The sequence below is a fragment of the Ambystoma mexicanum genome, chromosome 9 (assembly GCF_040938575.1).
Source record: "Ambystoma mexicanum isolate Mex_15411 chromosome 9, UKY_AmexF1_1, whole genome shotgun sequence".
Classification (NCBI taxonomy): Eukaryota; Metazoa; Chordata; class Amphibia; order Caudata; family Ambystomatidae; genus Ambystoma; species Ambystoma mexicanum.
In genome coordinates, this window is record NC_090931.1 from 243909511 (window position 1) to 244486226 (window position 576716).

General features: G+C 45.2%; 1 protein-coding gene across 2 annotated transcripts; it reads right to left on the reverse strand.

Moving 5' to 3' along the window:
* Nucleotides 1-15322: 15322 nt before the first annotated feature.
* Nucleotides 15323-483439, reverse strand: ROBO3 (roundabout guidance receptor 3). 2 transcript variants are annotated; one of them, XM_069614541.1, is made up of 28 exons: nucleotides 482514-483436; nucleotides 411748-412074; nucleotides 255882-256039; nucleotides 253277-253397; nucleotides 245635-245773; nucleotides 241030-241157; nucleotides 210829-210953; nucleotides 195386-195557; nucleotides 169734-169939; nucleotides 153724-153805; nucleotides 152133-152304; nucleotides 144556-144722; nucleotides 132479-132600; nucleotides 130388-130604; nucleotides 119700-119824; nucleotides 118278-118449; nucleotides 107777-107971; nucleotides 98262-98285; nucleotides 98120-98162; nucleotides 97418-97566; nucleotides 87718-87993; nucleotides 85798-85945; nucleotides 82443-82670; nucleotides 78890-79071; nucleotides 71157-71267; nucleotides 65843-66037; nucleotides 63812-63966; nucleotides 15323-17777 (listed from the first exon to the last, which is right to left on the reverse strand). In XM_069614541.1, exons 1-28 carry the CDS (start codon nucleotides 482572-482574, stop codon nucleotides 17766-17768), a joined length of 4212 nt encoding a protein of 1403 aa, XP_069470642.1. In that variant the 5' UTR covers nucleotides 482575-483436; the 3' UTR covers nucleotides 15323-17765. The 2 variants fall into 2 exon arrangements, with proteins under 2 accessions (XP_069470642.1, XP_069470643.1); XM_069614542.1 differs by lacking the exon at nucleotides 65843-66037 and having other exon boundaries at nucleotides 482514-483439.
* Nucleotides 483440-576716: the final 93277 nt, after the last annotated feature.

Genomic DNA, 576716 nt, shown 5'->3' on the forward strand with positions numbered 1-576716 from the left:
CCCTGCATCGCTGGGCTTGACCTATCAAGGGTAAGGTCGCAAACACAGTTAAAATCTCCCCCCCAGATAAAGAAGCAGTCTCAGTAAGGAGCTAATTTTGCACTCAACTTGGTCAGGTACGCTGAGGTCTCACAGTTAGGAAGGTAGGAGTTAATTATACAGATCTCTAGCTGTTCAATGCTTCCCCTGAGTATTAGGTATCTCCCCTCTGCGTCCGCCTCCTTTGTTAATAGTCGGAAAGGCACAGTGTCGTTAATGCACGTGTGTACACCTCGTGCATACTTCGAGTATGTTGCTCCAAAACCCTGTCCTCCCCAATGTACCACTTTGCTATTGCCGTCAGCAGTGAGGTGGATTTCCTGCAGCAGTGCAATGAAGACTTTCTTCCTTTTCAGGAAGGATTTAATCCTGTTCCTCCACATATAGGTGCCCATCCCTCTGACAGTCCATGTCAGCACTTTTATGTCAGCCGCCATTGCTACATAGTGTAACCCAATTCCACTCCCCACCCTCTCTTTGCTTCCACCAGATCATCACCCCCTTCTGTTCTCATCTCCGCCTCCTGCGTTCCCCCAGTCGAGTGTCCCTCTCTCCATTATACCAGTTAATGTGAAGACCTTAAATATAACAATTCAAACAACAACAAACCAAATAGGCAACGCTCAGGTGCCCCCGCTCTGTCTTGGCCCATCCAACTCTTCGTGTACAGGTTGTGTCGGGTCAGCAACAGGCCGACACTAGCCCTTTCACGGGGATGCTCCTGTTGGCTCAGGCCAGGTAGCCCAGCACTCCCCCTGTCCATCGTAAGATCTGTGTCTTGACTGCAGTAAATGTATGTGTCCGTAGAAGCATCCTGCCTCGAGTAGCCTACCAAGGCGCCACAGTTGTTAGACATTCCCCCTCTCACCTCCGTAACTCGGACTATGTCACAGCTTCTTCTCCTTCCACCATGGTGTTATGTACAGCACTTTGAGCCTTGACTGGTACATCAGCATGTATTTGAGGTTTAGCTGCTGTACTGCTGGGGTGTAGTCCGGGTATATTGCGATTTTGGCATTGTCTCTCCTTATTTCCCCTCCTTCTCTTGAGTAGCGCAGAATGATTTCTCTATCCTGAAAATTGAAGATCCTCACTATCATTGGACAGGGGTGTGATCCAGGTGGTCTTTTTTGTTGGATTCTATGGGCCCTCTGCACCATAAAGCCCTGTGAAAGTCGACCAGCACCAATCTCCTGCTGTAGTAAGATTTCCAGAATGTTTGTGGGATTGGGACCTTCCAGCCCTACAAGGATGCCTAGGAGGCGCACATTGTTGCATCTGGACCGCCATTCCGCATACTCTGCCCTTTCTTGCAAGACTTTATTTCTCCTCTCCAGTTCCTGCACTCTGGTCTGAATGTCTTTCAGTGCTTCCGTGGTTTCTTGTTGCACAGCATCTGTGACCGTTACACACTCCGTGAGGTTCTGCATGTGCTGACGCATCAGTTGCATGTCTGCCTTGACTTCCTAGATTTTGGTGTCTATGAAGGAGTGCAGCCTGGCAATGTCCTCCAGCATCTGTTTGTCTTTGTTGGTTTCATCTGGAGTTGCTTGATCAGAGCGAGCCTCATTGATATTCTGCGTCTGTTCACGCGGTTTGGCTGCTGCAAAAGATTCCATGATTGTGGAGTTATTTTTCTTTTTGGGTTGGGACATAGCCTCTAGTGGTGAAACAGGGTAGTGGTGGCTTTTAGGTTGGAGTTGTTTCTTGTTAGGCCTTGTTTAAGTGCATGGCCACCTGCCGGGTCTGTGTCCAAGCCCAGTCCTCTGCCCGTGGCATCCACTTATGTTCCAGCTACTGTGTAACTGTCTTGTTGGGCAGATGGAGTTGTGTGTCCAATGGCTGCCCCCGTTCATCTACCGCAGGATTCACAATGCACCGCTGAGTGTCTCCGTGCAGGGCAATGCACTGCGGTGTCTGTAGGTTCCCTGGTATTATTGGGATCTTCCTGTACTGCTGGTGCCCTTTTTTGCCTTCAGTTCCATAGGCGCTGCATTATATGTAGCGTACTCAGAGGTAGTTTCCTTCAATGGAGCACACGACTGTCTGTTTAAGCCAACTTCCAGCGGGCCATTAGTTTGTTGGGGGTACATTAGTTGGTGGACTTCTCCAGATCTTAGGTCTCTTCTTGCCCCTTTTATTGTGGCCCAGTACATTAGGACTAGTCGTATTAAATGAGGGCAGATAGTAGCGCTTAGTGCAGCCCCCCCTTCGGCAAGTAGTTATTGGTGGTAGCAGGTTCCAGTAGCCAGCCTCCCTGGCGCAATTGCTGTGAGCCCCAAGCCTCCAATGATGCGACCATGCCCCTTAATTGCAGCTATCAGTAGTTTGAATGGTATTTATAGTTTGTTTCTCATCACGCCTGGGACAGCTGTGCGCAGTGTGCGAAAGTGCAGTCGTGCGATCCTGTGCTCCGGTGGGCACCGCTTGCAGTGCCATCTCCTCCACTGCCTCAGGGTTGCGTGACCTTGTTTTTTTCCTGATTATCCCTTCCTGCAGCACGGGCCCACTGGGGTGCTCCCGTCTCCGTCGAGCCTGTATGGTTGGCAGGTGCACCTTGCTCGTCAGTGGAGGGTTTAATGCACGCAGCGCGCCTTGCTTCACTTGGACGTTAGTGCTCTCCAAGTATTCCTATGCTTTGACGGTGTGTGGACTTCCCTTACGCTCCAGATTGTCTTACGTTTGGTGCCCCTCCGAACGGCTGTGCTTCAGACTTCCCTGTTGCCGGCTCAGTTGCGATTGCGGGTCGAGTGGGATGCTGCCCTGTTGCCACTTCATTCCTGCTCTACTTTCTCTTTGGCGCCTCACTCACAGCGCCCCACTTCCCAGGGTCACAGTGGAGCTCTCAGCAGGTCTCCCCCGGTGATCTTTTGCATGTTCGGGTATAGGTGTCACATTCACCTCCCTGCATGAGCCGTCGGGAGTGTGTCACTGCTTCACATATGCCTTGTGTTTCCGCTGCTCTTTAGCAGCTCCCCCGGGCCGTCCTCATTTGTTTCTCCACCCAGTGGGGAACTCTCATGTCGGTTATGCCTGGCACTCGTCTGTCCAATCCACCTCCGGCCGAGGCTCCTACGCTCTGCCCACTGCATGCTACGCTAGTCCCAGGCCGCAGACCAGAACGGGTGAGTCTTCCTTCTCCCAGTGTCTGCAGTGCAGCTCAGCGCGGGTCGCTGTCCCTCCCCCCCTCACTGCTAGGCCGTGATGTAGAGGAGGTCCCAAACACGACCCGCACTCAAAGCGCCCATTTTGAAGTGCCAGGAACGTTCACACCAAGGTACGTGATGTACGATGAGCAAATAAACCAGCAGAGAGCCGCAGTGGGGCTCTGCCCGGTCCCAATCAGACCGACAGCACCTATTGAAGTACCACACCAAAGAAAACATGGACAGTAAAGTCCCCATTGAGGAACCCATATCAACAAATAAAATGGAATGAAGATCGTCGGAGTACAGTCCCTGAAGAGGCCAAGAAAGTCCTAAAAGAAGATGAATGGTGACGTCAGAAGAACTCGGACTGACTCTCAGATAAAGAAAACGACGACCTGTGAATAACGAAAAGAGACGAAACACCATGGATAAGCGACATCTTGAGTTGAATTTAAAAGGACGATGTTAAGTATAAGAAGCTTATGCCATAATAGTGATGAAGATATGCAACCAGTTTACACGTGTACATATGCTTGGAAATGCAAGAAAGCTGAGGAAATTGTGCAGCTTGCTATGCTTAGTAGGAAATTAGATGTGGCAAGCGCCACATATACGTATCTAACTCAAAAGGAGCACTTTATGTAAGGTACATGTCCACTTTGCAAAAGGGCAGAACCAACTGCAAGTTACCAGAGGATCCAGGAGAGAAGGCCCGCAAACACGGGAATTGAAAGCCAAGGACAGAAACGAAACTCAGAGGCACAAGGCCAGTGCAAAGAAACCAAGGTTATCTTAGCTGACACAGGCTAATACAATTGATGACACCAAGAGCGGAGTATCCTGTTCAAAGGAGTCGAGATAAGCAGCAGAAGGCATTTGATAGACAGAAAGCTAAAATCAAATACACAAATTACAAGGAGTCAGAGGCAATTTCACCGTGCCTCAGGCATGTGACCTGCCAAACAAGAAGAGTTGGGGCCTTTACACCTACGTGCACCCTTGAGCCATGAACAGATATCCGAGTTCTCCCAGACAGAGAGGCAGCATCGAGTCCTACAAATTAGAAACTAATTGACACATGACCAGTGGGTCAGTGATGGATGGTGGTACTGGTTGGTGGGAGGCTAGGGGAACTGATGGGCAGCCTGCACCTGGCCAACCATTCTTCATGCTGCTAATCAAAGTGGAAAAGTACAATATGACGTGGTATCAACCCAATCACAATGTACCAAGTAATCTAGGATACTATAGTCCGTTGAACCAATGAGACAACATACTTTTTGTGATGTTTACAGTAGTCATTTTTTAGGAAGGGCTTAGATGCCCCACCTGACACTGTTTATCCAATCCACTCACTTCGTTACTGTGCAGATATTGTACCTATAGTAAAGTTAGCTTCCTATAACCAATAGAATTGCATGCAACATTTTTAGCGTTTCACGTCAGCGATTACGAGTTTTTAGTATGAAGGATGTCATTTTTGTGAAGTTCATTGGAGTTGAAGCGAGAAGGAACATCGAGCATCCGCTGATGTTCATACCTCCCTGTTTTTTGTACTTGTCATTAAACAGACTCCCTTTGCCAAACCATTGAGTGGTCATTATTGATTTGATGTTTGTGTACTAACCTGCATCCCCATCCATCCCACGGGTGCTGCTATTCCATGTTAAAGTGCTGTTTGGGAAAACCCCAGTCCTATGGGTCAGCTGGGGTCCCTACTGCACAGCGGCACCATCCGCCATCTTGCCGCATGAGGGGTGCTTGTTTGTTTAGAGCCTCCGGTATCGGCGTGCAGACTCCAATTATCCTCACATTTGTTAGGTTTAGATGCAGAACTGCTTCTTCAATGCATGGACGTAAGTTTAATTGCGTACTACTTCCGTAGCCTTTAAGCTAAAGGATTATGCCAAGGATCAGGACGGGAGCTCCGCTCAGACACCTCCTCCTTGAGAAGCGTCTCACACAGCCTCCCGGAAAGCTATCAAAACCAGGCTATTTCTATGACACTGCACCTGTACCATCCCATTGCATCATCTGCTCTGGATCAAACATGTTGTTGTTACCCTCATAACTACCTGTATGTATCTGTGTAAATGTAACCAACTAACATTTATCAAGTAATCTTGCTGTTGGGCCGCATTCCTGTAACCCTGAATTAAGCCTAACTACTATCTCCTGTAACAGTGCCTCGATGCCTGTGGGCTGTAGTGCACTCTATAAATCCAAAAAATAAATAAGGCCACAGTGACAGTATATTCAGGCCAGTGGGTGTAGATTATGGCACCTGTCAAACCCAGTGCCTTTCAGGACAAGTGGACTGGGCCTTAGAGTGTGTTGGAAAAAGTCAGTGAGTTAAATTACCTCATTGACGTGAAAGGACCTAAACAGATGTGCAGGGTCTTTCACGTGAACCGGCTAAAGCCCCATTATAGCACGGATGACTTGGTCATAGAATTAGTGACTGGCAGAGAGACTGAGGAGGTGACTGACCCTCTCCCAGACCTCTTGCACACTGAAGCCACAGATGGGTCAGTTGAAGGTGTCAACCATGCAACTGACAGACTGTCGCCGTTTACTGGGACAGTTTGCCAGTCTGTTTTCTCTGACTCCGGGTCACGCAGATTGGTGCACCCATGATGTGGACACTGGAGACAGTAAGCCAGTGAAGAGTAGGATTCACAGGACGGACGTCCGATAAGGTCAGGGACACCATCAATGAGGAGATTTTCTAGATGTTGTCCCTAGTAGTGATAAAACCATCCCACAACCCCGGGGCTAGCCCAGTGGTATTGGTCTCTAAAAGGACCAGTGGTGGGATGACTGAAGTTTGCTTTTGTGTGGACTACAGGGGGCTCAGTTCTGTCATGAAGACAGATGATCACCCCATTCCTCTTGCAGATGAGCTCACTGACAATCTCAGCGCTGCCAAGTCCATGAGTACCTTTGACCTCACAGCAGAGTATTGGCATGTCGGCTTGACAGATGGAGCGAGAGAGAGGTCAGCATTCTCAACCCCGGGAGGACATTATCATTTCACTGTGATGCCCTTCGGATTGAAGATTGCCCCTGCCACTTTTTAGCGGATGGTTAACCAGCTTTTGTTGGGTCTGGAAAACTTCAGTTTCACCTATTTAGATGACATTTCTGTCTTCAGCCACACCTGGGAGCATCATTTATCCGACCTGACACAAGTGCTTCAGGCACTGCAGAATGCAGGTCTGACTATCAAGTACCAGATAGCGCAGGCTACCATGACTTAAATGGGCCTACTAGTTGGTGGAAGTAAGAAACCACCTATCAAAGCAAAGGTACATGCTGTGAAGAATTGGGACCTCACCACCACACAGACGCAGGTGAGAGCCATATTATGTCTCACCGGGTACTACTGGTCGTTCATCTGGGGGTATGGGACCATTGCCAGGCCCCTGAGTGATGTAACTTCCAAGAAGATGCAGAAGAAGGTAACGTCGACCTCTGCCTTTCAAATCTCCGTTCAGGATTTAAAGGATGGATTGTGCAGGGCCCCAGTTCTGAAAGTGCCAGACTATGGTCAGGAGTTCATTATCCAGACAGACACCTGGGATTTTGAGATTGGAGCAGTGTTAGTGCAGCTGAACTCTGAAGCAGTAGAGCAACCTTTCACCTATGTTAGCAGGCGGTTGGCAAAAACGGAAAGGAACTGGGCTGTCGTAGAAAAAGAAGTTATGCAGTTGTGTGGGCAGTAAAAAAGAAGCTGAAACCCTGCATCTTTGGGTCTCACTTTACGATTCAGACAGACCACCGGCCTCTGCGATGGTTAATGGCCATGCTCACCAACTGCTAAGGAACTAAGAGACTGGAGGGCTGCTTAAGTTGCCAAAAAGAGCAGCAAACCAGGAAGGCACCATTAGTATAAAGTGATTGACAGGTGAGCAGGGCTTAGGCCAACTGACCTAGATCCACTTGCACCTGCTCACCAACTGCTCTTTGTCTTTTCCTTTCCTATACTTTACAAGGACTACCTCATGTGTTCCCTGGCAGGTATCCCCCTCTGGGCTTGCAGATTACCTGGTATACTCTCCTGACATGCATCTCTTCCCCAAAGGCTCCCTGCCAGATGTATTTTGTGTACTAGGACTTCTTCCAATGTCTTCTCAATCTTTCAGAATAGCCCAGTTGTACTCTTGCATGCTCTATACTTTATTCGCTTTAGATACGGCTTGTTGCAATTTTCCCCATATTTGTATTTCATATATGGAGGCTTGTTCAAGTTAACTTCTTCACCAATGTTCATTTGCTTGTGGCAATATTTGTTCCAACTTCCCCTATATTGGAATCTCAGATATTGAGACTTGTGCACATTCTGGCTTTTAACTTCTTTATTAACATTTATCTGTGTGTAATAATCTTTGCTTCAACTTTCCCCATCTTGACATTTCTTATGCATGAGGATTTGTGCAAATTCAGTGTTTCTGCTTTACTTGAGCAATATTCAATATGAACTTTGAATTGTTTCTGTGACTGTCGGTACACCCCGGGGTTCCTACTATCACTGGGCCAACTAACTCACTGTTGTTTTCCAACCCGTGGCAAACGACTCCAGTGAAGTCCTTACTCAGGAATGGCTTCGCCTGCGTGGCAGACCCTGTTTCAGCTTCCCCAATGGTCCTGCGTTCCCTTGCCGCTAAAGCTGTTGTTTTCTGGCACAACTGCTCTTTAGACGGCATTGCTGCTGCTGGAGTGGCTCTTCCCTGGTGCCAGCCACAATTCCTCCCTGAGTCTACCGCCACCCTAGTAAGGAAGACTGACAAGTGGCACCTTCAAAGCCTCTGCATTCTGATGCACAGTTCGTTCCCACCATGCTTCTGTCTTCACTTGTGGTTCTGCGTCCCGCACCGCCTATTCTGCTGCTCTGCTATCCGACACCGAAATGAAAGTGAACACAATTTTTAAATGTCCCGCGCAGCTGAGCTCCACTATAACAACTAGCCTGCATATTTGACTTGAGGTTTCTTTGACTACCTAACTCCTTCTTCCTCTTCCTCACCTTAGTAATTGAGGCGCTGTGGGAATTATGGTCTATAGGATTATTGTCAGAAACAAAAAACTTCACAGTAAACAAATGTTAAACGTGAATTATGTGTATTTGAGGTGTAAATGTTATTCTTCTTATAATGGCAGTATGTCAATAGTACTATAGGCACCATAGGGGTTTCCTCAAAAGGGGGTGAGTACACCACTTCCTCCCAGATGTCATCCCCTGCCACATGATCCGCAATGATAATACCAACCCCGGGGTCAGGATCAGGTAGCGGCTGCTGTCCTCTGGCCACATAGGTGGAGATCTTTGCCGGGGAATCAGTGATGGCTCGGCAGGATTCATCACACCACCCTCAGAGACTCGGGCATTCAGAGGAGCTCACAGATGGTTGAATTGCTGAGAATGGGCCATGTGTTCAGAAGTCCTCTGTTCCCATCAAACCCCCTGAGTAATCTGGCTTTACTCCTGAGCTTTCCAACATTTTCTGAATCCCTAAAGGGATGGCTTCATGGGGCAAACCGGTTTGAAGAACCACACAGATGAGAACAAATATCCTGGGATATTTATGGGCTGTCACCTGTTTCGGGGCATGGATTGAGCAATGCCCAATCTACACAATGGGCTGTCCTCTTTGATCACAACTCAACATTCACTCTACCCCCACCCTCCTTTTTAGTGGAACATGAGTACATTCCTGCAAAATGAGTTCTAATACAGATATCTAGGAGGGACATCTAGGGAAGGATTCTAGAATGGTGACATCTCAGAGTTTTCACCACCTTGAGCATCTCCACACCAGTGCTCAAATACCATCTTTTTCAACTGAAACTGTGTCCCATCTCCACTAGCTCCCACTGTTGATGTCTCTTGCACGCAGTATAAAAGACACACTGCTATGTTGCTTTATGTTGAAGGTTATAAATAACTGTTGTAACTGCATTGTATGTTCTCTCTTGATACCCGCCCAACAAAGGACCAACCTTTTGTAACTATCTGCTTCCCAGATACATGTATCTAGGTTCCCAGATATATAGTTAGTAGCATTTGTACATTTCTGTTGGAGATGCTCAGATAATAAAAGAGTGTAAAAGGACTTTTATAATATCCTTACTTTTTGTTTCACTTGAAATGGTGAGCAGTAAGATGAGCCTTAAGCAACTTTATCTGGCCAAACCCCCGATTTAAGTTATTGACAGTCACCTTAGAACAAGACCTTTGATATGGAAATGGCCTCCTTCTTGTATTTAACAGACATATGGCATTGCCAGTCCAGCTCTTAACCTAGCCATACCAGATGGCTATGTCATATTTAGAAGGGACAGAGAGGAAGGTCGAGGGGGTGGAGTTGCGATAATTGTTAAGGAATCACTTTTAGTCTGGGAATCACCGGGTTTTGTCCTAGAGGGCACTGAAGCATTACATCTTAAGATAGGCCTAAACTCTGAGTCTACATTGAACTTTCTACTGGTATATCACACACCTTTGTGCACTTTGCAGCTAGCTGAGGCTCTCAGCTCATACATTTTACCACAAATTAAACCCGCACACTTCTAGATTAATTCTTTTAGGGGATTTTAACTATTGGCTGGGCGTTGACTCGGACTGCCTTGCGACCGACTTCAAACAAGCCTTGGATAATTTGGGTTTTTCTCAACAAATGTACTCTCCTACACATCCATCTGGTCACACTTTAGACTGGGTATGCAACCATAATGTTAATTGCAATAATATTAGTGCAAGTTTGTGTCCCTGGTCTGACCATTCTTTTGTGCACTTTACGTTGGATACGCCTTTTCCTATGAAGCTGCCAATTATGCCTCTGCAACTGGAAATTCGGAGTCAAAAAAAGATCATGCTGGCTAACATTGAGCCTTTGTTAAAGGATAGCTTAGTAAACTTCCACACTGAGATGTCTCCACAAGATATGGCTATAGTATTGATAGATAACCTGGCGTGCATCTCTGACAAACTAGCACCTCTTAAACAGAAAAAGATTAAGGTTAATGAGCATAAAAGTAAGGCCTGGATCACGGATGACCTTAGAACTAAAAAAGTGGAGGTTAGTAAAGCTTACTGTGCCTGGAAAAAGGAGCATCACGCAGAGTTATTGGTTAAGTATAAGAACTCTGTGCGTGGATATAAAAAGTCAATTTTGGAAGCAAAACAAGACTACCACAACGGCCGGATAAGCAAAGCTAAAACCAACAAAAGGGAAATCTTTAAGATATTAAAGGAACAGGAAACTACTCCAGTCTCTCCCGACTCCCTAGTTAAAACTGATGCGGAATGGTCTCAACAGATTCAAAAAGGTTTACATAACAAACTTCACAAAATTAGGGAAACCATGCTTAAAAAAGGGAATTAACCATTGATGCTGGCGAGGTTGATACTGAAGGTTTCACGCGTGAGCCGTCAGTCCCCCAGTTTGATTTTCATTCAATCACAGAAAGTGAGTTGTTAAAAATCATAGAGCATATGAAACCATCGCAATGTAGAGGCGATGCCTGCTCATCTATGATTATAAAAACATGTCCTCCGCAGCTCATCAGTGCCATCTGTAACTTTATAAATGTTTCTCTTAAGGCAAGTAGTGTGCCAAACGAATTAAAAGCTACCATGGTTACCCCTATTCTAAAAAAAACGGGATTGCCAATGGATAATCCTTTAAATTTCCGACCTATTTCCAACACACCCTTCTTACTTAAGATTCTGGATAGAGTGGCTTACAGTCAACTTGCAGAGCACTTAGACCTGCATTACATCCTCCACCCCAATCAGTCGGGTTTTAGGAAAAAATATGGAACGGAAACTTCACTATTGGAATTGAAATCAAAATTAATGGGGGAAATGGATAAAAGTGGACCATCCCTGATAATCTCACTAGATCAGTCAGCGGCCTTTGATTTGGTGGAGCACTCGATCTTAATCCCAAGGCTACAGGAGGTGGCTAATCTCTCAGAACCAGCAGCCCTGTGGATCGCCTCTTTTTTGGAGAACTAAACAAGTAGAGTCTGCTCGGCTACGGCTGAAGCTGACCCACTTTCTGTTCTTTATGGGGTCCCACAGGGTGCAAGTTTGTCCCCTTGTCTGTACAATTTGTTCATGGCCCCTTTCTTCTACATGTTACAAGAGGAAGGAGTCGTGTTCTCTAATTATGCAGGCGACACTCAATGTGTTATTAAGCTGTCGGGACACCACAAAAAGGATGAGGCGGAGGTGAATAGAGTTTTTTCCCTAATTGAAAAAAGGATGCTGAATAATTTTCTAGCTCTTAATCGCAGTAAGACCGAGCTGATGATAGTCGGTAGTTCTAAGGCGATTGGCAAGTTAAGTCAAGATTACAGCTCCTTCAAATTGGGGCAGGACATCATTACTCCCTTATCTAAGACAAACATTTTAGGAGTGATCTTGGGCTCGACATTAAGCATGAAAGCCCATGTCTCATCAGTGGTGGCAGGGGTAGTCTATTACATCAGACTTTTGGCTCTTCTGAGGCCCATGATTTCGCAGGAAAGTGCAGAGACCATAGCCAGGGCAATTATAGGTGCCAAATTGGACTATTGTTGTAGCCTCCGGCTGGGCATTAATCAAAGAGAGCTGCATAGACTGCAGGTAGCCCAGAATTGGGTGGTTAGAGTGGTTCTTAGACTTCCAAGGGATAGCCATGTAACGGTGGCCAGACGCTCATTACACTAGCTACCTATTGAAGCCAGGATTCATTTTAGAGTACTGGTTATAGTTTTCAAATGTCAGTCTCAAGTAATGCCTGAGTATTTACAACAGTATATAATTTCCAAGAGTAATGTACGATCTTTGAGATCTGATTTCTCTAATCAAATTATACAGCCAAGATGTAAAACAACGAAGGCGGAAAAGGGAGCATTTGAGGTGAGGGCCCCCTCGCTTTGGAACAATCTCCCTTCAAGCTTGAGGAGTCACTCCTCTCTTGCATCGTTCAAGAAGGAATTGAAGACATTCTTGTTTGTCTGACCTTGGGAACATAAGGATGTCTCCAATTAGGGGATAGTGGAATAACCACTGAGGAGTCTTATGATATTTCACCTCTATGCCTGTCCTCTTTTGTGCTATATGTTTTTCCGTTGTCAGCGCCTTTATGCCTAAGGGTCAATAGTGCGCTTAACAAATGAAATGTAATGTAATTTAATATACAGAAATGATTCCTGATTTGTTTGATGTATTGGTAATGCCATGAAAAGGGATGTATTTCTGTTAATGATTGAGCCTTATAAATGCAAGTAACTACTCCTCCTACTACTGCTACTACTACCACTACTACTGTTACTAATATTGAGACTAATACCACTGCTACTACCACCACTACTACTGCCACCTAAACCCCTATGACTACTACAATTATCATTACCACTACTTCTACCACTACCAGCACTACAACTACCACCACTACACTACCACCACTGCTACTACCACCACTACTACTGCAACCAATACTATTATTACCACTTCTATTATCATTGCCACTACTACCACTACTTCTACCACTACTAGCACTACTACTATCACCCCTACACTACCACCACTGCTACTACCACCACTACTACTGCAAACAATACTACTATTACCACTACTATTATCATTATCACAACTACTACCACTATTTCTATCACTACTACCAACACTACTACTACCACCACTATACTACTACAGCTGCTACTACAAACACTACTACCAACATTGCTATTACTAGTGCCACTACTTGGATTGAGTGATACATGTTTATTTCGGATCAGAGATTCATAAAACCTAGTCAGAACAGAGATCATAGTATACATTCAAATATCATCATTTCGTACATTACAACGCCATACTTCATGCTTCCTGGTAAAATAGTTGATTCTCACGCTGTTCGACAACAGCAATTAATTTGCAAAACACCATTTCCCAATGCATGAAGTCAATAAGAAGGTTATCATGAAAATACAAATATAAAACAAACAAGTAAATATACAGTCCACATGTAAGACAAATTACAAAAAGCTATACACCACAAATAGTGGACATTCAACATTTCCAAATTAAAAACAATGTGGGCAGACACTGATAGCCCTGGCACTTCAGGTTTTTATACAGATATGTTCCCGTGGCCCAAGCCTTCCTTAGAAAGTTCGCCAGCGCAAGCGCCACCTTCATTTCTGAACACTGCAATAGAAAAAGCAAAGCAGGTTTGTAATGCCTAAAAGCACTCCTTTTCAAAACTCCTACAATCTCCTGATGTCAGTATAGAGAGGACAAAACAAGACGCAATGAGCCAGTGGCTCCCTAACCCCACATAGGCAAGAGGAGGTATCTCTAGATTTTAAGTCATGCCTCCATCTGGCCATTATGACCCTGACATTTAGCCTGGCCCTGCAGAGGAAAAACCTATGGTTTGGATCTGTAATCATTGACAAGTACCCAGCAGCCCCCTCAATTGGAGAAAGAGGGAGATATAATCTAACGTGGTGTGTGAGAATCATTCCATCCCCCCGAACACTGGAAAGTGCTTCATGGTCTTGCATTTCAGAATATGCTTAGGGACCTGTTAAAACATAGCTGTACTTTCGAAGCACGTCCCTATACCCAGCTTATGAAGGTGTAATCTGACAAAGGCAAGCCCACCCACTCTGCCCCTGCTAGAGTGCAAAATGGTTCATAGTGATATTTTCGACAGTGATAGTTTCGAAATACAAAAGTTTTGACACAAAAGTCTCGAAAACAAAAGTTTTGAATGCATTTTTTTTTAATAGGGGGGTTTCACTAAAACCCCCATTTTCTTTTTAAAACTAACTTTTTTTCTATACAAAACTAAAATAAAACCCTTAACATGAAAAATAATGCATTCAAAACCTTTGTTTTCGAAACTTTGCATTCAGAACTTTTGTATGTCGAAACTAAGTTTTCGAAAGAATGACTGGACACTGTGCAAAATTATATTCGAAATTATCACCTTTGTCAGATTCACCTCCTCATTGGTCCAGAGGGCATTCCACAAAAGAACAGGTCGAGAATGCAGAAATCCACCAAAATAGGTTGATTCCATCTCAGGAATGGCCATGTGATGGGGTCGACTGTGGGACACAAAGCAGTCAGGTCAAAAGTGAATTCTCTACTTTCTGTGAAAGGTCCGATCTATCATAACCCTACATATCACACCCATAAGAACCGGCTGGCATAGATTTTCCACATATATTGCCAACCTGTGATCTGGTGAGTGGTGCTGACTGTTTTTCGCAAACCTAAAAATCCAGATACCTGCTTAATTTTAGTGGACGACTTTTAGATATGATCGCTCCTCCTTAACCTTGTTTTGGTTTGTTAAGTTTGTGGTCATCCATAATCACAAGGGGAAATCACTTTTTGGTATTTGAAACAGACATTACAAAGAATTTGCCTCGATTTACAAGCAGTCCCCGAGCCAACATGTAACACTTATACTCATCCACTAATAGTTGGAGTGATCTCTTTGTTCTCGCCAAACTCACTGCATCATCAGCATAGCTTAACACCAAGATCCTCCTACTACCACACCTTGGTACATCTGCGTTGACGGTCTCCAGAATGTCGGCGAGTGAGTTTACGTACTGATTAAATAGAAGTGGGACAAGCACGCAACCTTCGGCGGATCCCTTTCGCAACACCAATACATTCTGTTAACTCACCCCCTGTCACATAGTGGACTGAAACATTTGAATTTGCATGAAGAGTCTTCTCCAACATGGAGAGGAAGGCCCTTGGGACACCCATGTCATTCAAGATCCACCGAAAGAGACTTCTGTCCACATGGTCAAAAGCTGAACTAAGGTTCATAAAGGCCCCACGCCCACCCTCACAGCAGGCTGGGTGTCTGATAAAACATTGCTCTGCTGTAGCCATTCTTCCAGTCTATTCAGCAGGATTTCCACAAACAGTTTGGAGGTGATATTCAATAACGTCACTGGGCGATACGATGATGGATCAGATCAGCCCTGGCGTCATTGGAAGGCACACACTTTAATTAAAAAAAGAAACTCAGCCAATGGAGAACGACCTATCAGATATAGGGGATCTACCTAAAATAAGTCCAGGAGTATTTCTCAAAGCAGACAGAAAACAGTGATACATGATTCTCATTTTATTTAATAACAGATCTTTTCAGTTTAAATCTTGCATAATAAAACAAATTTACAGTAAAAAAGGTGTTCACGTTTAGTTATTATGAATGTATTTACAATTGATGTACACTTTTCTGCAAAACAACATGACACTTACACGTGCATGAGCTGGGTCGAGCAGAAAATGGTTTCATGTTTGTGAGTGATATAGGACGATGTGCGTAAAATGAAATTTCCGAATCATCTGGTAGAAGCCTAAATATTTTCTTTGAGGCACTTTTTTTTTAACAGTTTTTTTCAATGCAGTTCATTCTAAGAAATAAATTAAAGGAAACACAAATGCTAAATACAGATATTTTGGGATGAAGATGGCAACAGCATTTATGGTGAACTTTTTTTGCAAAAGAAATCCACATGTAGGGTCGCACAGATGAAGTCACATGACTAGCCATGGGTTTTTTCTTTTCAGGGAATTTCACATCTACTAGTCAGTTTCTTATTCCCGCCTTTAAGTGGGCCTTTCTTGCGCGTCTTGAAGATTTCTTTCATGCTGCTCCATGTCATAAGGAATTGTTGAACTTCTTGACTCGACTCAATAGACAATCCTTATAAGTACTGATGCGTCCTGAAGTGTTTTGTTGGAAGCGTACCGGAGCTCCTCTCCTCAGTACAGCGTACTGGGTGTCCAGTCCTCGCACTTGCTTGATTCTAGGCCTCTTTGCTCAAGATAGCACTCACAGTGTCTTTATCAAACAGGTTTTTACAATAATGTGGACATTGGTCCACGAGAAATGGACAACAACCACGCTTTTCCAAATGATGGTGCAGCATCAGTGGTCTTTGGTTGCCATTGTGCTGGGCTAGCCTCTTGCAAGTAATCTGACTGTTAACATTTTCTCTGCTCCATTGTCCTTGTGTGGATCCTTAAATGTCTTGTTTGGTCTTGACCAAACCTCCAGCCATTTCACATTGACATTCTCTTTTGTGGGGAATTGAATTAGTAAAGGCAGTGCTCTCCTCCTAGACCATTAACAAACACTACAGCAAAAACGAAAAACAAAGTGCACATAGTCCTTATGTTCTGCTGGTAAGCGCGGTAGCACAGCCATGAATATTGCAGCCTACAGTTCTTTGTCTGTCTTCTTTACATTTATAGAACCATGAAAAACATTTGAACAGGTTAACAAACTTCCATATAGCTCATCATATAAAACACCATATTAGATTTCATTTAATAATAAAATGTTTCTATGAACAAAGAGGAACACATATTAGCACAACGACTACTTGAGCGTAGAACGTAGACTATTCATTCCAATGTAACGCTTCACTTTCTTCTGTAATGATTGTAACCGTTATCATCATTGTTTTCTGGGTGTTTAAGAGCACTGCATCCATCTGGTTGCAGTGCATGAGAAATCACCTTCGATAGTGGTATGCAGCTGTTTCAATTAGTACTTTTTTTTAAAGTACAAGCTTATCTTGTCGAATTTTGAACAACCTTCCATGTTAAAACACAATGATACATGGTGTAAATAATGGGATAGAGAGGTGTTGCCAAGGGAGATTACATCGACTTGAAATCATCACATTTTCTCAACTAATTTAGCCGCAAATAGATATTACTTTTCGTTTAAAATAAAAAAGGAAATAGGGGTGGTCTTCAGGGTTCTGCTGATTTAAACAAAGATATACTAAGTTCCAGCAGATAAGGAAAGAGAGTAGTCTCGATGACTTGTGAATGGACCTATAACAAAGTCTAGTTGCTGTCACTACATTACTACCAGTAATATAATATTATACTTTGAAATGGCTGGGTTGAAGAAGAATTATCAATATTACTATCTGTCACAAAAAAGCAGTTGATGGCAACACATAGAGCCTTCCATAACAACATTCACATTTGTGTTTGGTTTGGTAGGTGGAAGCTACACTGGTCAGAGGAGGATAGGACTTGAAGTAAACATGTCGTGAACACTCAGCAGTGGCAAAATGTAGCCTGCAGCTTTGTACGACTTAGTAGGTATCCACAGCAGTGAAGTGTGGCGATAAGGGGCTGGCATAAGACAGAGCCCTTGTGCTTGTATGGTACTTCCATAAATTGCAGAGTGCAAGCGTCTCTATTTCAAGACAGAACTGCATACTTAATACAGACATTGGCACATTCAAACATTGATTTTAGAGTCTTTTTTTCATCTTTAGTTCTTGTTTTATAAATACAGTACATTCCCTGGAAACCCAGACACTGATAGATCCAAGAATAAAAAAAATACCTATTTACACGTAGGTGGGAACTCGTAGGTCCAGTATTTTGTTATAAATAGAAAAAAGCAAAACATAAAATCATATTTTTCAAAAGTATTTTTCAAAGTCTCTTTTGAAGCTGGCAGGTAATCCTGTACAAAGTTTCTTGGTAAAGGAATCCATTTCTTGGTCATATTCAAATCTTCATCTCTTGTCCTGTTATAAAATAAAAGAACATACATTGAATTTCTTAGATGAATTAATAAGTGCAATGGATAAAGATATATCATTTGTGTGGTCCAAGAAAAATGTGCTTAGAGTGATATACTCTGAAAGCAGTGTTTCATGAAATCTGCCTTGATCAAACATTGAGACGTCATCAGATCAGAAAGTGATAGAAAGTAGACAAAGAGCACAAAACACATAAATGAAGTAAACCGTTTCCAACCTTTACGTTAGCAAGAGCTACTTGTAGTTAATGGCCAATAGGCAGGAGCTACTGGCAAGAGCTACTGGGGTGGTGATGTCCATGAGTATGAGAATTTGAACCAAGATTTTGGGTGGGTGGTGTATTTGCTCATTGTATAACAAAGGAACAACATTTGCATTTGCCATGGTATTTATCATTTCAAAAACATCTTTAATTATATTTTGTTATTAGCTGTCGCTTAAAAATGGTCATGTATATCAGAATGTGGGAAAACAATCAAGGCATTCAATGGGACAGCTGCCACTGCATGGTATCCACCAGTGCTCAGTAATCTGGTGTGTAGCTTGAACAGGAACAGCACACGGGTGCTGTCAGACAGGATCAACGTGTTGATATCAGGTAGAGATATGGAATTGGATTGGCTGATAGTGCAGATACCCTCCATGCCATAGTGTTTGCACCTAGCTGCACACCTGGCATGCGAGACATACAGTCAGTTAAAAAGAACAGACACGGAAAGGCTATTTATAAGCTTGAAACAATTGTTTTCTGGAGCAGAACAGGCATCAACAGGTAACACAGACAAGATGAATGAAGAAAAAAGGGGGTAAATGGACAAATCAACATGTTTTAATCCAAAATCTACTAGAGAGGTTAATGCTGACCTTAGGTGAAAGCACACCCTGTCCCTACCTGGAAGTACTGTCCCTAGCTCAACTGTGCTGTGCCTATTATCTAAAAGGAAATGAGAGAGGAAAAACTGTCCCTCCGATAAACTATGAATGCTATCTACTGCTAAACACACTAAATAGCCCATAGGTGGGAGCAGAGGGTCTCTTTAAACACGATCTGAACATTCCACAGGGGACTTTCAATTACTTTCCTTTATTCACCCGCAGTGCAGTGTATTTAGACAGAGTGCGGCCCAAGGGTAAGTAAAATGAAAGCTATGCTCTAAAATGATAAAACTGTATATGTTCCATATACCGCCCAATGCACAAACCCATGGGAGTAGTGTAAACTTTAATCATTGTATCCTGAGTAAGTATATATCAGGGAACAAAAGGTCAACCGGTTTCCATGACAATTCTGCTACTGTGTCATCTTCTTCAGGACCAAAGGCTGCATTTATTTTGCTTTTTAAAAGAGATCCCTTATGCAAATTTAGTGCAGAACAGGCGGCCATCCCGTAACCTTTCAAAACTTGTGGGCTTGGTGTCTGCATTAATGTAGACAAAGAGGTTGGCAGTCTCATACTTGAAAAAAGCTTGACATTAGACTTGATTGTGGAAAGGCTGCCGGTGAACGTGGGCCGAAAACCGCCTTTGTATGCTGCGGCGCCTCCTGGTAGAACATATACTGTTCTAATGTCCTTGTCCCTGGTTCATGTTTCTACCTCTCCTGCATCATCTGCTCTTATATCCACACCCTCTCACCCACTAAGTACACTGGTCCTCTGCTATGTAAATCAATGTTAAAAAATGTTGTAAGTATTTTGGGGTCATTGTCTTCCCTTTAATGTTCATTAAATAAATAAATTGGTGCTCACTCCCCTGCATGCAATTAGTTTATGTTTTCAAAATGTCCTGACTACTGTGTCCATGTTTGAAAATGGGCTGCTATTGCTTCAGAGAGAAGCATGCAACTAACAAGATACTTACAGTGTGTCAGGAAGGAACAGTTTGGAATATTATCCCTTTTAATCTGAACCAATTGAATTCTGCAAGAGAAGGATAGGATGCACTGTCCATTAGATAGGATCCGAATAGACTACAGTCTGGCAATGGCAAATGGGCACTTTTCAACCAGTCTGAAAAAGCAAGCAAGGCCTACCTGCCAAACTACCACAAAAAGGCCTCACAATCCCTAAAACAAATGTGCACTTGCTGGTATTAACCAGGGTGTGTTGGAATGTGCATATCTTATATGCACTCATTCAGATGCACCAACCTACTCCCCCATCCAGATGGTAATTAGCTCAAAACTAGGTTTAGGGGAGGACCTTACATGTTTGTGTGCGAGGACATTGCATGTTTGTGTGCATCCCATATTCACAAACAGGATACACAAACAGATGTGTGGCAATTCTCAGGTGTTCTGTGTCTGTTCAAAAAAGTCACACAGGAATATCCAGTCAAATTAACGAAAGCATCATTTCTAAACTACTGAATAGCATTCGCATGAGCTGGACCTAAAACAAATATATTTCTACCCCTTAACCAAGAGCAGAAATGCATTATTGTCACGTTTTGCAATTCTGCATCGTGATATTTGATAGAGCTGTTATGAAGGACCGCAACCCAAGCGTGAGTGAGATGGGACCTCATGACATCTGCAGGCACCCAAACATGTATCCATGTGAATACTGACGGTGTCCGGACATTTCGTCGAAAAAAAAGGTCGACAGGACAAATGGTCGACACCATTTGGTCGAAAACCAAATGGTCGAATTGTTTTTTATTTATATATATATATTTTAGGTTTTCGTTTAGGGAAAAAAATGTTTTTTTTTAGAAAAAAAGGGGGTTGGGGAGGACCCCCCCAAATAAAACAAAAAAAAAAGTGAAAATACAAAAAAATAATATCCGACCATTTGTCCTGTCGACCTTTTTTTTTCGACCAAATGTCTGGTAACCAATACTGACAGCCAATGAACGCTTTAGTTAAGTGTGCATTCACTCAAGACTTAAGGAAGCATGTAGGCTGGTGTGATCAGTGCATGTAATGCCAGACCAGCCCTTACTACATGTGTAGGTCATCCTTGGGGATAAGGTGAAGGAGAGCTGCAAAATCTACTAGTATTAGGCACCTCCCCAAGGCACAGTATTTGACAAGGCCTTATGCGGCCTGTCATGATGAATTGCTCTGCAGGCCTGACCATGCTGATACTGCTAACATCTGCACACCTACCTTCTACACAACCTCTTACTAAAAAACAATGAATGCTATAGTTTTGGGCGTGTGCCCCAAAAAAACACACATTTCGACTCCTCGCGACCATCTATTGTCAAAACTAATTCTGCTACTTTTCAAAGTCTGCAAGTGGGTAAATATCAAATGCCGACTACAACGGACACAACCACAAGAGGACTCTTATGGATCGAAGAAATGTTATTATCAGCAAGAAAGAGAAGCCTGTGGGGCTCTGTGTAATAAAGTACTGGCACGGCTTCGCCAGAGAACTGGGCCCAGAATCATTAGAACCTCTGACCTGAAGGTTTTACGCAGGGTCGTGTTGGATGACTCGTGTGCTCAAAGGAACAGGGCTTGTGTTCTTGATATTGATATTTTATTTCTATCGTGCTCGTACACAAGTGTTTCATAGCGCGACAAGGCCAGGGAGGGGAACAGGGGAGAACAAAACAGGGATCTTACTAGGACCAGTGACATTGAGAACGCGCAAGTGCAATGGAGAGGGCGAGGGGAAAACTGCATGGAAGGGGGGAGAAGTGGAAAGTGGGAAGCAAAGGAGAAACAGATAAATAATAAATACATAATGTAGGCAACAAACAGTGGTAATGCAGCCAGCAATTTGCAAGTGCTAGGTTTAAGGCAGCAGACAGGTTAGGTCTGATAAGTGCAGTACGAAAAAGGGGGGCTGTATGGGTACAGATACAGTCCCCAGTGCAAGGGGTGGCCCGGAGACAGTGCAGGAGGGTGGCAGGGTGAGCAGGTACCTGGGCCCGGAGGACAAAGGGTGGCCAGGTGCACGGTGCCAAGAGAGAACAGATCAGCAGGGGAGAAGGGAGGCAAGACGGAAGAAAATAAGAAGGTCTTGAGGTGCTTGCGACACGGATATGGTTTTCCTCAAGATTTAGAGTGGCAGGGATGCTGTTCCAGAGGGAGGCCCCAGCCGAAGACAGAGATCTACCCCCAGCTCATTTCTTTGAAAAACGACTGACCCTGAAGGAGTTCGAGGTAGGGGAGCGAAGAGCTCGAGAGGGGAGGTATTTGTGGAGGGATAGTTGAGGTTATTTTGGACCCAGGCCCCAGAAAGTGGGTTTTGGGTCCTATCTGCTGCTTTATTTAAGCATGTGTCCATTTTTGACAAGGGGTTTCGTAGAATCTGAGATTAGCAGTCGATCAGAAGGAAGACTACCTCTGTTAGGAACGTTCTGGATTAGTGCTCTCCGTGATTTCTTTGTTTGCTTAATTCCTTTCTTTCTCTTTAATGTTGATTTGCCTATACATTTTTACTTGATCTTGTTCATGTTTTTTGCTTATTGGGTGGTTAATTGTGGACTGAAGACAGCCCTGTTCATTGTCCTTGTAATATTCTGAATTTTGAACAATGTGTTGCTTGTTATTGCCAAGAGCCTCTATGCCTACTTGCACTTGTTTAGCGCTATGCATATAAAAATAAATAATTTAAAAAACACTGAATGTCCGCATGCACATTCTCTTTTGTGAATGAGCGCACCAGATGAATGCATGCGTTTTCTCCACTCGCTCATGCCCTTCCCACTTGTAAGTGTAAAAGCCTTTGCTGTGTATTTGGCCTGCACTGCCAGACTTCAATATGTACCCAGCTCATGGACTAGTAAGAGGCCTGGATTGTGGACTCTGTTACATCTTTCTTACGATGAGAGGGATGTTACTAAAATATGTGGGAAATGATATTAATGTATTTAGTCCTTTGGACAGAGTTCAATTTGCTGATCGGACTCTTCTGAGCTCAAGATTTAGATAGAGGTCGATATCACGACTCTACTTCCTGGGAGCCAATTACTGGGCTTCTGGGCATTCTGGGAAATACAGGCAATAACCTTGATGTATCTATGGATCCGGCTCACTTGCAGGATTCCACCTGCCACTCGGCCGCTGCCACTACTCTTCTCCTTTCGCTGTTCTCCCTCTCTCCTACTCACTCCGCCCACTAGCCTGTCACCTCTGTCCTCGTGCCCATTCACCACATGATCACACACTGACCCATCCTAGGCCCTCCTTCACCAATAATACTTAAAGAATTGACTTCTAATGTCGCAATGCCTACTGCTTGTGCGAGTGAAAGGCATATACAGCTACCAGAGCAAGGTGGCAAGTGTCAGTCAAACGCATATCTAACCAATGTCTCCGAATCTTTTCATCCACATGTCTTTCTCCGACATGCCACAAACATTTGCTGATGAACAAACATATATTCAGTGCACAGCTGGAGTTCAAAATAGGAGACCTGCAATCTACGTGTATGTTACCATACATATCAGAACATGACAAGACATAATGTACATAAACGGTTAAACCAATACAGATTTAGCATGTTCTCATGTTTTACATATCTGGACCTTTAGAATTCCATACATGACACGGACAAAGAGTGTTTCATGGGGAAATACCCCCGACAGTAAGCCTGATGGGTACTGTGAGGCACTGGCATGTTATGTGGCATTATACAGACTCAGACTTTGCTGCTGTTCCTGTATATGTCTTGCCCCTCCTCGGGGACTTACGGTCTCCTTTTAATGTATGGTAGGGGGCATTTAACAACATGTATTTTCCAGACTGCAGTTTAATGATGTTGAAGGCAGACACATAAACGAGAATTTACAAGGGGCATAGAAGTTTAGGTTTCACAAGAACACGTTTTGAAATGTCTATAGGTTTAGTTTTGAAGGACAACTTGCGTGAATAATAAAACATGATAATAACAATGACTTTCGTTTTTTATAAAGTGAATCCTACCAAGGTTTTGCCGCCATTTCCTGGGTTCTTGTTACTATTACTCAATTTAATGGTTCTTGGTTTATCAATTTCAGATAGCTCAAGGACGGAGCAGTCCCTGCTAGGACCAAACTTATGACCTGACGGACAGACGGACAGACGGACGGACGGACACACACACACACACAGATACATAAACGCACAGATATATACACACTCCACACACACACAGATACATGCACCCAAATATGCACACACACAAATACATACACACACACACACACAAATATACACACACACACACAGATACATAAACGCACAGATATACACACACACTCCACACACACACAGATACATAAACGCACAGATATATACACAATCCACACACACACAGATACATGCACCCAAATATGCACACACACAAATACATACACACACATACACACAAATATACACACACACACACAGATACATAAACGCACAGATATACACACACACTCCACACACACACAGATATATACACACACAAACACACACACACCACACACACAGATACATACACACACAGATTAATACACACAGAGATACCTACACACACACACAAAAACATGCACACAAAGATACATACCAACACACACAAAGACACACACACAGACATACACCACCACAGATACATGCCTGCACACATACAAATACCAACACACACACCACAAACACATGGACACTCATACACACACAGATACATACCTACCTACACACACAGACATCCACACATACAGATACATACCAATACACACACAAACACACAGATACATACACACACACACATACACACACAGATATATACCACTGTGCACACAACTCAAGCATACTCACTCATACACACACATACATACCAACACACACACAGACACAAACACAGACAGACATCCACACACACAGATACATGCCTGCACACATACAAATGCCAACCCACACACACCACAAACACATGCACACACACACAGCTACATACCTACACACACACACACACACACACACATACGCAGACATCCACACATACAGATACATACCAATACACACACAAACACACAGATACATACACGCACACACATACACACACAGATATATACCACTCTGCACACACAACAAACATATGCACTCATACACACAGATACATACCAATACACACACACACACACCACATACACACACGCAGACACATACACACAGATACACACAATTAACCTCCTTGAAGAGCAGTACAAGATAATTACATGGCTGTGTAATACCAGTAAAACTCCTCTCAGCCTAGTACAATATTGCCCTGCAGTATCTAATTGTCTAGTACTAGTACTGCTTATAACCTAGCACTTCTAATCAGATTACAAATTCCAGTCCAACACAGACCAACATAATGTGTTATACAGGCCTGTTTTGAACTGGGAGGTGACAGAGCAATATATATGTTACAGATAAGGCAAAAATCAATATGTAGAATAAGGAGTAAAGGCCAGAAAATAGCTCAGATAGCTGGGCAATTCCTCCAGAGGCATCTTTCTTCAACCCGCAGGTCACACCTCTAAATTAATAATGTATTTCAAATTGTGCTTTGTTTCGTGTTAAATGTTTTGTTGTATTATTTGTGTTCTCTGTACTTTTTTCTTTTTAAATAAATAAAACATATTTTAATCTTAATTGTTTTACATTTCCATTACAAATTGAGGTTATTGAGGTATTTCACTTACTTTTCCTTGCATTCTATTAGTGTTTTAATCATTTTAAATATATAAATATATATATATATATATATATATATATATATATATATATATATATATATATATATATAAAACAAAAATAGGAAAGCAAAACCGCACTCCCGGTGGGGCAAACAGACATCTCCGAAGCAAACCCTGAAAAATGAGGGACTCACATCACAATAGACACGAGTTTATTTCTTACAAAAAATAAAAAAAAAGATAGCAACAAAAACACAACAGGAGCAGGACGCCATGGGGCAAGTCCTACACCACAACGCGTTTCGCGACTGAGCACTTCATCACGTACATATAGTAGGATGGTCCATTTGAGCCAAGTCACACATTTCACAACCCCGCCTAGCAGCCAACGTTGGAAGTTCACCTCCAGTTCTGAGCCACAACAGCAAGGCATTGGGGTATGCAAATTAGATCAAATGCAAACCTTTTTCTCCAGGAAATTGTCTTTGATTAGGAGGGCAGTGCTACTATATATAAAGTGGCGCTGTGGAATTTGTAACTTGGCTCAAATGGACTTTCCTATTGTCACCTTTCAGGTGAAAGGGGTTATTTCCAACTTGTTTAAAAACCCACCATAACTGCCTTGGTGTATATATATATATATATATATATATATTCTAGATGCAATATATCGGCATATTTTAAATATGGTAACATATTCTATCTTCATATAATACATGTGTTCTTTTGTAATATGTCAAAGCAATTGCAATGATTTAATTTACATCTTAGTTCTTGAATGTGAGAATCTATGCAAGATGTTTACACGATAGAGCATGACGAAAATATGAATGAGCTGTTAATACCATAGATATTGTTCATAATTTAAGGTAATATTTACAAATTAGATTCTGTAGCATTCGGAAGGCACTCTCCGTTGGTCCTTGTTTTACACATTTGAGTTCCTCCAGGATTGTCTCAGCCCTTCATCCGGGGCTACGCTGATGTCGGAACTGTCGGGGCTGGGGGCTAGCTAGTCTTTTGGCTGTAGCTCCAGCTCCTGAGTTCTATCCGGGGCTACAACCAAAAGATCAGGGGCTACAGCCCCCTTAGCCCCTCGCCCCCCAGCAACGCCCCTGCTTCTGAGGCTGATACATTGATTCTGCTCACTGGACAATAATAACACCTCCAACTACAGTGTTTGGAAGCTTGAATAATCCAACATTAAGCACCATATAAAAAGAGGATAGTATTAAAACCTACAGCAAACCGCACCTGATGTTCTGTGACATTAGATAGGTCCTTCTATAGGGATGGGATGCCAGTGAATTCCACGTTTTCATTCCTTGGGGTTTTAGACAGGGTATTCATTCGTTGATTCATACATGCATTCATTCATTACGATGAACGCAGATGCTCAGGCTGTTCTTCTGGAGAGAACTGAGCTCCAGCGCAGGGCGCAAGAAGTACAAGTACTTATTGAGGCGTACATGAGAAGCGATACGCGGAGTTTGAGGAAAGGAAAGACAGGAGGAGAAAGAGAGGGTATCAAGAGGGAGATGGTGGCAGTGGGGGAGGGGAGAGCGGCAGTGATGATGGCAGTGAGCACACGCGATAGTAGCAAGGACTCTTGATAAGTGATGAGCAAGGGATGGAAGCGAGAAATAACATGAAGTAAAACTCGCATGGAGCGCATCCTTCGCCATTTGCACACGTGCTACCAAGAAGGATGCAGGGCGACGCTACGAACTTGGCAACATGTCGCCCTTGAATGCCAGAAGCATGCCCTATTGCCACCACGATATGCGGGCCAGATGGAGGCTGTGGCCCCTGCGGCGGCAACGTTCGGTATTTTTGAGAATCATATGCTTTCAATTTTTCCCTAAATATCCTGCCTCCAGCCCTACATGGGAAACATTCCCTGGTCTGGAGGAAAGACAATGACCGGCCTGTGGCTTCCATTTCCCTCAGCAATCCGTTTAGATGGCGGAGGGCAACGGGTCAGCCGCTTAGTAACCTCACCCGCTTCTCTTTTGCTAAAACACATGTAATCATTCATCCAGTGCCAGCGGGGGACGCAGGTGGCCGGGCTGCACGGTCCCTGTTCAGCCCACAAAGGCCTGCTGCCTACAAACTCACTGGCTCAAACCATTCAGCTGCAATAGGGGCTTACAGATAGACTGTGGTCACACAGTTTCGCTGCACAAGACGCCTACGGACACACTGAGCCACACTCGCACCGTGTAGCTACCACAGGGCCCCACAACCAAACTGCAGCCACATTCACATACTCCATTTTGCTACCACAGGACCCCACAACCAAACTGCAGCCACTAACTCATGCATTTAGAAACTGCAGCCGACCTATAGCCAAACTGAAACCGGACTACTCGTTCTTAGGGCACACCTACAGAAGGAGCCCAAAGCCACACTGCAGCCACACTGCTCACTCACTCACTCACTCACTCACTCACTCACTCACTCACTCACTCACTCACTCACTCACTCAAAGACATTATGGCCAAAGAGCAGCCACACTCACAACGTCTAACTGTAGGAAAAGCCTACAGCCAACACTTCCGCTTCACTCAATTACACCATTTTACCACTGCAGTGGCCTACAACCAGACTGCAGCCACACTCACACACTCCATTTAGCTACCACAAGGGCTCACAACCAGGGGCGGACTTGCCTATAGGGAACCCTCGAGATTTCCTGTTGGGCCTCTGCACCCTGGGCCTTTTTTCTGTGGTATTTCCAAATGTTCTCATAGCAAAAGCATTGGGTTTGCTGAAAATGTGTCATATGGGGCCACTTTGAACTTTATTTTCAGGGCCTCTTTTGGTCCCCAGTAATTATTTCCAGGGCCTCTTTTAGTTCCCAGTCCAGCCCTGCTCACAACCAAACTGCAGCCCCGCACTCACACAAATAGTTCTGCAGGGGTCTACAACCAAAATTAAGCCACACTCGCCCACACCGTTTAACTACAGAAGGAGCCACCAGCCAAACTCACCTACAGAATTTAGCTACTGCAGCCAAAGAGCAACCACTATCATTGACCTCATTGAGCCATTGCAGTCTGACCTTACAGCCGAACTGCAGCCACACCCTCACACCATTCATATGCAGCAGATTCCTGCAGCCAAAGTGTGGGTTGCGTTTTAGGGCACTGCAAACTCCTTATGAACTCCTTTCATCCTGTCAGACAGCGGGGGTCACTACAAGTACGGTGGTACAGAAATAAGGGTGCTGGTGCAACGCACCAGCATGCTTTCGTGAATGCCATACTACAACTATATCTGCCAGCGCTGTTGCGCACGGCATGTTTGACCTGCCAGGCGCAACTGCCCCGGTAAGCACTGTTGTCATGGAAGCACTGGTACCGCTGTTAATGGTGCCGGTGCTTCAGAGTCCCCATTCCCATGGAGTCCTATGGGGCCCCATGGGAATGAGGACTAACATTTTCCGCAACTTGATATCCCGGGCTGCCAGGACTTGTATTGGCCCAGTTGCACCAGGATCTCAGGCGGCGGTAAAAGGGTGTTACAGTCCGGCAGCAACTTGCCGGTCGCACCGGCGGGATACCACCAGACTTGTAATGACCCCCATTGTCCCTCGTTGTCTAGTGTTCTTCAGACAATCATAAAACAGACCATCTGATGCCATATTTAAGTTCCCAGTGGCCTGATTGTGTCTTGTCCATGCTAAGGAAAACTTCACACCAAAGACATGACTAAAATACAGCTTTTGACCTTTGGCCCATGGACTGTTCCCTCTACCTAATCCCCAGCAATATCATTGACCTTTTAGACAGGGTGAAAAATGAAAGCTCTCATTGAGTTGGTTGGCAGGTGCAACCACTTCACAACTCAAATGTGCTCTCCTTAGTTTAAAGAGGATAAAATGGCAGATCCCATTTGCTGGGATCCAAAACAGCGCCCTTTAATCCAGAGCATGACCATTAACACACTGAGCTGCTCTACCAACCTTGCAATACTTTATGTTGTCTTGTAGCTCGGCGATGGGGCAAATGCTGAGGTTCTGCTATGAATCATTCACATCGTCCATTTTTTATGGAAAATATAAGACAATCGTATGATCATTAACTCACTGAGCTGCCCCATTATTATGTATTGTACTGCAGCTAGGTAATGGGGCCAACATACATCATCTGCTATGATTCATTCACCTCTTCCATTTTTGTTACAAAAAATATGAGACTCTAATCTCTGAAACGTCTTAGCGTGATTGATTGCAACCCTGCAACCGGAGACTGAACTAGCCACGGATGCACGCTGTTAGGTGGACACATTCCTGCTGTCACTCTTCCTAGATGGAAGGAAGGGGGGGGGGGAGATAATGCCTCTGTCACAGAGCTCCCAGGCCCTGCCCATCATAGACATTGGGGGGTCAAGATCAGTGTGGGCCGCTCGCTGAAGGACGACCGCATCATGGGATGGAATAATACACAGAGCCCAGAAGAGACCCTGACCACAGGGTCTGGATTAAGGCCCGGGGTGCCAGTCACTCCAGTGCACATATTTCAGGAAGGTTATACTTCCCCTGGGAAGGGGCCCACATGCCTCGATGTTCATGCCTGCTGCCAGATCAAGTTCCTCCATCATGACATGCGATGCTTCTCTGCGGTTTTTCACATTCTTGACAGGGCCGATGCAATAGAAGGGGAGTGGGGGCTTTGAGGACTCCCCCTGAGACACTTTGAAGTGGGGGCTGCTGAGGTTGTAAAGACGATGCACAAACCAGGCTCTGCAAAAGGGTAAGCAGTGAGAAACCCGAGGAGCTTTAAAGCGCCCCTGGGCACAGAGAGCTCCCTATGAAACCCAACCTGCTGCCCATCAGTGCCCCCTCCACACAAAGGCAGCACTGATCTCACACAGGGCAAATGCACAGGTGAGTTGGCGGGGGGGGGGGGCAGCCTGAGCAAATTTTCATGTCAACAGATCCTGAAGGATTTTAAAATCCCCACCTCAAGCAGGGAACGGGCATTGCAGGTAATTCAACAAACATTGGGTGCCATTCACAAAGCTATCCATTTGGTCATGCGAAGTTCATGAGACGTGCACTGCATCTGCCAACACATGCAGATTGAGGCATTCATGGCGATTCGCAAAGCATCCCATAAGCATCAGGCACCACTTGCGCTCACCGCACTTTGTCAGCACATGCAGATTGCGGATGCATGGAGATTCACAAAGAATCCCGTAACCATCAGGAACCACTTGCGCTCACAGCACTTTGCCACCACATGCTGACTGCGGATGCATGGCGATTCACAAAGAATCCCGTAAGCATCAGGCAACACTTGTGCTCACCACACTTTGCTACCACTTGCAGATTGCGCATGCATGGCGATTCACAAAGAATCCCGTAAGCATCAGGAACCACTGCGCTCACCGCACTTTTCCACCACATGCAGATTGCAGATGCAGGGAGATTCACAAAGAATCCCGTAAGCATCAGGAACCACTTGCGCTCACCGCACTTTGCCACCAGATGCAGATTGCAGATGCAGGCAGATTCACAAAGAATCCCATAGGCATCAGGCACCACTTGCACTCACCGCACTTTGCCAGCACATGCAGATTGGGGATGCATGGCAATTCACAAAGAATCCCGTAAGCATCAGGAACCACTGCGCTCACTGCACTTTGCCACCACATGCTGACTGCGGATGCATGGCGATTCACAAAGAATCCCGTAAGCATCAGGCAACACTTGTGCTCACCACACTTTGCCACCACATGCAGATTGCGCATGCATGGCGATTCACAAAGAATCCCGTAAGCATCAGGAACCACTGCGCTCAGCGCACTTTTCCACCACATGCAGATTGTGCATGCGTGGAGATTAACAAAGTATCCCGTAAGCATCAGGCACCACTTGCGCTCAATTCACTTTGCATGCGCATGTGGAACTGAGGTCACATGCCCAACGTGCAAGTTAACACTGGACTGTGAAAAGTGCAAAACCTGTTAACATGAAAGCAGCATCAGAGCGTGGGCAAGCAGACCACATTTCTGGAGAAATTTACAAAAAGAGAGACAATTGGTCCAGCGGATTTGCCAATCTCCCGATATGGAATGTTTGCAAATGTGGTGAGGGGCTACACTAGCAATAGAGCAATGTTTTGTGAATTAAGTATCACTTGGTTTAAAAAGCCTCACGTTGAAGTATCGCATTTTTTCATACTAGTTACTCCAGGGGTGCTGCGTAAGAACATATGCTAGTTAACAAAGCATGGCGTTACATAAGGCAAGATGATAAGGTGACAGGTAAAACAAATAGAATGCTAGATAGCAGAGCAACTTGCTTCCATCTTTATTTACTGCCGCTGTACCTCCCTGAATGTTTTTTATTTTATCTGGCACTTTTTACATTCATATCTGGCACTTCTACACCTAGAATACATATAATCTAGAGAGCGAGAGGTGCTGGATAACAGAGCTGCCTGGATATCCAAGCTGCAGACAGCAATGTTTTCGCTAGGAACAGACTAAGGGGCTTGTTAGGGCTTTCGAATTTTAAGGCAATTTAATGAATTTGGATATTTCAAAGTTATGCAGCTTAATGTCTTCTTACAGTGTTAATGCTGTACTGATGGTTGCAAAATACATCCAAAAACATTTCCATCAAATCATGAATGTAAAAGTACCAGGTTTTCATATTGGGATTCGCCCTCTTCTAAGCCCTGGCATGATTGCTGCCATTGCCCAGATCAATATGCAGTCGATACATATCAGAGGGGTGAAGATTTGAGTTGGCCCTGTGCATTTCCAATCTGTGTCTGCATGTCACACACAGGTAACTGAGGTGAGTGCTTCACTCGCTGAGCTATCTTACAGGCATTTGGCACAGTGGCTGAAGGGTGCAACTATCACTGGTTTGTAGGTCCTTTCAATCCTAATTGAAATTATTGTCAGTGAGTGAGTACTATGAAGTGGTTTTGTGCTCATAGCAATGGGAGTTTATGAACACTGGGGTGACAGGAGCAATAATGATGGTGCAGGGGACAAGACACGTGCTGTGGGTTCAGGGGGTCGCACAAGCCTGCTCCATAGTTGAGACATTTCTACTTTTCACTTTCTAAACTGTAAATTGAAAAAACTTAGCTGTCCATTTTAAATGACCCAGTAAAAGAGCCGGATCGTAATTTACCTGCCGTAGACAAGCTCTCTTGCAGTAAATCATGATTTGTACCATTTTCATAGATTGACAGCATGAGCTGGGGATGGAGCCAGTGGCCGCTACTGCACCTCTTCGCCAGAGGCTCTGAGTTATGAATCTACATGCACTTCCGTCAGCAGAGAGATGCTGGAATCCCTATGGATTCCACCCATTTTACACCTGCAAAAACCAAACGTATATTCAGCGGTTCATGTTGATGTCGCCCACCATTCAGATACATGGCAGGCAGCATTAATGACTGTTATGGCATCCCTATGGATTCCGCCCATGTTCTGCAGATGCACAAACAAGACGGAATCCACAGAGTTTCATGTTCATGGCACTGGCCATGCATGCACACGGCAGGCATCATCAATGATTATTTTTGCATACCCATGAATTCTGCCCGTGTTCTGCATCTACAGGTACTTGACAATGTTTTGAAATCCCTGTTGATTGTGTCCATGTTTTACTCCAGCAAAAAAACAGAAAACATCTCCACGGATTCATGTTGATGCCGCTTGATAAACACATGCCAGGCATAATCAATGAGTGTTTCGAACTCCTTATGGAATCCACCCATATTTTACACCAGGAAAAAACGGATAGAATCCACAGAGATTCACGTTTATGTTGCACAACATCCATTCACATGCCAGGTAGCATTTTGTTTTCAGCAGGAGTGCAACATTGTCCACGGAATACCGGGGATCTCCTGGCAGCCCCGGCTCAAGGTGCGCTCAGAGGGTGCGACCGCACCGGGGCTGCCCCACGGCGCACCAAATATAGGGCGCTTTGCCTCCAGCTCAGTGTCATGTAAACAGCGGATATTTAAGATTCACAGCGTGATTCTTTAATAGGAGCTGTTTACATGACACTGAGATGGAGGCAATGCGCCCTTAAACACACTTGGGCAGGGAGTGGGGGGCGCACATATTTCGCACAGGGCGCTGGCAGACCTGTGGCCGGCACTGCCTATTGGATATCCATGCTTTCGGTGCATCCCACCCAAAAACAGTCAAGATTTTACAGGGAGAGCCACAGACAATCAATCATGTGTAAGAGGTTGTGGTCCTCTCACTGCAATCATTGTTTATTTGCTAACAAGCCACCCTTAAAAGTGTGTTAGTCAAAGCAGTAGGATAGTCATTCCTTCAGCCCATACATTGCCAAACATATCAATGAACCAGCAGTGAATTCTCTGGAATTCTTGCCACAGTATGCGTGCCTGACAACCGCGAGCGTAATAGACGTAGTTATAGGGGTGCACGTGCCAAGCAACAAAAGCAGATCAGAAGGAGCTTTTCAGCCTCCCACTTCTCCCTGTGTAGCAGGTGCACCCACACAGGGGCTCTTCAAGGAGGAGAAGCAGGAAGCAAAGAGCAAAACAAGCACACGAAGAACAAAGATGATGGGGGAACTGAAAAATAACGTAAGAGAAGAGGAACATGGAAGGAAGGGGAGGTATTGGTAGAAATGAATGAGAGTGAAGTAACGGGGTCGGCATGAACCGGACCTGTTGAGGCAGAAAGTAAGGGTGCAGCAACTGTTGGAAGGAGAGAGAGGAAAGGGAAGGTGGAGCAGCTGCTGGAAGGGGAGAGAGAAAAGAGAGGTGGGGCAACTGTTGGAAGAGGAGAGGGCCAAGGCAAAAGAAATGGTGAAGCAATTCCTGTTGGCAGAGAAGGAAAGCAAGGGACTTAGGAAGGGGCGAGAGAAAGGAATGAAGAGCTAAGTGAGGGCAGGAGATCAAGGGCCTAATTCATGGAACCTTGAGCGCGGTGCAAAGCCAACAAACACGTTGAACCGGGCCTAATTCACAGAGGGGTGCAAAGTGTATTTTTGCAGAGAAAAGTCACTTTGTACTGAAAAAATACTCTGTGCAACGTGCCAAATGGGCCTAATTCACAAAAAAGCACTAATATCGGCATTGCAAAGTCACTTTTCAGCAGTGCAAAGTCACTTTATGCCATGCAAAAATACACTTTGCACAACTCTGTGAATTAGGCCCGGTTAAACGCGTTTGTTGGCAGTGCAAAGTTACTGTGCTAAATGTTCCATGAATTAGGCCCCAACGCTTGTATTACAGAAAGTGTGCAGCTGTGCATGTGCAATTGTGAACAGTATGAGCACTAGGGTAAACATTGCCATTGCACAAACAAAGTATTGTTTGCATGCATTTTTGCACCAGGACAAAGTATGCAGTAATTCTAAAAGGGAGCCTTATTAGCAGCGCCACAAACATTGTCCTCTTGCAAAAATTGAAAAGAATACGTTTTTTACCCAACTCATCACTCATTATGACACGTATTTAGATCAATGTCTGTGTGCGCTGCTTAGCTCGCCGGAACCACTCAAGCAGTGGCAAATATGCACTTTACAACTCCAGCTACCTCTGTGAGCAACACACCTGTTAGCCAACAACTGTTTGGGGACATCTAACACCAACTAGCACCTGACTTCTTGTGTTATCAAAGCCTACCCTCATTGCTGTCATAAGCGACATGTCACGATGGTGCTTGCAGACAGGAGCGCCCAGGTGTGACAAGAACTGCATGCATCAGGCAGGTGTTGACGCGGAGCACTTCCACGCATTCAGGCAAGCTGCGCGAGGCAAAGCTGTTCTCCATCCGTTCCGGAAGCTCTGGGAATAGTGTTGCGTCTTCGCGCACCACGCACAAGGCCTTGCCGTCCCCAAGAGCACGCAAGGCAGTCTGGGCCATATCCTGGCTCATGAACGGGGGCTCTCCACTGGCTGATGGCAGACACTTTGATAATTGGGGCCAAGGGAACCTAAATGATGACTGAGGTGTGTGTGGAACGCCATTTATGCAGAGTGTCGGCATCAACCACCCCTTTGGGAGCGCTGTACTGTTGATTGAACACAAGGCTGCCCTTTGTAGGGTCAAGCCACTGCTGCACTCCCCTCCTGGGATAGGTTCAGCAAGCAATGGCTCACATCTGCGCTGCACCCGACCAGGGAATCCTTTCAAATGGTTCCACAGAAAAGCCACACTTCCTGGAACAGATCTCATGCCAAAAACTTGAACATGGCCTCCTGTGCCAAGTGCATGAATTATGCCCGAAATAAAAAGAAAAGAACCCTGGTGTGGTAGTAACACTTCCCTCAGCAATGCTGTTCTCTAGAGGGTGGTCTGGAAATTGTTTCTGACCCCCCTCCGCTTTCCGTTCTAGACCAGCCTTTTTCTGTAGCTCATCAGCATTTGTGCTTTGCTCTGCTTTTTCCCCTGTATCCTGCCTTCCTGGGGTCCGAAGCCCTGCTCTGTAACACCAGCGGTGCCAACTCTCTGTGGCCAAGGTTCACACACTGGGCAAGAGCCATTGAACATTTACTGAATCATTTCTATGCCTGGCTCCTCCCTAAAACCAAGGTCCACACACCCTCCACGCCCCACCCTACCTGAGAGGCGGTGATCTTCTCCTCACTTATTCCTGCCCCGGTTGCTTGTTGCTGCCAATTGCCGCCCACCCCCTTCCCTGTTGTTAGCTAATGGATCCCTTTTCTCTGCTTCCCGCACTGTGCTCTTTCTCCTATGAGTGTAAAGCACTCAGTTGCTTCTCTAAGCTAGGTCCACACTCAAGAAATACTCTAATATAACAATAATAAGCTAAATATGCACACAAGCGGGGAACGGGTTCTGCGAGGGATCTAATTCCGAAAAGACCAAACTGCAATCACAATAATACATGTTTACATGCAACCATGCCCACAAGCAAAACGGTGTGCTTTGTGGGAGTGATGGACAAGTAAAAGTCTTGCATCGTGCAGGGTACCAGGGACAAATAGAGGGTAAAGATGGGTAGACAGTGTCTGCCCCCTTCATTCAGGGGCGGACGTTGAACCCCTTGTTTTTTTTTAGGTTGGATATCAAAACAATGAAAGGTTCACCATGTAATTGAATGAATGCTTTAGTGCAAGTTCTGTTAATAACAACAATAACAACCAGCAATAACAGCACTGCTGGGAAACGACCCAAGGTCCTGCAGAGCCCAAACTAGCGCCAATTCACAGTGCGATCATTTCACCTGAAAACTGTCTCATATTGGCATTTTGCTCTGCAGGGAACAGTTTCATCTCGATGTCTGGGCTTAAAAACTGGACACCTTTTATATTTTGCCACCAAACCTTTAAGAAAATCTTCTCTCAAGTTATTTTTCGAGATTTGATGATTTTCGTACAGGGAAATGCAAATGTGCCCTGTTGACCATCTCAGATTAGACAGGACAATTGAATGAAATCAGCATTTTTTACTTTAGGAAAATGTCACTTCCTGTGATGTGACTTCTTATTGCACCCCTTAATGAGTCTCCCCCACCTTTTATTAGGTATTGTCGGACCCCTGCCGACCTTGCATGACCAGAACAGAAACAGCCATTTCTATTATTTGTCTAGATTTACACTTCTGAAAAATGTGTGGACATGCACAAGTGAATGGGAAGGGCCGTGCCCAGCTGTCCAAACACACAGCCTGGCTCTGTGAATCAGGGAATCAGGGCTCTCCTGCACGATGTGGGAGGTATTAACCTACTTATGCTCCACCCTGCGGCATCACTGTGTGCTGATGGTGCAAGAATTATCAAAATGGCTGCAAAACCCCTTTGCGCGCCAAAACCTATGGAAATCACACTTTGCAACACGAAAAGATGGCTGCCAAATCTACCATGCATGTTGTCAGTGGTGGAACGGAGACCTCACTCCTGAAACATGTCATTGGGCTGCCCAACCAGTAAAAATGGAGCCTGCATGAAAAGCAGTGCTTGCTGAAAGAAATCCGAAATCTTGCATTTGAAATCTTTTCCCGGTTGCTGAAACTGCAGAATGCTGGTACAAAACACCCAATATTCTTGCTGGGTGTCACAATTTATGGAATTCAAGAAATCATTGTGAAATTGCAATATCCTGGGAAGCTGAATTGGTCATCAAAACACCCACAGCACAGGTTTGCCTGCCTGTGGGATCTGTCAAAATCTGTGCACAGTACCAACTGCCGCCTGAATGACTGTTTTCAAAAACCTGCATTAAAACTGTAAACTTGTACCACTAGGATCTAATGTCTGAAATCTAAGTGACCTGTTATCAAGAGTAACCTAGGTTGTAACTATTTAAACTTCATGGTTTAGAGTCTGGAATCAGTGTTCTAGCTGCTTGTTTTAAAATTACAAGTTTATTTAAACAAAGAAAATTGCAACAAAATGACATTTAAATGTAAGCCTGAGTCCAAGCCAAACCACAAACAACTTCCCCCACAGGGCCAGGCACCTCCCTTCTGCTCTCTAGACCAGGAACTCACACCCTTGTGATGATTAAGAGGGGAGGAGAACTTGGGCTGCTGTGGGAAGAGCACAATGGACTTCCTCCAAGGCAAGGAGATGCTAATCAGGAGGGATTGCAAATGGCCTCAAGCTGCAAGAAGGAGAAGGAGATTCACAATGGACAAAAAGCACATTTCTAAAAAGATTGATAATTTACTGTGTATAATTATGAAAAATATGTAAACACCAGACTTCTGAACCTAATTTTTGGCTGCACATTTTAAGAGGAGCCAGAACTCTGTGCTATGCTCTGGGAAGTAACTGTGAAAATTATGGTTTTGCAGCAAATGTATTTATGTCAAAAGCATGAAACTTCACACGCTTATGCCCAGATACAATGCGCACAGTTGTACACATTTTTGGATAAACTAGAGATTGTGTTCCGGCCAATTCTGTCAAAAGCCGACACAAGATGCTACAATGACAGAGCTTGGAAGAGCATATGCTCCACAAAATATGTGATCTAGATATGTTATTGTTATAAAGTTTGCAAAATTGTAAATATGTATTATACTAAAAGTAGATTTCATGTTCAAAAGCCAAGGGGAGGATTCTCTGACTCATAAAACCACATCATCATGGTGACACCCTGTTTTCTCCTCCAATCAAGGGAGAGGGGAGATTCTAACCTGTAGCCAGCCAAGAGGGTACGCTTAGAATAATTCAGCACGCACACCCCTTTACCAAACGCACAAAAAGAGACAGCTGAGGACTGAGAAACACACACAGATTCACCCACCAACCGATTGCTGGCGGAGCACCCTGCGAGAGGACCAGACATCTTCCTTGCTCCAGACTCCAGAAACTTGGCAAGCAGAAAGGACCATTTCTATAGCTGAAACATTCTCAACTTGGCCTTATAATTCCAGAAAACAGAAATTACCCCAGACATCTAAGGGGAACAAAAGAACAGCCCGGCTATGCTGTAAATGCTTTCCTGCTAAGAATTATTACCAGAATCCAAAGACCCAATACAGTAGTGCCGTGCTGTGCCGTGCTGGACCAGATACCTGTGAACCAGAGTCATTGCCAACCCAGCCCAGTCCGGTGTGCACAGCAGCCTGTCCAGTCCGTTGTGCCCAGCAGAATTTCTGAGCAGAATCTCTGATCTTGACGGACCAGAATTCCTGACGGTTCTGTTCAAACCTACATAGTGAGTATCCATAGTATAGGACTGTCACTAGCCTATGTACTGTCCAGAGCAATCCCTATCAAAATCCATCCTATCTTGTCTTCAGAACTGCATTGTTAGAAATATTTTTGAATTGCCTGAACACTTTATCTTATACCTACTATCTTCCTTCTGTACTAGTATTGTTAAACATATCTTTGCGCTGATATATTTCATCTTAAAGGGAGGGTCTAGTAAAAATGTTTATTTAAAAAATAGATAGGCCACATAAAAAAAAAATACTAGCATCCTCCGTTTTAAAACTTCCTATGAAAAATTTGGAGCTATTCGAGCTCAAAATTCGAAAAAGCAAGCACAGGGGCGCAGCCATTTTGTGAAATGGAGGCCCTCCTGTGCTGGCTTTTGCTTTTGCGGCACTAATGAAGGAAAAGCCAGCCAGCTGTAGAAAACAAAGTTTACCGCTGGGTGGCTTTCCCTTCATTAGTGCCGGGACTCGGAGGACGTGGACCGGAGACCAGAGCAGGAAAGCTGCAGCTGAATCTCGGTAAGTGCTATTTATTTTTTTTACAAAAAATAAGCACTAGCTGCGTTTTTTTTTCTAAGTTTTCAGGGCTGGAGGAGCCCGGAAAACTTAGAAATAAAACCGCAGCTTTAAAAACGTTGTATTTATGTTTGCGGTCGCTTTTGAAGCGACCGCAAACATAAATACAACGTTATTGTGTTGGAAAAGCTGCAGTTTTAAAACCGCAGAGTTTTCCAACACAACCGCGTTGTGTCTGCCTGAATCTGCTTTACCATTTGGGGCTCTCGGGCTCCCCAAATGGAAAAGCAGATTCAGGCAGACACAACGCGGCATTGCGGAAAACAACCGCGTTGTGTCTGCCTGAATCTGCTTTACCATTTGGGGCTCTCGGGCTCCCCACGACGCGGCATTGCGGAAAACAACCGCGTTGTGTCTGCCTGAATCTGCTTTCCCATTTGGGGCTCTCGGGCTCCCCACGGGGAGCCCGAGAGCCCCAAATGGGAAAGCAGATTTAGGCAGACAACGCAGCATTTAGCATTTCCCATTTGGGGCTCTCGGGCTCCCCACGGGGAGCCCGAGAGCCCCAAATGGGAAATCAGCTGCAGGTAGAAACACTACGCGGCATGTAAACATAACCGCGTGTGTTTCTGCCTGCTGTGGCTTTCACTTTGGGTCTCCGGTGCTCCTGGGAGTGCTCCCAAAGTGATAGCCACAGCAGGCAGAAACACACGCGGTTGTGTTGGAAAACGATGCGGTTTTAAAAACGCAGCGTTTTCCAACACAATAACGTTGTATTTATGTTTGCGGTCGCTTCAAAAGCGACCGCAAACATAAATACAACGTTTTTAAAGCTGTGGTTTTATTTCTAAGTTTTCCGGGCTCCTCAAGCCCGGAATACTTAGAAAAAAAAACGCAGCTAGTGCTTATTTTTTGTACAAAAAATAAATAGCACTTACCGAGATTCAGCTGCAGCTTTCCTGCTCTGGTCTCCGGTCCGCGTCCTCCCACTAATGAAGGGAAAGCCACCCAGCGGTAGACTTTGTTTACTACAGCTGGCTGGCTTTTCCTTCATTAGTGCCGCAAAAGCCAGCACAGGAGGGCCTCCATTTCACAAAATGGCTGCGCCCCTGTGCTTGCTTTTTCGAATTTTGTGCTTGAATAGCTCAAAACTTTACATAGGAAGTTTTAAAACGGAGGATGCTAGTATATTTTTTTTTACGTGGCCTATCTATTTTTTAAATAAACATTTTTACAAGACCATCCCTTTAAGAAGGCAAGCTCCTCGGCAGGCAAAAACCTGATCCAGAGGCGCCCTGGTCTGGTGGCTGTGCTTCCGTGTGGTATTTGCTTCTTCATAGTCACCCCCTAGTGTAAAGAAATCCTGTTTGTCTTTTGAAAGCTCATCCCTGTTTCCTTCATGAAAACATCCATAACTTCTTCATAGTTCTCCCGTGATCACGATTACCACGCGTGGAAAGGTTTGCCGCAAATTTTCGCTTTGGCAAACTTCTATCACCTGTAAAAAAGCTTTCAATTGCACCCAACCTCAATTTTCAGTTTGCACATTGCTTCTTAGTGTCAAATCATTGCTAGTGTTTGTCAGCAACCAGATAAAGAGGCTCCCATTATAATTTAACAATTTCAGTCATTTAAACCATATTTAGTGTTTTACCTATTCCATTCAAAGCCAACTTTAAAACCATTTTGACAGTTTGCCAATCAATTCTGTTTCTCTCTTGTGTTTGCTGGGGGGAAATTGGGATTGACATTGTATTTGAATTCTGCATTTCCTGAAACCTGTTCTCTCTCCTCCTATCTCTCTACCTTGCGTATTGGGGGGTTGAGGGGTGTGCAGGGGGAAAGAGTAACCACATTGCCATTTGATCTGAGAACACACCCACAAAAGTATTATTGCTGTGCTGCATTGTTTTTGCTCATTATTACTCCTTGTGATTAAAGAGATTGCTTAGTGTGACATCATTGGTGATCATTGTATTCCCATGAAAAAATAGTGTGATTATATTGTGAATATATAAATAAATATTTTAACTTTGCAAACCAGCCTGATTCCTGGTTCAGTGTGACCGAGGGGAGAGGGGGGGGGGGTTCCAAGAGAGGGGCATGATATAAGTGGTACATCATTTAGAATAAAAGAACTTTTAGACACAAAATAAATAAGGATTTCAGTTGTGCATTACACGCTAGGCATTGACTTAGGTGAAGTGTCGGATTGAAATCACTTACGACGATGTGCATGCAGACACATGTAGGTGACGCACACCCTGCTTTTTGCATCCAACCCTCAGCTCGCGGTGGGAATCCGGGCCAGTGATTGCAGTATACTTAAAGCTTTGCCTGATCAGCCTGTCCTGGAAGCCACGAGCACGGTGTGCAGTCAAAATATCGAGAATAAAAATGTCGAAAGACAAAAAAATCGAAAACAACACCGAAAAAAAAGTCAAATAATTTTTTTTTTATTTTTGGGCTCTCGCATGTCAAAAAAAAGTACTAAAAAAAAAAAAAGGGGGGGTTTGGGGTAGGAACCCCCCCCATTTCCATTCAAAAACATAATAAAAAAGAAATTCGACTTTTTTTCCGACTTTTTTTTCTCGATATTTTGACTTTCGACCTTTTTGTTTTCGATTTTTTTACTATAAACCGTGAGCACCCAGGTTCCTAGCATGGGTGCAAGGGTAAAGCCCACCCTGGCCTTACACGGTAGGTGTGCTGAGAAGACTGCGTGGTGACTATCTCTCGCAGAGATGTTTGTGCTAGCCACTGCCACGGGGTTGAATCTCACCAGTGTGGACTCAGCAATTCCTCATACCAAGGTCAATCCAATGAGCTGTATTGGGTCTGGTAATACTAGTATTACATTGATGCTGCATGATTCTCTACACATAATGTCACACTGTTATTATAATTTGTATTATTAATAGCAGTAGTATTAGTAATTTATGGCTGCCATCGAAGGAAAAAGGCAAAGGCATTTATATGAGGCACCCCTATGGTGTAACAATTATGGCACACCACCGACATGAGATATATATATATATGTATAGATTGAGTGATGATTACAGTGAACTGATTGGTACCTATGATGCACCAGAAATGCAGGGCTTTGATTCCCTAATTATGTGATGCCTTTTGTGGCATAATTAGGCTTCAGCAAAGATGGATTGAGCCTTTCAGCACCCATGTTATGATGTCTATGATATCACCATGATGTGATGCCTAGGGCCCATGGTAATACTATGACCTTGCATGATGTAATGCATATGACCTACCATAATGCGATGTCATGGCCTGACACCTATGGCCTGTCATATTGTAAGGCCATCATAATGCAATGTCATGGTATGATGTCCATGGCCTGCCATGTTGTAATGCCTATGGCCCATGGCATGTAATGTTGTGATGCCCAAGGACCATCCTGATGAAATGTCATGGTTTGAAGCCCACACACAGCGTGCCTTTGGCCTATCATGGCATGATGCATATGATCCGTCATGGTGTGATGTCATGGTGTGATGCATATGGCCTATCATGGCATGAGTCATACCCATCGTGATGTGATTTCATGGTGGGATGCCTATTGACTGTCATAATGTGATGCCCATGGCCTATCACAGTGAGATGTCATGGTGTAATGCCTATGACATGTCATGATGCGATGCATATGACCCACCGTAATGCATTGTCATGGTGTGATGTCTCTGGCCTATCACAGGTGCCTGCAGCTCTCCAGGTGTTATGGACTACAACTCCCTGATTATGCTGGATAGGGCTGATGGGGGATGTACTCCAAAATATCTGGAGAGCCAAAGGCTGAAGACCCCGGCCTATCATGATTTTGTGTGATGCAGAACATGAGCGCGAAAGTGAGCTGTGACGCCTACGGTGCTAATAGTGATGGGGCTCTGATATGTTAGCCCTGAAACGACTATAATTGCAGTGTGTAAGACGGTGCCTTAAGCTGGAAAGGAAAATGAGCTGGGGATTCTCACAGAGGCATGGCCTAACAGCTGGGGGTCGCATGCCGACTCGTTAGGCCAAGCCCCCCTGGCGACCCATGGCTTAATGAGCTACAGGGACCCCCGCAAGGCAGCCCTTTACAGAGATCAGTAACCTCTCCCCCTGTGGGAGAGGGTGCTGATCTCTTCATCTATTAACTAAAGGGATGCCTGGCAGGGGATAGCCCCACATGTTTTCAGCCTTAATGGTGGCACTGCCCCTCGCCAGGAATTCCTTTTGCGAAGAGATGCATGAAAAGCCAAGGCTTTTTTTTACGAAAGTCCTCGGCTTCCTGCCACCTCACCCTTTCTTTCATGATGGTGGGGCCAGCACACTGGCATCTCTTGGTTAAAGGGATGCCTTGCAAGGGCAGGTGCCTCCATTATGGAGAAAGGGCCTTCTTTTCAAAAGCTTGAAGGTTCTTGCACATGAGCGAGGGCTTCAAACTTAAAATAAATAAATAATTTAAAAAAGCCTTGTCCTCCAGCTGCCGGGGCAGCCAGCGGACATTAGTGAGCCCCGACAGGGCCCCGTCTCAGAACCATATTTGTGAGCATCCGAGGCTCTGCCCCAGTTAGCCACATTCCACTTAAAGCCCTGATATCAGATGCATTGGTTCAAGGAGAGGCAGGGAAAACACCAAACTCATTTTAAAACAGATACATTTATGAATCAATTTGGAGTTAGCTACAGACATGTGTCACTACTGCCAGGGCACTTTAAATTAGCGGCAAGGGTCAACATATTGCTACACTTGCTCCGAAATACCCCAACAAACATCCACTTAAACTCTGCATGTTAGTGAGAGAAGTTTAATGCGGTTCCATGTGTTAATATTCCCTCAAAAATATCGCCATACAAAAATATTGCCATGTTTTTGCGGTGATATTAATGCATGCAACATGCAGGGGACACCCCTGCAACCCCTGTACTATTTTAAATGGAGCGGGGACACCCCCGCAACCCCTGCTCCTAATATTATCCCCACCAAAAATATTGCCTATGGCCGTTCCCGACAACCCTATATACGGCAATAATTTTGGTGGGGATAATATTACCTGATACCGTCTAATGCATTGCATACATCCAGAACACAAAAAGTTGTGGATTTGCACCATTGGAGCACATCCACAAATAGACCGTTGGAGTACATGTAACGATAAGGGGCATTTAAAGTGCCTAACCTCACCATAGACCCATGCTCGAACGAAAAAAAATTACATTTACACAGCTCAGTTACACATATTTGTAGACCTAAACAGCACGATTGTCTCAGGCAGCATTGCCACAATTACACATTGCGAACTGCACAGACGTCTTCTGAGTAAGTGCATAAACCCACTGAGCTATCACACAATCGCAAGTCATAGTACCAAGGAGGCGTCAGATCCCGTGAAGGCTACATTCTTCTTTATTCTGGTAACAACGCTTCTCAAAATAGTAATTTCTCATGCCTCGAGCCAGCTCATTAGATGTGCCTTGAATTGAATAAAAAAACTACTCCAAGAAAGCGCCATTACATGCGCGGAAAGAAATAGCACGAGAAGCAATGAAAACATGTATAATATAGGAGCCCCCGCGTCTACATCCGCAGAGCCTTTCCAGCTACAGGGGGAAGGCATGTCCTCCCGGCTGAAGCATTGATTTCCGGCGAGTTGGAACACTGAATGCGGACAGCGTGCTGCGTGCTGCGTGCTGCGCCCAGCTGAAGCCCGGGGTTAGGCTTCCGAATGTAAAACAAGAGGCTGTGTCCCCGGGCAGGCTGATGGCTCATGTTCCAGTGCTGGGTCTGCCGGGTGGGGGAGGGAAGGACGGGGGAGGGTCAGCACTTCATCCCAGGTTCTGGACATAGGCTTGGCGACTCTCAGGTGGATGAATGGCGAGGGGATTAAATGATGGCCCTGGGCTGACAATGAAGAAGAGCAGCAGCAGGGAGGCCTGCACGCTGGCCTCCCCCCTCTGGAATCATGGCACTTCAGTGCCCAGCCAACCAGGATGGCCAAATTGCAAAGCCACAATGGACTCCCAGGGCTCTTCGCACCAGTTTCGTCCAAAGCGATGTTCCCCGAATTCCCCAGCCACGCTTGGCAGTGATCTCCTAGTATTGCGAAGGCAGTTAATAAGCGGGTAGTTTCAGGAAGACTAATTTTCTAGTATTTTTAGCAAATTGCATGCACAAGTATTTTTAAGAAAGTTAATCTACTAATACTTTTAGGAAAGTTAATTTACTACTATGTTTTATAAACGTTGTTTTACTAATATTTTGAGGGAAGATAATTTACTGGCGCATTTTCGAGTATTTTTAGGAAAGGGGCTTCAAGCGTCCTTGAGAGAGATGGGTTTGGACCTGACTTTTTCACTGACCTGCAATGTGAGCTCACAAGTATTTATCACTGACAATCTGCCTGAGAAGGATGACACTTCAGAACAAAAAAACAAAAAAAAGAAAACAGGGGCAGTGTTACAGAAACCTTGCACTGGTTCACGCACAATTACTATTAATGCAAACATGTCCCTAGTGAAAAAATCAAACTCTTCCAATTCATTCTGTGTCAGAGTAAAGGACTAGGTGCGAGGGATACATTGCCCCGGTGCAAAAATGAGTTCATTTAATGTGGTGCTTGTGCTATGGCAATGTTTGCAATAGTGCTAAATACATTTGCACTGGTGCAACGTTTCTGCAATGCACATGAGATCCCGGTGCAGGCCCTTTAGCCACTGAAACCGTGCTCTAGAATTATGTCTGCCTTTAGTGCATCAGTAAATTTTCAACAAAAAATCTAAGCATTATTGATATAAGTGGTGTTTATACAGACAGCATCTGTAGACATTACAATATTATGATATTATATTGGGCAAGACATCAAACAAGCACCGATTCCACACGTTTGGGGTTAAACCACGCGCTGCGGTGATAGGGAAGCCAGGTGACCTGGCTGTAGTCTCTCTTCTATGTCCAGGAGCAGGAAGGAGTCTAGTTATCAATGTGAGTTCTAATCTGGGCCTTTTACTCAGCAATGCGTGGGTACATTCTGAAATGATTGCACAGCTTCCCCTCCCCCGCCTCCATAGACCAGACACATTTCATTGTGTTTGTATGATAGACGGTGCAGGCAGGGGGAGCAGAGCTCTGAGCATTTTCCCTAAGTCATTTCTCACATATTGTCTGTTTTCCCCATGAAGGATATCCAATATCACTCTGCTCTAATGGATGGCCCAGAGTTAGGTTTCAGCACTCAAAAACGAGTGCTTTTAATCTTAGGCGCGCTGGTGTGCAGTCTGTGAAAATTAACACTGACGACCACGGCCGGCGTCGAGGCTCAGTCTAGACACAGGGCAATATGGCAACACCTGCAGGGCCGACTCCGCTTGCTGCTGCAGGCTGGTTTTGTCTTCCAATGGGAACAATGTAGGTGAACCCTGTGCAGCTCGTAGATTTCACAATTTTCACGGGTCGAATATGATTTAAAAGGCACCACTTGGCACATATGTTGTGAGAAATGGGACCTCAGCAGTGGTGTCTGGTGAACTACCGCTAAATAGCATGGGTAGCAAGGCATAGCAAGGGAGCACAATCAAACAGAGAGGTCTCTGTTTCCCCCCATATTTCTTTTTAAAATGGGTTAACATGTTTTTTTTTTTTTTTTTTAGGTAGACCTTTCGTGCAAAATTGGGCTAAAAGACATACAATTTACTGGCAGTTCTTTAGGGTAATAGATGAAAAATTCAATAGATGTCAGGTGACCAATAGTACACAGAAACCTTTTTCAATGTATTTCTATGACGCCTATTCTCACAATATATGCCACTGTTTTCACTGTAAAACACACTTCATGATACCTGTCCCCACAGTATATGCCAGTATTTTACCGCAGTAAGAAGACATTCAGGGCCTGCATCACAGAGTTTTTATGGGGAAAATCTAGACTTTGCAGACTATTCTGCACGGAAAACCCCCTTCGTCAATTCATGGAATCAGCTTTGCTGGATATTTTTGGGGGACTTGCAGGGACTCGCGCAGGTCCGGCATGCCTCTACGAGCAGTCAAGTGCCTTGTGCGAGACTCCTCGCCGAGTGTGGAACGGGCCTGCGTAGAGAATTAAATAAGGGTGTACCATGCATAATACCCATAATCCTTGCAGAATGAGGAAGAACAAGGCGTGACATGGGCATGTTGAGGGAACGGCCTGTTCAAGGAACCCGCACTGCGAGAAATCAAGCGTATTCATGGATCTGACCACTTAACATCATGTCGGGGGAATCAGCATGCAAAGCTCCTGAGCACACCACCACCTGAAGGCAGGTGGAAGGCCCTCATCGCAGAGGAATCACAGTGCAGAGGTAAGGTCTGATCGGGGATCTGGGGTGTGTGCACACAGTTGGGCTGCCGTTCCTACTTAGGGGTGCGTGTACGCAGAGTAGCGGGGTGCATCCGCGGTTTACGGGGGTTTGCACGCATATTGACCAAAGATATGGCCGAGTTATGAAAAATGGTTCACATGTTGACAGGGTGATGTAAATAGTTATGGGGGACCCCATGCAGTATTACCGGGGTGCATGTGTTCATAGTCGAGGAGCCCACAAAGGTAGGTGTATGTGGTAGGATTTGCTTTGCGTGGGGGCATGTCAGGGTTGTTCCGTCCACAACCTGCAGATAGGGTTATTTAGCGGGGAACATTACATGAATATGCATAGCGTGCACAAAATCTTATGCGTGCAAGGCTGTGCAAAGCCATTCTCGGCACCAGGACATTGCGGGATCAATGCACACTTTTCCGTGAATCGGGTCCTTAATGCTGTATGCCTGTATTGACACTGTAAAAAAACACCTATGTTGGCTGTGCTCAGTAAAAATCCATATTTTCATTAGTAAGAACACTCAGCCCGGCAGTGTCGACAATGGAAGTATTTGCCACTGATCCTGTTGGCTGCGCTGATTAGGACTAGTGCGTCCCAATGTAAGACGACTCATGTTGGCTCTGATCAGTAATCCCAGTTTTGCTCTGTCTGTAAAACAAATTGCCACAGTGCGAGGCAGGTCCTTCTCCCCCAAGAAACACATAGCGGGTAGGTGAACCTGTCCCATACTATGAAAACCTCAGACACACGGTCAAGCACACTCAATCATGCACTCATTTAATTCCCTTACACACACACCACAAGCATGCACTCATATACACATACCTACTACACACACACCCTTGCTCACTCATTAACACACACACACACTCATTCTCATTGTAACTCAAACATGTACATGCATACATTCACATAAAGAAAACATGAATCCCTATACATATACATTTTTGTAAATCCAATTTAGAGACCCACTTGACTTTCACCAAGATTAGCTATTATGTCTTGTCACAAAATCTAGTGAATGAACACTAAAGCAAAACACTTCTCATGAGTGAATCAGGTTTTATTCAAAAAGGAAATTATCAAATAAAAGGTAACAACTAAAATTCAATCTGGATAGCTTCTCCTTGAAATATTAGGGTGGGGTAAAGATAAACCCAAACGAAAAAACACAATGACTCCATCCCAGATCCATTGAAAGCTCCTTCCTTGAACATATGTTCACAAGTCACTAGGTTGTACCACTATTGCTATGGTCCATCACCATTGGATGTCTCTGGGTTTGCAAGTACCCCTTTCCTGGCTCTCCTATGGAGGTGTTCTCACTCTCATTCACAATCCTGGGATTTGTGTGTCCCTACATTTATTTCTTGGCTTCCGCTGCTTGCAGATTATGGCTTTTCACACCTTCCCCATGGCTCCTTGGAGACTTCTGCTCTAGATCTCCCAAGAGTGTCCACTGCCTAGGGCTGAATGGTGGCCAAAGCTTGGGCTGGAATTGGCGGAAAAATCACAGCATTGTGTTAATGGAGCCAGCAACTAGGACCTTCAGAGAGGTCGGGTTCCTACTCTTTTTCCAATTCCCTGTACCAGGGTCATAGCTCTAATTTCCCACTCTTCCTCTTCTACCTCCTCGATGAACCACAACTATACCATAGCTAAGGGATCCACTTCAATTACCCCCGTCTCCAGCACTTTCCTTTCGACTTTCTTTCTACTTGCTCCTCTTTGATGCTCGTCTACGTGCTCATGTTGTCACCCAATCTCCTATCATGCTCCCTTCACTCAGGGTGTGGATCTCTCTCTTTGCTTACTCTCCATTGTCCTCCTTCAAACCCCTCCAGTATGAGTAACTCCTTATCTCACTCTTCTTCGATTCTTGATCTTACTCTTGATTTACCACTTCATCACCTCCTTCTGACCTCTTTCACCCCCTTACTCCCGATGTTCCAGTCATCAATTGTTCCTGGACACTTTCCAGGTCCTCCTCCTTGTCCCCTCTACCCTCCACCTGATTTCTTCTGGTGTTTCTCTTTCAACCCTTTTGTTTTTTCTCTACCTCCTTCTCAGGACCTACTCTGATGTTCTTCCTTCCACCATTTAACTTCTTCTCCACCTCGACCCTCTTCCTCCCATCTCCTCCTCAGCGTTCCAGATGTTCCCTTTGCCTTCCTCCTCCAAACCTTTATCAACCAACTCTCCTTCCTCCTCCCGCTTTGCCACCTGAGTCCATCGTACTTTCTGTTGTTCCTTCTCTCTCATCTCTCCTCTCTAACACACCTCTTGGTCACACTTGGTCCGCCTTCAAACTCCCACACCACTCTACATTCCCTATGGCTTTTTACAGTGGCTTAACACCTCCTGTGTGGACCCCTCTCCTCTAACCATGTTCAAGCATGTAGGCTATTGTTTGCATAATTCTAATTGCTTATTTCAGGCTAGTTTGTGGCCATCCTGCTGTATTTCTGGCCTACCTTGCACATTACCGAATACACAGAACGAGCCTTCAGCTGGTCCTGCCACCATTTTGACTGAGACATTTGCACATGCATAGGGAGTATCGGGTTCACAGGAGCTATGTGCCACAAGGTCACTTGCTAACTCCTGCCTGCAATAATTGGCTGGCAAAGGAAAGGAACACTGAGCATTCCTGCTAAATGAAGCAAGTGTTTCCTGTTTAACACATTCCTTGCATGTTGATATGTGTGCTCCACTTCAGGGTACCTTTCATCTGGTTGGGGACCTCTTATGGGGTTTTCCATGTTATTAGTATGTGATCATTCCCTGAAAAGTAGGGCTTTAGTGTGGCTCTGGGGTACAGTTACGGCATCATGGTCCCTTACGGGGGCACCACCCCATTGTAGCTCCAGGTGGTGAGCACCTGCCTCACAGCCAGGGTATGGTGGATTAGCAGAGGACCCTCCCCACACCATCACTATGCTCAGCATTGCATAGCTGGTGGCAAGTTTAGGCCCCCTTGGCCACCCCGCCACTTACCCATAAGGTCAGGCAGGGGATGTTTTCACAGAATGCAGTAGTCAATGTTGCATGCAGTTTACTTTTCAACACAAATGAGTATCTCGTCTGGTTGCTTTGCCTCGTTTTCCACTGTGATGTGAGAAGGCACATTTGCACAATGTTCGAAACATATTGTCAAAAAATTAGTTGGTTTAAACTAATAGATTATCCACAATAACCACACACATTATTCTACAGTAGCAGCAAGTACATTCATATAACCACCAGAACACTGTGTGCCAGCATAAACACAATACAGAACACTGATGCAGGATGTCACCAGTAAGAGCAGTGTTTGTCACAATAAAACCCTTATGTTGGCTGTGCCCAGTAATACCAGTAGTTGCCACTATAAGAACCTTTCCTTTAGCTGTGCCCAATAAGGTAAACATTTGCCACAGTAGGAAACGTTTTTTTCTGGGAGTTACGAGTAAGGAAAATATTTCTCACAGTTAGAACACTTGAATTGGCTGTGGGTAGTCATGCCAGTGTTGCTCTGTAAAATGCATTTCCATGGTTAAAGGAAGACCCATGACCCCACAAAGTGCAAAGCAGCGAGACAGACCTGCTTTTCAATAGGAAAACCTCAGACACACAGCCAAAAACATCCACTCACGTGCTTGTTCCAGGTCCCACGTACACATCCACACATCCATACACACACAGCCGACTCACACACACGCATCCGCACCCCCTGCCTAACACATACTAAATCTCATGCATACACATACATGAATACAAGCACACACACACATATATATATATATATATTTCTTTCGCAAAGTTTGATGAGGATTCGTCCGGGGGGTGGGGGAGTAAAGTTATAAGCTGCCCAAAAAGTGTTCTTTCTATGAGTTGAGCAACTTATCCAAAACTATAGGGCCGCTACCGCAGGCCGTGTAAAATATTGACAACATCTCGTTTCCTCCAGGGCTTGCTCCGGGTGCTCAAAGCAGAAGCTCATGGGTCGGAAGACTCCTTCCACCCCTCTATATTCCCTGCTCAAGAATCAGGCCGGGGTGGGGGATCAGCCAGGGCAGACACAGAAAGGGAGGAGTGAAGAGACTGCCATTGTCCAGAATAGGCTGCCTTTTCAGAGCGCCCATTGGGGAGAAATGAAGATCATCATGGCATCATGGCAGTCCCTCTTGTGGCCTTTACAGGGCTATGCATGAGTTAGCTCTGAATGCCAATACACAAGGCCATTCAGGGCATCGGGGTGCTGGTCTCTGTGGTTGCATATTGTTGGATTCTTCACAAATGCAAAGCGAGTATTTGAATTTTGGAGCGAGGGAAAGGCAGGCGCTACATAATACAAAAGTAAAAAAAAAAACTTTTCTTTTCATCACCTCACTTTTTGGGACCCAAAAAGTCACGAAAAAAGGAGGGCTGGTGTCAAGCACCCCTTACTGGTGAGCCATCACTGAACCATAGTTACTATGCAGTTTCTGACATAACCAAACAACATTTGTGTGTTATTTTTCTGTCTTGGCTACTCTTGCTCCCATTCCAAGTCTGTCTATGCCTTGTTCTGATATAGTGATGGAAATACTATGCGTCGTAAAGTTTATGGAAATGAGGGCACGCATGCCGGCATAACCAAGGCATAAGCTGGAAGAAGCTTGGAATGAAGGAAAAGTGAGCTATAAGATTCAGGAAGTTTCTTGCAAATTAAAAAATGCATTTATGTACTTCATATTGGCTTTTATTCGGATGTATTTTTAGCATTTCAAATAGAAATGATGTATACCTCAACATCTGATGATTAAATTGGATATAAATGGGATCATTCCAAAATAGAGAATGAAATAATTTCGAATCCCAAAATACTGAATTTTGAAAACCTCATTTTACCCTACTTATATGTAGGGGGTGGGTTAAGTTAATAAAAAAAAAGAGGTGGAGGGGCATTGGAGGTGGGTCCTAGGGGTCTCTCACAGCAAATATATGAGGTAAGAAGGGGTAACAAAAGAAATTGGTGTTTTGGGATCGATTTTATTTTCTTGCAGTGATCACATAGATTCGATATCAGCTGCACTTGGTAAGAGAGAGTATCTATAGGAGGTTGAGAGTGGCAGAATACTAGAGAATGAGGTCATTTCTGAGTGTGTGTTTAATGTACTGCACAGGATGCATTAGAGTTGCACAGTAATATATCAGACCATGTACTTGATATCCTGGGACATTATGCAATGTGCCTGTGTGCTTGTCCAATATGAAACGGACAATGGCTTCTGGCCAAGTGCCTGAGCATTTGAGGTTTCGAGGAGTATGATCCACTTCAATCCGAGAAAGCTTCCTTTGAAGAATCAATTTGAAGGTGATCAGCAATTTTACATCTTTCAGGGATCATTGCAGCGATCGATATTAGGAGAAGATGCAGATGGGACAGTGAGATGATGGAGCATTTATGGACAGAGTGTGTGCTCTGAAGATGGTTTGTGCAGAACACAAGATGGTAAGTCCTTGAATGGACCTAAGCACCAGACCATACATTGACAGCCAGCCAGTCTAGTGATATAAGGGAGAGTGAACGACAAGCTATGAGAGCTTGGACAGGCTGCAGCCATTAACACTCTGGAGTTCATCCAGAGTTTGGAAAGAGAAGTGAGAGCTGGGATCAGGAGTCTCTAATAGTAGCAATCATGCGTGAAGAGCACTCATCCTTCTACCAGGGTCTTGCGTGGATAGAATGCAGGATGAGGAGGTCCTTGCACATATTGTGCATGTGGTAGTCAGCCGATATGGCTGTGATTGTGATGATACAAGTCCAATCACATTTCACTATCAAAGGGAAAGCAAAGCTTAGAGGTTGACTACAGGATGTTGTTTTATGAGAAGGTATTCAGATGTTATCTATTGGTGGATGATGGGAAACAAACGTGTCCCTACAATAGGCATCAGGCCTCGTAGAGCTGTAGAGCGTTGGATGAAAGACATCTAGTGACACACATCCGAGTGAAGGGTAAGCGGAGGAGTGGGGTTTATTGCGTGTTTAACGCATAGGGTTTATATTTGAAGGTGCAGATGGAGATTAGGCCAATGAGGACGTTTTTCAGAAGTCACTCGGAGTTACAGCACATAATTCATAGTGTCAAGCATGATCAGTCATAGATTAGAGCCAGCAGTGCACTGTGCCACCATGATTTCTGGACTAGCCAATGGAGGATAAGGCCAGGATAACGTCCCCAAAATTGACCCAAGAAGATGAGTCACTGAGTCAAAATATCAGTGATATGTATATTTTTGGACCACTTACATGGGTGCAAATAAAACCATATGCCGCCATTCACAGCACAGATCTCTCTATGTCTTCTGCCCACAGCAACCCACGAATAGTGCAACCTTTGTTTTTCAATTTCCATTGCATAGTGTATCACGCCTTGCTGCTAGTGGAGGACTTCCAGGCCCCAGTAGCGTATTTGAGCATGATATAGAGCGTGCGGGAGTGGGAGGGATGGCAGCCATCTGACCACACTTGCAGGGCCCTCATTTTATTCCCGCGTGTGATGTCGAACGTTTCTAGATGAACCTCTCAGAAAAGTCTGAAACTTGACTTCAAACCACCCAAAATTCGGTTATTCAATGGAAACTGTGATGGGTTTTTAGTCACAGCCAGTGGTCGAAGTAGGCGGGAGCAGTTGGGAGCAGTGCTCCTCGTCTTTTAAAAAATCATTTGTTTTACTGTTCCTATACTTTTTTGTTTTAAAAAGGGACAGTTCCGGAATCGATTAGTTTAGATTTAAAATAAAAGTGTAAAAAGAAGTTGAAACTTGCACTTCAGGGCACTGCTCTGAACATTCCCTTAAACAGCAGGTGTGTTTGGGGGTTTGGATTGCGCCTGGGAGGGGGCGTGGGGAGGGGGCTTCTGGAGCACGGGTGCAGGCCAGCAGGGAACATAGTCTCGAGATGATTGCTCTGCGGCAACGTGCTCGCCTTGGAAGCAAGCCGAGACGAAACAACACAGGTTCGATCCCCGGGTCCGCGCTTAGAAACCTCTGGGTATTAAGCGTGTTATAAATAACCTATCATGTCATGTCAGCTACTATCATGTCACTACATCTTTTTGTACACTTCGCCCACTGGTCACAGCTAACCCCTGCCAAAGGGCTGGTTATCATCAGTCGACAACAACTTGGCATGACCCTTTCATATCTGCTCTGTTGAGAGACAGAGAAATGGCTCATTTTCAATTTGTGCTCACTTTCGTAGCATATTTACTTTCAATAAGTTTACAGTTTCAAACAAAGCAGGAAAACATATTCAGCGGGGGATTTTATGAAATAATTGAAATGAGAGTAGGTTGTCAATTTGTTTGAGCACATTATTGTAATTTTGTTTTATTTAATGATTTTCCAGGGATAATTTAACATCGCCTAATGTAGCACCTTTACACTTCATACATCATCCACGGAAGCACACATATCAAATCAAATGTGCTTACTATACTCCCAATAAAACTGGAGGCTTCCTTCAACTGGGGAACACATGGCACTCGGGGCTGCCCGAGCACCAGATTTGAATGAGGTGGGAAGGCAATGGAACCTCAGATACAGTGATATCCCGCAACGCCCCACTGGATGCGCTCATGGTACACTCTTATCCTGAGGATCCCGCTCGTCATACAGTCTTGGCCTGAGGATCGCGCTCATCATACAGTCTTGCCCTGAGGATCGCGCTCGTCGTACAGTCTTGCCCTGAGGAACGCGGGCTGTGTAGACCCAACACCAGAAGGTAAGGTCTTTTTCTCATTAGCCAACCGGCGGCAATGTACTTGAGTTTTTACAATGAGCTTTAATTATACCTATTTGCCTCGCTTAGCCATCAACAGACATTGGGCATAATCAACTGGTTCTTTAATTGCTTTTTGCAAAATAAGCAATCTTGCACTACTCACTCTCCTCCTACCATTCAAACTCAACCCATACTCTGGCCAGTCCCACAGTACCAAGAGACCATGCTAATGGCAGCCATTGCGAAATATAAGACCCCATGATATAACATGTATAATGACTCCATATACACCTGCAAGTTATTTGCCTGACTGTCTGCCCCGCAGTAATAAGAACTGTCTGGCTTAGCATCATGTCCCACTGTACTGGCGGAAGAAATATTTCCAAACTTGGCTAGACGACTTACAAGCACATACAATAAGTCATAAATAACACGAGAGTAACAGGCAGACACGCTACTCGCCCCCGGGTGACTTAGTGTCTTTTACAACTGGTGCAGTCCAGGAATTCTTTTACGCACCCGCTGATATTCCTTCATGGAGAGAGCGATCACCCGTCACCCCTGAGGCGCATTCCTTACATTGTAAGTAGCAACATGCTACTAAAATGTTGCATTTGTGACCTTCTCATCTGAAAATGGATACTTCTGTTGAGTACTGTTTTATAGGAAATGTGAAATCGATCCCCTTTTCGTCTTCTCTCCCCTCCTCCTTGCCATCACACACCTGGCTCACCTGTAACAGTACGTGCTACAACATAAACCTCAGCCAATTATCTCACCAAATAGCTCTGATGCATGGGAAGCAGGTGAAAACCAGAACATTGCAGAAAAGTGAAGGCCTGGATAGCTCACTGGCTATTATACATTGCCGCTTAACCGTTAGGAAGACCAACCATCTCGGGGAAAGAGGACAACAAAATGGCACGAATTCGGTTTTCATGGCTTGAGTAAAATGTGTCGGATCACTGCCCAGTACCGTGCACCTGTGTGGGGTCAATTTGCCAGATTGTTGATTTGGAACTTGGCGACTTGGGCTCTCATCCTGGCATCATCACCTTACCAATTGTGTGATTTTAGGCACATCACTGTATCTCCATGTGCCTGAAACTGTAAATAGGGATACTGTAGATAAGCAAAACCCAGCGGTACAGCGTGGCATCCAATACTGTCCAATTGCATGTGCTCAGCCCCATCACATACTTCCTCCTATAGTCCATTCATACTCAACTAGATGTCAGGCACCATGCTAGCCCAAGCAGAGCAGCACCCCAGGTTGAAGATGCTCCCACTAAAATACATGTTTTTTGTAAACACCCTTTTCTGCGTCATGGTGATAGGCACGCTGCTTTACGTCAAGAAACCCCAAAGTACAATTTTCAAAAACCCTAAAAGAAAATTCATGAATGCTCGGTCTCTTGCATTATTTTCGTTCTCCTCCTATCTTCTATAGTTCTAACACGTACATCTTTCATAGGCTCTCCTAGTTCTCCTTCTTAGGTCTTCTCCATGCTTAGCTGAGAATGTTCTCTGATACCCTGCCCAACCCATTGATAAAATGTCCTCCTCCTTTTCCCCCGTCACCTCCCAACATTAGAATTCCCGAGAATTGGGGTCTCATCCAAGCTAATGATAAGATTCCTTTGGGTGGACATTGTTTTCAAGATCTGACCAATGAAAGTGCTTGAAGATGCCCATATCGGAACATTTATAGGCACATGCTTGACACCGAAGTACTTTCCACTCTACTCTTGCTTCGCTTTCTAAGTTAGGTGTAGACATGACCACCTAGATCAGAGTTAGCCAAGAGATCATCCTACATAGGTTTTGGCCCACAACCCCCATGATCCCTCTGCGTACAATGACTATGCTGTCTGGGGCTGTTTGAAGTTGTAGGCCAACCCCGGAGAAGGTTGACAAGTTGAATACCCCGGACCTAGATCATTTAAATGGCTAACATGCATAACATTAGAAATGGTGAAGATAAAACAACTGTGAAGGTGTGAAATAACATTGAAGAGCTAATCAGATGAACCGGGAGATGAAAAATATGCAGATGCAAAACAATCAAGTCATGTGTTTAACAACATATAGACAAAGCTATTGGACGCTGGCAATCTCCTCTTCCAGCTCTGGTCAACCGCTGCCCCACCGCCATCACTTATGTTTATGCCACCCATTGGCTTTCTAATGTACCTCACTTAAAGCATTCTAAGGCGGATTATGGACCGCATGCCCCCCTTCTCACATTAATAAATGGAAGACAGAATAAATAAATAAAGCAATAGGCAATACATACATCTTGGCGGATTAAACACTTGGATTACGAAATGTCCACAGTGTGATTCAAATGCAGAACAACATGTGGGCCGGGAGTCGTAACAGAGATGAATTGGCCAGTTTGCTAGCATGTATTTGGCCAACCTGTGGGTCAATAATTGGTCACCTTCTGGGTCAGGTTTCTGACAACTCGTGGATCAGAATTTCCTGAACATACAAGTCAGAACCAGCACAAAATGTGCATGTAAAGAGAAGACTAACATGTGAGTGAATGGATGGCCAAAATATGGGCCAGGATCTGGTCAACTGGTAGGTTACGATCCTGCAAAAAAACAGGTGTGTGTTTGTGTGTGAGTAAGGAGGACATGAAAATGTGAGTGAATGGATAGGCAGCACATGGGTAGAAAGAAATGTCTGAGCAAGGAAATAGAGATGCCACCAAGACTAGGGCAATACATTGATGGTCATAGGATGGCCTGCAACTAATCTATGTGAGGGCCAAAACATCATTGGAAACTGACACACATGGGGAGCAAGCACTGGCCAGCATATGAGCCAGTAGCTGATTAACATGTGATCAAGGGTTGGCCAAAATGTTGCCACAGAGATGGATAACACATAAGTGAGGAATTGGCTAACAGATGGAATGAAAAGCGGCTAATCTATAGGTAGGGATCATGCTGACATTTCCATCAGGTTCTGGATGGATAACACGCAATCAAGACATTTCAGAAGAAAGAAATGGTCCAGAAACAGACCATCAAATTGCCCTAAAAATTACCAAACCTTGGCCCACGAGATGGGCAAGAAAAGTGCTAGAAAATATTCAAAGTAAGGGCCAGGAGATACCCAGATAATGTACAGGATGTGGTCAAATAATGGGCAGTTAACTTGTCAACACATGGGTGATGAAACTGTCAATGCATGGGCCAGGGGAAGACTTGCATGTGGGCCAAGAGGTGACTAAGATGTAGGTCAAGAAATGGTGCACTTATGGATCGTGGGATGGCCAACATATTGTTTAGGAGATGATCAACACATAAGGTGTTCTTTAGCTCTGTACCCTCATTCATTTAAAGTCAAGCAGATCTAAATATATTGCAACCTTTTTCTGTTTGCCATTGGGGACTTAGGTCTCCGCCAGGATAGCTGGTGGATAGCTCATGGGCAACGTCCCGGGAGGATAGCTCAGGGGCAACGTGCTCGCCTTGGAAGCAAGATGAAAGAGAGCAACACAGGTTCAATCCCCGGGTCCGTGCTTAGAAACCTATGGGTATAAAGCATGTCATAAATAACCTATCATATCATATATCACCACTGGGGTGGCTCCTGATGTTTTTAGGACAGGGAGAACTGCAATGAGGAGTATGTGGCTGCTGGGACCAGAGTGGCATGCAGATATTTTTGGGGAATCCTTGGACAGCTAGAGTCTCCTGTGCCACAGTCTGGCAATTGCCAGTGTCTGAAGATGATGCTACCGTAGAGCGGCTCAGACCCATCTTGGGAGTCTTGAGTTTCTCTGCTCAGATCTGAACAGTGTGATAGGCAGGATATTGCACAGCAAGAGGGAAGATGGATTCTCTGCATATACTTAGGCAGCACTCAGAAAAGAGAAATAGAAACACCTGAGGATTAATTGAAGTCCTATTGGACATGATTTATGCCAATCTATCCAAAATACTAATCTACTTATAATAAAAGGCCAGATGTATGTTTGTCTGATGCCATCATGCACAGTAGAGGCTGCTTGAATGCACAGAATGCCAGAGCATTCTAGAGGGAACGGTTGCCTCAGGATATACAGTGGTCCAATGTGCATAGCTTTGCCTGCTGTCACCGCTAGAGGGAGCTGTAGGCTTAGGATATATAGTGGTTTTACTGTGTCAATGAAAACCAGCACTTTTGCCTGTGTGCACGGGCCTGTACACTAGTTAAGCATATAATTGGATACTTCAGTCAGTTGTTCAGCTTCAGTGCTATGCCAGTATGGTGGTTGTGTGATCAGACATTGCTCAGCATTCTTGAACGTTGTGTTGTCAATGGTGTTTCATTATACACAATGCTTTACAAGTATTCTTATGGGACCAGTTTTCCCCCAATCGTCTTCCATCCCTTACGTATATAATTTCAATGAAGGTGTAGCATGTTTAGTGGTCTTATTCTACATTTTCTTAATTCGTCTTGAATTTGGGGGCAGCGATTCATGAAAATTGTAGTCATATTGCATGCACATTATTGGAAAGTGCTGCGATGAGGGCACCAGGCCTCAGAAGCTATTCCAGAATCTAAATCTATGGCCTACAACTACTACCATTGCTCCATTTGATTACAGGCAGGTGCACACTGCTAATGGATTTAAAATAAATGTAATGCAAGTGGTCTTGTATAGCACACTTCTGTTAATAATGTCAGCCTCACTTTGTGTGGCTGTGTAAAAATAAGGGGTGGAGGGCAGCGTTAGTGGGATAGTGGGGAAGGCAGGTAGAGAACAGCTGTGCCGTTGCGAGTTCAGGTCGGAAACACCCATTACCTGTGTGCCGATGTGGGTTCTCCTGTGTTCAGCATGGGGTTCAAGACACTGTAAGGGCAGCACAAGAGTTTAATAGAGCCTCATTGGATGCATTGGGTGTCCACAGAACGCGTATGCCTTAACCCACACAATCTAAGTGCACTCACTTGGATTACTGCAATCCCCTCTACTCATCTCAGCCTGCCTATCTTTTGGATCTACTACAGGTGTTGAAAAACACTGCGACACGGGCTGTTCTTGGGCTCTCCTCCGGTGACCATGTCACATCAGGAATGCATAGGCTTCACTGGTTCCCGGTGACCCAGCGATTCGAGTTCAAGGCGATGTGCCTAGTCCACCGTGCCCTTAACAGGCAAGGCCATGTTGGCTTGCAGCCAAAATTATCTCGCTATGTGCCGGCACGGCCATTTCGCTCCTCCTCGGACATCTGGATATTACTTCCAAGAATCCGCCGGGTTAGGCGCTAAAGCTTTTTCTGTCGCAGCTGCTCAATCAAGGAATAGGCTTCCTCTGAAACTGCAAAGTACTACTGACCACCTGGCCCTTATGATATGATATGGTATTCATAACACACCTATACACAAATGTTTCAAGGCGCGACGAGGCAAGGGGTGGGGACAGAGGGAGGACAGAGACGACGATCTTCCCAGGCCAAGTGACATTGAGTTTGCGCAAGTGCAGGCGAGAGGAGAGGGGAAAAGTGCAAGGGGAAACGGGAGGGGGCAGTGCTGTACGCGGGATCAAAACAATAAGAAGTGCGGCCAGCGGGAGGCTGGTGCAGTGGTAAGTGCAGACAGCAGGTGTCCAAAAGTGCAGGAAGGGGGGCTGTAGGTTTACAGATACAGACCCAAAGTGCAAGGGTTGCCGGGAGGCACTGCGGGTGTGCAACTGGGCGGGCAGGGACCTGGGCCCGAGGTCAGAGGGTAGGCCAGGTGACCAGTGCAGTTTCAGACAGGAAATCAGAGGAGAGGAAGAGAGAAGGCAGAAGCAAAGAGGAAGGTCTTGAGGTGCTTCCGGAACTGGAGATGGTTCTCCTCAAGTTTCAGAGAGGCAGAGAGGCTGTTCCAGAGGGAGGTCCAGCCAAAGTAAGAGATCTACCACCAACTTGTTGCTTGGAGAAGCGACTGACCCTGAGTGAGTTGGAGGTGGAGGAGCGAAGAACTTGAGTAGGAAGGTATTTACGAAGAGAGAGTTGGAAGTATTGAGGCCCAGGCCCCTGAAGGCCTTATGGACAATGCAGAGGGCCATGAACTTAATCCTCACAGCCACTGGGAGCCAATGCAGAGATATCAGTGCTGGAGAGATACAGTCCCTGGGCTTGAGTCCAAGGACAAGTCTTGCAGTACTGTTCTGGATGAGTTGCAGAGGGCGTAGAGTAGAAGCAGGCAAAAGGTGGGAGCATCTGCTTCAAGGTGGGAAAGGGGGACTCCTCGGTACCTAAGCTGGGTGCCCCTGAGTACACGGCGCACGCAGGCCAATCCCAATGGCATTCTGCTAGAAAAAAATCCTTGTTTGTCTGTAAATGGGGGAAATGTGGCCGGCCAACTCCAGAAGATGTTGGAGGGAACATCCAAACATGTAGATCCCTTTCCCATCCTATGAACAAGTGGGGGGACAAGTGGGGACACCTTTGTCTATGCAAATCGACGAGGTAGGCCTAGTGCCCACAGGCTGCCAATATAGTACCGTTCTTGTCGAACTCTGCATCTAAAAGAAACTGGTTTTGTCACTGGTGGATTCTGTTGGGAAGGGACTGAGCAAGGGGGATCTACAGCACACCCAAGAACATGAGAAAAACCCTCTAAATTCAATGGCAGAAGTCAGACTGCCATCTTCTGAAACAAGCCCCAGTGAGAGTATAATGACTACAGCCTTCAACATCACTAGGGGTGGAACGGGGGTGAAGTGGTCGCCCACCAGGAACAGCTTGAGCATGAGCTCCACATTTGTAATGGTACCTCTGGCTAAATGGCTCCTGTTTATAAAGGATTCCCTTGACCATAACCATCGTGGGGATGGTCTAAAGCTATCTCTCTTGACTCTGTGGCAAAATATCAGCTTGGATGCTGCTAGAGTGCCCAGGTCCAAACCTATAAGTGAGAATGCAGGAAGAAACATAGACTAAGCCCACATCACCCCACCACCCCCAATGTAAAAGTGGATAGGCAAATATCACTCTAAACAGGAGGGTCTTCATATTTGCATAGGGTCCCCAAACTGGCATGCAATGCTCGTGAATCTATGGAAGCATTGGTCAACAAATGTATATATTGGATCCGGGCAACGAGGGGATATCTCTTTGCTACACAAGACCAATTTCAGAGTTGTACCAGGGTTTTTCAGCAGGGGAGTAATACCCTTGACACTATTTGAATTGTCTTTAGGGATTCATGCTCGCCTAGAGGTATACTGAGTTGTTTGGCAAAATACCAATCCCCGGGAATTACTGTGATTGAACCCAGTGGCTAGCATTGTGAATGTCCCTGGGAGGCCAGTGCTCTTCGGATCGAATGCCATACCAATTTGGAAAATGTCTATGGCTGACACCCCTTGGTTGAGCCCCCACTAGAATCTGATTCATTGAGAGCCGATGCCTCCATCCCCTGTTACCTTGCTACCAACCGAGTTCTGTCTTCATAGATCACATTTGGATCTTTGGGTTTCCATTTATTTAAACTGAGTGATTGATGTTTGAATATTTTCAATGTTTTACATGTTTCGTGCAAAACCTGTATGTCTTATCGCCGAAATAAAGTTACTGACAGTTTCCAGATGTTCATATGGGGGTATCCTCACAAAGCCACCCAGATCTAGAACCAAGCATGCCTTATTAGAAAACTAGTGATCTGCCCTCATGCACACACCCCTAGATAATCTGGCTGCGTGTACACCTGCCTGTCTGTCTGTAAACATAAAGCATGGCAGAGTGGAATCTTATCCTCTACGCATTCAGGTCCCAAATGACTGAACGGTCTACAGAAGGGACTAGCATCTTTCATCTATGCTTTCTTTTTTATTTTGCTGTGTTACCTCTTCACTACCCCTGTTCCTGGAGTACTTACTGTGAGGTTTGTTAACAATGTTATGAGGCTGGTACTGATCAATTTAACACCACTACAGGACCTGCATTGAGTGAATGTGTTGGGTGAGCGGGAAGATCATTCTATAAGTAACAGAAAGGCAAATTAATACAAAATGAATCTGGATTAGATAAACACATTAGATGCACATGTAAGAGTTAGCCATCTTCATGAGAGTTAAACTAAAGACCTTTTGGTGATTAAATGCAGCATGTTAGCGCGGGTCCAATGAATTTAAATTGTACTTGGCTTACCTCACCGCGGTCGCCTGTTGTCCTGCTCCGTCCTGACCCGTGACCTCTTGAACCTGTTGACCCCCTTGAAGACGAACTTCCTGTTGTGGAACAATTGCTTGATATTTGACCTCTTGACAGGAAGTTGGGCTTACTGTATGGAATGACTTCCTCATCTAAGAAAAAAGTTATACCTCATGAATAAAACATTCTCTCTGTAGAAGAACATGGCACTCTTCCCAATAGTGTTACACGTTATTACAGTGAGCTAAATCAACATGAATACATCACGATTAAACATGTGTGACTTTCTGTGAAGTCATATTTTTTATGTGAGTTACGTGAAGTGAATAGGGCCTAGTTCAGTTCTGATGCATCTGTAAAACAATGTCTTTGCATGCATAAGGGCGCAAGAAGAACTGGGTTGCCCCTGGATTCTGATTCCAACATGACCGTTGACACATGATGTCATGCCTCGAAGAATTCAGAAATATTCTTAATTTGTTTTGTGGGTACACTCTGAATGTACTATAGTTTGCTGGCAGTATTGGACCAATATTGGTTATTTTACTCCACATTCGATATCTCACTCCAATTTTGACATGGCAAGTGCACTGATGCATGCATGTTGGGAGTGCATGATGGGAAATGCAGAGATGTCTCAGAACTGAGGAAGAATGTGTGCTGTATTGGCACATTTATGAATACAGTGGTTGTCATGACGGTGTACAGGTCATAAAAGAAACCATTCTTACAAAACTGAACATGTTATATGTTTCAATTAAATGTCACTTTTACTAGTGACCAGAACAGATGTGGAATACCCAAAGTGTTATGCTTACTATTAAAAAACGATTTGGTATTTCAGCCTCTAAGTAGGCATGGACAGGGTGAAGAGACCAGGGGAAGTGGATCAATAGTTGAAAAGTCAGATATAGTCAGCAAACAAGGTTTCACGTAAACAAGTAGTCTGCAACATGTAGCTGTCCAGATGTATTGAACTATGACTCTCATGATACCTCACATTGACTATGATGTATAGGACGGCTGGGAATTGTAGTCCAAAACATCGAGTGCGCCAAAGGTTGCAAACCACTGGCATGCACAGAGAGGATGTGCAGTAGATCTCAATAGGAATGGATTTAGAAGGAAAAAAAACACCACTTATATAACAAGAAACGGGACAATAATCTATGCACATTTTAGAATAAAAACAAGTGAAGCATCAAAGTTATGAAACCAAAATTATCAAAATTTAGCATTTTTAAATGAAATTGTTTTTATTTAATAGTTAAAAAGGCACACAAGGTCCTAGCAGATATCCATGATAAAAATACAAGCACTTTCATCAGAGACTTAGAGAGGGCTTCATCATGTAGACTGCAAAAATAAGACCCACATGACCAGGTTAGCCATGTTCCACTTAAAGCGCCTAGGCTGAGATAAGGTAGGAATCCTACAAAATCCACATGCATGAGAAATAATGTTTCTTATGTGAAAAGTGCAAGCATTGAAAATAAAGGGGCAATTCATAGGGACCTGTTGAAACCTAGCTGGGAATCCGAGTAAAGAAAACCTCAAAATCTTTATTTACAATGTCCAAACCTACATCTACAACAGCCTTTTAGGATCACTGATCCATGTGCAATTATAGGAGCTTGTAGGCCTCTTATGCAACCTTATCTAGATGACAGCTTTCTCTTATACAATCTTATCAATTTGACACCTTTCCATAGGCCAAATTGGCCTCAGAAGGAGCATAACAGCCTTGTGCTACTTTATTCAATATGAAATTATAGCAAAGTGATGTGACTGCACAGAATCTACAGTGGAGCAGAAAACACAGAAGCATGGATTAGTGGGAGCTGGCCCGTTTGGACTTTGGACGACTGCTAAAGATCGGATTGAAGAAGCAATGCCATTTACAAGCACAAGTGGGTAGAGAAGGTGACAGAGTTGGTTGGTGTTTCGATGGGACTGTCAACAGGGAGTCTTTCACAAAACAATCCTGTTGCATTAGGATCCGCCCATTGGCCATAGATGATATTCTACCTTCTCGCTGCTGCTGGGGATGTGGACCTGGGGCTGTCCGGTGATTATGCCCTTGCCCCATCCGCCTCTCTGCTGAAAGCCCAGAACCGGCATCCCTTTCCAGCGATGTGGCGCTGCAGTCTAACCGCATTCCATTGGCTTGTGAAGAACAGCCAGGCGCGTCGGCTGGAGGAGGCTCAGGAGGTGGTGGAAGATCTAAAAAAGAACAACATCCACTTTCATTTGTGGGTTTAGGAAGCAGGATAAACTAATAGAATGTGATTAGGCAGGTTTTCTATATTTATCTGTGAGTAAAAAACCTCGACCCTGCTGTTATGGGAATAAACAGTATGGGATGGCTAGGCTACGGGAATTTTCTTTTGTGAAAATTGAAGAATGAATCAGGTTTATCATTCGCTAAATTTGCTATTTCACCATGATTCTTAAGAATTGAAAATCACTTTTTATTTGCCAAATCAGTGTTTTTGTTACACATTGTTTGTCTTAATAAAATCAATTCATCATTTTTTTAAAGACTATCTTCTTTTTCAACAAACTGAATTGTTCTATAAAGAATTGCTTTTCTATAATGAATCAACATATTTTGCAAAAATAAAGGCGGCATTGCGGATTATTCGCCATCCTTCATCGTAATAACACAGTGACAAATTGTTCGATTATTGATGCCATATTATGTTCCTATTTTGAATTATTTTTGCTATGGTAAACCTCTGTGCTTGGTCAGATGTTGGTGACATAGTAGATGCTGTGTGCAATTGAATACAGGGGAAATTGGTGATGTGAGCTCTACCACTGCCACAGAGGTGAAGCTGATGTCATCAAGGATTCCATTAATTTACCCAACACTTCACAGCCAAACACACATGGATTCTGTTCCAAACATGATCAGTATTTGGATTCTGCATTCATTTCTAACAACGGCTTTAAGTGGAGTAAGAAATCGAGGGGGGCCCTCATCTGGGGGGCAAGGCTCGTGGGGTGGGCGTGGCCTAAAAAAGTACACAAACCATAGTAAGGTATGAAAACAAATGTAGAAATGTATGTAAGCATTTATTTGTATGCACACCTCACTGTGGTTTGTGTAGTATGCAAGCCATCTTTAATAAATATAGAAATGTTTTACTTATTTCTATGTTTATAAAAGATGGCTAGAAAAGTACAAAAATCATAGTAAGGTATACACATAAATATATAAAAGCTTACATTTATATATTTGTTTGAGTGACTTACTATGGGTTGTGTACTTCAAGATCTCTTGAAAAGTACAAAAACCATAGTAAGGTACGCACACAAATATATAACTTTTATATATTTGTGCGCATACCTTATGGTTTGCGTACTTTTCAAATCATCTTTTTTAAACATTTCTATTTTTATAAAAGATGGCTTGAAAAGTACACAATTCAATCTATCTTTTATAAAGCTTTGACGACGGACAAAGTCTGATGCGTCTTGGTCTGTCAGCAAAGCTTTGTAAAAGATGGCTTAAATGATGTAACTTTTCAATACATCTTTTACAAACCTCAAAATATGTCAAGGAATCCCCACGTTCACTGAGGGTTAAAGATGCCTTAGTGACCTGGGGCGGGAGGGGTGGACAAAGGGACAGTAACTTCCTCTGGTGAGCCCTTTGTGCGAGGGGTCACAGAGGAATTTACAGTGACTGAGAGAAGTGCCAGCCAGCCACAGCATAGCTGTGGCTGGCTGGCACTTCTGTCAGCTTGCCTTGCTTAATGGCGGTCGCAACTCCCAGCTGCGGTGGGATAATGTGTCTCACCAATTTTGTGGTGGGACGGGGGACGCCGGCAGGGCCCCGGCTCAGCCCCACTTTTTGGAGACCAGCCACAGTGTTGCCGTGGCTGGCTGGCACTTCTGTCATCTTGCCTCACTTAATGGCGGGTGCATCTCACGGCTGCGGCGGGATAATGTGTCCCGCCAATGTTGTGGTGGGACAGGGGGGTCCCGGCCCACTTAAAGCATTGCTTCTTGCCTGGTTCAGTTGTTGTGCCTGTCAAAAGGTTAGTATTTAGCGAAAATCTTGCACATGGTGTAGGGTTCTGTACAAGCATCCAGTCAACTCTCAATCCAATAGAGCTAGTGAGGATAGTGTACACTAGGGATGTAACGGTATAACGGTATACCGTTAAAGATACCGTGAACTACTCAATTGAACAATAATAACCGTCACATTGTTTATACCGGTATACCGTTTATACCGTTAAGTGTGCTTTTCAATCTGATTTGGAAAGGCTGCAGTAAGCAAGTGCTGCATAGTCTTGGCCTTGCACTGTTGGATGTGCCATCTGCCAAGTAGTTTCAGTTGGAGCAGTTATTAATGACATTGCATAAACCACACGTGCCTGACACAAAATCAATATGTTGGCAATAGGAAGAATAAATACAGTGCCAAGAAGGGAAAGGGTTTACTTTGGGTTGGCGACTTTGGGGTTTATATATTTATAATGGATAATGTTTGCTAAACATATGACAATGGGGTATTTGCCTGGTTCTATCATTGAATTTACATATAATAAGTCACATTGCGAAATTCACTCATCTCTATGAGTATTCCCTGCTGCCATACCAAAGGGTAACATGTCCGTGATTACATGAACACCTTTTGGCCCGCAAGTAAACTAAAGACTGTAACGTAAAGAGAGTGTGCGTGTGTGTGTGTATGCGCACAAGCTTATACTACCGTCAGCCTCCATTGATCTGTGGCATGCAGGTTATAAAGATGGCAACATGTTCATCTTCACCAGTAGCCAGTGGGGGAGCTAAAAGCCAAAATGACCACTTAAGAAAAGCTATTCCGTTTGCTTTGCCAGTCGCAGCAGGGCTCCCCCCCTCCTCCTCTCCACACGTGTGTTTGTGTTTGGTGGAAGCAAGGGGTGGCATTTCAGTGGAAAGTATGTTGAAAAGCCCAATTCTGGCCCTGGGTGCCTGGTTTTGTTTGTGATGATAAATCTGACAATTTATGACCTTTTAGAAAATATTTGTTAAGATTGGTTAACTCCAACTGCTATACCGCGATAACCATGATATACCGTCATTTGGCAAGAAGGTTTCATACCGTCATAAAACTAATACCGTGACACCCCTAGTGTACACACTTTGAAAATCCAGAGAGGGCCACCCACTAGACAAGCATAGCATAGACTAAAAAAGCACCTGAAATGTACACATGGATCTAGCCAGCTAGAGCCACAGGCTAGGGAGGGTCAATCCAAACATTGAGGCAAAGGGAAAGTTTGCAATGACTTCTGAAAAGATGCAAGGCCATTGACAAGTTATAAAAGAAGGCCAGAACCAGGTGAACTGTTGGCCCTCCAACTTGATATGATGTATCCTTTAGACAAAGTGTCATTTATTATTAGTACCCGTCGAGAGGGGTGTGGCAGCCTCCCAGCCAAAGGGGAGGCTCACAACTAGGGCCTTACCAGACGGTCCTCAGGGCTGGCGGCCACCATCTTCCCTCCCCGGGGAATCAGGTAAGTCTTTACCTTGCCCCTCGCCCATCCACAGAATTCCCCCCCCCCTCCCACCCCAACTTACCTTCTTTTCTGTCCATTGCAGGAGCAGACACGCTGGGAACACTTCTGTCCCCCAGCGTGTCTGCTCCCAATCTGCGACAGGCCGCCATTGAAAGGAAGAAGGACACATTGTCCCTTCTCTCCTTTCCATGGCAATCATTTTATTATTTACTTTTTTCCCAATTTTGTTAATGGCCGCCATGGAAATGGAGAAGGAATTACATGGAGTCCCTTCTCCCTTTCCATGGTGGCCATTTTGTTTGTGTACTTTTTCTCACTTATTTTCAATGGTCGCCAAGAAATGAGAAAATTGACTTTGTTTTCCCGTCCCAAGCAGCAATTTATTTTACATTTTTTGTTCCGAAACAACAGAGCATTTCAGAACAGATACAAAAAAATGCTTTTAGTACCCCGGTCTTACAGGCCGGGGTACTAATAGCAATAAGCCCCTCGCAGGGGGGGGGCATTACCACTTCAGATAATGCCCCAGAGCCTTCGTTAAGGCCCTCACTTTTCTCGGGCTTGTAACTATGGTCTCTGGGGCATTACCTGATGTGGTAATGCCCCCCCAGCGAGGGGCCTATTGCTTAATTAGCACCTGCATATGCATCTACACAGGTGCTAATGGCGACATGCCCCTCAGTGGCTGGGACTACCCACCTGCCACACTCGTTAAGAGACCCTCGCTGCGCTTGGGCCCTTAACTTGGGCGGTGGTCTGTTACCTACAGGGTGGGCCCGCTACCTCGTGGCATTTTGCCTCATTATACCCTTTGTACAAAAGGGTTGCTTGTTTAAAGCACGCCAATATGACGCAGTGCCGTCGCTTAGCGGGTTAAATATCTCAGGTGTTCAGCAATTGCTTCAGGGATCTGTCTATGCCCTACAGTCACCGGTCAAATCTCAGCAAGGATACCTTAATCTTTCAGCCTTAGAGACAATGATATATCGAATTCCATGAAATTGGGTAACGATGACAGCTATTATCACAGCGTTTAGAAGCCAGAGGAGCTATGATGGTGTGCGAGATAAAAATAGGATTTTATCATTAGATCGTCTAGGCGAAACCTATGTTCACATGGGACTCTTGAATTCTTTTCACTTAGGGTTTCTCCTCATTTCAAAGACAGAACCTAACGCTATTAAAATAAATAAAAGAAGTGTGCCCACGTCAATCATTTAAAAAATCTCAAAATAATATAAAAATCTAATACCTCTTTAGCTTCTCTCCTACAACTCTCCAATTAAATGTTCTAATGCCGTAGGGCTGTGACAATGAAAGGCACAGTACGTTCAACTTAAATATGCTCTTAAATACATTGTGATGAGAAGTGGACTTTGCTGGAAAATCACCCTGCAGGATGTCTGAGCCCCAAGTGGGAAATAAATGACACAAAGGCACAACTGCCCCGCAAGAGGGTTTTTCTTTCAGTCTGTGGGGATTGGTTCAATATCGCATTTCAAGCGCCTGCTCTGATGATTGTATCTCGCTTGCAGGCTGCAGAGGCGATAAAGGGCGGCCATTTTCCACTGCCTCCCCTCCCCTGCTTGAATGCCTGTCAATATCTCATTGACACAGGTTTCCAGCCATCGTCTCGAGTAACATTGTGCTTAAAACCCAGGCGCCGACCTAATAGAAGGCTCACACAAAAGCTGGCTTAGTGGTGCAGTTGGGAGAAGTGGGAAAATAAAGGCCCACACTGGGTTCCCCCACACAAAGGCTGCAGTCAGTGCCCCGCTCTGTTCTCGAGCACAGCGGGACAGGGGCCTTGCCGCACTCACCTCCCTGCTTCACTTCCCGTCGGTAGTGTCCGCCTTTGGACTTTTTCTTGGCTTTTGACTTCCGGCCCGGAGGGGTGTGCAGGCTCTCTGCTGGGACATGTCTTGTTTTACCTGGAGAAAGAGAGAAGGTGATGGGGGGCAGTTAGGTCACAACCAAGAGTATTGTCTGTCACTTAGTCGCCAAGGTTTTGGCAGTAGTGGCATGAAAGGAATGACCTCCCGTCACCTGGATGTGAAAAAGACCACTCTGTCGTTAAGCGATGCCATTCCAGCATTAATACAGACTGTCCCTTCTCAGTAGAGTCGCTCCCCCATTTTAGCAAATTATTACTCTCCCTAATGCCTTAACAAATGTACCACGGGGTGAAATGAGAAGTAATACACAAAGTTCTTGAGCCACATCCCTCAGACACTCAGCATCACAACCCTCCAGTGGTAGCGACTCGGCACCTCTCCCCCCAGCTACTCTGTGTCTGAGTATTAATATCGTACTAACCCCCATCCGGCAGACGCAAGTTAGACCACCTAGTAGTGACTCATTCTTTCCCCACTACTCCCTGCCTCTGCCCCTAACTACTCTGGACCGGCACTTGCTAAAACATACATCCGGCCTAGCATTCTTAACTCATACCGTGCAAACTTGCAACGTTACCCGGTCCCACAGATAAGTGTGTTACCAAGCACTTTTACTCCCTAGAATTAGGCAAATACTACACATTTCTTTTTTTAAAAGAGAATAAGAGTACTACCAACAAAAAATAGAAACAACAGACACATGACAGCCTACACCCTGCTACCACTCATACAGCTCCATGTGTGAAGAAGCTCGATTACTAAAAGATATCTGTATCAGACTTCAAATATATTTTGCTCGCCTAATAGACCATGCCAATTGAGGAAAGAATGACTTTTTGAATCCCTTAGAAAATCATATTGTATTCAACTTCAAACATTATGGAGTAAAATACTCTTCATCTTATCTGAAACTGTGGCTTAACAACTTGCAATTGACTGCTTGGTAGCCTACCGGGATATCTTGCTTGACATCACAGCGTCCATCAAGTGAATCAACACATACATAGAAACTTACTCTGCAAATGAACCACTTCCTCCACCACAGACTCTGCCCCTCACAGCGGCTAGTTCTAACTAAGCATCAAAAAAGCGGGCATAAGGGGGAGCCTCGCGATTCATGAGGAAGCCCCTAATGGTTCCCCTGACTTAGTTTGTATTTACCCCGGTCCCACGGTGCGGCTCAAGGGCAAAGGATCCAGGAGTGGCAGAAGACATGCCCCCACATTGCCAATGACCCCATGGACATCTCTTGCTCCTCTAGGGCACTCTTCTCCCATTCAGGGCTGCACGTGGAAGAAATAATTGCCCAGGCAAAACATACATTGTTGCACAATTCGTGACTTACAAGCTGCTGAAGGAGAACTTTAGGGTGCATTTATGGGAAAAGTGTTTTGAACAGTGCATTTTACTTTACATTGGACAGGAACATTGCTAATCTACCATCTTCACGGGGCACAACGTCATCATACTGGCCCACATTGAGTCACAAACTTAACCCAACAGCCCGTCGGGCATGCATTATTGTCCGATAGGGAAGTCCGGCCCAGCACCCAACTATGTTGAATGACTGCTGCTCTGCAGCATCTTGTTGCAAACATAAATGCTTCTCTGTAGAGCTCTCACATTCCTCCATACGGGCATTTCTTTAGATAGTGTTGTCTATGCAGAGTTTCTGCGACTGGATTGGCTAATCTAAGTGTCCTTCTTTTGGATTAGTTAGGCTTTTTTTTTCATTTACGTCACTCAATCATAAACAATACAGCAGCCCTAGTGGATGGATGCCAAGCAATGACGGAAAAATGTGTTAACTTTCAAAAACAGAAAATAGCAGCCTATCAGTATCAATTGAAATAGACACAATGAGGAGATAATTGATTTGAAAGAACATATGCCTGCAGTTGTCCGAAAAATCAGGCAAACAGTACTGTCTCGTCCCATGCTGCAGCCAGCCGCAACCACAGGGATTATACTTATACCCTCATTATATCTGGCGGTATTCAGAAAAATGTGGGTATCTGAATACTACTAATCTAGAATATAAAAGATAAAATGCTTAAAAAGTCAAATAAAAATCTAGAAAACACAACATCTCAAATTCGAAAATGCACAATAAACAGAAAAGGGTGAATTTTAAAGTAAACATCCAGAAGCTGGATAAAGGGGGGCAGATATGAAGCAACTTGTAACAGTAGTTTCAAGTGGGTGCCAGGAGAGCGTAAACATCAATATGAAGTTGGTTCGCACACCTTCAGATAGGTAAGCAGGGCAGATGTTAGGCCAACTATTATGTGTTCAAAACCCAAATCAACTTGATTAACAGATTTGCTTGAGTCTTTACCGGAGGTCTCCTTCCTTCCACAAAGGCGTTGGCCCATTGCATGCCAGTTCAGCTTTTCATTCCCTGGCCTGCTGCTCCCCGCTTGTCATGATGCCGACTGGGGGAGGTTTGCAATTGGAAATTACATACATATGGCTCTGGGGCTATTGTACCAAAATGTCACCCTCATTTGTGTGCCCCCGCAGTCACTGCGACTTTGGAGGTGCACAAAATGAGGGCAACATTTACTGTGCCCAAGCAGAGCTGGGGTTTGCAGGGGTGTCCCACGCTCTACCTGAGTGCAGTAACAGGGGTCATGGGTTGCGGGGGTCTCCCCCGCTTACCATTTCAGAAAGCAGGGGACACGTAAGAAATAAAAAAAGAAAAAAAGAAAAGCACCCTGCAGCGTCAGCTCCAACCCACGTTAGTGGGAGAAGCTGACATTGCAGATTGCGGGCGGCACACTTCTGCGTGTGCCACCCTAAAGGTAAGTGGAGTGGGGGGGTTGGGAGGAGTAATACAGGCCGGTGGAAACGGGCACACAGGTCAGTATGATCACTGCGCTGCGCTGTAACTGACGTCAGCATTTTCGGCCGTCGCAGTTATGGGTGGCACAGTGATCACATAGATCCGCTCTGGGCGTTATGTGAGGTTCAAGACTCTTGTGCATGCACTGCTTTGCCTCAGGGCATCCCTATAACTCTTAGTGTGCCTTCTCTTTACCATGCAGGGGCCTTTGCTCCAGTTCTAACCTGAACTTTAATATACTTGTTTCAATAAAATGTGAAAACAAATTTTAACCTTTTTTCACCCATGAATTTTTACTGTTCTATTGTGATGTACAAGATAACAATTCTATCAGTTTAAATTCACTGTTCTGCTTCTCAGATGTATGCATTCTTTTTTTTATTTTCAAGAGTTTCCCACAGAAACATTTCCTCGAAACCTTTTTAAGGACATGACTTGAACATGTTTTTCAAAAATGTGTTAAAATCTGTGTAAACCAATTACCCACATGTTTATCTACAACGCAAAACCCATAATGAGGGCCTGTGTCCACGGATCTGATACAGGTGCACTTTTAATGTCTTTAAGCCTCAGTGGAGTTTTTGAATTCAGACTCCTGTAGCAAAAGAATTAGCCAGACATTGGGCCTCATTCCGAGTGCGGCGGTAAGGGTTTAATGGCACCGTCGGTGCCGTTAACCCCTTACTGCCGCATTCCGAGGTCCCTTAGCGGGCCCCACTAAGGCCGGCTGGTAAAACTAGCCGTCCTTAGCGGGAGCCGCTAAGGGACCAGGGAGCTAATAACGGGCCCGTTATTTACGGGCCCGTTATTAGCTCCCTCCCCATTCCCATTGAGCCCTATGGGGGCTCGAATGGGAAAGGGGAAGGATTTTTTAAATGGGAACTTACCGGATCCTCCAAGGTTGGAATGACCCGGTAAATCCCCATTCAGAGAACCCGGACACAACTTTGGAGACAGCCATGGTGCTAATAGCACCATGGCTGCCTCCAAACTCCTAATGACCCCCATTATCTGAAAAGGTACCTCACTATTCTAATGATCTTTTGAATGGTTATATTTGCATTCATTCCATTCAGCAAAAAGAATTGAAAGGGCACATATGTAGCAGGGCAGCTTGAGTAAACATATTTGACAATTTCATGCTCAAATTGGATGCATGTCTTTCACTTCCCCTGCATTCACTTTACCATACATTCACTGAGTCACATTGATTTAACCATACCTTTACTCATCCTGTCTTTCACTTCCCCTAACATTCATTTCACCATTAACCATAGGGACAACCCTAATTCGCTGATGCTAGACCTTCGGGTTTGGTGATCATCCGTCATCGAATCTAGAATGTACTCAGAGGTCCGATAGAACAGAACCGGTTGTAACGGCACAATGAGAAGATGCCATCCAATAAACAATTGTAGACACATTGAGACACCTGAATGACTGTAGACCTGCAATCATTTAGCTCAGTAAAGTTTTGAAATCATACAACTTAATACCAATGACACTGCCAAGCAGGGAAAGATACGCTCAAGCCTGGTAACCACAACACACCCCTCACTAGACTGAGAATGTATCAACGAACTAAGGCTCCAAACCTCTAAAATAGATACAGCCACCGCAGCAGGCACTGAAAGGTTATCAGGAACAGGGGTCTCCCTCAAACCACACATACTAATATGCTCACTCTCTCCTCTACACCAACAAATAACAGAATACAGCTATACGCCTCGATCAATTCGGACAAGCTGCACACATACCTGAACACCTCAACTGGCTTTAGAACTCAGCTATACCCCACAAATAATTGGCCTAGCTGCACACATAATCTCACACACAAGCTGCACCACTGCCAGAATGCAGATATAGAGGTCATCTGGCCTCACTGCACACATTGCACTGCTCTCACACAACTACAGCACTATGTCTAGCATTAGAATGCAGCTGCACACAAATGAAACTACCCTGGCTGCCCGCATACCGAGTGCGCCCAAGCACTATCAACTACCCTACTTTCTCCACTGACCAGCACTGCAGCATTCAAACCACAGCACTTTGAGATCATGCCAATGAAAAAAAGGTGCTATACAAATGCCCCATAACATAACATTGCGGGGGAGTTCCCTTGCACCGCTTCTTTATTACCCCCTATTTCACCACCCATTCACACCTTCACCCCAACCCTAACCTTTAGCAAACCTTAACCACATGCATGGCCTGTGAAGATGCAGACGAAATAAAGGCATTGAAGAGTAAATGTATGACTAAGTAAATTTCGGACGCAGTGAAGGTAGAATCACTCAGCATAGGGAAAGTTTTCTGGGTGAAGTAAAGGCGGGATAACCTCAAATGATTTCAAATGAGTTTACAGCCTGGCATGACCGGCTCTATACAATACGTTCATTATGCGTGTCTTGAAATGTGAGCTCCGCAAAGCTGCTTTGGAAAAATAAGAAAGCGCAGCTGGAATTAATTAAGTGTTGAATGATCTGGCAAATGCTGGGCTGGTGTAGCTCAGATGTGAAGCTGCCATGTCTCTTGGAGTGGAATATCCTCATGTACTGCTGAATACCACAGGCCTGACTTGTGTTTGCACTTCAGTTCCTTTTGATGTTTGTTTCTTTTTCTGATAGCTAGTTCTTCATCTGGCACTGTGGATGTGTTAGTCACATAGAACATGTCAGACCAGTGAAGTGATGGTGAAAGGCGATCTCTTGCCAGAGCAGGCAGTAAGATCACTGCGAAAGTCATAGGCAAACAAACAAGTTTACTGAATCAGAAAATAATTTGTCATGTGACGTTCTGCAACTTATGCAGTTACCCCTGCAGCACCGCAGAATTAATTGTGAAGTGTTGAAAATACTTACGATCCTCATTAGGAGTTTGGCAGAAATTCTGCAGTAAATCCACCAAATTACTGCAAAACTACATTACCGCCCCTTGGTGCTGCAGATTTACCTCAGCATTACAAGTGGTGGTAGGGTGGCGTAAGTCCCTATTTTGGAGTCCATAAACCTCCATAAGCATTCAGTGGTATTACCATGGGTGGTAATTCCCGTGTGGAAATTCTGACGATTTTTGGTGAGTATTGGCAGTAAAGTGGCAGACTCATCTCCAGCTTGTAGCTGACAGTAAATCCTCCACTTGACCTCTAAGCCCGTAGTACGGCAGTGCTGTAATGTTCATTTCTAGAGGGCTCTCCAGTTTTTAGTGTGGAGTAAGTCAACGTTACTGAGAGTAACGCACCTGTGAATCAAACAGCTCCAACCAGCTGTAAACCCCAGACACGAATGTCTGGGGATGCTGTTGGTACTCTTGTTCAGAGGAGAATTGCCTAGCATTTCGGTGCTGGACTGCCCCAGGGCAGGAAAAAGACTGATATGTTTGGGATATTTCTTCTCTGTGAAAGATAGTGAGCTAAAGACTCTGGGTAAGTCTCTCGTAAGCAGGACTAATGTCTGGCAGCGGAACTCCCGTTGTTAATTTGCAGAGCTACTCACAATCCCTTCTTTATTAATCAAATGGTTGCATCCAGGAGTAATTTAGAGTTATTCATAATACCGTTTTTAAGAAATGAATAGCCCTCCCTGAAGTAAGTCAGGGTTACGCATAGTACCTTCTTTATAAATCAAACTGCCCTTTCTGGGGTTAAGTCAGGAGTAATTCAGAGTTACTCATAGAAAACTATTTTTGAATCAAACAGCCCTCTCTGGGATTATGTCAAGGGTAATTCAGAGTTACTCATAGAAACCTATTTATAAATCAGAAAACCCTCTCTGAAGTTAAGTCAGTAGTAATTCAGAGTTACCCATAGAAACCTATTTATGAATCAAACAGCCCTCTCTGGGTTTAAGTCAGGAGTAATTTAGAGTTACTCTTAGAAACCTATTTATGAATCAAACAGCCCTCTCTGGGGTTAAGTCAGGAATAATTCAGAGTTACTCCTAGAAGCCTATTTATGAATCAAACAGCCCTCTATGGGGTTAAGTCAGGAGTAATTCAGAGTTACTCAAAGAAACCCATTTATGAATTAAACACCCCTCTCTGGGTTTAAGTCAGGAGTAATTGACAGATACTCATAGCGCTGTTGTTGTTAATCAAATAGCTTGTGGTGACTGCTTAGCGATGCTTCAACTTAGGATCTCATTACGTATTTTAGGGCAAGAAGCACATACACGTGGCAAATTAAATACCAAACAATCTCCAACATATATCTACATGAAGAGACATGTGATGAAGCAAATGCAGTTTGTAGTAATTTGATTACATGTTGTACTGCATACCATCAAGCTCATATGAGGAGCCTGTGTTGAAGTATTAATCGCTAGATCGCTTCACTGTGACCGAGGTCCTTTGTGGCATCACTAAGTTTGACATCTCTGTGATGCTAGCAGCAAAGAAATGTCGCCACATTATGGCTCTCAAGAACACCCAGTACACTTTCTCAAAAGCAAAAAGGAAACTCTCTGCAAGCAATCAAGCAGGGCGTCGCCACAGTAGACACAGTTTCCAGTGATTTATTTGGGATTAATGAATCAGAGATTTGCATCCAGCGGTACCCCGCTTTGTCCACATTTCTTTGTTAAAGGAGATATCTAAGGGTGAAATGTAAACCTTTGGTATTTTCCTGTGCGGTTGTGTTGGTCTAGTCTTATATCTTTTAATGCAAATCTACTTCCGTTAGCCATACAACGAATCGATGAACTTCTCAAATAATTGATTAATCTGGGCTAATGCAGTGTGTTGACACAATAGAAGGCTGTAAAGGGCATTTGTTGATCTTTTCTGATGGTGAACATGGCTATAAAGTACTCACCTGCTCCAGGGGAGCTGACATTCTCGGCACTCAAAGCTGGCGTCTGGCTTAGGTTCCGCCTGTGCCCGTGCCTGGGAGTGTGACCTTCTGCCCCTTCCAATGGGGCATTTAGATTAGGATTCGATTGGGTAAGTGGGGGGCTTGGGACCCTCGCCAAAGGTACAGAGCCTGCAGCCAATCGCCTGAAAACAATCGAAACAACACAAAGAGTCAATGCGCATTGTAGTTGGATGTAAAGCATTTGTTTGACATGTGGATGACGCACATATTAGAAAGGCAATGGAAATTACTCGCAGCACTTGAGTTACTCTCCAATCTACAACAACAATCAGCAGCTTTTGGCCAATTCATCTCAGATCATACAATTGGGACAACCTTTATAAAACAATGTAAACTCTTGAAAAGGGACGTTTGGCCTATACACTCGGCATGCATACTGGCCTGCGTGAGCATAGCTTGACACTGCCACATGGTGCAAAGCACAGGTGGCTGGCTCATCACAGGCCCCAGGAGATGATAACTCACTATCCATTTCCTCAAAATACTAGGAACAAGCAAGATTCTTCTCTAAGTGCCCCTGTGTAACTGTCAAACTCCTCACCAGGAACTTGCTCGTCTTACAATATGTGGACACATCAAAAATTACATTGAATTCATCACTAACCTCATTCCAGCCATGGAGGCTTTGTGAAGAGAATTCACCTAATTTGCTGAATGGACCATGTTGGCCTAAAATGGACTTTCCTCGCGAATTGCACCTCAATCCTATTTATGCTTAGCATTACACCATCGTAAAAAGGTTTTTTTTAAGCAAAACACATCGATATGATACAATTTAAATTTCTTACATTTCTTTAAAAAGCTATTTTTTTGCACAATGTTAGGAAATAAAACAAATATTGGCGCCGGCCCCGACCTCTAGCCCAACATCCAGATCCATGAACTAGGCAGACAGACAGTTTGAAGGCCCAGAACCTTTGTAACTACCTTCCAGTTCTATGTCGTTTCCGCAGTGTATTTTCATCTCGGCACATATTTATTTTTTCCCTTCAGATGTATTGTTAGTTTTGTTTTATAAAGAAGGGTAACCCATCTGTACCTTTGACGGTTTGTCCGCCTTCTACTCTCCCCGACCCGCTGACTAACGGTTTCGATTGTGTGTGCTTAAGTTCTTTAAATGAAACATATTGAGCCTCATTCCGAGTTCGGAGGTAACCACGCCACTATTTGCGGCATGGCTGCCTCCGAACTCGTCCAAACTCCGGCCTGGTGAATGGAGTAATTACCGGTCCATTCCGAGGTCAGAGGGACCGGTAATTCCCCATTCACCAGGGCCATTCCCCATTCCCATTTGAGCCCCCATAAGGCTCAATGGGAAGGGGGAAGGCGGCAATAACGGTACCATAAATTACGGAACCATTATTGACCCCGGAGTCCCTTTGCAGGTCCCGTCCTTAACACCTGCTAAAAGCTAAAAGCAGGCGTTAAGGAAGGACCTGCAAAGGGAACTCGTAGTAAGGTGGTAAGGGTTTAACGGCACCAGTCTCGTTACCAGTGACTGTTAACCCTTACCGCCCTACTCGGAATGAGGCCCATTATGTTTATTCACTTTAATAAACCACTTTATTAGACCAGTTTCAGATTTATACCGCCATCATTGTTTTGTATATATACGCAGCACTTAGAATCAATAAAAATATGGTCATAAAACATGTAGTCGGATAAATGTGATTTGAAAACAAACCTGAAATACTATTATATCCTAATTGCTTGCTGCACCCTCCTGGCATTAATGTAATCCCTTAGAAACCCCCATTTGGCCACCGTAGTTAGGGTATCTGACTGACGCCTTTAAAGCTTTGGTTGGTTCACACCTAGATGTTATAATGCGTGCTTTGTGTACATTAAAAGCAAGAGGAAGTAAGCAATCAAATAATTCATTAACTTTGATATGCAACACAATGCAAAACTCTGGATTGTGAGCAACTTTACTTTGAACTTTAACATATTGTCATGATCCATATTTGTGCACACTGAAAGGCGCAGGAAAATCCCACACCCTGGACCGGGGTATTAATGTACCAAGGTATACTGAGATATTGTCCAGAGGACGTTTTTTTTAAATTTTTCAAGGTATCAAAATGTATTTACTGAGATACATCATTTTCCACAATGAATTAATCATCAATTAATGCACACATTAAATTACATAAATATTGCAGGAGAGCATAGTACACCGGGCTATAAAAAACATACACAACTATCATTCCTCAACAGTGAAACAATCCTTTACAACTCACATCAGTCAACCTCATTCAATCACAAATTGATAACAATTGAACCATACTGTTGGTACAATATATATGTAGTGGCACTTCACTAATTAACCCTACATAATCTTTGTCATTTCATCCACATTATATATGTATAAACACAATGATTGTCAGAAATGTGATCTGTTCCACGGGGTGGGTACATTCAACAGAAAATGTCTGATCCCATCCCCGGATGTTCTTCTCAACCGGTTTCGACGTTTGAAAGCAATTGGAACAACGTCTTCATCAGGAGAAACAATTAATAAAATACAACAATTGACTCCCAGGGTCGTATGCTCTCGATAACAAAACCCATAGGTATCACTCGAAATCAATTCAAGGGAATTCTATATCTCGAGCAAGGAACAGGAGATGTTCCAATGTTCGAATAAATATTGCAGTGTGTACAGCCACAATCGATGGTTGTGTTCATTCAGCTCAAAAGTGTTGGAATTCGAAGTTGTCAATGGATTGTACCTGTTTCTTGATCACACCTCAATCTCTCTTGTTTTCCGGGGTTGATTTTTGTGTCCTACAAACACCAATGTGGTGCTATAATCACAAATCTTTTCTAGAATGGGCGGCTGCTGTGTTTGAGGAAGCGAGGTCCGGCCAGAATGTGTTGTTCCAATTGCTTTCAAACGTCGAAACCGGTTGAGAAGAACATCAGGGGATGGGATCAGCCATTTTCTGTTGAATGTACCCACCCCGTGGAACAGATCACATTTCTGACAATAATTGTGTTTATACATATTTAATGTGGATGAAATGACAAAGACTATGTAGGGTTAATTAGTGAAGTGCCACTACATATATATTGTACCAACAGTATGGTTCAATTTCTATCAATTTGTGATTGAAGGAGGTTGACTGATGTGAATTGTAAATGATTGTTTGACTGTTGAGGAATGATAGTTGTGTATGGTTTTTATAGCCTGGTGCTCTCCTGCAATATTTATGTAATTTAATGTGTGCATTAATTGATGATTAATTCATTGTGGAAAATGATGTATCTCAGGAAATACATTTCGATACCTTGAAAAATTAAAAAACGTCCTCTGGACAATATTTCAGTATACCATGATCCATATTTGAACAGCCATCATTTATCAGGGCAAACCTTTTTTAATGCGCCCAGATACCTTTGGGTTTGGTGCTCTATATAAATCAATAAACATACAAACCTTTGCTGAAGTCTCATAAAGCAAAGAGCAAAAGGGGGCATGACTTCTACCAACCTGGGAAGGTGGGGGATTTCGAACTGGTGGAGCCGCGGGATGTCCTCCGAGGCCCGCATCTCCTCGCGAGGGGACGGGGTGAGCGTTGCGGTTGACTGCTGCCCATAAGAGTTGGCAGGAGATGAGGCCTCGCCGCGTGGTGGCGGGGGCGGACAGTCTTCTTCTTGAATGTTTTCCATCAGGTAGGTCCTTTCTGGCAAGGGGGGGCACCACTCTTCTGTGTCCGAGCTACAACCAAAGGGAAAAGAGTTGCAGCACTTTCTGGGGCATCGTCTACATAGATCAGCTCTTGCACTCTAATCTATACACGCATTTCATTTGCCATCAACAAACCTATTTTCTGTATTTATTGTGTCTCGCCTTTCAGACGACTTACTATAATTCAATTAATGTGGCAAGTATTCCCTATAAAAGATCACAAGTGTAACCAATTTTTTCATACTCCTTTTTCCACGCCCCTCTCAAGATTTGCTAGTTCTGGTCAGATCCACTGCTTTCATGTAAGATAGGCTAATCAACTGATCAGTATTGACCACAAACCATATCCTGCATACAATATTGGTCTACTGCTGGCATCATTCATGAATTGTAGTCTGCAGTGCCACACAAGGCTCTGTTGCTGTAACATCCTTTCACCATAGTGACCAAAACAACATCGTACACGAGGAGAGACATGAAATGGGTAGTCACAACAGTGACACTCATTCCATTTCTACCCCAATGTGAGATTTGGTCAGTGTGGTGAAAGAATGCTACAGCAACATAGATACTGACCTTCAGGAATTGTACACACAGTAGCCCATTTTGTTTCCATGAAAGATGGTGAAATGGTTGCTGATGAAAAACTATATTTTGTCATAACATCTAGTGAAAATCCAATTCACTTCTATTTTTTTTTAAAAAGGTCCTCAAACACAAAGTAGTTAAATTACAGAACAATCCCAACACTCCTCAGTGGGGCACCGTACAACATACGGCCCTTCGTTTTGCTATCCCCATTTGCCTTAGATTGGATGCCTGGTTTCTGCAGAGTCTTACAGGGCACTAGCTCCAACCCCCCCACTCCCTTTGTCCAGTCTACCCCTGCACTGCACTTGCCGTTACGGGCCACCCTGCCTGCACTAGATAGGCTGGACCTGCACCCTTGTAGCCATTCCAGCCCCTTAACTCGTACTTATCTCAAAGACCCCCTTCCCCTGCACTCTCAGCTTCCCCTGGCCCTGTCCTCTTGGCCTCCCCTGTCACTCTCCTTTCTCACGGGCCTTCCACCCTAACCTGCACTTCTCCCACTCCCTTCTCTCCTGCACTTCTCTTTACTGCACTTGCACAATCTGAATGTCACAAGGCCTAGTAAGATTGTTACTTTCTGTCCTCCCAGTTCCCCCACCCTCTTGTCTTGTAGCACCTCGAAACACTTGTCTATAGGCACATTATAAATAACCAAGAAATAAATAACTATTCGGACATACGAAAAGCGCAGCAGTATTGCAATTATGTCTGGCATTGCAGCCATGTTGAAGATCTGTTGGTTTGCTTTGCAATAATTCAAACACATAGTACAGTAGAGATTTTGTTATCTGGCACACCATTAAACAGATCACTCTACTAACCAGCAACTGTCATTGGCAGTAATAGTATAGTTTTGGTTAAGAATATGTAAACGATGGGTGACAAATTTAGAAGGCCTGTTAATTATGGTTTTATAAATCAGAGTGCCGGTAAACAGAGCAGAAGGCCAGTAAGGTTTCTTAGCTCTCCGTTTTGCTCTGTGTTAAAGCTCTCTTCCTTAAAAAAATCCAGTAAAGCAGGACATTTATTATCTGACACTGTTGGGTCTCCAATGCTGCCAGACAATCAAGCTTTTACTATTTTTTAACACTCAGAGCTGAATAAAGCTTTGAGCGACAAAAAATCCACTGAACACGATGCAAGAGAACTCCAAGAGAATGCACCATTCAAATGTCAACCACAAACACAGCAGGAACAAGACTAAGTGAAAGAGCTAATCCATCAGAACAAACCCAAATGGCCCAACCAACCCTACTAATAACTTTCAAACACTCAGCATATCCACCACCAGTTACATAACTGACTTGACACATACTTCAGACCCGAAACACCAAAACTATAAACACTCTACCATTTCTCCACAACACCCAACACACACAGGAAGCATCTGCATACAGCACACACTTATTAATCTAACAAAATGAGACCAGCACACAGTGACAGTTTTTCTGAACTGAAGCTACCAACAGCACATCAAAGCTCTCTTGTGCTTTTCCCTCTCAACCCCACTAACCTCCCCATCCCCCTTCCTTTCAGATACGCCTGTGTGCAGTACAAGTCCTAATAACAAAACATAACATAACATATTTTACTTCCAGAAATGTCAATGGGCATATTTCAATTTGAGAAGCATAGTTCTGTACTGCACATGCCTGCAAATGGATTCTTGTATGTGAAAAATCTTACATTGGCCCTCATTACGACCCAGGCGGTAAGGGGTTTACGCCGGCGTAAACTTCGCCGACCCTTACCGCCTGAGTACGAGTTCCCGTAGCGCCATGGTGATTTTTACGCCTGCTTTTTGCAGGCGGTAAAATCCATGGCGCTACGGGACCTTGTTGTTAATTACGCCACCGTAATTTACGGTGGCGTAATTAACGCCTTCCCCACTCCCATTATGCCCAATGGGGCAAAAATGGGAATGGGGAAGGGTAAATGGGGATTGGGGACTTACCGCCCCGCCAAGGTCGGAATGGGGCGGTAAGTCCGCCAACCACCATGGCGGAGTTGGCAATTTAGCGCCATGGGCCATGGTGCTAATAGCACCATGGTTCTCCGCCAAGGTCGTAATGAGGGCCATTGTCAATTTGCATGATTTTCACAGGAAATGACCAGCTGTTGCTCATAACTCATGGTTTATGTCTTCAAATTCGATGGCAAACATTCATGTAATTGCTCTTATCTAGTTACAGTAATTATAGTAGTCTAACCAATCTGCAGAAGAACCACAGACAGTGACAAATTGGCAATTATTATCTCTGGATAACATTGGATCCCATCTTCACTGTAGGAAGTGCTGTACAACCAACTTCCAATCTCAGTCCCAAATCGGGTTACAGGCTGCTGCCCGTAACAGACCAATGTTACATTAAAAAAAAAGTGATGCTCACAGCATCTTAATCACAAAGCCTATGTGCAGCCAAAGATGTCTTGAAGAGATAGAGTCTTGTTTCCAACTTTATACCATCAGCTTTAGGATGGCGCAAGTGAACTCTGCTGCAGATGTGGGTCTCACGGCTGCCCTTGGAACCAATAGTGCATGCATAATTTTTACCCAAACACTTACATAGTCTCCAGCTCATCCTCGTCTTCATCATCGTCTTGGTACAGGCTCAGCTCATTAGCAGAGGGTGGTGGGGGCAGCATCTCCGTCCAGTTCAGAGAAGGGGTTTTGACCGCCTTTCCCATAGATTTCTGTTTACCAATTTTAGCAACTGGAATAAAAAATACATAAAAATATATTCCTTAGAATATTATATTTTTCCCTGCCTTTAAATCTTCTGAGTCAGGAGATTGCCCTCACTCTAGTTCACACAGTGGGAGAGTGCACTGATCGGTGCCCACAGTGTACCATAGCAGTTGGCAGTAGGTAGTGGCCCCTGGACCTGTTCTGCCCAATACCCTCCCAAAGTTGAATGCCTCTGGTCTCGGTCTTGACTTTCATTCTGTCTCCAGGTTCTTTTACTTTTCCTAGTCCACGTTTGGTAGTGTTTCAATCCCTCTAGCAGGGAGGGAGTGTAACAAATACAATGGGCCTCATTACGACCCTTGCAGAATGGGTTTAACGGCACCGGTAAAGGTGCTGGTGCCATTAAACCAATTCCGCCCTATTACGAGGCTCCCTCGCGGGACCCGCTCTGGACGTCTGGTCAGACCAGACGTCCTTTGCCGGTCCCGCGAGGGAACTAGCATGCTATCAACGGCCCGTCATTAACGGGCCCGTTGTTAGCATGCTCCCCAATCCCATTGAGCCCTATGGGGGCTCAAATGCGAATGGGGATCGTCCGAGTCCGGGTTCCCTGAATGGGGAAATATTGGGCCCTCCAAAGTCAGAATGGCCTGGTAATTCTCCATTCATGGAACCCAGACCCAAGTTTGGAGGCAGCCATTAAGGGCATGGCTACCTCCAAACTCGTAATGAGGCCCAATGCCTTTTCGTGTTTTTCATCTCCATTCTACCTGCCCCTGTAATTTTTACCAATCCCAATCCTTCTCACTGAAATCTATATCATACAGACAAATCGCTCTTTCAGTTGGTATCTAATTGTGTTGGGTTTGTTTTACATCTCGCAACCAGTGATTTCTTCTATCTCCTTGCGTGCTCTTGACGGGTCAAAAAGAAATGCTCTGTTAAAAAAATATATACATAAAAAAAAAACAGACAGGAAGACTTGTGGGAAAAAACGTAGGAGCACAGATCCAATCAGGTATTGGAGGAAGTAGGAGATATTCAAAGAGTGAATTTAAGAAAAACAGGTGGACAAAGCCCTGGCTTCTAAGAACTGAAGAAGTAATTGCAATATTGTTTAATAAAGTATACAGTGGACAGAATGGAGGAGTTATCGCTGGGACCTTCAGTACATTATAACTCTTACACCTTGAATATATATATATTTTTTTTTTAACTATGGGATTTTTAAAATCCAAGATGGTGTCTCTTAAAAATATACAAGCTCTGGTAATTAACATAGATACTTCCATTTAGAGTACATCATTCCTAAAGAAGAAAAACATGTATTTTAATGTGCCTGTCCAGTGCTGTATTTTTCATGGGCAATAAAAACAGCATCATTACCAGTATGGTGGTAATGCTGCAGGTTCTCCATGGAATTACCACTAACAACATTTACTGTTACCACCAGTGGATTTACCAGCGGATTATGAATTGTGGTAAGGGGGCGTTTATTCTCATTTTTGGAGTCTATAGGTTTTCAAGGTGATTTTTTCAGATTTACAGTGAGTGGTAATTCTGCTGTGGTAAATCTGCAGATTATTGGAAGTTAAGAGGAGAGTTTCCCACCAGTAATATACTAGAGGTAAATTCTCCACTTCACCTCTAAAGTTAGAATTCACAGGTGTGGTAAAACTAGTGATAATTATGTTACTGCCCAAAAAATGTACTACACTGTCAAACGCACAATGAGGCCCTAAGGACCTAGCACATACATCTAGCAAAGGCCAATTAGTAGAAAGAGGGTGTCGCTACCATTCTCTGCTCTGCCTCTCTCTGGCTGCGCGTACTGGACCCCTGAAGCTCCTGCCTGGGCAATCCACTGGCTCTCCTCCACGTCTGGCGAGTGTAGACTTCTTCCTCCATATGGCACCACTGGAGTGGTTGCGTACGGCGTGGTGTGTGGGGAGAAAGCCCCATTAAATGTCTGCATGTCATCACTCGTGGGGTCAATGGTACTGTAAATCGGTCCATCCGATGCCGTCGTACCAAACTTTTCAGTCTGGGCAATGTAATTGGAAATTCCAGCATCTGTGAACGGTTGCCAAGAGAAAAACAATATTGCTTGTGTGACATTCAATTCTTAACAACTTAGAAGGCTCTGCACGACCTCATCTTATCCTTATACCGTTAACAATATATCAAGCGTGTCATAAAGCATATACATTGTTGCGAAAGCAGAACGAGAATGAGGAAACCTATTATTCCCAATACTATATAATCGTTTGTCTGTTCCATATATGGATACATCGTTCCATTCCACGGTCAGGCGACAAAGATGGTTCGTCATCTTGACAGCCAAGGTTAGGAGAAAGTCGGCTGCCAAATTCCGTAACACAGATTCTGGAAGATTGGCCGCTTTACCGAGCCTTACATGTCGGATGTGCCAGGTGTGCAAAAACAAGGACTTACTCTGCTGGAAAGGAAGTCTATCGATTACCGCTCGACTCATTCCTACAGTCTGCATTTTCCCCGTTAACAAGCCCATCACTTGGTATTTGAGAAGCTATTTCTCAGAGCTGTCAGGCCACGGATGCCCTCATATTTATGCATCCTCCTTGCAACATAGATTTTTGTTTGTGCTGGTGGCACTTTTTTCTGACTAATTCATTTACCGCCCTTGACATCAGTTGTACGTTTCTCACAATCTGAGCCATGCCACCACCAGGTGAGGCATGTCTCGGTGAAGCAATGAGTGTTGGAAGGAAATCAGAATGTGTGGCACTGTGCACACCTGTTTTCAAACCCCTATACCAGTTTCTTTATTTTATTTCTGCTTATTCTGTCATTTTTAAAGAATTAGAGGAACTCCGTTTTATGGAAGGCAGAATTCTAGAGGCATTTCTGAAAAAGGCTGAACTGAGAAGTCATGCAGGAGGGCGAACCGCCACATCAACCTGCAAGAGAAACTATTCCATGGGACATATAACCTGCCATTACCACCTTCTAACTACTGCAGTTTATAGCAACTCCCCTGCACACCCTCTAAGAAGCAGCTACAAGCCCCCCGCCACCATGCGTGTAATTTTAGGGGGGACAGGGGTGTTTGTCCCCCCCAACTTTCATGGCACACCATTGTATCCCCATTCATTTGGCTGGTCACCTTTTCTTCAGATGTCATGTCTCCCCCAACTTTTTCCGCAAAGTTACTCCACTGCCCGCCACTCCATTTAGATCACCACAAGTCATTTCCCAACTCCTTCCTCCAGCAACTTGAGCTCCAGCACCCCCTCTGTCCCCCCAAAGCTCAGCCAAAGACCCATTGTTGTATATGACTTCCATAGGAAGCCATAAGCACGTAAACCATTATTCAAATGCTCGGTTACTTTGATGTATACCGTGCACCATTGCCAATTCCTCGCCCTACAATCGCTCCCAATGCTCCATCCTGTCCCGTGGTGTCACAGCAAAGAGTTTTGGCATCATTATCGACTTCTGCAACAGATTACAGCTGGGCGAGATAACATTTGGGGGAGGTTGGGGGGAGGTTGGGGAGATCTGCATTGTGTGTGTTGCCCTCCTACCCCCCCTCTCCACCCACTTCAATGTTAGTACAAGGGGACAGCACGGAGGGCGGAATCGGGACAGAGCAACCATACGCATTTCCCTTTCACTGACTTTAAGGTGTCCCTCAAAAGCCTTGTTTAATTATATACGCCCTTAAACACCCATATTGCTAATCATGTTCATCTCGTGACTGACTCTTGAAGAATGGACAATCAGGGGACAATGGTACCGACCCCAACCTGGATCATGTTCTTATTCAGGCAGAATTACATATCAGCACAGGCGTTGCTAGGAGATGGGTCGAGGGGGCTCTAGCCCCGGGTCTTTTGGCTGTAGTCCAGTAGCGCAGCCCCAGATCTTTACCAGATCTAGCAACACCCCTGCATATCAGTGGGTGCAACAGTAATGTTTTTGGAAAGGCATTAAAGAGAATTGAACGCATGCACCTTTCTATGAGTGGAAGATTTCTACACATGCTCCTCGCCGTGTTTAGTGCAATCATGTGCACACAGATGAGCTTTCCATGAGTATATAGAAGGGACAGAAGCCGAGTACTGCAGATAGAACTGTTTGTTATGGAAAGTGGCAGGTGCCGGCACTGTACCCCATGCTGTGATCGGCCATGCAGATTATGTCGTGAAAGTATAGAGTCAGCCTCACACATTTCCAGCTCTTTTAGGCTAATGGGGGCCTTCAGTGGATACAGGCTCAAGTAGTAATGAAATTGTTTTTTGTACAGAGTCAAGGCCATGAAATAAGCATCAGGTGTGTGATTTTGTTTGCATGATTTCCAGAAAAGAAAAACGGACTTTGCTTAATCACCTACTCACGTAGAATCTCTGGAACATACTACCATTTAATTATCACATGGTGTCTTATTAACCTGGACTGATAAATGGTCATCATTATTAAACAAAATCATATTTTATTGAAGAAACTTAAATGTAGATGTGGGCTCAATTCCTTTGCTTTTCAACTAAACTGATATATCCACAAACATGTGTGGGATAATGGCCTGGTGAAGGAGTATGCAGATATGGATTCCCTGATAGTGCCCTTAGCAGGTGTGTGCACATCCTAGTTTCCATTGGAAATTATTGAAGTCCAAGCAGTGAAAGGCTTGAAAAGATAAGGCAGCAGAAGCATGGTTATCAAACATTTGGTTCCAGTTTTGTATATTCTCGATCAAGGTCAATGGGCAAATCATGGCAGTTTCCGAGTCTTTATACAACTGCTGACATGAGCTGTGCTTTTGCCCGATTGCAGGATCTCACCGTAGGATGGCCTTTGATGGATGAAGCCCAGACCCAGGTTGACTAGTGTGTCAGACCTGTCGATTCCAGCCGAAGCATTGGAATGGCATTTGACGCAGGGAGCATGGGAGGAGATACATGGATGTGACACACGAGGCATGGATACACGACATTGGAAATCCAGAGGTCAGTTAAAAAGAATTGAGCTGACCTTTCCACTCTACCACGAGCCATGTCAAGCCTCATGCCATGCCTGGAGGGTTTGATGTGGCTGACGCAATGATGCCCTTGCTGCTAATGCAATCCAACCAACACAGTGCACCTGTGCACTGCTCACAGTCTGCTGTGTGTGTGCACTCTTCACACAACCAGGCATACCGCCACTGCACACGGACATCAGCTGACACTCTGTCTACACAGACCTACTAACATTTCACACACACAAACCAGCTGACACTCTGCTCGTGCTGACCTATGGACACTTTCAATACGCAGATCTGCTCACAAACTGGCAGACAGAAAATAACCCTCACTCTCCACGTGCAGACCTGCCAGTGCACGTGCAGACCTGCCTCACTCTACAGTCCCAGACCTACACATAGAGACCTAATGACCCGTCACACACACAGAGTAGCTGAGACTCTGCAGATAAAGACCTGATCACACTGCACGGGCAGACCCGCTCACACGCGGCACACATATGCGCCTGATAACACTTGGAAATCAGAGACTAGTTCACAGTCTGCATACACATACCAGCACAAACTGACATGTTTGCACTCATCAAATACAGACATACTTAAGCTTTGCATGTACAGATCTGCTCATAATTATAAGTATTATAATGATATAATTGGTTATTTATACTGGGCTTAATACCAAAGAGGTTTCTAAGCGCGGACCCGGGATTCGAACCTGTGTTGCTCTGCGTACTCTTGCTTCCAAGAGGAGCACGTTACCATAGAGCTTCACTACCCGTGCACAGTCTATTTATGTTGATTAGCTCAAGCTCAGCATATACATATTTGGTAACTTGTTGCGCATATAGACCTGCTCACACTATTCACATACAATTTGCTCACAACATGCATTCACGGATCTGAACATAGCGACCCAATTCCTTTGTGCACACTGGGATGGTGTTCCCTGCCTGGCTCTTTGTGTAGTAGGTGGGGTGACCGTGGGGCCTTGTACCACCACCAGATGAGTAATGGAGGTCCTGGCAGCAGTATGGGGGTGGTGCGTGATCCAGTCCAACCGTCCGTGACCGCGTGTCAGGGACTTGTCAGTCATCACCACTGACAGCCTCAGCGCCTCTAAGGGACTCATACACAGTGGATTCATCATCACTGTGAGAGATTTACATAATGCCAGCTGCATCAGAATGCCATGCTTATAACATAGAAATGCTCAATGCTGATGCAAACACAATTCTTGGTCCTCGCGGACCTCACATGTAGGAAAACCTATTAGTTACATTAGAGAGCAGGGAAAATCCAAAGTCCGTAGCTCTGATTTACCCGATGCCCAGTAATCATGCATGAACTTAAATTTCAAAATGGAACTGGCCCCAGATATAGTCTTGGCTGTGGACCTCTGGTAACAGGAGTTTTGGCCGCAGCAGATTCCATCGAAGTAGAAGTCATCTAATATTTTTCATTGGATTTTGCCCCAAAATATATGTGGGGGTGGGTAAAGGGTAATAATTAATGTTGGGGTGTTAAGGGGGCGCTGAGGGGGTCTCCCCCAGCATGTATTTGTCACAAAATCAAACAGTCAAATAAAATTCAATGAAATCTACTTTGATACAAATCTTTTGGGCCAAATCACATAGAAGCCTACCATCACGGGGAGGGCAGAGAACATAGCACCATTTAGAAACAGTCCAATTTTGACCACCAAACAATCATATTCTGTAAAATTAACACCTGCAAACCCGAGAGAGGGTCAGTCTGCAAAAAGTGGGATGGAAGTTTGGATAAAGGAAAGGGAGTCCGGAGGGAGTAGAGATGCAGAGATGGAGTGTATTGGAAGGCAGAAGAAGCTGGAAACGAGAGGAGTATTCTGGTGTGGAGAAGGTTCGAGGATATCGGAGGTGAACTGGGAGCAGAAGAGATGAGGTTGTAAACGTCAAGTGCAAAAGAAGGTGAGAAATAAGGAGTAGGTGGATAGAACCGGTGAAGGAGGTGAAGACACAGGAAGATGCTGTGACAAAATGTCCAGGGAAGGTGGTGAGATACCAGGATGACAAGAGGCATAGATAGAGGTGGGAGAGATTGTGGTACATTGGGTGAAGGCGAGAACAGGAAACACAGGAGAAGAGAAGGAATAGTCTTGGAACTCATGGACAGGGAGAGGAGCTCCCATGTGCCTGGTGGATCAGAGTGGAAGAGCAGAGGAGCAACAGGTATGTATCAGATGATCGAGGAGTTGTAGAAGACAAGACTGAGGTTCAGGGTCTTAGGAGGAGGGAAAGGGAAATAGGAAAGCTTTCCCAAGGAACATTTTCATTGTGGAGTGGTGTAGAGGCTAGACACAGGTGATTTTGAGAACTCATAACAGGTCCCCATCCAACCAATAGGAGAGCCTACCTCTGGACAGCCTTCACAGCCTCAATACCGCAGGAAGCTTTCCAGCCTGAGCTTGTTGGCACCCAGCCTCCTTCCTAAACCCAAGATCTGGGTAAGACCAGCTTGAGATCCCTAGAATAGCGACGTAAAACTGGAGTGTCCAAGGAGAACCAGGAGGATACCAAAGGCAGGGGAAAGAAGGGCAGTGGCACTAAACACACAGACTGTGAGTGACTGAACATTCAAAAGGTTTGCCAGGAGGGAGCCTGATTGCAAGACTATTAGATCTTATTTTTACTTTTTTGTTCTTTATTGAATTCAAAGGAGAAACCATTGTATTACTTAATTTGATATCATTTTTGTGCTAACCAAATAAACCAGATGAACCTCTTTTTTTCTGGTATTTGCCTCTCATTGATCACCAATTGGTTTTGTGACAACTCCCAGACACTGAGGCTTTGTGGATTAAGACATACCGGCTTACATCCCACAATCACAGATGTGCATGTACATCCCTGCACACATTTAGCAAACACAGACACACGAATGCTGTGCATAAACAGACCTGGTCAAAAGCTATTCATAGACGTTACCTCACCATCTGCTCGTGCACACACCTCCACACTCTGCACAGGCAGACCTACTTCTACTATGCATGCGCCGACATGCACAGAGTGTTCCCATGTAGACCGTCTGGCATGTTGCACACACAGACCTGATCACACTCTGCTGATTGTTTGCTGATGTTGTAGGCTAGGTGATGGGAATGGGATTCCCTTGATTGCTGTGTGCATGCACCTGCTCCACTATGGAAGCCGCAGAGGTGGCATACAGTGGATCCACCAGTCCCCAGCCCCCCCCCCCCCGGGCCATCAAAAGTTTGAATGCCATAGCCCCTAGCTATCTGAGTCTGTCCGGCCTGAGTATTGCATAAAGCATAAGATGACTGTTTTGACAGGAACCCAGCAGCACCTACTTGAAGCGCGCTGGTGTTCCGTGGGTGGGGAGTCGTGAGTGTAAGGCAGTGGTCCTTAATCAGCAGAGAGGAACTCCAGCTCAATTGAATTTGTAGGCAGCCCAGGGAAGCCCGTTTGCTCGCTAGTGCAGAACCTCTTCAAGCAGAGCGTAGGAAATCTAAGATCCGCCTCAATCAGGAGGTCCTCAACCCTGGTCAGGGAGCACACGTTGGGAAAATGTGATTGTTTCATCGCAGCACGAAATGCCTCTTAAAACTGTAGGAAATCATGCAAAAAAAAAAGATGGTGGTGTAAGCTCGGCATGCCGTGAGGTCTGAACTTTTGTGCAGAGGACTTGTTTCAGAGAAGTACTTCTGCCAGAGTCAACTTGAACCCAGGGTACAGGGTTCAGAACCCAGCACGAGGACGTAAAAACGTCACCATCAAACACAGACTAGTGGGAGCTTTCGTGGCTGCGCAGCACGTGCAACGGCAACAGCAAGAAATGGAGATCCACAATGGTGGGCGACAGAGAGGGAAGTGCAGAATGCAAAGGTATACGTAGAACTGGCCAAACGCACCAGCCGCCAGGGAATCTGTACTTCCCTATTGTGTGAGCCAATCACAGTGCTCAATCCTGGGTAAGCAGGATATGATGTGTTCATCAGGAGTTGCAGGTGGATGGAGAAGTATAATGTGTGGTGGAGTGGTGAGGAGGAATTGAAAGAGGTGGAAGAGGCTCAACATAGCAGAATGGAGCAAAAGGAGGGAAACAGATCATAGAAGGCGAGAAAGGAGGAGTCTAGGGAGATACAGGGAAGCAGGAAGTTGGAGGACTTGACAACATCACATGAGGAGAGAGTGCGGTAGGGTAGTCAAAAAGGAGGAGGTTCAGAGAACATAAGATAAGGGCAACAGAGTCAAATAGGAGTATTATGGAGGAGAAGGTGGGACCAGCTGAAATGGAAAGGGGCAGAAGAGAAGGTGACAACGAAGAGGGGCAGTAAGGGTGAGGAGGGAAGAATGTCAGAGAAAGGGGGAGTTGCAGAAGTAACAGAAGTTGAAGAGGAGCTTAAGGAAGAGGAAGGGAGAGCACTAGAGAGAGGAGGAAGTGAAAGCGGCGGAAAGAAGGGCTGAGGAGGGGCCAGAAAAGAGAGAGAGAAGTGGGGATGGAGAAGGTGGCAACGTGCCAAAAATAAGAGCAGAGAAAGAGACAAAGTGGAAACTGAAAGAGCACTTAAGGGAGGAGAGAGGAGGAGCAGTGGAATGCTACAAGGGAGAATGAAAAGACAGGCACATAAGTAAGATGAGTGGAGGAGGAAGAGAGCGGAGCATGGCAGATAGTTGAGAGGAAAAAGCTGTGTGAGAAAGAGGTAGAGAGACAAAGACAGGTGGAAAAAGAGGTGGTAGAACCCAGAGAGGTGGTAGAACCCAGAGCGGAAGAACATAGTAATAACAAGGAGGGGGAGGTGTAGAAGGGGAGGGACAGACAGACATGGCTGGTCAGGACCCACTGCATTAGAGAGACACTCTTAGCTTGGTGGAGGAAAGGTATCCAAGGAGGTCTCTGAGAGCTTGCCAGGAGTTAACTCTAGCAACCCCGGGCCACAATGGCCCTGCAAAGGATTGCAAAAAGTGTGATGGGTGCCTCCCAAAATGTGCGCCATGCTAACAATCCCTACGAAAGTCAAGCAAGTGACTGCAAATGCCAAGGAAGAAGAGCCGAGCACTTGAAACACCATAGACTGTGAGTGACGTTTTATGTTGCACATAAAGGAAGAGTCTAAGGAAGAGAGGAAAAGAGTGACAACCGCGCTCCTATAGAGAGGTGTGAATCATTTACGTTCCATTGATTTCCCAAAGGGGGTTCTCAGTCAACGTAACTCCCCTGGTTTATTGTTTGTACAATAAAAACTCTTGAACTATATACATCATGGTTTCGATTTGCCTCTCGATCCCTCGGCCGGTAACACACCACAGACCTGCTCACACTCTGCAGACACAGATCTGCTCACACTCTTTATACCACAGATCTACTCACACTCTGCACACCACATATCTGCTCACACTCTGCAGACACAGATCTACTCACACTCTGCACACCACAGCTCTGCTCACATTCGGCACACCACAGATCTACTCACACTCTGCACACCACAGATCTTCTCACACTCTGCAGACACAGATCTACTCAAACTCTGCACACTACAAATCTACTCACATTCTTCACACCACAGACCGGCTCACACTCTGCAGACACAGATCTACTCACATTCTGCACACCACAGATCTGCTTACACGCTGCACACAAAGACCTGCTCACACTCCACAGATCTGCTTACACGCTGCACACAAAGACCTGCTCACACTCCAGACACAAATCTACTCACATTCTGCACACTACAGATCTGCTCACACTCTGCACACAAAGATCTACTCACATTCTGCACACTACAGACCTGCTCACACTCTGCAGACACATTCCTGCTCAAATTCTGCAGAAATAGATCTGCTCACACTCTGCACACACAGATCTACTCACATTCTGCACATACAGACCTGCTCACACTCTGCACACTACAGATCTGCTCACACTCTGCACACATAGATCTACTCACAGTCTGAACACTACAGACCTGCTCACACTCTGCCGACACACACTTACTGGCATTATGCACACTGCAGACCTGCTCACACTCTGCACACAAAGACCTACTCCCACTCTGCAGACACATATCTACTCACATTCTGCACACCACAGATCTGCTCACATTCTGCACACTACAGATCTGCTCACACTCTGCACACACAGATCTACTCACATTCTGCACACCACAGATCTGCTCACACTCTGCACACACAGACTTGCCCACCCTCTGCAGACACAAATCTGCTCACACTCTCCACACCACAGATCAATTTTCATGAATACTATTGTTTTTTTGATCTTCCAAGCAAAGGCCTTCTCAGAATAAAGCTTCACAAAATACAGTGTGTAATAAATTCACACTTAGAACGGATGAAAAACTACTTATGAGGATTTAAGTTTCTACTCAAATCTGATCTTTTTATTACTAAGAGAGATTACTAATCGACCAGTAATATTCAACAGATACACAGCAGAATAAGAGATCCCCTGTATTTGCTTAACTGATAGAAGAAGCCATACCGTTGTAGTATCGCTCAGTGGCATCATGGTTGCCTGTGCAGCAGTTGACTGCTGTCTCCTTTGGTTTGCCGTTGCGTAGCAGGTTCGTTGCCGGCCAGGAGTCTGCCAGCCAGGGGTAGTTCGACGCACTGGTTGCTAGCATTCCCGGCCTACAATAAAAGTAAGTGTCATTCATTACCGGGCCCCGGTCCAAGTATTCACCTCTGAAATCAGGACACATGTTCCTTAGTCACACAGCCTGGTGCCTTTCTTCCCATAGCACCCTGTCAATAAGGCATGGTCATGAGTACTGGTTCCTTACTTTCTATTGCCGTGCTACAGCAAAAGTGAGTCCATGAGGTCTGTGCCTTACTTTCTACCCAAGTATTAAAGTAAAGTGTGATCATACTGCCTGGTTCCAGACTTTCTAGCTCAACACCACAACAAAGTGTGATCATAATGGCAGGTTGCTGACTTCCAATACCAGTACTGCAGCATAAGCTGATCATAATGTCGAGGCCCTTTCCTTCTGTCCCACCACTAAGCCTTTATTGTGAGGTCTGATTCATTCTTTTCTATCTTTGCATTCCACTAAAGTTTGATCATAGTGTGGTTGCTTACTGCCCTCCTCAGTACAGCAGGAAAGTGAGACTGTCATGTCTGGTTCCTTACTTTCTGCCCCACTCCTACAGTGTAATCCCATTATCAGGTCTGCTTCCTTACCTTCCATTAATGCGACCTGGGCCATCACCATGCGGGAAGGACACTGCAGCGGGACAAAGAAGCAGAATTAATATACGTGTTAATTGACATATGATAGAAAACTTCTGGTAATTGTGTGTTCTAAATGTAAGCATATCTTTACCTGCTGGTGTGTAGGCAAACGATGCTGTTGATTGTAATGAGAAAAGGACAGGTGTTAATTGAAAGTTTACCGTGTGCATTGCATTAGTGATGCTTGTCAGCAAATATGTTCTACTGGGCAACTAGGATAACATTTAAATAAGTCACATTCAAACAGAATACATTAATGCATACAACAGAACATCTTTTTGACAACGTCTCCTGGTATGTGGGTAAGAAATCGCACTTGCAACTCTGAATTTCCAAGCCTAAACTCTAAGACAACACCCCCTTCCAGAATGCACAGGTGGTTCATTCATCACCCGCAGACAACCCGATGGGTCTCAATCATGTGACTGCATCTTCTGGTCCAAAATGTGCATGCGTGCTAATTTCCTAGGCAAACGCAATGTATTCTGGTTCAAAACATAAGCAACATCCACTGCGCACAGGGAATCCTTTTTTCATATTCTGGACGCACCATACGCCTCAACCCATAAGCACGACCGTCTGTCCTAATCTCTGCTCCACTCTTTGGGGCGAACTCATAGGCACCCTGTGTCCACGCTTGCATGCTATCTTCGGTACTGTTTTACATACATTCTTCCCATAGTTTCTACCCATGCACAGAATCTCGGGGTTCACCACATCAGCAACACACCCTGAGGCAATGCAAAGGCAGGTGCCTCACCCATCAGACAAATCCTCTGGCATCAGTCCACAGCCAAGATGTCCACCCTCCACTTGAATGTGTGTGCATTCATCATTATGTGGCACCAATTGTCATCTGGACAAGAAATGATTTACACGTGTTTTATTTTTGCCAGTGATCACAGTTCCAATAATCTGCTTGGGGTGTAAATTCCAGTGCAAGACCCGCCTGCACTCAGGCTAGTAGTTCATGCCATTTAGTTCCGCAGGAACTGTGTACAGGACTGCATACTCGCACTGCTGGTGTAATGTGCTGATGTGGACACCTGCAGAAGAATGCCCACAATGTTGCTTCCATACTGTTTTGGATTAATGCATTTATTCACACTTTCATGAGGGTAGCCAGAAATCCAATGTTCACTCTACCTGTGTTTCATACCTCACGCTCTTCTTCAGAGACACCAGATTTACTCCAGCAAATGGCCTTTGATATGATATGATAGGTTATTTATAACATGCTTAATACCCAGAGGTTTCTAAGCATGGACCCGGGGCTCGAAACTGTGGTGCCCCGTGTAGTTTTGTTTCCAAAGCAAGCATGTTGCCCCTGAGCTATCCTCCCAAGCTATCCTCCCAAGACTTTCAAAATCGTTCTTAAATGTTTGGATCCCCCGGGACTTGCTACCAGCAGCTGCCTTGCAAGCTCACTCACCCAGGTTTACCCTAGGCCTCACCTACATCTAGCAGCAAAACGATAACGCTCCAGAAGAGTTGCCAATGTATGGCAAAAAGTAGTGATTTCCGACTGCTGTCATGAAACTATGAACACATGTGCCTATGAAACGGCATAGTAAACAAACAGTATAGATGGAGTTTAGTTATCCAGAGGTAATGAATTAGTGAGTAGCAAAAAAACAACTATACAGTAATAACAGTAATGTTTCAGCGGGACGTCAAAGGAGAAGCCGAGCCGTTGCTGGTGCTTGAGAGTTCATGGGTTGCCCAATACCTCATAGCGTTGGCACTTCTTGGCTCATTAGATGCACCTTGAATGCCTTCTTAAATTCTCCAACTGGTCCGGAAAGATGGCCTTCTAAAGCAGGGGTGAATACCCAGCACGTGCTGGTTTACAGGTGGGCAGGTCTAGCTAGGTTTCTGAGCACAGGGCTTGGGCAGTAGTGTTAAGGTATAAATTTGGTGAGTTAGAAAGAAACAGTACAAGGACTGCCAAAGGGGCAAGGGTACAAGGGGGGACCTTGCATTGCACCCGGAGCCAGTCTAACCAATGGATACGAGGTTAGTAAGGGATGGTGGACTGGAGAAGGTAGAAAAGTGGGCATTCAGTCAGTGGGGGCTGAGGTGGGCTCCTGAAGATGTTGGGAAGGTGGGTGAGCACACGGTATTAGCATACTTGATCGCAAACCAAATTGACCGTTTGTTCGATTTTGGGAGGGATTTTGGTCAATTTAAATTAAATATATATGTGGGGCGGGGTAAGGAAATAGGTTAAGGTGGGGGTAAGGGGTGGTGGGGCTGGGGGGTCTTGCCCCGCATATTAAAACAAGCAAACAACAAAAATTTGGAAAAGGCCAATTTCTTCGGTCAAATAGACCAAAACCGTGCACACACAGTGGCATAGATGAGATAATAATCATATCATGTGTGTACTGTGCACCATGCAGGATTTCTCCCGATTTTAACCACTGTAATAACATCTGTTATCATTGCTAAATGTACTGGCACTCAATGCATCAACCTTGCAAGGAAGGGTGTGCTGTCCCTGCTGTGGAATCGGATTTGCACAATGGAGTATTGGCTCATGTTAGAGGTTTGCATTTAACCCATGCATTATCCAAACTCATTAGGCTGTTCTGTGTATTGTATGGTTGATTGCTAAGGGTACAGGGATTAGGTCATTAGGGGGATAAGTGAGGGGAAGGGGTACAGTGGTAAATGTGGGGGATGAGGCGAGATTTGCCATTTCATTTTTTTCAGGGGTTTGCATTGTTGGGAGTGACTGCGCAGCAGCCTGTGATTTTGGCTTTGATGTGGGGTTTGATAGGCGGAAAGGAGAACAAGATTTGGGGGTAACCTGCAAAAGCGTAGGCAGAGGGGAAAGGAAGAAACGGATGCATGCAAAAGTGGGTGATTTAGAAATTAACAAAACTATAGGGGGCCAACATCAAGTCACGAGGAGCGCATCCTGCGAAGGAGGGGGTAGGTAATGGGAGAAACACCAGGAGGCAGAAATCAAGCGATGGGGGCATTATTAGGTGAATCGGGAGAGAGCCCGGCCACTCATGCCTAACAAGGCGAGGGTGGCAAGTGGTGTGCAGTTGGTAACCACATGAAAGGTTTTAGAAAGATAATAGGCCAGGGGAGTGGAGTGGAGGTCAGGTGGTAAAATATTCTCGAGTGATGAAGTTAGGCACAATAACAGTGGTCTTGACTGAGTGGCAGTGACAGCCTAGTGACTGGAGAGGGCAGTGGAAACGTGTGCACTGGACGGCAGCGTTTCTGGGACATTGGGCAGTGGAGACTCAGCTTCCTGTGGCAAGTATGATTAGGCAGATGGTTACAGCTGCCCTAACATGGGTGCGGTCTGTGTTAAGAGGGGTGATTGGCGAAATTGCTGGGTTAGGCTTGAAACACTGGCTGTGGAGATCATGAGGGGTCTTCTGCTTCGTGCCAATGGAAGCAGGGTTGCTACTAGCTCAGGTGGGGCGAGGGGAGGAGGAGGGACCGGCAGCAGGTAGGCGAGGGTAGAGAATCATGGAGAGTGGGGGAAGGAGAGGAATGTGATCAGGCTGGAGCGCACAGGGAGGAACTCAGATGTGGAATAAGAAGCAGTGCCATTGGCTGGGATAACTGTGCGAGGTGGCAGAAGGGGAGATATTGGAGAGGTATTGGAATGGCCCATGTGGGCTTGGAGGAAAGAGATGTGATCTTTGAAGCATGTTGCTTTTGCCGGGTCTGGTTTTGTGAAGTGGTCTGAGGGATAGGTCAGGCATGAACGTTGTGCCAAGCACTGAAGGTGGGAAAGCATTATGGGCCTGATGCATGGAATTTGTAACGTGGTGCAAAGAGACACCCTGATTCGCAGAGCGGTGCAAAGGGTATTTTTGCTGTGCAAAGTCAATTCGCACTGGAAAAGTACTCTCCGCACTGCTCTAAATGAGCCTAATGCCCAGTGCTAAGCGTACTTTTGCAGTGCAAAGTAATTTTAAACTGTCAGTGCAAAGTCACTTTGCACTGTGCTAGACATTCCATGGATCAGGCCCTATGTCTTTTAGGGTTTTCAGAGGTGATGCAGGGTTTTGGGTGAAGGGTGCATTGGCTGCAGAGCATTGGAATCACAAGGGCTTTGTTAGGTCAGGCCAATGCTGCCATACTGGTGGGTGACTCTTATTTTGAAGGGGAAGGTAGCGTTGTCACTGTGGATGGCTAAGGGTGTGGCAGTGTTACAGTGGCATCCTTGCTTCAGATTAGACTGTGAAGTGAAGGAGCACTTCGTAATACAGGTAATAAGTGAACAGGAGGCTCCCTTGCAGATATGCATTTAGTAACCATCTCAGGCGAGTAGTTGTTGCAGTTGCACGAGGGAGCCCAATGTGTGCTACAAATGAAGTTGAGGTAGAAGGAAAAGGTGTGCAAGGATACTTTTTTTTATTTTCTTTAATTATAACGCACTTAATACCAGTGAGTGGTTTCTAAGCGCAGGATCAGGATCCAAACCTGTGTTGCACTGCGTTGTCTTGCTTCCAAGACAAATGCGTTGCCTTTGAGCTATCAGCTGGAACAGTGGAAGGTGTAAGGAAATAGTTGGTTCGGGGGCAGTGAGGCCTGATTGAACTCATAGGGGGCACTACGAGGTTGGCGATAAGGGGTTAACAGTGCTGGTAATGGTGCCGGCAACATTAACCCCTTACTGCCCTATTACGAGTCTGCTTGCGGGACCCGCAAAGGACGCCTGGTAAAACCAGGTGCCCTTAGCGGGTCCCGCTAGCAGACCAGGGAGCTAACAACGGGCACCGTTATTAACGGGCCCGTTTTTAGCTCCCTCCCCAGTCCCATTGAGCCCTATGGGGGCTCAAATGGGAATGGGGAAGTACCGGGTCCAGGTTCCCTCGAATGAGGAATTACCGGGTCTTCCAAGGTTGGAATGGCCCGGTAAGTCCTCATTTGAGGAACCCGGACCCGGTATCCGGTATAGAGGTAACCATGCCGCAAATTGCAGCATGGTTACCTCCATCCTCGTAATGACCCCCATAGACTGCATCATTGACATTGTCAGAGCCGTAGGAGAAGGTTGAATGTGATGCTTGTGGGATGCACATTTGTTGGGAGTGGGAGAGGGGCGATGGCTTGTTGGTATGGCCCTGGGGCATATGGTTCTGTGATGGGGAGTGGCCTTATACAGTCTTAAACCTACTCCTCTGTGACCTATCCTTATAACACCACTTTTCTCACGTGGGCCCTCATTGTAATACAATAACAACACCATCATGTGCTACCGGCAGAATACAAACTCCAAGATCATTGATACTATTGGAAAGGATTTTACTTCTGCCCTTAATAAAATGTACATAGTATGGGCAGTAACATTATCTGGCAGTACTGAAATGTATAAAACTCTTTGTGAAATTATCCCTTTTGGTTACAACGCAGAGAATATGTCCTTGCCACTGGCTTCCAGGAGCTGCTCCATGTCCGTAACACAGGGACGACGACAGAGAGAGAGTGCTGGAGCAGATACCCCAAGCAGCTAGGGTGGGTGTGGCATTTGCTTTATGATTTTTAGGGGATGGCCATTGTGTCTGGCCACTCTGTTGAAGAGTGGTTATGGAGAATGATGTGATTGCATGTTAGCAGATTGACACAAGGGGGCTTGGCTTAAAGCCTTCACCTCTCTAAGTGAACGGAGGATAGCACAGGGGCAACGTGCTGGTCTGGGAAGCAAGACCACGCAGATCAACAGAGGTTTGAATCCCGGATCCACGCTTAGAAACCGAAAGTAAATACATAAATACAATAAGGCAACCCTGGGGGAATTATACGGTGCTGTCAGATCTACATTCTGGCATGTAGATGGAGTCACATCTTTCTTAACATGAGCTGTAACACTGCATCATACTATACAGCACAGCCACATGTCTGCCCATAAGCCTCATCTGCAACAAACATAATTACTAGAAGTTAATAAGGGCCCCAACACACAGGACTGGAAACCCCCTAGCATGCAACCTAGCACTTGCAAATTGCTGGCTGCACTAGTATGCTTGTTGCCTTTATTACTTATTTATTATTGTTTGTCTCTCCTCTGCTTCGCTCTTTCCACTTCTCCCCCTTCCATGCACATTTCCCCTACCCTCTCCCATGCACTTGCGCCTTCTCAATGTCACTGGGCCTAGTAAGATTGCTGTTTTGTTCTCCCCTGTTCCCCTCACTGGCCTTGTCGCGCTCTGAAACACTTGTGTATGAGTGCAATAGATATAAAATATCAATATCAATATCAACAGTTATGACTGGCAAAGAGATATCCATGATTTAATACTAATAGTGGATTATAGGATGTGAAGAACAAGCACAATGTCTTGAATGCCTTTTTGCAACAGCAGGATGCTCCAAAGCAAACTCATCCTCAATACACACAGTCTATAAAGGACTCCCACGTAAGAATCTCTCCACGTGTCCTAATGTCCCTGGAAGCCCCATGAAGCAGAGTCGCAATTGTTAGTGTTTTGAATGTTAGTAATTTGGGATTTCTATCACATTTGGTGAATCAGGTGCACTTCATTTCACTGTTAGTGTGGGTAGAAGGGCGTTTAGGAGCAAGCTACCCTTTTACCAGTTTGCGACTTTTGTTGTGGGCATTGCACTCCAGCATCCCTTCCAAAACCTGATCAGGCAATAGCAGCCAATCCTGTGGCTTAGGTCCACATCCTGCATCCCACTCATCATCCAAACACACCCTTTTCAGGCCTACCTCTGCACGTCCAGAGAACAACCTTCTGGGGCACCCTTGGGTCATCTAGTACAACACTGAGCAGACATGTTGAAGTTTCACAGTGACCTAAAGGCCCATCGCTTGCACCAAACTCTCAACCCGGATATGCCCTGATTGGGTGCTAACCTGTCACCCTGGGACCACTAACAGCCAGTCAGATGCCGAAGGGCTTGACCTGCACCCTTTATTGCTAGCCACCAAAAGGCTTAGAGTTGCATTTTCTCTCTCCATAGGGATTTACTATGTGGATTCTCAATGCATTGCAAGCTCTTGATGCATTTACTTTTTTATTTTAAACGTTCGCTATAGATTTTTGATTGTTTGTAGGCCATGATATTACTAATGGGTAAAACCTATATTTTTTAAAAGAAAAAATAATAGCTCTTCTTGGACTTAAAATATTAAGTTATGATGAATCAAAGGTGCATTCTTCACAACGTGTCAGCACTGGTTCATTGGCTTATTTTAACTCCGAGTCATTTCTAACCATCATATGTCAATACACCTAGTCATGTGTGCCTTTTTTAGGAAATGGCACCTCTTTTTCATCATTGAGGCATCAGACAAGATGCAAATCAGTAACAGAATTAAAACCAAGGGCATTGTTTTACTTTTATGTACATGTTCTTCATATTTATAATTTAGGTTTATTGGTGGTTTGATTTGATTGTTTTTCTAACCATTCTGTACTGTTGTATTACTTGAGTCTACAGTAAGCTTGATGGTAGAGCTAAAACAGCTGGGGGCTCATTACGAGTACGGCGGTAACTGTGCCGGTACTACCGGCAGGTTGCTGCCAGACCATAATGATTTACCGGCACCAGACTTGCTGGAAACACTGGGGTATTACAACCCCAGCATTCCGGAAAGTCAGGTGCCAGTAAACTGTAAGTCCCCATTCCCATGTAGGGTCCATGGAAATGGGGACACTATAGGACTCCATGCGAATGTGGACCACGGAAGCACCAGCACCGTTACCAACGGTGCTGGTGCTTCTGTGCCAGTCTGCCTACCGTGGCCGCTGTGTCCGGCAGGGTCTGCCCTGTCGGACACACTGGCTCCGTCAGGCAGGCTTGTAGTTTAAGGACCGGAAAACTTGTAATGAGGACCCTGGTCTTTTAGAATACTCACTGCTTTACTGTTCTGCCAAACAAACCGATTCAGTATTGCATCTCTTCATCTATGCCTGATTTTATGTGGCAGTAGTTACCTCCACAAAAAAGCGTTACCACAAGTGGTAACTACCACATGCACTGATATGGATTCAAAAATGGGGGGAAACTGATGGTTCTGCCTGATTCAGTCAGGCAGACCCTTCAAATTATTGCATGGTTACTGTATGTGGTAACGGTAATACCACATGCAGTATTTCCGGAGGTAAGTCCTCAAAGATCATGATAAGGCTATTAGACATTTAAGATTCCAAATAAATGAGAATGGCGAATTAACCAATGGAAAAAGGCAAACGAACGAACAAACAAATGAACAAACAAACAGGACCTTAATGTGTTTGCAAATTCTTCTCCTGAGCAGAACACCACACCTCACGGACAACTTCTCTGGGTTGTTGTCCTCATCCTTATTAATTCCCCAATTGCCCCATCCCTAGGTGATATGATATGATACGTTATTTACAACGTGCTTAATACCCAGAGGTTTCTAAGCGCGGCCCCGGTATCGGACCTTTGTTGCTCCGTGTCGTCTTGCTTCCAAGGCGAGCACGTTGCCTCTGAACTATCCTCCCGAGACAAAGACAACACGTGGTGTACAGAATGCTACCGAGTGTAAAGAAAAACATTTCACAGGTGGAAGAGAATGAAGACATTTTGAGTCTGAGTGGGATTCGCTGGATCAGATATAGCTAAAACAGGCATTGAAAGGAACCACACATGCAGACCAGTAAATATAAGCTAAGAGGAAGGTCAGAAGAGGATTCAGGGTCCCCAGCTGATTGTTGGAGGACCCTCTGCTGGAAAGTAATTAAACTGAGCCCCATCGATCGAGATAAACCTACAGTGTTTGACGCAGCCTAAGTCGTTCAGCAGCTCGCATGGCCCCACCCCCGCCTTTGCACTTACGATGAAGGTAAATAGTAGAAAATCACTGCTTTTCAGCATGTCTGTTAACACCCCTGGCAATCAACAGCTTTCTGCAGTTGACATTGACAAGGTAAGAACATTGGGGCAAAAGTAACAAAAACAGCTCATTATGATTCATACCCTGTTGTTTTGTGATTTTCAGAATATGTTGTGTGTGAAAAGGCTTACGCCTGCGTTCACCCATACACCTCCCATAAAATGTTGACTTCATTCTGGACAAGCAAAATATTTAAGGCTCTGCAACTTCAGCAGGAGAACACCAGCAACTCACCACAATCCATAGAGGAAATGGCCAGCAATTATAGATGAAACATATCATATTTGAATCTCAGGAATGCACCCTAGATGCCAGAACTAAGCCAGAGTTTCTCAGATCACACGGCAAGACAATACGGGAACAGTCACCCTAAACAGACTTTGTAATAGTGTGGAGTTAGTGCTGCCGGAGGGATGTCACACTCTGATCAACTCTAGTGTCTAGTTTAATGGAAATGAGGATGAACCACAACTTTGTTCTGTAGAAAGGTCATTTTCACATTCCACTTGCTGTGAAAAATGCACGTTATTGAAAGGCACACACTGTTCTGCTGGGTGTGCATTTGACATTTCAGATAATAGGTTCGAAAATGTTGCCCATACTTCAGACATTGCCGTCATTTCTGAGCTCCTGTAGAATTTCTATCCGTGGATTAGGAAAGTGTGCAAAATAATGTGACTGTTCCGTCTCCTCCCTGCCCCCAGCTACCCCTTCTTCCAAGACCCAAGCGACATGCTTCTCACCTGTGTAGTGGCTGAGCTCCTTTCGCTTCTTCCTCCGACAGTAGATCCACACGCTGAAGCACATAAGGATTACCCAGCATGCACCGCCAATTCCTGCAATGAATGCTGGTCGCTTGACAACATCAGTGATCTGTTCTGCAAGGCTCACATTCTCGCCGTTATTCACAGTCACCGGGTCCTGATCCGCAGGAGGCTCTGAAATCAAGGACAAGGAAGGGGTTCAGTGCAATGAACCCTCTTTCAACAGAATCTTTTGTAGCAAATTGTTCTAGTTTTTATTTATTTTTTAAACGAAGAAGCTCAACACGGGAACATGTATATGGCCTACCACAGCAATATACTGCCAACAGAAAGATGGACAGTAGTGCTATGGGACTAAAAACACTACAGCAAATCCAAACACAATCAACAGAAGTACACCCCTACAGCATCACACTGCCATAGACCTGCCCACAGACATATCAGCAAACACTAGGAACAGTAATAGATGGATGATTTGTCAATATCACTAGAGAAACACACACAGGTCTAGAGCACTGTTTATAGAGCTACACACCAGTACACAGTGCATACTACATACCTTACCATTAGCTCTCCAGCAACACACTGTCCATTGCTCCTCAGCTATACAACTTTAATAGTACATTGGCAATATTTTACCAATAGTCCTTTGGCAACATACCACACAAGGGCTAGAGCCAAACAATACAAACAGTATTATATATATTTTAAAACATGTTTTATTGTTAAATATTATCAATACCTTTACCACAAAACAGAATGCAAATACTACTACTACAGATACTACTAGTAATAGTAATAATAACAACACTTTGGTATAATAATCGCAATGTCTGTCCTTATATAGTGCTGATTGCTAGATGCTTCCCACTCGCTGTAATAGCAGGTGTAATTATAACTCCATTAAACAGTACACAATGTATTGCCATTGGAAGACTGTAAGTCTAGGGCTATCAGTAGTACTGTAGTCAAACACCATCAATAATACTAATGTACTGATTAATGTACTGTCAATGCCTGTGGTCGTACAGTCACACACTGCCAACAGCACTGTGGTGAGGTGTTATCCAGCATTAGTACCCGGCGAGGGTCAACCGGAATGCAACAAGCATTCTTATTGGCCTTCGCCGGGGGAATTACCAGGCCAGGAATCCCTTGCACACACAACGTGCCTTTTGTTCCCAGCGGGGGGGCGTAGCAGCCCTTAGCCAATGGTGAGGCTCGAAACGGGGCAATCCCTGCTCCGAGCCTCAGGGCCGGTCTTTGTGTCAGGCAGCCCAGGCGGCTGCCTGACGTCAGTCAGCCTCTAGGGGGGCACTGCACCAGCAGTCCACAGTGCCAGTGCTAGAATACACGTGTAACACGTTCGTTTCCTAACATTATAAAAATTAATGTGCCTGTTCATTTTTATAATGTTAGGAAACAAACGTGTTGCACGTGTATTCTATCACTGGCACTGTTGCAGGCTGTGACCTCGTCCAGGGCAGTTTGTTGTCCATTTGGTGCCCAGGGCGAAACGCTAGGAATGCGCCCCCCCTGCACCCCATCCCATGAGCCACTCCCACCGCACCCCGCACACTACTCCCACTGCACCCTGCGCGCCATTCCCAAACTACACCATTAAGGAACTCCTACCCAAAGTCAAACAGTCCGTCACACAAGAAATGAATTGCCATTTGCAACGGTGGGCCATTTTTTCACTGGTGCCCAAGACAATTTTATGCCCCAGTCCCACTTAGGCTGCAGATAATGAGGACTGGGCACACCAACCAAAAGACCATGAATATGGCACAGGATGCAGTATATACAACCAACACAGAACACAAGATGCTGAAGGGGGTTTGGAGGCAACCTAAGACAAAAGGGCAATGACAAGGAGACACCTGAACCCGATAAACAATCACTTTAACATTCTTTGAATGGGAATCAAGTGTATGCTTTGATACAGTAAAGACTTGACTATTGTAAGGAAACATGGACCAGGATTATTTATTTATTCATGCAATGTTTGTCGGGTACCTGCATATTTATTTATTTATGCAATATGTGTCAGATACAGGTATCCGACACACATTGCATTAATAAATAAATTATCAGTCTCCATGTACCCAACAAACATTGCATAAATAAACCAGTTTGTAGCTTAAAGAATATTTACTCAGCAACACTGGTCAAAACTATTATCCACATAGTGAAGTAACTCATCACCAGTGCCATGGAAGTGGTTTAAAGTGTAATTGATATATAGTTTGGAAAAGAAGCGGCATGAAAGAAATAGCGCTGCTTTAAACTATTATTTTGGCCATTTTCTGGGCTTACAGGGACGCACCATGGGCCCAAACGGGTCTCCGTTTGTACCGTGTCGGGGCCCATGGTGCATTCCTGCAAGGCACGCCCACTCCCCACAGCCCACTGCACCTCCCCTCGCATCTCAATGCCAACACTAAACCATTTAGTGACTAATGGGCCACCATTAGCAGTTTCCTGCCGGCATTGTGATGGAAGGGGCTGGTCTTAGCTGCAGGGGGACCTAAAGTGTTTTTATTGGTGTTCTTATGCCCCCCACCCCAAGTGGCGCAAAAGTGGTCAGAGAGAGCCTCTGACTTCTGTAATGTCACGTAGTACTTTTGTACTACGTGACATTACAGTCGGAAGGGGCACGCCAGCACCTGACCTGCGGAACTTTCCCCACGTCAATGCGCCGCCCCACAAACTGGGGAATTCCATCCCCTCCAGAGGCTCCAGGAACCAGGGCTATTGCGCCCCCCGGGGCTATTGCGCCCCGGACAGTTACCCACCTCGCCCGGGCCAAGAAACGGGCCTGGCCTCGGCCCTCAGGCAGGGCAGGGCAATTGGCAAATACATTAGCAACATTTGTTGCTTTATTACCTTGCCCCAGCCCCGGGTGGCGCTGGTGCTGATGGAGCCAGCCAGGCCCATGGGCGCACGTACGGTGTGCCCTCCTCCAGACCCATGGGCGTGCACTGACACTGAAGTGTGGATCGATTGGGGCTGGCTGGTGTTGTCGGCCCCAGCCATTACAGAAAAGAGGAGGGAGTAGGTCACTAAATCCTGAAGTTGTTCCCATCACAGGCACACACTGCCAAGCAGCAGCGGAATCAGCACATACAAACAGTTGCTGCATCCTGCCCTCGCTGATTGGCCTTGTTTTAGGAAACCCGGCAGTAACTACAGCCTGCCGAGGCAAGCACACTTCTTTCCTCCTGCTCCCGTCCTCACAGGTAAGGCCTATTGCTGCATAGGCATTTTATTTATTTAAAATGGTATTATGGAGATGACTGGGCCATCCAAGAACAGCCTCTGGAGGCCACAAAGCTAGACTCTTTTTGTTAGGCAGAAACCTGTGCAGTTCCCTTAGGGACCACTGCAAAAGGCTTAAGACTACAGGTGTTGGCATTAAACCCAATTGGTAGCAGTCTGTACCACCCAGATTTACCTGGTAGCTGTGGCTGAGCAGCCAGACTTCTCTCAAGAAGAGTTAGACAGTATATAGAGTATACAAGATAGGTACCAAAATACAGTAACACAAGCAAACACTGACCAGAGCTTTGGTATCAAGTATATAATTTTTATTTAAAGACACACTTAGAAACACTCTAGCACTATTATTGTAAGTAAGTTCAAAAACACAGTCACTATTAATATATATACATCCCTTATTCCTTATTAGACAAGTCTTAGTTAACACCACTTATTTCCAGACAGAGGTGAGCGCTTAACTAAAGATGGCACTCCAATAAGTTAAGAAAAAGTGATGGAAAAGGCAGAAATTAGAAACAGCACACAACACAATACTTTAGAAGCACTCAGCAAGGCAGGAAAGTCAAAGTCTACTTGTGAGCAAAAAGTTCAGAGGCCAGGCTCCCTCTTGGAGAGAGTAGAACACCAATGTGCCCAAGATCACACAGTTTAAAAGGCTTGGAGAGTCTTGCAGAGAGTTTAAAAAGGAATCATTTCAGCTCAGAAAAGTTCAATTAGCCAGCCTAGGGCCAACCCAAGTGGTAAATTGAGGATTTAAGAGACACCCCACACAGACCGTTGCGAGGGAGGCCAGGCGGACACAGTACCTTGAAAGTGGAGAGAATCCTCCAGCGGAGGCAGTTGTTCCTGGCAGCGGGTGCAAGTCACGGCGTCATCCAGAGGAAGAGATGGTCTCGACGTGTAGGAAAGCTGAAGGTTGTTGCACTGCCAGGGAAGAAACCAGCCGCGGAGTTCTCCGGTTAAAAGGTATTACCCTTTTATTTGCGGTAGTGGAAAACCGTGGTATCCCGGTTGCCGGGGTGCTTGGCACAGGCAAGACCGCCACGAGATGATCCGGGAAGGCGAAAAGGCAGGCAAACTGGTTATCCCCACCAATCAAAGGAAGAAGACTCTTCGGGATGAAGATCTCCTCTGTCGTTGGAAGAAGTGGTGAGTCGGTTCAGCAGGGCTCCACCGGTGGTGTCATCGTTGTAGGTTGGCTCAGCTTCTCCCTCTTCGGATTCTTTGGTCCTGTGGCGACGTCTGAAGTCCCAGTCCCCAAAGCCCTGCTTTTATGCAGAAAACCCCCATTCATCAGTCCTAGCTGTCACTCAAACATGCTAAGTGGTGAGCCGGGCGGCTCACCACTGGGCCAATCACACAAGAGTGCGACTTGAGTTGACGAGGCAACTCAGTCCAGGGTGCCTAAATCCCCTCCCACACCCCCTGTGGTACCCAGACAGAGTGGCACCACTTTTGGAGGCTTCTGTGGAGAAGCCCGCCAAAAAGTGGAACAAAGGGCTCGGCTTGGATTGGAGTCACAGAAGCGAACACAAACGCCATTTTGGAACCTAGTTCTGGCAAAAAATACCAACCGGTGAATTCATATTAAATAAATAAACCGGCGGTATGTTTGAGGCTATGTAAAAAGTATTAGCCTCGAACAATGGAAAATCCCATAGGAATATATTCGCGGTTGAATATAAAAAGTAGTATCCACTGCCACCAGCCAAAACTCGCTCAGGGGGGACTGGACAGTGCCCCCTCGAACAAGAGACCCAGGGGCAATCGAATTGCCCCTACCAGTACGCCCACACTATGATGGTTTGTATTGGTTCTGTTCACAATTTAGGACTAGTAAAGCCAATGGTGACTTTACATGCCCTGGGAGACAGTAGTCAGTCCCAGGGTACGGAGTCTATGTTTGGGGGTCACTATGACACCCCTGTGTTACGGCACAGAGGGTGCTGTGTAACACATATACCAAAAACACATGAAGCCCTATGGAGTAAAAGACCCCATAGCCCATAAAACACATACAAACTCAAAGGATATCTCAAATCATGTCTAAGAGTGGGAGAAAAAGAGTCTCACTCTTAGCAGGAGAAAAAAATAAACCCCAAGAATCCAGCAAAGCTGCTGGGGGACTCACTAGGTTTGGGAAATTAGCCTTAACAGAGAATTCTCCCTAACACTTTTGTCAAGGCTCAATTAGTCATGAAAAAGGAAGCGAGCACTGGTGGCGGACTCTCCTCAGGAGATCAAAAGGCCATTTCTCGGAAGACCTGGGCAGAGTGTCACCGTCAGCAGATCTTAGACAGTTGCACGTTCCAGCGGGGTTGGATTGGTCGGTCCGTTGGCCGGGCCAAAATCACTTTGAGGGCGAGGCCCTGGGGGCCGGTACCATGCTTGGGCTGGTTTGGGGGTTACTACGCCCCCCTAGTTCCCGCTCCCAAGCATATTGTTCGTCGTTCCATCTTTTGCTGACTTTTTTTTTTAGTGCAAGAGTTTCATACATTTCACTGTTCGCTCAGACTTGTCTTATACTCTTCTTTGACGTCGTGCTTCTTTTGTTTGGAATAGCAGTCACGCTAGTCTAACGAGATAAACACCTACACAAACGCGCCTTGTGAATGATGGCGTGAAGGATGGATGCAGGCGCTGGACCAAAAGCTGAGTGAAGTCTGCACAGCAGCTGGCTTAGGAAAGCGACTCAGCAACTATATTAGAAACCGTCTCTGTGGACGGTTGGCCCGTCTTCCGTATAATGCAAATACCCAGACTTGCAGGATGCATCCTTCACTTTCTTTGTTCCATTGGGGGCGACATGCTGTAGCATCAATTCATGGCCTTTAAAATACCCCGCATGGTGCAGCTTCTGATATCCTTTAACACAAACACTGGGAAATGGCCATGACTAGCTAACGCCACATTAATCAAAGCCAGGTCTCTAAAGAACGGTTCAAGTGTTGGGGAATCACCTGCTCACACTTTCTGACGTGTGACCAACAAGTGCGCAAAAGATGTTTCAGCGTGTGGGGCTCTTGATGCCACCCATTTCTGCATTTGATACACCAGCAGCTAAACACACCCTGGGGAGGCAGCTCCTTCTGCATAGTCCATTTCTCTCCCAAGCTCGGGACAATGTTCTTTACCATAATGGAGAATGTGAAAATGCGCAAGGCTGGGGGTGAGGGTGGAGGGCAAAGCGCACTCTGCTTGGGGTAGACTAGAGATGTTTCCCCTGATACCCACAGTACTCCAAGTCCCTTAAAATTAAATTTGTCTATACACTGCACATTGTGCAAGGGCCGCTGGCATTCAAGCAGCATGCGACTAGTAATTTGCAAAAAGTAAACTTAATGAGTCCCAAGAAAAGGTCATCTTCCACCCTTTAAGAATTTGATTGTTTTTGTTTTATGTTGGGATGGTAGACATCGTTTTTCTTTGCTATCTTACAGTTTCATGGTGCTGTCGGAAGCTAAAATGAGTGATCACGAAGGAAACATTTAAGAATTTTGAGAGTTCACAAGCATGAGAGAAACCAACCCCAATACTCTGGCGCGGTAATGCTCTGCAGTGTGTTTCAATGTAAAGTCCACATAGTAATGTCATAATTTTAGAACGTCACCTCTCCAACATTAACATTGGGAGCTATGTTGAATTGTACATGCGTGTCAACTCTCTGCATATGTTTAAAGTAGACTTTACCACTCACATGGAGTAGTGATATTGTTTACGTGTGTCCCTCCTAAATATATTTAACTTCCCGTGAAATATTTGATGCAATACATCTTGCATAAATGCATGTATTTTAATGCTGAGATAGACGGGCTTGTACAGCTATCGGTGGGTATGTTGCTGATGCTTGGTCTTGGAGGTTTGAGTAACACTGTTCAAGACCAGTTCATCGCCTTTTAAGGGTGGCTAAATGTTTGAGGTCATACGAATGACATTAGTGTAGATCTAAAATTGTCACTTCTCTGACCTGAGTCACAGCAGCAAACTGGTCATTGTTACTAAAAATGAAGAGCAAAAGCAGACTAACATAACCAGGCCTGTTCGGGTTTGACCCTCTTATTGCTGTTTTCTGAGGTTCATGAAATTCAGCAGATGCCAGCATTAACAATTTTGTTAACTCATAGTCCCCACTCCCGCTGCTCAGCCCATGACACATGCATGAGATCACAGGTCGGGGGCAAGGGGTAGCCAACAATGCTTCCCGCATGGGGTGCAATCTGTTGTAAGACCGGCCCTGTCGAGCCTCCCCATGGCTGGAGGCTGCCTTCGTCGGGCCTGTAACAGTGGGCCCCCGGGGCATTACCTGGGGCGGTATTGGCCCTCTGTCTCGTGGCTTATTGCTACAATGTACAATGAAACACTGCCCACAGGACTACTTCCAAAACAGTTAAAAGCATTAGAGAAATACATTATCGCTAGCTTTGTGGTGACCTAAAAGGCAATCCTTAAACCACACAGTGTCATTGGTACAAGATATATACAATAGCAACATCATTTCCGCAAAACACTGTCAATAATAATGCAGCCACACTCTGTCAACAGAGCTAGAGGGAGGGAAATGCCATCATCAAAAGCTCGATAGGAAAACCAACCTATTGATAGTACCAAGGAAATGCCTTGTCAAATGTTCTCGGGTGATAGATTATCAATAGGGCTGTGGCAATCTACACAGTTCATTGCAGTACGGTCATACTGTCTGAAAAGCTGGAGGCAAAATGTGTCTATTGCACTTCAGAGAAACACTGTCAATATCACTACATCAATAGCCTGTCAACAACACTACAGTGATACATTGCCAGCAGCAGAGTATCTTCAACAATGCACTCCCTTAGGACTAGGAGAGATACACTGTCAATTACATTACAAGGAAAACTGTCAACAGCACTGCACAGATTGCAAAGATTACCATTAGCAGCACACCCACAATACACCTAGATGGCTACACTCTCAGAAGAAAACACTGTGAAAGACTGTCAATAGTCCTTCCACAAAATACTTAAATGGTGTACACCATCAATTACATTTCCGTGACACAATGGGCTCATTTTCAAAGTCCACAGAAATTGCATGGAGGGAGGCTACCTATGTGTCACAAACATGCACTGCACCAGGAGGTGGAAACAATGCGCAGACATCTGTGCTTACTGACTCTTTGTAATGCATGCACTTTTAAATGCCTTCCACCATGTAGTTACATGGCACAGGACATTCTAAGCTTAGAATCTGCCAGCTTTGAGCGGGTGCAAAAAAGATGGAATCCATGGGAATCCATAGCATTTTTGGCAGCATGGAAATCTAATGTGGGCCACATGCTATTGGATTTTGTATGGTTAGGTGGATGTGGTGGAGGATTCAAACCTTAGGATCCACGCGCCCATTCCACAGTTCAAGTAATGACTTGTTTCAGAAAAAGTGTGCGTACAAGTTTAACACACGCCTTTCGCAGATACTTTTTATGGACTGCTTGATGGAAAATTACACTAACTCTGTTGCACAGCATACGTGCACTCAAAATACTACAGATTGAAACACCCTCGGTAGTAGTACTACTATCACGGTACACTGCCAGATTTACTGCAGTAGCACGCTGTCAATCTATGATATTCTAATCCTGCAGGCAACACAACTCCCATGAGCGCCTGGAGACTGCCTCTGGGTGGTGGCGTTGCGCGGTATAAATCAACATAACATGACATCGATTTACGGTCATAGGCATACAATGCGGAATAGAAGAGTAGGCCTCACTTTGAGCGCGGTGGTAATAGTACAAACATTTGTATTTTAAATACCTTCTCAAACATATATGAGTTGGGATAGCCTGGGATGTATTTATTTATTTATTCGAATTTGCGTAGCGTGCAGCAGCCCTGAGGCATATTTATGTTGAATGCTGTGTATGGAGTAAGTAGCCAATATTTACCCCACGAAGAGCCAATATGGATCTCATGAAGAGCTTTCTATGTAGCCCATGCAGAAAATATGCCATGCAATCCCAACTCATAATTATGTGGCATTTTAAAGCCAGCCATATGTAAAACACCTTCTGTTACCACACTCATAACAAAGACTGGGGTAACGTTAAACAGAACCTGCATTTAAAGCACCTCCTGTTGAATGTTACCACCATAATCACAATGAGACTCAGGGCCCGATTCTCATCGAGGCGCAGTGAGCGTGCTAAACAGCATGCTTTACTGTGCCTTTTTCTGACTCCCAGGCACCAAGCATATTCTGAAGTGGGCCTGGGCATCAGTGCAGTGTACGACAGTGCACTGTTTGCAATCCACCTGTTGTCATGGATAACGGGCGGATTGCATAACTAGGCAGCATTTTCCGAAGCATTTTCGTTAGATAGCGAGAAATTCAATTTATTGAAAGTGCTGCCGAGAACACGGCAGAACCGTACTTTCTACGGAAACTTATAAACAAGAGACACAACACAAACTAAACTAATTTTCAGTAAACCCTTCAAATCTCACAAACTGGAGTACAATATATATTAATTATAGAAGTACTACACATTTGTCCGTGCGTAGTACTATCACAATATATTCTGATACATTAATACATATATCTAGCGTTCATCATGTTTTTCTGTAGTACGTACAACACGCACGCAAATATGTGCATGAGCCATATTTACCTGGTGCCATCCACTCCTCTGCCACAACAAACCGAACGCCAAGGTACCGTGTTTGCCCACCAGTTTTTGGCATTCGCTATAGCAGAGGAGTGCCACGAGAATCGCCATCGTAATTCACTGATTACGAAAGTGCCCGTTGCTAGGATGGTTTACCGCCCATCCCAGCAACTGGTGCACATATTCCGAAAGTGGCGCATTAATTCCGACTTCGGGTCAAAACACCACCATCATAATAGGTGTTGAAGTACCAAACATGTCAGAAACTCTTGCCACAGCATTTTTGGTGCTTAACGCTGTGTTCAGAATCGGGCCCTCAGTGTATTTCAAAGTACTTAGTTATACGTAAGACTTCACACGATGAATTGGATATTCCCTGCACATGATTCACAGCAGGTTTACAACAGTGAGCCTTTCTAATGAAATCTTTCCTTATATTGAAAGAAAAATTAAGTACACAATTGAACACTACAATATCAATCACAAACCGAACATCTGGTAATGCAACGAGTGAGGATATATGCTCTGCAGAACCCTGTAAGCCCTGGTGGAACTCACTCATCTGGACGGTCACAGGCTGACTCTTGACTCCGATCCCAGCATTGGTTGCGGCTGCCACCTCAATGCGGTACAGCATGCCAGGTACCAGGTCCCTGATGACAGCAGAGTGGATGGTGCCATCCACGGTTTGGTTAATGTGAAAGCGGGTTTCGTTCCCCCAACACCAAATCTGCAAGAGAAAAATGAACAATTTGCATTAAGAATATCCCTGATTGAAGCTATTCCTTGTACTGACAATTATTCCCCTGGCTTCCCTTAGGCAGCTGTCTGCACACAATGTGGGACCACAATCCCCAGAGGTGGGTGCTCAAGGCTCTTATCCAATAAAGAAAACAAAAGAAATTACAAAAAGAAAGTACCTGAGCTACTGCAATCTGACATTGTTGATAATGCCACTGTCCTCACCACTGAACATAGACTCTAGCAATACGGTGAGGCATATCAGATACTTAAAATACATTTTCCTTTTCTTGTTTTTTGAAAAAGAGCTTGTAGCACGGTGCACCCATGTCTTGACTTGGCACCGTGGATGCTAATTCCGTTAATACGCAGGACGGCGGGCCTACCCTGGCAGCAGCGCCATGCCACTGGCATTAAGTGACCAGCACTTTGCTTGGATTCTTAAATTGGGTGGCAGGCTTTAACTGGAAGGGTTGGCCCTGTTCCACGGTTATTAACTTCTCAATATTGACTTCTGGCAGGGCCAATAACATGTCATATGAAACCAACAACGTTTTATATTGCACAATTCGTATTTTGGTTGGTAGGGCTTGTGTTTGCTCATCACTAGAAGAATCAGGGACTTTTAATATGTTACATTTTCATATAATCGTTTTTATGGTCATTGTTGCACAGCATTCTTTCTGCATTTGTGTTGTTGGGATTGCTCCTCCGTGTGAACATGTTTTATCTCACCTACAAATTGCAAAAACCTCGTTTTATTCTGTTAATGGGTGAGGATCCCCTATGACTCCCTTTTATTAGTATTTTTGTTCTCACTTTTTGCAGTTCGCTGTGGCTTGAGGGGCAACCACTGCAAGCTGCCCTAGTGTTTTTTCCTTTTCCATCAAAATGGCTGCAGGACTGTCCCTCAAAGAGAGGTAAGCACAGTCAGCGCCTGCACTCTGAGCGTCAATGTGGTACTGCAGGCATCCTGATGAGGTTTGTACGCTAGGCTAGCACAACCTCCTGAGCCCCTTCACATCCTTTACAAGTCCACATATAGAAGCCTACTAAAGTCAGCGGAATGTCTATGTTATGTTATTTTAAAGGATATTTAGACTGTGACTATCACCACCAGAGGTAGAAGGGATGGATTTGATGGAGGACGGATTCTTTCTCCAGACAGGTTCATCTTCCCTTAGAGATGCCCTTGCTCCCATTGAGTCCACCCGCCATGTCTCTCTATGGATACTTTACCCGGTAATCCTGAATTATTCCATTTTGGCTTTCGACAGGTGGCGGCTCCCAGGACACACTGATGTTTGTGCTGTTGCTTTGTCCCAATGTCACCACGGTAACAGCTTGGGGGGGACCACTGGGAACTAGAAATGAAGTGAAATAGACTCTTAATTTGCAACGTTTACAGATGATGACAGCAATACGAAGTCTAAAACAGATATGAATTTCCATGCAAGTGAATATCTTGTAAATTAGTTGCAACATATCTTACTACAAGCAGACAGCTGTGTTAGTCTTCATTAAGATAACAACCCATTAATGTTCATTGTGATTAAATTGTACCTCCTTTGTCCTTTGACCGCTTCAAAAGTTCACATCCTCAATTTAGCCCTGAAGCAATTGGGAAGTATATAATATCTTCCACATTTCCTGAAAAGCATATAGGGCCCCATTACAAGCATGGCAGTCCGGGAACTACAGTACCGGTAAGCATGCTGGTACCGTAATTCCCGGACCGCCATACTAGGAGCTCTGCTCGCAGGTGTCGTCTCACCCGCCAGGTTTTTTCTGGCGGGTGTAACGGCACCCGCGAGCAGAGCACGTCAGATGCACCGGCACGACTCTGAATGTGCTGGTTCATCCGACGTCCCCATCCCCATTCAGCCCTATGGGGCAGAATGGGGATCGGGAGGCCCTTGATTCTGGCACCCGCAAATGGGCAATTAACGGGTCCGGCGAGCTCGGCATTACCCGGTTCTTGCCTATTCGCGGGTGCCGGAAAAAATGCATCTCCGGGGGCAGCTGTGTCGTTTTTAACGGCACGGCTACCGCCAGAGTTGTAATAAGGCCCATAGTCTTTTCCACTTCATCTGCCAAAACAAACCTCTGTCCACCTGTGATGCCATTGGATTATTCATTATTTCAGCGTAACTTAATTTACGCCTTCTGCCACTCAGAAATAAGACATTCACACTGAATTGTCTCATGCTACTTATATAATCCACAAGTAATTTATGTTCCTACCAGTCCAGTTTGTTCCTTTTTTTTGTCGGTTTCATACACACAACATGATCTGGTATTTAAGCTGTCAATCAGACGGCTAATTCTACAAATGTTTACCAGCCCTGAGTCCATGCCTTTAACACATCATAACTCATAGCCTGGTTTACCCTTTTAGCACAATTCACAAACCTTACCAGACCACTGGCCAATGTTATGGTAAGGTAACACCGAAAAGGTGTCAAGCGCTCCACCAGCATAGGGTGTCAAGAGAGTGCCATATTAGCCTATGCAAGCAACCAATGAGGCTTAACTGTTTTACACACACCAAGAGACCACGCAAGTGGCAAGAGTGCACGGTACAAGACCGCATACATTAACATTACACACAGGTGAAGTCTGGCCGATACCAAAAGATTAAAGGTTCATTCTTGGCGACCAATGAATGCGGAGCACCCCCGTTTCCCTAGCATTTGCAAAAGGAATTCTTCTGGCACTTTCAGAATTGTCATCAATATGTCTTGCATCCGGGTACCTGACCTATGTAAGTGCACGTTCTTATTTCTGTGTGGCGATTTTTTTGAAACTCGAGAAAGGAAAAGCATATGATTTACTAGTGTAATTTGGTATCAATAGGCGGAAGGGTAGTCTGGTGTGCCTTTTAAAGCAACATTGTTACGTATGAAAATACTTCCTGCAAATAAAGAGGTTTCTTATTTTACAGCCCCTAAAAGTTTTATAAACCTGATGTGTAACTACTCAATCACATTAGCCTCCCCGCAGACGAATGGACAGGGCTTGAAGCGGTAACTGGCAGTTCAAAGACGCAGACTGGCAGCCATTTTGGATTTGCATTATATTCAGCTTTAGCGCTATTAGATTTAAATGCCAGTGTACAGCACGCCTGCAGAGTATTTACGGGAGGGAAAGTCATCATCAGGGTATAACATGTTTTTCAAAGGACCACACAATTCTAATTATCCAGGGACATTTATGTAAATCCATCTTTTCCCAGGCTGATGAAGCAAAAGCAAGCCCCTTGCCCCCGCCTTCCCAAAACTGCCAGGCTGACAGCAATTTGCATACATTTGCCATTACCACAATTTCTGCTCAGCGTTATTCGGTGCAGAAGCAATTTCTGTGGGCAACCCCAGCCTAAACATCTACTTTCAGCTGTGTCCTTTGGTCTGAAAAAGATTAAAGCTAGTATATACATAACAAGGAAAAGAATGCTATGGTTGGGGAAGGTTGAGTGAGCTTTCAACAGAGATCAACAGAAAGCGGTTATCCAGACTCTGGAAAACGCTATTACATTTGCAATTCTTACCTCTGGGATTCTGTTTAAAGCCCACTATTTTCAGAGCATTCTTAACTTGGCGTATTAGGCTGGATCGTCTTCCAGAGCCGCTTTAGTTTTTTTGATGGACTTGGGGAGACACGGTTATGATGGGTTTCGCTTCTGTGTTGAACCAAGGGTGGTGGGGGTTAAGGGCAGTTTCCCTATAAAATTAACAATCACTGTGAGATGCAAGTACATAGTGGAGGGAGGCCGGCCGGCCATGGATAAGGGTTGGCATAGGGGGGACAGGGCATGGCAAACAGATAGGGACATCGCGAGTAGGGTTAACAGTGCAGGGCAAGGAAACAGGTGAAGAGTTTCCTCAGACAGGGGAGAGATAAGATTGAAATGGATAGAGAGTTGGTGGGCTTGTGAGAAGGTGGATTTAAAGAGAATGTGTCCAGCAGGTAGAGAATAGAATTGGGGGGGGGGCAGGATACAAGAATACAAATGCACTGGGACAGGGTAAGGACCAAAGACTTTCTGAAATATGCATGACACCGGAAGATGAGGGTCACAGGAGACTCCCCTGTGCCAAAGAAAAAGAAAAGAAAATGCACAGCTAAACACGCACAAATAAAAAAAAGGTAAATGCAGAGTACACATCACAAAATTCAGGACAAATTCTTTTCACTCATTTCATATTCACCCATTGCTGCTTGCTGAATTGAACTCAGTACCCTGATTAATACAGGGTACAGGCTGCAATGAACTTAATTTCATGTAATGGCACTCTGGTGTTACACACACACGGACAGCAACTTCTGAGCTGTCTTCATACACACCAGGCCTCATTACAAGAATGGAGGTAATGAATATAGGAAGGCGGAATGGTCTTACTGGCATCGTTAACGGGTCCGGGCCATTACGACCCGACAACCCGCCAATAAATCCACCGCCCGTACCGTGCCCCTTCATACCAGCTCGTGCGCGTAGATGCGCCCCTTCGCGGAGGAAATTCCGGGAGCAGGTAATAGGAGGAAATCACAACTCACACAGGCATGCGATTTCCGGCATCCCGAAGGTGGTAATTAGAGCCTGCACGATGGCAGCCATACAGGCATCGCGGACCACCCGCAAACAACAACCTGCAGTCAAGGCAACTGCCACAGGTGCACACAATCACCACAGGTGGAGTCAATGGAGCCCGTCCCAGCATTAAAGGAGTACACCCACACACCACACCCCTTCCCACACCAAAATGATACCACTAGCTGATGCAATCATGGGGCTGGAGGACATGCCCATACTGCTACAACTAAAGCAACAACAACTACAACAACAACCACAGCCACAGCCACAGGCAGCACAGAAGAGACGCAGGAGGAGAAGGAGGGTGAGACAGTGGCAAGAGGGGGGGTTTGAGGTTCAGCGCAAGGATCTAATATATTTGGTTGGAGTGAGTAAAGCTGCAGGTGGATGCAGGAGGCGCGATTTGCCAAATCTAACGCCAAGTAAGGAACCAAGTAAACAATTGTTTTGCAAACACACTGCGCATAAACACTAATTGAGTCCAAAGTGGTATAGTGGATTTAATTGTCACTGAGGTAGCCTGACACGTGTTTCGGGCACTTGCCCTTCAACTGAGGCTGTGAGTTAGGTGTGTTCAGTGTGAACCTGATTAGGGTAAATGAGAGAATAATTTAACATGCGCTCCACTGTCACTTGCAATTGCACTCAAGGGTTTATGTAAAAGCGTTTCCGCGTATCAGCGTCTCCGCTGAATGGAACGTGAGACAGGCCCAGCAATTACCACCAGTGCAGCCAGTAGTACCTCATCGGCAGCCACCAATCCCGCGCATCAGACCCAGTCCATTCAACCAAACCCCTGAGCAGACCCACACCCTGTACAGGTTGAACCGGGACACCATCACCACCATTGTGGACATGATACATGTCAACAACATCAGCCTCATAGAAATATGCACTGCCACCCCCCGCTACTAAAGGTGGTGGCTGTGCTCCACTTCCTGGCCGCAGGCACCTACCAGCACACAGTGGGCCACCTGCATGGCATTTCACAACCACTCTTTTCACGCATGCTGACCCAAGGGCTGGATGCCCGCCTGAAGCACGCTAGCACCCACATACCCCTACCACGGACTGCCCAGGAGATTGCTGACACCAAAGTAGGCTTCCCTGCACTGGCATGCATGACCAATTGCATTGGTGCCACAAACTGCACCCATGTCGAATTGGTAGTCCCTCATGCCATAGAGACTGTGTACCGCAATCGCAAGCAAGACCACTCCATCAATGTGCAGATGGTATGTGACTCCAGCAAGATCATCATACATTGTTGCGCCCGATATCCCAGATCTACACATAATGTGATGGTGCTGCGTAACTCCACGCTACCCCGTCACATGTAGCGACATGCTGGACAACGTGCCTGGCTGCTTGGTGAGTTGCCTGACTGGGCCATGGTAGTACATCGGGGTTGTGAGGTGGGGGGATGCATACTCTGCCAGGATGGGAATGGGCGGTGAGTGGAGAATGCATGCATAGCTATACACTCCTGACCTGAACCTCCCAACCCGAACATGGCACATCACTGCCACATATTGGACCAATGCCATATATCAATGACAACATGTAAGACGCACAACCTGGCCACCATGGGTATGTCAAGCAATGAATGACCAAACATGATTAAAACAGTGCCAATGTGGCTAGTGTGTTCATACACAGCAATCATGGGAGGCAAGACATTGTCCTGCATCCACAGTAAATCTGCATCGGCATGCAAGTAATCACCCTGCATCATCCGTACTACGCCATCCAGACTAGCACACCATATTGCAGTATACAATGCGCCTAAATAATATTTGTGCATACATATAGGGACATGTGCATGTCAACAGCAAATTGCTGCGACCATGGCTGTGAATCCTGAAGGTGGCAGCTCAGAATGACTCACACAGACCTCTCTGTACTCCCATGAAGGTGGAGGATATCCCTTGAAGCCGTGGCTACTTACCCATATGCGGAACCCCCGTAACAGCCATGAAGAGGAGTACAATCTGGCCCATACCCGTACCTGTGTTGTGATTGAGCAGAACTTTGGCTTGTTGAAGGCGCAATTTCGCTGCCTAAGCAGGTCTGGTGGAGCTCTCCTTTAAAGGCCTGAGAAGGTTGCAAAGATCACCATGGCCTGTGTCATGCTGCACAACATGTGCATCCGGAGAAATGTGCCACTGCCACCTGACATTGACATTCATGCACTGGGTGAGGATGATGAGGATGAAGACGGATGAGAAGCAACATCCCTGCCAGTACTTGATGCACAAGAAGGCCGTGCAGTACGCCAATCACTGATTGACGAATACTTCACACCCACAGGGACGTTGATGGATATGTGTCAGTACTACACTGAACACTGGGTCCATGTGGACATGCACACAGGGAATGTGGGGAGTTGGGCACTGTGCACGGTCATGAATAAAATGTATACACACAAAATGAACAATGTCCAGGCATTGAATGATTTTTCACACAATGGGTGTATTAATATAAACTACAGACATGTGCTAACCCCTTGCCCCCACAACACCAAAACATCCCATACCCCCAATGAACTCCCCATACCCCCCATTGAATACCCCATACCTCACAATGAACTACCCATACCTCCCATTGAACACCCCATACCCCCCATTGAAGTCCCCAAACCCCCAATGAACACCCCCTTATACACCTATACACTACCAACACCATATAACCACTCCCATTGTTGTCCCACACTATTTCCTTGCTTTCTTGGAGCAATGGGTGACTGCCTCGCACTCCGTCTTATCTGACGCACACGGCTGGAGGGTGCAGAGGAAATGGGTGGGGAGGATGGGGGTGAGGTGGATAGGGTGGAAGCCGTGGTGGTTGGCACAGCTGGTGTGGGTTGTTGCTGCTGCATGTGCAGCAGGTTAGAGGTCAGGACCTGCATGACGGCCCCCAGACTGTCTCGCATCATCACCGCAGAGGCATTGATGGCGGCTGTGTTCCCCGTTATGGCCTGCCTCCCTCCGCCATGTATTGTCGGACAAGCTCCAGCATGGAGTCCTGTTTTGCCTCCACCCTTGCTAGCCATGCCTCAAGGTTGGTGGGAGCAGCAGTGGTTGAGGGTGCTGCGCCCGGGCTTGCATTGGCAGGGCTGTCCTCGGGGGTGGTGCTGAGGTCTGAATCATGGAGTGCAGGATCCGCAATGCTTCGGGTGTGTGTGGCCTGAGTGTGGGGTTGGGGGGTGGACAGGTGGCTTGGAAAGTGTGGTCATGCCACATGGATTAGTCCATCCTCGTCCACATACTCCTCCACTCCAGTTTCAATGTCGCTCAGTGGGGCCGTGGCTGCTACCTTGCCCACGGAACTTGATTCCACCGAATGGGTGCCACTGGCCTCATCTTCCACTGGTGTTGCCAGCTCTGTGGTCCCGGTCTCAGGCGTAGCTGTGGGGCCCTCATGTGCAGCTATGGCCTGGGCACTCGCCCTGGGTTTTGGTGTGGGCTGCGAGGCTGCCCCGGAGGTGAATTTGTCGGTGGCAGTTGTCTTGGCCCAGGACGTGGATGCCCTTGTGGTTGGTTCCTTACTGACAACTTCTCCATTAGTGCCTGGGGAGGTAGAAGAGATGCAGGGCATCAGTGATGGTGTTACATGCAAGTTGCATTATATGGTGCTGTGGAGATTTTCAATTATCATGCATTCATATCTTACAGGTGTGTCACACAGGTTAGTTTGAAGGGGGCATTTTGGCATTAGCCGTGACGTCTCAATTCAGGAATGCTGCATGGCAGGTGGCATGCTGTTGTATTGGGGTTTGTGTGATGTATGACATGGGAATGGTCCGTGTGTGGTGCCTGTCTGTTATTAATGGTATTGGCACTCAGCATGCATTTCAGTGTGGCAGGGTTTGGGCCTCCATCTGGACATGGATATGTTGATGTGTGCGTGTTGGGACATGCATTGCCTTGCCTAGATTGGTCACTTGTGCTACGTCATGGTTTCCCCTACTGGGGTCTGCAGGGTCACTCACCTCCATCGCCAGATGTTGCGGCACCTGTCTTCATCTCCCCAAATGCCGTCAATGGTCTCCATCTGGATGAAGGTACTGCACATCTCCTCCCAGCGCATTAGTTTTGTTGAGGAGTGGGCAACCCCGCTGTGGCCATGGCCTCCCTCCGATTGCTGGCCAGGATGTTTCGTACCCTCAGGCGGAGGTCATCCCACCTTTTCTTACAGTCTTTGACTGTCCGTGGGGTGGTGCCGACAGCAGAAACCTTGCGGGCTACCTCCTCCCAAACCCCTTTTTTCGCTGCTATGCCTCCCTCTTTAGGTTATGGGTATTTATGTCCTCAGCATGGGCAGCGAGGATGTCCGCCAACATGTTTAATTCTTCATCAGAAAAACGCTTCTTGCGCAGGCGGTGGTTAGATTTTCTGCTTGCCTAGGACTTGGTGATTTGGAAGGCCCTGGTCTCTCCTGTAAAACACTGGTGGTTTGGGAGGATTGCAATGGATTGTGTTTTTAAAGATGGCCGCCGGTGCATTTCCCGTTCCAACGCGATGACGTTACTTCCGGGTCTGGTATTGCGAGCCCGGTATTAGAATGGTGTTATTACCGGCTCGGTATTAAGGGGTTCCTCCTAGGCGGTTCACGTGTGCTCGCACATTCGTAATCAGCCGCTATTAGCAGCATAATATGAGCACGGACCCGCTAGTTCCTCCATGCCGGTAATGACCCTGTTTTTAGCGCACTTCTCGTAATGAGGGCCACCGACTTGGTTCTTTTGCATCAAAATCCTACTTGTGAATGAGAGGATATTTCACATAACAGAAGGATTGCCATTGGCAGCTAACCTTATCCAGTTAAGATCTATTTGTGTTCTTGCCATATCAATCAAGCAACATAGGGACAAGGATCTGCATTTTCGACATTTAAATCAGAGAATTTATCTTAAAAACAACAGAAGCAATTTGGTTGAGTGCTTCCATGTAAATTCAGTCCATCAGGGCAACAATATGATATGGCATTTGATATAATATGGCATTTATAACACGCCTATACACAAGTGTTTCAAGGCACGACAAGGCAAGGGGGGAACAAAGGGAGAACAAACAAGGATCCTACTACTCCAGATGGCATTCAGATCGCGCAAGTGCGTGGGCAGGCGGGCAGGGACAGTGCAGTTCATGGGAATAGATAATAACAATAAGTAAGTAACGGCCAGCATGTGGCAAGTGCATGGGTAAGTGCTGACAGCAGGTGTCAAGGGCTGGTAGGGGGACTGTAGGGATACAGAAACAGTCACCAAGTGCAAGGGTTGCCAGGCAGGCAGTGCAGGTGTGTGACGCTGGTGGGGGAGGGACCTGGGCCCGAAATCAGAGGGTGTCCAGGTAGCCAGTGCAGTTCAGGTTACAGCCAGGAGGTCAGCAGGGGAGAGGAGGAGAAAAAGCAGAAGCAAAGAGAACGGTTTTGAGGTGCTTCCGGAACCGGTGATGGTTCTCCTCAAGTTTAAGGGAGGCAGGGAGGCTGTTCCAGAGGGAGGCACCAGCCGAGGAAAGAAATCTACCACCAACTCGTTGCTTGGAGAAGCGACTAACCCTGAGGGAGTTGGAGGTGGATGAGTGAAGAGCATGAGAAGGAAGATATTTAGGAAGCAAATAAGGAAGAAGTAGTATGCTTTTTCTTTTACTGACCTCATGATTTTGGGAGCTGCTATTGTCAGAGACGAGGTGTGAAAAGAAAAGAACGAATGCATGTTCCACAGTAGACCAGATCAACATTCCTCGAGCTACACGATACAACCCAATTTACAGCTGTCAACACTTCAAATGCACCAATCTGTTATTTATCTTTTTTCCCAAAATGTTCTAAAGAATAGTTTCAGACTTGTCATTCATTCTCACAAGTCAGAATTCATCCGCTTAAAAACGATACATGTTTGTCATTTACTCATCCTTTCAATTATTCGCATGATTCAGGCGTTCTTTCCAGGCTCTTAACATTCCCTCCTCCCTGTCACTTTAACAAACTTACATTCTAATCAAATCTTTCCATCCACCTTTCATCCCCCTTTCTTCCTTCCCACATGCATCCGCCTGCCCTCTTTCTTCCTTCCATCCTCTATCCATTAATTACTCTTCCATCCTTCTTGCATTGCCTTACAAACTCAATCTGCCCCCCTTACACCTCAATCCTCCATCCATCCATCCACTTCCATCCTCCATCTCTCCTCTTTAATTCTCCATCAATCCACCTTCCAAACCCTTTGCATTCCTCTCCATATATCCCCTTTCGGTCCACCATCTAATCCCCCTGCATCCTCAACCCTCCATACATCCACATCAATCCTTCATCCATCCCCTTTTATTCTCTATCTATCCAACCTTAGTTCATCCACCTTCCAAACTCTATCCATTCCTCTCCATGTATCCCCTTTCGGTCCACCATCTAATCCCCCTGCATCTTCACCCCTCCATATATCAACTTCAATCCTTCATCCATCCCATTTTATTCTCTATCCATCCCCATCCAAATTTAATTCATCCACCTTCCAAACCCTATCCATTCCTCTCCATATATCCCCTTTCGGTCCACCATCTAATACCCCTGCATTCTCAACCCTCCATACATCCACTTCAATCCTTCATCCATCCCCTTTTATTCTCTATCCATCCACATCCAAGCTTAATTCATCCGCCTTCCAACCTCTATGCATTCCCCATCCATATCTCAAATTCCATCCTCCATTCACCCTTTCCCATCAGCTATCCCCAATCCTTCCATTTCCATCCTCCATGCGCCACCCTTCACACTCTTTCTATCTCCTTTCCATACTCAATCTTCCATTGATCCACTTCCGTTCTCCATCCACCCCCCTTACAGATCATCCAGTCCCCCTCCGTCCGTGATCCACCCTGTTTTGCCCTCCAATTAACCCCCTTCCATCATTCACACCCATCCTTCCACTTCTATCGTCCATCTTTCCCCATTCCAAACTCTATCCATTCCTCCTTCAATCCTTCATTCACTGTTCCTCCTTTATCCCCTATCCTTTTCCCTTGCTGTGTGCAGCATTCATTCTCGCCAATCCCCATCGTCGTCCATTCTCCATCTATTTTTCTTGGACCCTCCCCCAAACTCCACTCTATTCTTTTTTCTTTCCATCCTCGACCCTCCATACCCACCCCCATTCATTCTTCCATTCTTCCATTTTTCACCTTTCTGATTTTTATCCCCTCGCCTTCAATCTTCTATCCTTCACACTTACATCCTCCAACCTTCTTTTGCATCTTCAATTCATTCTCCCTTCCCCGCTCATCTCCCTCACTTCATTGCTTCCTAGCACTTGATCGCATTCTCCACCTGCTATTCTCACCTTCTTCCGGCGTTCGGACCACAAGCATCTCACTGTCTCGGCCCTGAAATTCATCGAAGTATGGCCGGATTTTGATTTCATATTCAGTGCCTTTCTTAAGATCCGCCAGGACCGTGCTACGTTCAGAGGGGGATTTCACGTCCTGCACCTGCCAGGCACTTGCCCTGGTGTGATACATCACCCGATATCCCTGGATAAACTGAGCCTGTCGATCCACCTTAAAATAGAGACAAAAAGACAAGATCCTATGAATGTATCCTCAAATGGTCAGTAGGGAGTTGCTTAAGATTGTAGGTGCTGCCCAACACCTTCTGGAAGAAGAGTATTTCACAGAAGCACTGCATGGCGTTGGGTGGGGGCACAGGACATTCACATTTAAACAAGTTTGAAAAAGGAAGCAGGATTGAAGAAGTCGCATATCCCTAAGCATCTGTTTTTGAGCAGAAAGAACTCAAATAAAAGTCAGCACAGTATGGCAGCATTATGTTAGGGTGCAGAGAGTATTGCTTTAGTGTTATAGAAACATATATGAATGCATACTGGCAAGCATGAACCACCTGTAAAAGTAATCGTTTCAGAATGTACTTAAAGCAGAGGCGTTGCTGGGGTTGGGGAGGGGGCTGATGGGGATATAGCCCCTGGTCTTTTGGTTGTAGCTCCGGATAGAAGCTCAGGGGTTACAACCAAGAAGGCTAGCAAGCCCTGAGTCCTTCCAGTCCCAAAATTAGCATAGCCCTGGATCTTTTCCAGACCTAGCAACACCACTCTCTTAAAGCAAGATATACATGTGCTTATAAAGCCATACTTACAATTTCCCAAGATTGCATTTGCCTGCTCCATTATTGGAGGACTAATAACATAAAATGCTAAAAGAGCAATGTTAGCTTGGGTCGCAAACGTATATGTTATAGCTTGTTTTTCCGAAACAATGATAATGTGTTATCTCTACAGCTTAACCCCTCACTCAGCACAGAGCTGGCCAAACAAATCAAGATGAACATCCTAGCCTCAGGAACAAGGCAATCCCGCGCAACCTGGATTTGATACAGCAGTTGGGCTGGCTCAGCCTTTCACCCTCATTAGGTCAATGAAATGCGCACCACAAGTGGGAAATTACTATTACAGAGCGTAGCATCTGGAAGGTATGAAACACTGTATAAATCAGCAAATTATTATAACAAAAGTATTCTGTGAATAAATAAGATGACGATGCAAGCACTGTACCCGGGCCATTGCCATTGTGGCATGATCTAACATGGGGTTGGCAGCTCTTTGTAAATATCATTATACATTCAGACAGCAACCCTGAAGCCAAAGACACATTGGGCCTCATTCTAACCATGCCGGTATCCTGGTGGTAAACCCGCAAGAATACCATCAAATGCTATTACCATTTCCGGCACTCGGTCCGGGAGCATTAACGCTGGATTATGGGTGCCAGAGTGACAGTGTAAATCCCCATTCATGGAGTACCATCGGACTCCATGAGGGGATTTGCCATCATTACCGGCACTGGCAATACCGGTGCCAGTAATGACACATTTCTTGCTGGTATGGCACCTGCCTTACCTCTAGCCATTAGCTGGAGGTTTTAGGTGCCCCACCAGCAAACCCGTAGTCGGCCGGTCCAGTAAAGTGTTGGTATCTGCTTCCATCTCTGTATCAATCCATTATGGCTGAGATATGCTTCAAGGTTAGGATAGGTTTTCCTGTAGATTGAAAGTTATCCTGTCTCTACATTGATTGTTCCTGATAGAGTCCTTGCCTGCTAGTGTTACCCGTATCTGAGCTTAGCTCCTAACTCATGCTATCTCTGTGTTTTTGCATAGTCTGCTGCATCTTCATTTTACGGCCTGGAAGGGCTTACCAATGTCTGCTATGATGTATTTCCTTGCTTGCATCTGACATGTTTTCCATCTGGTAAAGCCAGATCAGCAGCTTTCAATTCCCATTTTACCCAGTTATACAGTCGCTTCATCTCAGAAATGCTATTCTTGCACCAGTACTAATATAAGCATTTTTATAACCCAAATCTTCTCAACCCAATGGATGATTGGTGTTCACTAACAAGCATTCGTGGATGGCACTTACAGCCCATGTGACCTGTATGGTGGTTGAGGTGAGGAGAACAGGTGTCTGGAGTTGAATCATGACTTCGCCAAGCTCTCGCTGCACTTGCCGATGGTCCACGCCCTGTCTTGTAGGACTGACATCTGGAAGACATTGGGTATACGAAGATGGTTATTACCCGGGCAACATAACTGAAGACATGAAGTTTAGCATCACTTTTTTATCCATAATCAGAAGATGAACAATTGTCCTATGACCTGTTGTGAGCTGTGCACACGGGATCAGATTTCACATTTTAGATGACACCAATCTCTGTTTCTGATGGTATAATCTACTAGAGTGCATGTTGATAACTCTGGGATTGCTGTTTGTATGCTAATACTACCTTAAAACAGAATTATGTTGTGTGGAACTACACAAAGAAATGTGACAAATCAGTCATACATTCATGTTAATTAGTCGCTCTAGCCCTTGACACCCCCTCATTCATCCCCATTCTTGATCTCGACCCCCTGAGAATGGGATTTCTTTTTTAAATTCCATCTTTCCAAATGCACTTCCTGGTTTCCTTTTACCTGCATTAATTGGCTGACATTTCACCAATAGTACACAAAAAATATAAACTTATATTATGGCCCCCTCTCTGACTAGACACCGAACTGTTTCTTAAAAAAAGAGGTGGAATTAGCATGGTGCAGTATCCAATTATTTGTCAGTGCTATACACAGCTTTTGTTGTAGGGTTCAATGTTCAAATGTTATCTTACATCTCCTTGTTCGCTACCACTCTTAATTATTAATTTTGTATGTATGCATTCATATTGTAGGACTTATATATGGGTTACAGACTCAGAATTTCAACGAAGGCAGAATTGTATCAAACACCCAGACCCTTGCAGAAGAGGTGTGATAGTGTATATGGGAGACTCTGGTGTGAGTCTAGTGTGAGACAGTGCTGTGAATTCATATAAAACAAAACAAAAGGGGGTTTGGATTCAGCATTGCATAGTGGCAGATAACATAGCATAGTGCACCATACCATGGTATAGCATGGACTGAGTTGCACTGTAATGTAGAAACAACAATTACTTGTTACTAACATCCTTCTAATATCTAACCGATTAATAATATTAGAGGCAGCTCAGGCCATAGCTCCTTCGTGCAAATCATTGGTACAAACTGTCCATCTTCATGGAGCTGCAAGCCCAGTCTCAGTGATGTTGCTTGGAAAATCAATGAATAAAAACAGCTTTTGCGATGTAGATGTGAGTGAGGAATTTATGAAGCCATTCTGTTTGAAACAGGCCATTGTTTAATGCTTGCAACACAGGTAGGCGGATGGAAACGTTTTACAGCTAGGCCATCTGTTTGCTGTGCTGAATTCTGTGTAAAAGGTGAAAGGAAAGGTGCATGTTTTGGTATTCTGGAAGGTTTAAAGGGCCTGGCTGATTGAGGGTGAGTTTTTGATGGATGGATAACTTCACTGGAAAGAGGCTGGGATATGGCATGCCTTCTATACATGGGTATACCTTAAAAGGAGCAGTGAGAAAGACTTTTAAAAAGGTGCAGAGGGGAGGAAAGGGGGTCTGGCTTCTCGTGGGACCTACGTCTGCATCTGCTGGGACCTCTGGCTGTCGAGGGAGAGAAAAGGAAAGGGCTGGAGACTGCCGAGTTGGGACGGTGTGTGTCATGTTGGCAGAGGAGTGAAAAGGTGAGCCATGGTAGGTTGCAGGCGGGGAGAGGCTGAGTTAGAGAGTGCTTCCAAGGGTGTGCCGCCAGCTGGGGAAGAAAGACAACATGCTTCCAGGATTTATGCTACGCATGATGGTGTAAAAGAAAAAGTGAATCTTTACATTGTAGATAAAACTGCACTGATCGTTAAAAGGTTAAAGTAGGTGTCAGGTAGTCCCCTTTGTTCATTGCATGTTCCTATGCGAAGCTAGGCATCTGCGAAAAGAAATAAGCTGCTGCTCTCAAAACTAAGAGCAAAAGCTATCTCAAGGTTCAGATATAAAAAACATGTGTTCTGCCAAGGTTAGAGGCAGAGGCGTAGCCAGGACTGTCTAATAAGTCAGGGCCTGAATCGAATGTAGTTGGGCTCACCACAGAGACGCCGGCATCTGTAAATGCCCACACAGCTATGCTGAGTTGGCATTTACATATTTTGGGTGGGCCTGGCCTTCTCAGGCCTTACCCTGTCTACGCCTCTGGTTAGAGGAGGAGAGAGCAGCAGTGTTTTCACTGGGCAGATGGAGGGAAATTTTGCATGGGGTGAGAGAAGCAGAAAGTGTTCTAAAATTGTTACTGGCTCAAATGCAACGCATTATTTTGACAGGTTTTAAAGCCAGCCTGTGTCAATAAATGAGTGTAATTTATTTGCTCTCAGCTCGCTTCCATGTACTATGATTGCATAACGTGTATTCCGGTGAGTGCTTTTTTCTGATTTATAAAGTGTCCTATGAAATAACAAAGGCTGTGCATGACGATTTACTGTGTGACACATTATTTCCGTAAGGTGTAAAGAGCAGTGTTTGGTAAAAACTGTTATGTGTCCAATGCTAGGACAAACTGCTGTATCCCCATGTTATAAACACATTATTTGTCAGGTGACCTGGGAAGTCTATTCTGAGTAATTACATTGAAACACCAATGCAATAGAAATAAGGTAGAGAAATTGTGCCCCTAGTGCGCGCTAAGTCCTACTTTTTCTTCAGCAAGTGACCCCTATGCGAGTGTAGCTCCGTGTTTAGTGGCAAGCTAGGAAATCTCACGAAATACCCTACAAATGTATTGTGGAGATGCTGGGGATTGAACCCGGGGCTCATACACCTTTGACAATTTCTTATTCGTATCTATACAATAACTATCATACGTGTACATTCAAAGATAATAAATACCACACGAGGAACTTGTAAATATTTGTAGACATTATGTTTGAAAAAAGCAAAAACTTGCCAAGAGTTTTTGCCCAGACATCTTTTCCAGAAACCTTTTGGATCTTCTAACCCCCCCCCCCCCCCCCAAAGCAGCAAATCTAACAAAATGCAGTTCCCTTTCCTCAACAAACTCCTACTTTCCACCATCAGGCGTATAACTCCTTTAACCTTATTCTTTTGCTGACCCAGTCTGCAGCTTCTGTCTTGACAAAACATGCACATTCTTTGGAGTCTTTGGGAGTCTTTAACATTTCCAATAACAATATCATTACTTCCCCAATGTAAATGTTCACCGAGTTTTGTCAAAAGAATAACACCCGATCCAGTGGCTGGCAGCTTTAGTTTCAGCGCGTACATCCAAGGAAGTAATGCCTTATTCAGCTCTCACTTACGTATGGGTAAGACTGATGTGGTCCCCCACAAATGTCCTGCTAAATGATCTAACCACCTCTGGCCCTAATACAACAATAGGGAAAATCCTCAGTTCAAAATCTATAAGACGTTTAATGATGTACACTGTACATTGTTATTCTTAAGTTGCAAGCCGATTCTAAATTCAGAGGGTGGTGGTACAATCGCCAATGTCTCAAGCAGACCAGCGACAGTCAAGCAGAGGTGGAGATTACCATTGATTACACTATGTTGCTACTGACCCTTATTTGAGACTTCACTCTGAGTAAAGGCATGGCCGTGGATGCATTTCTCTACTAGCAGACAGGAGAAATGTCCCAAAGAATCTCTATAAATCTAACTGTACTTGGAAAATGTACTAAATTGCCAAATAATCTAATGCCACCTATGTTGGGTGTAGATATGGCCATATGTTATATTATGTTACATTATTGTGATTTATACCACACACTGCTACCATTTGCAGGGCCTACAGCTGCTCATGTGGCTCTGTAAGAAAGTGGCTGGGGTTGTTTATTGAGGGAAGAGTTTTAGGATCGAGGTTGTGCTCTTCTGTTGAAGCTTGCAGAACCAGGAGAAACTGCCAGTTGTGCGTCTTGGCTTCCTGGGTGTGCTTTGATTGTCTGCACTGGGGTTTTTGTGCCCTGAGAGGCAATGTCCAGTGTCTAGGTTGTTTGTTATTTCTGTAAGTTTGCTCTTGTGCTGGGTGTGTGGCTTGTGTGTTTGTGTATAGTAAAGCTGAGCCCTATGGGCGTGTGTGGTATGTGGGAGGTATGCAGGTGAGGAGCGAGGCACAGGGGTGGTTTGTAGTTAGTAGTGCAGCAAGATTCAACACAGTGGTATATTAAACGATAGTATGGCCCTGTCAAACTTCCCTGTCACAAACAAATATTTCATCAATGTTTATTATCACATTTTACCCTCATACACATCCAATATGGCACCATAGAATGAGTAGTCCTGCTCTAGAAAAGCGTGCACCAGATACAATAATCTTCAATTATCTTGGGCCAATGGGCATCCGATTGAATAGGGAAGCTTACTCTTATAACAAAAATGAACATCGAGTCTTGTGCCCCAAGAGGGCATTTTAAGAACATTAACTCTGAATAATGTGAAGCAACATGCAATGTCTCATGTCGCTGGAGAATTGCAATTCCTTGCTAAGGCTGAAAACATCTGAGTGTTCTATGAATCTACCACCTTTAAACATCTTTTTATGCCACACTTCAGAGAGCATTAGCACTCCCCACTTCTCATGTAATCATACAGAATGGGAGCATTGGTTAGATTTAAGTTGTGCATTTGTGCAAGCCTTGTCATCATGTTTCCTTACTGAACACTCTAAGCATCATGCATGTTCTGTAATGTGTGGCTAATGCACGATTAGCAAATGACACCTTGTGTTGTGTTAGAATGTGTACTATAAGGAGTCTGTTTCCTCTCAGCTGCGATGTTAGCATCAATCACAGTTGTCATTTCTTGTTGTAAAACACTGCCTATGACTCAGAGGTGTGTGGCACAGGAGTTGGATAACGCTACGACCCACTCCAAATTCCCATCGCCTTCATTTGTCTGGACCCAGTACTCTCCAGTCATTGCATATTTCTGATTCATATTCATTTCAGGATCTCCCTATTAGTATGTATAGAGACTAATGGCAGGACTTGGCACTGCAGCTAGTAAGTAGCCCTATGAAGCCATATAGTTATAGGCAGTGTAGGTATTGGACTGTGATTCTGTGATTCTTTGGCATCCATGACTGGATCCCTTTCTACCTTCCTGAACATTCCTTCATCTCCTACCTCAATGCTCGTAGCAGGATTTCTCCAAGGTCCCGCTCTTTTGCCCAACTCTTCACATTCTGCACCTACTTGCTGAGGAAACCGATCTCCTCAATTGGGCCCTCCTCTCTCCTATTCACTGGTGATGGCAAGATCTGTTTTCTCTTCCTCCTCATTCACTAGAAAGCTATACACTTGCATCTGCAACTGTATCTCCTCCATGCATCATTGAATGGCACACTTCCCCTTGATTCTTTAACTCTTCCAAAACTGAGGGGGTATCCCCATGCACACCTCTCATTCTCTCTCCAATTTCCATTCCACTTGAGCTTCTTAATCTACCCCCATTGACCCACACAATACTTTAACACTTCCACTGCAAGGTAGTCTGGCTAAACTCGCTTGACATGTACAAAATCATTTGCTACCTCACCCCATACTCTGCTAAATCTCTGCTTCCCACTCTGGTCCTCGGAAGCCTTGGATGCTGATCCAGTCTTCCTTTGGGATCCTCCTTGATTTCTTTAATTCCCTTTGCAACCCCACGCATCCTCCATGGGTTACCTCGCAGATCTTCATCCATCTCCACCCATCCCCTCAGCTCCCCATGCAAAATGCTCTCCTTCCTTAAGTTCCTTCTTCTAGTTTCCAAATTTGTCCATGACTACCCGCTACTTGCACCGTGCAATTCCAAGCCCTCCCCAGCATCTCTGCTCGGTGCCCACCTTGTCCCCTCTTTTCCACTTCTTCCCCATTCTGACTCCCTACCACTGGAAAGCACTTTTCCCACGGCATAGGCACTGTTCAGGACATCTGCTGAAAAGGCACCTCCCGTGCACAGAAGGAGATCTCTATGTATATTTCTGTAAATGAGGACTCCAATTGTTAGCTTGCATTTCTCTCCTGTACATCTTCCCACTTTCCTCTTCACCAGTCGGCTATTGCTTCATTTGGATTCCACTACCGTACTATTGTGTAGCGCCTAATAACGGGACTCTTGTGAATGGTGTTTCAGTTCGAAGCACTATTCTACTTCAAACAAATTAATGCTGTTCAATGTATCTAATGCAGTGTAGGCTGGGTCAGTGACAGCCCATCCAAGTGCCAGGGCTCAGGGCAATTACTGCCTACGTCCATCCCTGAAACCGCAAGCAACCAGCACGCTTGCATGTGCTAATAGTGTGTTCTTGCAAAAAAATAGCTCCAGGCAAAGCCTCTCATTCCTTTTGAGTGCCTGAGCGGGCTTTTCCTGAGTGGACCACATGTCGCTGGTGAGGAAAGAGTCGTAGGGAAGGTAGCGGTCAGGGGCGGAGAGTGAAGGTTGATTGGCTGGGAAGAAAGCGAGGTCAGGCGTGGGGAGGGTGGTGGGAGAGTGCAGACCTATGCACAAGGGGCATGGAGAGCGGGTGGGCAGTGAGCATGTGAGTTGCGGAAGGCCAGTGGAAGGGGTGGATGTAGAATGCAGTGTGAGTGTTTTCCTTGGAGTGCTCTGTGAATGTCAGTTGGAAGGGAGCTGCCTGAGAGAGAGGGTGCCTGTGGATGTCTCTGTGTCTCTCTAACCGGATGGACTTACCCCTTACTTGTAGACCTGATGACTTATACCTGAACTTGATGTAAGGTAGTTGCTGCCCCTAAGATCTGGAATTCCCTCCCCAGAAAACATTAGAAATTAGCCTTCCCACCAACGCTTTAAGAGTCTTATCAAAACATGGCTATTCAATAAATACTAACTAGTATTACTGTATCCTGAAATGCTTAGCTCAATCTGGAACTACTATGTCACCCGAAATGTGCCGCTTGTATGATATCGTACTATGCAACTAATCCTACCTGTTTTGTAACTTCCTCTGTAAACAGATAAGCACTCCTATGTAACCTACGCCGTGATACCTCCGGGTTTGGGCGTGTAACAAATGCTATAAATAAATAAAAATAAATAAAGAAGTATTTAGCTTACCCTCAGGCTAGAGTAATTTGTAAAGCGTGCAGCTGTATGCACAAGGGGGGTGGATAAAAGGGGAGGAAGGGTGACGCTCAGGGGAAGGTGCCATTTTCAGGAACAAGTGCAGTCAGACATAGGTCAAGAGAGCCAGCATTCCTCAGCTCCTTATTATATTCCTCAGCTAAATCTCTGCTTCCCTCTCTCTGCTTGCCGGTCAAGTGGCACAGCGAGTAGAGCGCTCGCTTTGACATCTGTGCAGAGGCTGCTAACGCAGGTTCGAATCCCGGCGGGGCCAAACTCAGCCTTTCATCCTTCCGAGGTCGATAAATGAGCACCACACACCGTGGGTAATAATAAGCAGCGCTCAGATACCTGAGGGTTCGTAGCACTATATAAGTGCCAAATTATTATTATTATTATTATTATTGGCTGATGCCTTTCTCCAGGGTGCTAATCTAAGGTAAGTACCAAGAAGCGATGAAGTTGTGCCACAAGCGCTCAACAAATAAATAAATATAACTATGAGGCGGCCACACCTCCACTATTCAGTTGTCATTAAGGAGACCACCAACAGTGAGTAACATATGGACTATTTCATGGAGGTTATGCATGGCAACCTTTATGTGGGCTGTCTTTATGTGTTTGTATTTGTGGACTTGTTGTGGGCATATGTGTGTGTGTGTCTGTACTTGTATTCTAACAGTCTGCACACCTGCCGGTACGTGTTGTCGGCTTGTGTGAATGTGTGTCTGTACGTGTGTTGACTGTGAGTGTACAGATGCCCTTATGCGCGTATTCACTGTGTGCATGCATGTTTGCCGGTTTGTATGATCAGATAGTTTGCATGTCTGCCTGGATGTGTGTTCTGATTTTGAGTATGTGTACCTGTGCATGTGGTGTCTTTGTGTTTGTTATGAAAGAGTGCATGTGTGCCTGTATGTGTGTTGCCCATATGCATATGGGTGCTTGCATGTTTATCTGCTTTAGTGTTTGTAGGCGTTTTTTTCGATGTGCATGTGTGCATGTGAAGCACAATATAGACATGAAAGCTATTGGCTTTGATAATGCTTGTTCTCTTCAGACACCTGCCACCATACCGGGCAAGCAATCGACTGCTGACAAGTAAGTCCCAGGGAATAGTCCACGTTCTTATGAACGAACAAAGAACGCACAGTCCTCCTCTTAGAATGTGCAAGCAACAGTCTCCTCAGAGACGGGGAGGTGTGAGTGTTCAGGATGGCCTGCGCTGCTCGGACAGCTTGCATGTGACAAACACAGCCTCAGACACGTAAGAAAGGGTGTCTAGGGGCTGAGGAAGTCCCAGCACGTGTAGCTCCAATGAGAGTGAAGACTGCACTGAAAAGCCCAATCCAGCTGCAGCATGAAAAGAGGCACCAAAGAGATTGGAAGAATGGCTCATTACAAGGCCCCCGGGAGAGTGGCAAGATGGCACTGTCAGAACCTGCCCATCTCTGCGCTTCAATGGGAACTGTCTTCTATTCCGGTGGAGTACGCACACTGGCAAACAGGTATTTCAGACCCTACCAAAGAGCAACGGAAGTGTACGTCAAAAGGTACTGATCCACAGCTGTACTGTAATGTAAAATGGTCTTGTATAGCAGGCATCTGCATTGTGGAGGCCTCTTGGCACATGCAGTTCACCGTGCAAAGCCACTCACACTGATGATGTTGGAAATGTGTTTTTCTTGATTTATGGTTTTTAATGTAGCGCCCACACTGCCATATAGCTTCTTCACAGCACTAACAGGGAGAGGCTCTGAGAACCAAGGAAGACAGTTACCTTGAGGAACTTTTCGGCTGAGCCTCATCAGCATGTTTTGCAGAAAAGGGTAGCTTTTAGGATCTTGTGCCAACTCAATCAAGTTAGTTCAACGTTCGAGGAAACATTTATACTTGTGGCAGAAATAGCATGGACAAAAGAGTGAGGATTGTGCATGAAAACATCTATCATAGGCACAGATAGATGGAGAAGTCTATTGGTTAAAAGAAAATGTAGCAAAACTGGTCAGAAGGGAACATTCACAAGCAGAGAAAACAATTCTAAATGTACTCTACGAAGGACCCTTCCCCCTCTTAGGTGTTTTACTCAACAGAAAAAGGCAATGGTGCATTTGTGATGCTGGTGGGAGAAGGTTGGGAGACATGCAGAATGGTACCAGGGAGAGGGCGAATTGGTCAAACAAACACTGTTCATTGTTTCCAATACGACATTTAGGGGTCAAGGGGTAAAACAGGACCAGTTGGGAAGTTTTGGGAGGAATAAAAGCAAGTAGTCAGTATGTCCTCGGTGCTGGGGGACATAGATGGAAGACTTCATTCAAGCATCCTGAGGCAAGTCACGGAAATGACGCGGTGTTGCATAGGAATACATGAATTGGCAGGAAGGAATACAATGTTCTTAATGGGCTGAAGAGACAATAGACCAAGGGGCGGTGCTTGGTGCAGTCTGCGTACACTTATGTGAAGCCTTTGAGGCAATTCCCCCAGGAAACCTTGAGAATCCATGTGGTTAAAGAATAGATGGAAACCTGGGTCACATCACCCCACGTGGGCATAGGCCATCATGGAAGCCGGAGCACTGAGACAATTACGCAGTGTGAAAATGATGCCACAGCGAGGTGTTATATGGATAAGACAACATTACATGTTGTCACAAAGGAGAACTGATTCTCTGAATGTTTTAAATGTATCATAGCTACAGAATCCATTAATTTATTGGGTATTTATAATGTGCCTATGCACAATGTGTATGGAGGCGCAAAAAGACAAGGGGGTGGGGGGACAGGGAGAACAAAATAAAAAACAATCCTACTAGGCCTTGTGACATTTGGCGTGTGCAAGTACTGTAATGAGAAGTGAAAGAGAGGGCGGGGAGTGCAGGTCAGGGCGCAAGGGTGCGTGAGAGTGCCAGGTCAGGTGGACAGGGCCAGGGGGAAGCAGAGAGTGCAGGGGAAGGAAGGTCCACGCGCAAGTGCGAGGTAAGGGTCTGCAAGGGCTAAAGAGTGCAGGCCAGCCAGGCTAGTGCGGGGGAGGGGCCCAGAAGGGAAAGTGCAGGATGAAGGTGGGGTTTGGGGGGGACCAAGTGCAGGGGTAGACTGGGATAGGAAGACACTGAGGGAACCAGGCAGCCAGTGTGTTTATTGAATATTCTGAAACGAAACCGGAATGCATTACATATTTGGAAACCCTTTAAATAAAAGGAGGCATCCCTAAAAAAAACACAGCAATAACGATTGGCTTTTAATTAAGCATCCATTGGTGTATTTTGGTCTGGTGAGCACTGCCGATGTCTCTGAGGCTGGTACGAAAATAGCAGAAACCGGGTACCGCCCTAATATGTGGCCCACCTTAATATCAAAAGGCCATCTGGCCTTGAAAGCACGTTTTGCTACAATACGATACGATGCAGCATTATTTCGGTCCAGAGACCATATCATCGATCATCACAACAGGTGCACATTTTCCGAATCTGATTTGATTAGCCGCGGGTACATACATCCAAGAAACACTAATTTGCATGGCACTTGAGAAAGGAAAATGACATGTACCCTCTGGCTGCATTTGAAATGATGGCATTGCTGTGCCAATGACTGCTGCTTAATGTATATTTTCACTGAATTTTGGTATGCCATGAAGCAATTATTGTATGATTTCATGAATTAGGGACTAGCTGTGTAACTGAGATACATTGTCAGTGTTTTACTGCATTATACTAATGCCACGTCAAAGAACTCAAATGTCTCCTGCTGTGAAATGGAGGTCCTGTACTTAGGGTCATAGGCTGGATCATGTGCTAGTGTCATAGCTACACGCGTGGCAGATGGCAAGAAGACAGAAGAATATTAGTTTCATGTTTCAGTTACCCAGAGGAGTTGGCCAGTGAACTGAATCCAGCCTGATATCAGAAATAAAACAAGCACTGGCAATGCCAATAGTTTTGAATTTTTATATACGGATGAGATGGGCATTTCCCAGGCACTGCCATAATGATATCCATAATTATAGCACCTGGGAATAAGACAGCAACAGATTGAAAATTGTGTGAGTACCTTGCCATATGATGTCTAAAGGTATTAGGCAAATGACTAATACCTTTACACAAGGCAAAGTTGTTGGACATGCCATGGCTTGTTTTTATAGGACTTCAGTGCAGGGAACAAATGCTAGGACAAACATATTGCTTACAAATCACGTGACTGAAGGTGCATTTGGTTAAGATGTTTTTATTACTCCAGGAGCTCATTTACAGCCACCATTAAGTCATTAACTCTCATACGACTGCTTAGAATAGCCACTTGCAGCAGCTATACATCACATAGTTTGATGTTATTGCATGATAGAGATAGATCAAAAAGAACCCAGCAGGGGAGGGCAAGTAGCAGGTGGGAATGGCCATATGGATTGGCATGGCAATGGGCAGTCAAAGCATTGGCAAATAACCTAACAACGCCTGCATAATGTGGTTCCCGCCCCACATCCCATCCCCCTCCTATCTGTATTCCAATGCAATAGTTTTGACTCGTCAAGCATTATAGCACCATCTAGCAGCCAAACTAAAAGCAGTGAATACATGGACTCATGCACCATGCTCTATACGTTTCCATCCAGCACAAGCTATGCCCCCCTAGTCAGGTTTTCCATGTAAGGTTTCTGACCTTGTGATTGGCAAATAATTAAAATAGTGTGGTCTTCCTATAAAAGGCACTGCCACAAGCCCACACGACTGATAGATTGTAAAATAAACAAGCGATATGATTACCTCATAGCAATTGGTCTAATTGCATTGACTTCATAAGGACAATAGGCGTATCTGAATAATCAGTATTTTAAGCTGTAATTGCAAGTTGCAAAGAGATCTATGCAGCTGAAGCTTAGCCCACTGAGCTACCTGGCCATCTTGCATCATTATGAACACGAGCACCATCAGAGTGATATGCCACTGTGACCCCTATGTAAAACTTTTATGAGACACTCGTGCATTGGTAGAGGGTGCTGACGTCCTCACCTTGAGTGCGCACCGGCTCAGATATGGGGCTGGGGTCACTCAGGCCATGCGCGTTGACTCCTCGGATGATGAACAGGTAGATGGTGTTTGGGTTCAGGCCAAGGACCGTGTGCTTCTCCACCTTCACGTTATCAGCCACCGTCTGCCACGTGTTCCCTGCAGACTGGCTATGAGGGGACCAGGGAAGAAGAGAGAAAGAGTGTCAGGCAGCACATCTCACCATGGACCATGAGTAACAAGAGGCATCTGCCATCATCATATCTAGTCCAGAATGACCTGTCGATATCCTTCTTCTAACAGGATGTAGGACTACATGACCACCAGGGCACTGTGCAAGCTCCCCTAGGACATGCAAATAACATGCAACATTCCTAATGGATTTCATTTTTCCCCTCTGACCCTTCATCAAGCCACCCAGTCGGTTCATCATGGCACTGCTTGCACTGGCATGCAGGGAGGTGGCTGGCAGTAGAGGCACAATGCTGAAAATGCTTGCTAGGGCCCAGCCTCTGGCCAGCCCACCAAGGTGATGCCAACTGTGAGAACGGCACAAGGACATCGTGAAGGCAGGCAGGAAACCTGAGGGAATTCTGGGGGCGTATGCACATTACTTTTGTGTTAGTATGCAATTTCTTTTAAATGTAACACTGAGCTTAAAATGACATTCAAAATAGGTACACATTGCTATTGCTACAAACCAGCTGAGCATTCACGGCAGCCTTTACCAAAAGCAAATCGATGAAAGGTAATCATGACTAGGGGCTGTGCACAGTGGCCAGTGCAAGTGGCTTTGGTGGCTTGGAGTATGGTCGAAGGCAATGACCTGTGAAGAGTGCCCACTGGGCATGGCCCAAGGCGATGCCCAATTACCACAGTGAGTGGCTTGGGGATGTCCGGGCATGGCCGAAGACCATGTCTAGTGGCCATATTGGAGGTGTCGGGGCACAGCCCAAAGATAACTCCTGGGCAAAGTGGCCACTAGGCATGGTTTCAAGTCATGTCCAATGCCCACAGCTGGTGGCTGATGTCTTGGGGGTTGCCAGGGCCATGGTCTGAACATTTTTTCAAATGACTGTCACTGTTCTTTTCAGATTTTCAGATGTATGCAGGGTACTGGGTACCTTGTGCAGCAGCAAGAACTTTAAGAGCTGCATTTTCCAGCTACCTATGGCTCCCCACAACCTTGGCTCATGTCAGGGGGTCACAGGGGCTGTAATATAACACTCCAAAAAGCAAATAAACCAATACATGTCTACAACGATTTCCAGGTACGGTGTCCACAGGTCTCGAGTCAGCCTATGGGCTCTATACAAGTCCAAAGGCCCAATTCAAGTCAGGTCTCAAACTCAGCTCCAGCCCAGAATGAACACTGTTTGAGAGCCTGTGAACTGGGTCCTCAGGACTTTTGATGGCATGTGAACCCGTCGTGCCCATTGGCAATATTGCCGCTCTGAAAGGCTGCTGCAGCTGGCGAGTATGTCTAAAAGCCCTGCTCCTAGCAACGTGGCTACTGCATAGACATTTCTCAGCACCCGGGGTGGGGGGCGCAGCCAATCAGATTATGCAGAACGTGGGCTGAAATAGCTGTTCTATGGAACCCGCAGGTTGCCCCCCCCTCCACCGCGGGCCATCATTTCTTTTTTAAATATACCACACACCCCCTCCCTCCACTTAAATTTTGACGGTGGCATTGACCACCACCCGCAGCTGCTCCCTGCCATGCTGAGCAGCACTGTGGTTGGCTGCCATGTAAACGGAAGAGGGGCTCTGTACAGAGTCCGGCCTTCCCTTTCCATGGCGGCCATCTTGGGAAAGGATTGTCCTTCATTCAACGGGACACGGCCGGCATCCCATTGAACGATAGAAAATCTTATTTTTTAGCCGTCAGGGTTGCTGCTTTGGTAACCCGGGGTCCTAAAGGCCTTACCACCGAATCTGCTCAGCAGGATTGGGTGTTAACGCCACAATATCCCTATTTGAAGGGATAGTACCAGTCAGTAGCAGTCCTCCTCACCGCGTAAGCAGATATTGGGTCACTTTTCAAAAGATCTGCAATATATTTACTGGGCCATAAGTGGAGATCCTTAGCAGTCCTGCTTTACTTTTGATAGGCCACAACATGCACTGTAACACAAACAGTTGCATTTACCAGTTAATATAAAACCACGTAAAACGCACTACAAAACACACATTCACCCACTCTCCATAAATCCACCCAGCTATAAATTATGAAGTGCATTCACACAAAAGCCTGACCTATTGTCTTTGGCATAGCTTATTTCCCATTGGAGCGCAATGCTTGCAGCACCTGAGCTCCCAGGCTGTAGCTTTAGAAGCCTGCAGCAGATGGCTTCCAATGGCCTTGTGTTCCATAAATGATCAGCACTGCATGCGGCCCAAGCAAATGTTTATTTCAGCACCCCCCACCCAGGCCGCCATCACAGCTGCATGAGAAATCAGGCATTAAAGGGACGAATCCGACTTGCTCCACTGTGCCGTGCGCACACAGTACACAATCCAGCGAACACGCGCGCCTGGAATTCATGTTAGTAGTTTACTAAACATGCTATTCAAACAAGGGCCAGTGCCAAAATTAACTGTGCAGTAAAAATGTTTTAATGCACACTAATAATCCTCAATGCAAAATCTCATTTTTTTTACATATGGTTTGCCTAACTAAATGCACATATAATATGTTGTTTCAAAGACAGGCGACAATAGGGAAGGAAACTTGGGATATGGGTGTGGGAAGACGAATTTTAACATGTCTGTTTAAGCTGGGTGAAGGAAAATGTGAAATGATGATTGATGAGGGCCTCAGCATTCAGGTAATGATCTTGATTATGAATTCACGTCATGGCGTTCAGTGCTGAATTCTCATTGGGCCAATGTGAAAAATCTAGTAATGTGATTGGTCAAAAAGGGCATGTGGATGTGATGCTGAAACAGGCCCTGGCCTGTATTTGTCACAATACAGCAGTCTGAGAGAGGCCTTAGGTCGGAGTTAGGGGTTACGTTAGGAGGCATAGCCCAACCATACCTGGCTTCAACAGAAAAAAGCGCTTTCAGCAACCAGGAAAATGTGCAGATTTTGGAGAAGCCATAATCTGTCCTTTTAGGTACAAAGCAGCATAATTTGGCTTCATGCTGTTTTTTACCCAGTGGTATACACGCCTGTTAGGTGCAAAAGCAGTGCTTGAATGACACATTACTGTATTTGCGCCACAGAGTCTATATTGCAGTGCTGTGGGTTCAGAAACAGAATAAAGTTACACAGTTAGTAGTGAGATTAACTATCCTGCTTTTCAACCGTCTTTGCATTGGGTACAAATAATCCAAATCAGTATTTTATGCCAAGATTCCAGAATTGGGCCTTTTTTGGCAGTAGTACTGTGCGTGTGCAGCAAAGATAGGGGGCGCACTTGAACCGCACATGCACAAAACAATCATCTGCTGTGTTCTCTGTGAGTTGTGTTATGTTACGAATTGTGTATACTGTGCCCACAGAAGTGGTCTTCCAGTGCCATGCAGAGGCATAGCCAGGATTGTCTAACAAGTGGGGCCTGAAGCTAATGTAGTTGGGTCCACTGCAGTGACATTCACATCTGTAAATGCCCACAGAGTGCTGCTGAGTGGGCATTTACAGATTCTGGGTGAGCCTTGCCAAGTCAGGCCCTACACTGTCTACGCCTCTGGTGCCATGGCTTGTTCAGAGAGTTGTGTATTGTGCCCCTGCCAGTGGTAAGAGAACAGAGGCAGGCAGCAGAGGAGGGGAAAGGTTAAAGGGCGACAAACGTTAAATGCACTTGAAAGACATGTGCAGGTAAGAGATGGAATGTGGGTTAAGGGTGAAGGTTGTGCCAGTTGGCATTCCTGTTGAGACACTGTAGAATGAATAAAGGATACAGCTGATGAGGAGAGGGTACATGCGTAATGTTCCTGCACACATGACAGTATAGATGTATGGGTGGGTGTTAGTACTTTACACAGAAGTACTAACATAAGTCAGTGAGTGGTGCAGTGTGAGGGAATATGTGAAGGCATCTTGGAGTAAGACACAGTCAATAGAATCTGAATTAATAAAACTTTATCAACTTCAAAATCAGGATGGACAAAGGCCTATCTTGCCCTTTGACTTTCATTAGTTTTGGTTTGGTTTCCCTACCAAACCAAAACTAATGAAAGTCAAAGGGCCTCATTATGAGTTTGGAAGCAGCCATGCCCTTAACAAGGGCATGGCTGCCTCCAAACTCGGGTCCGTGGTCCCTGAATGGGGAAATACCGGGCCATTCCAACCTTGGAGGACCCGGTATTTTCCCATTCAGGGAACACATCCCCATTCCCATTTGAGCCCCTATAGGGCTCAATGGGGAGGGAGCTAACAATGGGCCCGTTGTTAGCTCCCTGGTCCCCTCGCGGGTCCCGCAAGGGAGCCTCGTGATAGGGCAGAATGGGTTTAACGGCACCGGCACCTTTACCGGTGCCGTTAAACCCATTCCGCCTGGGTCGTAATGAGGCCCAAAGAGTTCAACTTAGGAATCTGTGTCCACAACCTATACTTGCCCACACAACTAATCTATACAATGTGTAGAGATGTCAGCAACCAACGAGACAGAGTTCAACACAAGGTTCTGAGCTCTGTCCAGCTCGCAGCTTTCTTGCATCCCTCGTCCCCAAGTATAAAGCAGTTCTAACAAAAGTCTCAGTATTGCCTTAAATTCACAATGATATATAGTTTACCAAGAGTCAGGGTTCCCTTCCCCAAGTTCCAAAACACAGTTCCAAACACAGAATATCTTGAGACTCTGTCCTCAAGTCAATAAGCAAGTTAAACCTCAGGGTTCCCTTCCCCAAGATTCACTTTCAATGTTATATTGGTATTTTCAGTTTCTTAATGGTCTGCGCCACACTTGTGCCCTCGATATATGGTGGGTCCTTGTACAAACATTTCTTGACTGAAATTTTGCACATGGAAAACACCACTTTTTGCCACAAGCCATAGCTTCTATGCCAGCACCTGTAGTGTATAATACTCCAGCACGGTTAAACATGATGGCACTGTATAAGGTCTGAAAATACTGAATAAAAAAAAAGCGATTTAGAAAGACCACTGTGTGACAGCACAGAGCGGTCTTTCAAAATCAAACCGTCAGCCAGGACCCAGAAGCGGCCGCGACAGAGAACGGGTAAGTGTGTGTGTTGCATGTTTGTGTGAGTGTTTATTTTTGGGGTGTGTGGGGAAATGGGGGTGCTGAGGTACAGGGTTTTGGGGGTGAAACCCCCCAATTTTGAACAAATCCCATCAGGGTGGGGGCTGGGGGTGTTTGGACTTCCGAGGCAATGTGGATTTTCGCTTTTTGTAGGCGGCCCAAAATTGGCCCAAAAAATGGGTCTTTTTGTTGGGTGAACTACAAAAAGCTAAATGATGACATAGAGCCAATGGAACATCATAACCATGTACACATTGCCTCCCATAATTACTCTACCAGATGTAGGATGATAATAGGTCATGACCTCTGCAGCCTGGGATGATATGCAGTCCAGGACACTTCCACAGGGCTTTTAGGACAATGAGACCCATAGAGTGCAAACTCCATTCCATCCAACATGGCTGCAATGCCAATTGCACCTAGGGGCATAGAGATTTCTGCCTGGGATATGTGGACCCTCAGATTAAAACAAGGTCAAGAGGGCGGTGGGATATAGTGCTCTCGCCACTGCTGTGTGGGATAGTACATGTTTCAAGATACTTCAAAATGGAGACGAGGATAATGGCACATAGCTGGCACTTCCTTCTGCACAATTAGACATGGGCAATACCATCTTTTCAAGCAAGATTGATCCGCAGAAATGTAAAACAATCTCTCAATAACTTTACGTTTGAGGATGGAACTTCCTTACAGTTACATGTATAGACTACACCATCTGAATAATTAGTTTTCTTTTCATTAGGATGATTCTCTTTTATTTTTAATGATTTTATATTGAAGTTTAGAAGGTATAAACTTCACATGCCTCCTTCCCTGATTCAACCAATGCAGTAATACCCATGTGTGAGCTCTGACCCGCAAAGTCATGCTATCTGCGAAAGGGGTGAAAATATGTAGAGACAATCCATGGTGGCCAATGCTTTTGCTAACCTTTGGGGTATGCCGTATGATACAGGTCGCGTCTTGCTCAGTAACAACCCAAAGACACTGGCCATGTCAAGAGGTTTCCAGGTGACATGTTACAATCCTTACATTATGGGTATGTGGTGAATTTCGGCTTTGCTCAGTGCAGGATTCTGTGAGCTTGTGGGTGCGGCGATGAAAGGAACAGAGGCCTACGCAGATCTTTAGACAAAGGTTGGGAGCCGGACTGGAGACATAATTTTGAGGTTGGAGCATTCTACTCCCTACTTTTGCAATTTGTGAGTAGAGTAAAGGGATTTCCCAGGGAGTAAAATGTAGTTCTTATTGTTTACTGCAGATTTTGTAGGCAAGTAAAAATACATCTTTGCTCTCGTCCTCTTTTCTCCTTCAATTATTTTTTTAAGAATTGAAGGTTGTAAAAATTGATTTACTTGTTTTGGATTCACTTTTTTTAAGCTTTGGTTTTATTAATAGTTTAAATATTTTGTATGTTTGTGAAAGGTTAAATCTGTAACCATATACAATAAAAAAAATACATTTTACATTTTTATTAACATAGGTATTTTTATTGCAACGCATACTTTGTGCTCAGTAATTACATACATGAAAGTATGTTTTTCTTTAATCTTATAATCAGTCATTATACATAAAGCAGATGCTTCTGGTCTTTCGAAGGATAGACACCAACTTCTCAGTTACTCCCGGATTCCGGTGGGGTTTTCCTAAGTTTAGGAATTTAATAAGGGATGTATGCTGATTATCTAGACAGCTGGTTGTGAGAATGTGTTTGCGAACAATGAGCATAGACTCCTAGTCACATTAATGCAGGGGTGTGCAACCTTAGGCTCTCCAGATGTTTTGGACTACAGCTCCCATGATCCCTCACCATTGACAATGCTGGCTAGGACTGATGGAAACTGTAGTCCAAAACATCTGGAGAGCCAAAGGTTGCACACCCCTGCATTAATGCAACGAAAGGCTCAATGACATATGCTAGTGTTTCATGTCTTCATACATTCAGGCATTTGGCTGCACTGCAGATTCAATGCGGTTGCATGTGTGCAATCTTAACACATCTTTCATAAATCTATCATGAAATAACTCATCCAGTCCAGTTTTTTGGAACTTTCAATTTATGTTATGTCAGATTGAAGTAGCTCAATCTCTTCAGTTTTAACACATTGCATTCGGGGACACTTTTAGTCCTGCATTTACAATGAGGAAGTGCACTAATAAAAAGAAAAACATGACAGAGTTAATAACTCACTCATGGAACGGTACCAGACAACATCTGTATCCCCCATACAACTACTCACATTGCAGCAGAAAGATTTCTCTGCACCCTCCAGCCCTGGGCTATGCCGCTGAAATGTGTACTCCCATGTAAACCGTTCAACTAATATATGGATGCTCGACATTGATGGACTGAACACATCTTCCTACCTGAAAGCTTCGATGATATAGGAGGCCGCCACGGGAGCGCTGCTGGAGGGGTTTGGCTGCCACGTCAGAGTGACACTGTTCTTGGTGACATGCGTGACAAGAGGCCTGGAAGGGCAGCCGGGAAGAAGAAGGCTTGGCTCAGACACCTGGACAAGGATTGGAGCACCACTTGCTGCAAAAGAAGGGACATATTGAAAAGAAAATGATCACACAACTGGGCTTTTGCAAAGCATTAACGCGAGGCAACACACAGCTCTCTATAAGAAGACAACAAAGGCTGCATCATGGCACACTCCTCAATGATACCTGACTTCTCTTCGAGGTTGTGCAAGAGTGACCAGAAGTGAAGCAGCCCCCCTTTATGCTAGGTGGAGAGTAAGGGGACTGATGATGGGAAGGTGTTGTCTGTTCTTAACCACAACTGATGCTGCTCCTGTTTTTGTCATCATTGAGGCGGCAATCGGGGAATATGTTTTCCTAGGAGAAATCTGTCTGGGAAGGCAATCTTCTGACAAACACGCGCCATCCCAGTGAGTAAGGCCTATTCCTTTACGGAGGATCCTATCCTGTCCTGTGACAGAAGGCATTGGGTGGAAGTCCCCAAAAGCTTTGGCAGCACTCGTCTTCCCATAGACTGTCTCTCCGCAGGGCACTTGCTTGAGCTTGGCATGCACTGCAGAGTGATCCATGTCATCCTATGAATCTATCGAATAGCGTGATGGCTGGGGGCGTGTGGTGGATACTTGGATCAAATTTGCTCCTAACCAAGCACCACAGATGGCCCCTGACATGTCACAGATCCAGTGGGACCTTCACCTTCAACCTTCACAGGACACATGGGAGCTTATCATGTTACCGTTATAAACCAGAAATGTGTCCTATGACCTGGGAGATCAGCAGTGTCTCTCTTACGGAGAAGTCACTGGATGGTGATGTCCTTCTCAACCTCGATCGGTAAAGACCACTCCTCTGCCTCATCCCAGTGAGGATGAGTGGTCTATAGTTGTTAAGCCCGCGAGCACCAGACTCTCGCTAACCCATTGGGCTCAAGAGGCACAATTGCAGCATATTATCTCACTGTGTGAATATCCCCAATTATATTAACTATATTCCTATTCCTTTTGAGTGAATATCTTGAAAAAATGGAGTAGATTTGGATTACAAGGACTTGATTTAGTAACCCAACCTAACACAATGGCTATGATGGCTCACTTAGCGAAAGCTAGGTCCCTTGCTCTGGAACCCCCTGACCCTGAGGTTTATAGATGACTACCTTAAGTACTGCAAGGCTCTAAAGACCTTCCGTTAACAGCTATAGTTGCTTTCGGCATGCTTGTATGTTACCGGATGCCGGCTTTTCTTGGCCCCCTGGGTGTCCTGTTACAGCACCAAGATACCTTTGGGTGAAAGCTGCCCTGTACCAAGTTGTGTTAACGTAACACAACCTTCAAGATATAATTTACAGAAGAAGTAAGTACTATCATGCTCCCCTCCCACCGCCTACATAGATAGCAGCCAGCCAGGGAAGGCAGCTTACAAGTCTCGCGTGCCCGTCAAGGAACCCATTACATGATATTATTGTATTTGTTACCTTGAACTTCCAAGTATCCGCTCCACGTCGTTTCACCGGTTGAGCTTGTTGCAACACACATATACAAGCCTGAGTCTGCGACCTTGGACATAAAAAGATTAAGAATGAATCAGTGGTTTATTGCGCAGATGAAAGCTCTCCCAAGGAGAAGGGAGGTGGAGAGCAGCGTTTTCCTCCTGCAGAGCCTATCACATTGCTGCATAAACAGACCTTTATTGAGGTTATTGAGACAGGATGCCACTGAGTAGCTCGACAGCCTGGTTGTTTTGATGTGGACATAGGGACTTTGAAATGCTTTGAATACTGCAAGAGTTACATTAGTATTTCAAATGGGTATTAGCATAATTGACCTAAAAACATTTGACCTAAAACATTTGATCGAATATTTGTGACATTTTTTTCGGTCAAATTTAATTAAATATATATATATATGAGGTGGCGTAGGGGTATAGATTAGGTTGAGGTCTCCCTTTCCCCATATTTTAGACCAAAGGGAGTTTAAATAAATTTGATCAAATGTGATCAGGTCAAATGTTTTAGGTCAAATAGACCCAAACCTTTCAGATGTGCATGCATTTATATACCATGCTGATGCTGCAGGACCATTACACTGAGGGAGGGGGTCTTTGCAGGCAATTTGATTGAACTAAGACCAAATGCTCTAAGCCCAACCAGTCAGGGTGACACAGCTGAAAGGCTTCAGTCAGCCACAAAAGAATGCTGCTCACCTGCAGCTCTCAGGCACATCCAAACACTCAAGCATGCAGATGACCTCAATTAAATTTACGAAAACGTATAATCCCAAGCATGCTTCGCCCAGGCAACTCAGGCGTGGGCAGCTAACAAGATGTGCTTGGCACATAACTGGTCCATCCACTGACACGTCATCAAGTCATCCCCCTTCCTATTGCTCAATTTGCCACCTTTAAAGAGCTATCTTTTGTGAGAGAAGGGTCAGTCAAAACTACAGAACCATGCCTTCTCCAACAAGCATTGGCAATGCCAACAGTTTGGGCTTTTTTTTAGCCATTGTAAAGGCACTTGCCAGGCACTGCTGCCGTGGTATTAACTGGCTATTGATGGTAGCAGGTTCGAAATGGTGTGAGTAACTGGGTAGCTAATAGCAGTGCCTGGCAAATGCCTAATACTTATACACAAGCCAAAAATGTTGGCTTTGCCAATGCTTGTTTTTAACAGGACTTCCAAGAAGGACATGCATAATGCTTATAATAAATCGAGTGGCTGAAGGCAGACCTTGTTAAGAGATTTTTGTTACACCATTAGCGTGTTTACAACTCCAACTAAGTCATGAACTCTTAGAAGACTGCTTTGAGAAAACACTGGCAAGCACTTTGAGTGCACAGTTTGATGGTAAAGCTTGAATAAAGCGAGCACAACGAGTTTCCATGAGGAGATGTTTTGTGCGGGAAGGGGCAGGAAGTGTGTGGAAATGGCCATAGGTATTACAATAACCGTCGCCTGTCAATACATGGTAAAATAACCAAACAACAACCTTTTCCCCACACTTGCGCGATCTGAATGACACAACGCCTAGTAAGATCGTTATTTGGTCCTCCCTTGTTTCCCCCGTCCTTGTCGTGCCTAGGAACCCTTGTGTACAGGTGCATTATAAATGCCACATCATATCATATCATACAAACTGTGTGTCCCTCCTCCTATGGCATTTCTTCCCATCTATACTCTAATGCAATAGTTTCAGCTTATAGGTCGTGCTAAAGCACCACCAAATATTTCAAACAAAAAATCACTAGCCACCCTATCCCAGCTTTCCACCCTCTCAACAAAATTAACCATTGACCGGACACTAGGCAAGCCTTAAAATCCGCCTACAAGTTGTGGCCACCTGCCTAGCTCACGCTACCGCATGCTATGGGGGAAAGATCCCATGGCAGAACACCCCCAAATTATCATATGAACCCAAGAGGCAATAAGCACCAACAAAAGGAAACCCAGCAGAACTGATCACTTGAACGATAAATGCCTTCTTGGCAACATGTCGCAAGATTGACTTAACTTTCATCCAAAGAGAAATCCACATCGTCAACATTAGTAAATCTTGTTTCTCTGCCAATGATATCATACTACACGATGAAGTGTTGCCACCAGAATACAACATTCTTATGTGAAACAGACAAGTCGAAAAAGGAGGTGAAAGGGCCTTCACCGACGCAGACATGGCATTTGCACAAAACATGCATAATGATGAACAAATAACTATTATCCCAATGCACAAAAAACTTCAACACCTCTGCAAAGATGCAGGGATACAGTGGCGCCTGGGTTCTTACACCTCATTCATTATAATTCCTTGGTCTAAAATCCCAACTAGATTCACATTTTCAAGAAATTCTCTAAATGGGAGATATCAACATGTGAATCAACAGGGAAATTAAGAAAGGAACTACGTGATTACTACTAAGCACAAAATTGCGAATTCGAAAATATCGAATTCCAAAATCGCGCTGCGCACTGATCACATAGATCCCCCGCAACCCGCGCTCCCCATGTTCGGCATTATGGCCTTCGATTTTCTTTCCCAGCCGAATGCGCAGTGGAAGTGCATTCGGCATGTTTTTTTCTTATTATTTTGACCAATACCACTAGTAAAACCACATCTGAAGTGGTCAACAAAAGGGAAATACTAAGGTTCACCCAATAAAAAGGCAGCCTGACCCATAACGCCAGCCACATGCGCAACACACCACATGGATGTCCACATCCTAACTGTACAGACTCCAACCTATCATGATCACTGCTTGATTGCTTTCCAATTGCATAACCCTCTTACCAGAACTAAGAACCAGTGAGGGCTGGCCCAGAAGACATCACTATAGAAACTCTTCCTAGAATACAGTAATTGAGGCCTTCAGCACTGTCTTCTCAATATAACATTCATTTGGATACCTCCAAAATGCTTGCTATATTAGCAGCTGGCAAACAAGGGAGGGAACACATCAGAGGCAACATACCAAGATTAAAAGAATTGGTCGAGTCCTGGGAAGGAATTGGAAGAGAACAACTCGTATTGCAGGTTTAGATAAGAGGCCACCACATTGTAGTAAAAAGTCACCCAAAGCTTTAATGAGAAAGAAAAAGAACACTGCTCAGGATCAATTGTAGGGCAAGGCATGCAGGAGGAGGGGCAGGCTTGACCAATAATGGCCTGCTAGGCCCCGCGAGGGCTTAGGGCTATCACCAGCCAACCTCACATTCCTTCATGGGTGCTTAATACCAGAGGCGTTGCTAGGGGGGGCTAAGGGGGCTATAGCCCCTGGTCTTTTGGTTGTAGCCCCGGATAGAATCTCAGGAGCTACAGCCAAAAGGCCAACTAGCCCCCAGTCCCAACAGTTCCAACATCAGAGTAGCCCCAGGTCTTTTCCAGACCTAGCAACACCCCTGCTTAATACTTTTAGCATCCTGGGGCTCTCTTTGGAGTGTTAGTAATACTTTTCCCCCAGGGGATCCGGTACGAAATGCAAGTGCAAATCCGATTCCTTGTGGGGAAAAAAAAAAAACAAGAAGGTAATCAACCAACGAAAAGGATGTAAGTCCTATTTCTATGTTGCTGGTACCACTATATCAGTAAGCAGTGGCGCGACAGACCAGAGTGGATTGCAGCAGATAAGTAGGTAGAGGGGGAGAGGAATTCAGGGTGGGTGGGGGCAGAGACAGGAGGGGGGAAGGAGGGGCAGTGTCGGCTGGGCTCATCAACAAAAGAATTGTGGCCCTCAACGAGAAAACACCAAGGTACCAGCAGCTTCCCAGTGTGGCCATAAATGGCACACTTGCTGGCTCAGCAAGAAGGAGCAGACAGTTGCCAGAGCCCCCAGTACCAGAGGCAGAATGGCAGAAACCCCTTCCCCTATTTCCGAGTCACATGACCACTCCACTGGTAAAAGCACTGGCTCTGACATACCCGATAAATCCTCACCCATAGAGGGGCATAAAGGGCAGCAGACTAGATGGTGAGTGGAAGGAGGAGGAAAGAGGGTTGAGGGTGGCCCTGAGAAAACCACCCTGGTCCCACTAAAGTCCCTGGGCTCTCTTCACCCTAATCCCACCGCCATCCCATGGCTCCCCTCTATCCTGCTCCCAGCACAGTCCCTGGGCTCCCCCACCCCCGCGCTCCCGGCACAGTCCCAGTGGCGGCTCGGGAACTTTTTGAGTGGAGGGGCATAAATATTTCCCCCAGATATGCATAGCGAGGGAGCCCAAACCAAATGAAGTGGATTTCGTTGGGGGGCTGGGGAGGGAGGTGTGGTAACATGCTACATTTTCGAGCACACGTTATTTAAAAAAATTGGTAAAAAGCCAAACAGTTTGCAATTGCCACTGGGGGGCCAAGGGGGAAGGCATGGTATTTTTGACCAGACATCGGTGATAGCTGCTATACTTCTCTATGATCGATTTATGTTCTAAAAACAGAGAATGTCTCTAGCACACAGTATGCCAAGAACCAATTCCCAAGATTACTAGAACTTCAAGAGGCTGAATGGAATGTTTCAGTGTGTCACAAGTGCTCAGGGTATGATGACCCTTTTACCGATGCCAGCCCTATGCTTTTTCCGATCATCAATATACCATAGTTGGGAAGGTTTTTTAGGAACTGTAACAAGGTTCATGACTTTCTCCTTTCCATATCAGCCTTCCTCATTAGAGCTGTCCACCTATTCTCTCTCTAATGGCATCAGAGGTTTTAGATACTTTTTGGGGTTTACATTACTGCCTCTTTTGTTTTATACATTACACACCATTACAGCCCTTCCCATCACAAGTATAACATTCTCTCTCTGTTAGCTTCAAGAGGGTTTGATACTGAAGAGAGATACAATACTGTAGGAAGCGGCTTTCCTTTTTATTAAATGCTAAATCTGGTCTTCAGCTTGCAATGAATATCGTGTGTAATGGTACCATTTACCTGCATACGAATAGTCATATACAGGAAAATGGCACCTTACACACGTTATTCATTGCAAGCTGAATACCAGTTTTTTTTCAGTCTAGAATGTAGATATATATATATATATATATATATATATATATGTATATATATATAAAAATATTCAGACTGTGGGTGCGTAACCCCCTTGGACATCAGCCTCAAGGGATCATGCCCCACAGTTTGAAAACTGCTGACCTAGAGGGACATTTCCTAGAAAAGACCTACCCACCCCAATTATGGTTGAACCAAGAGGGACTTAGAGTGGTTGAATCCAAATGCAGACTGATCTTCAAGGGTGATGAGAAGACACATTTCAGTCAAAGTAGACAATACAAGGATACCTTGTTCCTCTTTCCACACCTCAGCCTGACAGCACACAAGCACACTTAGGATATATGTTTGCGGACACTGCACATTTTCACTAATTTACAAAGTGAGAGTTTGCTCAAGGTTCGGATCCTGCCTCCATGGGAGGATGACACCAACCTCTTTGATCTGCTTGGGCTGCCCCACTTCTGCCCATGAATCACGGTGCCCTGACAAGGCGCCTGCCTGTGGGGACCATTAACTCAAGCTAGTCCTCCAACCCGGCTGACAGCTCTAATTTTTCTCTGGGCAAAAAGCCACAACTGCTATAAAACAACGCTATTAGCCGAACTGGGACACGGCAGATGCATTAACCTCCCGACTCCGACACAATGAAGGCACAGAAATAATGTGAAATATGTCACTCCCCACTGAGTTCCTGCATCAATTTTTAAACAAATGTTTAGCGTGAGCGCCATGTTTTTATAAGTAATTCAAGAGTAACCACTACTTTACCTCTTTGCAGAATGTGAATCTAGTGTCTTGCACAGCCACTGAACTGTAGAGGAGCGGAGGCAGCTAACCATACATGTTTTGAAATGTTCGTTTTAACCTTTTTGGTATGGTGAGAACATTGGCGAGTCTATTATTCGAATTTATAGGAGGCCTAGGGATAACAAGGTTTAAAGGGGTCCGTCAATTGACCTTGATTTAGACTTCTTTATTAATTCCGATACCAAACGAGTCTCCTCCATGCTACGTTGTTACACAATCCCCAGTGCAGTTTCTAGCAGTAAAGACCAGTGCCAAGTGACAGGTTAGTCCACAATGTACATTTCATAAGTGATCACACACATGCATTTACATAGCAGAGCAATTGTACCAGCAACAGCCTTAAGCAAAACATACAAATCAGAGCTGGCCAGGTACCTACAACGAGGCATTGATGGCCCACCCACCTTCGTGATTAACTTGCCCCAGACTAAATTAAGTTGCCATGCCAGGGGCAGGAGGGTTAAATCCTGCTGGGTTTCCGGGCCAAGTCAGGAAGTATAGGTTGAGTTGAGCTATGGAAGTGGGTCAACATTATTCAATGTTCTATGGAAGAATTCGAAATTGCACAAATGCACAAAAATAGCTCGGAGAGTGACATGAGGACACCCAAAACTGAAGCATGTGGTAAAAATCTGAAGATGGCCACCAGCAGTGGAGCTTAGGGGGAGCAATGTCATTGGATGGGTCAGTATGACCCAGAGGACAATGATTGGTTTAGAGGAAAAATACAGTTTTATAGTGTAAGTGGAACTGTTTTTCATGACGGGGAATATTCATGAGCATGTGAATCCATGCCAGACCCATGCTGGAGAAGTATAGGTTGAGTTGAGATATGGAAGTGGGCATTGATTAAGCTTTGAATAGGTAAAGAATAGTAGGAGGCTGCTCTTTTACGTTCAGACTCAAATGAAACAAGATAGCTAAGGAACCTTATTGCATGTGCTATGCTAGAAAGCCTGATCAAGGATAGCATGGGTGTACAATGGGCTCTACCTCAGAGGGCAGAAGCTGAGACGTAGGACTTGGACGATTGTGATGGGTTGGTGTATGTAAAAATGGGAGAACTGATGAAAAGTATATGTAAAATAAATCATTGCTGTATTTGGATGCTACATTGAGTCCACAGCATCGAGCAATGAAAACTAATGCCTCCATGTAGTCTTTTGATCAAAATGGCAGCAAAGTGCATTAGCTGAGCTTTGCATGATCAACACTACGTTTTCTGGATATGTTTGTGCTTTTGTTGATAAAGTAGGACAGAGTGCCAGCATGCACGATAGCTCTGTAAGAGGGGTCTTTCAGTTAGTGGAAATAGAGAGAAGAGTTGAGGGTAGCGGTACATTCGATAATTCCATCAGCACGTGTCTGGACACAAACAAAACAGATGGGTTTTGCTATGACAAAGTGGCGCAGTCATTTGAGCATTTCAGATAGATCAGCCTTAAAGCGGAGTAGTGGGAAGAGGGCTGTCACTAGAGTGGCAGAAATGTTGCAATTAGTATGGGCACAATGGTGTAGTTAACAGAGTAGTGAGGAGTGGGCTGCAATTACAGAACTGGAAATTGTAGCCAATTTAGTAAAGGTGATTGCCTGTCTAAAGATGGGTGAGTAGAGTAAGGTGAGTAGAGTGCTGGAGATGTAGGGATCAGTTGAGAATATATTTGGAAAACCATGTTCTGGGTCGAGAGTTGTGGAGGTTGATCTATCAATTGAGTGTTGGGGATTGGCCTGTCAGTGGAGTGGTGGTCCTTGTAATCTCACTTGAACGGGGGGCATTGGAATGTCAATGAAGTGGTGGGCTTTGGAATGTCAGATGGGTGGTTGGTATTGAATGGTGAGAAGAGTAGTTGCTTGTAATTCAACAGCCAATAGAGTGGAGGAAAATGGACTGCCAGTAGAGTGGTGGTCCTTAGACGGTTAGTAGAGTGGTGGTGTTTGGATTGCCCATTGAGTGGTGGGATTTTGGCAATCAGCAGAGTGGTGGAGTTTGCAATGCTCATCGAGATAAAGGTTTGGACAGCCAGTAGAGTGATGGGGCAGGACAGTCAATAGAGTGGGAGGGTGTGGCTAGCCGCTAGAGCAGTAGGGTTTCAACTAATATTAGAGGGGTAGGGATTGGACTGAAAGTAGAGTGGCGAGGTCTGAACTGTAAGTAAAGTGGTGGGTTTTGGACTGAAGAGAGTGGTAGTTTACTGTCAGTAGAGTGGTAGGCATTGAAATGGGAGTAGAGTGGTGAAGTCTCAGCTGTCAGCAGCGTGGTGGGGTTTGGAGTGAGGAGAGTGGTGGATGTCCTGTCAGTAGAAGGGTAGACATTGACCAGGGAGTAGAGTGGTGAGGTCTGGACTGTCAGTAGAGTGGTGGAGTTTGAACTGAGGGGAGTGTTGGGTGGACTGTCAGTGGAGTGGTGCAGATGCTATCATCAGTATAGTTGTGGGAAATCAATTGTGAGTAGAATGGTGGGCGTTGCAATGTCAACAGGATTGCAATAAAAGCATTGTATGACTAGTTGGGGCACATGATCATATCACATGAATGCAGTGGCCAATTGCAGAAAAAGGATCACTAGCTTAATGTAAAAGGATCATTGAATAATTTGGTGTTTATGAGATGCTAAGTGCCACCATGGTAACCAAACAGCGTACTCAAATACTACTCCTATTTCTCAATGATTTGATGGTAAATATGGCCTTCAGTTAGGTGCAGCTGTTATGTTGTCTTTTCAGTCCAATCTAACCTGTGTAGCCTAAGCGCTGCAAGTGACAAGATTGCTGCTAGACCTTTGAAAACACATGCCTACCTTTATTTAAGCAATGAATACACAATCCAGCCCACTGGATCGGGTATCATTGCTATTAGCACCCCGGGTTTGCAATCCGCAAACTCAGGGTGCGGACAGAAATGCAGTTTGTATGAATGAACAGGACGCCATTCGTGCAAAATACTTAACTAAGATGGCTGCCTTGGAGCTGGAAGACAGGCCTCCAAGCGGAGCTCCTCTTCCATTTCTATGGTAGCCCAGGAGGCTTGAGCGGTGGCAGCAGTTGCGCCACCACCAAAACAATAAGGTGAGTGGGGGTAGGGGGTGGGAAGAGAACGGTGACCGAGGGAAGGGGTAGCGGGGTAAGATGACGGGCTCGGGAGCAGCCATCAGGTTGCTTGGAATGCTGGTTTCTATCATTAGATTCAGTCTGTGATCCAAGTAACCTGATTGGCTGGCTCCCCCGCCCGGGGTTCTAATGTTTTGCCTTGACAACAGAGAGTCACAGAAGTCGGTTTGAACTTCAACTCTTCTTTACTAAACTCGGGACGACCTGAGAATTGGAAAAATTGTGAATTGTGGCTCTGCCCCGACTTTCATTAGCTAAAAGAAAGTGTCCGAAATAAAGAATATGCAGCGGAGTACTTGTGAGCTTTTCAGGTATTATTCACCTTGATATTATGATGACTTCTCGCAATACTGCTAAACCCCCACTCACCATTCATCACCTTTCCGTTCTTCGTTTTAAAGGAGAGCTTATAAAGCAACCAAATCACTACAGAGCACTTGGTGGGTATCTTCGAGCCTCCCTTATGAACTGGATAACATCTCATCACATGTTGCCAAGGAGTATCACTCGGGCATCGTTGAAGGTCTTGGGTGCAAACTATCTAAAGGGTACAACCAAATAGAATTGCACTGGGTTGAGAGAACTATGGACTTTACCTTGTAAGCTTTGGAAATTGATCACATAATCATAGCTCCATTTATTTTCATTTTCTTCCAAGTGAGCACTAAAAATAAGCATCTCGGGACCCCACATTGGGAACAAGCTTTGTGCAAGGGAATGTCTCCCAGCTGCGATGCTGCTGCCCTAGAATCGCGTTTTCCTATTGCAGCTTCACTGCCGCTAGGACTATATCTGACGGTGATACAGAACAAGAGAATGGCACATTGTTAGCCAGAATGCAATATCTGCACATACCAACCATGGATGTAGGGAACCTTTGCTATATGCCAAGGTCTTGACTCTCCATTCTCTAGTGGAAAGGTCCATGATGACAAGCATCTTTTTGGGGAGACTTCAGCTCTCTTGAAATATGAATAGCCAGGTAGACTTAAAAGTCACTTATGCTAATAACCTTCCAAGTGAGCATTACTCTGACACTCATAATGAATGACAAGTTCTTGGGCATTCTTATTTGGATTACAATGAAGTAAAGCTCAAGACTCGCAACCCAACTCAGGATCTCCTAAGTAGAGAAACGTGAATATGTCGTCCCATTGTGCTGTAATGGGGGTGGCACAGCCTTTGGGGTAGAAGCTTCCAGCCCTTTGCTGGATGTTTTTATCCTGCTACCATGATAGCAGCCTACTTTCTCTGGCTGTCTTGAGTTATAGACCCTCATATGCCATGCTGCCACTGAACATCAGCACCAGAGCCGTCGCCAGGCGGTGGCTGGGTGGAACTATAACCCCAGGTCTTTTTGGTTGTAGCCCCGGTTAGAAGCTCAGGGGCTACAGCCAAAAGGCTAGCTAGCCCCGAGTCCAGACAGTCCCGACATTAGCATAGCCTCGGATCCTTTACAAACCTAGCAACCCCCCTGCTCTGCGCCATGGACTCTTGTGACCACCACACATCCGAATACATCAAAATGTGGGCGGCACAATTTGAGGGTGGTGACGGCAGCAGCATCATATGCTGTCCTCCAAACCCTGCGGCACAGGCCCTGCTTTTCTTCTCTTTTCCCTCCAGTGAAAAACTCCCTCAAGATCAACCTTCAATGTAACCTGAACATTCAATCTGCTGCAAGCAGCCAAAAGCAACTGAGTTTGTGGCGCGTGCTATAGAACATAAGAGTACATTAACATGTGTGCTGTAGTCAGGGTACATTGCATAAATAATCCCTTACTATTAACCCCTTAAGTGCCAAGGACGAGCTAGCTCGTCCTTGGCACTGGGGAGGTAATCCCAAGGACGAGATACCTCGTCCTTGGCACTTAGAGGGTTAACAGGGATGCCCCAAGTGGGGTCAGCTCTCAAGGTGACATGTTGCAAAGACCTTAGGGTTTCTTGACATGCTCATGGCAGCTGAGGATCTCCTGAAAGCGTTGATTTAACATGATTCACCTTTCACGATCTCTTCAAGCTGCCCTTCACTGTCTGTGAGAACACGTCGGTCTCTGTTATTCACTAAAGAACAAATAACCAGAGCAAACATATTCATGTGTAACGCCCTTTCAGATCATGAGCTATATTACAGAAACATTGCAACTGTGGAAATGCGATTAGCACTAGGGCAAACATTGCCCTACTGCACAAATGCATTGGAAGAATACCGTTTTGCACTGAGGCAATGCATTTTTGCCCAGTCTTAAATGCCATTTCACCAGTGCAAATTGTATGTAATATGTATGTTTTAAAATAAAGTGTTCCTATTCTTGATTCCCTATTTAACTAATCCAGATATTGTATTTATTTATTTGTTTTAACATTTATAAAGTGCACAAAACCCACAGGCATCAAGACACTGGTTGCAGGGGCGTAGGGGAGGGAAAAGGGAAGGGCAGGGAAACAATCTTCCCGATCGGTTTAGATCGTCCCTGCTCTTTGATTACGCACAGATCACCATAATTTGGTGGAAATATCTCCAAAACACGCTATTGGGTGGTGATTGCTTTAGCCAGAGAGCATCGCAGAAAGACTGCAAATGGATTTTATGCCATTAGCTGGGAGTAATAGGCCCAGAAGTATGTAATGGCATGGCTTCCGCTGTGATGGAACGCTGGGACGAACAGGGTGAACTGCGCGGTGTCTCCTGAAGGCAGTGAGGAGGGCGAGAGAGCACGGAAGCCATCCACAGCGATTACTCTCCAGGGAGGGACCTCACGCCAGGCCTCGCCGTTACACTGCCAGCCAATGGTCCTCCCCAGTTCAGTGGCAGTCTATAATCGGTGGATAAGCGGCTGTGGCTTGACCTAGAGCAATGTACGATGGAGCAAGCTAGGAATAGGAGGATAGCTCAGTGGCAGCGTGCTCGCCTTGCAAGCAAGACGACACAGAGCGACACAGGTTCGATCCCCATGTCCGTGCTTAGAAACTTCGGGGAATTTTAACACGTTATAAGTAACCAATCATATCATATCATATCATAATACATCCCTGCTGCAAACGAGCGGGCGTGGTCCTTGCTGTGCCAAGCTGGAAACAAGCTCAGCAAGGCCTGTGGGAATGATGGTAAGAGGACTCCCATGTCATGGTCATTGTGGAGAAAATGCATGCCTGTAGAAGGATATGGACACAAACCCACATATGTACATATTGCAGATGGATCAGGGTTCAGTGTAGAGTGAGCATTTGAGTAAGTGCGTGTGTGAAAGAGAGAGAGTCAGAGTGAGAGACAAGGGGAGATTCCAATAGTGAGTGAGTGAATGAGGAAGTCAATGTGATTGAGTGAATGTGTGCCTGAGTTCACTGGTGAGTGAATAGGTGCCTCAGTGAAGGACTAAGTGTATAGGCGAGTGAGTGCCTGAGAGAGAAAGTTAGTTATTGTATGAGAGATTGCTATTGAGTGTGGGTCTGAGTAGATTTGTGAGTGAGAGCACGATTTAGTGGTGAATGGAGGAGTGGGAGGAGTGAGTTGGTGAGGGTGGTTGAGTGTGTGGATTATTGATATTCGGATACAACATTACATGTCTCCATCTACACACACATTCATGAAATAAACAATATATTCGAGGACAGGGTGCACCTGTTGTTATTTTTTGCAATTCAACTGCTGGGCAAGGACAGTGCCATCGATCACATTGCAAAAGTAGAACATTTCTTTTCTAGACAAGTCTCAAAAGCTTATGTAATGTCTGAGATAAATTGGGAGCTAATTCTGGTTTCTCTATTCCCTACTTGGCAAGCAGAAACAACAGCATAATCTTTATTAGGTTAACTACATATTTTCTCTGCCTATACAACTTGTTAGGGTTATTTTGGGAGGCGGCAGAGCTGCACCTGGGGCCCGCGAACCTCTGGCTAACGGAAGGCCCTAACTCCTTCCCTTGTCCCAAAGAAGTCGGGGTCCACACAAGAAGCAAAAGTTAGTACCATTTATCACAGTAAACAAACAGGGATCATATACATGGATCCAGGCACATCTCGTCGCTTTCTGGTTCGCAGGTCAGTTTTGTAGACAAGTGAAGTCACTATCTGCGTCACTCAGCGAGTTCCGACCCCAAACCTAAAGTCATGCAGGATCGGCTCCCTGAGTGGTAGGTTTGGTATAGGAACGTATAGCGAGCAATGTTAGTGGAGGCAGCTGGGTCAGGTGGTATGCTTGGATCATCCCCGAAAACTGCTACTCAGAAAATGTTACATTGGCGAACCCTGTGATTGGCTGATAATCCCCGCCACCTGCCCCAAGACCCAAGGGTCCTGATTGGTCAGGCTGTGGGCCCCCCAAGCCTGGGACAAACTATGTTCCCAGCCCGCAAGACACCTGGTCATGTATAACATGTATCAATAATGTGCGACTATGTGAAAGCGAGTAACAATGGTGTGTGTATACAAATGCCATGAGAGCATTCCAGTCCCATCGTATGGTGTTGCTGATATGTTGCAATTTGTTGCAATTTCGGTCTTAGGTGTGGGACTGCTGTGCTTCCGAGCTTGTAGGTCTTGGCATCACATCAGCGTCGGCCGGGTCACGTGTGAGGCGACCATGTGTGAGGCTGAATTACTTCGATTTGTTTTGTGTTTTGCATGGACGAGTCCCTGCGGCGGCTGGTATCACCTTGGCTCGGTGTGTATGGAATGTCGTTTGCAACATTGTGGCCTTGGCTGCCGATGCTTCTGCCATGGCTATTCTGCTTGCACAGCATCTTAATGCTTGAGATTTCTGTGAGACGATTCTGGCTTGCTGGATTTTCCTGAGGCCTTCTTTGGCTCTGAAGATGTGTCATGGTCGGTCAGGTCTCTCGAGTGCTCCTGTCCTTCCATAGGGTTAGTAGCAAGTAGCATCTGCAAGCATGTACACAAGCTCTTCTGGCATCTTGCGTTTCTACTGTGCTATAGCAGCCTAAGTGGCAAACTAACCAAACATGCAGACAGTATTTATATGTTACTGCCCTCTATCGCATAGAACTGTACGCATGTATTCTTTGTGTAGGTTGATGAGTGAATGTCCCAAATGTGCGTAGTGCACATGGACTTCCTGTCTAACGTATCTGTGTCATCATGACGTCTCTAACAAATTGCAGCATGACTTTTGTGGTATTGTTAGTCGATTTGGTCCATGTAGTCGTTCCCAGATCGGTCTTGTCTCTCCTCGCTTACTTTGGGTAGGGTACGTACCACCGCTTGGTTGTATGGTCAGCTGGCCGGGTATTTTTCGTGGTGCTTGCTCATAATGGGAGCAGCGGGAACTGGTGTGAACTCATACGATCGGTGGTCGTTTTGTCATAGATGCTTCTTCCGGTAAGGGGCTCCATCAGGAGGGAAGGTATATTCAGTGTTTCCCTTTTCAAGATAGTCTAAGAAAGGTTTATCATCTCTCCTAGACTCTGTTCATGTTACTCACAAAGAAAACAACAACAACAAATAAATGCAGTGTTTGTTTGGCTAACTTTGGGGGTCATTATGAGTGCGGCGGTAAGGGGTTAATGGCACCGGTAAGGATGCCGGTGCCGTTAACCCCTTACAGCCGCATTCCGAGGTCCCTTAGCGGGTCACACTAAGGCCAGCTAATAAAACCAGCCGTCCTTAGCGGGACCGCAAAGGGACCAGGGAGCTAATAACGGGCCCGCAATTTACAAGGCCGTTATTAGCTCCATCCCCATTCCCATTGAGCCCTATGGGGGCTCGAATTGGAATGGGGAAGGGTTTATTGAATGGGGACTTACCGGGTCCTCCAAGGTTGGAATGACCCGGTAAGTCCCCATTCAGAGAACCCGGACCCAGACACGACTTTGGAGGCACTGAATATACCTCAAAACACGTAATGCCCCCCATTGTATTTTCGCTTCTCTCTAGGGCCATGAGACATACGTTAATGATCCAGTGAGTAGAAAACTGGAAATATTACCTCTGGAATACTATACCAGTTGCCGGGACAATCTACATATGGTTCAGGCCTCTCTAGTAACCAGATCATTTTGGGTCTTCCCCAAGAGGAAGCTGCAAGATTGTAACTTTCTACTGGGAAAATTACACTGCCTGTCATCCATGACAACTGAGAATAATGTCACGATCTACAAGCAGTTTCCCTTTAAATGCTGCTCTTTTCCACAAAAGTCGGACATCTCTGAAAGATGTCAAGCCAGATCTGACACATGTGCCTCTCTTTGGAGCTCATCAGCTTTGCCTTAACTGAACACAGGGCATTGTGGGCGCCGAGCAAGAGTTCAGTGCACCTTCATTTCAGATGGATGACACAGGCCGTCCCCACTGTACGGATCATGAGGAGGGCAACATGGCGGCTGCTAATGCGCCTGCCTGCTCCATCCAGCCGCCGACTTAAAACATTTATGCAGCTTCATCAGATCAAGCGCAGCACTGCCCAGCCGTCTGCAGCACAGGGATTAAATATACATGTGTGAGCTGCTGCCATCAAACCTTCCACATGAGGAGGCCGTCAGATCGCCAGACAGACATGTGCATCCTCCAGAGTCACAACAGTACCCCACGGCGCTGCCATTACAAATGTGTTGAGGGCTTCAGTGAGCACCAGGAATGATTCTAACTATAGAAATAGCGACTCGATGCTGATTTAGAAACCTGATTCAACAATAAAATAAGACATTTTTATTTGGATTCTCAGACAGATTCAATGTAGCATCCCATGAGACGTGGATGACCTCACCAGATTCAATGTAGCAGCCAAAGAAACGGGCTGACTGTACCCGATTCAATGTAATAATAATAAATAATAATAATAATAATAATAATATTAATAATAATAATAATGTAGCAGTAATGAGAAGCACTGGCTTTGCCAGGTGCAACAGAGCAACCAATGAAATGGCTTGGCTTTGCCAGATTCCATGCATCAGCCAATGCAAAGCGCTATGCAATTTTGCATTCAATGCAGCAGCGGTGTACAGCTCGTTTGCACTGAAAGAACTCCTTAGTTATTCTGTACGATTCATATTCAACCTGAACTGTTTTACTACTGAACAGGAAAAACCCTGCATCGTTAAATGTTTCTTTCACTCTCTTACCTGTAGATTTGTGACCTGCAGTGTTCCATTTTCTAGGACACTCACTCTTGAATCACTACCCACAATCCTCTGCCCATCCTTTAGCCACTGAATGCTTGGCAGGGGGTTTCCAGTCACCTGACACTGGAACTGCACGGACGAGGTTACTGAAAGCGTCTGATTGGTTGGGCCTCGCCGAATGATGGGTGGAATGTGATCAGATGTTGCTAAAAGAAGAAGAAGAAAAAATAGATACACATATTTTAAATAGACATCGTATGCATTTACTCATAAAGGTGTTATTTATTGTCCCAAAGATTTCTGAACTGTCCCTACTCTCACAACCAGCCTCCTGCACCATTCACCTGCATTCTCATGCCCTGATCCAATGATTTTCCTACTGCTCAAAAGCTCTGCTTCCATCCAGGCCACTCACTGTCTCTCCAAGACAAGACCTTCTGAAGCCTCACCTATCCTGCAAAATCTCCAATGAATGCGTTAACATTCAGGTACAACACTCACTTTTCTACTGTCCCCATAAGGGATGTCTGCACCTTTCTTATTGCAATCTCCACTCCCTACAGTGCCTGCTCAAACATTGCCTACCCCAGCCTCTGCTGCCATGGCTTCTCCAACTCCCTTCTTTGTCGTCCTCTTGACTATTGAAAACCAGTCACTCCACATCTGCCACTCTCACTCACACATCACCTTGAAGAAGCAACTCCACATTGTTACTGGGTATTCCAACCCATAAGCCTTTGCCCAGAGAGTGCCCAAATAAATGAACATAAAATGTAGGCATGATTTGTTTAGCGTCTCTATGCAAGATGAATAACCTCTGGGCATGATCTGGTATAGGGCAGCGGGTCCTTAGAAGCTACATATTAGCAATAGGGTTGACAAGGTATTGGTGTCATCAATTTTAATATATTCCTTCTCTTCTCTGATATAGAATGTATTGCTTCTGTTTTTCGTATCATGTTTGGGAAGTGCTTCATGCTGGCTGGAATTAACCATCTTCAAAGTGCTTTGAAGAGAGTGAGTTGAAGGAGCAAGGGCTGATCTTCAAACTCTTTTTTGGAACCTAAGCCATCGAGACAGTGAATTCATGTAGCAGTAAGTGGTTGGGTAGTTCATCGAGGGATCCTTGTTCTATGCAGAGCAAGTGATGGAAAGAAAGCCTCAACATCCACAAGACATTAGTGATAACTAAATATTATGACCCCTAGAACATAAGAATTATGTAATGGAGGACAACAATTTCTCATGCCTTGTGTCAAAACCTAGGGGGTGTAACATTACATTAAGTAATCCACTATGCCTGCGCGGGTGGGAACAAAACTAGCTGTGTAGGACACTATGTAATAAGGGATTTCTAGGATTGTTTGTCTGAACAGAGTCACCAGAGCAGCCATGAATCGGTCAAATTCGTATTGATCCCACACCGTGAGTTTTGACTTCACAGTGGAAAACATTACACGCAGAGTGCATTTGCAGAGCGTTGCCTAGATAATGGGATTAATTAACAGAAGGCAATCCACATTTAAATTTTTAATCAGTAAGATTTAACAACTGGACAATATCACTATATAGAGCACAAAAAGGTAGAGATGATGGGTCTTAGACGTCAGACCAGTTCATGCAGAACATGCGGGTAGGCATGGGAGAGGGGTCAGATGGACCTGAAGGAGTGAGGCCTTGTCTTGACAGTAGGCACTGCAGAAGATAACTCCCCAGGGCTCTCTGGAAATTGAATTCGTCTCTTGGATGGGGGTGGGAGAGTTTCCAAAAGGGGGAACACTGCGCATGGAGGGATTTATCCTGAGATCACTTAGACACGAATGGGTGGATGGATGGAAATTGCACATTGCCTTACATCGGGTTGGTGGTGGTGATGGTGAAAGGGCAGTAAGCAATACGTTACTTCACATGACGTCAACACGAGTATAGAAAAAGCTCAACATGTACTGTCTGCTTATTTTAGAGAAAAGCTGACACCACCTAATTACTTCAGAAGAAAAACTTTGGAATGCCCGAGGGATATCCATATACACGCGAGGTGATGTCACCAATGCAAGGGTTCAGAGCCACATAATACAGGAGATATGAATTCAAAATGATACACCAGGGTGACAACTCAAACCTCTTTGCAACCAAACGTACGAATAGATGCACGATTTGCACTCAAAGGGAGATGTTGCAAGACCCCTTGGTATCACAAACCAAACATATGTGAAGAAGGGAGCCCAGCTGTTAGAATCATCGCCTCATCCTCACAGGTATCGGACAGGATGAGGAGACAACTAGGCTCTTTGGAAGATATTAGCCACCACAAATATCCCCGACAATAAGATAGCCGGAAATTACATCCCTGCAGCACAAATATGTCCAGAGCAATATATCGGCAATTGCACATGTTGCTAGGCAACAAGCTTACAAGCACATTGGACATGTCCCACAGCCGGACCAATGTGATACTCAAATTTCACCCCTACCATATTATGGATAAGTGCTTGGTCGAGGTGGATGTGAACATTTGGCTTTGGCATATTTTTCCATGTCGATATTATTGCCATGGCAACTTCATCACTGATGGCATTACTGTGGGGATACTGTTTAACAAGATATTTCCCACAGGAGGTTTTGGTTGGATACCGATAAGTCTCTAGTTCTGTACATGATGATTATTTGCATCGCCATTCAATTCTTTTCCCGTGATCATACCCAGAATGATGGTTTTTTCTTACCGTGAAAGCCTAAATGTGTAATAGCCCCAGTGTACACAAGGGCAGTACTGATGTGCATAAATTGTTGAATTTCCGCTAAAATAGGAACTAAAAGCTAGCTCCTGGTTACATCATATTCGGAACTTGCTAGGTGGTGCTTCTGATAGTATATGGTGACTTTGCATTGTCCTTCTCACATTAGAAAGGTTTATAAGGTCAACATATCGCCAATACCCATTGGATCGGCTCTGGTGTCTGTGGCCCTAGTCTGACCCACCCCAGGGGAATAGCATTAGACAAGGACATGGTGGGTTCACAATGAAACCAGAGGCATCGGGGATAGGTAGAATACTGACACGCGCAGACCTATCACTAATAAACAGAGACACCAAACCCCTAAGGGGTACCTCCTCACCAAAATATATTTGGAGTACTAAAGGAAGCTTTTATTTTGGATGACCATGTTAAGCATCTATATGACAACCGTAGCAGGACTATTGGCACACAAATAGCATTTCTCTAGGCCTGTTTGCCAGTAAGAAGATCCAGCCTGTTCAGTAATCTTACACTTTCCTCAAGGACTGGAACTCTTCTATATGTTTTGATGTTTATTTTAAATTCAGCCAAAAGAAGGCGGCAAACACTCCGGGTTATCCCGGGCCTGTGTTTTCTGCTGCTGCCACCACCCTACCTACTGAGCTTTATTGTCATCTCTTCTGCTCATTCTTTCACCTGCTACCAGGCAGTCTTGAATAATGCATCCATGGTCCATGGGAGACATGATTCATCCGCGCAGTCGCTTCCCCTAAGGCTCCTCATCTTTATCTTTCTGTCTATTAATGTATCGTTCCAGCGCTTTACATAGCCCTTGGTGAAAGATCTGTGTTTATCCCCACTTGTGCCTTGTGGCTCGAGCTAATGGAGCTCCTATCCATCAGCTCCTTCAGCAGCCCATCATTAGGGAGCTAGTTAAAGGCCAGCATTCATTGGTGATAGGGAAATGGATGTCCGCGAGTTGCAGATCTTGACTGCTATAGAATGTGTCTTCCAATCAGAAGTGCAGCTTATCCGACACAGTATGACATCAGATGTGCGTAACTCACACTCATACACACATGCAGCTTCACCTTACATAAGCAATACGCAGAGACGATGCAGGCTTTACCGCCTAGTAATGGCCTGAGGTTCAAGTTAGAGGCCTAAGACAAGAGGGTGTTAGCGAGGGTCCAATACACCATTACACCCAGTAAACCCCACATCTGAGGTGCCGACAGCTATGTGTACGCCAGGACAAATGCTAGGGAGCAGTTTTGTCTTGGGGGGACTAAGAAGAGCATGGGCACGCAACAGCGGGAGCCGGCTAGCATAAGGCATAAGGGAGGGCAGACCAGTAGCAAGGCAATGCCAGAACAGAGCCGGTGGGAAAAGGAAGAATGCGGCGGAACACTATTCTGAGGGGAAGGGTCAGGGAGGATGCTGTGAGGAAGATTCTCTCTCGAGGCCTGAGTATGGGGAGGCCGGTGGCAAAGGAATAGATCAAGGGGTGGAAGGCAGAGAGAGAGACAGTGGTAGGAGGACGATGCGCGGACCATTAGACCATGATCGGCAGCAAGCCATACCATGTGGTAAGGCCCACACCAGATGCCACAAAACCCCTGGCACAGGTACTCATTTCATTAATGGTGTAAGCCAATTAATACAGGTCACAAGGATGAGGCATGGTAGATGATTGGTGGTACATGATGCCTAGGAAACATGTGCCTAAACCTCAGTGCATAGAAAAAGAATGTTGACGTGTAGTGAAGTTGCGAGCTCATGATGCGTGTCTCAATGGACGGTGTGAGGTATGCACACCTGACACGAAGGACTGATTAACTTCCATACTCCTCCGTTGATGATGTGGTCTAGTTATGCACATGTCATGGACACTTATTATCCAGGTCTGCACATCTCTAGTGAGCCCCTGACCTGGACACCGCTAGTGAGGTGCAGTTGTAAGCGGCACATCTGAAAGCTTGCTGCAATCCAGTGCTCTTCAATCACAGGTGTTATCTAGCGCTTAAAGGTGTGCTCAATGTCTCATTACACCAGCACCCTGCCTAGCAGCTGCTTCCAGGCACTTGCAGATCCTGCCGCATGCTCCACCGCCTGAAGAAGGCACGGTTCAGCAAACAGAGGGCGGGCCAGTGCACGAAAAGGTCCCTGCTGGGTGTGTGGGCCCTAGGCATGTGAAAACCCCTAAAATCCCAAAATGCCCTTCAACACAGTGTCCCGCATGTGGGATAGCTGGGAGGAGAGGTCCAAGGGCACTCGTAAGTAAGGGCTGGGGTCACTCAGTAAGGTTCTGAGTTCAATACCCTGAGTCTGGTCTCCTGACACCCCTCCTTACCCTGTACGCTTCCTTTTGGGGACTCCAGTGGTGGCGTGAAGACAGAGCACAGGCTAAGGCTCTTCTGGGAGTCATCCGCTTGTATGGTTCCTTGCCCAGCTCCCTTGCTTTCCTGCATTTACCTCCGGGCATTAAAGGGGCTTTGCTCTAGTCATGCAGGTGTGATCCACTCACATGCATCCGAAGTGAAGGGGCTGTTTACATGTACACGCCTTCAGTGGTGATATGATTTGATAGGTCACGTCAAGAGAGGTATACCTTGAAAGCATGATGAGTTCAAACCTTCTCACGGGAATGTATGACATTACCGTCACACCTGAACTGCTACTGCAGCTGCAAACTGAGGAGACCATGGGCCTCATTACGAGATGGGCGGTAGCCATGGTTCTATTAGCTCCATGGCTGCCTCCCATACCGTGCCCGTGTCCGGTCTCTTTCAATGGGGACTTATCGGTGTAGTCCGACCCTGGCGGGACCGGTAAATCCCCATTGAACAGACCATTCCCCGTTCCCATTTGAGCCCCCATAGTTCTCAATGGGAATGGGGAGGGCGCTAATAACGGGCTCGCGACTTGCAAGCCCGTTATTAGCACCCTGGTCCCTTAGCGGGACCCGTCAGGGATGTGTGGTCAGACCACACGTTCCTTACGGTCCCCACCAAGGGTCCTTGAAATAGGGTGGTATGGGATTACCGGCACCGGTCTCCTTACCGGTGCCCGGTATCCCTTACCGCCCAGCTTGTAATGACCCCCCATGTTTAAGACCAGCTCAGAGCTCAGCTTATTTCCAGTTGTAATTGTCACTGTTTTTTGAGGTTCTATTTTTCTGTGCTGGGACTGCTGGGCATGTTTCCACTGATGGTAAATCAGTGGAGCATGTTCTTAAGGTCTAGTTTTATTTGCCCCAGGTGGAATTCATGCTGGGCTGCTACCACTGGTGTAGACCTCCTATAACTAGTGAAAGTATTCCCCCCATTTGCATAATGCGGCCCATTCTCCTGATTGGGAGGAAGACCCCCAATCTGTGCAGCTGATGCCAGTAGCCTGGGTGCCACTTCTTCTTATTGACACATGCTCTATTGACCCACTCAGCAAATATGACCTGGGAACGAAACTGAATGTTTTACAAGCGTAAGACATGTCGCTGCTATGTTTGTCAATGGACTTTAAATTGAAATTGACAATAGGAGCTTGGCTGGAGTTCAATTAGTAGGCAACAATGCAGCCGTAAGAACTTTGGATTATATTACATCTAATCAGTTTGCCTTATATGAAAACCCATGCCCACAAATGTTGGATGTAGGAAAACGTCAGGCAGGCACTGGATTAGTCAACTGACTGCATGAAGATGAAACTGTGGAAAAGACATCCATAGGAATGACACAGTTAAAAGTTTCAATTGACGGACATTTGGAGAAGAAAAACGTGTAATATTATAATTTGATTTGAGCGTTTAGAGGCTCACTGTTTGGGTGACCTCTAGCTGCTATTAATGGGAGCAGAGGTTAGAGAAATCAGATTCACTGGAAGAATGCATTCAGAATGCAACAGAGGAAGTGATTGGAAATATGTTTGAAGCTTAGGTGAAGGTAATTCCAGAGAGTTCAGGACATTGCCTTCAAAGTATGCCTGCCCGTGTGAGATGTCTTAAAGACGAGGGTGCTGGGTTGGACTGTAAGGTTTCTGCAGAGTGACATGTTGTAGGAGGTGCAATGAAGGATTTGGTGATGATACATTTGGGAGTGAGCAGTCAGTGGATGGGGTGTAGATCTGGAGTGATATTGTGACTCTCCTGAGATGTCGTAGATGAGCAGCAATGTTCTGGATTCTTTGACGTCTGCAAAGTAGGGGAGCGACAAACCTGATTTAGGCAATGTTTCCATACTCCAGCCCAAATGAGAGTAGGACATTGGGAAATGTAACACTACGGGGGAAGATCAGGTCTGGAAGAACTCTATTGTGGAAATAGAAATTTAAAAGGTAGCCACTAATGTCCACATTCATTTGGGAGTAAATTAAGAGGTTCTCTTGGTGGGTTTTCTTCATATGTAAGATATTGAATGATGTTTATATGCAATGTTTGCAATGTCTGGTTATGAGAAAATGTTTTGCAGCAATACATGTTACTCAAAGTGCTATTTGCTATAATAAGAATCCTTGGATAAGAACATAATCAGCCAGGCAGACATGTTCGACCTGCTACTCACTCCAACGAGAGAAATGCAAAGGAATTCAAACATGAACTCAAGCGATGCAATTTTTGTTGGCACGGAGCAACACAGGTTCGATCCCCAGGTCCGCGCTTAGAAACCTCTGGGTATTAAGCGCGTTATAAATGACCTTTCATATCAATTCTGGCCAGCTTTTTCCCCCCAGAAGGGAAATCATGACCTAAATGTGACAAATGACATGGTGCCATGTTTCAGGCTTTGGTGCCAATCTGTCGATCAGCTATTACCATTCATCTCATGAAGTGTGGCAAACATCTCAGGGGATTGCAACTCAGAGTCTAGTCTCTCATCTCTGGAATACCAGCCCAAAAAACATGCCTACACAAAGATCTTTGGCATTACTGTACATACAGCATGAAATCTTCACATGCCTCCTTACATTTGAATGATATGATAGGTCAATTTTTAACGCGCCTGTACAAGTGTTTCTAGGCGCGACAAGACAAGGAAGGGGGACAGAGGAGGACAAAACAATAACAGCATCTTCAGCTGGATGGCATGCAGTGATTCCCTCGACAGACCATGCAATACACAGAATGTTATCGTTTTTTTGCTCAATCACATTGTATTTTATAAGAATCAATTGTATTTCTTGTGTTATATGTATTGTATGGCTTTTATGACTTATTGGTCGAAATAAAGCAGGACGAACGAGAAAGTGAAACATCGCTGTCCGTCATGTTGATTTATAGCCGTGCCTTCATTTTGGTATCACAGGGAACTTTCCTGAGTCTTCAAAGGGGGGAGATAAGCAACTTCACAGAAACTGCAATCACGGCGCTGGAGGGGGCCAATATGCTACCACTGGCATCTCCAGATGTTAGGGGGCCTTTGGTGAAAAAGGTCATATTGATTCAGTGCAATAGAAATGCTTCAAGATACTAAACCTGAACTGTCACTCTACAGGGGCAGCTTCTCCAAGCACTTCCCCTTCTCCACACCCAGGAAGACACAGCATGTGGCCTCTCCCTTAGTGGTATGAGTGTGTTACCCCCAAGATCTGAGAAGCTGCAACTGACAGAAAGTGAGGTTGCCTTAATGATATCATTCTTAGGTGAGCATGCGTTCTGTTTTGCAATCATTACGGCAGAAACATGTCCCTTCTTGAAGCAGATCCCATTATCAATGTCCACGTAACCTAGGTTTTAAAATAAATCTTTTATGTTGCCTATTTTCCATTTGAAAGTTTTGAACCTGGAAGTGTCTTGCATTAGTCCCCCCTTTTCCGGACTTATCTTGTTATTTTCTTGATTTGTTTGAGGCTCATCTCGCCAGACCATTTTCAAGCAGTGCTGTTGACATGAGCAATCTTCCCATGTTCTGAACACGTTCACATTTTCACTGGTTCCTATTCAGGGGTGTTCTCTCCAGGTTCCTGCCACGTGGGCAACCGGTTGGGTTGATGACCAGAAAATTCATAGACTAAAGCCAAGCTGTGGAGGAAAAGACAACGCACGTGCCGCCGAGCCCTGCCCAGCCAAGGAACAGACCCATGAGCCCCAGATGCCCCCAACTCAAGTTCAAAAAGCTTGATGCTGCCATGTTGGCCTAATGGAGGAACACTGCTGGCATGGCCTACAATCTCCCTATTCCAACTTTATTCCACACCTCAAACTACCCTCCTTAACGGCAAAAGTTGGCTACGTTCCTTCTAAATTACCATAAGGAATCATTGTAGGCTCCGCCCACTCCAGCATTTAAGTTTAATGAAACAAAGGTGGCAGACCTGAAGGAAAGTAGATGTTTTTTTTGGATTATTTTACAAGTTATGCAGATTTTTTTTTTTTTTTTGGTAACTTGTACTTTTCCCAGAAGGAATTATTTCTGATCCCTTGTTACTAACTGGCTTTTGAAGTCTAATTTCCAGTCCTCGGCATGGAGCTATAGCCTGACATCAATTTTAAAAAAAAGGACTAAGGCTGCCAACACATTAAATATAGAATGTAATGACTCATCTGCCATTGCTGAGAAAGGTGCCATATCAGCCGCTGCGGTTGCTGTAGAAACCCATCTGTGTCTGAAATTAGGATTTCCAGGAAATTATCCACATTAGCTACCTGACAATGTGGCTCTGTCACCACCAGAAGGCGCGGCACTGCGGGAATACATCAGAGAGGGGGTTGCAGTGCGTGCGCGGGACAGCTCTAGTAGCCTAGGTGGATCGTTCTAAGCACCATGGTCACTTGACTGCGATTCACTGCATTGTGTCAATGCCTGTGGCGAAGAGCCTTACACTGGCCCGGCTGATAACATCCTCCCGGTCAGTCAATCAACGAGGTTTCAGTGGGCTTGAAGATGACATTGGAACCGGTTGACTTACTATAAAGTGCATGGTCTCTTCACCCACACACACATGCTCACGTAAGGTTGTGCAAGCATCCAGTGCCTGCAATCGTGGAAAGTGGTGCACAGACCAAAAATGCAAAGAGGGCAGCTGTGCATAGACTCACTGATGCCATACAGAAAACTATGAACACGTGCGTACATACACACACACAACACTGTCAGATATTGCAGAGTTAAACATAAGCTCACCATCGAATTTTGTAGAAAAAAGCTCTGACACACTATTGGATATTATAGCGATGAACATAAAGTACGCTGAGAATTGGATATGATAGAAAGGTGTTCACACAAATGCACGCACACACGTTAACACACTCCTCCCTCACGCACACACACCTGCTGTCAGATGTTGAAGTGTTGCACATATGCTTACCAATGGGTAGTGTAGAAAATACTCAGAATAAGCACACACACACACACACACACACACACACACTGCCAGATGCTGAAAAAGTGTGCTTACCAATGGGTAGTGTCGGAAATATTCTAAATACGCACACACATACACATAAACACTGTTAGATGCTGAAAAGAGTTGTATATGGACATACCAATGGGTACTGTAGTAAATACTCTGAATAAGCACGCACAAACACACACACACCATCAGACATTGTAGAGTTGATAGAAAGATAAGTGTTCACACACACACAGACGCACACACACACACGGACATTGTAGAGTTGATAGAAAAATAAGTGTTCACACACACAGACGCACACACGCACACAAACACACACACCATTGGACATTGTAGAGTTGATAGAAAGATAAGTGTTCACACACACACAGACGCACACACGCACACAAACACACACACACAGCATTGGACATTGTAGAGTTGATAGAAAAATAACTGTTCACAGACACGCAGACACACACTGTGCATATAGTCGTTCTAGTGCACATTTCAATAGTGGATATATTTTCCAGAACTATTCTGAAAATCAAGCTGAAGTGAGTATTGGTGTGCTTACCACATCACACAGGGACACCCTTCCCTATCCAGAGCCCTGGACTTGCCAACTTTGTAAATGGATTCCCAAAGGGTAAACCATGTATGTGCAAAATGGCCAGTGTAAAAAGTTGTCCAATGTGAACATATAGTAAAATGTCTCCAAATTCAATTTCTTAGTGCGTGTGATGCCTGCTCACTATCGAGAGCACCTTCCCTTCACCACTCCGTGTTCTGCCGAAGAGCGGAGCCCACCTGGAAGCGCACTGGCTGGTGTGCCAATGAACTGTGCATACTTCCAACCAGTTCCCATGAAGTGTTCAGGTTAGCTTTGCTATATCCACTTCAACCACGCGGCAACAAACAAGAGTACACTTAGTAGTTACTAAATCATCGCCAATCCTTACTGGGCAAGCTAAGGGATAGAGAGTGATGAAACCCCAATGTATAACTTTATAAAACATGGTTTGCCAGTGAAATAATCAATGAATCAATCAATGTAGTATCCATGGAGATATTGATGGGATTATGAACTGTAAACTCATCTGGGATTTAGCAGAAAACTCTGCATGGGGGGACACGGCAAGTGCGCCCCAGTTAGGTTGTGTGTGTAACAGACGTACCCGGGATGGATACTGGATGTAGAGAAGTAGGGTTGTGTGGAGTGAATGACGAAAAAAAGTTCAAACATCTAAATCTTTAGACTTAGTTCTAGAAACCCTGATGGTGGGATGGAAACACTGATTACTCAAAACAGTGGGTGGCCTAAGGGTGGTGGCTGCAGTATGTCCGCGTGTGCCAGGACTTGCCCGGGGCGGTCTTTGCAGCTGATCTATGGCAGCATGGAGAGAGAGATACAGTCACAGGATGCATGCCTGCTGAAGATTCGATGCCCTGCAGCTGTGATGGGATCTCCCTGCATTCCACAGGCTAGTAAATACATGTGCATCTTGTAAAGCGTGGTGTAAAACATGTTTTTAGCCTGTTCAGAAGGAAAGCTTCCTAAGTAAAGGCCCACAGGATTATTTATGGCATGTGCTCAGAGGAGGGCACCTAGGATCTGTAGGGGGTATAAAGACTCCTCATGCCGCATTCGAGCAAACCATTATTTAGTGTTGGGTAAAAACTGGATGGGATGCAAACTTTGCCCTGTATTGCATAATGATAAAACTGATGTGTCACTGCATTTATGTTGCACAGACATACGTTTGCTGAAATTAGTTCACAAGACACACACACAAAAGCACACCACAAAAGATACCATGACATATGGGCCTCATTACCTGTTCAGAAGGAAGACTTCCTAAGTAAAGGCCCACAGGATTATTTATGGCATGTGCTCAGAGGAGGGCACCTAGGATCTGTAGGGGGTATAAAGACTCCTCATGCCGCATTCGAGCAAACCATTATTTAGTGTTGGGTAAAAACTGGATGGGATGCAAACTTTGCCCTGTATTGCATAATGATAAAACTGATGTGTCACTGCATTTATGTTGCACAGACATACGTTTGCTGAAATTAGTTCACAAGACACACACACAAAAACACACCACAAAAGATACCATGACATATGGGCCTCATTACGAGGTTTGTGGTAAGGGGTTAACGGCACTGGTAAGGATGTCGGTGCCGTAAACCTCTACCGCCGCATTCCAAGGTCCCTTAGCGGGTCCCACTAAGACCGGCTGGTTTTACCAGCGCCCTTAGCGGGAGCCGCTAAGGGACCAGGGAGCTCATAACAGGCCCGCTATTTGCGGGCCCATTATTACCTCCTTCCCCATTCCCATTGAGCCTTATGGGGGCTCGAATGGGAATGGGGAATGGTTTTCAGAATGGGGATTTACCGGGTCCTCCAAGGTTGGAATGACCCGGTAAGTCACCATTCTGACTACCCGGGCACGGTTTTAGAGGCAGCCGTGGTGCTAATAGCACCATGGCTAACTCCAAATTCGTAATGACCCCCATAGTGACAAGTGGCCGAGGGGCCGCATGAAGTCCACACTGGGGACAAAATCTCTGGCCAAGAGCCTCAGCCCGTTTCTTTCTTTCCTTCTTTCTTTCTTTCTTTCTTTCTTTCTTTCTTTCTTTCTTTCTTTCTTTCTTTCTTTCTTTCTTTCTTTCTTTCTTTCTTTCTTTCTTTCTTTCCCTCTTCCAGGGCATTACCAGAGAAAGAAAGAAAGAAAGAAAGAAAGAAAGAAAGAAAGAAAGAAAGAAAGAAAGAAAGAAAGAAAGAAAGAAAGAAAGACCTTTCATTGCTTTCACGTATTTACTGAATTTGCTTCCAAAACACAGAAACGTTCCATCAACTTTTAAAAGAGGAAGGAAGATATATTTTAACATTCCTTCCCGAATTAGAAACATTAACGTACGTTAGTACCCGGCGAGGTTACAAACTATCTGATTGGCCCTCGTCTGGTCCCTACCAGTGCGACAAAGACCTACCTGCTAGGAATTCTCTGAGCGCTGTGTCCCTCCAATTTCCTTTCCATGGCCATTATCTTTGTTTACCTTTTTTATATCGTTTTAATTTATTTTATTTATTTATTTGTAAATAGTTCATATTTGAACTTTTACAAAATCAACAAATACACATATTCTTACCAGTTAATACACATCTTTTTAATGGCCACCATGGAAAGGGAGAAGCAACTACATGCCCTTCTCCCCGATACATGGTAGCCGTTTTCTTTTTTGTTTTTCCCTCGAGCTGAGAAACAGTTTTCACACCGTTTCACAACTCAAGAAAAAAACACTATTAGTTCCCTGGTACAACGTGCCTGAAGACATATTTCTTACCTATACACAAATCATTGCATCGATCTCAAACTCCCGTTATGGGTACTTATAAGCCCCGTGAGTCCAGGAAGGAGCGGGGCTGCTTCAATGACGAATGTAGAAGGTATAAATGTAATTTACTTGTGCTAAAACAATCCTCCCCTAAAAGAGCTGACATTATCACCGCCCGAGCGAGGTATAAAGAATCTATCAAAATAGTGTTACTTGGTTTGGTCATCCAGTATGTGCCAGCTATAAAGTTTGATAAATAAAGTGGTTACAAACTTGTAGGGCGACTATAGAAAGTTTTATTTTAGTTTGCTTTGGGTTTAACCAAAGTGGTCTTGATTTTTCTTTATCTTCTTTGGGCGATTCTCAATGGTTTAGAGTTCTTTGGGTCTCAAATGTCACTTAAATTCAGTGAGATTTATGATTCAATTTTAGTTGTTTCTCAGATATTGTCCTTTGTGGTTCCATTAAAGTAGTTCTGAATTAGGTTGTTTTTCTATTGTTCTCAAACCTCTTCCAGCAGAGTGATTCCCAATGTAGGCATTACTCTATTGATTTCAAACCTCTACACGTGTTTCCCACTGTTTCTACAGTGGATCATCAGGATGATTTGTTGTATTTATGCTTAAATGGCATAATGGGGATTTCTAAAGAGGATAGAGAAATAGCCTAATCTCAAAAATAGTGATGCTAATGTGGTTGTAGTTAAAACAATAAAGTATATCTTGATATTCTCAATATATAGGGCATGGGATAGCTTAGTACAAGTGAAAATGAGTTACCCATTTGTAGGTTCCTTATTGGGAAAGGAATAGATTTCTCTTAAGGTATGCCTTTTGCACACATTTCTTGCTTTGGAAAATGGATCCTGTAAGCATGAGAATGTACTTTTAGTCACAGGATCCTAGATCAAGTAAGGGGTGCAGAATAGTTTTTTTTAGATACATTTTCTTGGGTTTCTAAAATGGAGAGGTACATTCTTACCTTAGATGGAGCTTGCATTTGGATTCAGTTGTCCAAATTAGTTGAAAAACGAGCAATCCGCATTTCGGGTGGAGCATTTCCAAAATGGGCGCTCTATTTCAAACAGAGCATGGTTACGTCATTGTGTCATGGTGCACCATGATGTCATCACATGTGCCATGAGTAGGCCATTTTGGTTTGGGAATATAGTTACAGTGTAGCTGTGCTGAACTGGCTGTGTTAATATTATGACCATTCATAAACATCAACAGGTTATTTTTCTTTCTTTTTGGATATTCTTCTGGGAGCTAGGTCTGTAGGCAGTCTAGTATGTTAATACTTATACTCTGAATGTTTGTCTAGATGCTTCCGGTTAGATGATCAGAAATCATTATTGATCTATATTAGGCCAAATTGTTATAATTAGTTACACATTGTGTTGTCTTGATTTAAAACGGTATTCTAGGTATCCATTGCATTTATCCATTTTACTTCTCTCCTTATCAATAGTTGCTCTTTATTTCCACCTCTGGGAGGCAAATTGACTTTCTCTCTTCCAAAATTGGAAATGCGTTTATAGGTGTTATCTGAATGGTCCATATGGAAATGGTTGGCTATTAGGTATTTGGAGTCTTTGTTCTTGATGGCCCTCAAATGTTCCATGATTCTGAGTTTCAGGGGTCATATTGTGCTTCCAATGTATAGACGATCACACAGGCATTTGATGCCATAGATTACAAATTGTGAATTACAGTTTATGAACTGTGGAATCTTTTTTACTTTGCCATTTGGTAGTTGTATGTTTTTTCCCCAGCAACCGCCACATGTGTAATTGGCATGCAGCGGTTTATGATCCCACATTGACTGAATGGTTTTCGTAGTTTCTTTAGGAGGAAAGTAGCTTGGGTTATTTATATTCTTGATAGTTGGAGTCTTTCGAAATGTGAATGTCTGTGCTTCGTCCAAACATTCATTCATGTCTTGGTCAAATTTGAGAATGTGCCAATGTCTTTTAAGGATTTTCCTTGTGTTCTGTACATCCAAACTAAACGTGGTGGTTATTCTTAATTTTTCATTTGCTTTCTTTGGTGGATTCTTGCTCTGATCAGCTAGTAGCTCAGTTCTAGCTATCATGTTGGCTTCATGGAATGATTGTTGACAGTTTTTTATATTGTAGCATCATTGTCTGAATGTTTCCATCATTTTCCCAGCATGTTTCAATAATTCCTGCTTTTCTGTGCAGTTTCTTTAGATTCTAAGGAGCTCTCCACAGGGGATGCTCCTTATGATGTGATGTGGATGATTACTGTTTGCGTGCAGGATGCTATTGCCAGCTGTGGGTTTTATGAACAAGGTTGTGTGGATTATATTGTTCTCCACATAGAGTTCTAGGTCCAGGAAACTGATTCTATCTGTACTTCCATTCATGGTTAAGTTGATGTTATATTGGTTAGAATTGAGGTATCTGACATACTCTAGCAAGGATGTTTTGTCACCATCCCAGATGATAAGGATTTCATCTATGTACCAACCCCAAAACACTATGTTTTTGTGTTCCGTGAATGCTGGGTGGTACCAAACATGCTCGGTCTCAAAATGGTCCATTAAGAGGTTGGCATAGCCGGGCCAAATTTTTCACCCATTGCTGTTCCTTGTTGCTTTTGGTAAACTTGATCATTAAAACCAAAAAATGTGCTGTTTAATGTAATGTCCAGCATCTTATATATATCAATATTGATCGTGATTTAAGGAAATGTGCTGTTGTATGGATTCCCATTGCATGTTTGATACTAGTATAGAGGGACGTTACATCCAGTGTGACCAGTCTGTAGTTTTCTTCCCATGAGACGGATTTTAGCTCTTGTATTACATGTTTAGTATCTTTGATGAATGAAGGCAGATTTGCAGCTAGGGGTTGTAGATGAAGGTCGATATATTGTGATAACCTTTCCTTTAGGGAGCCAATACCATTTATTATCAGTCTACAGTGTGGGAAATGATGGAATTATTTGTGTATCTTTGGAACAAAAAAAATGTTGGCAAGTACCAGAAATTGTATGTCCATTTATTGGTATTCAATCTATCAAAATATGTAAATTAGAACTGGATAAGGCAATTTGGTCTGCACTACCAGAGGCTTCTGATAAATAAAGGAGCAATTTACACACACAAAGATGGAGGGGAAAATGGCCAATCTCCCTTCAGGTAATTTAATGTAATGGTCATTTGTATAGTGCCTATTCCCAAGAGTATGGTCTCAAAGCGCTGTAGGTGAATGCACTTGAGGGAACAAAAGTCCAGTTATGGGGAATTCATCAGAGGAGTTTAGAATGTGTGTGTGCATTTTTGCCAATATGAAGGTAGGTAGGAGTAGCCAAGTCCCTGCTAGCGTCCCAGGTTGATCTACCCTGTGGATCGGTGCTGTGAGTTTGTCTGGAAAGTATGCAAGAACAATAGAATCATTATGTGTCCAGCTAGAACACATTTTTGTTATGGGGGATAGCTCCATTCTTATGGCAGAGGTGTTATGCAATGTGTCTTAGAGTAGTGTATGAAAGCAGATGCATGCAGGTGGGTGGCCGTGACTTCGACTATCTTCGACTATCTTCCATAGGCACGGAGTGTGATACATACCTGTGTGTCCTGGCTGGGTTCTTGGTTTCGTAGATGCAGCTGCATTTAGAAGTGGGTGAATTCTAGGCGCAGCTAAATTATACACAGTGATTATATTAAAAAAGCGACTGAATAAACTTTGTGGAAATACTCAAAAAATCTGCTAAATATAACAGAGGCTATACACAGAATATAGCTAAATATAGCCCAGTGGTTAAATAAAAAAAATGCAGCTAAGTATAACACAGGACTATACTAAATGCACAGATGTTTCATTGGGGAATAACGGTGCATTGCACCAGTCTTCACACATGACACACACGTACTTGTAGGACAAGTCGTGAGACCATTAATAAAATGCCACACAATATGTACACCTCTGCCAGCCCTTGTGTGCAGTGCCTCTTAACCTAGGATCCAATGTCCCTCATGTATAAACATGTCAGAAATAGATACAGAACATGATTTTCCAACTCCTTCCAGTTGCCTGATCCTGACATTTAAACAAGGCACAAGTTAACCTTTTTTGAAAGATGAATCTGTTTGATCTCCCAGTCTTTCTTCGGGGTTCCACCCCACCGAATCTGCTTGTGTGTGCAACTTTTTTTTGCCCTCTACCCCCACAGTAGTCCTATACTGCCCGCTAACACACAGGCTAGAGACTGGCAGTTGGACGCAACAAATCACCCATCACTTGGTAGACTCAGGCAATCTATCCCTTGACAAAGTACATCATGTATGTGTTTGGCCACCAAATGGTTCTTGTAATGCCAACATCTTTGTCAGCATATTCTTTGCACTTCCTTTTCACAGATTGCTGGAAAGTACCAGGCCATTTCCCTTGGTATTGGCAAGGCCAACCCAAAATATTAACTGGGCCAGCAAACCTTCCACATTGCAAAAAGGCATGCCCCATCACATATCCCATGCCTTGATAATTTTCTGGTAGTGTCTTCCAATGTACCAAAAAACACCATCACTGGAAAATTCTTGCTACATGACTTTTCGATGGTCCCCCTTTCTGATTATCATTCTGTCTGATCCACTGCACATAAAAACATTATTGGCCCTTCCTCAATCTTCTCCAAATGTCACTGTTCATGCAGAGGCGAACCTCTCCTTTTTGCAAGATAATCTTCGTCTAGAGCAGATCTTTTATTGGCTTCGCCTCTGGAACAACTCACAAGCTGAATTGAGCAGTTCCTCCTTAGCGTATGTTTAACACACTCCAATGTGATGGAGATACCTTTGCTCCTCCATGTTAAGAATTATATCATAAAGATTGATGCATTGGATCATTTGAATAATCGAACCCCAATGACCAAACCTAGTATGTGTACCATTAAAAAGCAAGTTATGGTTGTCACAGAAGTCCCAAGAGAGTGCACAGAATTACAACTGCAATCCAATTGTTATCATGCACTAATTTATCAAAATAAGTTTCAGGGATATCTGCTGTGGAGTCATTTTATTGATGAACACTGCTTGGTTCCTAGAGCAAGGGGCTGTAACCGCGGCATGGTTCGATCAAGGGAATCCCAGTATCTTTTATGTGGGGCACTACAAGAAGACCTACTTCATTTGTTCTTCTTTGGTCATATATATCAGACGATTAGAAGAACTAATCTTGCATCCATGCTTAATGAGTTAAGCCTTCAATGCCGACCGACCCTATGTTATTTACTAATGGTGAATACTCCCTGCAACGAATGGGATGTACTCACATGCATGAGACAAGCCTTTCAAAGAATAATAAAAAACCTTCATTAGAAATAATGTATAAATGACTAGGAAATTGGGTCTTAGTCGTATTTTCTTTTTTTACTGATTTCAGGGTCACGCATGTATTGTGGAGGTATGTGTTAGCCTGGTCATGAATTGTATGTTTCTTCATATAACCTTCGTTTTTAAATGCATTGTTATATTTATTGAACATTTGTATTAGCTTTTTATTGAGCGTATGTCTTCTTTAATGACACTTTGTGTCGAAATAAAGCATTTGAAAAGCGCATTTAGTATTGTATTACCTGCTTCACATCTGTAAAATAAACTGTTTTTTTTTTATAAGGACTTAGGGGAATTCTCCGCAGAAGCTCTGATCAACGAGAAATGACAAGGACATTTTGGCCAGGACTCCGGACCTGATAATTCAATCAGATGCCAGCCTTTTCGCTCAGGGTGCTCTGAAATAAAGTATTTGGTGTCACTGCTTGACTTCTTTTAACTGGGCTGCCCAGACAAAAACATGGCCTCTTTTTTACATTATTTTGGTGTCCCTGGTGTACCAACACAATGCGGACTCCTAAATCGAATTGTTTGACAGAAATAGCAAAGGACTCTGGACATGTTTTTGCTAGAGAGACACATTGTCATTTAAGCAGTGAGCCCAGTATACACTGACAGCTGAATGCAGCTCCCCCACCTGAAGCAGAGCATCTTGAAATTATGAGATCAGCCTCAGGTTTGCCTTTTTACACATATGTTAAACATGCATCAGAGTTTTATAGTTGGAAACCAGACCCAGGCGTGGTCACTCTGAAGATGTTTTTTTGGGGAGGGATGGCCTATGTGATCATGAATGGTTCTAGTGACAACATAATTGGTATCCATGACTGTGTTCCTGGTGCAATTTGATGGTTCCAGAGATGCTGATTCAAATCCCAGTGTTTTTTTTTCTGGAATTCACAGACCAGGCAGCAATTGTCTCAATCATGGCCCTGATGGGTCCCTGTCGTTCTTTCTTTGGATGAATTCCGGGTGGAGTGGGTAGTGCCAGGGCTTTCGTCAATAGCACGCACATTTTCTAAGAACGTTTGCCTGTCAGAAATGTCAAATCTGTTGTACCAGTGTGTGATCTTTAGGTATGCTAGCAGTTAGGGGGTGCTTGGATACCCTGATGGAGGTCGGGGGGTGGGGGGTTCAGTCAAAGGGCAGCATTTTGGATCTACTCTCTTTGATAAGGTAAAGGCCTAGGGCACGTATTCAGGGTAGCCACGTCATTGGTATATAAGTTGATATATGTAGTGTTGTCCCTCATCACTGTGCAATGTCATGTTACCTTTTTAAAGGGTTATACAAACCACATATATCTAATTATAGCTTATTATTATTATTATTTTTGGTGTGTGAAAGTAATTGGAAAACTCACAAGTCCTCATACTGGCATGGGCCAGCACACTCTTTGCAATTGGAATCTAGTGGCAGGATCTCCTGGGCTATTATCCTCTTATGGTACACAACATGAATGCCATTAGATAGAGCAATACTAGCATAACAGAAGTGGGAGGACTCTGGCATGAAGCACACTATGAAAACACCGATATTAACTGCACACCTTCCGATAATGTGCAGATGTTGTTTAAACTATTGGCAGTGAACTTTCTGTCACTTGTAGAATTCGCTATCTTGAACTGGTAGGTGTTACTCCTTCCTTTAGGGGCTGTTTTTGAAGTGGCTAGACATTCAATTCATATTAACAATCAGACTGTTCCATATTATGACAAACTATGTCTCCTTTACTGCTCAAAACTAAATTAATATAACATGCACAACCTCGGTAGTTTCTGTTGTTTAACGCTTTTGATTATATTTTTAATTAAACATTGTCCTGTTTCCAATCCTACTTTGCAAAGGTCAAGCTTGTAATGCATCCAAACGTGTTGATCTGTCCAGGCTTAGTCCAGAGATGAAATGGCTTTAAATCCGTAAAGGATCCTCTGAGGTCAACTGAAAGGTGAAATGATGTCACTTTGAAGTTAATTGCAACTATCTAAGTTATCTATTTCCGATGGATACTTAAACATGGAGATGGCTATTTGACAAAAAAGCAGTATGAGTGATTCTGGCATACTCCTGAGTTACTACTTGTAGTTATCCAATATTAATATTGTTTCGAACACTTGAATAGACAAAATGTGTCATGATCTGGACCAGCAGCTTAGTTAATGCAACATGTTGTATCACTGGTATGTATGACACAAGTAAGTCGGAATTACTCATAGTAACTTATTTGGGAATCAAAAACCCTCTCCAGATTCAACTCGGGAGTAAGTCAGATTGATTCACAGAGACATGTATGGAATGGAACCCTCTGTGTCTTTATCTAAAATATCAACTTTGGTAACAAAGCTGTGAGATAATGTTTTAAGACACACAGTCATCGATTCTCCCACACTTGCCCCCACCCTCTTCAATATTTCTATAAAGGTTTCCCCACCGAACACTTTCCCAATATATGGTGCATGTCGAGAAGCTAATGGCTATGCCGTGCATCTCCTCCAGGCTGTGTAAGGATGGATATCTTCTGAAAGGATGGGAATTAATGTTTCTGGTGGGGTTTCATTCATCAAAAAGGCGCAGGATTTTAGGAGCATCCTAGGGGTCATTGGGGAGAATGGGTTCTGATTAGTGATAGTTCAAGGGTATAGTGGTGGTTCCAGGTGCTGCGTGCCATGCATGCGGTTTAGACATTATGCATTGTTATTTTCTCCTGGCACTTTTAATAAGAAAGGTTTGTGCAAAATCTATGCTTCTATAACTTTAAGCAAGTGATGCTTATCCGCCACAGCTCAGCTTTAATGATTGCTGCAATTGCGCAAAATGGCTGTGAAGATGCAGACAGCTGCTGCGAACAGCGTGCTGCGTTGAATCAACATTAATCACAATGTACACAAATCAGAGTTGATAGAACAAATGGCCTTCTCTGTTATGTACTTAATATAAGGAGTTTTTCAGACAACTTTTCCAATTACACTTATGCCTTTCTCAAATTTGAACGCCTTCATTAATTTTTAGCACATTTTTCTTTTTTTTTGTGCTTGAACTTGACTTTTAAGCTTTCCGTTGAGATTAAGACTGAGGACTCAAATCATATTTTTAATTGAATATTTGTTCTTTTCTTTCATGCTTGTAATACAGTAATTGCTATGTCAATAGACATTTAAAATCCCCATGTTATAAAGCAACATGTTCAAAGATGTTTAGAACAGAGAATAGATAGTATTAAAATAATTAATCATGTAGAAATGGTACTAGCAAAAGGATTGATGCTTCAGAAGTACAAGAGATGTCAGCAGGGGGAGAAACAGGAAAGTGAGGGAAGGGAGGAAGAATGCTGGGACCTGAGAGACAAATCATCTTCTTAGGAATTGGAGTTATCCTAGAAAATACAGAGAGAATCCGAGATTTGGAAAACTGCAGGAAAGAACCCAGAGGACCAATGAAATGCTGCCGAGTGTTCTATTGAATGAAAACCATTGATGTATGTCAACGATTCAAGGATGAAAACAATTGAATGTATGGAAGAAATAAAGGGCCTGATTCACATAAGCGGTTTATAATCGCACAATCCCATTGGAAAACGCTCTGTGAATCAGGCACAGTTTATTTGCAATCAGCATTTATTTATCAATTATGTAATTGACATCTGTTTTCTATTTCAAATGTGTTCAAACCTATTGCTTTGTAAATAAGGGATTTTAAATGCACGGGTCCATAACAATTAGTTTATTACATACATGAAAGAAGAAAGGACCCCATAAAACAGCAAAATATGATTGAGTCCTCAGTTTTAAGCACACAAAATGTACAGAGAAGGTACACGCAAAAAAAACTGTTCAGAGTTTTGGGCCAATGTTCACAGAAGGGCCCAGAGAATTCCAGAATTGCTACCAATGTGTGTTATTGAGTGTAAAAGCTTCGGTGTATATCGACCATTCAAAAAAGAAGCCATTGAAGTTATGGAAGAAATTGTATGTTTGCAATATGTATGTAGCAGGCCGATATGCCAAGGTGCCCAGAGTGATTATTAATTAATTTATTTATATTTATATAGCGGGCAAGCAGCCCAGGGGCATTGAGGCGCTGTTACTTGCAAGAACTTAGTTGCACAGGTACAGGCATGGTAGCGGTCGTTGACACATTATGAATACCACAGACCATCATACTGTTGTTACAGATGTTGCACTTGGTCGTTATATTACAACTTATGCAGAGGGTCATATGATAAGTATTCCCGCTGATGTGAAGGGCCTTATGTGAAGAAGATGGTTTTCATAGCTTTGTGGAAGGTGGTGAGGGAGGCCTCACCTCGGATAGTGGGAGGTAGGGCATTCCAGTGAGTGGGTGCGAGATAAGGGAAGCTTTAGTAACATCAGGTTTTTATACTGTGCTTAATTCTGGATGCTTGCTGCATTTAAGTGCTGTAATAGAAGCTGTTACTATCCCCAGCTTGGGTCTGCACTGCAGAGACTTTTAAAAGGCCCGATTCATGGAATTTTTTGCATGGTTCAAAGTGACCTTGCACTGCCAACAAACACCCTGATTCATGGCACTGTGCAAAGTGTATTTATATGTATGCATTACAGTCATGTTGAAAGATTTCAGACCGGATACTGCTTCCAATGGTGCTAGAGCAGTGGACGAGCCGTTAATATCACTCAATATCAGCACTGCTGATCATTCAACACGGCTCTCTTAGCTACACGGTATAGGGGTCCAAGGCATAACACTTAACTGTGAAGAGGAATTCCTATCCAATGTGTCTTGTGCAAGTATCAGGGGCCCTACTTCAGTCTCAAGACTCACCTTTGGTCTGTGGTCTACTGAAGGCTTCAGCCCTGTGACCGATTTTTCAAAAATGTATTTTATTTAATTTTAATTTATTTTCACACTCGTGATTTTTCTAATGCGATCATTCAAAGTATTTGTCTGCAACTGTGCAGACGGCGCCCGGCTCTTCATCAAACTCCTGGCTAGCGCAAGCATTGAGGAAGGTAACTATACAGATTGACTGGCGGCCATCTTTTTTTACTGGATAGGAGCAAATGAACTGAAGATGAGCCTGGCAAGGTCAGAAACTATGCTGATGGGAGGTCCCTGCGGAACTTGGCCTGTACAGATCAGGACTAAACAATAAGGGCCATGTCCTCTCCGAGGAACATTTGTCAAATATCTCGGCATTCACATAGTGAAATTTCAGCGATTCCATGGGTGCCAGCAACAGTAAACGAGTTTCTTTAAAACCTATGTTTCCATACCTGTCCATTGCATAATCCATATTGAGCTGTCTCATCAGTCATGGGGCCTCATTACACGGATGGCGGTAAGGATTTACCGGTACCGGTAAAATACCGGTAAATCCTTACCACCTTACTACGAGGTCCCTTTGCGGGTTGGGAGATTTAACGCCTGCTTTTTGCAGGCGTTAAAAACCAACCCGCAAAGGGACCCAGGGAGCTAATTACAGTACCGCAATTTGCGGTACCGTAATTAGCGCCTTCCCCATTCCCATTGAGCCCTATGGGGCAAAAATGGGAATGGGGAAGGGCAATGGTGGAAGGGGGAATTACCGCCCCACCAACCTTGGAATGGGGCGGTAATTCCCCTTTCCGCCAAGGCGGTGCCGGTATTTTACCGGCATGAACCATGGCGCTAACAGCGCCATGGTTCTCCGCCGTCCGTGTAATGAGGCCCAAGGTCTCACACTTGGACTATGTTGACAGTTTTTACATGAGACACATAAGACACACATTGCAATGTCTACGCCGAGTTCAGCATGTAGCTGGAAGATTGTTGCTTCGCTTAGGGTCATAGGAGAACATTGCGCTGCCTGCCCCACAATCGCTCCAATGGGTGCCGCTGGATGTCCAACTGAAGTTCAAATCTATCTGCAAGGCCCAAAAGGACCTGCATTCTTGAGGGATACATGTGTGCCATATGGGCAAAAACAATCAACAATGGACATGCGCACATTGGTTGTTCCGACGGTCAACAAAAAAGAATTGGAGGCAGGACCATCTCCATTATAGCAGATTTGCACTGGATTGCCCTATCTCTAGAGATTAAAACATACTGGAAACCCCTCTGGCTTACAGAAAGGCATTAAACCGCCGCCTCTTCCAATCCACTTTCTAGTGATCGGGCAGCTGTTAGTGCTTGATTTTCCAGGGTTCAGGGCAATATACTACAAAATCAAATACAAACTTAATAGCGCTAAGAGGCTATATCTGTGGTGAAAATGGGCTATACCAGTATACTATAACATAACAACGTTTTTCATCCTATTGTTAGGGCTCATAAAACCTGCAGAGACAACTTATATAGTACATTTACATGAACCCCAGTACATACACTAATTTGCCTATGTGCTTTGCTTCTCGCCGGGCGGGCCAGATTATCAGAGAGAAATATTAGAATTCTCACATAAAATCCAATAAATTGTCTTCAACACTGAACATAGACAATTGTTTAAGAATAGAATATTCATCTTAAGTACTAGCGCCTTGATGCCCCGGGGCTAAGCGCGCTTTATACATGACAAACAAATAAATAAATGAATATTAGCAGAACCCATCGATCTATATTTCCTTTTGAAAAGGGACAGACATGAAGTGCCGACTGTTTTTGTCTCCCCAGGTGACATTGACGCCTTTGATTAAGTGAGATCTCGCTTTTCCCAGCCCATAAACCAGCTTTGAGGACACGTCATTGAGTGCCCGCAGGTTACGAAATCCCAGCTCAGTTTCACAGCTGACATTCCTCCGCCCCAATGAAACCTGAACTGCATATTTCTCTGTCAGTCAAAGAGCTTTGGTAATCAAATATGGTGAAACCCTCAGAAGGAATGCACTCCGTCCTCCCAGCCAAGCTGAGCACATAGGCACTCACCATCTTCCACCTCCAGGAGGGCTTTGGCCAGGATGCTGCCGGCGACGCTGATGGCCTGGCACATGTAGTAGCCGGAATCTCCAGTCTGCACTTCCGTGATGGTCAGCTCCCCGCTTGGTGAAACAGAGAAGCGGCCCACGGGCTGTGGGGGTTGGCTAGGAAACAGCAGGATCTAACAGAGGAAAAACATTGGAACAGTCACTCATCCCAGAGTTCCGGAAGTGCTTCTTATTACACACAGACCAGCACTGCTGTGCTCGGTTGCTACTGACTCTGAACACTGTTGGTGAGACACATGCATGACAGCCTAATGCTGTTATTTACTCTGCTTTTAATACATGTTATATAAAACATATAGGCATCACAACGGAAATTAACAACTCCCGGAGTCCGTCATCCATGGAAACTCTAATGCTAGCAGGACCAGAATCCACACCATCACCGGACTAGAATCTAAGAGATGCATGAAGAAGAGAAGCAGAAGCCAGGCCTTCCCCGGATGCACTCCCAGGCTCTGCAATAGCATGCTCGTGCGCATCAGACGGGACTTATCTCTCCTGCACTTCAGAAAGGATCCCAAGACTCTGCTCGCCAGCATTTTCCCAGCGCTAATCCCGTTGGGAGCACACTTGCCCCTCTCCCCTGGCTCCCCCTGTCCTTTTCTCTCTGTGGTCTCCTCTTCTTTTTTGCACAGCACCCCATTGGTTCGGGCAATGCAATACGCTCGATTCACATCGATTTTCTTGCAATTGATGAATGCATCATTATCCTTAAGAGTAAGCCTTTTTTGGCCAAGTGTTTCATGTTGATTATAATAAGGAGGATCCTAACCTGTAGAATGCAGAGGCCTGACGTCAATGCATGCACTGACATCATGACAAAATATCCACCAATAAAAGAGCTTCAGCCGAATCGCTAGAATTGTATTCGTGCCATAGCCAAGGGGTCAAGTCCTAAAAGGAAAAGTGGGGGACTCATTAACATGCCAATTGCATGTCATGTCACCAGAAATTAGCATATCAAGGTGCCCTCTGAAAACATTTGGGAGACTTCTGAAAACAGTGGGGACTAACCGCGAGTACCCTGGAATTGAGCCCTGGCCATAGCCCCATGAAACAATGTCCCTGGAGCTTTGTTCACCAGATCCAGGGATGAATTCTGTCAGTCAGCTTCAGATCCAATGCTTTTTGCTTTGGGCAACCACAAAAATGATCACTACCAACAAAAACAAGAAAACGCATGGCTCATGAGATGTTTACAAAGGCAAACCTATAATGTTGTGGCTGTGCCGATGGCTGGTGTGATGTAACAGTACATGGCTATAGCACCAACAGTGAACACTGCCCAAGTTTCCCATGGTGGAGTTTCCTTCTACCCATCTTTTAGTGGCAGGGCATAACCACGCTTGGCTGGCTCCAGGACTGAATAAGCATGCGTGCATTCAGTATGTTAGAGTGCAGCAGGTGTTTGCTTCTGCTCCTGTAGCTCGCCTCTGCAAGTGGGTAGAATTCCAGCACAGGCAGTGGTGCTCTAACCCTGGGGCTAGAAGTCACAAATCAGAATTGCCGTTTAATGAGAATTGACTGTATTTGACTTCCTTTCCATTTCCGTTTATCTTTTTAGATCTTTTACCATTTTTTTTAACACCCCCAAACACCCGTAACCATACACACAGCATCCCTCCCTGTCTGCCCCTTTTACATCTTCTCTCCGGCAATGTGTTCGCTATAGTATGCCCCCATGCCGATGTGCGCATGCAGTCCCTTTGGCGGCGCTGCAATTCTCAATAGTGATGTCAAAATGCTGGATTCTTAAAGAGGGTGTTCGAGTTGGTGGCTGTACATGACCCAGGCAGCAATTCTATTATCTTTTGTGAACCATGCAATTGCCCAGCACAGCCCGTCAGCGTGACTACTTAGGCTAGTGCCAACTGTTGCTACCGTCAGAATGTCCCTCCCTGCGGCCACGCTGCCAACCATGCCTGGTGTTGCTGTCTAGATTGTATCTGAACCCTAAAAGGAGTTTCTTTTTTTTTCTATTGACTGGTAATCTCATTTGGAGGGCATGCATAATAGAGTGTGCTTGTTCGCCCAGTTTCTGGTTACATGGCTGCACGAATCTAATGGAATATTTGTTTGAGTATAATCCTCCGCCTGGATTGTATATGTGGCTCCACGAGCTTGTTTTACTAGCGCTGCCTCAGTTCATCTGCCCCTCAGCTGCACTTAATATACAAAGCAATGTTTGGAACACACATCCTGCTCCCCGCTCGGGGTGTTTGCTTCTTTGTGTCAGTGGTTAGAGCCATGCGTTTGTTTATTCAGTGCGGCAGGGTCGGCTTCTACTTCATTCATAATGAGGAAAAGGAGAATTTGCAAATTGAGCCTTTATCATTCCCTGATGGCTATGCTGTTTAAAAGAAAATCTGACTCTACAAAGCAGTGTGCATTTTTTAATCCTGTGCTTTTAGGGTGTGAATAAGAGGTGATCAGGTTTGTGTCATTAACAAGCAGCCATATTGCAGAGGAATGGAGTTAAGGACGCCCAAAGCTGAGCGTACACAAAACCAGTGTGTCTTTCGCAAGTGGGACCTTGCACCTTAGGGTTTTACCCCCATGTTCAAAGTCATAGGCCACGTTTTCAAACTTCAATTCTTACTATAACACTAACACAGGTGATCTTCATTTCATAAACATAATAGAAGACTGCTTCCATGGTGCCTTCATAAAACCTAGCCCCGCCATAACCACCGCGGGGCTGTGACCAACGTTACGTTGCATCGCTCTTCTTTGGGAGTGAGAGGCGCTCTGGGTACAAGGGGAAAATGACCAGCTGTACGCAGAGCTACCCGGAAGTGATATACAGGGGAGTCATCAGATCCCCTCCACATTACCCTAAACCATCACTCTGGCAACTGGAGGTGCTACTCAACAAGCCCATTGTTCGGTGAAGACTTGTATACCAGGGATCCCACCGGGTACATTTTGTGAACTGCAAATATTCCAAGTACCCCATTTCTGGTAGTAAATGAGGCTGATAAACTGCTATATCGAATCCCTTCAACCTCACCTGTCAGTTACCCAGACTCCACCTCTTTCCTGCCTCTTAAAGTTCACAAGCACTAACACCCCAAGCCACTGGAGAAACCAAAGAATCCTCGCCTGCCAGCTACGAGAGAAAATGGTTCCATGTGTTAAAATCATGGCAAAAATGGCCGTTTACACAATAAATTGCGGCAAAAGGGCTGTGGTTTTGCCGCTGCATTACATGTAAAGGATGCGGAGGACAGCCCCGCAATCCCCAGACCCATTATACCATTTAAGGGGAAGGGGGACACCCCTGCAACCCCTGCTCCCCTTAAATGGTATAATGGGGTACATCTTTACCGGGTCAAACCACAGCATTTTTGCCGCAAATTTCTTTTTTTATAAAGGCAACATTTTTGCTGCAATTTTATTACTGCATACCGAGAAAATACTATTATCATCTAGTTCTTGTACATTTGTGAATATCAACCCTGACAAAGAACCACAAACTGTGAGCACTCTTGCCAACAGGCAGCATCCCGCCCGCAAGCCCCAGGCGTGCTCTGGAGCTGGCTCCTAAATGGGACAAACTCTTACATGATAGGAACTTCAGTGTAGTTTATCAGAAAAATGGCACATAGTTTAATCACGGGGCATGGAACCTCACAGCCAAACAGGCCCTTTCGCCCGAGTACAAGATGGTGATATGCCAGCAAATGAACAATCATGAAAGACAAATGAAAGAGGGGGAGGGAACAGACATAATCAGCTGGGGGGAGAGGCCAATACATCTGGGTAAACAAGCAGAGAATTGAAGCAGACCCATTCACAAGACAGGAAGTCAAAGAGGTTAGAGGAGAACTAATCTGAGGCATTATTAGTTTATCGGGTTACTGTAGAGTCTAGCCTAATATAAAATCCCACATATTGATGCAGGGAGTATGTAATGCCAGGCAACTGACCTGGTGACAGGAGGAAGCCAGAAGGGACAAGCAAAGGGCAATCCGCGCCCTGGAGAGAAAGTCGAGATCCTCATGAAGACTATATCTAAGACATTGGCAGAGACCAGATTCAAAGGGAGGAAGAATGCTCCAGGCTACCAAAGACCTATATTCCAAACCTGGCAGGAGCCAGGCACAGGGATGGAGAAACCCAAGATCCTGTTATGCGCTGGACTACCAATGCGGGGAGAAGCCAGCTGCTGAAGGAAAACCAGTGGAAAGATTGGCCAAAAAGGGTGGCCAGTGGTTTTGCAGGGGTGGCTATATCAGTCTGAAGGGCTCTTTAGAAAGGGCTGAGAAATACTTGCTGGTATACATTGGCACTAGTCGCTAAGGGCAAAAACATGCTAGAGGGTGAGAGCATATAGGCCATGTACATAATATAAGGAAGAGGGGGCAGAAATGACTGCTGGTAAGACTACGTCAACAGGCGTGCTTTTTGCTTTATACCCAGAACTGTGAAGTGAAGAAGTGGGTTGGGCAATATGAGCTGGAAACTGTAAACATAGATCCAAGAAGCAAGACGTGGGCTGTATCCCGGGACCTTGCTCTAGAAAAAGAGATCTGATAGAATGGGTGGTCCATAAGGCCTTTGCACCAATGTAAGTAAACCCACGTGATCGCACTTTTTCGTACAGTTAACCCGCTTGTGTCTTAGTTCTCACGCTGGGCCTTATAATTGTGCATCCAAAGCCATCTAAAAGACTCACAAAAAGGAATAACCCACACTTTTGCTGTCCAAACTCTCCACGCCCACAATAAGCGTGGCTCCTGTGTCATGCAGTAGTAAAAAATTGGTCTTGTGCCCCATAGGGAAGATTGGGAAAAACATGAGTAATTCACATGTCTATTTCCGTTTGCGAATCGGCGCATTTACTCATGTGTAAATTACACATCTAAAGTGAATCTAAATGCTATTTTCCGCTTAGTATCTGAACGACCACAAGAAACTGACGGGCAAGTACTGCTGCTACTACAGGATAGGGACAATCAACGATGGGGTAAATAAATAAATGGCATACCAATTAAGGAAAACAAGTAAATACGAAGTAAACAGTACCAAATATATAGCTCTGAAGACCAATGGTGGTCTATCAGTCAAGAAAATCCAGAAATTCTCTTGTTCAAGAGCTCTAAAATCTTTGGAACCCGCCCTTCTGAGAGTAGCTAAGGATGCCACTTTTGCCATATGGTGTCCTAAACCCCGGATTCATCTACCAGCCTCCTTTCCACGCGAGCCTAATGAGCTTGGCATACGAGTCCTTCTCAAAAACCCATGTATTAAACAGGGAGGTGAGCAGATGGTTTGGCATGGACCTGGCCGCCTCCTATGCAGTCATGATCAGCAGCAGAAGCAGTGCTATATAGCTATATGGCCCTCTCACTCAAATTAATCCATACACATATATAAATAAATAAACAATAAGAACATTAATGTCAAATACAAAAAAATGATCAGATACATAAAAAGTAAATAGCAACATAGAAGGGGAAGCAAGACAAGATCAGACTAGAAAAGATCAGCGATCACGTGGGGAAAAAGCACTGCACACAAACAAAGCAAAAACGAGTCAGCAGGAACGACTAAATGGCCTATAATTAAGTGACGCGACTCGGGCTGTCTGACAAACAAAGTCCTCGGGACAATTTATCAAGAAGGACGGTCTAGCAGGTGGCCCATAAATATTGGAACAGTGGCAGAGCGATTAAAATGAGGGAGTGAGAACAAATAGAGAAATCATGTCACGGAAAGATCCGGGAGGAGAACTACCAGGTGGCCTGTAAATAATCAGCAAGGAGATGATTAAAGGGACAGCGCAGGCAAACGAAGTGGGCCACTGCGGCGCCGGCAAGGCACTGACTTCATCAGAAAGGGCCCGTACGCTTGCACCTATCAGAACACAAAGCATGGGTAGACACAGGGTGGTAGAGGCAGCAAGGAGTGTCCATAACACACTGCTGTGGGAGAGGCCTATCAGGTGTTATATTACGCTATAAAGATTTTATGTTCTGCCAAATCACCGGGAGCGCATGGCTGTAGGTCAGGTCTCACTGCTAGGCGTTTCAACACCGAGTAGCGCAAGGATGTGTGGTGCCTCAGGCAAAGTGCCGATGCATCGGCCTAGCCCCATGAAAACAGGCAAGATTTCATGTGCATTGGGCCAGTCCGACACCCGCCGGTGCCCTTCTATTGGGGGCTTTTCCGGCAGCCAGCTGGAAATAACTTGCTGTGGAGCCAGTGCTGTTTGACCAGTCCTCAGCTATTGAGTGCGTGTGAGGTGGACGCCTTTCAGGCTCCCTGGAGGATCCCTGGGCTTGCTCGGCTTCAAGTGCCGCCAATGGACCACCAGGGGAAGGCTCACGTTTTACACCAGGACTCAAGTCGAGGGTACACGTGGGTGGACCGAGTCCCCACACTTTTTTACAGAGTCCCCACACTTTTTTTCCAGAGGGCAACTTGATATGCTAATTTCTGGTCACGCCACATTCAATTGGTATGTTAATGAGTATGCGCACTTATTTTTTTAGGACTTGACCCCTGGTCATCCACAAGTAGAAGGACACCCTCTCTGAAAGCCAACAGCCTGATTCAGCTGGGCTGCATTGCTTGCAACATTAACCTGCGTGTAATCAGAGATCACTTAATGCCAATACCACATAATGAGACCATCCCCGAATATAGGTATGTTTGGGTTTTGCATGTCTCGCGCCTAGCTGGCTAGCATCGGAGCGCTGTACAGAAGAGTGGGTTAGACAGTTGTAGCAGTTGGGATTTGGGTGAGGGGGAAGCACTGGAGCTGATTTAGAAGTCAGTGTTTAGCGAGATGTTCTATGAACACATTGGGCCTCATAACGAGGAAGGCGGTACGTGGTTAACAGGGCCGGTAGAGCTGCCGGCCCCGTGAACCCCCTACCGCCTCATTACTCGCGAGACCCGCTAAGGACACCTGGTTTACCAGACGTCCTTAGCGGGTCCCGCGAGCGGTCCAGCATGCTAACAATGGGCCCGTTGTTAATGGCCCCATTGTTGGCATGCTCCACATTCCCATTTAGCCCTATGGGGGCTCAAATGGGAATGGGGATGGACCGGGTCCGGGTTCCCTGAATGAGGAAATACCAGGCCCTCTAAGGTCGTAATGGCCCGGTATTTCCCCTTTCAGGGAACACGGACCGGTACCTGGAATGGGGGAAGCCATGCCACAAAAAGCGGCCTGGCTACCTCCTTCCTCGTAACGAGGCCCATTTTGTCAGTTACCATGGGAAGTGCAGGAGAGGGAGGGGGTCCATCTGATCGCTGGCGGTACTGTGGTCACAGGCGGTTTCCTTGCTATCACTTACTTGCACTTCTTAAGAGTTCAGTCTGACAATGCCATTGCTCTCTCAGGTGTGACAGCCTCCCGAGTGGGGAGATTTTTGACTAAATCTGTTGGTTCGTTCAGCATCATGGTCTTGCGGATGTTGCCGGCTGACTTGGAGATTAAGCAATCCTGGAGGGTGAGCCGCTGTGAGTCCGTGAGAGTGGTAGTGACCTGAACTTGTGCTGTGGCATAGTGGATGGAATTGATGGGTACCAAGGCGGTTGTGGGGCACCAGCAAGGACGGCATTTCCTGCGAGCAGGTGGCCGTGGATCAGCACATGAATGGCAGTTATGCAGTGTGAGGCTGAAATGAGGGCTGTAATTCTGAGGAGGAGAGAGAAGGTCGACAAGAAAACATTCTCATCTGCACAACTAGAAACAGGGAAAAACTTGGAAACCGGGAAAAAAATGACACGACACCAGGGGGCTTTTCCGTGGGTTACCTGGAAGTGAAGATCTGGTCCAGGAAAGTGTTGGCTTCAGGGGCAGCATCTCGACAAATGGAAACCATTGTGTGGCAGGGCTCTGCATAGGCAGGTGGGCAGGTTGGCGGCATATGTTTTCTCTTGTCCTCGTTGGCAGAGATGTTGTTCCTGGTGGGAGGGGCCAGGGTTCTAATTTGCTTCTCTCTTACTCTGTCTTTCTAACTCTCATTCTCTCTCTTAAACAGTTCCTCTCGGCTCTACTCAAACTTCTCTATATAACTTAAACACAAACTTTTGTTGCAACGTGAGCCTCTCTAGCTCGTTCCATTTCTCTCTCAAGTGCATACACACACACACACACACACACTCTCTCTCACTCTCTCTCTCTCCCTCTCTCACTCTCTCCCTCTTGATCTCTTGTTCTCTAACACACCCTATGACTCGAATACTCACTACCTGGGCTGTGCTACTACTCACATGCTCTACTCCCTCGCCCTCTCTCTCAACTCTCAGGCTCTCCTCTCAGCACTTTGCTGCACTCCCATACCCTCTATGTTCTCTTCTCTCTCTCTCTCTCTCTCTCTCTCTCTCTCTCTCTCTCTCTCTCTCTCTCTCTATCTCTCTCTCTCTCTCTGCAATTGCCCCAATGTATAAGTGACCCTGCCTGTGTATAGTGATGTTGTCCCTCTCGCCCCCTGGTGCCCCTCTTCAGGTGGCACTCTAGGCTGCCACCTAAGCTTCCCTCATTGTATAAGTAGCCCTGCCTGTGTGCTGTGATGGTGTTGCACTCCCCCTTGTGGCACCGTTTTGGTGCCAGTCACCTTTGATTGCCTCAATGTATAAGCAACCCTGCTTTTTGTAGTGGTGCATGTGCGCTCACGTTCCCCCTCCCCCATTTCATGCTTCAAGATACAATGGGTCTCACTGTGGCACCCAAGAAACCCTTCACAGGTATAGACTATGAGACTGACTACTAACAGCACTCAAGAAATTACACTTAGGCATGGCTACTACTGACCAACCACGCCTCCAACAGATTGAGCTGACGCTCAGCTAGAAACCTGGATTCTGAGCTAAGAGCAATATTGTGAAACCATTGGACTGGCCAGAGAAAGGATACGATAGTTTATTTATAATGTGCTTAATACCCAGAGGTTTATAAGCGCAGACCTGGGGATCGAACCTGCGTTGCTCTGTGTCATCTTACTTCCAAGGCGAGCACGTTACCCCTGAGCTATCCTCCCAAGATGGAGGACTGACCCCACAACTCCGAGGAACTCATGAGCAAATCTTAAGGCTATCACCAATCCACGAAATGACTCAATGTAGTATCAACACCAGACTAGTTACTACGTCAAGCAAAGTTCCGGTGGCCAATGGGGAAAATACTCCTTCCTTCTTTTCATAATTTTTTTCTTCTGGTCAAAACATTGAAACTATACATTCATCCCAATGAACACTATGGGCCTCATTACGACCCTGGCGCTCCCGTAATGAAGGGTGCCGGTACGGGAACGGCACCGTCCATTACGGGATGCCTTATTACGAGGTCCTCTAGCGGGACCCGCACAGAACGTCTGGTCAGACCAGACGTCCATAGCGGGTCCCGCAAGAGGACCAAGGAGCTAATAACGGGCCCGTTATTAGCTCCATCCCCATTCCCACTGAGCCCTATGGGGGCTCAAATGGGAATGGGAATGGGGATTGGTTTTGTGAATTAGGAATTACCGGGTCCTTCAAGGTTGGAATGACCCGGTAAGTCCTCATTCACAGAACCCGGAGCTGGAACCCGGTATGGAGGCAGCCATGCCCTATGGCTACCTCCATACTCGAAATGAGGCCCAATGACTAATTTACCTACACGTTGTGATTTCAATCTGAATGTTTCCCTGACTTCTCCTAATGTCCCCTTTTCCCAAACTCCTTGAACCCGTTTTACGTTCACTCTACAGACCAAGGCATGGCTGCCACCCAGGGAGGGGCCACAATTCTCCTCCACATGGGCATGGCTCGTGTTTTAAGGCCACTGTGGAGGCGATGTGAGCGGAATAAAAGACGCATAACATCATATATGCACGTTTCTCAAACTCTACCCTCGTTCATTTTCATCGCTCCAGAGCCCCCACCCTCTCATGTCTAAGCTACTTTCCCCTCTCAGGTGTTGGGAGGCCTGTTCGTGACCTAAACACGTACTGCACCAGTCTGTGGGGGTCTCTTTAAACATTTAGATACTGCGTTTATAAAGAGCCTCCTGCTTAGTAGCACACCAATGGCATCACACTTCCAGGACCCCGCACTCAAAAGCACACACTCTATTTCCAAGTGCACCTTTGCTGGAATGCAACACCTCATAAACTTCTCCTGAAAAATGTATCTAGCACATTTAAAAGAAGCCAAGTGCTTTGGACACCCGCATTGCAGCCCGCAAAACACCCTAGAGATCAGAGTTCACGGCGTATGAAAGCAGGGGATGATGGCACACGTTATTTTTTAGGCTGGCATATGAAACATACTCTAAGCCTCCATGTGTTCGATCGCCATGGTTATCACATTTTCTGGCAGAGCCGTGACATTTTTAGGCACTGCTGGGTTAACGCGGGTGTGAGTGGCCCTGTTGAGTTCTGCTGGCATTTGATAGGCCGGTGTTTGGCTTAACTGTGCACGCCCTGTGTTTAGTCTGAGGTTCTGAAACCCTAGCCTCCTATTAATGCTGTGTTTTCTTTCCCTGCCTCTTGTTGTGGGGTGAAAGTGTGTGCAGCAAGCCCCGGGGCCGATGCAGTGTTTATGTATTCTGTGCAGGGCGTGTTAGGACGTTCTTCCTGCTAGTGGCATGTGTATCCACATGTTGGGTGGGAATGCACGGGGTTGCCATGCACACACCGTTTCAGGGGCCTGGAACAAAGGAGCCGAGGGTAAGAGGGCCAGGGTCACAACTTAATCCCCAAATAGCAGGTCACAACCCTTGAAAGGAAAAACCACGAATCCTTTCTTTGACTCCTGCTTCTTGGAGGTGGCGCTTGCAGAACAGGCCTGACTGGCTTTTGACGCTGGCGCGTAATTGCCCGCGGTTTGATTCTGCACCGGGGTGACTGTCACGTAGGTGTAGTTATGTATGCCACGCCAGGCACAATACTGGTACCCTGTTTTACTTTTGCCTAACAAGCAGCACTTTAGCACCACTTATGAGACGCAATTATTTAAATTGTGTGCAGATAGGAAGGATATGGGATGTGAGGAAGGACTCGCAACCTGTGGGAGGTGTTTGCTTATTTACCCACCCCTTGACTGCATATGGACCTGCAAATCCCTATTGACAATCCCACCCGCTACCTGCTTTTCCCCACCCACAACATACCCTCCAGTGATCTCCTTGAGATAGCTTTTTCAAGCAGTAATGTCAAACTTTGTGCTGCATATGGTCTGAACGTGTTATTTTTTAAGAAAGTTAATGGCATAGTTGGAGCTGTAAATGAATTCCTGGTGTAACAAAAGTGTGTTAACCAAGTATGCCTTCAGCCAATTGATATATCCTCACATCTGTTCCTTGCGTTGAAGTCTTTTTAAAAACAAGCATTGACAAATCCAACAACTTTGGCTAGTATATAGGTAATACAGTGTCATTGTGTGCTCAAGCACTCACACCATTGTCCAGCTGTTGATGTCTTTGGCCAGGTAGTACCATTATGGCAGGGTCTGGATAATGCCTATCTCATGACAAAACAAAAGACGGTTGGCTTTGCTACTGCTTGTTTGTAAAGGGGCCAGGGTTCTTTTTTGAAGTACAAACCCAGCAATTGCTGCTCTACAGCATCACTCAAGTGTAAAGTTTCAGACCTAGCAGACATTGCAGGGGTATCTGCTTAGGGTGAAGAGGTGCATGTTTAAACAGAAAACACCTTCAACTTTATATGTAACAAGTTTCCAATAATTCTTAGGTACATTCATGACTGGAATTCAAAAGGCTGCAGTTGTATTAAGATTGATCACATTATAATCCACTACAAACTGTAAAGTTTCAGGGACAGCAACATGTACCAAACATGTTTCCCGAGTGTTCAACAAAATGAGCTGGCCTGTGCTTTTCACATCTCCCATAGATTTGCGATTAAGTCGCATAAACTAATCCCAAAACGTTGACATTGGATGAGCGTACATTTTCAGACAAACATTCCTTCAGCCCAAGATCACAGCAATGGATAGAAAAATGTCAACTACGTTGTCCCATCTACCCTAGCCATGCAATCCATCACAGAGTTAACCTGTCTCATTCAGAGCCAAGACTAATAGCTCCACTCGTGGGAACCTATTCTGGTGAATTTTCCTCTGTTGTCCTATTTCCTTGCTCATCAGAGGTTCAATAGATATTCATAGTCACCCCACATTTCCCAAGCCTTGGAGAAATCCCTGAGTTGCAATATGAAGGGGCCTTCACCAGATTGTGCTGGAGTATTTTGCTACACAACTGCTGCGTAACTATTCTGCGGATGGGATTGGACAGGTCCATCACTAATCTCGAAAATCAATGTCGAGATTTTGAATTCCTCCAATTGAATTCACGTTGTTGCCCTGATACATTCATACTGATTTCCTGATATCTCAATTTAACTTGGCAGTGACGTTCAGAGTAAACCTGAAGAACTCGACACATCTCCAATTGAGCAGACTTCTTTTCTGGAGATAACTATTACCCTGATACTCTTGAACTTCCATCCTGATGTCTCGGTTTAACTTGGCAGATATGTAGAGAGTAAATCTGAAGATTTTGCAAGTCTCCAATTGAGTTGCCTTCTTTTTTCAAGATATCTATTGCCCTGATACTCTCAATCTACTGTACTAATAACTCAATTTAACTTGGCATGAGACGTAGAGAGTAAATGTGAAGATCTCGACATATCTTCAATTGAGTTGCCTTGTTTTCTGGAGATGGCTATTGCCCTGAAACTCTCATGCCGCAGTTCGGATAGATCGATTTAACTTGGCAGAGACATACAGAGTAAATGTGAAGATCTCGACATGTGTGCAATTCAGCTGGCTTCTTTTCTGGAGACATCTAGTGCCCTCATAATCTCATGCCGCCGTTCGGATATGTCGATTTAACGTGTCAGAGCGTACAGAGTAAATGTTAAGATCTCGACATGTCTCCAATTCAGCTGACTTCTTTTCTGGAGACAGATATTGCCCTGATACTCTCATGCCGCCATTCGGATATATTGATTTAACATGGCGGAGACGTACAGAGTAAATGTGAAGATCTCAACATGTCTCCAATTGAGCTGACTTCTTTTCTGGAGATAGCTATTGCCCTGATACTCTCATGCCACCGTTCATATATATCGATTTAACATGGCCGAGACGTACAGAGTAAATGGGAAGATTTCGACATGTCTCCAATTCAGCTGGCTTCTTTTCTGGAGACAGCTATTGCCCTGATAATCGCATGCCGCCGTTCGGATATGTCAATTTAACGTGTCAGAGCGCACAGAGTAAATGTTAAGATCTGGACATTTCTCCAATTCATCTGGCTTCTTTTCTGGAGACAGCTATTGCTCTGATAATTGCATGCCACCATTCGGATATGTCGATTTAACATGGCAGAGCATGAAGAGTAAATGTGAAGATCTGGACATGTCTCCAATTCAGCTGACTTCTTTTCTGGAGATAGCTATTGTCCTGATACCCTCATTCATCCATCCTGATATCTTGTTTTAACTTGGCACATATGCCATATTTATGCATTGAAGGGCCAAATAAATGTATTGATCATTGTTTTAATTTGCAAAACACAACTGCCCCAAAGTTGAGAGTTCAAATTCTTAGAGGAGCTCTCAGCACCCACCTTTCAGGGGTATCTTTTGTAGCAGGTTTCCACACACTGTTGATTCACCAACTATGCAGTGGTAAGGCATTTAGCAACACAAAATGCATTGTCCAACATTTTTGGACAAAATACTACTTCAAATATTGCCTCAAGAATAACACACAGTTGCCCCAGGAGTAGTGTACAGTTTGATAGGCACTGATCATGTTTTCCGTAGAGTTGGAACTTCTCTAAGCTGGTTCATTGCGCCACGTGCTGCAATACCAAGCTCAGCGAAACTCAGCAGTGGAAGCTGAATCATAAAGCCTTGGAATATGTTAGGCTCTCGATGCAAGCATGGAAAGACTCACACAACATACGGCTGGATGGTGTTCGGAGCCTTCCTTAGAGAGTCGCTAGACCATTGGTGGCTCCATCAAACCATGGCTCCCTTGTGCTCTATCAATGGGGACAATGAGCGTCACTTTTTAGAGTTTCCTGTGGCTATTCACTTTGTAAGCAACTATTTTTACATATATGTATCACCAGGGCCAATTGGAAGAAGCAATAACTACACTAATAGCAAAACATATTTAAAAGTAAATGAAATAATGGTGCGAACATATTCACTTTTTTGTGTTCGTTAAAAACAAAACATAATGGCAGAACAAGTGTGTGTTTTTGGTTGTAGGAAAACTCACGGCCAACCAAGTTCTGAACATAAAATATGTTATTGTCAGTGTAGTTTTAAATGTCATGCTTAGTGCGATTTGTAAAGCACATCTCTGCTATTTAAACCCCAAGTCATTGTTGTAGCAAGAAAAGTCATAGGCGTATTAAGAAAAAGCAAACCCCTATATTAAATGAGAGTAAAGTTTAAGGGGAGCCGGGGGTTGCAGGGGTGACCCCCGTTCCCCTTAAATGGTGTAATAGGTCCGGGGGTTGTGGGGGTGTCCCCCGCAACCTTTACCTGATTGTGGTGGCAAAACCACAGCATTTTTGCCAGGATATTTTGTATTCACGGCCATTTTTTCCGCGATTTTAAGACATGGGGCCTCATTATAACCCAGGCGGTATGGGGTTAACAGCGCCAGTAAAGGTACCGGCGCCGTCAACCCCGTACCGCCTGATTATGAGGTCCCCTCGCGGGACCCGGTCTGCATGTCTGTTTTCACCAGACGTGCAGAGCGGGTCCCGCGAGGAGAGGAGGGAGCAAACAATGGGCCGCTCGTAATCGGCCAATTGTTTGCTCCCTCTCCCATTCCCATTCAGCCCTGTGGGGGCTCAGATGGGAATGGGGAAGGTCCGGGCCCGGAGTCCTAGAAGGAGGAATTACTGGGCCCTCCGAACTCAGAATGGCCCGGTAATTCCTCATTCTGGGAACCCGGACCCGGATGCGATTTCGGCAGCAGCCATGCCGCCAATAGCGGCATGGCTACTGCCGAGATCGTAATGAGGCCCATGGAACCGACAGTGGGCCTCATTACAAGTGTGGCGGTGCAGGAAAAAAGCGGTGGTAACTCCGAGTTTGGCCCTGGAGTGGGGGATTTACCTCCAGCATCATACTTTATGACACAAAATCGGAGGAATTACAGAAGCGATAATTCCGCTGGCAGTAAATCTGCCGGAAAAGCACCATAGAAGGCAACGGACTCTGAAAAAATTGGGATTTACTCCACCGCTGCCACTTGTAATCCGCCGGTAATTGTAATTCCGTTGGGTGATATTCTGGTGGATTTACTGCCAGAATACCGTCCAACTCGTAATGACCCCCATTGTCTGGTTATATTTCTAGCTTCCTGAAGACGTCAAATGACAGCTCAAGACACACTTACCTGGCTTCCCTCCTTCTGCCAGAACACAGCAGGTGGGGGGTTTCCTTTGGTGTCACAGTGGAATGTCACCGTGCGCCCCTGCGCCACAATCTGATCCCTGGGACGGGTGACTAACTGAGGAGGAACTGCAATGAAATGTGATAGAAAGACGAATCAAAATGTGCAAGCAATGGATGCTACAACATTAATTAATTCATTACTACCATTAATTAGCATCCATCCCCACACGTACATACGAAGAACAGGGTTGCAATGTATATGAGGGTCCCAGGTTCATCACTCAGGGCATCGCTGCTATTACAAAGGGCAGATATCATTCTCACAAAAGAGCCAATAACAGGCGACTGAGGAGCACATCCTAATTAATATCGACACATACATGACCCATTGGTGAGATGTTCCAAGGCACACAATTACACTGGTGGTGTAATGGAGCGCCTCTTAGCACCTACATCTGCAACAGTGTTTCCTATCACTCGAAAAACTCCCCCACACATTGCAACCCACCACATTCCTTTAAGCACAACCTGCCGTGCCTGGCATGCGACCTACAGATGAACTATGCAGCGTGGTGACACGTCTGAAATGGTGTAATATGCTGTATAGCACCACAGAAGTTACATACTACAGACAGACTAGGCCACATTGCAGCAAATGGAGAAGAGCGCGGTCTATGGAAACTCATTTCAAGGCCTCCTTTTAGAGCACCACTGGGGGTGCAATTGAGGGGTGCCAGGTAGGCCCTAAAACAGAACATCTTGCACCCCTCTAATGGAGCTGGAGGGGATTTCGCGGAGGTGCCACAGGCCTCTGCACTGCTGCTGATTGGAAGGACTCTTGAAAATGTGTGACCCACCAGGTCACACCAAGGTTCACATTAGTATGGAACAACTAAATGATCTCGGTTGTTCCATTTTTACATGTATTTATTTATTTATTTAGTGGTGTGTTATAACGACCAACCACTAGCAAACCCACTCTGTAGCACATCCACCTCACAGGTTGGGTTGAGGGTGAGTGGAAGAAGTCTGCGTTTAAAAGTCTTAAGGAACATGCAGAGCAGTAACGTGCCAGCAGAGCATGGGAGAGGGAAGAGTGCTCGAGGGTAAGTGCAATGGCAATAAGGCAGAGGGGTATCTTTTTAACGTTTTTGAACAGGGCTGAAGTCGGATGCTTCCCGGGCCGCTGGTGGCCTCCCAATGAGCATACGAGTTCCTTGGCTGTTACCTCTCCTGAACGCGATCGCTCTGTCTCGTGTGCACTCTCTTTTGCTGCAGCTCCTTGCTCTGTTCGGTGCTCCGCTGTTTGTGGCCGGTGAGATGACGCTTTCCTTAACTCCTAACTTGCCGTTGCACATTATTTAAAAACAATATCTGAATCCAATCAGACAAGTCTGCTGGGAGAAGGGACTGGGAAGCCAGCAGCCTCCTGCTTCCAGCGGCCAATAGATGACCTTAGCACTTGGGTTCAAACATAATGCAATCAGAAGAGGTAACGCCTTTGAAACTGGGTCCCAAGACACTGTCACCCCCTGACACGGCAGAGGCCATTGGAAGCGTTTAATATTCCTGTCTTGCAGGAGGACAGGCAATGAATATTAATGCCTCTGCGGGCCGCATCCACCGTGAAGATCAATAACAATTAAACACCGGCTCCTTTCTTCTCCTCGGTTTTTAGGATGAAATGCTGCCTGTGCAGCAGAAGCTACCACGGAGTGTGGTGGTGGTGGGAGGGGGATTGGGGAGGGGGTCGCCTGGGGACACACACCTTCATTAAAAAGCTAAGTCCTCAGCCATCACCTCAGCAGCGCACTGCACACCTACGGCTCCCCCATGAGAGCTCGCCCCCCTTATTCCTGATCCAGAGTGCAACCTGTGCATCCCCTGCGCCCCCACTCTTCTGCCTCTGTAGGTAGCTGGGAGGGGTCGGGGGAGTGAGGGGGAGATAAACATCTCCATTAGCAACTGTTAAACCCCTGGTCATTTGTCTTCTATTCACAGAGAATAAAGGCTGGGAACAGCCAGAGGGGCTTCGAAAAAAGAACGTAAATTGCAATCATTATTTATTTAGGATGGGTGATTTAGTAGGTGTGTGAGCCCCCCTTTTCAGCTCCTCTTTTTATTCGGCCTTCACTTTCATCGTCAACTGCTTTTTGTTGAGGGAAGGCACAACAATGTTATCATAAGTAGCATTGAAAGGCCCCGGTCCCTTTCGAGACCAGGGAGCAGATTGTGGCTGTGTGCAATATCGAGTGATTTGTTAGCACACTTCCTTTGAAACCTGGGTACTGTTCAATTGTATACAGCATGGGTCTCTTTTTAGAGGTGTTTTAGCCCAAAGTGTGGATACCTGAAAGAAGGGCCACGATGCCCAAGGGTTGTGTGTGCACTTTATAAATGTAAATAAATAAAGAAGAGCAGTGCACAGTAGGGTCAGCAATCTGCGGCAGTCCATGTGTTATGGACTGCTACTCCAATGATCCTTCACCATTGACTGTGCTGGCTATCGATGATGGGAGTTGCAGTCTAACATCTGTCGATCTATTTATTATTTTATTTTATTTTATTACATTTGTTATACGCCCAGACCCGGGGATATCACGGCGTAGTTACAGACATTGGGAGAATGCAATCTTAAATGTGAACACAGAGATACATGGGAAAAACAGTCAATTATATCCATTACAGTCAGATATGTACAATTCATTAGAGAGAGACAGTGCTCTAGGTCCAGTAAGTACCCGTTGAATAGCCAGGTTTTCAGAGAACTTTTGAATTTTGGGAAAGATGTTTCATTCATAATATTGGTGGGTAGAGAGTTCCAGTGTCTGGGAGCCAGAATTTTAAAGCTGCTACCCCCCTGCTTTCTCTCTTTTGTATCTTAGGATTTCGGGGTATGCGTTCTTATTGGATCTGAAGAGTCTGGTCTGGGGTTTCTTCATGACTGTGCTGTTGAGGTATTTGGAGGCTTTGTTGGCCTTACATTTATGTGTGATGCTCAAGGTTTTAAATAGGAATCTGGATTCGATGGGGAGCCAGTGGTGGTCTCTTCTGGTGTTGGAGATATGTTCAGATTGTTTGATGCCTAGGGCTGCTCTGAAGGCTTTGTGCTGCATAAGTTGAAGGTTAGCTAGATTGGATTTGGAGGTGCCAAGGAAAAGGATATTTTTTTTTTTTTTTTTTTTTTTTTTTTATTTGTATTTAATCAAAAGATTTTTACAAAGTTTGAGGTTTCTGTCTGTGTCTGTAAGCGTGGCGAAGATAAAAAGGAAAGAAGATGATAAAATGAGAACAGCTCTCTAAAAATGTGCCTTTATCGGCCAGTTTATGGCTTCCAAGATTTTGTAGGATGCTATTTGCCATGATGTTTTGTCGCCTCCAATCAAACGAGACCAACATGTTTCTTCGTCCTCTATGATGAAATCTGAGAAGGTTGCTTTTAAGTATCTTCTTCTTATATGTTGGTTTGAGGCACATTTTAGGAGCAAGTGGCGGATTGTTTCCTTTTCTTGTGTCTCACAAAATCGACAATTATTGTTCTCCGACTGGCCTCTAATTGTCAGGATCTCATTTGTCTGCAAGACATTTAGACGGGCTCTCATCAGCATGTCTCTCCCTTTCCTGGATGGGAACTTCTTTATATATTCCTGGAGTTCATTGAGTTTTTTCGTGGTTGACGGCAGGTGTAAGGTTAGTTTGTTTTTTCCTGCTGTCTCCAGGGTGCTTATCCAGTCGAGTTCTTTGATTTTGGTGAAGGTTCTCTTTGGGTACTTTATTAGTTGTTCTTCGTCTGCATTGACCTGTTCTAGCAAGCTGAAGTTTTCTTCTTTCCATTTTTTGAGGGTTTTGCTTGTATTCCTTTCTATTTCGAGGTTGATGAGAAAGTATATTGATGGTGGTTCAGCCATCCGGCATTTCCTGAACAGTCTTAGAGACGATTGTGAGACTGAACTTCTGAGAGAGGGTAAACTGAGCTCTCGTCGAATTGAGGCTATTGGGGTCGAGTTTGGGAGACTGAGGACTTTTCGCCAGAACTTTGCCTCAATTTTTGTCCAAATGGATCGTGGTAAGTTCATCATAGCATCTCCCCCATATGTTAGTGTCGGCATCACCTTTTTCTTGTAGTATTCTAGCACAGGGATAAGTGAGAATCTTCCAAACTTTTTGTCTATGGCCCTGGCTTGGGCTGCCAATTTGTTGGCTTTGGACATCAGGACCGATTGCATGGCTTTGTCTTGCGAAGAGGAGTCTAGGGTTACTCCTAGGTATTTGAAGTTAAACACTCGCTCGATCAGTGATCCTTCCAAAGTTAGTTTCAATTTTTCTGTTTTCCTGGTCGCTTTTTCCAGTACTAAGAATTTTGTTTTCTTTACGTTTATTTCCAGTTTGTTTTCTTGCATATACCCTTGGAGCTTTGTCAGTTGACGCTGCAGACCAATCGGTGTATGATCCATTAGGACCAGGTCGTCTGCATAAAGCAAACGTGTTATCGGGGTTTTGCATATTTTTGGGGGAAATGCTCTAATTGTTGGGTCCTCGTTTTGGATGTCTCCAATGAATGCCAAAAACAGGGCCGGGGCCAGCGGGCACCCCTGCTTCACTCCTCTCGCTGTTGGGATGGGTGCTGATAGCAGGCCGTTTTGGTCAAGTCGGATGCGTATTGAGGTGTCGGTGTATAGTGCTTTGATCGGGTTTAATATAGACGGTGGACATTCCCAGGTCTCCAGTTTGGACCATAGGCGGGCCCTGTCTATCCGATCGAATGCTTGTGTCAGATCGGTGAATGCCACAAAAATTCTCGTTCCTCCTTCCAGTACTCTGTTTTTCAGCACGTTTAGCATTAGAATGTTGGCTGTCGTGCCCAGGTTTCTTTTGAATCCTGTTTGGAGTGGGTCGTTACAGGGTGATTCCTCCATCCAGATCTTGAAGCGATCGAGAAGCATTGAACCAAACACTTTGCCGATGACGTCCAGGAGCGCAATCGGTCTGTAATTTTTCGGGTCTTTTTTGTCTCCTTTCTTGAATATTGGAACGATTGTTGCTTGTTTCCATGAGGGTGGTATCGTTTTTAAGTTGCAACTTCTGCCAAAGATTTTGCTTAGCAGGCTTGGCCACTCATTTTCAAGTGTTTTTAGATCGGAGTTTGTGATCCCGTCGGGTCCTGGGGCGTGAGAGTTTTTTAAGCCTCTGATTTTCATTTGGATTTCCTGTGGGTCGTCAATGATTATCCATGGCTCCGTAGACATTCCGACCTGTAATTTTAAGTTGGAACTTGGTGCCTGGTACATAGTAGTGAAATGTTTTGTCCAAGTAGTTTCCCCAATCTCGTTTATGATTGTATTTTCTTGGGTTTCGTTAGCCGCTCTCAAGATTTTCCAGAATTCTTTTGTGTTCTTGCCACTTATCGCTTTTAGAATGATTTCAGCATCTTGTTGGTAGAGAGACAGTCTGTGGCCTTTAACCCATGCTTTGTATAGTTTGGTTTCCGCTTCTGCCGCTCTCACAGCCCCTGGAGATCCTGAAGATTTTGCTTTGCGCTGTATTTTTCGCAGTGCCCGACGTTTCTCCACCAGTGTTAGGTCGTACACATGTCTTGGGGGATTTTCACTGTTTGTTTTTGTTTTACGAGTCTTCTTAAACTTCGTCAGGAATGGCGTATAATCTGTAGTATTTTTGCCCAAGTGATTTAGCATTGAGCTGAATCCTTTTTCTATTTCCTTGATGGCCTCAGTTGTAAGGTATAGACGATTTCCCTTCGTGTTGGCTATGACTTGGTGCTCAACATACTCGTTCTGTGGCCTTATTGACATCCAGGTTGTTGACAGGGGGTTGTGGTCGCTGGCTGTGACTCTTGTAATTTCAAAATCTTTCGTTATTGCCAGTAATGGTTCAGTGACGTAGATGTAGTCTATTGTACCTGCCAGTTCCTTCATTTCCCATGATGGCGGGCGATTTGGGTCTGGGAATGCTTCGTGCAAATTGTGAAGGTTTCTTGAATTCATCAATTTGACCCATAGGTTGCCGCGTTGTTTGCCTGTTGAGTTGTGGCCTAGGTGCGCCACTCTTTCTTCCGAGCTCATACACGTAGCGTTCAGGTCACCGCATATGAGGAAGTATGTTACCAGATGTTCCGATAGTGCCTCATCTATCGCGTCCTCCATTTTTTCTATGTAGGCGGTAGGCTCTATACTTGCGGGGTTCCAGTAGGTATTTACTACGATTAAGGTGACTTTCTCGTAGGCGTTTTTAACGGTGCTCCACCGTCTCCATGCCGCCTTAACCATCAGGATCATTTGGTTGCTGATCAATGTTTCTTCTAGTTTGATCCCTGAGTCTTTTTTGGTTGCGATCAGTAATCCCGACGAAGGTCTTCCTCGACTTCCTTGTTTGGCTGGTGCAAGGATGACTTCGAACCCCCCTATTGCAGGGGGTTCAGTCAGCCAGGTTTCTTGGAGGCATAGAAGATCGTATAATCCCAGGTCCATGTCTTTTGGAGACAATAAGTGGGTATGTCCTCTCGTGTTCCACGAGCACATTTTTAGTTCGCACTTTGAGGGGGTCGCGCGACGTCTGTCATGTAGACTGTGCTCGTCTCTCGCTGGTTGCTATGTTTGCTTTTTTCCCCTCAGAGTTTTGGGCAACCAGGACCATATGTCTTTCGTGGGTTCACATCTTTTTTGGGGAGGTTTTTCTGTTGGGAGTTTGGCTGTTATTTCTGAAATTTCCTTGGCCTTATTAAGTTTTTTTGTGTCTTTGGTTTTTATAAGACTTTCGTGATTTTTGTTTTCTTTCGAGGCTTGTCGCTTTTCCCTCAGTTTCTCTTCAGCTCCCCGGACTCTTGCTCTGTCCTTGTTTTTTTCAGACGACTTATTGCGACCCATTCTTCCTAAGGCACTTATTGGGTGTCTGTCTGCTTCCTTTTTACTGGGATTAGTACGCCTTGTGTTTTCAGCCTCCCTTTTATTGTCTTCTTCACTTTTGTTTGATTGCACTTTAACTTCGTAGCCCATTTCGTCCAGCTCTTCACTACAGTCGAGGATCAGGTTTTTCAACGTTGTTGATGTTACATAGAGTACCGTTTTTGCTTTTGTATTTTCGTGGCTTGGCTCTACTACAAGCAGATCTTCTGATTTTATTTTATTCAGCTTTCGAATGTATTTAAACAGTGTTAACACTGAGTTTCGGTTCAAGATTATTTCGTCTCTGTTTTCTTTCACTTGTGTGATCTTTATACGCCATTTAGCTTTGTCCACTTTTTTCGGTTTTAGGTTGTATTTCTGTGTTCTGGATCTGTACCGAAAGATCGTTTCTTCTTTGTCTCGTGACGAGCTGAGTCGTTTTTCAGTATTGGGTTTGTTATGGGCGTTCGTGGATTGGGAACGCGGTCTACCCGGTGTTATGTTTCTAGACGGCTTTCTTATGTGTTTGTGATCGTTCCGTCTACCTGCCGATCTCCTTCTTGATTTACCGCGTTCACCCCCTTTCTGTCTTGAGGAGTTGTATCTTTGTTCTTTTTTCCAGTTTCCTGAGGTCAGATTGTCTCTGGGTCTCGATTTCGACCTTCCGTTTTCTTTTTTTGTTTCTTTCTGCATCCTTTTTGGCGTTGTCTGTCTTTCTGCGTCAATCGGACTGGCGCCCTTGTTTATTGCATTCTTCACGTTTTCCCTATAATTTTTTGCTGCTTTTCCTCTAGTCGCTTCTTCGTTTCTTCTTATGAATTCTGTATTTTCCTTTCCTTTGTGTGATTGTGATGTTGGTGCTTCACTGGAGCAATGTGCAACTGGACTCATGGGCGAATTCTCTGCCAGATGTTGGCTCAGATTCATCAATTCTTCATCTTCGATGCGTTCAATTGTTGATGGGGATAGGGTAAAGGTTCTTTTTTTTGGCGTTTCAGTTATTGGCGGTGATAAACTGGTGATTCTTTTTTCTGAAATTTCAGGATTTTTTGTTTGCCTCGACTCTATTTCTTTGTCCTTCATTTGTGGTTTTTCCTTGTGTTTTACTGGTCGTGTGAAAAGTTGAAAAATACCTTCTGCAGTTTGGTTTCCAGTTGGGGGTTGTCTAGATGGTGGTCTCTTTGTTGGTTGGGTCTCAGTTTGTTTTAGATTCACCTCTTTATTTACTCCCTTTGTTGGTGGATTATTTGTTGTATGGCCTATAGTAGCTGTGGTTTGAGTCCCCCTCGTTTTGTTCACCGGCCTTTGTTCTTTGTCTTCGTACTGCTCTTTTTGTCGTGGAGGCGAACCCTCGTCGTTTATTGTAGCTGTGCTTGATTTTCTGGCTTCCAAGGCCATAACGTAAGCTTCCAAGAAGATAACTTTACTGTGGATCATCGCTTGGATGCTTGTGTGGTCTTTCAAGGAGTCAGCGATAGTTTCGTAAAGTTTCATAAATGGTGCCAGTGCAATGTTCACTGATGACATAATTGACAGTAAGTCCATTTTTTTTTTATTTGAGGAATCCGTCGGGCTGGTCGAGTGCTGTAACGGAGTTCTTCTTAAGGGGGATTCAGTTAAGATTGTTGTCTGATTTGACCAGCTGCCTCGACTTGGCCTTGTTGTTTCTAGTGAGGCTCTTCCTTTTCGGTTTTTGTCGATGTGGGGACTTCGAATGTCATTTCCCCCCATATTCAAGTTTTGGTTGATATGGGGTCTCGTAAGGTTTTCTTGATTAGATTCGTCTGGGTCTGCTATGGGTGGCCTACCTTTTGTCGTGTTTTCGTTTTGGACTTTGCAGAGCCCCGCTTGGTTGAGGTTTTCTGGACCCAGCATTTTATTTGGTGTCTTATTTACTTTATCTCTGTATGTTCCTGTGAAGTTATCAACGTTCAAGGTGATACCCTCGGGGAGTGAGGGTGTTGCCTGATTGAAGTTGCAGGAGCCTTCCTTTATTTCTGTTGTTAGGTCCATTGGGTCATTTGGGTCAACTGTAATGAGGCTCTCCTCTTGGATGGTGTGGGGGTTTTCTATGTACTCAGACGTGACAGTCCCCATTTCTAGGTCTTTGCCCGAGTTTCTCTTCAATTCCCCCTTCTCTGTGACTTTTGTCGGTTTCAAATTTTGCTGGCCTCTTGGTGAGTTCGTGGAAATCTTTTGGGCTAGTGTCGGGCACGGTGGTTCCCCCTCAGGCCCCACTTTGTCAATCCACTGCCCTTGTGGCTTGTTGCTTTCTCCTGAGGGCCGTCTTTTACTGTGCGGCCGGTTGTCGCTAACGTATTGCTCAACTCTGCGTAGTTTTGCTACCGGCAGGCAGTCGTTTAAAGCTTCGAGTATTTCAAGATCTGTAAGTTCCCTCTGCGGGTACTCTTTTGTTGCTTTATGTCTGCTGTTTGCGTAGAAATAATCTTTTATTGAGTTTTTAAGTACCCCTCCTTCTCCTCGCGGTGGGTCGTTTTCGTTTGTATTGATCAACAATTGGTCAGGTGTTTTTTGTTGCTGTTCGGGCTTCTGGGGCCCTTTTTTCGTTCTGCTGCTAAACTTGTTTTTCGTTGTTATACGGTTCTTGAGTTTCTTGAGAGGCAGGGAACTTGTTCTCTGTCTTTTCTTTTTATTGGGGTTTGATGGCCCTTGTACATTGATTTTTTCTGGGACCCAACTGGTCTCTGCACTTTCCTCCGCCTCTTTGTGAATGAGAGCCACCACTTTCACTTTCCTTTCCGCCAGTGAACACGTCGACGGTACTCCGTTGATGTGCAGCTCTCCGTCGGGCTTCCCCTGCCCGTTCTCTTCGGGTGGGGTGCCCGCCACCTCCTCCGGTTCTGCCTCTCCTGGGGCCGTCGTGCCATCTGTCTCTTTTCCCCCCCCTCCTTCAGCAGCTTCCACGTCTGGCAGCCCTCCTCCGAGGGCTCCCGCCGTGGGGCGAGGAGCGCTCAGCTGGGCTCCGGGGGAGGGAGGTATTGGGTGCTGCGCCGGACCGGCAGGCCTAGTTCCCACTCCGAGGCTCGCTCTCCCGGCGGCTCTGTCCGCCTTGGCCGTGTCTTCCTGCCCCGTCCGCCCCTCCCCGCCGTCCCACGCGGACCGCGGTCCTCCTTCGAGGGCCGCTTCCGCGGGGTCCCGCTCAACCGCGGCGGCTAGGAGTGGCGGCCGGGTGTCTTTCCGGCCAGCCATGGCCTCAGCTGTCTTGATTTCCAGGCTCTTTGCCCATTTGTCATCAGTTGCTCCTCCAGTTAAGGCTGATCGTTCCTGGGGGTCATGCTGGGCTGCTTTGGGATCTTCTGAGACTGGAGGCCGGAAGACTTTGCTTTTGGTTGGATATACCTTTATGGTGTACGCTGGCGCTTGCTGGGGCGTCGGTTTTGGGGAGCCCATTTGAGGTAATGTCTCTGGGGAATCCATGAATGTTGGTGTTTGTTGTTGTTGTTTATGACTCAGCTGTTTCTGGTTTAGTTTGGCGCTCCTCAGGCGTCTGCCCTCTTCTTCCATTTCTTCCTCTCTTGGAGGCTCTCTTGGAGGCTCATTTTGCTCTGGGTTCATGGCAGTTTCCCGCATTTCTCTGTTTGCCCTTGCAGCCCTGGCTGACATGACTGCAAGACTGCCACTCTTCGTCCACTCCGCGTCCGCTCCGCGGATAGAAAGGGTTTATATGTGAGGGTCCTCCCCCACGCTGAAAAGAGTAGAACTGGGCAACAGACTCTCCTGCAAGACTGCCACTCTTCGTCCACTCCGCGTCCGCTCCGCGGATAGAAAGGGTTTATATGTGAGGGTCCTCCCCCACGCTGAAAAGAGTAGAACTGGGCAACAGACTCTCCTGCAAGACTGCCACTCTTCGTCCACTCCGCGTCCGCTCCGCGGATAGAAAGGGTTTATATGTGAGGGTCCTCCCCCACGCTGAAAAGAGTAGAACTGGGCAACAGACTCTCCTGCAAGACTGCCACTCTTCGTCCAAAGGATATTACAATAGTCTAGCTTGGAGAGTATGAGAGCTCTGGCTAGTGTAACACAGTTGTTGGCTGAGAGGAATTTGCGACTAAGGGAGATGAGTTTGGAAGTGTAAGATGTGGATGAGGCTAGTGTGTTTACTTGTTTTGACATAGTTAAGGTGGCATCTAAATAAACACCAATGGTCTTGACTTGTTTGAGTACGGGGATCGTGGTGCCGTCAATGGTGAATGATTTAAAGACACGCTCGAGGGTATCAATTTTGGTGGAGGAACCTAATATGAGGAGCTCTGTTTTGTCGTCGTTTAGACAGAGGCTGTTGTTGGCCATCCAGTTTTGTGTGAGAGAGTAGATTTGGTTGACCAGTAGTGAGTCTTGTTCGTAATTACCTGAGAGTGGGATGAGGATTTGGGTGTCATCAGCAAAGTTGGTATAGATGACACCCATGGCATCCAAGGCTGCGAATAGCAGCTTAGTATAGGCATTATACAGAGTGGGGGATAGGCAGGAGCATTGCGGCACGCCTGCGGGGACTGGCACAGGGTCTGCTGATTCTTTGCCGATGGATACTCTGGAGGTCCTATCTGCCAAGAATGATTTGATCCAGTCAGTGGCGTTCTTAGCTAGGTTGAAGTTGTTATCTAAAGTTTTACAGAGTTTATCGTGGTCAACCAGATCAAAGGCTGCTGAGGTCCAGAAGCATTAGTAGGCAGAGTTTACCTGCTTCTCTGGTGGCATCCAATTGGATATTCAGATCAAGGAGGGCTGTCTCTGTGCTACGGTTGGGGCGGAAACCTGACTGTCGGTCTCCTAACAGTTGATAGTGTTCCAGATGGTTTTGTATTTGGGAGTAGGCTATTTTATTGATTATTTTTAGGAGAAATGGGACAGTTGTAATAGGTTGGTAGTTAGTGGGTATCGATGGGTCCAAGGTTGTTTTTTTTAGAAGGGGTGTCACCCAAGCTTTTTTGATGCTAGTGGGGACTGGGTTAGTGAGGAAAGAGGCGTTAACGAATTTGGTGATGATCGGTGTAAGGGTGGGGGCGCAGAGTTTCACTAGGTGGGAGGGGAATTGGTCTTTTTTACAGTTGGAGGCTTTAAGTTTCGTTATGGTGTCTAGTACTTCTTTGTGAGAAACTGGTGTGAATTGAAATGGGGGGCCAAGAGTGGTGTTCATTGGGGTCACTGCTATGGTGGGTGGAGTTTTGTCTGCTAGGAGTGTTTTTTTTTATTATCGATTTTGTTTTGCAGTAGTAGGATTTTGGATGAAAGGGCATTTCGTATGGTAGTGCACCAGTCTTTACTAGTGTTGGTAGGTGCTGTAGTTTGACTGGGGTTTTCAAGCTCTCTAAGGATGGTGAACAGTTCTTTACTGTCTGAGGACGCATTAGTAATACGAAGGTTGAAGGCATTAGCCTTTTGGGTGATTATTGCTGTTCTGTATTTTTATTGGCTTCCGCAAAGGCTGATGCTGTTTCTGGGGTGTTGTTTTTCTTGTGGAGGTGTTCGAGTGATCTTTTCATGCGTCTTAGGGCCACTAGTTCCTCATTAAACCAAAAGCAGGATTGTTTGCCTGGTCTACAGGTTTTGGTGGTGATGGTAGTGAGTAGGTCAATGGTATGGGTAAGGCTTTGTTGGTATTGTTCTGCTAAATAGGCAGGGTTGTTGGTACAGGTTGCAGACCACTGCTATAGGTCATATGACTACATCTTTTGGGTTCCCAGATGAAATCAGGGCTAAAATAAAATGTCTCTCTTTTGGGTGGGTGAGCACCATTGATGTGCCTGGGCAGGTAGGGGGCCCTCCGTGTGTTTCAACTGAGAACACAGAGGAGGATACCAGCCAAATGTGGGTGAGTTGAGTGATATGCTGTGTGCACATTGCACATGGGGCATCCCATCATTCACTGGGTATCCCGCTGTTTAGACTGCAGTTTGGTTGAACACTTTTGGCTAATTCAACCAAATACATATACATATGTATGCATATGTGCATGCTGGTATGTCAGAGTCTGGGAGGGGGTGATTTAGGTAGGAGTGGGGGGTAGGGATGGGACCATGGGGGAACCTCATAACAAAAAAGGTCAAATCAAATTCCGGTCGACCAAAATTAGTCGACCAAAATGCAGACTTTCAAAACAAAGTCTTTTAAAGCACAAAGCAACTAGAACATAGGTAAAGCGTGCTTGCCAAAGTGTCCCATTTTATTCAGGAGATGGTAGACTAGTCACATTTTTTTTTACTTCACATTCTGAGACCTGTAATCTTGGATTTCCCCACCATAAATACAGGTCTACAAATCCCAGAATGCAAATAAATCGCAAGGACAGGACTAGCATCTCCCGTATGGCATGGGGCATATATGTATAAAGTGGCACTAGCCAGGAAAGTGATTGTTTTCAATGGAAAGTCCATTCTTTACACACCACCTGATAACATAGCCTGTTTTTAAACTGTCGACACTTTGGGCCTGATTCACAGACGTGTTTTATAATGGAGCAATCCCATTGGAAAACGCTTTGTGAATCAGGCCTTATGGCAGATCGTGCAAGATGTTTATGGCTTCCTAGTTATGAAACTGTGTTTTCAAATCACACTTCTGTATGTAAATGCACTCACTCTGGTCTCCTATCCCTCCTCACCCACACTGCGCTTCAGTCCTCTTCTTCCCCATCGGCAGTGGTCGATGTGGGTGGGAGCGGGTGGGAGCGGTGCTCCACTACTTTAAAAAATTTTTTTTAATGTTCCTATACTTTTATTTTAAAAAGAAACTGTTCCGTGATAGTTCACTTATAAAATAAAAGTGCAGAAAGAAGTTTAAATGTGCATGTCAGTGCAGTGCAATGAACATACCCGTAACAATAGGTGCGTTTGTGTGGGGGGGCTGGATTGTGTGTGGGAGAGGGCGTGGCTATGGTGTTTGTGGGGAGCGGGGATAGGCCAGCAGGGAACATAGTTCCACTACCTCTTTTCGTACACTTCGACCTCTGCTCATCAGTAGAGTTTACACTGGTCTGCAATATAGACAAAACATCTCCATTCCTGTTGCCACTCCATCGATGTGAAAGGCTCAGACAACCTTGCCAAACATTAAAAAAGGTGAAAAGGGACGAGTAATGGTTAATCATGGCTTCAGTGATCATAGAGAGAGCCTTTATGTTATGCTGTGGCTCACTGATCTGGACCAGGGGTGTCAATCTCATTCAGGCATGGAGCGGGTTTCGATTCAAATCCACCTCTTGCAGACCGCACTGTCACCCTATGAAAATGAACAGGTGTTACATATACTTTCATGTGGAAATCTGCAGTTTGGTCGACCACTTTTGGTCAACCTGATTTTGACTGTTTTTGGTTATGGGGGTCCCACCATACCTTCCCTTCAGATCCCAGGCCCCCAAATCCTCACCCCTACCTCCCTAATGCCCTACCCTCGTATAAACATATATTGGCTGAATCGTCTAAAGTGGTCGACTAAATTACAGACTTTTAAATGAAAGTCTATGCAACAGTAGTGGCTCTGTAGTTATGGTTAAGTTGCTCACATTATAGAAAGAGCACCTTTTCAGTGGCTTGTAACTTTGTCCCCCTCTCCTGGACGAATCCTCACCAGAATTTCCAGAATAAATATGTGGCCACCTCAGAATGATTTTGTGAAGTTTGGTCCAGTTGTGTATCGGGGGGGGGGGGGATGCAAAGTTATACAGGTGGTCCCAAGATTTGTGGAAATCCTCATACAGGCAATGGAAAAAAAAATGTTTGCTTGTACCTACAGTCCAAACTGCTTTGTGCAAGGGGCAGTGGCTTTGTCCCGAAAGCATGCTTTTGAAAATTTGGTGTAAATTTATCCAGTAGTTTTTTAAAAATGGCAAAAAAGCTGGTACACAAATAATAGTGATATCCGGGTCCGGTCCACAGACTAACTTCCTGATTTGGGGTCTGCAGATGCCTCTGTACCAATCAGTGTCTTGCGTGATGTCCGCAGACATCTTACACGCCTACTTATTGGTCAATTAAAAGCATGAGATGCGTCAAAACATTTGAAATGGATGCCATGTTGGATTCGCAAACAGAGCCCGTAGTCCGTGGACATCGCAGTAAAAACATATTAATAAACACAACATTGCACTTGCCAAATGAATGAAACAATCTCTGGGGAGGTGTGGGCTGATGAGGATGGGACGAGATATGGCCATAAAAAGCTAAAAATCAGGAATTGTTTTCTGCGAAGTCCACGAACATCTCAGATGTTCAGTGATATCCATGCATATTTCTGCATTACAGGGTCATTTAAGAAATGTTTTAGGATGGCTCATAACTTTGGTGCCACTCAATGAAACTACATGGAATCTTGCAATATCATTTTAGACCTGAATGGATCTGCAAAGTATGGAGCCGTTTCGCCAAGAGGGGGCAAAAGTAGAGGGGGGGTCTCAAAATATTTGAAAGGCTTATACGTTTGGTGCAGTTTGACAGATCTTCACACTCATTTGCAGAAAGATTTTAGACCCCGAGTTCCACCTGAAGTGCTGATCTGGATTACAACAAACCTGCACGAGGAGCTTCAGCAAGGACCCGAAAGCATGTCCCATGTTTTACTTTTTTGTGAAAATGTAAGTACAAAAAATTGCGATATAACTTTGCTATCTGGGCAGTGGGCCTGTCTACAACTGTCTACTCTGATTTGCTTATTGGGGCATGTGACATGGCCGAAGCCCATGCCCCATGGATTATGGAGACTGGACATGCAAGCCAGGAGCACTGGTCATTGGTCACATTATGAGGGTTTAGTGTACTTTTTCTGAGTACTGGAAAAACTATTGAGAGAGCTATTCTGGAACAACACTAGACACAAAATATCCATGAACACATTGACATTACCATACACAGAAGGTGGAATCCAACTCCCAGACCTAGGAAAATACTACCTGGCTGCACAACTAAGCCACGTGACCAAATGGATGTCCGATGAATGTACCCCCGAAACCAGATTTCTCAGACAGCATGTGGCCCCAGCAAACTTGAAGGAGATACTATGGGTCCTGGCAGATTGCCTGGGGGAAACTCTGATGCTAGTAGAGCTGGGCTAGAGGGTCTGGACCAGAACCCAGAGGCACACAAGAGGGGTGCACCCCTACTCTCCAGACATGCCAATAGCAGCAGGAGTATTCAAAAGCAAAACAAACCTAGCCCGAATGAGACAGTGGGAGAGGTATGGCATTTACGACTGGGAAGACACGTACGGAGATGGAACCTTCAGGGAATTTGAGAACATGGTGGCTAATGAGGGCTTACCCACCGGCCAATTCATATGGTACAGAAAAGTCAGAGAAAGCGCCAAATCACAATGGCAAGAGTGGCCAGATGAACCAGAGCTAGACCCACTAATCACACTGCTATACAACCTAGGGGATGGCTGGGAACCAATATCTAGGCTCTACGCCCAACTGTCGGACAGACCCAACCCCAAAAGTGAGGCTTTGAAAACAAGGTGGGAGTTGGACCTGGGGGAGGAAATCACCAAAAAGGAATGGGAAAGAATCCTAAAATACCCTAGAGAGGTGTTGAGAAACGCCTGATTCAGGCTAATCCAACTACAAGTCTTATACAGAACGTACATAACACCAGGGAAAACAGCCAGAATCAACAAGACCTGTGACCCACTGTGTCCTCAATGAAAATTGGAGGGAGCGGGGATGATGCATATGTTCTGGGGTTGCCTGAAGATCCAGACTTTCTGGTCCAGAGTGGAACAGACCTGCAGAAGGGTAGGAGTGACACGATACAAATGGTCCCCGAAAGAATGCCTACTCGGCGTGTACCCACAAATATGCAAACTACGACACATAGTGAAACTTATGTACATGGTGTGCGTGCTGGCCACGAGAGCCATAGCAATGGCATGGAAATACCCGAAAGCCCCACACTTCAAGAGATGGTACAGAGAGCTAGAGCACTGGTCAGGGGTGTGGGGAGATAGAGTAGACCGAGCAGAAGGAGAGGCGAGCCCAACATTTGAAGACTGGAAAGCACTAATACGAGACATGTTTCATCCGTCAGATGACAAACCCCCCTGAACGACCCCCTGTCCACCGAAACATTATTGAATCAGACTTAAAGCCAATGCCCTACTAAAGCACCCGCAGTATTATTAGACTTGGCACTTCTCCGCCAGTCCAACACCTGAGGAACTCTGATGCCCAAAGGACTAAATGAACCGGGGTAGAACCCCCAGCGTACCCAAGTGGCAAAGAGACCAGTTGTTTAGTTAGTTTGTTTAGTGTTTGTGTATTGCATTTGCTTTTCTTTTTCTTTCTCTTTCCCTCTTCTTTTGATATCCCCCACTCCCCTCCCCCTTATGGAAATTAAGTCTTAACAGGTTATTGTGTAAATGATGCCAAAAACATATTTTAAAAATAAAAAATAAAATGAGGGTTTAGTGTACACTGAACTATATGATGCAGGGTAGGTGCAGTGGATAACAGGGGTGGTTTGGTGGGGCTGGGGTCATGGTCGAGCCTTACGCCATAAGCAATTCAACCATAACTTGCATCCCTAGCATGCACTACTGATAACCACACACATCAGTATGCGTTGCAAAACATATGTTTATTAAAGGAGGTTTATAGTTCTTTCATATATGTTAAGAGGAATTATGAATAACTTGTATACAGTGAAGTAACACAAAACATTTTCACTCATAAAAACCTATGAAATTCACTGAAAAAACTTTGTTAAAGGGACATTGTGGTTAAGTTGCACTAATAAAAACCTATCACATTCAGGGAAAAAAAACGTTAGTAAAGGGACGTTATGGTTACAATTAAACACGAAAAACCCAAGAAATTCACCAGTTATGGCAAGCTAAGCAACCATAACTCGTGCCACTACAGTGCACTGCTAAGACGAACACAAAGGACATCAAAGATGACATCACAAATGACGGACAGATAGATAGATAGGCAGAGAGATATCTGGTTCGTTCTGTTCATATAAATTGACTCTTAGCTTGTATTGCTATGGTGCTTCAAGCACCAATCTTTTCTCTGGCTGTTCCACCTGCTCCTTAATCAAATATGGATGGAAATGAGCTCAGCAGGAAGGGGTGGGGCGGTTTCATCTCTGTTGTTAGTTATAACTGCACAGTGTCCACACAACCATGACCCTCTTTTGGGCATCATGTTGAGCATGCAGAACAATAGACAGGACAAAGGCCAGGAACAATACAATTTTAGTATTAGAAAAGTGATGCGAGAGAGGCATGGCTATTCGGGAAGCCATTATTCATGGCTCATTAAAACTTTGGGCAGAAGGCCAGAGATGTACGCAGTGCCTCGCAGCGAGTGAGCATTCATGCCTGCACACCTGCCGCAAAGGCAGACAGGAAATTGCACTGTCATTGTCCAGGACGCGTGTAGCAGGGGCGCATATTACCAATATTTCACCACCTTTGCACCCGTGCGCCAGCGCGAGACAGCACTGAACAATGCACTCTTTCAAGAAAGGACCTGTATTATTAAATTAGGCGATAGCCGGCTGCCGAGAAGCCGCTTGCGACAGCCAGCACGGGACATGAAAGGCTGTCATATGATGCGTTCCGGTAATATATCAATGCAAGCGTTGAGGCTTCCACTTAGCTGTAATGATTTGCTGGACTGCAAACACATACTTGTTTACTTTGCATAGGAGAACGTGACGTCTATTCTTTAACCAACCACTGACCTGTGGCAAAACTGCTGCTAGCCTGTGGAATCGGTGGCATCAGCAGATTCGTCGTTTGGGCACAATATTTAAGAAATCTCATACAGTAATTGGAATGTATCCTGCCGCTTTGGAGCACCCACTTCCATATCCGGCCGTCAGTAAGTCTTTGACTTACACGGTCTAGAAATGCACTCTCTGAGGGCGTCACTATGAAGACCATGGTAACATGTTTATCTAAATACCACTGTTTTCATAATACTGTAACGCTCACCTGGTTCCCACGGGGGCGCTGGTCTAGTCTGGATTGCTGTGGCCTATTTTAGCGTGATGCGCAGGACCCGTAACACCGATTGGACAGGACCTCCAAATCGTGCTTGCCTGGCCCGTAGGAATATCCTTCTGCAGATGAGAAAGGGGATTAACAGTCTGCAGAATAGTGTGCTAGCTCCCCCCTTTCCCCTTTCCCCCTTCGTTCCTCTCTAACTTCCTCCAAACCCCGGTTTAAGCTCACCTTATGGTTTGGAAGGATGAACTCTGCATCCTGCTTCTGGTGCAGGGGCGCGTGTTCGTCCAGTTACTTCACTGGTTTTCAGAATGGCGCTGGCAAAATCCACTTGACTTTCCTGAGCGATGGCCGTAAGTATGAAAGTTCAAAGTTCAAGCGAGGCCCCCTTTATGTTGTCTTTCTAATCTGTGATCTGTCCTTTATTTCAGGTGCAGAATGAAGGCGATGCGTCGAGGGGTTAAACTGCCGAGGTGAGTAGTGATGAGGGCGATCCCTCTAAATGTCCTTATCATTCCCCAGAAATGTCTCTTGTCCTTTCCCCATAGGGGCCGGGTACGGTACCTGCCAACGGGGCAGCGCCGACCCGAAATGTGGAAGAAAAGCCGGTAAGTATTATGGCTGTTAATCAGGCTTTCCTTCTGTGTTCTTTCTGCTCACCTTTTGTTTCTTCCTCTCTCCCCTAGGTGCAGAGATGTGGCGTCCGATGCTGACAGCCGCGATGGAGCCGGGAGATGTCTCGAGGACAGGTGAGTGAAGCGTGGCGCTGCAGCGAGCAACGCAATGCTTTTAAATGGAAGTCTTTCTTCAGGGATGCTGGCGAGAAGATTCCGGATGCAGGTAAGAAGTTTGAAATAGTCCTTGGTTTTCACCTTCTCTTCTCTTCCTTCCTTGCAGGTCTTCCAGGTTCGAGGCGGGCGTGGCTGGAGTCCAGGAGCAGGAGCAGACACGGTGAGCGTTAAACTGCAGGAAGCAGAACAACGCGAAGCATGAGCTGCTGTCTGGGCGTGGCTTAAATAGCCCCCAAAGAAGTCCCAGGTATGTATCCTTCCCCAACTAGGTATGTATCCTTCCCTGGCCACGCCTGAGTGAAAAAATAGTCCCTATGAAAAAATAGTCCCTTTCAGGTCTCAGGGAGGCCTGAAGCGTGCAGCATGGTCTGCATCAGGTGAGTGCACAAAACACCTCCCTTTATGAGCCTGGCGCCTATGGCACCAGGACTGATGTCCAACATGAGCCTGGTGCCAAAGGCGCCAGGACTGAGTCCAAAGAGCCCCTATAAGGGGCCGCTGGGCTTTTACCCAAGGGCATGATGCCTGCTTCCGGGGGTGCTGGCCCTGGCCTGGTGCTCTGGGGGTAGGCATCATGACAAATACCATCTAATTCAGATCGCATATGTACTGAAAGTAGGTCATAGAAAGTCCTTGGGCCTCATTACGACCCTGGCGTTAACCATGGCGCTATTAGCGCCATGGTTGACGCCGGTATTTTACCAACTCCGCCATGGTGAATGGCGGAATTACCGCCCCATTCCAAGGTTGGCGGGGCGGTAATTCCCCATACACCATTGGCCCTTCCCCATTCACATTTTTGCCCCCATAGGGCTCAATGGGAATGGGGAAGGTGGTAATTACAATACCGCAAATTGCAGTACCGTAATTACCTCGAAAGTCCCTTTGTGGGTTCCTTCCTTAATGGCTGGTAAAACCTGCCGTTAAGGTCGGGACCCGCAAAGGGACCTCGTAATTAGGCAGCAAGGGTTTAACGGCGCCGACACCTTTTACGGCGCCGTTAACCCCTTACCGCCTGGGTCGTAATGAGGCCCCTTGTGTAGCAAAGATGAGCTATTTACCGGATTTTGTATGCACACCATCCAAAATGCATCCTGTATCCAGGGTGCGAAATTGCTGGGAGATGGGAGCTTTTTAGCTCCTGCTACCAGCCTAGGAGAGCCCAGGTAGCTTGAAACCAACAGCTAGGGACTACTTTTGTCTCCCCAGGAAATTAGTGCCTTACAAACATGGATATGCAACATGAACTTTGATTATTTGAGAATGCTAATAAAGAAGAATTGGGACACTCCTAGAACAATTTTGAACCTAATGAATGGACAAAAAGTTAAAGTGTGCATCTCATGTGGAAGTTAGATTTGGGGTGCACTGACTACTCATTCCTGGTTCCCCAGCGGTAGCTCCTGCTACTGGATGTTGCTTGAAACCCAGGAACCGGTTTAAGCTCCTGCTTCTTAAATCTAATGTTCAAATCCAAACTGTGAGGCATTGTGAAAACTGGCTGATTTATAATTTATAATTCTGCGTTTATTCCATACTATAATTGAAGTCTCATTGTAAAATGTACACTATTCCACTTGCAATCTCACAAAATAAATGCCCCATTACAGTAGTTGAGGCTTCATTTAAGCATTAAGCCCTGAGCAGGGGGGGACATTTCTACTTCAGGAAATGCCCCGGTGCCCATAGTTACAGGCCCGAGGGAAGCGAGTGCCTTATTAAGGCCCTGGAGCATTAACTGAAGTGTTATTGCACCCCCCTGTGAGGGGCTTATTACTATTAGTACCCCGGCCCATAAGACCGGGTTACTAAAAGCATTTTTATCTGTTCCCGGAAAAGAAAAAATTATGTTAAAAAATGGCTGCCGGGGAAGGGAAAACAAAGTCTGTTTTCCCTTTCCATGGCACCCATTGAAAATAAGTGAAAAAAATAAACAACATCGCCAGGTCAGGTACTAATAAAGAATAAACACATTAACCTAACCCATTTCTCAGCAGGGAATAGACACAGTTCTTCAGGTGAGGCCTTACTAGAGTATTGCAAATTAGTACTCACTATAGCAGCGGCAGTACTCCAGTTTAGTTGTCATTAACAAATGGTTCTAATACCCCAGTTGAGGTCTGAGTACAAAATCTACCACACACTCAGGATGTAGACTCACTGAAAAATGGACACCATATTCCAGATGGCCTCTACATGAACTATTGATACTCTACTGCAGATCAGCTCTCACCAAAGGATGGATGAACATTTGCAGACACACTCTCATTGAGGGATGGATGAACTTCTGCAGATGATCTCTCCCTGATGGATCGATGAACTTCTGCAGATGAACTCTCACTGAAGGATGGATGAAAGCATTGATGAACCTCTGCAGATGAACTCTCACTGAAGGATCGATGAACTTCTGCAGATGAACTCTCACTGAAGGATGGATGAACTTCTGCAGATCTCTCCCTGATGGATCGATGAACTTCTGCAGATTAACTCTCACTGAAGGATGGATGAAAGCATTGATGAACCTCTGCAGATGAACTCTCACTGAAGGATCGATGAACTTCTGCAGATGAACTCTCACTGAAGGATGGATGAACCTCTGCAGATGAACTCTCACTGAAGGATGGATGAAAGCATTGATGAACTTCTACAGATGAACTCTCACTGAAGGATCGATGAACTTCTGCAGATGAACTCTCACTGAAGGATGGATGAAAGCATGGATGAACCTCTGCAGATGAACTCTCACTGAAGGATCGATGAACTTCTGCAGATGAACTCTCACTGAAGGATGGATGAACTTCTGCAGATCTCTCCCTGATGGATCGATGAACTTCTGCAGATTAACTCTCACTGAAGGATGGATGAAAGCATTGATGAACCTCTGCAGAGGAACTCTCACTGAAGGATCGATGAACTTCTGCAGATGAACTCTCACTGAAGGATGGATGAACCTCTGCAGATGAACTCTCACTGAAGGATCGATGAACTTCTGCAGATGAACTCTCACTGAAGGATGGATGAACCTCTGCAGATGAACTCTCACTGAAGGATGGATGAAAGCATTGATGAACTTCTACAGAAGAACTCTCACTGAAGGATGGATAAAAGCATTGATGAACTTCTGCAGATGAACTCTCACAAAAGGATGGATGAACTTCTGCAGAATAACTCGCACTATAGGATGGGTGAACCTCTGCAGAAGAACTCTCACTGAAGGATGGATAAAAGCATTGATGAACTTCTGCAGATGAACTCTCACAAAAGGATGGATGAACTTCTGCAGAATAACTCTCACTGTAGGATGGGTGAACCTCTGCAGAAGAACTCTCACTGAAGGATTGTTGAACTTCTGCAGATGAACTCTCATGAATGGATGGATGAACCTCTGCAGAAGAACTCTCACTGAAGGATGGAGGAACTTCTGCAGATGAACCCTCACTTAAGGATGGAAGTGCTTCTGCAGATGAACTCTCACCGAGGGATAGATTAACTTCTGCAGATGAACTCTCACTGAAGGATGGAGGAACGTCTGCAGATGAACTATCACTTGAGGATGGAAGTGCTTCTGCAGATGAACTCTTGCCGAGGGATAGATTAACTTCTGCAGATTAACTCTCAATCAAGCATTAATGAACCTCTGCAGATGAAGTCTTATTAAGAACGAATGCATAACTGCAGATAAGCTCTCACTAAAATATGGATGAACTGCTGCAGATGAGCTCTCACTAAAGGATGGATGCAGTACTGCAGATGTGGTCTTACTGAAGAATGAATGCATTTCGGCAGATGAAACCTCACTGAAAGATGGGTGAAGTTCTGCAGGTGAACTCTCACTGAAGGATGAACGTCTGCAGATGATCTCTCACTAAACAATGGATGCAGTACAGCAGATGTGGTCTTACTAAAGGATGCATACAATACTCCTGGTGGGGTCGCACTAATGCATGGATGTAAGAAGGGGCTCAATACAGCGGGTGGTGTATTTCAAATGAATGGCTTCAATATTCCAAGTCAAATTTCACCACAGAATGGACACACTACTCCATGTGGAATCTCACTAAAGTCTCCAGGTCAGCACCCACAAAACAATGAGGACAGTGCTCTAGTTGATGCCATTAAACAACAACCGAGGAGTCAGACTGATGTCGTACAACTGCATGGACCCAGGACTAGAGGTGAGGTCTCACATAACCAGGGTTCTACAACCTATTACTCTTCAGATCTCTCACTATTGACTGCTGGCTAGGGCTGATGGGATTTGTAGACAAAACATCTGGAGAGCCAAAGGTTGCAGACTTCTGCACTAAAGAATGGACACTGAAAGACATGTAAAGCCTTGACAAAGCATGGGCATTGTGCTCTAGGTGACTCTTATCACTTTATAGATGTAGTACTCCAAGTGAGGCCTTCCCAAAACATGGACACTTTAATCTAGTTGAGACTGTAATAAAGAACAATGACACATTAATCAAGGTTATGTCTGTTCAATATATATACCCAATGTTCTCCCCAAAGCACGGAGGCTGAACTCCGAGTGAGGCACTGCCAAATCCTGGCCCTGTACTCAAGGGGCGGTCTCACAAAAGAATGGAAACAGAACCCCAGGCAAGGTTTTACTAACACATTTCTACAGTACTCTAGGTGAGGTGTCCCGAAAGAATGGACCCAGTACTCCAGGTGAGGCTTCAACTAAACATGACACTCAACTCTAGGTGAGTTCTCACCAAAGTATAACAATGCCCTCAAGGCGAGGTCTCACTAAAGAATAGACCCAGGACAAAAGGGGAGGTCTCGGTAAAGAATTGACACAATACTCAAGGTGAGCTCTAGTTCTCGTTGAACAATGGACACAGGACTCTAAATGCCGCCTCAATAAAATGTACACAGATGTCCACTTGAGGAGTGACACAAAGAGGCATATAATGCTTGCGTGGTTGGGCTACGCTTTGCTTTTTTTCTTTTATGCTCACATGTTAATCAAAATTCTAAATTTATAGTGAAAAGCTGTACCCTGAGAGAGAAAGTCTTCCACCATTACATATAGCAAAGATGTGAGATGACTAAACATTTATGGTTCTTTTGATTATCGGTGTGGCTCTGGGAAGCGTAGACATTTTGCAATTATATACCACAAACATTTCTAATCACCCACCTCCGATTACCATATACGAAATCTGAAATTACAATTTTTGATGGGACAATGGCGAACCATGCTTCTCCTAACATTTAAAAACTCTTGTGGTGTCTCAGCTTAGGCCTCTGCACATCTGAAAGGCCTCCACTGGAAAAACAGATGCCCAGTTCAACGGAAATGTACATGTAAAATTCTCTTTAGCAACTAGTTTGAGTAATAACCCTGGATTTAAAAAAAAACATTCTTACCCAAGGCAACTGCTCTCTTGATATTGATTCTGCACTACTTCAACGACCCCATGCCTAAACCAAATTCAGCCACTTACATGAAATTTATTATAGAGGTCCTAGACTCCCACAATAATAAAACAACATAATAACAATGGCCAGCTTCCACTCATGAACGCACAATCTGCTCAGGGCGATATCGCTGTGGACGGTCAGGAGCTCAGAGGGGCATGCTGGTACAGGAGCAAAGAGGTGGTTGCTCCACTGCACCACCAGCACCGCACCCGCCCCCCTTTTAAGTGAGCATCTCCTGCTCGAAACCCTGTAACTTGCAGACACAACATCTCGTTTATCCACTACCGGGCTGAAGCCAAAGAGGTGCACGTGGCATGGTGGATGGCTGGCACCATCAGACATGCATGCATACACTTCCACCGTTTGCTCCTGTGTGTCATCAGAAACAGTGGCACCAATTGCAAACAGAAGCAGAAAAGGGGTAACACTGTGCTAACCCCAAGAAGGACTGCGTGCGGCCATTCGTTTTTACACACATTTTAATGTTAACATACAATGCATTGCGGAACCCCCTCGCATCCCTGGCAAGTGCAACATTATTTCACCAAAACCCCTCTTCAAATGGCCCCAGTGGGCTAGCTAGCCCGTGTTGCCAGTTGTTGGTCTTGTCTGATATCAGAGGTGAAGATGACATGAGACAATATATGTGACAATTAAACTGTGACATGCACATCCAGACAAACCTCAGAGCCCACCACAACCCCACCCCCACCCCCACATGCATCAGTGATATGTGATGAAATGGATACTCACCGAATGGACCCACTGGAACAAAGAGAAAATGAAAAAGCATGAGATGGGGGTTGACCAAATCGAAACCACATGAATGTTAAACATGACATTTAATGAAACGATGAGAAAACAAAACTGGGCGACGAAGGTTGATGATGTATTCCAGGCTGGAAATGTTGCCACACGTGGACGTCGTTCTTCTTAAGATCACACAACAACATTAAATTAACATGCAACCACCACGCCATTACAAGCATCACATAAAACGGGTTTGGACCTGTTGAGAATATATTCAGGGGAAGATAGATTAAGAATCCCATTTTGAGATGAACGATATGCCTGGTGTAAGTTCCACCAACGTAGACCATCTAATTGTAACTTAACACCAACCCAAAACATAATATACCATACACCAGGCAGAAAAAAGGGGCATGTTTCTACTGATTCTAAAACGAAGGCTGCATAAACTTGCTAAGTCATGTTCTAGCCAGTGCAACTTATGCCAGAACAGTCTTAGGCAAATAAACCATTATATTCCCAGTTTTTAAAAACAATTATTAGCTAATTAAACAATATTTTTTGCTAACAATGCAAAATATTTTTCCAGGATACATTTCTACATTCTTCAATCTTAGTTTTTGGGCAACATTGCATTTTTCACATTTCATAAACCACATTAACACGAAGAGTATTCAGGCACAAAATAAGCAACAGGAGAAAGGCGTTTGCTGATAGAAGAACATTTTTCTGAATACTGCCTTAGTTAAACCTTTCTGAGTTGGACAAAATGCTTCAGAAAATCTCTAACCCAGGATTTAAGAGCATTCCTAGATGATAGCCATGGGGAAAAATCATGCTCCCTGAGCGAATGGCAGTCATTCACAGACCATGTTCTCCTAATGTCTTTGAATTCCCATAGCCCTTTCCTTCCTTTTGGAGATTAAGCATTGCCAGAGATTATGCAACCACTGCAGACAGTAAACAGCAATGAGCAATGGGTTCGATGAAGCAAGCAGTGATTTGGGTGCGCCGAGAAGTAGGCTCACCCCCAGAATCAATCGATCATAAGTTGTACTAAAGCAGTTGGATTTGATGGACACCTTTGACAGAGTTGTGGTCCTCACAATTCCAAATCTTGAGGTTGGCGGGAGTTTGTTTATTTGCATTACAGAACTGTCTAATTGGCAGTGGACTTATGGGTTTATTGATAAGTGTGGCCTTCCACAAAGGGATCCCACTACGACCTTTGAAATTTCCAGAACTAACGTTTCAGACACCAAGTAGAAAAAAACCATCCCAAGGAGGAAAGAGACATAATAGGACTGGGTGCACCAGGTTCCCTGCAATTAGTTGTACTCAATGGGTTGGAAGGATGCAGTTGTTCAGCATTGAGCCATCTGGAGTGTACCAATGATCAACCAGCTGTTCTAATGACATTCAGCTTCTTTGGTGTGCCAGTCATGGATCCGGCCGCCTGCACAGTCTGCAATCCTAAGGTTGAAATCGCATGTGATCCGGTGATACATAACGTACATCAATAACCTCCGGGCCTGTAAGACTTCAGTTGTGGGTAATGGTCAAGCAAGACCATCATTCTTGAAATACAGCTTTGAAATATCTTTGCGAACGGAGACATTTATGGGGGGAAATGTATGGCTTGCTGCACAATCCTTGGTAGGTTTTGATCCATTGATGAACCATTGAGCACTGACAGATGTCCAGGTGGGATGGCATAGACAAATGTCTGATGAATATTCACTTGAGGCCTCTTATTGGCAGACAAGGGTCTCATTGGTGTCTTCAACCTTTTGTGCAGTTGATATTGTTTTTATTGCAAAATAAGTTCATTATTAATGAGCTCAGTGGTGTGCAAATCATATAATGCAATGAGTTCTCTAGGATGTGGCTGGGTGTCACAGTTGGTGGCAGGTAAGACCTCAGTCGCTTATCCTTGTGTATTGCCCTCATGGGCCACATTGACATGATGGAAGAATTCTAGGATCAGGCAGCTTATTTCCAGGGGTCCAGTGCTGTCCCGCCCCATTAAGTGAATGTCCACACAAAATACCGCTGCCACTTAGGTGTTTAAGGGTGATCTTTGCAGCTGTGCATGTGTGTATCTCTTGTAGAAGCTCTGGTCTATGTTTGCATCTGGACATTCCCCTCACTATTTCATTGCGGTGCTAATGGCAGATATCAGAAATGCATTGATCCCTCTATGTGGAAACATTGGCAAGAGTTGCCCCCACACATTTCGTGCCACCAGCCTGGCAGTCAGAGTTTCCCTATCTCCACCTATTTCCTATGCTGATTTGGGTAGACTTATCCCCTCTGCTACTGTGTAGCTTGTGAAAGATCCCAGAAGAAGTACACAATCCCTTGCTACTTGGCATATTGACGTAACTTAACAGGATTGTGCCGACGTCCTGGTTTCTCTGTCTCTATCTGTGCTATATCCTCCATTGGGACGTCCTGAATCCTCTATCACTGAGGGTCTTGTGAATGATTACATATTAGAAGATGGATGTTTATGGATAAACTCAATTTTGCTGACCCCTGTTACTGAATTCAGTACGTACTCTAGAAGTGGTCCAGATTATTTTAATCATGGCACGTGCAGCTGCTGATACAGTGCAAAATACCTGGAAATGTTCAGCCAGAGGAGGCTGCAGTGGACTTTCATGATCAGCGCTGGGAATGTTCAGCCAGAGGAGGCTGCAGTGGACTTTCATGATCAGCGCTGGAAATGTTCAGCCAGAGGAGGCTGCAGTGGACTTTCATGATCAGCGCTGGGAATGTTCAGCCAGAGGAGGCTGCAGTGGACTTTCATGATCAGCGCTGGAAATGTTCAGCCAGAGGAGGCTGCAGTGGACTTTCATGATCAGCGCTGGAAATGTTCAGCCAGAGGAGGCTGCAGTGGACTTTCATGATCAGCGCTGGGAATGTTCAGCCAGAGGAGGCTGCAGTGGACTTTCATGATCAGCGCTGGGATTGTTCAGGCAGATGAGGCTACAGTGGACTTTCATGATCAGCGCTGGGATTGTTCAGGCAGATGAGGCTACAGTGGACTTTATTTTGGAAACCTGTTCACTCAGTGGAAGTGATGTACTTGTTTTTCAAATTCTATCAAAATGTGCAAATTGTGAACGGAGCGTAGCCGAGGGGCAACATGCTGGTCTTGGAAGCAAGACCACCCCGACCAACAGAGGTTTGAATCCGGGATCTGCGCTTACAAACCAAACTCAGGCACGGTATTAGGTGCGTTATAAAAAAACAATTAAATAAACAATAAAATAAAATAAATGTTAGATTTAACAGCCATGTGTTTGTTCAATACTTGGTCAAGGGACGTGTGAAGATCCTTTACCAGAGGTTTGATGGTCTGCAGAGGAATTGGGTAATGTATGTCTATGACTGTGCATCCTACAAACACAGTAGATCTTGATCCAAGACAATAAATATGTTAGGATAAACTGTGATGTGTATGGCTGTGTGCCTGACCCATCAGCATTTCACACATACTGGGCCTCATTACGACCCTGGCGCTAATGGGTTAACGGCGCCATAAAAGGCTGCGGCGCCGTTAACCCATTAGCGCCTTACTACGAGGTCCCTTTGCGGGACTCGACATTAACGGCTGGTCTACACCAGCTGTTAAAGTAGGGACCCGCAAAGGGACCTCGGTGCTAAGTACGGTACCGCAATTTGCGGTACCGTACTTAGCGCCTTCCCCATTCCCATTGAGCCATATGGGGCAAAAATGGGAATGGGGAAGGGCCAAGGAGGAAGGGGGAATTACCGCTGCAGCAACCTTGTAATGGGGTGGTAATTCCCCCTTTCTCCATGGCGGAGTCGGTAAGTTACCGGTATGGACCATGGTGCTATTAGCACCATGGTTTTCCGCCTGGGTCTATATGAGGCCCACTGACCCTTAACAATGATACCTGATTGCCAGAGAATATAAAGAGCCTATACTCCAGACATTGAAAGCCACCATTTATTTCAGATGGAACATCATAGGCCTTGACTCTATAGGTTTAACCATAGTGCAGGGGTCACCAATAGGGCTGAACTATAATGTAGTGCTTGTGCAATGTGTTCTCCTCCTGCTATACTCCAACGTAGGGAGGGCGATCACATAAAGTGCACCCGGTTTAATCTTATGGGTCCTAACATTCAATAAACACAAGACATTCAAGAGCTGTTAAAGGTCACTTCCTTGCTGGACTGCTATTCAAAAACCAGTGAACGATTCATTGAGGTAAAACATCTCTAATGTTCTTTGAACGACCACGTCCCCCAATGTTAAGGTTGCTTATTGCCTCATGCGTATCGTGTTCATTAAATGCAGAACATGCACATTGAATATAAAATCCTTACCGTGGACACTGAGGGAGCCAGATGCCTCCGATTTACCAACACTGTTCTCTGTAACGCAGGTGTATGTTCCTTCATCGTCTGCACTGACACGTGTGATCCTCAGGGTGTTGTCGTTGCGGATCTCATACCTTTGATGCAAGACAGACATCTCTCATTTTGCAAGTCAGACCCTCAATATCTTAGAGGTAGAGAATCGAGATGAGGCTACAAGAAGTCACCATGCAAGCTAGTCTAGCTAGATGTTAGGATGAATTGGAAATACTGCTCAGCACCGATATTCCGTCGCACTCATTCTCAGACATATTACCTTCCTTGATAGGACTTTGCTTATATTGACAGCTCAGTGTTTACAAAGGCACTAGGGCTTACAATGGAAACTGTGAAAGATAAAGGTCCATTCTATTAATGACTACACATCTGATATATACTGCCATTCAATCACATGGAACCTATGGAAATGTAACACTGTTGCAAATGATCATAAATACAATAGCATATTATGAACAATACAGATCATCACAACTGTGCGGACTAAGGATACATGTACATATGCACGAGTTCGGAGGCAAAGAAAGGATGGTTATGAATTAAGCGTGTTCTCGATGGCAAATTGAAAAACCAGAACAATCCTGGTAGTTTCATTTGGATCATAATTTTAATCATCGTCATTTTTAATTTGTGGTCTAATCAAAATTTGATCAAATTGGATTAGCTCATCAATTGTCTGTTTCCACTGAATTTTTTAGCAAGGTCCCTTGTAACAATGATTACTTACAATACACAGAAACAGTGTTGACTCCTTTGCAGTCCTGTGATATCTCACAACTGCCGATGTCCCGAGGGCGAGACTATCTTTTTGAATCGTTTTTTGGTGGGAGCAAAGAAAAGACGTGAGGTTCGGTTCCTTAAACGTCAGCGAAAGAGTTCAGTGGCACGTCAAGAGCTAGACTTTGAAATAATGGCTGAATAATAGGGGAGGTCCCATGGGTACCTGGAGACCTTAAGGGTTGCCCCTGATTTGGTCTGAGGCATAACTTCATTATAAAAGGACACCAAGGGTTTCGTTATAGTAATGTTGCACCAATGCAAGAGTAGCTTTTATTGTATTCGCACAAGGTTAAAAGTCTCTAGTTCAGAAATCATGTTATTTCAATGCATTTTTGCACCAGGACCGTGTTTGCCTAGTGGTAATAATTTGTTCTATTTTTTCTCTGATGGTAATACTGTAAAAACTTGCAATTGCTCTTGTTCGAAGTGTCTGTAATGGGGCAGAAATTGAGAACTTTAAATAATCATTTTTTGGCAGACAATACCCTTTATACGTCTCTGCCCAGGGGAATGGTTAAACCCATTATTATATCTTCTGTCCCCACCACTGGCTGCCCAGACCTGGTTCTGACAACATATTGCAATTCCTACGATTGTCAGACCATTATTGCTTGATCTGCATCACCGTGAAGATGCTGCGTTCTACAGGAGGTCGTGGTCCACTGGAGGGAAGTGAATGTATACTTAACTCGGAGGGGGTCCTTAGCTAAAGAAAGACAACACATAGAAGGTAAATGCTGAGCTGACAAAAGAAAATGAAATGAAACTAGATCTTGAGAAGAAGAGAGGATTCTTAGCCATAGCAGGGGGTGCAAACCCAATGGGGCGAAGTAGTTCACAAGCTTAATAATCTACTCTTAGACATAAAGGAAGGTCATAACCCATACACAGGTGTTGATCATTTGCTGAAAGTGAGTTTAGACAATGAAGAAGAGATTATGTGCAGATGAGGAGTTCAGGAAATTATTAAGGAATATTTGCCTGATCAGCTTAGTAATGTTAAAATGTGATGAGTGAAAAGCTATGAAATCATGGATTACCGTGAAATGATCGAAAATAAAATACCTACTGCAAAATTACCACATTTCTTTTTAACAATACAGTGGAGACTCCCACCTCCCCCCTCACTACACCTACCTTAACCTATACCCTTACCCCACACCCCATTTATCTTTTACTAAAAAAGTACAAACATCCCTAACAAATATGACCAAAGAAATTATTTCATTTTGCAGTAGGTATTTTCGAATTCGATCATTTCTACAGATACCTTACATAAACAAAGCCCATTGCAATAGCTCTGGCCATCCTTCCATGCCATCATTTTTAAGTCATGATTGATGTGAAAATGACATTTGCAAATAAGCAGTGGCCACATCCCAAAAGGGCCATTCATTCCAAACTGCAAGACAACATCCCTGGCCCATAAAGCCAGAAGTAACGGCAGCTATGTTTCATTGAAATTGGGCTTCACCAATGTAGTGCATAGGTTGGATCCCTAGGGACATTGAGCTTTAAAACACATGTCTGTACATATCAATGCCACCTATGACGGCTATGCAACACACACAAAAAACAAAACAAACCATTGAAAGCTGTGAATCTATCATAACCACTGGAAATTTATCTGGGAAGCATCAAAAACATGTTTAGCCTAGTTTGCCTTCAGAGAAACCATATACGGATCAGTATTGGTTGTACCTTAAATGTGACAGTCCACCACAAACTGCTTGGCAACATCCCTTCTGCAAAGGAACTCAAGAAACCCCAGACATATTGTGGCCCTATTGAGCATCATCGGTGCTGTGTAGCCTGGGACCCCAAGCACAGGGCACTTGGGGTCTCCGTCTAGTCATACCCTTGTCACTTACCTGCGTGTTGGCCTTTGCAGTAGTAACAATCAGTCGACTACTCTACAGAATATCCATAAGACTGACGGCAAAATCTCCATAAAACTAAATGCGAGAACACGAGCATGAATTCTGCCTTATGTCTGACATCAAACCATGTAATCACATCTCCCTGGCTATGAGGTCAATACATTGACTACAAATGAAATGGTAAATTAACCTGGCACGATTAGCTTAAGCAGCTCTTCCTTCTTAACACCCACCCTATCTACGGTTACATGTGATTTTAATCAATCGCAAAACAACAAATTAACCAAACTACCTAAATAAAAAGACCACCATTTTTTTCTTTGTTTTTGTGTCCCCCAAAAACCTCACAATTTTGTGTTCATACTTTTCCCCAACCCCCAAAGCTACTATTCCCATTCCCAACAACATATACATAGTTTTAACACACTCGTTATTTTCTTTAGATGTTTTGGGTTCGTTGAAAATGAATGTAGTTATTTTTCATTAGTTAACATCACTGCATACAGTGTAAGCACTCTGGAGAAGCTACCTGCTGGAGCGAATGTCACATACAGCTCCATAAGTCATGGCATATGCCACAAAAACACATGTGCCTTCGAGAGTCGGCAGTCCATGCAACCCTCGGCACCCATCTCGCATTCACATTACAGAGTGCAGAGAAATAAAAGGAAGCCCACCCTTCTGAAACACAGCAGACAAATGCAGCCCAGAGACAGGAGACAGCGTCTGAGAGTAGGCTGGCTTTAGGAAGCGGCTCGGGGTGATGTGCAAACAAATACAGGGAGTGGGGGAGGGGGGCTGGGAGCAGGGAAAAGAATGCAAGTCATTTGAAAGCGAGATGGGTGCAGCTGGTAGAGTTCTTCAGCACTAGCTCTGATGAGACTGTGACTAAACAAGGCTTTTCTATTTGCCATAGCAGGTGATGCATGCCATTCACTATCCTGTCATCACTGTGGGGCGTTGTCACAGGTTAGGGGCAATGTGCCATTAGCTTGTTTGTGAGATGGTGGACTTCCATGTACTTCTCTACACTTAAAAATGTAAATGTGAGTGTAGTGCAAAGGGATGCCTGGAATGTGGTAAATCGTTCCCTTCCTTATTGTGTAGGCTCTGCTTTCCCAGTCCAACGTGTGCAATGGTTGACATCATTAGTGTGGTATGGGCCAAAGAATTAGAGACCGCCTCTGAAATTAGCATAACTTATAAGTTGTGTTATGTCACGCACATTGAAACTGAAGTTATGCTTCAATGAAAAATGTTTGTTTACAAACAAGTATGATTTTTGGAGCCCCTGAATGGAACCCAGGATGTTTCTTTCAATGGGTACTGGTGGTGGTCGAGGCAATGCCCTATCAAGCGTTGACTCTCCCACATTGCTGAGAAATACAGGAACATTGGCTCTGCCAATCAGTTTCATCATCCTGTGCTTACCATCACACAGGCTGGTTATTTATTTATTTATTTTATTTATTTTAATTTTTGTAACGTCACTACGCCCTTCAATTCATACACCCGAAAAAGCAATTTAGGGCATATGCCAAGAGTCCAGTTACGTGTGCCAATCACAGCCAAGGTGGGTCACATTATTATTCTCTATAACAGGAGATATGATCCAGGCAGGGTGCAAGACCCAGCATTGCACATTCGGGTAAACTGATTCTAATCTAAAAGTTTACTGAATAGTAATTTCTTGATAGTCTAAATATTGGAAAAGGTTGACTCCTTGAATAAGTGTTAACCTGTTGCTTTGCAAAAGGCCACCCTGAAATTACTATTCATTCCCTTTTTGCATTAGAATCATTTCATCGGAATGTGAAGTATAAGAGTCCACACAGAAATGGGTTCTTGCCATGAGTTCCTGGCTTGGTTGACGACAAAATGAACTGCTGCTACTTACCTCCCGCGTGGCATCTCCCCCTCTTCCTTCCGCCAGCGAGCAGTTGGCACTGGGTCCCCCTGCACCTCGCAGTGAAAATCCACAGTGTCATCAGCAAGGACCACCTGGTTTATTGGCCTCTTGACAAACGAAGGGCGCTCTGCCAAGAAGAGCACAAGACCATGGGTGAAGGTTCCATTTAAACAGACAATGTCAACATTAATAACTATGATCACCGACAGGAAATAGATAGGAAGGGAGCGGATGATTGTAAAAATACAGCAACAATACCAGAGTGACGGACAATGCACGCCTCAACCTGGTATACAAAAATAACCCAGCTGGATACTTGCCACACCATCACTCCTAACAATTAGACGGACAGAAAAGGAAAAAAAGAGAACAAAATATGCCTACTCCATAGGACAACCAGATCCATAGAACAAGAATTATAAGGACTATGAGACATATAACTCACCAACCCAAAAGCTCACATTTCTGCACACTTACCTCACACAACAATCCACACCACCACCTTCTAGCACAGCAAAACACATACTCTTCACTACACAGCAACAACAAGCATGCAACACATAGCTCACACCAACATCACACAGGGACTCGCATTGATCCAATATTCACACCCGAGCTCAGAGCACGGTGAAAACCGAACTGAATCTGCCAACAGGACACCACCTTTTCTAAATTTCATACTCCCTCTTCACCCTACTAACCCCATCCCTACTTCTTGTTTGCAGATGCGGCCAGGGCACCTGGGGACCAATTCCATTGGTGATGGTGAGCGGTACAAATACCTTGAACATTAACATTAACATGAGCATTGACATAATGAAAGGCATTGAGAACACATTAGGTGACAGCATCAGCTTCATTCGCCTTTATGCCAGGCTTTATTTATATTAACCTCAACAGTCTCTAGGACTCTCAGCCTTTGCAGACACCACAAGTTCCATCTCAGGCATCATGTACCTTGAGGAGTGAGAACATATATGCCACAGGCGGCATCTTTCTTGCATTCCGTGTGTGATTGGTCTCGTTGGGTGATATTGTGGAAATACTAGTGTTCCATAGATCAGACCAGAGGTCAGCAACCTGTGGCACTCCTGATCTTTTGGAATACAACTCCCATAATCCCTCATCAATGACTATGATGGCTAGAGCTGATGGGTGTTGTGGTCCAAACTACCTAGGGAGCCAAAGGTTGCAGAACCCTGGCGTAGACTGTTATTGAAAAGATGTATTTGCTCCTTCCCCATTTCATGACTTCAGCATGAAACATTGTATGGCATATATAACAAGACTTGCCTTCATCATCCCCTCTTTCCCATCTGGCCCACAAATTCAATTTCAAATCTCTAACCCTTCCCTTTCAGATTTGCTGCCTTTTATTTGCTGCTCTTGCCCCATCTCTTCCAAATGCGGCCCATTTTCTGTGCAATTGGAGCGCTTTTAGGGCAGTAACCCAAGGGAACACAATCCACTGCCAAGTGCATTGCAATAAATTCTCACTAATGCATAACCGGTTGACTAGGTCTTCTCTCCTTCCTCTTCCTCATCGTGGCTACATTGGGTTCAGGACATGGAGATGCAGATGGGATCAACAGAAGGAACGACCATGTAGCAGGTACAGGAGCAAACAGGAGGGAGAGGGTCATCAGCGACACTTGACAGGGTCCAGTGAAAGATACGAGGAGCCAGTTGGAGGTGAAGGAAAATGGAGATGAATGCAAGTAGTTATACGGAGGAAAAAAGCACAAGGTGATGGGAGGATGCAAGAAAGAGGGAGCAGAATGAAAGGTATGAAGTAGACAAACAATTAGAGAGAGGCCGGGGAATGACTACAAAGCGAATGGGGAGTGGAGGAGACCTAGGATAATGGGACAATACTACAAGGAGGGTTGAGGTATAAGCGGATGACGGGTTGTAAAGAGGAACAAATGAATGCCGAGTGACAATGTCACACATTAAGATACTAATGGACAAAAGTGCGATACACGTGGAACAGAGCACTTAAGGTGACTGTAGGGTGCAAAGAGAAAGAGCGGGACAGCCAAAGAACGGGCAACAAGATGGGTAAAGCGCCCTCGTGAGAGCGAGGAATAGGAGACTCACATGGAAGGGTACAAGCAGAGACCGAGAACGGACAGCATAGGATAGAGGTGGCGGAGGGACAGGATGCTGACACAAACCACTCGAGTGAGATGACACATGCTGATAAAACTTTGCACGAGATGAGGGTTTCCAGCAAGGAGACAAGCTACAATTTGATGACTAAACAGGAAGGAGAGAATGATGTTTGTAAGGAAGAGGAAGACAAGGAGATAACAGCAGGAAGAGGAAACAGGATCATGCCCTTGTCGGCTTTAGGCAGTGCTAAAAATGGCATTGTTGAGAATGCTGGGTCTTGACGTATCATAATATTAAAACGGAGAGGAATTACCTTTCCCTTCTCATATTTAATACATTGATAGAGTGAGTTTTAGAGCTTTCTCTGATAAGTTGTCGGTTAAAAGGCTTGAATGAATAATGCTGTATCTGGTCTCTACTATGTGCTCCTAACACCAGTCCTTCTGTTGAGACTGACTGCAATGTCGAAAAGTGGCAGCTAGGGGATGAGGTCAGTGGCAGCAACAAAGTCTTCAGTCTTTAAACCCAATCTAGTGTAAGCCTCGGGGCTAACAATTTCAAGTTGCAAGCTACTAGCCAACCATAAAAAGTCACTCGCCACCACTATTCTATACCCAGACAACACACCATTTCTTACCCGCCAAGAGTCAATTACCTCTAGCCAATGCCAGTGGAACATGCAAATATTACAAGCCACCCAGATGAGCCCGATCATTGTCTTATGAGAGTATCATTTTATTTATGGCCCAGAAAGCCTGACTGGTATCTCTTTACATAATTAAATGCCTAGCGTGTGTTGCACCTTACAGTGCAGCTAACAGCAGCTGTAGGGCTTCTTTGGGCTTTGTTAAAAAAATAACTCCTCTTTGCTTGGGTGGTACCTCTACCCTGTCTTTTTTCCATCTGCACAAGCAAAAGAGCCCTGTGTAATAGGGGTTCAGCCGTCATAGCAACATTCATGTACATTTCTTGTATATGTTAAAAAAGCAGGGATCAAACTAAAGATTTGATGAGCTGGAGCTAAAAGCAACTCCTTGGTGTCTGGAAAAAAACAGTAACCAGGCGCTACACTTGATAAGCGAGGAGCTAATAAATAGCGTGCAATGGATCCAACATCAACATGAAATGCAAACTATCACTTTTTGTTCAATATATGTAGCCCATTATGCTTTAAAATTCTTCCAGGGTTGTCCAAAAGTTCCTCTATACACATTTCGAAACAGCCAGGGTTAATAACACAAAGGTGTGTCTGTTTATGGAACCAGTTGGTAGACCGAGCCCACAATAGCTTCTGGTAGATGTTGGTGTGAGGTAAGCCATGCCCTGCTAGGTTCAAGCCAGAAACTTTGAGCCCTGAAAAAAGACACATTTTCTTTCCGGGTTATCATGTGACATACATAGAAACAAAATAGGTTTCATTAAAATGTTTTAGAACCTGAAATTACACTTGCAAAGTACACTGGTGTCATGTTGATTGATTTTCCATATTATAACCCCACTATGGTGTAATTGTTTAAATTCAAAAGTGTAAACCCAGATTTCCCAATTGAGGCATTCTTTCCACTGTCCCGAGGCCATGCGGAAGGAATGTGGCAGTGGTGCAGCTGGGAGGGGACAGGGGGCGGGGGGCGTCGGTAGGACCAAGGGAAGATGGAGATCCTGTGCTCTCAGAAGCCCCATAGAGATGGAAGCCGAGTTCTTGGTCCCTCGTCATACACAGGGGGTCAGAGATCGAGCTCCTGGGATCCAGCCACTTACAAAGAGCACAAGGAGATTGCTGATCAAACAGGGCTGTTGCTATAAAAAGGCAAACACAAGCAGCTGCATAGGACATTATCATCATCATCATCCTCAGGGGGGACTATTCACACCCTAAAACATCAAAGCACGCCTTACTGTAAGGGCTGAGGTGCCAGAATGGTGCTTTCCTTAAGGCAGCATAACCCCTTCCACCAGCACTGGCTCCCAATCACAAGCAGGAGCCAAAAATAATTAAAGAATATATATATATGATATGATATTTATAACGCACTTAATACCCAGAGATTCCTAAGCGCAGACCTGGGGATCGAACCTGTGGTGCTCCACGTCGTCTTGCTTCCAAGGCAAGCACGTTGTCCCTGAGCTATTCTCCCAAGATAATAAAATATGCAAACTTTGGGACCTACTGGGATGCAAGCAACCTCACTCTTTGTTCCACAAACATTGATAGGTCTGAGCATTTATGTAGAAGCAGTGTCCTCAAGGTGAAACGCTATGTTACAGTGCTTGCTTTATTTCTGATGTTCTACTAATGTTATATGTTTGTGGTTCCAGAAACCTTTCTGGCTCAACAAGTGCACCCCTGGATGTCGAACTGGTGACGAGGACTCAGATGGGTTTTCCTGACACTTCTTTGACTTACGTAACACGTGGGGTGCTATTATCTGCCCTATACCGCCTACAGGATAAAACCTCCAGACTGCGCGTAAGGCTGTCGCGACAGCGCACTGACATCAGCACCCTTTCCGGGATTTTGGCAACAGAGTAGGAAACGTGAAACCCCATTTTCAATCTGCTTTGATAAACCCTTGGCTCATGACTTTTAAAGTGTTTTCATTTTGTGAAAAAGCATACATTTCCCTGGCACACTGCGACTTTATGACCCCAGATCCCTGCTCATTCTCTTCACCAACGACGGAGCCCACATTTAGCGAAAGGTGAATACACCTTATTTATTTATTTGCATATAGTTCTAAAAGAACTTTTACAAAATATCTCAAAAGTTAAAACAATTCTTAACATTTCATCACAAAACCATGATGTATACACCTTAATGGGATTCGGCTGAGTAAACTGAAACCCATTTATTAACGTGGCAAAATATTGCTTTACAACTGCTCCCTTATCAGCTGTTCAATGCAATAATTACTTCGTAAAATATTTCCTGACAAAAAAAATCAGAGCGCGATATTCAAGGATGAATTGCAGCAAAAATGTTATTTCAAAATGTTGTTGGATTAACGATTTTTAAGACTGAAATGGCTAAATCTGAAAGGGATCAGTCCTTACTGACATTCAAGATAAGTTAGGCAAGCTCATTTAAGATGATGCAAGATCACTGTAAGATAGTGTTGAGGAGCAGGTGGACCTGTCGTCCCTAGCTCCCACCCCCTCACCTACGTCATATTGGAAGAACAGGAGAATAGTCCTATGTGGGACACCATGTATTATCTCCCACTACCGCATTGAGTGTATGAGAGACGGTATGCACTCAGACAACTGTATCAAATGTACCCTTGCTCTGAAAGGGTGGAAGGATGACAGCACACACCATTGGACATCGAAGATCTAGAAGTGAATAGTGACGTCATGAAGGAAAGACACGAAGATGCACTGAAACAATATGAAAATACTTAAAGGATAAAGTCTAACTAGAGAAACATGTAATCGAATACGAAGAAATCATATGCACAAAAGAAATAAGTGAGTAGAGATTTAGTAAATGTACATACACAGAAACGCAAGGTAGATGAGACATATAGAGGTCTGCTGCAGAAGAAAATATGATATGGCTAAGGCAACCATGATGGAAAGATGGACGTCGGACTTGTGTTGAAACCAATCAAGCAATTTCAGAGACAGGCCAGGGCTGCAGAGTCAGAAGATGCTGGAAAAACAGCTTCGGATGAGGAACAAAGATGAGTCTATTGGCCTGGGATCAAGGATTCCACATCAAGGAATAATGGCAAGTCAAAGAGATAAGCCATGTGCGTAAGACATAGTTCTCTTAGATTAAGCAAACAAGAAAGCATCTGCAAGTGCCAAGCATTGGGCAATCAAAGATGCAAAAAACTTATGTAAGGTGGAGTGAGCAGGTCTCCAGAGGCCAAGAAGTGTAATGACACCAAGCTTAATAGCAGTAAATAAAAGGTCAAAATGAACAAAATAGTGGTCTCCTCACACGTGATTCAGAAGTCGAAAACAAGGACTATTCATTAAGCGCCAGACAAAGATAATGGTGTACCTATACTTCCCCTAAAAGTCCCAGAACAGAGAACAGGCTGCAAGGTCAACTATAAAGAAGAAGCCTTGGGTTATGGCCTGACCAATTAGAGAATATGGACCCATTGGGAAAGTGGGTAGTAGTCAGAAGTTGCTCAATGCACCTGAGTTTCATTTTTCTTACGTGCTGCTAACAAGACGGAATTCCAAGGTTGGGAGAGAATGCTAACCAATCAGAGGGTCTATATAGCAACATGCTATACAATGTTGCACAGACCATCTCACTGCTGTTATTCTGCTATAATCTGTATTATACATATTCAGAGGTGGTTAAAGGTGTGTCTACTAAATATGGGGCATCCAGTAATATTACTAATACTTATATGATATATAAGCACAATTGTTCCCTTAACCAATCCTCCCTTCAATAGGTTTTACAGTTTGCCACGTAGGATGACTTCATAGCTGATGTACATTGAGGTATAAAGACTTTGGGCCTCATTACACGGATGGCGGTAAGGGTTTACTGGTAAGGGGCCTTACTACAGGGTCCCTTTGTGGGATCCTACCTAACGGCTGGTTTTACCAGCCGTTAAGGACGGGACCCGCAAAGGGACCTTGGAGGTAATTACGGTACCGCAATTTGCGGTACCGTAATTACCGCCTTCCCCATTCCCATTGAGCCCTATGGGGGCAAAAATGGGAATGGGGAAGTGCCATGGTGAATGGGGAATTACCACCCCCACACACCTTGGAATAGGGCGGTAATTCCGCCATTCACCATGGCGGACTCGGTAAAATACCGGCGGCAACCATGGCGCTAATAGCGCCATGGTTACCGCCGTCCGCGTAATGAGGCCCTTTGTATAATCAAAACTTAAGTGTGAGTGTGTGGACTACAGTTTGTTGTTCGCCAGATTTCCCTACTTTATTTTGAGCTGACAAGAAAGTAGTATTTTGCCATATTCTTTGAGTCTGTCTGGTTATTTGTGTCTGAGATAATTATTGGTAAATCCATGTAGCACACAAGACGCTTCAAGGTGCTAGAGCACAATTGTTCACTGGGTTAAATGCTCTCTGCTGAGCTCTGTGTGTGATCTGCAGGTTCAAATACCGCCTAGGCCAACTTAGCCTTTCATCCTTCTGAGGTTGGTAAATGAGTACTAGGTTCATTAGGTAGTAATAATAATGATAATTGTACATAAAGATACTCTACGTAAAGACTTTTACCAAAGATGTATATAAACAAATTATTATTTTTAAATTGAATGGAAGGCTGTGTAGTTAGCCCTTTTCATTAATCTGAGATTAATTTATAGGTGCCGAGACCGACCATATTGAGCAGGGGACATCCAGATTCTCAACCATTACACCAAGAAGGGGATATTACAATGGAAATTGACCACCTGCTCGTCATCTCTGATTACATCTTCTCGTAGGCAATCTTAAATTTAAGTCAACTGGAGATAAAATAGCAAAATCCCACAACAGTGTGCTGCAATGTTTATTGGAAGTTTCTCATTATACTCACCAAACACCACCAACTCTGCAGGCTCGCTGTCGCGCTCACCCACCATGTTTGTGGCCACGCAGATATACATCCCAGCATCGCTCTTCTTAGTGTTGGACATCATGAGTTTCCCTCCTCGGATCTGAAGTGGAAACAATACACCAGGATTAAAAACATCCATTGAAATAGACCCAAAAAAGGTGTGTTAAAGTACACAGTAGGAACAACTATGGCTGCCCCCAGAGACGCGTGAGCATGCACGCCAGCTATTTGCACCCTTAGCCAATTTCTACTGCGGCGCTTACCAATCGGATTATGTTAAACAAACATGCTTACTTTGATATTAAAAATGATCTCTTTGGGAGTGAATTGGGTGTGTGAGGTATGCAGCATTATTGAACCCATTTTAATGCTTGTGAACAGTCATGTCACAAAGAGGCTATGGCATTATGTGACATAATAGACTGCCCCTCAGTCCGCCATTTTGAATTCATTAAAAACAAATCTCCTATTATCACAAATTGTACTGTGCAATTTAATATCTAGTGTGAGGTTCTTGTTAAGCTTTGCACAAGTATAAAAGCATGTTTAACACTGATGTATATTCTGTATCTTCAAGAAGATATAATACAAATGCTGCATGTGTTTCTATAAACATTCACAATCGTGCCATCCTTTACGATAAGAATGAAAAGGTGGTACACTTCTTTAATATCAGGCTATGTGTGATAACCTACAACTGCTTGATATGGACTTGAAGGATGACACTTTTACTCCTAAAGTAATTTAACTTGCTACGTAGGTCTCAGCCAGGGGTGGACTGGCCTATAGGGAACTCTGGAGATTTCCAAGTAGTGCTCGTCACTGGTCCTCTTTTGTGTAGTTACCTATTTTATATCCACATTTTCTCACAGGAAAAGGGTTGAAAACGCTGAAAATGTGTAATTTGGGCCTCTTTAACAATTATTTCTAAGGACTCTTTGGGTCCTAGTCCACCCCCGGTCTCAGCCCTGAAGTTTCCTGGTAACTCATGAAGATGGGGTGTCTGGCATTTTAGAGGGAGATGCTGACTGCATTGAAAGTGTTTCACAAGGTGACATGACAGATGCAGGACCCCTTCTGGCAAGAAATGGAACTAACATTTCCTGTTCATGGAGAGGAAAATACCTGCAAAGCCAAAAGCTAGAATGGGTTGAACATTTAGTAGGATATAGCAAACAATGAGCTGGATGGAGACAGGGCGAGTTGCATGGCCTACTTGCCACGGTGCAGACAGTGTGATAGCTTTTACATTACAAACGTTATTACGGAAATACACACCCAGAAATATCTGTATTTTTATTCTAAAGGACAACATAAACATCGAGAAAACCCATCTTGCCATATTGAGTTGACTTTAATGTAACAGCATATGAATGAAAGTGGGCTTAAGTATAATTTGTTAAGTTTTTAAATACATATATTGGGCATTTTACAAGGTCACATCTGCGTACATTTTGCAGTTCATTTTATAGTCAGTCCCAGTTCACATTACTTGTCAGCCTTTCTCCAATATTTGATCCATTGCTTTTGGACAAGACATTTGTAACCGTTGGCTCTCCATATGTTTTGGACTACAACTCTCATCATCCCTGGCCACAGTAGTCAATGGTAAGGGATCATGGGAGGTATAGTCCAACATACTTGGGGAGTTGCAGGTTGCAGACACCTGGAGCATACTATCAGTATCAACCATAATAGGTCACTTCTCAGCGACCCTTCAGCAGCCCGGTGTACGTGCTCTGTGAATTCTAATTACTGCCTATGTAACCTATTTAATCACATTTGAAGTATCATACAAATAGACGTACGTGTCATGCAACCACATTTTCACACAGAGCAACACTCACAAACTGAACTACAAAACCTGCTGCTATCGGAAACTACGTAGGAATCTTCAACGATGTCTAGACTTGAACTCATAACTCTGTCTGCATAGGGGTCTGCGAGTGTTCATTTTTAGTCAGCCCCCTGGTACACTGGTCCAATAAATGGCTGTATCGATCTGGTTGCCTGCAATTTACACACACACTTCAGCAGCAAGTGCTCATTTTTCCAGCTATCGCACTGACTCCCACTTTGGAAAGTACCGTATGCTCGTCCTGTCCGTGCTTGATATGTGAACCATTTTCATGAACTTCTGGATCACCCAGTGTCAAGGGAAATATGTCTATGTACATGTTTATGTGTAATATCAATGTATATAATATGCTAATTCAATTAAAGTCTGATATTTTGAATATTGAAGAATTCTGAAAGTCTGTCTCTAAAGTAAAGCCTTCTGGTTGAGTTATATGTTTCTGTGGAGGTCCCGGCAAAGGATCAGTCCAGGGTGAGCAAGAGATGTTTTGAAAAATGAGCTTCAGCTTCAAATAGCAGAGAACCTAGTGGATTGCTGGCGATCGGAGAACATCTGCTCTCTTAGTATAGGCAGATCAAAGGGCAGACTCAGTGGATCCCCTGGTCCTTATCCACTTTCCTTCTCTAAGGCAATATCAACAGGACGACAGCCATATTTCAGAAAGTTCGGTTCTTTTTCCCAGGGCATTTTGGGTGAGTGACGTAACTTGTTTACATTCCAACCTACCGTGATTCGTTCATCTTTGTCAGAGATGCGGATATTACTTTTCTTCCACGAGATGGTGGGCTCAGGATGTCCACGTGGCGGGATACACTCCATCACTGCGGGTTCCCCCGCCGCCACTACCACGTCACTAGGAGTCTGGCGAAAATCATCTCGCAGAACTGTAAGGGAAGATCAGGGATTTAATCAATCGGCAATACCGAGACAATGGGTATACTGGACTGAAATCTGGCATAACGAAACAAGCAACAATAGAAGAATTGAGCGTGCTTTTTAAAAAGAATCTTCCAGATCCCCCTGCATGAGAACGTTGGCACTTTATAAACCGTGTCAAACATCAAGTTGTTCGCTCCCTGCATGCCCTTCACAACGAACACACCAAGATCACCTGAAAAATAGAGACTACAAGAGGAAGGCCACAATCACTGAGAAAAATGCATAACCTAACATCATGGCAGATGTAAACCGTTTTTGGGATGTATGCTTTTATTTGCGGTTTGGCTAGTAGATGTGACTAATTAAACACAAAAACAAGTAAGACCTTTAAACCAGGAAAGCATGAGTCTGCGGTATTGCAAGCCCCTTTGTTCCATTGTAAAAGTGTGAGGACAAAATCCTTCCGCCGGGTACAAAAAACACAACCGTGGAAAAGCAACATTCCAGGAAAACCCGCATATTAAACCATAGTCCGTTCAAATGAAACACATTAATGGGCCATAAATACGCTGTGTTAAGTACGGGCCAGACATGCGACCTGAACGCTGACAAATGAGAGCAATATGTTGGACTGATTTTACCATTAATGAGCAATATACGAATAGGATACTACATATTAAATATGCATGTGCCTCATTTAATATGTTACCAAACAACCTCCATAAACCATAATTGCCAGGTATAAAAGCGATATATCGCAAATGTTAATCGGTTCTGTCCCAATAGTAGTTCACTTTGATTAACCCATCTTTCCATGAGCAACTCTTCCTCGTTTTTCCACCCTTTTCTTGGAGGGGATTTTGGTTATTAGCATAATACTGCCTTAAAGATTATTTATTTATTTATTTTATACGGGATGTTTAAAAGACGCATATATATCCGTGAAACTGTGTCACGGTGCACAGAAGAGGGAAGAAATGAGGGTTACCGTAGACTGTAAGAGAATCGATTCCATGGGGTCTACCCCATGCTATAGACTCATTCAATCGCGTAATGGTGACAACAGTGGTGGTAGCCTAGCGGTCTACTGGCCTTCTTCTTGCTCTGTCCAACTTTGAAGGCATGTGGGCGGGTCATACACCTGGAGGAGATATGACAGCAAAGAGATCCATGGCTAAATTGCGTGGGCTTGGATTAGCCATGACCAGACATTTAGGGGAATCCTGACCTTGCGTGTTTGGTTTGGGCACTAGAACTATTTGCTGAGTGGGCACCCCAGAACCAGGTTTTGCAAATGCGCTTCTACAGAAATAGTTTGTTATAATGATCATATGTGCCCCGTTGTTTATCCTTTCTAATGCACCTAAACAAAAATTAACCCTTTACCCTCCAGAAATGTGCATTAGCTGGAAATATTTTGATAGAAACATTTCGATGGAATGGCATTAGATGCAATGACCAGATACTCAATGTCGCATAATGGGCATAGCACAACCTATTTATCAGCATTGCATCTTAATTTACATCTTCGCTAATGTAGTGTGGATTATAGTGTTGCCTTCTGAAATGCCACAGATCTGACCAATAGCTCTAGTAATGGTGCCACAAGGTTTTGAATTTAGAGTCCATACATGTCAGTATCTAGGGCAAGGCGATAGTAGATGGCTTCCTCGGGTAAAGGTCTGTCCAGATTTCTTTAGACTACAACTCCCATCAGCATTAGCCAGCATAGTCATTGGAGAGGGATGATGGGGGGCGAGGTCAAATCACCTGGTGACCTGCAGATTGCGTGACCCCTGATTTAAGGTGACATATGATTGAGTATTGGGATCCAGACTGTCCATATTGATATTGTGATTATAAGACTACACTGGTAAGCGCCTGTGGACCACCCAAGACGTGTAGTAGCTGTGTCTATTTAACTCCTTGTGGTTTATGCTCAGAGAATGCCTGTCCCACCTAGAAGATTCTATAGGACAGCCAGTCTATCGCCCTGGCGGACCTAGGGTAGGCAGCCCATAGTGCCAGTAAATCAGGCACGGTTATAATGAAGATAAGCTCTATCCGAGATTAAGCTATGTATGAACAGGCACAGCTTTCCACCCAGGCATTCTAGAATGCATCTGCGACTATGACAAGTGTGGCCTAGCTGGTCACATAACCTTCACACTGAGACACCAAACCTGCCACAACACCTCTGCCATTAGAATACAGTCAGTCTACAAACATGTATTCGGCGTTGAGCCTTCAAGTAAAAAACATCAGTTACAGACATAAAATAAAACCATTATTAAAACACAGGTTACAAACAATTTACTGCAACAAATACTAAATATACAGACAGTTTACATTTAGGATCTGAGAGGGGAGCCCTGCTCGGCGCCTCTTTTAAAGCAGTCACCAGGTCTATCAGGATTAGTTCAATGATAACTTCCTTGGCTTTTATTTAGTAGAACAAAGGGGAAACCCTACTCACCGTCTCGGGGATCAAAGGCAAACGGGGCTCGACTCACAGGCACGGGGGCAGGAAAAAATGGGCATGAGGCTAACTTAGTGCTTGGTTTAAAAAATGTACTCCTTAACAGCCAAGCCCTGTGGATGTACCGGGAGGACCATTACACCAGAAAAGGGCCAACACTCTGGCGCACAAAAGTCATTGCTGCTCCGGTATCCTTAATCCCAGCCATCCTCAGTGGGGGTCTCGAATACATGAGCCTTAAGGATATTGATTTAGAACATAGCAGCATGAAGTGTAGTGTGGTCTCGGGAGCCATCCCACACACTGGGCATTGGCCAATATTTGCTGGGTTCCATAATTGTGCAAAGGCGGCCACTGGGAGGATGCCTACTCTTACTCGTAGGTATAAGGAACGTTCGTTAGAATACAGTCACAACTGATGACAAATTCGGTCTAGTTGAGAACACAGAGTCTCCTGCACTAGAGCTCTGCCGTGACCACCATTCAGCACCCGTCCACGTGCCTGACCTCCAGGGCTGCTCACTGGAGCCTAGCCACACACCCTAAGTCCTCATCTCGGCCGAATGCACACACGTATTTAAGTCTCCTCCTAGAAATGTTCCCATAACTGATCTACGGTCCCCAAGGGCGTTCCTACCACAAAGCAGGTTGAGGCCACACAAATGGGAAAAGGCGCAATATAAGTGACTATTACAATACAATACTAGATATAAGCAGTAAACCTTGCTAGGGGGTTGCCAACCAATTGACACTTAACTTGTTTAGCAAAAATTCCAATTCTTACCACTGGCCCAAAATTAAGGAAATACATGTGTATAAGATCATGCAACATGCAATGCTGCTGATGGGTATTTAATGAGAAGAATCTGAGAACCGAAGCGCAAAATACAAGCAGTGACGCGAAATCGCATAGCACAATCGTGTCTGTGTCACATTCACATAAGTCCGGAGCACTTCCTACTTCAGAACTGCGAATGTTTGGCGTCAGCGAGCCACTGGCCCCCAAATACTCCCCCCTGAATCATGGAGGGCCCAGCGCAGCGCATGCACTCCAGGTGAACTCTGTGCCTTTGCACTCGATGGAAACTCAGGCACAAAATGTGCGACACTCAATTAAATATGAATTCTGGCCCTGGGCGGCCCACGGCTGAGGTGTAGTCAGTTGCCTCTCGATGTTTATTAAGTGGCGGGAAACAGATTGGGTGAGAATATCATCACGGGGAGACAGGTTGGCTGCAGCCAGTGCCTACATCTTAAAAACAATTCAGAGTGTGGGTGATTACTTTAGAGTGCATGTACATGAACCAGGCCCGTGGAAAGTATGGAGAGGAATGCACGCTATGCTCGCCACCCTACAACACTGTGTACATTATGAAATACTGAAATGAAAAGCACAGGGCCGGCAGGAAATGACAATCAAGCATTGGCAAAGCCAATAGTTTGGGCTTTTGTGTAGGTATGGGATAGAGCTTTCTAGGACCTGCACATAATATTGCAACAGCTGGAAACTGAACCGATTACCTGGGTCTAGGATGTGAGTGCCTTGCAAATGCTTATCTAATAGCTCAAGCCAAAACTGTTGGCTGGGTCATTGATTGTTTTTGTAACAGGATTTCAGTGCATGGAAGAGATATAAAACAAGTGGCTGAACACAAACTTGGTTAGGAGATTTTTACTACACCAGTAGGGATTTACAGTGGCAGTTAAACCGTTCGATAGACTGTTTCGAAAAATTAATTTCAGTATAGCGTTTGATGTTACTGCTTCATAGAGCACAAAGAGACCCCAAGATGATGTGTTTAGGGTGGGGCAGGTAGTGGGTGAGAATGGCCATAGGGATTTGCATGACCTTGGGCAGTAAATGGCTGGATAAATAACCAAACAACACTCAGACGATGTGTGTCCCTCATCACATGTCATTTTCCGCCTACTTGTACTCCAATGCAATAGTTGTGGCTTTTAGGTGATACTAAAGTGCCACCAAACAACCCAAACTAACAAGTGGTAATGGTATTTCTAGAGTTTTTTCAAGACAATAATAGGTGTCTAAACATATAGAGGGGTAAAAATGGTGACAAACAGTGTTACCTCCACAAATATGAGTATTACCACTAGCAGTTTTACCACTGGTGGTAATTATTCCATTCCCCAATGATGTGAAATGAGACTTCAGAATTTGGCATAGCAAAAAACTGATCATTAAGAAGAGGCAACCCATTTGCCACCGGGTGGACCGGAATGTCCCTTTGAAGGTATTAGCATTACTCATACGTCCAAACTCAAAATGAGGCCCACAGTCTGCACCTGAGACTCAGGCACTATGACCCAATTCCAGTCCAGAAGCACTTATGCCAGGACACGCGACCCTCTGGCGTGAACCACATGTGCTCCAGATCCATCTGTATGTTAGTAGGGTGTGCGCATCTGCACATTTGCAAATAACGCATAATACCGCCTATTTATGAGGGTGCGCGAAAGCACATCAGCGCTAAAGTTAACAGCAATTGGATTTACATTTGTTAATGCCCTGAATCAGGAGGCGGAGCTGGAATGATTTCACCTGGGCCAAATACTGACACTTTAAGATTGTTTCTGAAACGCCGTGTAAAATGTGCTCACAACATATAATTGTGTATTATATACATGTTCATTTATGTTGGGGGGACATGTAGGAGTGTAATGCGGAAATCCTTTCCTTTTGATAGACACATTTTGCTGAATGTAGTCATTGCACATATAATATCTTATGGGATAGGTGAGGATGAGCTATCTCTAAATCCGAAATATTATCTCAAACCACATATGTTTCAGACAAGATGCCTGCCTGAATTAGTGAGTGGCTGCTATCCTCTCTGGCGGGCATTCATGGGCATATGTGTGCAGGGGTCATGTCCTAAAAATTAAAGTGGCTGGACTCATCAACAAACACAACTGGATGTGACATCACTGGAAATTAGCATATCAGGTTTTGCATAACCACCCAAATTGCACAGTACGAATGACATTTGCCTTTCATAAAACCAACACACACACAAAACCAAGAAAGGATATTTTCTTCCATTTTTTTGAAAACGTTAAAAGGTGTGCATGTTTTAAACCCCAAAAACCAATACAAATGTTTTCCCTGGGACTTGCAACTTGCAATACCGGAATGGGACATTTCACCTTTAGTAGTTTGTTAGTTTACATTAGGTTATAGGCAGTGGTGTTGCTAGGTCTGGAAAAGATATGGGTTATGCTAATTTTGGGACTGCTGGGATTACAATTTTTGGTTGTAACCCCTGAGCTTCTATCCGGGGCTACAACCAAAAGACCGGGAGCAATAGCCTCCTCAGTCCCCCCCTTAGCCACGCCTCTGGTTATAGGTGAAGTGCGTGGCCTGCAAACCTGAGAAATGGTGTTCGATCCCTGAGGTCTGCTTTAATTCATGAATTAAAAGAGGACATTTAATGTTTTGCATCTTAGCTGGAAGGACTGAGTCCAACGTCTGAAAACACTGGGTGAACTCCGTCCACCCGCGTGTACCCTCGAATTGAGCCCTGTATGTGTGGCAGGGGGTTGGGAGCATTCTGAACAGCAGCCGTGTAGTGCACTATTGAAAGTCACAGATGATTCCCTGTTATAGGCAGTAAACCCCAGTCCTGTTTTTTTTTTTATTTCTCTGCCAATTGTATTCTGTGAGTAGTAGTTTCCAGTCACTTCAATCGAATACAATGTACTTAAGTAAACGCAAAGAAAAAGCAAAGCCAGTACTGGAATAGGGTGCCCTAGGTGACATGGAGCCATTTGTAACCTTAGAGTTTGTGTCCCTCACATACAATTACTGTGATTAGCTTTGCTATTACACTGTCCTCTTTCTTTCTCACTGTCTCTCCCTCTCTCTTTCTTCGTCTATCTCTCTCTCCATCTCACTCACTTGCTTTGTGCCTCTAAGGAGCTATGTGCTGAGGGATCAGTGGCACAGAGCAAAGCAAGGAGTTGTAGAGACCCCGATGAGTTCCACAGAGAAAGCCCAACATGAAGTGGTGTGGGCTTCCAAGTTTTCGAGTGTGGATGGGAGAGCAGTCTAGTGGTCGCTCACCCTCAATCTCAGATATGAAATAATCCAGCGGCCATTCATACAATCCCGGTGACCAGTCAGCAGGCGGCCAAACCTCTGCCTTGATGTGTCCCATAAACTGGGCATCCCATAAAATACCCAAAGAATGAATGCATTTGGAAAACACTCAGTCATCAAAAGAGCAATAACGCCCAAAAGTGTATCTGCAGAAGTTACCCTCCCCCACAGCAGCTTCGCCAGTGGAGTAACGCTTTTGAAAATGTCAGGGGGTGGGGTTGGGGGTGACACCTAAAGGAAAAGGGCACCTGTCAAATGAGGGGGACAAAATGGTGAGTCACGAAATTTGGGTTGGGGGGGCAAACACCCTTGTCACCCCTAAAATGACACCCATGTGCTTAGTGCAAAACCTATGCATGTGGCACACACACACGGGTTTTCCCTCTCTCTCTGCATCTCTCTGTATCGCTCTCATATTCTCTTTGCACTCACTTACTCGCAATATTTGTTGGTTCTGCCTCTTATTTGCTCGTTTGGGGTGTCACCCTGCTTTCCCCTTGTAATGCAAAGAGGTAACTGCAGGACAGGGGGTGAGTTTGGGAAGAGTGGCACAATAAGATGGTTTCCTGAAGTCTTTCACTGATTTAGACGGTGCCCACTGGAACCCCAAAGGGGAACTGGCAGGATGTGACATCTACTGGGAGGGCGGTAGTAGTCACTCCATCAGTTAGAATCCAACATGGTAGACACCCTCCCTGGCTTGTAACAAGATGAAGTGCCTCAAAGCCAGGGGTGGACTGGCTATAGGGATCCCTGGAGATTTCGCACTGGGCCTCTGCAACCTGGGTCTCATTTGTGTGGTAACCTATTTATTTCCAAATGTTCTCATAGGAAAAGAGCTGGCCTTGCTGAAAATGGGAAACATGGGGCCTATTGGGACATTATTTCCAGGTCTCTTTTGGTTCCCAGTCCACTCCTGCTCAAAGCACTAATTCACCTGCTAGCAGCATATAAGACACAGAAACAAAACCATTAAAGTCACTGGAGAAGTGGGATCCCTTTTATTAAGGAGGGCCTAGGCCTGCCACATGTGTCAGGGGGTCTGCAAACATTACATGACGGTGCTCGCTGTCCATGTTTTTCAGCATCCCGGGCACAACCCGAATATAAACAAACCAGATCAAAAACTGTCACCGAGCTCGATAGAAAGGCAAAAGTTTATTTCAGTATTGATAATAAAATCCCGTGTCCACGAGGGTGTCACAATATTGGGCCACGGGTTCTCAGCATGCGCTTTTTGATGCCTCAAAGTCATAGTAAACACCTGTAGAATAGAAGCATATACATATATGAAGCACATATATCCCATGTAAACTTATCAAAGACATTGCACATGTTCTCAGTGGTATCCTGTCTGCCTCTCTTTCTGAAAGTGTTCCATTCCTAAACTCACGGCTTCAACACTGGGCGGACATTTTGGATTTGCAGGAGATGTCGATGCGAGGAATTTGTGAGTATAAATAAAATGCCATGTCTTTGTTTACTTTTAACCTCACCTTCCTCAAAGTGGTCAACATCCTTTCCAAATAAGATAAAAGCAGGTATATCATCAGCCTTGCATCCCAGAATTCCACTTAACTTAGATATCAACATTGTCCTGGGCAAAAATAAATAAATAAAGTTGCACACGTTCAAAAGTGTTATTTTACGTTACTCTGCTTTTGTACTGTGCCAAATAACTGCCGCAGTCTCTATGTGCCAAGGCATATTGTGCGGGCACACTGGGTCACCAGACCGAAGTCTGCTGTGGCGGATAGCAGGCGAGAGGGCGAAGTAAGAGGGAAGGATAGCGCATAGCGGGAAACAGAAGCGTATTTGTTGAGCTAACATACACACTGGGATCACAACGTGTGACTTTACAGCAAATTGGTGATAATGATGGGCACATTTTGGGGGGGTAGTTTGGGTATTTTTGAAAATTTCAACTGGCCTCCTTTGGTCTAGGAAATTGGCCAACACTGTCCTGCCGACATTGAACTGTTGGCCAGGCCTAGCCAATTCAGGGAGTGGGAATCCCAGATTGGAGACCACCAGCTGAGAAAACTGTCCTGCCCGTGTCCAGTTCCTCGGGTGCAGTGCGCCCTGCAGGTTTGTTTGTTGAGTAGTGTGTCAAGATAAGGGCCTCGCTGAAGGGCCTCCGAGGTCCTCCCTCGTGGCAGGGAAACACTGGGTTGGCCTCTGCAGACACTGCACCTCCACCGCCCATCTGCCCTAGGGCAGAGCTCGACGGTGCTTTTGTTTTCTTTCTATGCACTGCGTAAACACCAGCGCCCTCAAGACATCTCAGGTCACTGGCCGGAGTGGTGCACTCTGCCGCCCACATCTGTTCCGCTGAAAGGCGTGCCACCCAGCGAGCCAAGCAGGGCCTATTTGCCATAATCGGGAATGTGTGTGAGTCTTGGAAATGAAAAAAAGCAGCCCAGCACAACAAAGCATGACATCTGCCGGGTTTCCCGCCAACTCCTCCCATCTCTCGGGCTCTGAGGGCTCTGGACAAAGGGTCTGAGTAGCTGACGGAATTGCTGGCCCCAGACCCCGCCAATAACGCAGACACCTACGCAAATGCGCTGGGAGTCAGATTCGCCATTTCCCCCAGTCTGGCGTCAGACACAGGCCTCTTTATGAGTGGAATACCGCAGCCCGTGTTGCATCCCGCCTTTGCGCCAAGTCAACCGCGTGGAGGCGCTGCTGGGCGTGGGGGCTCAGGGGGGGTATAGCTCCGGATCTTTTTAATGTAGCCGGGATAGAAGCTCAGGGGCAACAACCAAAAGGCTAGCTAGCCCCCAGTCGTGACATTAGTGTAGTCATGGATCTTTTCCAGACCTAGCAACACGTAGCCCACCAGGGCCAGACTGCATATTAACCTCATCGGGCAAATGGCCGGGTGGTCGACTGCATGAAACCAACAAAGGAGGGCCCCCCGAGGCTTTAGGGCTACATCAGTACATTTTCAGTGTTCTAAACTGGGCTCCACCTGCCTTCTGCCCAGGCTGCTGGTGGCATCCCAGTCCTCTCCTGAACCCGCCTGTTCATCATGCTTTTCACAGCATTTGTCATCCCAGAAAAAGGCCCGGGCACAAACAAGATCTGGGCCATACAGGGTATTTTAAAAGCCATTGGGGCAGTAGTATGGCTTAAAACTAAAAAATACCCACGCGCTAAAGTAATACAAATTGGCCCAAAAATATGTCCCACACCCACCTTTTGGGAACGGCCTCTGGGGTCAATCCATTACATCAGAGGCTGGTCTGAGCCCATTAACCATTACAAAGAAAACACATCTTAGCCAAAACACGAGGTATTGTATGAAATTACCTAATACCAAAAGTTTGACCCCCAAAAGTCCGACCCCCAATTTTCTGCACATATATATATGTGGGCGGGGGGTAAAGTGAATACAAATGTATAAGGGTAAGGTGGGGGAGCTGTGGGGGGTCTCCCCCCACATATATATTTGTGGAAAAATGGTAGAAAAAAAACAAATCAGACAGACTTTTGGAGGTTGGACGTTAGTATTCGGTAATTTCACGCAGATCCAAAATGCAACACTATTCATCTATTGTCAAGCCTCTAGGGCGTTTTATCTTTTCAGAAAAACTACACTTACCAAACTGAGCGCCTCAGTTTTATTTATCTAAATATTTGTACCATAATACTCAAGGGCATGGTGGACCAACAGCCCCCATTGTCTTGCTCCAGGCACACGTGCCTTCATGCCCTAGGTCATCACGGTCATGTCGACCCTGGAATCCTTTCTCTAGCTATCATCTATTGGTTTGTCATGGTCGTTGCTGCAGGTTTGTTCTGCTTTGACACCTGTTGATGCACTCACCGGGTTCTTCTATCCACAAAGCTTGTTAAACGACATGAAGGCCAAACGTACCCAATTTATCCTATCATAGGCCTGAAAGAGGTATTTCACGTTATCCCTGCCAGACCGAATTTGGATTGGCTTTTGATGAATCCATTTTTGGAATATGAAATCCTCTGCTTAGGCTATAACTCTCTACATTGGCCAAGGTTCTGCTGCTTAACAGTCACCTGCTGCTTTAGGCCACCCTCCTATAAAGACTATTTCTTGCAAGCGTTCTGGGAGAAATTCCCTCAAGCATAACCATATGGAACGCTAATCCAGCTGTCCACCAATCTGCATTCACTTTACATTTCTTGGTGGGTTGACAAAACCTTGTTAGTTACCGGCGCTGGCCAACAAGCCATCGACCAATACCCTTATCCAGGGTCTTTTCCACCACTTGCTCGAACCCGCGCCCCACTACAACTCGCTTGCCTTGAGAAAGACTTGGGTTGAAACGCGCGTCGGCTGTGTTTTTCAGTGTGCCACAAGTGTTATGTTACACCTGAACCAATAAATACCAAATGCACAACCATAACTCAGGACTGAAGCGTGAACACCTAATAACAGTACTGGAGCACCAAATCCTTGCCAGCACCGGTAACTAACAAGGTTTTGTCAACCCACCAAGAATTTCAAACCTCCTGGGAACCTTGGAGTTTGGCTCCCCGACAAAACCATGTGCTAGGCTGCAGGCCTAACACTGACCATCAACAACTTGTTGCGCAGGGGACCATCTTGTCCCGACAAAAAACTCCATATCCCTTGCAATTGCATTCACTTTACATTTTGGAAGAAATAGAAAAGGCTGAAAAAACACCTTTGCCATCTTGGATCTACGAAGATTCCCTGATTTATTTTGTTTGCCGAACACCACAATGTAGTGTTCTTGTGCTGATTATACCACTTTTTCTTACTTCAAAAAAATGGGTGGGTCTCTCTCCCGTGCCCGCTTTCAACACCCCACCTGCCTTGTTATATACCAACCACAAAGTTACATTGTAAGGTTTTTAGGTTAAAAAAGTTGTAAACAAATTGACAAAAATGATTTGGCAAAGTTGCAGTTGGGAAACGAGAGAAATACTGCTACCTTGCCTATGGGTTGCACTCAATGTAACTATTCTGCACAATAAGTATTGCTGTTCCTTACCTAGACTCAGATTACAGAAAATCGGCGAAGGAAATCTAGGCTCTCAGGCCAATGCACCACTTTCACGATCCATCTACACGGAATAATCCATCACTGTGCGCAAAGGTAACGTGCAAATGTGCGCTAGTATATTGATATTGCAGGCAAGTGTAAATGACATTTTCAAATTTAAAGCTGGGGACTGCAAATTACACTCATTTGCTGAAGAACTCCCAGAAGGTATAAATCAAATATATTGCTTTTTTTTTCAAATTAATCGCAGAAGATAATCACAGAGCATAATGTACATTTTCTGTGTTTAACTCAATTTTGCCAGAGTAGCCAATTCTATTTACAATGCTTGCTCCTTAATTAAAATTAATGTTCAGGTGTCCATTTTTTTATTCGCCTTTACCTCTTCATAACAAATCATGTGGCACATGTTATCACATTATGTGCCTTTAATTGGAATTAGAACTAAACATATGATGTCGTTAGGTATGTTTAAAATAACACAGCAACGATTTTTGCTAGGGGCAACTATCAGAGCTATTTAACACACTTAATCCATTGAATATGTCGTATGGTTAATAATAGATTTGATTTCACTTTTTACTGCCTTGTTTTGCTTTTTTATTGTACCACACCAGCTTCAGAACACTTGCCAAAAGAAGTGTGGTTGGAGTGTGCTATGTTGCATCGACATCCGAGGGTGTTTTACCGAAAATCCATTTTGCGGGTGCAATTGTGCAGCCATGCACAGAGGTCAGTTCTTTGCACTGTCACTCCACTGTGTTTTTCTTCCAACCTTAAGCCTTGTTTGCATTTGCCTTCTCTGTTTCTTATTTAACCCTTCCTCTTCATTTTCTTCGTTTCTCAAAAGGTGCTTTGAAGTGGCCTGAACGTGGTTCTAAGCGTTGTATAAGAAACTCACATGAATGCATACGCACCGGCATCTAAGTGTGCATATCTTATAAGAACTCTGAAGACAACTTTTGGAAACCATTGAAAAATGTGTGATGTTCAAAGGAAGTCCCTTTGACACTCATAGGACCAAGGTTCATGACCTGTGTCCTAAAGGAACCAGGGACCCCTCGCTTTCCAAAAGACAATTACTAAAAGGAAGGGCCCTGACAGACCAAAAGGACAACATTCAAAATATTCGTACAATAAACATTAAAAAAAACATTCACAATGTTGTACAAAAAAATAAAAAAAAGAATGAAAATGGAATCTTATGACTCTTCAACATTTGGCTTTCCAGATATTTTGAGGTACAACTCCCATCAGCCCCAGCCAGCGTAGTCAATGTGGAGGGATCATGGGAGTCAGAGTCCAAAACAAAGAGCTACCGGCTGCAGGACCTCTCCACTATGGAATAACGTGCAAGACCTAAAAATAAAAACATCAAGCATTTCAGTCTTAAAGCAATATTTTGACTCCTTACATTTGAAAATGAGGTGCAAAATATAGATTCTATAAACAGCACCTACAGCCTGGATATTTGTGCTGCCGTGCACACTTTCCTTGGAGCTACTGGGACGCAATGAGAGGGAAGAACGACTATTGGCCTGTCAGCATCTCAGATTTGCATCTTAAGCCTTACCTGACACACAAGCAGAAGAACCTGATCAGATCTAAAGAGGCCTCTAGCACCTCTGAGATGCCCTGGAGCAAAGATTTCTGAATCGCAATTGCACCTGAGCATTTGAAAGATGCTCCCAAATTCGCCTGATGTGCTCCAAACTTAGGGTTTGGGGGTAGACATGTGAAAATCAGTGATGCCCACGTGCATCTCCTGATTTTCTCCAGAGCAAATCTTTGTGAATCAGGCCCGAGTGCTTGGCCATTAAAGGCCCTGGTTAGATAAACAGTGCACTGCATCCCTCCTTGTGCTGCTGTCCTGCAGCTGTTGCCTGACCTGGATACATTAACAGAACAGCACAGGTGCCAGATGTGGGCAAAGCCTGTCTGTGTTTTATCCTCCTGGCATCACTGATCCGATTGTACAAATGAGGCGCGTGCACCACTTATCAGGGGCAATCACAGGCCCACAAACTCTCCCCACCGTTCCCACAGGGCACGCTGCTTCTCCCTGGGCAAACTGTACGTCGTGTAGCACAAACATGCATCACCATCTAGAGACCACACGCTGGAATGCAATTGCAAAGCGCGGCTGGCAGTATCCTCCAGTGGCAAATACATGGTGGCATGAACAATAAAGCCCCATCGACTGAACGAGATTAAATGCTGATTTAATTTCACTTTAGTGTTTCCCACACTGAGAGGCAGTCAGAGACATAAGCTGCCTCTGAGAGTATAATCACATGCCCAGAAAGCTATATTATCGCCATTGGCATGCAATCTGGAAAACACGTGTAATACCATAAGATTGCAACAATAAGATTAAAAACAAGCATGGGCAGAGCCAACAGGCTTTTTTTCTAGGCATGGGATAGACAGTTACCAGGGACTGCCCTAATTGTACTCCATGGCCATAAGAGGGCAACAGCTGGAAAATGGTGTGAGTACATGGGCATATGGTGGCATTGACTGGACAATGCCTCATGCAGACTCAAAAATGTTGGATTTGCCAATGTGTGTTTATTTTCAGGAATTCAGTGCAAGGAAGATATGCAAGGGAACATGCATTATGACACCCAAAAACTAGTCCAATACATTCCAGAGTTGGACGACCTTCACACGTTGTTTTTCCCTGCTGATTGGAAACTGAATAGCCCTCTTTTGCATGTGTCAATATTAGTCAGGCCAATTGAATTAACTGTATCCACCTCATCATGCACGAGACACAATCAAAGGCATGACCTTCAGGGATACCCAGACCACTTCTGTAAATACATGAAAGCACAAGTCACAGATTTCCAAGAATTGTGGACTAAAATGTGTTTTGATGTTGGGCCAAGATAAATGTATCAACATTCATAGAACCTTGCACAATTAAAATTAGAAAATACAATTAGGCCAAAAGGTCAAATTTGAAGCAGATCTGTAAAATGTTGTCTATGTGCATATAGCAAGTACACAATTTCAGCCAGATGTTGCGAACACTATTACGAAAGTTGGATGATGAAATGTTAATTATCAGGTAACACTGATGTTCTTAAATTGCTGCTTGCGTCCTTGACAGAGCTCTCAGGATTTACTTCTCAGTGTTAGAGGAAAGGTGACATTCTCCCGACCCATAATGCATTGCACAGCATTGGTTGAATGGTCCCATAATACATTGCACAACATTGGTTGAATGGTACCATAATACAATGCACACCAATGGTCCCATAATGCATTGCACAGCATTGGTTGAATGGTCTCATAATGCATTGCACTGCATTGGTTGAATGGTCCCATAATGCATTGCACAGCATTGGTTGAATGGTCCCATAATACATTGCACAACATTGGTTGAATGGTACCATAATACAATGCACACGAATGGTCCCATAATACATTGCACAGCATTGGTTGAATGGTCTTTTCTTTCTTTGATTGGCATGTGCCACCATGGGCGATTTTTGACTCTAGAAGAAGACACGTGTAATGACTGCTGAAATATGTAACAAACCACTGACATATCTGACATGAAAGGACACGCCAGATTCTCATTTTGCAGTCATGCCCCTGAATGCAATGACATTGGTAAAGGCATGACCCTCACAGTGAAACGTAAAGGCAACTAAACACATCAATGTTTACAGACCGCTTACCAACCATGCAATGTATTTATGGAAATAAGAAACATAAGTGGCAAACGCAAGTGGACGGGAAGTAGGGGGAGAGAGAAGGGAGGAGATGGAGATGTGAGAGGTAGAAGACTGCAGGGCAAAGGTGGATGGTGATTGAGGTAAAGAGGCAGAGATGTAAGGAAGGGAATGTACTTGCATGCCACAAAATAAGGGTACAGAGAAGTTTTGAAAAGAAAAGTGGGGATGCCAACTACACCCAAGAAGAATCCAATTTCACTTGCAAGGTGATTTACTCGGTCAAAAAAACAAAACAGGACAGGTTACAAGGTTAAAACAAAGAGAAGTGATCTCTGGTGCACAAGGGACAACATTATGCTGCGCTAAAAAGAAGAAAGAAAAGATGGACATTGTGCAACCAGTGATAGTGCCAAATTCATATGAAATGAAGAGATCAGTTGCACTGTATTATCTAAACTATAGCGGCAGCTTTCCTTTTTGTATGTGGTTGGTACATGGACCCATGTCGTGTGACACCTTGAACCAGACCTTGCATTTTTTCTAACAGTGCTTTAAATGATGGGACTATGCACATACTTATTATGCGGCATACTAAACTACAAGTCCCAGAAGGCATTACTCAGTAAAGAACTAAACTATAAACAGGAGATCTACACGCATACTGCAATCACACGAGTTTAACCAGATGCTACACACACTAATGTAAGAGCAACTGGAAGCAGTACACACATGTAAATCACAGAATGAGCTCACAAAGGCTGCAAGGGAACATTGGCTAGTTGTATTCAACACACCAAGCACCAACCATCTGAGACTGGCCCCCGATTAGGTGAGAGGGACGAAGATTAATACAATCTATCAAGACTAGGCTTATTTTATCCTGAATTTTGATATTGTTTGTTTATGTGAATAATTGGTTGATCTTTGTTGGGCTCCTGTAGGATTTGAGAAATATTGACCAGGGTGCATTGCAAAGCAAACAGGGGACAAACAATGGTGATTTTATGACCCTGATTAGGAGAAATATTTATGTTAATCTAGTTTTAGAAGACATTCTAAGACTGGGATATTTAGAGGTGCAAATAGAAGACCTAAAGGATATAAAGAGTGATTGATACTGTTTAACATCTACTTAGCTCCAGTCCCTTGGACTGATGATGCACTTGGAGAGGAAGAAGAGTCCCTAGGTATCCTACTAGATAAACATTGGGGTAAAAGGTCAATATCACTGGGGAATCTGAATGCAAACATTTCTGGATAATATTCAACAAGGGCCACCTCAACCGAGATGGACATTGACTGGGGTTCTGCCATTCACGCAATTAAGCACTACAATGGACAGACATTAGTATGCTGAGCACGTTTATTGAAAGTATGCCACTTGACATTTACATGGTCATTATAAGGATGGTATTCTCTTTTATCCTACAAATCATTACAGAAACGCATGTTCAAAAGTCAACTTTATTTTGGTCAGTTATTATTTATATAGTATGGAAGGATTTGAAATTGTCTAGCGCTGAGAAACTGACTATAACCAGTTATGTCTTTTCTTTTGATGGAAGAAGTGGGTGGATTCAGTGAAATCTAAACACATAGAAACATATGGTGTGGGGAGTTGTATAGATTATTTTATGAACACATACTAACTAAGCAGTGTACTGGAGAAGCTATGCAATCACGCACGCAGGTTCTCACCACAGGAAACTGAGAACATAGAACCCTGTCCTAGTAGATCTGGAAATGTTAGGGAAGTCTGACCTACTGCTCAAGAGCCTGGTGTTCCATTAAGGGTGAATGAGAACAGAGTAAGTTCCCTATTAGGGAACTCCCGTCCCCTGCACACTATCTGGGGCTTATGGAGCCAAAGTATTCAAAGAGTATCTAATATAGGTATTTGGTATAGTTTTTGGTTAGACTTAAACCTAGCGTTGATTGAAACAAGTGTTTTTTTTGGCTAACATAGTTAAAACATAGAGACAGTTGTAGAATAGATATTCACTTAAGTACAAAAGACAACTTGTGACTTGATCTTTAGTTCAGGATTTATTGGTCCAAACAGGATTGCCCAACGCGTTTCGAGAGTTATTCTCTTCTTCAGGGGCTATATGCAATTCAAAACTTTAAATCTATTAAAAAAAGTTAAACAATGTTCTAGATTAGTTGAATAATTGATAATAATAATTTACATTCAATTGCAATATTCATTTTTACAAGAAGATATTCATTAGATAATAGAAAACCTCGTTATTTACAATTCCAGTATAAGCATTGATTATCGTGTAACAGTGATCCCACTGTCGCATATGTTCACAATTTTGGCAATTACACCATACAAAACCAAAAGAGGTAGCCATGATTCTTGTGGAAAAAACTTAGTTCATTGAAACCAATTGGTTTTTTAGCTAATATTAAAGTAACAGAAAGAAAAAGCACTAGTTAATCGCCATTTTCAGAAAGAAGGACATAGAGTAATTTCTAATTACATATTTTATTGTTGCAGCACAAGATCTCAAGGTGGTAAGGAATAGTGGTTGGCTTACCCTGTTTTTAGGTTTTAAACATTAGGATAAGAAGAACGATCCATGATTATGGGTCTGTAAAATATTTCACATCGGCAGTTTCAACAGGAGTCAATACGGTGTATAAGCCTGTGTAAAATAAAGTGATGGACCAGTCTAAGTATATTGGTATATTGATATGATTAAAGACACTAACAATCTAAACTGGGATGTTCACTAATGGGATACATAATAGACTTACTTAATGGAGTTCAATCTCTAGAGATGTGGGAAAGATGGTCGTGCTCGAAGTCTGTAGGCATACTGCTACGTTACCGTAGTATCCACGGATTCTCCATTAGGAGGAGAGAAATGCCGGTGTGGCTTTTTTCTTTAATCTGGGGAATCGAAGAAACACAGTTTAGGATCTAAACAGATTCTCTTAAGGTAAAAAAAGATTGGCTGAGGGCCGTTGTCAGCGTACTTACAGGTTTCTGACTGTATGACTCGACTGGAAACAGGTGCCATCCAGCTCCGTACGCTGGGGAATACAGAGTGTGAGACTAGGTTACAAGATGGCCGTATTTGTGGCTAATGTAAACGTGACATCATCACGCGGCGTGCGTGCATGACGTCACGAATGTAAACAAGGAGACGGGTGCGTGACGTTAAGAAAGGATTCAATCGAAACAACATACTAGATTAATATCTTAGTGCCGTGGTGTAATTTGTAGATGCGATCGGATACGACCCTATGGTGTATATCAATATAAGGGGTCTATAGTAGATGAACATTAAAAAAAAAGGTAAAAAATAAAAGTACAAAAATGAAGGTAAAAAATGGCGGACATGGTCTGCTGAGATACAACTCTTAGATGACGAGGACCAACTCTTAGATGTGAAGAAGTTAGTTATAGTAACCTTGTCTTGAGTAGAGGAGAGCTACATGGCGATGCAAGAAACTCGAACGGAATTTATTGGGAAATGTGGGAGCAACATGTAGAGTACATATGCAAATTGAACAGATATTAAAGCTTTCATCAGATGTTTTCAAATACGATATTTAAAGATATGGTCGACTCGGAGTATGATGGTAAGAGTACCAAACTACCCCAAGGACTATACTGTGATATTTTTGAAAAGAAGAAGTGGTATGGTCCTCTTAGCGAGTAATGGTTCTTTGATTACCTAAATAAATGTCACAAAGGAATTACCTTTACCTTGGAAATCGGCCAACCGAATATACATTTCTTGGATGTTAACATTACGAAAATGGGCACTGATCTGGTTACCAACATCTACAGAAAGCCTACAGATACAAACACACTCCACTTTGGGAGTTTTTATCCAACACACTTAAAGGATAACCTTCCTTATAGCCAGTTACTCAGATTAAAAAGGATCACGTCTGACACAAGCAATCTCCAGAATGAATATGAAGATATGAAACAAAGATTCAAAAACAGAGGATTCCCAGATGAAATACTAGACAAAGCAATCCAAAGAACAGCATCAATATCTCGAACTAAACTTCTAGAGGAACAACCCAAAAAAACGACGACAAGATTAATTCATACTCTGAAATTCCCTAGTCAGAGCTTCCAGATAAAAAGGATTATTACCAGAAATTGGGACTTCATTAAATCCGACGCGAATTTGAACCGATTGTTCCCCGAACCACCAATGCTGGCTTATAAGAGAGGAAAAAACCTCAGGGACTCTCTCATCAGAGCAGAAAGACCCAAAAAATCCGCCCAAACGACACTGAGGAAACAAAAAACCGGTACATATCCATGCTTGAATTGTCAGCATTGTGGCAACATCATAAAAGGTGACCACATAAGACACCCCAGCAGTGGTAAAAAAATAATTCTGAATGATTTCGCGACCTGTGACAGCAAAAACTTGATTTACACACTCCGATGCCCCTGTGGGAAATATTACGTGGGCAAAACAACCCGAAAGTCAAAGGAACGCTGGACGGAACACAAATCCAACATCAGGACATGTAATACCAAATCACCGGTATACAGACACTTCAAAGAGAATGGACATAACATTACCCAACTTAGATGGGCAATCCTTGAATTAATCCACCCCCTTCCAAGAGGCGGAGACCTAGCCAAAAGACTATCCCAAAGGGAATTATTCTGGATACATAAACTTGATGCTTTATCACCCCACGGGCTTAATGAGGAATACTATTTAGGACCCTATCTATAAAACCTCCTTTTTGCATAATCTTCCTCTTAACGTCATGTTGAATTTCCTACTACAAGACGCTGCCTAGACACGTATAAAAGCATCAAAAGAAATGTATAAGTATTGTAACAGTTTCAGTTACAACTAAGATGAAACCTGACGTTCTTTTATGCCAAAACCAAGAGACTGTGAACTCTGAATGAGGCAGCTGAATAATTACAAAACGCTACCTAGAAATGTATAAAAGCAGCAAAAGAAATGCATAAGAATTGCACCGGTTCTAGTTACAACAAAGATTTAACCAGACGCTTTTTCATGTCAAAACAAAGATTGTTAACTCTGAATGAGGCAGCAGTATAATTACAAATATGTGTCAATTTTGCACTTTGTTTTTTACCTGACCTATCTACCATTACTCCCTAAGAGGACCATACCCCTTCTTCTTTTCAAAAATATCACAGTATAGTCCTTGGGGTAGTGTTGGTACTCTTACCATTATACTCCGAGTGGACCATATCTTTAAATATCGTATTGAAAACATCTGATGAAAGCTTTAATATCTGTTCAATTTGCATATGTACTCTACATGTTGCTCCCACATTTCCCAATAAATTCCGTTCAAGATTCTTGCATCGCCATGTAGCTCTACTCTACTGAAGACAAGGTTACTATAACTAACTTCTTCACATCTAAGAGTTGGTCCTCGTCATCTAAGAGTTGTATCTCAGCAGACCATGTCCGCCATTTTTTATCTTCATTTTTGTACTTTTATTTTTTACCTTTGTTTTTAATGTTCATCTACTATAGACCCCTTATATTGATAAACACCATAGGGTCGTATCCGATCGCATCTACAAATTACACCATGGCACTAAGATATTAATCTAGTATGTTGTTTCGATTGAATCCTTTCTTAACGTCACGCACCCGTCTCCTTGTTTACATTTGTGACGTCATGCACGCACGCCGCGTGATGACGTCACGTTTACATTATCCACAAATACGGCCATCTTGTAACCTAGTCTCACACTCTGTATTCCCCAGTGTACGGAGCCGGACGGCACCTGTTTCCAGTCGAGTCATACAGTCAGAAACCTGTAAGTACGCTGACAACGGCCCTCAGCCAATCTTTTTTTACCTTAAGAGAAACTGTTTAGATCCTAAACTGGGTTTCTTCGATTCCCCAGATTAAAGAAAAAAAGCCACACCGGCATTTCTCTCCTCCTAATGGAGAATCCGTGGATAATACGGTAATGTAGCAGTATGCCTACAGACTTCAAGCACGACCATCTTTCCCACATCTCTAGAGATTGAACTCCATTAAGTAAGTCTATTATGTATCCCCATTAGTGAACATCCCAGTTTAGATTGTTAGTGTCTTTAATCATATCAATATACCAATATACTTAGACTGGTCCATCACTTTATTTTACACAGGCTTATACACCGTATTGACTCCTGTTGAAACTGCCGATGTGAAATATTTTACAGACCCATAATCATGGATCGTTCTTCTTATCCTAATGTTTAAAACCTAAAAACAGGGTAAGCCAACCACTATTCCTTACCAACTTGAGATCTCGTGCTGCAACAATAAAATATGTAATTAGGAATTACTCTATGTCCTTCTTTCTGAAAATGGCGATTAACTAGTGCTTTTTCTTTCTGTTACTTTAATATTAGCTAAAAAACCAATTGGTTTCAATGAACTAAGTTTTTTCCACAAGAATCATGGATACCTCTTTTGGTTTTGTATGGTGTAATTGCAAAAATTGTGAACATATGCGACAGTGGGATCACTTTTACATGATAATCAATGCTTATACTGGAATTGTAAATAACGAGGTTTTCTATTATCTAATGAATATCTTCTTGTAAAAATGAATATTGCAATTGAATGTAAATTATTATTATCAATTATTCAACTAATCTAGAACATTGTTTAACTTTTTTTAAAGATTTAAAGTTTTGAATTGCATATAGCCCCTGAAGAAGAGAATAACTCTCGAAACGCGTTGGGCAATCCTGTTTGTACCAATAAATCCTGAACTAAAGATCAAGTCACAAGTTGTCTTTTGTACTTAAGTGAATATCTATTCTACAACTGTCTCTATGTTTTAACTATGTTAGCCCAAAAAAACACTTGTTTCAATCAACGCTAGGTTTAAGTCTAACCAAAAACTATACCAAATACCTATATTAGATACTCTTTGAATACTTTGGCTCCATAAGCCCCAGATAGTGTGCAGGGGACGGGAGTTCCCTAATAGGGAACTTACTCTGTTCTCATATTTCCTTCAAGCCATATGCCAGGGTTGCTATTTTTCTCCCCCGCACCTTGACTTTAGATAACGTTACAGAAACATAAAAAATAACTCACACAAAGGTCTAGATACATTTAGGTGTGCAAAGGTGTCCTTTTCTCCTTTGGTTCCATTAAGGGTGAATGTCAGCTCTTTTGTCCGACATACAGAGTGCAACTTAGATCTTAGACACTGAGTTTAATTTTACTTGAACGGGATAAGGGCCTCAAGTATACATTGTCAGTATACATCCAAGAAGCTCTACACACAAGGAAATGAAAGAGCCAATCTAGTTGTTACTTCCCATGGAAGAAAAACATAGAATTGCAGTTGATACTTGTGCTGTCACTTGTTTAAATATTTGATTATTTAAATTGTAGACACCATGTCATTTATAGTTGGTTAATTTATAATGTTTGTTGATCCAGGGATCTCCACATCTACTAGCCCACTAGCATTGGCAAGTAGTTTTTATGACGGGTGAGTACCATTTACACAATACTTGACCTTGCTGACCAGTATGGGAATGCTAGAAACGTATTTTGTAATTACTGCAAAGACAATTTGTTTGCAGTAAATGGCAAACACAGGTTTCACTGTGCATGTTTGACAGCATTGCAGCAAATATGAAGTATACTTATGGCAACATGCAGCACTTTACAAAAAGCACCAGCAAATATTTTGTCACCAGTCACCTTGGGGCAAGCGCATTTCTCTTAGATTGAGTGTGTAAACTAAGTAACTCTCTGTGCAGGTCTAGTGGGACTTTTAAGAATTTGCAAGGCCTGTATTCTAACCAAATATTCACTACACTGTACTTCAGTGGGTGAACCTATGACTGCTTATTTGTTGTTGTAAAAGCAATAGTAAGGAGTGTGAATGATGATTATTTCATGAGCAGTCAACACTTGTGTTCTTATGTGTCTGCTTCTGTCCTTGACTGAACTCTATATGTAGTGTGTGCATGTTTGTAAACTGTTATCATGGAAAGTCAGTCTGCAGAGACATTCACCATTTGCTAAGGAATGCCGACCTGGACAACTTGCGTGAGATGTACTGAAAAATGGCGCTGACATATGAAAAATGAAACAGTTAAACACTGGAAGATAAAATGAACACGGTTGCCAGCATTATCCATTCATCATTCAAACTGACTGTACTTCATTCCTAAGCCAAATGAGTGAGTAGGGTGAGACTTCAGGAACACGAGTGAAGATTAGTCAGAGTGATGCCTGAGAGGGAAAATGAAGCGAGTGGAGGAGAAATAAGACACCTTTGTTCAATTTTAGGGCATGCACATTTCTTCTCCTCACACCACTTTCTTTTCTCCTCAGTCGTCTCCACACTCGCTCACCTGCCTTTGAGAGGGAGGTGTGAGGAAAGAATTGAGAATGAGTCTGTGGAGACCATGTTACAGACAATAACAGACTGTCAGCCATCTATAACACCATAGAGAGTTGGATGAAGGCTCACTGGATGTGCTTGAATGGTTCGAAAACAGAATTTATGACATTTGGATCCAAAAAAGCTCTATCCAATCTAGGCCCAGCCTATTCTACATTCTACATTAAAGACTCCAACATCGCAGTCACAAAGTCAAAACACTTGGCATCTACCTGCAATCTTCATTAGGAGCTGAGGCACAAGTCTCATACCTCAAAAGAAATTGCCAGTATTACCAGAGATTATTACGCTGCATTAGGCCTTACCTTAGCGCCAAAAATAGCGCCACCATCGCTAGAGCCACTATCCTGTCCCGACTCGATTATGGAATGCATTGATGCTTGGGTCTAGTAACAACTGCATTAAACAATGCCAAATAATTCAAAACAACGCTGTCAGGTCCATCACCGGGAAACCCAAGCGTGACCATATCACCCAAGACAGATTCGGCCTTCATTGACTCGCCATAGAGGAGCGCATCAAATTCAAATCCTTGACGCTGGTTCACCGCTGCCTATACGGCACGGCCCCATTATATCTCAAAAAGGAATTCAATCAGTACGAACCAAGCCGATGTCTAAGATCAGCTAAACAAGGGCTACTCAAAGCTGCCCATACTAGAGTAAAAGCCACTGGTCTCGGGAGGGCTTTTCCCACCAAGGCAATTGCTCTCTGGAACGAGCTTCCGGGCAACCTTAGATTGGAAAGTAACTACTTTTCGTTTAGAAAGCAGCTGAAAACATTACTTTTTCGGTAAATTGTTACATACTCAGCTCTGGACTCTTATTGAGTCCATCTCTTCTCTGTTTTATGTAGTCCCGTGATCTCTTCTTCTTCGTGTTTCTGTCGTGCCCTGATGCTTGCGAGCTGCGGCGCGTTATAAATATATAAATAAAAAATAAAAATAATGACATAAAATGGACATAAATGTGTCCTATTTGCAGACATTCTCGTTCCCCCTCCTTAGACCTCCCTCTCGCTCCTGCGTCATTCTCCTCATTCATCCGTCTACATTCTCCACCTCACTCCTCAATCATTTTCCTCAATCAGTCCACATTCTCCACCTCTCACCTCCCTCTCACACCTCAGTCATTCTCCTCACTCAGCAGTCTACATTTTCTGCCTCAAACCTCCCCCTCACTCCTCAGACATTCTCTGCCTCACACTTCCCCCTCACTCCTCATTTCTTCTCCTCACTCATCAGTCCACATTCTCCACCTCTCACATCCCCCTCACACCTCTGTCATTCTCCTCACTCAGCAGTCTACATTCTCCACCTCACAGCTTCACCTCACTCCTCAGTCATTCTCCTCACTCATCAGTCTGCATTATCTGCCTCATACTTCCTCCTAATTCCTCATTCCTTCTACTCACTCAAGTTTCTCACCCTCAGCACCGCTCCTCTTTACTAATTTGCAAGATGAGTGAGGTGGATGAGTGAGACATACCTCAAAAATGAGCATCTCCTAAAAAGGGCGCTGAGAAGATTAGGGCATTTGCATTCAACATTTATATAACATCGGTTTAAGAGGGATTATGTTTCATAAACATTTTTAATCCGCCAACGCAAAATAAAGTAAATGAAATGCAAAAGCCCATATAAAGATTTAAAAAAAAGCTTGCTCCATCAGGGAATCGTTCTCGTTTTTGCAGCAATGATGTTTAGTATTCAATGCAAGGAAACCGCATACCTTTAGAGAAATCATGTCTACGACACTAAGATGTGTCGCCTCTGGCCCTGTTCATTTAGCATTTCCCGATTTTACTTAAATGATTGCAAATGGCATATACATTAAATTTTAATGAAATTAATTCTGCGATGCGGCAAATGGGAGTTTCATTCTGCATATTAAACACACGCTTTAAGCAATGTAGCCAGTGTTTATATCATAAATTAATTCTCTGAATCAACACAAAGCGCAGCGCATTGACTAAAGTAAATGGAGGCTGCGGAGCTCTGTGCCAAGCGGACTCAGAGAAACTCTGGGGCATGCCAGCCCCCGCCTGTTGCTATCAGGGCGGAGGCACATCACAGGCTGCACTCAGAAGCATCTGGGGGGCATATTATCTCTTTCCAGCCAACGAGGGAAATCTATATTGTTATAATAACAAACGGGGCTGCAAATTAACTGCCAAGTTCTGGCAGAACGATGCTAGTGCGGCAGTAACGTTGCAGTTACAGATCTGTCTACGTATCCATAAATCCCGCCACATATACATTCATCCACACAACCATCCCAGCAATGCACCTATCCACCCATCCATCCACCCATCTACCCCTCTACCATCCATCCATCCATTCATCCATCATCCAAAGATCCATCCATCAAAATATTCATGCATCTATCCTTCATCCATCCCCATAGCCATACATTCATACATTCATCTATCCATTCGTCCATCCACCATTCATTCACAAATCCATCAATATACACATACATACCTCTATCATTCATCTGTCCATCCCCATATGCATCCATCTATTCATTCATTCATCTATCCACATACCCATCTTTCTACCATCCACCCATCCATCTACAAATCCATCCATCTATAGATGCATCAAAATATCCATGCATCATTCATTCATCCGTTTCCCCTATCTAGCACCCAAATTATGGAACGCACTACCCAACACATTCAGAGCAGAACCTTCACTCTCAGCATTTAGGAAAGCTCTAAACACTGCGCTATTCAACTAACCTCCCCCGACCTCTTGCTTCCTCTCCTACACTAAGTCTATTCTGTAACTAATGATGTATTGCTTGTAGTTCCCTATGCCTGTACTATGTAACCAAGCTCAAATGTCTGAAACAGCGCGCAATGCCCAAGGGCTGCTGTGCGCTTTACACATGTGGATAAATAAATGCATAAATAAATAAATAAGTATGCATGCATCCATATACCCATCCTCCTGGCATTCCACATGTCCACCCATAAATCCATCCATCCATACATTCATCAACATATCCATCCCTCCCTCCATCAATCCACTTATCCATCCAGGATTGATCGTCCGTCTATCCATCCATTCATTATCCCATCATTCCACACATCCATCCACCCATCAACATAATAAATTAATCTTTTATAACATACCGGAAACCAGTCTCTAAGGGTGGGACCGGGATTCGGACTTCTGTGTTGTCTTGCTTCCAAGACAGACGCCTTGATTCCAAGGTAGATGCATTGCCCCCGAGCGATCCTCTCGGCCCAACACACCCATTCATCTATCAGTACGAGTATGCATCTATCCATGCTTCCATCCAGAGAAGTATAAAGAAGTGATGCAAGAATGTACATTTCACCAAAATAAAAGGAGATAATACGCTAGTTGCACTACATTTACCAACTTTTTCTTGCCCATAAGAATTCTGTATATTTATTTTACATTTATTTAAAGTAAAGCAACCTTAAAATGCTGGTTTCTCCAGGAGCCCCCAGAGAATGAGTCTGTACGGTGTGTTCTGCAATGAATCGGAGGAATGCTTCACTTCCGAAAACTATGACCAGAGAGTGCACCAGGAATAGCTCATTGTTACTTCCCTCCTCACCTTCAGGGAGCCCAAATAACTGACCATTATTACTCTGGAGCCATGGTTTGTGGTCCTCCTTCTTTTTTCTAAGACTGTTTCCATCTTCATAGAAATAGCTAATTTATACTGTAGCCCCACCAAATTATTGTCCCTATCTGTGGTGTAGTTTTTATGTTTCACTGACTTTTTCAGTCAGCTTAACTGTGTTTCTGCCAATAAGAGTGATCTCCACTGCGACTGTCCAATGTGATTGTCTGAGCATCCTTAGGGCTAACGGGGAGCCTTGAGGGTATTCCTCTATGCAATTTTCTGTGGGGCAGATTCCTACGGGGTTAGGGGCACTGATGATACTTGAAGGGTGTTTTTCCTAATCCCAAATCTGATCTCTGTGTATTGTTGATTAGACAAATCCAAAAGTTTTTATAAGACTGTGTCATGTTTTATAGTGTAGTGGTCCAGAGCACATTCTGTTTTGGTTTTAAAGTAAATTAGTGCATCTCCTCAAATATTTCACAAGGAGGCCTCCATTTGACTTCTCCCGCAAACCTTCCAGGACACACACTCTCCAACTGCAAGTGTGATCCACCAATCAGATGCGTCTCTGGGGTCACTCAGCCCAGACAGCATTTCACTTGCTGATTCAAGGTGGACAGTGGCAGGGATTGCTCACAGGGACCCGAGGCCACCAATGGCCTTAGCGTTTTACCACGTCATGCTCGTTTTACACGTAGCTTGTTCTCTCCCACCTGAAACATCCAACCTTGGTTCTTCTCACCACAGAGACTGCCAGATGCCTGCTGGTGGACAGAGGGTTGGCAGACTAGAAATAAAAAACTGGTAGAGACATGATTGGGTCACCAGGCCAAGAGGAGTCAGGTTCAGAGGCATTAACTCTCTCGCAGGCCTGTTTCAACCAACACCACCAGGTTCTCGGGTCACCTCACAATCTTAACCTCGAAGCCCATGCGCCAGAAAGCCCCAGAAAGCTAGAACGTACTCGGGGTCAAGACACCATCTTAACAGAGCCTCAAGATGCACTTCGGAGGTGTAGCACCTTCTCAGATAAAATAGCCAAAGTCTCGTACACAGAGCCCTGAACTAAGTCATGTGATGTGCTCACACATCCCATTGCCCGGTCCCCTCTTTGTAAAGGGGAATGACTTTCATAGTGTTTTGTGAGATGGTGTTAGGAATAAAGGAATCAGCAGAATGGGACAATGGTAATGTTAATGTCAAAGGTATTTGTACCGAGCACCGTCTCCACCGGAGTGGTCTCCAGGCGACAAAGCACAGTATGCTGATGTATTTTGCCCGCTCCTTCTTCACAATCTACAATACTAGTTGTTAACACACCTGCAGCTCCCCAAAAGCCAACACCCCTTTTTGAATCGTCTCTTTCCTTAGGTTACATGTTGTTCATGCTCAAACCTCTTTTACCATCCCTCAACTTTATCCTTACACACCTTCAGCTGTCTCCACTCCTTCCAATATCTCCATTTGTGCTTCAACTCACTGATAACCTACCTTCAACTCCCTCTAAATGATCATATACACTAAAACTCCTCTTATAAACTCTCTACGCTTCTCCTTTAATTTGCTCCTTCCATTATTTCAATTTTCAACCTAATGTCAAAAATGCAAACCATCTTGAACTCTCTTTGGCACTCTGCATCCCGCTGTCAGAATTATGCCACATCACTTGCAATGCTGCCTAACCTCCATCAACTCTGCCCAACCGTTGGCATGAGCAATACAAGTCTTCCATGAACCCTGTTCCACACCAACCTTTAGTATACCCTCCTTGAAGTCTACCCCACTGCACCTTCAAAACGGTATGCTCCCCGCAGCTTTGTTCTCTCATACCTTAAACATGACATACCCTCCTTCAGCAATGTCCCGCTTCACCGCACCTTCAACTGCACATACCACTTTAGTCTCACTCCCACCTAACCTTCAACATTACATATCCTCCTTCAACAATGGGCCACCGCAGGTCACCTTAAGCTGCACATTTACCTCCAACTCAGTCCCACCGCTCCTCCAACAGTGCGTACCATCCTTCAACAATGTCCTGGCGCTCGTCACTTTGAACTACACACACCACTGTATACTCCTTCATCACACCTTCACCCCTGCATAACCTAATTACACTCTGTGTCAGGCGACATTCAATACAGTATAAGCCCCTCAACCCGGACCCACCACAGTTTAAACTCTGAACATTCCTTTTCGACTCGCTCTCCAAGCACTCTTTCATATGTGCCCAGTCTTTCATGTAACCCTCGCCCAAATTACTTGCTACTCTTTCCCTCCGCCACCTCTCCCTTTTCCAACCTTCTTTAAGCAAATTCTCATATTCCCCAAGTCCTCCTCAAAATGGCCGCTGCCCTCGCCCAACTCTCTCACATCTCGCCTTCATCTCTCCAAGCCGCATCAAAACCGGTCTCCAACTCTGTCCTTTCCACACCACCCCCCAGTTCTCTCCCCCTTCTCTATATTGCTACCCTCTGGCTTGAGTTGCACCCCCCCACCACTGCCCATCGTCACACAATACAAGGGGGCTGGTAGGGTGCATATGCTGCTTTGTGTTGTCTGGCATCCCCTCCCAGCACCCCTCCCTCTATTGTAATTCTTCTCTCATATCAGTGTTTACAAATCAGGCCCTTCATAGTCCCCTAGACAGGAACACATGATTGTGGCATGACAACAGCATGTTCAGGTATTTCCGGAATTTGCTTAAAGCACACAATGTGGTGTTAGGCGAAATGTGCCGTGCATTATCCATGGCAACTGGTGCATGTGTGTGAGCAAGAGAAACATCCCACACACACATCTGCCTTTTTGGCAGCCAAGTCCATTTGCATTGCACTTTTTGCAAACACTTTCTTGCGGGGAATGAAAGAGTCGTCCTCAGCACCAGTCAAGGTTTGGGATTATAGCATAGCGCCCAGTCTAGCATGGCAGGACAACGAATGCGCTATTGTCTGAAGAGCGGCCTGTCCTCCATTGTGCCCTTTTCGCGCTTGGAGCGCCGATCCCTGCAACCGTATGATTACCTTTTGTGTACAAACAATACTACAAGCCCCTTGTTGGGTTTATCTCCTAGGCAGCTGGCCAGCTTGCAGGAGCGATGCCACGACGAGGCTTGCATCCGTGGAATGGAATGTCAGTCCGAGGAGGACACTCTGTCATTACATGGGACAAAAGGATGATAGAATTAAACTCCCACACCCTGGCCTGTAAAAGTGATCGCTTGCTTAACATGCCCGCCATCTCCCTCTTTGTCTTTCTCCATTCTCGCTCTCCCGCTCTATCTGTCTATCTCACCTTTTCTCTCTGTTGTGTCTTATTTCTTTCTTTCTTTCTGTATGTGTGCGTTTCTCTGCCTCCTCTTTGCTCTCATGTCCTCCATCTCTTCCTTGCTCTGTCTATCCTTGTCTAACTATCTTCCTCTCCTGTGTTTAACTATCTTTCTTTCTTTCTTTCTTTCTTTCTTTCTTTCTTTCTTTCTTTCTTTCTTTCTTTCTTTCTTTCTTTCTTTCTTTCTTTCTTTCTTTCTTTCTTGCACTCCTAATGTGCATCACGGAACCTGTCCCAAACATGCTACATCGGAAGCGTGGGGAATTGGAGAGTTACATTCAAAAGTGCTGTGCTTAAGACATGTAACCCCTTTTTTGCAGCGTTTACATGGTTGATCAATGCAAACATGCAAACACTGACAGAATAAAGATCTTTCTTGTTAAGTCGCCCTTCTTTGCAGATTCTACTATGACCTCTACTTAAATCTTCGTTGTAATTGTTTTCTTGACCATCATCATCATCATCATTATTATTACTAACACGATTAATAAGAGCATTTCATTTTTGTACAGTAGGTTATAGAATTCCTATTACTTCTAAGCACTGCAATCGGTGTAACTAGTGGCCATTTTAATGGTTCTCTAGGAGTACTGATCGAGTGGACAGCTGATGATGCACTATCATAGAGACGAAGCCCTTCCCGCATGCGATAAAAGCAGAGCTCCTTATGTTCTACTTTGTAGCTCTCGAGACCATCATCTTTAACTAAAGATACCTCTCAAAGCGTTCCCAACTCATTCCTAACCACAAAATTGCACCTGTTGTTGAAACGGCTAAAAGAATGTGCAAGATGTTAACCTGGACCCTGGTAGAGATCTGTTGCTCACCGTCGCGAACTATAATCCTTGCAGCTTCTAGGGAGATGAGTAACACTCCTCCCTTCGCCGCTGCATCACCGCTTCATCCACTCAGGACTTCCAGGGAGATGAGTAACACTCCTCCCCTTGCCGCTGCATCACCCGCTTCATCCACTTAGGGCTGCTGGGGAGATGAGTAACACTCCTTCCCTCGCCGCTGCATCACCCGATTCATCCACTCAGGACTTCTAGGGAGATGAGTAACACTCCTTCCCTCGCCGCTGCATCACCCGATTCATCCACTCAGGACTTCTAGGGAGATGAGTAACACTCCTCCCCTCACCGCTGCATCACTGCTTCATCCACTCAGGGCTGCTGGGGAGATGAGTAACACTCCTCCCCTCGCCGCTGCATCACCCGATTCATCCACTCAGGACTTCTAGGGAGATGAGTAACACTCCTCCCTTCACCGCTCCATCACCGCTTCATCCACTCAGGGCTGCTGGGGAGATGAGTAACACTCCTCCCCTTGCCGCTGCATCACCCGCTTCATCCACTCAGGGCTGCTGGGGAGATGAGTAACACTCGTCCCCTCGCTGCTGCATCACCCGCTTCATCCACTCAGGACTTCCAGGGAGATGAGTAACACTCCTCCCCTTGCTGCTGCATCACCCCCTTCATCCACTCAGGGCTGCTGGGGAGATGAGTAACACTCATCCCCTCGCTGCTGCATCACCCGCTTCATCCACTCAGGGCTGCTGGGGAGATGAGTAACACTCCTCCCCTCGCTGCTGCATCACCCGCTTCATCCACTCAGGACTTCCAGGGAGATGAGTAACACTCCTCCCCTTGCCGCTGCATCACCCGCTTCATCCACTCAGGGCTGCTGGGGAGATGAGTAACACTCCTCCCCTCGCTGCTGCATCACCCCCTTCATCCACTCAGGGCTGCTGGGGAGATGAGTAACACTCGTCCCCTCGCTGCTGCATCACCCGCTTCATCCACTCAGGGCTGCTAGGGAGATGAGTAAACCTCCTCGCCTCCCTGCTGTACAATCCCTTTTATCCATTCAGGACTTCTAAAGAGATTTGTGAAACTCCACTCCCCTCACTGCTGCATCAGTAGCTTCATCCACCCAGGGCTTCTGGGGAGATGAGTAACACTAGGGAGATGAGTAACAGTCCTCTCCTCACTGCTGCATCACCCGGTTCATCCACTCAGGGCTGCTGAGGAGATGAGTAACACTCCTCCCCTCAGTGCTGCATCACTCCCTTCATCCACCCAGGGCTTCTAGGGAGATATATAACACTCCTCCCCTTGCTGCTGCATCAGTAGCTCCATCCGCCCAGGGCTGCTAGGGAGATATATAACACTCCTCCCCTTGCTGGTGCATCAGTAGCTCCATCCGCCCAGGGCTGCTAGGGAGATATATAACACTCCTCCCCTTGCTGCTGCATCAGTAGCTCCATCCGCCCAGGGCTGCTAGGGAGATATATAACACTCCTTCCCCTTGCTGCTGCATCAGTAGCTCCATCCGCCCAGGGCTGCTAGGGAGATATATAACACTCCTCCCCTTGCTGCTGCATCAGTAGCTCCATCCGCCCAGGGCTGCTAGGGAGATGTGGAACACTCCTCGCCTTCTTGCTCCGCTACCAGATCCCACAGGTCAGCCCAAAATCTCGCCTCAGTCAGATTTAAGGGAGTCTTGCAGCCCTACTTACCACGTTTCACGCTGGTATTGAATTGTATTGCGTTTGTCATTTGTATAGCGGGAATGTTGCCATTATTATAGTTTCAATGCGCTGTTAGTGGGAACACCTTCGGTGTACCGAAGTCCAGACTGTTGGAGGTCCAGCGGCACAATTCTGATGTGTGTCTGCATTTGGCTAAAAAGACTCAGCAGGGCTGGCCAGGCTCGGATAGAAAAGCAACCCATGTAGTCAGACATGTGGATGGGTGCTGAGAAGAATAGGGGTGGCGTCAGTGCTAGTGACTCGCTATGTGCTCAGCGTGTCCGACGTTATGGTAGCATAAAGAGACAATCCAGTTTGTGGTGTACGTGTGTGTGTGTGTGTGTCATTCTCAAGTAAAATAAACATGAAGACACATGAGCATACCTAGACAAAGCGCACTAACAGAGGTGTTGCTGGCGGGGGGGGAACTCAGGGGTCTATAGCGCAGTGTCTTTTGGTCGTAGCCCCAGATAGAAGCTCAGGGGCTACAACAACAAGGCTAGCTCGCCCCGAGTCCTGACAGTCCGGACATCGGCGCATCCCCGGGTTCTTTCCAAGCCTAGCAACACCCCTGCGCACTAATATACAGAGAAGAAGGAGCACCTGAGCGCTGATTCAGATTGAGGACTAAGTCAGGATTGCTGCTGTCCACTTATGTAGCCTGTCTTCTCAGACGATCTGAAAGTGGCTGTAGCACAGGGGTGCAGAACTGGTTTCGCTCGAAGGCCGAATGTACCACACAAACCCCATACATTGGGACAAACTATCAAAGTGAATGTGTGGGCGTTAAGGGCATCAGTTCACACATTTGAGTTAAAAATGTTTCTTAAAGGTGTCATTTTTATGTACTACTTTTTATAATGAGACATTATGTTTAGCCCTTTTAAAACTGCACATATCATGATGCAAAGACAACAATTGTACCACACAGGCTTCACACACCTGAAATGAGTGACTTTAAGCCAGGCAACAGTTCATTAAATGACTTGAAGGACCAGAAATAATGTCCTAAATGTCCGCATTTGGCTGCATGTTGTGCACCACTGCTGTAGCATATACAACAATTGTTTGAAAATAAACTTGAAAGTCACAATGTGAAGCAAATTCCAACGAATTTTGAAGGACATTACTTTCCATTTTCATTCAATCTTAGTGAAATATTAAGGACCTTAGAAATTATCCTGAAGTACACAGAGAAGACAAACATCCAACCTGAAGAAGCTATGGTGGGAACAGAAACACTTTTTAACTAAGCAAAACTGAACAAATATCCAGATCTACTCTGGCTAGAATATTGCTTAGAATCAGAAATCAAGTTCTAATGTCAATACATTTCTTTACAGAAAATGAATGTACGGACATGTTCTTTTGAAAGGTTTGTGCTATAAACATATATTCTACAGCCATTTATAAATAGACACACTTGAATGGCTGCAAGAGTAAGGGGTACCACGCAAGTCTATTTTCAGCCATACAAAAATGTTTGGGAAAGGAATCATGGAACGGCAAAAGACTATGCATTTTTTGGGGCAGGTTTGTTGCAAAAAAGGAGCCAATGACATCTGAATGAGTGCATCTGAGCTATGGCCATTCATATGCCCCTTTTCACCACTTTGCATATTTGGCAAATCGGGAGAGGGGGGCGTTTTGGCTCATGTAAAAGTGCATCCTGAATTAACAAACAGGGTGTGCTTTTAAATGTGCAGAAATGAGGGTCAGGAACAGGTGCAGAGGGATGCGCAAATCATGAAAAGGTGATTTCTGACTCTGGGCCTCATTACGACCCTGGCGCTAAGTGGTTAATGGCGCCGTAAAAGGCTGCGGCACCGTTAACCACTTACGCCTTACTACGAGGTGCCTTTGCGGACCCGACCTGAACGGCTGGTCTGGACCAGCCGTTAAAGTAGAGACACGCAAAGGGACCTTGCAGGCAATTACGGTACCGCAATTTGCGGTACTGTAATTGCCACCTTCCCCATTCCCATTGAGCCCTATGGGTCAAAAATGGGAATGGGGAAGGGCCATGGTGAAATGGGGAAATACCGCCCTCCAACCTTGGAATGGGGCGGTATTTCCCCATTTCACCATGGCGGACTTGTTACAACACCGGCACCAACCATGGTGCTAATAGCGCTATGGTTTAGTGCCGGTGTTGTAATGTAGGCACCTGTAATGAATTTTTCTTTAAGAATAATAAGAGAAGTTTCATCCAGGGCGGCCAAACTTGCATTTTAAACGCCCAAAATGGGAAACACTTTTTTACGGTGCATTTCCCTGAGACACGTCCACTCTGTGAACTGTGCTCCCAGCAAGACCAAATGGCAGCTGGGAGCCATCATACATTAGAGCAGGGGACTGGACCGCACACGTTTGTGCTACTGTCCAGCCCCGTCCTGAAATACGCATGTAACCTTGGAGATTAAGGTGACCTGCACATTTCTAAGTGTAGTGCAAATGAAATGAGTTCATTATCTGTGCTCCTTTCAATTGTGCCACATTTTGAGAATCTGCCCCAATGTGTTTTCAGATGAGATCCAAATGCCTAATCTCCCAGGTACTACCTTCTCTTAGCCACATGGAAGCTGCCTGGTCCCCAGATCTAGCACTGTCTTCCTGTTTAAGGCTATCTGATGACCCCATGTGTGTCAATGGGGACATTACGTCTCATTCCAGGGCTTCCATTTTATCATCAATTGCATTCTGGAAGCTGGAGTTTTTGGTTGCTCCAATTGAATACAATGAACTTTATTAAAACTAAAACCAGGATTGGAATGCAATGTCCCGTTGGCAAGGAGTCATCTGGTAACGTTATTCCTAGAAGTACCATCCTCCTGTTGCTCGTCCATGTTTGATTTCGTTCTAGTGTTTAGTTTTACCTCCACACTACATGTCTACACACACATTTGTCTGATGTACCACACTAATCCTGAGCCTCCCTCCTGCTCCTCTATCCACCAGGAGGTCCCCAACAAACTGCAAGCTTTTGAAAGCCACGGAGGATGAGCAAGGTGTCGATGATCAAATGTCCTCAGTGACACTGCTGCGACACACTGTGGTAGAGCGCGTTAGACCTGAGGTGCTGACGCGCACGGCCCACACCTCTGCGACCGCGCCTCCGTCATTTGATTAAACATCCTGCAAGGACTGATCTTTGTTTTCCACCTTGCTTGGTCCTATTGCTTTCTTGTGATTCCTGCAGATGCTATCTGTGCCGAGCCTTGATCAGTAATTGAATTATTTAAATTCAAAGCAATAAACACGGTTGCCTTCTGACAGTTAAATTGTCCTGGTCAGAACATAATTGTTCATTAAACTGAATTACAGACAATCTCAAAAGCTGGTGTCACTTTCTTGTCAGAGGCAGAGGCAGCTAGAGAGGTGGGGCGACAGAGATCCCCCTCAGAAGAGGTAATTAATAGGAGCCAACGCTCAGCTTAATGAATCAAACATTGCTTGGAGTTTGCATAACATGACAGAGAAATATGATTTTTAATGTTTCCCTGGTCTTCTCTTTCCGGAAGTCAGATTTGATTTCCCTGAAGGAATGCAGCAGGGAATGCAGAAGGAAGAGGACTGGAGAATCGTAGATGACAAGCTCACACAGGACAAGGTGTGCATGCAGCTAAATACTGCAACTATGCAGATGTGTGATAGTCGAATGGGGTTGTGTTATAGTATCTTACTGTGAGGGGTGTGCTTCTAAAGATCAATGCTAAGTGAATTGTCCTTACATAGTGATCCAGCTAAGCGATTGTTTGGCATGCGAAGACTAGGGTTGAGTGACAGGTCCTCCTACCCAAGCATGGATACATGATTATTTTTTGTGCAAGGATGAACCAAGGGTGGGTGAATGGAGCAATGATGAAGCCCAGTGCAAGGTGAATGATTCTTATATAGGGACTGGGCTAGATTAATGATCCTCATATAGTGACCTGGGTGGCTGAACAGTTCTCATAACAGGAGTGGGGCACGGGAATGTTCCTATTGGTCCTCATATATTAACAGGTTTAAAAGAATTGCTGCGCTATAGAGGGGTCAGGCATAGACTAATGACCCTGATATAAATATACATTACAGGTGAACGCCACTCATACAGAGACCAGCAACAGGTGAATGGCACTCATATAAAGACCAGCAACGGGTGAATGGCACTCATGCAGGGACCAGCAGCAGGTGAGGCGTATGGCACTCAACAGAGACCAACAACAGGTGAATGGCACTCATAGAAAGACCAGCAACGGGTGAATGGCACTCATACAGAGACCAGCAACAGGTGAACGTTCCTCAGAGATTTATTTATTTATTTATTGATTTCTTATAACTTGCTTAATACCGATACAAGTTGGGTTTCTAAGCTTGGATCCGTGGTCATGCTTCAAAGACCACCACGTTGCCCCTGTGCTATCCTCCATTCACAATAGCAGATAGCAGAATGATGAATGTTTGTGAAATAAGGAACTACGTTCTGCTACTGGTCATTGTATGAAGATTAGTGATAGGCGAATGGACATAATTGCCAGGGATAGGCGAGTAAACTGGTGAGATGTCTGTCCTAATAGAAACACCAGATAGAGGTGAACAGTCACCAAAGAAACAGAGATAGATGAACAGCTCTCATGATGGTGATTGGTTTCCATATGCATACTACTACCCAGGAAATTATCCCTATATGGATGTTTATTTATTTGATTTATTGTGATATTGTGTGGTATGGTACATGGCCATTATAAATTGCTTCAAGGTGCTTCCAGTCACTGAGGAAGAAGAGAGTAGGATGGTTTCAGGGGGCCTTCACTACTTAGCCCTTTGGTTAAAATTACAGATCCTGGCACAGGAAAGGAGATGAAGGGCAGGAGGAAAGGTCAGGGCCAGGGACAGTTAACAGAGGGTGCATTCATGTCCCTAGCACAGGAAGGGGAGTCAAGAGAGGAGAAATGAAGGGGAGATGAGGGACATTATAAGCCCAGTGGCTGCATCCCAGATCCTGAAACAGGAATGATGGCCAGGAAGAAAGGTCAGGGATATTGACAGCAGGCAGGGACTTCATTCAAGATTCAAGATCCTGACACAAGAGGGAGGAGACATTGAGAAGGGAGTAAGGGAGGTCACAGCTAATCCTGGGGGCTGCATTCTAGCTCCTGACACACTGCAAGGGATAGGGGATAGTGGAAGGATAGTCAGTAGGGAAGGTGAGACTCCTTCACACTTGAACCCAAGCACCAAATTTCAGAATCTGATAAAGGTTTAACATGCCTTATACCAGAGTTCGGTTTCTAAGCACGGATCGTGGTCTTGCTTCCAAGACCAGGGCGTTGCCCCTGTGCAATCCTCTGTTCACAGTCCAGAGATGGACACTCTTTGCTTGATCATTTTATGCAGTAATAATCTTCTAGCTCCCTGCCAAAACATGAAAACATATGCGGAAGTGATATAAGATGTACTTAGGAACACAACTTGGAGATATGTTCATCTATCGGAATCAGAGTGGGGGTAATCTCATGCTTGCTTAGCCTCCGCATTATCAAGGTAAACATATGCTGCACATGAATGCAAGGCTATAGGAGAACTGGACAATCCATTTGGTTAGATTGTGAACATTACCTGAACCCAGGTACTGTATCCAAGGCATGAAAAGACCTGGCATCTCATTCTGGTTTTCTGGAATCTTGGGCTGCTTGGTGCCTTTGTGGTGGGTATGATTGACAGCAGGCAGACTAGTAAGCTATAGAGCAATGTGCGTAATGAAAAATAGAAACATTTCTTTACATGACTTAACTGCAGGCCGGTGCAAGTATGCACAAGGATGTTTGCCTCCTCAGGCCAAGTGCCATTTGGGTTCCCAACCGTTGCATTATGGCCAGAATTGCTGCTTGTAGTGCCAATATGGTGTCACAAGAGGTGGCACTCCAGGGGGGCAGATAGAATTGTCCCATTGTAGAACCGGGTCTGCTCAACATGGAGCTGGAGGAGTAGACCAGCAAAGAACGGTGCGGGGTGCACTTGAATGTGAATGTTATTTCTATTAGCCTGAAAGGCCTGCTTTCTGTAGCCCTAGAATGAGTTTCCTTTGGAGACTAATGCATGGGCAATTCCTTGTATCTATGCCGGCCTCGATGATGGCATGAGCAATTATCACCAGATGTCCAGCTCCAGATAATGGCTTATTAGTCATTGCTTGTGATCTGGGTTTTCCCGATTATAAAACAATCCAAGTGGGCCACATATCTATGATAGGTTATTTATAACGCACGGACACAGGGATCGAACCTGTCATGCTCTGTGTCGTTTTGCTTCCAAGGCGTGCACGTTGCCCATGTGCTATCGTCCTATGGATATATTAAGTGCCTCATTGTTAGTGTTGTGAGCAACAATGCAACGTGGATAGATGTAATTTCAACAGGGACTCAATATTGGCCATAGTCAGACCGAAACAATGTTGAACACCCAATTTGTTATGCTTCTTAAGATTTTTCTGTGGTGTTCCTTGTCAATAGTGGTATCAGTGTCATTCATATCAAGGTGGAATTGCAGTAGTACATTTACCAGATTATTTTGTGGCAATCTAAATTCATATCTAATGAGACTTGAGCATAATGAGGATCAAAGCCGGTAAACACCACCCGGCATACAAGGAAATGTGCCTTCTTCATTGTGATAATCGTCCTCACTAGATTCAGCATATCCTGGTAGGGAAAGCCCTTTACATTTATAAGCCCTACACAGCATGGTAAGGATCACACTTATTGCTGTTGCAGTGTCTTAACCATGAGGCCATGTACATACAATAGTAGAATGTGTGGGATTTGGGTGAGACCAAGTTAAAGACATCAGGGCGCTAGAGTGGGGGCAGGTTGTACACTTAAGGGTAGCACTGGGTACAGCTGATTTTTTACACTTTTACACGAAGCACGTGCATAATGATAGACACAGGGAGATGGAAAGGATCCAACCAGAATTATACAGTTCTTTTGCCAATACAGGTATTCAAATCCAAGTCAACAGGTCCTGAGATCATCAAATTAGCCCCTTGACCATATCTGCTCCCGATTGAGAAATAGTCAGTCTAACTCTTTGATTCTGGTTCTGATTGTCACTAATGGACCCCATCAGGGCTTCATGCTGAGCTGTACACATCTATGCGAATGGGATAACTTTGTCAGTAATCATTATTTGTTTATCCCATCTCTCATCAAAATTAGACTGAACTAAACCAACATAGAGGCAAGTTCTGTCGGCAAATGTTCCAGATAGTGCGTCAATTGGCACCAAGCAGGTCGCCAGGGATCAGTGCGAGATACCCAACAGGAAACAGCATATTTACAAGAAATCCAGACTTGCAATACACACCTCAGACTTTGCATACAACACAGTTTATAATAGGTGAAATTGAAATTAAGTATGTCATAGGTACAATCAACTAAATTGTATGGTCCAGGAAGCTTTGAGAGCAGCAAGCCACTGACGTAACGGGCCACGGTTGCTAATGCTTTGGCAGTCCACCAAATACTGGAACCAGGAATGCAGCCATCTTCTCAAACAACTTGACTTATATATCATTCCTATATCATGGGAAATGCCACCAAATGCTTTGAACCATGGGAGTAGGGGGGTCAAGGGTGAAGGGAGAGGAATTCATGGATTACATAGTTCGTTCTGGACGTGCCAGGTCTGCTAGGCCATGCAGAATGTGGGTAGAGTGTGGTCCAGGCAAAGGGGCATGAGTGAGAAGGAGGTTATACTTCTTGGCAAAGAGAAATGAAAGGGCCCTGCTGGCTTTTGTGACCTTCTTGACTACTGAGATGCGATGAGGATGGCTTTTGCTTAACAAAGGTTTCCAGGATCTGGTGATTCGCTCATGATGAAAGCATTCAAATTAGCAACCCATACATTCTGGGATCATGGCCTCTTTCACATGTGCTATCCACTAACTTCTACAGAAACTGACTGCATGGTAGCGAATGGGGCCACATTAGAAGTCCACTATATTCCAGGGCCATGATGGCTGCTACAATAGCAGCTCCCTAAGTCCTAGGCTCATGCATGCTGCTACAATAGCAGTTCCCTAATTCCTAGGGTCATGCATGCTGCTACAATAGCAGCTCCCTAAGTCCTAGGGTCATGAATGCTGCTACAAAAGGATCCAACTAAATGAAAGGCCCAGGAATGTTGGCACACCAGCTGCCTGCTAAATGCTCTACTAGATCCGTGGACCGTGTACGTGGCTACATTAGGAGCCCGTAAGTGCTAGTGGCCCGAATGCTGCTTCATTCACAACCCACTACCTCCTGGGGTCACTGATACTGCTACACTCGCAGCCCACTGAGTTGCTTCCACATTAGCATCCAATAATCCCCAGGCTCATGAATGCTGCTACAATGGTAGACCACAAAATGACAGGGCAATACATGCTGCTCCATTAGCACCCCACTGAATAGTAGTGTAATGTATGCTTCCACATTAGCACCCCACTGAATAGTAGTGTAATGTATGCTTCCACATTAGCGGCCCACTAAATGCCAGGGACACACATGATTCCACATTAGCGGCCCACTAAATGCCAGGGACACACATGATCCCACATTAGCGGCCCACTAAATGCCAGACACACACATTAGCGGTCCACTAAATGCCAGGGACACACATGATTCCACATTAGCGGTCCACTAAATGCCAGGGACACACATGCTTCCACATTAGCGGCCCACTAAATGCCAGGGACACACATGATTCCACATTAGCGGCCCACTAAATGCCAGGGACACACATTAGCGGTCCACTAAATGCCAGGAACACACATGCTTCACATTAGCGGCCCACTAAATCCCAGGGACACACATGATTCTACATTAGCGGCCCACTAAATGCCAGGGACACACATTAGCGGTCCACTAAATGCCAGGGACACACATGATTCCACATTAGCGGCCCACTAAATGCCAGGGACACACATTAGCGGTCCACTAAATTCCTGGGACATACATTAGCGGTCCACTAAATGCCAGGGACACACATGATTCCACATTAGCGGTCCACTAAATGCCAGGGACACACATGCTTCCACATTAGCGGTCCACTAAATGCCAGGGTCACAAATGCGATTCTTTTTTACGCCAAACCACTTTCTTTGAAAAATAAGAAATCATACATAATTAGAAGTATGTCTAATTGATTGTTGGCGGTAGCCCCCCTTTTATGTTACGCTTGAGGATCACAAATGCATCCACATTAGTAGTATAGGAAAGAACAATTATACCAAAAATACTTTTGTCATATAACACAATTGCTTTTCTAGGTATGGGGCAATTCCTGCGATAACTAAGAGCTATTACTCTTACTAAACCTAATGATATTAATGTTATCAACTTTCGACTTGATCGCAAGTTCAGTTTTCTTATGTAATATTTTGCGATATTACTGAAATGTCTGTGACTCAATGTGATTGGCTGCAAGTCTTACTGTTTGCCGGACAGAACAGTTCAATCTGAACATGGTTAGGAATGTGTAAATAAATCTAAGAGAAGTTTAGCAAATCCCTGGGCCCGGGTTGTCATGAGAAAGCGGCTAATCAGAAAAGTAGCACCCTAGGTATGCCGTCATTAGCCATTTTACAATGATTTTCTCTTCCCAACTCACAGGGCATTGACATGCAAACAAATGAGTAATTCATTCAAGAGACTAATTATAGCCCCTTATAATGTGAAGATTCCAGACCAGGCTTTGTTCAGGGGTTCGAATTACCTTGATTAGCCGGAATTCAGTTCAACAGAAAACAAGCTTTTGTTCCCAATCAAAGGATCTGTGGACTCTGCTTTCTCGCTCTGCCCCAAAGCCTTATTCTTTTCTCTCCCCGGATCTCCCTCCTGCCAAGTGCTAATCACAAGTCTCTGTTTAATTAGCATTTTCTCCTAATTTTCTATTTAATTCTAAAAACACCATTTGTCCTTTGGATAAAAATTAGCAAAGGCTGGATGTGCGATCTCCTCAGAAGAAGCTGCTTGGGCGGAAGCCCGCCTGCTGGGGGTCTACTGAGAATAAATCTGTGCCTGAGGAAGAAAGACTCACCTTTGGACCCGCTCCCGATACCATGTCAGCATTGACATTTGACGGGTTAAATTCTCCCTTCGTTAATTGAATTTCTATGCCCATGGCGATAAATGATTTGACCTTTCAGTCAATAGTTCCTTTTTACCTCTGTACTGCTTGTAACTTTGTTTCCAATGAATTGTATTCTTGGCCGCACACAAGCGCACACATAAAGCAGTCAGACTATATTCCATAATTATAGAGATGCAGGATCTGACTATCGCTCCTCCCAACTTGCTGTCAAAACACCAATGCGCGGACTAAGTGTAGGCGGTGCGACACTTGGAATCCACTGAGAAGTGTGAAATGCCCACAAAGAGGCAAAGAGCGTGCATCTATTTAATTACGGTTTGATTTAGTTGATCATCTTACTGGCTTGTGAACAACGGCTTGGTCAAGGCCTTGTAAATATAACACAGGGTCTGAAAAGCTTATAATATGGGGAAGGCAATTAACATCTTTTGACTCATGTCAATCATCCATGTAGCCAAGCTTTGTGAAGGTCTGCCAATGACCTAACGTGTTCTAGGGTATTACTTAACCCCATTACAGAAAACAAGGCCATGTCTTATTTCCAACACTACAGGATTTTGAAAGCAAACATCTGACTCATTCTGGACACCCCAACTTCTCTCCGGGTTATTCATATGTGAGCAGTATTATGAGGCCAGAATTAGTATAATAGGCCTACCATCTGCCTTTAAAGTAATCCCCATTTCTCAAAGACATAAAATAGGCAGCTCTCACTCAGTTTTCCCAGATGTCAGCTGTAATCCCCTGAAGATATTTCTGCATTATGAATCTGACTCCCTGACCCAGCATGTCCCCAAGTGACCCTTTCAGCGTTAGGCAGAGCAAAATACCCAATCAGAAGGGATTAAAACTGCCTTCTGCCCTGGAACTGTTAGAAAGGCCAATGAATGCTCATCTCTTTCTTGTTTGCAGAATATATGCCGGAGACCCTCCCCCAGGTGGACAAGGCTCTGCAGACCTAATTATGCTTGAATGTGACAAGCTGCGGAATACCACGGTGTGCACATCTGCACACTTGTTCATATGTTTGTCACGTAGCTAACGATGTAAACTGGTAACCATGACTGCTAATCTACGAGACCTAATGCACTGCAAAACAAGACAGAAATAGGCAGGTAGCCGTATAAATGATTGAATCTAAAAAAAATAGGAAGAAATTACTGAATTTTTGTAGCTATTCTTTTCGAAATTCTGGGTCGTTTTTATTAAAATATAGGTGTTGTTGTGGGGTAAGGGTATTAGTTAAGGTGGGGGGAGAAAGGGTGCGGGGGGCTCCAGCCGCTTTATTAGAAAAAAAATATCTGCCCATTTCTCCTTTCGATGTTTTATATTTGATAATTCCATGGTAAACCGAATAGGTAGACAATGACACAGCTTTCTGTTTTTCTATTGTATTGAGTTCAAAATGTCAGAATGTAATGGCCCGTTAAAGCCTGACCAGGGTTGGTGGAATAATGTAATCATAATGCCTTTTTAAGGACCACTGGGAGAACATCTAACTAAAATCCAAGATGATCAATTTACATATATCACAAAAATGCATGAAATCAGGGCTTTAACAAAATCATAAGTACAAAGGCATTTACAAACCAGCATCCACTGCTCCATGCTAAGCAGTGTGGCATTGATATGCAAGAGCCCAGGGGGCACCCCACATATGTATGCATAAGCCATGGCATGCAAAGTGCTCCTACGCGTGTTGCAAAAACCAACACTTTTCTGGGATTCATAACAATCAGCGTTTTTCACCTCTAACTCAGGATGTTAGGTTTTCACAAATAAGACATGTACTATTACAAACCCCTAATGATGACTGCTTAACACTCAAAGCTGAATTAAAAACATCATATTGTGACACAATTAAAGAAACAATCTATTGTAATTTATATTTGATTGGAATCTGTGCACTATATTATGCATACATTACATTTTGTACAGACTTTTGAATTTTGTGATTGTATAAAAGTATTTGAAAAGGACAATTTGCACGAATATTCCCCAAACTCTCCCCTCACTGGATTAGGATGATTTTGGATTTGATTGGGCCAGGACGGCTTGGGGAAATTAATTGATATGCGATAGTGCTTTTCCTATAAACATGTTTATACCATTAGCAAAATTACTTGTGATTAAAACAATGGAGGTAATATCTGGTTATCCCAGTTATCTTAGAAAGTGGAAAGTGAGAGTGTATGGTTATCTGGGCACAGTGCTGGAAAGAGCAAATAAAAACTGTGGGAACCCTCCTCCCTATGTGAGAGGCGGGATGAGGGGAGGAGCCACAGTCCAGATCGAGCAGCATCCCATCTCTTCAAGGAACCAAACCCCGGCAATTTGCATGAATGCAAAAAAACATGTTGGGAACATCAGATTAACCACAGACATTTTATATTTGAAATATTTCTGTGATGGCGATGAAGTAAAAAAACCCTTTCAACGAGTAATGGGAATTAAGCTCAGGTAAAGCTGATGGTCGAATTCTTTGGCCAAAACAGGGGGTGATGGAGTATAGCACATTTCTATACACAGATGACTCTGTACATTTAACTCTCACCCTGTACTCATTAAACTAGGTCTGGTATATGCTAATTCCTTCTTTGAGAATAACAGACTTAAACAAAAACAAAAAAGAAATCAAACATTATTACTTTTGATAAGTGACCCAAATCTTCTAGCTGGTACATAAATGGGGAGTAACTGGAAGATATAGATACATACCTGTACTTAGGCTTGTTGTTCTTTGGATCGGGTGGATGGGAGAGCCATTTAAACTATCAAGCAGAAAGAGCGGTCCTTAGCTTAAAGGGGCAAACTGCGATTTCACCATCTGTTTGGGGCCTAGAAATTGGACAAGTGTCTGGAAGTTTATAAGCTGAAGGTTGCATCTCTGCTGTTGTATGGTAGCAAAGTTTGGGGCCACCAAGACTTTAAAGCTTTGGGGGTTCTTCAGAACGTTTTTTTGAGAAAGCTCCTTGGGCTACTGTCTGGCTGTCCAAGTGGTGCCTTGAGGGTAGAGCTGGACTTTAGAGTGTTAATCTTTCAGTACAATCTAGACTCTTGTCATACTGGGCAAGGATCAAACCAAGTGGTGTTGCTAATGCTAGCATGACTGCTGGATTTCTAGAGATGGAGGCCTCGGCGAGTGCACAGAAATACGAGTGGTTTAAAGTAGGGTATTTTTGGCAGGAGTTCTGGTCAGGTTCAGGGGAAGACCGTGAGCTAGGCACATTAAAGGAATCCAAGGCTAGTGTTATTTCCTGGTCAATGGGAAACGCCTGCGACTCTGAGGTAATACATTGTAAATTCCTCTCGTTGCTGGCCTGGCACTCCGATATGAAAATGTTTAAGTTGGTTCCAGGTCCAATTACTAAAATAAACTCCCCAGCAGGCAGAAGGCTGACGATTTTACTCGGTTTAAACCTATTGCCTCTGTCTAAAAGGATGAGCTGGATGAAGGCATCTGGCAAATGTGGTTGCAAGACAAGGTTAGAGGAGGATTTGGCTCACTTCCTCTTTATCTGCCAACAATATCCAGTCCTGAGGAAGGAATGGATAAAAAACACATTTTAAGAGTAAGCAGATTAGAGTTATTAAGGAAGCAATGTTAATGGTCCTTAACTTGGAGGATACCCTCTTCCTGTCTAACTTGGCTGAATTAAAAAAAAAAAACTTTAGATATGAGAACACATAATTTCCACAGTGTGGGCGACTAGATATATTCTTAACTGCACCGACATTTATCAGAATGGCTGGTTTCAGACATGAATGTTTGTAGTTCGCAGATCATAAATTGGGTTTTAGGATGGTGTTGAAAGACTGTTTGATTTTTATATTGTCCTGTCTTCTTTTATGGTTTGTTATCGCTGCAATAAAGATTTCTACTACTACTATGTTGTTTTAATTGTATTTTATGTGGGTATTGATAATGGAGAAATCTGAAATAACATTTTCCGATGATGATGGGCTCTCAAAGCTCACCCTAACTGAAAAATGCCTGTCCATTTCCAGGTAAATGTACCTATTTGCACAGGGATGCGAGGCTTGGGCTGTTTCTCCTGTTTCTGCACGGAGCTCATATGTGACACCTTTTGCAAGTATTTTGAGGCTCTGCCTGTGGGTAAGAGTGCCCGCCAGCCTCAGATCGGGAGCAGATTTTGGGGCTGCTCAGGTACCCTAGTCGGAAGGGGGCGGGGCTGGTTGAGTGACGTGGCAGTATCTAAAACTGATTTGGTATTAGGCAAGGGATTCCTAAAGGTGTAATGACTGCACATGCGCACCAGTCTGGAAATATCGACGTGGGTTTAAAATACAGAGTGTGTGTTTTTGGCAATAAATGTGTCCATAAGTGTTATTGAAAAAAAAACATCTGGCTCACATCTAGAATTCCCGTGGAATGAGAAAGTGGCTGGGGATGGAGGCTGGGTCTATAAATACATGCTAGCCTCTTTCAAGCTACTGTTTAATCATTGCTAACCCCTGTCCAACTCTTTAAGACCACATAGGATTAAATTACATTTTTTTAAAAATAAGTATTACATAATTCTAAAACAAAGAGAACATCTGGAATACTTCAATACTTTCACCAGGGGATACAGCAGACATCTCCAGCTGCCAGAGGGATCCACCAGTCTAAACAACCCGAGCTCTTCAGCCACCCTCTCAGCAAATGATAAAGGACCTGCAGAAAGGGCCATTGACAGACCTACTTTAAGCTCACATTGGCCACCGTGAGGCGAGAGCTCTTCAGGTGGTCGCCCCCCGCTGAGGAACACTTTCCCTGCAGATGCGTACGCCCCAGAAGGGGTGTTTTCCAGGAGGGACACTTTACAGAATGGGTGCTCTCTGTGAAGTGGCTCCCGTCCCGAACACGTTCTACCTAAGAGAAGACGTTCTTTCAAGGAATGAAGGGCCTGTGTGTCACAAGGAGGTGGAGCGGAGCGACACAACTGAAAAAACATGTCAAGAGAAACCAGGACATAGGTAGAGAGAAGGGCCAGCAATTGGCAGGCAAAGGCAACGCTGGAGACCATGACGTGCATGCGTGTCAAGAGAAGACAGGAACTATGCTATCGGGACTGGCTAAAAATAGACAGGAAAGGACAAAGCTTGAGACCATTAAAAGCCTGTGTGTCAAGACAGGAAGGCATTGATGACATTGGAAGCAAAAGGAGCCCACGTGGCCAAAGTATGTCCTTTTGTAGCTTTTGACACTAGCACCAAACCTACACAACCACCATTTTGACAGTAACCCTAGAAATCAGAGAAAGTTGTGCAACACCCTCCACCCCTGTGGGGTCAGTCCAGAATGTGTGCACATGTTAAACCCTGCAACCCCTTTTTATCTCTGGAAGGACATTCCCTAAAATGAGATTAGCAATGCATATCTGCTATTGCCCATAATGTCTTCATTAGCTCTTGCCCTGTGCCTTCCAAGGAGCTCTGCCACATATAGGTATCTAGTAAGTGACCATATACTCTGCAAACAGTAGACTGCAGTGTTGCTGGACCTTCTATTCTTCCCCCTAATCTCTTTTCTTTCACTGCTAGAATGCGTCTCTTCAGCCGCCTGCTGCTTTGGCAATCCATTTTAGGCCACGGAATGGACCATCCAGCTTCATTGGACACTTTACAGAATACATACTCCACCATTATCTTTCCTGCTCCTCATTTCATCAATATTTCCATGTAGAAGACCCTGCCGGATTTCAGCAACCTTCTGAAACCAGAGTTATGAAGCAGTCTGATTACCAGATGAAGGGGTCAGGTGGGAACCTAGGGTATTGCTTTTAGCCTGTAGCTGTGTGCAGGGCTTGAGGGAGACACTGTGGTAATCTTTATGGTAGACATGTCCAGGGATTCTAGCCCATGCCTCAATCGCCTAGTCAACCCTGTCTGTTGCCCTGACTGTCAAAAGTCCCATTGGACCCACAAAGTACAGCACCTGAGCAAGTTAGCGTGAGGTCTAAGATGGCTCGAAGCCTGAAAACCAACATACTAAAGAGGGCAGAAATGGGCACCCTGGGTCTTCATATCTCTGGCAGCCCTTTATCTGAAGCAAAGTTGCATGCCCCACCTAACTCTTAGCACTTCGCTTATTGTAAAGAGTGGAGATGCCCGACTGCTCCGTGCCCTCATTTGCGACTTTGCAGATCCTTGCTGCATATGGGCTGCAATGCATCTATTGAGATTCAGGAGTGAGAGGGGCAGAGTGAAAGAGACACAAAGAGAGAGAGAGAGTGAGGTTTGACATTGGCAAAGTGAGAATGTGAAATGTGAGTCTTGTACACGATACCAGTAGCAGTAGTACTGGGAGTGTACCAGGTTATTTTGCCTTGTTTGGCCGTTTTCGTGTTTTGCTAAAATGTCTCCTACTTTGTAAAGTCTTTCATGCATTATCCTGCTTTTTTCATGCCTGCTATGCCATGTGCTCATTTGATATATGTGGGTCCAAGATTTCCTGTGCCCCTCACTAGCCAGTCTAACCAGCACGCCACCAACTGCTCCCCATACTAACACTGTCAAATGATATGTTCCAACACAAAGCTAGCAACATATGGCAATTTAGCAGCCCTACCAAAAGATATCTAACATCAGTCAACTGCACTTCTCTGATCTGCATAACTACCCCCGGTCAGGCAAGTGAATCCTAACATCATGGGCACACCAGATTCCTTTTGGGACACAAATCCCTCTATGCACTCGAGACAGGACACCTAGAAATGGACCTGCATGCAAAGCTGAGGGTCCTTATGTTCTGCATGCATCACTGCAAGGCAAAGCTATTGAGCATTTTCTCTCCCTAACCACTAACACGACCCTCTCCCCTTTCAGATCAGCCAGTGTGCTCGGAGACCATGCAAATGACAGCAGAGGAAGGTGTACCTCCCAGTAACAAAACATAACCATGAAAGAAATAACATTTTCCTGAAATGGGCACTGATGTAGCAGGTATGCTCTGCCCAGAGGTGTGCTGTCCAAGAATGTTTTCTGCACAGGTTTTCTCTTTTCCGGGGGGTCATCTCTCCCTTCTGTTGCTCTCAGTAATAAACCAGGCAGCTTTTTTTTGCTTGCACCATAGTCTATGGGCCTCATTGGCAGTGCAGGTGTCCAGGTAAAGTGTTAGTAATGCCATAACTGCCACTTTAGCACCACATTCCTGCACCGCCCTACAACCAGTTATGGCAATAAAGTGGAAGATTTACTGGCAAAGATTTACTGTTAAAACTCATCAATATTACTGTACAGAATTACTGCTCAGAGTAAATGCATGAAAAAAAATATTTAGTCCTATGAACTCCAAACATGGAGACTCAAACCACCGTGTCGACACACTGATATACTACCAACCTAGTAATGAGGTCCTAGGCTTGTAAGCTTTTAATGGGAGTGTCTGAGCAGTTGCCAGGTGGTGGTCATAGCATGGAGAATGGAGAGAGTCCTACAGTTCCCTGGTTAAAGATACATGGGAGATGTGTTAGGTGTTGTAGTAACATGTTTATACACATTAAAGTGTCAACCCGCTAGCCATAAACTGAAACTTGTCTAGGCAGAAAAACTGCTTTTTGAAACATCTAGAAGAAAGAAATTGTAATCTGCTACTTCTGCACATTGAATTTGACAATTTTAACTTCTTGTATAAAGGGGGTGTACGCTGACATCTTACTTTCTGTTGTCACATTAAATTGAGACCACTCCTAACCTGGGGGGTTCCTTCTCACCCCCAACAATACTCGCTTAAGTTTTTAGAGCTGGCATTACTGAAGACTCATATAGAGCCACCTAAATCTCCTCCCATGCCCACAATGAGCCACAAACCAGGCCGGGTTATAGAAAGAATATATATTTATTTTAATTATAAACTCCATGAATAATAACTTTGTTCAATCACAGCCACCACCTTCTTTGTGGCAGAAAACACAACTTCAATTACAAAATGCTCTTTGGGCCTCATAAGTATGATGATTCGGAAATAAGGGGCCAGTAGCAACGTACCGGCACCCCTTCCGGACCGTCATACTACAACTATGCCGATAGGGGCCACAGATCCCCCGGCAGGCCTGACCTTCCAGATTTTCAGGCCCCTACCGGCATGGTTGTCATGGAAGCACCAGCACCATTAGCAACGGAGCCTGTGCTTCCGTGTCCCCATTCCCATGGAGTCCTATGGGACTCCATGGAAATGGGGAGTAACCATTACCATTGCACTTGTGATATCGTGGTCGCACCGGGCTTTCAGGCTGCGGTACAGCTTTTATGGGGTTGCCGGAGACCCAACACCTACCCTGGGAATGGTTTTCAGTTGGGAATTGTCATTTTAGGGACAAGGTTCTTTTAGTTTGAAAGGCAGGGCTTGGGATGGTGACAACGATCAATTTCGTTTGAGTGGCAAATATATCTTTTTCCTGAAAAATATGTTTTGGTAAGGGGTTCAGTTGGGGATGTTTCTTTTTATGAAGGGACACCCCTTCTCATTAGAGAAGTCAGGGGTGAACAGGGAAATCAAGGCACCTCAGTTACTTTAAATGACTATCTTGTATTTTCCAGCTAGATGGGGGGGTGAACATTTACAATTCTTTCAAGCTCTTCCCTTCATCAATTTATTTGGGAGTTAATTAAATGAATAAACAGTCAAATATGCTAAGGGTCTACACAATTGTCCTTCCAACCACTTGTGGAAGAAAATCGACTATAAAAGGGAATGAGTGGATTAAATAGATCCCCATGCTGACATTTTGAAGGATAATCTACTTACTTTTGGAAATCTCCGGGGTGGCACTCATGGACTGAGCAGGGCTTTTCTCTTAGGGAAAACAGTGTTCTGGCCAGCACTTCCATCAATGGTCCACAGCAATCCTCCCACTATGGATCCAGGGAAGTCTCACAAACCTCTGTGCTCTCGTCTCCCCAGAAATAGTTCCACCCAGATGAATTCTCAGCATATCTATTTTGGTCATTTTTAGCAGCTGTCCCTTGGTAATCTTTTTGCAGGTCTCTCTTGGTAATCTTTTTGCAGCTCTTCCCCTCTCTCATAGGGCATCCACTTAATATACCACTCATCACACCCACAAACTTAATAATTTAAGGAGGTGCCAATGTATATCCCACAAACAGGATTGGACAGTTACCATTCTCTCGCCACCCCCAGACTACCAATAGGTTCTGGGGGTGGTGACATTTAAATTATGGAAATAAGGAAGGGAAGTGGAAAATCCATTGTCTGAAGTGACTTTTGTGTATGTTACTTTGCAAGATTTCACCCCAAAAGGTCCCTACATGATAACTATTTTTATTTTACAAATAATCATCCTCATGGATATATTTTGGTGTTCCTCTCATTGTGACAAACCTATCTAGACATCTCTCATGATCTCACCATGTTGCCTGTGCAATTGATGATTTTGTCTCAATTACATGAAAACAATAGCAGTGATTATGACCACACTTTACCACCAGTTATATGAAACATGTAGCCACTATTGTCCCAGGTTTCAGCTTCTTCCCACTTTTTGGGGAATGGTAATTACTTTTTGGCTACGTGTCAGAGTTCTGAAATTCTGACTTTTATGCAAATCACCCTCAAAAAACCACCTTGAAATTAGCTTTAAAATGTAATCTTCCACAAGTCTGTAACTATAACCGTTCATCAATTGCTGAATAAAATCCCATGTCCAATGTAAGTCTATGGCCACATCATTAACATATATAATATTGAATTTCACATCACAGATCTCATTTCTATTCAAGGATGTGACCAGATCCTCCTGGGCTGAATGTTTTTCTAAGGCCAGAGTAAAAACCATTAGTCTTCTTGCTCTTAAAAGTTGATGAGTTGAGATCCTTATCAGGCAACAGACTGTTCACCTCTGCCCTGCAATGCCATTAGGCCATATTGACATCTGGGATGTGGTCCTGTTTCCTTAAATTGACCACAATTTAGATATTACAACCTTCAATTTTCTTGTATTTTCCCACAATCAGGGGTGCTAGTCACTTTATTGCAGTTGTAAATAGCTGGTATACAGGAGCTTCAAATGAATTCCCTTTCCAGATCCAGAGGCAAACAGGCTTGCTGTGGGGGAAGTCATTGGCAAATTCTGCCCAGAGACCCACAGATTGTCCTTGGCTAAAATTAATTCACTTGTTGCATTTTCTAACATCACCCTTTATTCTCTGAAATAGTGTGTATTTTACTGATCATGGTTCACTTTGCTTTTGCATCCATGAAGGTCTTATTCCATTGCATGCAACATTATTTTTTAAATATGACAGCTGAAAGTAAAGGGCTGTTTATTTCAGTCATTCATAAAATATATTTTTAATTATCTGTTGTTTGTTTTTGTTCTAAAGGGTGGGTCTGAGTTGTCATAGTGCAAGGCTTTTTGATAGGTAGTAGTTTCAAGGAAGAATGCTGCTTTTCATTTCGACCTTTCCTTTTGTAATGAAAGATAGGCCTTTCAATTTCCACTGCTTGGCCATTCATATAGCTCTTCCTTGTTTTACTTGCAGAAACCCACAAAGTCTGCCTTAATAGACCCATTTTCAGTGTGAAGGTTTTTTTAATTTAGGCAGGTAATTTTTCCAGCAGGCCTTTCAATTATGTTTGTTTGGACCTTTGATTAAACCCCACACTGTTACCATGCATATTTTCATATAAATGTCTGCAAATGAGGTAGAGTGGCCTGTAAGGAATAAGACTTTCCACAGAAACCTGATGGACAACATCGGGACCATGGGGCCTTTGTTTACTCCAATCAGGGTTGTAATAAATGCTAATTGAATTCTTTAGGCTTCAGTATCATTTGGCTTTTAAGATGTTTTGGACTACAACACCCATCAGGCCTAGCTCAAAAGTCAATACTGAGGGAACATGGAAGGCATAGTCCAAAACACCTGGAGAACCACAGATTGTATATGACTCTGTTATATATGATGGGTTTCATTTGTCTGGGTTGTCACTGAAAAATGCATCTTCATAATGAATGTTTGTTTCAATGAGAGGAGAACACTGTGCTCCATCTTAATTTTGGCTACCAGATAGCTCCATGCCACTGAAGACACCAGGATCCAGTTGTGGTATGTTATTTCATTATCAATTGCATTCTGGGCGTTGTGGTCTATATTCACACAAAGTGAATGTATTGAACTAAATGTAAACCAAGGACGTGCACCGGCAAATGGTGTCTCCAGTAACATGGAGTCATTTGGTAACCTTTAATGCATGTGAGTCTGTCGCCGCATAGCTAAGACTACCACAGACCCGTGCCTCCAGGCGCTGAGGAGTTTGCTACATACTTGTCAGTGTTCCGACCAATTTCAAGAAAGCCCGAGTTGCTCCTGTGTCCTGCAAGCAATCGAAAGTGGGTACTAAGAGCCACTGCTTTCAGCTGCCAACAGAGAGGTGGGTGTCAATACAAAATGGCGCTCCTCGATGAGGTAATCAGTAGCCTGGCCTTATTCCAATTAAAACCTGATGAGAGTTTTACAAGAGCAATCCCGCTCCTGCAGCTTTGCAGCTGTTAGTTAAATAAATAGTTGTTTGTGCTGTGCCCATTTCTTGTCCTGGGGCGCGCTTAACTCCCACCTTGGGCCGCCTTTGTAATACATGCTCTTTCTTAGATGCCTTTAGTTCATGTTTTAAAGTTTCGATTTCTGACCACTTGTGAAGATCAGATAAATAGCCGCCTGATTAATGCGGCGCTGTTAGCACCTTGGAGGACCTGGGAATCCTCCCAACCCCGGATCACATCCCCCCCCCCCCCCCCGGCCTTCTGAGCCCATCGCTCTCAGGTTTCAAGGCCTCTTTGATGTCGGACACCCGAAGAATTGCGACCTTCCTTTACAGCCTCGGCAGTTCCCCTCGGTGCTACAACCACCCGGCTAACTCATGGAGGCACATGCCAACCCTTGCCATGTTAGACACTGCTGGACTCGGATCCTGGCAACATGCACCCGCGCACTGATGAGAAAACCAGGCTTGCATTGTAGTGTACATTTAGGCCACACTGTCACTAGCAGGCATATTATTTTAAACCACTTGGCCACTGAGGCGGAGTTTGGGTTCAGACCTCGATTCTTTTTAGGCACCACGTGTGGAAAAATATGCATTTCAAAACATCCACAATAAAATGCATGTGTCATTTTTTTTTCTTTGCATTCTGGGACTTGTTGTTCGGTTTTTCCCACTATAAAACTCTAACTTCAAGTCCCAGATTGGCAAAAAAGCAATCACGTAAAGATCAGATCATTTTGGCAACTATGCAGATTTACCTGGCCTGTAGGGCCTGTAGGGCCCAATACATCAATCCCATTGCCATTTCTCACAAAGCAACTATCATTGCTGCAAGTAAATTATGAATTGGGCAGCAAGCAACCCTACTCCTGACCCAATCATTCTTTCCCCTTCCTGTCATTGACAGAAAGCCCTTCCTGTGTCTTGGCATCCACCTTACTATGGGACAGACTTTGCTGTGTCCCTCGCAACACCAACCGGACCTCCATTTATGGCGTATTAACACATATGAAAACACTTCATTGCCCTGTCTGATGCCATGGGCATGCAGAATTGAGACTGGAAAGTAGGCTTCCGTCTGTGGTACTTCCGTCATATTCATCGAAACAATGTGAACCATGAGCTAGTAAGGAGTTAAACAAAAAAAAAGAATACAGCAGGTGCAGATCACGCTGCACAGGCAGTGGCGCAGCAAAGAGACATACCAAGGAACACCCACTAGTTAATGCCTTCACCATCTGTGCCTCACAGTATTTGAGACCTGGAAGTGATTCACAATTCACTTCCTGGTCACCGCGTTTTGGGCGTTGACGTATGATGAGACCAGGAAGGCCGCTTCAGCCCACTTCGGGGGTGCCCCAGGTCCGCAAGGCTAATGGTGGGGTTTGAAGGGTGCTGTAATTCCACCATAATAATCTGAACAGGGGTGTGCACACAGATGAAGGGTGGTCACAGGTCTCTATTAAAGTAAAAGGTCATTAGAGTGCACACTCAAGAAAGGGGCGTACGTGGGGACCTACAAAATAGTCTGATCCAGAAATAATTAGGATCTCTATGAAGAGCAATGTTTCAAGAGCCTACTAAGTCTCTAAGAAACTAGCCAGAATATCGGGAGGATAGCTCCGGCGCAACATGCTCGCCTTGGAAGCAAGACGATGTGGGGCAACACAGGGTTTATCCCCAGGTCTGCGCTTAGAAACCACTGCACGTTATAAATAACCAATTATAATTATAATCTAGAGGTGGAAGGAGTGGGACTCTATTGGCCATAGGCCTAGCTGTGAATACAATTACAACTATTAAAATCTGCTGTGTATCTATAGCACCTCAGGTTGTATTCCTACCGCTTCTAAGCACTATAAGAACAACTCTTAGTACTATCCACGACAATAAAAGTCGGAAGGTAATCATATCTTCACTGGGACCAATAACATATAGGGGCCTGCAGACAGGGGCGAGGGATTGGCAGGTGTTCCCATGAGGGGGGCCACTTCAAATAATGGGTGGGCACCGCTAGCACGCCTGCGCATGTCATAGTAGATACCATGATCACAGATGCGGAAGGTGCGTGGATTCCCAGGAAAGTGGCACTGCACACGTGCAAGACCGCCGTCATAAATCCCTCTTAGGAACGAATACACATGTATTTATTACGTGGAATGTTCCAGGCATCACCGGCCATTTTAGCCTTCAAAAGGCTGACAGGCATGCAATCTGTTAAACAGTAATGCATTGGGGTGTAGGCACAACAATCCGCGGGCAGCTATCAATCGCGGCCTGCCTGCATATGACACCGTGCTCTCGCCACAATCTATATCACTCGCCACAAATACATGACGCTTGTTCCAGAAGGAGCGGGACAACACGGGGACGTTTCTGCACGCACGCGCTACCTTGGAACTGTCACTTGTCTGCGTTATAATAAACAATAGTCTGCATGGAAAATGAAGAGTGGATAGAACAGGAAGCCCCAGAGGGAGATGATCCGGGGTCAGGGGCTGTTTGGGAGCCATCAATGTAGGGGCACAGGCGGCGCAGGGCACGCGCTGGCCTTGCTTCATCTGCTCTGTCTATTCATAAGCCGCAGCCATTGTTCGGCGCGCGCCTTTGTCTCGGTCACAATACCTCGCACACATCTAACCCCCTTTCTGTGAGCCCCCCCACCCCCCCGCACCATGTCTTCCAGCCAATAGAGCGAATGCAGGGGGGCGAGGAAGAAAGATGGCGCTTGTGTGAGCCAGAGGGGACTTGTCCTTGATGCTCTGGCTGGCCTCGCCTGGGGCAACACCAGGAGACCTCCTGTGCTGGCAGGACTTCCCGCCCACTGATCTCTCCGCTGGCCCTTAAAGGGGCCATGCCAAGCATTTACAGATATAGGGCCTCATTACGACCCAGGCGGTAAGGGGTTAACGGCGCCTTAAAAGGTGGTGGCGCCGTTAACCCCTTACCGCCTAATTACGAGGTCCCTTTGCGGGTTCCGACCTGAACGGCTGGTTTTTACCAGCCATTAAGGATTGGACCCGCAAAGGGACCTTGGAGGTATTTACAGTACCGCAATTTCGGTACCGTAACTATCGCCATACCCATTTCCATTGAGCCCTATGGGGGCAAAAATGGGAATGGGGAAGGGCCAATGGTGAATGGGGAATTACCGCCCCGCCAACCTTGGAATGGGGCGGTAATTCCATCATTCACCATGGCGCAATCGGTAAAATACCGGCAGCAACCATGGCGTGACTAGCGCCATGGTTACCACCTAGGTCTTAATGACCCTAGAGATTTTATGAACTATGGATTTGTGTAATGCTTTAAATGAATAAACTGTGCTTTCTTTTGAGAGTTTTTAAGGGCCCCACCATGGTTCTGCTTCCCATTGCAGAAACAGCATTTCACGCACTTTGGTGGCTAGGGGGCGCTTGATCTGGATGGCACCACTATAAAACAGAGCGGGCATACAATCGGACTTATTGTGCATGAATTTCCAGCTTTTATATGAAGAAATTAGAAACACTGATAACTGGGCAACACCCAACACAAGCAGCCTTTATAATGAAATAACATTTTTATCCGTCATTTATTGCACCATTTATTAAGAGCATTAATAATAAAAATAATATTAATATTGTTTTTCATAATACAACTAAGCTATTTCTACTTTGCTGAGTAGAACACTAACTAATCCTGAAAAAGCACAAACTCCATAAGAACACAAGTGAAACAAGGAAGGGGGTCATAGGCTGTGGTCACAGTATCATGTGCACAGTGATGAATATTTTGCCCTCGTGAACTATTTGCCTTAACTGAATGTTTGCCCACTGTATTTTTCACCTGAGCATCCCAGATTGACTGTTTCCCCACTGCATGATGTTTTTGTCTTACCTTAACTGTTGCCCACTGCATTGCACCCCTTATTGTTTGCTGTAATTGAATCGTTTGCTTTTGATTAATTGTTGTTCCACTGCATTGTCCTCCTTAACATTCTAGATCAATTGTTTTACCCTGGTTTTGTTGCCCCAATATTAACACTCTGTTCTGCGCACCCAAACACACTATATGCACACCAACTATGCCACTCACACACAGTGATTTGCAATCCCGGCCTACAGACATCAAACAACAGAAATCTCTGAACCTCCACAACCAACGTATGCACCACCGCCCTGGCCAATACAACCTAGCGCTATGGGCACACCAGGTTCCCACCTGGATAAAAATGCCTGTGTGCCCTGGACACAACTAGGAAAAGACCCACACATGGTACCCAGGTACTTTTGACGTGCATTCATAATTATAATTTTATAATTATAATTGGTTATTTATAACACACTTAATACCCAGATGTTTCTAAGTGCGGACCCCGGGATCGAGCCTGTGTTGCTTCCAAGATGAGCGTGGTGCCCCTGAGCTTTCCTCCTGAGTCTTTCATTAAGACAGTAGCAAAGCATCCAGCATGTTCCCTCTCTCACTGCTAACCTAATCACCCCCCCCTCTCTTTCAGATCTGCCGAAGCCCCTGGTGACCATTCAGATAGCAGCGGTGCATGCTGTAATCCCACTAGCATAACATAACATAACATAACATAGATTAAAACCTTTAAGTACACTTTCCAGAGGCAAAGTTTGAAAAGCAAAAAGGCACAAGTAATGTATAAAGCTTTACAGCTTTATAAATACTGAGCAAAACAGGAAACACTGTCTAAAGGAAACAGCCAACTCAACACAAGAGAAACACCCAAAACAACTGAAACCTAATGAACCAAAACCTGTATGCCCAATGAAATAGTTAATTTCAACACAAACTACCACTGAAGAATATGAGCCATGCCAGAACAACATAACCGCCACATAGCAGGGCACAGACTACTAACATCACTGTCTAGCCCTATTAAAAACGTTAAGGTATCCTCTATACTCACCGTCAAATGCCAAACAAAACACACACATACATCTACTGCAGCAGGAACCTAAAGCCACCGCAAAATGCACACACTCATCAACACCCAACTAATAGAACACATTGCAGAAAACTCAACCAATTGCACACATGTCATGCCGCACACACTCATACAGCAAACACCACCTAACGCATACGGTATGCAGTAATAAAATTGCAGCAAAAACGTTGTCTGTACAAAAAATCATGGAGAAAATGGCATGGTTTGACCTGGTAATGGTGTACCCCATTATACCATTTAAGGGGGGCGGGGGTTGCGGTGGTGTACCCCACTCTCCTTAAATTGTATAATGGGTCCGGGGGTTGCGGGGGTGGGTTAAAACCACAGCCTTTTTGCCGCGACTTTTTGTGTTAACGACAATTTTTGCCGCGATTTTAACACATGGAACCACCCATACCAGCTAAAAAATAAACAGATCATAAGTGAGATTCACAAAACAATTGCTTCCCCAGCTCCTGTCTGGAGCTGGAACCTAATAAATTGGCAGGTGCAAGAAAATGTGACAGGCAAAATCTATTCAGAACACTTCTGGTACATGGATATCACAGACAGGAGAGCGTGTGACGGAAATCAGTATGCACGCATCTGTTCAGCAGGAACCCATCATTCAGCGGGCGACTCGGCTGCCAACCTGCGCAGCCGCAGCCACTTCCAATGGGTCCATAGTATGGCATCCCTTCATCCCCACCCAGCTGGTCCATAATTAAATTAAACATATCGAAGAAATACTGTGATGGGAGAAGCACTAATTTACACCAGTAAACATTTCGGTAAACAATCTGTTGTGGACCAATCCATCTAGTTAACACAAGAACACTTTTATTCAAGACAATTCTGTGGTAAGCATGAACCGAAATTCCAAATAAGAAGTAAGCTGTGTCTATACACAGCACTAAGGATTTGTGAAGACAGCGTCTGCATCTTTCCACAGCACAGATCGTATGGGGTATTGGGAGAGGGAAGCAAGTTGATGCTTAGGGATTTTAATTTTGTTAGGATTTAATGGCTGCTCCCTGTAAATTGTTAGTGTTAAAGGCAGATTGGTTCTTGTGTGTTGTCGGGCACTAGAAATTCATTGTCAGTAACAGATAACAACAATGAGAAATAAACTAGAGAAGGTAGGAGTGTTTCAAAGAGAAATGACGTAGAATTCCAGAGTGAGAGGCCACAGTAGACAAAGCCTTGCAGTGCCGCCAGTTTTTTGTGATGCCATCGACCACATTTATCTCGAAGTCTTCTACTTGGACTATTCTTGGTTAATCTTTTTTTTTTCTTTTAATGGGGAGCTGGTGGTGTCCCCCAATAACCCTCTCCTCCCACTCTGGATATTTCCAACCTTGTGGACTTCCCACCCACAACACACCTCATTATTTTTAAATATGCTTATTCGTGTCTGCAGCTGAGCTTGTAGGGACTGGAATCTAAATCTTTAGGTAGCCATAGAGATTTTTAGTTAGGCTCTTTGGCTATAATGAGATGTATCGTGCCACGGGCAACATTCCCAAGGGAGAACATCACTTGAGTGGTTCAAGTCCATTTCTGGCCATAAGTGGGAAAAGACAACACAGACACCAGGTTTTTGTCACTCCAGGCCTCCTGTCTTGTACTGGCTACTGTCAGGGGTTACAAAGATGGACGCCGTCTGGAGAGCACAATAAGCACCAATGGGCACTTCAACAATTAGGCTCTGGAAAGGTCTGCAAAACAACTTCACAATTCAATCAGACCGACCTATCGTGTCCTGCACCCTCACTTGCTGTCACCCTCACTCTTAGCCCAGCAGTGTTATCACATTCAGTGAGCAACACAACTTTCAGCCTCACAACCGTCAGAAACCGGTCTGTGGAGTGAAAGGCCTGTTTCATGTGGAGCCTTAGCCAGGCTGGGCATTGCTTTTCAGAAACTGAATTGCAAAGCCTGATTTATCTGTTAACATTTATTTGATGGTTCTGACCACCCCTAGTAACCGGCCAGTTGCTGTCTGTGCCTACTGCGCCCGGTGCCACCGCTTGCTAAATCCTTGCTTTCAGGAGTTGTGTGGCGGGCTGCGGAGCCGTATAAACCTATTACTGCCTGAGCGGTAATCTCCTGCGTGTGGCCTAGTGTTATCAGGAGCGACTAATAGCATAATTATTGCAGAAGAAAGAGGATTACCGTAATCCGCTAAAGGCCCCTTTATTCCGGGGCTGAGGGAGAGGGCGGTATGGCTCCTCAGGTGGGTGGAACAAATGCTTATTTTGGCATCTGTCGTCTCAATGCCAGTGAGTTCAGAGAAATAAGTAATGTGGAAAACAGCTGAACTGTCATCTAATTAAGCAGATATTTGGCAAATCTGCTTACTACTCTGAGACTCCTACAACAAGCTCGCTAATCACTGTCACCAGGCCTTAACCCTTACTTCTTCTTAGCCCGGCATGCATATATGACATCATTCGCTTCACTGCTGCATACCGAGCCTTCTGACTCCCAACATAAAGCACACTGTCCTAACATCCCTCTGAACATCAATTCTACCAGGCGCTGCCAAAGAGATCCTATCCCAGTATATACTCTGGTATCGATTTAAATGTATAACGACCTTGCCTGACCTCAGCTATCTCCCTGGGCAACCTAAGCTGTCTTGCGTTCCAAGGGGATTTAAGAAGCCTAGTCAGGCCAAGGAGGGATACTGGGATAGAATGGTAAAAGGTGGAAGTACACAAGCCTGCAGCCATTAGAGGACACAGAAGAGGTTCAGCTGGGATTATTATAATATCACGTAGAATGCAAGCAGCCGGGAGCATGTGGCAGAGGGCAGATACACACAAAGATGCACAACATATGCTCGGTGAAGCATGCACACACAGAAAGGAGTGAATGAAGCATAGAGACAGAGGGGCTTTACATTAAATAGAGGGAGAAGGAGGCAAAAAGCAAGGGTCCATCAGAAAGAGACACTAAATAAGCACACACACCACAAAGGCAACAAGCAAGCACTGTGACAGACTGGCACTAAATAATGTAAAAGTACATGGGGGGAGGGGGGCAAATAATGCATAGATCTGGGGAGCCCCAAGTAAAACACAGACAGAAAGAGACACCAACAACAAGCCGACATGGCACACACAGGAAGCAGGCGCCACATAAGTTACAGATACAAAGTTGCCTTCAATAAAGCACTGGCCCGGGAGGGCACTAAATGAAGCACAATAGGAAGGCACCAAATAAGAGGCAGCAGAAAAGTACACATGAATAGAAGGCGACGGGATGGATTGGCCAGTCAGTCATTCAGTGGAAGATTTCAGTTTATTGCAAATGTAATATTCATTAAACAGCAGCGCGGAAACAAAAGTCAAATAAATATGCACAATGCAAATTCGATCAGAAATGCAGCAGCAACTAACCAGCAAATATATTGGTGAATTGCAAATAGGAAGTCAATAGCCTAAATCAATAAACAGAATTACAGCCGACCCTTATAAAGGTTTCTAAACAGGAAGTAGTGATTCAAAGCTTAAAGTCATTTCTTAAATATTTATTTCTGAATTTCAAGCCCATGTGCCAAGTAATAATGAAGTGCCACATTTTTGCTACACCCACAATTGTAAGTCATTTTTTGTGGTAGGGAGTCCGAGAATTCCCAGCCTGGAAGACATTCCATGTTTTTGGAAGTCAAAGTACTTCTGAGCTTGATAGTTTGGTCAATTGTTAGATTAAAAAAAAATGCCTCTGCCTTCTGTTTTTAAGTCATAGGAAAAAACAGAAGGCAAAGTACTAATTGGATTTGTAAAAGTTCCAATCTGGCCACAGGAAGTGGAGGAAGGGATTCAGAGGAACGTTTGGGAATCCATTACATTGATACTGGCATCAGGACAGCGTCGATTGTAATACCATAGACCTGTTCCCAGCTTGAACTAGTGAATTTACAACCCTAGACCACCTGAAAAGGATTACATTTTCACACAGCATGTTGTACAATATTGGGATTTACCACAATATGAATAAATAAACGGTACAGCTATAAATAGGGTCCTGAAGAAGCTTGCTAAAGATGTGAAAAGCGTATATGAATATCTTATCTTGTGAAACATGTGTCGGCCACAATGTAGTATTGAAAAGTAAATTGAGGAGCTAGATATTTTTGGAAGACAAACTGATGAGTAAAAAGTGTATAGCAAAATACATATGTACTATTGAATTATGGAAAAGAACACCATGTTGTTGATCTGGTTAAAGAAAGCATTGTAAAAGCAAGAAATGACAAATTATTATTTGATTAACTTGTATTTAAAATGTATTAGATAATAGAGTGATATTGAAAGAGATCCATTTATTTTTACAATGTATTTGTAAGAGTGACATTTAGTCTAGGGGTACACTATTGATTTTCACATACTGGTGAAAAAACATTAGTAAACACTGCTATTTTGGACATGATCACATTATTACCACAAGGAAGTGAAATCTGATAGTTACATTTAGAGTTGTATTTGCCATAATATGAACCAAAACAACAAACAAGGGATATAACTTGAGTCAAGTAATGTTTTTTTGAAAATTAGAATGGCATCAATAAGCATTGGAATTAAGAGGTTTAAAAGTAAAAGAACAGCATTTTATGTGTCAAGGCTCGAAATTAGGATGAAATAAGCAGGAGCTACAAGCAGCTCCTGCGTACCGAGCAGTAACCAGTGACCAGGGGCTACCACAGGGGAACGCGAAGCTAGTACATAGCGTTACGCAAATGTAACTTTCACATAAAATACAAACATATAATTGTATCCATTATTTATGACCCCTTATGCTTTTCATGTCTCATCGAAGTGTCCTAATGTTTATGTATCAATTGTCCCAAACGCACAGAGTTACATTCACATAGTTGTGTGTTTTCTGCATTCACTGGTCTGAGCCAAAAGTAGTTTCTGGTAACTGTGAGTTTTAAGCAAAGCTAAATAGCTCCCGGGAAGGGAGTGCATGACCATGGAACAGTTCTGTGTTCTTCTTGAATATAGTTTGCTAAGTCAGGAGCCCAACAGAAAGGTTCCAGCACCAACCAAAAAATCAAAAGAGGGGCCACGCTGACGGAAACAGGCTTCACATACACAAGTCAGAATGTAAACACTGTGAAGCTTATTGAAGTCTTTACTTCTATTCCTGGATCCTCCTAACCAGAAGATGTTTGGCTTTTTCTGGACTCAAACACTTTCCAAAAAGGGCATAACCAAAGCACTGGTTATATAAGGAATTAGAAGCAGTATAACACAGACAGGTTAAAATGACTTGCTTTGAGTTGGGGAGTTATGAATTTTCGCAGAAATCTGGGATAATGCGAGCAGAAACAGAGTCAGTGACTTGGTGTTCCAATATCTGTAAAAAGGCTTGTCTACAAAGCGTGGCACCAAGCAACACACGGGCAAAGGGAGGTATCAAATAAAGGAGACCTGATGAGATTACTCTGACGCCGCATACATTACAGACACAGAGTCACAGCAAACAAAGCACAGTCACAGCACAAGATCAAACAAAGCACAGGGAATTCAACCATCTTAACAGCGGGTGTGCACTCACCTGGGCCTTTTTGATATTTGTGTTAGAAATTGAATAATGGGAGATCAACCTCGGAAAATCTGTGGGGCTAATCCACACACATTTTCATATGCTAGCCGCACAACCAACACATAGTCAAGTATACCCTGGGAAGACACAGCCAACAGGTGCAGTCCTCCTGTAATGTTCAGCTGAAATGTGACAGCCACGGGTATATCATAGCATCTCAGGAAGGGGGAAGGCAACACATTCCTCCTGCCATGGCCAGCCTAATTAAATATCAAAGGCTCCATGGATCGGCCCTGTCTATTGTCAAAGTTCTGCTGGTGGCAGAGCATACTGATGAATGTTTATTGAAACAGGCCTGCGAGAGGCCTGATCACAGAACTGACAAAAGGGGACAGGAAACCAACACCTCTTTGATATGCAATGTGTCAACTTGAAGCTAGCTCCCATCCCTCTGTATGAAGGGCAGTGAATGTCATGTCTGGGACAACTGTTTACAGTAGGCAATCCCTGCAGGGGGACTCACTTTCAGAGTGAAGTATGTGATTTGATGGAGACAGAAAGTCTATTCCTGCCTCAAACTTCAAGGGAGACCTGTGCTTTGATCAGGAGCCACACAGAGCTCAATTAACCAGAGAGACACTTTGATCCACAACATACATGAAGATGGGTGGGACTTAGTAGTGCATGTTGTCACCCCTTACCTTTCCTGTTGTAAAGCACTCTGGTTATGACCTCACACATAACAGAAGATTGCTGGTGGGTACCCGGGATTAGTTAATTAAGGTAAGCTTAGCCTTCACCAATCACTGGGGCCCATTTGGCTTTACAAGAGGGTTGAACCCCTCTTTTGGCAGATCATCCGACAACTTCAAAAGAAGTAAGAAGAAGGACTAATTTGGACCTTGGCTGAAGGTACATTCTTCCTTACAGCTTCTGCCAGTGTAGGAAGGCCAGGATTTCCAAGAGGTAATAAAGATGCCTCCCTAAACATCTCCCGGGAAACAGAGGGAGATATTGACCTTAGAGGACCCGCCCAGCAGCTCCAGACACGGTAACCAGCCAACACACAGCGAGCCCTGCTAGGTTCTGCCAGCAAGCTTCCTAGCTGGAAAGTGCCAGAGAATCTATGACCAAAGGACAAGACTGTTGCCTGAAAACACTCTACGCAGCTTTGGGCCGTCCGCCTTAAAGGACGACACGTGCCCGGCGAAGAAGCAAGGAGGAGTGTCACAACAAGCATCAACCAGCGTCCATCTTTTAAGGACATTTTTGAGGCAGTCGAGCCCTCGAACTGCAACCGGCTGCACCACTGACTGTTGTCAAGCTGCAGTCACTAAAGCCGCCTGAGATGCCGCCAACGAGCATAGAGACAATGATTCTTGACCTTGAGATGCTGCGTAGGCCAGCATGCAGGCATTTGTCCAGCCTCATTTTCTGAACTGCCTGCTGCCTGATACCTGCAGCTGTCTCCTGTCTGTCTTGAATTCTGTTGCAGGAGCTGCAAAGCATCCTGGAACTGACTGAACGATGTCGAGCACCAAGATCATCTCAAGCACCAGGTACATTGTGGTTCTGTCCCCCTGGTCCTTCTCTGATGGGCCCCTAGTGACATTTACGACCCTTTGCTCCCTTGGGGCTGAAACCAAATAACCTTGAACAGTTAAGACTGATTGCTTTACTGACTACCCTCCTGTCAGTATCCAGATTGTATCCTTTTCCTTCGTGAAATTGGCTGACCTCCGTGTTCCTTTAAAGGGTGGGTTGTGTTCTGTAGCGTGCTAGAACTCTGTTGCAATAATAATAACGTAGATATTTTTATGCAACCTTGACTGGACAGTCCCTTTTACCATTGGTTAATAATTGTATACTCGCTGTGTTGCAACTAACCAACGATCCACAAACTTGCGGAGATAAGCCTGCCATGCCATCCACGTTACCAAAATTGGACATGGAGGTTTATAATTTTGCTTGTTATTCCAATCTGTTCGCATCCCTCGTGGTGTACTAGAGGTGTGGGGCTAATTGATTTGTATTTTGTTTATTTGTATAGTGCACAAAGCCCGAGGGCAACCAGGCACATTTTTGGTTACAGGCAGGTTACATACATACACAGTATTTAACTTAAAAATATACAAGATGTACAGGTTACAGACAAAATATTACCATGACGATATACATAATGTACAAGAAGCATAAAGTGGAGAGTAAAGGATGCACAGTATGAGCAAAATATAGGGCAGTATATTATGCGGGAGCGGCCTGGAATGCTGAGATATAAGTTCCAGTCAAGGTCAGGCCAAGTCCAAGGTGGCCAGCCAAGCTTTTGTCTTGCGCTTGAAGGCAGGGAATGAAGGTTCTGCTTTAAGTGGGTTGGGAAGAGTATTCCACAGCTTCGCCACAAGGACTGGGAAACTGCGGCCACCAGATTTTTGGAGGTTGAAGCGTGGGATGACAAGACAATTGGCGTGTGTGCTTCTGAGGGGTCTCGCAGCTGAGTGGGTTGTGAACCTGTTGGATAGGTAGCTGGGGACTTGATTAGCAATACTTTTGTGTGTAAGTGTCAGAGCTTTAAAGGAGATTCTTTGGGTAACTGAGAGCCAATGAAGGTTGCGTCTGTGTTCTGAGATGTGAGCAGTCTTAGGGAAGTTAAGGGCCGCTCTAATAGCATTGTTTTGGATAATTTGGAGATTACTGATATTGCATTGGTTGGTACCTAAGTAGAGGGCATTGCAATAGTCAATTTTGGATAGGACCAAGGTCCTGGCTAGGGTAGTACAGTTGGCTGGTGACAGAAAGGGGCAGCAGGCAGTGATGAGCTTGCATGTGTAAGATGCAGCTGAGGAGACTGCATTGGTTTGTCTAGTTAAGGAAAGGGTGGAATCGATGTACATGCCTAATGTCTTAGTGTCCTTGGTCACTTTGATGGAGTTGCCATCGATGGTGAAGGCTTTGAATGAGGGGTCAAGTTTACTGAGTTTGTGAGGTGAGCCTAAGATGAGGAGCTCAGTTTTCTCATCGTTTAGGCACAGTACCTGCTGCGCCATCCAGGCCTGGATGACTTGATCGATGGAGATGGTAGCTAGGGAGTCCGTTTTATAATCGCCTGTAATGGGAATAAGGATTTGGATATCGTCAGCGTAATTAGTGTACGTGACCCCCATGCGATCCAGTATGACAACAATAAGGGTTTTGTGAAGACATTGTAAAGTGTCGGGGACACACATGAACCTTGGGGGACTCCACATGTGAAAGGTGAGGGTTCTGCAGTGGCGGTAGGGGAGAAGACCCTCATGGATTTGTTGTCCAAGAAGGAGGTAATCCAGGCTGTAGCTTTCTTGGAGAAGTTGGCAGCAGTTTTGAGGTGGTGACAGAGGATTTGATGGTTGACTAGGTCAAAAACTGCAGATAGGTCTAATAAGAGTAAGAGAGCCAATTGTCCCTTGTCTTTTAAATTTTCTGTTTGCGTTTTTAAGTCTAGCAGCGCAGTTTCTGTGCCGTGGCGAGGGCGGAAGCCCGATTGCTTTAGCCCCAGGAGGTTGTTTGTTTCGAGATAATCTTGGATCTGCAGATATGCTGCGCGTTCAAGAATTTTTAGAAGGAATGGCACAGTGGTGATTGGCCTATAGTTAGTGGGAATGTTGGCGTCCAGGGTTGGTTTTTTCAGAAGGGGAATGACCCAGGAATCCTTGAGGTTGTCCGGGATGATCCCCGTTCTGAAGGAGGAATTTATGAGTGAGGTGATAAAAGGCGTCAGGTTGTGTGAGGCCTCTTTGATAATAGTGGCAGGGCAGGAGTCTCCCTGACAATTAGTTGGCTTAAGGCTGTTGATGATGTGTTCAACTTCATAGGTTGAGAGGGGTGAGAAGCAGAATGGTTGCACAGAGGCAGTATTAAGTTTGTGGTTAACCTGAGGAGCAAGCTGTGCTATGAAAGAATGCAGACTTTTATTTTGTCCATTAATTTTAGTTTGGAGCATAGTAATTTTACCCAGAAGAATCTCTTGGATGTTAGTGCACCAAGAGCTGTCTTTAGTACAGGTGTCTGGGGGATTCCAATTCCTTTAGGATTTTGAAGATCTCCTTGGTGTTAGATTGGGCAAGTTCGATACGTTTATTATAAGTCTCTTTTTTTGCAGATAGTATGGCTTCTTTGTAGTTTAGCGTCGCTAATGCCATGCTTGCTTTATTAGGTTCAGTCGGGTGGCTTCTCCAGCGAGTTTCAAGGGTCCTTTTTTCCTTGCGTCGGGTTCTCAGCTGTGGCGTGAACCAGGAATTCAGGTGAGCCCTGGGTTTGGGCTTACGTAATTTGGCTGGAGCAATGAGATGTAATGTTTTTAACTTGGTTTGGTTGTAGGAGTCTACCAAAACAGTGGGGTCCGAGCATACTGAAGCAAGGTCGTTGAGGGCAGGGAGGATGAGTGGGATAAGTTTGGCGTAAGTTATGTTGCGCTTATTCCTAGTGAGTGTGGCAGGTGCTATGTTAGGGGTGGAAAGGATAGTTTTAGTCGGGATGCTGAAGGTAATAAAATGATGGTCCGTCCAAGCACATGGTAGGTTGGAGTTGACCTTGGCGTCGCAATTAAGTTCCGCAATCCAATCTAGGATTCTGCCCTTAGAGTGAGTGGGTGCGGTCACACGTTGTGTGAAGCCTATATTGAGTAGTAAACTGTTGACATCATGGGCAGGAGCGTTGTTAGGGTCGAGAAGGCCTAAACTGAAATCACCTAATACGATGATTTGCGAAGTAGTCTTGGTGTTTCCAGACAGAATGAGGGCGAGATCCTCAGTAAAGGTAGATATGGGGCCAGGCGGTCTGTAAATAATGTGTACAGTAATAGTCTGGTTTGGTGAGATGGCGAGCTTAGCTGAGAGGGATTCTGCTGATGGTTTAGAAACCAATATTCATCCCTGGACCACTGGTGTCCTGGAAGTTGATTCGTCACAGGGGGTGCTTAATAAAACAAAGAGATGGTAAGGCAATCATTAAAGCACTAGTAGTCTGCCACCAAATATTAATTGGGCAGACAGAGTCTGCAAGCATGACAACAGACAGAAAGGAGGCGCAATGTAAAGGGTGATATAAAGCACAAACATATGGTGGCACCAGGTACAGTTCAGACAATGGGTGGCACAAGGCAAATGATCACGGGTAATATTGCCTAGAGTCTAAAGTGGGCTTTAAAACCACGCATAAAAGACCTATGAGTAGTTTAACGCATATGTTAACACCACAGGCAATTTTAAAGTATTTGAAAGGTGGAGCGTGGTACGGTACAACATTTCCGACTGACAATTCTGCACCTTTTAAAAGCTGGCGGATTGCATAGGAATCCATTTAAATGCGTCCGCGCCACACTTTTTTCGGGAAAAGATACACAAAGAGGCAGGTAAACCTGGGCCTGCCTGGATTCCTATGTTACCAATGCACCGGCATCACAAACACATCAATAGTGCATTGACAGAAATCTTTATATATGCAACTCCTCTGTGCATGTGCTGTAGAAGCGAAAAGTAATGGACCAATAGGGAGCCAGGAACTAACACTGCTTGTGAGTACTGAGGCAAACTGTGGAAGAACCAATGATAAGAGGCACCTGAGATGGCACCTGAAATTACAGAAGCGAATACACAGGAAGTCTCGAGGTGGTAAAATAAAAAGAGGTACCCCCAAAACCCTTGTCTCCAGCATCAAATCTGTAGAGATGTCGTCATAAAAAACACATCATATATCCTTGCCCTTTCTCCACTCCTCCAATATCCAGGGCAGCCTCCCATGGTCATTCCTCTCAGTAGTGAATCCTGCTCATTCTGGACATTACGCATACAATGTGGGCAGGAGGGAGGGGGGAGAAGGAAGGAAGGAAGGAAGGAAGGAAGGAAGGAAGGAAGGAAGGAAGGAAGGAAGGAAGGAAGGAAGGAAGGAAGGAAGGAAGGAAGGAAGGAAGGAAGGAAGGAAGGAAGGAAGGAAGGAAGGAAGGAAGGAAGGAAGGAAGGAAGGAAGGAAGGAAGGAAGGAAGGAAGGAAGGAAGGAAGGAAGGAAGGAAGGAAGGAAGGAAGGAAGGAAGGAATAGACCAATTTAAGGCATGCATAAATAACAATTAAGAGAGCAAGTGATTGAAAAGTTGGAATAAGAAAGACAGAATGAAGAAGGTAAGAGATGAATTAGGAAAGTTTGACAGAGAGAGTTGAATACTCGCAGGAAGAAGGGGAAACATACATGCTGCGCATTAGAAGCAGGGGCAGATAATTCGACACGTGCAGTGACGAGTAATCGAATCAGGAGTGCGACCTCAATGCTGCTACAGAAAGAAAAAAAAGTTGCGTTTTCTTTTCGTGCAATCTGCTCCTTCAAGCGCTTGAGTTTTAACCTTGCTTCAGCACCCATTCCAAAATAACAAATGGCCGGCGCCGGAAATTAAATTAAACTGTGAAGCCGCCAGAGTCATCAAACACTGGCAGGAAATTGAAGGGACTGGCTTCAGCGAAGCCAAAGGTGTCAAGGCCCTCCCATGGAAAAATAAATCTACCCGCGATAGCCATCAAAAGCAATCAGCCATCTGCAGGTGACCCGCACCGCCCTCCCTAACTTGGCCAGGAATGCTTTATTAAATAAGAAATGCTTTATTGAATACCAGTGTCAGTGAGGGGGCTGGCTGGATCAGAGCAGGGTCCCCTGGCGCACGAGAGGCTGGGCCTGTGACACTGTTCCCCGGAGCTGGAGAGGGACTGGCTGAGTAACACAGGATGCAGGGTTCAGGTGCAGGGAACAAAGCCAGGCAAAGGGTAATTTGCGTCCAGCGAAGGGGCCAACATTGGCCCATTTATGTGCATGATGGGTAAACACATGGCTCCAGCAGCACACGCCATCTTGGCTTGGGCTAACTAACCCCCAACATTATAAACCTTCTGTATTCATTGGCATGGAAGGTCTTCCCAGCCCACAAATCTCAGGGAGGGGGATGCAATTAAACGAGGCTGAACGCATGTTCCAGATTTGGCGCCATCTGTTCGATGTGAGCGTGTCGGGGGAGACGAGGACAGGGGGCCATGGGAGGCAAGGCAAGCTGATGCCCCGGTTAGAGGCTGTGGGTGAGGGCGGCCATGTTTGTTTCTCAGCAATCGTCAGCGATGAAGCTAAGGTGCATCAGACAAGGCCCTCTATCCTCAGCGGGAAACGTCTTCTGCGTTGCCCTTGGGGAGCCGCAGGACTTGGATTCCCGGAAGTGTCGACCTGTGATCCGACTGAATAAACGGTTTGGCACGGCACACTGCCCTGTGTAGCGACTCCCGCCTGGAGCCTGAAAAGATTGGCTTCTTGGCACAAAAGCCTGCATTCTCACTCTGAGGGGGAAACATGATACAAGAATTATCCGCTATGGAGCGGTGTGCCGTCCCCATGTGGGCCTGCTAATCAGCAGCATGAACCATCTTGAATTTGGCATACCTGCATCTTGAACATTAAATAGTGCCTACTTCCCAATGCCTCCCTATATTATCTTAATGCTTCATGCTAGGCACACAGCCCATCTGCTGGCTCTGAAAGCTGTGCAGTAGACTCTTGCCAAGTGCGCTTGACTCTTCGCTCTCTCATCTACCGCTGATACCAGTAGCACCCCCGCAGTGAGGTGTAATGTTTTTGCCAGCGAATTGTAATAAATTAATGTATCACACCCCATGCCACTGCTTTCTACGCTGAACACATGCTACCTTGGAGAGATTTCAAAGCTCCTCGTCAGAGGACTAAACACAGGCAAGCAGTCTGCTGTTCAGGGGCAGCAGGAAGAGAAGATTGGGACTGCAGACTTCATTGTTACAAAACCTCTGTTAGGGTTCCAATTGAAATGACTATCAAAACATGTGCTGTAATACCCACACCATGAAAAACAAGAAGTATTGTCAACACCGTCCTCGAAAGGCCAAAAATGTATGGCACACTTAAAGTGCAGGATTCAAATTGAGCAGATGGATAAAGAATGTGTGGCAACACACAACCGTAGAGGAGAAGCCTGACAAACTATACAATCTATATTAAGAGTGTATTAAAAATGCACAGATTGTGTCATGCATGATGGTGAGTCTATGGGGTCTAAGGGTTGAAGGATTGAGGCATTAATAAGCGGTGGACTGCACCTTTCATTATAGCGACATATTTCTAAACATGGGAGGAGAGATTCCTGGCAGGGCACATGGGACTTACTGCATGGTGAAGAAGTAAGAAAAAGAGGGGACCTCTGAAAACTTACCCCTACCAGAGGCCTGGGGGGCTCTGCCAGCACACCTGACACACACCGCCAGACAAGAGAGGCTTAAGTACACTGTTCTGTAAAACAATGACAAATCACAAATTACAGACACAGAGCCTTCTAAACCACTGCACAACTACTAATGTTTTGAAATTAGACAGAGGCTATCTTAGATATTGACAATCAGTTCCAAAAAATAACATGGCACAACAGATAGAGTCTGCTCTTCTGGGAGGTGGCAGACTACATGCCCCACGAGTAGGGGGACAAGCCTGGGTTTCTGCAGGCTCCCCACCATTCACCCATACTTATGGGATAAGGAGTCACAGGCCCGTGACTCCATTGGGTACTAATTCTGCTGGGACTTCAGCGAACCCTGGCATATTCCCTTACGCTCAATCTCCTCTTCCAGTACACTCCCCGGCCCTCCTCCCAATCTAGACTCTTACTAGAAGGTGGGCTGGTGGTAAATGCTGATGACAACCAGGGCTCACGGGGGCCTTTGCGTGCAGGGTTGCTGCTGCAGGGCCACCTTTCATATTTAAAGGTGCCTATGGTGGATGCAAGACTCCCCAAAATGCTTTCGGATCCCCCACCTGAGGACACTGGCCTCCTCATGAATGGGTATACTAGAACAAGAATGGTTGTAGAGGTGCACACTGGGTTAGTTGGGTACAGAAGTGTTTATATGTATATTGATACTTCGTAGTGCTCCCTGTTAGGATCTATGCTACTAGACCCAAAGTGTAAAGAGAAAAGGGGAAGGTATCGCAAAGCACAACTCGCGATACAAACAGGGGCACAAACTGTAGCAAACCAATAGTTGCTAAAACATTTTTAGGAGCTTAATACTTCCAAGTAAGGCAGTTCAAGAATAATTCAAAAAAGAGAGGAAACTTTTTTATATTCCATTTCAAAATGAACGTTAGTCAAAGTAAATAAACGACAATAAGTTCTTGTCAATAATTTTGCAACAATTTCAAAAAACAAGTTTCATATAAAGGAATCTCAACATAAGAAATTATAGGTTACATTTGCCAAAGAGCATGTTTAGGTTATACATACAATTGTTGACCAATTATTATATTCAAATATTATACAATGATATCAAGACAGGGAAATATTGCTTTTGTTGTGTCTTCTGTCCTATACTACGCGTTTCGGGTCGTCAATAACCCTTCTTCAGGTAATGATATCAGATAATTCTTTCTGAAAAATTAATGGGAGGTAATTAATATAGATGCGTTTTTTCTGAGAAGTCAAAAAAAGAAGAAAAAAGAAGAAGAACCAAAACTAGGGGCCGTGATAATTAGTCACTTAACTAACCTGTATTGGAGGGCAACAAATTTGGTCAGTGTTCGCAAGAAGTTCACTCTGTAGATTTCCTAAACCTAAAGGTGACAGAAAGTGATGTTTACTGTCAAGCTAGAGGTGGATATCAGTAGTGAGTAAATCGGTGATCTGGAGTGGGACCAGTAGCGCAACGAGGCGCTGGGTCCCACTCTCAGATCGCCAAACTAAAAAGAAGAGTTTAATTAGCTCACCTATCAGGGTAATCAATGGTCCGTATGGAGATCGTGGGGTACTTCCACTGTTCTTAGCCGCAATTTGGCGGAAACATACAGTCAGCTGTAATCAAGGAGTAAGATATTATAGTTTTTGAATTTGTCTTGGAAATACAAGATCAAATTAAGTTCTTTGGCTTATATTGTTAGGGATTACCTGGAGCCGAGCGTGTAGTATAACTTCATAGGTGGAAGTGGAGGTGTTGCCGTTCGACGCCGTTACACTTCTCAAAAGTGATAAGACCGGTAGGGTCCCAGCGATTTATTGTTGTTATAGTATTCTGTTGCGAAAGAGGGGAAAAAGATTGCACCCCTGTATTAGTCTATTTATATCAAGACCGCAACTTGTCTAGCGGGTTTGTGTTTGTCATGGAAGCGAAAAGGTTACCTATTGTCCCGAGTCCGAGTCTCGCTCTCCACTTGTCTAGCGGGAATACCGCGGGCTTCCTGTTTCTCCTTCGGTTTCAACGTTGCTAATGGCAACATATAAAAGTAAATAGACTAGGGTGTACGAACGGTTCCCAGTGGCGGCCATATTGGAAGAGGATAACTCCAATCTGTGCTGTTGTCTGAGTGTGAGCCGACTCAGTTAGCTATTCCAATGCCATTAGTTCACAGGTTTATCCTAAAAATTACCCTAACGGTCATTATTCCCTCAGATTTATGGATTTGCACAACCAGCTCTCTCTATTATCACACAACTGCAATAACAGATGTACAAGAAAAAGAGTACTTATAGTGATCAACAGTGGTGATAGACATTAAATCACAAACAATTGCAGTAAATAATTCAATAAGGAGGTATACCCAATCAGATCTCAAACCACAGTAATGAACATTCAGTCACAGAGTTCTGTAAACAACAGACCATCACAAAAAACAATACAAATCCCATTCTAAATTCATTCCCCGAGGGGCCATAGAGTCCAATTTGTCTATCCAAAAAGTTTCCCTTTGTTGGAGTAATCTTTGTAAGTTGCCTCCTCGTCTGGGTAATTTAACATGTTCTAAAATTACAAACTGCATTTGTGCAATTGTGTGATTTCGTTCATTGAAATGTTGTGCTACAGGAGATTTCATAAGTTTTAACCGCACATTTGATTTATGTTCACACCATCGTTGTTTTGCTTTCCTGCCTGTAAGGCCCACATAATAGAGCCCACAGGGACACTTGATGCCATAGATCACACTCGTGGTGTCACATGTAGAGGTGTGATTTAATGCGATCTGATTGCCTTTATGTGGATGATGAATGTAATTACCTTGTAGAACATTGTGGCAACAATTACAATTGTTACATGGGAGAGTTCCCTTAAAATTGCTCAATTGTGTTTTCTTAGCTGAGAAGTCTGATTTAATCAGACAATCTCGCATTGACTTGCTCTTGTTGTAGACAAAAAGTGGAGGTGTCGGGAACAAATTTACTAGTTTAGGATCTAGTGACAATTTCTCCCAATTGTTCTTCACTATCTTTTTAATCTGTCTGCTTTGTTGTGAATAAGTAGTGACATACACTATGTCTGCAGTATTTCTTTTGACAGCTGGGCTCAAAGCTTGTTGTCGTGTGATGTTCTTAACTTTTTCTTTATCCTGTTGTAGTCGTGTCTGGTCATACCCTCTCGAGAGTAATTTCTTAGTTAGTTCATTTGCTTTCTTTTCAAATTCATCCTTTTCGGACACAATTCTTCGGTATCTCAATAGTTGACTCAACGGAATACTTTCAATCGTTGTTCTTGGATGAAAGCTAGATGCAAGAAGAAGACTGTTCCTATCTGTTGATTTAGTGAATACCGTGGTAGAGAGTTTCCCTTGATGTTCATATACCATTACATCCAAAAATTCCAGTGATGTTCTACTCTTTTTGTATGTAAATTTGATTCTTTGTGCCAGTGTGTCCATAAACATAAAAAATTGTGTTAATTCTTCTTCTGTTCCACTCCAGATACCGAAGAGGTCATCTATGTACCTAGTGTAGAGCTTCAATTTTTGATTCCACATTTGATTGTTGAGTACGTTCGTTTCTTCTAGGTATGTCATGAAAATATTTGCGTAACTAGGGGCCATCGCGGCACCCATTGAGGTTCCAGAGATTTGAATATAGTATTTGTCCTCGAACATGAAAAAGTTATTGTTCAAAACGATTGTAAGTAACTGCATAATGAACAGTCTGTCAGACTTAATATTGCTGGTTGTTCTTAGAAGTGCCCATTCAATCGCCTCAAGTCCTGCCTGATGTGTAATGTTTGTATAGAGACTGGTAACATCCATAGTGAACATTATATCCGTATTCGGATCATAGGTGATCGTTGTCAATTTCAATAGAAAGTCGTTGGTGTCTTTAATGTAGGAGTGAGCCTGTTGTGCTAAAGGTTGAATTATTTTATTGATGTATTTTGCCAATGGTTCCAAGAGGCTATTGCTAGCCGCTATTATTGGACGTCCTGGTGGATTCCATAGATCTTTATGGATTTTCGGTAAAACATAAATAACCGGCATAATGGGATGTGAATTTGTCAAAAATGCTTTAGTTTTATATGAAATGATTTCCTCTTGTTCTGCTGTTTCTAAAGTTTTCTTGATTATTTCCCTCACTTGTTCAGTTGGATCTGTATTGACTTCCATATAGGTCTCTGTGTCAGCAAGTTGTCTTTCCAGTCCGCTTTATATTTTGATGTATCCAGTATCACCAAAGCTCCGCCCTTATCAGCTGGTTTAATTATTATTTCTGTATTTTGCCAGAGTCTGTCGAGTACTTGTTTTTCCCTCGCCGTCAAATTTGTACGTTGTTTCCTTTTAAAATTGATTTTTTTAAAATCATTCAGGACAGATTTTTGGAAAAATTCTAAAATACAATTCTGAACCTGAGGAGCAAACGTGCTTTTGGATTTCATTTCCAGAAATTCAGATTGAGTCTCTTTTTCAGGTACCTCAATGGAGTCAAAAAATACTTTGAGCTTCATCTTACGCATTAGTTTAAAGAAACTGATTTTTTCTTTCAGTAAGGTGCTTGAATAGTGAGGAACAAATGAGAGGCCTTTTTGAAGTGTCTGGTGTTCAAATTGACTTAACTGATGTTTAGAGATGTTGACTACTAAGTCTTCTTTGTTTGAGGAGGCACTTTTTTTGGTGGATTTCTTTTTTTTGCTGCGTCGGATCTTAGCCGGTCTAAAAAAGAATAAGATGTCGGTAGTGTCTCAGAAGTTGGTGCTGTAGACGTGCTAGACGTTTGACTAAAGCCACGTAGCTCTTTCTCTGGTATTCGTGGCTGTTGTGGACGTTCGTTGGCTTCTTGTTGGTTTTCTATCTCACCACTAGAGGCTTCAGAAGTGTTTGTAGAGTCGTTCGGAGTCGGTTTGTTCTTATTGAAGAAGGGTCGTTTATTTCTTGAAGGGTCCTGTTGTTGATAATATTCTTTCCATGTATATACAATGTCTAGTTTATAGTCCAATGTATCTCTCCTGAATTTTCGAACTTTCTTTGTTTCCAGACCTGTTTTGAAGTCGTCTAATTTACTGTTCACTTCCTCCAGTAGAAGTGACAGTTCCTCTTTGTTAATAAAGGTCGAGAGAGCTTGTTTCGTGTTCTCAATGTCTACTTCTAACGATGTCAAAGATTTAGATAATTCCTCTATCGTCAAAATAATAAGGTCTAAAGAGCACTTGTTTAATATTTGTCTCCACCTTTTGATGAACTCAGGATTTTCTTTGCATAATGTAGGTTCGAGATCAATTCTAAGACCTCTGGGAATTCTTTGGGATCTGTAGTATTGTGCCAAGGTAGTTGCATGTAACTTTTGATTGATTTCACGACGTATCAATCTCTCCAATTGGTATATAAGTTGTTCAGGTTTAGTTGAGGTGCCCAGTTCTTTTTCTGTTGTTTTAATGAGCTTCAGAATACGATTGGCTTCTTCCTCGGAAAACGCTAAGGTTTCTGCACGGTTACTAGTGAGACTCTCTATTTTATAAAATGACATGATATTGTGTCTAACTAGTTTAATGTGATATCTGGGGTGCAACCTCTAGTATTGGTGTAGCAACAAAAGGATATACTAGAACAAGAATGGTTGTAGAGGTGCACACTGGGTTAGTTGGGTACAGAAGTGTTTATATGTATATTGATACTTCGTAGTGCTCCCTGTTAGGATCTATGCTACTAGACCCAAAGTGTAAAGAGAAAAGGGGAAGGTATCGCAAAGCACAACTCGCGATACAAACAGGGGCACAAACTGTAGCAAACCAATAGTTGCTAAAACATTTTTAGGAGCTTAATACTTCCAAGTAAGGCAGTTCAAGAATAATTCAAAAAAGAGAGGAAACTTTTTTATATTCAATTTCAAAATGAACGTTAGTCAAAGTAAATAAACGACAATAAGTTCTTGTCAATAATTTTGCAACAATTTCAAAAAACAAGTTTCATATAAAGGAATCTCAACATAAGAAATTATAGGTTACATTTGCCAAAGAGCATGTTTAGGTTATACATACAATTGTTGACCAATTATTATATTCAAATATTATACAATGATATCAAGACAGGGAAATATTGCTTTTGTTGTGTCTTCTGTCCTATACTACGCGTTTCGGGTCGTCAATAACCCTTCTTCAGGTAATGATATCAGATAATTCTTTCTGAAAAATTAATGGGAGGTAATTAATATAGATGCGTTTTTTCTGAGAAGTCAAAAAAAGAAGAAAAAAGAAGAAGAACCAAAACTAGGGGCCGTGATAATTAGTCACTTAACTAACCTGTATTGGAGGGCAACAAATTTGGTCAGTGTTTGCAAGAAGTTCACTCTGTAGATTTCCTAAACCTAAAGGTGACAGAAAGTGATGTTTACTGTCAAGCTAGAGGTGGATATCAGTAGTGAGTAAATCGGTGATCTGGAGTGGGACCAGTAGCGCAACGAGGCGCTGGGTCCCACTCTCAGATCGCCAAACTAAAAAGAAGAGTTTAATTAGCTCACCTATCAGGGTAATCAATGGTCCGTATGGAGATCGTGGGGTACTTCCACTGTTCTTAGCCGCAATTTGGCGGAAACATACAGTCAGCTGTAATCAAGGAGTAAGATATTATAGTTTTTGAATTTGTCTTGGAAATACAAGATCAAATTAAGTTCTTTGGCTTATATTGTTAGGGATTACCTGGAGCCGAGCGTGTAGTATAACTTCATAGGTGGAAGTGGAGGTGTTGCCGTTCGACGCCGTTACACTTCTCAAAAGTGATAAGACCGGTAGGGTCCCAGCGATTTATTGTTGTTATAGTATTCTGTTGCGAAAGAGGGGAAAAAGATTGCACCCCTGTATTAGTCTATTTATATCAAGACCGCAACTTGTCTAGCGGGTTTGTGTTTGTCATGGAAGCGAAAAGGTTACCTATTGTCCCGAGTCCGAGTCTCGCTCTCCACTTGTCTAGCGGGAATACCGCGGGCTTCCTGTTTCTCCTTCGGTTTCAACGTTGCTAATGGCAACATATAAAAGTAAATAGACTAGGGTGTACGAACGGTTCCCAGTGGCGGCCATATTGGAAGAGGATAACTCCAATCTGTGCTGTTGTCTGAGTGTGAGCCGACTCAGTTAGCTATTCCAATGCCATTAGTTCACAGGTTTATCCTAAAAATTACCCTAACGGTCATTATTCCCTCAGATTTATGGATTTGCACAACCGGCTCTCTCTATTATCACACAACTGCAATAACAGATGTACAAGAAAAAGAGTACTTATAGTGATCAACAGTGGTGATAGACATTAAATCACAAACAATTGCAGTAAATAATTCAATAAGGAGGTATACCCAATCAGATCTCAAACCACAGTAATGAACATTCAGTCACAGAGTTCTGTAAACAACAGACCATCACAAAAAACAATACAAATCCCATTCTAAATTCATTCCCCGAGGGGCCATAGAGTCCAATTTGTCTATCCAAAAAGTTTCCCTTTGTTGGAGTAATCTTTGTAAGTTGCCTCCTCGTCTGGGTAATTTAACATGTTCTAAAATTACAAACTGCATTTGTGCAATTGTGTGATTTCGTTCATTGAAATGTTGTGCTACAGGAGATTTCATAAGTTTTAACCGCACATTTGATTTATGTTCACACCATCGTTGTTTTGCTTTCCTGCCTGTAAGGCCCACATAATAGAGCCCACAGGGACACTTGATGCCATAGATCACACTCGTGGTGTCACATGTAGAGGTGTGATTTAATGCGATCTGATTGCCTTTATGTGGATGATGAATGTAATTACCTTGTAGAACATTGTGGCAACAATTACAATTGTTACATGGGAGAGTTCCCTTAAAATTGCTCAATTGTGTTTTCTTAGCTGAGAAGTCTGATTTAATCAGACAATCTCGCATTGACTTGCTCTTGTTGTAGGCAAAAAGTGGAGGTGTCGGGAACAAATTTACTAGTTTAGGATCTAGTGACAATTTCTCCCAATTGTTCTTCACTATATTTTTAATCTGTCTGCTTTGTTGTGAATAAGTAGTGACATACACTATGTCTGCAGTATTTCTTTTGACAGCTGGGCTCAAAGCTTGTTGTCGTGTGATGTTCTTAACTTTTTCTTTATCCTGTTGTAGTCGTGTCTGGTCATACCCTCTCGAGAGTAATTTCTTAGTTAGTTCATTTGCTTTCTTTTCAAATTCATCCTCTTCGGACACAATTCTTCGGTATCTCAATAGTTGACTCAACGGAATACTTTCAATCGTTGTTCTTGGATGAAAGCTAGATGCAAGAAGAAGACTGTTCCTATCTGTTGATTTAGTGAATACCGTGGTAGAGAGTTTCCCTTGATGTTCATATACCATTACATCCAAAAATTCCAGTGATGTTCTACTCTTTTTGTATGTAAATTTGATTCTTTGTGCCAGTGTGTCCATAAACATAAAAAATTGTGTTAATTCTTCTTCTGTTCCACTCCAGATACCGAAGAGGTCATCTATGTACCTAGTGTAGAGCTTCAATTTTTGATTCCACATTTGATTGTTGAGTACGTTAGTTTCTTCTAGGTATGTCATGAAAATATTTGCGTAACTAGGGGCCATCGCGGCACCCATTGAGGTTCCAGAGATTTGAATATAGTATTTGTCCTCGAACATGAAAAAGTTATTGTTCAAAACGATTGTAAGTAACTGCATAATGAACAGTCTGTCAGACTTAATATTGCTGGTTGTTCTTAGAAGTGCCCATTCAATCGCCTCAAGTCCTGCCTGATGTGTAATGTTTGTATAGAGACTGGTAACATCCATAGTGAACATTATATCCGTATTTGGATCATAGGTGATCGTTGTCAATTTCAATAGAAAGTCGTTGGTGTCTTTAATGTAGGAGTGAGCCTGTTGTGCTAAAGGTTGAATTATTTTATCGATGTATTTTGCCAATGGTTCCAAGAGGCTATTGCTAGCCGCTATTATTGGACGTCCTGGTGGATTCCATAGATCTTTATGGATTTTCGGTAAAACATAAATAACCGGCATAATGGGATGTGAATGGGTAGGCAACAGGATTGACATTGTTGCGGCTTGCTCCTGCAGGTACAGGCAGATACGAATGCCCCTCTACAATGCACCTCATCCATCCATGGGTAGGACAATGCAGTCCTAGGGCTTTGCTAAGTAGCACAAAATGAAAAGGTGTGGTGGAAAATGGTATGCTTTGAAGGTTTGCTTTTTGCAGCTAAATTACCCCAAGTATATGCCCGAAAATACCCCTTTCCCCAGTTTACACGAAGTCAGCATCTGCAGCACTGCATGTCTTTTTGGACACAGTGCTATTGCAGTTTTGAGGCACACTCTCCTTCAGCTGAGTGCCTTTCCATGTTGACAAAGTTGAGGGAGACCCATTTTGTTCCCTCACTAGGCCTCATGTCGGAAATCATAGTTTTGAACTGGCCTGCATCTTCCCATAGGTATCAACATCCCCCAGCTTCATTCTTATAATAGTGCCTTGCATGGCCTCTCACTCTCTGTCACTCTGGGGTGGTATTTCCACCCCACATGCTATTGCACTAGTGGCTGCTTGCACAGTGTCAGGACGAGGTGGGGGGGTCTGTACTTCCGCTCTCTATATGGCAGAGGAAAGGCACAGAGGACCCCAGCCGAGATTCTCTGATATGGTAACGCTGGTCGAGCAATCAAGGCCTAGCTTCTCAGGAGGTGATGCGGGCTGGTTCTTAAGTACAGTGTATCCCACCGCTGCCACCAAAGCTTGTCAGGACGAGGTGGGGGGGTCTGTACTTCCGCTCTCTATATGGCAGAGGAAAGGCACAGAGGACCCCAGCCGAGATTCTCTGATATGGTAACGCTGGTCGAGCAATCAAGGCCTAGCTTCTCAGGAGGTGATGCGGGCTGGTTCTTAAGTACAGTGTATCCCCAAGCCCCCACAAAGGAATGTCCACACACTGTATTACTGAAAACACAGTCTTTATATAATTAATATTCAAAGGTTATGTACACTTATCACAATAACGCACTTTGTGCTCCGGAAAATCAACAATGGTAAATATCTACAATTCTACAGTGGTACCACTAATATTCGATTAGAGTGCATTCAACAAGGCTGTGAAAATGCCACACGGATCAATAGCAATGAAACCAGCAATAGAGAGAAGAGAGAAAGCAGACGGATGAAACAATAGGCAGACGACTGGTCCTTGCTACTGGACACAGCTCTGAGTGGAGATCCCCCCACCTGGGCAACCTGTAAAATAACGATATATAAAACAAGCCCAGTCCATATATTGTTCAAGAGTCTCGTTCTCTCCCACAATGTTTTACCCCCCCAATGTACCTGGTGGAGTAGAGTTCGTCGGCGAGGCGTCGACCGATCCTTCTGGAGTGACTCCCTTTAAGGCAGGAGCCACGGATCGTCGAGAGGCGTCGCGGACTCGGGGTTCGGTGTCGGGGAATCGGCGGCCCTTCTTGAATGTCGCCCCTTTCAAGCGGGAGACACGGGGCGCCGAACGTCCGACCGTGAACCGGGTAGAACGACGTCGATGAGGCAGCAGACTTTGATCCGAGCGGTGCTCGTCGACGACAGCGCGTTGGCGTCCTGCAAGGAAGAGGCGTGCGGGGCACCTCGGTGACGATAGTTCTGGACCGCAAAGAGATGAAGAAGAACTGTGGCCCAGCAAGGGCGTCGAGTCGTCGGCGTCTCTGCGGTCGTTGGGTGGCGGGAAACCCACCGGTGGATACTCCTCGGCGCGTCGACGGTCAGGCCTTCTCCCACAGGAGACGGCACGGCGATGCAGACGAGAGCGTCCGTTGATCAAGTTAAAGTTCTTAGGCAAACGGGAGCACGGCGGCTCCGGTCGGCGATGGCGGTCGTCGACAGTGGCGGACAACAGTCCGGGTGCTTCGCTTTGGGATTCCTCAGCAGTCCCCGTATCGGGTCGGCAGCCTGTCGTAGGTCTGTCTACCAGGGAGCGTTGGCAAAGGTCAGCTGTGCACGATGGTCCCTCGTAGCTCGGGAAGAGGGCGCCTTACCAGGTCCTCTCTGGGTCAGTCCTTGGAGACACAGCAGCCTTTAGATCGTGAAGGAGAGCCACGGCAATCCTTCTCCTCCAGCAGGGCCTCAAGGTCAAGCGTCAGTTACTCCAGTTACTCGTCGTAGTGGACTTCAGCTTCTGAACAATTTCCAGTGGTGAGAGGTCCCCAGATATACTATTTGGTCTCTCATCCACACTGCTGGCACACACTCAGCAGCCAATCGTACAGAAGGGCATTCATGCAGTCGGTCAGCCAATCAGGCACGCAGGGCATTCAGGCCACTCTTCTCCCGCTCAGACACTCACAACAAGGAATGTGGATTGAGACAAGTACTCAGCCATTCAACTCTACACACTGCATTCAGTCCAGTTTCGGGCAGGGCTGTCTCAGTCTTTGTCTCTCATGGCAGAAACCAGACAGCCACAACACGGAGTGCATATTGGTCACACTCCCCATTCACCCAGGTCCCACCCACAGGAGGTACCCACAACATACAGTCAGCGGGAAGGCTCCAGTAAGTCTAGCTGGGCCTTCACAACAACACCATATACGGAACTTCCACCCAACAGCCAGTCAGGGGGAAGGGACAGAGTCAGGGCTTCCCGGGACTTCGGGAAAACAAGGTATCAGGGGATAGAAAGTAAGAGGCCACCGGGGCCATCTTGTTTCCTATCAGGAATCAACTGATTCCAATGGCAGGGCCGGGGTACCCCAAAATGGCGGATACCCAGCGCACCTGTCAAATTCAGCATGTAGCTGCCACCAGCCCATACCCTACTCTGTGGGCCACCCACGGGTGCCCAAAAACATACACTAGGGGCTCAGGGTTGTACCCCTACCCATGGGTGCCATAAGGGTATCCCATGGGTCTGTTCACCAAACCAAAAGAGAGAGCTGCACCGCCAGGAGTCCCGCATGGACTTCTGCGCGGAAAACACGACAGAACACACGATAAGCACAGAAAAAGGACAAGGATACGGAGGCCCTGTCCCTCCGATGCATTTCCAGCATCACACACAGCACCTGCGATCTGACAAATTACTACACATAGAGAACCTGCCACGTGATTGTTTACATGCAGAGTAATTAATGACTATAGGCATGGTACCTGCAATGACCAGACAACTGCAGAACTAAAACCTTCTACAGGTTTGACCACAGGCAAACTGCCTGCACAAGTCAGGATCCTTAAACAAAAATCCAGGTCTGAGCACACCAGCAATGCTAGAAGGGAGCTGCATTGGCTGAGGGTTGAAGGCAGAGTTTGGTTCAAATCCTTGACAGTTACCCACAAGTGCCTGTATGGAAAAGCACCTGTCTACCTTGAAACAAAAATTGTTAGATACAGGCCTGCTCGTGTATTAAGGTCCGAAGCTCAGGGGCTCGTTGCGGTCAATCCACACAAGAAAGCAAATGGCCTAGGCAGAGCATTTCCCAACTGTGCAGCCTATAGGTGGAACAAACTCCCCCTGAACCGGAGACTGGATCCCAATCATCTCACATTCAGAAAACCCCTGAAAAGATTTAGGTCGATTTTACCGCGAACAAATGGTCGTAATGACCAAAAGTTCTAAAAATGCTACCACCGAAGGTTCGAACACCAAATGTTTGTACCTTTGTTGGTAGCATTGCAGGTAAGTATAATTTTTTTTAAAAGATTGCGGGGGCTGCCCCCCGCAACACCCCGCTCACTATACTGTGTGGTATAGTGAGCGGGGTGTTGCAAGGGACACTCCCGCAGCACACCCGTAAAAAAAAAAAAGAATGAAAAAAACAGGGGCTGCGGGGGTGTCTCCGGCAATGTCCCGCTCACTATACTTTACAGTATAGTGAGCGGGGTTTGCGGGGGACTCCCCCTGCAGCCCCAGTAGTACGCGTGTTCGCATGAGAAAGGTGCAAACTTTTGGTAGTTCGCACCTTTCTCATGCGAACGTTCCGACCGCGCCAAATCAGCCGCGGTCGGATCACTCGGATTCCCTGAAAACATTTCTATTCAAATGAAGACAGTTGTCCCTAGTTAACTAGACAGCTCCCTTTTTGTCTTGGCTTTCCAAGTGTCCTGTCCACTATGTATTTGTCCTCTGTCCTCCGTATGTGTCTCCCTGTTGCACCCCGATGCCTGCGGGCTTCCGGCGCATAACAAATAAATAAATAAAATTAATAAGAAGAGCTAGCTAAAAGCAAAGTAGCTGATTTGGAGCTGATAACTATAGGATGGGTATTGGCGGTGGCGCTAATAACTGGAGGCACAGAACTTACTATGACTACACGTATGCCATGATTATTTTCAGGCAAATTGATCAGTGGCTTGGGGCACAGTTCCTTTTTGGGGGTTCATTTCAGCCACAGGAACTTAACACAGCAGTAAATGAGTCCAGACCTTTCAATGCAGGGGCAGGTATCTATAGCTACATGCACCTGCTTCTCATCACTTCAACGAGCCCGCAGTTTTTTGGGGGTCTGTGGAAGACTCACCCTAACTTCAAATCAAAGTTAAGTTGTTCCAAACCCTAGAACACGCCCTACCGTAGCAGACATCATAATGGGTACCATCGTCTCCTTGCTGTCATGAAGCAGCGGACAAGGCTTTACTATAAAATACAAAAAAACAAACTTATATCAGAGCAGAGCTGCCTCAGGTATTTAATGGCATGGGTGCGTGTGTAATTGCTTTGTAAAGAACCTTGCTTGTACAAAACAAATCTAGACTTTCGAGATTTGCAAACATAAAACCCAAAGACCATGACTAATTAAGATTTTCAGCAGCGATGCAAATTTGATGGTGTTTGTCAGAGCTAATGACTTCATGTCAAGCTATAGAAAATATGCTGACACTGTATCAAGCTGGGGTTATGAGCGGCACAAGCCCTTCATGGAAGGGGGCGCTGTGCGTGCGTGCGTGCGCATTCATTTCATGATTTATCATGGCATCGGTACCAAAGGACAGCGAGGAAGACGGTAAGCATGGTCATAGCCAGGTGAACACTTGCCGCCCTCGCCCATAGCATGGCATTATGTGCCAGGTGTGCCCAGCGGTACTCCTGAATAGTACTGAACTTCCACTCCGGAGCACACAGCCTACTCTAGGCCATAGAGTGCCTAGGAAAGCGTGCAAATTAAAAATAGACCAAATTGTGTCATCCGTCTACTCAAGAGTGCGCAGGAAACAACCCATGAGTCAGAGAAACGTCTGGGGTGATGGGACTGAGCCGAAAGAGCAAATCTTTGAAGTCAGGGAGCAGGAAGAGTGTGGCCAGACCTAAAACATTGGGCCTCATTAGGAGTTTGGCGGTAGCCTTGCCGGTAAAACCGGCAGGCTGCCACCAAACTTCCGGAAATATCCGGCACCCGTGAATGGGCAATTACTGGGGTATTCCGGCCCTGCCAGACCCGGTAACTGCCCTTTTGCAGGTGGCAGAGCCAGTCAATGGGAATGGGGATGCCTGTAGCACCGGCATGGTTTATTACCGTGCCAGTGCTACAGGCTTGCTGTGCTCGCGGGTGTCTTTCATTCCACAGGGTCAGACCTGTCGGAATGAAAGGCACCCGCGAGCACAACTCGGAGTTTGCCGGTCCGGATACAACGGTACCGGCAAGCTTACCGGTACCGTTGCATCCGGACTGGCAAACTCGTAATGAGGCCCATTATATTTTCAGTGGAGGCTAGATGCCAGGAGAGTAGGAGCAAGGTGTACAATTAAGATTCAATGAGCAGGACCTTAAACCAGATCCTGGGTGTAGGGCATCACAAGGTAGGCCGGAGCTACTCCTGGGGAACCAGGAGCAAGTACCCAGCGCACCACAAATCTAACTTCCACAGGAGAAGCAAACTTTAACCTTTTGCCCATCATGTATAATTTATAAGTTTAAATGTGTACTAGATGTGTCCTAATTCTTCTTTATGCATATTCTCTTATACTCAAAGTGAATATCACACATGTAATCTTGTAAGGTACCAGTTGGCCTGGGTTGAAAAAGTAGCTCCTGGTAGCTGTTGTTACCCAGGCAGCACTAGGCTAGAAACGGGAGCTAAATATCAAATTCAATCCCTGTAGGAGGCCCTACAATTCGGCGAGGAAAGGGAACAGCTTGGAGTGTTGCTACTGAGACCTTTTACCTGTCCTAAGAACATTGCAGGTCTGAGTGCTGCAGCTCTTAAACAAAGGCAAACCTATGCGTCCCGTGAAGGAAACTGGGGGATCATTCCCCCACTCAGCAAAGGGGTTGAATACCCCACAGCCGCCAGCTCATAGGCCATCCTGATTGCATTTTAGAGGGCACACTTCGTTTGGTGTTCTGCCGCTGCTCATGCCAAGACTAGTGGCAGTAGACCAGGCATTATGGCAGAAAGTGTTTCAGCAAGGGTTGCTGATAGGGGCAAGTAAACCTCTGTAGAGGCCCCGAGTTCTGCTCTGTGCCCTGAAGAAGTGCCGCAGGGCACGCACTTAGAAGCAGCCTTATCGGGGCCTTCTGTCAGACTCGCCTCTTGGTCGAACAAAGGCTGCACAGATGGAAAGCCATTCATTAACACCACTTCCTTCGACCACCTGTTGACAACAAATGTAGGTCTTATCACTGACCCGGCCCACCGCCACCGCTGTCACATCCAGACCCCGTCCTTCATCCTCGGCAGACAGCCAGGGACAGCTAAGAACACAGGCGCTGAACTCCTTCTCGGTAATTAATTCATTAATCACTGACACGAGGGCACGCTATCGGGCGCCCCTCACCCAAATGACCCCAGAAGGTGCCTCGTGTTTGCACAGCTCGGGGAAAACGCACCTATATCATCAGAAGCCTGCGGATGGATCACTATTGCCAACACTATTGCCAACACTTTCAGCGACCTGCTAGGCTTTTATTGGGGAGCAGCCCTTCCTTTCACCCTGATGGTCCCTGGGGCAGAGGGTGTAAGTCGTAGCTCAGTGGAGGACGGGGTATGGCAGCCGGCATTCATGGTGACGGACCCTGCGCCTGGCAGTGTGCAGCGGAGGTAGTGGCTGGGAGCGCTGCTCCTCTACTTTAAAAACATAAATAAAAAAAGCTTTACCGTTACTGTACTTTTATTTTAAAAAGAATCCATTCCGGAATTGTTTCGTTTTAAAATAAAAGTGTAGGAAACAGTTGAAGCGTGCACTTCAGTGCACTGCACTGAACGTTCCCTTACACAGCAGGCGCATGTGTTTGGGGCTCTGTGTATTGTGCGTGGAGGGGGGCGTGATGGGGTTTGTGGGGAGCAGGGGCAGGCCAGCAGGGAACAAAGTGCCACTTCTACTTTTCATACAATTGGACCACTGGCCGTGTGCCCTTGGCAATCCTGCACTGCTCAACTTTACATACCTTACCACAGACTACCCAATACACCAGGCGTGGGGACATGCAGCCCTGAGGCAGACTCTGATGGGTTGAGAAAGAGAAGAGAAGGGGCACGTGCCAGCGGATTCACTTAATTCTTCTATACTGAAAATAGCCTCTCTGCTGGGCCCACAGCTCGGGAGCTCGGGCTGTTATTGCGACTGTTAAGACGGATTTCTGAACTCTGTCCTGGTGGCGCAGAAGTTCAGAAGGCCAACCTAATTACTTGGAACAGGGTAACCTCTGGACGAGATCGCGGTGGTCAAGACTAGGTCTCAAGAGGGGTGAGGGTGACTGAAAGCCCGCAATGAGCACACAAAGCAAGATCACTTACAAACTACTCCAAACAGTTGTTATATTAAAAATATATACACATTTATTTCAAGGCCTTTAAAACAATGACCGTAGCGAGAAAATCACAATATAACGATAGTAAACCAACACATACCATATCAACACAATATATATACAAATACGACAGTCTCAAGCGTTAGATGCACGAAATGGGTAGTCCACCTAAAAGGGAAGGAAGACAGGCAGTGCGAAATAATGCTTAGACCCAGTTCGCCTTCAGAGGCACCTAACTAGATGAAAGTTCGAGCCCTGCGAAGAGTGGAGCCTTGTGCTCAAAAGTACCTGCACGCGCTGGTGCCAACGGGCAAAAGGAGAAGCTCTTCGAGGGAAATCAGGCAGTTCAGTTTAGTGCACAAAAGAAGAAGAACAAGTTCCGCGACTCAAGCGCAGCCTCCACAGTGGGCAGAAGCAGAGCGCGAGTACGGAAAAGGGTGCTGTTTGACACAGCGGGGAAAAGCAATGGGCTCCTGCAGGAGGGCAACCAGATCCTAGCTATGCTACTCACCGGTCCCCGATGCAAGCAGACCCAGGCTTCTCCGCGTCAGTTTCAGCAGCTGGCAGGTTCAGAAGAGCAGGGAACGCCTCGTCGTGTGTTGAGTAAAAAGACGTCCCAATCGAAGAAACCCGCACAGTTTGTTATCACAGCAGGGCAACGGAGCGGCCGTGTGTATCTGAGCTAAATGTACACTACTCACTTCAGACCTGGGAACGCCAAGTGTACGAAGCGTGTGAGAGTGACAAGGACTCGAAATACTACACAACCTGGCGGCGGTTACAGAGCAAGGCTCCCGTGTAAGCTGGTCAGTCAGCTGGATGGCCCAGAGACGCTTCCGAAGGCTTACTGGCAGGAGATGGTGAAGATGCCGAGAATAGCTGTTCCTGCTATTCTAAGGGTCGAAGTACCAGTACAGGCCTTCTGGTTCGATCATAGGTGAAAAGGGTTTCACAAGGCGACAGCAGTGTAGAGGAGAAGTCCTTCAGCGGGTCACCAGCGATTCCTCGGTCCAGCCTCTTGGTTGCAGGATACTTGGCTCCTGTATTCCTTCGTTCATGAGAACTCAGGAGATTGACATGGTAGTGGTGTTTCCAGCCCCCTCTTATCCACGGTTCCCTTTGCGCCAAAACGGAGGGGACCCAATGGGAGATCCACTCATCAACACTCACAGCATTCGTGGACCAATCACGGACCATGCTGGTCCCAGGCATTCACACCACCCTAGACTCTCTGGCACCCAGGATGTGTATTGGGACCAGACATCCCAGCCCACATCCTGGAGGCACACACAAGACATGTAGAAGCCCGCGAAAGCATCCGTGTTTCACGGGAAAGTACATGCCCAAATAAGGAAGGCCCCGGGTCGGCTCGACCTGGGGAAGGTGAAGGGAGCAAGACGGTCAGCGGACAGGACAAAGGAGCCTTGTGGTCTGGCCATTTTGGGAGCCAGGCCACCATTTTGGGTTAAGCGCGAGAAACGCGCTTAGAACGCCAAAAGGAGCTCAAAACACAAGAAACGATCGCTGCCACCATTCCTGTCCCTGAATCACCTGCACCGATCAAATACAATCCTAAACGAGTATCTAGGGCCTATAGAAGGCTAGAGACCCAAGAGAGCTGTAACTTAGCTTACAGTGCCCTCTTGTGTCATGTTGCACGAAAGCCGCAACATGATAAAAGAAACTACGGGAAACAGCGTTCCCCGGTACTGACTGTCTTAAGGGCATGTCAGTTTCCCCGTAAGAAAGGAGCGAAAGCCCAGAGGAGTGCGGCAGAAGGCTGCACTTCTCTGGCAAAGTCAAGAACAAGGTGAAAAACAACAGCAAAATGTTTAGGGGTTGCCACATGGAAGGAAAATTACCTACAATTACGAAATCTTTCCTAACAGCGACCACATCACGGGGAGCTTGCACTGTTACTGAGCCCACAGCTCAGGGAGCTCGCGCTGTTACTGAGCCCACAGCTCAGGGATCTCGCGCTGTTACTGCACCCACAGCTCAGGGAGTTTGCGCTGTTACTGAGCCCACAGCTCAGGGAGCTCGGGCTTTTATGGAGCCCACAGCTCAGGGAGCTCGCACTGTTACTGAGCCCACAGGTCATGGAGCTTGCGCTCTTATGGAGCCCACAGCTCAGGGAGCTTGCGCTGTTACTGAGCCCACAGCTCAGGGATCTCGCGCTGTTACTGAGCCCACAGCTCAGGGATCTCGCACTGTTACTGCGCCCACAACTCAGGGAGCTTGCGCTGTTACTGAGCCCACAGGTCAGGGAGCTTGTGCTGTTTTGGAGCCCACATCTAAGGGAGCTTGCGCTGTTACTGAGCCCACAGCTCAGGGAGCTCAGGCTTTTATGGAGCCCACAGCTCAAGGAGCTCGCGCTGTTACTGAGCCCACAGGTCATGGAGCTCGCGCTGTTATGGAGCCCACAGCTCAGGGAGCTCGTGCTATTACTGAGCCTACAGCTCAGGGAGCTCTGGCTGTTATTGAGCCCACAGCTCAGAGGGCTCGCTCTCATGGAGCTTGAGCTTTTATTGAGCCCACAGTTCAGGGAGCTTGCGCTGTTATTGAGCCCACAGCTCAGGGAGCTCTGGATGTTATTGAGCCCACAGCTCAGGGAGCTCGAGCTATTATTGAGCCCACAATTCAGGTAGCTCGAGCTGTTATTGTGCCCACAGCTCAGGGAGCTTGAGCTGTTATTGAGCTCACAGTTCAGGGAGCTTGCGCTATTATTGAGTCCACAGCTCAGGGAGCTCTGGCTGTTATGGAGTCCACAGCTCAGGGAGCTCGAGCTGTTAATGAGCCCCCAGCTCAGGGAGCTTGCGCTGTTATTAAGTCCACAGCTCAGGAAGCTCTGGTTGTTATTGAGTTCACAGCTCAGGGAGCTCGAGCTGTTATTGAGTCCACAGCTCGGGGAGCTTGCACTGTTATTGAGTCCACAGCTTGGGGAGCTCTCGCTGTTATTGAGCCCACAGGTCAGGGAGCTCGTGCTGTTATGAAGCCCACAGCATAGGGAGCTCACGCTGTTACAGAGCCCACAGCTCAGGGAGCTCGGGCTTTTATGGAGCCCACAGCTCAGGGAGCTTGCGCTGTTACTGAGCCCACAGCTCAGGGAGCTCGCTCTCAGGGAGCTCGCACTGTTACAGAGCCCACAGGTCAGGGAGCTCGCACTGTTACAGAGCCCACAGCTCAGGGAGCTCAGGCTTTTATGGAGCCCACAGCTCAGGGAGCTCGTGTTGTTACTGAGCCCACAGCTCACGGAGCTCTGGCTGTTATTGAGCCCACAGCTCAGGGAGCTCGCTCTCAGGGAGCTCGAGCTGTTATTGAGCCCACAGTTCAGGAAGCTTGCGCTGTTATTGAGCCCACAGCTCACGGAGCTCGCACTCTTATTGAGCCCACAGCTCAGGGAGCTCGAGCTGTTATTGAGCCCGCAGCTCAGGGAGCTCGGGCTGTTATTGAGCCAACAGTTCAGGGAGCTCGTGCTCAGGGAGCCTGAGCTGTTATTGAGCCCACAGCTCAGGGAGCTCGAGATGTTATTGAGCCCACAGCTCAGGAAGCTCGAGCTATTATTGAGCCCACCGTTCAGGGAGCTCTAACTGTTATTGAGCCCACAGCTCAGGGAGCTCGAGATGTTATTGAGCCCACAGCTCAGGAAGCTCGAGCTATTATTGAGCCCACCGTTCAGGGAGCTCTAGCTGTTATTGAGCCCACAGTTCAGGGAGCTTGCGCTATTATTGAGTCCACAGCTCAGGGAGCTCTGGCTGTTATTGAGTCCACAGCTCAAGGAGCTCTGGCTGTTATTGAGTCCACAGCTCAGGGAGCTCTGGCTGTTTTTGAGTCCACAGCTCAGGGAGCTCGAGCTGTTATTGAGTCCACAGTTTGGGGAGCTTGCGCTGTTATTGAGTCCACAGCTCGGGGAGCTCTCGTTGTATTGAGTCCACAGCTCAGGGAGCTCTCGCTGTATTGAGCCACCTAACCACCCCCTTCACTTTGTTCATTCTTATGTTTCTTTCTCACTGAGGGGGTCATATGTGGATTTTGATTTTGCCACTGAAGGCAGTGTTTCCTTTTTACGAGCAAACTTCATGTTTGTATTGAGGTATTCTTTATTTACTGATCTGTGTGGCTGTGTGGGTGTTTGTGTGCTCGCGTGTACGTGCACACCTATGTACGTATGTGTGTTGTTATATCATATGCCATTTTGGACTCTTAAGCTCTTGGTATTGTCATCCCAAATGCATCTTGCCCTGCAATGGTATCATCAGCCTCTGCCTGTTTATGCTCACCTTCGTCCCCTATTGATGAGTGGGTCCTCTATTCCCCCCCCACCCGCGCCATACACACCGTTTCCCGCACCCGCGCCGTACACACCGTTTCCCGCACCCGCTCCATACACACCGTTTCCCGCACCCGCTCCATACACACCGTTTCCCGCACCCGCGCCATACACACCGTTTCCCGCACCCGCTCCATGCACACCGTTTCCCTCACCCGAGCCATACACACGTTTCCCGCACCCGCTCCATACACACCGTTTCCCGCACCCGCGCCGTACACACCGTTTCCCGCACCCGCGCCATACACACCATTTCCCGCACCCGCGCCGTACACACTGTTTCCCGCACCCGCGCCATACACACCGTTTCCTGCTGAACATCCACTACTTCCATCTTGCGTTTCATTTCCAGGTTTCCTTCCAAGTTTCAGTTATGCTACTGAAGGCCATTTTTCCTTATTAAGGGAATTTTGCTCATTGTTTGTTTTATCTATTTGTGCACCCCACACCCTATTCCATTTTTGGAGGTAATGGTGTTTTTTTTAATGCTCGCACATTATATCTCCTCCTATATAAGGCTCCATTATGTCATGTTTTGGAATCTATTTTTTTGGAATCCATGTCGCTTTGTAGAAGGTCGACAAGGACTGTGATGCAGCTAGAAAGTGATATGCAACACACCACAGACACTCAAATAATGAAACACTACAGTACACACTAGCGTGGCACTCATTTAAGGAAAAGGGCCATAATTCCCAATGTAAACGGGCACATTTAAGATGGTAAGCAGACTCTACAACCCTTCTGAACGTGAAGTTACCTTGCTGCCCGCTAATAAACAGGACAAGGTAACTGCAGCTCAGGTTGAGAAGATTAGACAAGGCTGAAATATGCAGAATAACTCCAGCGAAGGGCCCATCCCCCAGCGAAGAGGAATCGACACTACAACACGACTATCAGCCTCCCTTTGAAGCTCTTGCAGGCCTCATGAACTTCCAGGCAGCTCAACATAGGGGCTTGTTCCCAGAGGAGCCACAGATCAAAACCCATCCTCATTGAAAAGTGCCGGTTGCTCCTTCCAGCTGCAATTTCTGTAGAACTAGGCTGTTGGTAGCCTAGAAACTAAGTGGAAGAGTGGGTACTCACTTTACTGCTCATTCTGTAGAAAGGCCTCAGAGTATGTGCTAAAGGTGTCACGCTGTCTCTGCGTGCAGGCCTAATACTAAACAGATGCCTTCTTAGAGTATTGTCCTTAATGGAAATGTCTCCTCCGACCTTGCTACCCCGCAATACACTTTTTTACACACATGCCTCTAATTTCCATCCCTCACAGTGCATTGCAGTGGATTATTGACCAATTCACTGCATACAAAGCCAACATTCATTCTCTTTTCTCCACCCAGCGCGAATCTGCTATGCCTCGGGTTGGCGAGGATCCTCTTCCAATCTCTCCTCTGGGTCCCTCAGCCATCATTCTGCACACAGCTAATCTCTGGCTCTGAGACCTGTCAGCGGGCTCCGTTTTAGCAGAACCCACTCCATCTATCAGCAGGAGGGGATCCAAAATCATCATCTCTTTAGTAGCCCCAACAGCTCCCGGGTATTATTGAGCACGTCCTAGAGAGGGTAAGCCTAATATGATGAAGTTTCTTGAACTGAAGTCTTTTTTCAAGGAGGACATTTCCCAGGAGTTCAAGGAGTTTCCTTGCTAAAGGAAACATGCCTTGCTTGTAAGAATCCAGGACTGGTATAGGTGGATAAAAGACATCTCTCAGGATTCCCTAGTAACCCACTCACCAAAAAGGCCAACTTAAGTTGTCCATCTCAATAGACAGGGTCAAGGGATTGCTCTGTCTAGAGAACAACATACTACATCCTGCACCTATAAGGTGGCAAAACCCCCTTCAAATCCATTATGTCCAGTACACAGCACACAAGTGACCCTCACGCGATACAGAAGGCATTCTGTAGATGTGAACTTGAGAACAGAGCCAACATCCACGTGTTCGAGACTTGTCCTATTCGTTTCTGTGTGAGTCAGTGCCTCAGTCCAGGACAGTCCATTGTTGGTTACCTTTGGCTTTTGATTTGAGCCTGGAAATTGAACCAAGGAGGAATTTAAGTTTGCTCTAAGTTATTGGGGCAGCCCAGCCCCTGAAATCAAGGATGTGGTTGGAGGCTTGGGTAGGTGGGGGCAGGGGAAAAAGAGAGAGTGTGTGTGTGTGTGTGTGTGTGTGTGTGTGTGTGTGTGTGTGTGTGTGTGTGTGTGTGTGTGTGTGTGTGTGTGTGTGTGTGTGTGTGTGTGTGTGTGTGTGTGTGTGTGTGTGTGTGTGTGTGTGTGTGTGTGTGTGTGTGTGTGTGTGTGTGTGTGTGTGTGTGTGTGTGTGTGTGTGTGTGTGTGTGTGTGTGTGTGTGTGTGTGTGTGTGTGTGTGTGTGTGTGTGTGTGTGTGTGTGTGTGTGTGTGTGTGTGTGTGTGTGTGTGTGTGTGTGTGTGTGTGTGTGTGTGTGTGTGTGTGTGTGTGTGTGTCACTGTAAGTGATATTACGACATCACTTGTTGCGTACATTAATTTCATTTCGCTTGTTTCAATCTTACTATGATGAAAACCAAGATTCCAGCAATTAATAATATGAAAACGTAAGGGTTTCCAGAAAGGTATAAAAGACACACCATATAGCTTGTTGCTCCTGCACTGTTGCCACTTAGCTTTCGGTAACCCTTTGCCCACATGATTTGTTTTAAAACATGTTATTATAAACAAACTAAACCTGTAATACAAATGTGCAGCAATCGCAAGAGAGCAAAATACACAGTGACTTGCAATCGAAAATCGTTTGGCCTTTTCAGCTGCCACTAGTTTCCTGCATGGAATATTGCCGGGACTTTATCCAAAAATGAAATGTTATAACACTGGAACAAGTGCGCATGCTCAACCCAGATTATATATACACGCTCTTCCTGAAGATGAAAAATGAATGGAGAGCAACAAATGCAAGGGAATCAGGTCAGAGAAAAATAGGTTATGCTTGTGTTCCCCAGACAGCATTTTCTGCCCTCATAAGTATGTTGTGCTTTCACTATTGCCATCATAATGGGACCTATATGTATACTTACCTAATGACATCCCAAACCAGCATCAGACAATAACACAATCTGTCCTTTCCATGTGTTATGTTATGTTATGTTTATTAGGTTTATATAGCACTTTAATCCAAAGTGCTTTACAATATAACAACAAGTTACAAGAATAATGAAGGAAGCATATTTACAATCATGAAACAAACCAATAGCTCACAGGTAAAGTGCTGGATTCTGCACGCTTAACATAGCAACAATATAAAAAATGGTACACTAGTAAACAAATGAAAGCTTGACAAAAGGAGCCTGAGATCAACCCTGCTGGGTCAGATGAAGTTTCAACTATTAGCGGAATAAGGAGTAGGTATTGATAGAATGTAGAGAGAGAGGAAGAACATTCCAATGTAGAGGGGCAAGGTGAGCAAACGTGCGAAAGCGTGCTTGGGCACAGGGGGGGTCGTTAACTACAAGACGAAACTGAGAACTAGAGCGAAGAGAGCGGGGAGGAGTGTAGAATGAAACCAGCGAGGAGAGAGAGGTAATCCGGAGTGTTTCAGCTGCTGTGCTGGTAGATAGCAAAATTAGATGCACTGCTAGTGTTTGTATTCACTGACATCATGGGGGGCAATGCTCCACCAACCCCTACTGTACCTTCCATCGATCCTGCAGCTCCACTCTGAACTGCACTATTTTCACTGGTGTCCATGTGGCTATCCACCTACCTTTGCCTGTTTGCTTATCAATATAGACATTGCATCTGGGTAAACTGAATTTCCAGGCCATTGATTGGTAATTGTTGAAGGCAGCACATCGTGAACTTTGGGATGGAGTTACTGTTTCTGGCGGTGTACCTTAGAACAGATAATGGAATACAGGTGTGCTTATGTGCTTTGAGCAGGGCTTACATAGGAAACCATTACTGCATGAGGATGTTTTCAAATGCTGTATCCGCCTGATACAGTATCACTCCCGTGGAAAATGGAGTGTGAGCTCTCAGCAGGCAAACACAACATGCTCCCTTCCTCCCAGGGTCTTCCGGGTCTCTAGTGCTGGGCGGAGAAAATAAGTGTGAAAGGAGGGTAGGCACGGGAGGGTGACATAACGGCAATGTCTTTTTAGGAACAGGTTATCAATATGTCCATAATGATTTCCTTGTCAATGTGGACAGCACAAGGAGTTGGAAAGAGATGCTGAGGTGGGCAATCATAATATACTGGTGTAAGGACCACTATATATCCTAAGGCAACAGCTCCCTCTAGCAGTGACTACAGGCAAACCTATGTGAAGTGGCAGTGTCTCTATATATCCTATGGCAACAGCTGCCTCTAGTGGTGACAAAAGACAAAGCGACTGCCTCGAACAAACATACATCTGCCCTTTTTTATATTGTTAGCTTGGATAATTGTAGATCTGCACCTATCAAGGACACGGTTAATTTCACCTTAGGGCTCTGAGTGACGTATATACCAGAGCTTCACTGTCATTGCCTGGCAGAGCAGTCTGCAAGTTTCAGCTTTCCATATGTTTTGGACTAAAACTCCCATCAAAAGTACTGACCAGATTCAATGGTCAGGGATCATGGGAGTCGTAGTCCAAATGATATTATGTCACTCTGAATCTCTCATTTGACTATATTCCCAGTGTTGATAGTTACCCATCTACAGTTTTACAGGCGTGAAATCTACATGTATCCAGGGCTAGGCTCTCACATTTGCAAAAACAGAAGTGAAGCTCACTTTGGGCGCCTTCAATTCCCATAAAAGGAGGTTAGGGATGCCATCATGTCTTGACAGTTCTAAAAATATCAAGGTGCTCCATTCCCCAGAACTCCCTTGAGTACCTAGTAGACATTATACGTCTTTGAGAATGAGTGGTTTCAATAAGTGAGGTCCTCTTGACTCCCCATCTTTGAGATCGCTTAAGTGTGTGTCTTGCCTTGAAGTGAGTGACACTCCCTAATAACAACTGTCACTTTACACGTCTGCTTCCATTTGACAGGGATTATCAATTCCATCTCCACGCGTCTACACCGCCACTCTGATACAAATGATATAGTAATTCAGCAAATACATGAATTTACACTGCCAGGAATATGGGCACAGTCTCGGCTGACTCCCTTTAACCTAATTCCAGAAGATATACTTTCCATGTAGAGGCGTCGCCTGTCATAAGAGATTCCGCCCGACACACATCATTTCAACGTCAGCGGCCTTCCAGTCTGCGCTGCCGTCCCTCCCGCATAATAAGGACATCTTTTCAACATCTCATTCTGCAGCCTCCTGAGTGATTCCTTTCACGAGGACATTCTTTTGATAAGATCGTTTCATCCTGCCCCCGGGGCTCAATTTTCTTATATAATATGCTTTGGTTTGCTGCACAGAAGAAGTAGTCATTCTGTAGGGCGGCCATTTTTGGCATAGCTACACCGTTGCCGATCATTACTTAACACTTGTTCCTCTTGTGAGCAATGTACTATACCATCATGTTTTTAGTAATGGTTGTGTAGTACCTTTTATCCTACATAATTCTAATCCTGTAACTGGTCAAATGGGTCCCATCTTTGGGGCATTGGGAAGGATGTTCCCCAGTCTCCCATTTACAACCCACTCAGTGGAGAGCCATTTCTGGCAGTCTTCATGAAAGTGTAGTCCTCTTGCCTCCCTTGAGAAAGGCTTTACGTGCATTCCTGTACATTTCAACCTTTCATATAGTACCTAGAAGAAAGTCTCTGCTAATGGGAACCCTTAAAAATAATAGTTCCGATGAGACACAAATAAATTAGAACGTGTCAGTGACGACTCGTGAGGATAGCTCAGGGGCAACGCGCTCGCCTTGGTAGCAAGATGATACGAAGCAACACAGGTCGATCCCCGGGTCCGCGCTTAGAAACCTCTGGGTATTAGTCACGTTATAAATTACCTATCATACCATATCATGACTGACCGTTTTGAGGGTTCACGGTCTTTGGCAAAGTAAGTCTTACATGATTTTGTATATCTTTCGAGGTGTGGTAGAGCGGCAAACATATGACATTATAGACATGAGCATTCTGGTTAGGTTAAGAAAGATCAGTGGGTTTGTATATGACAGTGGCAGAGGGAGGAATCAAGGTTCAAGAGAGTATAGACTTGATTTGTGCCGAGTCTGAGTCAACAACTCTCCTTAGCTATTAAATCCCTTGGCGACACTACCTCTAGATCATGATGTACTCTGAGCTTTTGCTTAGCAGTACTACAGCTAACACGTGTCACAACTTTCAATTTAAGACCAAACAAGGTACAATATATCAAATTTAGACCACCCAAACACAGCATAACAGCGAGGAGTCAATACATACGGGAAGACTATGGTGAGGTTGGGCCAAATTCAGGACTAACGTCTGGTTGGGAAAAATTCAGATATATAGTGAGATTGGTCATATTAAAGATTACTTTCTCGCAGGGAAAATAATCTGGATTATAGTGACGGCGAGAGCAATGCAGTGCTATAGTCTGGTTGGGGCGAGGAGAACAGGATTATAAAGTAAAGAGAAATACTGTGTGGTTGGGAAATATTCATGATTATGAGTTGGGGAGAAATGCAGGGTCATGGTCTGTAGGGAAAAATCAGGATGATATTGAGGTGGAGAGAAACACGGGGCTATAGACTGATACGGAACCATTAAGGATTATGGAAGCGGAGAGGAATGCAGGACTTAAGTCTGATAAGGAAAATGCAGGGATATATTGAGGTGGAGAGAAATGCAGAGTTATGGTTTGGTAGAGAACACTTCTGAATTATGAGATGGAGAGAAATTCCACGTTATGGTCTTGTAGGGAATAATTCATGATCATTGCAAGGTGCAGAGAAATGCAAGGATATAGTCTGGTCAGAAACATTTCAGGATTATGAGGCAGAGAGAAATGCAGAGTTATAGTCTGGTGAAGAAAACATAAAACAGGATTACAGTGTGACTGAGAGAAGCGCAGAATTATAAACCGGTAGGGAAAAATTCAGGATTCTGAGGTGGTGAAATGTACATGTTATTGTGAGGGATAAAGAATAAAGCGAGGTGGTAAAAATGCAGGGTTTTAGTGCAGTGTCAAGCAATGCAGGGTTAGAGTGGGGACGAGAGACATACAGGGGTATAATGAGGCCGTAAAGAATGCAGGGCGAGGCATTGACAAATGCAGGGTGATAGGGAGGGGTAAAGAATGCAAGTGAAAGTGAGGTGGTTAAGAATACAGGATGGTAGTGAGGCTGTCAGGAAGGCAGGATTATAACGAGGGACTGAAGACTTTAGGGTGAAAGCGAGGCTGTGAAGAAATCAGGGTGATGCAGAGGTGGGGAAGAATGTATGGAGAAGGTGAAGATATTAGGGTAATGGTGAGGTGGTTAAAGATAAATGGGGGAAGTGTGGTGGTGGGGAATTCCTGGTGCGAGTGAAGGGTGAAGTATGCACCTGAAAGTGAAGCGGGCAAGAATGCAGGATGGCAGTGAAGCGGGCAAGAATGCAAGATGGCAGTGATGCGGCCAAGAATGCAGGATGGCAGTGATGCGGCCAAGAATGCAGGATGGCAGTGAGGCGGCCAGCAATGCAGAATGGCAGTGAGGCGGCCAGCAATGCAGAATGGCAGTGAGGCGGCCAGCAATGCAGGATGTCAGTGAGGCGGCCATGAATGCAGGATGGCAGTGAGGCAGCCAGGAATGCAGAATGGCAATGAGGCGGCCATCAATGCAGGATGGCAGTGAGGCAGCCAGGAATGCAGAATGGTAGTGAGTCGGCCAGGAATGCAGAATGGCAGTGAGGCGGCCAGCAAAGCAGGATGGCAGTGAGGTGGCAAGGAATGCAGAATGACAGTGAGGCAGCCAGGAATGTAGAACGACAGTGAGGCAGCCAGGAATATACTGGCCGGGAGAAGAATGCAGGGTGAAAGCAAGGTATGAAACATTTGGAGAGATGCTGAAGTGGTGAGAAATACAAGATTACAGTGAGGGGGCAAGGCATGTGATAGTTATAGTGTGGTGTACAAAAAAGCAGGGTACGAGGTGGCGAGGAAAGCAAGGTTTCAGAGACGAAAGTGGAGAGAAATGCAGGGATACCACAAGGTGGTGAAGGATGCACTGTTATCACATTGGAAGGAAGAATGCAGGGTCAGAGTAGTATGGGCGAAATTCAGGGAAATAGAGATTACACAGAATGCAGGGATGTAGTGAGGCTCTAAGCAGTACCTGGCATCAGTGAGGTGGCGCTGAAGGTTAATAGTGGGGTGGTAGAGAATACAGGGTGATAGAGAGGCAGTACCAGATTCTGGGAGAATACAAGGAAGTGTAAACTGAAGAGTGATATCGAGGCAGAGACACATGAGTTGACAGTGTTGCAGTGTAGAATGCAGGGCGACAGTGTAGAATGCAGGGCGATAGTGAAGCAGGGTAGCATGCAGGTGAGAGTGAGGCAGTGGAGAATGCAAGGAGATAGTGAGGCAGGGAATCATACCGAGTGGCTGTGTAGGGAAGCATTCGGGTGAAAGTGAGGCAGGGAAGCATGTGGTGACAGTGAGGCAGTGGAGAAAGGAGTGTGGTAGTGAGTGAGGGAAACATTCTGATCACAGTGAGGCAGTGTAGAATGCAGGGTGGCAGTGAGGCAGGGATGCATGCAGGTGAGAGTGAGGCAGTGGAGAAAGCAGGGTGGCAGTGAGGCAGGCAAGCATGCAGTGAGGCATTGGAGAAAGAAGGGTGGTAGCGAGGGAGGTAAACATTCTGACAACAGTGCGGCAGTGTAGAATGCAGGGTGGCAGTGAGGCAGGGATGCATGCAGGTGAGAGTGAGGCAGTGTAGAATGCAGGGTGGCAGTGAGGCAGGGAAGCATGCAGGTGAGAGTGAGGCAGTGGAGAATCAAGGATGGTGGCCAGGCAGGGAAGCATGCGGGTAGCAGTGAGGCAGTGTAGAATGCAAAGAGATAGCGAGGCAGGGAATCATACTGAAAGGCAGTGTAGGGAAGCCTGCGGGTGAAAGTGAGGCAGGGAAGGATGTGGTGACAGTGAATCAGTGGAGAAAAGAGGGTGCTTGTGAGGCAAGGAAGTATTTGGTGAGAGTGAGGCAGTGGAGAAAGAAGGGTGGTACTCAGGGAGGGAAACATTCTGATGACAGTGAGGCAGTGTAGAATGCAGGGTGGCAGTGTGGCAGGGAACCATGCAGGTGAGAGTGAGGCAGTGTAGAATGAAGGTCGGTGGCGAGGCAGGGAAGTATGCAGGTGACAGTGAAACAGTGTAGAATGCAGGGCGATAGTGAAGCAGGGAACCATGCAAGCGACAGCGAGGCAGTGCACAATGGAAGATGGTGGCGAGGCAGTGAACCATGCAGGCGACAGAGAGGCAGTGAAGAATCAAGGATGGTGGTGAGGCAGAGAAGCATGCAGGTGACAATGAGGCAGTGTAGAATGCACGGCGGTAGGGAGGCAGGGAAGCATGCAGGTGACAATGAGGCAGTGTAGAATGCACGGCGGTAGGGAGGCAGGGAAGCATGCAGGTGACAATGAGGCAGTGTAGAATGCACGGCGGTAGGGAGGCAGGGAAGCATGCAGGTGGCAGTGAGGCAGTGTAGAATGCAAAGAGATAGTGAGGCAGGGAATCATACCGAGAGGCATGCGGGTGAAAGTGAGGCAGGGAAGCATGTGGTGACAGTGAATCAGTGGAGAAAGCAGGGTGATTGTCAGCAGGGAAGCATGTGGTGACAGTGGGGCAGTAGAGAAAGGAGGGTGGTAGTGAGAGAGGGAAACATTCTGATGACAGTGAGGCAGTGTAGAATGCAGGGTGGCAGTTAGGCAGGGAGGCATGCAGGTGAGAATGAGGCAGTGGAGAAAGCAGGGTGGTAGTAAGGCAGGCAAGCATGCAGTGAGGCATTGGAGAAAGAAGGGTGGTAGTGAGGGAGGTAAACATGCTGACAACAGTGAGGCAGTGGAGAAAGCAGTGTGGTAGTAAGGCAGGGAGGCAGTGGAGAAAGCAAGGTGGTAGTAAGGCTGTGTAGGGAAGCATGCAGGGGACAGTGAGGCAGTGTTGAATGCAGGGTGGTTGTAAGGCAGGGAACCCCGCAGCTGGCAGAGAGGTGTAAAGGAAAGCAGTGTAACTTTTACAGAGATGGACTCTTGGAGGATAGAAACTCTCGGATGCAGTTTTGTATTAGCCTCTTAAGTCATCAGTGCTCTGGTGCTGTTTGTTATTTCACAGTTGATTCCCTGACTATCTATCTCCACTCTATAAACACGCTCCTCGCAGAGTGAACCCTCGCCCTGGCAGCTGCTCTGGCTCTGGTGACTTTCGGTTATTAATATCTGAAATTCCAGACAGAGTTGGATTGGAAGCAGCCAGTCTGCCCGTCCGGGGACAATACTCTGGACAGGGCCTGTGGAATTCCGAGGCATGTCCCGGCTTAAAAGAAATCCCCAATTAATTAGAGAAAGCACGAGCCAAGTCTGAGAGGGCAGAGTGCACGTAGGCTGCCTAGCCACGCTACAAACTAAAACACAACAAACATGTCTTCTAAGCGCAACCGTGCATTCAATACCCTCTCAAGCTCGTATCTTCCTAAACCCTCGATCGAACATTAGGAAAACTGGGACAGTTTAAAACGAGCATTAGACTGCTTTGATAAAATAGAATCACCTTGTTACATAGACATGTTTCAAAAACTAGATTCCAAGAAGACATTTAAGGGGTTGAAACACATTGCTGAAACTGATGAGCGCCGGGAGCAGATGAATGAAGTGAGCGAATGAGTGCGGGGAGCGGACGAGTTGAATGCATGTAAAGCACGAGTGCATTGAGCAGATGAGTACATAGAGCGGCGGATGAGTGCATAGAGCGGAGAAGTGAGGAGAGCTGATGAGTGAGGGAACAGATGAGTGCAGGGGAGCGGATAAGTGCGGGGAACGGATGGGTGCGGGGAACGGATGGGTGCGTGGAGCGGATGAGTGCCGGGAACACATGAGTGCTGGAGAGAATGAATGCGAGGAGTGGGTTACTGCGTAGGGTAGGTTGAATACGAAATTCAGGGGCAAACAGGAACGCATGCATGGGGCAGACAGGAGTGCATGCATGGGGCAGACAGGAGCGCGGGGCGGACTGGAGTATGTAGCACAGACGGGGACGCATGGAATGAATAAAAGTACATAGAACTGGCTGGAGCGCATAGAACTGCGCGACGTACATAGTATTTTAGTCTGGAATGCAGGTAACGTTTGAAAGAGCATGAAACCCACTATATCAGACCCCAAGCTTACTCTCTTCTTTACACCACCACTCAACTAGAACACAAAGATACTATGACACCATTCGGTACAACTGTTCTCATGCTAACATCTCCCGCTAACTCCCCATCACTCTAAGTAAACGCTGCTGGTCACACACCCCCCAGCCAGGCGTTCTCCTCAGGCCTAACGCAGCCACAGTCGGTCTGGATAAATCCTGCCAGAATGAACACATACCCCTGATCTCAACCATCACACCTACCGCTAAGAAGCAGCTTTTTCACGAATACCACACCAGATGCACACATACCCGGTGCGCACACGCGCCGTTGACTCTCCCTACTCTCTCTACTGACCTGAACTTCGGTTCCCAAGGGCGTTCAACCTACCAGTGCCTTCAAACCATATCAATGGTATATAAGACGCTATATAAATGCAACATAACATAACATAACAAATAACATATCTGCTAGGGATTACTGGCTGGGACACAGATTTCTGAATATCTGCCTAGGGTTTATGGGCCAGAACGCAGAGTTGTGCATGTCTGTCTAGAGCTCATGGGCTAGGATACAGAGTTCATCATATCTGCCTAGGGGTTATGGGCCAGAATGCAGAGTTGTGCATGTCTGTCTAGGGCCCATGGGCTAGGATACAGAGTTCTGCAAATATGCCTAGGAATTATGGACCAGAACGCAGAGTTTTGCATGTCTGTTTAGGGCTCATGGGCTAGATTATGGGCCAGAACACTGAGTTTTCCATGTCTGTCTAGGGTTCTCAGCTAGGATACAGAGTTCTGCATATCTGCAATGGGATTATGTGTCAGAATGCAGAGTTTTGCATGTCTGTCTAGGGCTCATGGGCTAGGATACAGAGTTATGCAAATACGCCTCAGGATTATGGACCAGAATGCAGAGTTTTGCATGTCTGTCTAGGGCTCATTGGCTAGGATACAGAGTTCTGCATATCTGCCTAGGGATTATGGACCAGAACGCAGAGTTTTGCATGTCTGTCTAGCGCTCATGGGCTAGATTATGGGCCAGAATGCAGAGTTTTGCATGTCTGTCTAGGGCTCATGAGCTAGGATACAGAGTTCAGCATATGTGTTTAGGGATTATGGACCAGAACGCAGAGTTTGGTATTTCTGTCTAGGGATTACAGGCTAGGGCACAGCGTTTTCGCATTTCTTTCAGAACATGGGCTAGGTCACAGATTTGTGTACGTCGATATATGAAATACGGGTTAAGACACAGAGTTTTGCATGTGTTTGTATGGAGTATCAGCTAGGACACAGAGATTTGCATTTCTTTCAGATCATAGGCTCGGCCAAAGAGTTTTCCATGTCTGTTTAGGTATTATAGGCTAGGACATGCAAGTGGTGAAGAATTAGAAAACAAAATGGTGGATTCTTAGTTTGACCTTGGCGACTGAAAGTGTGGTTCTTGCACTCATCGATACTTTGAAAGGTTGCACTTGATTCTACTCTTCACCAAATGCGGTGGAAAGTGAGTCAGACCACCACTTTTGGTGCATGTTCGACGGCCGGGTAACCATCAATGTCACCGTTGCAATCATCCTGCACTACCCTTCTCTTCACAATACCAGAGGTTTTGCACCTGCATTAACAGAAATAGTGTGTGTTGAAGGAGTTGGGAGTGAGCTCTAGCCCCGCCCTAAAGAAGGCCTCATGGTGTTAAGGCACTGATGTTGGGAGAGTTTCAAAAGCATCAGAGATTTCGGAAAACTGCTACCAGTGCACCTGCTGGCCGCTTTTGGTTACCCCACTTTTGCACTTCGCCCCTCTCAGGCTGTTGGAAAAGCTGATGGCTACCTGTTGAAGTAGAGGGTGAACAAATGGCCAGGCCGGAATAAAGGAGCCATGACATTTCTGCCCACGCTTCTCATTGGCAGAGATGGTGCGGGCCCACTGGAGCCCATTACCTGTGCCCCTCCCATTTTGCTGCACTTTCACCTCGGCCTGCCACGCTTTGCACCAACATCAGAAGAGTGTAAAGGGAATGTGCTGGGGACCTGTGGTGTTTACTAGCCACTTCCTTGCAAGCCCAGACCTCAGAATGGACCCCAGAGCCACTTGTTCGAATGGGCAGGGAGGAACTGTCAGTTAAGGGTAGGCAAGATTGGCTTCTCTGCTGCCACCTCCAGTGACTCCATTGCCTGACATAGACTCATGGAATGAAACCAGGCTGTCTCCACACGGCCTGTATCAGGAGCAATTGGCCCATCCAAGAAGCCACAGTGTTGAATTAATTAATTAATTAATTTTATTTCTAACGCTCATAGACAGGGCCTGTAGGCGTAACAGCACAAGGACACACAATCAGGAACAGAGATCAGAGCAAGATCGGACTGTGGGAGGTTTAGCACCCCCACTTCCTCCTACCTCACAGCAATGTTTGAAATCCTGGGCATGGCCTCAGTACACAACTTTCACTCTGAGAAACCTCAGCTCTAGGAGACCACTATGGAGGTAATGGGTGCAGTATGCATGCTGGTTACCTTAGATTATTTCACACAGAAACGTAGAACAGCGACACATGTTTCACCCCATTTCAACACTCCCATTATGTGGTCTGCTGCAGGAGAAAACATGTTATGGTTCCTTTTTATCATGTGCCTACATCATTGATGTTATTAAAAAAAGTGATTTCTTCCGTGTCACTTGCTACTCAAGTATTTTATGTTTTGTAGCACTGTAACTGATACTTTATTGCCTACTCATCTCTTCATCCTCCGAAAGGATGAAAGGCCATTTAGTCAGATTGCTATAGTCCATGTCCTGCTTTTCTATTTAACATGCTTCAAAGATAACTCCTTGTGATGGCTTATGGAATAAATATACTTGTAGAGAGTAAAGCAACATGCTGAATTGCCCGCGGGCCCTTTCTTACATGCAGGAGGAGCTAATGATGGAAATATGTTGCTTCAGCTAACAAAATATTAGTCAATGGGCAATCACAGGAGCGTGAAAGTGGAAACAGACCTCTTGTCAGCCTACACCACTTTTCCGGAGGGGCGGCACTCTTGAAATGGAATCTGCCCAAAGCGGCAAGTGAGCGAGGGGTCATATGTGACAGCAGAAGGTGCATAAACCATGCTGGAGGCATGGTTGATCAAAGAAAAAAGCAATAATAATAATGATATTGGCCCATACCATCTTGTGTGGCACAGGTGATATTCTATAGCATTAAGTTACAATTACTCTCTTATTGGAGTAGTGGGGTTGGGTGGGTGGGGGGTGCACATGGCCGGCAATGACCTGCCAGCAAGTTGGGTCCAAGTGCAACAAGAGCCTTGCAAGGGCAGTCTGGCCATTACCGACTTTGCTAAGTCTCCAACCAAGGGGTTTATGCTACTAGCACCTCGGGCATAGAGGCGGGGAGGCAATTGTGCTTTTTATATGGGAGAATTGGTACTGCACCGATCACCTGTGCCCAATTTCCCTAAAAATATCAAAAAAGATGGCAAGCAAAATAAAGTGTAAAGGGAACTATTCCCTTCACTGTTTCTATTTCTGGGCACATGGGCAGCCAGGAAGAATTTCTCAGAGATGTAGGGGGAGAGGTAATTGGGGATCAAGGGGCAGAGTGGAAGAGTAGAGATGACTTTTGCCATAACTCAGTGGTAGTTCATTAACAACAAGCCTCATTGATCTAACCTATGGAATTCATTTCAGATCTAAGTGATAATTTACCACATATCCTGTTTGCTGTTCTGCCTCCCAATATTTGTAGAAGATTCTGTTAAACGTAATGCTGCATCCAGGCTGGCTTTAGTCCCAAAAAAATCCCTGCTACTTTCCTGTCCTACGCAGTCTTTCAAGCAGCTGATTCTGGATTAGCAGTAAACTGTGCTTCCTGGAAAACAAGGTCTCTATTTAACATACACAGTTTCACTATTAGTTTCCAAAATTTAAATGTGACCTGCCCTCCTTGTGAGGATTCAGTAGCTGATGATTACCCGCAAACTGTAGACTATGTCGCTTGGCTCGCGAGAAACCAACTAGTCAGAAACTGACAGAGTGCAGCAGATGTTCCAGTCCCTGGTGTTCTTCTTCAGGGTGGCAGAGCTCTTCTGTTTCCCCTATTCAACACTAGCCTCCAGTAAAAGTGAGGTCTGTGTCCACAATTACAGCATCCAAATTCCTCCGGCCATAGGCATGCTTCCAAGTAATGATGGCAAAGAGTTGTCATGAGCTAACAATGAATATCAGATCATAACAATATTAGATCAGAACAATTTGCAGTCTCCAAAAAAGACATGAAGAATTGAACGATCTAGACTGCACTCTAGATTAATTCTGGTGAGGTCAGAATGTGTATTCCGTGTGCTCACCATGGCATGGGCGATACTGTGAGAAGAAAAGAACATGATAATATTTGTGATGGGAAACCAAGGAGTGAAACGTAGGTTTATGGAACAATTGAATACAGATCATGATTAATGAATATATTAGTCAAAAGTATTGATACAGCCTGGAAAAAGCTAACTAGAGGTCACAGAAGATGTATTGTGACCTCTAAGCGAAACACGTGTTGGCTTGAATTGTGTGTATTGTATAGATTTATCAAATTTGCACAATTTGGCATGCTTTCATTTTGTGTATTGTACAGATGTAGGAAATTTGCACAATTTAGCATGTATTTTGTGTATTGTACAGATGTATCAAATATACAGTTTGTATTCATGAACTTTAAAAAAAGAAGGGTTTAGCGATATGGAAATCATTGATTTACAAGGTGTCATTTTCAGGGAGAATTATACAAATGATTAAACATTGGAACATCAACATAGATCGGGTATAGAGGTGTGTTAATCAAATGTGGTGCAATAGGGATTTATTGGGATATGGTATCATTCATTCTGGTGACTCAAATAATGTGTGAAAATGTTTTCTGTAAAATGTCTAAAGAGATATTGGACGATGTCTTCCAAGTACAATTCAATGTTAAAGTTAATAGGGATGATCTATGCTTCCTGATCTAGTTTGAGTAAATATATACAATAATCCTAACCTCCTCCTCTCAAGATATTACAGACTTCGAATATCATGATCGCTCACCATTGACTGCACTGGCATAGGCTGATGGGATTTGTAGTCCAACACATTTGGAGATCCAAAGACCTCTGCCCTGTCGGATACACAGTATATTTCATGATTTGAAATAGCTGGGAGCTATTTTGCTTCTGCTTCCAGCCTAGGAGAGCATGGTTAGCCTGAAACCAGCTAAGCAGGAGCTGTATTTAGCTCCCCAGCTCATCTGGTACCGCACAACCATGCATATATCACATTGACTTTAGTATTTGAGAATGTTAATAAATAAGAATTGGGATACATTTGAACATAATGACCAAACATAATGGACAGAATGTTAAAGGTTGCCTCTCCTGTGGAAGTTTAATTTGGGGTGTGTTGAGTTCTTGCTCCTGGATTACCAGCTGTAGCTCCTGCCTACTGGATAACTCGGACACCCAGGAACTGGTTTTATCTCCTGCTTATGAATCTTAATTCCAACCCTGCATTTCCTGTCTCTATAGAAATGTTTTACTTCGGTAAAATGAGGAGTTGATTTCATATTTATCCTCTTGACGTTCATTATGCAGAAACCAGGCCATTACTCACAGGGACCATGGACAGTGTCAGAAGACAGAGAAATCAAGCAGGATGGCACCACAGAAGTTTCTTCCTGAGCCATGACATATTCCTCGGGTGGAATAGTGGAACCAAAGCACCGGAGATGGTGCGCTTGTGCAGCGGCTTCCCTCTGCGTGGTCTTCCTAAGAGATGGAGCTGTGTGGGAAGTGCAAAGAGTCAGGAGTGAAGCTCCCATCGTCTGTTAGATTTTTCAGAGCCTATCCCAGAGCCCATCCTACTCTGCTACCTTTTTGTCAAGCCCAATGCAGGGAAGCAGACCGCTGTCGAGCAGGAAATTAAAAACAGACCATGCAAGATATATTCAGGTTACATTTCTCAGAAATAAGGATTTTTCCACCACTTAGTTCCTCTATAGAACTTGCCAGACACCACTGAGGACCTGTGAGAGATTTGAAGTCCCTTTCTCTGCTGATTGCAATGTATGCAGCTTTCTAGATATACTAATGTGACTGTGGGCACTGTAATAGCATTTGCATTCTTTAATCACTGAGAAAGAATGAACAGGTATCTTAAATAGTTCACAAATGTATATAATGTGTACACGCACACACACACACACCCACATATGGATCAGTTCTTCAAGTCGACTCAGTCTAAAAATATTTTAACCTTGACAAAGGTCCTTTCCCACTGCTTGAGATCAAGAGCCTGCTTTGTTGTCTCAATTCTGCTAAAGATATGAAGCAGCACATGATTATTCCCTGTTATGCTCTATTGTGTGATAAAATTGGCACATTGTGCACAAGGGCATTGCAATGTTCAGAGAAAAGCAACTACTGATGGAAGTGTGCAATGCTTCAGCAGAATTCATGGATGCAAATCCAATTGTGTCACCCTGTTGTGATGATGAATTACTGCACTGTCTGCTAGGAATTGACGAGCTGGACTGATTTGGGAGTAGAAACAGAAGAATAATGTGCTGTGCATGAGCTCTGCTCCAAATTGGATTCCTACAGAGCTGTCAAAGCCTTCCGTAGACTACCTACATTCAAGGGTTGCATTGCTATTGGGAATCACTCTCTCTTATGAAAACCCTCTCTACAAGAAAGGTTGGATCCTAGAAAGCACATCCTAAAGACCCAACAGCCTTGTGGCCAGAGATTGTGGATCTTCTGCAAACTTGTCTTAAAGGTACAAAAATAAAATACATCCTGTGCATGGAGGTTTTAAAGCCAAATGTACATCTGTTGGCCAGCTGTCCATACTCCATCACATTCTGAACTATAGGTAATAAAGTATAGGTTGTAGATTTTCTGGAAATTGCTGCTATTCTGCACATGGTGCATAGTGAAAAGCTCTGGGAGACACTGAAATTGATGATATCAAGTTTCTTACTGGTGTAAATCACGAAATATCAACTTTAAAACCTCATCCCAAGTAGCCCTCAGCAGCGAGATCTCCAAGCACATTGGTTACAACCGAGGGGTCACACAGGGTTAACTTGTGCACCTACCCCTATTTAATCTCCATGTATATGGCCTTCAGGTGCACAGTCTAAATAGTTCTCCTGGATGGCAACTCAACATTGGGCCTTGTAGAAAATAAAAGAGGCTCAGAATGTTAGCCAGATCGTCATTTCACCAACAACTGAACACTGATCCCATTGGTCAACAAGAGTGTGAGACTCGGGTGTGTGACTCTGGACTGACCATATGCAGAACACTCACTGTTGTTAGCTACAACAGGAAAAGGTCAACATTGACTGGTGGTTGAAATCTCAATTTACAGTGGACAGAGTTCCCTCGATATCATCCGCAAGAGATCAGTATTTATGATTTGGGCAACAGAGAAGTTGGGCAGACAAGCAAATCATTCAGGCTGGATGGGTGAGCACTTGCCAAAAGTCTGCAAATTCACAAATACGAAGGCAACACTCTCAAAGCTTTGGTTGGGATTGAGAAGCACATATAGAAACCACACTGGGAAAATCTGGATAAGAAGCCAATTCCATGTAACGATATAATGATGCTCAATCTCTCTCAATACATATTGGGACAAGGTGGGCCTTACTGTGCATGACAGAGATGGACTCTGGAATTGTTCTTGGACTGATTCACGCAGATCGCACAATTCACCACAACCACTCTTTTGGAGGCCAAACTGCATACAGGAAATCAGAGCTAGTAGTATCTGATTGCTATATAGTGCTCATGCCAGATCCATCCCCACTTCGAAGTGCTGTAATACCAGCAAGAATAACACCCACTGTATTGGTACTGGCCTTGGAAGGCTGAAGGTCCGAGTCAACCAGGCAGGATTTGAAGGAGCAGACTAGCCCTATGTCAGCGGGGAACATTTAAATCGCAGAGCTATCCACCTTTGAGATGATAATGAGCCAGCTACCACGGTCTATGCTTGAAAGCAGACACACTTTCCTAATACACCAAGACCTGTTGGGCCAAGTTAGTTAAGGTAGGGACCAGAAGTCAGCATATTTTATATGTAAAGTGCAACTTGAATAAATTATCATTACAGATTAAAGATTACATCCGAATGCAAGCTTTGTGTGGAAAACGGCAAGCATGGCTTGGGTGACACTTTGTCATCTGCCTCCCTAGCATAACATAACAGGCGTAAAGTGCATGTTCACCACCAGAGGGTTCTCTTCATGCCATAAACAGTAGTCATTGTATGTTGCTTGGAAAGATTATTTGAATGCAGGACCCTAAGGTGCAACACAGAACCATGTAGCAGAAGCATTTGTCCACTGAGATGTGCCCTACTCTCTAGAAGCCATCAGCAGTAAAGCCTTATCCTGGGTCTGTCCGGCTTAGAGTGAGCAGCGGCCCACAGCCATATTGGATGAGCCTTCCTTGCGGGGACTCCTTATGCAGGCCAGAATGAACAGTCTGCAATTGGAAGCAGCTCTGGAAATCACAACAAGCAGACTTGATGTATCCAGGATGTGTCACTGTGATTCCAAAAGCCACTCAGGAAACTGGCAAACCTTTTATTTTCAGAAGCACCTCACTCTAGATGCCCCGCACGTGCTCGTGTGATTAGCCACTGAGAGAATTCAGGTGGCAGTCTCCTGCACAGGAAATGGGCCAACCACCTGTTTTAGGGAGCTACAGAGAGAGGAGGAACACAACTGCTACACATTATCTTGGGCCCTAGGACGGAGATTAGATGGTTTTGGAACACAAGTTTATATTTTAACTGGGACTCTCTGAACCTGTTGCTGATTATTGCTGTAGGGATATTACATGTAGCTGACCTGTGAACTGCCTTTTGTGGGTGGGTTCTAGCGAATCTGGAGGAAGCTCATCGGCACATCTAACTTGTTAGGAGTGTAATAGCCACCAATGGAACCCTAGTTGGTCACATTGATAGTGGAAAGAGGTCTTGTCCCATGACCTCAGCTAGAATGGAGGCGCCTTCCATTGAACAGCACATACCTACATTAACTCTTACCCTGCCACAAATGCAATGTTTATATGTCCATTAGAATGAGAAAGTATGTACACAACCTCATAGGAATGAAAGGGTTAAATAAGCAATGAAAATAAAATATGTATTGAGCAGCATTTCACAAGAAACACATATGAATTCTGATTTCAACCACAACACGGCAAGCAGCGGGATCATCATTTCTAAGGATTGGGGGTGGATGTTTGGTGATAATCCTTAGGTTGCTGAGGCATGGAAGGCGTCAAACAAGGGCAGTAACCCATTGCAATTGTATTCTTCTCCTGGTGCGGAATACCCGAAGCAGACCAGGCTGCCAGTAATTCCCTGAGACATCTAATGGAACACACAGACCCCAAACAAAGCCTTCCAAGCAGTTCACTGAGCCGTTTGACCGTGCCATGCCGAACAAAGATGTGGGCCGCCAGAATGGATATTAAATTAAATTTTAAAGCATTTCGACTATAAAATGCCTTTCAGAAATTCAACCTCGAGTGGCCTGTCACTAATCGGAAGAGATAGCAGTCAGTTGCTCCAGAGATTAGCGCCTCCAAGGGGCCAGCACATCTTTTATCCTCTTTACAAGGGAATGAGACTGCGGCTCTGCGGCAGATCAATTTCACCCGCCATTGCCAATGCTGATTAACTCTATGCAAATGGCGGCCGCGCTGGGGCGCAGTGGCGGGCCCAACGCAGAGGCACGCCAGCAAGGAGTTGGCTTGCTGGCTTATCAGCTTTCAATTAGGTTTCCCTTCCCATTGCACGTTGGTGAGTGGAGCATAACAGATTGGGTGTGATACCAAGATCCTACAATTGTATGTTTTGCTTGGCAAATATAGGGTATTGCTCACATTACCTTTACATGTAAGGAGAAGAAGTTTCTTCTTCCTCGCCTTCACATTTTTTCTTAGACACAAATTTTCTCTAATAATTAGTGTTTCGTAAAACTGATCAGTACACAGAAGAGTGTCAAAGGAACTTCAAGTATTAATTAAAGAGCCTAAATAACACCTTGCACCTCATTCTGACTATAGTGTTATCAGCATAAACATGTGGTACTTGTGATACAGCTTGTTTTTAAAATGCCACCGAATTATGGGTTGCAAAGAAATTACAGCATTGGACAAATAGAGGTTATTTAATACTGTAATACTTTCTGTGTACCCTAAGCAGTCAATATGCAACGCGATCTCAACTCATAATTGGGTGCTATTTTAAAAATAGGAGGTATAAAACACTGCCTGCTTTTATTATTCACACCTTATTCCCAATGATGGCACAATGTGGAAGGCAGATTGCTGTGAGCACACAACTACACGGCATGCATCCCTGCTATAGTCAAAGTTGAATGCAGCTCCTGCATTGAAGGCACATAGAATGTTCCCCATTGAGGACAAAGTTGTTTATTCTGTAAATGGCCTACTCAAAGTTGGGCTATGATTTGTTTTCTTGTTGATGTTCTTGGGAGTCCCCAACAGAGAGCTAGGCCACATTAGCTCCCTCCTGTCATGGCTGCCCTTTTTTCATTGTGCTTTTGGGGAAAGGGCGCTGCTGCGGGCGGGATGCATTCTCAGCCAAGATGGATTGATCCACTTCAGCTCTACTGGAGTTTCTTACCTTCTTCCCCCTCCTGCCAGGGTGCACGTGCATGGACTTCTCTCAGGAAAAGGATGCAGACTCGGGTGTTATTCCACTTACTCAACCGCAGGCATACGCTTGGGGAGAAGTGGGAGGATGTGTGGGAAAATTCGGCAATTATTTGAGTGTAGAGCCTTGTAGGTCTGGTGTGGAGACAGCCATAGGTCAAGCAAGACATGTGTCAGTGAAATCTGTAGCACAATGGTATAGGCCTTTTGAAACACACTCCTACATCACATAGGAGGTGTTCAGTGAAACAACATAATTGTTGAGATACTTTGAAAAAACAAGTTCAATGACTAGACATTGACAAGGAAGGCCGCACCGCCATTTACGCCAGGCATAGGAGAATTATCCAGTTTTAATTCTGCTATTGTGGGTTTTTTATTACTGGGACTTGCTTAAAGAAGGTATACGCCTGTATCCTTCCAGATCACAAAGATCTTGGGATCTTTTAGCGCAAACTGTGTGCATCAGAGAATTACACAATGAGGAGCAGTGAATGGGATTAAAATGTCTGCTTATTGGGCTTCAAGCAGCTTGCAAAAGTAATCCCTCATTTATCTGTGTGCAGCTGCATCCTTTACCAGGCCTGGCATCACCCAGTGACATGAAGGCACCTGGCCGGGTAATGGCTTGATAGTGACAGGAAATCAATAACCATTCTGATTTAAAGATGGCTGAGCACGGGGCGGACGGGTCCAAACAGCAGAATTTACTTCCCATTGCAAAATCCCCAGTTGCGTTTTGTGACGGTTCAATGGGAGTCTGCTAAGTGCTTCCCCACACAGCCACTTTTCAGACACTCTCATCTGAGCCCACATCAAACAGTAGATGCCGTGTGTAGGCACAAATTGTCCTGGATTCTGCTTGCAAATGGCATCCAGACAAACTGGAAGGAATATATTGAGGATGTCATTTTTAGAAACTGGCCCTGATCGCATCCCTCGGGAAAGTCGGCCTTTCCGACTGTAATTAATTAATTAAGAGGCCTCCACAATGTAGCTTGCCAATGCCCAGGCACAGAGTGGGAAGCCTGTCTTTGTATGATATCTGTGTAGAGTTGGCTTTTTTGGATCAGGATGCTGGGCCACTTGCCTGAACGATGGGGCAACAAGTACCAATAATTCTTTCAGGAACCCTTTAGTTATCCCAACTGGGTTGCTGACACAACCTCTATGCCCTGTTCCACCACACAACCAAGTCAGCAGAAAGGGAATTTGGAGGTACAACTGAATGAAACAGAGAGAGGGGTGCACTGTTCTACAGGGGCCGTGGACATTTCCTGGTGGGCCTCCGTCCCATAGGCCTGTTTTGTGCGGGTATGCTTGCTTCATGATCCTCTCACCCTCTTTCCCAATCATATTAACCCCTTCATTCCATCTCTCCCATTCCCCATACACCCTTCAAACAAGAAATGTATCATAACGATTCCAGTATGTTATTCCTCACTCTTAAATGGTTTAAGTCCTTTTGTTTACTTATGTTAAATTATTTTTGAATCCCTATATAAGAACAGATGTGCTTTTGAATTCTGTATTTGGACCAAATGTTCCATATTTTCTTGGGTGGAGAGCCCCCAAAACTCCACTTAGAAGGGTTGAATTTGCTGGCTACTTTTGCTCACACTGTGTGATATAAGGCCCCTTTAAAAAAAACCTTTCTAGGGCCCCTTTTGATGCCCAGTCCATTCCTGGTTAAAGGTGCCTTGCTGCCTAACACACCAATGCCTAGATGTGCATGGACAATCAAGGTTGTTCCCAGTGTGGTCGAGCCGGAACTTAGTTCTCATTCAGTAACAGATTGAAGCGGGAGTAGCAGAGCAGGAGGTAACAACCGAATATGGCACAGGGAGATTACAAGGGAAATGCACAGAGTGCATTGACGAGCTGAGCCTGACCAGAGGAACACTGCAGGCTTTCAAGCCGGATTGAGGTTCAGGGAGAGGAGAGCAGAACTAGACGGGAGGAGGCAGGAGGAGGATGGAGAGATAGGTGCAGAGTCAGGAGAGAGCTACAGGCCTCGGCGATTGGAGCAGAGCAAGCATGTGAATGTCAGCTCGGTGCTACAGCACGAGATGCTGAAGGTGTTTCTTCTACCATGGTATGCATGGCTCGTGTGCTGGCTCGTGGGCTGAAAAGGATCAAGTCCATTGATTCCTGCTTCTGCACCCACCCTCTGGTTGATTCCTGTGGACACAGACTATGCCGTTGAGACGGAGGCAATCACACGATAGATTGACGGTCTGCAAAAGCGTGGACTTTAGGAATTCAAATTAAAGCAAGCAGCCAACCTTCATTTGGAAAAGGAGTGGCGGGGGTGGGGTGGTTCATACCATGTAACTCAAACCCTAGCCCGGCTGTGATGATCGCTGGGTAAGACATCTCCTCTAAGGTGAACCTACCCAGAACTCTATTTCCCAGTGTGGTAAGGAACATGTGAAGAGGAGTACTGGTGCAAAACCATGGCCACACATCCAAATAGGGCCTGGGGCCAGTCAAAAAGGCCACACCCAACCTCAAGCCAGAACTCTTATTTTATTCAGACTGTTGGCATCGCTGGTATGTTGCCTTATAGCATTATGACTGAACAACCAATTAAGTGCACGGTAATCCCGAGGGGCATTCTGGTACTAGGTTACACTGGCAGGGCATCGTAGCTTCAGGTTGAAGAGAAGATAGTTAGATAGGAAACATTATTTGAGAGCCCTGACAACTCATTAGACAGTTCAGCATCTAAAGGTAGAAATGGCCTAAGTCTTTTGACCTTTTTAGACATTTCTTAAAAAACACAATAGAGGGCTAAGTGCAGCAAAGTACAGATAGGATGGAGCTTAGCAGGGTACTGTTTCAATTTGTACCTGTACAATTGAGCTGTCATGCAGATTCCCTACAGCAGAACATTCCAAATGTGGCCAACAAAACTCAGAGCGCTGGCCCCAAATCTTTGACCTGCTTCACTTGGAAGTTGACAATGGGATGTTTATGACAAGAGCTGAGGGTGCTAGTTGGGGAACATAGACTGAGTTTACCATATTAGGCCATATTTATGGGTGACAGCGAGGGCCTGGTAACATTATTCTAGACTTGAAAGAGAGTCAGTGAAAGCCTTGCTCAATGAACAGTGGGGGTGTTAAGGCTTTGCTCCTTAGAGGTGTGAATTAATACATATTTATCCTATAACTACATCAGGAAGGTTAGTTCCATGCATTGATAGTCCCCCTTCACTCAGCACAGTGCATTAACAATACCTGTCAAGGGGGTCGTGGCTTGGAAGCCAACCAACATGGCCTCACTTTCATGAAGTTCCGCAGAGATTTAAACTACCTGAGCTGTATCTGACCTACTCCAAGTGGAGGAGTTACACACATTGGCAGAGGATTGGCTACAGAGTACACCTAGCAGTGGCAGGACGTCAGAATGGGGCCGAGGCTCCTGGGAAAGACTACGTGCAGTAGGAGGCCTTCACATCATCCAGGAGTGAGTGGCAACCAGGCCTGATCCTGGTGGGAGGGGACACATGCACAGAGTACCAGCTGGGTACTCCCGCAGCAACCCTTAAAATCCACGTTGGTTCCTTGATGTGTTGGCTTTTGAATCCACTTATGAATACAACAAAAATTGAGAATTGTAAACATACCATTGTTGGGTAATGTATTGATTTTTATATGTCATATATGTCCATGTTTTACTGCTGTAACTACTTGGCGTGATTATGATTGTGTTGCTCTAGCCCTGAAGAAGACCTGTGGTTTCAGGTCGAAACACGTATTGGCTACCTGGCTATTTATTAACAGAATTTGCAACTGTTGCACATCTAGTTTACATTGACATGTTTGGACTATTTTTTGTTTATGATAGTCTCTATATAAAGAATGTGTTGCATTGTGCCGTATAGCGATCATATATTTAAAGAGGACACTTGGGGAGTGATCTGGTACAATGCAGTATATCTTCCAGCCTATTAGTGTCATCGGAGCTCCGAGGAGTTGTGTATAAAGTGTAAACTGACCCACGCCCCCAACTTGAAGAGGACTACCAGTGAAGTCCCCGTTTCTCACTATGTTGTTAAAGTATTATGGGTGGTTTACATTAAAATGAGGGCATTACAACTTTGCATGTTGAGGGTTCTGGCCGTGTTACTGTTTGCAAGTCAAAACAGGATAAAAACTAAATAATAATACAATAAAATACCTGTCAAAACATCAAGTTATAACTGTTTGGGCAGGACATGCAGCGGTGGACTTGAAGAAACATTCTGAATGGTGTTAAAATTTAGCTAACCTAAATCTTGGAAGGCACAGGTAGATGACTTTACAATAGGTATGTCTTTGCGATGAATAGCATTGACTACGATAATTTAAATGAGAAAGGAAACCTTTGGAGCCAATCTGTGGAAACGATAAAGGCTGCATTTATCCACTGATCAATGTTAGTTCCCATGGATAATCAAAGCCACTACCACTCCCAGACCAGTCAACTAGGTAAACTGGTTAGGGCTAGACACTACAGCTGGAATCCCACCGCACCGGAGAAGAAGTGAAGGTAGAAATCTTGGTATAGATCAGGTAAAGGAAATCACAACTCACCAGATGTTATGCTGATGGCTCCTATGATACCTCCCTTTTGACTATGTTGGCGAGGGCTGATGGAAATTATAGGATAAAACATCTGGGAACTCAGAGGTGGATGTAAATGTAGTTTCCTGCAAATTATCAATTTCTTTCCAACCATCGGACAGGAACCAGACTGCGAATTAGATGTATCAAAATCCCCCTGAGGATCTGGGTGTCACCAACATACACTTAAAACCAGAGGCTAAATGAGCACATGATGTCTTCGGTACAGCCTAAGAAGCAGGGCCATGCGGCAGAACCCTGGGGAATGCTGCATGAAATACCACATGGTGCCGGCTCAATCTATAGATTCTCTACTAGTTGTAACTGACTTGCCAGGATGGAATGGAGCCACTCAAAGGCATAGTCTACTCAACACAAAGCATAAAGCATAGTCTACTCAACACACGGCATAGTCTACTCAACACAAGGCATAGTCTACTCAACACAAAGCATAGTCTACTCAACACAAGGCATAGTCTACTCAACACAAGGCATAGTCTACTCAACACAAAGCATAGTCTACTCAACATAAGGCATAGTCTACTCAACACACGGCATAGTCTACTCAACACACGGCATAGTCTACTCAACACAAGGCATAGTCTACTCAACGCAAAACATAGTCTACTCAACACAAAGTTTAGTTCAATAAGGGAGACACTGCAATCAATGACTGTGATCTTCCAATCCAGGAGCCTTTATTTCAACCTTTTGGCAGATCTTTGAAGAGATACAGTCTGCTGGCAACCTCGGAATTGGTGCAAGCAGCCATTGCCGCAAATGCCATCAGCTACTCCACTAACTTCACACAAATAGATGCATGCAAGGAAGGTAATAGGAGTATAATCATCAACACATCGGAAGGGCGCGGGATTGGTTGCAAAATTTCAGATTACCAATTTGTTCATCTTAAAGTCATTTCCACACCATTTGAGTGATATATGTTATGAAAATGTAGCCAGCTCACATCTCCCTGTACTTGAGAGCGTGTCCCTTTAAACGCCTACAAACCTCTCTCATTTTGTCCTCCAAATCTCTTTGTAATAGACATGCTAAACCTTCCTGAAAAACATTGCAGATTTCTCAAAACTGACTGAAACTACCCCTCCCCACACCTCATTGATAGAGATGCAGGGAAGGAGCAATGACTTCTGGGGGAATACATTATGTAAATTAGGCAATGGCCCTTCTGTGCCGTGCATTTCAGTGATGGCCCTCTCAATCCTGGCCTGTCTGCAGGGGCACATTTGCCAAACCTTGGCAGACAGGACAGGCGGGGTTGCTCTCCTTCCAGCCCCTCCTTTCCAAGGGCAGCTTACATTCCTGTCTGCGGTTTTGTTTAATGAACCCGGCTCCTGCGCCGGTTTCTGGGAGGGTAAAAAACGACTTAGCGGGCAAGGAATTTCGAACATATACAAGGCAATCTCTCCCCCAGGCTGTTAGATTTATGCCTCTCAGAATCAACAAGCGGACAGAGCGGGCTTTAAGGCAACACGTCCTGGGAGTGTGAGCGCGAGATACTTAACGCCCATGGTAAACACTGTTCCGCTGGATATGTCGATGTTTATCGCACTTTATAACCGCGTGTGAGGCGGGGCGGTATTGTCTACCAGCCCAGAAGTGCCGAGCCCTGTATGACAGGGTGAAGGAAGGCCCCCACCTTTCTGGTTTCATCTTAGTTTCCCAACTTGCATCCTGGCCTCTGCCTTGCCAGAACCTCATTTCGGAGATACCGTTCGGATGTCAAAAATAGAAGACGCGTTAATCTCTGGACAACCAGCATGGTAAAAAAATAAACGATACATTAGAGCCATCTGGCAAAGTAGAATCTACCTTCGGAGCAGGCGGACAAGCAACACTGCACGTGGTTCCCCCTTTTCTTGCTATAAGGTCAGCTTTTCTGTTTGTATGCCCAGTCTGGTGCCCGCTAATATTACCGCCCTAGGCGAGCACCCAACATTACCTTATTGCTCTAGAGTAGGTCTTGGCTGGGCAAGTATGAGCCAGTGGCGTGTCCAGACTCTTTTGACTGGGGTGGCTCAAGTGGGGGACTGATTTATGCAGGAGTGGCATGAAATACTAGCGCGCACACACACATAATGCTATTAGGTTAGGCTAATGGGGTGGCAATACGATTCCAGGGGTAGCGCATGCCACCCAGGCCTGGACACGCCACTCGTATGGGAGTACACTGCTAGAGTTAAGTAAACATTCACTTTCAAATAATACCCAGAGCGTTGCCAACGTGCCTGTCGATGCATCTCCTTTGGGTGCAGTACTCTGCCAACTCAGGAAAGGGGGAGCGGGCAAACAGCATCGTTCATAGGGTAGAACGAGCCGAGGACAAGTAAATACCACCAAAAAGACAGCGGTGCGGTGAGCCTATACGGTTGCTCGGAACTTCAGGGAAATACTGCTGGTTATTGCTTGATTCTCTAGCGCCTAATCAGGTGAGTAGTTTACCGGTGCAAACAGGAGGCATGAGAAACATGTGGAAACATGTGTGGTACGTTAATCAAAAGCCCTGCTGTTTAGAATGTTGCCCTTTACCCATGTGGAGAACGTAGGAAGGAACATAAGCCAATGCCCTTCCTTTTCTATTTCTAATTCAAACCCATCAACTAACATCCAGTAACATACTGTACAAAACGTATGTTTCAGGGGTGTTCAGTGGCTGCCTTTAGTGAGGATGTTCTCAAAAGAAGATGAAAGGGAAGCCACCACTGTTACAGTTTGAAGATGTCAGTTCCTTCATAATCTGGTGAGAGGCTATTAAATAAACACCACTCCCAGTATCACTAGGCAGGGCATACTGGTGAGAGTCAGTGAACTGCTATAACATAAACACCACTCCCAGTATCACTAGCCAGGGCATACTGGTGAGAGTCAGTGAACTGCTATAACATAAACACCACTCCCAGTATCACTAGCCAGGGCATACTGGTGAGAGTCAGTGAACTGCTATAACATAAACACCACTCCCAGCATCACTAGCCTTGGCATACTGGTGAGAGTCAGTGAACTGCTATAACATAAACACCACTCCCAGCATCACTAGCCAGGGCATACTGGTGAGAGTCAGTGAACTGCTCTAACATAAACACCACTCCCAGTATCACTAGCCAGGGCATACTGGTGAGAGTCAGTGAACTGCTATAACATAAACACCACTCCCAGTATCACTAGCCAGGGCATACTGGTGAGAGTCAGTGAACTTCTATAACATAAACACCACTCCCAGTATCACTAGCCAGGGCATACTGGTGAGAGTCAGTGAACTGCTATAACATAAACACCACTCCCAGTATCACTAGCTAGGGCATACTGGTGAGAGTCAGTGAACTGCTATAACATAAACACCACTCCCAGTATCACTAGCCAGGGCATACTGGTGAGAGTCAGTGAACTGCTATAACATAAACACCACTCCCAGTATCACTAGCCATTGCATACTGGTGAGCGTCAGTGAACGGCTATAACATGAACACCACTCCTAGCATCACTAGCCAGGGCATACTGGTGAGAATTAGTGAGCACTTATAACATACATACCACTCCCAGTATCACTAATCATGGCATTCTGGAGTGTCTATAACATAAACACCACTCCTAGCATCACTAGCCAGGGTATACTGGTGAGAATTAGTGAGCAGCTAAAACATAAACACCACTCCTAGAATCACTAGCCATGGTATTCTGGTGAGAGTCATCCCACAGTGTCTGTTTTGCAACTGGTCGGATTCCTCACCCACTCACTCCTTCACCCATTCTCTGACTCATGCACTCATAAACTCACCCACAATCACACAAACACTCACTCTCACACTCACACTCACCTTATCATTCATGCCCTCCCGTACACGTTCACCCACCCACCCCCTGATCCGGGGAAATTGTGGGCAATATTGGGGGCAATGGGCCTGCCTCAGGCTTCTCCACTGCTATTGATGAAAGGTTATACTAGCAATACTACCCAGGTGACCTTGGGGCCACAAGGTCAGCTGTCTCCTGAAAAGAGGGCACTGAGAGTGTACACCAGGGTTCTGCCCTGGCACATCAGCTCACTTCACTGTATATTAGCCTGCATGAAAAGAACTGGAGGAGGCCACACAAGACCCTCCCCACATGGAGGGACCGTCCAAAGGCTGCCAATTCTTTTATACACAGATGACTATGTTTTACTGAGTACAACACCTTCGGCATTACACACAATAATGACTGCCTACACCATATATAGGTTAGAGAGAGATGTCTGTTTAACCCTTTGAATACCAGTGTGATCTATCTTGGTAAAGATTCACAACATGCAAAAAACATGTTTGGAGTGGGAGTGGGCCTTGCCAAATACAATCATTAGTGGGATCTAGGCATTTGGCTCACAGGTGTTTTATGTTGGTCATTTCTGATTTATTGTGGGTATGACTGAGGATGTCCTGGAAATGGCGCAATGGGTGGTCTATTTTTAAAATGCCTATTGGAGCACTGATAATTATACATAAAGCGAAATCGAATCGATTGCAATAGCTTCTGGAGGAGCTGCAATGTGCCTTCAAACTTCGGAAAACATCTTTTTGAAACTCTTCTTGGTTGTACCACCTTCACGGTCCTGGCACATTATTCCCTTTCTTCCCCGAAACTGCAGCTATTTAGCTGCTCGAGTTGAGGCCTCTGTTTGGGGCAAATCTACAGGCTAGTCTAGGTGCACACTGGCGTAATGGGGCCCCCGCAGCCCATGTAGGGTTGGGGGCCCCATGCTGCCCATGCCCAGGCAGGAGGCCCAGTGGCGGTGGTGTGGGGGACTCAGCAGGGCTTGCAAGGGGGCCCCCACATGTTGTGTTACGCTAATCTCGGTGTGAGTCTTCTAACAGAGGTAATGGTGAGTGACAATGGTACTAGATCTCGAGGTTGAAGTATATGAAAATGATGTACACACAACTGAAGCGTGTGGGTTGATTTAACTCTTTAACTCCTCAAGTTTTTCTCTTAGGGCCTATATTCACTTCCTAAATTGGGGAGGGGTGGAGAGATATAGGTGCACTCAAGCTCCAGGAACCGCAGAAAAAACGTCAATTTCAAGCTGAGGGAAAGTGGTCGGACGTGAGTGGAAGTTGGTGGGGGTCAGCACTCAAGCAGTTAACAGGTCAGAAATTATGACTAGTAAGGCAGAATAACATTTTGAAAACAAAAAGGAAGATTGAGAACTTGTAAAACAAACATCTGAGGCCTATTCACCCATTAGCCCTTTACCCCCAAGCTCATCGCATTGGGTAATATAGTATACCAAGAGAAAACTCACCCACTGAGTCAAACAGTAATTCTTTCACAGTTTTACATGTTGTGTGTTACCATTAGGACACATTACCACAAATGTGCATGTTTGTGTGGTTCAGGTTCCCACTAATCAACCTCTCCATCGACTAACTCATGTTCCACTTTCCCTCTGCCACCTTACACTCGGGACATTAACCAAGGCACCAAACAGCGGCTCGGCTGGTCATATACCACTCACCAACAAAGACAGAAAGTAGTGCCTCAGCTGCTCGTATACCACCCACCAACGAAGGTAGCAAGCAGCGGGTTGGCTGCTCATATACCACTCCCCAACAAAGACAGAAAGTAGTGCCTCAGCTGCTCATATACCACCCACTGACGAAGACAGCAAGCAGCGGCACAGCTGCTCATATACAACCACCAACGAAGACAGCAAGTAGCGGCTCAGCTGCTCATTTACCACCCACTGACGAAGACAGCAAGCAGGGGCACAGCTGCTCATATACAACCACCAACGAAGACAGCAAGTAGCGGCTCAGCTGCTCATTTACCACCCACCAACAAAGACAGCAAGTAGCGGCTCAGCTGCTCATTTACCACCCACCAACAAAGACAGCAAGTAGCGGCTCAGCTGTTCATATACCACTGACCGATGAAGACAGCAAGCATCGGCTCAGGTGCTCATATACTACCCACTGACGAACAAAGCAAGCAGTGACTTAGCTGCTCATATACCACCCACCGACGAAGACAGCAAGCAGCTGCTCATAAACCACCCACCACAGAATAACCACTCTTGTCAACATCATTCCCGTACATTGCCTTCCCACAACTAACCATTAGTGCATGAAGGAACATAGCACCCAGGTGCCGGTAAGGCATCAAAAACCCATGTGTTCAAACGATCCAGTATCTCATCGGCAAACAGCGTATACTTAAAAACCTGCTCTTAGCAACATGTCAGCAGCTTGAATCTACCTAGCCTAAAAGATCATGGCTTTCACCAAGGCCCGCCCTCCCAACGCATTTATTAATGCTGACGGGTATTCGTGCGACTTGATGTAGACACAGTGTTGAAAAAGGGCTTATTTATAGGAACTGAAATATTGGCAGCCCTCGTGAAAGTGAAAACCTCCTCTATGTAGAAATTCATATCTAAGCAATGCCTAAATGTTGCCGGCGCAGACCTGCCTTTTTGCATCCATTGATGGTGTCAGATAGCATGCACATATTGGCCCTGATTCATGCAAGGTTTTCCAATGGGATTGTACCATTATAAAACACTTCCATGAATAAGGCCCATTGTATCATGGACATTTTGTTGACTGGCCTTATTTAAAGGCAGTACAGCAGTGGACATGTTAGAAAGCTTAATGGCTAGGCATGTGTATTCGTTTTGCGTTGCACTGGCACTTGGTTGCATTTGTTTTACGCCTTTAGTTAGATGCTTTTATTTGGTACATGTGTGTTATTATATGATGTGAATTTTTAAGAGCACCTGGGGCCTGATTCACAAAGATTTGCACTGTAGCAAATGAAGGAAATGCCAGCAAGCATCTGCGATGCACACCTGCTACCTTACATCTGTGAAATGTAGCAATTGTTAAGATGCAAAGTGCAACACTGAGAAGCTCACATGCAAATGCACTTTGATGCGCCATCACCTTCACTTATGCTCCAGTCTCAGGCTTTGTGAATCATTTACGTGGAAGTAGGCGCGAATTTACACTTTCACTGGCAATGACATCTCCGGATTTGCTCCAGTACAGATCTTTGGCAATCCGGCCCACACAGTATTCTGAAATAAACATATTTGTGTCCGTTTCGGCCCATTCAATCCCTCACTCATTGAGGCACCCAGGCACTTGATACCAAGGGATTGTTCCTCAAAAGATAAACAAACCCACGAAATACGACAGGCATTAAATGCAAAATGCCAGGAGGAGGCACACCACCACACCGCAAGTGTGCACCGCACGCACGACCTCTTTCTCATGCATCCTCATTAGATTTCTCGAGATACATCATCATGAACTTATTAAGAATAGCCACATCCTGAGCACTTTGCAGAGGACCTTTCCTCCCCTTCCAACCCTTGCTCGCTCAATCAGCAGAAACTCACTATTTACATAACGCCGCCGAGATTAGTATTGCACATCACTTCATCAGCATTAGGCATGCTATTTGCACAAATTAGCGAACCAAGCCTGGTGGCTGGAGCGCCAATCAGGCATAGTCCAATGGATGATCAAGCCCTTGATTTAATTAGGGCAGAGATGTGTAAATCTGGTGCTCAGCGCATCAGAGAGCTGGGGGTGGGAAGTAGTCAAGGGATCTGGGTGAGCAGGCCCCTTTGGTCAAGTGATCTGGGTGGGCGGGTCCCTTTTTGCTTAAGTAGTCAAGTGATCTGGGTGGGCGGGTCCCTTTTTGCTTAAGTAGTCAAGTGATCTTGGTGGGCGGGCACCTTTTTGCTTAAGTAGTCAAGTGATCTGGGTGGGCGGGCGCCTTTTTTGCCCTATTTTACCCGTCTCACTTCCGTTGGTGGTTCTTCCGGTCATTGATGCATGGGCTGTGGCAAAAGAATGGATTACTTTTACCTTTAATCAGCCCTTTTATTTATTTATTTATTTATTTATTTATTTATAAATAAAGTGCCGAAAGCCTGCAGGCTTATCAGACACTTTGCTTCACTGTCTTTGCATAATACGACTGATGCATTTTTGCATTGTGTTGGCACATTTCTTGACCCCTGCTAACCCTTGCTCCCTGTCTTCAGCAGTTATCATTTCCTTGTTTGGCTGTTCTTTTATTGTTATCGCCCGCCCCCCCCTGCCCCCAATCCTTTGCCCAGCTGCTTTCCTCACTCGGCTTGCTGAAGGCTTGCGTTTATTATTTCAGCCTTTTGGCCGTCCACGCGCTCTGCTCTGAGTTTATTATTTCACTACAGTGGACTGTGCAGCAGCTTTGCATTAAAAGGAGAAAGGGGCAGATGGGTTCCACATTAATACAAATAACAGTCAAAGTGGTTCATGGAGAAACCGGCTTCGTCATTTACCTAAGAGTTTCCGGCCTGGCCAATAACCGGAGCCGGGTGCAGGAGACCAGAGGTTCCCTCGTGGCAGCCAGGCACTATACCTGTTGGGATTTAGCTTCCGGGCAGCTTTCTCTGTGGGGTAGCGCAAAGAAACGTTGGTGTCTTGTAGGAAAGCAGCATTGTTATATGTGCAAAAGCATCCCTCCCCCACCCCCTGCAATCCCCCCAGAAAGTTGAGTCTGGACCAGAATCAGTCATTGGCCTGGCAGAAGAAGAGACATATAAAGAGCGCGTATGTGGGACGCACGCCATGTTTGTTATATTAAAATGGATTTATACTGCACCAAATCACTGCCGTAGTTGTTTCAGAGTCACCTCGGGTTCTCGCTGGTGAGGGGTCTGTGCCCCCGCCACCATGCTCCAGACCTTAGCCTGCCCGAGGAAAGCAAATGAGTATGGCAAGTTAAGAGGATGGGGAAGCAGAAACTGTATGCTGCACGTATAAGGAGGGTGGGATGCAGCGGGGGAAGAATGCTTTGTGGTAGCCTGGGTGCATGTCGGTCCTATTGGGTGGGCCATTATTCTGCAACAGGGAGTAGGCTGACATGTCTGGATGTTGTGATAACTTGGTTGTGTTTCCAAGGCAGATTTGGAGAATTTTAAGTTCATGCAAGATGTGATGTGGGATTCAAGAATGTGTTCTGGCAATCCTAGAAGTTTAATGTCTTATTTTCCTGGGAACCTTTATACGTTGTGCCCCAGGTCCAACTCCAGAATGTTAATTCTGTGACTGCAAGGCCTGAGCAGGAGCGGTGCAGCAACACATAGACTGGGCATTAAGGTGTATGTTGTTGGCATGGAGTGGCCAACATTCACAAAGGCAGGTAACTTGATATCCACATTTTGGAACAATACTCCCAATAATGGGAGGGGTGCACTGGCCCTATTTCTTAGCATTTACCCAGAATAAACTGACTCACGCCATCTTTGTATGTTTCCGTTGGAACATACTTAAAACAAAAGAAATCATGGTAAGATATAAGGAGATACCGCCAAACAGCAGAGGGTGAAGGTTTAGCAAGACACCAGGTTTTGAGGAAATGATTAAACATCTAGTAATGACTTGCACGGGGGTAATTGCTCTACGTAGTCTCTACTGGGGTAAACTGTTTCAATTGGCATCACCTCGCTCCAACTTAAACGAATCCTGTAATATATTCTGGGCAGGTCGAACCACATCTTTAGTAATTGGTATCACCTCTTTTATTAGAACACTGAATTTAGAGGAGTTTTAGCATGTTTTCAATTTCGATATATGTTTTAGGATTGCATGATTAAGAACTGTAAATTAATTATTGTATCTTTTATTACCTGTACACATACATTGTATATATATATATATATTTTTTTAATACTTGAATCTTCTCAAACAAATAATAAAAAATAAATAAAACCAAGAAAAATGAACCCAATTGGATTGTGGTGGTTGTGCTATGCTGCTTCCATAAATGTAATGCAAGATCAGGTTTTAGTGTTATCATATATGTGTGCATACAGCTACACATAATACTATTTAGAGAAGCAAACTGAAGGGAGACTCATTTTTTAGGGCTCTAGTTAAGCACTAATTGGACAGCTTTTTTGAATGAATGAAAAGTTGAATTAAGTCTATTTATTTCCTAATCTCAGGATGAGAAGGAGGGCCTCAAATGAGATTGACTAATCCACGATGCAAACAATAAAACCGGTCTATGGACCTATACTGACAGGATTGCTGTATTTTGGGTCAATCCCAAAGACGGCTGTGACCAGAGGAGTTGTGACCCCATCGGGCAACTACAATTATCATTTCAGAAAGTCTTTGATGATCATTTATGACCCTGGCGAGCCGTCTTGCGAATTCTATGCAGTGCTTTGGGGAATAACCAAGTTCTTCCCCAAGTTGGTTCATGCCCAGGGTGTACATTATGTGTGCTTACTGGTTCTGCCTCTACAATCCTGACGGTAAACCCTGTCTGCAGTATTCATCAAGACATGTTTTCATTCTACACTGGGCCTCCGGATGGACGCAAGTTGGTCATTACATTTGCAAGTATGCCTGGAAATCTCAGATCCACTGAGGTCCATTGCTCGTCAATTAGACTGAAGCGCTCAACGTTCTCTTTGACAAGTGTGCTGTCCAAATCACCTGCTCTACCTTACACACAGTGTCATGCATTCATTCATGTGTGTCCCGTTTTATCATATTCATGTGAGCACCGTTAGAAGCCAGCTTCTTAGGGACACACACGAACTGTACTGTCATATTCGATACAACAATCCAAAATAGATGTATGTGCAGAGCACAATTTTATACTAACCTCACAGTTAATGTACAAAAGCCCCATTAGGGCTCTGGAGTAGCTTTATAAGACAGAGAAAGATGTGTAGGACAAGAGGCAAGCCAATCAACCATTGTGACCCAGAACATGGTTACCCACTGGGATGTGGTCATTTAAGAGGCCTCTCTTATATTCATAGGAAGTAGGGCATTATTTCTGGTGAGAGCACTTCCATGGAGCTCATGTCTATTGTTAAGATATGTCCCTACACTGCTATTTTAAATGGTGCCTTTACTGATGACTGTGTTGGAATATTATGCCAATAATAATGGAATATTGCCTACCACTTTCAAAGTCCCAGAGACTATTGTTTCAGATGATGGCACCACATGAATCCTCCGGGGCCTGTTGCAGGCTGGACCATCAAACAGGCAAACATGCGTAGCTTTCCATAGCGATTTAAGGAGTATGAGAGGGAGATCAACAGGCCTGAAGTATGCCTCCACTGCCCTATGTGCCTCATCACAGAAGCGAGGGAGATCAACAGGCCTGAAGTGTGCCTCCACTGCCCTATGTGCCTCATCACAGAAGCGAGGGAGTTCAACAGGCCTGATGTGTGCCTCCACTGCCCTATGTGCCTCATCACAGAAGCGAGGGAGATCAACAGGCCTGAAGTATGCCTCCACTGCCCTATGTGCCTCATCACAGAAGCGAGGGAGATCAACAGGCCTGAAGTATGCCTCCACTGCCCTATGTGCCTCATCACAGAAGCGAGGGAGTTCAACAGGCCTGATGTGTGTCTCCACTGCCCTATGTGCCTCATCACAGAAGCGAGGGAGATCAACAGGCCTGAAGTATGCCTCCACTGCCCTATGTGCCTCATCACAGAAGCGAGGGCGATGAACAGGCCTGAAGTATGCCTCCACTGCCCTATGTGCCTCATCACAGAAGCGAGGGAGTTCAACAGGCCTGATGTGTGCCTCCACTGCCCTATGTGCCTCATCACAGAAGCGAGGGAGTTCAACAGGCCTGATGAGTGCCTCCACTGCCCTATGTGCCTCATCACAGAAGCGAGGGAGTTCAACAGGCCTGATGCGTGCCTCCACTGCCCTATATGCCTCATCACAGAAGCGAGGGACATCAACAGGCCTGATGTATGCCTCCACTGCCCTATGTGCCTCATCATAGAAGCAAAAGAGATCAACAGGCCTGATGTATGCCTCCACTGCCCTATGTGCCTCATCATAGAAGCAAAAGAGATCAACAGGCCTGACGTATACCTCCACTGCCCTATGTGCCTCATCACAGAAGTGAGGGAGATCAACAGGCCTGATGTATGATGCTACTGCCCTAGGGAGATCAACAGGCCTGACTTATGCCTCCACTGCCCTACGTGCCTCATCACAGAAGCGAGGGAGATCAACAGGCCTGATGCGTGTCTCCACTGCCCTACGTGCCTCATCACGGAAGCGAGAGAGATCAACAGGCCTGATGCGTGCCTCCACTGCCCTACGTGCCTCATCACAGAAGCGAGGGAGATCAACAGGCCTGATGTGTGCCAACACTGCCATACGTGCCTCACTACAGAAGTGAGGGGGATCAACAGGCCTGATGCGTGCCTCCACTGCCCTACGTGCCTCATCGCAGAAGCGAGGGAGATCAACAGGCCTGATGTGTGCCTCCACTGCCCTACGTGCCTCATCACAGAAGCGAGGGAGATCAACAGGCCTGATGCGTGCCTCCACTGCCCTACGTGCCTCATCACAGAAGCGAGGGAGATCAACTGGCCTGATGCGTACCTCCTCTGCCCTACGTGCCTCATCACAGAAGCGAAGGAGATTAACAGGCCTGATGCGTGCCTCCACTACCCTGCGTGCCTCATCACAGAAGCGAGGGAGATCAACAGGCCTGATGCGTGCCTCCACTGCCCCACCTGCCTCATCACAGAAGTAAGAGAGATCAACAGGCCTGATGTGTGCCTCCACTGCCCCGCGTGCCTCATCGCAGAAGCAAGGGAGATCAACAAGCCTGATGTATGCCTCCACTGCCCCACGTGCCTCATCACATAAGCGAGGGAGATCAACAGGCCTGATGTGTGCCTCCACTGCCCCGCTTGCCTCATCACAGAAGCAAGGGAGATCAACAGGCCTGATGTGTGCCTCCACTGCCCCGCTTGCCTCATCGCAGAAGCAAGAGAGATCAACAGGCCTGATGTGTGCCTCCACTGCCCCGCGTGCCTCATCGCAGAAGCAAGGGAGATCAACAAGCCCGATGTATGCCTCCACTGCCCCACGTGCCTCATCACATAAGCGAGGGAGATCAACAGGCCTGATGTGTGCCTCCACTGCCCCACGTGCCTCATCACAGAAGCAAGGGAGATCAACAGGCCTGATGTGTGCCTCCACTGCCCTACGTGCCTCATCACAGAAGCAAGGGAGATCAACAGGCCTGATGTGTGCCTCCACTGCCCTACGTGCCTCATCACAGAAGCAAGGGAGATCAACAGGCCTGATGTGTGCCTCCACTGCCCTACGTGCCTCATCACAGAAGCAAGGGAGATCAACAGGCCTGATGTGTGCCTCCACTGCCCTACGTGCCTCATCACAGAAGCGAGGGAGATCAACAGGCCTGATGTGTGCCTCCACTGCCCTACGTGCCTCATCACAGAAGCGAGGGAGATCAACAGGCCTGATGTGTGCCTCCACTGCCCTACGTGCCTCATCACAGAAGCAAGGGAGATCAACAGGCCTGATGTGTGCCTCCACTGCCCTACGTGCCTCATCACAGAAGCAAGGGAGATCAACAGGCCTGATGTGTGCCTCCACTGCCCTACGTGCCTCATCACAGAAGCGAGGGAGATCAACAGGCCTGATGTGTGCCTCCACTGCCACGCGTGCCTCATCACAGAAGCAAGGGAGATCAACAGGCCTGATGTGTGCCTCCACTGCCCTACGTGCCTCATCACAGAAGCAAGGGAGATCAACAGGCATGATGTGTGCCTCCACTGCCCTACGTGCCTCATCACAGAAGCAAGGGAGATCAACAGGCCTGATGTGTGCCTCCACTGCCCTACGTGCCTCATCACAGAAGCAAGGGAGATCAACAGGCCTGATGTGTGCCTCCACTGCCACGCGTGCCTCATCACAGAAGCGAGGGAGATCAACAGGCCTGATGTGTGCCTCCACTGCCACGCATGCCTCATCACAGAAGCAACACACATTTCATCTATTGCATACCTTCCTCTGCCCTGGGTTTAATATTTAGCTGCTGCACAACGTCTTCCAAGGAGATCCGGCAAAGATCGCTGCCTAGCAAGGGCCGGAGAGTCAAGGCTGTAGCGTTACTGGACGGCCCAGCCGATGCCCTCTCCCACTCACATGCCATCTCTTTCGCTGTAGGGAGGCTTCTCGTCTCCTCTCTGCTGCCCTCACAGCCTCTTTAGTCCAAGGAATAGAGCACCCAGCCTTGTGGAGCACTTCAAGGAATCCACCCTCCCCCCTTGATCATTAATGCTGGTCATTTCTTCGTGATGAGCCCCCTGAAAGAGTTCAGCATCGTTCCTTAGCTGAAGTTATGCCCCTGCTCCGCACACCGCATGAGTGATGACCAGTGGGGGCAGGGGGAATGTATGCGCACTGTATGAAGCTTCTGGGAGACAATGGGTAGTCCTCTGGGAGAGATGACTGGGGATCCTGGCACCTCCCTGGATGGCCTGCCGTGCACTACTCGCTGACCTGGCAGAGAACAGACCGACCTGGCCAAGTTAGTGTGACTGCTCTCAGCCCTCCAAAGATCGTGTTCAGGAAGAGGAAATGGGTGCTTCCGGTCATGGTAACCCCATCCGCCCCTTCTCTGAACCAAAGGTTCGTTCCTCTTACAACTTTTGAGAGAGAGAGAGAGAGAGAGAGAGAGAGAAAGAGAGAGAGATACAGAGAGAGAGAGAGAGAGTTGAGAGAGAGAGAGAGAGATACAGAGAGAGAGCGAGAGAGAGAGAGAGAGAGACAGAGAGACGGGAGCAGTCGGCAAAAGGGCACTGGTAGAAATGCTGAGAGGACAACCACAAACCCCTCTAAGATCTCTTCCCACCTTACCCTATACCCTGTTCACACAAATCCCACACACAGCCGCTCTCTGCCTAGACAGTAACACACCAACACTAATTGAGCTGTAGCAAAGCCCTCCTTTTCAGCCATATTACACTCCCTGCATATCAGCACCTAAAGCACTAAAGTACCTAAAGCACTAGAGACTATCAGATTGGGGCCTCCCTCCATCAGATAGCATCCTTCCAAGTGCCTCCACCAAACCCAAAGAAAGCAGATCGGCCCCAGGACAGCAGCACATCTGACGTGCACCCATGAACCCCACAGGTTTGACATCTGTCACCATCGCTATCCTACCAATGCCCCGAGCCCCTCCTCTGTGCATGTAGAAAGTCCGGCAGAAATGTGAGGATGGCACTAGAGAGGACCACTTCCCATTTCAATGCATAAACTCCTTTTCAGACTACTAGACTGTTTTAATGTCGCCACTACGCACCCTTTAGGATATTTTTCAATAGAGCTATTCTGTAATCTCAGTGGGAAGTGTGCCCGCTCTAAAGGTGGGTGCAACACCCAAAACACGTCTCCCTCCTTCTACTAGATCAAAGGCGTAGACAGAGGATAGGGTCTCGGTGGTCAAGGCCCACCCAAAACCTGCAAATGGCCACCCAGCAGCGCTGTGTGGGCATTTACAGATATTAATGTCACAGCGGTGGGCCCAACTACATTAGCTTCAGAGCCCACTAGTTAGGCAGTCCTGGCTACGCCTCTGCTGGACATGTCCTGTTCTCTTTTTAATTGTGATTTCTTTCTTGGTTTTGCAGGAATATCCACTAGTATTACTTTTACATTGCATAAGCAAACGAGGATAGAATCTATACTTCAAGACTATGGGACTCCCTGACTTCCAATCTTCTCATAGCTGACAACCTGAGAGCCTTAGAAAAAGTACCAAACATTTCTCAGGAATGGCCATTTCTTACAAGTGTTCCCGTTTGAGTAGACAGCACCCGTCTCCATCACAGGTTCAAATGGGTGCATTTAGAAAGTCTCAGAGGTAGCATTGCAAGGCGTGTTTGCCTGAACACAAAGCCCTGCCTTAAAACAGGGATGTGGGTGCAGAGAGATTTACTAGCTACAGATTTAAGGGATCTGAAGCCACACACCACACACGCTTACTTGTTAGCTACCGCCTAGTCTGCACTGGGTGGCAGATCGCACATGGGTGAGAGTGGAACCACATGTGGTTTGTAAGTGGATTTGCAGTTAAGGGCTTCAGAGGGCCTCCTCACTCGAAATGTTAATGGCCATCTCTGTTTGAGAGGTGGTTATGAAAAACATATGTAGAAACGCTCCTGCTCAGGATGAGCATTTCTACAAATGGCAGAGAAATGTGGTCACTGATTTCATTAAATGTATTGAGCTTTACATTGGATCTAGCTTAGGCAGGCAGACCAGGAACAGCCAGCGTAGTGACGCAGATCAAAATGTATGCTGTGGTGATTCGGCAGCCCCTCCTACAGCAAACGCCTAGCATTTCCCACAGAAAGGTTCCCGCTTGTGACAGAGGCGACCCATAGAATGTGAATAGTTTTGCCCACGTGTAAGTGCAAAGGACAGCGACAAGTGGAGAGAATATTGTTGTGAATCATAGCTTTCATGTTTATGTAGCCTACGCTGAAAGTTTATGGTCAGTACTCTCTATACGCCACTGGTTCTGTCTTCACCTTTTGCCCATCGCCCTCACATCTCACCCTACACAGTGCTTTGATTGCCAAAGTATCCCAGAGAAAATTAATTAATACAAGGCCAGGGAAGATTTGACATCGACTCACTTCAACCTCAACTTGTACCACCGGCCATGGTCGCCGTTGGCTTATTGCTCGGCTCTATACCTTTAGCCTAGAACAATACAACAATGCAGCACATTCTGGTATGTATGAAGCAAAAAACCAGCTAAAGGAAAACCTTGAGCTACCAATATCCCATGATGCAGTCACACGTCTCGCAAAGTCTCTGCACTGGGCTTGAAACACAATGAGTGAAGCCTATTCCCTCAACTCAAGAACAGAGCCCTCACTTACTATGCACCAGGCATTGGCTTTCCAATAAATATTCATTATCTCAGGTGCAGAAAGATGCGAGAAGCTTTCCCAGGAGCCTCCTCATTCCTGCCTTGTGTCGAGAGTCGATGGAGAGAATTTGCCGCTGACGTAAAAGCGAGCGGTTGCAAACAATATTTTGTATTTGATGTTTCAAGAAAGGCAAACACGCTGCAAGCAATTGAGTATCTCTCGAATTTGAACTCAATTTTCTGTAGAAGATTGAACGGGCCCATCAGGTGACGCAGCCCCGCGGTTAACCATTACTGTTGATGCAGGACACGTCGGAGACCACCAATCACTCCGGCAATGAACTCACTCAGTCCATATCTTCCCAGGTAAACAAGCGCTCCGCTGTTATTCATGATTCCATTCTAATGTCCATCCTATGCACACACATTCATTTACCAACCCCCACACCGCTCCCCTACTTGGATCGCTGTGACTACACGCTGGTGTGGTAATCATAGCAACCCGCTGTGATTAACCGGCCCATGACTTGTGCTCAGAACTCAATCTCTGTTGATAGTGCTGGTCTGGTAGTAATTTTCTTTACTCAAAGGCTTAGTGCGGTTGCATTTCATTTTCCCATCCTTTGTGTGTGCGCACGCACTGATCCATAGGCGGCGTGCCCTGGCCTTGTCATGGGTATGGTACCATCCATCTCATTCAACGACATGCTTCCGCTCCACCCCCTTCACTGTGTTTGTTTGCAGATATTAGTCTCCATGAAGTCATTAGTCGAAACAAAGGGATCAGGAATCCACATAAACCCACCGAGGTCACTGGGGCTAAGGTCAAGCGAGATAAGAGTGGTCAGGGGTGGGGTGTGAAGGAGCACAGTCAGGATATAAGACACCACCAAGCCACACCGGTCCCAGGTACAGATCAGAAACGGAAGTGGGTCCTTAGATTTCAAGACTGAGCCAAAGGGCACGAGGCATGAGAGAAAGCAAGGAAGGAGAGCTAGTTCAACAGCAGGGCAATTGTAAGTCACCATCTGGGGGCCACCCGTCTGGGGTACCTTGACGTGTGCCCACTATTAAAGGGAACCGTCATCAAAAACATCCATTGGCTACACTACACTGTGCTGGCTAAGCAGACTGAACGGATCCGTGCTGCACAGTGCATAGTTCCGACTAAGCTCGCCTGTTTCCCTGGTGCACCATGAATAAAACTGCAGACATTAAGAATACTGACAATAAAGAGGTGAAAATACTGCTTGACACCCGTTGTTAAGGTTTTACGTGAGGGATGCAAATAGGTAAGAGCTAATGAAGGGGGTGCTTGGTATAGCTGGAGGGGCCGGGACTTTACTCCTGAACTGTTGAATCACTAAGAAGCCCACAACACCTCTTTACAACAAAATACATAGGTTTGGATCACACGATTAGAAAAAACAAGTAAAGCAACACAGTTAGTAATTTTTACTTGATTTATAATGTTTTTATTTTTACTATTTACATTTCTTTACATGTGAATTTTTTCTTTTGACCTCTTAATGTTTGCCTCTTTATTTTCCTGAGTTATTTTTCCCATTAAATGATCACATAGGACCATGTCCCTGTCACTGGAGGAGTTCATCAACCTCACCATGTTCTTGAAACAGTCTTGTCATATCAAAGTGACGAGTGGTCTCTATGTAATCTCCGGAGGATAGCCCAGGGGCAACATACGCCTTAGAAGCAAGACAACACAGAGCACCACAGGTTTGATCCCCGGGTCCGCGCTTTATAAATAACCTATCATATCATATGTACTAGTGAACACACCAGACCATTAAGAAACCAAGCAGATTATTTGCAAGGCGTGATTCCTGGCATTCACCAAAGCGATCAAGCTACCTACTAAAGGTGGGGCAGTCTCTACACCTGCTACCGTCCCTGACATGAAAACAGATGATTCAACAGTCCAAGCTCAGACCTGGACACCGCACCCTGTGGTCCCTTTAATGGGAGTGATCGTGGAGCTGGAGTCCCTCAAGAAAACCCAGCAGAATATTTGCAAGGCATGAATCCTTGCATTCACCAAAGCTATCAACCTACCTACCAAAGGTGGTGCACTCTCTGCACCTGCTGCCCTTGACATGAAACAGCTGCTCCAACAGTCCAAGCCCAGACCTGGACACCGCACCCTCTGGTCCCTTTAATGGGAGTGATCGTGGAGCTTGAGTCCCTCAAGAAAACCCTGCCCCCGCCCCCAACAGCTGAAGACCTCCTCGCCTTCGTCAACACTAATATCAGCCAGTCGAAATTGACACCCTTTTCTTCAAATGAATACAAAATACATATACAAATTTGGAGAAGGCCGAACACAGAAGTCACGTTTACGAGAAGCATAACTGCTATTTCACGTGCACAAAAAAATAAAACACTTTGCCTGTTTTGCGGTCACTTGTAAGAGACCCTTAGGAAGATTTTGTGAAGGCACACCTGTTCTTGAGGCACAGCATGGATGTGTATTCAATATAACAGAGGTGTACAAGCTAAGTGCTCACCAGATGTGCTGGACTACAATCCCATGACTTCTCTCCATTGCACTATGCTTACCAGGGCTGATGGGGGCTGCAGTGCATTAAAATGTGTTCATTTCAGATAGAAATAATGCACAGAAAATACAGAATGTGGTAATAATGTACCGCCAAGGACAATCTTTTGCGTTAAATGGAGCATACAGGCCCTGAGGTGGGGAAACCCATTGCTAGCACTGAGTCCGTGAACAGCATTTCCAAAATGCTCATGCTTCTCTTGCAGGCCTGTGAATAGATATATGTGGAGCCATGCAGAGCAAACAAATCCAGCTCACCCCAAACTCCCTGCTACCTGCCAACAGTGTGTGCAATGAAGGCCCCTTTCTGCTCTTAGCATCTGAGCTCCTCTACTCCTGCCTTACTTCTCCTGGAATGTACAGAAAGGCATGCTGTCTGTATCTCAGAAGGTTTGATCAAAGCATGTTCAGGTGGAGAGCTAGGCAAAAGGCACCGTGTGTGTGAAGAGGAGTAGCACAGCTGTTTTTTGTACATAGGCACTGCACCTGGCACCAACCCCTGCTGACCCCACTCTGGTGGTAGGACAACAGATGGGGCAAATCGTGGGATCCAGTAAACACAAGCAGCGTTTTTCATTAACTTTCTCGGCATGACTTAAGTGTGTAACTGCCTGCACTGTGCTGGCGCCTGATATTATCTACCATTACACGCAAGAATGCAGCACCGCAATCGCTGCTCCCCTTTAGCCCCACAGCATGACACCCAGGGGTGGGCCAGCCTATAGGAAACTCCGGACCTTTCCCAGTAGGCCTCTGCACCCTGGGCCTCGTTTATGTTGTAACCTGTTTTATTCCCAAATGTTCTCAAGATGTGTAATATGGGGCCACTTTGAACATTATTTCCAGGGCCACTTTGGGTTCCCCGTTCACCCCTGATGACACCCTACTTAGGACAAACTGTAACCATGCCCCTTTAACCCCCATACTTGCAGGAACTGTGTCGCATTACTTAATTAACTACTGGAAATGCTGCCACGCCTGCCACTTCCTGTCACTACAAATGCACGCATAAGCACTTCACCACACCGCAACAAACAACACATAACTCGCACACGAGGACTCACATCGATCTGATATTGACACCCAAGCTCAGCGCACGGTGAGCACCAAACGGATGCCATAAGGACATCACCTTTCTCACGTTCCTACTCCCTCTGCACCCGATTAACTCCCCCCCCCCCCGCCTTCTTGTTGGCAGATCCACCTGAGCGCCTGGGGACCAATTGTGTTGGTGACGGTACATGGTACAAATACCTTTAACGTTTACATTAACATAAGGCACAGCAAGAAGACTGCATTACCAGGACTGGAGCCCAACACCCTCTCCATTCACACAGTACCTACTCTAAAAACACATAGGCCGGCCTATGCACACAGACCAGGGTGAGCAGGTGCTCTAAACAGTGACCTCTGTGCACGCCTTGTGTACTGTGAGGTAACATCGGTGGCAGATGCATGCTATAGAGAACATCAATTACCATAACATAACCTATGCATCTGAAGATACACTGAGCTCCCAGAGTAGACTAGAGTCTACCCTCACTACCAGTGTGGTATATGCAGGCTAGATGCCAAGGAAAGTCAGTAAAGTCAGTACACGATTTACCACCACAGCTGGCAATGCTGGGATCAGTGCAGAGAATGTTTCCAGATTCCTGCAATCCACAGAAGAAAAAAAAACTACATGAATTGGCAGCGTCTACCAGTGTGTGTGCAATATGCTAAGCTGAGACTGGGTGCTGCCCCATTAAGTTGGACCACTTGTGACAGTGGGCATACCATGAATTTGGTAATAAACTACTGTCGCTTCACACATTTACGGTGGTGCATGCATAGTGCCACTTTGTCACCACTCGCCTTGCAATGGCACAGATTATCCGTCTGTCAGGGCTGGTGGAATTCTGGGTAGCTTCCCCGATCACCCTTGCCCCGGCACTAGACACCCAGATTGAAATACAGAATTGGAGGTCAGGAGATACAAGCAGCTCCTGTGTATGGGGCCTGACACAGTAATCAGGAGCTAGCTATGGGGAAATAGAGGGTAGCAAATAGCATGCTACACATCTAAGTGCTCCATGAGATGCAAACTGGTTACATGTCTTTATACGGAACACTTTTATATTGAATACCCATATATATCGAATATTACATAACGAAAAATGTTATAGTGCACTTTGTTTTGTTTTTTTTTTTGGGGTCCCCCCAATTCCCGTTTTCCATCCATAAAAACCCACCCTGACCGTTTCCTAAAAATATTTAAACCTTTACCTCACCCCTAAATGCATTCACTATAAAGGTTTTCATTATAAAATATTCAATATATGGGCATTCAATATAAATGATTCGATATAAACACTGGTTACCATGCAAACTATAGCCATTTGCCCATTATATATGATCCAATGTTCTTTAAATGTCTTCCAGATGTGTCATAATGCACCTTTATGCACATTCCCAACACACAGAGTCAATGGGGGTCATTACGAGTTTGGAGGTAGCCATGATGCTAATAGCACAATGGCTGACTCCAAACCTGTGTCCACATCCGTGGTGTCAGAATGGGGACTTACTGAAAACCATTCCCCATTCCCATTCGAGCCCCCATCGGGCTCAATGGGAATGGGGAAGGAGCTAATAACGAGCCCGCAATTAGCGGGCACGTTATTAACTCCTTGGACTCTTAGCGGCTCCCACTAAGGGGCTCCCGCTAAGGGCGGCTGGTAAAACCAGCCAGCCTTTAACGGGAGCCGCTAAAGGACCTCGGAATGCAGCGGTAGGGGGTTAACGGCACCCAGTGGCGTCGCCAGGAATCAAATTTAGGAGGGGCACAGAGGGGGCCAAAGACAAAAGTAGGGGGGGTGCAGACAAAAGTAAGGGGAGAACATGATCACTGCCCCCCCTAGCGACGCAACTGGCATACTTACTGGTGCCGTTAACCCCTTACCGCCACACTCGGAATGAGGCCCAATGTCTCATGGGTATGTTTGAACAGCCCCCTTTGGCCTGTGGAGTGAAAGTAGGCCCTTTTAGCAGTTAATGCCAAGCTAACCAGGCTCTTATAGTCTACAAACTGGAGCTAAACATTTCCCAGCACTTGTGATTCCTGCTACAGGCTGTGCTATCCATCCCAGGCTGCACTGACTGCTCCATTACTACAGGGCGGTCAGGCTGAGTGTAGCTATGGCTTCATGGTCCACAGGGCTGAATTCAGTGTTTAACCTCGTAAGAGTGAGAGTTCATTCATTTCCTATGAAAATTAGGACAAATGCAAAAGCTGTTGGCACTTAATTGGTAAGTGTTTCGCGCTCTGTCTGCAGTGTGCTATTCTCAACCATTTGAAGGCAAGTACAAGTGCTGCGGGAGCTCAAAAAAGGGTTCTTATGGCAGACAGAGGCCAATACCGTTGCTGTGATTTTCTATGTTGTCTACAAGTAGTAGCTATGCTTTACGCCTGTGATACCAATGCATGGGCATACAAAGCGCAAATCCGTAAATGTGCAAAGTCACCTGTCCACGGGTGCTTATTGAGGCCGGTGGTCATGGTCTGCAATACAAAACCACCGCTGGCACCAAAACCGAAAACTCAAATCAGAACAAGTCCCTCCAGAAGAACTCCCACCATTCGATTGTAGGGTAGCTTGCTCTGGCCAGGCGTCCTCGACTTTGCCACCTATTAGCAGAAGCTCCAGCGCTTATTTTTATCTCCTTTTTTTAGATCCGACGTGGAATTGACTTCTCTTATCAGGAGATGGGCTGCTCAGGTGCGTGAGCTGAATGCTGATAGGAAAAAAGCAATTTCACCTGGGATCAATCTGCTCCTGCGTGTACGCGTGCTACATGCCAAGGTGCCCACATCAAAGAGTGCAAAACCAGGGTTCTGAAACTGCAGGGAGGTTACAATGCAACAGCTTCCTATTGCTTAGGGCCAGTTGGGAACTAGTGTTTAAATTGTGTGATATTTCCAGCTGAAATCCCCTGGTAACTTCCTACTGTCTCTCACGTGCAGAACCTTGTCGTGCCAGAAAACTAAGTCCCACCTGGTCAAAAAAGATTCCATGGGGAATTTCTTTATATGTGGTTTTGGGAGACTCCCCTAGGCTGACCAAATCTATTACATAAAAAAGACTAAATGGTATTAGTATACGTGAAGCTTCACATCGAGTGTGGCTGCTTTTGCATCGTATCCAGTCATGCAGAAGCCACAAAAGAACTTAACCCTACTGTGGAAGTCAATGCATGCATGTTTCCATGTTTACGGATATTCGATTATGATGGAAACACATCCAGGTAAACATCTAAGCACATCGAGGGTAAAACGCTCAGAGGTCACCTCGGGTCATAATGCCAAGCCCTAAGATTGTCGAAAGGGTTTGTAAGCCTGACCATCAGAAAATTGTGAGCTGGATGGTGCGATGCCGGCATCAGGTGAATTTCCACTCACCGATGCTCTGGTAATGGGATTCAGTGTGGGAACTCGAGTCTCCAGGAAAAAAAGAAAGTGCTCCATGCCATGGTGTTTCTAAGACCGCCTTCCGTTTGAATCAGGATATGCAAATCCAGTCAAGGAGAATTTGCCCATCTTTGATGACTAATACTGGCAAGGGAATGTCGCGCTGAGACGCGGCGCAGGGACCAGTGCAATCTGGGATGGGCAAGATGTGAGTAGGTGAGCAAGACGCTGGGCACACCAGGAGAGGGCAGAAGGCATATATGCAGTGGGAGAAGTTGAGAATACGAGAAGAATCAAAAAGTTTTGAAATGCATAGACAAGGCATGGGGGCACAGGTGGTGTGCAGTCAAAGAAGGGGCATAGGAGGGCGGAAATGAACAACGGAAGAAGAAGGCCGCAGTCTCAAGAGAGGGCGCACACATGCATGAAAGCACCTGAAGGGTCAAATTAGCCAATTCCTTAGAAATCACTTGGAAAAAGGTGAAACAGACAATGAGATTGGATGACTCAGAATTGGACCGTGGGAACTCCCCCGAATCAGCAAGATACAGAGATTCGGCAGAATAAGGCATGTGGTGGGGTGTCAGTGGAGACACACACGTCCTATTTCCCTCTGCCAAAGGTTTGCGCTCCGGATCTGAGTCAGGGAGGCCTACACTGCGAAGCAGGCATGCCGCTGCAGGGAAGTGGTGGTGTCCTCTAGACCAGGTTCACCGTCTTTGATTACGGCGTGCCCAAAGTGTCTGCAGAGCTCCTCCTGCAATTTAATTTTACCCACCTTAGACCATTTGTATAGAAAGATTTGAGATTCTTTAATCCATTGTGTGTTTATTTCTTTGAGAATGTAAATCATTTATTTTCATATTTGAGTTTAGTTCAATTTCATTTTGAAAGGTTATTTTAGGCAGTGGCAATGTGTTCTGCCCACATTTTCATCCACTTTTCTCCCATTGTTTAGATGTTTCCTCAAACCTGTCTACATTTGAAAAAGAAAAAACAGAATATTCCCGTCACCTGATGCCCTGGCCACATCCATGAAACACTCTGGCAACCTGTGTGTGATGCCAAACATTGGTGGGATTTGCTCACTATACTGTGTCTCCACCCACACCTCCCTGTGATAGGCCATAAGAAGTGCGTTTGCAGCCAATCACATGAAGGTGTGGTAGAAGTTGCTGGCACTGCCGTAAATCCCAGAAACTCTATGCTCTTCCATGGAGACCCAGAGAAGAGCAGGAAACCCAGAAGTCTCCGGGCTAAACCTGGAGACTAGGCAGATCTGGTTTTGCTGGTGATGTCCCAAGTAACGTACCCCTTCTTGTGGGTCGACGGTCAGCGGTGGTGGATTGAGTAGACCTTCAGTTCAACTGATAGGTGCATGGGGGAGAGGAGCAGCAGGCCTAGGATTTCACACCAATCTTTTCTCCCTTTGTCACTGAAGCATCCCTGCGGGAAATGACGAGCAAGCTTTGCACTCGCCACAGATGTTGGCTTTCCTCCCTTTGTCACTGTAGAATCTCTGCAGGAAATGACGAGCAAGCTTTGCACTCGCCACAGATGTTGGTTTTTCTGCCTTTGTCACTGTAGCATTCCTGAAGGAAATGACCAGCTGGTTTTGCACTCGCCACGGATGTTGGCTTTTCTTTGGGAAACTTTATCGAAAGAGTGGGAGTTCAGAGATTGTTCTGAAAAAGTTTCCAATCCCCCTTTGCACGTTCAATTCTCTTAATACGTGCATTTCAGTTTATCGTCCAATGTTTCTGGCTTCGTGTGTGTGCCATTGATCCCAGCCTTGAAGTGCACTTATCCTACAGAAGATCGAGTCTGAATTCTTATGAGCAAGGCAGTGAAGCCTGGCAGGCCGTGGATTGTTGCTGCTGTAATTGCATGTCCTTGCGTTCTTTATGGGCTCCCAGATTTGCAACTTTAAGCGCGTGAGTATGACCACTGGACAGTAATGTAGCAGCAGTCACGCGCCATTGGAAACATTTATGGCTAAGCGCCAGCCTTGTAAAAGTTGCACGGCCATATCAGCAGCGATTATTGGGATGTGGTTTGTATTGTCATTGCTGCACTGTTAGCTGGCAGCAGTTTAATGCACCTGTTGTGCTGTCATCAGCGGTGTGTAGCAGATAGGACTCGCAAACATGGTCCTTACCAACTTTTTTAGTAGAAATAATGTGTAAGTAACTATTTAGAAATATCTACATTTGGGACCTCAGCACTAGCGCCAGGCTGCTACTTTAGTGTGCGGTGCAAAGGCTTCTGGGGGATCATGCTCTCCTGACTCCTCTATCGGGAGGCATGGATAATGACTCAAATTCTACTTTGTTATAACTGAACTTGGGCCTTTCTGTGATGCCTCGTCGCTGTCAGTGGTCTGTATGGCATTATTGGAGGAATTTTACTTCAGTACATTGTGTTTCTCCCAAGATGGCGTTGCCTTCAATAGGCAGCCTCCAGTCATGACTCCGCCCCAGGCACCTGTAGAGGTACTTCAAGACGTCCAGCCGGAGCAACTTCGCATTGCTACTGTCTTGGTGGCCACGCTCCCTGAGTTCGTCCATTTCCTAAATTTTATCTACTTTCTTGAGAGTCATAATCCTTCATATTCCTTATCTCAGCCTTTTCTTTCTTCCCTAAACAGCCCCTCCATGGACATCCCGCGATCCTTCATTCTCCGCTGCATTCCACTACACCGCGGCATTCACAAGCATATTCCGAGCTGGGTATGTGACATCCATAGGGGGCTTATTCACTAGGAAATCATTCTCCAATGCTAACTTTGTTCCTTCCTTTTCCCGAAGCTGTCAAGCGGCTCCTACAGTTCACACTCACAGGCCACATCTCCTAGAGTGCGCTGCTCCCGCTCCATACAGACGCGACAACTTTTTTTGGGGAACAGGAATTTACCAAGCAGCCGGATTCACGTTCCTCCTTACCTTGCAGTAACTCCTTTACCACCGAACGGCAGAACCACATCCAGTGATCCACGCCAGTCTGGACCCTGAAGACCCTGCCATCGGACAGCACAAGTTTTCTCCCCCAGGAGGGTTTCCCTGAAAAACCCCACTCTGCTCCTGCCTTTCAGTCAGGAACAGAGAGCAGCTAACTAGGTAGATTTTCCTGTCTTCGAGCCTGCGGTGCCTGCAACAGGTTGGTGGTCTTAACATATTATTAAGTGCATGACACCATTTGTTTGCATATCATATCTCACAGAGCTCACAGAGCATACACTTTCTGAACAGACAGACAAGGGACCCCTGAAAAGTCGTTGTAAACGATTAAGTCTTATGAGATGTTGCTACAGTATGTTAAAATGACATTGTATAAGCCATGCAATAAGCATGAAAAACCGGTGGTTAGTGAAACACTAGTAAACTCCAAGCAGGACAGCTAGAGTTGATCCCTTGAAGACTGGCAACATTCAGTTCAGTTCTCAACAATTAAATAAAACAGCTCTTCCTGTCCCTTGAAACCCTTCCAAACGGCCCCAGGAAAAACCCCATCAATTTATTTCATCATACAAGATTTCATCGTCCACAAGAAACAGATTTTGAACGAATGTTTTTGGAAACAGAGGACATTTCCCAGTGACAGATATCAGCATGCAGAGATGTTACAGAATAAGCCAACTCCATCGCCCCCCTTCAAGTCCTTTGGAAGCCAGACCACAAAGAGATGGAATGATAAAATGTGTGTCTCATTCAAGGTACATTTCAGAGACGTGGTCATTTAACTTTTTTACCAACCCTAGAATAAACTGTGCCTAATCTTTCCCCAAATAGGTACGCTGTGGGTAGTAACGCCCACAAACATTACAGACCCAAACCGCTGACTCATCAGTATCAGTGCCAGTGAGTATGAAAACTATTAAAAGAAAGAAACGTGAAGCAAACATTAAATACACAGGTGAACAATGACAGGTGAAACAACCATTAATCAAATGTTAAAACAGATTTCACTATCTAGAGATGTGGCGAGTAAGGGTATTATTGTAATATACTACGCTCAGGGGCAAAAGTTCAGAGCTACTAGCCAACCACCAAAATGTCACTTGTCACCTCAATTCGATGTAGACACATAGCACACAATTTCTTACTCGCCAAGAGCCAAACTCGCTAGCGAATGGCTAGTGTTGGGTGCAAATTTTTACACGCTGCTATTCTATAACCAATTCAATCAAATCATGCAGTACCAGCTATCCAGATAAATAACATACCTGTCAAAGTTATTACCGTAACAATACTTAAATATTCAAGAGATAGTACATGCTTTATTTAATTAATTGAATGATTTATCAGTAAATCAGATTTGAAGAATGTACTCTTTTCTAGTGTATTTTTTCATTGATTCACTGTTTGCATCAACAGACCAAATTTGAAATGAGATTAATTTCAACAATATCCTCCGTTTACAACTCTAGTGAGCAATTTATTGCTTTCAGTTGCTCACGGCCTACACATGTTTCACACTTCCGATGATTAGTGTAGTCACGCACGCAATATGCTTCTTCTAGCTGTTGTACCACATTTCCATTCCTGCGTTTTGATAAACCTCTATTTTATCTGTTCATGGAAACCATGTGTCCACAATGAAACAGTGAGGTACTTATGTTTCTTTCTTAAGGGAATGATTTCTAATTTTTAGTTTAAAGAAAGCTGATCTAGTATTTCCTTAATGTGATAATCCCATTACTTTTAAGTCTGTTTATTTAGTATGTCCAAACAAGCCCTGTGCCTACAGACTGCTCCAGCACACCTGCTTGGTTGTACTAAATAAACAGACGTTGTATTGATTTATACTAATGGATCAAATAATTGTAAAATAGTTTAAATAATACCAATGAGAAATCATTCACTTAAGAAAGAAAATGACCTAAAAAGCTCCAGATTTCGGTATCAGGTAATATTATCCCCACCAAAAATATTGCTGTATATATGGTCATTGGGAACGCCATAGGTGATATTTTTTGGGGGGATAATTTGTGGGAGCAGGGGTTACAGGGGTGTCCCCGCACATTTCAAAATAATGCAGGGGTTTGCGGGGGTGTCCCCCGCAGGGTCCATGCCTCAATATCGCCGCACAAATATGGTGATATTTTTGTATCGTGATGTTTTCGCGGGGATATTAACACATGGAACCCAGATTTCATAGTGGAAACATGGTAATCAAGAACATGCAATGTTACGGTTTACCAAAACACAGGAAGTATAATTTGTTTTATGGTTCTGTAGAAGCGCATTTCCTGGGTGGCTAACTAAACACAGGCAGTATACTTTGCTCATTAGAATTATAACCACAGGATATTCCATATCCAAATGGAAGTAAACATTATTCTCATATTAACTAGACAATTCAAATGAAGATCATTTCAAATTTGGTTTCTTGATTTAAACAGTGAATCATTTAAATAATACACATGAAAAGAATACAATTTTCAGATTCATATTTATTGATGAAAACATGTAATTAATAAAATAAGGAGTGAATGTACTAACTCTAGACTATTTAAGTAATCCAAAATGCATTTATTTTATTTTTTTATTTTATTTATTGAGCATTTGTATGGCGCCTATACAGTCAACAAGGCATGGGTTGGGGGGACAGAGGAGAAAACAATACCGGTCCTACCAGGCCTTGTGACATTCGGATCGTGAAAGTGCATAAAGGAAGTGCAAGGGGAGGGGTCAGGTTAGGGAGGAAGGAAGGATGAGGGAGAGGGGGAGGGGGAGGTGAGAGTGCAGGCAGGAGGGGACTCCAGGGGCTGGACAAGTGCTGCAGGTAGACAAAAGGGCAAGTGCCAGGGGAGAAGGGGTGTCAACTAGTGCGAGTACGGGGTGGGCCAGAGTCAGTAGGATGGTCCGGGAAGGGTGCCAGAGGACACGGGATGGTTAAAGGGTATTGGGGGAGACTGTTCGAGGAGGGCCTGGCCCCAGTAAGACTCATAAGGGACCAGGGGACCAGTCACAATGGCAGGGGGAATTAGTAAGGGAGGTTGAGAGGGAAGGAGGAGGAGAAAAGGAAGCTTTTGAGGAGTTTCTGGAACTTAAGGAGGTCCGGCTCAAGTCTGAGAGGGGATGGGAGCCCATTCCAGAGGAAGGCTCCTGCCGAAGAATGAGATCTATGCCCCACTCTCTGCTCGGAGAAACGTTTGATCTGCAGAGAGTTGGAGCTACAGGACAGAAGGATTCTAGCAGGGAGGTATTTAGGGAGAGAAAGTTAGATGTAGTGAGGACCCAGCCCCAGAAAGCCCTGTGGATGATGCAGAGGGTCTTGAAAATGATCCCTGTGGCCACTGGAAGCCAGTGGGGGATTTTAGGGCTGGAGACATGCAGTCCCTGGCCGTGAGGATAAGTCTTGCAGTCCTTTTCTGGATAAGTTGAAGAGGGAGGAAAGAGGCAGATTGAGAAAGAGGCTGTTGCAATAGTCCAGCCTGGAGAGAACCAGAGCTTCTGGGGGAAGGTGAGGAAGGGGAGAATGTCTCTGAGGAGGTGAAGCTGATATTGGGCCTTCTTGGCAAGGTCAGAGATATGAGGTGAAAAGGAGAGAGAGAAGTCGTAGATGACTCCAAGGATTTTTTACCTCACAGGAGGGTGATGGGAGGGGGCAAAAGGAGGGTGACCGGAGAGTAGGAGGGAAGGACAGTCTGGAGTCCCAATGAGGAGGATCCCCATCTTATTGACATTGAGGCATAGATCATTAGCATAACACCGTGCCTGATTAGCAGTCAGGCAGTCAGGAAGGAGAGCAAAAGGAGAGGATGTAGATGAAGTAGAAGGGGAGCTTCAAGAAGAGCTCTGTGTCATCAGCATAACACTGAACATGTGGAGAGAAGGTGCAGATCAAATGGGCGAGAGGGGCAAGGTAGATGTTGAAGAGCCAGGGGAGAGGATAGAATCCTGAGGGACACCACAGGCAGAGAGTGAGGTGGGAGAGAAAAAGGGGCCCAGTTGAACCTGGGAGTGTTGATCAGAAAGGAAAGAGTCCAGTGGCCGGTCTGTGATGTCAAGGGTATCACAGAGCTGATATATGAGGATGGCATGATTGACAGTGTCGAAGGCAGAGGAAAGATCAAGGAGGATGAGAACGGAAGGAGGGTTTGAGATGAGGACATAGAACAAGTCTTCACAGATGTTCAGGAGAACAATTTCCGTGTCTCTGGCTGCTCAAAAGCCAGACTTGTGGTCATAGAGCCAGCCAACAGATTCAGTATGATGGATTAGTTGGGTGATGACCAACTTCTCCAAGAGTTTGTCCAAGAAGGGGGTAGTAGAGATAGGGAAACAATTAGCTGGGCAGGAAGGGTCCACAGACAGCTTTGTTAGGACTGGGTGCACAAGAGAGTGCTTTAGGGGTGGTGGGGATGAGCCAGTCGCAAAGGACCGGTTGCAGAACTCAGCCAAGGAGAGAGCAAGGAGGCAATGTTGTCCTTGATGGTTCTAGATAAGCAGGGAAGCACCTGTTCGGAGGTGACCTTTATAGGGCAGACTGTCTTGGTGACCTCTTCGGTGCTGTGGGTGAGAAGGAGGAGAGTAGGTGGGAAGGAAGGAGGGGGGCCCAGGGGAGGCCTGAGAGCAGTTGGGGGAGTACAGAGAGGGGTACAGGAGAGTGAGGACAGAATTCCCTGAACTTTGGATGTGACATGGGAGGCCAGGGCCATGCAAAGGAGACTGCAGAAAGATTGGTAAGTTCCTTCGAGATTTTGAAAAGTTCAGCCATGTTGTTGGTTGCCTCGGAAATGCAGGCTTGGATATGGGCCCACTTCTTGGAGTGGATGGAGAATCTGCATTGCCTTTGGAGCAGGCGACATGCCAGTTTGTCAGAGGATGTGCTAGAAGCCAATCACTTCCATTCCGCAACTCTGCACTTGCTTTTCAGCGAGGCAATGCCGGAATCATACCAACTATTGGACTTGGAAGCAGGCTTCCTGCAGATTCTCATGGCAGGGGCAAGGGTGTCAAGGGTATTGGAGATGGAGAGGGGAAGGTTAGCAAGGACTGAATCATGGGAGAGTCCATAGTCGGGGTGGGAGGGGGAATGAAAGAGGTGTCAAAAGCTGCTACTGACACACACTTCATTGGTCGAATGATGGAGAAGGAGACTGGCAGTGCAGGAAGAGGCTTTGCCGGGGAGCCCAAGAGCTTCAGATGGGTGTAGAGGAGAGCATGGTTATACCAGGAGAGAGGTGTAGTGAGAGGGTTAGAAAAAGGGATATCCACGGAGCGGAGAGCATCCAGGGTTTGCCCGGCTGAGTGGGTCAGACCAGAGGGAAGAATGGTGAGGCAAAGAGAGTCACAGAGGTTGCAGAAGAGTAAGGTGGCAGCATCAGGTGAGTCAAGATGAAAAGTGAAGAGAGAAGGTAGAAGAGGCATAAAGCTCGAAGACAAGGTGTTCAAAGGAGGAATAGGATTGAGTAGGATTGAGTGGGTATGATGGAAGCTGGCTATGAATAAGACTGTCTTCATGGAGCATGTGTTAAATTGTTATTATTATTATTATTTATTTTTATATACTGTACCAGTTCACCAGCATGGTGGTCTCAAAGCGCCTAAAGCTTGTCCGAGTTAAGGAGCAGTCTGTCCCACAACAGGCAGGGTAGAGACTTAATCTGCTGGAAAACATTGACTGGATAATTAGTGGGATTAAATAGAAGAAAACAAGGATTTGATTTGGCTGTAAAGGTGTGGTATTAATTTAGAATGTGTAATGACTGAAGACAAGAAACACAGTACAGTATATGTGTACCTATAAGGTTTGGATGAGTGAGGGTCTCAAGAAGTGGTCAGGCAAGTGTTTCATGGGCAATGTTTTTCTTCCAGGTAAAGTCGAGTTAGGTTGGCGGCCCAATGGCCTGGGTACCAGAATCCCAAGAGCATGTATTGCATATGTAAAGATCAATGAAGTGAGAAACGTAAAGTGAAAACCAAGAATGATAGGTTGGATGATGTCAAGGATATGGCGATGGTTCAGGAGTTGTGTAAATATTTTTGGAGGCCGATGGGTGGAGGATCAGGGGCTGTCCTCAAGATTAAGTCTCGACCGATGTTCTGCATGATGCTATGACAGCCTCTGTGAGCCAGCACATGTCCCAATGGTCCGTAGCCTACAGCTCTAAAGATGATTGGGATTTGATCCCAATGGTGCCTCACTAGTGGCTATACTGACTGAGGCTGATGGCAGTTGTAGTCCAAAATATTGGAGAGCTAAATGTTGCAGATTTCTTTTGTCTGTGCCTGTCATGACCAGCACTACCAGTATGCAATGTGCAGCATGGGTTGCACGTCTGGCACCTTTAGATGTTGATATAAACTGGTTTTGAAGCAAGCAGCAGACCACTGTATATCCAAGCAGAAATGACGCGTGGAAAAAGGTTTCCAGAATTGATTAAAAAACAATGTTTTAAAAAGAAACGTTAGAGTGTTTTTCTTATTTTTGTTTCATCTTAAATATCTGTAGACACAATGCCAGTTCCCCTCACAGTATGAGTGTTTCTTCACCCTGAGATTCTGACATGCCTAGTTTATTTAACCTTACAAATTGCTAGGATGTGGCTAGCTATCCAGCAACCCATTGCTGATGGCATCAGCAATCATCTTACAACAGGGGACTACAACCTTTGGCTCACCTGATTTTTGGACTACAATCCCCATCAGCCTTAGTCAATGGTGATGTATCACGCAAGTCTTAGTCTAAAATGTCTGGAGAGCCGCATGTTGCACGCCCTTCGGCTACAGGAACCTGAAGCTTGTGGAATGAATGGGGCAGTGGATAGAGAACGTACGACGACATAGGCTTTCCCTTATGGGGTAGGAAAGTGTCAAGAAAGGAAATCCCTGGTCGGAGGGCCACATTCTGCTTCAGACAGGAAATGACTTGCCACTTCGCAAAGACTTCCATCCCAACGAATCGGACACCCCTCAACAGTTCTTGTACACTTTGCATGTAACATCATTCCAACATTGCATCGCATATTATATTATCCAAATCTACCTTGGAAATACAATGCAATTATATTAACACTTTAGGACAAATCTGCCTCTTCCCTCCTGCAGAATTAGGGCTCTCTGGCCCTCATGCTGTCTCCAAACATACTTGCCCAGCTGCATGCCTCCCTCCCTGCGTTCGCAGCATCTATTTCCCGCTTTCCCATCCTCTTATTTTCCCCTAGTTCATTGTCTTTCCTCCAGCAGACTACAGTCTGGATAACTCTCGCGAGGCACCGTACACCACATCATGGACCACCATAGGCCCTCCCATACTGCTACGGTGGTGATTTACGGCAGTATGAAAGCCTAGTCGCATAACGCAAACCAAGCAGACAAATGGTCTCCAAGAGAGAATGGACGTTTCCCAGAATAGCTGATGTCTCTAAAACTCACGCAGCGCTGTGAACGAGGCAGTCACATGTTAACATACTATGCCATATGACTGACTATGCCATAGCTCTGCTCGCCTTTAAGGAATACACTCTTGTATAGAAAACTTTTTTCATTATGTTCTATAAGCCAGTGGGTCTCCTCTTCTACAAGTCTACAACTCCAAGAAAAACATTAGTCTACTTTCATCAAGCCATCAGATTTCAAATCATTTCATTCCAGGTTCTAGCATCAAACTGCACTATCCAAACCACAGCACTCACTCTAACCAAATACATGATGTGATTGCTTTGGACAGTGCTTCAAGGTGTGTGTATTGTGGTCCAATGGGCAGACAGAGAAGCTGTGTTGCTAGTAAGACTTACTGGCTACTTCCAGCGAAGCATTTCGGCTGTTAGCTTCTCCCAGGTAGTTCCTAGCTACACAGATGTAGACTCCTTCATCAGGCTTACTCCGGCGGCCGTGCACGATGCGCAGGAAGAAGAGGGAGCCGCTGGGAAGCAGCATGCGGTGCGAGCGAGGGTCCTCCTTGTCGGTTTCCACCCGCTCCCCATCCTTGTACCACTCAATGATGGGGGTAGGGCGCCCTTCTGCTTTGCAATTGAGTGTAGCAGGCTCCCCTTTGGAAACAATGAGATCAGAAGGGTGTTCCACTATCCGGGGTGGGGAGTCTTCAAGGCGAGGACGGGAACCTGATACAAGGAAAAAACAAGAAATATCGTTAGGAATGCAAGAAGTTTACACTCCGCTCTCATAGGGATTCAGGTCACTGCACACGAATTTCAAAGGAATTTAGCAGAAAACAAAACAATATTCCCTAGAACGTTGCTTGAATGACACAATCATGCTCTTTCCTGCAATTAGGCACCGGTCTTCCGGTAAAATCTTGTTTCCCAATTAATCGCGGACAAGGCGGCAAAAGTGGGACTGCTGTCTTGCTTGCACACACAGGCAGCTCCGCCCTCTTGCAGCTTGTTGACAAACACAGGCTTTCTCTGCCCAAACATCACAGCTCCGATAGTATGTGTGGTTTTCAGACTATTGGATGCCTCCAGGTGGGTTTCTTGTAACTAAGCATTGGGCTCGTTCACATTAAGATGAATTTATAAGAGGATAAACATATGGAAAAACTATACAAAAAGGTGAATCTTGTCACGGTTTTTCCACATTTATATATGCAATCACTTGGGATTATTGTGTCTGGGAAAGCAAAATCTGGTGAGAAATGGAAATCGAGAAAACCGGATAAAGATGACGGAGTACCAATAAATGAAGGTTAACATATATATAGGTTATTTATAACGCACTTAATGCCCAGAGGTTTCTATGCGCGGACCCAGGGATCGAACCTGTGTCACTCTGTGTAGTCTTGCTTCCAAGGCGAGCATGTTGCTGCTGACCTATCCCATTGATATAACCCATTGATTAGTATGCAGTCCCATATCGCCAATGGTGGACGGGGATATTCACAACCAGTTAGATCTTGGGTTGTGGGACAGAATCAATGGTCAACAAGTCTGTTCAGATTGGTTGGAAGGAGCTGTGTGTGCCCGCGTGGTGCACTAAAATTGCTACCTCTGTGTTGTACACCCTAATGGAAGATGCATACGTTTTGGCCAGGAGATAACTGCCGACCCGCCCCTCTACTCCTCTGTCACTAACTGTGCATACCAGGGGGCAGTTGTGGATGAATATGTGGTGCGCGGGCTATCAAGGGTTCTGGGACTTATGTGCCTTGATCCATGACAAGAGGGGTGTGGTGACAAGCCCCTCCACCCCATGAGATGGTACTACAGGACAGGGTTCAATGCAGAAGGTGTTGACCAGACACCTGTATGACCTGGTGCCTCTGTCCCAGCATGGATGACCATGACATGCTACTCAGTGGGTGGAAGCAACTCATGACAAGGCCTTCCATCAGTGGCTTCAACCAGTAGGACTCAAATTATGAAAATCTCTTTGTTGGAGGCCAGGGGCTTAGGCTATGTGTAGGGAAGCAAAATATTCCCAAGACGCACTCCACAGGCCAGTCACAGAGCAGCAGACTAAACAGAACACAGTGTCAACAGCATGGTATGAATTCTCTTAGGCCACAGTGTTGTGCAGCAGGAGCGTCATATCTCACCTCTCTGCCCTTTGGGTGATACTGGGACCAGTAGCCTATGCCACATTCCCCACCCCCTAGAGTTCCCAGTGTGGGGGTGTTGGTGGAGGCTGTAGAAGCAGCAAGTTATCAACCCCCTCCCCAGCCGAATTAACCCGCTTTGTGGTAGGGAGCCATGGCAACCAATTGACAGTCTGTGCCTCCCTCCACCTATGACATAGGTCATCCAGTAGCATAATGCACCCCGGGCTCCTTACGAGCATCCCTGCACCAGGTAATATTCAGAAACCCTTGTGCATCAAGCACCACATGTTTCAAGTGAACCCCCAGCTCTCAGAATGCAGGATCCCAAACACAATGGATCCTGGACGTCTTTTCTACATACCATCTGTGCCATATTGGTCAAAATGTGATAGATAGCAGTGCCCATAGCTCCACATATTTACCCCATACACTTCTGCTAAATTGTCCCGCAGACAGGCGTTATACATCATGGCCCCACTGCGCATTTCAGAGTGTTAATGACCACATGGCTTAAATATCCCAATACCATCAATATCTCCTTCAACATTTCTGCAATCATAATAGGACCCTCTGAGCCGTACTGCTCATGGTGTGGTTGACACTTTTCGGGTTGAAATGCAGGTCTTTTGATCTTAGGTTGACAACAAGGCCCTTTCTAGAAACCCAAGCGTTCTTAAATGTGTATATAACACACAAGTCCAAGATAAGCTTATTGGCTTGCTGCAATGTCATTTCCTTTCCATCAATTATTGTGCTCTATACACAGAAAATGCAAAATCTTGACCCACCGGTTGAATGCAAATAGCAGATGGAGCTTGTGCTGGTGCAGAAAGGAGGAGTTTGATCTAACCAGCTGGGAGGGATGCCTGCAGCCAGATAACAGTTGCCAGAGGAGAGGGTGCTCCACTGAAGCCTTGTGGAGACTACATGTTATGTGAACATGTATTTTAACTATATTGGGTGCTTATTACACTTGAAACTGAAGACAGAGGTCCAAGTATGACCCTTTTGACCCCCCACACATCTGTCAGCCTGAAGACTGATTCACGACAGATGCACCCCACTCTTAGGCCCTTCACCACCATCATCGATGTATCATAGAGCTGAGAAACGCTACTCTCTCACACAGCCATTCAGGACATACCCAGTTGATGATCTGGAGGAGATGGAGATGCCATCAATCGAACAAGTCGACTGACTGCAAATCATGAAATCAGTGATATAATCACTGACATCACGACGTAGCCACACTTAGACATGAACTACATAGCCATCCATTCACAAATCTACATGAACATGCATTAGCTCATTGCATATAGACACGAAACACATGCGACTCATGCAGGTAGATGACATACATATGTATAGTCACATTCTTCGCCAAAGCTGAACAGCAAGACACCAAAATATATGTACACTAGGACATATATCTACCTTGCCTAAACTAACCGATGTGAATGTCCAATAGGTTTCAGGGGCATAGCTTGGTTTTGTGATGTCACACCCAAATAAAATCGGATGACACACACTCAAAAGACAAGAAACTTGGAGAGTTCATGTTTTTCTATTGTGATCCCTGTCGTTTTGATAGATAATAAAGACAGTTATCTTTGCCCCATGGCTGAGTCGTTTGTTCTCGCGGTGGGGAGATTTTGATGGGCCTGAGTGTCTCTCTGCTGGTAATTGGGGTGGCTGCTATAGAGCCATGCTGCTACACCAAAACCACACGTGCCACTGTAAAAACAGACTGTATTTCATAAATTGAGACAGAGGCAGATAGAACCAAAGCTTCCTATCATTGTATTGTTCTTTTAATTTAAGGACTAATGCATTATAATGTTGTGGTGAGTATAAACTACACTGCTCTGCTCACAAGGAAGGATGGCTGGCGTGGGTTAGACCTCAGGAGAGCTGAACCCCCTGAGGTCATGAATAAGCCATGAGGACCCTGGCCATCCTCTGAGCACTCACTAGTAGGGATCCACACCAGAACACAAGGATCCTATTTCCAGATCAATTTCCGTCCCAGTGCTGCGTGACCTGCAGGGCAAAGGGCCCGAGAACACTTTATCGATGACACAAAGCATTTGATCTGGAAATGACTCTTCGTCGTGGGCCGGAACCTTGAGATAGTCAGCGGCCAACAACAAAGCAATGACCGGTTTTAAAATGTAGCTAATGTTACCATTCACCGATACTGTGCATACTGCACCAGTTCAACGTTTAAGACCATATGCTGTCTCAGTATAGCCCTTAATCGGGGGTATCCCACATACCCTTGCACCCACTATGGCATATAGGGAATGAGACTATTAAGGGGGTCCCAGATTGTTCAGAAGCATGTATTTGTGCTACGGTGGCTTGAATGGCAGGGATCCCTCAACACATTTTTCATAGATCCCTTTTCATTCGTTGTTACCCTACTGCCCTTAATAAGTGCACATGGTAAAGTACACATATGTTCAGGATAGCATGTGGGGGAAATCACCATAGACTTTATGAACCAAGGATTGGACATGCAAGCTAATAGTTCAGCATTTGAAAAAGAAGAGAGAGAAAGACATACAGACAGGCAGACAGCCACACAGTGAGTATATAGTGAGTAAAAGCGTGCAAGGAAAGACAGATTATTTAAAGAACAATCTTTAAGTCACCGGATTTAATTAATTTCGCACCTTGAAACACTTGTGTATAGGCACGTTGTAAATGCCTTATCATAACATATAAGGCCTGAAACACTTGTGTATAGGCGCTTATAAACGCATTATCATATCAAATCATTATATCATATCATATCATAGACCATGAACCTATGCGAAAACAGAGTGAAATGTAATAGATACAGTTTTCACTAAAAGAAACTAAAAACATATTGTATAAAGTGAGGCTTGGATTGCAAACAAATCAGATTGCCGGAGCAATGCAAGCCTACCCCCCCCTCATATTGTAAATAATGAAATATGTATTGGGTTAGTAGAGTGGGGAAAGAAATCAGTGAGTTAATTTGACGTGAAATTAAAAAAAATGAACCCAGCAAAAAAGCTCCAGGGTTCCTTGATTGGAAGATTTGAAGAGTTATTCTCCTGATTTATTAAAAGTATCAAAACATTTAGAAAAAGAGGGAAAGGTATTGAGCCCGAGGCAGCACGTCTTGCTGCTGTGAGGTTAGTGCTCAGAGCTCTGATACACATGGCATGCCTGCCCAGCATCACCTGGGTCATGCATTGCGGGCACACTGAATGAATATTCAAGGTCTAAATTTGCATACAATCAATGATGATTTACATAATAATTGGGATAATTTGCATGCTGGCAGGATTCCTTTAAACCTGTCATGTACGTGGCCCAATGCAAGCGCTAGAGGTCAGACGCGCAGGTGCTCCGCAATCTGCCCTGTATGCAAAGCTCATTAATGATTGCACTTTAATTACACTTAAATCTTGTTAGTTACATCGCCTGGTTCATGCCTCATTTTTAGAAGTAACACTGTTCGTGGCTCTTCTTGAACACTCTAGTATGGCTTTTATAGAGCTTAATTTGTACTAAAAAAATAAGTGCCAGCGCCCAAATATTTTCTACCACATCTGGAACAAATTGGGGCAGGCAGCTCCAGGACCACTTGTGCCACAATCCATGGCTGTGCCCCAAAGTGTCAACATATTTAGGGCATAATCTGCAACTCAGACCAGCTATTGTGGGTGATGGATGCACGGGTAGTTGTGCAATTGTGCAATTTATAGATAACAATCGCCATAAAATAACATACATACTGGTTAAAGGCAAGTGTTTGAGTTGTTCTTTAAACACATCATCACTGTTAACATTTTGCTCAATTCAAAAGGTGGCAAGTGGAACATGTTGACCATCTCACCAAAGAAAATACTGTAAACATGCTTTTCCCCAATGGAAAATTGATTGACAAATGCACGAAAAATCATTCCTGAACTGATTAACTTGCCTATCAAACACTGCAGAAAAATCAGAGGTGTATAGTTTGGCGCTCATGGCAGACACTCCTCTAAGGCAGTGGCCTTTTCTCTGATGTTGCTCCTGTGGTGGTGCTTCTGGCTGGTGACGGTCCTCTTATTATCAGCCCACACTGCAGTAGCAGAGCTGCACCATTGTCATGCAAGATGGCTGGTGCACCGAGCATTTTCACCTTCCAACTCATTGTTATCCATGAAAACTAGCACGCCCATCTGGGTCATTAGGTTCAGGAATAAAAATGAACCGGGCCAACATGAAGAGACCGTGCCCAGTGCACATTGTTGTTCCTTGGTGTGTGATAACTACTGAATGAGAGATAAAAATATACAGTTTCCAAAATACCTCATCATAATTAGACTGAGTCTGAGAAAATAAGTGCTGGGGCTGAGCCCTGGCAAACCCCCACACAAATTAAGCACTGGGCTTTTATCTGTTAACTTGTTCTCCAACCATGATTTGATATAATCACTTGGCCACGCAACCTCCTGTGATCCTTGTACACTTAAATCGTCCAAGGTAATATCATAAGGTTTTTCCTATAGCATACCATTCTGGATTCCCCACACCCTAAGCACTGCAGTATTAGCTGCTACTACACACAATTCATTCAATGTAATGACCAGGGAAGGATTGGCCTGGCTAGTATTTGAACTTGAGACAATCAGACTAGCTCAGTGGCCTTCAAACTGTGGGGCTGGTACCCCTGGGGGCCTGAGGGACCTCCAGAGGTGGCAGGGATATTGAAGAAGGGAGTACAATGACTGGTGATTTCGCCAGTACAATGACTGGCATCTGTGGGGCAGCTCAGCATCAATATTTGTAATCATGGGGGCTCAGCACAAAATAGTTTGAGTACAACTGGTTTAACCTCTTTGTTAGAGAGGGGAGCCCTTAACACTTAAGCTATCCTTCCTGAAGATACTTCACACAAGGCATTATTCATGGACAGAAGTATAGCTTGGAGAATGGATGCCCTTCCGATTTGGATGTCTTGCATTATCTCATCCATCCACTCCCTTCCCTTTGGTTGCTTCTCTCCTTAGCTCTTGGCTTCTTTTTTATACCCAGCCGTGGGTCTGCTCCTTATGCATTTTCTGGTGCTTTGTTATTGATGTGTATTGCGTGAACCGAGCCCGGAAGCAGCTGAGTACTGTACAGTAAGGGGAGAAGATCGCAGCTTCATGAAAGGCGTAGAAGGAACCCTGGGGACTTTAAAGTGGCAGTAAGGTGTTGCCTGAAGGGTTGTCATCATGTTTTTTATTAGATGCAGAAGGAAGGGGGTGTCTGATGTGGGAAGGTATGTTCTTCCTTACCCTGAAGTCAGAGCTAGAGAAGAGTTGCTTTCTCTCTTTCATTGCCCTTGGTTTCTAATATGGAGGTGGCTTGGCGCTTGAGGGTAAATTAACCTTCAGATATGTTGAATTGTTCTGCCAAGCAGGATGGGGAGTGCTGGTAATGGGATTGTACGTAATGTAGGCTGCCTTCAATGTGATTTGAGCTTTGAAGGGGAAGTCATTGCAGTTTTTTGATGATAGTTGCGATGGGCGTGAATTTCTTCTGTCTCATGATGAGATCGAGTTAAGTTGTATGGGACAACTTTCAGCTGAAACCAGAGTGGGTGTAGGTATCTCCTCCTGCCAGGTGGGAGAGAACCGGGCGTGAATGTTGATGAATGGCTGATTTTGTGTGGCAGGGGGAACTTGTAAGGAGCTGTTTGGGTTTTCTTAGCAATATGTATCCTGAATGAGAGGTGTGGTTGATGATGAGTTCATAGGAATTAGCGTGTGGGCTGACTCGTGGTGTGATGGCCTTGATGTTCCAAGCCATCAAGCAGTTCTGGACTTGCGTGTGTGTGGAAGGGTTCTCCAGTAGGAAGAGTGCTGCCTTACTGGGTAGGTTGGGTGCAGCCAGTCTGTATGAGGGTTTGTCAATGGTTCAATTGGTGTACGTCGTCAGTGCATTTGAGTTGTGTATGGTTAGTGTATTGATAGATCTTGATGTTAAAGTTGGCATGGAGTATGTGAAAGCGTGACTCCATAGAACTCTGGGTGGGTCTGCTCATCTTTAGGTGGTATGGGCTGTAAACATTGGTATACATTGCACAGTATGGTTTGGAAAACTAGATCCCAATTTGTAAAAGCTATCACATCCATGCAGGTAGAGTTTGCCTTTTTAGCCATGTTAATATTAACCCACAAATTCTGACCTGCCATCACTTGCTAATTCTCTACTCAACTCTCCTGTGTCTGCCCCAGTGTCTGGCAATAATCAACGACAGTACGGCGTCCTTTCATCGACAGGCATTTCAAACCTGCAATTTAAACGTGTCCAAAATGACGTTAAAGTTCATCGAATTTTTTTTGTGGGGGGGGGCAAATAAGTGGTTGGGGGGGTTCGGGTATAGTTAAAAATAGGTGCAAGAGGGGGGCATTCCCCCTGACTCCCCCCTCAAAATAAAAAAGAAATTCGATGAACGTTTTCGTTAATTTCATACAAGTTTAAATTGCAGACTTTGAAATGCCTGACGATGAAAGGACATAGAACCCACCACAACAGATGAACAACGAAACAAGTCAGCTCAGCCTTTCATCCTTGCAAGTTTCAGAAAACGTGCCCCCTAGTTTTGCGAAACATTATCATTTGGAATTCATAGCATTGTGAAACTGTGGGAACTCACTGTTGGGAACAGTGTTCACTTTGTGTGCAGGCATGTGATGCTGTCTGTTTGCCCGTGCATGGTGGGGACATTGGACGGCTCTGTCTGTGTTGAAGCAAATCATAGTGAGTTGGCACATGCACGTGCAATCTGTGCGTGAGTGTAGGTTATCTGTATGATGCAGCACTTGTCTGCATGGGTCTCTGAGTATACATGGGTGTTGGTATGTGTGCGAGTTAGCTACAATGGCGGTGTATGTGTGTGTGTGTTGCTAAATTCTCATGTGCCACATTCTGCCATGATAACAGTGGTAACACTTGAGTAGCGCTCTGTAACTTGATCTGCCTGGTGCCCACTGTAGCAGTGCACTGCAGTCAGCTTACTGCATTAATGAATCATTCCACTGCCTCGGAGACCCTGATGTGGATATGGTATCAGGTCAATTAATTTGGATCGTCTCCAAGAGCTCAGGTCAAATGGTAATTTATCATTTGGTGCCAAGTAACTCTTAATAAGAACCCAGCTGAGGGCAACCAGATAGCTAATGCCATCTATCTTGCCGGTGGGAGCGGCATGGTACCAGAAAGCTGCTTCCCGTCTCGGTCAAAGGGGCAATATATATTTTGCGTTTATGTGGATTTTCATAAGGGAATAAGTCATGCAACTATGGCTTCTTGAATTGGCTTATATGGTCAGGATCTGGTGGTTGCAAGTCGACAAATGAAGACCAAGAGTTCCGTTGAGTTGAATTGAGTCCAAAATTGTATTTTGCCGTGCGATCAGACCTCATCACGACTGAAATGGCAACGAAAGAGAACAATCGTCCACTTTCAGTTGACAAGCCACGCATGTCACAGCGTCCCCTAGCACCAAGACCTGGAAGTTCACCTCCAATTCACAGCTGCAGAGCAAGGCACTATGGGTAATCAGCCCTATAAGGCATGCTTGCATGTGTGCTCCACATGAGATTAGTGTCATTGTCTTATAGGGCAGCATTGTTGACTCTTTGGGACATGGCTGCTACGTGGCACTCTGAAATGGCTGCTGCCTAATATTAGTGGTATGGTAAGGAATCCCTATTGGAGGAAAGACCTGAAGCCCCTCAGCGGGCAGAGATAGGCAGGCGAGCAAAGTGGTCTTAAGCGGAGACCAGCCACCCGTATGAGTGATAGCGCAAACCCATAGCAGGCAAATTTCTGATATTTTCCACCTAGCCGCACCGGAAGCAGATATATAAATAACAAAAGTCCTGCGAGCGGAAGTTAGAGATGAGGCTGCTTCTACACCCTTTTCCTGTTGCTGTGGAAGCCATTGATTTGCTTTGTGGTTGCTTAAAGGTCAAAGGGCGGTTGAACTCATAAAGATTGATCAGAATGATCCATAACCCACCCTGTTTTGAAAAATGCCAGGGGAGGAGGACTGCCTTGCTCACAAATGCAGGTGCTCATTGCTCGACTGGCAAGGCACCTGGGGCATTCAACTGAGGCTTGTTTGTACAAGAGTTGGCGCCCGCACTCACAGAAAGCTTTAACCACACACGTCGCCGGCTAATTTGAACATTCAAAATAGGTGCAATGAAAAACGGATGGCCAAGGTTGCCAGCGCTCACAGCCAAGTCCAAGGAAGCGCATTTAGCTTGTGCTATGGGACATTTGTAAAAACGTGTTTTCTGCATGCGCTGCCAGTCGCGTGGTACAAAGCTGCCTAACAGGTAACTGAGAGCATAACCCTTTAAATTCTTCGGAGCCAAATTATAAGCAGCCAAAAATGAGACAGGCCCTTGTTTGTCGCCGGAACATGTTTTCATTACCTTGTTGTTCTGTGATGTGTGTTTTGCTGGTGCAGCGAATAAATGTTACAATAAAAGGGTTACTGACCCTTTGCATGATGTTACTAAACACACTTTCATGACTTGTTGCAACAGTAGCCAATTGGTGGGTGCTGCGACACAAATATGGTTGCACTATTGTGGCGATAGTGCTGAGAAGTAGCTACCAGCAGCTTGGGCCGTAGGAAATCTTGGGACACGCAAGAGCACAGAACTGGAGGATCTCAGTGAATGGGAAGGAATGCACGGAAACAGCAGTGTGTCACCGCAGAGGGCCTGATGAGGGATGGACATATTCCTAAAATGAATGTGAGATTTATCAGGCTTGAGAATATCTTGCAGAAATCTGCCCGAGGGATTCTATGAGGCATTGAGTTTAAACTAGAGCCCATTCGATGTTCCAGAGGGTGAAGATAATTCCATACACGGTGGCCAGGATCCAGAATTCATCCGGGGTGAAAGTCTTATATTCGGTCCCCAGTGAGGCATTAGAGCAAACCTATCTGCCCTGCGGTGGTAATCAGTAAAGCTGAAATCCAAGAGTCCGATAAACGCGGTGGGTATTGATCGGTTTGGCTACCATAATGATATCATTTATCAAGATTGTCTTCTCGGAGGAGGCCGGCTAGAGATTCATATCGGCAGCTTCAATTAAATGTCTTTGCTGTTCAGTTTCTTGGCTGCATGCAGCCTCCCCACAAGGCCCAAGCCGCAGGTACTCTAGGCCCAGGGCAGAAACGAAAAATGAGAGGGAGACAGCCCCTAAAAATTAGGTGAGAGGCTCTAGTGGTCCGACACCAAGAGACGTAGACAGGATTTGGGTCAAACTGAGGGCCTCTGACTTGTGGGGTCCCCATGATTATCAGGAGCTGCAAGGGTACCTGCTTCCTCCCTGTCTGAGATAAAACGTCTTACCTTTCTCAGCCATAGATTGACTGCTCCAAAAAGTCAACATCTAGGCAAGGTTCTGCTCCTATGCCATCTTACACCACTGCACGTGTCTAGAGCTGTGTAATGGCTGTTCATATGCAGCGGTGAATGGAAGCAGAGGATCCATTGCAAACAAGATCCTCAAACTTGTTTTGCTCATTTGCTGAGCACTGACCATAGAACAACCTACATATTATGTTCAAAAATACCGGCAAATGGCTGTTCCCCAATATGTATTTTATTGTATTGTTTTTCTTTAGTTTGTCAATTAGTGGCTTAAGGGAACTGACACATGAACGCGCATAGAGATGGGAAGAAACGGATAGGATGGATGTGTGTTGAATAGTGGGTACATTTATCTTTCCAGGTGAAAAAACATTCAGGAAGAGATACATTTCCAGGAATTTGGGAATGGGAGATTTGGGGAAGAAGGGAAGTTAATGGGGTTAATTAGGAGGTCAAATGTGTGCCGGATTTGTATGAATTTCGTGTGATGTCTCTGGATGATTCACAAAGATTTGTAGATCCATTTTCTGCATATTCGCCCAAGCCCAATTCTCATTTAACCCCTCTGATGACATTTGAGAAGTAAAAACAAACATATTTTAAGAGAACATATCCACTCAAACCTCTTAAAATCACTTGTTTTGATTATTTCAAAGTATGAATAAATATATTGCCTGATAGATTAATCAGATGCTGCTCCTTTTTCATCAGAGTGAAGAAGTGAAGAAACAATATTTTCTTAATCGTTGCCATATTTTGCAAATCCCTGTTTTACACGTAAATAATTACATGAATCATCATGTAATTATTTGCGTATAAAACAGGGATTTGTCCCTGTTTGTCGAATGAGGATTTGAGGGCAGAATGCCACGCAAATCCCTGTTTGATGAATGGGGATTTGCGGGCAGAATGGCACACAAATCCCTGTTTTACACGCAAATAAATCCACGAATCAGGGCCATATTATATAAACCTGGTCACAGCACACACCTATCATGATGGCATCGTTTAACAACCTAGTGGGTCAACACAATTGGTTCACTTATCTACCAAGAATGACGAGACGTAATTCAGACGTTAGTCATTAACTTAGAATGCATTCCCAGGTTGACACTCCTAGTTCCTTTCTTCCCCATAACCTCATGAGAACATTTTGATTAGACCTCCTGGGACAATCCTGGGTCATGTGGCCTGTTCTGTGATTTAACATGGCATATCTTAAGATATTATTATAGCCTTATCGACCTCGGCAGGGTCATTATTGCTTAGAATAATGACCTCTCTCAAGGTCTATAAGGCTATTACCACATAGTGGTAGTTGAAATACTTGTTTTGGAGTTTTCGTGGTAAAGTAAAATCGTGACTTTATTCGTGAGTCAAGTAACCAGGCCAAAGTGAATTAGTAAATTCAATTTGGTTTTATTTTTCAGAGCTTAAATAGCAAGGTTGTCTTCATACATTTTGGATTTTAATTACAAACTTGGTTAAACTCGAGCGGGTTTATAACATGAGCATACATTAGGCCTCCTGTCAAATTAAACAGCTTATCTATAAAAAGTTCAAACCATATTCCTATGTTTTAGCATTCTCTCTGGTGTGAGCATCTTGTTGAAAGAAGCCTTGCCTGGAAATTTCATGTGAATGCAGTCAATGCTAGTAGTTATTGACTGCGCTCTGAACATTCTGATTTGTTGAGAGGAGCAGAGATCACTAACGATCTCCATATGGTAACATAAGTGAGAGACCAGGCCCACAACCAAAGCGTGGATTTGGAAGAGAGCATAAAAAGTATTGTTGTGGAAAAACAAATGAGTGAAGGACTGGTGCAAGAATTCATGACACCACAGGCAAAGTTCCATTTCCTAGGCATTTTTGTGCCAATTTCCGTGCCGCCCACTCTTCCTATGGCGTCAGATTGGCTGCATCTGGCGCCAACATTGTCCTTGTCACGCCTTGTGCCCGTAGGCTGGTGACACCATAGGCGGCTGGCTAGTTTTGCTTTGCTGTATACCAGGACCTGAGCGAACCAATGAAATTAAGGCAACCCCTAGAACCACCATTGCTCCTGACCAATATGTATTTTTTTCCGCACATTGTGTTTTTCAGGTATATCAGATCACCTGATTGAGACGGCTCACTCAATTACAGGGGCCGCCCCCTGGCCAGTGTCATATATTGGGGGAGGAACCTAGCGCTCAGAACCCAGAGCCTCATTAGCGACACTGAAGAGCCGCCACAGAATTACCAGGAGTCGCTACACCATTGACTCCACATGTAGCCGCAGCCCAACCACCCTACTGTGATCCGTGTACGCTGTAATGAGCCCGGGAGAAGACCTGCGGCTCGTGTTGGGTTCATTAGCAGCTTTCAAAGCTGCAGGGACAATACGGAGTCCAGTTCTCAGTCGCCATAACTGGTACCAGAAACCCAGCCTATAGACCTCACACTCCAGGCCCCATCTTAATTGCACACGCCTCCCTGCCTTTAACACCTCTGCGCAGAATGATCAAACACAATCAGTGGTCAAAATGGGCGGGAACGGTTGAGAGTGGTTCTCCTCTACTTTTTTAAATTACGTTTTACAGTTCCGATACTTTTATTTTGAAATGAACCCATTCCGGAATGGTTTTGTTTTAAAGTAAAAGTGTAGGAATAAGTTGAAACGTGTACCAAGTTCCCTTAAACAGCAGGTGCATTATTCCTTGTGTTTGCCATACTGAGGAATGGAAACGGGGTCCTGCTGGATCTGAGAACTGCTGGGTTGCTGTTATTTTTCCAGTGGCCTGCTTGCAACAAAGCCCATTCCCGGGGCGAGGCCCCATCATAGTCCTGCTCCCTCAGTAATTAGATAGTACTCTTTTGCATTTAAGCAATTTAACGTGAAAATACTGCAGGCACGGCTGTGTGTGCAGTTAATGTTGTTTTTTTCCTGTGTCCCCACCCTCCTTGAGCGCTTTGAAACACTTGCCTGTGTATAGGCGCTATATAAATAAACAATACCACCCCAATACCATACCAGGGAGGGATGGCATTAATCTTTAGTATGCCCTATTAGAGGTGAGAATTGTGGGCGATTAGAAAGGGGAGGGCACATAAAGCCGCATGCAAGGTAATGGGGGTTGTTTAAAATGGATTTTACATTTTCTTTCACTGTGTTTCTTTCAGCCTTTGCACAGTGGTGGGGTTGTAATGGGGGCAGGGTGTGCTTCTTCTTCCTGATAGATTTGATCCATCAGTGGTGATGTTTGGATACCGAGGCTTGAGCCTCATTACTCCATCTTCCCGGGATGAGTAACTAGTCATGGGTTACTGTGTGGACTTGTCACAGTAGGGCTGGTTTCACAGGTTCTTTGGCCGTGCCGTGATGGGCCACGGGTAGCGGAGCGAGCGCTTGTTCTTCTTCTTGCCGATAGATTTTTATCCATCAGTGGTGATTTTTGGATACCGAGGCATGAGCCTCATTATTCCATCTTCTCGGGTTGAGTATCTAGTCATGGGTTACTGTGAGGACTTGTCACAGTAGGGCTGGTTTCACAGGTTCTTTGGCCATGCCATGATGGGCCGCGGGTAGCGGAGCGAGCGCTTGTTCTTCTTCTTGCCGATAGATTTTTATCCATCAGTGGTGATTTTTGGATACCGAGGCATGAGCCTCATTATTCCATCTTCTCGGGTTGAGTATCTAGTCATGGGTTACTGTGAGGACTTGTCACAGTAGGGCTGGTTTCACAGGTTCTTTGGCCATGCCATGATGGGCCGCGGGTAGCGGAGCGAGCGCTTGTTCTTCTTCTTGCCGATAGATTTTTATCCATCAGTGGTGATTTTTGGATACCGAGGCTTGAGCCTCATTCTCCATCTTCTCGGATTGAGTATCTAGTCGTGGGTTACTGTGTGCACTTGTCACAGTAGGGCTGGTTTCTTCTCGGGTTGAGTATCTGTTTCACAGGTTCTTTGGCCGTGCCGTGATATCCAGGTTGGGAATTTGTATTGCCCGTGGGAGAGAGTGACCAGCAGGAAACATACTTCCACTACTTCTTTTTGTGCACGTCAACCACTGACCACAAGGCAGGAAGAGACTAGTGGCCACCGATGTGTCGGCAAATGAGAGTTTCGGGCGCACACATCATAACGAACACAAGCTAAAACAACGTCTGCAATAACGTGCTAGCTTCTAACGGTGCAGATTCTGGTTTCAGCGCACAGCAATAAGACTCGGGTGAGCTGACCTCTGCACGGTGCATCCGCAGACCGAGCCCGCAATTACTGCCGGCGCAACAGCCTCACCTGTGCACAGATAATTCTCACCAGCCCTTTGCTGCCAACCGCAGACGGGATTCCCAGGAAACCTTTGACCTCTGAATTACCACTCCTCAGGGGCTGGCATTAAGGGCTGGTCTAAGTGACAGCTTGTTGGCGGCCCCTCACAGCTGTGTGGAACATGCATGGTCAGCTGTCCACACACGTGACCCCAGGTCACATGGCGGGCAGGGCTCTGAGCAAAGGAAACAGGGGGTTATGGCAGAGACTAGGAAGCCCCCCTCGGCATATATCCCACGCAAGTCCGCGGATCACCACACAATCCGCGTGTTCCCCTTTCTCGGATGTCTTCGGGCAGTAGAACACATTCAAGGGTTAGAAATGCAAGAACGGACTGTGACACAAAATGTCACATGCTCTGATGTTTGACCTCGTGTGACTGAGCCAAAAAACAGGCCTGGGGGACCAATACAAATGTGGCCAATGATTGCAAACCACCAATAATTAGCGTTTGATGCAAACTGAGAAAAACCAGTAGGGAACATGTTTGGTACATTTAGTGGCAAATATTGCCTGTCTACGTGGCTACACTTTGGAACTCCTGCCCTCCCCCACCCCCCAGTCTTGAGATCCGAGCCCTCCTACACAGTATTCCGAAAGAGACTGAACACCTACCGATTTCATTAGCAGCCTTTCCCACTAACCATTTGTAACATACGAAGCTGCAACCAGTGCCTAAACACCCACGGGTTAATTGGGCTACACAAATGAATAAATAAATGAATAAATGCTAATAAATAAAATTGCCCTATCGTCCTATGGGCCAGTGCAAGCCCATTCATAAGGATGTTTCATGAGAAAACTGCTGTGCCATGTTGGGCCCCACCGAGCCCTTCAGGTCTGGCTTATAAAGTGTAGGATATATGTGTGTGTGTGTGTGTGTGTGTTATAAAGATGTTGCTATTATCGGGGTGTTTATCAAATATTCTCGACTGTCTAAGTATGTGCTTTTAAATCAAACAGGTGAAAACCCTGTGAGTAGTTGTGAGATTGTGTCAGGTGTCTAGTTATGAAGGCTTGTGATGGGTGGTGTTATATGTGTATGTGTAAATACCTATGGATATTTGTGAGCATGTGGTCAGCATACATCTCTGCATGATGTAAGCTTGTAATAGGTGTATGAATATGAATGTCTGCGAGCTTGTGATAGATGTAAGTCTATAGATGTGTGTGGGCTTGTGGGAGGTGTATATCTATGAGTGTGTGTGTTTGCTTGTGATATGTATACATCTCTACAAGGTGTGAGCTTGTGATAGATGTAAGTCTATACATGTTTGTGGGCTTGTGGGAGGTGTATATCTATGAGTGTGTGTGTTTGCTTGTGATATGTATACATCTCTACAAGGTGTGAGCTTGTGATAGATGTAAGTCTATACATGTTTGTGGGCTTGTGGGAGGTGTATATCTATGAGTGTGTGTGTTTGCTTGTGATATGTATACATCTCTACAAGGTGTGAGCTTGTGATAGATGTAAGTCTATACATGTTTGTGGGCTTGTGGGAGGTGTATATCTATGAGTGTGTGTGTTTGCTTGTGATATGTATACATCTCTACAAGGTGTGAGCTTGTGATAGGTGTAAGTCTATGAATGTGTGTGGGCTTGTGGGAGGTGTATATCTATGAGTGTGTGTGTTTGCTTGTGATATGTATACATCTCTACAAGGTGTGAGCTTGTGATAGATGTAAGTCTATACATGTGTGTGGGCTTGTGGGAGGTGTATATCTATGAGTGTGTGTGTTTGCTTGTGATATGTATACATCTCTACAAGGTGTGAGCTTGTGATAGATGTAAGTCTATACATGTTTGTGGGCTTGTGGGAGGTGTATATCTATGAGTGTGTGTGTTTGCTTGTGATATGTATACATCTCTACAAGGTGTGAGCTTGTGATAGGTGTAAGTCTATGAATGTTTGTGAGTGTGTGATGGATGTATATCTATGAATGTTTGTGAGCTTGTGATATATATATATTGCTACATTGTTTGCGCTTGTAACAGGTTTATACTTATGAATGTTATGAATGCCTGTGAGCGTGTGATCATTGTAAGTATATGAATGCCTGTGAGCGTGTGATCATTGTAAGTCTATGAATGCCTGTGAGCGTGTGATCATTGTAAGTCTATGAATGCCTGTGAGCGTGTGATCATTGTAAGTCTATGAATGCCTGTGAGCGTGTGATCATTGTAAGTCTATGAATGTCTGTGAGTGTGTGATAGGTGTAAGTCTATGAATGTTTGTGAGCTTGTGATTGATATATACCTATGAATGCGTGTGAGCTTGTGATCGGAGTATGTTGATGGATGTTTGTGAGCTTGTGATATATATATATTGCTACATTGTTTGCGCTTGTAACAGGTTTATACTTATGAATGTTATGAATGCCTGTGAGCGTGTGATCATTGTAAGTCTATGAATGCCTGTGAGCGTGTGATCATTGTAAGTCTATGAATGCCTGTGAGCGTGTGATCATTGTAAGTCTATGAATGCCTGTGAGCGTGTGATCATTGTAAGTCTATGAATGCCTGTGAGCGTGTGATCATTGTAAGTCTATGAATGCCTGTGAGCGTGTGATCATTGTAAGTCTATGAATGCCTGTGAGCGTGTGATCATTGTAAGTCTATGAATGCCTGTGAGCGTGTGATCATTGTAAGTCTATGAATGCCTGTGAGCGTGTGATAGGTGTAAGTCTATGAATGTCTGTGAGTGTGTGATAGGTGTAAGTCTATGAATGTTTGTGAGCTTGTGATTGATATATACCTATGAATGCGTGTGAGCTTGTGATCGGAGTATGTTGATGGATGTTTGTGAGCTTGTGATATACATATATCTCTACATGATGTGAGCTTGTAATAGGTATATTCACAGGTAACAGAAACCAAATCAGATGGAGAGTACTATTTGTTATTAAAAAACATAGCAGAGTGAAAATCACTAAGAATGTGCTGCATAAGAGAACATGGAAAGGGACATGACTGAATGTAGGGTTCAATAAGGCAAAATTAAAGGAGCGCAGAGAAGCCAACAGCAAAGCAGAGCCATTAGGAGAAAGCAATGTCCATGGGAACAGCAACAGAGGAAACCAAAAGGAACGATGAAGCAGAAGAAAGCATCGGAACTGAATGGGAATAGTTACAAATATCTGTTTTGTTTTTTGCTAACTTTTGAACCGTGTAACGAATTTTCCCCGAAATGGCCAATTTAGAGAGGCCCGTAATAGGCATCGTTTGGGAAAATGTCATCCAAATTCATCCAGAGAGTCAAAGGTTATTATCAAAGGTATTTTGGGAAATGTCAATGTAACATGATCTTTATCTTAACTATAGGTCAACCTATGTAATAAGTGGGCAATGCAATATAGATTTGGTGAGCAGGAGCTCACTGCAACTTCCGGGTGTTGGGCATTACACAGTAAGCAGGCGCTACAGCTGGCAGTAAGGAACTAGGAAACAGCATGCCACATGTTAGAGCTGTGCACTACAACTTTCTGTAAGTCAAATAAGAGTCCTTAGGCTTAAAGTGTCTAGTAGAGGTGTCTCAATGTTCCACTGTACACATTCTCAAACACACTCAGTTCATGTGTCATCGGTATGCTTGTATGGCACCAATTTGAACAGGGGAGTCGAGAGTAGTTCATGGTAGCTGTTGGTGTTTCAAGCTACCCAGGCAGGAGCTGTATATATATCTCCCAGCTCCCCTCAATTCTGAGCCCTGAATAGGCGAGAAGTGGAGAGTTATTCCCAAAGATCTTTTAGAAACAAATAGTAAAATGTTACACTGAATATTTTACAAAAAATACTTTCTCTAATGTCACACTGTACTCTTTGGCCAGGTAGCCCCTTAACAGTTTTTCACAAAAGGAGTTTGGGCACAAGTTTAACAAGGGCCTAAATAGCATACAGCACATTTGGAAAAAAGAACGTCAGTGTGGAGCTCCCTCTTGAACACACACACATCTACACAATGTAGCTTTGAACCACAGTAAACATGTTCCTATCACGAAAACCCACTCACTAAAGATGGTATTCGTTCACAGTGACAATGGATCCGTCTTGGGTTTAGAGTAAGGGGTGGATCCTTCAATCTCCAGTAAAAACAATTTGAATGCTAATGACGTATGACGGTATTCTCCCTCCCTAAGGATTACTCCCAATCACAGTGATGGATTTCGGTCGCTCTGCAGCAAACACAAATCAACGACAAATATTGGGCTGTGCCTGGAACGCGAGGACACCAGTCTTCTACAAATGACACCAGAAAGGTCAGCAACTCCCAGTGTCCCCAGTGATGGAAATGGAGACTAGAATTTTGAACAAAGGACGTTGGGGGGAAATTGTGAGTCTGGATTGGATACGCCTTTTAGGATTGGACAGTTTTCTAAATGTGTAAACCAAACATTATACAGGTAATAATGGGTTAAACAAATGTATGTAAAAAAAAAATAAACTTCTACCTGAAATTTGAGAGTAGAATAGGCTTTTTCAGCAGCAAGCAAACATGTGAGAGTGGCACAGAGTAGCCATCCCTGGGGTTTATGACGCTACATAGACAATGGCACTGGCACATAAGAGAAAGGTGGTTTCCTCACATGGAGCATATATGTTTGCTTTCCATCTAATTTGCAAACCCACGCAGCACTGCACAGTGGCTCAGAACTGGAGGTGGACTTCCAGGGATGGCTGGGCTTCTTTCAAATAGCTGCATCCAGAAGAAGATGGTCCTGCTGGTATTATACATGGCATTGCCCCCAAAAAGCGAACAGAAAAACACGGAGGCCAAAAGTAACACATCTTTAAAGTCACATGTGTGCGAGATGTTTGCACCATATAAAAAACAATTGATGGGGGATGGGTAAGAGTATAAAAAAAGGGGGAGGGATGTGGAGGAGGCAGAGTCTCCACCCGCATTTAAAAAAGAAAGCAAAATGAAAACATCTATTTTTTCTGATAATCCAGCCCAAAAATATCTTTATTTTCGGTTTTGATGTGTTATTTTCGCAATTTTAACGTAGAACTTTATAAATGACTAAAAATACTAAACATATCAGTTCCTGGAATTGTGTGCTGCTAATTTTCTGCCATCCACTCTGTTTGAACACCAGGACTATGAGCAGAGTGTGGAAAAATACAACGTTGTCTTGTGTTCCATAGGCAGCCGCTCACCAGATTGGGTTTACAAACTACAAATCTGACAACTTTTCTAGGGAGGAAGTTAGCAAATAGCACGTGACCTGACCAAACACAAATCCATCCCCTTGCTGCCATTGACCAGGGTGAAAAAGTAGGCCTTTTGAATGTGAAAATGCTACATTACTGAGCAAGCTGGGCCCCATTTCTCTGGAGGAGCTCACCTTTGCCGAAAGCATTGTGCTAGCTTCAGCGGCATGCTGTTATTTCATTTAAATCGAATCCCTTCAAGTTTGTGTATTCAGCTGGGTACTGTGTTTCGGAAGGAGCAATTCTTCTCCCGGCTTTCTCAGCTCCGGGTCCCAAAAGAAGCCACGCTGCGCTTGCATGGGTGCCATGCCATCACCCGAGTAGTAGCAAAGAGTTTTGAGATAGTCTGATTAAAATAAAAATAGACATGACCAGTTCTAAAAATGTGCGAAGCTGTAGTCAAGTACCTTTTTTAATAGTGGTGCAACAGATGATGAAAACCAAGGCTCTGGTGAGAACCTTGGACCAGGTCAACCCTCTGACTAGTTCACCAGGTCATACAGACACCCACTATATCCAGAAGTGTTGGGCGGACGTGGCCGCACCACGACCCTCAAGACAAAGTCTCCATCACTGAGTATGACCGAAACCAAGAGAACTCGGGCGGAAGAGACGATGCCCAGGTGGGATACAACCCTCAAAACACTGGGATGTGTGTACATATATCTGCACGCATGGGTGTTCCACAGTTCACACCTGGCAGGGAAGCAAAAGAATGCTGTGCATGGAAGGTGTGCGTGCAATAGAGCAGAGGAGGAGGCTGTGGTGAGTGCAAGGGTGAGGGAGATATGTCAGGGCTGTCAAGGTGGGCTTCAATGGGCAGAGTTTTCATGTATTGTTCGAGTTGCAGGACGGAGAGGGCCATCCTGGTGTGCACTGGAATGCTGCTACACAGTGTAGGGGTGGTGCAAGAGAAGGCGTGTTTCCTGGTTGCTCTCTTTGTGCGTTTCTCGTTTCCCAGCCTATCAATATGCAGGCACCCTATGTTAGGCTGGCCTTCAGAGGTTGGGAGCTTTTCAGTCAGATATTGTAGGCGATTGGGTGGTTTTGGTTGTGACTGCCTTGCATGTGAGGCAGCCAATGTTGAAGGCGACGGAGGCCGACATAGACAGTCACTCCAGCTCCTTGAGGACGGAAAAGATTTGGTCTACTGGAAGGTTGCTAACCGTGGGACGTCAAGGCACAAGTTCTAAGTTGAGTTACAGAACTTGATTAACGTGAGTGGGCTTTTCCCTATTTCCCTGTGCTTCAAGTTCTAAATATGTTTAATTTACATATGCTTACAAACTGTACAATGAGCCTTCACATGCTGTCCCATACCACATCCATGCCTAATTACACACCACATCAAATTCTTGCTTCAGCATTCTAATCTGAAACCCCGCCCCAACCGTACTGCTGTAAGTACAGAGCCTCTTGTTCCAGAACCTGCCACTACAATAAGGTAATCTGCAAAGTGCTCTGCTGTTGTGTGGGGCAAGGTTCATTGCATGTCAAGTGCCACTCTGTGTCCTCCCTCCGGTGTATATCTGTTCTGATGCTACCTCTGTAAAGTTCTCCATAATGCTTCTGTACTTTTGTCTACCTCTATAAAGAGTCCCGTTATGCAACTGTACTGTCGTTTACCTCTGTAAATCGCCCCGTTATGCATCTGTGCTATTGTATACCTCTGTAAAGTGCTCCGTTATGCATCTTTACTGTTGTATACCTCTGTAAAGCGCTCAGTTATGCATCTGTACTGTTGTACAGCGCTCCGTTATGCATCTGTACTGTTGTATACCTCTGTAAAGTGCTCTGTTATGCATCTGTACTGTTGTATACCTCAGTAAAGTGCTCCGTTATGCGTCTGTACTGTTGTACAGCGCTCCGTTATGCATCTGTACTGTTGTATACCTCTGTAAAGTGCTCTGTTATGCATCTGTACTGTTGTATACCTCTGTAAAGCGCTCAGTTATGCATCTGTACTGTTGTACAGCGCTCCGTTATGCATCTGTACTGTTGTATACCTCTGTAAAGTGCTCTGTTATGCATCTGTACTGTTGTATACCTCAGTAAAGTGCTCCGTTATGCGTCTGTACTGTTGTACAGCGCTCCGTTATGCATCTGTACTGTTGTATACCTCTGTAAAGTGCTCTGTTATGCATCTGTACTGTTGTATAGAGCTCTGTTATGCATCTGTACTGTTGTATACCTCAGTAAACTGCTCCATTATGCGTCTGTACTGTTGTATGCCGCTGTAAAGTGCTCTGTTATGCATCCGTACTGTTGTACAGTGCTCCGTTATGCATCTGTACTGTTGTATGCCTCTGTAAAGTGCTCCGTTGTGCATCTGTACTGTTGTATGCCTCTGTAAAGTGCTCCGTTATGCATCTGTACTGTTGTACAGCACTCCGTTATGCATCTGTACTGTTGTACAGTGCTCCAACCTCTGTAAAGTGCTCTGTTGTGCATCTCTGCTGCTTCTCGAAATTAGGTTTGTGCTCAGTAAATAAATAATAATAAGAAGAATAAAAGCGTGAACATATGAGAGAGAGGCCTAATGTTGATTGTCTTGAGTGAAGGACACTAGATCGGAGGTCTGCGTTCTTGTTCATATGTGCTTTTATGCAGCAGCAGAGAGTCCAGCATGTATGCATTATTTCGAAGTTGTGCAGGCTAGCTCATGTGTGTAGAGGGGCGGAATGGTGTCCGATCGGAGAATGTCCTAGGAGGGCCGAAAGTGTCCGCTGCTGGGCATGAGGGCAGAGATGTGCTTCCCTTGCTGCACTGTGTTTTGGTTTCTGAGTCTCATGCGCTCATTTGTGGGAGCAAAGCTCCTGGCAGGGGTGCAGTGTACATAGCATTTTGAGGTCATGTAGGATAGTTCATAGGCGTAAAGTCATGGAAGAAGTGTGTGTATGTCTCAGGTAGGCAGAAACTGTCAGGTGCTGCGCTCGACGGTGAGGGAAGTGCTCTGATTGGACTACTGCATTCTCCAGGCCATGTCTTATGCGTGCGCGTGTAGCAGCAGAAAGTCTGGTGGCAGCGCATGCAGTATTTTGAGCGTGGCCTACGAGGGCGTATGATGTCAGATGCTATGCGGGAGGGCCAGAGGGGTGCTCTTATTGGAATACTGGATTCTTTGTGACGTGTCTTAGGCGCTGTTGGCATCAGCACAGAGCCTGATGGCAGTGCCGTGCATGCAGTATTTCAAAGTTGTGCAGGCTAATTAATGGGTGTATAAAAAGGGCGTCTGCTCAGAGCATGCCCTGGATGGGCAGATAGTGCCAGGGGCTGTGCGTGAAGGCCAGTGATGTGCGCTGATTGGGGTGCTAAGATTTGGTTGCCAGGTCTCGTGCGCTCCTGTGCATCAGGAGACATGGTGGCAGCAGTGCAGAGCATGCACTATTTCGAGGTCAGGCAGACTAGTTAATTCGTGTTAATAAATGAAGCAAGGGTGTTTGGTCGGGGTATGGCTCGAGTGGCCAGCTGGTGTCAGGTGCCATGCGCGGGGGACAGAGATGTGCCACACGTGTGGAGCTGCTGCTCTGTCACAATGCACCATGCTGCACGAGGAGCGGCACAGCGTGTCAACCACGGACATTACGGAACAAGACGCAATGGTGTGTGTTTCATGCCAGGATACGAATGCGGCACGCAATTGGCTGAAGCACGAACGAAAAGGCGGATTATATCACGAATGGCCAATCATACATTTTGTGACAGACTGTTTAAGTAGCAACCATTGTGGAGTGTTTTGGTGATATGAGTTTTAAATTGTGCATTTTAAAGAATATTTGGTCAGTAACTCTGGTCAAAACAACCAGCTGCACTGTGGAGTAACTTGTCAAACTGGCCCATTTTGGCCAAAAAACGTTGACCAAAACAACTGGAGGCCACAATAGAATATTGGCCTGCAATGCTGGCATTACCCTATTGCCCTATGGGCCAGTCCGAGCCCGTCTCATGGTACGTCACGCTGACACACTTCCTCAGGACCCTGGTTTTGCAATTCGTTGCCAGCCATGTTTGGATATACCCAATAAGGGACCAATGCTAAATGCACGAGGAATAATTCGGTGCCCTCCTATTTGTAGCTGTTATTTTTTTTTTTGTAATCAATGCTGCATTCATGGTAGTGAACGTGTGCCTTTTTACAAGGAGCGTGTGGGTGCTGGTCAGGTAACATGTTAATAAGTAAGCAGGGCAGGGAAAGGGTGCGATTCAGTAATTGATGGAAGCAATACACGTGCACGAGGACTGTAAGCCCCGGCCATGCTCCTCCCCTGCCATTCCCAGCCACCGAGGGGATAAATGCTCAGCTCCTGAGGACAGGAGGGGTGGGGGATGGGAGGAAAGCCTATTCTCTAATGATGCGCCCAGACAAAGGCCAGATCGGATCACAAGGAATGAACTGCGCGCGGAGGCAGGGAAACGCTGAGCCAGCAGAACCCGTGCGCGGCAGCAGCGGCACAGGTGTGAAATAATGAAATAAAATGGAAAACGGGCCGCAATCCGCCAGATTACAGCGCCCCATGCATATGCAGGGCCCGCACGCCCGCCGAGGCGCCCGACAGAACACGCAGTATCAATTATTTTATTCCAAACATTTCAGGCACGGAGCTGCACTTGGCGGATTTACAATGCTGCCTTTTTTGTTGGTAATTCCCGGAGGGGGAAAGGCTGCATCTCATTATGCAGGCAGCCAGCGAGGAAAATCAATGCGCGGTATTGATCCAGCCACCTCGGAAGGCAATCGGAACGGTATCCGGCGCATGCCCGAGAGTAGTGCTAATTTGCCAGTGGCCCTGGACGCTACGTGGCACGGTGGAAGGGGTAAGGGGCGTGACAAGGGATCGGACTCTGCAACCTTCCTCCCAGGGACGGCGTTAGGTTCTTTCAACCTTTTCAAATGTAAGGGCCCCAGGGGGGCCTCCAGTTGCTACCCCCATATTGCCAGTCAGTAGTCAACTAACACAGCACTATAATAATTGATATATTACTTATGGTCTGGGGCTTACATTATGCGCCTTGCAGCACTCGCCTTACATGCTGCGTTTGATGAAGCCCGTCTGACCATCAATTCCATTGGGAAAAACAGAAGTCTAATCACCTCGTTGCCTTTTAACACTGGTTCCTCCACGTCAGCCAGTTGCTTCCCAAGAAGCATTCATAGATATTCAGCGAGCATTCAGTGTTTCTGCTCCCTGCTGGCTCACCGTCTCCTGGTAATTGGCGGCTATTCACATTATGTTCATCTCCATTATATTGTATGCTCCCCATGGTGCCTCAGACTGATTTCTGCTCTAAGCCGGGGGGGGGGCAGCTATCATGTTGAAATGGGCCCCCCGCACATCTTCTTCAGCCGGGCCTGCTCCCACCCAATTACCTGAAAACACAGTCTTTCTGATATGCCCCTGGTTGACACTACTCTGCCGCGGACTGTATCTATAAATGCAAAAAAAGCTCAAATTTCCCAAACGGTGGCAGGCAACCGGCAGTCCCAGTATGCTGGTGAGGTAGCTCAGCGAGTTAAGATCTCCACTCCGATATTGTAGTCACAGGTTCACATCCCCGCAAAACAATCTCTGGCCTCCATCTTTCAGAGATCCATAAAAATAGTGGCATTACATATTCTAATAGTCATTCCTATGGCTCTTTAAAGGAATGGAGCTTGATCACTATATTTGTATTTCATTGTTATCGTTTAAAGCACAGGCATAGCTCGAGAGCAGCAGAGCACTGTACAGAGTGTGGGTAGCTGGCATTTGGGCTGGCATCCTTTAACAGTAGCGCAGTATTGTGAAGTATGTGCGTTGGCATGTGCAAACATTAGAATAAGTCCTTGGTCAGGTGCTGTTGAGAGAGACATGTTTTGAGAGATTTGTGAAATTGCAGAATTGTGGGGGCATTCCCAGCCAACACCAGGATCGAGTTCCAGAGGGTGGGTACAAGACGGGAGAAGGATTGTTTGCGGGTCCTCTCTTTGCAGGCGAGTTGCGATTCAAGCCTTTTGGTTGATTTGCTGCACGAGGAACGTGTACCACCAGATATGTGGAGTTTAACCACCAGGTACGCTGGTGTGCTACTTGTGAGTGCTTGATGATGCATGCAATCTTGAAGAGTATCCTGGCTTGGAGTGGAAGCCAATGTACTTTGCATAGGATGAGGGTAATTCAGTCAAATTTCTGTCCTCTGGTAATACATTCTGCAGATTGGTTTACTGCTTTTAGTGGAGCCAAGTGAGCAGCTGGGAGCCCTGTCAGGAGAGCATTTCACCCATCGATATGCAAGACCACTAGGGCCTGCACTATAGTCCGGAAGTCCTGCAGCGGGATGGCAGGTTTTATTTTTCGAATGGTAGAGCGTCTGAGCCAGGCTATTTGGGTCTTCTTGCCTATGTGTTTCTGGAAAGATAGGCTGTTGTCATTGCTGGAGCGAAGGATTTTTCTGAGTCGGGGAGTTGTGGATCAAATCCTTCTAGTTGCATATCATTGAGGCATTGTTGGATAAGTTGTATTTTTGCAGGTGGACCAATGAGGACAAATTCAGTCTTAAATGGGTTTAGTTTGAGGTAGGCAGTCGACATACAGGACTAGATGATGGCTAGGTAATCGCAGAGACAAATGAGGTCCTGCGCGCTGTTTACTCTAATCTACAACTGAGTATCGTCCGCGTATTGGTGGATAGCTATATTGGGATCTTTGAGGAGAGTGCACAAAGGCTCCATGTAAGGTTAAAAAGTATTGGTGACAGGATGGAGCCTTGGGGGACTCCGCAGGAGACCTGGAGACGGTTAGAAGGCAACAAATTAATCTGGACAGCCTAGTGTCTGCCTGAGCGGAACGAGGTAAACCAATTTAGGACAGTTCCTAAGAATCCCATCCTGTCAGCAAGGAGGGAGAGAAGCAATAGTGGTCAACGGTGTTAAATGCAGCTGAGAGGTCAAGGAGGACGAGGAGACATGAGTCGCCCTTATCTATGATTTGGAGAGCATCATCCACCACCTGGATGGTGGCTGTCTACATGCTGCACTTGGCCCGGAACCCTGTCTGATAGTCATTTAGGGGGTGGAGTTGTTTGATTCTGGTGAGTTTGCCAATTAACGGAGGTTTGTAATGGACCCATAGTTGGCTAGGTCGTCTGGATCTAGAGTTGTTTTTTGTATAAGACCAGTTTTGAGGGTGTCTGGGAATGATCCTTCTGCAAGGGGGCATTGATGATGCTGAGGAACGCATTGAGCATCGGACCCGTCAATTGTTTAATGATGTAGGCTGGAATTATTTTGTCAAAGTAAAAAGTATGTTTGAGGGAGTCGATCATTTTTGGAGGGCAGATGTTGCTAATGGTGTAAGAGGTTGATTCTCAGCTTTTGCCTATTTTTTCAATAAAAAATGTGTTGATTCCATTGTATTTTTAGTGAGTTGTTGGTACCTTGGGGTCGGGTGAGGGTTTGGTACAATGCTTTACTACTTCAAAGAGAGCTTTACTCCTGTGAGATGCTGCTGTAATGGTGCTGGAGTAGTAAGCAGCATTGTTCTCGGTAATTTGGATCCTACAGTTTGCGCAGAGAGATTTGAGGTTGGTGAGGTCTCCCTCATAAATAAATAAAAATGTGATTTATCATTATGTTTCATTTTGACATATTCGACCATGGACTTGAATAACGTCTCTATTATTATAATGGAAAAAGAAATGGGCAGAATGTATACTGCAAAATATCGGCCTCCGGCTAGAGATGCAGTCTCAATGCAATATTCATGTCATGATGCTGGGTCTTATAAAGCACCAACTGTGCAATTGAAATGGCTTCTTGGCACTGTGGGTCCTGTAAGAGAGAAGGATGGACTGGTTAGTGTGGTAGGTTAGGGTCTTCTAGGAGAGAAGGATTGGGTGGTTAGAAGAGTGGGGTCCTCCAAGAGAGAAGGATGATATTGGGAGGAAAGCATGGCTGCAAAGCAGATCAGAGGAACCGGGAACACCGTGCCAACAGGCGGTTACGTTTTGAGTTAAGGTCATTGACTTGTATGTGTTGTTGCCTGCCAGATGTCTTGAGGTACCATACCGCGCTGAAGGCAATCATAGGGAGGCAGTTGCGGAGTTGGTGTGAAGATCAAGGAGAAGGTGTTGGATGTAAGAGTATGCTTGCTATACTTCTAGTGTGGAGCAGTGTGGGGTGTGTTGTGGCTTCTAGAGACCTGGGTTTTGTGCAGTGAACTATAGTAAAGGAAATGTGTGTTGCTTAGGGGATGCATCTGAATATTGGATGTTATGTTATTAGTATTTTAGATATTTTTGGTAGGCTAATAGTTGCATCATAGCCAACATAGGGCCTCTGTAGAAGAGTAATGTGGGTCCACCTGTAGGCCCACCAGTAGAGTGTGACCCTAAATTCTGGGCTGACCTAGACCACCACGTGTGCTTTGGCTTTTAATGGTGCTTTGGAGACGGTCTGAACCTGATGTCTAGGGTCTGGGTTTCGCTTCTTTTTTCAAATGGTCGCTTATCTGAAATAGCTGTAGGTTTGGTGTTGCCAGCAATCGGCATCATGCTTGTAAGGGCAGATCAAATATCCTGAAGTGGACATAATAAATACCAGCATTATCCTTGTAAGGTTTGCCAGGCTAGAAGAGAAATGTCAACAGGGTCTCATTCAATGTCTAATTGGGCAGAGGGCACATACAGTACAATCACATTTAAGTTTAGCTAGGAAGACCACAAATACCAGTACTGTGTCCTAAGAATTTGCTGACAAGCGCTGGTACAGTCCCACTAAAATAGCAGCAGGCTCGATGACAAGAACCAGTACTATGTCCAAAGAGTTGCTTGGCAGGCAATCGAGAAGAGCTGACAGTGTCCCAAAAAGGTGTAGCAGGCCACGTGACAAATTCCAGGTACCATGCTCAAATGAATAGCTAGGCGGACATTTGAAAAAAGTGGGTCCTGTCCCAATTAAAGTGCAGCAGGCTAATTGACAAGCACCAGTACTATGTCCTATGAGTAGCTTGGCAGACATTCAAGAAGAGCTGGTAACGTCCCAATAAAATTGCAGCAGGCTATATGACAAGCACCAATACTGTGTCCTAGGAGTAGCTGGGCAGACATTCAAGAAGAGCCGGTTATGTCCCCCTAAAGGTTCAGCAGGCTAGATGACAAGCACCAGTACTATGTCCTGTGAGTAGCTGGGCAGGCCTTCAAGAAGAGCTGGTAATGTCCCAATAAACGTGCATCAGGCTAGATGACAAGCACCAGTACTATGTCCTTTAAGTAGCTGGGCAGACATTCAAGAAGAGCCAGTAATGTCCCACTGAAGGTGCAGCAGGCTCGATGACAATTGCCAGTACTATGTCCTGTGAATGGCTTGGCAGACATGCAAGATGAGCTGATACTGCCCCTACACCCCCAAAGAAGCTTATTAGGCCACATTAAAAGTGCCAGTACTGTGCCCAATGCATACATTGGTAGACATCCGAGAAGGGCTTGTACTGTCCTAGAAATGTGTATCAGATCAGATGAACAGTTCCAATACGATGCCTAATGACTAGTTTGGTAGGCTTTTGAGAAGAACTGGTGGTACTTTATCAGGAAATATGCAGCAGGCCTGATGACAAATACCGGTACTGGGTCCAATTAATAGCTCAGAAGACATTTGAGAGGAGCTGGTAGGGTCCCATTAAAAGCGGGGTAGGCTTTATGTCAAATGCTGTCCCTTTCCGTGAAATGTATAGGGGAACTTATCGGAAGAGATGGCGCAACCCCATTAAACAAGAAGTGGTACTGCTTGCAAGTCCAAATACAGTTGCATTAAATGTGCGGCAGGTAAATCCTAGATAGCTAAAAACAAATATTAATAATTACAAGAACAACAAAAAACTAACACCAGAATGCGCGTCTGTTTTAAGTGTTAATCGGGGCCCATTACTTGATTTGTGTGCTAGACAATCATAGTAATTAATCTGGGCAAAAAGCAGAATCTAGTGTGTCTGTAAATCAGGCTGTCTGTCATCGCGGTGTGTGCATCTGTGGCTCTTGGACCCGCTCCACACAGGGTGGCAACGGGAGCCATGGAATCTCTTTTTTTAGTTTTGGCCTCATATTGCACAGCTCTAGCCAAGACTTTGGAAGGAGGCCTTTTCCAGGTGGCCACATAGTCGTCAATGATATGATTGGTTATTTATAACTTGCTTAATACCCAGAGGTTTCTAAGCACGGACCCGTGGATCGAACCTGTGCTGCTCCGTGTCGTCTTGTTTCCAAAGCGAGCACGTTGCCCCTGAGCTATCCTCCCGAGAAGCAATTCTGAACAGGTGCTCATCAAAAAAATCCTATTCTGCTGCAGGACCAAGGAGCCTTATTTCTCTTGCCCAGGAAATATATTCAGGAATCCATCAAAAGGTGATTCAACCAGTAAAACCATTGGGTGCAAAGCAGATACGTGTTTATTGCACCAGTGAAATGGCGTCTGATTCCTTGACCCTCTATCAGAAATACATGCATCTGTCCATGGAGAAATAGCTGCAGTGCCATGATACATAAAGCTCCCAAAAGTTCACGTGCCACTATACAACACATCACATAAACTATAACAAGTTAAAAACTACAATATTATCTGAATTGTTGCTAGCATAAAGCAAGGTACTGCCACCAAAGCGCAGGTTCCTGCCACCACATGCCAGAATGCAGCTCATACAAATCTGGATGATTCTAGTAGCAGTGGGGCGCTGCTGCACCTTTATGCCAAAGAGCTGCCCAAGCATGCCCCAGGTGCTGCTCCCTTACTACCTGCCGGGCTGCTCCATTATGCCCCATGATGCAGCTGAACTGCTTCCTGGTAAAGCACAATGATGCACCTGTGGAAGCTCAATGATTCCTTTGGTGCTGCTCAATTATGCCATTAGTGCTGCTCAATCATGCCCCGTGGAGCAGCACCGGTACACTGTGCAGGGGTTGGAATAAAGATTTGATGAGCAGGCGCTCAGGGCAGATCCTGGGTCTCAGGCATGTCTGAGTAAGCAGGGGCTACCTCTAGGGTAGGAAACGAGCATGCATACTACTACAACTCTAGCTAGTGCACAGGATACATCATACATGATCCACTATGCTTCAAATGTCCTCTAAATGTGTCCCAGGGCTCGTGTATCAACATTCCCAAATACCCAGAATGAATTTCATATTCTTTGATATGATATGATAGGCTATTTATAATGCACTTAATACCCAGAGGTTTCTAAGCGCGGACCCGGGATCCAACCTGTGGTGCTCAGTGTCGTCTTGCTTCCAAGGCGCGCACGGTGCCCCAGAGCTATCCTCCCGAGTTTGTATGGCATCTGATAGCATAGGGAGTCAAAAGTAGCCCTTGTAGCTGTTGTTGTAAATCGAACCATGGTTCGTCCAGGCTTTAGCAGGAGCTAAATAGAATGCTCATTATTGTGCTGTGTGGGACAACTCAATTATATAATGGGTTGATGCCGTGGTGCCCCTGGTGCAATGCATTAATGCCACATGGTGCAGGTGAATTATGCAACTTGGCGCACACCCGTCAGACTCCTTGGTGCAGGTGAGCTATGCATGTACCTTGTGTACTGCTCCATTATGCTTTGTGATAGTGCTCAGATGTGTCTGATGCTGCTCAGTTATTTTGTGGCTTAGGATCCTGTTGCTAATTTCCTCCTGGATGAAGCCAGATGTCTGTACTAAAAGGCTATGGAGGCTATCTATATCCTTATATGTTACATTGAAGTTCCAAATCTAACAATAAATACAATGTTCACTCTTCTGAAGCTTGCAGAGAACTCTAATCTTTAACACAAGAGAGGTACAGCCCTGCATTAATGGACTGATACAGGACTTAGACACCCGATGAATGTTGTTTGGGGTATCCCAGGTGGGACACCAAAATAGTGCCCATGAGCATTCTTTGTATTATGCATAATCCTGGTGCTGCTGAGTTGCACCCTCTCAATCTATACAATTATGCCCTTGGTGCAGACAATTATGCTCGGCGTACTGATAAATATGTCCCACACGCTGGCACTTTGTTTCTTTGGAGCTAATATATGGCGGTGTAGGTTCTTAAATAGGCTGAGTGTTACTGCACAATTATTGCCCTCAAAGCCGCCAACTTTCCGACAGTACAGGGCAAATGTGGCCCTTGTGCTGCTGAGGCTGTATGCCTCTTTCTACATTGTATTATGAATGACCCATTCACTTTGTATAGATGTTATTTACACAGTGCCAATTTATCTAGAAAGCAACAGGGCACTCCACACCCAAAGACAGAGATTGCAGAGGGCATGGGGACGCAGGTTTGAGGGTAGGGGAACGAGCAAGGCATGGTGTACCCGCAGGGGGTGAAATGGTGACAAGGCACTCCTTGATGAGTTGGGTCGTCATTTCTTTAGTGTAGTGCAGGAAAGATATGATGTGTGTGCCAGTGCGTTATTCCAGAGTCTGGGTGCATAGCAGGAGAATGCGCGTTTTCTGGTTCTACCCCTCTTGCAGACTATATGTGTGCGCCTGATGTTCTTTGGGCTCCTTGAGATGCAGAGGCCTACAGAGATGATGCTTTTTCAGGCAGGTGGGATGGAGTTCTGTTTGCCATAGACTTGAATGTGATACAGGTATGTCGATGCGATCTTGGAGGTGTGACGGGTGTATGGTTTGGGTTATGTGGTCATTTTTCAGCACTCAGATAATACTGTGCCATGGTGGGCAGATTTCAGGGGGAACCTTGTTGGAGGTTGGGAGGCTGTTACCCTTATCTAAGTGGGAAAGGAACCGGGATTTGACGACGGTTCTGAAGTCAGTGGCCTGGATGAAGGGCTTGATTTTGCGAAGGAGAAGGAGCTGGTTTCAGGGTCTCTGGCAGTGAGCTTGCTTTGAAGACAAGCATTAAAAAGAAGAAACCCTAATGATGAAGCAAGGGGGCTTAGTGCTGGATCTGAGCTCAGGCCAGAAGGCATCAAGCTCAATTTCTGTCTGACATGTTGTGCACGGTAGAAGCCCGAGGGGCATGAAGTCGGCCTTTCTGGGGTGCAGTTTCAGACAGTTGCTTGATATCCCAGCCTGACTGAGCGAGGCACTGATCTTCGGTTGATGGGAGCCATGAAGGCTATTGACCTTTAGGTCTCTCTGGGAGTGGTTGGCATACTAGGGAATCTTGATGTCAAGGCTAGTGTTGAGTGCCCCCAGTCATGACATGTCGACGTTGACAATGACTGGGGATATGACAGAAACGTGGGGGTCAAATTAGAGGGTGCTGCTCAGTTGTCTTCAGTCATGCCCCATATCCCACATGATACAGCCTGTCAGATAGCTGAATCATCACATTGGTGCTCCTTTATTATAGCCTATGACATAGCCCAGCCACATACCCAGGCTCATTGATTGGGCCTGCCTGGCCTTTTTGAGAAGATTGAACATTGCATGTGGTGATTTATCAGTGCCAGACCCACAGTGAAACTGAAGCCTCAGCTGTCTCTAATATGCCACCTGACATTGACATAACTGAATTGATGCATTCAGTTTAAGATGACCAAAGTGGGCAGTGGCCTGCCAATCACACGGCTCCGGCCAACCTAGACCTGTACTGCCATGCCTTCCAGGGAGTTCCGGAGCACAGGTGTGTTTATCACCTGACTGATCTTTCAGAGGACTAAGGACTTTGCAGACCTCTCATCAATTCATCTGACTCCAAGGACAAGCACTTAAGATGGCGAGTCTCACAGGCTGCACTGCTCACGAATTTACAGCAGACAAATGCAATGTCTGTATGCTCTGTCCACGGGCGGCCCGGCCTGTAGGGAAATTATGAGAAGGTTTGACAAACTGCAGTCTCTGAAAGGCCAGTGGGAAGGTGGGGGGGTCAGTCACATGTGCCTACAAGCCTTCCAGGTATCCTGTCCAAACATTCTCTACATACTTCTTTAGGCCAGTATGACCATGGCTCTGCCCCAACTGGGGGGGGGGGGCAGGCGAAATGACCATCAGACAAGTGAAATAGGTGAAATTTGCATTCTATTTTGCATCACCGGCAAAGCTTTTTTCTGATCTGCAACTTTTGGGCCAATTTTACCTTCTCCCCGAAATGCATTATTTTTTTGGACAGGTTGCCTGAAATTTACAACGAGAACAGCCCCAAATTCGAACTACAGTGCGTAAAAATGCCTGAAATGGTCCGTTTTGATCCATATGTTATGCTATCTTAAAGGTGCTTACACCGCGTCCTGAGGCCATCTGCATGGTTTATTGGCGGTCTGGCGGATTTGTAAAGCAAGGGGGTTTGGGGCAAGTTACTAGGACTGAGCGGGAGAAAGAGCAAGAGAGCAGTGATGCGCTGTTGGCAGCTTCAGTTCTGTTGACACCGTTTGCTGAGCGTAGGAGTGTGAGTGTTTTTGGTTGGTAGTCGCCACGTGCTGGTGGGCGAGGCTGTGTGTGCTTTGTTTTGTTGTTGTGGTGCGAAATTGGTGGAGTTTGCTCAGAAGTAGTCCATTTCTCCTGGCCGCTTCACCCAACTCTACCCACAACTAACCTTTTCGAAACAGTGGACATTGCATGTCCCCTCAGATGGGCAGCCTTGCTCATTCGCAGAGCCATATTGTGACCCTCCACCCCCCATTTCAAAGTATTTGGAGCACTGAGGGCCTTGCCACATTCTGGCCATGCCTGGCACGTTGCCATAGTTCTCTTATACAAAGGGCGCGAAAAACCACTAATCTGTCTTGATCCCTGACTCTGAATGGAAGACCAGGACCCAACAATAAAGTCTTTTCCTGACATTTCTTTAACAGGCCCTCCCCCTTTTAAGACCCGCCCTGGCCGAGCCTGGAAATTCAATTGCAAATGAATTGTCACTGCTCAGGGCAGCGGAGACGAATGGTCACCGCACAATAGCAGAGCCAAGCTCCCCTCCCCTTCTGACCCCTGAGTGAAGGACACAGCAGACGACTCCACGCCACAGAAGGCTGCGCGTCACCGGCCCACCACCACCCTGTCCATGTTACACTGCATGTCGGATGCTCTCTCTTTATGCGAAGGTCAATACGGGGGTCGACGCACCCATCCATTATTCAGTCCCACCTATGTGTGCACACAGGTGAACTAACTCTTCACTTACAACGTGTAAGCAGATTGCGTGAAGACGGTACAGTCGCCTTTTTACACAATAACCCGATGCTCCAATCTAATTGCTTCCTCTGCCTCTCAGTTGATTAAGCAGTCTAGTATTCTGGCTTCCGGTTTCCGGCTGTGCTTGCTGTACCATATCACGTCCGGTTGTTTGTTTACTATCGGTATTCTGGGCTTTGTTTTTAGCTTTAAACCTTCCCATCAAGCAAGCCACTTCCTGTTGTAGTTTCATGTATTATACAGTAGGGTATTTATCCCTGCCCCGCGCCAATAATGTGTTCGTTTAGTCCATCCAATTCATTTCCTGTTCCCTAGCAAGAGGTGGGGCTGTGACTCAAGCAACACCGGGAAATACTGTTCAGGGAGTAACTGTGCTGAAAATGTTCAGGGGACATGACATCTCAAGGAAAGGGGCCCCTGCCAAATGAGGGGGACAAAATGGTGTACCACGAACGTTGGGGAGGACAAACACCCTTGATCCCCCCACACCCCCCAACATGATGTCCATGATACTATTTCTTGACAGTTACCTTCAATGCTATGATAGGGTGACCAGACGTCCCGGTTTTCCTGGGATAGTCTGGGGAAATCACGCTCTGTCCCGGGGTCCCAGGAGTTTTTTTCATTTTGCATGGTTGGATGGCTATGGTAATTAAAATTGTAATTATTTTGAACAACACTTTCAGAATTTGAAGTTGGAGGGTTGGCCGGATCCCCTAACCTTTCAGGTACAAGTCACAGCACTTAGTGACTGTGCCACAGACACTGCTTTGAAAATGGTAATACAGCAAGCCATGTAATATCAATGAGATTAAACGCCTGTTTTGAATTAACATGCCAAGATTCACAGACAAAACTGCACAAATGAGATCATATACACTTTATAGAAAGGAGAAGTGCTGGAAATATGATTAGGTGGTGGTTGTGGGGGCGTGTTGGGGGACGGACGGTAATTGGTGGGCTGTGATGGGATAGTCCATCTTTTCTGTTGTTGATCGTCCCGGTTTTTCGGTTCGGAAATCTGGTCACCCTATACTATGAGCACGTGGATTTGGGCGCATGCGTCAGCCAGAAGTCAGATCAAATCTTTGATTTAACTTTAGACTTTCCAGGTTTCATTCATTCACCAAAAAGTCAACTCTCTGCTTTAGCGGTCACTCCTTACGAATCTTTCTTTTTTAATGTTTAGAATGTTGGTTCTGTTACGTAAGGTTTTGCGGCTGGCACACCACAAAAGGTTGTGTTTGTTGCAATGATGGCCACAAAAAAAAAAAAAACTGGCCTAAAGGGAAAGTTGGAAACATACTAAACATGCACGTTTGCATGTATTGTGTACCTCATCGGTGAGAGGGTGAACACTACAGCTGTCACAGACGTCATGCTAATCATGTGTATGCAAATGCTCACTAATTATGGTTTTGTGGCCACTGCTGCAACAAACATGGCCTTTGCATTTAATAAACTGCTTACATAACGTTAAGCAATACAAGGGGTGTTGCTAGGTCTGGAAAAGGTCCAGGGCTACGCTAATATCGGGACTGACGGGACTCGGGGCGAGCTAGCCTTTTCGTTGTAGCCCCTGAGCTACTATGCGGGGCTACAACCAGAAGACCTGGGGATATAGCCCACCCCCCAGACCGTCCTAGCGACGCCCCTGAGCAATACTGCCCTGGGGTGGCTGGGAACCATATATCCAACCTCAAATTATACGTTTTACTTCCTCTAACCATTCAAAAAAATATCTTCCCTCTGGCTCTTAATCACACAACAACCAGAATCTCATAAATAAATCTATGCTCACTTTAGTTTTCCTCATCCAGCACTTTGTGTTACATATTCAACAATCTAAGATATGAAATAATCGGTTTTATTATCCAATTTTATAGCATTCAGTTTACCAACCTTTTTAGGACGATGGGCGAGTCAGCCCTTAGGGGGTTCAAACCTGTGACCTGCACGTTGCACAGAGATTTCGAAAGCATACTCTTGGTTCGTTGGACCACCTGTTTATTTCTGTACTGATTGCTCATTGGTAAGACTAGTGAGCTGATCTACCCCTCCCTCCCGCAGCAAAAAAGTTATGCATGTCACTTCCTGTTTTGGTTCTTTGTCTTTTACAAAAGGTCATGACACATGCTAAAGCAGGAACTCCCACCCCAATCAATGCATGTCACTTCCTGTTTCCTTGTCCTCTATGCCTGTTTTTATACCTTGTGCAGTAGAGTACAACTTATAAAGCAACCGATCACAAACCATTTCTTTTCATTTTTACGGGGTTCTAAGAAAGTGCAATGCACAAAGTGCCAGGTCTGAGCAACATGTATAAGAGCAAACTTAAGAACTACATGTATTAGCGAAGGTATATTTTCAGTGATTTCCTTAAGTTGAGAATGATCTTACCCAAGTGGCTTTTGTAGAAGGCACCAAGATAAAAAGCCAGTCTCTAGGGTATTGTAGCCCAAGAAGCAGGCCACAAAAGTGCAAGACGCAGACAAAATAACAATGTTCCTTGATGCAAACATGCAAAAGAGGTATGTAGGACTTCTTGCAGAGGGAGAAGAAACCCCCAGAGGAGGCTGAACGTTCCTTTTCCCGATGAGGTTTATTTATTTTCATTTATTTGCAAAGAGCTCACTGCGTTACCTAATCACTTCTTGGAGCGTTGGCACATTCCAGCGGTGGTCCCTCACTGCTTCTTTGTTGGGGCAGAAAGGTTTGGTCCAGGAGGACATCAGGGTGGTTATTCCAGAGGCACAGTTTGATGATAGTGACTCCTCTGTCTCTTCATGTCTAGTACTCCGTTTCCAGGGATCTGTGGCAGACCGTGCACCGGCCATTACACTGCATTGTCCCGCAGTGCTTTTTATGGATTCCCCCTTCTTGTAAACCCTAACCCCCAAGGATCCCTATTTTACCCTCTACTGCTCCCTTTTACTGTGTTGAAATTCCCCGTAGCAAAAAGCAGTGAAAAGGGTGCAGAGATATGGGGGATACTGTTTTTGGGGTGACTTCAATACCTAAAGAGTTAGAAGACTACCATGAAGTTATGCAGTGATCTGAGGTCTTCAGGATCTGGTAGCGGTGGAGACAGGGGAACTCCCAAGCACCACCGACACAGCGGTGGAAGGGATGCACTGGTGGCAGGGCTACTAAGATAAGCCTTCAACACCAACCAAACCATTGACGAGACCATAAGGGTGGCTTATTAGGCCTCCGTACAGGCTGTTTTGCTCTCAAGTGAACAAGACTTAAAGAAAGACATCCCTTGAACAAAGCAGCTCTTCCCGCCTACTCGAGCCTGGGAGGTGCCTGTTTGTTAATTGTCGCGTTCTCAGGAAAAACCACAATTTGCTAATGCTGCATGTGAGCCTGCATCTACATGCAAATAGTGTCTTCTCTGGGCGGCCGAAAGGGGGAGGGGGCATGGAAGGCGACCCAATTGATTGGCATTTCTTGACTGATGGCAATTTGCAGAGCTTGAATCCATTTCCAGTAAAGCATCGATTTAACACTTGATGAACTTTTCACATTAAATTGCTCCACTGATCAGAACGAATTAGGACGCGTCGCAGGCGAGCACGGCCTGTCGATTTGTAATGCAATTTTCACACTATGATAACCAACGTCTCTGGCTTATCATGGATCCTTGGCCACTGAGATGGAGGCACGCATTGCAGTTGGATAAGAAATGTGCACGGGTATAAAAAGGAATAAGTTACATGATCCCAATTTAAAGTCCTGCGACTGTGATTAAGAGTCACTGGACCTCAGCATCATATGTGTGACCACCACTGGAGGCGAAATCATGGTTCCTGATCAATATTGACCCCTTTAGTGCTTCCCCAAGGGGGCCCGAAGGAGTGGTACAAAAAAAGAGTTGGTAATAAGAAATTAGACTGGTGAACATAGATTTCACCACCTAAAGAGTCAGATTTAATAACAGGTTCTGACAGAGCAAAATAGGACCAATGTTTTAGGACGTATCCTAATGGCACTCAAAGAGTTACAGCCCCAAAATGAAGGGGATGTTGGATTCAAAAGTTCTAAAGCACCATGGCCAACAAAGGAGGGAAAGTATGTGCAGAAGAATGGCTGTTTGGGGTCCAGGTAGCACTAGATATCTATGGGATTGGACGAAAACATCGTATATAAAAGACTGAATACACAAATAGTGTGCATTCGGTCTAGCATAAAATCCCTGCTACCAAAATACTGAACTAGGGGAGCGGGGTTGCAGGGGTGTCCCTCGCTCCCCTAGTTCGGTATTATGTTCTGCAGGGGTTGCAGTGGTGTCCCCCGCATACAAGACATGTGTTACGGGGGACCACAAAAAAAAGTTCGAATTACAAAATGTGGACTAGTGCTGTCCGTTATTTTGTAATTCGATATTTTTGTTTTCGTTGTTATAATGTACAGCCTATATTTACATTACCAGCTGCAGTGCAATGGATCCTGCACTGCGGGTATGCAACCAGTGCCTCATTTATGAAATCCTTCTGGGGGCAGAAAGTGACGGGCATCCGGCTTTAACATCTCGCCTCTGTTTGGGTCTTCAGGACCTCCGATTCAGAGAGCGGCCATGGGTTCAGAACTACTCAGGAGATTTCCGGGTGGGCCTTCGCACCCTGGGCCTCTTTTGTGTGGTGACCTATTTTATTTCCATATGTTCTCATAGGAAAAGGGTTGGGGCTCGCTGAAATGAGCAATAAGGGGCCACTTTGAAAACATTTTGCAGGGCCTCTTTTGGTTCCCACTCCACCGCTAGAAATACGGCCCGGCCCTCGTTTAATATTTATTGGAGGAAGGATAGCTCAGGGGCAACGCGTTTGTCTTGGAAGCAAGACAAGGCAGCGCAACACAGATTTGCATCCTGATACCGCGCTTAGAAACCACTTACTGGTATTAAGTGCGATATAAGTGAACAATAAAGTGTAGGGGTGTGCCCATCACCTAGATAGACTTGGGGTACCTGTACCCACTTGGCTGTAGGTCTCAGGGTTATTCTTCCACCAGCACGGGTGCTGACTGTGTGCTGCAAATGGAATGCATTCTACACATTTCCAACTGTATGTTAGAATGGAAATGCACAAATAAAATAACCACGTGGGCATCTTTGGGGGAATTTGTTTACAGGGCACTGAACTGCAGACAGGGGTCCGAAAGGGGGGATGGGGAAGAGAGAGAGGAGAGGAGAGGAGAGGAAGAGAGAGAGAGAAAGAGAGAGAGAGAGAGAGAGAGAGAGAGAGAGAGAGAGAGAGAATTAACTAACAAGTGGGGTCTGAAGCTAATATAGTTGGGCTCATTGCAGTGACATTGACATCTGTAAATGCCCACAAAGCGCTGCTGAGTGGGCATTTACAGATTTGGGTGGGCCTTGCCCGCTCAGACCCTACCCTGTCTAGAGAGCGAATGAGAGTGTGCGCACGAAGAGGGGCCCTGGTGCCCGAGCATCAGGGAAATCAACACCGTTTCCTTACATTTAACACACAAGAACAGTTCTCCCGGAATAATGCTTATGCCAGCCACATTGACAAGGTTTACAGGAATACAGTCTGCTTTTGAAATACGCTTCTGTAAGATCCATTCATGTATGCAGTGGGAAAGCGTGCTCGGGCCGTTCTGCTAGAATCGGCTGTAGAAATGGTGCTATTCACCACACCGCAAAGAAGCCAATAATTCTGCTCAGAATGGTGAATGCTGCTCATTGCAGCCTGGTATTATGCATACCCCCCCCAAGCAATAGGGCACGTTAACAGTACCCATCCCAGAATGCTTTGGGGTGGGAAACCTGCAGGAAATGAGTGACGCCTGTTTGATGACCGTGACCTCGAGTGACCAGGTGGCCCTATGGTATGGTAATGTTTATTTGTAAGGCGCCTTATACAAAAGGCAAGTGTTTCAAAGCGCTCAAGGAGGGAGGGAACAATGGGAAAAAACAACAGTCATTCAGAGCCCTTGAATTTCTGAACTATACAAGTCTGCACAGGGTGAGTAAGTGCATATGATAGAATGAACAGTGTAAACAACAGCAAATAGGTCTGCTGACGATTCTGCAGTTTTTCGAGGCGCCTCCATGCAAGCAGGGGGGATAGGGAGACAGATAAACCTTCAAGGCATGGTACGTTCAGATCGTGCACGTGCACAGACGGTACAGGAGAGGAGGGGTCCAAGTGCGCCCAGTCAGTCAGAAACTGGGGTGAGTGCTGATGTAAATAACAGCAAATAGGTCACCAGAGCCCTCTGTCTGCACAGCCAATGCCCCTGTACTGTTTACCTAGTGAGTGGCCGGCTCCAGCTGGAGAGCCATTTAATATGGGGCATGCGTGAGGGGAGCGGAGCAGGTGGGGCTTTTTAAAAATAGCTCCTCTCCAGTGGGGTGGCAATGGTGGTGGTGGCAGGTGCCATTATTCCAAATACAGAGGTTTCTTTTAGTAGCCCAAACTTACTCTGAATTAACTCCAAGAGAGGTGCTATTTAATTTGTGAAAATATTACTAGGAGTCACTGTAATTTAGTTCTGAAAAGAGAAAAATAAGTCAGGGGACAATGAAAGGTACTCCCGGTAACTTCTATGTGAAGCGCCACCTCCGTCCATCTCAACCACAAGCCTTTTGAATATTCATATATGTACAATTTAAAGGGAAATACAGCTAGTGGGGGAAGAACCATTCTCCTTTATGCATTACACCAGAACCCCAGACCTAAAGTATGTGGACTCCCCATAGCAGGCGGGGGTTAAAGTTAAACCATTGGCGGGTGTCTACTGCACCATCTGCATGCGCAATGCTGCAGTGATGTAATAACGTGACACAAGGCTACAGGGGCGGCCTCTGGGCTAGCTGAAGGATCAAAGTGAATTGATTAATGTCTAAAAGTTAGGAGTAAAATACTCTTGCATTTAATTACTTTTCACAGTTGGTAACTTGACATAGTGATTAAGTTTGTGTGCAACCTGCAGTCACCAGTTCGAATCCCGGCAGGGCTGGTTCAGCGCTTCATCCTTGCAAGCTCAGTAAATGAAGTGCCATTAATTTAAATAATAACACCACCTATGAGTACCTTGCTAAGAAGTGGGAGTACTTGGCCATGCGGAAGCTTTATGAAACTTGACAAATTAGCATACCAAAGTGAAGTAAGCACATTTCGCTAAATTGGCTGTGCATAACCACCCAAATTGCACAGAACAAGTGGCATTTGCCTTTCATAAAATCAACACATACACAAAACCAAGAGAGGATATTTTCTTCTAATAGTGTTTTTGAAAATGTTAAAAGGTGTGCATATTTTGACCTCCAAGAACCAATACAAATGTTTTCCCTGGAGCTTGGAGTATCGAAATGGGACATTTCACCTTTAGTTGTGTGTTAATTCTCATCAAGTTATATAGTGCAGTGGTGAAGTGTCCGGCCTACAAATCTGCGGACTTTCAAGGATGGCTTGAATTCATAAATTCAAAGAAGACAATCGATGTTTCTCATTTTAGCTTGAGGGGCCTGAGAGCACCCCCTGAAAAAAGTGGGTGCACTCCATCCAACCACGTGTACTATCGACTTGAGCCCTGCTTAGCTCTAACTCAATTTTCACCTCTGACCATCAAAAATACAAACCATATTGACCCCTAACCATAATTATGATCAACTAATCATCTGGTTTGGATGTTTACATTAGCAGGTAGACCTACATGCCAGAATGCAGATTTCACAGATCATGCTTGTAGTGTTTAGCATAATACAGACAGAGGGACTGATCACATACATTGCACCAGTGCCATTTACTTTGCTCATTCAGTCCATTTGTCAAGTTTGCAGTGGTTGGTCGGAGAAACTCTCGGTGCAGAATTGCCAGCCACCCGGGTAAAATTGATAATCGCTGTTGCATTGTATAGGCTCATAGAGTTTTTCATTTCCTATCGCAAGGAGACCTACAACCCAAAAGTGACTCCAGCCTCTCTACCTATTCTAAAATGGGAAGCCAATAATTAAGCCTTATAGACTGAGGGAGGGGTCGTAATCACAGGATAATGACCAACCTCCCAGATTATTACCTGAGGTGGAGCTGCTGGCTATACATTGGGTAAGAGTCAGTATTCCATGTTGGGCTGACCCCTTCTGTGGTTTATGAGGTTATTAGCACATGAAATTATGCAACTAAAAAGGAATTGATTTTAGACCACTGCCCTAGTAAAAATATTTGTAGATGTGTCTATAACAGAGATTAGCATGCCCGGGAAGTGCGGGAGCCAATCAGGTTTCTACTGATGCAAGCCCGGATCCGGAGCAACCCGAGTGTTGGCTGCACCCGCCCTCAAATCTGCATTGTTGGTTTCACCCCTCCCCTGTACACACCCCCAAATCATGCCCCTAAACACCCGTGCTTCGCTCGGGCCTGTAACTTGGGCCCCAGGCCGTTACCGGCCATTGTAGCTCACAGAACACGGGTTTATTGCTTAAACATAGCCCTCTTTCCGCGAATTATGATCTGCAAAGAGAAAGTCTATAATACAATCCATGCACTAATTGGCCTTATACCAATAGTATGTTCCCTTTCTTTAGCTTTATTGCTTGAGTGACGATAACACAGTCTTCCGAAGGGCGTTCATCTTCACAGCGCTTCGAGGACATACCAACGGCGGCAGGCGCTATACAAATACCACCTAACATATCATGATAACACACTCCATCTCTAACTTCCTGAAACATTGATTTTGAGACATAGGCCCTGTTTGCTATGGGGACCTGGCTGGATTCTGCTACTCAAATATAATAATATTCTCATAAATGATTTCCTTCACACGCATTCACTGTTTCTTCACACTAATTAGCTTCAGATACCAGAACAGCCCAACAGCCACAGCTCGTTACATCATCCCCGCTCTGTAATTGGAGCCAGGCTGAACTAGATGGGAGCCGGAAATAGACGCCAAGTAGCAGGTCTTGTTCGGTGTCTTGCTGCTCCCTTATAATATTGACATCCCCCCGCCCCCTTTAATTTGTATGAACATGATTTTATGGGACAATGCTCCAATTAAACTTCTTTACCTACTGAACGTTAGGGAAACATGAAAAAAAAGGAGAATTATTTGACTGTTCCCAATTCATATCAGCAAATAGCGATGCAATTCATTTGATGAGATGGGCTGAGCAGCCCTCATTGGTATTCATTGGAAATAGCCATTGTCTGTGAACAGAAATGGGAAATATGGTCTGTGGTGGTAACTGCAAGCCAGGCTACAATGAAGAGTCCTGAAGATGGTCCCCATCCTCTGATATGGAATGTTATCAAAGAGGCCAGCGCGGAGAGTATATGAACATATATTATTCGTGCAGGTATGCGAACCAAGGTGCAATTAATTCAGAACAATGCTTAATCCCCTCCTTTGGAAAAGCTCCCAGCTGGAATATGATATGCCGACAAGTGAAAGCGCTTCTGCAGCTCTGCAGAGCCAGCATGCATGGACTTCTAATTATCCAGGAAAGGGTTGATATCCGTAAGCCACTGAGCTGCTGGGCTCCTTCAGCACGCTGCAGCCATAACCTAGCTGGGGGGCTGTGGGTGGGGGAAGACCCTCGCCTGCACTGAATGCAGCAACACCAGTTTGCACTAGGTCTACTCAGAATGGAATCTAAGTGGCAGCTATGTATTGTGCACAGTGTTTCAAATCTTTCTGCCAAGTTGAGAGGTAGCTTTGAGAATGACAAAAGCTGATGCCGTGGAAAAGGATTGACTGCACTCAGCCGAGGAAAAGTCAAATGCTGCAGAGCAAGGGTCTGAAACCTTTGGATCGCCAAACGTGTTGTACTGCAACTCCCATTATCCCTACCAAGCACAGTCAATGGTGTAGGTTCCTGGGACAATTAGTCCGGAACATATGGCACACCAAAGGTTACAGAGCACTCTTCTATAGAGCAGGACACCCTTCAACACTGCTAGCAATACATCAGCATAGGAACACAAAGCATGGTAGCTGCTAAAGAGCTCCATCAGAGCACACAAGCCTCAACAGGATGGATACCTTTGAACACAGAATCAATGTGATTTGCTTCTCCCCATCCTGATAAACACACAGGGCCTTAATAACATAGAAGTTACTATGAGTAGTCGTAAATTATTCCTGGCTTACGCCTTGTAAGTAACTCTGACTTACTTCTGAATTCTGATTTACTAACAGTAAGTCAGGAGCAAGTCAGAGTCACTCATAATAAACTATGTGTGAACTGAGCAGCACTCTCCAGGTTTAAGTCAGGAGTAAATGATAGTTATAGATGGTAGGTTCTACTTCAATCACATTTCCCTCTCACGGTTTAAGTCAAGAGTAGCTCAGAGTTGTTCATAACAACTTAGTTGTGAATTCACCAGCCCTCTCCAGTTTTAATCCAGGAGTAAGCCAGAGTAACTACTTTGAGAATTGGCTCCAGAGAGCCCTATTCACAATGTTAGCCTTGCTCCTGGAAAAGGCAGTACCTCATGAATGTGGAAGTTAGGATCAATTTGCAAATGAATGTACTGATGTTTAATAAAGGAATGCGTATTTAAAAAGGGGGACTGCTACCGTTGTTGGTACATAATTGGTTATCGATTTTAACGTAATTGTATCAACATATTATCACAAAATATGTATTTCATTTGTTTTGCTACCTACACTATGTCAAAGAAACCACTCAAATATAGTAAAGGTGCCAAAAGTGTTAATGTTATTCAGTGAAAAGCCCATCCTCCTGCCCCCACATCCCGCTCCTCCAAGGAGGAGAGGGTTCCCCCAGTACATGTTTTTCCATTTCCAGCCCTACCTGTATTGAAAGAAACCAGCCGCAGCAATACAGTGAACTGGGCTGGCCGGTCTCAGCTGGACCCTGTGTCTCTCGCCCCGTCGTATTTCATCGCATCTTGCAGCTCGCGCCTCTGTTTACCAGGGCACCCTGACCCTCGCCAGCGAGCAATATAAAACCCCTTTGCAAACAGGTCCCGCCACTTCAGGAAGAGGCGACTGTAAAATGAGGTTTCGCAGTTACTTCTCACGTGTCCCGTGTGTCTGTGTTTGTCTCCCGTGCGCCTTGTTTGGTCCCCTGAGCCAACACAAACATTAATGAACTGTCTTCAACTCTCAAGTGTTTGCTCAATAGTCGCTGCATTCGGCTAAATGACACAACCACTGCGAGCCGCCTTCTTAATCCAACATATCCACAACCGCAGGTTGTAAAACTCGGCCTTCAGGAAACTGGCAGTGTGTGCACTACACCCGCTGCAAATCGACGGCATACTTAAGCAAACCACCCACACAAGCACTGCAACCAATGCAAACCATACTCCTTACCCTCCAGGAAACCACAAAAAAACAACTGCTGCAAAACATCCTCATCCTGCAGGAAACGAGCAGGACAAGCAACCAAACCTTTGCAAAGTAACATCATCATTCTGGAAACCACCAGTATAAGCATGAAAACCACATCCTCCTTCAGGAAATCAACAGTATAAGCATCAAAACCACATCCTCCTTCAGGAAATCAACAGTATAAGCATCAAAACCACATCCTCCTTCGGGAAATCAACAGTATAAGCATCAAAACAACTGCAAAGTAACATCATCATTCTGCAGGTCACCAGTATAAGCATCAAAACCTCTGAAAAGTAACATCCTCCTTCAGGAAATCAACAGTATAAGCATCAAAAGTAACATCATCAATCTGGAAACCAAAAGTATAACCATCAAAACCTCTGCAAAGCAACATCGTAATTCTGCAAACCACCTGTATAAGCATCAACACCTCTGCAAAGTAAGATCCTCCTTCAGTAAATCAACAGTATAAGCATCAGAACCACTGCAAAGTAACATCATCTTTCTGCAACCACCAGTATAAGCATCAACACCTCTGCAAAGTAACATCCTCCTTTGGGAAATCACCAGTATAATCATCAAAACCACTGCAAAGTAACCTCATCATCGAGGAAACCACGTGCACAAGCACTTCAAACACTGAAAAACAACCTCATCTAGCAAAAAAACACCTGAACAAGCACTTCAACCACTGAAAAAAACATAGTAATTCAAGAAACCACAAGCACTTCAATGCTGCAAAGCAACATCATCCTTCAAGAAACCAAGAGTGCAAGCACTTTAACAGCTGATAAGCAACATCATCTTTCAAGAAAGCAACAGTAGAAGCAGTTCAAATGCTCCACAGCAGCCTCATCATCCTAAAACTATCCATGTGTTCAATATTCTTGCTGCCAAGGACCACCATCCTTTGTTAAACCTCCAGCAGTCCTCCTGCTGCAAAGGAGAATAACTTTTCATGAATCTATGAGCACTTAAGTCACTGCAAAAGCTCCCCATTCTTCCTGAAACGACCATTGTCTGCACTTCAACTTCTGCACTTCAGCTTCTGCAAAGTAACCTCGGCCTTAAAAGGAAGTATCAGAACTTTTATTTTTATTTATTTGTATTTTTAAAGCTTAAAGGTTTAAAGAACCATTGCTCTCATCAAGTATTTGGTTTTCCATGACATGGAATCTACCAGTATATGCAAGTCAACGTTCGCAATGTGATGTCATCCTTCCTGGGCCTACAGTACACGCACTAAAGATGTAGGAAAGAAAAATCAGCATTAAAGAAACTGCCAGAACCAGCACTTCCACACAGAGTCTAAAATTGCTGGGATCTGGGAGCTATTTAGTTCCTCATTACAGACAACCCCAACACCTAAAAGGAAGAACCTTTGGCTACCCAAGCCAACTGGTGCCAAACAAAAGTATCTACATTACATTAACTCTGTGTGCCTGGGAATTTGCGTAACGTGTAATTAGGAAATATCTAGAAGATATTTCAACCATAATGGGTCAAACGTAATGGACAAAAAGTCAAAGTGTGCATGTCATATGGCAGTCAGATGTACAGCAGGCTTGGTATTACAGTTCACCAAAGGTAGCTCCTATTCACTGTTTAACACCTGATACAAGGAGCTGTTTTAGTGCCCGCTCATCCAGTCTTTTTTTTGTTTTTGTTTTTGTTTATTGAATATAGCTAAGAAAACTCAACTTTTTTCAAAACAATTTCATTTACACATTACACATTCTCTATATTGTTCCTGGCCAACTCACAAAGAAAACGCAACCTTCGGAAGACCACCAGTGCTTGTGATTTAGCCAACAAGCCGGCATTGGGCAATCCAACATCTGCAAAGGTACCAGCACCTTCAGAATATTTCAAGAAGGCCCGCCGCTGCCAAGGAACCTCAAGCTTTGGAAACCATCAGAACTTCTACTTCTGAAAAGGAACCACAGCCTTTAAGGGGATGCCAGGATCAGCACACAAGCCACCAAATGGGTCTGCCAACCATATGGAAACTACTACTATCAGGATTCCAAACACTGCAAAGGAACCGCCAGCATCGCAAGCTCAGACTGCAACAAATCCAACCTCTAGCAAGGAACCACAACCTTCAGAAAACAACTAGTACTGACAACCCTACCTCATCAAAGGGACCAATGACTTCAGAACAACTCTAGCACAACACCCACAGCAAATGAACCTACAGCTTTGCAAGCGTACACTGCAACAATTCCATACTTCAGAACACGACGTGTACTGGCAGCCCCACCTCATCAAAGGGACCGATCCCTCCAGAACAACTCTAGCACCACACCCACTGCAAATGAACATCCAGGCTTGTCAGATTCAGATATCACATCTAAAGGAATTCAATACTCTGCAAAGAAACTTCCTGCTTCAGAAACTATCAGAAAGCCAGCCTGTACAACAACAAAAAATCAACATTTCAAAAAAGTACAAGAATCCCAGCCTCTGCAAAGGAACCCCCAGCTTCAGAAACGAACAGAAAGCCAGCCTGAAAAAAAGAAACCTCGACCACAAATAAAGTACAAGATTCCCAACCTCTACAAAGGAACCCTAAGCTTCAGAAACTAACAGAACGCCCGTCTGTAAAAAAGAAAATTCGACCTCATAAAAGTACAAGAATCACAACCTCTGCAAAGGAATCCCAAGCTTCAGAAACAAACAAAAGGCCGGCCTGTGAGAAAGAAACCTCGACCTCAAAGTACAAGAATCCCAACATCTGCAAACAAACCCTCTGTTTCAGAAACTAAAAGAAAGCCAGCTTGTAAAAAAGAAACCTCGACCTGAAATAAAGTACAAGAATCGCAACCTCTGCAAAGAAACCACCTGTTTCAGAAACTAACAGAAAACCAGCCTGTAAAAAAGAAACCTCAACCGCAAATAAAGTACAAGATCCCAACCTCTACAAAGGAACCCCAGCTTCAGAAACTAACAGAAAGCCCATCTGTAAAAAAGAAAATTCGACCTCATAAAAGTACATAAGATTGTCCTCAACTGATGGGGCCTCATTACACGGTAGGAGGTAACCATGCCACATGGCTACCCCCTTACTGGGTACTGGGTCCGGGTTCCTCGAATGAGGAATTACCGGGCCATTCCAACCTTGGAGGACCCGGTAATTCCTCATTCAAGGAACCCAGACCCGGTACCTCCCCATTCCCATTCGAGCCCCTTCGAGAAGGTCCATTTGTTAGAAAGTGCCACGTCTTAGGGGTGTGGCTCAAAACATAACATTAAAAGAGCAATGGCGAGTCACAATACATTTTGCCCTGGAGTAATGTTGCATTCCCACCACCTCTCCTTTTAAACCATTTGAAAAAAATGTATTAACGTTGTACAAAGTTTTAAATACAAAACAAGAAGGGCAATAAAAAACAATAAATAACTGTAATTCTCTCCCTCAGCCCGACCCGCAATCCTCCTCGTCTTCTCCACAAATTGACAAATCAAATGTACCAATTTCAAATTAAACCAACTCCAAAAATCTCCTCCAAATGCCCTCAATCATATTACATTTCTTCTGGCTATTCTAGATATCTCTCTCTATTAACGCTGCAGTCTGGAAGTATCCGGGAGGATAGCTCAGGGGCAACGTGCGACTCAGATCAACACAGATTCGATCCCTGGGTCCGCACTTACAAACATCTGGGTTTAAATAACCAATTACAATTAAGGTTAACACAGAGAAATTTGAAGACATTTGAAGACAACCATTAAAGTTCTGCATCTTCTAATATGACAAGATTGTGTATCAGGACTTACGATATGACTTAAAGGACCTATTGGCTACGTAGCTGACCCCATCCACACATTTAAGTAATGGCTGCAGTGTGCTACTATGGCACCGACCATCACCTTGCTCCTGACATCACAAACCCAGATATGCACACATGGTGCGGCAGTCTCCTCCACCACCTTGCTCCTGCTATCACACCCCAGACATGCACACATGGTGTGGCAGTCTCCTCCACCACCTTACTCCTGCCACCACACCCCAGATATGCACACATGGTGCGGCAGTCTTCTCCACCACCTTGCTCCTGCTATCACACCCCAGACATGCACACATGGTGCGGGAGTCTCCTCCACCACCTTGCTCCTGCTATCACACCCCAGACATGCACACATGCTGCGGCAGGATCCTCTATGCTTCCTGACAGAAGCTCACTAATTCTCAAAAGACTCTAATGAGTGCGTAGGCGGGATTTTTCCAGTGATCTCTGAAAGCCCTGTTAGAATTGGCAGCAAATTTGCATATGCAGCATTTTAAGGTGATATAGAATTCAAGATTGTGGCGCCAAACCTTCATATCCGGGAAAAGACTTAGAATGATCTAGGGCAGGGGCAACCATCAAGTGTGCCATTGTTGATCTCCTTTGTCTTGGTTGGTAGCAAGGCAGAGATTTAAGAGTTGTACTTCTGACGTCTGCTAAGATGGATCACGCTTCAGTGGTTTCCATGACCTAAACTCTTCGGTGTTGGTGACCAGCTGCGAAATTGCTTCCAGGTCGCATCTGCTGGAAGGTTTTTACAGTCCTGAGGGATCTAAGGCATGCCAGACTGGCAGACTATCAAAATCCACTAATCATTTGCCTCTCTGCTGGACACTCACTCTAGAACCTTCTGACACCCATCGGCTTAACTTAATTTTGGTGTCCTGCACTTTTGATCTAAAGAAAGTTATGTAATCATATTACATTTTCATCTGTGACAATGTGCTTTGAGGAGTTACACTTCTTATAATTGCTTAATTGAATGGTCATCAACAACATATTTAAAAAGTGCTGATCATTGGATGTAATGTTTCGCGGTTTGTGACCTAGGTGTTGTGATCGTGGGCAGGTTCGCCTTTTTAGCATAGACGGCAGGAATGTGAAGGGTGCTTATGAGCTCGAGGGGCAGAGTTACTGGCTGCCATAGCACCATTTCTCTGGAGTTGCGTGGGCCTAAACGGTGACTGCTACATTGTTACAGGGGTCAAAGGGAGCGTTGGATTCAGAAGGACCTCACAACATCTCCTGGGTATCCAACATCTCCTGGGAGTTTGCTCTGGAGAATAAGGAGTTAGCACATGGAAATTGCACATCTAATGTCCACTACATTACCTGGTGTCCATTACATATGGCAAAATATGCTTTCAATGTTTACTGCCTGTGCCCCACTGTTTCTTCAGACACATTTCAAAATACACAGAATAAATTTCAATGAGGGAGGTCTGTTTCAATGGCTCTGGTTGTCCTGCAGAGTCAAAAGTAGCTCTTGGTAGATGTTGGTATCAAGCTAATCAGGCCCTTATAGGCTACAAGCCCAGTGCCTCTCAACTCCTGCCTTTGTCAAACGCTGCTGTCATGTGCTTATCGTCTTTACTGTCCCGAGAACCCACTGCCCGGCAGTCTACGCGAAAGTCCCGATACTTTAAATGGGACATCCTGGAATTTTTCCCGCCGCACCAGGAAAAACAAAAAGCGTACTCCCCTGCACACAACGACCTGAAACCTCTCTCACTCTCTCACAACACTGTACGACCCCCTACATATTGTTGTGTAAGCTCTGGGACAGAAGCAATCGGATCTCAGGCAGAGCCTGACATCCGACTTACTCTCCGACCCTTCTGAGTATAAGTGTCCCTATTCTGTACAGAATCCTCCATGTTTCGGCCCTGGAGCCTTACTAACTCCACCCCTGGCCTGGAAGGTGCATCACTTTTAGGTTGCAGCTGTGCATACCCTTGCATAGAACTGCAGATTAGAGCAATCCTTGCACATATGTGCAAGAAGTATTACTGCAAACTCCTACTGTGTGTGTGTGCACCTCTAGGCATCGCTAGTCGCTCGTCTTATGAGCCATTCATTTGTAAGTCTAGCAGGGTGCTTTCCACTCGCATTCAGAGGCACCAGTCCTATGGTTATGTTATGTTTGTGCAGCACCTGTCATCGCTATGCCTCAAAGCGCAGTGGGTTGTCTGGGAATTTGGTAAACTGTAGCCAGAACAGTACATGATGCACTGCACATTACACTGCAGGAAAATAACAATTCCTTTGGAGATGACTCCTACTGTAAGATTATCTTTAACAGTTGTTTTGTGAGCACCTGAAGACCATGCGAATGGCAGCACTGCACAGTATAAATCCTAGTACCATAACATACTATAACATAACGAAATGTGTCAGGTTGGTGGTACGGATCGACGTGATTTGACTGCATCGTAAAATTTCAAATTCAAACATGCCAAATTCAAAATGCGCTCCCTTGAAATCATGCATGATTTTAAGCGCATTCTCCTACCCTGCCCCCACCCGTCCCCTACTTGCCTTTTGGTGGGAAACCTTGTTTTGTGCCGCCAACTCCCCATCTCCCTGCACTGCCGGTTCCCTTCACTTACGTGGTTGGGAACCGGCACCGCAGGGTCCTTTTTTGTGTGCAACATTATGTACACAAAACGAGGGACACCCCTGAAACCCCCTGTTCCATTATAGTGGACATAGGTGCGGGGACACACCCGCAACCCCTGCTGCCCTTGTTCACTACAATGATACCATATGGTGGATTAGATGCAAATATTTTCCGTACAGCCAAAATTCGATCAAATCTACTTTTTTTTTTCTCAAGAATTTGGGGTAATACCAGTACTGATGTGTGTTTGGCTGTGTAGGTAAATTAGTAATTGCTTGTATGCATGCAAACCAAATGTGGGTCATGGAACTCTACAACTACAATTGGCACTACCTATCAGGAACCCGCTGATAGCAGGATAGCTCACAGCTGTCACTGGTATGACTTCGCAGCACCAGGGTTCGAAATTGAGAATCAATGAGCGGGAGATAAAACAAGCTCCTTGGTGTCGGGCCTTACGCAGAAGCAGGCGCTACCACTGGGGAACCACGTGTGAGTTCAGACTGCACTGCAAATCGAGCTCCCACATGAGATGCACACTTGAACCCTTTGCCCATGTTTAAATGTGTCCCAGGTGTTTCCTAATTCTTCTTTATTTACATTCTCAAACACTCCAAGTTAAAGTAACATAGGCATGTTGGTAAGGGACCGTGGACCTCACCTGGGGAACCATGCTGGGGAGCTTAGCTTGAAGCTGACCAGACTCTCCTAGAAGCAGGAGCTAGGTAGCTCCCAGCAATGCGAAACCCCGCAGCACTGTGCCACTGCCCGAGAGTGCTGCACAGGTCAGGGTCCGTGAAATGACTAGCCACATACCTGTATGCTACCTGTGGATTGTACAGCACTTTATGGAACAGCTAGTTCCATAATCACAAAAAACTATTCTAGAAACCGGTGACCAAAACTCCTGAAAAATCCTGATTAGGAGTATAGAGAACGAGTGGCAGCAAGCGGCAGAGATGTCTGGTGGAGCTGGGGGGCATGCACGGGTGGGGGCAAGAGGCTACCAGATACTACAGAACAGATGAAACGGGCGGAGTCTTTCAAGAGTAGTCCTCGTGTAAAGTTCTACATCATGGAGACATTTTTTGGAAGAGTAAAAATGGACCTGTCATGACACACACTCTTAAAGAGAAATGTCAGCCTCCTTTTCCCACTCGATCATTCTCAGTCAGGCAGTTTTGCCCCCTTACTCCCTCCCCTTCAACCATATCGGCAGTCTTCTTTTTTGTTTCCCTGCCTATATTGTCATCACTACTTCTCAGTTCTGTTTCTATAAGTTATGACCTACAGCACTTTCTGAGAAAACTGGCTCTCCAGTAGGCAATCCCAGCAGAGACGCTATGGATTGAATGAACATGGAACATGCACCATCTTTCCCCTTGGTATACAGTGTTTACATTGAACCGTTTATAGTGAATGCCCATATATTGACTATTTTATATTGGAAATCTTTATATAGTATTTAGGGTGGGGTAAAGGGTTAAATATTTTTGGGAAACGGTCGAGATGGGTTTTTAGGGGTGAGAAACTGGGATTTTGGGGGGATTCCTCCCCCTCACCCCCAAAAATGCATTCACTATAAAAGTTTTCAAGATAAAAGATTCGATATATGGCCATGTGTTAAAAATGTCTTCGATATAAAGACATGTGACCATCCCCTCACTTGGGCAGGAGTGATGCTCTCTGGCTGTGGAAGACTTCAGTCTTCAATGCTATCTGACCAGCCCCTATTACAAGCACTGCTTCCACGTAAAAGTGCATTAAGGTGGTCCAGTCTGCACTACAGTCCCTCGCTCAGCGGAGTAGCAAGCTACCGGGCCATGGGTGGGATGCGGGGCTGTCAGCGGGTAGCATTGTGATCCATCATCCTTTGTGGACGCCTCATCTGCTGGAGTCCTCAGAATAAAAGAGAAGCTGGGCCCCCAGCATCCTCCTGCGAGGGAACAGCTGAGGGAAAGGAAGCAAAGCCTGGCATACCATAAATTATCTCCAGCAACCTGTGATGGGGCAGATGTTCCAAGTGCTGCGGAGCCGCAGTGGAGTCAGCGACAACACGGAAGCAGCGTGCAGCATGCACCCCAACATCAGACGGGGGGGGGGGGTAGCAGACTGACACTATTATGCAAACCTGGAGACACAGACATCATGCCACATAGATAACAAGGAAGCGGCGTGCGGCAGGCACCCCAACATCAGACGGGGGGGGGGGGGGGGTAGCAGACTGACACCATTATGCAAACCTGGAGACACAGGCAACATGCCACATAGATAACAAGGAAGCGGCGGGCAGCATGCACCCCAACATCAGGCAGGGGGGGGGAGACTGACACCATCATGCAAACCTGGAGACACAGGCAGCATGCCACATAGATAACAAGGAAGCGGCGTGCAGCAGACACCCCAACATCAGACAGGGAGGGGACTGACACCATCATGCAAAACCTCCAGACACAGGCAACATGCCACATATATAACAAGGAGGCGGTGTGCAGCATGCACCCCAACATCAGACGGGGGGGGCAGACTGACACTATTATGCAAACCTGGAGACACAGGCAACATGCCACATAGATAACAAGGAAGCAGTGTTCAGCATGCACCCCAACATCAGATAGAGAGGGTGGGGGGTGGGGGGAGTGACAACATTATGCAAACCTCCAGACACAGGTAACATGCCACAAAGATAACAAGGAAGCGGTGTGCGGCATGCGCCCCAACATCAGGCAGAGGGGGGGGGGGGGGGTGACACCATTATGCAAACCTCCAGACACAGGTAACATGCCACAAAGATAACAAGGAAGCAGTGTGCAGCATGCACCCCAACATCAAACACAGAGGGTGGGGGGTGGGGGGGTGACACTATTATGCAAACCTGGAGACACAGATAACATGCTACATAGATAACAAGGAAGCAGGGTGCAGCAGGCACCCCAACATCAGACAGAGGGGGGAGACTGACACCATTATGCAAACCTCCAGGCACAGGCAACACACCACATAAATGCAGAGAAACGGTGCTGTCTTTACTCATGTCAAGGTGCAAGATATGCGCTTAGCAATATGCACTGGCATTATATTTAGACGCCTGAAGAAGCGCTTTTTTATGCAAAACAAATATTGACTCTTTTTCCACCATTCACCCGAGATAAAATAAACAGCTGTTCTGTCCCATACTAGGATTCTTTACAATATGATTCCCAAAGTGGGAGGTGTTTATTTAGTATGGGGGTGTGTCTTGTCATCTGTCTTTGTTTTCCTAATCATATTAAGCAGCGGGTCCTCCTTCCAAGAAACAACAAAAGTTGTTAAACTGGGCACCGTGGTACCATGTGTTAATATCCCTGCAAAAATATCGGCATACAAATATATTGTCATATTTTTGCGGCAATATTGAGCCATGGAACCTGTGGGGGACACCAATTTCCCCACCCCCACAATCCCCAGTCCCATTTACCTCATAAATTATCCCCACCAATAATATTGCCTGTGGCCTTACCCCACGACCATATATATGGCGATATTATTGGTGGGAATAATATTACTTAATACCGGCAACATGGAATGAGGAGCTCTGATTTCAACTTTTGATTTACTTGATAACCATAATTAAATCCCAATTGGAAGGGGCGCTTCTGCTCTCTTGGCATTTCTTTACCTTCTAACTGAAATAAAGGAGAGAAGTTCAGGGGCAAAAACGAGTTACGAAATAACCAGGTATTATAATGGTGTAGTAACCACAGCCTACTCGATCTTTTCCTATTAAGCGAGTGCATCTGCTTTGAAACCCACTGAGGTGACTGGGTTTTAAAATGGCCGCTGATATGGCAACCATGATTGCAGCCAAATTGGCGAATGATAACAGAGCAGAAACTGCCCAATAAAAATCACCTGGAGAGAATCTCAGTGCACACTTGCTCGTGGAGAGGGGCAGGCCGCAGAGCTAGCCCCGCCTCTAGGCTCTTGAAAGAACTGCCGCCAGAACGATCTACCAATCATGAGAGATGTTCTGACGATGCCACCCGCCAACAAACATGAGACCATCCATCACTGGGAGTCCCATAGAGAAATCCCAAACTGGCAGAGGTGCGCGTACACACACACTCACAAAACACACACGTGCACGTTCAGTGTAGAAGGCAAACACTAGATCCGACCAAATTAAATTGTGGTAATTTTCTTTGCCGAAATGACTTTGTGGTGGTAAAAAGGTATGTATATGTTTAGGGCTAGCAGATATAGCATAGGTAGGAAGGGTGCAGGTATGGATGGGTATGAAGCTATGCAGATTCTCCCACACCCACTAAAAGAAAAACTAAACCTGTCACACAGAAAGTTATCATTTTAATGAAACAACGTAGAACCCTAGAGATACCAGGGTGTTAGGAAAGGTTACTAAGCAACCACTCTACAAAGCACTTCATAGCTGTATACTGCATTAACCTGCCCAGGTTGAGGCCACTCTTACAGTGAACACAGACCTCCTTACACCATAAAGGGGGAAGGATACACTCCCAATTCCTCCCTGCGCTCTCTTTGTTGAGGACCCCAAAACAGGCAGGGGAAACCCTGCAACAAGCCTGAAAGCGCCACCAGCAGCATGAGTTTCTGTACATGGTGGACCATCCGCTCCTCAAAATCCTGGACAATCTAACACTGCATATATGTTTTTAAAACAGCAGCAAATATACCGAATTCCAAGCATTTCAAATGTGGTCGACAATGAAACGAACCAAATATCTGGTATTCTTAATGCTTGTGTAGAGTTCTGGTCTAGGGCACAAGAGAAAAGTTCCCAAAGACTGGGTCTAATAATACTGTGACATGGCAAGGCAGCGATTTTGATGATATTTTTCACCCCAAAAAAGTGAATGAATAAAAGTGCTGATTTTTCACTGATGAATATCTGATTTCAGTCGGGACGTGTTACTGCCCATTACATACTGCACCTAACAAGCACCTGAATAAAGATGGAGATGGACTACCAGATTTCAGCAGCTGTGCGGGAGTGTAAGATCTGCCCTGGTTATGCCGGGGTGCTGAGTCTTCAGGAATTTGGTTGAATTTCTCTCTTGGATCCAGGTGATCAACACAAAGTGCAGATTGCGATAGACAGAAAGTGTGGTCAGGCTTGAGATCCTAATGGACTTCTCCATTCAATTTAAATTGTTTTAAAAACTTACAATCCAAAGATTTAGTAAAAAAAAAAAGGTTTCAGTAGATACTATCCACGCCATCCATATTGCACTGCAAATATGCAAAACTTGTAATGTATGCCTGTGGAATATTTGTTGAAAGTGTATGTGGATGTTACAAATCAGTAATGTGAGAGGAGCTTGTGAAGCTAGCAATAAAACTAGGCTTTAGGCCAAGACTCCAAACGCCTCACTCCTCGGGTAGATTCCCGCCTTCTCTCAGACCAGGTTATATCTGATTTCAGAGCTGGGGAATAACACATCCCTAGTGCATTCCATTAGGACTCCTAATATTCTTGGTTTAGATGCTCAATCACATGATCCACCCACCCACCAACTCATTCATCATCATCTCCATCGTGCACTCTCTACCACCTTGCACTCCACACATCAACCACCTAGACGCATCCAACAGCAGCTCAACTACTCACATAGCACACATTACACACCCACCTCCTTATGCTTGGAGGGGGAATATTGTAGGTACTGAACAGAGCATTATGGGTGAAGCCTAACAGGAAACACTGGCCTTGTGTGTTCAAGCACACATAGAATCTCACCGGCACCCTGACAGTGCACTTCCTTCACCTCGAACTAGGTTTCCCTTAAATAACCATGCGTTCTACAGTAACACACGCCATGCGTATCCCGTTGTAACAGTCGATGGAGTGTCGCGAGCCATGACATACATTGCGGTCCATAGCGCTTGACACTATCGTATATACAGTTACCCAGATTACACTTCACTCCGTCACACAGACCAAGGTTTGCCAGAATCATGAGCCAGGCCACTCCACACTCAAGCCTACACAGACACACTCAAGACTACACACAATATACAACCCCAAAATGATAACATTGCCATCGGGCACGCTACTAATGCGGTGGGAGGATACGAATAACACAATGACCTTCTGCCAGCAGGTGAATATAAACCGATAGACTTTCCATCCCCGTCTTATCATGTGAAAGACCCTCTGTTACCCCTCACCCTCTCCATTCTCCCTCCTCACATCCACAACTATGTAGCGACTTTGCCTGCATATGGTGTGTAACAAAATATCAAACAAATACCCTACCAGCGGTAGGGGCACTATCATTATGCAGTGTGTAGCACCACTGGGAGGATGGGCAGTGAAGAGGGGGCGTGGATGCCTCTAGTTTAAAATAATCCCAGTACAGAAAACATCTCTGGATGATTGAAAGTAAAAAGATAAACTGAATGGAATAAAATAATTTGGTGTCTGGCAGTGGCAGAAGAGGGTGGCTAGGTTTGTCCTTCAATTCGACAATGAACATTTCCCAAATACTTCTAGGGTTCACGCTTCAAAGGGTCAATCAGTGCGAAAGTCATATGAATGCATAAATGAATAAAGATCAAAGCGCTGCAGCTGATATGCGTTTCAATTGCTTCTGCGATATCTGCGGCTATTGGAAGCCCACATCATATCGCTGGTGACTTTCTCCGCTGGCATTTGCTCATTTGCATGGGCTATGGCTATTTCCTGCGTCCTTTGATCTAGCCGGGCTTCCACAAACAAACAATGCGTTGCTGTTGCACTGGGCCTCTCTCCCGATACCCTCATGATCAGCTGAGGTGCTTGAGCCGCCCCGGACGTTCCGGCGGCAGCCATAACTGGTACGAGGGAACATCTCCATCCGGTGCAAGTGTTGACTCAGCCATCGTTCCTAAGGCCACAAAAGGATCTGCACGCAACCAGCAGTCACAGGTTCAAGCCCCAGGAGCTGGGAGTTATGTAGCTCCTGTTGAAACCAAGAGCTACCAGGCAGTGGTGTTGCTAGGTCTGGAAAAGATCTGGGGCTACGCTAATGTCGGGACTGTCGGGACTCTGGGCTAGCTAGTTTTTTGGTTGTAGCCCCTGAGCTTCTATCCGGGAATACAAACAAAAAACTCGGCGGTATAGCCCCCTCAGCTCCCCCCTAGCAACGTCTCTGCTACCAGGAGCTACTTCCAACTCCCCAGGCAGGTGGTGCCATGCAAACATAGCTATGTAATATTAACTGTGTAGGTTTGGGAATGTACCTAAAAGAAAATAAAAGACACACATAAACACCATTTAAAACATATTGGATAATATATAATTGACAAAAAGTTAGAGCTTTCATCTTAGGCAAATGTTAGATTTGCTGCCTACTATGTACTAGCTCCTGTTTCCGCCGACGTAGCTCCCGCATAACAGGTGATGTCTGATAGCCAGGAGTTGCATTTTGCTCCTGGTCCACAAATCCCAATTTAGATCCCTGCACCCTTCAAATGTTCATACCATTCAAAGTTTACTATTCTCCCCTCTACGTGGTGGCAGACACCTCCTGGCAGGCACATCAGATACCCCCTGGTCCTCTGAAGGCCTTCCACTAGACAGCAGCGAATTCTTCACCGGCATGAACTTCAACCACAGCCTTGTCCTCAGGGAAACACACTGACGACCGTTATAAGGATACGTCACTTTAGAAACAATCGACATCCCCTTCAAGGCAACATGCATGAGTTCTCCACCCTAGATGGCCCGGAAATGTGTCATATCAGGAGTCCAAGGCACAACAGAAGCCTTGATCTCCGCAGGATGGAAACCAACCAAAACAACACCCAAGATTAAAACTCGCAGAAGGCAATTGATGGAGAAATGAAAAGCCAAGACTGGAGCGTAGTGTCCCTGTGTACATGGAGTCGTCTGGTAACCTTAAACAATGTACATCTTTCATCAGGCAGGGCCCCCTTACTTTGTTTTTCGGGACGCGTCTAGAACCCCTCCTTTTCAAACAACATCCCACTGAGCACCCAGGACCTATTCCCGCCCACCCCACTGTTTCCTAGAACTGTTCCCCTCTGATTTAGACTATTCCATTGCTTCCAAGCTAGGTTATTCCAGTGCTTAGATGCAGGAGAAATGAGACATGAAGCGCTCTATTCAAAGTGCTGAATCAGCCACTGCAGAAGTTATTCTAATTTCAGGATCCTCAAAAGAATTTTGAAGCACAATTACATTTGCCAAATGCTTGGTGTTCTCCCCTTGAATAAGTGTTGTCATTTTTGGTCTATTGTGGGGATAACCAAGGACTGAATCCTGATGTTGGATACATTTGGTAGCGGCAGTGTCGGGTATGAAGGGGGTCAGAGAGCATACCTTCTTATCAGGGCCGGCTGAACTTGTGTCAGGGCTTGCAGGGGCCCATTTGAAAATTATGTTTGGGGGCCCCATTCTGTCCAGTTGGGAAAAGCAGTTTTAGGCACCACTAAGGTTCATAGATCATAATACTAGAAGAAGGAATTCAAGGAGGGGTTCAGAGCTGCAGATTATCATCAGAAAGACCGCCATTAGAGAGCTGAATTAAGCTCTTTGCCAGCAAAATCTTAACGTAATTGAAACCAGAGTAAAAAGGCAATCAGGTGATAAGAGTGCCGCTGGATACTGCAAGGCCTAAGGGAGGGGATCCCTGACGGCTCCAGTAAAGACAGCCTATAACATGTGTGCTGCAAAGTACACATTTAATGCCCTGAATTAAAGAAAACTTTTGCTGTGTTGTAAGACTGCTAACATGAGGCAGCTGCTTGGGTCCACCCATTAAGCTCCAGCGACATTTCAACTGAAATGTCCAAAAGGCCCTGACGCGGTCCCTGTTTCTCGCTTACAGCAATTGTGCTTAGTATGTTTTCTGTCTCTACAAAATGCCAGCGGAACCAGAAGGAAAACATGGAGAACATCCAGCGTCTTTATTATCAGAAATAGGTAGGCACTAAGGAAAGCACAGGGGCAATGCGCTGGACTTGGAAGCAACACCATGCAGAGCAACAAGAAGTTTGCATCCCGGATCCGTGCTTAGAAACCAAACTCGGGTATGGTATTAAGCGCGTTGTACAAAAGCAATTAAATTAAATGAATACATATCTTTTAATTTTGATTTGTTTCCATTAGCTTTATATAAGGGAGGCAATGTAAATAGCCTGCATCACAAACTCGGTGTCTCTTGAGTAAATACCTATAGAAATAGTGAAATGATGAAAGGCGGAGTGCCCGTGCCTATACAAACATCTGCAGACATCTGCCGTCATGTTTCCCAGTGTGGTGCACACTTCATAGCAGCAGATGACATCACCTGTCTAAGTGGGAGGGAAAAACAGGAAGGCCATTTCCTGCTATTTTACAGCTTGGGCTGACACTCCCTGCTGACAGGAAATGGTCCATCGAGGTCGTGTTCACTAAAATACAATTACAGACCTGCTGTTACCCCACTCTCTATCAGCAGGTCGTAGTGCCTGCTAGTTAATATTGTCACTCTCTTTTTCAGAACTCCCAGTGGGCGGGTCAAAGGACGCACTGGTCTTCTCACCCTAAACCCTGGCTTCCGATACGGCAGCTTTACAAGGATTGAAAACCCCTTCGGTGGACTGGTGATGCATTCGGTCAAAGACATGGGGCCACCAGCCAATCCAATGCGCCTGACAGATGTGCAAGCCTTGCACACCTTTACCTATGAGCTGCAAACTAAGGCATGCTCTGTTGCCCGATTGTGGCACATCCTTGCTATTTTCAATGGCCCCTCCTACCTGCTTCATTTCTGCTCTTCTTCACTAGTTCAAAACTTCATTTTACATAAGAGAGTTGTTTGCATGGACACAAATAAATATAATCTGCTTTCCAACCAGGAGACTTTCTGTGGCACTGTAGTTTACAGGCTAGCTGAGCATGGTGTGTGCAATGTTTCAGTGGAAATTCGGCCTTGCTTTTCGCTGTAAAGCAATGCTCATCTGTTTCAAGGGAATATGGCAAATTTTAAGTATCAATGCAGAAAAAACTCTGTAATCCAGCACTCCATTAAAAAGAAGACTCTATTTACCAACACCTGTCATTGTTGGTAATAGTACATGCATTTCTAATTCAAACAATAAAATCCTTCAAATACCGGTATACATCAGTGAAAAAAACATGAAAATGATACACTGCCCTTGTAATGACATGACTTCTCCAATAAATGAACCAAGTGCTTAATTGAGTTCTACATGTTCTGCTTTCCTAAGGAGGTCTAGAGTGGCTGACCAACAGCTGGTGTTATATGGGTCTCACCCGCGTCCTTCTGAAGTAGGCACGCCTTGTACACATTACAGAAAATGCGGGAGACCATCCATATCCCCAGCGCAGCAGCTACACTAGCCACTGGCTTTCGCATCTCCCCACCCAGCTTCTAATCCTCACACCCAATGCTAGTGCAATCAAGCAAACAGCTGTTGCACGTTTCCTTAAGGTTAGTGCATCTGAAAGAAAGAAAGTTTTAAGCGAAGGCTCTGAATCTGGCTGAGACTGCTTACAGTCAATTATCATTTTATATGGCCCTGAAATTCACCATGTACCACCATCCATCCATTTCCCAAATATACACTTCGTACATAGCTCAAGCTACAGCCAAACAGATCAACCGATATGTAACTTATTTTTATTTTTTTATTTATTGAATTGATTTACAATTTTTACAAAAAGAAATACAAAAAGAAATGGCTTTCCTTGCATTCCCCTTTAAGTTTTGTCTATTCTGTATTTGCATTATGTCCTTCGCTGCTTCGTCGCCCCTATTGTCCTGCTTCTTTGGTAGACGACACTTATGGGTTTTTGTTCTAGCTCAAAATTGGCAGTTAGCATTTGTGCCATGTCACACTTGTTTTAAAGAACATGACTAATTCACATGGGACACGCCACAATCATGACCAGAAAGAACATGAGATCTATGCCCTGATCTTGGAAGGATGGTGCCCAATGACTTCTTCCTAATTAGGGTGGCAGGGTGCTGAAATTAAGGAATATCGCCAGGGTGGTTTTGGACATCACCAGGAGCATATAGAGTGCACGGGAAGCCCTGCTGGGGTGCTGTGCACGGCCACTATACTATGTTTAAGTTGCATGTTGGATGAGTTGGCTTTGCTTATGTGTTTGCTGCACAGGTAGGCATACTTTGCAGTGTTCTGTTAAGATTACACAACTGATGTGTGAAATGTCGGTCTGCCCACCTCAGTGATTGTGCAAAGCATGTTGGTAAGAGACCATTTAGCCGACACATATGTGACACTTCTGGCACAGGATTCCAGATGAGGTACCCCTTATCATGTTGCCCCAGTTATCCCACTGAATATTTCACATTAGCCAATAGTCTTGAGAAGGCGCAGGAGAAAGCGCGAAACATGCGTCGCAGAAAGGCATCTTAACAGTAGACATGTTTGGTGCAAGCACTGAGGGTTAGTGGCATCTCTTTTCAAAATTCATATACCACGCTATAAAAGTGTCCAGAACGGCTCGCTTGAAAGCAGCACGTGAGTGATCGGTCATTCGTTTTGAGGAGGTCTTCCCTGCAGAACATGTTACCGTTTCAAGGCTCCATCGGCAGCCAGAGAAGGCCTGGGGGTGCTGTCAGCGCACATAACGAATTGTCAGACAACTTCTGAAGGTTGCAGCTCACCACAGGGCCTGGGTTCCAGTGAGGATCAAGCCTCTGGGCTCACAAGTCACTATCTTCCACTCTAGCCTCATTAATCCCAGGGCTGAGGTGGGACATTGACGGGTCCGGTCACGCAGGACCGACAACTGCCCAGCTTCCAGAACCCGAGCTTCCAATACGGTAATGGCGTCCAGAGACCTGCACGCCCCGCCTTCTAAAAAGTCACCACCCTGCCGCTTTTAGAAAGTTCTGCCCACCTAAGCCCCCCCTTCCTCCGCATCCTCGCTAGTGCTCTCCAGTCTGATAATGACATGGAGGGGCGACCAAAGCGACACATGCTTTTTCCAATGAACACATCACCGAAAACCTCAATTGCTGGAAAGAAAAGATTTGCAAGAGACAGAAAATTGGTATCTCCTAATTGAACAGCGCTCAGACATAGTGCTGTTAGAAGACGAAACAAAAGATGCTTGTTTCCGAAGTTATACTATTGCCGAAGCCACAACTGCTGGCAAGCTCATGGACCCAGAAGTTAGGCCTAAATTTCACTTACCCTGCCATTACCCCTGGAGAGGGATATCCGAAAAACAAAACAAGTTACTCTGGATACCTCGGACTTTCATTGACTTGTTGAGTAAGTCAGGTGTAAGTCTCTTAATCATAGTAACTTCTCCTGTGAATCAAATAGCTCACTCCAGGTGTAAGTCAAGGCTACACCAGGCTTACTTCTGGTCATTTCTTTACGGATTGGGCCCCACGTGTCCAGACTACAGTCTAGAAGAACCCGGGGAGGATACAGTGAGGCACTGCTAGACTGGCAACGCACTATTAGGCCAGACCAGTGGGCGCTGCCCACCGATTCATCTCTATGTCCTTATGGGAACTCATGGGAGGGTTTGGTACTCGTTAAAGGAAATGGCTGGAGACCAATGGAACCAGACGTGGCCTACAGCAGCATCCGCCTCAGACACTGCCCGTCACTGCGCATTAAACCTCACTAAGGGCAGTGAGAGAGGACTTACGACTCCATACCCATTCAATCCTTGGGCTCTTGGATGAACATGCCAAATGTAGTGACAATGAGAGATGTGATTTGTTTTGAGGACACGGCCAACAGTGTCGGCCTATTGAAGGATAATTAAAATGCCTTCTATACTAACTAAAAAATATGAAATATTAATGTTGTCAAATGCTACCCCAGAGAGCTGCATAAACCCCTACCATGTTATTGCAAGTTCCCCTTTAGAGTCACAGATACCCCAGGCAAGTTCGAATATATTAGACCAGGGTTTTGCCACCTTTGGCTCTTCAAATAGTTTGGACTACAATTCCCATCAACCCTATTCAGCATAATCAATGGCAGGATGTCGTGGGAATTGTTGAAGGGCAAAACGTTGCAAGAGCTACAGGGTGCAGACCCCTGTGTTACACTTTAAAGTTACAGAGGACCTGCATATGTTACAGGTAACAGAGTCCCACCACATGTTACAGTATGTTAGAGTTGGAGGCCACAGAGACCTCTCACTTGTTATAGCAAGTTCCCTTTTAGGGCCACAGAGATCCCTGGCAAGTTACAACATGTTGGCCTTTATAGTGAGAGAGGCCCCTTACATGTTATATGGTTCAGAGCCACAGGAGCCCCTGGCAAGTTACATTATATTAGGTTATATAGCCACAGAGACCCCTCACATAGTACAATATGCTGGCCTTCAATGTGCAAAGACCTCCCAAATGTTACTGTGGGTTACCCTTTACCACCACATTGACCTGTCACATGCTGCAGCACGGCTCAATGCCACAGTGACCCTTTACATACCACAGCAAGTTCACATTCAGAGCCACAGAGACCCATGGCAAGTCACAGTATGTTGGACTTTAAAGCCACAGAGACCCCTCATGTGTTACATTATGGTAGCCTTCCATGCCACAAAGACATCCAACATGTTACCTGTGGTAGTTTAGTCTCCAACGCCACAGAGAACTCCCACGTGTTTCCTATGGTAGGTTAGCCTCCAACGCCACAGAGAACTCCCACGTGTTTCCTATGGTAGGTTAGCCTCCAACGCCACAGAGAACTCCCACGTGTTTCCTATGGTAGGTTAGCCTCCAACGCCACAGAGAACTCCCACGTGTTTCCTATGGTAGGTTAGCCTCCAACGCCACAGAGAACTCCCACGTGTTTCCTATGGTAGGTTAGCCTCCAACGCCACAGAGAACTCCCACGTGTTTCCTATGGTAGGTTAGCCTCCAACGCCACAGAGAACTCCCACGTGTTTCCTATGGTAGTTTAGTCTCCAACGCCACAGAGAACTCCCACGTGTTTCCTATGGTAGGTTAGCCTCCAACGCCACAGAGAACTCTCACGTCTTTGAATGTCAAACATTTTGGGGGGCTGTACACTCTTTGGGCTAAATAAATCTAAAGCGAACCTACTGTAACAAGTACAGGCCTCAGTGGTTATGAAGGCAACATACTAAACATGTGAGCAGTCTATGTGGCCAGAAAGACCAATACACGCTCATGTGAGTGTGGCTTGTGGGGTGTAACATCAAGAAATACATGTGGCTCTGGCAGCGGATATACTGTGACATTTATTGGCTTGAAAGCATAATGTAAAATATTAGGGATGTCTGCGCCTTTGATGGCTAACATACTGGGACATACAAGAGAAGTATTAGACTATCAAAGATAGCAGTGTTACATGATGGTTTTCTGTGACTCTGATGGATAGCACTGTTCCAAGCAGGTCTTTGTGGCTCTGGCAGATAGCATTGCACGGTGTAAGGGGTCTACGTGGCTCTGAGGGATACATTGTAATATGTGAGGGGTTTAGGTAACTGACGGAGAACAGCATGGCTGTGAAAGATGACACTGCAAAAAGTAAGGGGTTTGTGTGGCTCCGGGAGATAACATTGCATGGTGTAAGGGGTCTCTGTTTCTCTTAGGGATACACTGTAACATGTAAAGAGTTTATATTATCTCCCAAGGATAACAGTGTAGCCTGCAAGGAGTGTACGTAGCCATGTGGCTCTGGCAGATAAAATTGTATGGTGTAAAAGGTCTCTGTGGCTCTAAGAGATACACTGTAACATGTAAAGAGTCTATGTACTTCTGAAGGATAACAATGTAGCATGTAAGTGGTATATGTGTCTGTGAAAGATGACACTGCAAAAAGTAAGGGGTTTGTGTGGCTCCGGGAGATAACATTGCATGGTGTAAGGGGTCTCTGTTTCTCTTAGGGATACACTGTAACATGTAAAGAGTTTATATTATCTCCCAAGGATAACAGTGTAGCCTGCAAGGAGTGTACGTAGCCATGTGGCTCTGGCAGATAAAATGGTATGGTGTAAAGGGTCTCTGTGGCTCTAAGAGATACGCTGTAAGGTGTTAGGGGTCTATGTAGCTCTGAAGGATAACAGTGTAGCATTAGTAAGTGGTATACATATCTGTGAAAGATGACACTGCAAAAAGTAAGGGGTCTGTGTGACTCTGACAGATAACTGAACAGTGTATGCGGTCTCTGTGGCTCTGAGGGATACACTGTAACATGTAAAGAGTCTATGTACTTCTGAAGGATAACAATGTAGCATGTAAGGGTTGTACGTAGCTGTGAACCTGACACTTTGAAAAGTCAGGAGTCTAGGTGCCTCTGAAGTAAACTATTGCAACATGCAAACAAGTATCTTCTGATCAGATTGATATGATATGGCATTTATAACGTGCCTGTATAAACGTGTTTCTAGACGTGAAAGATAATACTGTAACAAGGAAAAAGCATATTCTGGTTGGAAGGATAGCACTGTAACATAAAAGGAGTCTCTATGACTCCAAATGAGATCACTGTACCATGTAATGGATCGCTGTGGTTGTGAAGGATTACACTGTATCATGCAAGGGAGTTTTCTGGCTGTGAATGATAACCTAACATGTATGAGGTCTCTGTGGCTGTGAAAGACAACACTGTAACATGTAAGGTTTCTTTGGCTATGGAGGATAACACTGGCATTTAAGTGGCCGATGTGATGTGTAACACTGTACCATGCAATGTATCTCTGTGGCGGTGAAGGGTAACACTAACATGTAAGGTTTTTTTCTTTTCTGGCTGAGACAGGGAATACTGGAACATGGACGGGGTTTATTTGGCTGTGGAGGATAACACTAGCATGTAAGCGGTCTCTGTGATTGTGAAAGAGGACACAGTAATATGCACGGGAGTTTTCTGACTGTACAAGATCACAGCAACCTGTAATTGGTCTATGAGGCTGTGAAGGATAACACTGTAACATGTAAGGTTTCTTTGGCTGTGGAGGATAACGCATAACACTGGCATTTAAGTGGCCGATGTGAAGGGTAATACTGTACCATGCAATGTATCTCTGTGGCGGTGAAGAGTAACACCGTAACATGTAACCCATGACATGTTACAAAGTAACTTTCAGAGTCCCCATGCATGCCTTGTCCTTCAGATCCTCAGATACCATGCACATGGCGTGGTGTCCTCTGTCAGAGCCCTCTTGCATGTTAAGTGTCTCCATCAGACCCTAGTGTGTCCTCCCTTACAGCCACTTGTACACGGCTGTGGTAGTGTCTGTTTTTTAGGCGTCAGTTTACAGCCAGCGGGGTTCCATGAATTCGGCGGTGGGAGGGCCTCCTTGCCCGAAAAGCCATTAGCGGGCCGTAAAAAAGGAGGGGGTGTAGGAGGCGGGGTGCCTACAAAAACAGACGGATGGCTTCTCCAAAACCAGTCCCAGCCAGTGATTGCCGTTTCAGCAGTGTGGCAATACTACTGTAATACACCAGGGTAGGGATGGAAAAAGCTCGCTATACCGAAAAAAAAGTGTGTTACATACAAAGCGTTTCGTTGCTGTAAAACAGTGGGACAGGAACATGTGCGCAGATCACAGACACGAGCGCTTAACCGACTGAGCCATCTACCCGGCACGGCAACACATAATGGCGTGCCTTCAGGCAATTCAGTGCGACTTATGCGCTATTTAACATGTCAAGAGGGCCACCCAAGGACACATGTATTTGATGACCTGTATGTAGCCCTGTAAACACAAGAAAGCTCAAATAAAGATTTCGGAGTACAAGTATAGACGACCAGCGTTGCCCGTCCGCCCTCCTCCATGCCTAGCACTCCCGTTCCCACATGGTCTCCAGCTTTACCCATGCGTGCCCTCCCCAGGCCCCTCTGCAATACGTGTGGCGTTGCGAGTACATTTTCGAAGTTGCCCATGTGGCTGTGCACACGCGCTGGTTCCACTGGGGGAGGGGGGGTGTTTCTCACAGGGACATGCACTGCAGAGCTGCACTTTGCATAGGGGTTCAGTACTCAAAGAAGTCAGATTGTCCCCCCAAAAATTCGGCTGCGCTAATAAACACATCACAGAATGAAATCAGGCATAATGCGCGCGCACTGCCAGCATGCGATTTTAAGTGTACATTTGATGTGTGTGTGTGTTTTAAAGACAGCGAGCGCTGTGGGATTGTTCATGGATAGGGCTTATAACTATAAGACTGTAAAACACACAAGAATACTGTAACCAGGCAGCAGAAGCAGCACCAGGCGCGGTTCTCTTACCTAAAGTTGGGCACAGGAAGGCAGGCACAAGCCAGAACAGGTTTCTGAGGACAAGCCCCATCCTTTCCCCACTTCCAGCCACCAATAAATTCCAATATGCGCGAAGAAGACCCCCCGAAACGCACAGGGAAGAGAGCGCTGGCAATTCCAGGAAAAGGCAGAAATGAAGGGAAACTCGCGTGTGTTGGGGCAGGATCCGCCGGTGGAGGGGGAGGCTTCTCTGCCAGGGGGCTCCGGGCAGAGATCGGGGTGCCCTCCCGAAGGTCCGATGTGCTCCCCAGCTGCCCGTGGTGATCCGACCTCCTCCTGCCGTGCACAGGGATCTGGAAAAAGCTTAGATCTGCTCACGCCGGATTCCCTCCTGCAGGACCCAAGTGTTCGTGCTGCAGCTCTCCTGCAGGACCGGCTCTCTTTCGGTGGGCTTCCTGCGGCTCCCGGTGTGCATGCAGAGTAGCCGGCCAGCCTGTGTTTCCCCGAGGGCATGGGTCTGGCACCGCTGGTGGGATCCTCTGGGTCTCCGCCCCCCTTCCTGACCAGCCTTCGTTCAGATCTCCGGTGCGACTCGGCAGCCTTCTCCCAGCCAGCGCTGCCTCCACGCTCGGCGAGGATGCCTTCCCTGGAACTTGCTTAAACTCCTCTGGACCATTGTGTCAGTGCCCAGCCCCTCCCCCACGGCTTAAAGAGACAGGAGCCGGCAGCTCGGGAAGCCGGGTGCGTTGCTATGGTGTGTGCGCTTCGGCATAAAGCGGAGACCAGCTCATCCGGGGGCAGAGGAGTCACAACCACGCACGCAGGCAGCACAGAGGGCAGGGATCCGGCACAATCAGACCCGGTGGATGTGCACGCAGCGAGTATCAAGGTGCGATGTATACCCGGGCATCGCACCACGCAAGATCGAGCCGTCGGCACCGCTAGGGGTCTTTACCGGTACACACAGACCATACACGCGCACGATTCCGCTCTCAAGCAACAGCACCCGAACACTGCGGACCATTACCCAAAAGAGCCCAGCAAGAAAGCCTGCAAACAAGCCAGCAGCACCCCAACGCAGAGGAGCCACAACTACCACCAAGGATGGGAACAAGCAAACCAGGAGGACCACCAGAACACCGCACACACGGAGACCCCGTAAGTTAGCCAGGCAGGGCATTCAATAACAGACACAAGGCACCATGGCATGGGGCAATAACCAAAGCAGGGCTCGGCTAATAAAAGCAATGCAATAAAGGGAGGCAACAATCAACCTAGGAGAACCACTAGGAGGGACCAGGACACCAACCAAACCAGTGGGATCCACTGATACAATGCAGGACAACAATCTGGCCAAGAGAACAACCATTAACACATGAAGGCAGCACATCAACACCAACCAAATCAGTGGGATCCACTGATACAATGCAGGACAACAATCTAGCCAGGGAGGCAGCAATCAACCTTGGAAAACCGCGAGAACACTACCAACATAAAGGAGGTACCAGGACACCAGGTGATCCAGTGGGATCCACTTATACAATGCAGGACAATAATCTAGGCAGGAGAACCACCATTAATGCTTTAAGGCGATACATCAACACCAACCAAACCAGTGGATACACTGAAACAATGCAGCAATCGTCAAGAACCTAGGAGAACTGCTAGTACACTACCAGCACAAAGGAGGGACCAGCACACCAACCAAACCAGTGGGATCCACTGATACAATGCTGGACAACAATCTAGCCAAGAGTACAACCATTAACACATGAAGGCAGCACATCAACACCAACCAAATCAGTGGGATCCACTGATACAATGTAGGACAACAATCTAGCCAGGGAGGCAGCAATCAACCTTGGAAAACCGCGAGTACACTACCAACATAAAGGAGGTACCAGGACACCAGGTGATCCAGTGGGATCCACTTATACAATGCAGGACAATAATCTAGGCAGGAGAACCACCATTAAAGCGTAAAGGAGAAACATCAACACCAACCAAACCAGTGGGATCCACTGATACAATGCAGGACAAGAATCTCGCCAGGAGAACCACCATTAAAGCGTAAAGGAGACACATCCACACAAACCAAACCAGTGGATCCACTGAAACAATGCAACAACAAAAAATAGCCACAGAGGCAGCAATGAACCAAGGAGAACCGCTAGTACACTACCAGCATAAAGGAGGGACCAGGACACCAAACAAACAAGTGTGATCCACTGATAAAATGCAGGACAACAATCTAGCCAGGAGAACCACCATTAACGGGTAAAGACGGCACATCAACAGCAACCAAAACAGTGGGATCCACTGATACAATGCCAGACAACAATCTAGCCTGGAGAACCACCTTTAAAGCATAAAGGAGAAACATCAACACCAACCAAACCAGTGCGACCCACTAATACAATGCAAGTTAACAATCTAGCCAAGAAAAACATCATTAAAGCGTAAAGAAGATATATCGACACCAACCAAACCAATGGGATTCACTGATAAAACGCATTGAGCAGGGTTGGAGCATTGCAATAACAAAAACAGGAGACCCACCAATGCAGAGCATTGAACAGGGATCACTAAGAGCACTCACAATAACATGGTAGGGGGCAATAATGAAAGCAGGGGTCCATTCATGGAAGCCATGCAATACAGGGTGGCAACACTCAAACCGAGAGAACCACCAATTCCTATATGGCATAAAGAAGGGCCCATAACACGAATCAAACCAGTGGGATCCACTGATTAATGCAAGTAAACAATCAAACCAGGAAGACCAGCATAACGCAGGAAAAACAATACAATCAAACCAGGGTGCTCAACTAATACAAAGAATGAAGCAGGGATTGGAGAATCACAACAATCAAACCAAGGAACAACGTACACCGCACCATGGCATGGGGAAATAATTAAACCAAGATCACACTAAAAAAGCAATGCACTACAGGGGGGCAGCACTCAACTCAAGAGAGACACTAATACTTATAGGATAGGCCCATAAGACGAACCAACCTGGCGGGCTCCACTAATGCAAAGCATAGAGCATGATTAGAGGATGTCAACAACCAAATGAAGTGATCCGCAAATGCAATGCAAGACTTCAGCAATAAAGCACACAGGAGACCAGCATGTGTTATGATATGCTATGATAGGTTATTTATAACGTGCTTATTACCCTGAGGTTTCTAAGCGCGGACCCGGGGATTGAACCTGTGTTGCTCCATGTCGTCTTGCTTCCAAGGCGAGCACATTGCCACTGAGCTATCCTCCCGAATGTAATGAAACCATGGGTCACACTAATAAAGCCACAGGCTGGCACGGTCAAAAAACACACCAGAAAGTGCACTACCACACACAGAACATAAAGCAGAAATCTTTGAAAAATCGGTTTGGCAATGAAGACAATATAGACCCAGACAACTTTCAAAGGAGTGGGCTCCAAAAGCAGAGTAAAGGACACCACAGTAAGACAAGAACCAGACGTGGGGCTTCATTGATATACGTTTTCAAGCAATTCACTCACGACCTAGCACTTTACAAAACCCCAAAAAATAAACAAATAAAGCAAAGGGAGGAAGAGTGGCTGTCAGGCCCAATATAGAATCTAGATCCATGGGGCTAAAGAGAGGAAGAGTAGGCAGGTGGCCTGATGAAGGACTGAAAACCATGAAAAGGTGAAAGAGAGCACATGATGCCACGAGGGGGCCTCGAGCCATGAGAGTAAAGAGAGGAAGTGGGACCAGGATGCCTGCAGGGTGGCAGAGAGCAATAAGGCATTAGGATGAGCAGTGTCAATGAGGCCTAATGGAGACGGAAAACAATGACAGCCATGACAGGAAGAGTGGATGTGAGGCCCAGTAGGGGACCTCGAGCCATGAGAGTAAAGAGAGGAAGTAGGGGCAGGATGCCTGGCGGATGGCAGAGAGCCATAACACAATAAGATTAACAGTGGCCACTAGGCCTAATGAGAGTAGAGATCAATGGCAGCAATGAGAGGAAGGGTGTCTATGAGGCATACTAGGGTTCCTAGAGCCATGAGGGCAAAGAGAAGAAGAGTATGTGGGTGGCCTGCCAGAGTACCAGTAACCTTGAAGCAATGTGAGGAAGGAAGCCATGAGACCTGATTGGGGAACAAGAATAATCACAGCCATGGGATGAAGAGTAGCCGTAAGGCATGATGGAGGACCTAGAACCATGAAGCAATGAGAGGAAGAGTGGCAGTAAGGCGTGACGAAGGACCGAGAACCATGAAGCAATGAGAGGAAGAGTGGCAGTAAGGTGCGACGGAGGACCGAGAACCATGAAGCAATGAGAGGAAGAGTGGCAGTAAGGCGTGACGAAGGACCAAGAACCATGAAGCAATGAGAGGAAGAGTGGCAGTAAGGCGTGATGGAGGACCGAGAACCATGAAGCGATGAGAGGAAGAGTGGCAGTAAGGCGTGACGAAGGACCAAGAACCATGAAGCAATGAGAGGAAGAGTGGCAGTAAGGCGTGATGGAGGACCGAGAACCATGAAACAATGAGAGGAAGAGTGGCAGTAAGGAGTGACGAAGGACCGAGAACCATGAAGCGATGAGAGGAAGAGTGGACATAAGGTATGACGGTGGTCCAAGAAAAATGAAGTAATGAGTGCAAGAGTGACCGTAAAGCATGAGGGGGGACCGAGCACCATGGAGCAATGAGAAGAAAAGTGGACAGATGATCTGAAGGAGTGCAAAGAGTCATGAAGAAATGAGAGAAAATGTACCCATGTAGCCTGATGGGGGAATGGGAATAATGAGGACAATGGGGGAAGTGTGGTTGGGGGATCGGATGGGGACTGAAAACCATTAGTACAATGAGAGACAAAGTGGGCGGGATGGATGGCAGCCAAGACACATAAGGCAATGAGATAAAGACTGGCCATAGGACCTGATGGGAACTGGGGACGATGACAGCAATGAGATGTAGAGTGGCCATGAGGCATGACAGGAAATCTAGAGCCATGAGGGCAAAGAGAGGGAGTGTGGCCAGATGGCCTGAAGGAGGACTACGAGCCATGAAGAAATGAGAGGAAGTGTGCCCATATAGCCTGTTGGGCGACTAAGAATAATGAGAGCAATCAGGGGAAGTATTGTCGTGGGACCCGATGGGGACTAAACACAATGAGTGCAAAGAGAGCTAAAATAGACATGAAAACCATTAGACAATGGGATGAAGAGTGGCTATGAGGCCTAATGGGAACTGGGGACAATGACGGCAATGAGATGAAGAGTGGGCATGAGGCCTAATGGGAACTGGGGACAATGACAGCAATGAGATGAAGAGTGGCCATGGGGCACATTAGCGAATCTAGAACCACGTGGGCAAAGAGAGGAAGAGTGACCAGGTGGACCGATGAAGGACCAAATACCACAATGCAATGAGAGGAAGTATTCCCGTGAGGGCTGATGGGGGACCAAGAACAATGAAGGCAATGGGAGGAGGAGTGTCCACGAGGCCTGGTCGGATGAGATGAAGAGTGGTGGGGATGCCCGATGGGGGACCACTGGCATAAGGGCAATGAGACAGAGTGTGGCCTTGAGGCCTGATGGGGTTTGGGAGCCATCGGGTCAATGGGAGAAAGAGTGACCATGAGGGGTGGTTCCGAACTGGGCAACCTTAAAGAGAGGGGATGGGACCCGGTGGTCCTGATGGAGATGCTGAAATCAGTGGCCTTGGGTCTGTGAGTGTAATGGGGGAGGGTCGACATCGTTTTGAGAATCTGTGCTTTCCGTGCTGGCATAGAGTCATGGTGTGTTGTTATGCGGTTTGAAGCATATTTCACTTGTAAGGAGGTAGGTTGGTGATAAAGAGGCCTGGGTTGCCTCCATAAAAACACAACTTTTGTCAATAATGCCCGTGTGCTAATGGGTGTCAATGAGCCCCAGCGTGAACCCTGAACAGAGAGGGGCCACATCTAAGGTCATGCGCCTCTCAGGGTCAGACACATTATACAGACAACAAGCACTTGCCCCTTGGCCTGAAAATTTGAAATCTAAGAAAACATGAAACTAAATTCTCTTCATTGAAAATGTATTGAGTTTCAGGCTCAGCTGGGGCGAGGGGGAGGTCGTGAGATGCGCACACCGCACAGGATTGATTTTGACAGATCTCCCGAGCAGCTTGCCTGCTGAAAAACAACACAAGCTCTTGCACATTAGGTAGTGGAAAAAAGCGCAAGATGACATGTTTCCTGCGTCAAATGCCTGGCATCTCCAGGTGCATTGTGGGAGAACTTCTTATGCACGAACACATACGTGGGCACAACTGTGGATACTGCGCAGAGCAGCAAATCTGCTTTTGCGTGTGGTTTATGTTCAGAATGAAAATACTGAAAATGCTTGCGACCTTTTGCAATTTACATGAATAGAATTCTGGACCCGATCTATGGAAAACAGAGTAAATGAGTTGGAAATGCTCAAATCGAAGGCCATTGGTTGAGTTAGAAAGATATTTGACTTAATTAGGAATATTTAACCAGATGGAATGGTTTTCCTTAGAGAAATGCACCCTGAGAGGGGATACGCTTATGCTGTACGAGGCTGTGAAGTCACCTCCCAGTACCGACAATCAGACTTTCTAGGACTGACCGTGCAAGCAAAGAGATGATCACTCTAATACGAAGACATTTAAGGAATTACAATAAACAGTCAAAAAGCCGGGGCCAAAAACATCCCCTGGGTACCAGGCATCACTTAGCAGGCATGAGCTACCTCTGGGGAATGAAGCGATAGCACATAGCGTGCCGCCAATGATACCTAGTGCTTTCCGCCCATTCTATGTGGCCCAGAGCTCCTCTCTTCGCATTCCCAAACGCAAAGTTAAATTCACACTGGTATGTGATTAGGCCAACGTTGACCCTAGACGACAAAGTAGTTCCGATTAGCTGTTGGTGCCAAGCTAACCAGGCCCTTCTAGGCTACAAGCAGGAGGTAAGTAGCTGCCATTTCAATCCCTGATGTGTGCAGTGCTAACAGTTGCACTGGTAGGACGTCCATTCACCGACAGTCGTTTTTTCGAAGGGGTTTTTGCAGACATGTTATTTTTCTAAACTCATCGAAAAACACAGGGGGTGCGGGGAAGGTATAAAAGGGGTGGTGGGGTTAGGGAATAGTGTTACATTAATAGTGGGAGTTGGGGGAAACTCCCCTAAAATAAAATAAAAAACATCAATGAGTTTTTTTTAGATAAAACATTTTGAAAAAAAAACTATCGGAAAAATGGCCGTCGATAAATGAACATTGCACCGATACACCGTTGAATGACTGCACAGCCCAATGTTTTATTGTGAAGCTGGAGAGGTTTTAATGGTGAGTTTAGATTCATGGCTTCTTTGCATGGCTTGGAAATGTGAGGAAGTCTAACTGGATTATCCAGATCATGATTTTTGGAGGCTTGTCTTCCTCCAAAAGTGGACATTTTTTTCCCAATGCTGCCTTTGGTTTTCTATGTTTTCTGGCTTCTCCATAACAGTGTCTTTTCAAGCGGTCCTGTGTGATGACTAAGTGTGCTGAGTACCTGCATCACTCGCCTCTCCCATTGGTCGAAGGTTTACAGTGGCATAGACACAAAAGGAGGCTCATACTTCCAACAAGAACTAATAGGGCATACGAATATGCCCAACAAAATATAGAACGGCATTGGCATATGGGAGCCCGCTTCCATCCACACAGCTTCACGGATAGATTTGGATCCTCAGAGCAGTGCCACAAAAGGAGCGCTAGTATTGCTGTTCTCTGATCTGAAGCAGAACTTAAAACATGACAACTTTGAGTGTGCTGCATGAGTAGGTGACTACGAAACTTGGTTTACAAAACTAGAACTGTTTTAGAGCTAAAATATACTTTTACTTGATTGAATAGAAATTTCGTTTTTTCTCCCTCCAAATCATTTTACCGACAACTTCATTATAAAAGTAAAATACTCCCACTTCAAAATCTTATCTTGATCAATGACCCTCATCACGCCATTTTGAAATAGGTGTGCAAGTTGAGCCCTGGCAAAAGTTTGCTCACATCTGGGGCACTTCTTTGAAAATGGCACACGCTCTGCGCCACCTTTTCTCCACCCACAGCTGCACAATACCACTTGCTAGCAGAAAGTATCATGATAGATCCCGAGACAATCTCTGTGCCTCAAAAAGAGGTATAACCAGCCTTTGCACTTCTATAAGGAAGTTCTGGATTTTGCTGCACCTCAAGGAAGAGGCAGAGCCCATTTCAAAACCTCGAACAAGAGGCACACCCAATCTCTGCATACTGGGAAGAGGCACTGTATATTGCTTCACTTCCAGAAGCAGGCAGAGGATATTGGTGTACCTCAAGGAAGAGGGAGAGTCAATTGCTGTACCTCGAGGAAGAGGCACAGTTAATCTCTGCAAATCCAGGAAGAGGCAACACATACTTTGCGTCTCAAGGAAGAGGCAGAGTCCACCTCTGCACCTCGAAGACAAGGCTAAATAATTCTATGCAAATCTGGGAAGAGGCTAAGCATATCTATGCACCTCAAGGAAGAGAGAGAATGCCACTGCACCCCAAGGAAGAGGCAGTGTCAATCGCTGTACCTCAAAGAAGAGACTAACTCAATCTCTGCAAATCTGAGAAGAGGCAAGGGATATCTCTGCACACCACGGAAGAGTGGAGGATATCGCTGAACCTCAATGAAGCGTCAGAGTCAATCTATGTACCTCGAGGAAGAGGCACACTCAATCTCTACAAATCCCGAAATAGGCTCTATATATAGCTTCACCTGAAGAAAGAGGCACAGGATATCACTGTACCTCAAGGAAGAGGCAGAGTCAATCTCTGTTCCTCGAAAAGTCACACTCACAATTTGCAAATCTAGAAATAGGCATTGTACATTGATTCACCTCAAGAAGGAGGCAGAGGATATCACTGTGTTTCAAGGTAGAGGCCGAGTTAGTCTATGTACCCTGAGGAAAAGACACATTAAATCTCAATTAAGGACGAGGCAGAGCATATTTTTGCAAATGATCCAACAAGGCAAAGGAATTCCCTGAGCCCCAAGTAAGAGGAAAGAATAATCTGCACCCATCAAGGAAGAGGCAGAGTCCATGAGATGATTACCGTACCTCGAGGAAGGAGCACACCCAGTGCCTGCAAATCAAGGAAGAGGCAGATTATATCCCTGCAAATCACAGAACAAGGCACAGCATATCTCTCTAACCAAGGAACGGCTCAACCTAATCTGTGCACATCAAGGAAGAGGCAGAGTCCAGAAGTTGATTACCATACCACGAGGAAGGAGCACGCCCAGTGCCTGCAAATCAAGGAAGAGGCAGATTATATCCCTGCAAATCACGGAACAAGGCACGGCATATCTATCTAACCAAGGAAGGGTTTGGCCTAATCTGTGCACATCAATGCAGAGGCGGAGTCCATGAGTTGATTACAGTACCACGAGGAAGGAGCACATCCAGTGCATGCAAATTAAGGAAGAAGCAGTTTATATCCCTGCAAATCATGGAACAAGGCACAGCATATCTCTCTAACCAAGGAACGACTCAATCCAATCTGTGCACATCAAGGAAGAGGCAGAGTCCATGAGTTGATTACTGTACCTCGAGGAAGGAGCACACCCAGTGCCTGCAAATCAAGGAGGAGGCAGATTATATCCCTGCAAATCACGGAACAAGGCACAGCATATCTCTGCTAACCAAGGAAGGGCTCGGCCTAATCTGTGCAAATCAAGGAAGAGGCAGATTATATCCCTGCAAATCACAGAACAAGGCACAGCATATCTCTCTAACCAAGGAAAGGCTCAACCTAATCTGTGCACATCAAGGAAGAGGCAGAGTCCATGAGTTGATTACCATACCACGAGGAAGGAGCACGCCCAGTGCCTGCAAATCAAGGAAGAGGCAGATTGTATCCCTGCAAATCACGGAACAAGGCACGGCATATCTATCTAACCAAGGAAGGGTTTGGCCTAATCTGTGCACATCAATGCAGAGGCGGAGTCCATGAGTTAATTACAGTACCACGAGGAAGGAGCACATCCAGTGCATGCAAATTAAGGAAGAAGCAGTTTATATCCCTGCAAATCATGGAACAAGGCACAGCATATCTCTCTAACCAAGGAACGACTCAATCCAGTCTGCGCACATCAAGGAAGAGGCAGAGGCCATGAGTTGATTACTGTACCTCAAGGAAGGAGCACACCCAGTGCCTGCAAATCAGGGAGGAGGCAGATTATATCCCTGCAAATCACGGAACAAGGCACAGCATATCTCTGCTAACCAAGGAAGGGCTCGGCCTAATCTGTGCTCATCAAGGAAGAGGCAGAGTCCATGAGTTGATTACCGTACCACGAGGAAGGAGCACACACAGTGCCTGCAAATAAAGGAAGAGGCAGATTATATGCCTGCAAATCACGGAACAAGGCACATCATATCTATCGAACCAAGGAAGGGCTTGCGCTAATCTGTGCGCATCAAGGAAGAGGCGGAGTCCATGAGTTGATTACCGTACCACGAGGAAGGAGCACATCCAGTGCTTGCAAATTAAGGAAGAAACAGATTATATCCCTGCAAATCATGGAACAAGGCAAAGCATATCTCTCTAACCAAGGAACGGCCCACCCTAATCTGTGCACATCAAGGAAGAGGCAGAGTCAATGAGTTGATTACCGTAACTCGAGGAAGGAGCACACCCAGTGCCTGCAAATCAAGGAGGAGGCAGATTATATCCCCGCAAATCACGGAATACGGCACAGCATATCTCTGCTAACCAAGGAAGGGCTCGGCCTAATCTGCGCACATCAAGAAAGAGGCAGTGTCCATGAGTTGATTACCGTACCTCGAGGAAGGAGCACACCCAGTGCCTGCAAATCAAGGAGGAGGCAGATTATATCCCTGCAAATCACGGAACAAGGCACATCATATCTCTGCTAACCAAGGAAGTGCTTGGCCTAATCTGTGCACATCTAGGAAGAGGCAGAGTCCATTTGTTGATTACCGTACCATGAGGAAGGAGCACACCCAGTGCCTGAAAATCAAGGAAGAGGCAGATTGTATCCCTGCAAATCACCGAACAAGGCACAACATATCTCTGTTAACCAAGGAAGGGCTTGGCCTAATCTGTGCACATCAAGGAAGAGGCAAAGTCTATGAGTTGATTACCGTACCACGAGGAAGGAGCACATCCAGTGCTTGCAAATTAAGGAAGAAACAGATTATATCCCTGCAAATCACTGAACAAGGCACAGCATATCTCTGCTAACCAAGGAAGGGTTCGGCCTAATCTGTGCACATCAAGGAATAGGCAGAGTCCATGAGTTGATTACCGTACCACGAGGAAGGAGCACACAGAGTGCCTGCAAATCAAGGAAGAGGCATATTGTATCCCTGCAAATCACCAAACAAGGCACAACATATCTCTGTTAACCAAGGAAGGGCTTGGCCTAATCTTTGCACATCAAGGAAGAGGCAGTGTCCATGAGTTGATTACCGTACCACGAGGAAGGCAGACGCCCAGTGCCTGCAAATCAAGGAAGAGGCAGATTATATCCCTGCAAATCACGGAACAAGGCACAGCATATCTCTGCTAACCAAGGAAGGGCTCGGCCTAATCTGTGCTCATCAAGGAAGAGGCAGTGTCCATGAGTTGATTACCGTACCACGAGGAAGGCAGACGCCCAGTGCCTGCAAATCAAGGAAGAGGCAGATTATATCCCTGCAAATCACGGAACAAGGCACAGCATATCTCTGCTAACCAAGGAAGGGCTCGGCCTAATCTGTGCAAATCAAGGAAGAGGCAGATTATATCCCTGCAAATCACAGAACAAGGCACAGCATATCTCTCTAACCAAGGAAAGGCTCAACCTAATCTGTGCACATCAAGGAAGAGGCAGAGTCCATGAGTTGATTACCATACCACGAGGAAGGAGCACGCCCAGTGCCTGCAAATCAAGGAAGAGGCAGATTGTATCCCGGCAAATCACGGAACAAGGCACGGCATATCTATCTAACCAAGGAAGGGTTTGGCCTAATCTGTGCACATCAATGCAGAGGCGGAGTCCATGAGTTAATTACAGTACCACGAGGAAGGAGCACATCCAGTGCATGCAAATTAAGGAAGAAGCAGTTTATATCCCTGCAAATCATGGAACAAGGCACAGCATATCTCTCTAACCAAGGAACGACTCAATCCAGTCTGCGCACATCAAGGAAGAGGCAGAGTCCATGAGTTGATTACTGTACCTCAAGGAAGGAGCACACCCAGTGCCTGCAAATCAAGGAGGAGGCAGATTATATCCCTGCAAATCACGGAACAAGGCACAGCATATCTCTGCTAACCAAGGAAGGGCTCGGCCTAATCTGTGCTCATCAAGGAAGAGGCAGAGTCCATGAGTTGATTACCGTACCACGAGGAAGGAGCACACACAGTGCCTGCAAATAAAGGAAGAGGCAGATTATATGCCTGCAAATCACGGAACAAGGCACATCATATCTATCGAACCAAGGAAGGGCTTGGGCTAATCTGTGCACATCAAGGAAGAGGCGGAGTCCATGAGTTGATTACCGTACCACGAGGAAGGAGCACATCCAGTGCTTGCAAATTAAGGAAGAAACAGATTATATCCCTGCAAATCATGGAACAAGGCAAAGCATATTTCTCTAACCAAGGAACGGCCCACCCTAATCTGTGCACATCAAGGAAGAGGCAGAGTCAATGAGTTGATTACCGTAACTCGAGGAAGGAGCACACCCAGTGCCTGCAAATCAAGGAGGAGGCAGATTATATCCCCGCAAATCATGGAACACGGCACAGCATATCTCTGCTAACCAAGGAAGGGCTCGGCCTAATCTGCGCACATCAAGAAAGAGGCAGTGTCCATGAGTTGATTACCGTACCTCGAGGAAGGAGCACACCCAGTGCCTGCAAATCAAGGAGGAGGCAGATTATATCCCTGCAAATCACGGAACAAGGCACATCATATCTCTGCTAACCAAGGAAGTGCTTGGCCTAATCTGTGCACATCAAGGAAGAGGCAGAGTCCATTTGTTGATTACCATACCATGAGGAAGGAGCACACCCAGTGCCTGAAAATCAAGGAAGAGGCAGATTGTATCCCTGCAAATCACCGAACAAGGCACAACATATCTCTGTTAACCAAGGAAGGGCTTGGCCTAATCTGTGCACATCAAGGAAGAGGCAAAGTCTATGAGTTGATTACCGTACCACGAGGAAGGAGCACATCCAGTGCTTGCAAATTAAGGAAGAAACAGATTATATCCCTGCAAATCACTGAACAAGGCACAGCATATCTCTGCTAACCAAGGAAGGGTTCGGCCTAATCTGTGCACATCAAGGAATAGGCAGAGTCTATGAGTTGATTACCGTACCACGAGGAAGGAGCACACAGAGTGCCTGCAAATCAAGGAAGAGGCAGATTGTATCCCTGCAAATCACCAAACAAGGCACAACATATCTCTGTTAACCAAGGAAGGGCTTGGCCTAATCTTTGCACATCAAGGAAGAGGCAGTGTCCATGAGTTGATTACCGTACCACGAGGAAGGCAGACGCCCAGTGCCTGCAAATCAAGGAAGAGGCAGATTATATCCCTGCAAATCACGGAACAAGGCACAGCATATCTCTGCTAACCAAGGAAGGGCTCGGCCTAATCTGTGCTCATCAAGGAAGAGGCGGAGTCCATGAGTTAATTACAGCACCACGAGGAAGGAGCACATCCAGTGCATGCAAATTAAGGAAGAAGCAGTTTATATCCCTGCAAATCATGGAACAAGGCACAGCATATCTCTCTAACCAAGGAACGACTCAATCCAGTCTGCGCACATCAAGGAAGAGGCAGAGTCCATGAGTTGATTACCGTACCACGAGGAAGGAGCACACACAGTGCCTGCAAATAAAGGAAGAGGCAGATTGTATCCCTGCAAATCACGGAACAAGGCACGGCATATCTATCTAACCAAGGAAGGGTTTGGCCTAATCTGTGCACATCAATGCAGAGGCGGAGTCCATGAGTTAATTACAGCACCACGAGGAAGGAGCACATCCAGTGCATGCAAATTAAGGAAGAAGCAGTTTATATCCCTGCAAATCATGGAACAAGGCACAGCATATCTCTCTAACCAAGGAACGACTCAATCCAGTCTGCGCACATCAAGGAAGAGGCAGAGTCCATGAGTTGATTACTGTACCTCAAGGAAGGAGCACACCCAGTGCCTGCAAATCAAGGAGGAGGCAGATTATATCCCTGCAAATCACGGAACAAGGCACAGCATATCTCTGCTAACCAAGGAAGGGCTCGGCCTAATCTGTGCTCATCAAGGAAGAGGCAGAGTCCATGAGTTGATTACCGTACCACGAGGAAGGAGCACACACAGTGCCTGCAAATAAAGGAAGAGGCAGATTATATGCCTGCAAATCACGGAACAAGGCACATCATATCTATCGAACCAAGGAAGGGCTTGGGCTAATCTGTGCACATCAAGGAAGAGGCGGAGTCCATGAGTTGATTACCGTACCACGAGGAAGGAGCACATCCAGTGCTTGCAAATTAAGGAAGAAACAGATTATATCCCTGCAAATCATGGAACAAGGCAAAGCATATCTCTCTAACCAAGGAACGGCCCACCCTAATCTGTGCACATCAAGGAAGAGGCAGAGTCAATGAGTTGATTACCGTAACTCGAGGAAGGAGCACACCCAGTGCCTGCAAATCAAGGAGGAGGCAGATTATATCCCCGCAAATCACGGAACACGGCACAGCATATCTCTGCTAACCAAGGAAGGGCTCGGCCTAATCTGCGCACATCAAGAAAGAGGCAGTGTCCATGAGTTGATTACCGTACCTCGAGGAAGGAGCACACCCAGTGCCTGCAAATCAAGGAGGAGGCAGATTATATCCCTGCAAATCACGGAACAAGGCACATCATATCTCTGCTAACCAAGGAAGTGCTTGGCCTAATCTGTGCACATCAAGGAAGAGGCAGAGTCCATTTGTTGATTACCGTACCATGAGGAAGGAGCACACCCAGTGCCTGAAAATCAAGGAAGAGGCAGATTGTATCCCTGCAAATCACCGAACAAGGCACAACATATCTCTGTTAACCAAGGAAGGGCTTGGCCTAATCTGTGCACATCAAGGAAGAGGCAAAGTCTATGAGTTGATTACCGTATCACGAGGAAGGAGCACATCCAGTGCTTGCAAATTAAGGAAGAAACAGATTATATCCCTGCAAATTACTGAACAAGGCACAGCATATCTCTGCTAACCAAGGAAGGGTTCGGCCTAATCTGTGCACATCAAGGAATAGGCAGAGTCCATGAGTTGATTACCGTACCACGAGGAAGGAGCACACAGAGTGCCTGCAAATCAAGGAAGAGGCAGATTGTATCCCTGCAAATCACCAAACAAGGCACAACATATCTCTGTTAACCAAGGAAGGGCTTGGCCTAATCTTTGCACATCAAGGAAGAGGCAGTGTCCATGAGTTGATTACCGTACCACGAGGAAGGCAGACGCCCAGTGCCTGCAAATCAAGGAAGAGGCAGATTATATCCCTGCAAATCACGGAACAAGGCACAGCATATCTCTGCTAACCAAGGAAGGGCTCGGCCTAATCTGTGCTCATCAAGGAAGAGGCAGAGTCCATGAGTTGATTACCGTACCACGAGGAAGGAGCACACACAGTGCCTGCAAATAAAGGAAGAGGCAGATTGTATCCCTGCAAATCACGGAACAAAGCACGGCATATCTATCTAACCAAGGAAGGGTTTGGCCTAATCTGTGCACATCAATGCAGAGGCAGAGTCCATGAGTTAATTACAGTACCACGAGGAAGGAGCACATCCAGTGCATGCAAATTAAGGAAGAAGCAGTTTATATCCCTGCAAATCATGGAACAAGGCACAGCATATCTCTCTAACCAAGGAACGACTCAATCCAGTCTGCGCACATCAAGGAAGAGGCAGAGTCCATGAGTTGATTACTGTACCTCAAGGAAGGAGCACACCCAGTGCCTGCAAATCAAGGAGGAGGCAGATTATATCCCTGCAAATCACGGAACAAGGCACAGCATATCTCTGCTAACCAAGGAAGGGCTCGGCCTAATCTGTGCTCATCAAGGAAGAGGCAGAGTCCATGAGTTGATTACCGTACCACGAGGAAGGAGCACACACAGTGCCTGCAAATAAAGGAAGAGGCAGATTATATGCCTGCAAATCACGGAACAAGGCACATCATATCTATCGAACCAAGGAAGGGCTTTGGCTAATCTGTGCACATCAAGGAAGAGGCGGAGTCCATGAGTTGATTACCGTACCACGAGGAAGGAGCACATCCAGTGCTTGCAAATTAAGGAAGAAACAGATTATATCCCTGCAAATCATGGAACAAGGCAAAGCATATCTCTCTAACCAAGGAACGGCCCACCCTAATCTGTGCACATCAAGGAAGAGGCAGAGTCAATGAGTTGATTACCGTAACTCGAGGAAGGAGCACACCCAGTGCCTGCAAATCAAGGAGGAGGCAGATTATATCCCCGCAAATCACGGAACACGGCACAGCATATCTCTGCTAACCAAGGAAGGGCTCGGCCTAATCTGCGCACATCAAGAAAGAGGCAGTGTCCATGAGTTGATTACCGTACCTCGAGGAAGGAGCACACCCAGTGCCTGCAAATCAAGGAGGAGGCAGATTATATCCCTGCAAATCACGGAACAAGGCACATCATATCTCTGCTAACCAAGGAAGTGCTTGGCCTAATCTGTGCACATCAAGGAAGAGGCAGAGTCCATTTGTTGATTACCGTACCATGAGGAAGGAGCACACCCAGTGCCTGAAAATCAAGGAAGAGGCAGATTGTATCCCTGCAAATCACCGAACAAGGCACAACATATCTCTGTTAACCAAGGAAGGGCTTGGCCTAATCTGTGCACATCAAGGAAGAGGCAAAGTCTATGAGTTGATTACCGTACCACGAGGAAGGAGCACATCCAGTGCTTGCAAATTAAGGAAGAAACAGATTATATCCCTGCAAATCACTGAACAAGGCACAGCATATCTCTGCTAACCAAGGAAGGGTTCGGCCTAATCTGTGCACATCAAGGAATAGGCAGAGTCCATGAGTTGATTACCGTACCACGAGGAAGGAGCACACAGAGTGCCTGCAAATCAAGGAAGAGGCAGATTGTATCCCTGCAAATCACCAAACAAGGCACAACATATCTCTGTTAACCAAGGAAGGGCTTGGCCTAATCTTTGCACATCAAGGAAGAGGCAGTGTCCATGAGTTGATTACCGTACCACGAGGAAGGCAGACGCCCAGTGCCTGCAAATCAAGGAAGAGGCAGATTATATCCCTGCAAATCACGGAACAAGGCACAGCATATCTATCTAACCAAGGAAGGGTTTGGCCTAATCTCTGCACATCAATGAAGAGGCGGAGTCCATGAGTTGATTACGGTACCACGAGGAAGGAGCAGATCCAGTGCTTGCCAATTAAGGAAGAAGCATCTTATATCCCTGCAAATCACGGAACAAGGCACAGCATATCTCTCTAACCAAGGAACGGCTCAACCTAATCTGTGCACATCAAAGAAGAGGCATACTCCATTAGTTGATTACGGTACCACGAGGAAGGAGCACGCCCAGTGCCTGCAAATCAAGGAAGAGGCAGATTATATCCCTGCAAATCATGGAACACGGCACTGCATATCTATCTAACCAAGGAAGGGCTTCGCCTAATCTGTGCACATCAAGGAAGAGGCGGAGTCCATGAGTTGATTACCGTACCACGAGGAAGGAGCACATCTAGTGCTTGCAAATTAAGGAAGAAACAGATTATATCCCTGAAAATCATGGAACAAGACACAGCATATCTCTCTAACCAAGGAACGGCCCAACCTAATCTGTGCACATCAAGGAAGAGGCAGAGTCCATGAGTTGATTACCGTACCTCGAGGAAGGAGCACACCCAGTGCCTGCAAATCAAGAAGAGGCAGATTATATCCTTGCAAATCACGGAACAAGGCACAGCATATCTCTCTAACCAAGGAACGGCTCAACCTAATCTGTGCACATCAAGGAAGAGGCAGTGTCCATGAGTTGATTACCGTACCTTGAGGAAGGAGCACACCCAGTGCCTGCAAATCAAGGAGGAGGCAGATTATATCCCTGCAAATCACGGAACAAGGCACAGCATGTCTCTGCTAACCAAGGAAGGGCTTGGCCTAATCTGTGCACATCAAGGAAGAGGCAGAGTCCATGAGTTGATTACCGTACCATGAGGAAGGAGCACACCCAGTGCCTGCAAATCAAGGAAGAGGGCGATTGTATCTCTGCAGATCACTGAACAAGGCACAACATATCTCTGTTAACCAAGGAAGGGCTTGGCCTAATCTGTGCACATCAAGGAAGAGGCAGAGTCCATGAGGAGATTACCGTACCTCGAGGAAGGAGCACGCCCAGTGCCTGCAAATCAAGGAAGAGGCAGATTATATCCCTGCAAATCATGGAACAAGACACAGCATATCTATCTAACCAAGGAAGGGTTTGGCCTAATCTCTGCACATCAATGAAGAGGCGGAGTCCATGAGTTGATTACGGTTCCACGAGGAAGGAGCACATCCAGTGCTTGCAAATTAAGGACGAAGCATTTTATAATCCTGCAAATCACAGAACAAGGCACAGCATATCTCTCTAACCAAGGAATGGCTCAACCTAATCTGTGCACATCAAGGAAGAGGCAGAGTCCATGAGTTGATTACCGTACCTCGATGCAGGAGCACACCCAGTGCCTGCAAATCAAGGAGGAGGCAGATTATATCCCTGCAAATCATGGAACAAGGCACAGCATATCTCTGCTAACCAAGGAAGGGCTCAGCCTAATCTGTGCACATCAAGGAAGAGGCAGAGTCCATGAGTTGATTACCGTACCACGAGGAAGGAGCACACCCAGTGCCTGCAAATCAAGGAAGAGGCAGATTATATCCCTGCAAATCACAGAACAAGGCACAGCATATCTATCTAAGCAAGGAAGGGCTCAACCTAATCTGTGCACATCAAGGAAGAGGCAGTGTCCATGAGTTGATTACCGTACATCGAGGAAGGAGCACACCCAATGCCTGCACATCAAGGAGGAGGCAGATTATATCCCTGCAAATCACGGAACAAGTCACAGCATATTTCTGCTAACCAAGGAAGGACTTGGCCTAATCTGTGCACATCAAGTAAGAGGCAGAGCCCATGAGTTGATTACCTTACCACGAGGAAGGAGCACACCCAGTGCCTTCAAATTAAGGAAGAGGCAGATTATATCCCTGCAAATCATGGAACAAGGCACAGCATATCTATCTAACCAAGGAAGGGTTTGGCCTAATCTCTGCACATCAAGGAAGAGGCAGAGTCCATGAGTTGATTACCATACCACGAGGAAGGAGCACGCCCAGTGCCTGCAAATCAAGGAGGAGGCAGATTATATCCCTGCAAATCACGGAACAAGGCACAGCATATCTCTGTTAACCAAGGAAGGGCTTGGCCTAATCTGTGCACATCAAGGAAGAGGCAGAGTCCATGAGGAGATTACCGTACCTCGAGGAAGGAGCACGCCCAGTGCCTGCAAATCAAGGAAGAGGCAGATTATATCCCTGCAAATCATGGAACAAGACACAGCATATCTATCTAACCAAGGAAAGGTTCGATCTAATCTGTGCATATCAAGAAAGAGGACGGTCTCTCTGTGCACCCCAGAGTGTTGTAGGGTGTCCTGACCCACGTTTAAGCTATCCTGCTACAACATTTGGTGCTGTGGGCTTAGGAAATTCAAGATGGCGGAAAACCCACATGTGCGCCGAAATCCAGGAAAGCTGCGCAGTTTGTGCGCCCACCAAAATGGTTGCCTCATTTGCCACCCACCAGTGCGAGAATGAAAGGCCGGGTTGCCATGAGGGAAATGGGTTGCCAAAGGAAAAACAGTAGCGCCGGTTAGCTTCAAAGCGCTTTAAAACCACCATTGGACTACCCGCACAGTAGTCTGAAACCATTGGGAATGGCAATACTGATTGCCAAATGCAACCTAGAAGTGTGGGGAATTCATTTCTTAAATCCCAAAAATGAGTGCAGTACCAGTACTCACCACTATCCAAAAGCCGGCGTTTTAAAACCACTCTGTGTGTTTCTGAAGGCAAGTCAAAATGCCTATTTCTAACAGTGCAACATGTGCAAAATATTTACTGAACACCAGCAGACATTGGCAGAATGGAGTTTTGTGTGCCTACAGAATCTGGGAAATGAAGATCATAAGACAAGGTTTATAACAAGACTGGCTGAGCTGTGGATTGCAGCAGTTTAAGTTGCACTGGATTTAAAGACACTAAAATCGAAAATGTTTAGATTAAATGAGTGACCTATGTTTGGTGTCACATGCCTTTGTAACTGTTGAAATGTCATAGTTTTGCACTTAGAATCAGCATTCTAGCTGCATGTGTAAAATTGCAAGTTAAGTTAAAAAGCAACAAAAAAACCTGCCAGTTAGCTGAAGGTCTGGCTTAAGGAACTTGATTTTGCCTAGCAACTACCCATCAGGAGTGAAACTTGAGTCACCACTGTGTTCCCAGGCCAACCTTCCTTTTGCTGCCCAAGCTAAGGATATGCCATCTATCTGATAATTGAATTATCTGTGCTCTGCAAGAGAGTGAACAAAGCCCTCTTCACTCAGGCAAAGGTTTTTATTACCGCAGTCGTAAATTGTAGCTTCCTCTTGGCAGGAGCTGGGAGGAGCACTGCCTGTGAGAGCAAGCTGGCTTGGCAGAACTGGAAAGAACCAGAAATTCAACCTTGTGCTGAGGGTAAACCACACCCCTTTGGAGCCAGAACATAACTTTAAAAAGATGAATAACTCATAGAGCGGACATGTGAAAATTTTATAAATGATACCATAATTCTTGTGATTTTTCTGCCCACAGTTTAAGACGTGGTAGGAACCGGTGGTATGTTCAGGGGGGTTTTAGCGGAAAAGTGGATATTACTCTAAATGTGTGCATGTTAAAAATCTGAAACTTCATCAGTTAATGTCCCTACCCCCTGCACACATGTATGTAAAGTTGGGTCCATGTCGGAAATTGAAAAAGCAGTTAAAAAGTCAATTATGTACACTCTTTGAATGCGAGCTCCTAGAATGAGCAGATTTGGACATAGACATGGCTAAATTCAGCCACACCATGTATATGTAATTTTAAACAAATGTGTACCTGTGCAAATATGTTTTTAGGTCAGATATAGATTGTGTGTAAAGTTGACAGGGGTGGGTTCTCTGTATCATAAACAGACCTCATCATGATGACACTTCATTTCATTCCCCCAATCAAGTAAGGAATGAAAATTTGACCAATGACAGGTGAGAGAGGCAAGTCTAGTGATGCAACACACACACCCATTCTCAAGAAACAGATAAAAGCAGAGAGTCAGGACACATAGGGAGATTCAATTTCATCTGCCGCTGGAAGCCCTGCCGGAAAAATCCATACTTACCTCCATCAAACTCCAGAAAGCCAAACTAGAGACTTCAATCTATCCAGAGCAGAGACCAGACCAGAGAGAAAGCAGTGCTGTGCCTAGCAGAGACCAGACCAGAGAGAAAGCAGTGCTGTGCCTAGCAGAGACCAGACCAGAGAGAAAGCAGTGCTGTGCCTAGCCGAGACCAGACCAGGCGCTGTGAGCAGAATCCGGAAAGACCTGACCAGACTGAAGATCGTGACCAAGTCGCTTTCCTGTTCAAAATCTCTTGTGAGTACTTAGCAAAACTCAGAACACATCTCTTAATTTAAATTCATCTAATTCAATCTATTTAACCTAAGTAGAACTGCCTCCTATCTGTCACCTGTCATTTCTAGTAAAATTTGTCATTTTGAAAAAGTGTGCGTTTAAAATTTACAAAACCAAAAACGACCTTTACTAAATTACTCATATCTCCGCAACCGTTTGGGCTAGAGACTTGCAATAACTTTCATTTGGAACCTGAGATCCTAGGCTTTCCTAGGACCCCAAAACGGTAGAGATAGTCCTTGCGGTTCCTCTGTAATAGCGCTCGGCGCATCCGCGAATTTTGCCGCGATTTGCAATTTCTTCACATGTAAAAAAACTGCTGCTGCCTGATTTCCATTTGCCAGAAATTCGTTTAACCTGCTAACTATCCCTGCATCATTGCTAGTGTGATCCTGGACTAATATTAACTAGATACCACTCATCCTGAACCTCTAAAAGGGAATTAAGAGCGTTTCCAGCATATTTCTCATTCATTGCCAGCACATATCAAAGCAATTTGGGCCTGTGATTTCAAAACTCCTATCTGTTTTCTGTTGTCTAAGCTTGCTGGATTGAACTGATTACATTGATTGCATTTCTGAGAACTGTGTGCTTCCTCCCATTTCCTTGCATTGCATAAAGAGGGGGGGAGTGAATAGCCAGAGAAAAGTGATTACATTGTTTTGTTGAAATCATATTGAGTATTTCTATACTGCATTTCATTCATTCAACCTTGCATCCATTTGAACTCTATAAAGCATTTTGTACCACATTATACTTTTGTTCCTATTTACCAGTGTGATATTCAATTATTAATTTATTAAAAAGTGTGATATATATTTTAATTTATCAAATAAACCTTTTAAACTTGCAAAACAGAACTACTTCTTGGCTCAGTGGGGTCAGGGGGATTCCAAGAGAGGGGTGTTATATAGGGGTAGTCATCCAGAACGCATGAACTGGACCTAAAGATATATCAATAAGGGTTTTCATTCAGTATTATAGACTAGGCGTTGACTTAGCTGTAGTGTTGAATTGAATCCTCTTACAAAGTGGGGGCTCGAGCCGAGACGTTGGGTTAGATTTACCATTTGTGCAGATTAATACAGTGTGCTAACTGACGGGATACATACATCCAGTCGGACCACCACGCTGCATTACGCTGTGAAGCATTCCTCAAAAGGGACACTCCAAGAAAAGTTCTGTTCTGCAAAAATAAAATACAAACTTCTGTAAGTCAGGACAGAGACCAATCTCTAGAATGACGACCTTAGTAGACATGAAAATAGCCAGAGAGCACCTCTTGCATAAGCTATTTGTGAGAGGTGAATGGACCGAACAGGGCCAGGATGTGTGGTTGCAGGCCATCACACAACAGGTCACTGAAACAGGGTCAGATATATATAGAGATCAGGGTCCCTTACATGTGGCCCTGAGTGAACTATATATGGCTCCTAAAGCCAAAGAGGAACACAATAAGATTGCCAGGATAGCAGCATACCTGTACCTATATATGGGAGACATGCAGGAGAGATGTGCTGAAAGCCAAAATCTGGCAAATAGGCAACAGATGGCATTACAGAAGGTCCAATCTGATCTGGACTCTTCTGAGCAGAGGCTGCAGAGGAGCCAGGAGTCAGAAAATGACAGCAGACTGTACATCACTAAAATGAAGGAGGATATGGATGTGCTGCAAAAGGAAAAGTCAGAACAGGATACCAGATTTCTGGCCTTGCAGAAGGAACACCAAGAAGGTTTGGACTCCCTACTGCAAAGCCAGAAAAAGCTGGAGCAACAGTTAGACTTTAACAGGGCATGCACGGAGCAGGTAGCCACCCTGCAAAGTCATCTAGATAGAGTGAAGGTAGAGAGCAACAAGCTGATCTTGAAAGACCTGGATACCCAGGCAGAGTTTGATGAGGAGCGCCAGAAAGCTGGTGCCTTCCAAAGGCAAAGGGACGACCTGGCGGCACAAATGCAGGCTCTTAGTCAGGAAAGAGACGCCTTAGGCCAGGAAGTCTGCCATTTAAAAAGAAAAATGGAAGAAAATCACCTGGCCCTCCAGGGGCTGGGAGATCTCCAAAAAGAAAACCAGAACTTGGTAGAGCACACCAGAAGGGTGGAAGATGCTCTAGCAAGAAAGGAGCAGGCCAATAGGGACATTGCCCAGGAGGTAAACCTCCTGCAGCAAAGACTGGCCCAGTTCTCCAGGACCAACCAGGAAGCACAGAGGGAGAATGAGGCCCTCTGTCAACACAATGATAGGCTCCAGCAACAGGTAGCGATGCAGGAGAAACTGATAGAGTCGAGTAAGGCCTTAACAGAGGAACTGAAGGCACAAATGCAGGCTCTTGCATTGCAACAGGGAGCAGGGGCGGATAGAGATGAGGTTCGCTGGGAAATGGAAACTCCGGAGCATAACCTCAGGAGCCCTAGTACCAGAGGCCCTCATACCTCTCAGTCCCTGGACTCTGCCACCCCCATGTCCCCTGGCGCACATGAGCACAGGGCCACAGGGATGGCAGATTACTATCCAGCTAAGAGTATGGGGCTCATAGGCCAGTACCACTCAGGAATGGAGGGGTGGGCATCCGGGTATGGGCACCCAAGTACAGTACAGTTCAATGGGGAACCCCGGGAGAGTAGGCCCATTAAGGGCATCCTGAAAACCTCTGCCCAGTTAGGTCAGTGGAGGGGGTACCCATCAAATCCTGGCAGCAAGGAGGAATCTGAAGACTCCTCTGAACTGCGCAGGACACAGGAGACCAGGTCCCCACATTCTGCCAGCCATTCCCAGGCTCGCAGAATCCGGGAAAACCTGGAAGAACAGACGGGAACCTCTGGGAGCAGTGCCTCTGAGTCCGAGGAAGAATGGACAAGGGTTACCCGAACCAAAAAGGCCAATAAGGCAAAAAGGGCCTTGCTTAAGGACCCCTTAAAGCAGATTAAGGCGATCAGGAGCGTCATCACGCCTTACCATAAGAACGCTAAGTATTCTGTTTGGGAGCACTTAGAGTTGTTTGAACAAATGATGGAGACTTTTCATTTGAAGGACAGCCAAAGCTGTATTCAATATGTAAAGTGGACCTTCTCCCCGGAATACTCCAGTTTCTTTGCGGGGCTGGAGGACCAAAATCATTTAAGATGGTCCACCTATAAGGCGGCCATCCTGAAACATTTTTCTGTTCACAGAAATCCTCAAGAGGCTCGCAAGGCAGCCTACAATTTGCAATGTGGGGAGGATCAGGCCCCACGAGAATTTGTGCAGGAGTTAAAGCGTGCTTTTGCGCAAACCACCAGAAGGGTGCGCACGGATAGCCGTGAATTTATAAACACGTTTTTCCATGCCTTGCCCAAATATATCATGACCCAGCTCGTGAGGGATTTTCACGAGAAAAGATCTTTAGACTGGGTCATGGAACAGGCTACCCGCATCTATGAGGTGCAGAAGCCCATAGAAAATAAAAGCAATGCCCAGAAAAACCCCAAAGCCAACAGCACCCCTGCTGCTGCCAAGGTGGCAGAGGTAAAGGTCACCCCCGTTTTGGATTTGGAGATGGGGGGGCCTAAAAACCTACCTGCACCTAATAATGCTAGGCCCAGAAGGTCCTCGGGCCAGTCGCAGACAGGGAGCCAGGGAGGCAGCCCCACAAATGGGGTCCCTCGCTCTCCTGACTATGTAAGTCCTCGCTACAAAGGTAACAGACCCATCCTGGGTTATGTGTGGACTCCTCCAGCCCAAGGGGGGGGATCCAGCCAAGCACCTAACCCAGGGAACTTCCCTCCAAACTTCCCACAGGAGGGCAGAAATTTACCAAACCCTGGGCAGAACTTTTTCCCCAGATATCCACCCGACTTCCAACCCCAAAATCATCCATCCTTCTTTCCTCAATTCCCTGAGCCCAGACCACTGAATCCGGGAGAGGGGAGGCCAAGGGTGGAGGGGTACCAAAATCTTCCCAACCAGGGGTACTACCAGAGGAGGGACAGCTACCCTTCCCGGGATCAGCCCAGGGGAGAAAACAGGGCCCCGTATCAGCCTGAGCGGGTTTCCCAGTTAGAGCGCCAGGTTCAAAACATGGCGCGGGATATGGGTCATATACTGAGGGCACAGCAGAACCCTCAGATCAGCATGCCGGCGCAGAACGCACCCAACTCTGGACCTGGGGCTCCAGAACAATGACGGGGGCAGCACCCCGATAAATCACCGGTTCCCAGGGAGGAGGCACAAAGGGAAGGGGGGTGTAAAGCCTTGGAGGAAGCTTCCTTCCTCACTTGTAAACAGCCCCTGGAAACCCAGGAACCGGAAACAAAATCTCTTGCCCCTGAAAGTCTGCCTCCTAAGGAGCAGAGGGGGGGTAGGAGAAACAAAAGACCCAAACAGACTCAGTTTGAGGAGGAGGTACAGATCTTCCAATTTGAGGGAGAGGGATCCTCAGAGGATCCTGGAGAAAAAAGGATCTTCTCCTTCAGAGAGGGGGGAACTCCTCCCAAAGAAAAATGGGTCCCTAGGGATGCAAATCCAGACTGGGGAGATGTGGAGACTGAGCTACCGCCGCCCACCATCTCATCCCAGAACCAACAGCAAGAAAATCCCCTGGTTCAAACCCATCCTGGCGACTGCCTCCAAAAAGGGGGGGGCGGCCCAGAAACGGAGCCAGGGGAACCCACAATGGCTCTGATCTCCAGTTGCAAATTTTTTCTTTCAGATTCCCAAGACTCTCCACAGAATTCTGCCCAAATCTCCTCGCTAGCGATGTCCAAAACCAGAAAATTAGCCCACCAGTTGTCCAAAAATGTACATTATCTGTGCCCCCTTGAGGAGAAGGAGGGAAGATATTATGCCCCGGTACGAGTACAGGGGCAGGGTACAATCTCAGCACTGGTGGACACTGGATCTCAAGCTACCCTTCTGTCCAGAAGGGCCTTTGACGAACTGAATGCAGGAAGGGGAGAGAATTACCAAATTCCTCTCACCTCTCTTCCTGGACAACTGCAGAACTTTGACGGGAAGGAAATTCCCGTCGAGGGGACGGCAGACTTGGACATTAAGATCGGGCGACATAAGTTGAAACACCCGGTCATAGTTGTGACCCCAGAGGGCACCCCTTGTTTACTAGGGAATGACCTCCTGAGAAGGTTGTCACCCCTAATAGATTGCGTAAACAAGGTCCTCTGGACTCAGACTAGCCGACCCATAAAATTAAAACAGAGTGTCAACCATGTTAGTTTAAACGGCACATGCCACATGGTTGAACAAAAATCTGACCAAGTAGAATTTCACTTCCAGAACAACCAAATTCCAGACGTGACGGTAATAGCAGTAGGACAACAGACTGGTGATGGGGGGTCCTCTCTATTTCTGAAAATCAACCTTCCTTCCAGTCTAAAGTGGTATTCCACGCTGGAAGGAAACACTCTGAAATTCTATACTAATCCACAATCAGAAACCCCCACTCCTATAGTCCAGAAAGATGTGAAATCAGCTCAAAGCCTGGCTGATATTCAGCAAATTGGAGAGCAGTTGTTCATCCCTGTTCAGTTAAATGATGGGAAGGACTCTGTTCTCGCTCGAGTGTGTGTGAACAACGGTAAGAGCTTCATCAGCGAAGCCATGTTCCGCCAACTCCCAAAAGATCCAGCCATTCCCACCTTCAAACTGATAGACAAATGGGAAATGGACCTGGAAGCACCTGACTCCAAACATCTCCTGCCAAGCAGGTGTATGCTCAAAATCTCCATTGGCAACAAGAGCATAGTCCATAATTGTTGGGTCATGCGAGACGTCACTGCCGCCTTTTACTTAGGCAGTGACATTCTCAATCGCTTTGCCATTAGTTTGGACCTAATAAACTTCAAAGCTTGGTCCCGATTAGCGGATAATCCCATGGGCTTTGATGATCCAGAAAAAGCATTTAGGTCAGCTCAATTGCTACCTTATGCAGTTGAAATTCAGGTTAAAGAGGAAGTCACCATCCCAGAAAGGACCCGACAATTCTCCCTGGAAGTGAAAGTTAAAAGGGGACAAGAGTTGAAAAACCCTGATGCTTACATACATCTAAATGCTTCTCTCCAACAGCAAGGGTTGGGGGTAAACCCGACTCCATTAGTCAACATAGAACATGACCCCATTCTAATAGAGGTGGATAACAGCGACTTAAAGAGTATTACTCTAGCCGCAGGCACCATTATTGGAATGGCGGTTGATGACCGACATTTCTCCATTGATCTTGTAAATGAACTGTTAGGACCCATCCCCAAGGACCGTTTTGACAGTGACAGTGATGACAACGCAACACCAGACAGGATTTTTACCCGGCATGGGGGGAACTTCCTGGTGTACACTTCCTGCCCCTATGGTAAGGAAGATGTGACCTGTGACTTCAGGAGGGATGAGGTGATTTTCCAGGTCCATGAGGGCTGCCTTTCCCACCTGAAGCCTCCGGTCCAAATCAGCACTCTGACCAGGGACTTCTCCACCCAGCTGGAGGAGGCCGCGGAGATAGCCAAACCAGAAGTCTTTCCAGGCTTCAGGCAGATGGTGGAAGAGAGAGTCAACCTAGCTGATGCCTGTGTGACTCTGGAACAAAAGCAAAAGTTGAAACAAGTTTTCTTGGATTTCCAAGATCTCTTTGCGGTAGACTCATATGACTGTGGTCGCACCGACATCCACACCACAACAATCCCCACGGACCCTGGCATGACTCCAGTGTTTGTGAAGCAATATCGCTTGCCTCTCGCATCAATGGAGTCCCTTACTGAAATAATTAAGAACCTTGAGTCCCGGGGAATAATCCGTCCAGTCCACAGCACCTTCAATAATCCGGTGCTGGGAATATTGAAGCCAAACGGCCAGTGGAGACTCTGCGCTGACCTCAGGGAGCTCAACAAACGGGTCCACACTTCCCGATGGCCTCTTCCCTACATTGACCAAGGGCTGGCCCAGATTCAGGGGTCACAGGTATTCACTGCAATAGACCTGACCAATGGATACTGGACCGTGCCTGTCAGTAGGGAGGACCAATACAAGCTGGCTTTTACCTTTGGGGGCCAGCAGTACACATGGACCCGGACTCCCTTCGGATACCTTAACTCCGGTAATGAGTTCAATATTTTCCTACATAAGGCCATGCCCGACCTGGGTACGAGGGGTAACCTGGCTTATGTAGATGATGTCCTCATCAAAAGTTCATCTGTGGAGGAACACATAGCAGAGATCCGTTATGTTCTGACACAGTTGAGGGCCGCCGGAGCAAAACTTTCCTTTCAGAAAGCACAGTGGTGTAGAACCCGTGTTAATTTCTTGGGGCATGAGATTACTCCTCAGGGTCTCTGTCCCCAGGAAAAGAAAGTGGAAGCACTTCAGAAACTGAAAGACCCCACAACTCTGCGGGAACTAAGGAGCCTCCTTGGACTGACTAATTACAGCAGAAAGTTCATTGAGGGCTACGCAGAGATCACCAGACCCCTGATTCATCTCCTGAAGGGGGGGGTCAAGTGGGAATGGGGTCCAGAACAAGCCGAGGCAGTAAAACAACTCAAAAGAAGCCTCTCACAAGCGCCTTGCCTAGCTTACCCTGTCAGAAACAAGGAGTTCTTCCTGGAGACGGGGTTCTCTAATACGTGCTTGACGGCAGTATTATATCAAAAGCATGACAAGGTCAATAAAGTAATCTCCTATGCGAGCAAAACTTTATCCTCTGTGGAGGAAAAATTCAACGATTGTGAGAAGGCACTCCTGGCAACGGTGTGGGCATTGAAGAATTACCGCCCGTTTATCCAGGGGGAACACATCATAGTGGAGACTCCACACCAGCCTCTGCAATATCTCCAAAGTGACAGAATCCGGGCCGGAAATGTGAGTAATTCCCGAATTACTTCCTGGATTCTGTCAATGCAAGGCTTTCCTGTGGAGGTCAGATATGGCCAAAACAAGAAGAGTCCCTTCGCGCAAGGTCTGGCAGACTTGCATGATTGTGCCAGAGAAAACTGTCTCGAGGACGAAAGTCTAAAAATAAAGGACAACATGGAGGCATACCTTAATTCCCCCCACAAAGTCTTTGAAGAAGACAAGTGTGAGGGAATGCCCACTGTGTGTGTGGATGGATGCTCTTACCATGTCGACAACAACGGGGAGAAAGAACTGGTGGCCGGCGTAGGGAATGCATGGGTGAATGAGTCCCCAGAACCCTCCGCTGGATACAAAATTGGTCCCCGAAGTAGTCAGGTGGCAGAATTGATGGCTGTGCATCAGGCCATCCTCACTGCTGTCCAGCATCAACTCCACGAACTGGTCATAATCACAGATTCGGATTATGTACGGAACGGGTTCGTGGAGCACCTGGTTAATTGGAAGACCAGAGGCATGGTATGTGCTAACAACAAACCCTTGAAACATGGGAAGTTGATCCAAAACATTGATGATCTGGTCACCTCGAATGGGATGACCATCTATTGGAAGAAGATCAAGGGTCATTCCAAAGTAGAGGGACCAGACAAAACTGGAAATGACTTAGCTGATCAGCTGGCCAAAACCGGGGCCATCCAAGGGGATCTAATTGAGATTGAGTCCCTGTTGGGGGAAATCCAGGTCACTGCCATCACTAGGTCCCAGACAAATGCTCACAACGACCTCTCAATTGCACAATGGAGTAAGGAGACCCCTGATGCTGATTTGATTACTGCTCAGAAGGGGGATCCAATAATTGGTAAATTTTACCAGCACCTTGAGGACCCTGAGAACTTTCCCCTGACGGATACCGATTACATTGGGAAAGAGGACCTAAGAGTGTTGATGAAATGTCCCAAAATGTTCCGGATCCAAGACGGTTTGTTGGTAAGGAAATCCAAAGCTGGCCACTATCAGTGGGTGGTTCCTACCTCATTCCGAAGCCTGATGTTAAGTCACGCCCATGATGCGGCCACTGCCGGTCATAGGGGGTTTCACACAACATTGGAAATCTTAAGAGAGGTTGCATACTGGCCACACATGGGGCAGGACCTCGACCAGTACCTGAAGGGTTGCCTTGTGTGTGCACAATTTCAGCCATCATCCCTCACACACCGGGCGCCTTTACAAAAGAGGGGAATGACACTGCCATGGTCAGATTTACAAATCGACTTTGTAGGCCCTGTGATTCGCTCGGCTAGGGGGAATAAGTACATGTTGACCGTGACATGCTTGTTTACCAAGTGGGTGGAATGTCTCCCAGCCCCAAATTGCAAGGCAGAAACTGCAGCGGCCTTGATGATTAACCACATCTTTTCCCGTTTTGGTCTACCTCAAAGGATTGAGTCAGACAGAGGTAGCCACTTCACCAGTGAAGTAATGACAAAGATGTGGGAGATACTGGGGGTCAAGAGAAAGCTGCATATTGCTTATAGACCAGCTTCTTCTGGGGCAGTAGAGAGATATAACCGGACAATTGTGAGCATATTAAAGAAGTTTGTGGCAGATTCTGGGCCAAGTTGGGATATCCGATTACCTCTGGTCCTAATGGCCATCAGATCTACCCCTTCATCTGCAACCAAAATGTCACCATTTGAGTTGATGACTGGGCGCAAGATGGTGCTTCCTCAGCATTTGCTCTATAGGACCCAAGAGCAGACACTAATAAATGCCTCCACTACTCATGAGTATGTAGAGAATTTAAGGAAACACCTCCAACATGCTTTTGCTTATGCTCAGCGGAATCTAGAAAGATCGACTGATAGCATGAAGACCCATTATGACCTGAAAACTTCCAGGAAGGAATATCAGGTGGGAGACCGGGTCTATCTATACAACTTCCAAAGGAACCAGGCCAAGCAGCGCAAATTTTTGCCTACATGGAAGGGACCCTTTGAGATCGTCGATAAGATCTCCCCTGTGGCCTACAAGATCCGCATCCCCAAAGGCGGTTCGGCAGAGGGGGAAGACAAGTGGGTCCACATAAACCAGTTGAAATGTTGCCATCCCAGGCACACTCTGCAACAACTGGAGGAATCCTCTGGAATCCTAGCGGGTACTGTATCAGACTAATTCAGTTCCAATCATAAAACGTACCACATCTAGTCTCTAACATACTGGGATTTAAATGAAACTGTCTCTAGTGATACTGTTTTTTTTTCAAAATAAGAATGTAATGTTTCGTTATGATGAAATGCATATGCCGCCCCACTACCTCAACAGTGGTGGAAAAACGTCTATGAGTAGATATTGCCGCTTTTGCTTTATCATCCTAGGAGAGATGAAACCATGAAGGATGACCAAGAAGAACGATCCGGAGACCGGGAGCAGAGACGCAACGGGCCCGGGGTACCGCCCAATACTCCCATCAGGACCGGCGAGGAGAACCGATCGATCAGTACCGGATGGAGAAGAAGATGCTGAACTGTGCCATCTACAGAAGAGGAAGAAGATTATGCGGACAGACCGGTGCATGGGTCAAAACCCTTGTGCACGCGACTCCCCATCGACTCAAATTCAAAGTGCAGTCGCGTGGGGGGGACTTGTAGGGTGTCCTGACCCACGTTTAAGCTATCCTGCTACAACATTTGGTGCTGTGGGCTTAGGAAATTCAAGATGGCGGAAAACCCACATGTGCGCCGAAATCCAGGAAAGCTGCGCAGTTTGTGCGCCCACCAAAATGGTTGCCTCACTTGCCACCCACCAGTGCGAGAATGAAAGGCCGGGTTGCCATGAGGGAAATGGGTTGCCAAAGGAAAAACAGTAGCGCCGGTTAGCTTCAAAGCGCTTTAAAACCACCATTGGACTACCCGCACAGTAGTCTGAAACCATTGGGAATGGCAATACTGATTGCCAAATGCAACCTAGAAGTGTGGGGAATTCATTTCTTAAATCCCAAAAATGAGTGCAGTACCAGTACTCACCACTATCCAAAAGCCGGCGTTTTAAAACCACTCTGTGTGTTTCTGAAGGCAAGTCAAAATGCCTATTTCTAACAGTGCAACATGTGCAAAATATTTACTGAACACCAGCAGACATTGGCAGAATGGAGTTTTGTGTGCCTACAGAATCTGGGAAATGAAGATCATAAGACAAGGTTTATAACAAGACTGGCTGAGCTGTGGATTGCAGCAGTTTAAGTTGCACTGGATTTAAAGACACTAAAATCGAAAATGTTTGGATTAAATGAGTGACCTATGTTTGGTGTCACATGCCTTTGTAACTGTTGAAATGTCATAGTTTTGCACTTAGAATCAGCATTCTAGCTGCATGTGTAAAATTGCAAGTTAAGTTAAAAAGCAACAAAAAAACCTGCCAGTTAGCTGAAGGTCTGGCTTAAGGAACTTGATTTTGCCTAGCAACTACCCATCAGGAGTGAAACTTGAGTCACCACTGTGTTCCCAGGCCAACCTTCCTTTTGCTGCCCAAGCTAAGGATATGCCATCTATCTGATAATTGAATTATCTGTGCTCTGCAAGAGAGTGAACAAAGCCCTCTTCACTCAGGCAAAGGTTTTTATTACCGCAGTCGTAAATTGTAGCTTCCTCTTGGCAGGAGCTGGGAGGAGCACTGCCTGTGAGAGCAAGCTGGCTTGGCAGAACTGGAAAGAACCAGAAATTCAACCTTGTGCTGAGGGTAAACCACACCCCTTTGGAGCCAGAACATAACTTTAAAAAGATGAATAACTCATAGAGCGGACATGTGAACATTTTATAAATGATACCATAATTCTTGTGATTTTTCTGCCCACAGTTTAAGACGTGGTAGGAACCGGTGGTATGTTCAGGGGGGTTTTAGCGGAAAAGTGGATATTACTCTAAATGTGTGCATGTTAAAAATCTGAAACTTCATCAGTTAATGTCCCTACCCCCTGCACACATGTATGTAAAGGTGGGTCCATGTCGGAAATTGAAAAAGCAGTTAAAAAGTCAATTATGTACACTCTTTGAATGCGAGCTCCTAGAATGAGCAGATTTGGACATAGACATGGCTAAATTCAGCCACACCATGTATATGTAATTTTAAACAAATGTGTACCTGTGCAAATATGTTTTTAGGTCAGATATAGATTGTGTGTAAAGTTGACAGGGGTGGGTTCTCTGTATCATAAACAGACCTCATCATGATGACACTTCATTTCATTCCCCCAATCAAGTAAGGAATGAAAATTTGACCAATGACAGGTGAGAGAGGCAAGTCTAGTGATGCAACACACACACCCATTCTCAAGAAACAGATAAAAGCAGAGAGTCAGGACACATAGGGAGATTCAATTTCATCTGCCGCTGAAAGCCCTGCCGGAAAAATCCATCCTTACCTCCATCAAACTCCAGAAAGCCAAACTAGAGACTTCAATCTATCCAGAGCAGAGACCAGACCAGAGAGAAAGCAGTGCTGTGCCTAGCAGAGACCAGACCAGAGAGAAAGCAGTGCTGTGCCTAGCAGAGACCAGACCAGAGAGAAAGCAGTGCTGTGCCTAGCCGAGACCAGACCAGGCGCTGTGAGCAGAATCCGGAAAGACCTGACCAGACTGAAGATCGTGACCAAGTCGCTTTCCTGTTCAAAATCTCTTGTGAGTACTTAGCAAAACTCAGAACACATCTCTTAGTTTAAATTCATCTAATTCAATCTATTTAACCTAAGTAGAACTGCCTCCTATCTGTCACCTGTCATTTCTAGTAAAATTTGTCATTTTGAAAAAGTGTGCGTTTAAAATTTACAAAACCAAAAACGACCTTTACTAAATTACTCATATCTCCGCAACCGTTTGGGCTAGAGACTTGCAATAACTTTCATTTGGAACCTGAGATCCTAGGCTTTCCTAGGACCCCAAAACGGTAGAGATAGTCCTTGCGGTTCCTCTGTAATAGCGCTCGGCGCATCCGCGAATTTTGCCGCGATTTGCAATTTCTTCACATGTAAAAAAACTGCTGCTGCCTGATTTCCATTTGCCAGAAATTCGTTTAACCTGCTAACTATCCCTGCATCATTGCTAGTGTGAGCCTGGACTAATATTAACTAGATACCACTCATCCTGAACCTCTAAAAGGGAATTAAGAGCGTTTCCAGCATATTTCTCATTCATTGCCAGCACATATCAAAGCAATTTGGGCCTGTGATTTCAAAACTCCTATCTGTTTTCTGTTGTCTAAGCTTGCTGGATTGAACTGATTACATTGATTGCATTTCTGAGAACTGTGTGCTTCCTCCCATTTCCTTGCATTGCATAAAGAGGGGGGGAGTGAATAGCCAGAGAAAAGTGATTACATTGTTTTGTTGAAATCATATTGAGTATTTCTATACTGCATTTCATTCATTCAACCTTGCATCCATTTGAACTCTATAAAGCATTTTGTACCACATTATACTTTTGTTCCTATTTACCAGTGTGATATTCAATTATTAATTTATTAAAAAGTGTGATATATATTTTAATTTATCAAATAAACCTTTTAAACTTGCAAAACAGAACTACTTCTTGGCTCAGTGGGGTCAGGGGGATTCCAAGAGAGGGGTGTTATATAGGGGTAGTCATCCAGAACGCATGAACTGGACCTAAAGATATATCAATAAGGGTTTTCATTCAGTATTATAGACTAGGCGTTGACTTAGCTGTAGTGTTGAATTGAATCCTCTTACAGTGTTCAGGTGTCCGTGCCATGTGTTTGCATTAGCACTACCAGGATTGGCCCCGTCAAGCAATTTCTTGGCAGGCTCTGCACGAGAGATTTACAGAGCAGCAGAGAACAGCCAGTGTCTGACTCTCTGCCATGGAGGAGAATTGAGTGTAGTGCAATGGTGTCTGGCATAGCCTATTTTCTTACAGTCCGGGGGCCTCTTAGCGCTACTGGCAATGCGAGGCCAGGTTTCCAGCCTCACACCAGTACTCTGCAGAGGCAAAGCTTCTGACTGTTGGTAGCCACGAGCCAGGCCATTACTCAAAGTAAAGGGCGTGTGGTGTATTTATAAATGCAAAGTCAGTACTCCCAGTTTTTGTAGCCTAGAGTACGGACAGGAAGGGGGGAGAAGTGGTTTCCCGTGGACAATGTGAGTGAAAAGATCAAACTTCCGGTTAGGCGGATATGACCTTGCTTTCCCATTATGCAACAACGAGAGCAAAGCACGTCCAACTAACGCATTCTTCATTTAAAGAAAGCAGCATTAAAAAAAGGCTTATTTTGTAAACACGCGTGTTTGTGTAGTGTTGTTAAAAATACCACTGCCCATCAGCATTCAAAATGTACACTGCCTAGAGGCGGTCTAATCCCTAAAGTGTGGTCCATAAGTGTGCACTCATGCTCACTCACTCACTCACTCACTCACTCACTCACTCACTCACCTATTCCTCACTTGTGCCACGTATTACCTCACCCACTTTCCCAGTCGGTAATTATTCTGATTCACAGACTGACTGACCTGGCTCACTCACTCACACACTCACTCATGTGTACACTCTTATTGGACACGAATACTCTTTCACACTTGTCACTCTCTCCCTCCCCTGACTCACTCTTCAGACTCACCGACTGACTCACGGATATGTCTGCCTGCCACAGATATATACATGACTGGAAAAGACCACCAAACCCATCTGACCACATCATTTCCCTGCCTGACATTTGCATCTCAGACTTTACTTTGTCTCCAGCTTTGTCTCTTGCTCTTACACAATAGCTGCACCCTTGTGTCTGTCGGGGGCCCGAAGAATGCGAGGCGTATGCCGTGTAAAAACCACGCCGCGCCCCCAAGTAGATTCCCCTAGAATGACTACTGCTTAGTGCCTGCTGCCTCCTCGTGAGCTCAACATGACACAGAACGCTGAGAGCGAGAGCCCCGCCCCCAGACAATGCCAGGAGCCCCAGTGGCAACACATGAAACACGCGGCTTCCGTACAGCGTCATCACACGTCGAGCAGAGCCAGGTGAATGGACAGGGCCTGCCCCTTTGAAGTGCGGGTGACGGACGTCCCTGGGTTAATTCTGGCCGCGGCCTTCCCACTTCCTGCCTTTTCCTTTGACTTTTGGGCTGCGGCTAATTGATGGCCAGGAGCTCTGAACCGTGCTGAGTCCACAGTCCCTGGAAGGGGAGAGAAGGACTCTTTCTTCGGCAGACAGGCACCGGGGCCTGCCCTCCTGACAGAGCCCGCGAAACAAAAGCCCCTCAGCACAATCTGATCTCAAAGGAGCGGGCCCCAAGCAAGCTAAAGGGGGCGGGGGGGAGTAAGGGGGGACACAGCTTTCATTGTACTCCCCCTTATTACGCTGCATCTTTCTTATCACTTTTTCTGGCGAGTGAAAGAATAGTATTTGTTACAGCAGAGAGGGGATGCCCCGATTGGCTCTCAGTTTTTGTAATATGTATATTTATTTCAAAATTACCTAAGTGAGTAACCTATTTGGGGAAGTGGGTGGGTGAGTGGCTAGACGCCTAACCAGCTTCAGCTCAGCTTGCACCCTGGGCCTCTTTTGTGCGGTATTTCCAAATGTTCTCATAGCAAATGCATTGGGCTTGCTGAAAATGTGTCATATGGGGCTGCTTTGCAAATTATTTCCAGGTCCTCTTTTGGTCCCCAGTAAATTATTTCCAGGGCCTCTTTCAATTTCCAGTCCACCCCCTGGGTTAACGCACATAGAAACAAGTCAAATATATTCCTTAAAATAGTCTTTAGCTGAGTTTATGGAAGTGCAGGGCACGTTGAAAAGCTGAAGTGTGCTTGAGGATCTGAGACAGTCATGAGCAGGCCTAATTTCCAATACAGGCAAAAACCAGTATACATAAAAAAAAACAATACATGGGGAAATGAAGCCTCTGCATTACTTGCCCTCTTTGGGGCAATTCCCCAGGATGGGCGAGTTTTAATGACCTGCCTGGAACCACAAGAGCAAATCATGGCAGGACGGAGCATGTTCTCTTTGTGTGCCTTGCAAAGTGGGTTCTTGGCACTGGCCAAGCCTAAAAGGCTGGTGGTGGTCGTTCTCTGTGATGTTGCAAACCGTTGATATAGAATAAGAAGGGCTGAAGGGGTCTATGAAAGAGTGTGACAACAGTGGGAAGTGTCTGTGCCTGTGTCTGTGAACGTAGGATAGCACAGGGGCAACACGCTGGTCGCAACAGAGGTTCAAATCCCGGATCCGGGCTTAGAAACCAAACTCAGATATGGTATTAGTTGCGTTACAAAAAAACAATAAATTAAATAAATAGAAAACAGCACTTTCTTGTTCCTGGGAAAGGCCTCAGGTGCTTCTATTCTGAAACTAAGTTCTTTGCTTCAAGGCTGATTGCAGTGAAGCTTTCCAACAGGTAGTGAATCTTATAGTTTCCATGCCACTCAACCTTTTGTGTTGCTAGGGCGGGTGAAATCTGGTGGTTTTGTTTTAGGTGGGTGCATGCCCACTGAAGTCTATGGACAGGTATAGCGCTTTCCTTGACTGTTGCCTGAGTTCATGGTGAGTGGCGTGCACCAAATGCGGGTGGGTTGAGGCGTGGGTCCCTTCTGCCATGCATCTCGAGGAACGTTCAGGCACAGAGTACACAGAACCCAAGTGGCTTTTGGGAAGTTCCTGACTGGAGTCGCTCGGATTGAGGACATATCAGAGTGGAGGGCGCATGTGGGCGAAGCATCGATAATTGCTCCCTCTCCCCTATGGCGTTTTCATTGTGGGGCCCTTCTGGCCTCCCTTTACATATTGCCTTCAGAAGTCCAATCCCGCAGTGCTGTGGTGTTGAGTTAGCATTACCATTGTGCATCTTGTGTCAGCGGCAGTACTTCTTCACCCCTAACCGAAGGACACCTCACTTTGTATCAATCAGTAAAAACTTGAATTCAGCCCGCACAGGAATGGGCGGAGCCTACAGTGATGCCTTATGGGAATTCAGGGTGCCCATACACGCACTTAGCACTGAAGGGTTTCAATCTATGAATTACCTGATATCAGGGAATCATAAAACCAAACAACAAGGCAAATAATCAACAAAGCCAAACTAGAGCCACAATAACATGAAGCCAGAGCTACTTATAGACGGCAATCAGGTGAAATGCAATGACTGTAAAAGGAGTTAGGTAACAGTGCAAAGTGTGTGCAGTTATGCAAAAGAAGTTAGCTCTTTTCATGAAGCTTTTCACTTCTGTAAACTCCAGAAGGTAAGACATTTAACCACAGTCCAGGAGTTATTTAGCGAGCCAGCCATAAAGCCGGTCTGCCTTCTCGAAAATGAGATCCCTCAATACAGGGAATACCATTTTCTTTGTAAAAAACATTCCAATTCCAATAGAAAAGCAAAAAAAAAGGATATAAGTTTCGACTTTGCCTGGGCAAATTCATTTGACAGAGTATTTCCCTGCCCAGCTGCCCAGCAGACTGTTATTATTGAGAGTATTAAAATGCAGCATAGTGATGTGTACATAGTGGGACACAATGGCCACCCAGAGCCCACCTAGTACATGTCTATGACCAGTACTTATTTCCTGTCAGACTTCTTTAAAGGGGACAATGTCCCATGGTTTCTGGAAGGACTCTGTGCTTTCAAGCTTCTGCAGTTGTGATTTGAACCAGTACAGGAGCACAGTAACATAACTCAAGATAACATAACTTAAACTCACAGCGTGGCCGCCCCGGTAAGCCAGGTAATGAGCAGGACTAAGGGGGCAGACATGCTTCATGCCCTCTTATGCTTTCTAAAGGCTGGATTTGTACACCACTCAGAATAACATTAGGCAGCATCTGAGCACTTTGTATTTTGGGGACCGTTGGTCTGTGCACAATCTATCTAGACTATGTTTGCAGTGCATTTGCTAGCCTCGCACTCCATTCCTGCTGGCCACAGCTACCATCAATCAGCTTAAAACTAGACATTCCCACCAGGCAAGCAGAGCTGATTGGCTACAATCTGGGCCTGTGCTGATGCGCATCACTGCCAAGTGACAATAAGACAAGGTGCTGATGTCAAACAAAACAATTAATCAAATACACGAATTAGCACAGCTTGACATGATGAGGCTAACACTGCCTCAGCCTCCCCATCCTTTTGTAGTGACCAGCCAGTGGGGATTTACTCACATTTTCTAAGAGTATAGGCAGCCTCTTGTCTTAGTTCCCCCCAAAAATAAGTGCAGGCTTACTATCGAATACCGTTAAAATGTATGTCCGGTTTAGGGAGTGCCAAACTGTTTTTCCTTATGTTATGCTGCTTTTTATGTGACTGTTTTGCTTTCAGGGAGATTAGGCTCAGGGAAGCAGGACTCAACCAGGGATGCTCTTGAGTTCAGGGAGTTCGGGGGCCTCGTCCTACTCATGATTACTGACCTGGAACTTATCTCATAGGACGGCTCTGCGGTCCAATCACCCCATTCCCAATTTGCACTACAATTGCTCACATTTAAAAAAAACAGCAAATCAGCACCAAAAGCTACGTTAAAAGGTACAGAAGCTGCAGAGCGCCTGAACTTTGGCGTGAAAACCAATATGGCGCACACTTAACTTATATGTAAAGCACTGCACACTATTATGAAAATCTAAAATCTCATAGTCAACAGACAAAATCAATTTTATTGAGCATCTATGCACATAATTCATGAAACAACAAATACAAGTTGTATATATATATATATATATATATATATATATATATATATATGTATATATATATATATGTATATATATATATATATATTCAGTGAAAAAACTTTGTTAAAGGGATGTTATGGTTAAGTTGCGCTACTAAAAAGCTATGAAATTCAGTAAAAAAAAGTTGTTAAAGGGACGTTATGGTTAAGTTGCGCTACTAAAAACCTATGAAATTCAGTGAAAAAACTTTGTTAAAGGGACGTTATGGTTCAAAGTAAAACCGAAAACCCCCTGAAATTCGGCAGTTATGGTAAGATAACAACCATAACTCGCACCGCCACCATGCACTGCTAACACTAACACCCAGGACATCAAAGATGACATCACAAATGTCATTGATGACATCACTGATGACATCAGGTGGCTGGCTCTCCCTTTTTTTCCTTTCCTAACATATCTAGGCCACATGATTTTCTTCGGTAACAGTCAGGAACTAAAAATTGTAAATTACTATATTCGTAGACTTATCCTTCAAGTATGTTCTTAGAATAATTCCCTTGTGGTCCAGTCATATCATATGAAACATATACATAGGAGAAGTCACAACCTTGAAAGACAGCAATCCTTTTTGTGCATTAAAATTATCAGTAGATTTATCAGCACTTTCTGATACTTTTGATGTTTTTTTATTACTGTACTTTCCCTGTATATGCTCATATTTTTATATGTTGTACTCACACTATTTTCCTTAGGGTCCAGACACATCATGTGATATATATATAGATAGGGTAAGTAACAGCTTTGAAACAGAGCAATCATTTCTCTCCATAAAGGAAATCAGTTAGGTTATGAACACTTTCTGCTACTATTGCGGTTTCTTTTTCCTACTTCAATTCCCTTGTATATATTCATATTTGTATGTGGTGTTGTCTCTTTGTGATTTGTGTATAATAATGCAATTATGTAGTAAGTGGGTTTTATTACCTACTTATCACAAGTTTCACTGTACGCAAAACTCTAATATGAAAACAGTTATCATTTCAATATTCAACATGGCAAGCTTATGAATATTGTACCTCCATCATGTATGCTGTACAGAATGCCTATGTTTCTACATGAGTACCTTAGTATACTGGATTGAAGTTAAAAATAGAATGCTATTTATATCAATGCAAAGCTTAATGCACTGATTAGCACTTGATATTTATTCCAATAATCTTTGACACTTTTTTTATTAACATTACACTAAAAATCCCTTGTACAGACTTTTCATGAAAGGTAAATGCATATGTGATGTCATCAGTGATGTCATCAATGACATTTGTGATGTCATCTTTGATGTCCTGGGTGTTAGTGTTAGCAGTGCACGGTGGCGGTGCGAGTTATGGTTGCTTATTTTACCATAACTGCCGAATTTCAGGGGTTTTTCGGTTTTACTTTGAACCATAACGTCCCTTTAACAAAGTTTTTTTCACTGAATTTCATAGGTTTTTAGTAGCGCAACTTAACCATAACGTCCCTTTAACAATGTTTTTTTACTGAATGTCATAGCTTTTTAGTAGCGCAACTTAACCATAACGCCCCTTTAACAAAGTTTTTTCACTGAATTTCATAGGTTTTTAGTAGCACAACTTAACCATAATATCCCTGACTTAATATACATGTAACATAGAACATACTAACCCCCTCATAGTGATTTTCATGTCCACAGACTACCGCCATGTCCACGGACACATCGAAAATCTGAGCGTGGTGAATGTAAATTTAAATATTGTGCCCCATTTCCCCTTTGAAGTTGGCTCTGAAAAGAGCTGTTGTTTTTTTTTTTTTTTACAGATGCTTGACAGACACCTGTTATTTTGTATTGTTTTTCTTGTTTTTTTTTTTCTTACTTTACCTCTAAAATCTTTACATAACCTTCTTCAAAGCAACCCTTACATTCCAAAATAGAAAGGCATTTCCCGTAATAGATAAAGAAATGCCATCTTCTTTAAAAATAACAGCATTACTGGCATCAATATTCTCATTGTTACAGAAGAACATACCAGCTCTAAGCATGAAGGCACACATGCCTCGGTTGATGACACACCTAGCAATGTTTTGCTGAGGACAAAAAACTGAACTATTGTGCCATATTGCCCTAGGTAGTAATCCAGAAAAAATTACTTTCGCATTTGGAAGGATGATCATTACGGCTTGAACCAAGCGTTCCAAATCAGCCAACAAAGTAGGGGCACTGACGTTGCCCAAATGGAAAGCACCATAGTGCAAAACTACCACATGCAGACTTTTCATCGTGGCCATATCCTCACAAACTTGTACAATTCCCTGTACATTGCAATCAGGCACAGTGCTCCACACCACCTCCACTCCTTTCACATCAAAGTTCTTTGCAACATGCCTGCATTCAGCGTACTGCTGTAAACCATGCACAAACATATCTTCGAGCACCAACACCCTGACTTTCTCCACTTCTGCCATCTTCACCACACACAGTCTCTTTCAACACAAATCCACAACCTCGACATCTGATTGGCTGATCCGTACAGTCTTCTTTCCATGTTGGATTTCCTGGAAAAACCTGGATGTAGCACGCCCTGTCCACGAACAGCTGCGGTGACCGCGGACGGCGTCCACTTTACTCTCTGTGCCATTCCCTCATTGCATACAGCTAAGCAATCACACAATATGAATAACGTCCTCAGAACACCCCCATTTTGTGAATTTCGAATATTTCAGGACAATTATCATTTCATTATTCAACATATTACAAATATTATACTTTCATCTTGTACTCTGCACACAATGCTATGTGTCTCCATTAGTAGCTCAGTATACTAGATAGAATCCCATAATACAATGCTATTTATATCAATGCATCGTTCAAAGCACTAATAACGGTATAATATTTATTGCAATATCCTTGGCACTTTTTTCGCAACATTATAATAAAAATCCCTAGTACACAAATTCCATGAAAAGTACATACACATGTGATGTCATCAGTGATTTCATCAATGACATTTGCGATGTCATCTTTGATGTCCTGGGTGTTAGTCTTAGCAGTGCACGGTGGTGATGCGAGTTATTTTTCATAGCTTACCATAACTTGCGATTTTCAGGGGTCTTTCGGCTGTACTTAAAACCATAACGTCCTTTAAACAAACTTTTTTTAATATCACGCAAAAAAAATACAAACATGGTGTGCAAAAACCAACTTCTACATATGGCTTTACACAGAATGTTGCAAAGTAAGAATTTATGCTCGTTCACAGTGAAGGTCAGCTGCTTCCATTTTTTTCTCGGGCCCCGGAGAGGCTCACGAAGCGGACTATAAGGTTGTATTGTGTTTTGACCTTGACAGACAGAGATTGTGATGAAAGGCTTCTCTTGAAGGAGTGTTGCTAAAACATAAGGATGAAATTTATGCAACAAAACCACTTTTATATATTATATCACTATGCGAAAGATCGTTGGCACACGCGGAGTCGTATTTTGGGACTGCACCACTCGTAGACAATGGAAATTGCAATTGTACTGTAAGTAACCCTTTAGATTATTTTATACCAAATATAATTACAATAGCGTAGCATTAAAGACAGCTCAAGTTGAACTTTTTCGTTGAAAGTGGCATAATGTTTTCTACCGCGCACTATCACTGCCGAATTGATCCCCTGTTGTTTAGAGGGCTCTGAAAAAGGCAGACGACACAGGGTGGGTTAATACAAATAATTTAACCGGTCTATAGGCGGTCAAGCGCTGCTTTGACATCCGTGCACAGCTTGCTAACGCAAGTTCGAATCCCGGCAAGGCCAAACTCAGCCTTTCATCCTTCCGTGGTCGATAAATGAGCACCACACACCGTGGTTAATAATAAGCACTGCTTAGATACCTCACGGTTCTTAGCGCTATATGAATGGGAAAATATTATTATTTTATTATTAACATACTCCGTTGCACTATCTTCGATAGCAAATAGTTTCACGCCCTAATAAATAAAATGATGATTTTTAATGAAGATTGGCTGGTGAGACTAATTTATGTTTTTTAAAACAGGTATGTGGCCCCATTTTGCCTATGTCACGATTTACAGACTCCAGCGGATGGGGTCTTCAACTGCCAGGTGCAGGTCCAAATATGCAACTTCATGACCCTCACCATTTTATGGGACAATCACCAAGGACCAATATGCCCTTACGCAGTACTAGCGGCTACAAACAACATACCAACCAATAGGGTGGTCTAATGACTCGTTTTTGGAGCAACCTTCCGATTATCAGAGCGACCATTTACTGCTTTTATCATAAACCAACAGCCTATCTACCGCAAAGGAACAACGCGTGGCTCCAAATAAACTTTTGCTGATCGACAGCAGAGACAATAGCAAATCGCTGAATATTCACTAAACATTTCATGTGAAATAAATGTACTTTACCAAATGTACAATCCTGCTGTTTACTTTTGAACCACAGTTTCATATTCCGAATTGTGGCGCACTGAGTTGTAAGCTGATCTAACACCCTCTGTACCGCAAAGGAACATCGCGTGCCTCAACATGAACTTTTGCGCATCGACAACAAAGACAAATGCAAATTGCTGAATATTCTCTAAACATTTGATGTCAAATAAATGTACTTTACAAAATTTACAATCTTGCTGTTTGCTTTTAAATCACTGTTTCATATTCCGAATTGTGGCGCGCTGTGTTGTGACATAATATGTGTTGTCTTCTGGGTTCTTTGTAAAGTCACTTAGGACTGGAGAGGACTGGGCGCGTTTGATGACGCACCCTGTAATGTCACGGAGAGAGGCGGGGAATATGAATGCTTTGATAATATCAGGCTTAGGGGCGGGAGATATGATTTAGTGTCGCAAAAGCAAGTCAGCCAGGTCAATAGTGCCAGTCATAGGATTATCACATAATGTCGGCGCACACCAGCCGGATTTATCGTTTCTTTAGTGGACAAAAAGTCGGTTGACGCCCATAAGAAATTGTGCTATTAGCGGACAAAAGGAGTGGTCTTAAAACACTTTCACTTTGACAACGAACAATACAAACAATGTTCTCAGAACACCCCCATTTTGTGTAATTGCAACCATTTTGGGACACCGCGAGTGTTCTTAGAACACATTCAACTAGACAGATTATAATACGGACAGCGTCCTGAGGACACCCCCAGTTTGTGTATTTACGAACAATTAAGTACACCGTGAGTGTTCATAGCTCATTTTTACCTTCCTTGCGAACATAAATGACACATACTCCGTCCTCTAAACACCCCACCATTTAGTTTATTTACAAAATGTCAGAAACGCCGTGTTCTCCGCGGACAAATCGAACGCAACAAAAACATCTAGCACATAAAAAAACAAAACATTGAACCTATCTCATACTCCCCCCACCCTCCCCAAACACTCTTACACACCAACACAGGGCACTAAATACAATTTTTTATCCATGTTTCACCACGCTGTACGCGGTCGACGGCGAATACAAGATGGCGGGTGCCACAGAAAATCTGACGCACTGCACGCCCCTCGCCGTCCAATCAGCGAACACGTCACATGTCCGCGGACATGACGCAAAGCCATGGGCCAATCGGGGTGCTGTCCGCGGAGCGAACAGGGAAGTCCGTCCATGAAGCGAACACAGATATCACTAATTTTTTTGCCTTACATTTTGGTCATTTTTAAAAAAAACTACGGATTTACACCAAATCTGCAAAAGCACGCTTTCGGGACCAGGCCGCCGCTCCTGCTGCAAATTTGGTGTAAATCCGTCCAGCGGTTCGGGCTGTAGCCGTGCGCAAAGTTTTTTCCCATTCGGTCCATGGGAAAAAAAAAAAAGTTTTGGGACCCCCTTATAACTTTCCCCCCCCTGGACGAATCCTCACCAAACTTTGCAAAATTATTCAGAGTGGGCCATTTCCTTTTTTTGCAAGGTTTGGTGAGGATTCGTCCAGGGGGAGCGAAGTTATAAGCCGCCCAAAAAGTGCTCTTCCTATGGAAACACCAACTTAACCATAACTACATTGCCGCTACCGCGGCTATGTTATATATATATATATATATATGAAAAAACATTCACCAGAAAAATATTTCATTTTTAACATTAACATTAACATATATTTGTGTGTGATGTTTAATGTTAAAGGACATTTGTACTGCCCACTATCACCACCAAAGTGGTCCCCTGGCGCTCTGGCAGCTCTGAAAAAGGGGAGGAGTGGAGGTGGGTTAGAGGGAATAAGCTGTAAAAGTGCAAGAGAGCAGTGATGTGGTGTTGACAGCCTCAGCCCGGTGGGTCCGTTGGCTGGGCTTGGGGTGTTTTATGGTCCGTAGTCGTTGTGTGCTGTTCTGCAAGTCTATGTGTGGTTTATTTAATTGTTACATTGTTGTGAAGTTTGTGCGGATTGCTGCGTTTTAGGCTTGTGGTTGTGTTTGGTTATAGTTTGAGAGGTGTATGCAGAGGGATGGAATTGTTAGTTGGTTGGTTAGTTGTCATTGCTGTCCTTGCAATTGTGGGATTCCATCTAGGTGCGGTACATGCTAACAGTCACACTTCTATCTAGATGTCGCGCAAGCTAAAGTTCAGAATTCCATACTAGTGTGGCTCATGCCAACAGTCACATTTCTGTCTAGATGCGACGCAAGCTAGGGTTCAGAATCCTGAGTGTGGTGCATGCTAACAGTCATATTTCTATCTAGATTTGATGCAAGCTAGGTTCAGAATCATGTGGCACATGCTAACAGTCATATTTCTATCTAGATTTGATGCAAGCTAGGTTCAGAATCATGTGGCACATGCTAACAGTCACATTTCTGTCTAGATGCGACGCAAGCTAGGTTCAGAATTGTGTGGCACATGCTAACAATCACATTTCTGTCTAGATTTGGCGCAGACTAAACTTGAGAGTTCCATCTAAGTGTGGCATATGCTAACAGTCACATTCTATCTAGATGCGACGCAAGCTAGGTTCAGAATTTTAGTGTGGTGCATGGTAACAATCACATATGTTAACAATCACATTTCTGAAATTCCATCTAAGGGTGGCATATGCTAACAATCACATTTCTGTCTAGATGTGACGCATACTCAACTTGAGAATTCCATCTAAGTGTGGCATATGTTAACAGTCACATTCTATCTAGATGTGACTTGCTTTGTTTTGATATATTTGTGTGTGATGTTTAAAAATTAAATATTTTTCTAGTGAATGTTTTTTTTATGTGTATAACTTTTATATGTTGCTTCATGAATTATGTGCCGAGATACTCAATAAAATAGATTTTTATGTCTTTTGAATATGAGATTTTAGATTTTCATAATAGTGTGTAGCGCTTTAGATAGAAGTTAAGTGTGTATGTAGCTTTGCTTTTTTTGACAAACATTTTTTACTCCATAAGGTAGGGGGGCTAGATTTCCCCTACGTGGGGCAGCCGTTTGTGCTTTTGTGCTACGCTGGCTGAGAGTTTGAACCCGATTCACCATTAAAGTCCTGTGCCTCACCTAAAAATCGCCTGGGACAACTCCAGTCACACACAATCCGCACACGCTAACATCCTAGGGACGGGGAACAGATATGTCACATACATGTATGCTAACTTGAGTAATAAACTCCTCCTGGACATTTGCCGCATGACCTACCATGAGATTGAGTGCACATGTAACGCTCACGCATTTGCATGCAAGACCCAACAGTTATAAATAATGTTCTTTTCCAATATGCCTAAATGGATCCATAATTCTAATCAAGTCCCAGAATTAATATATACTCTGTGCTTGTTATTTATGATCAATTCAATGAATGATCCATGATACATTGCAGACTTGAAATCCTGCACTGCGGCACAATAATGCTATTGTGAGTGACAACTTCAAGTTGAAATAGATTGTGCTTAAAAATACACGCAATTAGAGATTCAATCACATCTGGCCCCAACTTGGAAACACACCAGTTTGAAATTTTGGACTGAACTAATACATTTTCAAATAATTAAAGTGTTGTGGATCATGATTTGAAATGATCACAAATAAAAAAACAAACTGAATAAGCATTCATTCTGGAACTAGATTAAAATGATGGCTCCAATTAGACATATTGGAAAACAGAATCATGCATACTTGTGTTGTCTCGCCTGCAAATTTATGAGTGTTTACTTCCAAGCTCAATTTTCAAACATCAGTGCAGAGAAGTGCGGCACTTGAACACATGTCAAACCTCAACTGAGCAAGCACCTTTGTATAAATGAATTGATTGATGGTGTTTTAAAGCACCAATCTGCACTCCTACAGCTACCAAGATGTGATTCAAGGAACTTCAGGCATTTGAGCACTTTGAATCCCCACCTCATCACAAGCAGGACATTGGGAGCTCCATTGGAATCCCTACGAACAACTAGAACCGTGGACATTCTCGCATAAATAGAGATATCCCTTGTCTGACCGTTGCAACATCAAGTTATGTTTGTCCACTCACCACTTCACACTGTAATATTTCCATTTCGCAAATATGCATCTCAAATCTACCAGCATCCTCTTTACTTTGTAACTAGGCAAGTCAAATCTCAGCTCATCAGCTAACCATCACTACGTTTTATCTGGATGACCCAGGGTTTTGTGTTCCTTTCTTTCTGCAATCAGGAGACTGCTGTTTTGCTGCTCTGATATTGTTCTCATGCAATTGAAACGGCACTAGGCCTGCAACAAAGAAAATACACTGAAGCAAAGCAGTCAGACTCACTTCCTAGATAGGCCCAACCTCCATGCTAAGAGGAACCACTCTCTCTTTTAAAAGTTTGTTTTTCTGGCTTTATGAAAATCTTTGTGTCCCTCCCCATTCACACATATATAGCACGTAACAGACACTGCTTCAATTCTGTATAAGTGTACTCTTGGATTGCTAGTATGAAATAACACTGAAATGTTCTGTTAACAGGAAGTAAGCCTGAACATGCTCATCTATTCGAGGGACAGGAGCGAGACTCAGAAAGGCTAGGTTCTTCACCCAGTATGAATGGAGAGAGAACCAGAAAGGTCAGGTTCTTCACCCAGTATGAATGGAGAGAGAACCAGAAAGGTCAGGTTCTTCTCCCAGTATGAATGGAGAGAGAACCAGAAAGGTCAGGTTCTTCTCCCAGTATGACTGGAGAGACAGCAGGGAAAGTCAGATTGTTCTCCTTGTATGACTGTAGAAAGAGTCAGAGAGGTGAGGTTCTCCATCTAGTATGAGCCCAGAGACCCATAAAGATCAGATCATTCTCCCAATATGGATGGAGGTAGACCAGCAAGGTTCAGGGTATCCACCCAGGAGATGAGGCCAAGTTCTCTGCCAACTCTGACTGTCTAGAGACTAAGAAAGCTTAGTTTCAATATCCAGGTTCACTAGCAGAGACCCAGAAGGTGCTGGTTCTTTGCATATGCCTGGGGAACCCACCCCCACCCCCCAACAACGCAGTTTCCTCTTCAAGTAAACCTTGTGTAAGACCTAGAAACACCAGATTCGTCTCCCATTATATGTGCTCCACCACATATGACATGGAAGAGACCTAAAAGGATCTGGTTCTTCAAGCAGTTTCCGTGGGCGAGACCCAGCTGGTACAGGTTCTTCATGAGTCTGGGGAAAACCCCCATAAGTGCAGTTTCCTCTTGCAGTATGCCTTGGGGAAGATGCAGAAACATAAGGTTCTTCTGCCAGTATAACTTGAGATAGGCCAACAATGGTCAGGGTATTTACCCAGAAGGATATACTAAGAACGGTCAGGTTCCTCATTCACTTGGAGAGAAACCTAGAAGGGGAAGGTGCTCCACAACATATGACTCGGAAGAGACCTTTTTTTATTTTATTTAGTGAATTAGTTGCATCTAGTCCAGCCTTTCAATTTCATTTAAATAAGAGTTAGCAATCAAAAACATTTAAAATATTAGAATTTGTTACAAAAATCATAGTGCAGAGTTCTCGAACAACTTGTAAAGAAGAACAAGTCTAGAATTAGCACTACAATCACAATGAAAAACCCCATATAACAACAATCTAAGACACCAGAGCATGCCCTACATACATTCGACAATATCATTACAGTATTTAAAAAGAATGTGTAAAATACAGAACACCTCACAAGATAGGTTCAACATTTTAATTGGGGTTTACAGTATAGTTGTAAATGTAAACACAAGTCCAACAATGCAACATTATTAAAACCAGATCTAGTACAGGCTAAGACACCAGGTTCACTGTCCAAAGTGATCATATAGAAGTCGCATTATCAAAACATATTAAACATTAAAAGACACCGGCTAGAATATAAATCAATGATTTGTCATTTATACTAAAATCTCACACACAAAAAAACAACAGAAAAACCAAATAAAGATCTGGTTATTCAAACGGTTTCCGTGGGAGAGACCCAGATGGTACAGGTTCTTCATGTAAGTCTGGGGAAAACCCCCTAAAGTGCAGTTTCCTCTTCCAGTATGCCCCTGGAAGACACAGAAACATAAGATTCTTCCCCCAGTATAACTTGAGATAGACCAAAAATGGTCAGGGCATTTTCCCAGAAGGAGATACTAAGAACGGTTAGGTTCCTCATTCACTTTGAGAGAAACCTAGAAGGGGAAGGTGCTCCACGACATATGACTTGGAAGAGACCAATAAAGATGTGGTTCTTCAAACAGTTTCTCTGGGAGACGCCCAGAAGGTACAGGCTCTTCACCACATGTGCCTGGTACGAGACCCACAAAAGTGAACACATTACGACATGGGATAGACCAAGAGAGTGTAGGATCCTCACACAGTATGACTGGGGAGAAACCCACTGGTCACCCATTATGACAGAGGAGAGACATAGAAAGCGCAGGTGTTTCAGCTGGTATCACTGGGTACCTGTGGCAGCTGGTTCATTAAGGGAGAGTGGACAGTGCACTGGCTCTTTTTAGCCACTATTGTGCGAGACCATGTCCATGAATGACAGGATGCCTAACGCGGCCTCCCTTACTTGTGTACATAGTCTCTCTGTGCTGTGGAGGTGTTCTGGGGGGGTGACTGGCTGAGCTATTCCCAGCACAAATGGGCAGACCAGGTTTGTCATTGACTTGCAGAGCAATGATCCACATGCTGGGTGCATTTGGCACAATGTATGGCTTTTACCATTTATTGCTGAAATATGTGGTGTAAAATGCATAATTTCAACCCGTTATTTCTTCTGGAAAGAACACAAATTGATGGTTCAGTTATACTTGCTACACTGACTGGCTCTGGTAAATTTGGGGAAAACATGTGCCCCCTCCATGTCCAACATGTACCAGCCGTCACTGCTGGGTATTCTCTTAGACAGTGAGCGTAGACTCAAATGCTAGTGAAAATAGGCAGTGAAGATTAATGGCTTGTTGTCCAGCGTGACACTGACAACATAAGAAAAGTGTATGTTTTGATGCAAGGGTCAGTGGGTTGAGCCCCGGTCATTTCCACCACCACACACATGAGAATCCAGAGCTCATTTCAATTAACTCATGCATGTCCAAAGAAGGTGGTTCCAGTTCTCCCCTCTGAGGTAACAAACCTCTTTTATTCTCTGCTCTGCTGGATGGGGTAGCACAGGTCCGCCAGCCGCTTCCACGTCTTGGAGGAACCTTGCTATAGGAGCACGGCTGAAGAGAGGAACAGAGATTACTGAAAGTGCCCCCCTTAAATGGCCCCCTTGGTCTGAGAACAGAGAACATTAGAACCTACACCAGGCCAATCAGGTTCATCCCATGTAATCGAGACCCATCTGTCCTGCTCTGCCCTACACCAATCACATTTCATGTGGTGTTGCAGTGGCTTAATGCCAAGAAGCTCACCCAAGGTATTACCATAGAAGACTTCTACAGCTGGCAGAGAGACCCATGCATTTCTAGACACAGAAAAATAATACTTTGCCCCCATGTCCCTCTTAACGATGTAACTTGTTTTCTTCAAGCACTTACTGTAACCATATTCTTAAATTAAAGCGCCTAGATGCCTCTGGGCTTTGTCTGCTATGTAAATATACAAAATAAAACAAATACAATAAAATAAATTTAAAAACAATTTAAAAAATGCAGTGGACTAGATACGAGGACGCCATTTTTTATATGAATAATGTCCAAAGACACTTATCTGAAAACGCGAATTACAAAAGATTTGCAGAAGGAGGGTCACAACATTTGGGGTTTTCTTGTCTCTTATTTTATTATAATATTCCATCCAACCATCAAGGTGTCTTTCCACCTTGCATACCCCATTCCCAGAATTGATTCAACAACACTCTGGAGCTCATTTAACATGAGCCGTCACGTACATGCGTGGTGTAAAAGCGTTGGGGAAGTCTTTTACGCGATGCATGAACGTTGTGGGTGATTTTCATTCATTTGTATGGCAGAGAGGTGGGCGGAACGCAACTTGCATTTCCGACGCTCCCTTCTTCTTCCCCACGCAAATGAATGCTCCAGCATTTGCACCGTCATAGATTTTCATGCCACTGCAAATGCTGAGCATTCCTATGGGGTCTGCCGACTTAAAGCAGGCAGACTCCTTAGGGATTTATTGTAAATGCTGCCTGCCATGTTGGCAGTCAGTGTCTACTCAATTTTAATGTGCACATCGGAGTGCAATAGGGGAGGACAAAAGGCGGCGTTCACACTTGTACGCAGCTTTTGCCCTCACCTTTTGCACTCCGCTGTGCAGATGATGAAAATTCGGTGGTGGGAACCCACCTGCATGCAAGTCTACACCTAACAGGTCCCGGCTGCCAAATTGCAGGCTCATGTCAAATGAGCTCCTCTGTGATTTGGGCATTGAAGCATTTGTGAATTTTCATGAAACTGAAAAACCTGTTCAAGCATTTCCACTACAGAGATAGAATGGAATTACCGCACCTTATCACAATTGTTACCGGAGCTCCATGCTGATAATGAAGCCCTAACTCTCAGTAGACACTGCAGTGTGTTTGTGCTATCAGGACACACATATTCTTATAGATTACCAAATGAAAACACTTTTTTTGGACCTTCGTACTCTGTTGCCTACTTGGCATGGAGCGCATTCTGGCAACTTACTAAGACCATCGCATGAACGATAAGAATAAAAAGGACATGAATCAATGATTCTAACATTTGGAGTTATTAGCCAGCAAACATTATTTCTTTTTCGAGCATTGCGTGGAGGATCACAGAAGGATCATGGGTAGTGTGAACACAATACAACAGGGAAGACATTTGCCCACATAGGGTGTCCAACCAGTGCTGCTTTCCTTTCACAGTATTCTACGCTACTTACTTGCTTCTTCTATCTTCGATTTACTTGGCCAAAGCATTCTGGGAGATCCAAAATTACTTTTCTGAGAGGTTTTCGCTGAGTGGCCAGACTAACGTGTTGTGAATAATTGCAAATTCTTATCGGAACATGTGTGAGTGTATGGAACCTGCGGCTCAAAAGATATGTCTTTATTGGCGATGTTCCTGTTGATCTTCTCTGGACAATATGGTCAGGCAAAAGTCCAAAACGTCTGATCCTGAGAGCCTCAACATTTCACAGTCTGCGCTTATCAGTTGGGCCAGAATGGTGAGGTGGAAGACAGTGGCTGTCAATTCTCTCCGGATCTCGTAAAAGGCTTGTCGGTGTGTTGGGCTCAACCTACCCCATGCTGCTGGGCCTTGTCACCAAAGCCCTGTTGTGCTGGAACATGGAACAAGGCAGTGGAGTAACGTGCAAGACCACATTATGAACCCCCACCTCAGTTGCATACGTGGTGGAGTGATCTATCGGTAGCCGGTGAACTGTGTATGCCCTGTCTCAGATTTTAGTCATGGACTAACATGTCTATGAATATTAATGTCCAATATAAATATATAATACTGCAATGTGTCAGGTGGAACGCAAATGGAGAGGCAGCAGGGTGCAGCTTTGACATGCTTTGGCAAATGGCCTGCACAGTGTCATGTCTAGAGATTGCTTATTGCAGACGCTGCATCTACAGTAATTCACTTCTCTACACAGATGGGCTGGTTTATAAACAACCAGTCAGGTGTCAAGAATGGATGAATCCTCCTGTTGCGCAATAGGACAGACACCGGGCCGCACTCTCTTTCGCCCCCTTGCCCGTGCAATCTTCACCATTACTTTGTGTCAAGTACAGCACCATGAGTACAGTTCGGCCCATTTTTCTTTCTTCTACATAACTGTGGTTAAAATATAGTCTTGGGTTTGCAGATGTGACGTCGATGCCCTCGCTGAAGTCTTGCAACTGTTGTATAAATGTTAGTACATTATGTTATGCTATCATGAATTTTGGAACTCATGAATATCATGTGGGGGGGGGTTAGTGCTGGAGTTGCACAGAGGTGTTTGGAAAGGGTTAGCCTGCTGTTCCATCTAGTGAATGACCTGGTTTTCTAGTGGTCTGAGATGACTCAGAAGACTTTTGGGGTGGAGATTGACGAGGTGTAGGCTTGTATCTTTGTTGCAAACCATATATTTTTAACTAAATAATGTATTTGTCTAGGGAGGATAGCTCAGGGGCAGTGTGCTCACCTTGGAAGCAAGACGACACGGAGCAACACAGGTTCGATCCGCGGGTCCGCGCTTAGAAACCTCTTGGTATTAAGTGTGTTATAAATAACCCATCAAAACTGTTTACATTCTATATATTTGTGACTATGTCATGCACAGTCCCTGTGCTTTAGTGTCTCTGTTGATGCTGGTGAGCAATAATAATAGCAATTGCTTATGCTATCGACCCACAACTACCGATGATGACTCGTGCAGTACTGTGCTGCTTATGCTATTGACCTGTAACTACCGATGATGACTCGTGCAGTACTGTGCTGCTTATGCTATTGACCTGTAACTACCGATGATGACTCGTGCAGTACTGTGCTGCTTATGCTATTGACCTGTAACTACCGATGATGACTCGTGCAGTACTGTGCTGCTTATGCTATTGACCTGTAACTACCAATGATGACTCGTGCATCATTGCAATGTTTATGCTATTGACCTGTAACCACTGATTGCGACTCGTGCAGCATTGTGCTGCCTATACTATTTACCTGTAACTCCATATGATTACCTTTCATAAGCACTTTCTGTAACTAGCCCCTAGATACCTTCGGGTTTTGTGCAAAAATAAAATAAACAACAGACTAGAGTCGTGCTGGAAAAGGGAAATATTACTCTGGGTTCGCACCACTGCAAGAGGCAAGACTACCATGGACACACTAGCGGCGGTATAAGGGGTCATAGGGAACCGAGAGCTGATTGGCTTCCTTCATGAACTCCACTCCAGGAGGCCACATTGAAATATGCATGGTCAGTGTCTCGTACAGCGCAAGCATGCCACCTCATTCATACTGGCACTTTAAGCAGGGTTCCCATACATTTAATTAGCTACACCATCACCTATCAACATGGTTGCTTTAACATCAATGCAACTGTATGGGAACTTCACCCGAGATATGCTATCATTTTAATGGGCAATACTTGCACTTCTGAACATGGTGACAATTCTTTCAATTCAATAATAGAGTATGTTCCCAGCAGGACTGCCACGCTTTTCACTGCGTGCATGAATTCAGTATAATGAATTGCACGCACACTTATCTATTGGACCACTATACCTTTAATTGAATAATATAGGCACTTCCCTGTGCACTCTCTCACCCCACGTGCCCCATACATGTATAGTACTGTGATCATTATTACTAATGTTTGCTTGATGACTTGTTACATTTTGGCTAGCAGTGTTTTTACTCTACGACCTGTACAGCGCTTCCTTGCTCCCGACCTATGTTTGCACTATATAATATATCTTTTTGTGTGAACATTTCCTAAATCTACTTAAAAGTTAAAGGAACATGGCAAGCCCCTTTCAGCACGGCAGATGCACTTTCAATGCAACAGCACAGACCATTCTCAGAAAGTGGGTACACTGCTTATGAACAGTACAGGTCATTCTCAGAATGTGGCTATACTGCTTATGAACGGTACAGGCCATTCTCAGGTTGCTGCTATACTGCTTATGAACAGCACCGGCCATTCTCAGTATGCGGCTATGCTGCTTGTGAACATTAGATTTAAGTAACTGGTTGGTCAAATATACACACACATTAGAAAGCTTTCAATGTTATATTTCAAATCAATACATGACAGCAGGAGACATGCACTCCTGACACTTTCCCCACTCTTAAAGCGAAACTGCATTTGTTTTCTTCTAATATTTCATGAGACCGGCGAGAGCAGCAACTGAGAGCCAGTCCCACACCTCATGCACTCACATCTTGCGATTCTGGCCCATCCTGATTTCATGCTCCTTTTGGTAGCCAGGGCTTCTGTTGATGGGCTTGCCATTGTGTCCAACTTTGAAGAGAATCACACTTTGTCATGGCTCTATGGATAAGATCAGTGTGACAAGGATACAACCAAGTGTTCATATGTCAGGAGTCAGTGACGTCATGTGGGCTGGCAGTGGTCCCAACTACCACCCTGGCATCCACTTTAGTACCACTGGCACTACCTTTGTGATCCCTGGCCTACGTGGCGAGAAATCAAACCAGAAGTTTGCTGGGCCAATCCTCCCTCTTGTCCTTCCCATGTCTGCACTCTCCCTTACCCTAGTACAAATAGGAGTCTGCTGAGGCAGTAAGGGTGGGGCAATAGGTGTTCACACTCAGTTCTTGTACATTCATTGTCCTTACCAACCACCTGGAACATCAGATTTTGGTGGACATAAAATGGCAGTACCTCTATGCAGAAGGCTGCACTTGGCATATTATGGCAGCAGTTGGATATCTGAGGAACTATAATTGCAATAGGATGGCATAAAGTGTGTAGCATTGGGGCAGTTGGGAAGTGTAGTTCTGTGGGGGCAGGACTTGGGGAGCGGGGCAGGAAGTGATGTAACTGGAACAGGGGATGGCAATTGTATGCTGGTATTTGATTAAAGAAGGTGTGTTACCATACCCTGAGTCTGCATCTTATTTAATGAGACGGTGTGCATGCCCAGGAGTCACAGGCAGCCCTCGTGAGCTATGAGTTGACATGGTTGATGAGCAGGCAGCCTACGCTGCAATTGATCATGGAAGCTCGTGCCGGGTCGCTGTTCCTGACTTACGCATTTGGGTGCAGCAGCGAATGTGCGTGGCCTACGTGTGGCGGGCACACAAGTTCTCAATCTTCCTGAGAAAGCAGTCTGGAAGCCTTAGTGCTGCGGCAGTGATTACTACACAAAGGAAGCATATCTCACCCTGGGTGGGCAGGCGCTGCTCGTGCCTATAAGGAGGCTGCCATTTTAGGAAGTTGCTCCAGCCTCCTAGATTTGCAGGTGACCGTTTGGGGAAAGGATTGCCCTGAAGGACCTTTGCTGGCCCAGACACACTGAACCATACATTATTGCTGCCCCAGCTTCATTGACATTCAATATTTTTATTAAACCATGTAAAGCATCCAATTATCAACAACGCTTTGGGTTCTCAGCCCTGTGACACCACACCAAGGATCGGTCCTCACACTCACCATACCTGATCAGGACATTCCAGCCACTGTCCCTGTCACACCACAGGTGCAGGTACAGCAGAGGGTCCAGCAATACCTGGCAGTACAGTTGCATGTGGTATTTGATGTCATTGACACCAGCAACATGGTGTTCAGGTGGATCAGGTATTTCGACCTTTATGTGGGTGCTATGTGGCTCATGGAGGACAACAGACAACACTGCCTATTGAAGCTAGCGCAGGCCCGGTCTCCAGCAACATCACTGATGAAATGCCAGCTGACTACATAGTTACTATCCACGGCTTAAAGACTGCTCTTGCTACCTATTTCATGCTGCATACTAATGTGAATTACGAAAGACATGGATTTCACACCACAAAACAGCGAAAGGGTGAACATATGGATGCATTTGTGATGAGGTTACGAATCATACTAAAACATTGTGATTTTAATAATTATTCCAACACAGAGACTTTGCAATCTCAGATAATTGCAGGGTTGGGAGTTCCAAAATTTCAGAAGGAAGCACTGCAGAAATCCAGGACTCTAGAGAAGATACTGATACTGATACTGACGAGAGCAGAACTAACGGCGGAGTCACTGAGAAACCGAAAGGGTTCGCATGTGCACCCGGAGATGATACAAAAACTGATGGGGGCACAAAGGACTGAAGGAGAGCCATTTTGTTACAGATATGTATACAAATTTCCCCATAACTGCATGTATCCGGCTATCGGACAGAAGTGCTCGGTGTGGGGGGAGGGGGGAAACCACTTCAAATTGGTGTGCCGAATGTCTAGACATTTCTGGAAAAGGAGACAGTGAAGGCGGCAGCATGACCAGGCCCAGGGAGAAGGTGCCAACCACGGCCTCAGAGGCGTCTGAGATTGCGGCCCAAGTACATGGGAAAAACAGAGAAGGGGGACAACGAGAGCATGATTCAGGAGATGACAAACCAGTGAAAGATCAGAGCGAAGACAAGCAATCGAGAAATCGAAGGAGATACCAAATCTCGTCCTCATGACCAGAGAGACGATCAAGATGCCATGTATGATATTTGGTTGAACAGTCACTGTGTGAAACGGAACTGAGCTCCACCTAAGGAGAGCGACAGCGGAAAGGATACTAATATGCTCGGGGCAACAAACAAGCCACGGAACACAGCCTGGTGCTGCTCATGCACATAAAGAGCGACAGACAGAGTTTCTGATAGACACTGGCACCATGGTGAATGTCATTAGTAAGCATATCTATAAAACCCTTCCCCAAGCACCAAGACTGCGCCCATCTGAAGAGGACATCTAGCCATATGGGTCCAAATCCCAGCTAAAGTGCCTGGGTCACTTTGGGGCAAGATGCCGATACAAGACGCAAGAAAGAAAGATTCTTGTACATGTGATCTCCACGTCGACAGAATGTGGGTGCATCCTAAGTTTTAAGACCATCAATGACATGGGTCTAATTCTCATACTGTACAGGCTAAGGCTAATGATCAACAAATACATCGACACAGTGGACAAGGTTGACCAGTTGTTCCCACCACCCTTCAACGGCAAAGGAAAATTATGAAACAGACAAATCAAGCTTCTTATTGATGAGGATGTACAGCCAGTCGCACAACACTACAGAGGCATTCCTGTCAACATACAATGACAAGTGGAGGTAGAACTCCACAAACTGCTGGAACACGCTTTGGGTGTCGCCTATTGTGCCCATTCCAAAGAAAAGCTCTGAAGCCATCAGGCTGTGCGTGGACATGAGATGGTCTAATCAGGCTATCAAGAGGAAACATCAACTGGCCCATTGCATCACGGATATTGTACACCTTCTGAACGGTGCCAAGATATTTTCTAATCTGCACCTGAGTAAGGGCTATCACCAGTTGGTTCTAAGCCCCTAGAGCCGCTACATTACTATGTTTGTAACACATCTTGACCCATATAGGTGTAAGCACCTGAGCGTTGGAGTCTTTTCTGTGGCGGAAAAATTCCAGGCAGAGATACATAATGTTATAGAGCACATTTCGAATTACATCAGCTACAGCGATGACATTCTGGTCTTTGACACAAGTGTGGAAAAACATGATGGTACACTCTCAAGAGTATGCATGGTGTTAGAAGCATCCAACCTCGCATTGAATTGCGACAAGTGTGAATTCCGAAAGGGAATCTTACATTTCTTCAGGCATAATGACCCCAGATCCTGAGAAGATCGCCACACTCAATGATACGCTGCCTCCAACAAATGTCTCAGAGCTTCGATTTTTTCTGGGGCTGGGAAGTTATTGTACGAGATATATTAAGGACTTAACCACCTTCAGTGAACCATTGAGAGCCCTCACAAAGCAGCAAGTATCATTTCTCTGGTCATCAGCATGCCAAGAGGCATTTACAACCACCCGTGACCGAATAGCAGAAGCCGAGAACATGGCATACTTCGACGCAGTGATAGACCCTGAGTTGACCGTAGATGCAAGTCCAGTAGGACTGGGTGCCATTTTTATCCGAAAGGCGCCAGACAACTCCCAACAGAGACATATCATTTATTATGCCAGCAGGAGACTATCGAAAATAGAACAAACCTACTCACAGGGAGAAAAAAGAAAGTTTGACCACTGTCTGGGCCTGTGAAAACTTTTATTTATTTCTCTGCGAGAAACCTTTTATGATAATCAAAGATCACCAGGCCTTACTGTTTATGTATGGAAACCCCCATGCGAGAAAGCCGCCTCTCTTTGCTTGGTAGTGCCTGCGGCTGCAGGACTACGTATTTAACATAGTTCACCAGACAGGAAAAGAGGACAACCCAGCCGATTGTCTCACCCATCATCCGAGATCAGCAGAAATACCAGAGCGAGTGGCTGTTCAGTACATCAGGTACCTGGTACAACAGGCAATTCCAAAAGGGGTGGATTCGATAAAGCTGACACAAGAAGCAGAAAGAGACGTGGCCATCCAAATCATCAAAGAAGGGCTGCAGTCGAAGAATTGGAGGAGAACCAAAGAGACGGGCGGTCTCGAGTCGGAATAAGTGAAGAGGGACGTAGACAGCCCACTGCAGGTGAAAGATGAACTGGCTGTGTCAGATGAAGTATTGCTGCTAAAAGGTATTAGGATAGCAGTGCCCACACCACTGAGGAAACAGGTGATGGAGTTGGCAGATGAAGGAAACCAGGAAATTGTGTTGACTAAAAGGATGTTAAGACAGAAGGTATGGTTCCCACAACTGGAATTGAATGTAGAAGATCTACTGAAGGAGTGCCCCACATGTTGTCTGATCACACCCACAAGCACCCTGAACCTCTGAAAATGACTGAACATCCAAAACGGGTATGGGAGGAAGTGGCTGTGGATTTCTTTGGACCCATTGAAGGGAGGCAATATGTGTTAGCAGTCATGTGCAAATATTCACGGTTCCCAGACGCACATATGGTAACTTTCATGCAGCCCACCATGTGATTCAAGTACTGGACAGAATATTCACCATCTTTGGTATCCCTAAACAGATGAAGTCTGACAAGAGGCCCCCATTTACAAGCCAAGACTTTAAGACATTTGGAGAACATATGGGGTTCAGGCACAGAAAAATATTTCCGCTATAGCCCCAGGCAAATGGGACGATTGAGCATTTTATGGCCAATTTGAAGAGAGCACTACAGATAACTCACCTGATGGGAGAGCCATATGAAGAGGTGCTACTTCAGCTGCTGCGAGACTACCCGAGCACGCCACACAGCTCCACATGGAAATGCCCTGCAGAGGCAATGTTTGGCCGTAGCATTCGCATTGGCTGCCACAACACACTAAAGTATCAGAGAACCATGTGGAAGATCATGCCATGAGAGCAAAGGACGTGGCTACCAAGGTAAAGGTGAAGCACTATGATGACAACAGGAGAAGGGGGAACGACTCCTCGCTGATGCTTGGGGATGTGGTAGCTGCGAAACAGCCGAGAACCAGCAAACACACTACCACGTTCCACGAGGATCCGCTAGTCATCACAGGAAAGAAAGGCTCCATGATCACTGTAGAAGGAGATCATCACACTTCAAGAAACTGTCAGTGACTGACCAGACATGGAGGAGTAAGAGTCGGGAACCTGAGTCCCTATACTCCTTGGACGAGTCCTGTCATGGTGATGGTGAGGACTCTGATTGGGCCTAGCCAGACGACCAGGTGTCTGCTTCTAGAGCAGGACATTCGGAGGTGACATATGAATGACCTCAAATGGCAAGAATAAGGCCCCAGAGACCAGTTGAAGAAATGGAGTAATGAGACAAAGTTGTCTGGTAAATTGTGTGGGGGGTTGTAGCATCAGGGCAGTTGGAAAGTGTAGTTTGTGGGCGACATGGAGAGCGGGGCGGGAAGTGATGTAGCAGGAACAGGGGAAGGCAGTTGCATGCTGGTATTCAATTAACGAAGGTATGTTACCATACCCAGAGTCCGCGTCTTAAAGAGACGCTGTGCGGGTCCAGGAGTCACGGACAGCCCCCGAGAGCACTGAGTCAACAAAGCCATGTGAGGCTTCTCTGGCACATGAATGTCACACCACTGGCCCATCTTTCTTCAGATAGATGTTTGGATCATTTGGCATGAGTAGGGGACGAATGACACAAGATTTTATTTGCTGTTTTAAATCTGACATTTATTGATGTTTTGCGTTAATGTCAAAGATATGAGTAGATTGTCTGCTCCTACATCTGTTCAATATCTCCCTGGGAAATTGATGCTGTGGAGCAGAGGAGGCAGGCAGAGGGAACACAGAAGACGGCTGCGTTCTCCTGTGTAGCACAGCAAGATCCCTGCCCTGAGCTAAACCCAGACCGACCTCTGAGCTGTGATTAGACTCCCCTAGGTTTATCTGCCTGCCCCGGGATGTAATCTCAAGAGACAGGGCTTACATACATTGGCAAATGTTCACTGCATAAACTTTTTTTTAACATAATATAACATTAGATTTGTGCGCATCTGGGAGCTTTACATGTTTGCCTGTGAAGCCTGGTGTCTAAAAGCAGTACCCCTTTTGATCAGTTTCATCATGGCATTGGAGTATAGGATTTAATTAATTATTTAGTGGATCTTAATGTATGACATTATTTATTTTTTATGTTTACAAATTGAGAGAGTATATGCTCGCTTATGTTTGGCTTTACAATGCATTTTTTTTTCTGAACATGTTTTTGTTTGGGCTTGGCTCAGACATTTATGAATGTGTTTGTTTTTGGAAGGTTGTGAGTGTTTACTGAAATGCTTTACCACTGATCTACAGTTTTAATGACTTCAGCTATGAATCTGAAGCGGCCCATTGTATTGAGCATAATAGCATTGAACATGGCCCCAGTCTGTAATATCTATCAGTGACGTTCATGCGATATGCACGGGTCTGAATTCTGACCACCACAGTTCTTGCAAGGTACCCTCCTCTAGCATTTTTTGGATAGACTTCTCCCATCACTCATTGTCCATAGAGCCAACTTCAAGCTCTTACAACCCCTTCAGTGAGCTCAGATTTACCAGAACCTGTGCCGACCGTCAGCAGCAGGGGATCCAATGTGACTATCTGGTTAGTAGCCGCCACAACTCCTTGACACTGTTCAGCACATCTCGAAGCCATCACTCATCCGCAACATAACATAATATCTTTACCACACCTGTAATTGCCTTCATGGTGGATCCACCGGGAAAGAAATTAAAGCTCATGCTCGTCCCTTGATTGGGCCTTATTATACATTTTTCAGTGCGGGAAAAGTAGAGGTAAAGGTGGCGGTAATAGTGCCACTGCCACTTTTCCTGTACCACAAAAATACAAGTTTGCTAGTGGGGGGGGTCACTGATTTACTGTCACTGATTTACCTCCAGCCAAGAGCTGAAGGTGAATCAGGCTCCCACTGGCAAAACACAGCCGGTATTTCCGGCACCAGTAATACCGGCAATCCCATGCATGGAGTCCTATGGGATTGCCTCTACACTGACAAACATCGCTTCTCTAGGGCTACTAGTGTCCTGGTGTGTACAAGTGTCGCAGTATTAAAGACTAATAACATAACTCCAAGCCAGGTAACGGCAAACCCACGGCCTGCTGATGTCTTTTACCGATGGTAAACACTACAAGACGGGCTCTTTCCTGTGTACCTTTTGGCTCAAGCTTAAGCAACACCCAATGAAGAACAAATTATTGGCAGAGATGTTGGTATATGTCAAATGTGTATGTATACACACCTGCCTTAGTGATGTGTTGTATTACCGCGTTTTTTTTTTTATATTCCGACCATTGTGGTTTTCTGAAAGGCGAACATTCTGAGGGGAAGATTTAAAAAAAAGGGTTTTTCAATGAGAAACCCCCATTGAAAAACGCCTTGTAAATCAAGCCGTGTGTATCTTTGCTAAGTCGGTGTGTGTGCATATGTCTCACTTTATAGTATTTTACCAATATGTTTTAACCTTAAATAAATGCACAATTTTGCCCACTGTTTTGGATTTGACCTAAAGATGACTTTTGTAAACGACCACCACCCCCCCCCCCACCAGCAGTGCCTTCCACTGTCCTTATCTACGTTCATTTTTATGGTTATAGTTTCTTGTGAAATGCAGGTTAATATAGTAATCGATGACGTTACCTTGAAATACAAAATAACAATGTATCTGTTATATCTACTACATGTGTTGGTTCAGTGAAACATAGCATCACTTCACCATAGAATGTCCACAATCCATGAAATACCATCCCAACACCTTGCCGACATAGACTCTACTTCTTCCCTTTCAATTGATGTATTCCTAACACTGCAAAACATTTAGAACGAATTGTCTCAGCTGGTAGGTCCGCTGTTCATATTTCTTTTCTTGTGTTAATTTCAACATATTCTCGACATTGCTCAATTTCCAGAAAATCAGACACAAAATGCTCCCACAAAATGGAATTCTAGTAGCAGATATTAGGGGGTGGGCGGAGCCTACAGTGATTCTCATGGGATGAACATTCTCGCCCTCGGCACTTACCACATTTAAAGTCACAATTTTGCAGCATTTCATATCACGTATTTGAATACAAATTGGCGATCTCCCTATCTTGAGAAAACTGCCCATTGCTAAGTGCAGCATGACAGCTTCAAACCCTACAGTCCTTGCATGTACTTACTATGATAGTACGAACCAGACTGTGGAGGGTGCCCAATCGACAGAGCTGGCCTTTCAGTATGGCGATTCTACGGCTGGTCTCGGATGCTACCAGCAGAGGGCACTAGGGTGCAGTTGGATAGCCTTAAACCTGTCACTTGCCACTCGCTGGCTGCAATACCACTGTTTATTGCTTTTTATTATTTATTTATTTATTCTTTATTTTTATTCCTTTTCTCAGCACTTTGCACTTCTTCCCTCCCATTCACTTTCCCCTTACCCTCTCCCATGCACTTGCACGTTCTCAATGTCACTGGGCCCAGTAAGATCGTTGATTTGTTCTCCCTATATACCCTCCCTTGCCTCGTCGCACTCTGAAACACTTGTGTACGAGCGCGATACACATAAAATATCAATTCAATTTAATATCAAATCAATTCAATCCAATAGCCAGTACTACATGACAGGGTGTGCCTAGTTCATACATTTCCAGGCTTTTTGCGGGAGTCCCCGTTTCCCACAATGCACAGAAGCGCAGATAGGGCCATTAATAAGGAGTACCAGATTGGCCAAATAAGCAACAAATATGGCAACATTCTGGGGGAGTGGGTAGTGCCAGAATAGTACTCCATCAGATGGCACAAACCTATTCAATATCCCTGATGGGGCATTGCTTGTATAATAACAAGCAAAGCACTAGTTTTATCTAAAAAAGGCATATGGGCCTCATTACGAGTTAAGCGGTGCAGTAAAAAAGTGGAGGTAATTCTGTTGCTGTCATATTTTGGGGGCAGTAACAGCATTACTGCCACTTTAACCGCATTGCTGAAATCCGAGTTTGGCGCTCAAGCAGAGGATTCAAGGAAAGCAAAACGCTGTAGCAAAATCCTCTGTGTTATCTCCAATAATTGCCGCATTCACCCCTCAGAATTACCACTCGCAGAAAATTCACCAAACGTCCCAATGGAGTCGTATGGACTCTAAAAAGGAGGTCTTATGCTCGCATGTTAATGCCGCAACTAGACAGAGTGGTGGTAACGGTAAATGATTTTGGGAATATATCAGCAGATTTACTGCCGATTTACCGCCAAACTCGCAATGACGCCTAATGATCGAAGGTTTTTATACCACCGTGGAAATTAGCATAAAATAAGAAACCACAGCGGCACAATGCATCAGCTTTGCCATTCAATGACGTCATCGAAAGAAGCTTCTGCTTTTTCTCTTTTTTTTTTTAAAGAAGCTTCTTTGATATTGAAAGCTGTCTTAAACTATATTCAGTTACTTGAATACAATGGATAACACGAGGAGTACTTACACAGTCAAATTACGAAATTCGTATCTTTTCAAGTTCTAAATTCATTTGGTGGGACGTGCACATCGCGCCCCCATCTCCTTTTAAGAATCTGATTCAGTCGCGGCAGCCTCATGCCTTCATGCCACTGATGAAATTGCTGCTCACGCTCAGCATTCAATTTCACTTAACACAGCAGGGCGACTCCACCTAAATGGCTCATTTTAGACACTATTCATGGCCAGTAATCGCCATCAAAGGGACCATTTTGTCGCCTCAGCGCTTGCCATTATTCTGCACTAAGTCGTTCAGCAGTTGCGTGTTTTTGATGCCCGGATGTTCCTTACGCCATCGATGATCTGAATGAAGTTATAATCCACAGGCAGTGGCACCATTGATATTATTTATTTATTTTCTTTTCTTTGTCTGGCGCACACTAGAAAGCTAATTGCTACTAGGTGCTGCCCGCAGAAGAAAGCGCGTTTTCAGGAGGGTTGGGGGTTGGATGCATGAATCATTACAGCGTGGTTCATCGCAGCCCGATTGGGGGCGCGTATGGACAACCGTAGGGGGCACGGTTCAGATGAACAGCTGGGGTTTTAAGCTTCTTCCTGGATTACAATATTACGTGCAGATGTGTTGTGATAGTTTGTTTCAAAGTATGAGCGTAAAATTGGTGAATCTCATACAGAAGCTTCCAGGTCCTGGCAGCCAGAACCTGGACTGCCTTATCGCCTAGCCTTAGAAGTGAACCGGCCTTCCATGAATTCAGAAAGAGCATCACAAAATGAAGACTAACCACTTGAACACAATCTCAGCATCTCTCTACAAACTTAATCCTAAATCCTGTTAAGTATGGCATCATATTTGCTGCTATGTTGCTGCAATTGTAAACTATATTCTGTACAAATGTCTTATAATGTAAATACGTGCAGTGTAACTGTAAACATAGCAAAACAAAAGAGTTGATGGCTGGAAGGTTTGTAATAAATCTTGACCTCTGGCATTGCTCTGGGCAACCCTCCAGACCATCGTTCTTCACCTGCCAAGCCATTACAAAAAGGGGAAAAACCATATGCAAATCAGGCTTGGTCCCACCCCAAAGGAGTAGTCCAGCCCGAACTGCTAGGTCACATCCCTTTTGCACGAGACCACAAGCATCCCCAGACATGTTTCAGCCTTGTTGGGCGTCATCAGTGAGGAGTGCTTGGGTCTCTAGGCCCAGCAGGCAAGGGATCCACATCTGGGCATACCCTTCCCACTCGGGGTGACAATAGCAAAACAAAAGAGTTGATGGTTGGAAGGTTTAGAATAAATCCTGACCTCTGGCATTGCTCTGGGCAACCCTCCAGACCATCGTTCTTCGCCTGCCAAGCCATTACAAAAGGGGAAAAACCATATGCAAACCAGGCTTGGTCCCACCCCCAAAGGGTAGTCCAGCCCGAACTGCTAGGTCACATCCCTTTTGCATGAGACCACAAGCATCCCCAGACATGTTTCAGCCTTGTTGGGCGTCATCAGTGAAGAGTAGCTTGGCTCATGTAACTGTGAATACCTTCTATGTAACTAAGAAATGTGCCCAGATACCCCAGGGCTTGGTGTGCTATATAAATAAAATACAATCCAATACAATGTCTACATTTGGAGACCTTGCGTATGTGTTGATCAGTGGAATATAGGTCTTTGATGGGCTTGGGCACATGGATCTTCCTATGTAGTTATTCAAGTGCAGTTGCATTTACACACTCCCTATATGTTAGAGAGTGGTCCGGATTTCAATGATTTACTTTGTAGAGATAGCAGCAACAGCTTGAAGGTGACCAGACTTCGACCGGAAGCCAATGTAGTAGTATCATCAATGCATTGACCGGCGAAGGTTTGCACAGGCTAGCAATGATCAACCGGTTACATTATGTTCGTTGTGTAGTATTTTGACTGGTTGGTTAGGAGGATCAGGGCATGGAGAGATGTTGTAGGCAAGACATGCATTATTGAGCAAGCCAACTGCAGTGGCGTGGTTTTCCTAGGATATGAGACACTGTATGTTTAACTGTGTCTTCAGTCGGAAGAAGCAAGATATCATCAACGCTCCATTGAAGTCTTACATTACTTGCCATATTGTGGTCATGGGGATAATGATTGTGGAGAAGTTGTGGCTGTAGGAGAGTATGACAGCTTTTTTTTTCAATAGATGTTTTGGTCTGAATTGCAGAATCTTTTTTCCACCATTGAGTTTAGAGTAGCTGAATTGCATCCAGCATTGGTGGGAGGTCTGGCCTGATGCCAGGTTTTTAAATGGATCATCTTGGTCAGCCGGTGATATAAATGGGTGCGTCGTCTACGTATGAATGAAAGTTGACGTGATGCTCCTGAAGCATATCTATGAGATGCTTCCTGTATAGGTCAAAAAGTAAGGAGGTGAAGGCGGAATATTGCGGTTCTCGGCGGGGGATATGTGCACAGGCCGAGCTTTATTTCCAGAACTATACACTCTGTTGGTGTTATCTAGGAAGGTCCTAAACCAAACCTCAGACACCACGTTATCCTCCAAAGACATACAATGAGTGAAGATATTGGAAAATCACAGACATGTTTGCCCCCTGTTTGGAGCACATCAGCGTGACGTACTTGAGAAGATTTCACCCTGAAGGAACTCAGGGGCCTAACACCTTTCTTGCATTCACTAACACCAAAGGGAAGGGAGTCCTCAATGGAAATACACACAAAGCTTCTGTTCTATCCCTTTATACTCTGAGATCCCGCCCATCCACATTTTGATATTTTGGTCATGGTTCCATCCACAGTGTATCGTGTTGGATTTGTAGCAAACAAGCATAAGCGTAAGCCCTACTTCGTAGTAAGTTGTTGATGCATTAGTGGGGGATCAATTACTTGTCTTCTGCACTTTTACCTGTCACTGAGGGGGAGAGGGAGCAATCTGGGGGACGTACAGCAATATTAATGCATGCTCGTGTGTTTTAATATCCCCAAAGAAATGTATGCCTATGTTTTACATGTATGAATAAAACCCAGACGAGTAACAGGGAAAAGGATAGCTGATATGTTACATTATGTTAAGATCATATACATATGTTATAACATGTGTTTTGTTATGAATTGCTGTGTGGAAAATGTTTTCTTACTTCATAAAGACATGACTGAATGTTTTGCACATTCTAGGCCTCATTACGAGTCAGGCGTTAAGGGGTTAACGGCGCCATAAACGGCGCCGACCCTTAACGCCTGATTACAAGGTCCCTTAGCGCCATGGTGATTTTAACGCCTGCTTTTTGCAGGCGTTAAAATCCATGGCGCTAAGGGACCATGGTGCTAATTACGCCACCGTAATTTACGGTGGCGTAATTAGCGCCTTCCCCACTCCCATTATGCCCTATGGGGCAAAAATGGGAATGGGGAAGGGTAAAATGGGAAATGGGGATTTACCACCCCACTCACCTTGGAATGGGGCTGTAAATCCGCCATCAACCATGGTGTAAACGTAGTTTACACCATGGTGGTAAGGGTACGACCCAGGCAGTAACTTACCGCCTGGGTCGTAATGAGGCCCAGAGTGTTTTAGATTGATCAGCGGCATAATCAATTTTCCAGATGAGGCCGGGTGTGTGATGTTTGCAGTCCTTGGTAGAGGGTTACAAGATAGTAGAATTAAACTAATGTAGATGAGATAAAGCAGTCGTTCTTGTGGAAAAGGCTGCAAGTGATGTCCCCGGGACTGGCACATGATCAGCCATTGAACACACCCCACATACAGACACGTTTGTGTATTCTCTCCATTATTGCGTATATTGTAGACTGTATCAGGTATATCTGGGTTATAGTCAAATCCAAAGGCTGGGAAAAAAGCCATCAATCATTTGATTGGTCCACTAAACACTGACAAATTGGCATCCTCCTCATCTATCCCTAAAGATCACAATTGGAATATTATTATCATTAATAATAATAATAATAATAATAATAATAATAATAATAAAACAGGTATTCAAGTGTGCGACTGAAGGTTGCAGAGAAATCTTTGAAGCGAGATATTAACTCACTGAGCTATCCTACACACCCCAATGGCACGCCCAGGGGAAGATTCCCCTAGTCTCAGTATCAGTGGAACAGGGATGTGATTTTTTTGGTAGCTGATGTGATGTCAAACACTTTGTCTGTGTCTCCAGGCTCCCCGGCTGATCATCAACCCTCGAAGAAGAAGATTGAGAGGGAAGCAGTGGAGCAGAAGGTGAAACGAGAGACACCATGAGAGGTGAAAGGTGGGATAAATATAACATCTAGAAAGGGGGGTGGATTAAATGTGTTGTGGTGATAGGAGGAAGGAGAGAAAACTGAGGGAAAAGGAGTGGAGGAGAAAGGTGAGAGAGATGCAACATCTGGAGTGGAGGAAGAAAGAAATAGAATGAGGGAAGGTGTTTCTCACATAAGCTTTTGGTATAGGAACGCCTGTCAAGGAGGAAGGAGAATGAAGGAGAGAGAGTCGAGGATAGTCAAAAAGAGGAGTGGGATTCAAGAAGTAAAGAGATGCCAGTCATTGGGAGATGTCAATAAAGTGATGAGAGAGAGCACCAGCCGAGGCAACGGTTCAGATGCAGGGAGAGCAGGAGACAGAAGACTGTTACATGCCCGGGGGCACCTGCCTGAGGTCTCATATCAGTTCTGTACTTACGGAGACTGTGGCAAAGTGGGACAAAGGTACTCTAATAGCCCTACCACACCACAATCAGGGCTTCAGAGATCTGGCTCACCTTCAGTCAGATGTTGGGACCTTGAAGAACAATCCCAGGACCCTCAAGCCCTGAAAGGTTGACTGGCCTTCCTGCGTGACCCACATCCTGACAAGGTGTCGAGAGAGTGGTCCCTCTGCAGAGACTAGAGGGAAGTGCCGGGACCTGAAACGCCACACAATGTGAATAACTTTCACTGGACCACCAGGAGGAGAAGGCTAAAGGAAACGATGGACAGACTGGTAAACCATGGTCTTAAGCAAGCTAGAATTGCTCTTTTTTGCTTTATTGGATTAGCTCCCATTCTTATGTTACTTGCAACCTAAACCCTTTGCTTATATTTGTTGTAAAATAAACCCTTGTGAACTAAAATTTCAGAGTTCTGGGCTGTCTGTCGGTACCTCAGCGGTGGCAATTCCCTGTATGGCCAGCATCACGTGTTATCTGTTGGGACAGTAGAACGACTGCGGTTGTCATGAGGGCAGAATGCATGCTAGCATATATAAACTAAAAAGACCAGGTTTCTCCCATCATTGCCCACTCACCTTGCTACTCATTTGTCTTCTCCTCATAGTGCCTTGCAGCTCTCGTCTATTTGGTGGTGAAGTCTTTGCTTGGCTGGAGCTCAGGCCCGTGAGCTTGTCAGCACTGCTTCAACTACAGGTCCTGCATCCCCACTCATGTACGCATCTTGACCTAGTCTTTAGTTATTTATTTATTCAATTTATTTGTAACGCCTGTAGACAAGGCCCGTAGGCATAATAGCGCTGGGACATAACAGAAGAAACAGTACAGGGCAGTTCAGGGGTCATGCTGAGGGCAGTCCTCTAAAGAAAACAGTTTTGAGGTCATGTTTAGTTTTTACAAAGCTCTTAAATCGGGAAGAAGGTCGTTCCACTGGCTTGGCACCATGTGCAGAAAAGATCCCTCAGCCACTATGGCCAGTTTGGCTTTGGGAAAAAGCAGGAGGTGGGAGTTGTTTGACCAGAGGACTCTCCCTACAGCAATCATTCCAATCAGTCTGCGAGGAAGCTGCGACCTTTCCTGTGGAGGCATCGATGTGTGATGCAGAGGGATCGATAGGTCACTCTACTTTCCACCGGGAGCCAGTGATGGGCCCTCCTGGCGTTACAGACATTATCAGATCTCTACAGGCCTTCCACCACTCTCACGGCATTGTTTTGGACAACCTGGAGAAGGCTTGCACAATAATCTATGCATGCTCCAATGATTGCCCTCGCAATGGTGGCAGGAACGGTCTAATTTGTGCTAATAGTTTTAAGTAGTAAGCCGAGCTGGAGACGTGACCGTTAAAGTGTGCTGTTATGGAGAGTTCCTGGTCTAGGACGACCCCCAGAGTTTTAACTTTAGGGAGAGTCGTTATGATACATCCTGCGATCAGGGCTCAAGTCGAGGGTACACGTGGGGGGACGGAGTCCACCCACTTTTTTGAGAGGGTGGGCTCAGTCCCCCCAGCTAAAATAAGAAACATTGAATGCGCTCTATGAATGTATGCATTAAAGCCAACCAGAGGATCAAACCACAGCCATCAGGTTTGTAGGCCGGACATTTCACCACTGCACTATATAACCTGATGAAAAATAACAAACAACTAAAGGTGAAATGTTACATTTCGGTACTGCAGTTCCCAGGGAAACATGTGTATTGGTTCTTGGAGTTTAAAACATGCACACCTTTTAACATTTTCAAAAACACTATTAGAAGAAAATATCCTCTCTTGGTTTTGTGTGCATGTTGATTTAATGAAAGGCAAATGCCATTCCTCCTGTGCAATTTGGATGGTTATGCAAAACCAATTTAATGAAATGTGCATATTTCAGCTTGATATGAAAATTTCTGGTGACGTCACATCCCATTGCATTTGTTGATGAGTCCCCCCACAGTAATGTTTAGGACTTGACCCCTGCCTGAGATGTTGAAAGCCTGGTATTTGTTCCCGAGTATCCTTAACTGTGCGGCCGCGCAGTGGGCATCTTGGCAGAATGGTGGTGCTTCCTTAGTCCCCAGCCATGGTCCACCTACCATGAAGATGACTTTGGCCTATCAAGCAATATGGATGCAGTGAAAAAGAAACTCCTCCCATCTGATGAGACATGAATAGAACATCATGTTGAGTGTGCACTAGTCTGACGGTTTGCTAGTGGGGATAGATATGGAAGACCACCACCCCGTATTGAAAACGACAAAATGCATATGTACACTATGCATGACACAAATATTCTTTCTGGGAAACTACCCTATGATTTGTCTGGCAATAATACCGATGTGTGCTACCTTTGTTAAATTCATGATAAAGACAATTTGGATGCTTGCTTTCGTAGGATCTTGCATTTTAATTTTATATTTGTGTATTTGTTTACAGTGCCCTCTCAGCTACTGATTAACTAACCTTCCATTTAAGGCCAATAGTACTTCAAGGGAACACGAAACTTTATTACGGCTGCAATGTTCTCCACTAACTGGCCATTTTACTTATGTATCCAATTTACATGTATTTCAGTGTTATGGTCATCATTGACCCTGCCCTTACACGGCTTGTATGATTTTGTTGAGGCTTGCATGGTGCAAACTCTGATGCCATATGTGGCTGCAGAAAGAGCATCAGCATTCCATTGACTCTGTGGTGTTGCTAAAGAACAACAGACTGACGGTACTCAAGGGCATCATCAAGACGGTCAACTCTCTAAATAGGCTGTGCAGAGCCACCGTTCATTCAACCTCATCCTCTGTAGCAACGCAACAACAGGTGCCTGGAACACCTGTGCCGGCTGGGTGTTTAATCAACAACTGCTGATAAGGCACAGCCCCAGTCGGTCCCCTAATGGTTATGGTAGCCTCAAATTGTCCACCCTCTGGGGGTCATTGCTGCCTGTTTCTGCCATGGAATCTTGGAAGTCTTCTTCTCCTTCAGAGCTTCTGCCTATCCCATGCCCCCCCCCTACCAATTCCATCATCTCTGCTACTCCAGCATCCCACCTGTATCCCCCTGGGCACATTCCCTATGTACAGTGTTGCATGGCTTCCCAGCAAGCTTTACGCTTTATACATCTCATACGTACATACATTTATTGACCTATAGCAACACGGTACACTTTTAATCAGGATAAGTAAGACACCTGGTGGGAGAATACTGGTTGTATGGAACAGGCATACTGGAGCACACAGGATTCAGTAGCTATAAACTGTACCTGCCAGGCATGCCTGCTTTTTGGAGACGCAGTGAATAAGCAAAGAAGTATGGAGACTGCATGACGATGTGTGTGGGTGACACCAACTTGGCTCAGTAGTCACATGCAATTCTCTCGAAGCACCACACATAGCGCCTGTAGTCACTGAGTGAGCAACCATGCAGTGCAAATCTGTAGTTCTCATTAGAAACCTCCTAGGAGCAGAACAAGCCTAAACAGCCTTAGAATGAATTAACAAATGCATCTGCATTGCGTGATGCCTGCCTTACTAAGCATGATAGCAGCTGAACATCTAGTAGCAGAAGAAGAAACTGTGGATGCACGCTACTTACCAATATAAACCTTTTGTCTAACAGCCTTTTGCAAATAATCACAAGCATTACAGCTACATTAAGTAACCATAACCCTAGTCCTTTCCAACATGCCTGACCACTGGTAGAGCAGCTGGGAAGGAGCACAAGCATACATCACTATCCAAAGGTGTGTGAAAACAAAGAATACGTGTAGTTTCCACACAAAGGATGGAAAGGGATATGGTCAATTACTATTGAGTGCCCTGTGTCCCAAGACTGCCCAGGAACTGACCCTCAAACACATCAGCACAATGCTGCTGAAGGCATACATAGAAATGAGATCATCATGAACAGTGTAGATGTTACCCTCAACAAAGTCAAAGGTCTGTAGAAAACCGCAAAAGGGTGAAATGCCAGGAACCCCTGAACCTGAGAGCTGAGTGGGGTGCTGGGTGTAATATCAGGGAGCTGCACACTGCAATAACCATACTTTCCAAGAGCTGAAACAAACTGTGATGGAAATGAGGATTTAGAAGCAAAGTCCAGGCGAAAAAATTTGACTATCATCAGATTCTGCGAGATCACCCACTACCAAAGTTAGAATTACTCACGTAAGAAATACTGATGTAGGCTCTAAACAGTTGTGCTCTGCAACACCCTCCATTACAGAAAAAGCGTACATGTCCCTGGCCTCCTCGATAATGCGGGAATCCTGAAATGCTTCATAATAGTATAACTCTAACATATTTCCCTGAACACTACACTTAGAAACCGATAGAACTAAATAGAATAACAGGTTGTCCATGAAAAGGTCGAAGAAAAAAACAAATGGGATAAATGTTCGAATTTCGCCTATACGAAAATAGCACGTCAGGAAAATTAGAACCTTTATCCTATAGTACAGAAAAACAAAACATAATTAATTTGACAAATAGGCATTTAGGTAGCACGTTTAGAACACTTGACTCGCAATAGGAAAACGTGCTCGAGAGGTTGGGGAACTTGAAAATAAACATTTGTTTCAGAATGGCACTAATTCTTTTGCCATTACACTACAATGTTAAATAATGCATGGCTATTTCAACAACAAAAACCTGATCATTTGCAATAAATAGCAACTTACTTTGGCATTGCCGAAACGACAATAACATTGTAGGTGTCATTGCAAATATATGTAAAGCAGACAAAACACTTGACCCGGCTCCGAATGCTTTTGGTTTAGTTGTGTTAAAGGTAAGGAGAACGTGTGAATGATTGATTAATTGGGTTTTACTTTCAGCATCATAGTTCATGCCTCAAATACAGTTAAATAAAAGTATCTGAAGATACAAAACAGCTTTTTTGGAAATTAGGCAAATAACAAAATAATGATCAACCCCACCAGATTAGACATGTTTATATGTGTCTCTGGGCCTGATTTACAGAAGGTTGTGCGCAGTGCCAAAAAAAAGTGCACTTTGCGCCACGCAAAACTATATCCTCTGATTTACAGATCTGACTTTGCGCTGGTCTCTGGCACATTGCGCGATGTTTGCCACATAGCACGAGGTGTGAGGGAATAGCCGGTGTAAAGTAGAAGGGGGCAGAATATGAAAACGTCCTCATTAAAGTAGGGTAATGAGGGATAACATGGGTGTCAGGAGGGAGGCACCATGCAAATATACAAACATGCCCCATGAAGTGCAAACAGACTTGTATTTACAGATTAAATTGTGCATCCATGCAGACTGTAAAAGACTCAGATTTTACTGCCATCGAGGAATCCCCGCAAAGTAGGACAGCGCCATGCAATTCTAAGTTAAAAAAACACCATGCAGTCGGAGAGAAATGTCACATAGTGCCTGTTCCTGCATTGCTTGCATATGTACTGCTTCATGGAAGGAAGAGGAGAAGGAGGAAGAGGGGCAGAATCTACCATATACGCACAATATTGTGCATACCGCTTGACCCCCAATATGATCCTTGAATTGGTCAGGAAGTGGGAGAAAGACCGGCTGTTCCCAACCATGTGCTCACAGCCTATACCATCCTTGGTGAAAGTCCTAACTGCCCTTCACTTCCTGGGGACCAGCACATTCCAACGGCCCACAGTCCCCATGTCGGTGGTATTTCACAGCCTACACAATCACTCTGCCTCAAACAGGTCCTAACCTGCATCATAGCCCATGTGCACAGCCCCATAGACATGCCATGCCGCGTGCAGGCAAGGTAAAGAGGGGCTCAAGAATGCTATGCAGTTGCCCGGTTCCCACAGGTACTTGGGGCAATTGAGCCAGACAACATATATATCGGAACCGAAAAAATTGGCATTCGCTGAACTTGCAGGCCATCTGTGATGCTAAGGGTCACATCATGCATGTGAATGCAAACTACCCTGGATGCACAGACGATAGCTACATATTATGCCATTTCCCCATCCACCAGGCACTGGCATCGGGAACGTTCAGCAACAAGTGGCTCATTGGTGAGTATCAGCCAGCACACACCCCAAAACACACTGATAGGGGGGTCACAACCAATACAAACCACTATAGAACCACATACCATATCAATATTTGAGGATCGTCATTTACAGGGGACAGTGCTTACCCACTAACGCCATTCCTGATGACGACTATCCGAAATCCCACCACACCAGCAGAGACCTGCTACAATGCAGCCCACATTTCCACAAGAGGCATAGTCGATCACAAATTTGGAGGGCTGCCTGGACCATTCAGGTGGAGGACTGGTGTATTCACCAGTGCGTCATGTAAAATCATATTGGCATGTTGCATCTTGCATAATATAGCCACATGTCACAGCACACCAATAGAGGTGAATGAGGGGTTGCAGCCGCAGCCACAGGCACTATCCATATCATGAATAGGCCAAACGGTGAGGGGCCAGCACATACACAATCAGCTCGCCCAGACATACTTCACATGAATAACATCCAGTGTGAAAGTCATACCATAGCCACATCCCTGATGGCCTTCAATGATGAAACATGGCAAGTACGGTTGGGCCATGAACAACAACAACAACCTTAGAATGGCAGTCCAGGTTGGACATGTGGTGTGTGCCTCACTCTCAAAAAATACATATCCTCCATCCTTCACATGAAAACCTGAAAACATGGGTAGATTCCTTATTATTACATATTGCATTTCCCAAGTCACTTAACCAAGCATACACATACAGATACCAGGGTCACTTGGCTACACAGATCCATCAATAAAGTAACATGGACATGACCCATCGAACAATGTTAAACAAAGAGCATGGCACACCATCCCATATTGAGCCACATCCATTAACTGTTACCGACGCATGAACCCCCAATAGGTACATTTTAATTGACTGTCTCCCTGATAATAAGCTCTTACCATTTACATGCCACTGAAAGCATACCGCCTCCCCTGGTGGAGGGGCCACAGAGTTGGGCAGGGCAAGAGGTGCCAGGGCAGTGGTAAAACAGGCAGCTGCAGGCAACAGCTGCCCAAGACCAGCTGAGAGCAGCATGAAGGCCGCTCCAGCACAACAATGCTGGCAAAGCGGGTGGCCTGGTGGTGTGGCCCAGCTCCTAATTATACTTGGTGGCCTGGGGGTTCATCGGCAGGGTCATGTGAGTCTGCTGCCCAAGGACCAGGGCTCTGGGCTCAGCTCTGTGGTAATTTGCCCTCCAGTAAGGGCTGTGGCACCTGAGTAAGAGAGCTGGGTTAGGGGTGAGGTGCCGCCCTGCATCGTGGGATGGAGCCCACAGGGCTGGGTTCTTGTGGGGTGCTGACCCAGGACATCACTGCCTACCTTGTGGAGCCCTGTGCAGGACCCAGGTCCCACCATGACGGCCTTCACCATGCCTGTGCATTCAGCTGCTGGTCTTCGTTGGGATTCAGATTCCACTCTGGCCCTTTGGTACCATTTGGTGGATGCCCGGTGCTCAGTGCTGACAACCCTGTGTGTCCCGGTCTACCTCACAGAGCCTTGCCTGCTCTTCCGCTAGGACCCCTGCCTGAGCCCAGGTTTCACATGGCCCACAGATTCCGGCCTCACTTCATCCTCGCTCTGGGCTCAGGGCCATTGGGCGACACCTGCACAGGGGGCACTCAGGCCACCTCAGGGTGGTTGGCTTGCTCCCTTCCGGGTGCACATGTACAGCAGTAGGGGGGCATCCAACAGATTCACCACAGAGGTGCTACCTTTGGTGGAAACTTCCCTGCCACCGTTATGCCCTCACAGAGTGGGGGCCAAAGATGGCCCGCCAGAGACTAGTATATGTGTCAGCCATCTCTCCTATGTTTCAATTTGAGGGGGATGCGTGGGTGTGGAGTCAAAAGGTTTTGGGGTGCGGTGCTCCTTGTGGGTGCTTGTACGTTGTGGGGGATATGTGGGTGCAGTGTTATGTGTGTGGTTTGTAGATTGGTGCCTGTACAGGGAGTAGGAATAGTACAGTGCTGCACCTATTGACATGGTTCACATTGCGTGCAAAACTGTCTATTTCAGTGGGTCCTTGGTTTGCACTTGGGACGTCTTGTGGGCGTGTCTGGTGCAAACCTGTTTTCTTTCCACTATAGGTCCCTGCTTGCACTTATTTCTGTAAATCACCTCCTTGTGCTTTGCATTTGCACCATGCAATTTTAGCGCACGCACAAACACTTTTGCGCGAACTTAGTGCTTTTTTCTGTAAATCAGGCCCTCTGTTTTTTACTTATGCCTACACGTGTAACTGCAGCTATAATGCTCTGGTCCTGCTTTCTCACCGCTTGTACTGGTACACAGTCCTGCAATGTCAATCTGGCACTTGAGAGCAGTACCCCTGTGAGTTGGCACACTTTAAAACAACTTAGAAAATAATGAATACAATCAACAGAGGCAGAAGTGACTATTTCTTCAATGGCCATAATCACACAAGCCCCTGAGTGTGGAGCTGTGGAGGTCGAAAGCAGGAGGCCAGATTAGATGGGAATTCCTGCATGACAAGGTTGGGAGTCCAGAAACCAGACCCTCCTAAACTTGCACTTCCTGAGTTGCCGTCTTCACGGAAATCTCGCGAGAATACGGAACTCGGAAGATTGGGGCAAGGAGAAGAGAGGAAGTTAAGATAAACACGATTCTTTAAATAAAAACAAAAAATAGACATCGCTTTTTATAGCGATTCAGCTAGATAATGGAAAAACATATGTCTAATAAATATTTGAACATTTTGTATGATTTGAAAAAAAATCGTTCGTCATTTTCTGGCTCAGACTTTTCGCATTCAGAGTTTTATAAGGATCCCAGAATAACATAGCACAATCAGTGCTGGTCATTTGGCCGGCTCTCGGCGGATCTGAGATCCGGCACCATATGTGTAGCCCGATCTCAGGATCCGGCCAGAGTCAGCCGCCCAAGCCCATGAACCGCGCTGGAATATATATATTGTTTTAAAACGCCTGCGACGGACAGCATTGCCTTTTACCGCCGGCGTTGGCACTGGCGTGTAATGCACAATGCTCGCTACATGTAAAACTGAAAGGAATCAGTTGTACGTGTAGCGAGCATTGTGCATTACGCACCAGTGCCAAAGCCGGCAGTAAAGGGCAACACAGCCGTCGCCGGTGCTTTTTTCTTTATTTTTTTGAAGTATTCATTTGATCGGAGGTCCACTGAAAGCCCTGCCCCCTCTAGACCACGCCCCTCTGCCCCCCAAAACTCCTCCCCCACCCTGGCCCTTGTGGGATCCCCCACCACATGTTTTCCATTTCCACCGCTGACCACAATGCAAGGATTTATGTAACCAAGGATTCTGCTGCCGAGCAGAACCTATACCAAGGTTAAGAAGCAGCTAAGAGTGTGTGGAGTAGAATATACAGGGGTGCAGCTGGGGGGATTCAGAGGTGGTGTTCACTCCCCACCGTTCGGCATCTCCTTGGTGGCCTGTGAATGCCCCTTAAACCTGCAGGGTGGCAGACCTCACAAGAGCCATTTCTGTGATAATCCCATGGGAGCAGAAAAAAGCAAAATGATGTTTGGATGGGGGAAAGGGTCGGTTTTGCATCAGTGTAGGGGTGGAGAGGTGGAAAGACATCCAAATGGTTATTCTGGCCCTATGGGAAGGGCTAAAGAGGCATTTTTCAGTCAGATCATGTATTTCCCTGTGTGGGATTTTTACAGAATTCCCAGGGGTAAAGAGCGAGATTACCGCAGTAATTGAAGTGCATTACAGGATCAAACAAGGGAAAGTGATTATTAGGAGAGGGTTTGGGGTCGATTGGCTTTAAGGGGAGATACAATGAGGATGCATATTTATAGGTACAGGGGCTTAAACACCATTTTTGTCCCACGCAGAGCAACACAATATGTCGCATTCTTGTGAGAATCACACCTGCAGTAAACAAGTACCAGTGCATGTGCTTTGATGGCTCGCATTCTGTGGGAAGTTCCCGTGGGAAAATCTCATGGGAATATAAGAAAATATTTTGACCAGAAGGGCCACAGTTGTTTACCATAACTGGTGTAAAGATTCAAGCGCCCCCAGCCAAAGTGGTCTCATGGGTGCAAAGTGGCAGTTGTCACTGGGCAGTGGGGCAGGGTTGTGGACTATATAAGGGGACATTTGCCCTGGCCTTCAGCCATGGCCAGTGGACCACGGTGCAAGGTGGCATTGTGGCATGATCAAATTGCCAAAAGTGGTCAAAAGTGAACCATGGTCTTTGCCTGAATTGGTGCAAAGGGGCAGTGGCGGAGGTTATTACTACTACAGGTGGGGTAAAATATAACATAACAAGACTCTTTAAATTCCACGGAAAAACTTAGTTGAGATACAATTAAGGTGAGCCAATTCAAACCTACAAAAATTCATACAATGTCGTGGGTGTTGAGGGTGATGACAACCTTAACTCAGAGACCGCCACATTGCTCAACCCCGGAGCACATACATGGGATCACAAATGACATTGGGCCTCATTAGGACCCAGGCGGTAAGGGGTTTACGGCGGCGTAAACAGCGCCGACCCTTACCGCCTGATTCCGAGGTCCCTTAGCGCCATGGAGGTTTTAACACCTGCTTTTAGCAGGTGTTAAAATCCATGGCGCTAAGGGACCTTGTTGTTAATTACGCCACCGTAATTTACGGTGGCGTAATTAACGCCTTCCCCACTCCCATTATGCCCTATGGGGCAAAAATGGGAATGGGGAAGGGTAAATGGGTTAATGGGGACTTACCGCCCACTCACCTCGGAATGGGGCGGTAAGTCCGCCAACCACCATGGCGTAAACTTAGTTTACGCCATGGTGGTAAAGGTACGACCCAGGCGGTAACTTACCGCCTGGGTCGTAATGAGGCCCATTATAGTTAACATCATGAATGGCATCCAGCGGGTGCCTACGAGTTTTGGTTGTCACTTCCAACAGCCACCAAACAGTGTGGTTTAATGGGTTGCATTGCCTTACATTGGTTCATCTAGCTGTTTATCAAATACAGTTTTTCACACTAAAAACACTTTTCTCATGAAATCAGGGTTTATGAAATGTTTCATCTTGCTGTGTGACAGAATGTGCTCTGGTTTTACAGATGGAAATCAGATTTTGCATACAGCACAACTGTGCACTAAGAGCGTTCAAGCAAACTATGGACTAATGTATTCTGACTTAAAGAGATATCAGGCCCTCATATGTATGCCAGAATGCATAATGTAATGCACTGCAGTACTAACAGTGTATCCAACATAGCTCACTGACATGCCAAGACATATCGGCCTCATCACGAGTCTGGCGGTAACCCTTTAATGCGGCGGTAGCGCTACTACTGCCGCATTTAAGGGTCTGCCAGATCATGGCCAGCGGTAATAGCGCACATTTTCCCCATTGGGCCCAATGGGGAATGAGGTATTCCCGAATGGGCCCAATGGGGAATAGGAAATAACCCTTCTGCCAAACCCGTGATCTGGCGCTAATAGCACCGGCGTTACCGCCAAACTCGTGATGAGGCCCATAATAAGGAACATTCCGTGTTGGCTGTGGAAGCTTAGTTGGGGTGACTCAAGTTTAGGGGTTTTTTCCAGCACTGTTCGGGAAACAAACATGTAGGTGATGAGGAATTTCTATAGATTGACAAACCCTGAACACTAACTAGGACTACTCACTTCACTGAACCGACGTGTGCTACACAATGACATCCCAGGCATCAGACCTCATTACAAGTGTGCCGGACCAGAGAAAATGGTGGAAAAAATGCTGGTAAAATGCCGGTAATTCCACCTCTGGCATTTTTTCTGGACCGGCACACTTCAAGTTTGCTGGTGGTTGCCACAGATCTCCCAGCAGGCCTGACCTGCCAGTAGACCAGGCCTGTACTGGCAGAGAAATGCCTGCATCACCTGCACCAGTAGTACCAGTGCCGGTGATTCAGGCATTCCCATCCATTGAATCCTATGGCCTATGGGACTTCATGGGATTGGGAAATTACTGGCTCTCCAGCACCTGTAATACCGAGATATCGGGTGGCAGAGACGGTAAGGGCAGTTTGCCGGTATCCCGCTGGTAATACCTGCAGGATACCGGCAAACCCTTTAGTCTAGTTTGTCAGTGATGATTTTGGATCACCTTTAGAAGTACCAGGATTTTCAATTGCAGAGATGTGATTTATAAATCTGTGCAACATATGTTAATATCATTTATAAAGCACACGTTTAACCAAAAAGGCAAATGACTTAGAATTTAGAAGACGAGAAGCAAAACATGAATATATTTTGAGAATATCCAGGGTTACTTACAGGAGCTTTCTAAATAATTATTTATCCCCCGTGACAATTAGATATAAAGAGAACATTCCACATCTGCCAGCCAGGTGCAGGAAAGAGCGACTGCTGGCACAGACATAACAAACCTTAGCAACGCATGTGAGCAGGAAGGATGTGATTCCATCTCTGGGTGCCTTTTCTTCTGTCTACCCCAGAGCTGTCATTTGAGCTGCACATTTTGCTTGCAGTGTGTGCTGTTTTGTTGAGACTGTAGGTAGGTGCCAGCAATAGTTTAAAAAAAAAAAAGCAAAAGCAACCCCAGATCATTCCAATTAGAATGATGTAGAGGAATGCAAACAGCAAGAACGTGGGAAAGAGTATGGGCAAGAACAAATACAAATAAACAAAAAGACACGCGTATGCATGAGATAAAGTATGGGCCCAATGGCTGAACGTGAGGTGGGAGATTTGTAATGATTAAGCAGAACCACATTTGCAACATTACACTTGTACAGGAAGAATATAGGAGATGAGGTTCTTAGAAAGAGAAAAATATGGAGCAGTCATTTTGTGAAAATGAAGACAGATGAATAGCCAGGCATACGGATTATGTTATACTGCACCCTGGAAACTGCACCCTGGAAACTGCACCCTGGAAACATTCCGCAGGTGTGACTTCTATTCAGAGAGCCAGAGGTGGATTGGTGTGCCTTCCTATCCCCGTGTGCCTTCCTAGCCCTTGGTGTGCCTTCCTATCCCCCGTGTGCCTTCCTATCCCCCGTGTGCCTTCCTATCCCCCATGTGCCTTCCTATCCCTCGTGTGCCTTCCTAGCCCTGGGTGTGCCTTCCTATCCCCCGTGTGCCTTCCTATCCCCCGTGTGCCTTCCTATCCCCCGTGTGCCTTCCTATCCCTCGTGTGCCTTCCTATCCCTCGTGTGCCTTCCTATCCCCCGTGTGCCTTCCTATCCCCGTGTGCCTTCCTAGCCCTTGGTGTGCCTTCCTATCCCCCGTGTGCCTTCCTATCCCCCGTGTGCCTTCCTATCCCTCGTGTGCCTTCCTATCCCTCGTGTGCCTTCCTAGCCCTGGGTGTGCCTTCCTATCCCTCGTGTGCCTTCCTATCCCTCGTGTGCCTTCCTAGCCCTAGCCCTGGGTGTGCCTTCCTATCCCTCGTGTGCCTTCCTAGCCCTGGGTGTGCCTTCCTATCCCCCTGTGTGCCTTCCTAGCCCTGGGTGTGCCTTCCTATCCCCCTGTGTGCCTCCCTAGCCCTGGGTGTGCCTTCCTATCCCTCGTGTGCCTTCCTATTCCTCGTGTGTCTTCCTAGCCCTGGGTGTGCCTTCCTATCCCCCGTGTGCCTTCCTATCGCCTGGATGGCCTGCCCGCCTCTAGGAAGACTACTAATCTGTGATGTGGTGTTCTCATTGCAGCAGTGGACAACTAACTAAGGGGTATTCTGTCAAAAAGTCCATAATGACCTATAAAGCCATGCATCCACTGATTGGCTAATCAGAGGGCTTGGCATAAGTGGTCTAACTGAAGACACGAGGAAGGAGTGTTATTCTTGTTCATCTTCTCCGGGATTGGATTGTAATGGCATGGGCCCATTGAGGCGCTGGGTCTTTACGCCTTGTGTAGCGGAACGCCAGAGGTGGTGGAGCAGCCATTTTACTTTGGGAATGGTGGTGAGCCGTCTTACACACGCGAAAAATACACTGTGAATAGCACGCAGCTCCCAGAGGCGTGCCACAGCTTAGATGTTAAAAGGGCAGTGCTTGAGTACCTCTGACGGAATCATGTAGGCAGTCTGACAACTTGCTGGTGACTTCTGGGTCAGGAAATGCTATAGGTAGATTCCCTCATTGATTGATTGTGATGACACGTGATAAATAAGGACAGCAGCTTCCGGGGAGGAATCAACGATCCACAAGCAGCACGATGGCCTCAGGGTCTAATGTGCAGGGAGTGTCTATGTAGGAGATTTACGGGGACCCACATGGGTGGACCCTAATACGTTGATAAGACAATACAGGTGGAATGTTGCTGACCTTAGGGCAGTGGTCTTAAACTTTTGGCTCACCAGATGTTTTGTTAAACAACCAGGGGTGCCGAGTATGCGGGTGCTCCAGGGCCCTGGCATCCTCTGGGAAAGACCAATTTTGTTAAATACCTATACTTACAATGTGACTTTTTTTTTTGTAGCCGCTTACCCACCCCATCCCCTGCCTGGAAAACCAAAAGTCTATCGCCCTCACTACAACTCCCATCAGCCCAAGCCGGCATACTCAATGTGAAGGGATCATAGGAGTCATAGTCCAAAACATCTGGAGAGCCACAGTCTCCAGACCCTTTCTCTAGAGCCACTTCCTTTGTGTTGGGGGCACTGCAAGCAGGAATTCACTGATGTGGTGAGTAAATCTTGGGTGTGAGCAGCAATGAAGATGGTGATGGAGGTGTGGCAGACAGGCTGAGTGTCAGTGTGATTTGTTTGGAGCTCATTTGTAAGTGAAAAGAACAGATGTCTCTGCTGCCACTGAGCATGTTTTAGAATTAACAAACATACAGGGCTCTATTGTGAGATAATTTAACTCAACTCTCTCATTAGAGACCATTAGCTGTGATTCTGATCATGAGCAGTGGTCAATTATCTCAAGATAGTGGCTAGTGGCTGTTACTTGATGTGATAATATTACGAGATTAACATTACATTAAACTGTTAAATATATGTTAAACTATGGAATGCACACATTCAAAACAAATGATGTGGGCAACACCTGGGGAACTGGCGAAGAGAGGAGGCAGCTAAGGGGTGTGATAAGGACATGCACAGGGATGCTTATGCATCCAGCCTTCAGCCTCTCACGGAAACACTCGCAAGAGCCGATATTGCTTTCGCCATCAGTCTCAAGAAAAGTGTGCTTGTTCTGCTGATTATATCAGCTTGTGTGGAGTAGCCCTGCTCCTTATTGTCTCATCATTCACTGTGAAGAAAATGACTCTACTGCGCATTATGCAGCCAGTTCACAACCTCAATTGCGCACTCCTCGCAGGAGAAGAGCATCCATTCGGCATACAGATGGGGATCTTATCACTGACACCCATCTTCCCTGCTGGACGAAATGAGTGCAGTGTGTGCGCCTAATGGGAAAAGGCAACTGGGGCCAAGGCAGGGCCGTGCGTGCGTGCACGCTGCGTGCGAAGACGGGGCTACGCTTGCATCTGGACAGCTCTCTTTGGCAGTCAAACGAACTTAGTTAAGAGCAACTTCCAGATTTAAAAGTAAAACATGCTTTGAAGTCACATCCGAAAGGAATTAAATGGCAACATGTTTCTTTTTGGTTGTCTTCATTAATTGGGCAGAGTGGAATGTTTCCGCTCTTGCTGGCCATTCCAGCGATCCAGTGTGACTTACATCCACACATTTTCAGTTTGCTGGAAGATCACATTTATAAGCGGTAATCACTAGCCTACATCGAAGGCTCGGCTTTAGAAATCCATACAAATGCCCAAAACAGCACACCACTCACATTACAACCATTCCTAATGACATTCATGACACCTTCCATTTAAAATCACATCTACTATCAATCAATCAATCAACGCATGTATAGAGCGCTCTTTCACCAAAGGCTTCATGGCGCTATCTAGAAGTGTGGAAAGAGAACACTTCCGATAGGCAGGTAGTTTAAGAAGTAGCGCCCCTCCGGAGCGGTGTGCACGGCCAGGCCAATGTAAATGAATGTTATCCTGCAGGGCTAAACAACCCTGGTCATTCAGAGCCGATGTATATACACAGGACTTTGAACTGGATTCAGGCTGGTACGGGCAACCAGTGAAGTTCCTGCCGTGCCATGGAAAGATGCTGTTCAAAAGGAATACCCTTAACCAGGTGAACAGCTGCATTTTGCAGAACCTGCAATCGATGCAGTAAAAACACTGGTTGCAATAGAAAAGTCGCGATGCAGTACTCGAAGCTACCGTTCAGACAAGCTGCCTCTGCTTGCACATAGAGATCCCCAGGGAAAAAAGGGAGGATTTTACTGGATTGCTTTAATTTGAGAAAGCCCAGTCCAAACACAGAATCTGGGTGTCCATCTTCAGTGAAGCTGGCACGATCATGCCAAGGCTCCTATTCCATTGGTTCTGTTGGGTTGCTATACACCCCAATGTTTCTACACACAACAGGCACCACTCTGTCCCATCACTCACCCCTGCCCCCCCCAATTGCCAATTACTCTCACCTCAGGGCCACCGATGATCTGTGTATCCTAAACCGTTCCCCTTTCGGACTTGCAAATCCCCTCCATCACCTCGGATCGCTCTTACGGAAGAGTAGCCCTATCACTCCTACCTAATGCCATTTTTAACACTGCATGTAAAGTGAAAACTTTAAACCTTGGAACGGGATCTGGAGTTCCTTGTGGGATGTGCCCCCATTCAAAGCGATAACTGGGAGAAACATTGTGTCTATAAAAACTTCAGCTTCAATTTCCGTCTGACTAACACAGCTCAAACAAATCAACTCAACCCAACCAATGGCCATATTGATTGTGCACTTGGGATGGCCTTGCACTCCGATGTTGGCGGCATGCTCTCTACAGAGAGGCAGGGCACAGGGATTCCTCCTGTGTGGCATCCTGTGGATGCCAAACACAGACCAGAATATTCAAAAGGGTGTGTAATATGCTGCTTTTTCAAAATGCCTCTTCCGTTGAGAGCCTTTATATGTCATGTTATTTGGTATTTGTATAGCGCCTAATGGCATTGTTATGGCTTCAAAGTGCTGTGGGGTTGATACGAGGAAGAAATGCAAGCCTTTTGTCTTGCCACTATGATTACATATATTAACATGAGTTATGGTGCCAGGAAATGGAGGAGAAGCTGTGTTTACTAAAAGCAGAGTAAAACATACAGTACTGTCGAGGTGAAAATGCAGCATCTCTGGGGAATTTGTGCTCAGGGGACTTAGAGAACACTGATCATAACATGCACATGAATGCCAACTACAGATTATACAAGGTGAAACTTTGAAGAAGCCTATTTTGTTGATAAAGTGAATCTACATAATTGGAATGTGCACAGAAATTGAATTTACAGAGTATAGTTTGAAGAGAAATGTTCAACACAGAGTACAGAATGCAAATAAAATAAATGTGCCTATCATAATTTGCAGACAAAGAAAATGTGCAGGTTATAGTGTGCACAGATATCAATTTTTAGGCTATAGTTTTCAAAGAAATTGAATCTGCAGGTTATAGTGTGAACAGATATCATTTTGCAGATTATGGCTTTCATGGAAAGGGAATGTGCAGGTTGTAGTGTGCACGGATGTCATTTTGCAGATTATAGCTTTCATGGAAAGGGAATGTGCAGGTTGTAGTGTGCACAGATGTCATTTTGCAGATTATAGCTTTCCTGGAAAGGGAATGTGCAGGTTGTAGTGTGCACAGATGTCATTTTGCAGATTATATCTTTCATGGAAAGGGAATGTGCAGGTTGTAGTGTGCACATATGTAATTTTGCAGATTATAGCTTTCAGGGAAAGGGAATTGGCAGGTTATAGTGTGCGTACATATCATTTTGCAGATTATAGCTTTAAGAGAAAGGACATTTACAGGTGATAGTGTGCACAGATATCATTTTGCAGATTATATCATTCGGAGAAAGGGAATTTGCAGGTTATAGTGTGCACAGATATCATTTTGCAGATTATATCATTCAGAGAAAGGGAATTTGCAGGTTATAGTGTGCGTAGATATCATTTCGCAGATTATAGCTTTAAGAGAAAGGACATTTACAGGTGATAGTGTGAACAGATATCATTTTGCAGATTATATCATTCAGAGAAAGGGAATTTGCAGGATATAGTGTGCGTAGATATCATTTTAAAGATTATAGCTTTAAGAGAAAGGACATTTACAGGTGATAGTGTGCACAGATATCATTTTGCAGATTATATCATTCGGAGAAAAGGAAATTTGCAGGTTATAGTTTGCACAGATATCAATTCTCAGGAGATATTCTTCGGAGAAAGTGAATCTACGTGATTAGAATGTGAACCGACATTGAATTTACAGAGTTTAGTTTGAAGAGAAATGTTCATTTACAGAGTGCAAGGTAAATAAATGTACAGATTATAATATCCGTAGGAAGGGAATGTGCAGGTGCCAATTTGTTGAGGAAGGGAATCTACAGATCATAGTATGCACAGTCAGGGGAATTACAGATATTATTATGCACAGAAAGTGAATTCCAAAGATTGCAGGTTTCAGAGAAACAGAAATGATGGTATAGAGAATAGGACATTATGGAATTAAAATACACATAATGTAGATATGTGAGAGACATTATGAACAGAAATATGAGGTGTGGGTTCCAGTATGCAAAAAAGACTATACTAATGATACTGCTGAAAGTGCATGGTGCAGCAATTAATTGTTAATCCAGAATTTGAAGCATACATTTTGAAAAAAAAAACATTCACATATTATTTTAAACATTGTGTGTGTCTAAAGCTTAAATAGCACCAAATGTGGAGCTATCATATCACAAAAATTATCTTTGTTACAGAATCAAAATGTCCCATACATTAAAGCACTAAGTAAATAATAACAGTGTTGGGAGAATGTAGTATTTATACTTGTTTATTTGGTTTTCAAAAGCCATTTGCATTTCAGCACGTTTGCATGTCGGCAGCACTAGTCTGCACAGCACTATGAACATGTAATAGCATATGAAAAAAATATTTAGCCTTAAGCAAAACGACAATTAGAGGCAATGAATAAGGTTTCTGATCTATGGCAGTTTCCTATGCAATTTCGTTACTAACTGAGGTGCAAACATGCATTGCATGAATGAAAAGCATACACTGGTATAAGCCTTTGGAAAAGAATATACCTGCATGGAGTGTGTTGGCATTAAAGAGATTGGGAGATGTGCAACAGAATCCGCTGGAAAAGCCACATTAGTTGGTTACCAGTAGGCACAGATATTGGTTGGGAGATATCCAAAGGCCCTACCTCCAATCTAACTGGAAAATGCCGAAATAATCATGTTCTGAAGAACCCCATGGAGGGTTAATAGAGATGCCAGCATTTCAGGATGCTGTGCACTGTGGCCATGGTGCATGTCTCACTAGATAGAACCCTGATAAAGCTGGTGTCAATGGGCAGATCTCCTTTGTTAGGAGACTGCGGTCTTGGAGGATGGAGGAAGCATGCTTCTGCGGAACAGTAAAGGTTCTGCATAACAGGAGACCCATGAGCCGAAACGAGACCCCCAGCAACATGCATGATCAATTGAGGCTGCGGTGGCCAACTTAAAAAAAAATGGAGCAGAGTCCCGAGTTTAGTCATTTCTGTTACAGTGAAACAGCTGAGAACTGTGTGCTGCAGGGGCATGCAAAGGCAGCATAGAAATGTCAGGTGCAGCCCTTGGGATCCAGGGAAAATTAGATTAGGAAAGACTTTGCTAGTGTAAATTCAAGCTATCCTGACTTGCGAGAGACATGGCAGTGGCGGTGCACATGGTGAAACTATTTGGAGATGCCATTGATAGGACCCAGACCTTTATGCCCAAAACTGGGTGGGAGGGGTTCTTCTTCTGTGTTTATTTGCTAGGAAGGATTTCACTGAATACCATTTCACCGAATTTGTCCGCCTTTTCCCGCAAATAAATGTGGGGGAAGACCCGCTGCACCCCATTCATCCCCACTGCTCCAAATACCTAAAACCACACCACATCTATTCATCTGCGGTAAAATGCAGTCAAATGTGTTTGGTGAAGCTGGGGTCGGTGAAAGTGGCCTGCACGGAAAAAGGGCGGTTCCGGAATTCTCAGGCTTTATTAGTGGGTTCAATGGGTAATCCTTTTGTGGACAATATTTCAAGAGATGCGGTCTTCTGAACAACAGAAGACTGACTCATCTTTAGGGGGACATACCAGGAAACATTGAGCCAATAGCATCAGTCGGTGCATTTCAGTGGGATGGGAACCACAACATGTCTGAAGTGTGCGAAGTCTGCACAATGCTTATTAGCACATGGACTCCAGCACAGGCATCTCTTCTTAGCCAATCACAATGGTTGGAATGCAGTTTATATAATCTGTGATATGACCTTCATTCGAAACATCCTTTCTTAAACAGCAGACTGATAAGGGCCCAAGAAACAATGACCTTTCAACTGTGTGAAGGCTGTGAGGAACATGTACAGCTCAGATTCCCAGACTAGCAAACAACAACAAAACCCAAAATGTCATTGTTTTTGGTCCAATGGTCATTAAATTAAAATCATAAGTTATTTGTGTGCTCATTTCTTTTCTACTTACTAAAAACACGTTCCTTTTAGGTTACATAACTCTGTACAAATTGCCTTACAGATCTTGGGAGAAGTAATTACTGCTTGGGATAATGACCCATCCCCTACTTTTAGCCCTTGACTTCGCCTTGGGCTATCTTTTTGGGGTGCTCCCTCAGTCTACGAGGCTTAAATAAAAAAAATGAAAAAAAGAAACACTGCTTATAGGAAGAAAAAGTGCATTTTTATAGCAAATAAATTCGGTTTTACCTTTTCCATAAGGGAAACACATTTTGCCATAACGAGCGTTAATCAAAAATCGCCATCCTGCACATTTTGGCCCCAAAACTCCCAATTCGCTTTTGGTCAAACTAATTGCATCTACCTATATGATGAAGAAGCGTTCTCCAAGGTTTGATTCTTGGACATATAATAAGGCCTAGAAATACATTTTTATGGCTCATTGGTTTAGTTTCTCCTCCAGTAACAGCAGCATATATTAATGAAGAAATGTCGCTAAACCCTCTGCATTGTCCACAAGGCCTTCTGGGGCCTTGGGCCAAAATACCTTCAACTCTCTCTTCCTAAATATCTTCCGTCTTGAGCCCTTCGCTCATCCACCTCCAACTCCCTCAGGGTCAGCCGCTTCTCCAAGCAACAATTTGGGGGTAGATCTCTCTCTGCAGCAGGGGCCTCCCTCTGGAACAGCCTTCCTGCCTCTCTGAAACTTGGAGAACCATCTCCGGTTCCGGAAGCACCTCAAAACCTTCCTCTTTGCGTCCGTTTTCTCTCCCCCTCTCCCCTGCTAAAATTACTGAAACTACACTGAATCTGCAACTGGGCCACTCACCGATCTCGGTCCCTGGCCCAGCCACTCTCCCCTGCACTGTCTCCCTGGCAACCCCTGAACTGGGGAACTGTCTCTGTATCCTACAGCCCCTCCTCCCACCACTTCTCTGCACTTACCCTGCACTTGCCACCAGCTGGCCCTTATTATTTATCTTGTATTCTACTAACCCTGTACTGCACTTTCCCCTCTCCCTTTCCCCCTTGCACTTTTCCCTTCCCCTCTACCCTTGCACTTGCGCGATCTGAATGACACCTGGCCTAGTAGGATCGTTGTCTGTCTCCCCTTTGTGCCCCCCCCCCTGCCTTGTCGCGCCTTGAAACACTTGTGTATAGGCGCGTTACAAATGCCATATCATATCATATCATATTTGATCAAAGAAATTCATATCACAACTAGAATGCAGCTAAGCAGCCCATGTATGGGTTAGCAACATCTGCACACTTACATAGCCTGTAAAATGTTGACGGAGCAGCATGCATTCATCAGACTAATGTAAATGCAGGCACAGACAACGCTATTATGGATTTTCTAGAAACGTCTATGCATGTGCCAACTGTAAACACTGACCATTTTCTTTTCTTGTTTTAAGCATGGACCTATCTCGAGAGCAGTGGTGCACTGTACAGAGTGATCGTAGCCAACATTTGGACTGGCATCTTTTAATACTAGCTTAGTGCTGTATGGTCAGTGGATTGGTAGATGCATTCATTGGAATGGTGGGGGCGCTCTGAGCCGATACAGGGATCAACCTCCAGAGGCTGGGTGCAACACAAGAGTAGGATTGTTTGTGGGTCTTCTCTTTGCAGACGATTTGTGATTCAAGCTGATTGGTCAATTTACTGTGTGTGGAGCGCGTGCCACCAGATATCTGAAGTTTAGCCGCCAGGTACACTGGTGAGCTATTCGTGACTGCTTTGTAGATGATACATGCAGTCTTGAACAGCATCCTGTCTTGAAGTGGAAGCCAACGTAGTTTGTGTAGTACGTAGGTGATTCAGTCCAATATGATGCTCCCATAATAAGACGTGCTGCAGCGTGGTGGGCTGCTTGTGAACAGCTGGGAGCCCTGTAAGGAGAGCATTTCCCCATTGATGTGCGAGAGGCCTGCACTACTGTCTAGAAGTATTGCAGCAGGATGGTCTGATTTTTCGAGGGGTAGAGATTCTTACCCAGGCTATGTGGGCCTTCTTGGCTATGTGTTTCTGGAAGGACAGGGTGCTATCAATGGTGGATCCTAAGGATTTTGCTGAGTCTGAGAATTGTGGTTCAAATCCTTCTAGGCACATATAGTATATGTTGGACAAGTCCTTTTTTAGTAGGTGGACCGATGAGAATGAAATGAGTCTAGGATGGGTTTAGTTTGAGGTAGGTGGTCAACATCCAAGTCTGAATGATGGCTACGTAATCGCAGAGACAAATGATGTCCTGCAAACTATTTATTTTCATGTACAACCCTGTATCATCCATGTATTGGTGGCTGGCTATATTGGGATCTTTGAGGAGAGTGCCCAGAGGCACAATGTAAAGGTTAAACAGGGTTGGTGAGAGGATGGAGCCATGGGAGACTCTGCCGGAGACCTGGAGTCAGTTAGAATGTAACATGTTCATCTGGACAGCCTGGTGTCTGCCTCAGAGGTAGGAGGTAAACCAATTCAGGATAGTGCCAGAGAATCCCATCCTGTCAGCATGGTGGGAGAAAAGGATGTGTTGGTCGACAGTGTTGAATAAAGCTGAGAGGGTCAGGGAGGACAAGGTGTCATGAGTCGCCCTTATCCATGATTTGGAGGGCATCATTTACCACCTGGACGGTGGCTGTGTTGATGCTGCAGTTGGGGCGGAACCTTAACTGATAGTCATTTAAGCAATGGAGTTTATCGATTCTGTTAAGAAGGTGTG

Bases quoted from the DNA above. Each gene is read 5' to 3' on its own strand.
- ROBO3 (XM_069614541.1), bottom strand. From the start codon at position 482,574: ATGGGGCTTGTCCTCAGAAACCTGTTCTGGCTTGTGCCTGCCTTCCTG. The intron at 253,398-255,881 runs GTAGGTTGGAAT...TTTCCACTTCAG, and splicing joins ACAAAGATGAACGAATCACG to ATCCGAGGAGGGAAACTCAT. The intron at 66,038-71,156 runs GTGAGTGCGGCA...GTTCTTTTTTAG, and splicing joins ACGGGAAGTGAAGCAGGGAG to ATCTTCCACCACCTCCTGAG.